General features: G+C 49.1%; 5 protein-coding genes and 2 non-coding genes across 14 annotated transcripts; 5 read left to right on the top strand and 2 right to left on the bottom strand.

Annotated features, from left to right (window-relative positions):
- Nucleotides 1-32,427: 32,427 nt before the first annotated feature.
- Drak (Death-associated protein kinase related) lies at nt 32,428-292,677 on the top strand. 5 transcript variants are annotated; one of them, XM_075681843.1, is made up of 8 exons: nt 32,428-32,882; nt 104,164-104,289; nt 266,071-266,283; nt 269,779-269,917; nt 277,895-278,021; nt 284,117-284,165; nt 285,756-285,935; nt 289,818-292,677. In XM_075681843.1, the coding sequence occupies exons 2-8, from the start codon at nt 104,168-104,170 to the stop codon at nt 290,680-290,682; spliced, it is 1,695 nt and encodes a 564-aa protein (XP_075537958.1). In that variant the 5' UTR covers nt 32,428-32,882; nt 104,164-104,167; the 3' UTR covers nt 290,683-292,677. The 5 variants fall into 5 exon arrangements, with proteins under 5 accessions (XP_075537958.1, XP_075537957.1, XP_075537960.1 ...); XM_075681842.1 differs by lacking the exon at nt 32,428-32,882 and adding an exon at nt 103,182-103,466; XM_075681845.1 differs by lacking the exon at nt 32,428-32,882 and adding an exon at nt 103,204-103,288.
- A 9,241-nt stretch (nt 292,678-301,918) lies between these two features.
- LOC142570427 (putative chitinase 10) lies at nt 301,919-306,750 on the bottom strand. The gene is made up of 2 exons (XM_075678812.1): nt 306,603-306,750; nt 301,919-302,514 (listed from the first exon to the last, which is right to left on the bottom strand). The coding sequence occupies exons 1-2, from the start codon at nt 306,673-306,675 to the stop codon at nt 301,919-301,921; spliced, it is 669 nt and encodes a 222-aa protein (XP_075534927.1). The 5' UTR covers nt 306,676-306,750.
- Nucleotides 306,751-323,844: 17,094 nt separating this feature from the next.
- Nucleotides 323,845-350,112, top strand: LOC142572615 (cobalamin trafficking protein CblD). 2 transcript variants are annotated; one of them, XM_075681839.1, is made up of 8 exons: nt 323,845-323,976; nt 324,383-324,417; nt 324,530-324,662; nt 326,114-326,337; nt 328,164-328,251; nt 333,287-333,423; nt 344,816-344,902; nt 349,791-350,112. In XM_075681839.1, exons 3-8 carry the CDS (start codon nt 324,530-324,532, stop codon nt 349,992-349,994), a joined length of 873 nt encoding a protein of 290 aa, XP_075537954.1. In that variant the 5' UTR covers nt 323,845-323,976; nt 324,383-324,417; the 3' UTR covers nt 349,995-350,112. The 2 variants fall into 2 exon arrangements, with proteins under 2 accessions (XP_075537954.1, XP_075537955.1); XM_075681840.1 differs by lacking the exon at nt 323,845-323,976 and adding an exon at nt 323,990-324,116.
- On the bottom strand, nt 328,444-328,516 carry TRNAM-CAU (transfer RNA methionine (anticodon CAU)). The gene has a single exon. It is a non-coding gene; the product is annotated as a tRNA-Met (tRNA).
- Nucleotides 328,639-328,711, top strand: TRNAT-CGU (transfer RNA threonine (anticodon CGU)). Its single transcript has one exon. It is a non-coding gene; the product is annotated as a tRNA-Thr (tRNA).
- Nucleotides 350,113-352,112: 2,000 nt separating the features above from the next.
- On the top strand, nt 352,113-355,797 carry LOC142572613 (mitochondrial protein C2orf69). Its single transcript, XM_075681838.1, has 2 exons — nt 352,113-352,590; nt 353,329-355,797. Exons 1-2 carry the CDS (start codon nt 352,360-352,362, stop codon nt 354,052-354,054), a joined length of 957 nt encoding a protein of 318 aa, XP_075537953.1. The 5' UTR covers nt 352,113-352,359; the 3' UTR covers nt 354,055-355,797.
- A 9,269-nt stretch (nt 355,798-365,066) lies between these two features.
- LOC142572612 (hemocytin-like) lies at nt 365,067-494,961 on the top strand. Of its 3 annotated transcripts, XM_075681835.1 has the most exons (71): nt 365,067-365,414; nt 366,087-366,112; nt 369,801-369,902; nt 372,478-372,669; nt 377,649-378,030; nt 378,809-378,990; nt 379,523-379,641; nt 379,743-379,908; nt 381,170-381,401; nt 384,607-384,895; nt 384,990-385,073; nt 386,619-386,925; nt 387,753-387,923; nt 388,706-388,931; nt 390,701-390,934; nt 391,693-391,818; nt 392,341-392,579; nt 393,572-393,753; nt 395,160-395,434; nt 396,379-396,509; nt 396,880-397,186; nt 397,910-398,262; nt 400,116-400,190; nt 400,751-401,308; nt 402,686-402,718; nt 403,804-403,878; nt 405,899-405,976; nt 406,966-407,043; nt 409,418-409,559; nt 411,712-411,908; nt 413,358-413,539; nt 415,282-415,480; nt 416,530-416,601; nt 423,426-423,569; nt 423,918-423,992; nt 425,317-425,364; nt 426,642-426,692; nt 429,239-429,468; nt 432,159-432,294; nt 432,995-433,522; nt 434,378-434,440; nt 435,311-435,448; nt 435,952-436,145; nt 437,544-437,685; nt 440,757-440,816; nt 440,994-441,145; nt 443,069-443,164; nt 456,836-456,989; nt 458,230-458,343; nt 458,441-458,485; nt 458,812-458,931; nt 462,183-462,448; nt 463,112-463,329; nt 466,773-466,981; nt 468,343-468,540; nt 470,151-470,383; nt 472,082-472,283; nt 473,288-473,635; nt 474,722-474,892; nt 476,622-476,647; nt 477,620-477,788; nt 477,954-478,061; nt 482,176-482,376; nt 486,421-486,518; nt 486,868-486,984; nt 487,821-488,039; nt 488,777-488,869; nt 491,448-491,576; nt 491,665-491,719; nt 493,020-493,172; nt 494,591-494,961. In XM_075681835.1, exons 1-71 carry the CDS (start codon nt 365,320-365,322, stop codon nt 494,788-494,790), a joined length of 12,012 nt encoding a protein of 4,003 aa, XP_075537950.1. In that variant the 5' UTR covers nt 365,067-365,319; the 3' UTR covers nt 494,791-494,961. The 3 variants fall into 3 exon arrangements, with proteins under 3 accessions (XP_075537950.1, XP_075537951.1, XP_075537952.1); XM_075681836.1 differs by lacking the exon at nt 400,116-400,190; XM_075681837.1 differs by lacking the exon at nt 405,899-405,976.
- Nucleotides 494,962-495,333: the final 372 nt, after the last annotated feature.

The raw sequence follows: 495,333 nt of genomic DNA, 5'->3' as shown, positions 1-495,333 counted from the left end.
TAGCTATGCCGAGTTCAGCAAGATGACAACACCGAGCTAACATAGACACATCATCGGAGATATGTTCTGCACCCCCCCCCCACCCTTATTTTTATTTAGCTCCATGATCTCTATTGGGGGCGAGTTCCACCATTGGTAAAGCTGGCGCCATCGTCGTCGTGGCGTGGCATGAGGGATACCGTGGACACACCGGCCGCGTCGGCTGCTTCGGAAGCGCCGAAGCGAGCTGGAAACGAAAGTTTTAAAGTCCCACTTGCGCCGCGGTTCTGATTAAGTGGTGAGGCTTTCCCGCTTTGGGTGTCTGCTTGACAACATATGAAAGTACTGTAATAGGCTGGGGCCATGGGTCCTTTGGAGGCGTGCAGCGTGGTAGGCTACTGCTCCGTGCCGCAGTGCCGGACGCACGCAACGGAGCCCGGTGTCAGCCTTATTCACACGTAGCCGCAGAGCAAGGAGCTGCGTGAAGCTTGGCTGGCGAAACTTAGAACCGGCATACAGCCATCGGCTACAACGCGGGTGTAGAGCAAGCACAGACGTGAGGAAGATTTCTGCTACGGCGCCGGGACTACGCGTTATTCGGAGAGTAGCAGAAAACGCGCACTGAAACGCTCGCCCGCGCCCGGCTGCCCGGCTAATGTCATGACGCTTTATTAGGTCTATGAACTTGTTGATACTAGACTCTGGCAAGTTCATTGGAATGGAAAGGGAGCGGCAAGAAGCGCATTAACAAAAGGCATGGCATATGGTCATGTTTGTGTTATGAATTAATGCACTGGATTACGAGAAAGAAGCAGAGGGAAATCGCACGCTGAGAAGACCGATAAACATACAGTGGGACGCAGCTTGAGAAATAATATTCAAATGTCCAAGAATTTAGAAGACAAAAAAAGATTGAACAACTTTACACAGACACCGCTCAGTTTCCAAATGGTGCCGGCGTGGCTTATTATGGTTGCGAGTCAGATACCACTGCAGTCCAACGGCTTCCCGACGAACATACTGTCACTAATATTGAACTCGAAGCCATACGCCTTGCCATCACTCGCATAGTAGAAAGACAGGTTCCGGCTCCTTGCACCTATTACGTTTATACTGACCCGTAAGCAGCCTACACCGCCTATCGCTCAGGGTGAGCAGACTATGCCGTTCTTAAAATCATTCGTGCTGAAGTCCGTCGCCTGCGAGGGGAAGGCTACACCACAATTGTCAAATGGATTCCTGCACATGAAGGAATCACTGGAAACGAAAAGGCACACCGGGCCGCGCGCGCTGCAGCTCTTTCCGCACCTTTGCCTGGACCCACTGTCGTTTCCGCTTCCTGGGCCCCTGCTGCATTTACACACCCGACGTCGCCCCCTATGGATAGGGCCGAGACATGGCACCGCGCACAGTGCTACTGCCGCAACATTCTCCAGCACTTGGCCAACCCTGAGAAACTATATCGCCGCCCACCCAGCACATTTCTCGGGATAGAGGCGGTTCTTCTTCGCCGAGCCCAGACGGCCAGCTTCTGTCACCAGCAAGGCTACATCTCATCGACCCGGACTCGTACCCGAGCCCTAAGTGCTCGGCATGCACGGCCAGAGGTGCGGCTGAACATCTGTGGAGCTGCGCTGCCTTTGACACGGTCCGAGAAAGGACACTACACTCCCTGGGCGGGAACCGACCTGGCACCCTGCAGGAGTGGCTAGAGCCGCCATCGCATATCGGGCCCAAGGACTCAGTCCCACTTTGGCGTGCTTTTTTTGGACTTTTTCAAGGACAAGGAAGGGCCCGGCCGCCTCTTCTTAGAGCCGACTTCGGGACCACTCCACCTCGAGGGAGAGTACCGGTCCCCCTTCCCCAAAGAGCACCCCTTTTCTGCCGCAAGGCTTCGCCTATTAAACGCAGAAATAAAGACGTTTTGCAAAAAAAATTGAATCGTCGCGACGGCACATCACAGTCGCCGTAGGCGTCGAAGTCTCTATAACGAAATTATTTCTGAACACTTCTGATAGCGTCCACTGTTATGGTAGGCGTCTGGCACCACATGCAGAAAGGGATTTCACCCGACCTTCTCTCACCATGCCTCGTGGAAGTGAGGCGTGACTGCTCCTGCTACGGTTGGCGTCCCGCGCCACGTGTAGAAAGGAATTTCCCCCTGCCTTCACACCCTTGCCTCGTCGAAATGAAGCGTGACTTCCTAATTCGCCATGACCATTTTGAGTGTCTGCCGGTCTGCTGGAAGCCCCGCAGTGTTTACAGGCCGATTTTGTGTGTGTGTGTGTGTGTGTGTGTGTGTGCGCGCGCGCGCGCGACTTTAGAGGGACCCTTTCCTCGAACGGCCAAAGTCTACAGGAGAACTTCCACGAACCAGCAACGCGCAGAAGAGACGGACAAGCGTCTACAATTCCAGGAGGTGGGACGGCCTCCTCCTTGCAGCAGACTCGGTATAACCAGAGGAGGAGGGGCCGTCTTTCTGTGCCGGTCACGTGACGTCGACGGACGCAAGATCCCTCCCACAATTGTGGAGAGCCTAGTTAAGGGCCTCCGAAATATACGTTTTAGATCACTTCATTCTCTTCTCTTAATCTTTCATCAACCTTTGAATAAACCGTGAAAGTTTCGCACTAGAAATTGTTTAGCTCTGGCCCTTGCTTGGTCGCCATGGTCTACCGGATGCCTGCAGCCAGCCGACAACGCCACGCTACCCAATAAGTAACGTCGGTCGAGCTTCGATAGGCAGGCGCCGCCACAACTCGGCAGCAGTACGATACGTTACCCTGGAGTACGCAACAGCACGCCACAATGGTTGCTAGTGCGCTGTCAAATAAATGATCATATGCTGCGGCCTATAAAGCTCACGGCACGGTGCAAAAACGCGCTCCCAGCGAAAGCAAAACATTGTGTGCGGACATGCATGCAGACGCACAGTCGGTCGCTGCATTGAGGCTTCATTCTGTTATGCTCCATTTGGTTATACAGACAGCCCACTATAAGAACATATTTCACATAGTCAACTCTCAGCGTTTGCCTACCTTTCACGCAGGAAGCCGGTTCGGGAGACTCCATCGCGGCGACCGCGTGCTGTGGCGTTCACTGTGCATATTCGTTAAAGAGATAGCGTCTGTAAACGATTCTGTGCTTTCAGTTTGCCCAAGATTATTATATCGACAGTCAAAAACTTCCCTCGTTTTGAGAGTACCTACATAAATGTCCAGGAGGGCTGCCGCATGGTGTTCTTATTGAGCGCCGTAAGCGAAACCTATGAGGAGCGCGCCGCGTGATCCCTCATACCACACAAGGGAGGCGCTTCCGACAGATGGCGACTCCGTGACTCTTCACCCCCATACGACGTGACGGGGTCGGTTGGGGGATCATCGACCCTAACGTTCTCCCGGCCCTACGGAGAACGCAAGCGCACCGGCAGCTTCTGCGTCCGGCCCGACCGGTAACGTTTGTAGTAAAGACGCAGGAAGTCAGCGGTTCGAGGGTCAAAGTAGGAAACCGCGATTGACGGGCTAGCCATACGCAGGGTGACCAGATGAATGACAGCAGCAGGCCATGATTTTGCGCTGTCGTGCCCGTCCGCAGTTTGTTTCCAGGAGTACACAATGGCGTGTGAAGGATGGCCTGCCCTTTCTAGTGAGCCAGCGGAGGCAAGCCCGCGGGGACTCTGCAGTGCCTCTTCGAAGTTTGGTCATCCATGATCCACTGCAAGGATATAGATATTCGTAGGTCTCGCTGAATTTGTCTTACGGCTGTATGTCCCTCACATGATTGTTCGGCCGCACTTTTCACGTCTTGGGGACATATACCGGGTTTGGCAGGTATTTGAGAACAAAGTTACGCCCACACGCAGACACAGATACTGTATACAGATAATTTATTACTATTTAACGTTGTGTACAGGTGACCATGCATACAATGAATATCGTCATTCAATGAAACCGCCGAGAGCGGCAATCACAGACTCCACACGCTGCCGAAACCGACCGCAGGCTGTGACGAGGTGTGTCTTCGGAACATATTCGCCAGTGCATCAACAATAGCTCCCCTGAAAGCCTCAAGGGCGTTGTGTGGGTGCCTATTGGACTCCCTCTCAACTACGTCCCATACGTAGTAGTCCATTGGGTTGAGATCTGGGGAGCTGGGACGCCACATGTTTGGAGTAACGTGGTCGTGTAGGTTTTCGGCCATCCATTCTTGCCTTGTATGGGCTGTGTGGGATGGTGCAGAGTCTTGCAGGAAAACATACGGCCTCTCGTGCTACAGCAGCAATCCAGGGCTTCACAACCGTGTTCAATACCTCAATGTAAGCAAGAGCGTTAACTCTGGCACCTTGGATAAAAAAAATGTGGAGGCATCACGTCTCCTTCACTGCTCACGACACCCAGGACCATCACTGATACTGGAAATTTTGTGCGCATGACAGTTGGGACATCCTCGGGGCCTTTGCACAGCCATCGATCATTCTTGCGGTTCATCTTCTGGTCCTGGACAAAGTTTTTTTTTTCATCTGAGAAAAAACACAACATTTCAGGCTCCTCTGGGTGTTTCAGTTTGGTCAGGAGACGTTTGGCTCTGGTCAGGCGGTTCTCCTTGGTTTTCTTCGACAAGAACTGTCCTCTCTCTCGCATAGCATAAGACTTGTAGCGAATGTCCTCATGAACCGCACGTCTGACAGTGGCCGCGTCAACCTCCACCACCTTGGCGAGGGCTCTTATCGACTTGCCAGGGTCTTCACCAATCATACCTTGGACGCAACTAATGAATTCTGGTGTCCTGAGAGTGTCGAAACGCTGACAATGTTGTTTCCTTTGTGAAACGGCGTCCACATCACTCTTGGCAGCCTCCAGTTCTTACCGAACTTTTAACACGAATGATAGGGCAACTTTCAAGAATGTTGCGATCTCTGAATCGGAGTGTCCTGCAGCCAAGGACACGATAACTGCATGCCTCCTCATTTGCTCAGTTAGCTGAAGTTCTGCCATGGTTACCTGCAGCAAAAAAGTATTTGCAGCTATTATGTACCTAGAGGAGGGGGGTCACGAAATGTGTGTTCTCAAATAACTGCCGCACCCTGTATTTGCATGTGCCTGAGGCACATGATTGGGAACGTGACACGCAGATTGCATGGTCATTGTCAGGGCCTTTTACACAGCATTACAATCCCAGCAGACACTGTGACGCACCAATACCACCTAGATTATCTAGGTGGTATTGGCAAAAGCCCCCACATTTTCTCTCTCGCACACGCGCTTGCTCGCGCATGCGCGCAAACGTCCTGCGCCTCTGCAAGTGCCACGCCCCGCTGTACTTACTAGTATTACGATCGGCCTGCAGGGGTACAGCTCTGCAAAGCTATCTCAGCCCGCTGCAGATGCTTCGATCGACCCGCGGTGATGGCGCCCTTCAGAGAACCGGTGAAAACGACAGCGCTAACCGACCATGAACTTCCTTCGGAGAACTGGAGATTACGGCAACGTTAATCCACCATGCGCCTTCTTCGGAGAGTCAGCGACGGCAGCAGGGCTGACCACGTTAAGCGGACCGTGTATTGTTGGTTGATTTGCCGTGGCCTTCATGGTCTATTTGCAGCAAGAAAAGCTTCTCTAACAAAAGGGTGCTTTGCGGTAAGTTTTTCCTCGGGCCCCAGGATTCGTCACAGTCTGCTGACACTCGTGGCGACTACCGGAGAAAGTCAGCTCTGGAATTAAGAGGCGCCGGCTAGGGTCTGACTGAGAGTCTGACGCCGGTTGAATGACTTGGATTGGTGTGGCACTTACTTCAAACCAAACTCTTCTAGCACAAACTGAGTGAAGCATTTCTTGTCTGGTTTTGAAAGGTCCGCATCGAAGTCTCAAACGATGACCACAGGGGTAGTGCCATCATGGCTAGCCTATGCAAAGTGCGTGCTCATGAAGCTGTCGATATCACACTTGGGCGTGCCCGGAGATATATACAAATGCAGTGGATATCAATTCCGTGTTTCGTTTGTACGGCACAGACATCCCCACAGTCGGTGGCATTGCCTTCTTGCGAGTGAAGGCTGTATGGTTGTACGTACATTTTGTCCTTTGCGTATATGGCAACGCCTCCTGCTAATGAGTCCATGTGCTGTTCACAGACGACTCCAGTATACCCATCGACTTGAAACAACGCATCTTGATTTATTTATTGTATTATTATTATTATTATTATTATTATTATTATTATTATTATTATTATTATTATTATTATTATTATTATTATTATTATTATTATTATTATTATTATTATTGGTGGAGCGCTTGAAACGCGCTTCATCTCTGCCGCGGGTCGGCACGGCATTGCACTATCTTCGGTATCGGCCCACGTATGGGGAGTTTTGTGTCTACACACGGACACGATCCTGGAAGAACTAGCCCTTAACAGCTTCAATGTAAAAAAAAAAAATATGTCACTGCTAGCTTCCGCGTCTGTTTCCGAAGGCGGAAGCTCACATACACGTCGCGAAAAAAAAAAGCAAAGAAAGAAGAAATGGCGAGAGCGTTTTCATGTGTTCAACGCAGCCCTATCTCTTCTCATTTAGGAACGTGACGGATTTCCATCTTCACGACGGTGCCTGCTGACATGCTGACGTGTTTTTGCGGCTGACATAGTTATTTAGCAATAAAAAAAATAATTTGCATTATGTTCGAAGGTAATTAGCAAGGCTCGAAATTTAGGAAGTTCTTGAAACTTGTCCTGCCGCAAGAACAGCCCAAATGCTTGAAAATACTGCGAAATCTGTCGTCACATTGACGTCACTGGCGTCAATGTTGAGCGCAAAATTCGAAGATTGAAGTATGCTTCGTCTATTTATTTTTCTATTTATCTCCGCTAATGATCAACTTCTCCCGCTGTAAAATGATTGACGATAATCAGAGTTCTGAAGTAGTGCGTTTAAACTGACTTAATGGCTCTTTTCAATGTCACATTAAGAATAAGCACCACAAATCGGAATCAGCGCCTAAAATAAAGCACCAGCTCTGCTGCGTGCCGATGTAATCATGAAGAAGAGCTTCGTGTACCGGTTTCGGGACCCGTGTTTGCGCAGTGGAGCGATAGGGACAACTCTATGACACTGCGCACGTTTGCTAAAATAATTTCACAGTAGGGATTAACGGAGTGACCCAGAATTTAAATTTGACATTGCACATTTTTTTTTTTTTCAAAATAATTCTGCGAAGTGGGTTTTCTCTCTATAGCGTTCGCGCATTCGACTCTTATAATGAAATTATGCCCTGCAACACTGACAAATTATTTCCACGCGACCGAACGTTATTATACATACAATGCAGTTTTCTCAGCCGCCTCTATCTTACAGAGCTCTGGTGAACACGCTGTATTTGGTGCCGTATACATGGGTGCAAACTCTACGCTCATGCGGCGCAGTTCCCACATATGACTGCTGCTGGGTCACAGCTGCGGGTCGTACTCGTGCCATACCGTCAAACATTTGCGAGGAGCACTGAGGCTGCTTTGTCGGTCGTCGAGTGTGGAATTTGCATAGCACGAGCCGGGCGCTCCCACCTCCGTGGCTGGCTCCCAGGTGGGCATCTCGGCTGCCGACCTCGGTTGTCAGACGGACATTTGCTCAAGTGTCCTCTAGACGTACGACTTCCAACGGGTCTAATAAAACTGCCACACCTTGGCCGCCTCGTCACCACGGGCTGACTGGACGTCCGAAGAGAAAGTGTCGGTAAGGGGAAAATCCGTTGCGTGCGCGAACTGGCGATTGCAAAGTTACGTGCAGCGCTTTCGAGGAACGGTCGAAGGCTCTTTACTGTCCTGAGTGAGCGTCTGACGGATAAATAGAATGCGTTCGTACACGGTCGAGTGTCTCACGTTTTCGAAAGAACATTTTGTTTAGTGGGAAATGCCAGGGACGTCGTGGTTGAGAAAGACAACCACGAGGTGTATATGTAGTTTGTGAAAGAATGTACATCGAAAGTTTTCTCTTTCGAAATGCGGACGCCGTGGGCCTGATGGACTCTCACCTGTGGCCTAGTGCACGAACATCGTGTACGAGCGTGACAGAAGAATAGCAGAATGCCACGTCTGCTGCTTTGCTGTGACCATGCTGTGACGGATGGAGCAGGCCACAGCGGCGTCAGCCCTCTTGTGGCGGCAAAGTGAAACAGCAAACGAACAGCGCGGGACCTCGTAGACCTCGTTACACGCGGAAGAACAGTCCGGACTGGCCTGGGTGTCCTCGTGCGTCCTTGAGGCGCAGCGCTGTGGACCTCCGGAACAGTCTGGATGCGCCGTCGCTCAACAAAGGGCGTTTCAGTCTTCGCCGATGTTTTGTGATCACGTTCATCGCTTTCATTCGTTGCTATTTCAATGTATACAGCCCCTGCTGTAACGCGTTGGGATTAACGAGGCCCGCGACTACGACGACGTGTTTTCTTACCCGATCTTGCTTCTCTGGCACGCGCGAGGAATTTTGCGACCTCATTTCGAGCTCTTCGCGCTGAACGTATACATACATGAGGTGGGTTTGAGCACGCTCTGAGAGTGTAGTGATAGAATTCCTTCTTTCTTTTTCCCCCAGAGGGACAGAAATCTGTTGAGGACTTGGCTTTGTAATCGGAGCCCTAGTGGTTGAAACATTTCTGGCGTGTACTCTGGGATTTCTCAAATGGCCAGGACGTTGGAAGAGAAAAGAGGCGTTTACACGCCTGCACATTTACGTCTTTCTCTTTTGAACATTGAAATAAACGTTAATCAGAACCAAGAGGGGTTGCCGTCGCTTGAAATACATATGTTACTTCTATATTTCGAAAATTCCCCCTAGCAGTGGGGTTGACGTTTGGTATATATATATATACGCCAAGAAACAAAGTTAGATGTTATATAGAAATCGGGAATGGGTGCTTGTATATAGAGTGGGCACGCTTTCTCTGTAGTCTGAGTCCCACCATTTTATAATGCCGTTTATCTCTTCCGGGGAGCATGCAGCAAATATGTATATATAGGGTAGCTGGCGGCGCTGAGCTCCTCTACTCAGTGCACCATCGATCATTTCCGCGCGAACGCGAATCACCTTCGCGTCAATAAGGTATTATCGAAACCCTTCGTGCTGACAATAACGAGCGCCGGACATTCAATCGTGTGGTATCGAAGCTGTGGGACAGCGATAGCGACCGAAGTATATCAACCACTCGGGACATGTTTCGGGCGCAACTTCCGTGTGCCTGCAACGCGTCTGTGTATTTTGCTTCCCGCCAGCCGCCATGTCCACCAGTAAATCAAAGCCGAAATGTCTTCCTCGTGGCCGACACCAAGCGGAGTGCATTTTACAACTATAGCAGACCAGGGCATACATCATTCATTTTTCTGGTGTCTGTCTCGGGCATCGATGTTATATGTTTTCTCCATAGCGTTTCCGACTGGCAAAACAAGTTGCGGAAAAAGGTGACCGTTTATTTGTCCACAACGCGATTCGTATGCTGTCGTCGTGCCGTCCGTCGTCGTCGCTGTATACCGCTCGTTGACTTCGGCGTATGCATCGCGCGGCGCGGAATACAGACACGCCGACGCCGCGCTTAATATAAGCGACAGTCATGGAATAAAACGCTCCGTATGTAATGATTGCCACCATACCATCTTAAAGCACGTTTCCGTGGTGGTCGATGGTAGGTGGTATAAGCCTTTCGCCGCCGATACAAATGCACGCGGAGGCAATCCGAGGGTCTGTTGCATTTGTGTCCCCGATGACCGACACGGCTGTTCGTGTTCTGATCAGCGCAGAAACTCTGTTCGTGCTGTCTTACAGCGGCCCCCTTGTCCGGGAGGCACCGTTGGCCCGAACCGAAGCCCCTTGCCCCGCCTACCGGGCTCAATGTACCGAATGTTGTTGGGTCGATGTATGAGCACGTAAGCTCTGGGACGCGGCACCTTTGGATGCCGAGTCCTCTTCCCATCTGACAATGGCACGAAGGCGTCGACACAAAGGGCATGTCCTCTCCCGTAAACGAGTTGAATGCCACGTTTGACGCCGAACACCAACTATATACTGATACGTATACTTCCTGTTTTCGCGAGAGTCTTGGGGCGTCTGAAGGTTTAGACGCTGTGGTGCAGCTCTGCTGAGGTAATAACAGCTCTGTTATAAGGTGGGACGGTGGGCGAGTTGGAAAGAATGAGTACTTATTAACCAGCGCGTAAACAACGGAAGACACAGAGTTAGAAGGACACAAGACGAGCGCTGTCTAACAGCAGAAATTTATTGAGCAAGATGCTCGAAGAAGACAACACGAATAAACCAACTACCTGCGTGCGATTGTGAAACGCACTTGCCCACTAACTATTTCCACGTCACTGAGATTTAATGCGCTCGCAGGTAGTTGCTTTATTCATGTCTTAATTCTTGTTCGAGCATCTTGTTCAATAAATTTCACTTGTTGGACAGCGCTCGTCCTGTATTCTTCTGACTCTTTGTCTTCCGTTGATTTCGCGACTAATACGAGGGTCGTTCAACTCAGTCCGGGACTTTTTTTTCTTTCCCGGCTTAAATGGACGCCTAGGCTGGAGGTTTTGTATGCAATCGAAACTGGCACCTGTGTCCTGTTATACTGGTAGACGGCGCTCATTTCCCGCGCTTCTGGATAGACTGTTATTCAAGATGGTGGACAACGGTGTGAACGTCTACGTGGAACAGCGTGTTGTGATGAAGTTTTTAGTGAACGAGGGCGTAAAACCTGCTGTAATTTACAGAATACTTCAGGCTCAGTACGGTGATCTGACACTCAGTCGCAGTAAGACATTTGAATGGTGTAAGCATTTCAAAGAAGGCCGTATCTCTATTACTGACGATCGCAATCGTGGTGGATCACAGCCCACAATAGTCATTCCCGAGAACATTCAGCGCGTGGAGCAGCTGATCGACAATCGTCGCGTAACCTGTCGTGAAATTGCAAGGGTGTGTAATCTGTCGTTAGGAACAGTGAACACAATAATTCATGCTCATTTGTTGTTCCAAAAATGAGTGCGCGCTGGGTCCCAAAGCAGCTGTGTGCTTTTGACAGACAAAGAGGTGAAGTCTGTAGAGAACCGAAGGAACGCTATGAAAGGGAAGGCCAGGATTTTCTGAATCGCGTCATGACTTGTGAAAAAAGATAGGTTCGCCATTTCACCCCAGAGTCCAAAAGAGCATCGATGCAGTGGAAGTACACGGAATCACCATCTTCCAAGAAATTTCGAACAGCTGCGTCTGCTGGTAAAGTGATGGGAAGTGTATTCTGGTATAGGCGGGGAATCATTCACGTTGATTTTTTACCACATGATGTCACTATCAGCAGTGAGTATTACTGCCGTGTTCTGCGTGATGTGCACAAGAGTTTACGGAATAAACGTCCGGGTTTGATCACAAAGGGTGTGGTCTTTTTGCAAGACAATGCATGACCGCATACCGCTCAACGCACATTCCAAACAATCGAGGAACTTGGCTTGCAGATATTACCTCCCCCCCTCTATAGTCTTGACTTAGCCACAAGTGATTTCCACTTGCTTGGGTGGAAAACATCTAAACACTGATGATGAAGTGAAGAACGGTGTCCTACAATGGTTCCATCGTAATAATAAATCTTTCTATGCCGAAGCATTTCAGGCGTTTGTTAAACGCTGGGATAAGTTTATAACTGTACCTGAATGATATGTGGGAAAATAAATCCACTTTCCACTTTGAAATTTGTTCTTCAGTTTGTTTTTTTTAAAAAGTCCCGGATTGACTTGAACGACACTCGTAAGTATGCAAGATCTGCTCTCTGCGGAATTCGGCAAGCTCAACCTACAAATGGTGTACCTAAATATCTTCTCTGGAACAAATATGGCGCCTTCGAGCCGAGTCGTTTCGAACAGCTTTCTAGAAGTGATTAACTATTCGCTTATCACATAGACAATAATCGTCGATGCTTTCTTTTTACGAGCGGGTAAACTCCGGCCTCGCCATAGCCATATAGGTCTATGCGGGGGCATTCGATCACCCCCATGCATATCCCATGCACGTAGGCGGATGCTTGAAGTTCCGGCCGCTCCATATAGCGTGCGCGCGAAACGTGGCTGAAGAAGTGGGGTGCGGTGCCAACACGCAAAGGCGATTAACGCAGGGGCGCGCCCCGGCACACTGCGCAACAGTTCGTGTACACTGTGAGCGCACCGCGCGCTATACTTCTGGTTTCTTATTCGATGCATTTGCCTCCCTCACACCACAACTCGCAGGTGCGGCGATACCGGAAGCCCTCTCGACATGCGGCGAGAGGATACCACCGGAGCGATATGCTTTTGCGGTGCAACCTCAAAGACTGAAGTATCGGTGCGCAAGGAGCAGTATCAATAAATCTTTCTCCTCCTGTCGAATGTGTCAGTTGAGCGCGCGTCAACGAACCTCCCGAGAGGCGTGTCAGAAAGTTGCGTAACTGACGATTTCTATCATGCCGGGTCGTCAGCGTCTCGATAAGTTGTCTGTATCGCAACTTGCGCACCGGTAGTTCTCGAGCAAATGAAGGTGTGTCTGCACCGTATGAAAAGCGCGTTCCCACGGTCGGTCGCGGGCAAGCTCGCGAGTCAGAAAAAGGCAGCGAATCCTCTGTGTACACTCGCGCCCAGGACATATGTCAATAGTTGATGGCGGACATCCGCTGCAGAACAAGCGGAGCACTTCGAACGGTTGACGTTGTCTTCGTATATAGTTGACCCTGCAGGTACAAGTGATGGCTAGTGTAAGGGCCGCCTCGGCCCGAAGTGTCCGTTAGAGACACTTTCTCAACTAGAGAGAGAGAAAGCGCGTCTCCCGGCGTCTCCCGTCTCGTGCCATGGCTGCTGGGTGCTGTTGGCTCGGTCGCTATCTCGGCGGATACATTTGTGGATCTATACACAAAGGTTATATGTGCGCCTATTGTAAGGGCTAGAGAATGCGGCCCTTATATGCTGACCAAGTATGCGCGCCTCCATTGTGCCTAACAAAGAAATAACTTCCTGCATAAAACCCGAACATATAATGCCGGCTCACAGATATCTCTAAAGCACACCTATCTGTTAATCGAACGGTGATTTGTATTTGATAAATTCTTTGATTGATCTTATCTTCTTTGATTTAGCCATTCGTTATGTGGCACGGGGATGTGCCCGTTCTTGGCCAATCTTCCACAATGGGTATGTCTCACTGTGACACAAGAGGTATACTAGTTGAATCCTTAAATGTCGCTTGATACGCGTGGTTTCTTTCGTTTATTCTGTGGAAATACCTGCCATCACCATTCTTGACTCGGCAAATATCATGTATCGCCTTCGTCCTTGTGATATCGCTGCCTATATGTCTCACACTGCGCATCCGTTTGATTTCGAGTTTGTATTTCAGCATGGCTTGAGAGTCATGTTGTGCGCAAACATAGAAAATCGGAGTGTCGAACCAAAACTTTTTCGTTCCGTTTTTCATTCCGGTTCACTGAAAACGGTTCAAGTTCATTTGCATGACCGAACAATAATTACAGGAAGACAGCATAAATTTATTTTCCATAAAACCTCGACGATGCTGCTAAGCTCCACCGATAGATTACGGGTGTTGTTCTTCCGGCCGCAGGTAGTAATTACAAAATAATTATGCAGATCCAACAGCAATGCTCGAATCTATGTGAAGCGAAGCTTTAGTGTGTGTGTGTGTGTGTGTGTGTGTGTGATAGAGAGAGAGAGAGAGAGAGAGAGAGAGAGAGAGAGAGAGAGAGAGAGAGAGAGTTTATTGAGGAAACGCAGAGAGGTCCTCTAGCCTGCTACTTTTCTCGTCAGAGGTAAAGGAAAGAGAAGAGAAAGAGGGTGTGAGGAGGATAGACAGTAAGATGCGACTAAATACGCGTTCTTGTCCGGATGGCCGATTCACAGCCTTGAATCTAAGCAGGCGTTAACTAAGAATTCTGAGAGAGCCTTAGTGGCTCGCTTCGTTTATATTATATCCGACAAAGGGCCCAGTATTTCTCTCTCTCTCTCTTTCTTTTTCTTTTTGCTCAGCTGCTTGTTGCTCAACAACGACTTTTTGTGAATACGGGCCCAGGGCCTGTCTTCACATAAAGCTCTCACGCTTGTTCATAAGAGAGAACTTCAGATAATCCTAATGCAGGGTATATAATTATAGCGAAGGCGGCCAGCAAGCGACAAATAACACCGACGAAAGAAACTCATTGTGAATTAGGCCCCCGGATCTTACTCGGCAGGAACACAGACGAGTGACCAAATTTGGCTTAACGAGAGTAAGTACAGTCACGGTTTTGACATGTGAGTCTGGCGCTCTTTTCCAGAGGGAATACTTCTTGTCATAGCAAACCAAGCAGATCTACATATCGCAGTTTCAGGTGCAACATCAGAAAGCGAGCCGACGTCTTACACTTCAGTTAGGAGTGCACAGCTTTTACCCAGCACTGACGCAGAACTATAAGCACTCTACCTGCAGCCCTCGTACAATCTTTCTGCGAAACGTCCTTGTACGCGCAATTTCAACTTGCCTTATGGTGGTTCCCCTTCCCTCTGCCACTTCTACTTGAGTGTGACCACGAATGTGACATGTCCCATTCCCTTTTATTATAAATAAAACATTTGCACCAACCCGCGATAGTATAGCCAGGAAAAGCTTCGATAATCACGTTGCGGAAGTGCATGACAAGCAATATGTCATTTCCATTGCAGGTATACTTCAACTTGCGAGATTGAAAGCCGCGAGCCAGCTAGGAAGCACTTCTTTATTTGAACGATAATATATATATGGGTCTCTGACTAACGGGAAACTATTTGACAGTCACCGATTTCAAGCGCTTGCGAGTGTATTACTAACATGTCTGCCGCCAGGCGCAATACGTTGAAAACCGTACTAATGGTGCTGCTACTTCTAAAGTCAGGAGGAGATGGTGTATATTTACCAATGAGGTAGCATAACTGAGCCACCATTGCAGGCAATGCATGGATGAAAAGCTCCAGAAAAGCCTGACAAGCCTGAACCTAAAACTTTTTTTTTCTTTTTGGTTTCACTACGAAGTGCAAAAAATCTTAACGTTCCGGTTCAAAGGCGGTTCTAGCAAGAATAATGTATTCTTTTAAATTTCAGTTTTCGGTTTTGTTTCGGTTCGATACCGTGATAAAAATTGCATGAAAATGGAGCAGTGACCTTTGTGGTGGATAAGCATCCCCTGAGATTACACATTGCATGGAATGGAAGTAAGCAACATTGTGCGCATAGATACATATATATTCTATTTTTCGGGTTACCTGATTCTTGGCCGGTCCCCCAGAATGGATATATACCATTGACCATCGTTCTACCATCTACAAGAACGATCGACAACAACAAGCGATCTTGGCAGTCGGTCGCGCTCAGCGAAGGATAGTGGGGTATACGTAACGGGAAGCACTGTTCAGAAATCACGATCTTGGTGCATCACTCTGGGCCCCGCTTTAGTACCATGGCAACCCCAGAGGTGCCGTCACAGGGCCAGGTTCGAAGGGGCGGTGATCTCTCGCTCTGGAACCAGTACGTGCTGGTCCCGAACTATGCCTGGAAGCTTTGGACACGTCAGTGCTTACGATGCTCGCCGTGGACGCGAAGTCGTTCCGGTCTGCGGCGTGAGCTCCAGCCGGCACGGTTGCTGGTCTATCCGCCGTGGTTGCTCAGTGGCTATGGTGTTGGGCTGCTGAACACGAGGTCGCGGGATCCTATCCCGGCCACGGCGGCCTCATTTCGATGGAGGTGAAATGCGAAAACACCTATGTACTTAGATTTAGGTGCACGTTAAAGAAACCCAGATGGTCAAAATTTCCGGAGTCCTCGACTACGGCGTGCCTCATAATCAGCAAGTGGTTTTGGCACGTAAAAACCCCTAATTTAAGAACGGTTGCTGACATGCCGGAGCTCAGCAGATATCGTGTAGCGGTGACGTCATCGACGCGTCAGAAGCGATGTTCACGGATGTAATGCGCCGCCAACAACCGCGACGAATACTATGCTATATATCTCCTCACGATGTTCCAGACTGATTGTTCGGTGCAGTAAGCGTCACTGAAGACTAGCGTTATAATTGCTGAGCTAAACTGCTGGGCATTACATTTTTCACAGCCGTTGTACCGACGTGGACTAACGAGCGTTTCTGCATGTAGTTAGAAGCCAGTTGCTTTCGTGTTCGGGTTCGTTGTTCTAATGAACCGTGCCTCGAGTTGTGTTCGTGTGTCCATTCTGTTTGAATCAATTAACGTCCCAGGCAATCGCATACGTACGTGACGCATGACTTTCACTTATGGCAATTCATACAAGGCTTCGCACGGACAGTTTGACTTCCTGGTGCGTTCTCCGAACTCTCAGCTCTATCACGACCGTTTCCAGAAGCAAAAGAAACATTTCACTGCCGCTGGAAATGCGGCCATATTGCGACCTTACGAGCTGTCGTACGCAGTTTAGTTTAAGCTGTGCTAGTTGCAAGAGGAGAGAGGAAAAGGCTGAGGGCGGTGCCCTGCTACGTAGCGTGCGCAAGTTTCGCACTCGTGCACGCCTCCGCGACGTACTACACGTCGTCCGTCCACGGCCTCGTGGCTGGCACGCAAGTACGTATGCACACCCTGCCGTTGGGGACCCCTGGTCTACTCTCTGACGTCCTTGAACTCGCAGTAATCGACCCCCTTGGGAGTTTCCTGCCACTGGCGTCGAGGCACGGCTCCGGCGCACGCTCTGTCTTGATGATCGCACCGGGAATGTGTCACGGCCCCGGTCGCGGGCGCTGCCGACAGCTTGTATCGCCCTGGGACGTTTTTGTTTGCGCCAAAGCCTACGCGGGGTTGCGGGAGCGGCGGCGACGGCTCGTGCAGGCGTGTATATGCAGCGTGCACCGTGGGATTGATTGAACACGCGAACGAGAGCGCGCGCAGAAATCGGCGCGAGTTATGCATGCGGGCGCAGATGAACTGCTTGCCTGACTGCATGCCTGCCTTGCTCAAGGTGAGGCGTGCGTGCACATATTCACCCACGCCGCTGAGGGCTGTCTGCCTGATCGCTCTGCGCTGCGTGACGGAAGTGGATGCGGCGAGCCGTCATATATGTGGAGCCACAAAGATTACGAGAACTGTCTAAATAAAAGAAAGCTACGTATTCCTTGCATCTGATGGGACCATCAAGCGGTTGCGCTGCTGTTCATTTTTGATATGGAGAAAAGGAAGAATAATTACTTTTTTTATTTCCTTTAAGGAACAGTAGTCTGCGCAGCTGTACAAAGTGATAATCGATAAGGGGAAGGCAGGGAGCTTAAACAGTGTTTGTCCTGCTTGGCTGTCCTGCATTTGCGAAGAGGAAAAGAGAGCAGAAAGATTAGAAGGAGAGAAGGAAAGCACAAAACACGTACGCGCACCCACGCCGAAGTGTATACATGAGGAATGCGTATTCGCCTTGACAGTATACATAAAGTTCACGTTACACATGACGTGTCGACATGTATTGGCCAGCAGTAGGAGAGAGATGCAGCAGGAGAGAGTAGCAGGAGAAACGGGGAACTCAGGGGCAAAGAGTTGGGAATTAGCTACTGTAACGACCTGCTTGGTACACGATTTATGCTAAATTGTCAAACCCACAGCGTCGGTACAACAGCGTTGCGCTAAGAAAAAGAAAAATGATAGTAAATAGATAGAGTGCTAGAATGGTGTCTGATGATACAGGAAAGTTTTCTGAGCTGTATAAAGTGGGCTTAATTACCGCAGAAAGGTAAATGCGACTGCTTGTGAAAGTGTATAGGCGCATAACTATAAATGACGGGTTCGTATATATATACTGTCGGTGTTTGTTTTGTCCTTTTCGTTTCGTCTTGCGTCTGCGTTTGTATGCCTGCCTGCCTTAATTAATTAACATTAATTCCATTACCAACTTGCTCAACTTCTAGTCGTTCTGCTCTCTAATCCTCTTGTTCGATCGGCACAATTTTGCTGCCAGCATCCTCACGAAACAACAAACTGTACATGCACAAAGCGTCAACAATTACAAATAATTTTGTTTAACTGGCAGAATGACGGCAAATTAAACTGCCCGGCTTGTGAATGACATCGAAAAGGGAATGCAAGGGGCACGGTGCGCTAGATGACCTCCGTGCCTTTTCTGCCTGTCCTTTTTCAGAGGCCGCCGACGGCACAAGGGAGCGTCGACATGTTTCCAAATGTGTCTGCGCGTTTTTAGCAGACACCTGTAACGGTTGCTTCGCTACACTAAGATGTCTTGTGGGCGAAAACTCCGCTTATTTAATAACTTTCGCTTTATACAGTATAGGGGATAGCTGGCGTATAGTTTAGGCATGCATGTGTGCATGCATATCTAAAGAATGGTGTTGCTATGACAGCAATAAGTGCGTTACAATTGCGCCCCCTCCCCTCCCCCAGAAATCACCGGAGATGGAACTCTTCCGCTCCCCCGTCATTAGACCATATTGCAGCACCCCTCAAGCAACGTCACACGCTGTAAGATCGCGTGTCTCGCAACACGGTGCGCGCGCGGAGTGGTGGAGTGCTGGCGATGGTTGCGACAGCCACTATCAATGTAGCTGTGTACCAAAGAAGGCCAGTCGAAGGTGGAACGAATAAGGAAGAATTTATTGCGTAAGGTGGTTTTGAAGCGCAATCAGACGGTGCTTAAGGTACCGGATGGTGAAAGACTGAACGCTCAAATGAGCACTTCTCCGCGGCCACCTTCCGCCGTTCCGTCTTCTCTGCGTCGTCACACAATGTCGCCACATCAAGCCACTAAGTTTTCGATCCTGCGAGCCCGCAGGTAAGAAAGAAAGAAAGAAAGAAAGAAAGAAAGAAAGAAAGAAAGAAAGAAAGAAAGAAAGAAAGAAACTGAGCCAAACGCAGTCAGCGGCAAGCACAAGTTTATGTAAAGGAGTTATACGGCAGGGGCGCACGGAAGTTTCAAGAGGCTGCCACTTATCGCCCATATGCTGCAGTGTCGACGGAATGTATGTGGATTTCCTTCTTCTTTCTACTCATTCAACCTGTGCTTTACGTAGTACCGAGAAGCACTCCGAATAACTTCCAGGGCTCGCAGTTATCCGTAAGCTTCGCAGCTGTATACACCTTGGTTCTTACTGTTATACAAGGAAACGTGCGTAAAGGAAACGCGTATGCACTAAATGGAATTCCAAGCTGCAGCTCCTCTCGTTCCTGTTTGCGGAGATCATTGAGCTGCCCCTTATAGATAAGAACGGGCAAGCATGTCGCCGCGTATGCGCATACAAGAGCGCTCAGAGGCACATCGTTGTCGAGAACATCATTCTCCGCCAACCTTGTCATTATACACCTCGTTTTTGGCTTCTGTGTGTCGGCTGCACAGGTGTAGAAGCGACACCAAGCAGGAACAACGAGTGTAACGGGAAGACAGCCGAAAGTGTTGCACACGCATACCCAGGGCGGGTATATCGCTAACCGAGGCATCGAGGCTTTCTCCCGATCGCACTCACTTAGCGCTTCATAAAGCAAAAAAAAAAAAAAAAAGAAACGGCGGTCACATTTAGAGCTTGGGGGGGGGGGGGGTGAATCGATTTTCGCCCCAGCGCTCAAGGGAGCGACACTCCCTGCCACCATTTCTTCCATCCACGGGTGCAGCTCGCACGCGCGCAACTTCCTCCGCCAGAGAGAGAGAGAGAGATAAGGTGCGCTTGCGAGCGCGTTTGTGTGTGTGCGTCAATAGATTGTGCGCGGCCGCATCGCTGGTGCATACTTCTTCCTCCCGGGAACAAAAAGCGCGGAATCATCAGTCAGCTGGGCGTTCCCGCCAGTGCGCGCGCGCGCGTCGCGTTGTGAAGAAGACCGACGACGAACGGAGAAAGCGCCAGGCAGGCCGTTTAGCCAACGACACCCACTTGCCCGCGCGTAAAAGAGACAAAAACAAAATCGCTTTCGCTGCTAGTGTTGTTGTCGTCGCTTCCGCACGGATACACGTATGTTTTTTGTTTTTGTTTTTTTGTTTTTTCACTGGCAGTGAGCGGCGCGAAAAGGACATGCGCGCGAACACGCGAGCGAACAGCGCGATTCTATATTTGCAGGTAGCGGCGCGCGGCGCATTCCGAGCGTAGCGGCTGCGTGGTAGCCGTGACGATTCCTTCCTGCAGTCGGATGGATCGCGTGTGCGCCTGTGCTTGCTGCTGTCGGCGTCACGTGACCACGGCGCACTGGTTGCAGCCGCTGCTCCCACCGCTCTTAAGATGCCACTGCAACGCGAGGCACAATTTTCCGCGTATATGTAGAGACATCTAAACACGCTTGGAGTGTTTCTAGGTTTCCTCCCCCCCCTTTTTTTTCTTTCATTTTCCCGAGAAGCGAAGACGAGTCGCGAACTGTTGGCATTTCAAATGATAGGAAAGTCGGCTGGCAGGACTGTGCCCGGCCCATCGAAAGGGCGGCTGTATACGAACGTCTGCATGCCAGAGATGCAGATACAGAGCTGGACGCAAGAACGGCGTATCTCAGATACGAATGACTTAACTTTGGCACAGGTTTTTCACTACATGCACCCACCAACATATTATAAGCAGATGTGATAAATCCTTCTAATAAAGATTAAGAGGTTGCGAATCCTTTGAAATATGGTTCTTTTTTTTTTTTTTTTTATTTGGGGTTTTACGTGCCAAAACCACTTTCTGATTATGAGGCACGCCGTAGTGGAGGACTCCGGAAATTTTGACCACCTGGGGTTCTTTAACGTGCACCTAAATCTAAGCACACGGGTGTTTTCGCATTTCGCCCCCATCGAAATGCGGCCGCCGTGGCCAGGATTCGATCCCGCGACCTCGTGCTCAGCAGCCCAACACCATAGCCACTGAGCAACCACGGCGGGTAAATATGGTTCTAGTTATGCTGACTTATGTTACCACCGCAGAGGAAATTTACAGCGAGGCGGAACAACATCAGTGGCGACGCCGCAACTTCGAGCAGCAGCTGTAACATATTGATGCCGGGCTGCGATGCCAGTGCAACGTGAGAAACATATTGGAGCTTGCTCTTCCTCGCAACCGTCACCTTGCTATTGCGAGGACCAAATAGATATACTGTATATGCTTGGGGCATTATATATTTCTGACATCGTTCTTGGTAGTGTACGTCCCAGGTTGGATTAAGAAGCTGTGGATTAAGAAGCTGCGGAGCTGTGTGAAAAATAGAGAACAAAAATGAATGACTCTTACTTGGCGTCAGGTAGGCTGCGCCGACCTCACTGCAACACTACAGGCCCTGTAATTCTTTTATTTTCGCGATCTAAGCTGTATCGGGTGTTCCTGATAACACACAAAAAAAGTTTAAAAAAAAACGAAGCTTATTGTGCGTATGAAGTGCATTGTATGTTGTTAGAGACCCACCGAAGAAGCCCCCAGTATTTCTTGAGAGTCTAAGGGGCGGTCAAGAGAAACGTTAAATCAGATTAGGCAGGTCAAGTATTCTTTCGGAACTTTATTTTCGTTCATTTCGCGTTGACAAGTTTAGAGCGAGAAGAAAAGCTGGGGCTCTTATAAACAAAATGTCTTACGCTGTGTAATCGTTCGTAAGAGCAAAGTTCAACCAGTCCTGATGTTTTACATATTTCTTACGGACGAGACAATTTGTGAATATGTACCCTGAAGGCGAATATGTACCCTGAAACTTTCATATTTCTTGAATTTCGCGCCGGTGTATACGTCAGTGTGACGTCACGGATTGCAAACGTATCTTCTTGCGTTCGAGCCGTTGCGGAACAGTAAGAAGTTATCGACACTTACCAAGTGTGCATTGTTTGGCTCTTTTAGAATATGATGTAGACCTCACCCTTACCGATTTTAAGTTTTTCTTTTAAATGCAACAAACCTTGTCAAATTTGGTGCAGTGGTTGCCGAGAAAAACGAATGCTCCTATTACATGTATACTTAGATGCTTCTATCTAAATACATGTAAAAGGAGTATTCGGTTTTCTGGGCAAGCACTGCACCACATTTGACAAGGTTTGTTGCATTTAAAAGAAAAACTTAAAATCTAATGACTGTTGGTTTTGAATTTTTTATTTAGGTCGTTAACTTTTTAATCAAAATTGGCAAAAATCGGAACTTTTCAGAAAACGAGACTATCCTATGTACAACTCCGTCACACAGAAATGACAAATGACATCATAATTCTGTGAATTGCATCTAATGGTACATATAAAGCGGACAAAATTGACATGTTACACATGAATCTAAAAAAAAATGTAATAATATGGAAATACAGCTTTTTCAGAACCCTTGTACTCAATGTAACAAATTCACGTAACATATGAATTGACATACCGAATTTGTCCGCTTTCAATGGTCTAATGGATGCCTTTACAGAACCATGATATCTGTTCTTGATGCCGAGCTATTAATTTGTAAACTTCTATCTTCTATCTTTTCCAAACTTTCGAATTTTTTAAAAATCTTCTAACAATATTCAGGCCTTAAATCGAAATTCCGCTTCCAACAGTCACTATAATTCAACTTTCTCTCTGAAATACAACAAATTTCATTAAAATCGGTCCAGGGGCTATCTCAAGAAAAGCGTTTTTGCGTTTTACATGTATTTGAATAGGCTGCGTCGGAATTGGGCCCGAGCTATAGCTTCCTCTTAAACCTACTGGATGCTACACACGCGTACGTACGCCTGTGGTGTTCTTTACAATGCTCCCATCACTTCCGCGACTCGAAAGACGCAGTTCACGTTACGCATCGTCGCAATCGGCGATGGGACTTCAGCTGTATGGCCATTTCACGCGGTTGCACAGGCGTGGTGTCGCATGACTTCCGGCAATGCACCCAAGTTGTGTACATACCCAGTGACCCAATGAAGCTGTTTATTCGATCACATACATGCCCGGTGGCGCATACCCTAGGACCCGAGTTCTCACCCGCCAAGTTGGCGGGCAGAGACAAATAAATATCCCAATCAGGATGGCAATTTGCGCTAGCTCTGCGGATACTTTTTTCCGGTTCGCTCGGTCGCCTAGTATGCTGCTACTCGTTGCGAGGGCCGATGTAGCAGCATAACGGGCGAGCGAGCGAGCCGGATCGTGTGTACAACCATCGCAATGTCCTGCTCCAACGTGACTACATAATGTGTTGTCAGTCACGACACACTATTCTCCTGGGAAACTATACCGAAACTGGCTGCATAAAAGCTGTTATATGTTATATTATTTGCGGCGCTCTGAGGTTTGTCACTATTTCTTTATTAGGGTTTAGAGGTCTAGGACTACCATCTAACTCTAGAAATGGAATAGTCGAAAATATAATGTCAGAACCCCTTTAACTTCGTTCATATAAACCATTACTGGCACATATTTAACGTTATCGTGAAATAATGTGCCTCCACAGATGTATAATTGCTCCCCTTGAAGGTGCATCGCCAACAGTAATGGACGTATAAGGTTCACTCTAAAAAAGTTTACACCTTTTGGGGTGTATATCTGCCACACAACGATAATCGTCATCTGACTTGCTTGCGTTTCCTTTTTTGAAAGCGCCGCGCCCGCTACTTTACTGTCGGCAATGCTATGTCATGCTGATAACGCGCATGCCGTTCGTTACTGGGAAGTACTGGACTCGCAGCGTTAAAGAAAGGAAATGCGGACAAGACAGATGACGTTTATTTTTATGCAGCAATATACGGACTCAAATGGTGTAAACTTTTCTTAGAGCGTTTGCCATGAGTCTGAGGTACACCTTATTTCCCTTATATGATATTGTTACGGGAAGGAAGAAGCGTTCGTCTATTTACAGGTAGCTTTTAATGGCTGAGCCAACAAGCGTAGAGCATCGATCTTGCTAAAACACTTCTTCGTCGTCTCCAAGACCACCATCAGCGTCGTCTTCTTTCCACATTACCGACTGTGACATCACCCCCGTCGGAAAAAGCACCTGATTGGTGCGGCTCATCGGTCGAAGAAAGGTAAGGTTTGAGACGGCTGACGTGGATGATGTCAGAGAGGGGTGAAGGCACCGTGGCATTCAGCGGAGACACTTCATATGTGACAGGGGTCACCTGGCGAAGGATGCGGTAAGGGCCATAGTAACGCGAGAGTAATTTCTCGGAAAGACCAACATGCCGAGCTGGATACCATACTAGCACAAGAGCGCCTGGTTCGTAGTTCACGTCGTGATGGCGCTTGTCGTAACGGTACTTCTGGCGTGTCTGGGAAGCAGACAGACGAATGCGGGCAATCTGGCGTGCTTGGGTCGCTGTGGCTATTACATCCCGAGTGTACTCTGTCGGCGAGTCGAGCGTGGTCGAGAGGAGTGTCTCGAAAGGCAAAGTCGGCTCACGGCCGAAGAGGAGATAGAAGGGTGAATAGCCAGCTGTGTCGTGGCGCGAGGAATTGTAGGCGAACGTGACAAATGGTAGAGCAATGTCCCAGTCGCGGTGATCGGAGGAAACATACATTGCGAGCATGTCCGTTAATGTGCGGTTCAGGCGTTCGGTAAGACCGTTAGTTTGAGGATGGTAAGCGGTAGTAAGTTTATGTTTAGTAGCACATGATTGAAGTAGGTCGTCTATGACTTTGGCAAGAAAGTATCTGCCACGATCGGTGAGAAGTTGACGAGGTGCACCGAGCTGCGAGAAAGCAGACGCTTGTTCAGAGCCCCAATAGAAAGGAACGTCTTTCCTCAGGAGGTCAGTCAGGGGACGGGCAACATGGGCGAAATTTTCCACAAACCTGCGGAAGTAAGAGCAAAGGCCCATAAAGCTGCGAACATCTTTGGCACAAGTTGGTACAGGGAAATTCTGCACAGCATGAACTTTAGCGGGGTCGGGGCGAATGCCTGACGAATCGACAAGGTGTCCGAGCATAGTTATTTGGCGGTGACCGAAGTGGCACTTGGACGAGTTGAGCTGTAAGCCAGCGGTGCGAAAAACAGAAAGAACAGATGAAAGTCTTTCAAGATGTGTCGCAAAAGTTGAAGAGAAGACGATGACGTCATCCAAGTAGCACAAACAGATGGACCATTTCAAACCACGCAAGAGCATGTCCATCATCCGTTCAAAGGTCGCCGGGGCATTGCACAAGCCAAATGGCATTACTCGGAACTGATATAGGCCGTCTGGTGTGACGAATGCGGTCTTTTCACGGTCCATGTCATCCACGGCAATTTGCCAATATCCAGAGCGAAGGTCTATAGATGAAAAATAAGTGGCACCGTGGAGACAATCCAGAGCATCGTCAATGCGGGGAAGTGGATACACATCTTTCTTGGTGATCGTGTTTAGATGACGATAGTCAACGCAGAATCGCCAGCTGTTATCCTTCTTTTTGACGAGAACAACAGGGGACGCCCACGGACTGGAAGAGTGTTCAATAATCCCTTTGGCAAGCATCTTGTCAACCTCGCTCTGGATAACTTGTCGTTCAGAGGGCGACACCCGGTATGGGCGTCTGCGAACAGGTGCTGCATCGCCGGTATTTATCCGATGCGTCACGACCGTAGTTTGACGCAAAGGGCGATCGTTCAGATCGAAAATGTCGGAGTAGGACTCGAGGAGGCCACGGAGCTGTGCGGCTTGTTGGGTGGAGAGGTCCGGTGCAATCATCTTTGTAAAGTCGTCGGTCGGGACTGATGCAGAAGGCGCAGAATGAGCAGTGGTCGAAGACGGCGCAACAGATAGAGCAGAAATGTGGCACTCGTGCGTTGGTGACAACGTGGCAAGAGACATGCCTCGAGGAACTACTTGCGGTTGAACTGTCTCCTTCGGAAGACATGGCGGCCAGGTTACGTCCGCTGCGGAGCTCCGTCTTGCTCGATTACCCCGCACCTCCACCAATGATGTTACGGGAAGGAAGAAGCGTTCGTCTATTTACAGGTAGCTTTTAATGGCTGAGCCAACAAGCGTAGAGCATCGATCTTGCTAAAACACTTCTTCGTCGTCTCCAAGACCACCATCAGCGTCGTCTTCTTTCCACATTACCGACTGTAACAATATCAAATAGCCACCCGTATTCAATAAGGTTACTCTCCTTTCCTCGTCTTTCAAGTTATCGCGAAGCCCCTTAATTTAACCGAACGTGTAGTTTTTTTTTTTTTTGTCGTTTTTTCTTTCGTTCTTTTTTATTTTTGTATTTTGAGAGCCAATAGAGGTCGCCATAATCTGTGCTCGTTGACTCACGCCTGAGACTCAAGCGTGAGACTTTGCCATCAGTTCACACTTTTACTTTCACTGAAACAACAGAAATCGACTGCACGCTCCAGGGACCGCCTCTCGGACGATCGGTCATTCCACGAAACCGAAAACGACACCAACGGATACTGAAGACATTTCGAACGCTTCAAAGCGACGGGAACTCCGTGTTACCAGCGCGCGCCCGTGCCAGCGAAAAAAATACAACTCGTTCCCGCGCTGCACGCGTGTGGCGGAGGCAAGTTCAGACATGTCCCCAGGGAACACTGCTCGAAGCACGCACTGAAGCACCAGCGCAGCGCAGCGGCGAGACACCTGCAAGCTCGGACATGTACGACCGTGCGCACGTGCGCGAAGGCCGACCACGTCCTCGCGCACTGTTCTTTCCATCTCCTTTGGGAGAGGCGCGTCAATCGATTGAGAGGCTTTCCTTTTCGAGCATCCTTTTTGAGCTGACCGGTCTTTGTGTAACCACGTGAATAAACGACATGCTTTTTTTTTTCTTTCACATCGTCTCGTCTTTATCGCTTTCGTTGATCACATCGGGCTTTCGGTGATCGACTCGGTCCAACTACCGGTTGCTGGCTGGCGCCACCTTTGGTACCGACGATCGAGCCCCTTCAAGCAATGCATGCTTTGATAAAGAACGTAGAGAGAACAGACTGCGAAACAAATGAGACTCCGCCACCTCACTACTGTGACTCTTACTGTATATCCCCCAAATGAGTCCGCAAGCCTCGGTTGCGTGATGCGTGCTTTTGAATTGCGATATAAGCATCAGCTTACCTGACAGACATATTCCCATTACCAATCCGTTACCGCACCCTAGCCCCCCCCCCCCCCCCCCATCTTTTTATCCCGTTGGGTACTATGTAGGCTTTAACGGGACCGCTCTGTCAATGCTTTCCCCATCCCTTATTTTTCTCGTTGTGATACCTCCTCTAGTTTTCGCTCCCATTATCTATTCCCCAGTACAGAGTAGCAGGCTAGAGTGCATCTGCCGAAATGTTTCCTGTACACCGTTTATCCTTCATCCCTTCCTCTTTAGCATGTCCTCTGCCATCGATAAGCATGGCAGCAACGATAACGCTTTATTGTGGAATACGGTTAAGAACAGCGCTCCCGAACGCACAGCGCTTCATGGGTCGACACGTTTTGCTTAGTATATGCACTATGTGTCCTCCTGTATATACGCTGTAGTTGGCTTTGACCTTTAAAACTGTTTAATCGTTTGTACAGCTACTCCGTTTCATCATCTCCGTCATCTAATCCAGCGGCACGTATTATCCGCCGTAGAGGTGTGGTAACGGTGGTGTTTCAGAGCGGCAAGCAAGAATAAGAAAGCACGCACATGTGGAAGCTGATAACATCGGAGTAGAAATTTCGCAACTGCAACACCATGCCGCTGCCTCCATTGTCCCCGTGTTACGCAATCCTGGCATTGGTTCGAACATTACGACCCCGTAATCCTCGTCCCCACATACGCACGAAAGCGCGAGCAAGCGGCTAAGAAATTAACTTACGATCAACTGCTGATCAACTGCTGATCGATCGATTAACAGACTAATTAAATACCAGATTTCATACTCATTGCAAGTGACCCGCCGGTATGTGTTTTCAGCCGTGTCTTGAAAATGCTTCGTAAGGGTGTTGAATGAAAATTAAATCACATTTTATTTTATCCGAATGCAATTATGTCATTGCTAGAATTAATGACAACCGCGTCGGAAAGTTGGAAACGTGCATTCACAGCCAATTATCGGTGTAACGAATACATAGGCATATATACCGGGGGGGGGGGGGGGGTCCAGCGATAGCCTACTTAGCGTTGCAGTCTCAGTATCTTATCACCATCAAAAATATAATCAAACCTCTCTCTTACAGGTATAACTGTCGGATTTCATGGTGTAATCACGACTTATCGCAGATATGCTCGTAAAAATGACTTTGGTCGAGCGTTCAGAGCCATTTCAATACCAATAGAACATGACTTAATTTTTTTCTAAACGAATGCGTCACTTCTGACTTTGACGATTGCATTTTCAGACTGTTTCTAAATAAGAGCTACACTGTTACTTGTTTCCCGGAAGGAGCAATAATAGCAGATATTTCATATTGTGAAAAAAATGAGGGCTACTTTTTTCGTGACGTGTACCGAAAATTTGCACTGGGTAAGTTGCGTATGTGCTCTGCGAACAGTTACTTAATAGTCGCTCTCTTCCAATTTTTATGCGTTATACTCGGCATTGAGTTGTTTTCCCCCGGCATCCTCGGTAAAATATGCAGGGCACGGTGTTTATATTTATTCGAAGTACGAAAGAATATTCCCAGTGACGAGCGATATATGTTTATTCTGTGTACATTCATTACAGCCTTTGTAGAAAGCAACTAATTGAAGCGTAATAGGTTGTTATACTGCCACTAACCTAAATGTTTTCCAGACTCCTAAAGCAATAGCACGAGATACAGACGGGAAATTCCTTGACAACAGGAAAATTTTTAAGCGCAATGCGTTGCGAAACCTTTACTTTAAATGTAATCCTACTTTAAATGTAAATGAATCCTAATTTAAATGTAAATGTTGCAGGTAATTACTAAACCCTCGTTTTTCCATGTATTTTCGTGCATATTATACGAGATTCGTAGATTGTTTCTCCGGTGTCCTCAGTGAGCTAAACAAGGCGCCTTGTTTCCATCTACGAAAAATTAGGGGCATGGTATGGCCAATGTGTAGGCACTGTTCCAAATGGGTGGGTTAAATGCGCATTTTCCCATAGAATACATATGCAAGTGGCCCACAGCGTTATTGATCTGTTTTACGAGCGGTGTGAGACTTAGACAGGCTGCGCTGGCATAATTACAACTACAACTGAGTTCAAATTTTGCGAATATAAGGGGGACAATACGGCATGCTTATGTGCGAAGGTAATGCTCGTTGATCAAATAAGGCGTGAAAAAAATTGTAAGCAAGCGTTTGAGAATGCCATCGTAAACGTTATAGTGAAGTAATGTGTGTGTTGATGAATTAATTACAGTTTTTTTTAATTCCCATCATGAAGTGCTCCAAATCATTACATGCGGGCAAGTTTTCAAACGCAACAGTCATATATATACGGGCAGCCTTTTAAAGTATGCGACACAACTACAAGAAACTGAAACTTATTGCAACTGTTCGAAAGAAACAGCTTCGCTGGAAATCGGTAATTCTCCAAGGTCGCACACATCCGCGGTCTTTTTTACAGCGAAGCTGTTGTTAGCCTCTAGTTGGTCAGCGTTTTTCGTGTCATCACCCTTGGGCAAAAATGTGGGCCGATCACCGAGGTAGTGCAATTCTTTGGAACCACGCATACAACATACAGAACGGCATTCGTTTAAATTACGAACAAGCACAAAAGCATCCGAACCACATGATTGATGACAAGGCGCTCGTGATAACAATGTGAAGGACGTAGCGCTCCCAACATATGTTTCACGGTAAAGAGTACTTCTGCGCAAGCGGCCGCAGTGACATTATCTTGCGACGTGGGGAGCGACGTCACTGGCCTTTCGTATATAAAAGAGCCAGCCTGGCAACTGGTTTCATTGTTCTTGCAGCCCTGTTATGGATAGGCAACGCATAGTTAGGGACCCCCGAGAAGCAGCGTCAATATACGAGGAGCGGCAGAGGGAAAAACGACAATACGACCAATGGTGGCGTGCTGTCAAAATTACCATCACTCCCGTTGTTACCATTACTCTAAATCACCATTACTACCCTTACTCTAAAGGAGTAAAGCACTGCTTATTTCCCTCAGCAGTTGTAGTGGCGATTTTACAGCTTCGTTGGACATCCCCTTTGGCAGTGTCGGGATGGCAGTTCAGTTATTTTCTTGTGAATAATGCAACAAATGCAACCGATAATGGAAGAGAGAATAGTCTAGTGGAATTCGAAATCCCAGAGGTAACGCCGGAAGAAGTAAAGAAAGCCTTGGGAGCTACGCAAAGGGGGAAGGCAGCTGGGGAGGATCATGGTAACAGCAGATTTGTTGAAGGATGGTGGACAGATTGTTCTAGAGAAACTGGCCACCCTGTATACGCAATGCCTCATGACCTCGAGCGTACCGGAATCTTGGAAGAACGCTAACATAATCTATAATCCTAATCCATAAGAAAGGGGACGCCAAAGACTTGAAAAATTATAGACCGATCAGCTTACTGTCAGTTGCCTACAAACTATTTACTAAGGTAATCGCAAATAGAATCACGAACACCTTAGACTTCTGTTAAGCAAAGACCAGGCAGGATTCCGTAAAGGCTACTCAACAATAGACCATATTCACACTATCAATCAGCTGATAGAGAAATGTGCGGAATATAACCAACCCTTATATATAGCTTTCATTGATTACGAGAAAGCGTTTGATTCTGTCAAAACCTCAGCAGTCATGGAGGCATTACGGAATCAGGGTGTAGACGAGCCGCATGTAAAAATACTGAGATATATCTATAGCGGCTTCACGGCCACCGTAGTCCTCCATAAAGAAAGCAACAAAATCCCAATAAAGAAAGGCGTCAGGCAGGGAGATACGATCTCTCCAATGCTATTCACAGCGTGGTTACATGAGGTATTCAGAGACCTGGATTGGGAAGAATTGGGGATAAAAGTTAATGGAGAATACCTTATTAACTTGCGATTCGCTGATGATATTGTCTTGCTTAGTAACTCAGGGGACCAACTGCAATGCATGCTCACTGACCTGGAGAGGCAAAGCCGAAGGGTGGGTCTAACAAGTAATCTGCATTAAACTAAAGTAAGGTTTAACAGTCTCGGAAGAGAACAGCAATTTACAACAGCTAGCGAGGCACTGTAAGTGGTAAAGGAACACATCTACTTAGGGCAGGCAGTTACGGCGGATCCGGATCATGAGACAGAAATAATCAGAAGAATAAGAATGGGCTGGGGTGCGTTTGGCAGGCATTCTCAGATCATGAACAGCAGGTTGCCATTATCCCTCAAGAGAAAAGTGTATAATAGCTGTGTCTTACCAGTACTCACGTACGGGGCAGAAACCTGGAGGCTTACGAAAAGGGTTCTACTTAAATTGAGGACGACGCAACGAGCTATGGGAAGAAGAATGATGGGTGTAACGTTAAGGGATAAGAGCAGATTGGGTGAGGAACAAACACAAGTTAATGACATCTTAGTTGAAATCAAGAAAAAGAAATGGGCATGGGCAGGACATGTAATGAGGAGGGAAGATAACCGATGGTCATTAAGGGTTACGGACTGGATTCCAAGGGAAGGGAAGCGTAGCAGGAGGCGGCAGAAAGTTAGGTGGGCGGATGAGATTAAGAAGTTTGCAGGGACGACATGGCCACGATTAGTACATGACCGGGGTTGTTGGAGAAGTATGGGAGAGGCCTTTGCCCTGCAGTGGGCGTAACCAGGCTGGTGATGATGATGAATGCAACCAATTTATGCTGATCGTACTTCGTTGCGTATAACGTTGGCACATACTATTACCTAAACTAGCGATACATTTGCGCTGTAGACTTAACCACCAAGTACAATTAGTTGTTTAATTATTAAAATTGTTCGTAGCAAATGTGCATTATTTATGTGCGATGTACTGCTGCTACTGGGCGGGATAAGGAACCTCTGTCAGGCACTCATCTCCTTTGGTTCCTGCGTCATCTTGCCATTTTATGCAGTTGAAATAACTAAATTATAATTAAAATAATGTTTCGGGTCCCGTGGTTCACCACGTGTGATAGATGAAGAGGTCTATGTCTGTTAAATATAAATATAACTGACTGGCGCATTTCCAGCCAATTTCACTTATGGTAATAGTCAATCGCTATATATATATATATATATATATATATATATATATATATATATATATATATATATATATATATATATATATATATATATATATATAGAGAGAGAGAGAGAGAGAGAGAGAGAGAGAGAGATCGTTTGCTGTTTGCCCCCCTCTCAAGAAATAGTTGGTACGCCACTGAACGAATATGAAATTCGCGACACAGCTGCCCCATAGCACTACTCTGATAGAGCTGAAAATGAAGCTCAGTATGTGAATTAATACATAAATGTATACTTAGCAAGGAACCAAAAACAGCGTGTGCTTTTGACGCCCGTCCCAACGCAGCAACCGAAATCGCCGCTTGCGCCAGCAAGGATTTCGTTAGTTTTCCGCGCGCCTCATAGATGGCACCGCGAGCGCTGTCGCCGGCAGCTTCGAAGCGGTCTCTCTTCACTCACGCGCGTCCCTTGCGATCGTGGCCTCGCGGAGAGGAAGAAAAACCTGAACGGCCCGGCGGCTCTATTATTCCCGTCTGAGCAGTCGTGGCAGGCGCTGTACGCCGTTTAGTCGCAGTGCACCGGTCTTCTGGAACGTTTCTACAGCGCTGTCATGGCTGTGCAGCTGATGCGGTTGTCCCGTGATCACTGAGCGACGGTCACTCTACGTGGGACAGTGTGTGCCGGCACTGGCAGTGTTAGCGCTTGCGTGCGTTTTCTGTTCGTGATTCGGAGAGTACCTTGTGCGGACGTCGAGCACGCCTGCTTTGCAGCTCTGCGTTCGCAAGCCACCGACCGAGCCAGGGTTTTACACCGCACTGCACTTGGATTTCCGAGCCCGACTGGAGTAATTTTTGTGTGTGTTCACCGGAAATCAACGTCAGCGCTTCGCCTGTGTCTGGCTGTCGCGATCTTGCAGGTAAGCGTGGTGCTAGCCGTTGTAATGCTGTTGGTTTGTCGCAGGTGTCCATGTTTATTGGCGCTCTAGCTCTATAATTGCATGCTATACTTGAAGTTGTCCTTGGTATGTGGCAGTGAACGGTGGGCGTGAACTGAACAACTGAACTAGCGGCGAAAGGCTAGCGTTACCTGCCCTTTCGTTAGCAATGAGGCCATACGGCTGGTGTGGTGATGCCAATGGCGATGGCAGAACTTTAAATCTTCCCGGCGCTTTTTGAATTCCAGTCGCACGTAGAACAGTCTCGTTATTTTACGTTAGTTGACGTGGACTTCAGCGTAACGGGCCTGACTGCTCCTACGCAGAAAACTGCATGCGTTCGGTTTAGAATAAGAACAGTTGCTAGTTGCTTAAACCACCGGTCGCCTGCCGTCCATTGGTTTGAGCAGGGGAATGTTTCCGCACCTTCACGAACGTGTCCGTAGTTTCGCCGCCTGCATTAGCTAGTTTACAACTTGACTGTTCACGGCTGTTTCGACTTTTTGTTACATCGCCTGTTATTATTAGCATTAGCAGACTGGCATTTGCTAGCCGTAATTTGGGGGCATGGGACGTGTTGACGAAACAACCTCGTGTGGTGCACAGGCAAGATTTACCCTAGGACTAGCATAGCACGAACACACTCTGCTGTAACCGAAATAGTTTCAATGCGAATGTTAACGAGTTTTTTGCCTACGACTGTTGCATAGTAAGTTTTGGATTCTACTTTACAATATGATTTCCGCTTGCAATGAGACGTACTCCCTTCGCGGGTTTCGCACCTGCCGCGGTGCTTTGCCCCGCACCGACAGTTGAAATGCGCGGCCGGCTAGCCTTCTGCGATTTACTGCCTGGTCCAGCACTGGCGCAAAACAGTATAGGAAGCGCGCAGATAAGCAGCTAATCGGTCCTTGACCACTGTTCTCTTCCGCTTCGGAACAGGCGATGGGGGTGAGGGCTGGCCTGCACTTCACTTTCGCCTTTTCTTTTGAGCGCGTGGCACTCGCCGCTGCCTCGCGGGAGAGCGGCGAACACCGTAAAATATCGCCTCGCTGTAAATAAAGAGCTCCCCCGTGTGTACTGGTCAGGGAACCCCGCTGCAAGAACCTACAGCAGCTGACTATGAGTCATGGCTTGCTTGTCTCCGCCGGTTTGCGCGCCGCGGCGTCTGTGAGGCGATGTCTGCTACGCGTGCCGGATGAAGTTTACGAGCAGCTGCTGCTTCGTGCCGTTGCCGCCGGCCGCTGCAGCGGCGGGTTGTTTTTCGTCGAGCTGCGTTGCATATATATTCGCTGTACACCCCTATCGTTCCACCGGCCGTTCGTTCTTATTGCGCTGGTGTTGAGGCAGCTGCCGCCGCTGTCGTCGCTGGTCTCAAACTTTTTCCCCAACGTGGGGCAGGCACGCATCCAGCGCTGCTGCTGCTGCTGCCACATACCTTGGCTGGCTGCCTGCCGCCGACCTCGATTCATGCCGCTGGCGCTCCTGGCGTTTTCCTCGAGGCGTCCAGTGAATTTCAATACTCTGTGAGCCACGGCCGCTGTCCGTGGTGTACACACTCGTCCCTTCTATCTCGCTATCCTTGCTTTTCTTCGAGTCTCACTTTTTTTCTTTCCTATTTCTGTTGCGCAGGGGCCAATACGGTTCCCTTTACGCTCAGGCTTTTAGGCTGGCGTATGTAATGTATTGCTCAACGCTGCCGCTCGCGGCCTCCCCCTTCTCACCACCTTTCCTCTTTATTGGTTCGCTGCCGTTTCTTGATCAGAATCTTACCTCGGGTTCTTACCTATATATATTTTTTATTTGCTGCTCAAGCTAGATTTAGTATGCTGCCGATGTCCTGTCATTGTTTCGTGAAACTTGAGCCGCGTTAAGAAGGCAGATTAAAAAAAAGAAACGAAGCTTTCAGAAGCCGGAAAATACGTAACGTCCTTAGGTTGTGTTATGATCAGCGACCGCTTTTCATTTTTCTGTACGCTCTGTTCTTCCTTTATGTCGCAATAAAGAAAACATGGTCGCTGCCGCAACGGACACAGCTTTGAATTAGCAGAAATGCCACAGAACGTTTTTCACGGAAAATCTATTGTGCGGTGATAGACAAAGCTCCTGTATAAAGGTGCTGTTTATTGATACACTGGAAACCATTGTATCAGCTCGTCTTACTTGCGTATATATGCTGTCAGCCAGCGATCTCTCGACAGCTCTCCCGTTTCTTGCAAAACCCACGCAACGGGTGCACATTCGATGCCTTGTTCTGCCTGCGCACCTCTGTGCGCACTACGTTATTTGAAGCCCGCTGTTCTGATGGACATTCGCAAGTCCGGACACGCCTGGGCAAGCAAGGCTGCGTCTGCGAAAAGGGTTGTCCACAATAGGCCCGCGAGCTCGGGGAACTTCTAAAAAGCTGCGGTGCTTTGTCTATTGTGTTCCTTTCTTTGTGCGACAGACGCCTTGTCTACTTCGCTGGGCGATGTCCAGAACCTCTGACGTACAGGTATACGTCGTACAGTGTCGGGAAGCCTCTCAGTCTTGGGATGGAGTTGCGCACAAACATGTGTTTGACGTAGCATCCGGTCAGCGCCACCTGATCAAACTCGGTGCCATGGACTGTGCAGCAGTTGCTAGTCCGTCCGCTGATGGTAGTGACAGTGATGCGCTCATTTTTTATTTCCTTTTCTATTTCCTTCGCTGTCTTTGTGAAGCGGGTAACTTTCGGGGTGTCGATTGTTGCAGGAACATTATTAAAACCGGTAGCGTTACGCCCACCGCAGATTATTCGGTAAAACAGAGTACAACTTCACGATTGTCTTGTACCCACTGGAGATTTCGTGGGATGCAGTGATTATTGGGAAAAAGCTGCTTATGTGCCATTAAACTCAACTCAACTGATTATTGGGAAACAGTCTAACTCGAGAAAACAGGCGCCGCAATACCAAGGTGCCGAATCGGTCACTTACGAGCTAGTCTTTTTTTTTTTTTTTTTTGAAGTATTATTAGCTGAGGTATACGTAAGATAAAAATGCCTGAGATTGAGCATACCTTCGGGAAACAAGCAGCATTCATCGGAGTCAAATCAATCAGTCAATAAAACTTTATTCACCTCAAGAAAATATAGGGGGTGGGGGAAGATAAACATCTGGCGCTTGCTGCGCAAACGACGACCGAAAAGACGCAGCAGCGTTTGTTTTATTCTTCTCTAGTGCCGCTTTACACACGTGTTGCGTGCTCCACAAAGTGGCAACTACTCGACGATGAAGGGGGAAACAAACATAGTGTGTCAGAGGGCTGATTACTACAGTGTCTTCTTCCTTCTCACTTCATTGTTTTTTTCAGCGTTCTTGGTCATATCGAATCACACGTGCAGCGAAAAAAAAAAAACAGTATAATACAGTGGCTTTCAGCGTTTTGCATGTGGCACCTTGTAGATGCCGCGTTTTACCCCACGCTCCTTCGCGCGGGCGAACTGCGTACTAAGCAGTGAGCACCTAAGCGGACACGATGCCGATGTGTGTTGCTGGTTAGCGTCACGTGCTGTGAAAACTTCCTCGAAAGATGCAGCTGTTTAATGAAACTCAATAAAACTCACGGTCTTTTTTTTTTTTTTTCGCATCTAAAAAAAATGCACTCATATATGGACAAATGTGCATCTGTGTGTGCGTTCCAGGCACGAATATAGGTAACAACATACACTTCTTAGAAACGGCGTCACAGAAAGGCAAGAACACGGAATGACACTATACAAACACAAGCGTCGGACATACGCTACCTGTACAATTAACCGGGTAATGCAAATACGAGTGAAGTAATTGGCTTTGAAATGTCGAACCAAATACAGAATATTTCTTCATTCATTCGGTGAAAAGTGTGATAGAGTTAATTACAGTTCACTTGCGCCCTTCAGTTTCATGTCTTTTTGTTCGCCATTATTCCTGGCCATGGAGAGAGAGCGCATTCGCATTCAAAAGAAAATGATGAAATGTTACTTAAATTATAAATGAGTACTTAAAAAAAAGTATTTGGTCTGCAGGGTTGCCCACAACGGGTACTTTGCTCCAGTGTGTCAAAAACGCTGCTATCGCTCGGGCGTTTTCCGCGACAAAATCAGCATTTTTATGTATCGTACTTATCGTAAATAAGTTGTGATTTGTAATGCGACGTAATGTCACGCCGTTCAAAGTTGAATAGATAGTCAGAAGAGATAACTTCGGGAAGAGCATTGTTCCCCCGCTGCTATCTTTTCATCTTTCATGCGTCAGATGCAATCTGCTTCAGCCGGGAAACTTGTAAAAGGAGAACTATTGTGTCGAAGGTTAAGTGCATGGCTTGGATGATCGTTCTCGCGACTACATATGCATGTAGGTAGCGCGGTTTCTATATTCTAATGCAAGATCTCAAAGGAACGTCATTCGAAGGAGCTTATATTTATTTAAAACTGGGCCCTCGCTCTAATTTGGTGATGCAAACATGAGTAAATTAGCCCTTACACGTGTGCACTCAACTCCACATCTACGCAGCAACAACACGCCTCCTGCGCACGGCAGAATTATTCGAAACATTTGCTTAATAGCAGCACATTGAAGTTCTCGGGAGACGCTTCTTTTTACTCGCCCTTGGAGGTTCGTTGTCGCCATTCTGTACCTTAAACATCAGTCAATGTCAGACCCCTCCCCCCGTGCCCCAAGAAAGAAAAAGGCTGAAAGATATCGTGCCGTGCAGGCGATCTGTCTTCACGAGCAGCAAACTTCTGGCTCAATGAAATTTTAAAGTTCGTTCATACGCGCGCAATATTCGCACCGCCTTTCCGTGCCTCGCGCTCGGCGATTATCAACGACGCGCGTGCTTAGCCCCTACCCCCCCCCCCCCCCCACACACACACACACGTGCAGGGGATGCGACAGCGCGTCGGGTCCTTACGTCACAGCGGTGCTCGTGTTGTCGCTACGCGACACGAGTCGGCAACACTCCAAATGACGGTGTCTGAACAATGGCCCTTTGCGTTGGAGCTCCATTCCCGGCAAAGCGTTGATGAACGTCAACCAGCGCCACCGAGATACACATGAAATTTGTGCTGTGAACCGCGGCGTCACACAGTGGGCTGGCGGCCCATTCAGTCGGGTGGGAATGTCAAGAACGCGCTCTGTGTGAACGGTGAGCAGCGCCACGTCCTTGCTTTCGTCACGCCACGATTGGCAGTGGAAACCTCGATCAACTTTTTTTTTTTTTTTTTTTTTTTTGACGTCCCGGCTATATAAGAGCTCAGACTTCGCTGGCGGAACTACACACTATACGTATTTCCGACTCGTTCCCTCACCTATTTCATGACAAGCGCTTCAACATTTCAGTCTGTAATTGCAGTCGAAGTGCGCTATGGTGGCGCATTCCGTTTCGATTGCAGCGGACGCCGTTCGCAAAACATATTTGGGCGTCACGCGCCGAAGCCGCGTAGTGAATACGTCGGGAATACGTTCCATATATGGTTGCAGCATAGCGGTGCGATTAGACGCTGCCGCCGGGGAGAAAAACACAGGCGAGACATTTAAAATGACCAAGCCTGTCTTTTGGTCTGTTTTATGGGGCGGGTGGGTGGTCAATTAATCAAGACAGTTTGATTAATCTACGGGCAGTAAGGACGTCGCTATATATCTACGCCACCGCGGCAAACATCGGTCAAAATGAACGACAACGAAATCCACGTAGGCTTTCGAGAGCAGCGTATATACAGTGGACAGCGCTCTATAATTGAAGCCCGCTTCGCGTCACGCGAAGGACACGCCGATGTGCTGGAGTCCCCTGCCGTTTGTTCTCGGTCTGTGCAACTCTCGTCGTTCGCGCACGGTGACCCACTTTTCCCGCGGCTGACGTGTACACTCTCCCACGCAGGCGAAATTCAATCGAGCAGAGCGAGAAGGGGGGGGGAGGGGGGGGGGCGAGCACGCGGATGGCCGCGGCGCAAACAGAACACTGGTTGTGCAGAGAGAGAGAGAGGGTGCACCCGGTGGGTGCCCCCGCGGGTTCGACGATGTCACGTCTTCCGTCGGTTCGCCAACGCTTCAAGTCGTTTACCTGTCCGGGTATTCCCAGCGTCAAAACGTTTCCACGTTGGGCGTCCGCGAGACCCCGGGAGCTTGTCGAAAAGCTAGTTCTTTATATACGGCCCCGGATCGTTTTCGTCGTATAGCTTGTTGAAAGAGCAGCTGCGCGTTGCGTGCCCTTTGCGTGCCTGTGTCGCAGCTGCTTTCGGCAGCGCCTGGGCTTCGAGAGACAGTTGTGCTAGCGTGTAGGGGGGAAACCATTGTTTTGCATGACCCCTTCGGGTCGTTTTTGTCGGCCGCCTCCTCGACCTCGGCACGCAGCGTAGGCCCTGGCTCGTGGAACAAACGACGGTGGCGGCCGCTCTCTGGTCGTGCGCGCGCGCCTCCGCAGCTGACTGGCTTGGCAGCGGCTCCTATCTGGCCAGCGCGGGATTTTCCACGTCACTGCGTCCGTATCGCGCGGCGATTCACGAGCGGAGGGAGAGGGGCGTGCCTATTAGTTCATTGCGTATACAACATCTCCTATGGTGCAGATCTCGGCCGTATAGCGTTCGGGAAATGGCGCGTGTATTCATTGTGGCAGATCTGAATCGCGCGCTATAGACAAGCTGAGCGCAGGATTTTCTTTCCTGGTAGTAGTGCGAAGCTTTCCTCCCTGGATTGCGTTCTCTTTAATCACCGCCCATACCTTTCTTCCGTCTATTTCTTTATTTTAAGCTTGGACATTAGCGTTTCCGAAGCTGTGTGCCTTCCGTAAATGGTTACATTGCTCCATTTTGCCGACACATTTTTCCGTGGAATTTTCCATCCTTGAAAGGTTTGCCTTTTTGCCCTCTGTATTTCGGAAGCGTCCATCGCTCAGGCCCAATAGGCTGAGCGCGACATGCTGCGACACCGACTCGGACGATACATAGGACGTCGGTAGCGCGTCCTCCGAGTTTCCTCTCCGTTTTGTCACGCGGTAAACTCGACGTGTATCCTGGCGTATGCCTCTGCCAACCTCCTCACGGGCTGGAGGTTAGTGAGCATACGCCGTGAACACTCTCCCGGCCATGTGCGTTACCATGCTGTCGCTTTCTCAGAGGCAAAACGTGACATGGGGTCGGGTGGCTGAGCAGGGGGTGGGGGTGCCGGCACCTACAGCGGGCCACCACTGGCACACTCATCCGGTCGTCTACAGGGAACGGCGCCGATCCGCCACAAGGCGAGGCGAAATGGGCCAGCGGGCCAGCCGCCGATGAAGCTCGGCGGTTCGCGCGTGCGCCGCTTTTGTTCGACTTCCTTTTGTAAGGTGCTCTGTAATTAAGGCCGCATGCCCATAGCGGTGACGCCCACTCTTAGTTCTGCTACACGGATGTTCGATTCTTCTGTTGCGCCGCACGCGCGATTCGCTGCCGCTTTTAACATTCTTCAAGTGCCAACCTTTCGTCACTCGTCGCCGCACTCTTGGTGATACGGTTGTTCGGTAGCCGCTCTTAACGATGTTACCGAATTCGCTTGGTAAACTATGACTCCGTGGGTAGTTGTACAGGAACACCTGTTTGCATCCTTTATAAGCAAGCGACGCCTCAGTCTTTTAACTATGCATCACTGTAAACAAAAAAACACCCAGATGGGCATTTTTTGCTTGTCCTCTAGCGCATGCCCTTTTGTACATCTTTTTGCTCCCATTGAAAGGGCGTACGATAAAACTCCCATTGATGGGCATTATTTGGGCACACAACGGGGGTACCGTAATACGCCCACTTCACCCCCATTTGATTGGGAGGGAGGTACAATGGGAGTTTTGTGAAGGAATTAAAGGCATTTTAGTTTAGGTGCGGCAAGCACGTAGCGAAATGCTTGGTGGCGCGGGTCGCGCGCTTACGCAGCACCAGACGGAACACTGCAGGCCGAAATGTCGAACGCTGGCAATCAAGGCTCAAGGGAACTCGGCCGTCCGTGAGCTACCACCCGAGCAGGCGTCGCACCTGCTCGGAGCGAACGCCGGCGTCCGACACTTTGGCCTGCGGTATTCCGTCTGCTGCTGCATAGGCGCGGCGTACCGCCACGAAGCATTTCGCCGCGGGCTCGCCACACGTGGTCCAATGGCGAATGAACCAGTCACCGCACGTCTTCATTTCTTTCCTTTTGCTGATCACAGGCCCCCTCCTTGCAAAGCTTTTATACAGTCGTCCTAGCTTATCGGCAGTGCCTCCGAGGCCAGCAAACGCCTTCGAGAGCAGTTGCTACTTACTGAAAGGAAAAATGCACGAGACACACACTGACAGTGAAGAAAATTTATTAGACCTCAAATGTAAGAAACATAGTATGTTTACTTCCGGGCCCAAAAGAAAGCACATTTCTGCCCCAGTAAAACAATTTTCTGTATTTTAAAAAAGAACAATGTACATTGTAAGCATGCCAGTTACTAGTATTCTACATGTCCTAACACAATGAAATTAGTAAATGAAAGAAATGCTAAGAAATCTTACCTCGTTTCATACTGAACTGTAACTACAGAGCCATGTGTTTGAATTGTTACTTTGTACTGACACTCCACACTTTTGCACAGACTACATATTGAGCTTGCTTGACTAACAGTAAAACTTCATAATTCAACAACATAATTCTGAACTTAAACTTACAGCGCAAACACCTAAGACAGACCACAAAAGCCAGATACGACACACACTGGCGCTAACTGGCTTCTTTATTTCTTCATCGTCTATGCATATATAAACCCTAGGCCACACAACTGCACAGGCGCCCAGATTACATTACAGAGATCTACCAAATTATCACATATGCAAACGTAGCAAGTCAAATTCAGATGGGTGCAGGGACAAAGATATGTCATTGATGCAATTATCACCTTGACTTTTTATGTGGTAGGCTTCTAAGGCAAGCCGCACATGCTCATTCTTGCTTTTGCCAAGAATCGACGTGCCATCAAGTCGTGTCTCACAACTGTTGCAAGGGTTTATATGCGCAACAAGGTGCACTCCTCCATCTACATTTTTGTTTACTTTTTGCGCATGTTCCCTGCGTGGTACCTTAAACACATAAGGTCATCTATCAACTCAAGACAGTTGCTTGCAGGCAGAGTGTTCCTTTGGCATTTTCTGCGCCGAACAAGCTTTTAGAGCTATGCTTCCACATCTGCAGAGAGAGCAGAGGAGGATGCCAAATTCGGCATGCTGCTTTATACGTGTCGCGCGCTGTCGGCGTGGTTTATACCATTCCACTCTCATGTGGTAAGACATAGCTTGGCTAGATAGGGCATTGCGTCAATGAACGACTCGAGGAACATGCGCAAAAGTAAACAGAAATGTAGATAGAGGAGCGCACCTTGGTGCGCATATAAACTCTTGCACAATTGTGAGGCACAACTTGATGGGACGTCAATTCTTGGCAAAAGCAAGAATGAGCATGCGTGGATTGCCTTAGAGGCCTACCACATAAAAAGGCAAGGCGATAATTGCATCAGTGAGATATCTTTGTCCCTGCACCCATGTGAATTTGACTTCCTACGTTTGTGTACGTGATAATTTGGCAGATCTCTGTAATGTAATCTGAGTGCCTGCGCGGTTGTGTGGCCTAGGGTTTATATTGCATCGACAACGAAGAAATAAAGAAGTTAGCGCCAGTGTGTGTCGTATCTTCCTTTTGTGGTCCGTCTTAGGTGTTTGTGCTGTAAGTTTAAGTTGCTTGAATAAGCCATTCCAAATTAACAGTCGCTTGTATAATGAGGCCGATCAGCGACATTTTGCATGGACTAGCACACAAATATGATAAATGTCAAAGTACTAAATTAAGAAATTGGGACTCATCACACAAACAAGCTACATAATTTAGTGTAGTTATTGGGATGTATTTCAGAGCAAGCTATTAAAAATTATCGTATTTTACGAACCAGAACCCACCTTCTGATCATGAGACATGCCGTAGCAAGTAACCCCAGATTAATTTGGACAACCTGAGGTTCTTTAACATGCACCTAAGCCTAAGTACACGGGTGCTTTTGCATTTCGCTCCCACTGAAATGTGGTTTTGTTTGAGACTAGATTTGCGAAACTTCCAAACAGGATCCCCCCTATATTTTTACAGTGGGCGCTCTTTAAATGGAGCCTCAAGGGGCCAGGGAAATTGGTTCCATTTACCAGGTGTTCTATTTCTGAGAGACATTCCAGAGAGCCAACCAACTACCAGGATGGTGTCCTGTTTAAGCGGCAGTTTCGCTTAAGCGATTTTTGTTTATCGAGATTCCACTGTAGACCATAATAGTGGATGAGTTGTGTTCTGCATGGACACTTTGGCATGGCTACAATGTTTAGTTGAATATTGTGCAAGCAGCAACATTTCACTGTACCCAGTGCAATATATAAAGCCAGCAATGTAACATGTTGCAAATGCAGCCACGAACAAGTACCTTCCCTGATCATATCTAATAGCAGCATCTTTAGACGAAATTAGTCATGCTTTCTCACGTTTAAGTGCCTTGCTTTCAGAAATCAAATCCTCCTTATCACATTGGCCTCAAATTGTGTCATCCCCCGAGCTGAGGTCATTTGGGATTGCATTTAATTGCACTTCAAATAGTATATTGGTCTTATTTAAAAAGCACATGGCATCACAGTCACCACCTAGACATAAAATTGAGGCTGCAACGCAGTAGCAGACATTCTGAGGTAGAAGTGTAACTATTCTTTAAGTGGGATGCATACTCAAAACACTGCAATGCAATTTCAGACAGGGCTGATAGTATAGCAACCAGGACGGATTTAACGGACATAAAGGAGCAAAATTGTGTGAGCTTCGAATTATTATTCTCCCTGAGGATCCATGCTGTCCAATTATAAAATGGGGATCAAAATAAAGTAATTGGATAGCAAACCTGCATTTCATTAAGTAAATAAATTACTGTTCATGCTACTTTCCAGGGTGCACACTACCTTCTCTTTGAATGTGAATTTGTTACCTTGCCATGGGTTGCCAAATGTATAGGTGTATTGTTGGTCGAGGGTGGTGGAACGGATATAGGTCTCAGGCTAGAGGAAATACTTCGACAAGGAGACTTGCCAGGTTGAACAACGAATGTCTCGGGCTGGAGCCATTTGGTTCCCTTGCAAAGATGTTGGCTCCAGCGTGAGACTTCCTTTGTTGGACAACTGTTGATGACTAATGTCGCCATTGTTTTCATTTACCCTCGCCTTATTCAACCTATTGCTCCACGCAGGTGTTGCACTTTCTTTCAAAAATAAAGATATTAATGAGCTCAAAGGCTTTGTGCATGGCTGCGTCCCCAAGTGCAAAAATTTCTTTTCAATGAATGAGAGTTGGTACCTTTTTTGGGGAATTCAATAGGAAGAACCAAAAATTAAGCTAACAGACTGGCTATGACGACAAGTAAACATGAATTGATGTGGAGTGCCACTTCATTTCACACCAGGCTTGGGGCCAGCCGGACTTCTTCCTAAAATTGAGAAAATTTTTCTCATGAAATACATATTAAGAGTATTCTCTTCATAATCTGAAAATTAAAAAATGGTTATCTGGTTATTCATATTTAGTTGCGAACAGTGCGAAGGACACTGGCAAAGTAAGGGCTTATACAGTAATGACACATAGTACTGGCAGACAACAGATTTAATTTTAGAACAGACAGTTACGTACCTTAATATGCTTCCTAAAAGCCATAAAAAAACCAACGCAGGAAGCAGTTGTATGTATGTAATAATGTATGTGCATGAAAAATACATCTGATCATTGGTTTGCAGATTTACTTGTCAGTTAGCAAAACGTGTTGCACTGAAACATTTCTCTTACAATTTGTCAATTCTGTGGGCTTTGATTATTGCTCGGGTCAGTTTATTGCTGTTGTTACTGCTATTAGGGTACTGTGAAGTGTAATGAAGATGGGCTAGTGTTACTGACAACTATGAAAATTGGCAAATTTCGCTGCACCAGGATAATGCACGCATTGTCCTGCTGCAGTGAAACTTTCCAGTAAACTTTCAGTTGTCTGTAGCACTTTCCTGCCTGTCTCGCCTCACACTGTTCCATCTATCGCTTCACCATACTGTAATATGCACCCCCAACTGACACAAAATTCTGCCCTTCTGAAGTACTTACTGCTACTTCGAACTCGTCACATTGAGGCCGCCAGCCGTACTGAGCCCAATGTAGTATAAATGCATGGACTGGCAGCTCCTGCCATGGATTTATTCTGGTGTAATGACACCACAGAAGCAAACGAAGACAAAGACATGCAGGGCACAAGCGCCTATCCTCAGCTCTGGCTTTAATAACAAAACAGACATCACATACAACACGTAGTGACATGAAGTGACGTCATTATTTCAAAAACAAATTCTTCGTGCAATGTAACTCAGAATGACTGATGCATTTGTCCTATTTGTGCTAATCTTCCAAAGCTTAATTATCTTATGTACGTCTGCTCATAATTTCTGGCTACGAGTTTTGAAGAACACAGGAACGAACCAATCTATTTTGCAGTGCATCACAATGTGCGGATGAGAGTTGTTGCACACAAACTTTATTAGCCTCAATCTCAAATTATTACAATGTGTGTCTATGCAATGCAAGCATGACTGGATGGGAATGGCAGACTGTACATAACCTCCGTTGCACAGTGCACCGCCTGCAAATTGTGCTGCATGCAACAAACAAATTGATTTGTTTTCCTGGCTTCAGTCTTTTTTTCTCATCAGAGCAAATCTCTCCACGTCTCATACAGAAAAAAAAAATTTGTACGTAGGAACCAGCTACACAATTACCCATGAAAATTACAAATGCATACGAAACAACTGCAACCACTTTTTTACTTCATCATCTCATTCATTATATTCCATATTCATGCCTAATTTAGTTGCACAAATCATTGTTTTCTCAGGCCCTTGCTAGGAGAGTTTTGTGCTGTAACAAAAGGCAGAAGCCAAAAAAAGGAAAAGGTTGGCTGTGGCTTGAAGCACAATATGCATCTAGTGAGCTAGGCCGCAAGCGTTGTGTAGTCTGCTGCCATCATAAAGCCGTGCCTACATCGGACAGATGGGATGCTCTATTAATGCGAAATGAGGGAGATTGAGGGAGTAGGAGTCATCTGTGTGAAACAACCCTCCCTCACACGATGTTAGATACTGCAAAGAATGGGACTGCAGTCCTGTGTTCCACAAAACTTGCGTTGTAGCCAGGTATTACGACCTGACAACATGAAAGGTAATTGTGGCTTGCAACATTTAAAAAGAAGGACAAATGTATCACTGATCCATTAGTTGCACTGCATAAAGAATTTCTTTTAACAGGTATTATCACATCATGTCTCCACCTTTTATTAAATATTGCCTGCTTCCTTATTTTAAAGCTTGAAGTGAGATCCGGTGCTTGTGTCATTTGCGTACATATCTTTCTTCGTTTACTTTTTGTGGTGTCATTACACCAGAATTTGCACAACCAATGGCCACACACTGCTTTTGTCACGTTATAGTGGTGCTTGCAAAGCCTCGCAAACAGCAGCCTATTTGGTCCAAACATGCTTTTGTACATATGCTTTTCCAAAAAGAAAGCTGCCAAGAAGGTAACAAGAATCAAGAGCATTAAGTTAGATCCACTGCAATGCTTTGCTTTTTTGCCTTTATTCCTTACACCTAAGTGGATAAGCCAGAGTGAATGTTACAGAAATGCCCCAAATAAGTTGCTGAAATTATGCGAAAATGTTAACGCAACTAAGCGTAGATTTATGTGCAATAATAGACACCAGTCTCAGTTTCTTTCCTTCTGACACAAACATAGTATATCTTATTCCTTTGGCATGAAGAAAAGCATATGTAGAGCAGACACGTCTATATTTGAATGAGCCTTCACGATTAAGCACCACTATAATGTGACCATTAGGGTACATACACTGTAAAGAGTGCAGATGACGGCCCGAATTTCACAAGTGCAACATGTTAGCGAAAGCAGTAACCATTAACCCAGAAACTAACCAAATCCCACAAAATAACAACAGCAAAAAAAGACGAATGCGTCAGTACAGCACCTGTTTTTTGAAGTTACAGGAAAGTGGCATGCTTGTTAACAAACCTACAACCATGGCACATTTGCATGTGACCACCCCCTGCCTCTTTATGTGCTTTCGTGCCTTTGACAAGGTGTTACTGGATATTTATTTGCTTGTCGGTTGCAAAAACATATCAATTATCAGTCAGTGCACAGTGCACCATGCCATTTATCTATGTTGACTCACTTTGTGTCCTTAGCACTGCTCTTACCTGTTCAGAACTAAGAATCGCAAAATGAATTGTTCTGCAGTTGAAATAGGGTAACTATAAGTAAAACGAATGACATGTTCTGATGAACTTTGTTTTCATAATCTAATTGTTTATTTGGGCACATAACCAGTCAGATCATTCATACTAAAAGAAGAAAACAAATTCAATACACTGGTTTATACTGGTTGGTGCTCTATTGACTTTAGTACACACATTGAACAAACGACAGGCAGTGAGAAATGCCAGCCACCACTTACTTCCAGACGGCATTATTGGTCACATGTGCACATGATATAGCTACGAAAACCCAAACAAAAGTAAACAAAGAAAAAAGTACATTTTAACAGAAAAAGAACAAGACAAAACAAAGAAAACTTCTTTTGGAAGCTAAGTCACAATCAAGGTGCAAATGACAGCTATAGTTTGCCAAGCACACATTTCGTTATTTTGCTCAGTCTCTCGATATCACAATTTCTTGTTTGACAGCAACACCAACGGGACATCTACGCATATCTTTATTGCACATGCCATTTTTGCTCGCTCCAAAATCCTTTTGCGGTTATTCATTTAGTACCTGCTTCGCCTGTCCTGGCATTGCAGGGGGGTATACATTCTGTGTAATGTAACTTACATTCAAATCAAGCAGACAAAGCAGGGAGGGAATTATCTTTGAGAACTATGCAAACATTTGCAGGCAGAAAAACCTTGCAGTCACTTTGGTCTAAGGAAAAAACAAATGTGAGGCATCACCTATAAGTAAAAGGAAATTAATAAACCTGTTTAGTCTAATCTCTCTCTTGTGAGGTATGATGATAGCATGATATGAATTTCTCTATCTCTACATGTTTGGAACAGTATATGCTGTGAAATAACTAACTGAAGAGATTTCCTAGTCTTTTAAATCCTGCCACTGCAGCTTACTCTTACTATCAGTAATACAAAGCCTTTTAGTATGACTTCCTATTACCAATCTAACTGCCATATTTTGAACATTTTCAAGCATACCAGTTAACTCAATATTATGGGGATCATAGCAAACACATACTTATTTGATTAGTGAATGCACATAAGCAAAATACAGTTGTCCTTTGAGGTTTTCGGGTCGCCGACAAAATATGTATGGGTGGACACATGACAGCTACTACACCGATAAGCATTGTGGCCAACCAAAATTAAGTTTATTCCTACACGGGCGGGCACGGCGGAGTGTGAGCAGACGATGGTCGGCTTTTTCTGGAGGCATGTACAAAGGAACCCCAACATAACGAATCCACTAAAATCAGCAATTTGGTTTGTTGTACTGTGATTCCACCTTTTCGTCAAATAAGTACATTTGCAAATGGATTGTTTTCCCACGAAAAGGGCCGCAGTCAGAAAAATCAAATCTGAATGAGAAAAAAAAATTTTGAATTTGAGAGTCTGCGACCAAAGATATGGTTTCACGGTGTGTCAACGATACCTTCGCATAGGTAGTATGAAGCAAACCTAGCCTTGCTTTTGCATCCACTCTGTCCTCTTTGATACTGCCACGCGCAGTGGGACGACACCATCATGAAAAGTGCTGGCAGTGGAGGCGAACGCTTTGTCTGTCTCTCACTTCAATGCATCTCCGAAACTACAGATTATGCAACCCCCAGTACTAAACACGTGGGAAGACTGTGCACATAATACCACGCCATATCAACACGTCCACCCTTTCCACACGCAGCAGTTCACCTATAGAACAGGGTGCGCAGGCTGCAGATGTGCTCAGCTGTACTCACAGCCATGTGCAGCGACGGCTGCGCTAGAAAAGAAGAAACGCGCGGACTAGGCTCCTCTGAGGGCCCCCTTAAAAGCTGTTCGTCATTTTTGTTTCTGTAATAGGCTAGTGCAAAAAGTGAATTTGCTTCATTCCTATTAAGAAATTTTGTACACATGGTAGAAAAATTATGAAAGTAGAACATTTTATTACTTTTCACCCCTCTCAGATGGAATATCGTACAAATGCATAAGCAGCCATTTTTGCCTTGTTTCATCTAAGATGTTTTTTGATGCTGAAAGAAAGGCATTTGTTTAAAAAATAAGCTTGGTTGCAATATGTAAAGAAATTCTGTAATGTCACAAGGGTTGCTGAAATGAAAATATATTTGTGATTTCCTTGCAACTGAAACACTCAAAAGGAAAACGACCTTTTAAACAGACCAAAAAAGAAGCCACTGCACATGCACCCATACTAAGCCAGGGACTGTATCAAGCAGATATGAGAAGACTTTCAAGAAAGAATCTTTCCCGGTTTGGTAAAATTTTTTAAACACTGGTTAACACCTGGCCCACGCCTTAGATCTAGAAGGAATAAAGTTCTTAAGTTACTCTGTGTTCTTTCTTGAATCCAACAAATGTGCCTAGAAAAATGGGCCAAGTCTACACGTGTGGCAAGGTGTGAACAAGAAACTCGCTTTAGCTGGCTGCAGTGCTCCCTGCGATGAATAATAAGGCAGAAAATTGTTACCCCAAATATGACTGTGCCCCCAAGAAAACCAAATCTGGTAGACTACATCAATGCATATGGAAAAATCTTTAGTCCATGCTTGCTGGCACCCTGTGTCTGTATTGGCCTCTAGGAGAATTGTGGCCCCCACGTGCTGGAATCTTTCTGTGGCATAGAAAACAACATTGTGGTACCAGCTGTGAAGTGTTAATCAGTTTAATCAGCAGTTTAATCACAGTTAATTCCAAGTGTTTGCATGTTTTAAGCATTGCTTGTGGGCATCTTGGCTACAAAACAACCTAGACCTTACATCCCAGTCTGGTGTGTAGCGTAACAAAGGCTTTTATTGGAGCAACTTGATGCTTTTATATTGGTTATTCAGTTGGCATGATCTTTCACAAAAGAGTTATAGGCAATTTTGCTGCAATAACAGTACTGTTTTCATAGAATTCGTCATGGGGAGTGCGGCTTGCCCTTTTTGCCAGAGTTTTTGCTGAACGACGATTTATTATCGGTCTGTTATATGTGGAACTTGAACAGCTTATATTTTTGTCTCCTCAATCCACACTTCTGCTGCACTTCTGCCAGCATCTCTACACAGGGTGTTTTGACTGATGCCATACCAAGTGAGCACGCTACAAGCCTCGTGCGCATCGTTTTCGTGACTCTTTCGATGACCAAATTTCATTTTCAGTGACTTTATCAACTAAGTATCCAGCAGCAGCTTGAACATGGGTAGTCATGAGAATTCGCACCAGGCTTGGTTGAATATGTCCAGCACTGCAGCACTGAGTAGTGAACCATGCTGTAAGAGTTGGCAACTAAATTGCCACCTTGTGATTGCAACTTTTCAACCTTACAATCAAGGCTTCAATTACCCAGCCAGCGAGCTGCAGCAAAGGTGTGAACTATAATTATCTGATGTCACATTCTATGTCATAGCGATAGCAGCTGATCCCTGCAGTGGTGGCCCTCAAGGCCAACAGGCATCCCTTTCTGTGCACATGCTTGTGTAGGACTAAGCAGATGGTGCCAGTTTGTTCAGCATTAACACTATGTTGACGCTGTATCGGGAACACATTTTCTTACTCAGTGCGATAGCCTTTGAACCTAGATAATTGCCACCAAGAGTCCTTATTCCGCCAACCTTTCCTTTGCCATGTCATTTGCTTCTGCCTTGATGTCATGGAGCAACTTCAGCTATATGAAGCAACGATGGTGTTTGAGTATATTGAGTATCCACAGAGCCTTGCAGTTTTCCAACCTGAACATTGCTTCATTAAAAGCTGACATGATTTGGTCTCAGCAGACAGATCAGAGTTAAAAATGAACTCTCATAAACTTCTTTCAAAGTCATTCTAACCTTGTCAATATTCCCGTGCCTTTTGATGTGTTATTCAACATTGTCCAAAGCAAGTTGGCTCTTAAAAATCAAGATAACTTTGCGAGGCCAGCTACTAGGCTACCACTGTCTCTTCAGCCAGCCTGAAGTGTCTCGCAGCCATCAAAGCAGGAGTGCAAAAAAACAACAAAGAAAAGCGTGGCAGACAAAATGTTCATGGAAATCCATATGTTTATGGACTGTTACACTGACTGAAAAAGATGGTGGCTACCCAATACAGTCTTGAAGTACGTAGTTGTTTCAGTCACGAACAAACAGCCAGTTGCCCAGTCCTGCACAAGCACAGTGTACAGATGCTTATGGATTAAAATTTGTTGTGTGTGCATGTGGTTCAGTGTACCACATATCATTTTCCTGAGGCTGCAGTACACTGGGAAGACTGGTTGCTACTTCAATAGTAGGCCCTTAGAGTATTGCAGCCCTTTGTTTACATTTTGCTGCAGATTGTATCAAATGTGAATACAAACTGTTTTGCAGGACATGTCAGTTCAGTTCAAGCAATTAGACAGAGTAACCCAATAAATAGTTTAAGCCTCCAAAACGTCTTAATGCAGTCCCTAGTTTAGTACAGGTTTTCGCCTGATGTTTTGCCTTCTTCCATGGTATAATGCTGTTGCTTGCTAGGAACTGGTGGTTTGACGAGCACACTCTCTTGTGTTGCTATAATGACAACTCGTAACAAAGATTTTCCTTCCTAACAAACGTTTGGATACAGTGCCTGTGAGCTCATCTTTTAAGCTGTTTTTCATTCGATCTGTGCATTTACATCGAACGTAAACTACAAAATATCACTACTGAGAATAAAATAAAAACACACCTGTGTAACGATTCTGCTAAGATCGTTGGAGTGGTCAGCCACAGGATGCAACGCAGGTGGAAAGGCATCCTGAGTTAAAGCAAAATAACAATCATTGTAAGATGCAGGTAAAAAATTTTATTCTGTGAGGCTTTTGGCATGTATACCACATTTGTATGTAAAATAGTTTTCCATAATAGCTGAGCAAGGTTAACATCTTGCCCTGTGACTGTCAGCCAGTGCTACTCATGGCAATGGTGGCAAGTATGGCACGTCCTTTCAAATGGAACTTTTGTGGGTTACATGAATTCAAAAGAACTTAGGTTCACATAATACATGACATCTGTGGTTAGAAGCATGTGTTGCATGCAGCACCAATGCATGAGTGGCACTGCCTAACACTTCCAGGGCCAGACTTAGTACATAAACAATGCAAATGTGCAACAAAGTGAACAGGTGGATAGCTGCTGCTATAACTCAAAGATTGCATGCATCATGCAGATGTGAATGCAGCTCCCATACGGAGCGGGTTGCCCTTTGGTGCACTTCACTTCTCTCCCTCTTTTGTCTTCATCGCATGCTGGTGCCATATGGTAATAATGAACAAAAATTAAGCACCTCAGTTCCCATTCTTGTTTTACTACATGCTGTAAAGTCGTCTAAATGCGCTTAAGACTTAAGGATGTACTTCAGCCATTTTGTCTTAAAAATATTTTTTGCTTAGCTTCACTACACCTTAATGTAGCGCAAAACAAATGCTTACAAAAAAACCTACTCCACACAATAACACCTTCAATTAAGATTAAACAGTCTATGGCTTCGAGATGTGTACATACATACTTGATACATGGTTACAATGAAAATATAAGTGACTGTTCTAATACACACACTTAGCATACTGCATAACAGCCACCTGGTTCCAAAATGGTTTTTTGTTATCACACATAGGACGGCCACAACTATAAATTTAATTCTGGCAGTGACTTAAGTCACGGCCAAAACTTTCACAGTGCAATCAATAAAAATTTTCGAATTTAGAGCAGTTAGACATAAACAGGGCAAATAGTTTTAAAGTGTTAAATAATGAACTGTTATGGAATCTGGCACTAGAAAGCCATGCGCCTAAAACATAGGTACTGTTTATCATATAAGCACATTATATTTTTGCATACTTTCCTAGGGATCACATCAAACAGTTTGCTTACGTGTAAATTTTGCTAGTATTAGCCCTTATCTTTTCACATTTGGCTTACTGCAGCTTTATGCGCATGCAAATGGGCCACTACTACCTTCAGCTGAAGGCCAAACACTATGCCGTCCAACAAACATGCATTTTACAACACCGACAGTACGCTTAGAGAATGAGCAACTCTTATAAACAGTGCAGTTCTTTGGACACACATTGATATATGTCTGTAAAACAATGATTTTTGCTAAAATGATAACTTAATCTAATTGGTACTGCGCATAATGCATCATGCAAGAAACTTGCATTTACCGGACACCACTATAGATGCTGCGACCTCTGCGGCTTCCCCACAATCTGGCATAATGTACTCAAGTTGCCTGTAAACCCTGGAAGGTGTCTAAGATACTTTAAGAAGCTCAGCAAACATGAGAAGGACCTAAAATGAAGGTCAGAGAAGCAAAGCAAATTTTTAACCATTCCTCTCTATGTTGCTATGAATGTGAAGGTGCTAGCAAATGATGTATTTGAACTGTATCTTTAGTCGTGCAATAGTAGAGAGCATATTTTTGCAATAATTATGTCATAGAGAAGAATGACAGAAACCAATCTAATTAATATTTTTCTAAACTTGCACAAAGTTTTCGTCATTATGCTGATGCACACACCTGCATACCTCTACTGTGAAGTCTTGTTTCAGTTTCTTATTTTATTGTTACATAGTAATTTACATCATACACTTGTCCTGAAATACATCACTTTGGGCTCCTTCAGTATTTTTTTTCTTACTCGAACACACATGCCTATACAGGGCAAGCACTCAAATATATGCAAAACTGCCACAGGACTGGCCACTTGAGGTCGACATGATTGTACAGCGCAAAAGCCGAGGACTGAAGGAAGAACACAATACAGGCGCTGTCACACACACTCAAGGCACTTTGCGAGATTCTCAGGCTTCTTTCATGCTCCTAAAACATTTTGTAGCACATATTGAGCCACAGAAAGCTGTACTGGGAAATTTTCACGTTGCTCTACAATTTTATAATTGAAACTCTTTATCTAATTATAATATTTGATAAGTTTATTAATTGATCAAGGCTAATTAGGTAATTAGGCAAAATGCAGCAAATCCAAGTATTTCCAAGAGACAGGAAACAACATTACCTAGGTTCTCTGCAGCTAGGTGGCATTTGCATATTTTTTTTAAGTTTGCTAAAGTTACATGGCATAACCTGCATACGTCCCATGGAACAGGTGTCACACCAATCACTCTAAGTGATGCCACTAAACTAGCCATTGCACTTAAAACATACAGGGTAAAAAAAGTAAACTCTAGGTAAGAGCATACCAAGGCCTCTATTGCTGAAAAGGGAAACTGATGAGAGGCGTCTGATCTCCGGCTATGAAGCTGCATCCTCACAGCTGGCAATGAAACGGCCGCAGCCGCAGTCCTGAAATAAAAGAGAAATATTTGACACTACAATGATAACACAGAACACAAAAAATCTGGTGGCAAGTTTATCTTGGAGAACAACTGCTGCTACATTAGGTTTTGTATATTGGTCAGCTTATTGTTAAACTAAGCTTGCCAAAATTTTATATCTTAATGGCTTTGCTCTTTACAAACTAAAAGCTTTGCCCAAATCATGCACTTATGCACTACTTAAGCTATGAGATGTTTACTGATCCCTTACAATGAATGGCTTCTAAGACAAATTACTTCACACAAAAGGATGCATAACTTATGAGTGTTACTGACATTAAACACCAAGGTAGTACCTCTTTATAATAGATAATGGTGGACTTCAAGCACATTTTTCTCACAGATACAGGTTGATCGGTCTGCCTTAATTTTTCACCAGCAGCAGAAATTTTGTTAATAATACTCGTGCAATATAGGATGACGCTGTGATGTGTGATATGATCCTGAGTTGATATGATATGATCTGATATGATCCTGATTTGGCACCTAGAATTCAAAACTGAATATCTGTACCCAATACGCAATGGCACAGCAGCAAAGTAATTAAACATTAAACAAGTCCAGGTATCCAGTGCACAGCGCCAGCTGTTGAATAACAACATTGCACAAGCTTCGACTATATAGATCTATCGTAGTATGGTGCACGGCAGGCGTAGTGGCGGCCTCAGCAAAGAACACAGCCATGGAGCGACGCGCCCGTATGAGCCATCGCCGGCAATTCTATCGCGTAAGTTGATATATCTCGTCACGGCACAGGCATCGTTTTCTGGCCGCCGAGGTGCCGGCGCCACTGATACTCACCTGCTCCGGCCGTCGCCGTTCAAGTGACGGCGTATCCAGTAATCTGAACCCAAGCAGGACACCTGTTGCCGCCAAGCAGTACGCTAACAATAAAGAGGTTCTTATACTCTGACCGACCCGCCGTGGTTGCTCAGTGGCTATGGTGTTGGGCTGCTGAGCACGAGGTCGCGGGATCGAATCCCGGCCACGGCGGCCGCATTTCGATGGGGGCGAAATGCGAAAACACTCGTGTGCTTAGATTTAGGTGCACGTTAAAGAACCCCAGGTGGTCAAAATTTCCGGAGTCCTCCACTACGGCGTGCCTCATAATCAGAAAGTGGTTTTGGCACGTAAAACCCCAAATATTATTATTATTATACTCTGACCGGCAGCTCACGCGGCGTTGACCCGCAGTGCCGTTGGAAGCTCACCACACGCTTTTAATACCACAAACGCGCAGCCGACATTTCACGCCCGCAGATCAAAGTCGACGGGCGCAGGCTCTACATGCTACGCGTCGCAGTCGCGCACTGCCTGCACAATCAGCGATGTGGGCGCGAAGAGACACAGACGATAGCACGGAGCGTACTGGCAAATCTGCACAATGCGCGTTTAGTGAGCGACCTACTGCGCACAATCGCACGAGCTAGGGGATTGGCGCCACGTACGCGCCAGCTAGCAGATAACGGGCACAAAGAAGCGCCGCCGGTTCTCGCTCAAATGATCGCTGTACAAACACTCACACACGCGCACCGCAGTAAACCCTTAACGAGCCGCCACATTTTTCAGGCCGCGGTTAGGCGGCGAAGCTTAGCTCACCTCGCACTGCACGTAACTATTATGGTAGTGGCTTGCGCTTCGGGGAACATGTCGAATGCTCACATCCACACAAAGACGCGGCAAAGTTTGTCATCATGTAAAATACCCTTTTTAAGGTACACTCGCTTGACTCTAAGCACTCAAGTCGCCTCGATTACGACAAAGCTCGAAGAAACACAGTGATCGTGCAAAATGGTTCTGGACGGCCACCTGTCGCGACATGTTGTACTGAGACCTTCAATAAGTCATATCAGCGCGTCTCCTCACTTTGAACACATGCACACTCATATAACGTGTAATAATCGTTCAAAGTCACTTACCGTGGAGTCTTGGGGGTTCAAAGCTGTGAGAAACAACAACCACGGTAGAAGAATGCGCCGTCGCTGACAATGGCTGCTCCTTTGCGGCTTTCAACGCACGCGCGCGCGCTCCGAAGGCTTGTGCTCCTCCGCGCGTAGTTCCGACCGTTCCGACTTTCGGCGTCCTGTGCAGCGCCAAGGCGCGGCTACTCCGAACAGAAAAACAGCGCCGACACACATCGCGCGGGATATTTCGAATCTGACTGCAGAAATAATCCTACTGAAATTGTCGCTGCGGCTCACTTCCTTGTTTGTCACGGCTGAGTTATTCTTTTCTCTATTTGGCTCGTCTCAGATATGGGTGTATTTCAACACTCCCACTTTCCCGTACGCTACCGTTATTCCTTGAAAACCCCCATTTTACAACCGCAATGCCTATTCAAATGGGGTCGGGGGTATAATAATGGTTCTAGCTCATTTTACTTCTTCTCGTGGGAGTACTCATTTTAGGCTAGGGGGAAAAAATGGCATATCAACTGTTAAAACGCCCATATGGGCTCATTTGTGTTTACAGTGTGTGCAGCATAACGCTCTCTGCTGAAACGCCGGAGCAGCGAAAGTTCAATACACAGAGCGTTCAGCGCGGTAGTGTGCAGCTCTCAGCTGCACACTGCCACGCAATTTTTTTTAGGGCAACGAATCTGAAGGGTCGACTACGTTGAAAGAGCACGACGAATGAAGATGCAGATACTTGCTTCGTTTTTTTTCTTTCTCATTTCGAGGTAACTGCATCGTTTTTCCATCTGCCATATCTGCATGTTCCGCTCGCTAGCAGGCAGGCACAATCGAACCTGCAAAATGACACGTCATACGTTCGTTGCTCATCGCGAACCTTACTTTGTCTATTCAATGGGAATAGCAAGACTCCTTCTACAAGGCATCCCTACGTAAGACGCGAATCTGTAACAAAATGCTCCGCACAACCATGCGCTAACTGCCTCCGCGGGCTGACTGCGCCATCCCGCGCTTTGTATCGACCTCCTCAAGTCGTCGCTTTTAAACAGCTCGCGCGTTGCTGTTTACCGGTCAGCGCGTATAAAGCTCATACTCGGGGAAATACGAGTGGGCCGTGGCCGCAACGCACCACATGTGGAGAACGGACGCTTAACCCGTTCTCGTGTGAGCCCATTTGTCTCGAGCTCTGCGCTGGCGCTTTTAATTTTCAGCCGTTACAGGGAAGGGCTTTTGGAGATGCCTGCAGAGCACCCGCAGCATCCCGTGCCATTTTATTATCTTTTCTTCTCTCGCCGCCGGGTCCTCTCGACTGTTGCCCGTTTCGCCGAGCACAGTGCACCGAGGGAGCCCGCTGTGCCGCTTCATCAGGCAGGCAGGCGGGAGAGCTTAGCGGCTGGCTGGCCGAGCGTCAGGACGGAACAGCCAGCCGACTGACCTTCGGGAGGACGTTCGGTTGATGGACGACTGAGAGCCGATATTGCCCACCCCCCTCCAACGTCCTCTCTTCTTAACAATACCAGGACGCCGCGCTCCGCCGGTGCTCTGGCACTTGTTGCTTCCCATTTGCCGCTGCCGTTGCGAAACGACTGCTTGTGACCGTGCCACCTCCGGGGAGAACTCGTCGGCGCGTGTCGTTGTTCAGGAAAGAAGGAAGGAAGGAAGCAGGGTAAGGACAGCGGAAAGTCCTCGCATTTGCAGTTGAAGCGACGATAGGAGAGCCCCAGTCAGCGCAGCGCTACTGACCGGTGAAGTGGAGCATGAAACAACAGTGCTTCGCTCATTCCCCGCCCCGCATCTCCCGTCGACGCGTGCCGTCGAGGAAGTTCCGCTTGGAGCGCTGATGGCGCGAAGAAGCGGACGTCGGCGGAGCGCGATTCCTCCTGTCCTGCGTGCACTTTATCGTGAATCAGTCCAGCAATACGTGTGTTGTATAGCATATTCGCACTTTTTAAAGCTTTAGGATATTTAAATCCGTCAGTCACCCCGCGTACCGCCGGCTGCGCCATTATATACGCACGCCGTTAGGGAAGAAAAGTTAAGAAGACAAGTCTTTTGAGTTGAGCATCTTTCTTTTCTTATTAGGTGAGCTTTGAGTTTGTTTGTTTCAATAAAAGTTTAAGCCAACAACAGCACTCTGTACCTTCAGGAGCAAGCAGCTAATCTGTCAACATTTTATGTAGACCAGTCCGTAGGACAATTCTTTCGAGCATGCCCATGTCAGAAACGTCGGTGCATGTCTGGCACGTACTGGTAGATCTCGGCTCTTATGTATTCACCGCACCGATCAGACGTATTGGTTTTGCGTACGTCAGAAATAGAATTACTGTGGATGGGCTTCCGTATAACTCTGAAGAATGGTAGCAGCCAGCGCCTCCCAGCGAGGCACAGGCGGCCGCGCCTCGCTCGCGGCTTTCCCATCTTCGGCGCCCCGTGCTCGGATGCGGCGTAATTTACGCCCTTCCGAGCTGCGGGCAGGGTGCAAAGGTGCGCCTTCCGCGACGGAATGATAAAAAAAGTAGCTCTTTGCACGGGGAGGGGAAGGAGGGGTCGCGAAAGATGGACGGCTAACAACAAGATGGCCGCCAGATGTCCGCGCACCGTCTGGCGCTCCTCGCTATATAGCAGCGCCGCCACAGCGATGATCGGGGGCCGAGGTCCGCGCCTGAAAGAAGCACCGAAATAGCCGACGGTGTGTCTTAACAGTTTCCGGTTTACGAACTTCGCCCCCCCTCCCCCTCCGGCGCCAGTCCTCTCTTCCCACCCCCTTTTCGTCTTCCCAAGCCTCCTCCTCGTCGTTTCTAGAGCCCTTCATTTTATTGCGCCCGCTGCAACCGCTTCCTGGCGCTGCAGCTGCGGCGTGTTTTTATGATTGCCACTATCGGGCGTGCATTTACGGCTGCCTCCTTGGTTCATCTCAACCACCTCCTCCTTGCTATATTTTTCTTTTTCTTTGTTTCTTTGGCGGTGTTCGTGTCTTGCGAAGCGTGTCTGGTCCCCTTTATTTCCATCGATATTAGCTGCCCGCCGTCCTTCCGTGGTGTGAGCGCCAAACGAGCCACTTCTGTTCGTGAAGCTGTTGGCGCCTTGACGGCGCGCGCGGCTCCAACGAGCATGTCGAGGACTGCTTCCTCAATTTCTCAATTTCTTGTCGACGCGGTTTTATTCTTCTTCTCGCCGTTTTCTAACCTGCAGGGGCCACACGAACCAAAGTGTACTTCCATACGACGGGGTCCTAAGCCACCATGCACAGTGAGTGCAAGCGGGTCGCAAAGGCACGTGGCTCGAGTTGCCGAACATCAGCGTTCTTCTCTTCGCGTATACCTCCTCCGCCCCACCCCAAACGCACCCCTCTCCTGGGTGGCGGATGCGGCTATAGACTGCTGAGCCCATCCGCTGAACTCTCCAAGAGTATATGCAGGCGTTCGCACGAGGGACGACTGGCACATCCACTCGGGGACCATCAGCCGTGTCGAAAGCCGTTCTCGTCGTGGGCTACTGTGCTATAGCTGCATGTCACTCGTCAGGCGTTCATTACTTGAGCCAAGTGTGAAAAGGCAGCTCCTGTAGCGGGTCCCGAGGGCGTCGCTGCCATATATTGCGCGGAATCTTGCCCGGTCGGCCGGGCATGTACGTTTCGGCTCCCTGCAGAAGGAAGGGTCGTGGTATACACGTGCGAAAAAGAAACAAAGATGTAGATATCCTTCTTGTTCGTATGTTTCTTTTTTCTTTTTCAGCAGCGCTGCATGAGACACGTACGCGCGATACCTCCGGGGCCGAGCAGGAGGCACCTGTACCTTCTGCTAGATTCTTTTCACAACCCTCGTCGTGCCCCTTTCCAAATGAGACGACGACTGCTGCCATTCTGGTTTTCTTTCTTTTTTTCTTTTTTCATTCGACGCTGCCGGCGGTATCGCGGTGCCGCGGGTCTGTCGGTTACGTCGCACGAAAACCGCCGGCACGCTGCATGCATGCACAGTTGCCGGCCGACTTGCTTGCTGCGCGGGGATGGTTCGCTCTCGCGGTGTGGGAAAAGTGCCGAAGGCGACAGTGACGGCTTCGCTTCCTCCGGGGCCGCGTCGTTTATAGTTGCTTCTTCTTCTCTCGGGTTCATTTGGCCTACCACTTCTGCATTTGTATGCTTACCTTTGACTCGATCCGCGACTGGGAACGTGCGGGCGAAATAGAAACGGCTATCCGGAGGCGTACGGCGATACCCCGGATGGCTCGTGTATACCCAACGACGTGAAGTTAACTGTTACGGACGAGGGACCGGCTCATCATTAATGGTCGCGTTCTTCCAAAACAGGGAGCGTTATGACAGGCTCCTAATCGCCTGCAGGAAACCCGCTAAATATACAGCGGCCAACCGTGATCAGAATAGAAATTGCGTGTGCTACAGGTGTTGTGTGGCTCAGACACGAAAGCAGCGTGAAACGGCAGGTCGATCAAATAGCCGTACATGATGCTAAGCTGGCACACCGTATACAGGGTGTCCCACGCAACTTGAGCCAAGATTTTAAAAATGAAAGGCGGGTCGGAAGCGAATTGAACCGAACGCAAACTATTCGCATTGGCCTATAGTAACTCAAGTAATTGTTTTCCTCGTAACTCACTAATTAAGTTGGATTACCCAACTTTTTAATGGTTGGCTGAGGACCCCAAGTATAATACAGATTTGTAGAGCACCTTCAGAAACCACCGATCGAGTTATTTCCTGTACAATATACGTCTCACGTAGTCATTTTTTCCAGGTCGCAAAGAAAGCCCGCGATATATATATATATGGGAAAGACGTGATGCGCAGTGGTATCGTGCTGCTCTGAAACGTACGTTCGGTGAACAAGGTCGGCTCTCGTCGGATGACGGCGCCAATGCATGCTGCTGGCCGAGAGCTGCCGAGGAGATAACGCCCTGCCGCTTCCACGTCGCCAGTCACGATGCAGCCGACGTAGACGCGTAGTAGCGCAGCTGCACTTTCAACGTTGTACGCTGGCGACTTGTGGAATGCAGTTCTCGTCTTGCTGCAGGACTTCGTTGCTCCTTTTCGTTTAGTGCGGAGCTAGTCAGCTGCAGAACAAAGCTCGCGCCGCCTCACCCTAAACACCGCCATGTCAACACGGTTGCTCACAGCCATCGTAAAGATAAATTGCGGCTTGCCTGCTTTTTGCGAGCCGTTTTCTGACATATGTCCAGCGCAGGATTATGTCACAATGATAGTTCGTTAAATGGCACAGTCACACGCCACAGTCAAGTATACACTGAGGCAACACATCCCTGCACCTGCAATCAGTACGCTCCAGTAAAAGTACGTTAAAGAGTATCTTAAGTAAACAAGCCACCACTAAAAAAGAAAAAGAACAGTATGCAAGTTACAGTACTTTTAAGTAGTACTTTACGCAAGTATTTCTCACATTGCAAAATACTCACAAAAGCATTTAAAATGATTTTGACTAGAGTATTTGATGTGCGCACGAGTATGGGCCGATAGCAGGACTCTAAGGCATCACGTTTCATTGCTTCCCGTGTTTGCGGTATCGTATGAAAGTTCATTTCATGTCTCCTGGCGAGTGCTGCTATATAGGTGAACTCTGCGAAGTTCTCTGTATGTAGACGAAGCATTCCAACGCTCGCCCTGCACGTTTTCACCTCGGTTCGGAGAGCATTAGCGGCTCGCGATCTGCAAGCGGGCGCTGTACAAGTACAGACACGCATACCGCCGCAGTTTCAGCATCCGTCATGTCGAGCGGAACACACGCGCTCTCTTCCCCGTTACTTTTGCCATTCGCCGGGTGCGGCCCGCTACGGCGTTACACGAGCAAACAGGTGCAAAGTTTCGTAACTCTCCCTACGTGCTTACTGGCGCTTGCGATACGCGGAGGAAAAAGAGACCTTTGCAAGCACCGCGCCTCTGGAAGAGAAGTCTCTCCTGCATATCATATCCTGCATGATTGAGGTCGCGCTACGTACGCAGCCTAGCATCCCGCTTTCACGTCTGATGTATCTTAAAATGTCTGCCGACACGGACGTGCCCCCTTTTTAAGCCTCCCCCCCCCCCAACCCCACCCTACCGTATATTCCGCGTCACTGGATGTGTACTGCGTAGAAAACGAGCTTCTTGAAGACGGGCCTTTAGCGTTGACGGCGCTATATCAAGAGGGTTGTAGCGTCCGCTGCGCACCCCGTCGCGTAAACGCGTTCAGTGCGGCGCTACTAAAAAAATGAAAATACGCGAAACTGAATTGACGCGCGCGCGTACAGTTCCGCGCGGCCTCTCGTGTGTATACGGCGCGCGTCTTATTTTTCCGTCTTGATTAACACAGCGGGTGTGCCGTTGCTAACAGGACGCACATGGGGACCTCAATGTCTTCCTTCTTGCCAAGAATACGCGCTCGTGTATGCATGTGCGTGTGTGCGTCTACGATCTTCGAGCACTGTTGCCATTGTCGATGTTTTAATTGTCCATCGGTACTCGCTTGGCGGACAAGTTCGTTATAAATAGGCGCGCTCGCGTGGCTATGTGACCGATATTCTCATGGAGTCTCAATCAATTCTGCTCGTTCGCGTCCTCCGCGCAGTTCCCCCCCCCCCCTTGCCCTTTATGGTGTTTGTTTGCGTGCCTTGTTTTATTCGTTGATGATCGAGCATCCTCATTAATTTGGATGCGTGTGTGTTATGCCCTGCGTGGCACGCGTTGTGCTACTTTTCGTGAAAACCGTCTCGTTTCTTTATTCCTGTGTACGGGCCTCCATCGAAGGCGACCAGTTGCTGGTCTATACTTGGTGCTTCGTTATACTGGCGAATACGCTGTAGCGAGGACAATATAGCCATCCTGGGAGCAGACGAGAAGGCAGGCGTTTTCCTTCCCGCTTAACACGAACGTGTCGTTTGCGCTCTAGCTTCATTGCGCGTAACTGCTTATCTTTTTCGCCGTTTCTGCATGCGATTGTGCACTCGCGCCCGTGTCCCCGTGTATCCACGTGGGCGTGGCACGCGAGTCTTTAACTCGGGCGGTAGGGCTGCACACAGTTAAACAATTATAATTAGGGCCAGAACGTCTCACGCATATATAGGAAATATAGGAACGTGAAATCACAGTAAAATTGGTCTGGCGTCTATTCTTTTCATGCCTTAATTTTAGTGTCAGATTTTATATGTTGGTTAACTATGAACACGACCCTCAGTTCTCAGTATTACTTTCCATCGTTCGCTTGCATGACATCGAGCAAGCGACTCGCATCAGCAGTTGAGAAGATTACCGTGTAGCTTCTGGCTCGCTACGATTCGATTCCCTGCCACGGCGCGCGGCCGCACGGTATTCCAACGAGGGCAAAATACATTTGAAAAGACGCGCCCCTGTACTAGGATTTCGGTGATTGTTAAAAAGAGTCACGGGTGGTCTAAACTGATGCCCAGCCCTGCAGCTATATGTCGTAGCACTACTAGCATCAACATAGGGACGCGGAAACCTATCAGTTTATATTTACTGCAATACTTTCTTGGCCCGAACATGCTGCAGTGTACCATTAGGCCTGGTGATATTGTTTGTCGATCGCGTGTCTGCATACCCTCAATGCGTGCATACATCGCTTTTCGCACGGCCTGTTCATTGTTTCCTGCATACTTCGGCCTCGCCTTGTTGGCGTACTCTGAAAGCTGCGAAAACAAGCAAGACAACGCAACTCGCGCTGTCGGTTTCTATATGTACGCGCCCCTCCCGATGTGCGTACACGTTCAGCGTCCGTTCCTGTCGCGCAAGTGGATTTGCTTAATTATGCGCACGGCGGCCATCGTTAGAGGTACTACATAGGCGGCCCTGACTGGCGTGGTGCAGGCGAGCATCGCAGCGTCGAGCGTGGCTTTACGTGCTTCGGCGTGGAATCTTCCTCCTTCGTCACTTTTCCTCGAAGCCGACGCGGCGTGCGTTCCTTCATTCCCCATGCCTGCGAGAGCGCCGTGTCGCCGCCGCTCCCAGAAAGTGCCGTCGCTTTCGTTCGCCGTCTGCCTGCCTCTGCTAGCTCGCATGCTTGCATGCTGAAGGCTTCCTTCGCTGTATAGTAGAGCTTCTCCGAATCTCCTCCGGTCTCGTTCGCCTCTGCGCTTTCCTTTTCCACGGCGGCTGCGTGCCGCGAAAGCGCTTCCCTGCACTAACCCTCCTCTTTCCTTCTGTCCATCCATATCCTACGCTGCGTTTTGCGTTGCTTCCCCTCCCATCCGCGTGTTCTTCGTATTTTTGCTGCTGGTGTTGCCGAAGCTATCGCGCAAGTGGCCCTACTGCGGCTGCTCTCGCCGCCGCAGGCACCAAGCCCGTTCGTTCGTTGGATACCCGCGCAACTATACCGTCGCCGCGCTGGAATTCAGTTTTGTTCAGATGCATATGCGGCGTGGTGTACTGTAGTAAATGGTTGTTTACCGCTTCCTGCCATTTCCTAAGCTCGCTCTCTCCTGTGTTGGGAATGGAACGGAATCTATTTATTTATGGTACCCTCAAAGTGAAGTGGCATTGTACAGAAGACGCGCTCGTAAATGTCTGTAGCTCGAGCGGCTGGCACTTGAATGGCGCCCAGCAGAAGGGGGGCAGGGGTTATGGGATTACAGTTTACAGGACAGGGGGAGAGGATAGCTGAAAGCATAGCGGAGGAGTTAAAACGCCGTATGCATTCTAATAAGCGGCGAGATGCCCCAGCCCCAGCATTGCATATGCTAAGAACAGTAAGCCCGTGGTAATGTGGGCGCTTCATTCGGTCGGGACACCGTGGGCGCACATGATGGATTATTGCGCATGAAATTTCTCTACGACTTGGCACGGGCTTCGGGTTTGAGCCAAATCGATGCATGCGATGTCTTCAATGTTCATTTAGCTCATAACATTTGCTTAGATCAGTTAAGCGTTTCTCGTTCTACTAATTCACTTATGTCAGGTGATTTTCCGGATGTTGAGTCGCGACGCTTTGGAGCACGCGTACTTGTCACACGGCGCGTGCGCCGAAAGAGACCGTTCCGTCGTTTTCGTCGGGTGACCTCTCGGTTCTTTTTCCATTTTCGCACGTAACGCTGGCAACTTTCCATTGAGAAATTAACATTACCAAACATGGGGTTCGCGTTAGAGCAAGTGTAAATTTTGACTTCACATTTACTTACATGTGCAGAATAGCCTTGAACTTTCCAATCTTTCGCATCCCAGAACGTGCTCGCGGTGCTGGTCAGCGACCAGGGGACGTATCCTCGATCAATCATTTCGATGTAAGGAAAGGGGTATCTACAAAAGTGACCCATGGAGAACACAGAGCAAAGATGTATACAAGAAAGGAAGGCTAGCTATTGAAGCAGTTCTGGTTTACTACCTTGAAGGGGGTGGGGTAATGGGATAGAAAGAACGAAAAGCACTAACGTAGTAACCTGCGTACAGAATGCAGCCATAGCCGACAGTCGAGAGAGAGAGAGAGAGAGAGAGAGAGAGAGAGAGAGAGAGAGAGAGAGAGCATAAATGAAAGTCGGGGATGTTAACCGGGACTGTACCCGTTTGGTTACCCTTCACTGGTGAAAGCGGACCATTGCCTCGCATATCACAGCTGCAGAAGGCCACAAAAGCGCTTGATGTTACCGGACTGTGATGTTAGCCGTCTGTAATACAGAACAGAAAACTTCCACTACTTCGATATCTTCACAGAACTTTGTCGTCTTCTTTTACAGCGTTCTCAAAAAGTAGGCGTTATGTATTCAGTTAGATCGCAGGAACTTGATCAGCGCAATCTTGCCTCTTCTCGTGCGGTTACTTTGGGAACACTGGTCTAGAATGACGCTCCTATTGTACTATATACAAGTATTGAGCCTATGCGCAGGCTGACCCGAACGCTGAGTGCGTGCGCGTGGTGGGTCGGTGCAGCTGGCAGCGAATCAACATGTTGCCGGCGAGGGATCCGTGGATTCCTCCCGCATTCCATCGCTGCCAGCTGCTTCCACATCGAGCTGCGTTCCGCTCGTAAATCAGACCTCTGTGCTGCGACACGCCCGCGTTCTGCCGGGATGCCGTCGCGTGGACCATCGACGCATTATCTCTCGCTCGAGGACGTGCCTCGAATTCTTTATGGATGCCGTCCGTCTGTCGTCGCCCGCGCTTGTTGAGCGGACTCGCTCGGTGCTGCACAGGCGCCGTCGTTCGTTTTGCAGCCGGATGAGTTTATAATTTGCTTTTTACTGTCTCTGGGGGTGGGGGGGGGGGGGAGATGACGAGAAGTTGGGGATCAACGTTTGTCAACGAAAGTGCCGTTGGGTGCCGCAGCGCGTCTGGCGCACGTGAAGTCTTCGCAGGAGATTCCCTCACTCTCACGTTTCCGGAAGCTTTAGGTTACACCTCACTTGGCTTTGGCTGCATGATTTGAGGTAGCATCTGGCGATAGCGTACTCGTATGTTTAAATCGAGCATTTGTCGGGGTTGGGTAGAAAGTTCGTACGAAACTTCGTTCCCGCTGATGATAGCTAGCGCGACCGTGCTGTAATCTATAGCTCTGCGCCGTTTTATTTTATGAACCACATAAATGATGATGATAGTTTTGTTGTGACAGATGGCTAGAATCGGCTGAATAAAACCATCGTGCGCCATCGGCTGTATCGATCAGTTCTCGCTGTAGCCACGTCAACGCTCTATTGTACGGTGTGATCCAAACTTAGGTATTGCCTCGCTGTCGTCCATTCTGTGGTCATTTCTCCCATCGTGCTGTCCCCTTGATGCACGCGGTCCAGCTGCGTCGGCTGCAGCAGTGCGCGCAGCTGGTTGTGAAAGAAACAAAGAAAATCGCTGCCCACTTTTATGTCTTCAGTGTAGTTGCTGACGGCTCCCCTGCGGCCTTGCATTGGCGTTACGGAGAGAGGGGGGGTCTCTGGGGATAAAAGAACGGGGGGAACGTAGTTGTGCTCGCTTGGGCAGCGGTGCAGGGACCGCGGCGAGCTGCATGCAGGCAAGCAAGCCTGGGCAAAGCCCGGCTCGTTGGCCGTCGCGATCCTGTTTCCGGCCAGACCGCACGGCCTTGACTCGTTCGCTAGCCGCCGCCGCCGCTGCGGTGGTGGTGGTGGTGAGTCACCGTTGACACATGCGCCGACCGTTGAAGCCCGCTCGAAGCGGGCGAGGACGCGCAGCTCTCACCGCTGAGCAGAGGCTGAGCCGAGGGAGGCTGGCCGGCGGCGCAGGTGTTGCGCGGCTGCTGTCTCGACGCGCACGAAGCCCGCGTTGCTGCTGCTTGCTTGCTTGCTTGCTTGCTGTTTAAAAGCGGCGCAAACGTCGTTAGAGGGAGAACAGTGCATGCAGAGCGCGCTTCTCCCCTCTGCGAGGGTCGTGTGCAGGGCAAAAAATGCGAGTATTAGTAATCGCTGTCGCGAGGCCCCGTGGCGTTGCTTTGGCATGACGACGAACGCTTCGTTTATCGTGTTGACGCGGTCGCTGACAAACGATGCTTGCGCGTTTGTCACGCTTTCGCGAACAAATCCTGTTAGCAGAGCACTTTGCGCACTTGTCGGCGGCTGTCGCGTGTGCCGACGCGAAACAGTTGATGGCGGTTCTTTTGTGCACGACCGGGTTGTTCGGAGTAGACAGGACGTCGCTTTGAGTGTGCACTTCGTAATCCGTCGGAGTTCTTTCGGACATGTCATTTTGCGCTACACCGATGTGACAGCGCTTAACACTTCGTGCTATTCCTTAGTGTACCGGGTGTTACTGCCTGACCAGAAGAACGTCCGCGGATCGCGCATGCCGCGACGCATGCTTGAAGTTGAGTGAGTCGACGTCACACTGCATCTATTCTTTGCAAGTTGTTGCCTAAAGCCGCGAGGACATTACTATTCTTTCTTTCGTCACTTTTTCTCGCGACTGTATACAAGTGGGTACAGTGGCAAAGGCCCTGCGAAGATAACGCTAGAGGGAAACTACATTTTCGACAGGCACGCAACGTCTTACGACTTCGCGTAATGCAGCTTTCGATTCGCCAGCTGGCTTCCGTTCTCTGCAGCTCTACATTGAAATCGCCGACCCAAATCGACCACCGCGCGCGCGCTCGCTTCCGCGTCTCGGTTGGACGCGACGACGTCACAGTGCGGGCTTAACGTTGATAATACCGCACTCATCTGCGCCTCGCCGTCGTCGTTACACACGCTCGTGATAACCACTGCAGGCGCAACTAGCCGGGACCTGCCGGAGGCCCCGGAAAAAAAGAAACCACACGGGTCTCACGGGTCCATTTTAGCCGCGACGGCCTAATTGCGACTCGGTTCCTCCGCGGCGGTGCATCCTGTTGCTGTTCCTTCTGACGTCTCGCGTAACGAGCTGTAGACGGGAACCTGGAACGAGCATTCGCCTTTCGCCCCTCTTCCTCCATACTCGGAGAGCGCGAATGCTTGTTCCCGTACGGCTAGCAAATAACACTGCAGAGTACAGTGCATCGCCCACTACGGCGCACAGCGTATATACCGTATTTGGACGATTCTAACGCGCACTTTCTTTTAATAAAAAGTGCGTTCAAATTTGCATGCGCGTTACAATCGTAACTGATTCTACTCAAGAAGATGAAAAAAAAAACTAGAAATAAATTATGCAAGGTAGCTAGCCACACGGCCATAAAACGGTTTGTCTGAAGAAAGCGACGCTCGAAGACATTGCAAGGTGGCCCCATGGTGCGTGCAATGTGCTCCCGCAGACGACGGTTGCGCGAGCCTCCTTAAGTGTGGTGTTTCGAATGCATTAAATGAAACTGAAGGTGACTTTCGTCGGACTCCGATAGCCACTAGCCGCTAAAGTTCAGCTGCGTGCGTGTCTGTGTGCCACTGTATGTTCCATAATATCGTTTCAACGCGGTACGCGTCGACTCGAGTTTCGTTCCTTGATGTGCGCGGTAGAATCGGCACCAAGTAATATGTTACTGTTATTTATTTTTTTATATTTGGGGGATAATATGACTATGTTCCGATCGGTGGCGTGGTAGAATCGTGCAAATACGGTACGTACCTCGTGCAGGAACCGCACCTTTAATGGCGCATGCTTTCGTCTCCCAGACTTCTTTCTTTTTCTTTCGTTTAGAGACGTCCGCTCGAAGTATCGTAGAGACCGCCGTAAGCGGGGCGCCGTGTCTCAACTGTAGGTCAGGCGCGCGTACAGACTGCACGCAATCAACGCTCGCTGCGGTCGAAACTCATGAGCGCGTGCAGTATAGTCGCGCACGAGGGCGAAGGCGAGCTCGCGGTGTGCATGCGGGCCAGACGCAGCAGTGCTGCAGCTTCATTAGACCCGTCGCCGTTGGTGCAGTGCTGTTTGCGAGGAGAGGGAAGGATTTCCGACGACGGCAGCGGGGCACCGGGAAGGATTGAGAAGGGGGCTGGGGGGGAAGCTCTGCCGGAGATGGCCTGGGCGACAGGGCACGGCGGCGGCGGCAGCAACAACGCCGCCGAACCGAACGCGCTCCATCTTGCTCTATTCTCCCCTCCCTCTCCCGTGAGCGAGCCGCGGCAACGATCACCCTCGTGCCTCGTCGGCGTGTCGCCGCCGCAGGTCAAACGCGATCGCGTGATCTGTTTGCCGCGGCATGCATGCACCGCCGCGAGACGGCGATGACGCTGGTGGTGGCGCTGCCGGCTTGAGACAATGGCGGCCGCTTCCTGCGCCACCAGCACCGCCCTCCCATCCGCCTCATGCCTCCACTGACCCGGAATGTTGCAGCCTCTTTTCTTCTTTAGCCCACCCCGTATAATTTGCTCTTGTGTTTCTTACGGCGGCTCCGCGGCAGCGTTTTGTTGTTGTGCTTCTCGGTCTTACGAAAGCGTGTAGCGAGACCGCGTGCGTATAGTGCGGATGTAGTGGTGTTATAGGGAGTATACTGGCAGTGATTTCCCCTCCTGGTTGGACGTACGTGCGCGCACCGCCTGCCTATCCGGCCGTGATTTAGCGCGAGGGCAGGGGCGCTATAACAGGTGACCACGTCTCGCCACCGAGCCGCTTCATTGATTGCAATTTGCTTCGGCTGAGCCACGGTGCTTGCTCGCATGCGTGAGCGGCGATGACCGAACGGGCGGCGCACAGGCGATGCTGCTGCTGGCCTTTGTGTGGAAACGGCGCTTTGCTTTGATCGCATTCGTTGTCCTTAATCCGTGAGCCTGCAATTATTGCGAGCTCTGAGCAGCGCGATCTTAAATGAAGCACGCGTGGGTAATGGTGGCTCAATTGCTTATTTAATGAATGCACACAACTTGTGTTCGTTGCTGGAATTCTTGATGTGCCTCTCGTGTTTCTACTGTTTCGTTAATGATCAGTAGAGTACCTGTGGCGCGCGTATGCTGTCGTTCTATAAACACCATAATGCGAATACAGTGGGAACAATCAAAATGTATTGCTACCTAAGCTGGTGTTTCTGGGCTAGCGAGCTTGCTTCAGATACCGAAATCGAAGATATCGCCAAATATTCCGGGTTAACTCGCGCTTCAAAATAATTTAGCATTAGCTAGTGTTTACGACACAGGGGCGCGCAGAAGGCGTGCACCTGAAAGTGCTGCGTCATGAACGTGACGGGGCGCACCCAATATCATTCGCGAGTGCGGCGTTGCAGCGCATCGAATTTCGCTATCCATGAAAAGCACACTTCGTCAGGTGTTCGTATTTGTTCATTTATAGAGTGCGGGGAACCGAAAATGGCTTGTTCAGACTGCTCTAATCACATTATATATATACTGTGTGACGTGTTGTAGTTTGGTGCAATTCGAAAAGCTTATTTTCTTTTTGCTGAATTTTAATAAGTGCTTAGTGGAGGACGCACGGCGGCATGCAAACATCGAATGAATTTTGGCTACCTGTAGAAAATATTTAACTATTCCTGGAACAGCACTTCAGAAGATCGACTGCCTTCCACAGGAACCTTCGTTTCTACGAGTGTATAGTTTCGTTTTCCACCAGATGACCACATGCAACGTTTCTGGGGGCCAATATTCAATGTTGACATTTCTAGCCTCTCTGTATTTTCCCTTCCTAACTTTATTCCCTGTCCAACGAATTCGTCAAAGCATCTTTAGAAGAATCTGTTTCGCCCTTTACAGGCCCCGTGCCGGGTCAGCGCATTTCGCGGAATTTTTTCTCGTTCTGTATACCTGTAGGCGTTCTCATCGCTTAACCAACAAAGTTTTTAGTTACTTAAGTTGATTCTGTCTGCTCGACACTTCGTTATCGGGTTCATACCGGTACAGCGCCATTTCTGTGTTCGTGTAAAACGGACCCGGCAGGTCATGCACGAAGCGGGCAGAACCTCTCCCGCAGTCGCATAGAATGCAGTGAATAATATTTTTTACACGAAGTCTGCCCCGTGCGAAATGAACAGTGACTTAGTGATGTGGTCAAAAGAGAAATATCAGTTATAAATTAAGAGTGTATAGACTAGCTAATGACGTGGCATGCGTGGTGTATATGATGAGAATGATGCAATGTTTAGACGAATAGCCACATGTGTGTGACCTGCTGAATTAGGGAGTTCAGGTTACTGAGAAAGTGCAGGGAAAATGTAATGGCCTCCTCCCTTCCATTGTAGGTGTTTTCTTTTCTGTAGCACACCGCACGCGCAGCACCCAAAGTTGCATTTTGGTTTCTTTAGCGTCCGCCAAATGTTTAGGGCACATTCACACCGGCGACTGACAGTGGTCGCGCGACCAAGTTGGTCGCAAAGCGACCAGTCGCAAATGGTCGCAAACGGTCGCCTTTCTTGAAAAGCGACCATTTTGGGCCAGTCGCTCTCTGCGCGATTTTTCAGTCGCGCGACCGTGGTCGCAAAACTGATAAACCAATCAGCGGTGCACCGGAAGTGATCTTTCGTGTGTCTACATCCGGCCTCCTTTGGCGTCGCGTTCAAATTCCGCGTAGATCCCAAGAGTTCTCGCTGAGAACGATAATCTCCGGGATTGCGACTTGCGGGTCGCGCTCAGCCGGGCTTGCCGGTGTGAACATCAGTCGCCTTCGGTCGCTTTTTGATTGCGAGTCGCAAATGGTCGCGCGACCTCCTCAAGTCGCCGGTGTGAATGTGCCCTTAGGCCGCGCTATATTTCCGAAAATTTCTATATTTATTTCGCTCTCTCCGTGACGGTTATCGTCAAGCATACTTCAACCAGGAACGTCGCAAGAGCTTGCGGAACCCAATCGCGCGGAACCCAATCGCGAAAGTGGCCGCGACTTAGTGGTGCGTGTGCTTGCTTATACCTTTGCTTACCGCACGCAACGGGCTTGCTCGCTGGCCGGTCCGCAAACCATTGCTTAGTCAGCGCGGAATTAAGAAAACTGGGTCGTCCGCCCGCCAGCTAATAAGGTCCATTGAATGCAGCGTTGCTCCCGCTGCAGTCGCTACGGCCAGGCACAGTGGCTCTCTCTTCTCTCTCGACGTCACGAAGTCACACTCCAGTTAGCGTCACATTTCCGCGTGGAGAGCCGCCGCCGTCCGGCATTAAACGCGTCGCGGCGACGGTAACCGGAGCGTACTCGTCGCTCGATCGCGCCCCCTTGCGTCCTCGCGAGAGCGAAAGGCTGTACGTTGGGATCAGTTGGAATGGAGGAGAGGTGGAGGTCGTCCGAGGATGGGCACTGACCGTGCGGCGAGATCATAACGCCGCTGGACGCGTTCTGAAACTCATTGTCTCCAATCCAGCTGCCTGGGGGACAGCGTAAACTGGACATCGTCCAATTCGGCCACATAGTGTCGGACCACGCCCGTCTCTCCACGTTGACCGTTTTTTCAGCTTTCGGGGACTGTCAGGTTATCCAATTCGCAAAGCACTCGTGAATATGGTCAGCGTTTTCAATTCGGGGCCCTCGCTGACTTTCCAATACGCTGCACAGTTTTTTGATGCGAACGAGCTTACGGATGCCGTCGCATAAAGGCTTGTCTGCTACGTCGTCGTGGCCGTCTCATAGGCCGACCACGACGTCGCCACTTTGGGCGCCGGGGAGGCGGGCGGAGGGCAGCGTCGCCAACGGAGCGTGTCCTGTGGCGGCGGCTGCGGCACGGTCCGCTACCTGCGCGGTGTCACGCTGGCCGGACATATTGTCTCGGGTGTTTCCGCGTGGCCGCCCGGTCCCCATTATTCGGAGTCCGCGGTGACTGCGGGTCACGTTCGCCCTCACGGCTATACACCCGCAATGGTAGTGGCACAGCTGAGAGCGGGCGGCCTGTTCCTTCGTCGTCTTCGTCCTCGCGAACGCTTTGATTTCCGACGGCGCATTCATCGCGGACCTGCCTGCCTACCTGCCTGCGGCCAACTTCAACGACTTCTCTGCCGTCCTTTCTTCTTTTCTTTTTGCATTTTTTCTCTCCCTCTTTGGTTCTTTCTCTAGCTTTCGAGTGTGTTATAGTGAGCGCCGCTGGGCTGGACCCGGCTGTCTCGAAATTCGCGCGAGCGCATACGTCTTTCGTTTGCACCCCCGCTTGGGCCGTGGCGTCGTGACTTTGTGGCGTCTCGCGCGCGTAGGAAAGCTGCTATTGATAGCCTTTCGCCGCACACGCCTGTGATACAGGTGGAGGATTGTCCCGAAAGAAAGAAAAGGCTATAGGAACAGCGGCCTGCAGCGCGCTAATCCAGGTCAGTTTCACAGATGCGGACGAAGAGCCGGGTATTTTCTTTTCTTCTTTTTTTCTCGCCGGTTTTAGACCGTTTATTTTTACCGCCCGCGCTCGGGGATGGTCACTTTCCTGGCATTCCCGGTGGCCGAACAACGGAAATGCCGGTGCGCGATCTTGTCGAAAATGTCGGAGAATGTGTCGATAACCGGATGTTTGCTTTGCTGAAAGAAATATATGGCGATTGCACTTCGAGTAACTCAGCGCGTCGTAACGCGCATTTGTGACAGCTCGCAAAGCAGTGTCTATAGAGGTCATGGGATCGCATCTTGTCGTGATGGTGTAGAGCCGGCTTCCTTCTGCTGTTCTCCCCCCCCCCCCCCCCCTTGTTCTTTTTTTCTGCCGCGCCACTGGCTTCCGAAGTCTCGCTCGGCCGCCGTTATAAGCAAGGAAAAGGTTTTCTACAACGCCACCTTTGGTTTCCCCTGTTTACGTATTCTCCCGTTCTCTCGCTCAGGACCATCCAGGCGCATACTTTCTAAAGGTGAGGCAGATATACGATTCTCGCGGCCTGTCGCGCCTCTTTCTTGTCATTCTCGAAAAATGTGCTGCGTGTGATGCGTAACAGATGTCACAAAGCTATGAGCTGGGCCAGTTTACGCGTGCTGATGCATACGACAAATACACAAGAATAATAAAAAACAACAACTAAGGACTGTATCCCCCATGTCTCTGCATTCCCTGTATTCACGTAAGCGTCTTTTGTTCCTTTCTATCGTTGAGCGCACCATACGCGCGCGGCTTGCGCGGAAGCAGTACATAAAGATTCGCCGGACTCAAACATGCCTGCGTATATATATATATTATATAGTATAATATACACACGTCCACAGACGTTGTACAGCCGCAGACAGAGCCGGCACGTATCATCTCTCGTTATTTTATGTAAATCGTATGTAAGTGACCTCTTGCACTCTGCCTCTGCCTCCCGTCGTCTTCTCTCGGTGGTCGGCGGGCGGAAAAAGCGGCGCGCTCGTGGCGGCGGGGAAGCACCCGCGTGAGTCAAGAGAGCGGCGAATAAACGATGGGGGCGGAGATGAGGGTGGTGGTGGTTGGCGTGCCGCCGTTAAAAGGATTCCCTGGCGCCGCTCGTCACTTTCGCTTGCGTGCCAGAGCTACCTGCCCCCCCCCCCTCCCCCCTCCCGGTTCGCTCTCGTCGCCGTTCCATCCGCGAGCCGAGTGGCTTCTCTTCGTCTTTTCCTATGTGGCTGTCACGACGACGTCTGTACGAGACAGAGACGCGGCAGCAGCATCCTGACTGTTGCCAAGCTTCCTTTGCTGAACGCTTTACGCGCCACGTCCGTGCGCGCACGCTTCGCTCGGACCACGCGCGAAGCGAGCGCGGAACCAGGAGAGTGTTCGTCACGCGAGCTCTTACACGGAGGTGGCCGCAGCAGCGACTATATGCTATAGCATACGTGTGTATACCATCAGAAAGCCCCCCTCTACAGCACGAGGAGTAACGTTCCCGGCTTGAAGGTTAAAGAACTCGTTCGTGTCGGGGCGCCAGAGGCGGGCTGCGGTGGGGCGAGAATTGCAGAGAAGCCAAGTGTTCGGGAGCGCCCTCTCGATCGTACGCGTGTTACCGAGCACCCCGGTGTCGGCAGCGGCTCGGCGCCGATTGTCCACCGTCCGCGGGTCTCTCTCTTCGGTCTAGACTGGCGCAGCCCGAAAGAAATTGATTGCCGGCGCCGGGTCGGTGCCGTAACGCCGCGAAAGAAACGAGGGCGCGCCCCCTTCCGGTCTGGCGACGTGCATCGTGACTTAGATCGGAGGAGCTCGATTCCCACATCGCCCGTCGTTCCTCCTGCGTGCGTAGGGCGACTAATGAGCCATTTGAAAACTGTTCGTTCGGTGCTTGCAATGTTTTGGGTTGTTTACGTTGCGACCAAGTTCCTACTATAACTTTTTTTTTATCCCCCTCATGAATCGCAGCCGTACTATCGCTCAGCTGCAACATTGCAGATGCGTCGGCGTGGCCACGAGTGTGGATTTACGGTCTTGCTCGGTCCTCTCGGCAGCCGTGCCAAAATTGGCTTTTCCGCCTCGCCATTTCCTTTGTCTCGCTTCGCCCACTTGCTGAGGTATCACGTGCGCGCGCCGTCCGAAGTGTCGAGCACGCGCGTGACAAACCTGAGCGAAGTGTGACGCTTTAGCGCTGTGAAAGAAGGGACGCGTTTCCATACAGTGCTGCGCCGAGCTCGTTGCGCCCGTCCTCAAGCCCCAATTTCCAGGTGTCGCATATAAGTGCGCACTGACCTTTTGACGGTCCTTGTCTTCTTTCGCTTCCTTTCTTCGCCGGGCGTTCTGGCCGACCTGTCCCTTTGCTTCGCTCTAGCTCCTTGCGACACAGCACGCTCTAGCAGACGTTGCAGGACGTGTCGTCGGCCGTGGTCCTCGTATGAAGCAAGTGACCGCACTGCAGAGTGGTTGCTCTTCCTTTTCTCTCGTTGAGCCCGTCTTCCGCGACGTACACGTTTAGCGCGGTTCCCATCCCGCCGCTTTATTTCGCCGCGAAGTTGACGCGTTAACATTTTTTCGCCCTCTTTTCTTTGGTCTCCACGCGCGTCGCGGTGCGGGAGTTTTGTATGGAAAGCATGGGAGGAGACGGTCTCTACAGAGAGCAGTTAGGAACAGGGCTCGCTCGCCAGCTCGGCGTCTTTTTCTTTTCTGTCCGAGTAGCTGCGCGAATGCACGCACATCTGCAGCTGCGTGCTCGCCAGCATGCATGCACACGCTGTAATGCGACCGAGTGTAACAATAACAAGAAATAGCGACGCGTGGGACCGAATAGTGCGGCCATTGCTCAGCCTGTCTGCGCGGATGGTCGAGATGAATACGCGCTCGTTCGGGCACGCGCCTCGCGGGAGCAGCGTCCTCGGTCCTAGACCCCCCCCCCTCTCCTGCACCCCCCCCCCCTTACCATCGCCGTACACGACCCGCTCCCAGCTTTGCAATCCTTTCTACCGCGCCTTGCCGTGTTTTATGCGTCCTGCGCTGCCCCGTCACCTATAAATACGGGCCCCCACTTAGCGCCCGTCGCTCACGCGGTGTGCCGTCGTCGCAGCCGCGCGCGGTGCCGAGGCGAATCGGCGCTGAATCGCGCGCCGGTGTTGCAGCACAGACGGTGGTGCGGTAAGGTTACCTGGCACGGCACAAGCTAACGATGGGACCGAGAGGGCGCTTATACGGTGCGGGATGCCCGGCGTTGAGTCCTTCGCCAAGACGAGGAAGGGTGAAACTGCATTCAGATTTATCGAGTCGTTGGCTTCGCGACAGAGTCTGGTTTGTCGAGTTCGCTGGGAATGGTGTTGCATTCTTCTGGCGCACACGGTACAAGAATGCCTCGCCGACGGCGTGCGATAAGTTAACTATATAGGTTGCGGTGGCGCTTGTATAGGTCACAAGAGCTGGCCTCGAAAACTCGCGACTTCAGCGCACTGTACATGTAGGGCCAACGAGGGTGTGTCTATACATTACACACGTGCGTGCGAATGTAAATAAATTCGCAATATCCTGTTCCTAAAAAAAAAAAAAAATGAAGCCTGCTTTAAGGGAACCGTGTACAGATGTTGTGCACAGCTTGCCGAACAGGAGGGGAGTATGCTCTCGCACATGTATAACCATCGCGCGTGAGGCGCAATCGGTAGATATGTGACCTGTAGGTAGACCTGCGTTTTCGGCGAGTGAGGCACGCCAAAGCCCGGCGCCTCCCTTCCCCTCATTTGTGGCTGGCCTTTCCGTCTGCGCGCCAGGATATCGCGATCTGCGAGCCTTCCCGGTATCGTATATTCTCCTTCCGCTACATTGCGCTAAGCAGCTCCGCGAACGGCGTTCAGTGTGCGGGGAAGTAAGCGGAGAGCAAGAAAAGCAGGAAGGACCTTGGACGACGCCAGGAAATCGCCCGTGGCCCTGCCGTGGAGCGCGGCCACCGCTAGCCGTTTTGAAAGGCAGATGACGTCTCCGATTCGCGTACTTGTCTGTATACTTCCGCGAAAACGAGCTTCTCTCCAATCCGCGGCTGTCTATAGACATGTCGACGGCGCAAGCTAACGCAGAGGCTCGTCACATGGATACCCGCCGCGCGCTAACGTGCACACACGCATGCACGCACGGTCGCGCTCGCACGTTCTCCGGTGCGGGGGCACGCGTGTGTGTGTGTGCGCGCGTGTGTGGTGCGTCTTGTGTGTGTTTGTTCCGCGTGCGTATGTGTGCCTTCTTGCACCACTCGGTCAACGTACACAACGCGCGCGAGCGGGGTTTCTATTTACGGAGCAGGACGTGCGGAGCACAAGCATGCAGCACGCGAGGACCGTACCTGCGTTCGCCTGCCTTCGCAGCGGCGCCTAATTGGCTGTGTACGCCGCGGACGCGGCCGGCACGCCGAGCGTGTTCACGCGACCGCATGCTCTCGCTCGCACGCGTCTACCTCGGTGCTCATTCGGCGGCGGCTGCAGTGTCTCGTGAGACGTTGTCGGGTGAACGCCCGCGCGAGTCTGCAGGGCATGCTCGACGACCGAGTATGACGAGACGTCGCATGACTGTGCTGCCGTGTGCTTACCAATGCAGGGTGAACTTCTGTTCGCGTTCCGCGAAATGTCTCTATATAGTTCTCTCCGGGAACGGCACACTGTCGTACCCTGTTGTTTGACGCAGGAAACCGGCGTAATGTATTGCAGCTGGTGCGCAGTTCTTTCTGGTGGGTGCCACGGCTAGGACGTGCGCAGGTGGTTATTCCTATATATAGGAAGCGGCACAATCTTTTTTTTTTTTTTTTTCGCACCGCCGTGGATTTGTCGCGACACTTCTTTGACAGCTTGTTTCTGCGTCTACTTCCGCAATCGAAGCTGTAGTTGGTTCCAGCCGGAGAAAGCGTGGTTCGAGCTGCATGTAATCGCGGCGTGCGCTTTCTTGCGTGTTCGCAGCGGCCACGTCCATCGTGCGTGGGCTCGTATCGAGGCACAGGTTTGATCCTCTTGCCCATATTCGATCTTTTTTCGGCAATATGTTCCGTGTCGGGTATAGTGACGTAGTGCACACGCTGCGCAGCTATACGTATATCTAGCTAAGCAGTGTGTAAACGTGTAGTCTGTTCCAAAAAGCCGTTGCGCACTGCAATCGCCACTGATTGAGCGTGGTGGCTCGCAGTGTACATCCATACTCATGAGTACTGGCCAGCTCTGATAGTCCTGTAGTTCTAGGGATGGCAGCTTGGTAGCAAGGCTGTACTGCCGGCGAATTAACGCAGCGCCGTCACACGTCCCCGCGCAAACTGCCCACCGATTTACAGTGAGATACTTCGTATCTCACTGGACACTTCGTATGGCAGTAGCTAATTATCACCTGCCGTTTGTGCCCACCGATTCACAGTGAGATACTTTCGTTTGGACACTTCGTATGGCAGTAGCTAATTATCAGCTGCCGTTTGTGCACCATTTATGATTCACGAGAATTTGCCGACAGCGCAAAACCGGGCGCGCCCTGCGTTATGGGACATGGATAGTTTCTAGCATTTATATACTGTAGACGGGATATGAGTAATTCGGGGAAGTGCTGATTGGCATAAGCCTGATGAACGGGACATGTTGAACGTTCGCCAAAACGTTTTTGGGCTTAAGACTGATTCACATAATGCTGCTACTGAAGAAGTAAACATACTCTTGAAATAAAAGTGAGTAAATAGCTAATAAATGCATGCGTCAGCTAGATTACTATGTATTTTACTACCTTCTTACTTGTCGGGAAGGCTTCTTAGTAGTTTTTACTAAGTAACTACTAATACTATACCTTGTTTGGCCATGGTCTATTATGCTGCGATTGTGAGTGTTATGCAAAATATAAACTGTAGTATCGTTCGTTATGTTGGACTAACAGTTATGTGCGACGTCGTATATCGCCCATATATGCAGACAGTAGGCTATAGAATTTTGGGCGCAAAACTGATTATTTATCCAAATACATAGGTTCTCACCGGTGCAACATGTGTTCCCCCAAACTAGGGCTGTGTATATACCCTCGAAGTTACTGTTGGGGAAGTGTTGCGTAGCACCTTTGTCGTTGTTCTGTATGTGCATTCTTGTTCCTTCATAGCGTCATGTACATTGTTACCCGGAGTCATTCTGTGGTAATGTCCCTTGTGAGGTTTACGCATAACAATGACTGGTGCCTAATATATAGCGAAATGATGCGCTTCTCTTCTTTTCTTTATGTGCATTATTTTACTTTTTATGCTTTTACGTTACCATGGACTTACTGTGACAATGCAAGCGGCACTTCTAAATCGGTAGGCCTCATTCTATTGTTCGTAATTATATCTCAGTTTGGTTCGTAACCGCCCTTCCGAGGTAGCGAATATCACGACAAACTATTACTAACACACATTTAGTACTTAGTTGGTGCTAAGTTAGTGTTACTAGCTTCAGCAGACAGTGAAAAGTACTATTTATCACTTTATTACCTTCACTTACTATATAGAAGGTAGCGCATTTTGTGACAAGTAACGTTTTGATATTTATCGACTATGTCGACCTTCTTTAACAGTGTACGTGCGCCACCACGTTGGTTCGTTCTGTTGCGAAACATCTCAATTTAAATACTCGCGTTAGGGTGTGTGCAGTTGCAGTATAAGTGCGGATGGATATACCGTCGACAAGTCGCCAATTTTAGAAAACGGGGACTGCGCTTACTCACTCTGCGCCGGCGGTCGAATTCCTTAATTTTGGATCGTACGTTTATATATATATATATGCATATTTACTGTTCCGTATGTACGCACACGCACGCACACATGAGTACGGTATGGAATGCCTAAACGTAGCTTTCTGTAGATGTTATTCACCGAGAAGCTTCGCCGCGCTTCGTTGAACCAGCTCTCGCGAAAGCTAAGCTGTTCTTCCCAAATTCAGCGGTTCGCATAACCGGTGGCGACACTTCTCGAGCTCCCAGGTAAATTGCACGTTTGGCGACACGGCGGCGACCGAACGCCGCTGGCCCCGTCTCGCCTTCCTCGTCGGATAAGTAGTATGCAGAGTCAACTCCCGCAGTCTTCCGCTCGGAACTATATCGGGCCCGGCGCGAGACGACGTCGGCTGCTCGGCAATCATCTCCCGAAGTTTAAGCCGCGGCGGCGCCTCCGCCACGCGACGCGGATGCCTCTTCTTCTTCTTCCTGCAGTCTCATTATTTTCGCCGAAACAGCAGCGCGCCATTGTTTCGTGTGAGAAAAAGCACACGCTTGCCGCCGCGGCGGCCGTGTCTCGGGCGCTCACGCGCGTGGACCTATAAATAAATAAATGTCCCGGCCTCTTCCCCCCCCCCCCCCCCCTCTTTTTCTTTCTGCCTCGGAACGACGCGCTCCTGCCCGGCGGTTCGTTGGCTGCGGTCGTGGCTACGGTTCACTAGAGCTGTGCACCTTCGGGATAAATGGCAGGGGGAGTAGAAAAAGGGGGGTGGTAGGGGGGGTTGCAGAAGGGCCTCCGTTTTCTCGCTTCTTTGTTCGCCTGCCTTCTGTGGCTAATTTTCTCGCTTGTGTGTCTTCGTGTCGTTTATTTTTTTTTTCCTTGTCTGCCAGGAATCGCGAGCGACCGTGGTGGCGCGGTCTATTCTCCGCTGCTTCACCTTGTTATCGGGAACAGCGGGGAGAGCGATGGTTTCTGGCACCTGCCAATATTGATTCGACTGTCGCCGTTTTCTCGCGCTGCACGCAGAACTATATGCGCGGCGTTAGCGGCGCGTACCGTATTTCGCGGTGTAGCAAGGCGATAAACTGGCGTATATGGAGTGCGCACGTATTCGAGGAAGTGCAAGCATACTGAAGCCGCCTTTTTCGCGCATTTCGTCCAGCTCCCGCTAGAGAACAGCGTTGCCGGGCTGCCTCTTTAAGTTCGTCATACTGGCTGGCTGACTGGCGGCCAGCCGCAAGGCGTGTACAGGCGTTCGCCACGAGACTGGGGAAAACGAGCCGATTGCAAAAGCGCTCTTCGAATGCAACCGCGGTATACGGGACAATAATGCCTGCTCGAAGGAGCTAGGCGTCGCTCGATGTTGACCCACATCGCGGGAGGGAGACCACCGACGAGGATGCTCGGGAGCGGCGGAGCGGAAGCGCCTCATTCATCGGGGCACAGTCTAGTATACTCGGGCACGCGATTAGCGCGCGTTATTTGGGTTCGGGGATGCCTTTGTTTACTGTCAGCTGTGTCCTTCTTGTCTTGTTCGGCTGATAAATACGTTTGCACGAGGTTGTGAGTGTTTGTTCTGGCGATTGCTGGAAGAGTGACCACGAATCGTACTCATTGTTCTTTTTTTTTTTAATATATGGATCGTGTGCCATTTATCGGAACTGTGACAAACTGAAAGTTTCTTGCATCTTTGCCCAGAAACACGACACACTGCATGTCGCGTTTCTTGCCCACTCGCGCAGGAGACACCGCGATGCACATTGGCGTTTCGTCTGCTCGTTCTTATCTCATCACTGTTCGGCACAAATATAATCTGTTTTTCAGCGAATGAAGTGGGACGATCAGGGTGAAGTGCTCCTGAACTGAATACAATTGAGGAGTGCGACACAGACGTAAACGTGCATATGCTCATGGGTTTAGTTTGGCATTGCGGCAACGTACCGGAATGTGCTCTCCGCGTACAACTATTCCGTTGGGTGGAGAACGGGAGCACTCAAAAGCGTCCCCAAAGTGCTCTCTCGAAAGTAACTGTTTCATTGGACGAACAGGAGCAGGAAACCAGTGGCAGAATAGGGGCAGTTTCGCGAGGCCAAAAGCCTTTAGCAGCCTCTTTCGCAGCGCTGGTACTTAAATATTCGTCTGCTCAGATCATCGTGAGCCGAGGGCCTACAAACACTCCTCTCGTAGCTCGCCCCCACGTATCGTAATTGGTGAAATTGAGTGCAGCACCCGTGCTTCTGGGCCTCTGACGCCCTCTGTCGCGATTGGTTGGTGGGCCACTGCGGGCATTGTTCCGACACTCTGAGAAGAGGGCGCCGCGCCGCTTAACAGACTGGGCGCCATTGTTTCCTGGCCGTTCTGATGCCTCTGCTGGCTGTCATGTGGAGCAAGGACTCTCGGTTGCTTCCTTTGACGCCGCGGCCGTCTTCTCCGACTTCTCATTGTGACGCTTCGTTCACCTCTGTCAGTTGCAAAGTATGTCGAAACCTTAACGCGGTGCCTCTTATTTAATTGCGCGACGCAACGGCCTTGCCTGTTGTTTGACTACACTGCCCCTCGTCGCAAGCTCTGAAGACGCCACTGAGGCGAGTTGCGTTTCTGCGTGGTGGGAGGTCGTATGCATGCATCGTCATGGACACGGTGGAGAGGGGCTAACGATCGGGTGTACTGTAGTTCTGCTGCCGCTTTTTCAGATTTAATACGAGTGTTCACTCGTAGAAAAATTTACACCTTTTGGGGCTTATCTTGTCCCACAACTATAATCATCTGTCTTGCCCACGTTTCCTTTCTTTAACGCTGCGAGCCCGTTACTTCCCAGTCACGAACGGCTTGCGCGTTATCAGCATGACAGAGCATTCTCGACAGGAAAGTAACGAGCGCAGCGTTTTCAAGAAAGGAAACGCAAGCAAGGCAGATGACGATTATTGTTGTGGGACAAATATACACCCCAAAGGGTGCAACAGTTTTAAGAGTGTTGTGTGGCAAGACACCCTTAAAAAAGTTTATACCCTTTGGGGCGTATCTTGTTCCACAACAATAATGGTCATCTGTCTTGCCCGCATTTCTTTTAACAGTGCGAGCCTGGCACTTCAGTCACGAACGGTCACGCGTTAGTCACGAACGGCGTGCGCGTTATCAGCGTGACATAGCACTCTCGACAGGAAAGTAGCGAGCGCAGCATTTTCAAGAAAGGGAGCGCAAGCAAGACAGATGACGATTAACGTTGTGGGACAAATATACACCCCAAAGGGTGCAACTGTTTTAAGAGTGTACGACCCTGAGGGTGCAATTTTGTTTGAGTGTACCGGGCTCGCAGCGTTAAAGACAGGCACGCGAGATATACCATGTGTCCCAGCTAGCTTGGACCAAAATTGGACCAAGACGAAGAGCTCTAGAGAAATCGTACCAATTATACATATTATCAGTATAGGTGTGTGCGTTTGCAACCAATATATTTTTAACCACTAACTATAAATGAATTGTTTTTATTTGGTCATCTTTTTAATTATTGCTTGAATATCTAACATGGTCAATTACAAAGTTGCAGAGCGCCTCAAGTAACCTCAGATTCAAGCACCTGTTTCGTGCTAAAATATGCCTGGTTGTTCTTGCCGAGGGGAAAAAAAAAAGAAGCGTAAAAGGCCACGTGATCGGGCGCTTGCGCGACTGCTATTGTGCTGCGCTCAAGCGTGCAATGGGTGAACAAGCACGGCCGCAGCCCGACTGTGGCCACGGAGAAGTGACAGTGCGTTACGTCGATTGCAGGCACGTGGGCCTCCGGCTCCTGTCGCACGACGGCGGAAATTCCGAGCGCTCACGAAGCGATAAAGCGTCCAAGACTGCGAAAGAGAAGGAAACCGCTTTTTATTCGGTTTCACAGAAGAAAAGGACTAAGCGCGTGAGAATGGCGGAAGGCGATGATTGCTACAGTAATTTGTCCGTTGGATAAAGATGACCCGATAAGTTTCTGCGTCGGGTGAACTCATTCAAACGAGAGAGAGAGAGAGAGAGAGAGGGTATATTTTCAGTCTGACTGTGTACGCGTGCTTGTTCACCCATTGCACGCTTTGGCGCAGCACAATAGCAGTAGCGCATGCGCCCCATCACGTGATTCTTTTCGTAGTTAGCGGGATTTTGTTCTCTCTCGGCAAAAACAAGCAGACAGATTTTAGCACGAAAGGAAAAAGAAAATGCTTGAATCCGAGGTTAATTTACCCGCTCTACAACTTTATAATTGACATGTAAGAGATTCAAGCAATAATTAAGAAGGTTGATAAAATAGTTCCTTAATTAATATTAATTAATATTTAGTGATGAAAAAAAAACACTGGTTGTAAGTATACACACGACTAGCGCTAATATGCAGTCGGTTCGATTTCTATAGAGCTCCTGGATCTTGTTTTCTTTTTTTCTTTAGATCTTAAGTTAGCTGGGACACCTAGTATACAGATAGTGATTATTATGTTGGGGACAAGCTAAGCCCCGAAAAGTGCAAACATTTCATAGAGTGAATATTCTCCGCTGGAAAGGTTCGACTCTCGTTAGGTAGATGTCGCTTTAGCTGCCGCGCAGAGACCAATGAATTGTGACGCGTTGTTATTGCCATTAAAGAAAGAACGAAGAAAAGGTAAACACGTATATTTGCAGGGTTATACGGATGTTAATGTTTGTGGCTGGAAGGAGCATACGTGGAGCGAACCCTCCTGCAAACGTGTGCCGTCTCGTTGCGATTCTCGCGGTCTGGGTCACGGTCGTGCCGCGACCTCCGTTGTCGCTCGCGCGGCGCCACCCGCGGTGGCGGCCTTTCCCCAGTTCGCGTTCTCCAAGACAGCGCCGTATGGCGGCGGCAAGACCGCGACACACCGCGGCTTGCGACACACCGCCAACGCTGTCGACTTGTTGACGCTTAGCTCTTTTCTGACTGGCTGTGTCGCCAGGGCTGCGCGTATACGGAATGAGCGCGCGTTCTCTTCCGATGACGAAAGCCAGCTTATTTTGCATTTCTCACGTCCTTGGCGCAACTGCTGCCTTTCCTGTGACTGTAAAAAAAAAAAAAAAATCATTTCGCGTAGTTTTGAAGGAACGAGGGTAATATCGTATTTGAGGCCAATGCTGCACTTGGGTTCTTTGGTTGGTAACTGTCACGTTTGTTCGCCTTGTCGCGCTTATGAATGAAGCAGAGGCGAGAGGTAAAAGAACGAGGTTAAGAACTGGCGCTCTTTGGCCACTTCTGGCCCTGCGCCAATAAACTCTAATCACCATCGACATAATTATCATCATCATCAAGAGATTAATCTTGGGAGACCAGTCGACCGGGTGTTCCGGCTGTATTAAGTAATCAATGTTCGCACTTAGTGTAGGTTTTGCTTTAGGTTCATGAAACATTTAGTTGGCTTTGCGGGTCGTCCGTTTGTATGACCGGTTTTGTCCATCTCAGATACTGCGCGCCGTCAGACAAAACTTTTGGATCGTGTCTCCTGGTTCGCGATTGTGAAATGGATCCTTACGAGCCTTTTAGTTCACGATTTCGTAGTGTGAGGGCTCCGAGTGGTACATAGCAGCCCTTTTCACGAATGATGAAAATGTTTTCTACGTGGGCACCCCCCGGCCCCACCAATAATTCCCGGCCGCGTTGGAACTGTTGCGGTTAAAGGAAAACGCGGGAAAAGAAAAAGCAGGGAGAGAGAGAGAGAGAGTTTGTTGGTACTTGAGATGTGCTGTTGATGAACTTAGGCTAATCAAGATTATTCCCCGGCCCTGCTCTGCGGCGTTCCTCGCAGTTCAGGTGTTGCTTTGTGACAGAGAAGTTAATCAACCATTACTAAATTGCACGGCGGCGCGCGCTCATCATATTGGCGCAGAACGTAGTTAGCAGCTGATTCCTTTTAACGGAAACAAAGTACTCGAAGAAAGTTTCTGGACATCTTGATGGAGATTGCGACGTGCTGTTCGGCAGACAGGAGAAGAGAGAGAGAGAGAGAGGATACGGGCCAGCCCGGCAGCATGGCGGTATGTGGAAGAAGCAAGCGCTGGAAGACCGGTGCATCACCTCGCGGAGAAAGCCTAAAGTCAAGCGGCAGGCGTACGAGACAGGGTTAAAGGGGCACGCATGCACGCGATGCTGCGAAGGAAGATCACCGAGCTGGACCGGTCGCCTTCTCTGTGGCCTTTTCTTTGTGTGCGTGTGTGTGCTCCGGTTGAAACGGAGCGCCTCGTCCGGCCGCCGGTATAATGACGAGACACTGACAGCCGGCGTAGTCGCAAATAGCTGCGTCTGCGGCGGGAAGATTGGAAGTGCTTGCCTACCTACGGTCTGCTACCATCCTCTCTCTGTCTTTTTTTTTTCTTTCGTTTATCGGTTGGTTGCGAGAGCGATCTCCCGCGTCGTGCGGTAAATTGAAGAGAGGGCGCTGATGGGCCACCGTTTGATTGACGGCGGCAGATCGCGTCCGTCCTGCCCGAGCGCTTCTCTCCTCTCGCTGATTTCGCCTGCGCGCATAACACTTCTTCGTGTGCGCTAATGGCTCTGGCCTATGGAGAGTGCGTTGGCCATAGGAAGGCGCAGGTCGTTGAGTGACGGGATTCGGGTGTGTTCGACGTACCATAAATCTCTTTACTTTTTATGCTTTCCTATATACGTACGCGCGTTGCGTGCATTTCGCCAGTGATCCACCGGAAGTCGTCGAAGACATGCGTGGCTGTCGATAGGAACGGCCCTCCGTCTGATCGCCCTCTTAAAACGCTGCTATGTAGCAGGAACTATCTCGACATTTCCTATAATGGCGGGTTATTCCACGTGTGTACGTCATTGTCGCTGGCCCGTTTCGCTGGCGAGTGAATAGGGCCAAATCCTTGCTCATCCTTTCTTTGCTTGGCGGTCACTGGCTGGCGCTGTGTGGAGCGCGTCTAAGCCGATCCACTGCAGCCATCGCGTCAGCAACGTAGGCTTCCAGTTGACTTTTGACTCGTCAATTGCGGGCACGAAATGCGTGCGCCCGATGGCGACGTATAGCTGCGGACGGTTAAGTGGCTTGTTGAGTGGCTTTCTAAAGGTGAAAAAAAGAAAGAAAGAAAGTATGTCGAGATTATACATGAAGGAAAGTTCTCCGTCTTTCAAAAATGTGACGCGTGCTCTTTTGTGGCAGGAACTCTTGACGTGACATGACGCCACTTCCGCCTCTCATCGGTGCCCTGTCCAGAGCCCTTCGCGGTAATGAGCCGCCTTTTCTGAGGCGGGCACTCGGTTGTACCTTAAGGGATCGTTCGTGTTATGGAAGCAACTTGAAGAGACAGTCAGTACTCGCGGTATACACGCGCATTCGGAAATAAAACTTGAACGAGCTGGCCTACGGCAAATCGCACGCTATGCCTTATTACTGCGTGACTATGTGATGAGTCACGAGTACGTAAAGTTAAATCACTTGTTGTGGTTAGCAGTGCTACGTAAAACGCTTTCTCAACCCCATCATGTAGCTCCTGCAACGGATTAGAAATGTCGTATAGTACTTCCGACTGGTCGCCTGTGATTCTGATCGCGTTCCATTACTGGCCGACTGTGTCCATATCCTACCGCGCACTCATAAAGGTCTCTGTATCCAGTCTTCCTATCCGCTCCTTTCCGCTTCGAGCAGCTGCAGCGCGGAGGCGGGCTTCTTGCGCTGATCCCACTGCGGCACCTTCCTCTCATTAAAGCACCTTCTATCTCGTTGATTCACGCGGAGCCGACTCCTTCACGGCGCATTAACGCGCACGCGTGCGCATGCATGCATACGCAAGGGTAGCTCTCGGTCGGTCTGTAGACTCTCTTGCTGTACGGCGCGAAATGACGAAGGATGGCCGAAAACGGACATCCCCTCGCAGCGCCGTCCACCCCCTGGTGACTGACTGTGGAGGAAGACTGCCTCCTCGGCCGCCCGTTTTGTACGACGGCTGCACCCTCAGCGCCGTGCAACATCATCTCCAGCGGCGTGCGCACGTCACCGAAAACGGCGCTTTTCTGGCGAAACGGCGCAGGCTCCGCGAATGTGCGGCCGAAGCAAGCGCGGGCGGGGGGCGGACGGGTAGGCAGGTGTTGCGTTTCGCCTGCGACACGTGGTTTTGCCGGCGCGACGGCGGCGGGGCGGCGGACATTTTGGCCCGATCGTCGTCACCGCAACACTCATCGCCAGGTGTTTCCAGGCGCGTCTGCGGCGATGCGACCGCCTAGGGATTTCGTTCCAGTCATTGTGCCCGAAACAGGCGAGGCCAAAGCAGGGATCTCCTTCCAGTTATTGGGCCCGAAACAGGCGATGCCAAAGCAGGGATCTCGTTCCAGTCATTGTGCCCGAAACAGGCGATGCCAAAGCAGGGACCATCTTCTCGTTACAGTCATTGTGTCCGACCGGCAGCGCCACGACAGTGTGCTGCGCAGCGCCACGACCAGGTGCTACGAGATCGTGCGCAGCGCCACGACATGGTGCTACGGCATCGCTACAACAGTGTGCGTCACCATTAGCCCATTGTACATTCACGTGCTCGTCTTTTGAGGGGTTCCTTCTTGCCCTCAACTGCGAGAGTATAAAAACAGCTGCCCCCGGACGCCAGAGGAGGGCTCCGATTTCTTCCGTTGAGTGAAGTGCTCTCCCGTCTCTCTACTTCGGTCAAACCTGACCGCCAACTCTTTGCGATGTTAAAATAAACAAGTTGTTTCGTTGTTACCTGTCGACTCATGCTTTGCCGGGACCTTCGGATGCTTGCAGTTGTACCCCAGGCCGCCAGGCCAACGCTACCCTTGGGGCTTGCGACCCAGGTACAACCACGGGCGTCAGCGCCGAGTTCCCAACAGATCGTACCAGCAGTCCGATCCAAATATCTGGTTGCCAGCGGTGAGATCGCCTACGACTTCAAACAACTGTCTGCCAGCGGCGAGATCACGACAACGGAGGCCAGCAGCAAAGAGATGCAGTTGACTGTATGCTGAGCAGCTCAACGTCGATCCGGGAGCAGTGCAACGAGCCCTGTGTGACGACTGGTTGCCTGCAGCGGAACGACTGCGCGGAATTCCTGCCTGCGAGGTTTGGTGAGTGCGGGACTTTCTTCTACTGAGCTTTGCCAGGCTTTTTGTTAGTGTCAGAAACAGAGCTGGTAATTGTGGTTGTCGTTGCTGCCGGGTTAGTTTGCGGCAAGACAATAGTAAGCAGTAGAGAAAGCAGCATTCAGAGCAGCCATGGATTTGAAGTCGTTGCGCAAACCGAAATTGTTGGAGCTTGCAAGAGAGTTGGGTCTGGATGTCTCAGACAAACTCAGAAAACCAGAACTGATAAAGGCTATTCTTGAGTTAGAGGCTGAGGATGACGAGCTGTCGGAATGCCTTGAGACTATTGAAGAGAGGGAGACTGCAAAAAGAGAAGAGCGCGAACGTAAAGAACAGAAAGAGCGAGAGCAACAAGAGAAAAAAGAAGAGCGTGACCGTCAACACGCTTTGGAAATGAAGCGTCTCGAGATAGAGATGGAACGCGCTCGTAATGGAAGTCAGGCACACGGTGCAGGAGAACGCGTATTGTTCAAAATGACTGACCTGATGCGGCCGTTTAAGCTTGGAGAGGACATTGGTTTGTTCCTGGTTAACTTTGAGCGAACGTGCGAGAAGCAGGGGTTCTCTCGGGAAACGTGGCCACAGCGCTTGCTCACTTTGTTACCCGGCGAGGCGGCCGACGTAGTCGCTCGCTTGGATAGAGAGGAAGCAGAGGATTTCGACAAAGTAAAATCGAGTCTGCTAAAAAAGTACCGGCTGTCTGCGGAAGCGTTCCGTCGGAAGTTTCGGGAAAATGAGAAAGGCAAAAGTGAGTCATATACAGAGTTTGCGTATAGGCTTATGTCGAACATGCAGGAGTGGCTCAAAGAAGAGAAAGCGTTTGGTGACCACGATAAAGTTCTGCAGTGTTTCGGGCTAGAACAGTTTTATAGTCGGTTACCGGAGAACGTGCGATACTGGGTCTTGGATAGGCCAGACGTGAGTACGGTGGCTAGAGCCGCTGAGCTAGCCGAGGAGTTTGTGACGCGTCGAGCTCGCGGAGCTAAGGACGGTCAAAAGGGTGAATTTGGCTCCAAGTCTGAGAGGCCAAGGTTCACGCCCATGAGATTTAAGGGGGACACGCGTAGTGAGGATGCGAGTGAAAGCAATCCGACCAAACGTAAAGAGACGGCAGCCGAAGCCGAACGCAGAAAGCGGTTCGAGATGAGGCGAGCGGGCGTTTGTTATACGTGCCAGAAGCCGGGTCACTTTTCGGCGCAGTGTCCGGAAACAACACCAAAAGTTGTGTTTTTTTCAATAGGCAGCACTGACGAGAACATGAAGCTTCTTGAGCCTTACATGCGAGACCTCCTCGTAAACGGGAAAGAGTGCCGAGTGCTTCGCGATTCCGCAGCTACGATGGATGTAGTTCACCCATCTTACGTAGAACCCCATATGTTCACGGGCGAGTGCGCGTGGATCAAGCAAGCCGTGGAAGCTCATAGCGTGTGTCTGCCAGTAGCAAAAGTGCTTATTGAAGGACCTTTCGGAGCGCTTGAGACAGAGGCGGCAGTGTCATCTATGCTGCCACCCCAGTACCCGTACCTATTTTCAAACAGGTCCGATCACCTCCTGCGCGAGAAGGGGCTTTTGTTTGGTGAAGCTAGTGTTCAGGCCTTAACCAGATCGAAGGTTCGGGAGCTCGCTGCAAAGGCGGTAGTTGCGGGGCCGACGTTATCAAACAACGAAAAAGGGTCAGAGGCGCAGCAAGCTGATATTCAGAGCACGCCCGAACAGAATAAAATTGAGTCTGTAGCGTTGAAGGCGCCAGATACTGGAGAGGAAAATCCCGACGCGGGAAAGTTAGAAGAGCTATCTACTGATTTGCTCATCGCGCCTACGTCAGACGGACTTGATAGGTTGCTAAAAGTCAGCCGGACGGCTTTGATAGCCGAGCAAAAAAAGGATGGCAGCCTGGAAAACGTGCGCTGCAATGTCAAAGAAGGTATCGCCAGGAAAACTGCGCGTTTTGTGGAAAGAGGTGGAGTCCTGTACCGGAAGTATCTAGACCGCCGAGGAGTGGAGTTCGATCAGCTGGTCGTGCCTCAATGCTATCGTCAGGATCTGTTGCGCTTGTCACATGGGGGTTCGTGGTCCGGACACCTAGGAGTTAAGAAAACTAAGGACCGTCTCTTGCAAGAGTACTATTGGCCAGGGTGTTTTCGGGACGCAGACCATTTCGTGAGGACATGTGACACTTGTCAGCGGGTGGGCAAACCAGGGGACAAATCGAGGGCGCCGTTGAAATTGGTACCTATCATTACGGAGCCTTTTAGACGGCTCGTTATTGATACAGTGGGACCTCTGCCGGTAACAGCCACGGGGTACAGACACATTTTGACTGTGATCTGCCCAGCGACAAAGTTCCCTGAAGCAGTGCCGCTTAAAGAACTCAGCTCAGTTGAGATAGTTAATGCACTACTGTCCATATTTGCGCGAGTTGGTTTTCCTGCAGAAATTCAATCAGATCAGGGCACAGTGTTTACTAGCGCTTTGACGACAACTTTTCTCGAAAGGTGTGGGGTAAAGCTGTTACACAGCTCAGTGTACCACCCACAGTCGAATTCCGTTGAGAAGCTCCACTCCGTCATGAAGCGCGTGTTGAGAGCCTTGTGTTTTGAACATCAAACTGACTGGGAGCTGTGTCTGCCTGGGGTGATGTTTGCTTTAAGGACCGCGCCGCATGCGGCTACGGGGTTTTCGCCAGCTGAACTGGTGTACGGTCGCTCGCTTCGATCTCCGCTTCGCATGCTTCGAGAATCATGGGAAGGTAGGGGCGACGACCCAGTCGTGGTGGAGTACGTGCTTAAGCTCCTCGAACGCTTAAGAAGGGCACAGGAGTTGTCAGGTGAAGCAATGGCAAAGGCCCAGCAGAGGGCCAAGGTTTATTATGATCGGACAGCCAGGGCCCGTCGTTTTGAGGTTGGCGATGAGGTCATGATATTGCGCACATCGCTAAACAACAAACTAGACGTGCAGTGGGAGGGCCCAGCGCGAATTGTTCAGAAACTGTCGGACGTTAACTACGTGGTAAGTCTGCCAGGAAAGCGGAAAGCACAGCAAGTTTACCACTGTAATCTGCTCAAACCTTATAGACAAAGGGAAGCAGTGGTGTGCATGATGGTAAACGTTCCTGAAGAGCTTCCGGTCGAGCTTCCGGGACTAGGCTCAGTGACGAACAGAGAAGACACCGGTCAAGTCATTAGTGACCTTATCAGTAAAGCACCGCTGTCGCCTGAGCAGAAAACCGAACTACACCAGCTATTACAAGAGTTTCAAGGTCTGTTCTCTGAGAGGCCTGGTAGGACTTCTGTACTTACTCATGATATAGAACTTACCTCCACAGAGCCAGTACGATCCAAGGCGTATCGGGTGTCACCCCGCCAGAGCGATATTATGGAGGCTGAGGTAAAGAAAATGCTACAGCTCGGTGTTATTGAGGCAGGTGAGAGTGATTATACCTCCCCTTTGATTTTAGTTGAGGTACCGGGCAAGGAACCTCGTCCTTGCGTCGACTACCGCAGGCTTAATTCCATCACTAAGGATCAAATTTATCCGATCCCTAACATCGAGGAGCGCCTTGAGAAAGTTAGTAGCGCTCAGTTTATTTCCACCCTAGATCTTGTCAGGGGTTATTGGCAGGTTCCACTTACAGAAGAGGCTAGTAGGTATGCGGCGTTCATTTCACCAATGGGAACATTCCGTCCTAAAGTGTTGAGTTTTGGTTTGAAGAACGCGCCATACTGTTTTTCAAGCCTCATGGATAAAGTGTTGCGGGGACAGCAAGAATTCGCTTTACCGTATCTAGACGACGTAGCGATATTCTCCGCATCCTGGTCTGAGCATATGGCACACTTGCGGGCAGTGCTAACCCGCCTGCGCGAAGCGGGCTTGACAGTCAAGGCTCCTAAGTGCCAGATAGCACAGGCCGAGGTTGTCTACCTCGGTCACGTGATTGGTCAGGGTCGTCGCCGCCCCTCTGAAATAAAAGTGGCCGCTGTGCGAGACTTTCCGCAACCGCGCACAAAGACCGATATTCGGTCGTTCTTAGGTGTCGCCGGCTACTATCAGAGGTACATCCCTAGGTACTCTGATATCGCGGCTCCCCTGACGGATGCTCTAAGAAAGACAGAGCCTCAAACAGTCGTCTGGGACGAGACAAAGGAAAGAGCTTTTAGCGCCCTAAAGAGTGCCCTAACAAGCCAGCCTGTGCTACGATCGCCAGACTATACAAAAGGGTTCATTGTTCAGTGCGATGCTAGTGAGCGAGGCATGGGCGTTGTACTGTGCCAACGGGAAAATGGAGAAGTAGAACACCCCGTCCTGTATGCTAGTCGTAAGCTGACCAGTCGTGAGCAGGCGTATAGCGCCACCGAGAAAGAGTGTGCATGTCTCGTGTGGGCCGTTCAGAAATTGTCATGCTATCTAGCCGGCTCGAGGTTTATCATTGAGACAGATCACTGCCCTCTCCAATGGCTGCAGACCATCTCTCCCAAAAATGGCCGCCTCCTGCGCTGGAGCCTCGCTTTACAACAATATTCCTTTGAGGTGCGTTACAAAAAGGGGAGTCTCAACGGTAACGCCGATGGCTTAAGTCGAAGCCCCTAACGTAGGAATCAGCCTCAAAATTGTTTGTTACTGATGTTTTTCTTCCTGAGGCAGGATTTTTTTTTAACATATTGCTTTTGTTTAGTGTTTCAAAGTGATGATATGCTTTCTAGTGCAATTTTTCAATTTGTGGACGCGTTCTGAGTGATGCTAGACTACTGTAAGGAACTAGGCAGTGGTATAAAAAGGGGAAAGAGCCTGGCGGGGCTTAGTGAGGGTTGTGCCGTGCTTGCTGACTGAGCGGTTGAGTTTTCAGCGTAGTTCTAACGCTTGCCGGGAACGAGAACAAAAATGTGAACTCTCCCGAAGTCACTTTGCAGTGTCCCGTGCGAACCTGAACGAGAGAACGAGGCCTTCTCTGTGCGCTGCGCTCAAGAAACGTCAAGGGACGCCCGACTTCGGTTATGAGCATCATCGAGCGACATCCCTCCGGACAGCGGATGCAGTCCCCTGTCCATCGGGATCTCCTTTCCCCGGCGGGGCGGTCTGTTGCGTTTCGCCTGCGACACGTGGTTTTGCCGGCGCGACGGCGGCGGGGCGGCGGACATTTTGGCCCGATCGTCGTCACCGCAACACTCATCGCCAGGTGTTTCCAGGCGCGTCTGCGGCGATGCGACCGCCTAGGGATTTCGTTCCAGTCATTGTGCCCGAAACAGGCGAGGCCAAAGCAGGGATCTCCTTCCAGTTATTGGGCCCGAAACAGGCGATGCCAAAGCAGGGATCTCGTTCCAGTCATTGTGCCCGAAACAGGCGATGCCAAAGCAGGGACCATCTTCTCGTTACAGTCATTGTGTCCGACCGGCAGCGCCACGACAGTGTGCTGCGCAGCGCCACGACCAGGTGCTACGAGATCGTGCGCAGCGCCACGACATGGTGCTACGGCATCGCTACAACAGTGTGCGTCACCATTAGCCCATTGTACATTCACGTGCTCGTCTTTTGAGGGGTTCCTTCTTGCCCTCAACTGCGAGAGTATAAAAACAGCTGCCCCCGGACGCCAGAGGAGGGCTCCGATTTCTTCCGTTGAGTGAAGTGCTCTCCCGTCTCTCTACTTCGGTCAAACCTGACCGCCAACTCTTTGCGATGTTAAAATAAACAAGTTGTTTCGTTGTTACCTGTCGACTCATGCTTTGCCGGGACCTTCGGATGCTTGCAGTTGTACCCCAGGCCGCCAGGCCAACGCTACCCTTGGGGCTTGCGACCCAGGTACAACCACGGGCGTCAGCGCCGAGTTCCCAACAGATCGTACCAGCAGTCCGATCCAAACACAGGCGTGATATTTTTGCTCCCCTTGCGGGAATCGGGTGGACAACCGTGAAGGCTGTGTTTCCATCAGCTGCACGCCTCTGGCACCAGCTGTGTTTGCTTGAGAGAGAGAGAGTATATGGCATGCGTGATCCGCGCATGCGCTCGCCGTGAAGGCGGAACTCGCCAACTTTGGCCCTCGGCTGAGTTGACCCCGAGCGCTGACCCCCCCCCTCCTCGCGCGCGCGCGCGTGTGTGTCTGTCTCATACCTGTTTCGGGCATTTGAGAAGCGCTGCGTTTATGAGGCGTTGTTCGCGTGTTGTGGCCGTTCGCGCGGCGCGGTTTTATTTCACTGCTCTTTTACCGGAGCCGTGTAACGCTCTCTCTGCTGGCGAAATTGCATTCGTGGCACGCCTTGAATGTGTACGCGCGGCTTTCGTTACACGTGTCGTCGTCGCCGCTGCCGTGGTTTGTCTTGCGAGTGGTGGAAGGTATGCATACATATACACACACGAGAATCTGCGCACCGAAGAAGCGACAAGCCGTCGGGCCCCATCTTTTTTGGACGTTGGAGCGAAGGTCAGGCGGGTCCCCCTTGAGATGCGTCGCGTGTAGAGCGGCCCAACATGCGCCGCGAACCTTTTTAATTCTTTATCTTATTTGCCCCTATTTTATCACCCATTTGCATGAGGCACGCAGCCTTCGCTGTGCATCTTGATGTGCGACGGCTCCGTGCGAGTGAAAGTGAAGGCTGTCAGCATGGAAAGGACGCGGTAATGAACTAGACGACAGTCGCCGCGAACGGTGCTCCGTTTTACGAGGCCTGCGGACGCGCGGAACGACACAGGCACGCAAATTTACGACGTGCTAACGCGGTAACTCTGGCGCATTTTATGGTGAAGCGCATGATGAGCCGTATATGGTGAGCAGGTAAGCATACCGAAACGCTAGAGTTGCTGCGCACTTCCGTCATGCCTGTGCATTTGGTGGTGTTCTTTATCTTTAGTGTATCTCGTATGCACTAACCGCTTTGTAGTTTTTTGCGTGACTTTTTTGTCGAGTTTGTAGGCGTAACGCGCAGCTATGACGCGAATGAAGGCGAAGGCACACGTTACGTAGACTTCGTGAACGGGGGGGAAAAAAAGGCGAAATTGTCATCCACCCAACTGCACCACGAAGCTACAAAGAAAGCCCGTACGGGTTTCTCAGGAAGCTTAACAGTTGAAGAAAAAGTCGTCCTGGTCTGGGATTCCTTCAGCTTGTTTTTGCTTAAAGAAATCTTTTTTCTGAGAAACTGTGTAGCTTCGTGCAACAATCAGGTGGACGACAATTTTTCGCTTTCATGAGTTTTGTACGGGTCTGCATGAACTTTAAGAACACCGCCTGCTATCGCTGCATAGTCTTAACCTGCCTGCCTTTCTGCTCTCTCTCTCTCTCTCTCTCTCTCTCTCTCTCTCTCTCTCTCTCTCTCTCTCTCTCTCTCTCTCTCTCTCTCTCTCTCACACACACACACACACACACACACACACACACACACACACACACACACACACACACACACACACACACACACACACACACACACACACACACACACACACACACACACACACACACACACACACACACACACACACACACACACACACACACACACACACACCTGCCCTGACCCGTCGCGGTGGGCTAATTGAGGTGACTTTCTGCTGCCGAGCACGTGGTCGCGGTTTCGATTCCCGGCCACATGCTCTCATGCTGAGCTTTCATTCTGGTGCGCGTTAAAGAACCCCAGAGGGTCAACGTTAATCGTAACCCACTGTGCTGGTCCCTAGCTCGGAACCAAATGCGCAATTTTCGGTACGTTGAACCCTACAGTTTAATCTCATTACGACGTTAAACCCAATCAACCAATATTCTGCCTCAATATAGCGCTTAGTCTTCAGTGTTACAATGAAGGTGCGCGAAATGTCGTCGTGTTGACAACACCAAAGTATGCGTTCACTTCTATCATCGCCTTGTTTACGTCACCAAACTGACAGCGCACTTTGCTGCAGGAAGATGACCCTGTCCGCTCTGCGCAGCGGCGTCACAAACGCGCATTCCGCGAGTGAAACCGAGCGTGCCGTACCTGGCACTCGGGGATCGTTGTCGACGAGCGCCTTCCGGCCTTCCTCTCGCGCTTCCGGTGTCGCGTCGGGTACGGGCGGCGATTACAGAAGATGAGCTGAGCAGGAAGCCCAGGATTGAGCACAACTTTTCCGCGTCATATCACCGCCTTACGCAACGCTAACCTCTGCTGTGAGTTGTTCGAGTCGCGGTTGCTTTGGCGCTGGAAAGCGGAACGAGCTCCCTCCTAGATAAGTGAAACATCGATTTGATACGCCTCGCAGAGAGTGACTACGCGAAAAAAAAAAATACGTAAGTGATGTGGAACGTGAAGGTACCGCGTAAGGTCACCTGCCCCGTGAATGAGGAGGGCGTCTCTTGCTTTGGGGCGTGTAGAGATGTGGCGCCTCGAGACGCATACCCGTATGATAAAGACAGTATTGCCTTAAAGCTTTAATTCGTTTTAGTCCTTGCAGGACAGTTAGTGTACTAGATCTGTCTGGTGCGGCGTTCGACGGCGCCCGGGAAGGCTTTGACAGTACGAGCTGAATGTTTGGCATTCTGCTAAAGATGAGGCAACAATTAATGAGCTTTGTTTCTTCTTCCAAATCTTTTGCTTATTCACGCTGTGTACAATGGGAGAAGCAGCTCACAGGGCTGACAACACAACACTCTTGCAGGCAGAGGGCGAGAGCCGAGGAAAGTCGCTGCCGGTTGACCACGGCGATTTCCCTCTTTCCGCGGAATATGACGGACACAAGGATCGCAAGTTGAATGAATTGCAGCGAATGAGAATAACGCGGGTACGCTTGCGAGCACACGTGCAACGCTGTTAGCAGCTTTTCAAAGGATAATGTTTTTATTTAAGATGCAAAGCAGAGCTATTAAAGCTTTACTGAGGTTCATCTTGTCGAGAGCAGTGTAAAACGCTCTCGCGTTCTCAGAGCTGAATGCAATGGTAATGTTGTACGAGTCGTTAAATCTTATAGCAGTAGCCGCTGTGATAGCCGCCCTGCGAATTGATATGGCATTGCGCTGCTCAGCTCGAAATCGAGGTCGCGGGTTCGATCCAGACCGCGGTGGCCGCATCTAGACGGGGTTGAAATGCAAAAACGCCCATGTACTTGGGTTTACGTTCACGTTAAAGAATCCCGGGTGTTCAAGATTAACGCAGAGTCCCTTGTACGACGTGCCGCATAATCAGGTCGTTGTTTTGCTTCGTGAAGCCCCAAAACTTAATTTCTTTTTTCTCGTCCGAGCCGTTTATGGGATATGCCATATGGTGGTATACTTCAAAGGAATGGGGGCCAGTCATGCTAGTGTGAAAAGCACATGAACTTAGCTATTCTCGTAAACCATCACTATTTTGTGCATGTTACTCAAGGGAAAATAAATAAAGTGGAAAATTGTCATTCACGCGACCGTATCACAACTCGAAGCACAGGGCCGATTAATTCGCACTCGCTCTGCGATTTGCAAGCCTCCTGGTTAACTCGGATGGTAGAGCGACCGCCCCGGATAGGCGTTGGTGCCGGTTCGATCCCCAGACCAGGACGAATTTTTCAACTGAAAAGCTTCCTTTCTGAGAAACCTGTATGAATTTCGTTTTTAGCCTCGTGCTACAGTTTGGTAGGTTACAATTGCCCCCCCCCCCCTCCTTTTTTTTTTTCCATTTCGTGAGCCTTCCTCCACCTTGCGGGCTTCCGCAGCATTAATTTGCCAAAGGGAAAATACACACCCAGCCCTGCAACACGCTTTTTTTCTTTTTTCAGTCCAGCCAGGAGACGTGCCATCCGTCGCGATCTCGTTCGTCGAGGGTTGCGGTGGGGCCCCCTCGACGCCGTTATTAGCTAGCTATAGTTGATGCAAAAGCTGGCGAGGAGAGCAAAAGTCAAAAGCACAGGCGACGACGCGACACTTCGGGCTACACCTGTCTCAGCCGTTGCGCGCGAAGTGAGCCGGAGTCAGCGTCAGAGCCCGGCGTCTTCCGGGGCTATCGATCACTCGGGGTGCGGGTCGCCGGTGAACCAGCTCGGGGCCCGCGTACGCTGGGCGTCCAGGGAAGGGATCGCTCTTCAACCGCGCCACAAGGCTTCCGCCTTGTGGTGGAATTGTCGCGACAGGCTCGGGGGGTGGTTGTCGCTCCCGTTCCTCGCGTGATGGCTATTTGCTGCTGGATCCTTTCCAGCTCTTGCGTATATGCACCGATGAGCGACCCAGAATACATGCTGCTCGGCTATCTTCCCTTGAGGTCTTGATGTCTGCACTGGCGCTGCAGCAAGCGTCTACGTTGGGCATCGAAGGAGCAAACATTGTATATCAGGACTCGCTTTCGTGAGGCTGCTGGGAACGTGTAGTTGTGTTATCAGTGCCCATGTTAAATAAGAGCGTGTGTGTGTGTGTGTGTGTGTGTGTGTGTGTGTGTGTGTGTGTGTGTGTGTGTGTGTGTGTGTGTGTGTGTGTGTGTGTGTGTGTGTGTGTGTGTGTGTTTGGATTCGTGCAGCACGCTCCTACCTATAGTTTGCTGATAAGCGCAGGCATTCAAGCAAGGCCATCTCGACGGAAGTATTTGCTGAACTATCAGAATCACGTGCGTTCTTCCTCCAGAAATCTGTACTGTACCTTGTGCAATGTCTTATCTGTATTTTGACGTTGTTTTCTTTTTTTTTTTCGTCAGAGGAAGTTAACGCCAGCAAGCGAAGAGTCTTGAAAGTTGTGAATGCCGAAACTAGAAAGACATTGAAAGTGCGATTGCTGCCCAGAAATACAATTCTGCCAAACTCGAAAACGTAGACTGAAGAGGGAATTCCCGCTTGGCCCCTCATCGTTGACCCAACAAAGAGAGCCTAGCCCTCAAAACACACTGCGAAATTTTATGGACAGTAACCTGATTAATCCTTTATGAAACACGCTGTGATGGCTTAGTGGCTTTGGCGTTGCGCAGCTGCTAAGCACGAGGTCGCGGGTTCAAATCCCATCCTCCTGCGGACGCTCGTGTACTGCGTATCGGGTGCCGTTTAAAGAACCTCAGCTGTTCAAAATTAATCCGGTGTCCCCCACCATGGCGTGCCCCATAATCAGAAGTGGTGTTGACACGTTTAGCTCCGAAATGTTCAATTTTTAATTATCAGTATTATATGGTGCGTTATTTTTATTGTCGTAAAATATTTATTTTGCTTTTGTACACACCTTTAAGTACGTAAATATTATGTGTGGTTTTCGTGCTATTGTATGGCTCTACATACTATTTTAAAAATAGTATTTTTATTCAGCATTTCGTCTTAATGCATGTATACTTCTTTCGATATAGTGCGTTGTTGTTTTGCTACCTGTAATTTCATTTTTACGGCTCTCTTCGCGACAGCCTGCCGCTTCAGAGGCGAATGTCCAATCTTTCGCATGCGGCTGATGAAGAAGATGAAATTTCTTCAAACTTGTACCGACAAGTGGTCTTATACTAGACTTCACCTGCGTTACGCGAGCTTAAGAGGTCAGCTTTCACATTTAAGATTTATATGAGCATGGGGCACAAGTCACGTCTTCTCTCAAAAATAAAAAAAAGGAGGGGTAGGGAAGGGGGCGGGGGCACATTCTGTTTGATGTTTGCGAACCATGTAGTGGGTCTTCCGAATCATTGACATCTCTCCAACAACAACAAATTATCGGGCAACAGCAGCAGCACCAGCAGAGTAAGATGCTTTCTCCATTTTTCGGCAGTATATCCCTTAGGCGACAACCCGCATCCCTTAGACATTCCATTAGACAGCATTCCTCGTTGACTATGCGCTTTGCACGCACAGGACACGCGTAAACGTGTCTACCCCCACGATTAATCTATCACACGCAGCGCACAGAGGGGCGAGTCTAAATGAAGCTTTGCAGCAGAAGTCAAAATGACATATAGTGACTTCAAGAACACGTGCAGAGAAGCTGAGCGAGCAGCAGCAAATGCACGTCGAAGTCTAAAGCTGCGCACTCGCCTATGCACCTTCCATTTGCATGGTCTGCTCTATGCCTAACTCCAAGGTACCATGTGGAGAATTCCTGACAGACAAGTTCAAAAGAAAAGACCGATCGATGTTTCAAAAGTGCATAACTGGGACTTTTAGAGGTCACTAGCTACCTATGCAGCATATATGATAATGCTCGTTCAGGTTCTTGATACTGCAAAGGCCCTCGCGTGATGACCAAGCGTTTCGTGTTCTGTGTACCGCGCTGCATAGCCTTTCGCTTTTCGATCTCGTCGAGTCCTGCACACAGGCGAGGCGACGTGCGTCCGATGGCGGTACGCCCGAAAGGCGACTGTGTGTATGTGTCTGTAAAGCCGTTCTCTTTCAGCATGGCCGTCTTGCCTCCCGGGCAGCGGACGCTGCTATTCTTAGCGGCGAGAAGTCGCGGATCGCCTTTTCTTTATTTTTCCTCCGCATCGTTTTGCTGCTGTGTTCTGCATACGGGTGCCCTAGCGGCCGGCATCGCGTGCTTGCTCATCGCCTCAAAGGGGTGCTTCGCAAGCCGTGTCTGAAAGGTACCGGAAGAGGCTCACTTATTCTTTTTGTGCGCGATACCAATTTTCATAGGTGGCGCTAGCGTAGTAGCCAGATAACGCCTGCTGTGATTCGTGAGCTGGAACAAGGCGTGTAGTTTTGCTCACTGGGTTTATTAAACACGCGTGCTCGCTCGCAAGCTCTTTCTCACATGCAACTGCACACACCCACGAGAGAGAGAGAGAGAGAGAAGAGAGAGAGGGAGAGAGACCATCTATTTCTCGGGCTTTTGTTATTGCGTTACTGCTAACAGTGGTTTCATACCTGAACAATGGGGAGATATACGTCAGTCACTGCATTCTTCAAAGTAACTTATTTCTCGGACACTTCCTCTCTGGTTCCCCCTGAAGGTCGGAGATAAATCGTGGCCACAGACGTGCTACCTGTTTTCAGCTTGACTGGCGATAGCCAAGCCTCGTCTCGTCGTGTTGCTGCTGTCTGACCTGTAACAAAATAGCTTGGAGATAACCCCATTGTGTAGTTTCGTATATGCAATCCTTTGCGTTCAGTCGTGTCCTGTTTCCAGCGCTCGAATTCGTTCGCCTCGAGACCGCGATGCGCTGTCGAACCGCGCCCGTTGGTTCCAGCAGCTTCTCCTTGGCCCTCGCCCGTGGTCCCGAAGTGGGTATACTCTGCTGTGGTGGCGCTGCTTACGACCAAAGTGCACACGCACTCTCTCTCTCTCTCTCTCTCTCTCTCTCTCTCTCTCTCTCTCTCTCTCTCTCTCTCTCTCCAGCTCTGGCTTTCAAGAGACTGCAGGCGGCCTGTGGTGACGGAAAGGGGGGCGGGGGGGGGGGGAGTGAGTGGCTGCGATTTTGTTTAGTTTGTTTCTTGAGTGGCGCCTCCGAGTTCTCGCCCGAGCCGGGGCCCGGTTCTTTTTCTGGGGAGAGCCAGCTCGCGGCAGGCAGCTAGGGAGGAGAGCTCGGCCGGCCGGCGTTTCCTCGCGTAGGACGTCCCGTAGAGACCCGTGTTGTGTGCGTAGTATACTAGACCCCGCAGCAGAGCAGCAGAATCACGTTCGAAGGGTCTTTTTCGTTTCTTATTCACGCTTCGTGCCGTCATCACCCGCTACCCGCCACCTATAAACGTCGCCCGAGTGTCCCTTCTTTTCCTCCCGTTTCCAGCTACTGAGCTGCAGCGGCGTCCGATGAGGCAGGTGTTTTCGCTGCACGTCCCGGACGTCTCGCGAACACGAGACGGACGGTCCCGTGGGCATGATCCGGCTGTCGGTGTTGTCACTTTTCTTTCGCCGCACGGCTGCTTTCAGTGCATACGTTTGGCGTTATGTCAGTGTGTGTACGGTGTGCGCGCGCGCGCGTGATTGCGATCGGATTCTCCCGGCCTGCGGTTATCGTTCTCTTTTGCCTGCGGTTATCGTTCGAAGTTCCACGACGCTTGGTCCTATGTTCTGAAGTGTTGGATGTGTATTAAAAAAAAAAAAAGGAAATTGCCGCTTATTTCGTGTATATCTACCACTGAACTGCCCTCAGGGAAGAGTGGTTTGTGCACCCCTTCGGATTTGCCACCGTGCGCCAGGTTCGGAGTTCGCCTATGAAGGTGCGGTGTATACAACGTCGACTACAAATGATTCTGCCGTAACGTGAGCATTAGCGGCGGTGTTCTATATATACGCAATGCTTACACGTTCACTGGCCCGTAACACTTGCCTGCTGTGACGGTGGCGTGGCGTTACTTACGCTCGCCGCTTCCCGTTCGCATTGCATGTTTAGAGATGTGCGTGTGCTGTTATGCGCAGTATAGTGCGTTGTGGTTCCCAAGGCTTTCGCTCGTTCATGCGTTCTAGAGTGACTGACTGCATCTCTCCCTCTTCCTTTTCTTTATTGCGCAGAGACATGGAGAAGAGCGTCGCCGTCCCGCAGGGCTTCCTCAGCGAGGCCACGGCTCCGGTCAAAGTCACCGTGAGGACCGACAGTGTCGCTGACCACTACAACGTCGAGCCTCGGCCCTTCGCAAGGTGCGTATACGCTCGCTTCTTTGTGCCCCATAGTCCTTGCTTCTGGCTGCGATTAGTGTCCGCAACGAGAAGGCATCCTGTATTCCTATAATGTTACTGTTAAAAAGTTTTGAAGGCGATTTTCACTGTCTTAGCCCATTCGAATTCGTGTCTGTACTAGGGTCTCGATTGCAGCATTGGAACTGTCACACTTACTTTCGTCCCCCTAAGCACCCTTAAAGCCAAAAGTAATAGCGTCGTAGTAAAATCGCGTACGTGCAACTAATGCGCGTGCGCTGTTTCAACGTCAGCAGACATCACGGATTCCGAAGATTTCCGCGCCAACGCTGCGAGCTTCGCTAGTGCAATAAAAATCGCCGTTTTCGCGTGGCGTCTCACCACAAGGAGACGTGGCCCCGTCGTTGCCACTTCGACCCGACGGTTGGCGCGCCCTAGCGAAACGCGCCTATTTCTTGCTTCGGCGGTTATTCTACTGATTGATTGCACGCGGTGTTCTCGGCGACCCATGCGTCATGTCGCAGAGCGCGCACGCGGGCGAACGACACATGACGGGATCTTTCCGTCACGTGCGCGTAGACCGACATTCGTTTACGCTGCGTATAGTTACTCCCCCTCCTCCCTACCCTGTCCGATCGTCCCCGCTCTCCTGCCTTCCGTCGGTCGCGCGCGCAAGGCCGATAGCGGGGTGTTCGAAGCGCGAACGGGTTCGCCCACGCATCCGCCGCTGCGGCTCGATCGACGGTGCGTTGCGTGCGAGTTTGCGTGCGCGCATGTCTCCGTGTATATGCGTATGCACTCACGTGAGAAGGCCGAATTTGCCGCGCTCAGCATGGAGTGTCACGCTTTCGTCAGGTATATATGCGCGCACCGCTGGTTTCCACGGATGAGCGCGCTAAACTCGCCAAACCAGACAGCGCGCGCTGCATTACTCAGCGTGCCTCCCCCCCCCCCCCCTCCCCCATACGCAGTAAGCAGCGGCAGCTCTCTGGGTGTTAGTTGAAGCCGTCACGTACGACCCCGTTTGACGCAGCTGTGTGTGCGAGCGCGTGCACGCGCTTCCTTCGTGAGGCGGCGGGCTTGTGCGCGCTGTTTCCAGTGTCGCGGGAAGAAAAAAGTAAGAGTTGTTCGTGGAACGCGTCGTTATAAACGCTTGTTAGTCGTGGCTGTGCGGAATCTGCCCGTTCTTCGCCCCGGCAATTGTGCCGCGCAAGAACAGCGCGGTCCGCGCCGACTGCCCCGGATGTGGCGGCCCCCGCTGCGAATAAATAAACTTTTAATTCCCGATGCCGGCCACGAAGAAGCGGAAGTATGTTTATGGCTTGCGTTGCTTGCGACATGAGAAACCCAGCTTCGCCAAAATGAGGATGAAGCGCTTAGGTGGCCGCCGGCAGCGTTGGGAAGTCGGCCATGGTTGTATTGGCATCGAGAGCTTGTTTTCACTGGCAGTGATTCATGATAGGCCGGTGAATTGCTGTTTACGTGAGTTTCCTTTGTTGTCTTCTTGTGGTTGCTTTGGCGTGTGTCTGCGCCGGCAGTTCGAGGAAGAAAAAGAAAGAGGGAGGGGGGAACGCAGCTTTTAACTTGTATGCACTTGCTGCTACAGCACTGCCTTTCAACACGTTTTATTATGCTCTTGCTTATATAGCATGTCAAACTCGGTATCCCACAAGTAATGATTGATGTTTATGAAACATCAACTATATTAAAATGTCTTTAGGCTCTATCAACGAAGCGGCGTCGGTAGTTTCGATTTCACCCTGTCCGCAAGAATAATCGGGCTCTTATATACGTAGGCTTCTAGTCCGCGATACACTGTACTTAAAGAAGCAGAGGCTTGCAACCTACAGGTGCTATTCCTTGTGGCGAATCCTTATAGCTTTCTGCGGAGGTCACACTCGTTCGTCTCGTGCCAACGCGATAGTTGCCAGGTTCCCGACGTGCAAATCTGCATGTATAGCTTCCATATGTATGTGCGGTGAGTGTTAGCCTAGTGACGCATGTATCTGAGAGGGTGCGGAGTAGCGTATCGGTTATGCGTCAGCGTGCGCTCTCTCAAGGTGTGCCACGCAAGTTGGCCGCCGCTTGGTTTCCTGCTGTTCTGTCGTCGCCCACACAATAAAAAAAGAACGGAACTCGGACGGACTCGGCGCGTCCTCGACCTTACGTGCCGTCGTTGCTTGGGGCTGCTATCAGCGCGCTTATCGAGAGCGTGGAGTGGCAGGAAGAAAACCGCATTTATAGGACGCGATATACGCGCGGCAACGGGGACACGAGTACCGCGAGCGGACGGCTTCTTTTATGGCGGCCACAAACTGCGTCGAGCCCTCATGCTGCTCGACGACGCAATGCGTTGCGTTCTCTTTGAGGGCTGGAAATCGCATGCGCATGCCAGCGCAGGAATTTCTCGGGGCGCAAAGCTCGCCACAACCGACTTCTCGCGGATAAGGAATTGCGTGCGCGGTATATACTGTTATGGCTTGTTGCCGCAATAGGTGTGTGTGCGTGTCTCATCATCATCATCAGCCTAGGTTGGAGAATAAATATTCTGGCTTGTCCGAAGAGTTACATACATTGCAAACAAGGCTGGGAAGGGGCAGGAAATAAAACAAACGCATACTCCGATGAAATGCGCCTAAGTCCAGTAGTTCACCGATTAAGCGTATTTTCAAGCTCCTTTACGATGCCGCTTTCAGTACGCTATGGCGCGCCTGCAATAGTGAGAAACACACCGTATTCATGTACCAATTTCAGCGGCGCGGAAATTGTATCCTTGTGTTAATCCTGTGCGAATTTTACTGGAGATGTCGACGAAACCGATATATGTGTGCGTTCGACAGCGGAAGAGGCCCCCTTACTCCAAAATACTATGCTAATAACATCCCTGTTTTCATCCATGGTGCATGATTCATTTCTTAGATAGAACCCTGAGAAATGTGGGACAGCAACGACAATGTTTAAAACCCTTAAACATAGCTCAAGGCTGGGCGAATCCGGCTGTGTATGTGCTTCTGATATTGTTCGCTTTGTCGGCACTGTGGGGTCGACTTCAGTCTCTGAACATTTGTTCCATACAGCTGTTGCGTGGGTGGCTTGAAGCCTTCCATCGCCATGGCTAACACCAACGGCTCGAGCTGAAAATCGGGACGGCGTTCGCCGGTTCCAGGTGGCGCGGAGCAATCTGTGTGCGCTAGAGTCACTGGATGTTTTTTTTTTTTTTTTTCAGCGACTTTAGTGTGAGCCATAGCGTGCCTCGATGTCCTCCTCTCTCGCAGCGGTGGTTAAGGGGGACGTCTAGGCTCCCTCGCTCGCTATACCCAATTCCGCCTGCGTTGATCTCACATGTAGGGCGTTGAGACAGCGCCGACCGTGTTGAAAACTTTGGCAGCCTCGACCAGTATACATTGCGGGCCAAGTGGACCGCTCGCGCTCTCACCTCCGTGTCCCTTCGTGCACGCGGTGATGTGATTATAACGCAATCCCTTCCGTCCTGCAGAACGTTGTGGCCACAAGGAACCGGATGAGGGCATAAAGCCCCCTCGCGCGCGCTGCGCAACCATCTGCATTATATAAAGAGCATCTCGTCTGAACTTTGCTCACCTGACGGCAGCGGGAGCTTATAAGTCCCGGGTGCCGGTGCAGCTTCTTCCCCGCCCGCAGAGGTGTTGACGGGAGACGCGCAATACTTAATCTCCTGTCGCATCGCGAACGAGTTCGCCTGCCTCCCATTCTTTGTGACCGCGCGCGTTTATGTGCTCTCCCGCCGGCCTCGTTGGCATTAGTCCCAATTTTCGCGAGCACAGTGGGAAAGCACTGTCGTGAATGGGCCTGCACGGCGGCTCCTAGAGCGCGCTGATGGAAGGCGCTTATTTAATTTACCCCGCGCGCGCGCGTTCTGTTTGCGCTGCCGGATTGTTACGCGCAGTTTGCTTTGCGGGACACTTTGCTCTCGCCGCCGCCGCCGTCCGTTGCAGGCATGGCTGGCGCTGGAGATTTAGAAGCTGCGGAAGCGCTCGAGCCCATTGGCCGAGGACTTGGGAACAAACGTCTCCCTTTGTTCGAACGTCTTCGCGACCGCGCGGGCCCCCGTCTTCTCGACGGGAAACAACAAAGGAGCGCCGAGCAGAAACAAAACGACACCGTTGCGGCCACGGGTCTTGAGGGGGGGACGGGGGGGTGCAGTACACTTCCGGCAGGCCTGGGGTCGTCCGTCGTGCCTGAACCGCGGAGAAGAAGCCTTTGACTTCCCTCCCACGCGCGCGCTGTAGGACAGTCTCTGCGCAATGAGCCGGGTGGCCCCTGTGTATACGTGACCGTGCGCGCGAGAAAGTGGGAGAGGCGAAGAAGCTGAACGCTGGGAAGGTCGAAGATTCCGTGACTCGTTCTCTTCTTTCGCTTGAAAGAAAACAGAATGGGCGACGTCGCCGGGACGCGTTGCATTCTCCAAGGATTCGGAAGTCTCGGGTGTATGCACGATTCCGCGGTCGACCTCGCGCGCGCTGTCTCTCCGTGGACGATCGGAGGCTGCTCTGACCGGAAGCGAGCGTTTGCGGTTGCCGTGTTTTTTCTAGCCAACGCGCTCCGGCGCTCAGCGGCTATACGGGCGAACAACGCAGGGCCGCAGTATATGTGAGCGCGCGGACCGGGTGCGCGTTGTTTCCTCAGAAAACAGTGCGTGTTCGTTGACTCAGCGCTATACGAGACGCTGCGCGGTCCTTGGCACTTGACGACGCGATGCCGCGCGCCCTTCAATACGGAAATGGCGAGCCTTGAAAAGAGGGCCGGCCCACGTGCACACGAGCCGCGCGCATGAGCGAGCGTGCGTGAGGCTCTTGACTCGACGTGAGACGCGAGGACGATGACTTGCGGCGGCCCGCCGCGAGACCGATATCGATGGCCTCCTGCACCTATAGCTCGTGCCTCGTCGTGCGTGTCTCACTCCATGTACAGTCAAGAGCAAAAGTTTACGGGATGCGGTTTCCCCTTCAAATGTGAATTCCTGCGCTGTTAAGGCATGACACTTCGTCTTTAAGGAATCACTGTGTCGGTGGCGAAGGCTACTACGTAATGGAACATTTAATTCGAGGCTGTGTGACTACGCTTCGCGAGAATTCGGCTTCTTGGCACATCCTGCGTCCCGTAAAGTTTTGCGGTTGACTGTACGCTGAGCGCCCCGCATAGCGTGGCATCCGAGATCGCAGATGCTGACAGTATCCATATACCGTCGGGGAAAACCAGGAATTTTCAGGGAATTTGTCAACTCTGGAAAATTGGGTGAATAAACGGGAACTTTTCTGCGAGGTGTTTTGAATCGGGAAAATTGGTACCTACGGTATATATGGTTACGGCGACTATGGCAGAAGGAAATGGAGTTTTTAACTTAACCCAGCGTCTGCAAATAACGGTGTCATCTGCTGGTTTTGTGAGTGTGAGCCTGGCCGGGTGGTTGGAGTATCGTGGAATGCGTTATTCACTCATATCGGAGTGTGAATTCCAACTGATTCGCAGTTTACTTTTAGTAGTTCCTGAAAATTATGGGCTGGCATAATAACTTGGCAAGTTATAACCTCAACTCCATCCCCCCTCCTCCCGCATTTCTCTTTTTTTTTTTCCTTGAGCCTTTAACGCCCACCGCCAGTGAACTTTATGAAGACGGTCAAGAAAACCTTGAAAAATCAGGGAATCTGACATATCAATGTATATACCGGGCGCCCTGTTTGAAGAACTTGTTTGTGGAGTTTCACAAAAAGAAAAGGAAACTTAATTACATTTGGTGACGCTTTCTCATTCCTCGTAATGATCTGCGTATACGCGCGGGCACGCAACAATTATCTGTCGTCCGGCGAACAACTGGAGGTCGTTCTCTGTACCTTTGGTGCCTTTCGACATCTAATGCTTTCCATGAGCGATTGCATTTTGTCGTTAGCTTCTTGCATTGCAGCGGGAAGCGGTCAGAATGTGGGAGGATCCGGTGATGGCATTAGCTTGCGCAGGCTGATAGCAAATGCACCTGCCCGCATATAGACGAGAGATGGAAATGGGAAATGTGGCCATCGAGCGCGATGTTCCGTTCAGCTGCTGTAGTACAGCGGTTGGCCCAGGCGGCCCTTGTGTCGCACCTTGTCTTTTTTTCCCCTGCTACTTTTTATGACGTGGAGAACAAGTGGCCTTGCCCAAGGAGCCTTTCGCCAAGAATGGGAGGTTCATGAGGTTTCCTAGTCGCTTCAGCGCCAAAAAAAAAAAAAAAGGTACCGTAGAAAAAAAAAATCGAGTAGGAAGACAGGCGATAGACAGAGACCTTCGACACATTATTGGTGACCGCGTGCACCAGTCTGTACCACTAAGGTGTAGTTATTAGATTCGAATTGTGCGCACGCACGTTTTCGAGTTTTGCTACGTGTATATCAGCTTCGGATATATTAATGTCACGACTGAGAGTAGGGTTGGGCGTAGAACATTTGAAGGATGAAGTAAACCAGGGTCAGACTGAAAAGGCGTTACTACGCGGGTGAAGTGTGAAATGAAAAAAGAAAAAGAAAAAAAAGTGCTTTTCTTTTAATGACGAAAGCTGCCGAGGCATTTAGGCATTACGGGTAATTTCACACCGAAGCACTATATCCGAAGGTCTATCACTCTCCCTCTCTCCCGAAGTGCCCACGCTATAATCACGCACGCGCGAATGGTCAAGGACCATTCCAAAGAATGCTGGTCGCCTCGAAAGCGACACGGAACCGTGAACACAGCCGTTAGACCTGGGTGAGCGAGCGAAAGAATTAAGAGCGATGAACAGGTAAAATCGGCGTAACGGATCTGAACGCTTGAGATCGCGAAGTGGACAGGAAGGCATGCAGACAGACGTGAGCACCCCGCGTCTCGATGGCTGTGCAAATAAAAGGGACGGTCGTCGCTGTCCTCCTTTCCTCGATTTGGCCCGCTCTTGCGTAACCGCGTGTGCCGCACTTTCGATGGTTGCAAACCGTCCTGCCGTGGTAACGTGACCTTCCCCGCATTACGGCTTTTTCTTTTTTCTTTTTTTTTTTTTCACTGCTGAGGGCGATATCGTGGCTTCCTCTTCAAGGTCGGAGAACGGAGCTAGGCCCTTTCTATCTCGCGGATTTCAACGCATTGTACGCGTACAGTGCCAGTTGCGCGCAGGTTGCCTAACGCGAATGTAATTTTCGCAAGCAAGACAGTAGTTTGTACATTTTATGTACGCAGCTAAAAGAATCCTCCTATATATAGATTGTAGGGAAGAGCAATGCCTGGCGCTGCAGACACATCGCCAGTCGTCCGGGAGGCGCGAGCTCGAGATTGCCTATATATATACATATATATATGTGTATATATATATATATATGTGTATATATATATATATGTGTATATATATACATATATATATCTGTAGCACTGCAAAGTGTAATATATTGTATGTGTACAATAAATGTTCGAAAATACAATGCATCAATGTCCCATTTGCCTTCAAGTTTATTATCAAGTTCAAGTTTACTGAAGTTTAATATGAACATATGTACAACAGGAATCTACTGACACACCCGCAGTCAAGGTGGCTGTTGAGGTGTGCTGGCTGCCTCAGTGTAAGAAAAAGAAATTGGGTAAATGTCGACACCAGTGCCACTGCTTCTTGCCTCTGACCTGCACGTGCCTCCACGGCATCTTTGTGCAAAAGTGTGCTGGCGTGGCGAGGCGTAGGAGTCATCCGAGAGAAAGAGTATCGTTTACATGGAGAAGTGGCTGTTCACATTGCCTGCCGCTTTCCTTGGCGACTAGGGTGACACACCCGCAGTCAAGGTGGCTGTTCGAGGTGTGCTGGCTGCCTAAACGAAAAAAAAAAAATTAGATGAATGTCGATACCAGTGCTATTGCCTCTTGCCTCTTACCTGCATTTGCCTCCACGGCCTCCTGCCTTGCAGAGTCTGTATGAGGGAGCTGCTGTGGCTAGGCGTAGGCATTGTCTAAGCAAAAAGAAAAGGCAATTGAAATGGGAAATTATGGAAATAAATGCAGTTATGTCTGCTTCTTGCACTCTTCTTGCCTAAAAGTTTTCAAACATAGTGTTCAGTACACACCAGCACTTTGACTGCTTCTGCTTTTTACCTAAGAAGCCAACAAACTGACATCATACAGGAAATTGCAGTTACTGATTTAAACAAATAATAATAAATGAATGGAAATGCAAGTGCATGAAAAAAACTTGTCGCAGGTGGGGTACGATCCCACGTCTTCGCATTACGCGTGCGATGCGGGTGATCTAACGTGGGTGATCAAATCTAGTTGAGCTAACGCGGCACCGTTTTCCCATCTACTTTCATGGGTATTTATTTGTTTTACGACTAGAACTAACCCTAGTAACGTTAGCCAGCGCCACAACTCACAAACCATGACGGCGGATGCATATGGTTTGTGCATATGGCATATGAGGCGTCACGCATATGTGATCTTTGCGGTAGAAGGCAACTGGTGAACAAACCCGCACATGCTACGTGCATGAAAGCATCAATGTTGCTGGTTTCGAGAACCTTGTTATGAAATAAACGAGGAGAAAGAGGGTTAACCAAGGGGCCCGATCTGTGTTAATCATATAAGAAGCCAACAAGCAATGACACCAAGGGCCACATAGGGGAAATTACTTGTACATACTAATTCAATTAAAGAAATAAGAAATGAATGGAAATGCAAGTGGATGCAAAAACACCACCTTCGTCCTTAACCCCCTTTCTCCTCGTATGAGCTCTCTCTTTATATATAAATATATATATATATATATATATATATATATATATATATATATATATATATATATATATATATATATATATATATATAATGCAGCACGAGGTCTCAGGTTCGACTTCTGATCGCGACTGCTGCTGCCTTTTATTGGAGGCAGAAGGCAAACTCTCCCAGTGGCTCGCTTTCGATGCACCTTAAATAACGCCACGCAGGTGGTCAAAAAGAATGCCAAGGCCCCCTACACTCACACAGCCTCTCTCATAGTTCCCGAGATGCGTTGCTTTGACACATCATCAGTCATCGAGAAACATTGGATACATGTTGAGACATTTTAGCACGCGCTTATCACACCTGTCGGGGTTACCACTCGGTGGTGATCGGTTGGCGTCTGCGCGGAATGCTGCTTTCTGCGTTGCTCGCGAGCCTCTCGGTGATGGAAGGTAGCGGAGCCCCGGTTTGGTGATGCGGAAATGGCAGCGCGCCTGCTTCTGCGTTGTAGCCCCCCCCCCCCCCCACGCACACACGCACACACCACACAGACACGCACCTTCTTTCTTTGTTTCTTTCTTTTCTTTTTTCTACTTAGAGCGGTGCCTTGATGTATTCTTCGAGGGCCGCAAAGAGAACGCAGCGCTGTGTACCTGTAATGCCCGTGGGCGTTCACGCGTGCCAGTTATAGAATCTCTGCGATCGCGAATGCTTTTCGTTCTTGGCACTGTCGGTGGCAGTGTCCTTGTTGGCTGCGTGTTCAGCTCCTTGCTGGCCGACTAGCTGCACTTCGCTGTGCCGGCGCGTTGAGACGGTGCAGCTGTGGTCCCTAGAGTATTCTGAGGACCATAGTGCAGTGTTGGCCCGCACAGTGTTTTGAGCACTGCGTGGAACGGACTGGTGTGTTCGACTGGGTTGACAAGCTCTGTGTCCGCGTTGGGCTTGGCATTATGCGCAAACCTTGAGTTGGCGTTGCTTGCGCCGAAGCCTGTGCATACTTGTCCCGAGTTTGGTTGATGAGCCTGTACACAGACTTGAGTTTCTTTTAGCTTTAATTTGCACAGTCTGTCTCTCGCGTCTCCGTGTGTTCACCGCTCTTAATTGGCACGACTATATTATCTCTACGGGTCGCCTTAATCGCAGAGTCCGTGCCAGCATCGCACGATTATCTTTCGCTCTTAGACTGTGTGGCGTGGTATGCGGAAGCCGCAAAACTCCTGAAGTTTCTCTGCAATGTTTCTGTGATCCTTCTGCGTCGTTCTATTTTCCACCTCGACGCGAATCATTGTCTCTCGGCGAATATGGCCCCGCTCAGTGATCGCCTAGGTGCTTTACTGAACGGCTGCTCGTTCGGCCATGCCACAACGCCATTACGCAAAACGTTTCGGTATACTTATTTCCAGTTTGGTACAGCAGGGGTGCTCTGACCACGCGACTTCACTTTAGTCGTCTGCGAAGTGACGTCATATGCGAGCCTTCGCCCCGAATCGCCGCCAGAAAGGCACACTGCCGCTGCCCAGGATCGCTTTCTTCAACGGAAATCCACAGGCTCCTACAGCCTTCCGGCGAACCTGAAGTTAATTGGGCCGTGGGTGTCCGAAACCACACTCAATTGACACTATTTACCCTTCTTGTAACTCTGTGTTGAACCTCGTTTATGCATTTGAAACGGGCACGTGACAACGAGTGATGTAAGAAATGCCGCATAAGTGCCGGACCACTCGAACAAGAAAATCGACGCTACTTGGCTCGGCTTCATTTCTAAGCTCGCTCTCGTCCTTCCAGATTCAGATAAAATTAATAGCTTTCCGCCGTCCTTGATCGGGCGCGAAGCGTATTTTTTTTCTTCATACTTGTCGAATCGGCCCTTTTTTATATACCGGTATACTGCGTAGCCAATATATCTTAAAATCTCTCCATCCATGTATACCTGCGCCAAGCGGCATGGCTCCGGCCAGGTTTTCGCGACCAAGCGCCGTACGCTATGTAAATTTACGACATCCGCAACTCATTCGATCGACGGCCAATTTCCTTCCTTCTTATTTTTCCCAGCGTTCAATGCGGCAGGCGTGCTTCTCTCTCGTTAACGAAGCTCGTGCGCGCGTTCTTGCGCGTGCCCACGTGGGCGGATCGTGTATCGAAGTTCTCGCCAACTCGTTCCTTCCTTTCTCTCGCTCTTTTTTTCGTCCGGTCGACTTCCGTTCGGCGCAGCAAAGAGAGATCAGTCTTCGCCACGCGTGCGCCTTTTAAGAAGCTCGCACGGGCCGGCCGGACCGGCGGTCGTTTCGCCGCTGGTGCTGACGCGTATATTGCGCGTGTGCCTGGAGCCCTCCCGTCCTATCGTTGCTCTTGGCCTGTTGCCCGTGGGTTGCTTGTGGAGTTTGTTGTTCGTTTCGAAACAGGCGCGGGATGCGGAATATGCGTGGGCGGAGGAGGCTGCCTGCCGTTTGGTGTTTCTTTGGCGCTGCTGCTGCTTTCTGTTTCTGTTTGGCGCCCAGAATGTTGTTTTCTTTCTCTCTGCCTTGTTTTCTTTTTTTCCCCAACTCTTGGCACATACCACGTAGAAAGGCAGCCTCTGGGCCGCCCGCGGAACGCTCCAAAACAACCGTACACGCAACAAATGTATAGAAGAAACGAAGTCAATATTATATGTCTTTTGCGTTTTGATCGTTATTGCCGCTTGTTCGACGGGGAGCTTGGACTACGGAAAAGTTCTGTTGGACTGTCAGGGACGCCCGCGCATAGGTGCAAGCTTGCGAAATGTGCCTTTTGTTTTCGCCAAGCCGCGTGTTGTGTGCGGCTTGTTTTCGACTTTCGCCGTTCGGGGTGACGGCGCCCGTAGTGTATTTAGTTTTCTTCATCTTTCAGCCGTTTCTTTTGTTTTCGTCGTGTCCGCCACCACCGTCCCGGTTGTTGAGAGGCGGAAACTTTGAAAAAACGGAAGCGAAATGTCGGATGTGCGCGCCTCGCGCACTTCCCGCGATGTGTACGTGGCGTGTGGCCACTGTTCGCCGTTTCCGACGCGTGCGAAATGTGCCGTGACGTTTCCTTTTGTCACGGAACTGCGTGACGATTTCTTTTATTCAAACAATAGGCTTCGTTCAGCAACGCCCCAGAAAACATCGTGTAGCTTCCCAATTGACCGCCTATAGCTGGCATGGACAGTCTGGCGGTGGGAGTGGCAGGGTCGCTTTAATTGGCTCGTCGTGGGAACTGCGCGAGTTGGCTTTCCAGCGTATAGCTGCACCATCGAAAATGCGCGGAGGCAACGTGATTTCGTAACTATACGCACGTGCATTAAATACGGGACTAAAGCGCTAGCAGCTCGCGTGTCATGGTAGCGTGTCTACCGCCGTATTTTGTACAGTGAGGCTTTCCTCACGACCGCGAGCAAATTTAACACTCTGCAGAAAGAGTTTTCTCCGCTTCTTTTTGCAAGTCGCTCGGTCTCTGCAGCCGCGAAGAAAATGCGAAAGCAAGGCGAGATCTGGCGCCATATGTCGAATCAATGATTGCCGCTGTTTCAGGTTTCAAACTAGCGGCCAGAGGTTTATCTCGGAAGGAATGACGCTGGAGACTACAACTCACGAGACTAGACAGAAACAGGACAAGTGCCTTCTGTTGTCTGGATAGTCTCGTGCCAACCCTTCCCTCCTGTCAGTTAGCGTGGAAATCCTGCGCGAAAATCGTATACCGGTATAATGAATCACTGTTGACGTTCCGTTGTTGTGTTGGGTGAACTTTCTACGCAACGCCGGTCGAACGAAATGACATAAGAGCGATATGTTTCGAACGAACGCGTCATTCGCGCTATATGTGAGCATGCACGACCGTCTCCTTTCGCGCCGCACGCTTTCTCGCGTGTAGCGTGTAGCCTCCTTTCTCGAAAGCTCGTCGCCGGTGCAGCGGAACACTGTCGGATACGCGCTGGTCCCGTTTTTCGGCGGCGCGTCGCGGGCCGGCGGGAGGGGGATGACCGCTTTGGGCGACATCTTGCCTGCTGACCTTCTTATTGGAGTCTCAGAAGAAACGGCAAAGGGGGGGGGGTCTAATAGGGGGGCCCCGGCCAAAGGGCGCACGTCGTCTTCAAAGGCAGCAGCAGCAGCAGCAACGACAGCGCCTCTGGCAGGGCGCGCGCGCGCGTTCGGCTAGTTTCCCCCCCTCTTTTTGTGCGACGAAGACGACGACGTGCTCGACCCACATCCCACGCCGGCGGTGGAGATGAGACCGCGAAAACGTCGCGGGCGCAGCCGCCAGGCCGCCTCTCGAAAAACGCCCCGGCGCCAGTGTTCTTGTTCTTCCCCTTCTCTCCGGCCCACCGTTCTGTAGGAATGCCCCTCTTATTTTTGGCCCTTACCCTCGGTTAACCCGCGTCTTTTCAGGGAGAGTGGGCTAAACTTTTCCAAGGCGTCTGCCATTCGCTGAAATCCTAGCTGCGCTTGATCGTCTACTCGGGGGACAGAAGCTTCCGTTGGGTAGAGTACACGTGTTGTTCTTGGCGGGAGTTTCTGAGACCTCCCTCGTATGACCGGTCGCATTGGTTGAGTATACGGCCAAATCGCAGCCTCGTCCTGACCTCGTCCGCTTGCGTCACCGTCTGTTGGGCTGAATGGCCGATCGCGTGTGCTGCCTCGGTAATTACTACAAAAGCTACGCGAGCTGCATTGAAGTGTTTTACGTACGTATAGCCGCTGTCTCCCTTACTGGTACAACAGAAGCGTTTATTAGAATCCTCCCAAGCCAAGATTAATTTTCTATAATTACGCCCCTCGCTTTCACCTGCGCTTGCGTAGGGAAGCTCTAATGGCTGCCTGTACACCGAGCTTGTTTTACACCGCGGCCGTAGCAGTTCTGTCGCTTTCCATGGGACTGGAGTCTCTCGGAAAAGCCCTCGTCGGCATCGAGTGCGTCCAGGTCACGTGACGAATCGTGGAAGGGTGAGGGCGCCAACTCGGCGCGTGTATATGCCCGTGACGTCGTGGGCCATATCCATGCTATCTGTCGCGCGCTGTCGGCAGATGCATTTTCCTAGCACCAGTCGATTTTGTGTTGATATGCATATCTCTGGTCTACCTATGCCTTAGCTGATAGGGTGCCACTGCGTGGTTGGCAAAACGATTTCATGTTGCTGCTAGTGTTGGCGTATGGTATACGGTTCTTATCCCGAGCATTAAATGGGAGGCTGTAGGTAGCGTGATCATCTCGGCTGTGTGCGATGTGTTAATATGATCCGCTGATAAGGATTGTCCATAAACAGGACTGTGTTCAGTCTGTAGTGTTCCACTGACCATAAGAGCCACTGACACTGCCTGGAGCCGGCATACATGACCGTCGCTGATTCGCCGCAGGTTGCCTGCGCACGTTAATCTTGGGTATCTATACGTTGCGACTCCCTTGGACGTTCGCCTGTGTCGTGGTAAACAATAGCGAGCTGCCCCTGCCGCGGCCCCGCGTATACGGTTTCCCACGTGCGGCCACGTGAAAATCATAACTAAGCAGGTTTGCGTACCCGGCTCTTCGTTATCGCTGGAATGCTGCTCCGACGTCGCAACCTACTCGCGTAGTGGAGTCCGGGCCTTTCTTTTGTGTGCGCGCTCTTTCTATACGGGGCGAGGCCCAATGCCTTGTATGCGCACTGGCGGCAGGCAGTCCCTTTGTTTCTGCGCTTATCTCGGCATACGATGCTGCCCCCTCAAGGGCGGAACCCCTGGGGGCAGACTTTATCGGGGCAGCGCGCTGTTTTCGAAGCTTGTTCGGGTCGAACGATCCGGAGTGCCGATAATGGCCGGAGAGCTCGTGCTAGTGAACTGCGCCGGCGCTGTTCCCGCGTTGGCGTTGCCGCAGCCGCCGCTGCGTTGCCCTCTTGTTCTCAGGTGCGCTCAAGATGATGGCGGGCCGCCTTATCGCCATTGCACTGTCCTTGCGGCGAGGACGCGTGGAGGACCGCGCGGAGCCTGTTTGGCAGAAGTGACTCACCCAGCAACAAGCGACGCTGCTATGTTTTGCGAATCTCTATCGCGTATCTCTGCTGGAGTATGCGTGTATATGGACGACAGAATGGCTTAATCACTAGTGCAGTGGCCGTCTACACTTATGTGCCGATCCTTCCCGCTGCCAGATGAAGTCAGCGCGGCTGATATACGCTTAGGCTGTCTGATTTATCGTGCACTGGTACCTCGGTAACGTCTGTACCCCTTCCTTTTTCTCTTCTTCTTCTTTTAATTTTTTTTTTCTCAGACCGTGTAAGGTTATTTCGTTTGTCTGGACTATGCGCTGCGGGGAGTCTGGGAGTTTTTTTTAAGATTTCCGAAGCGCCTTTTTTGGCAAGGTATAGGCTGCGGATAAGTGCAGATAGCGGTACCCCTTTGACTACGAAGTGCTAAGGAAATGTTATTTCATCCTTGCCGGGCAAGTTTCGAGATGGCGTGCGTGTGTGGGAGAGAGCCGGGGCAGAAAGATATGCCACTAGAGGTGGTGTCTGACGTTCAGCTGTTTTCCGGTTCGTAGCAAAGCATTTTCAAGCTATCCGTTTGATAAGCGGGCTTCAATAAATCGATATCTATAGTCCTCACTTAATCTGGCGGACTTTAAAGGATGCGCGGTTTGGCGCTTTTAAAACATGGTTCTTTTTACTCAACACCACCTACGGCATCTTAAGCCCGTTACCAACCACCCCAACCAAAGCGCCTCTCTGCCAAAGTTTGTTCACTCGAGAGACTAAATAAGGGATAGCTCCCTCTGTGACTGCCTGCATGGCATCGCACGTCGATTGCTGTACAAAAGCTGAAACAGCGCTGCTGCGGTTTTTGAAGTATGCTCCGAATTTTGCCACAGTGAACATTACACTTCGTTTCGTCTCCGGTATGCCTAAACTTGTGCCTCGTGTCCCATTCTCCTATCTCCTGGTGTAGGTTAGCAAACCGGACTCAGTCGTTCATAGCCATCTTTTCCTTTCTTTTGTCTCTCTCTTTGCTGCAGACCAGTTTCAGCAGCTGTCCGCGCATAGTAAACCGTAGTCACTGCTCGGCGTGCTTGTTTTCGTGTGTACTGTATATGTATAGTTGCCGGACCTGCCACCGCATTCGTTCTGGCATTTCTGCGAAGCGTCCAACCGTCGTCAAGAGCCGGCTTCTCGCCAGACCCGAGACTGGAACGTCCAACGTTCTTTCGGCGCGTGGCGCGCTGCGGGCTTGCAACCTCAACCTTCCGGTGACCCGCAAAATCGCTGTCGTCGAGATTCGCGCCCAAGCTTCGGCCGCTAACCGCGCGCGGCTTCGGCTTTGGGAGGGAGACGCACGCGTGCGATGACGTGCCTGTCCGCCAGTGCGATTGGCAGCTTGGCGGATGTCAACGGAGTTCTGCGTTTATTTTCGCTCGACATTTCAAGCTCGCGCAGTGTCGCGCGCGGCCCCGTGCGGCGCATTTAGGTCGATCGCGTTCTTAAGCGTGTCACAGCGCGAGTGTCTCGAGGCGTTGTTGAGAACGGAGGGGGGGGGGGGGGTTAAAGTGGGGAACATGGTCGTTGTCAGCCGGGGGGACAGCTTCACTCGCTGACTGTGTTGGCGTCTTGTCGAGGTGTTTGCCCGCTTCGTGTCCTACTGTTTTGCGTCGTCGTACGGGCGCGCGCTTCTGTATAACGCGGTGTCAGGGGGTTTCTCGCCCCATGTCGTGCTGTCGTCATGACGGGCGCAGCGGCGTCCTGAACTCGCTGCTTATAAAGCTCGGCTCCCATGCATGCACTTCTAAATACGGCGACGTGCGCCGACGCGCGTGTATACACGTCGCCGCCACATCGTCGACAGCCTTGCGTTGGGACGCTTCCTTTGTACGCGTGCACGTCTTTGGAGCGCCTTTCTCCAACGTTGTCCCAGCCATGCCGCCTCGCCCGAACGACGTCGACGCTGGGCCGGTATTTCGTAGCGATGCCTTTTCCGATTATATGCTTTTCCGGGCTTATCGCGCTTGGCCACTGGTCAGAGCGACGGTCTGCCCTCATTATCAACGGGATCAGGCGGCCGTGTGTGGTGGATGATAAGAATAGCATAGAATAAGGCATAAGGCATCGCTACAAAATAGCGGCCCTGGTCTCTTTTTAACGAACATACTGCACAATCGAACATCGTTATAACGAAGCCACGCCCGACACAAATAAAGACATGTGGTATGTCCGATATTCATTATAAGCATATATTTCTTACGTGCTGATATGGGCAAGAAACATTTTAGATTTGCTTCGTTAATCCGATAACTTGTATCTGTGTTCTCTATAACGATGCCCGACTCGTGTGCTCATTTGAATTGCCAGGAATTTTGGCGGCGCGCGGCTTTTAGTTTTACTCATCGAGTCTAAGCGCAAGAATTTTAAGTAAGCACTAAGAGGCAAGGAAAGACTGCAGATTGTCAACACGCTCTTTCGCAAGGAAAGAGTCGGGCTGCTCTCTCTTAACAGGGCATTTTACGAGCGAACTATCCGAGTGGTGTGCACAGCGATCGCGTAAGCTGGAAAGGGGGATATCGGAGGACGTGTATACAATGAAACGACGAGATTTGAAAACCTGCTAATTTAGAATGGGCCCCGGTGGCATATATATATATATATATATATATATATATATATATATATATATATATATAGCGCAGGACGGGGCTAATTTAGGAGTATGATGGTGGAATCCCTATCCAGACATGTGCTTTCCGAACGACTTTTAAGGAACGCTTTTTGCGCTGCCGACTGCGGCGAGTCAAGTGATATCGCTGACAGCATCGCTCAAGCCGTTCTATAGCCGTTTCCACGGCGTTCATATATAAGTATGTTTGTTTAAAGAATGCGCGAAACCCCTTACGGACTCCTTCTCGGTACTCACGTTTGAAAGATCGCCACTGACTTCACATGTTCTCGAATAACGTCAACCTCTCTCTCTCTCTCTCTCTCTCTCTCTCTCTCTCTCTCTCTCTCTCTCTCTCTGTTATTTGCTTTGCCTTTATTCAAGAGGAAATGCATTGTGGCCACGCATGTTCTGGCTTTTGCCCTCCCCGTTCGTTTCGCCCGGGTGTTTGCACTTAGGCGCTGTTCTGGCGTGTTGACAAATATTTTTACTTGCCTCCTATAGATACGCAGGCCGCTGTTTATTGGAAACAGCCACAGCCTGTTTCAATCTCACCCTTTCTCCGCCAAAGGAAGTTGCCCCCGCCTCTGTCCGCGTCCGTCCGCATCCGTTGCTGGGGTTCCACCCGGGCCCGCGAGTTGTGAATCAGCTCTTGCTGCTACAGCGATGATGGCGCGTGGGCCGGCGGGCGCGCTCCTGCCTCCGCAGCTTCCGAACCGTTTATACATACGAGGACGTGACTCGTTCCTTGTTTCGTCTCTCTCTCTCTCTCTCTCTGTGCTGCTGTTCTTTTGTTCTTTCCTCAGCCTCAAACATTCAAGACGAAACCGGTGCACGACCACGTTTTCTGCGAACTCCGCTGTGCGCTGAACGTTTGAACTGCCTTATGTACCAATCGTCCTCGTCCCAGACAGTGAGCAGTAATACCGGCTGCAATTCGTTTTTTTTTATTTTTGTGGTTTTGATAAAATAAATGCCCGTGGGGCAGACGTTTGCAAAAATAGCGACTGATGGCCATCTGCTCAAATTCTCTCACTGTAGCATATGGCAAAAAAAAAAAAAAGGAAAAGACAGCACGTGCGTGCACGTACTTGTCAACATCATATTGAATTCCGGTCTCGCAGGCTTTCCCACACTTGAAAGCAGCGGGATAAGACCTCGTGTGTTCTTGTGGTTAATTTATTCCAGTGCTCACGCACCGCGGACCGCCAATTCTTTTTAACGACAACTGTATACCTACGTTTATTGATCATTTGTCGCAATATTATTCCTTTTTTTTAATTATTATTGTAAACGATGGTTTCCGTGAGATAAGGGTGCGGGCACTACGAATACGCAAACAAACTTGTTTCGTGCAATATATCAGAAAATCAAATGAGTGTCCGTGAACCCGCAGGGGACGAAGACGAGCTTGATATCAAGTGCGAGCACTCACTACCGACTTGCATTGCATTCAGATACCTCATGGTGGCGGCGAGGCGAAACAGGCATTTGGAATGTAGTCTAGGTCACGGCATTGTTATTTATCTGTTTATGTTACCCTGAAGCTATATGCATATATTGATGAGAGATTGGAGGAGCAATTAAATATATTGAGTAATACAATGCACATAAAGATATTCAGCGCGGCATACACGAAATGATAGGATATAAATAGGCAGGTTCTAAAAAAAGAAATCTATAAGTTATTAGAGTAATGAACTAAAACTCGATCACGCTGTGAAAGTACTAAGCTAAGACAACATGGGCGTGTTGCCCCTATACAGAGGGGCATGGTCATGGACGGCGTGCGTTTGCTTACGTTCGTCCAGTAGTTCGCATGCGTCTGCAACACCCTGCGCGTGTTTCCACCGATATAGGCTTAATTGGGTCGACGACTATCCGATGGGAGTCTCCGTTACTGAGCCTTCAGCGTTATCTGAATGGAATGTTTTTCGGAGACACTGCATGTCATGTACGTGCGAAACATATATCGTTATCTTGTACGCAAACGGCGAAACGGAACAGATGAATGCATGTTATCTATAGCTCGCAGATAACACAACTTTTGTTTCAGGTGCACATATTCGCCTCTTATTTTTATGGCGTATGCGTTGCACCTTTTCTCGCAACGTGATTGCACTGATATTATTACTGTTCTTGCTTTTATATTTGATGATTACTTTTTGTTTTCTGACACAAGCGCGCGCATATGAACGCCTTAGCAGGAGAATCGCGCTGCTCACCTTTCATCGCGTAGGTATGGCGTTCTTAAACCGATAAAAGAAAAACTGCGTTCGTTCGTATAGGCTGGCAAGCAATTGTTAAGGCTTCATCAAAACACACGTGATCGAATGATGAAAGCAAGAAGTAAAACAACCAACAAGTATTCAAGGCTTCTCCGACTTAATTGTACATGATAATGATACTTCTTGCTAGCTTTAGTGTTCTTGCGTATGCGTACATCCTTGCGAATTCCCTTTTCTACACCCCTTGTGTTGCTCGTCTAACGACCCATGGTAAGTCAGGCTGGTGGTATTTCTCTCACTTGTCTGAGTTAACCAACCTTGCTGCACAACGTGAAGCACCGCGGAGCTACGGGCCAGAAGAAGAGGAGTACGCGTCGTACTGTGATATGAGAGGAACGTTGAACTTGGACAAAGCCATGGAACAAAGCAACGCCAGGACAACACATCGCGCGATGGGTCCTTTATACGTGCTACTTGAATGGATTCCGTTTCCTATGTCTGTAGGATAAACTGAGCTGGTTCGAGGGTTCCGTTGCATTGCTTCGTACAGATCGCTCGATGAGGACTTCCAGTGGCTCAACCACCCATCCGTGCCATTTGTCTTGCGGAGCCAGCTGACCCTTACCAGGGAGGAGGGTGGCTCTAATAACCCTTTGCGTGTACTGTCATCAGTGCTATCCCCGGGCCGCGCGCTGGCTCGCGTGTGGTCCGTACATTAGTGTCGGCGGCGGGGCGATCGGAATGTCCGCGTGGTGTCAGGCGTGAAGGGTGCGCGGTGGGTGGGAGGGAGGGATGGAACGCTCGGAGATGACGGGCACTGCAACTGCATTTGTGGCCGAGGCCGAGGAGCCGCCGCAGCACACGGACCGCACGCGCGCGCGCTGCTGAATCAGGCGAGGCCGCCGCCGCCGCTGCGGACACGCTTGGAATTCGACGCCGCCACAGTTGGGCATATTCGCCGTGCGACCGAATATATACTCGGCATGACAGCGCGGGCCTATGTGTGCGTCACGCGTGCTGTCTCTTGGAGGGGAAGAAAAAAAAAAAAGCTGCAACGACATAAACGTTAAGAAGGACAACGAAAAAAAAAAAAACGGCGAGGGCCACGAGTATACACTGCTTAAATACAAACCGCGGAAGGACACGTCTTCTTGCTTCTTCAAGCCAGTCGCACGGCGGTTTGACGAGCTCGGCACTGCGGCGCTTTTTTCTCTCTTGGTTGCCTTTCTTCTCTGGTGTCCTCCCTTGGCGCGCGCCGAATCGCTGCTCGAAGGACGCCCGTGACCTTAATGGCGTCCGGCCGCGGTGCACGCAAATTAGAGATCTAATCCGTCCCCTAAACCCGCTTCCACACCCTTCTGCATCGCCCGCGCCTTGCGTCACGCGTCGCAAGGCAGAGACAATGACAAAAGTGCTAAGAGTCGAGCAGCCTCTTGTGAGCGAGCACGGGTGCTGACGAATGTACCTTCTTATTATTTTTTTCTTTTTTAGATTTCCCTCGCTTTCCTTGCTGATGGATGCCCACGAACGACAGGCAGCCGTTTTGTAATGGACGACCTGAGTCACTTAGACGCTTCAGTGTACTACGGTGATGTGACGCGTAGTGGTGTTGACGTGGTCTGATGAAGGCCAGAAATGTGGGCCAAGTGGTTTGATTTCTGCCCCGCTATGAATGCGCAGCGGACACGGAATGGCAGTGTAGTGGAAGCCGTGGATATCGAACGAACGATTCGATGACGAAAGCACCGATCGAACGAAACGCCGGGTAGCGGGCGGTGTTTTGTGCTTGCATTATTGAGGCCGCAGCGGTGGTCTCGATGCGCTTCGTGCTCTCAGACGAGCTGGAAGACGCTGCAACAGCGGTCGTAAGATCGCTAAGACGGACCATCGAAAGTATTTGATAAAAGAGAGAGAAAGAGATTAGGGATAGCTAATAAATATTATGGTCGGTCTTAATGCTTCGTGGGTGCATTCGAGCGTCAGGGAGGAATCTCCTGTTCGCACGTTGCCCGCTGCGCTCAAAGCGTTCTATACTGTGTGTCGATTATTTTACCGCTCGGGTGGGGCGGTCTTGGGCTCTTCGGTAGTGCCGTGTCTTTGCAGCGCATAATGGCATGTGGTTATGTACGTTTGATATTGCCGATAGATCGTTCTGCTGCTTCAATTGTATCTGGTGCCGGCTGCGATCGCTTTAGAATGCACGTTAGCATTAGTAAGCGCTGCATAACGATGAAGGAAGCGTGAGTGTATCACCTTTCGCTGTAGGAACTGCTTAACCCGTGTTTGAGTTCATTTTCGGATTTCTCGCCCTCCCCGATTAATCGTCCGGTTCCAGGGAATCGAAAACAGAAACGAGAAAAACGCAGTCAGACACGAGATAAGCAGTTACTCCTCCAAAATTATTGAAGAGCCGCCATCACTCCATTTCCTTCTTCGGGTAAGCTACATCTTAAACCAGTAATTGGCGAGTGGAAGTCCTGCAGTCACCAGCAACGGTTCTATGAGGCGATCCTGTGTCGACTATATAGGATTGGACACACACATCTGACACACAATTTTCTCCTTCAAAACGCAAACCCGCCAACTTGCGAAAAATACCATGAACATCTTACAGTGATACACATCCTTGTAACATGTCCACATATAGAAATACAGACGGAACCTTTTACACAACCTGTATGATTTACATATACCTTTACACCCTGCCTTATATTACTGGTAGATTACCCGATATTACCCGCTAGTGCCTTTTACTAACTTGTTTGACTATTTAGAGACATCTGATTATTTACACCAACTATAATGTAACGCAGGTTTACCTGCTTTAACGTTGCGTTTTCTATTGTCTTGTGACTGGCGAAGCATGGACCTTTGCGCCATTAAACCCCAACGGGCCAACTTTCTTCGGGTGTTAGCGGTCGTCTCATCGTGACGTTGCCTGCGACGCCACATGTACTTCGTTAATTGCTGTTGTTTTCATAGCGCTCTTAGTTTCAAATGTCAACTGCCTACCCCCTCGTCTCTTGCACATCCTCCTATCTGGCACTATAGCGTTACCCGAAGAATAATGTTACGTTTCTTTTCTTTTCTATCTCGCGCAGAAATGTGCCTCTCGTATCTCTTTATCGCTCGACCCAGTTGTCGCGTCGTATAGAACGCCGTATATATGGCGTACTTGATTCCATACTCCTTGTTGTTTCCAGCCAGCAACGGACGTTTGGCCTTAACTCTGCGCCAATTGTTTGTCCCTCTTCTCGAGAACGCCGCGTCCGACCATGTCCGCCTTTGTGATGGCGTCGCGCCGTGCACAGAAGGGAAAAACGCGAGGCTAGCTCTTCCATGTGGGCGATAAGCAGCCGGCGCTTTTTGGAGACGAGCACTCGGCTAACCTGCGTCATAGGAGCCATCATCTCTTACGCAGAGCGCTGTTGTTACCGAGACCGCATCTTTCCAGGAAGCACTTGACGATTCCATAACTTATATCTCTCTCTAGCCTTTGCAGAAGCCCTTACGTCCTCGAAGAGGCCAACAATTTCGCGCAAAAAATCGTTCTTTTTCGCCTTTTCGGCGAAAGGACGCGATTAGAGGTCTTCTTCATCGGCGACCGCGTTTCGCGAAGGGAGGCAGGCCACTTGGAGACAGCTGTGTAGGCGACTCGATTGGCTGCGCTGGCCTTTGTGCGCATCTATTGTAATACACTGGAAAGGGAGCAATAACGACAACGTGCGCGCATTGCGGAAGCGCGATGCCTTTCTCACGCCAGGCTGACTCACTGATAGTTCGTACACAACCAGAGGCCGAACTCTCGAAGGTTTTCGTTTGTGAAAACGTCTTTGAGATTTGCCAGCCGTCTCAGTCAATATGCTCGCCCCTTATTCCCCATGCAAAGTATGCAAACCCGACTGTGGTCTCGTTCTCCCTATACTTTCTGCTCTCTCTCTCTCTCTCTCTCTCTCTCTCTCTCTCTCTCTCTCTCTCTCTCTCTCTCTCTCTATATATATATATATATATATATATATATATATATATATATATATATATATATATATATATAAATTGGCCGGCACGCAATCTTAGGAACCGTTCTGTAGTCTATATAAGGGTTCTATAGCAAACGTGAATAACAAATACAGCGCCCACGGTTTTGACTTTCAACTGTGTGCATGCGCGCGTATCCATATACTATACACATACCGAGCTTCCTTACAGTTGTCAGAATATTGGTGCCGCGTCTGTATACCTATACGGCATGTACATGACTTAATGCTGCTTGATCGCCCTGGGGACTATTGTGTGTTGTCTTGCTGCGGCTCTGACGTAACGCTGGCAAGAAACCACCAAGCGAGCAGAAGCGAGGGGACGAGGAAGCTCGTTAACCTTATTCGCCGCCGATCCCGATGTGCGGCGGCCGGGCCTCCGAGAAAGCAAATAACTCATGGCCGCCCGAATCGAGGCCTTCCGTCCGTTCGGGTCGCGCTTCGATAGACGTATAGTATAGCGCACCGGCGGCCATTCTGCGCCGATCGGCCAAGTTCAGGGGCGATTATTCATCGGACACAAAACGAACAACATAAGCATCGGCCGCGGCCGCCACCGTAGCGGCATATACGTAGCCGAAGCTTCCATTTACTCGGCTATTCTGCTGTGTGGAAAAGGCGCTCCCGTGGAACGCGGAATGGCGCAAAACTGGCCCCGGCCTTCTGATTTCGGTGCTGCCTGCCACAGGACCGCCTGCCTGCGACCGGCTCGGCGCACAGGCGGTGCGTGCAAAGGTGTTAAGCCGCGGCGGCGGCGGCCGACGACGCTGCAGCGTTATCGGCGCCGCGCGCGCGGCCGAGCGACCGCCTTTGAGAGTTAAGGCGGTCACTCTGGCTTCTTCGGTACAGCGGCGCCGTGCGTGTGTCTCTCTTCTCGCGCGAGGATATCGCCGTACCTGAGACCGACTGTCTCCGATCGAGACCCGCGCGGTCGTCCTTCATTTCTGCTTTGAAACGGAATCGGGAAGCATTCAGCGAACGATTCGAAGCTGTTTTGTAAGCGACATGCGTCGCCCCGTGCAAGTCGGGCTCTTTCTTTCTTTCGCTTCTTCCGTTGTGCATTTTTTATCCCCGTGATCCTCCGCGGCACTTCCGGAAGAGTTGTCGGGCGCTCTAGACGCATGCGCGTGCGGTTAATGAGGATAAATGGATGTATACGTAGGAAGGTTAAATCGCTCTTGGCGGGAGATTAGGGAAACGTGAGCGAGGACAAAACGACCACGCGACGAGCGCGCCTTGTCGCATGCATCATCTTTGATCTTTTTTTTGCCTCGTGCTCACGTACGCAGTATGTTAGTCCGAAGACATTGGTTTTAGGTCTGCAGCAGCTGGCAAAGCCCCTAAACATCCTTCCTTACAAACAAGCGTCCAGTTCTTGGGCGAGCGGGGAGATTGATGGTAATCCCCGTGTGTAAGGCATTTATCTTCGTCGTCGATAAATCTGAACTCGCGCCCCGCCGGAGAGAGACAGTTGCCGCGGGTCGGTTGCGTGAAGAGGAAGAGAGACGGAGAGCCGATGTCTCCGTAATTGGACTGGCGGAAGCATAGGGGTAGATCGGTGCACACGATCGGCATCACACGGGGGCGAAATTGCTCCGGCGGTCGGCATGGGAAAACGTGTGCGTAAGGCGAGGTGAGATGAGCTTAACGAGGCGCACTTAACCCTCCCGCAACCATTAGCGGTGGCGAACGAGCGACGACGCGCCCGCTCGACGGCTTCTCGCTCTTCCCCCCCCCCTTCTTTCTCCCTTCCCTCGTGATAATGGCCGCACGGTTGGCTGCATGAAGGTGCTTCCGCGCAGGCTGCAGGCGCACTAAATATTCCACGGCGTTATGCCCGGGAAAGAGCGCCGTCTCTTTTGCTGTTTCTTGGCGGCGATATGTAAGGACAAAAGGCGAAAGAAGCGGCCGATTGTATCTTGTCTCTCGATGCATGCATGAGCGCCGGCGATATTTTGTGTCCGTTCCTCCCTCCAGCCGCCCCTCCAACGGCTTCCGCCGCGCCGATCGGGCTGGGCGATCGGCGGCGGCGTCTTCGGAGTGAAACGAAGGTGCCGTACCCCGGCCTGCTTCGCGGTTGTATGCACGCGCGCACCTTCTTCCGGCGCGCATGGCACGGACCACCGCCACCGTGCGGATGGCGCATTTCGTCGGCACGACTGTGCATGAAGCATGCTTCACTACAACACCGCGCGTGCGTATACCGGGTTTTCCCTTCAGTTATCTACATTGACGAGTGGATCTTCGATGACTACCTTAGTTATTGCTTTGCCCGTCCTAGCGGCGTGATGCGCTCTTAGTGGCAAGGAAATATATCGAGTGCATCGTTCATTTAGTCTGAAATATCGCGAAAAGCGTCCGGACATTGGTCAGGCGTTTGAACTTGTCGAAGCAGGTCCGGGATGATGTAACGATTCTATTCTGATTCTTCTTACCGCTCACCGTCAGTGTGCCGAGCGGCTCTGCGCATACGTTATCTCTACGATAGGCATGTCGATAGGCCTGTTTTGAGCGGTGGGTGATAAGAAAGGAACACAATGGAGAGAAAGGAATCGCTGTGTTATAATACCAGCCGAGGGCACGCCTGCATTTCGCGCCACTTCTGCATCAGTCGGATGGATTTAGACTTGGCGTCCGCCTACAAGCCTCTTTCTGTCGCTGTATCCCTCCGCCTATTGTATACTTGCCTTCCGTGTTTTACACGAACATCTCTCGATGATCTTGCAATGGGTGCCTCGTTCCGCCTTCACGGTTGTGCAACGCATTGTAACGCGCCTTGGTAATTATTATGATCTTGAGCGGGTTATAAAGCTGTGTGCCGAACAATGCGTCAAGTTAGTGCAGCGCGCGGTGCGCCGTGCATAACCACGCATAGAACACGGGAAGGTTTGCTCGCCTGTACGTTATAGCTACGGCATGCGAGTTAAGTGACTCTGCAGCTACAGCCATATACGCACAATCACGGTGCGACGCGTGCACGCGCTGGCGTCGTGCGCATGTGCCTAAGCGTATGCAGCGCATGCGCGGTCGGCGCTGCTCTCCCTCCTCCGTTACAGGCACGGGGCCTGATGAAGAGGAGGAGGGCAGCAATTAAGCCGTCTTTGGGAGCGTGAGATTCGGGTTCGCCTCGCCTCGCGCCTGGCCGCGCCACCTTCTGGTCGACTGCGAAGGGCGCGCGCGTTTCTTGCTTCCTCCTTCTGCGTTAATTCTTTTTCGGCTTTGTTTGGTTCGTGTTCTCGTTCATTACGCCACCGCCTGTAATGCACGTCGTTACGGGGCCGGAACAGTGCGCGCGCGTTAACCGGGGGGGGGGGGGGGGGGGTAGGCAGTTCCGGTGTGGAAGGTCGCGTCTATTCCGGCGCCTCGCCTTCGCAGCTATGCGGCTGTGCGCCCGGGCTCTTTTTCTTGCTTAGATCGTGCTGGTAATATGATGATGCTTTAAGGACACTTCTCCGAGAATAAAGTGAGCGAACGAAAATCGTCAAGCCGGATGTTGGCGCTCTGTGCTGGCTCGCTTCCTTTTGCGACGAGACGCGTGCAGCGGAGGCAGATCCCGCGGGTGCGCGACGTGTCCCCAGCCACGGAGCATGTAGCTTTCCGCGCGGTTTCATATGGTGATAAAAGGCTGTACGCTGTGAAATAACTTACAGCGTTGAAAGTGAACATGGGTGTAAATCTGTCCATAACTCGCACCCTTACATCCTTTTCGTATGTATAAGGGTGTGAGTTTCAGACCGATTTTACACCCTTATTCACTTCTACGTGCGTAAATTATTTTGCTATTTACCGGCACTGTACAAGAGTGCCAATTCGGGCTAATTGGTTGCACATCGACAGTCATTGAACATTGCCACTGTTTGAACGTCGACACATCGCATTAAACGGGACTCCACAGTCCTCCTGATGTCTGCGCTATGTCTCGGAATGTCGGTGTATACCTACTGAGAACTCATGCTAGCTTGGCGTTTCCTGAACACTCATTGTAGCACTGTGCAGCACACGGGGCGTATAGCTCTCACCGAATTCGTTCGTTCCTTGCCTTGCAAGTGTATAACGACAGGCGGAGGGTCATCTCTCCCACGTAGCTAGTACTTGCGCTACTCAAGGGTAATTTAGCATTTGCCTTTGATCTGAACACGTTTCCTTATCCATGTCATCAGTGTAACTTGACTCACGCCAGCACATGATGTTTGTCTCTCATTCCTTAATATTTATTTGCTAGCAAACATTTGCTTTTCTTCTTTGGTCAGTGCTGCAGTTTGTTATATCGAGTGCTGTTATTTTTGCGAGTGATCAATTGCGTTTCTCGCTGACCGCTTTACGCATCCACGGGCCTGCGATTTAGAGATGTTGCTGGCCGGAAGCGACTGCTACAAGAAAATAAAAAGGAAGTGAAAAACAACAACAAAATAAAGGATAGCCTATACCGTCGCCTACTGGCCCGTTGCATTGCGCTCTCTGGGTGGTCTTGAGATGAACTGCTTTTCCGTCCCGCGTGGGGAACATGCGTTTCTTCGAATGCAGAAATCCGAGCAAAATAAATGGGAGGAGGGTATGCGTTGTGTAATACGGCGCGGCAATCGATGGTAATCTCGTTCGCAAACGGACTGTATTCCACGCTTTTCCGCTCATATAGTCTTGATTATGCAAGCAAGCGCGGTGGCCTCCTGCGCGACTGGTTTTTGTTTTTATTTGCTCCATTCAAAATGGATGTGTGTATTAATGATCGGTGTTTAACGGAAACGACAGCGACCAGATTTGTTTCCTTTATCATATTTTGTTTGTGTCTGTGGCCACTTCGTTCTTCCTGATCTTCCTTTAACTACATTTGAGGCAATCGGCGTTAAGTTATATATGCAGAAGTAGCTAGGGGAGCAGATGCATTAGGATATAGAGCGTCGATGCTTATGTATATACCGACTGTAAGTTGGCGCTTCGTTTCTGTGCGCATGTAGTGTGTGTGTTGACGTCCCCATTCGTTCGTTTCCTTCTTTTCTCCCAACAGCGGCCCAATTGTTGCCCATCATGCTACTCGCTGTATGTGGGGTATGGATGGATGCGTTCGAACGCGACTTGATCGATGGCCTCCGTTCGCTCCACATCGAGAGCGCACGTGCGCCGAGCTCTCTCGAAGGACCCCGACAATAAGCCCGCCGATTCTTCGGCTTTTCGAGGCGTACGCCATCTGCCTGTAAGCGTGCACTCGGCACACACGGGCGGGAGCGCGCGCTCGTGTGTGCAACTGCATGGGTATAATTGTGTGCGTATGAACGGAAAGCAGCGTAAGAAAATAACGGGCTGCACGTCGCGATGGGCCTGCTGGCCCGGCGTTTTTCTCGAAGAGCGAGGGGGGATCCCGTGGGCGTAGTGATTAGAATCGGGCATCCACGATCCCGGAAGAGGAGGGGGGGGTCTGCGTGTGCCGTAGCGTACGTATGCGCTGCCGTGAATTGGGTTGGGAGCGCGTGGACCGTGTAGTAGCCGATTCCTTGATTGGATACCGCAGCACGCGCGGAAGTCGGTCAGAGCGCGGTGGGACGCGAGCTTTATGTGCGCTGTGCCGCTGTGTACGTGCATGAACGGGGGCCGTTCATGCACGTACACAGCGGCACAGCGCACATAAAGCTCGACGATGTCTATACGCACTTTGATGGTCCCGCGCGCTTCGTTCTCGTGTGTATTAGTGCGGATTACAAAAGCTCTCGCTATCTACCCTACCCGCCCCTTCCCCCTCACACACGCACACACCCCTCCTGACGAGTTATTGATGATATGACCTGATATGTCGGCCGTTATTCAAGAACAGAGTGGGGGGGGGGGGCAGAAAAATGGCCGCCGAGAACGTAGATCTGCGTGCGGGACGACGAACGACTGGCGTCTTGTCCTTCGATGTGTGTTAGCGGCCTCCAGACCGAGGAAGGTTTCTTAATAACGGTATCGTGCCCTAGTTGTCTGTGTCTCGCAGCTTCCGGCTGGTCTGTAACCTATTGTTACACGAATGAATATATGGGTTGCTCGCTGGTTTTCCCCTTGATTAATCAATATAGCTAGGGTGGGGAGACTGCGCGATGGTCGGAGATGGCGTGGTGAAGCCAGCGCGATGTAGGCTAGACTGGATCAAGTCCGCAGATACAGCGTCTGCCATCTGTCAGGTTGACTGCAGATTAAGTTACGGTGCCCAGAACCGCTGACTGACCTAAGGCAGGGTGTCGCAAACACGTCTCTGAATGGATGTTGTTGCTTTGAGTGGAACGAAAAAAAAAAAAACCATTGCACTCTTCAGCTGACTTTTACTAATAGTGGTGCACATAGTATTAGTGGACACAATAATGGAAACTTCATCTATTTGACGGTACTCTTTCAGTGCTTACCACTTCAGTCTGTTGGCACGGGAATCGGGACGCGCGAGTCTTCCTTGGTGAATTCAAGGCGCTAGGACGGCGCACGACCTTCTCGAGCGATGAGGTCGAGTCAAATGCTTTCGTGGCATGCTTCTGTGACAGAGAGAAGCTTTTGTCCATACGTCCCCGTTTGCACCATTACCGGCGCTACACCAAATAACTTCACTGTAGGACAAAGACCGCTACGAAAGATCTCCATTTACAGCGCTGTCCCGTGTTAACCCAATGCACTATATTTACACACACGCAGATTTGTTTCGATCTTACTCTAATCACCCAGGGGGTCTGATCGTCTGACCATGGCCTCCGAGATTGCTTGCCGGCGCGCTCGTAATCTCGGAGGCCATGGTCTGACCTGTTGCATTATAACGAACCTAGTCGTGCAGTGATGGTAGTGGCGTGCGTCAGCGTCGTTGAGGTCTACAAACCGGAAAGGAAGGTTGGATTTAGTCTGAATCCCGTTAATAAACGATGAGTGCGCCTCTCTCGGAACGGAGCGTGTCTTTCGATTCTCTATAGCATCGAACAGCCTGCGCGGTGCGTATGCCATTCTTATATAGCCTGGCATATCCGGCATTGTTCTCTCAGTAACCAGTAATAAAAATGCTGTCAACCCACCTTGGCGGTGGCGACCTTGCGGCTGCTGCCACAGCTCGCTGCACTCCCTGACTGCCTTCCTGTCCCCGGTGCAAAAAAAAAAAAAAAAAAAAAGCGAAAAGCCGGAAGGTATTTTTTTAAAGGAGGTGGCGAGTGAGGGAAGTGATGATACAGAGCTGCGGCGCAAGAAGCCTCCTTTTTTCGGATTGACCGCGGGGCACGCGCGTTGATGCGAACGACCTTCCCCGAGCTTTCTTGTTTCTACATTATCCGCGTTGTCTCTGCCCGCCGCGCCGGTTTAAACGCCGCGGGCATTATCTTTTTTTCCCGACTCGTTCAGTTCGAGACCGCGCCGTTCTTTCCCACGTGAAAAAGCACACACACCTACACACACACACACACACACACGCTCCCTTGCGCACACTCAGCTTCGTGGGAAATACAGCCATGTGCTGTGTACACGTATTCGCTGTTGGCGCCTTGAATGCACCGGACGAGCCGCCATGTTGTGGCGTCGCCGGTGCTACCTGCTCTACGTTTGCTCCGGACCGGCAGCGTCGACGGCGAGGTGATTAATTTCTATAGCAGTGCGGTCCCACGATTGTTGTCGCAGCACGTACCATACTGCGTCCTCTGCGCATGCAGTCGTAAATTGGCTTTACTGCTTGGTATATTGCTTTTTACTTTTTGTACTCTTCACGACTGGTGTTTGGATCGCGACGCTGGCGCGATCGGATGGGAACTCGGCGCTGACGCCCGTGGTTGTACCTGGGTCGCAAGCCCCAAGGGTAGCGTTGGCCTGGCGGCCTGGGGTACAACTGGAAGCATCCGAAGGTCCCGGCAAAGCATGAGTCGACTGGTAACAACGAAACAACTTGTTTATTTTAACATCGCAAAGAGTTGGCGGTCAGGTTTGACCGAAGTAGAGAGACGGGAGAGCACTTCACTCAACAGAAGAAATCGGAGCCCTCTCTTTGGCGTCCGGGGGCAGCTGTTTTTATACTCTCGCAGTTGAGGGCAAGAAGGAACCCCTCAAAAGACGAGCACGTGAATGTACAATGGGCTAATGGTGACGCACACTGTCGTGGCGCTGCGCACGATCTCGTAGCACCCTGTCGTGGCGCTGCGCACGATCTCGTAGCACCCCGTCGTGGCGCTGCGCACGATCTCGTAGCCCCCTGTCGTGGCGCTGCCGGTCGGACACAATGACTGTAACGAGAAGATGGTCCCTGCTTTGGCATCGCCTGTTTCGGGCACAATGACTGGAACGAGATCCCTGCTTTGGCATCGCCTGTTTCGGGCCCAATAACTGGAATGAGATCCCTGCTTTGGCATCGCCTGTTTCGGGCACAATGACTGGAACGAGATCCCTAGGCGGTCGCATCGCCGCAGACGCGCCTGGAAACACCTGGCGATGAGTGTTGCGGCGACGACGATCGGGCCAAAATGTCTGCCGCCCCGCCGCAGTCGCGCCGGCAAAACCACGTGTCGCAGGCGAAACGCAACAGACCGCCCCGCCGGGGGAAGGAGATCCCGATGGACAGGGGACTGCATCCGCTGTCCGGAGGGATGTCGCTCGATGATGCTCATAACCGAAGTCGGGCGTCCCTCGACGTTTCTTGAGCGCAGCGCACAGAGAAAGCCTCGTTCTCTTGTTCAGGTTCGCACGGGGCACTGCAAAGTGACTTCGGGAGAGTTCACATTTTTGTTCTCGTTCCCGGCAAGCGTTAGAACTACGCTGAAAACTCAACCGCTCAGTCAGCAAGCACGGCACAACCCTCACTAAGCCCTGCCAGGCTCTTTCCCCTTTTTATACCACTGCCTAGTTCCTTACAGTAGTCTAGCATCACTCAGAACGCGTCCACAAATTGAAAAATTGCACTAGAAAGCATATCATCACTTTGAAACACTAAACAAAAGCAATATGTTAAAAAAAAATCCTGCCTCAGGAAGAAAACATCAGTAACAAACAATTTTGAGGCTGATTCCTACGTTAGGGGCTTCGACTTAAGCCATCGGCGTTACCGTTGAGACTCCCCTTTTTGTAACGCACCTCAAAGGAATATTGTTGTAAAGCGAGGCTCCAGCGCAGGAGGCGGCCATTTTTGGGAGAGATGGTCTGCAGCCATTGGAGAGGGCAGTGATCCGTCTCAATGATAAACCTCGAGCCGGCTAGATAGCATGACAATTTCTGAACGGCCCACACGAGACACGCACACTCTTTCTCGGTGGCGCTATACGCCTGCTCACGACTGGTCAGCTTACGACTAGCATACAGGACGGGGTGTTCTACTTCTCCATTTTCCCGTTGGCACAGTACAACGCCCATGCCTCGCTCACTAGCATCGCACTGAACAATGAACCCTTTTGTATAGTCTGGCGATCGTAGCACAGGCTGGCTTGTTAGGGCACTCTTTAGGGCGCTAAAAGCTCTTTCCTTTGTCTCGTCCCAGACGACTGTTTGAGGCTCTGTTTTTCTTAGAGCATCCGTCAGGGGAGCCGCGATATCAGAGTACCTAGGGATGTACCTCTGATAGTAGCCGGCGACACCCAAGAACGACCGAATATCGGTCTTGGTGCGCGGTTGCGGAAAGTCTCGCACAGCGGCCACTTTTATTTCAGAGGGGCGGCGACGACCCTGACCAATCACGTGACCGAGGTAGACAACCTCGGCCTGTGCTAACTGGCACTTAGGAGCCTTGACTGTCAAGCCCGCTTCGCGCAGGCGGGTTAGCACTGCCCGCAAGTGTGTCATATGCTCAGACCAGGATGCGGAGAATATCGCTACGTCGTCTAGATACGGTAAAGCGAATTCTTGCTGTCCCCGCAACACTTTATCCATGAGGCTTGAAAAACAGTATGGCGCGTTCTTCAAACCAAAACTCAACACTTTAGGACGGAATGTTCCCATTGGTGAAATGAACGCCGCATACCTACTAGCCTCTTCTGTAAGTGGAACCTGCCAATAACCCCTGACAAGATCTAGGGTGGAAATAAACTGAGCGCTACTAACTTTCTCAAGGCGCTCCTCGATGTTAGGGATCGGATAAATTTGATCCTTAGTGATGGAATTAAGCCTGCGGTAGTCGACGCAAGGACGAGGTTCCTTGCCCGGTACCTCAACTAAAATCAAAGGGGAGGTATAATCACTCTCACCTGCCTCAATAACACCGAGCTGTAGCATTTTCTTTACCTCAGCCTCCATAATATCGCTCTGGCGGGGTGACACCCGATACGCCTTGGATCGTACTGGCTCTGTGGAGGTAAGTTCTATATCATGAGTAAGTACAGAAGTCCTACCAGGCCTCTCAGAGAACAGACCTTGAAACTCTTGTAATAGCTGGTGTAGTTCGGTTTTCTGCTCAGGCGACAGCGGTGCTTTACTGATAAGGTCACTAATGACTAGACCGGTGTCTTCCCTGTTCGTCACTGAGCCTAGTCCCGGAAGCTCGACCGGAAGCTCTTCAGGAACGTTTACCATCATGCACACCACTGCTTCCCTTTGTCTATAAGGTTTGAGCAGATTACAGTGGTAAACTTGCTGTGCTTTCCGCTTTCCTGGCAGACTTACCACGTAGTTAACGTCCGACAGTTTCTGAACAATTCGTGCTGGGCCCTCCCACTGCACGTCTAGCTTGTTGTTTAGCGATGTGCGCAATATCATGACCTCATCGCCAACCTCAAAACGACGGGCCCTGGCTGTCCGATCATAATAAACCTTGGCCCTCTGCTGGGCCTTTGTCATTGCTTCACCTGACAACTCCTGTGCCCTTCTTAAGCGTTCGAGGAGCTTAAGCACGTACTCCACCACGACTGGGTCGTCGCCCCTACCTTCCCATGATTCTCGAAGCATGCGAAGCGGAGATCGAAGCGAGCGACCGTACACCAGTTCAGCTGGCGAAAACCCCGTAGCCGCATGCGGCGCGGTCCTTAAAGCAAACATCACCCCAGGCAGACACAGCTCCCAGTCAGTTCGATGTTCAAAACACAACGCTCTCAACACGCGCTTCATGACGGAGTGGAGCTTCTCAACGGAATTCGACTGTGGGTGGTACACTGAGCTGTGTAACAGTTTTACCCCACACCTTTCGAGAAAAGTTGTCGTCAAAGCGCTAGTAAACACTGTGCCCTGATCTGATTGAATTTCTGCAGGAAAACCAACTCGCGCAAATATGGACAGTAGTGCATTAACTATCTCAACTGAGCTGAGTTCTTTAAGCGGCACTGCTTCAGGGAACTTTGTCGCTGGGCAGATCACAGTCAAAAGGTGTCTGTACCCCGTGGCTGTTACCGGCAGAGGTCCCACAGTATCAATAACGAGCCGTCTAAAAGGCTCCGTAATGATAGGTACCAATTTCAACGGCGCCCTCGATTTGTCCCCTGGTTTGCCCACCCGCTGACAAGTGTCACATGTCCTCACGAAATGGTCTGCGTCCCGAAAACACCCGGGCCAATAGTACTCTTGCAAGAGACGGTCCTTAGTTTTCTTAACTCCTAGGTGTCCGGACCACGAACCCCCGTGTGACAAGCGCAACAGATCCTGACGATAGCATTGAGGCACGACCAGCTGATCGAACTCCACTCCTCTTCGGTCTAGATACTTCCGGTACAGGACTCCACCTCTTTCCACAAAACGCGCAGTTTTCCTGGCGATACCTTCTTTGACATTGCAGCGCACGTTTTCCAGGCTGCCATCCTTTTTTTGCTCGGCTATCAAAGCCGACCGGCTGACTTTTAGCAACCTATCAAGTCCGTCTGACGTAGGCGCGATGAGCAAATCAGTAGATAGCTCTTCTAACTTTCCCGTGTCGGGCATTTCCTCTCCAGTATCTGGCGCCTTTAACGTTACAGACTCAAGTTTATTCAGTTCGGGCGTGCTCTGAATATCAGCTTGCTGCGCCTCTGACCCTTTTTCGTTGTTTGATAACGTCGGCCCCGCAACCACCGCCTTTGCAGCGAGCTCCCGAACCTTCGATCTGGTTAAGGCCTGAACACTAGCTTCACCAAACAAAAGCCCCTTCTCGCGCAGGAGGTGATCGGACCTGTTTGAAAATAGGTACGGGTACTGGGGTGGCAGCATAGATGACACTGCCGCCTCTGTCTCAAGCGCTCCGAAAGGTCCTTCAATAAGCACTTTTGCTACCGGCAGACACACGCTATGAGCTTCCACGGCTTGCTTGATCCATGCGCACTCGCCCGTGAACATATGGGGTTCTACGTAAGATGGGTGAACTACATCCATCGTAGCTGCGGAATCGCGAAGCACTCGGCACTCTTTCCCGTTCACGAGGAGGTCTCGCATGTAAGGCTCGAGAAGCTTCATGTTCTCGTCAGTGCTGCTTATTGAAAAAAACACAACTTTTGGTGTTGTTTCCGGACACTGCGCCGAAAAGTGACCCGGCTTCTGGCACGTATAACAAACGCCCGCTCGCCTCATCTCGAACCGCTTTCTGCGTTCGGCCTCGGCTGCCGCCGTCTCCTTAGGTTCGGTCGCACTGCTTCCACTCGCATCCGCACTACGCGTGTTCCCCTTTGCTCTCATGGGTGTGAACTTCGGCCTCTCGAACTTCGAGCCAAATTCACCCTTTTGACCGTCCTTAGCTCCGCGAGCCCGACGCGTCACAAACTCCTCGGCTAGCTCAGCGGCTTTAGCCACCGTACAAACGTCTGGCCTATCCAAGACCCAGTATCGCACGTTCTCCGGTAACCGATTATAAAACTGTTCTAGCCCGAAACACTGCAGAACTTTATCGTGGTCACCAAACGCTTTCTCTTCTTTGAGCCACTCCTGCATGTTCGACATAAGCCTATACGCAAACTCTGTATATGACTCACTTTTGCCTTTCTCATTTTCCCGAAACTTCCGACGGAACGCCTCCGCAGACAGCCGGTACTTTTTTAGAAGACTCGATTTCACTATGTCGAAATCCTCTGCCTCCTCTCTATCCAAGCGAGCGACTACGTCGGCCGCCTCGCCGGGTAACAAAGTGAGCAAGCGCTGTGGCCACGTTTCCCGAGAGAACCCCTGCTTCTCGCACGTTCGCTCAAAGTTAACCAGGAACAAACCAATGTCCTCTCCAAGCTTAAACGGCCGCATCAGGTCAGTCATTTTGAACAATACGCGTTCTCCTGCACCGTGTGCCTGACTTCCATTACGAGCGCGTTCCATCTCTACCTCAAGACGCTTCATTTCCAAAGCGTGTTGACGGTCACGCTCTTGTTGCTCTCGCTCTTTCTGTTCTTTAAGTTCGCGCTCCTGTTTCTCTTTTTGCTCTTTAAGTTCGCGCTCCTGTTTCTCTTTTTGCTCTTTAAGTTCGCGCTCCTGTCTTTTTGACCTCTCCTCAATAGTCTCAAGGCATTCCGACAGCTCGTCATCCTCAGCCTCTAACTCAAGAATAGCCTTTATCAGTTCCGGTTTTCTTAGTTTGTCTGAGACATCCAGACCCAACTCTCTTGCAAGCTCTAACAATTTCGGTTTGCGCAACGACTTCAAATCCATGGCTGCTCTGAATGCTGCTTTCTCTACTGCTTACTATTGTCTTGCCGCAACTAACCCGGCAGCAACGACAACCACAATTACCAGCTCTGTTTCTAACACTAACAAAAGCCTGGCAAAGCTCAGAAGAAGAAAGTCCCGCACTCACCAAACCTCGCAGGCAGGAATTCCGCGCAGTCGTTCCGCTGCAGGCAACCAGTCGTCACACAGGGCTCGTTGCACTGCTCCCGGATCGTCGTTGAGCTGCTCAGCATACTGTCAACTGCATCTCTTTGCTGCTGGCCTCCGTTGTCGCGATCTCGCCGCTGGCAGACCGTTGTTTGAAGTCGTAGGCGATCTCACCGCTGCCAACGAGATGTTTGGATCTGACTGCTGGTACGATCTGTTGGGAACTCGGCGCTGACGCCCGTGGTTGTACCTGGGTCGCAAGCCCCAAGGGTAGCGTTGGCCTGGCGGCCTGGGGTACAACTGGAAGCATCCGAAGGTCCCGGCAAAGCATGAGTCGACTGGTAACAACGAAACAACTTGTTTATTTTAACATCGCAAAGAGTTGGCGGTCAGGTTTGACCGAAGTAGAGAGACGGGAGAGCACTTCACTCAACAGAAGAAATCGGAGCCCTCTCTTTGGCGTCCGGGGGCAGCTGTTTTTATACTCTCGCAGTTGAGGGCAAGAAGGAACCCCTCAAAAGACGAGCACGTGAATGTACAATGGGCTAATGGTGACGCACACTGTCGTGGCGCTGCGCACGATCTCGTAGCACCCTGTCGTGGCGCTGCGCACGATCTCGTAGCACCCCGTCGTGGCGCTGCGCACGATCTCGTAGCCCCCTGTCGTGGCGCTGCCGGTCGGACACAATGACTGTAACGAGAAGATGGTCCCTGCTTTGGCATCGCCTGTTTCGGGCACAATGACTGGAACGAGATCCCTGCTTTGGCATCGCCTGTTTCGGGCCCAATAACTGGAATGAGATCCCTGCTTTGGCATCGCCTGTTTCGGGCACAATGACTGGAACGAGATCCCTAGGCGGTCGCATCGCCGCAGACGCGCCTGGAAACACCTGGCGATGAGTGTTGCGGCGACGACGATCGGGCCAAAATGTCTGCCGCCCCGCCGCAGTCGCGCCGGCAAAACCACGTGTCGCAGGCGAAACGCAACACTGGCCTACGAGCTTGTTCACTCATTTATAGCTTGCCGAGGAATAGCAACGTCATCACGGCCGCCGCCATGGGAGACAGTTGTACAGAAAGATTGGGGGGAAAGAAAAAAAAAACGACGAGAGAAGAGCTGTTCTTAGGGTAACCGGATATTGTGTACTGGCTGATCTCCTTTCATTTACCCCTGCATTACCCTCTCACTCGACTTTGTGACAGGACGCAGCGAAGGCTGCGTCTGTCCTGTCTTGTAAAGCTGCTTCTATGCTTGTGATGTGTAAAGCACAGATAATGGTTTGTTTTACGGACGTTGTGTGCCGTTATGCGTCAGCGATCGCTTCTCTATACATACCACTTAGTTAGGTAGATGACTGAGAGAAGCGTCACTACTCGGGTGTCATGATGTGTCACTTCGTATTTAGTCACTTCCTTGTGGGGCGTTGTATACGATAGGTTATATATTAAACAGAGAAAAAAAATTATTTGGGTTAGGTTGAAAACTCGGGGGAGAGGCGCCGCGGCGGTCGGTAGCGATGCACATTGTTAAGACCTTCTAATAAATTACACGCTTTACACAGTGTTCTTAAATACGTCACTTATCGATCAGAAGGACCTACCCTAACGGCCCTGTACGTCTGTACGAAATCGTCAAAATCGTTTCAGGGTCCCTTTAACGCGTTAGCTGTATAGGAGTGGAAAAGTGAAAAAAAAAAAGAAATGGTATGTGTGGGAAGCCGGTCACATATAGTAAAGATGTATATATGCAGGACGTGTCGTAGGAGTTCCCGAACACCACTTTGCAATGTGGTGAGCGCGATTTAAATGATGGATTCGGGATCTCCGAGAGGTGCGACGTAATGCTGAGGCATTTCTCTCCCATTTACCGCTAAATTCCCACTGAATTTTTCCTCTCTCGTTTTCTCAAACGCGCTGGTTTAAAACGAACAGCTTATGCGGCTTTCAGGCATCAGTGCACACAAACGGAACCATCTTCCTTTTCTGTCTCTTGCGTACCGGCTTATTCGTTAATACCGCGGAGGGAAAGGTCTCGGAATCGCTGCCCGTCCTTTCTCGTGTGCCTTGCGTACTCCTGGAGGTTCTGTTCCAGCGCGGACGCCTCGGCGCCTGCATGACGCCGAGGGGGAGGGAAAAGCCTACGCTCTCTTCTCTCGGCGTTGCGAGATAACGCTGCAGTCGGTAGCCAGCCTGCTGTGTACGACGGAAGCGTACTATGCAATGCGTACTGGAAGCAGTACGCAGGTCTCGGATGTCGGGCTAACGACCGCTGGCGAGAGAGTTACCGCATCCTCTGTTCGTAGTCGTCGTCGTCGAACGTGGCGGTCGCCGTCGGTTGTGGTGCGCGTCTGGAGCTTTCCCATGCAGCACTGCACTCCGCCTCACCCTCTCCATATCCACTTCGAGCGTCTCTCATTCCGCCATCTCTCTTTACCATTACGCCACGCTCGTTGTTGATCTCGCGGACTTGCGCGTCGCGCATCGCGTATATATCCGCACGCAGATCTCCTGAGCGACGTGCCTCCGTGCGACGGGCTATATTTCGTTTACCCCCTTCTGGGAATTTCAGCGGGGTCGTGAGAATGTATGTGTGCGTGTGTGTACGCGTTGCAGATGGAAGCTAGAATGCTGGTCGTTTCCGGAGGGCGGCGGCGATGCTATCGTTGCTCTTGATGAAGGCCACTTTCGTGAATTTTCAGTCACTGCAGTGGATAAGTTATCGCTCCCATTAGTGCGTCCGCCTTGGAATCGGATGCGTTTTCTCGCTCTCACTATTACTTTTTTTTATCATCCTCAATGGAGGCAAAGTACAAATAAAAATAAAAATCATGGGGTTTTATGTTTCACAACCACGATCTGATTATGATGCACGAAGTAGTATGTGTGTGTGGGGGGGGGGGGGGGGGGTGAGCTCTAAATTAATTTTGACGGCCAGTTTTTCTTCTTTTTTTTTTACCCAATGCACGGTGCTTGACTGTTTTCCAATTCCACCTCGGAATACAGCCGGCCGAAGCCGGGATCGAACCTGCGACCTCGCGCAACAGAGCAATTGCATGCCCAGTTACTGGGCTACCGCGGTACGTTTGAGTGTGCTAATCCATTTTATCGTGTTTCATTATGATCTACAGTTACAGTAGCGACGAAAGGAGAGGGTAGCGGTGTGGTTCGGTTTCAAATCTGCGATTGTGTGTTGTTCTTGTCTTACGTGTTTCCTTTTTTTTCCCTAATCCATAGGAGGCAATTTTTGTGACAGCTCTGGCAACTCAAGTCTCGAATCAACTTCCGAAGAAACGCAAACTGTTGGCATTCACCCAACATCGTTACAAACAAGAGAGGAGCTGTGTGAAAAGGCAGCGGCAAATGAAAAAACAAACAAACAAACAAATAGTTACTTTTCGGTTTTTACTCATTGTGGAAGATAAACTATCATGCGACCGTCAGCAGGAAAGGGGGAACGAAACAAAGGACTGTTGCTTAACGGTGTTACAGTGTCAACGAACGTCATTGATTTTATAGCAGCATCTCGAAATGAACATTGCGAATGTGCAGCTCGTAGAAGGTCGCGGCATCGTAGCGCGTTCTAGTAGAACTTCAGCGGACCGGAGGTCTCCAAAGAGGTGTGTACGAGAAAGAGAAGCGAGGAGTGTGTTACATGAAATCAGTCCAGGGATCTGGAACGCCCAAGGATGTGAACATGTGAAGTGTGCAGCTCCTCCGCCCGATCCTCATGGGAGTTGGCCGATGATTAACGATGGGCGCCGGCCATCACATAGGCGCCGTGCGCCGCGTGCTCAAACACTTACGGCGCACTTTTTTTTTTTATCTAGCCCGCTGATCCTCGGGAACAAGGAGCGGCGTCCTCGTCCGTATTCCAGCAGGGCAGAAAAATCCGTGGGCGCCGGGAGTCCCGGTCTTTCATTTCATTCATTGCTCTCCTCGAAAGGCGCGCTCCACCGCACCACCGTTATGCATGTGCGACAGCCGGGCTGTCGATATTATGACGTTAGGCACTATTTATCTCCTCCGACCTGCCATTGTTTTTTTTTTTTTGTCTTCTGCCTTTCCTTGCTTCCTTCCTGCGACTTGGCGGGGATAATTGCTCATACGAGGGGGAACACATACGGTGCGAGCGAGAACCGCCCGGCCTCTCGAGATGCATGCCCTCGCTGGCCGAGGCAGGCTCTACATCTTCTCCCTTATTACCGTGCACACATCCGTCTCCGAAATCAGCCGAGCGTGCGTATGTGTGCCACGGTGATCGCGTTGAAAAAAAAAAAAAAAGCTTGCCGACCGAGTGACTCCCATCGTTTTTCCCATGCAGTGGCGCGGCTTCTGTTGCAGGCGCGCGCTGCTGCACGATGTCGAAGTCATTTTACTACGCGGCTCAAACTGCGCGCGCGCGCATTTGAGGCGGCGGTGGGTGGGTGCAGCCAGTCGGACAGCACCACGCCGTTCTCGCTTCTGCAGGTGTGGCGTGTGCGCTACTCGACGCACTGGGAGTTCGGTTGCGAGAGTCAAGGAGATCGCGCTCTATCGGCCGGAGCAATCGCCTTGTGTGTCCCGTCGGTTTATCCCGTCGTGCATCTATCTCTCTCTCTCTCTCCCCACTGCATGAGGCCCTAGCATGGGAGCTTGCCCGCCCGCCTGCCTGACTGACCCATCTTTGCGAAACGCGCGGCGGCTCGCTATTACCGGAGAAGGACTCCGCTATTACGTATGTGCGCGAGCGGCAAAGTGGTCGCGGCGATATATTTCTTTAAACGTCGGACATGCGCGCTCGCCAGGTAGTGAGGCTTGTGCCTTCCGGCGTGAGTTACAGAAGAGATCCGAAATTGCTCTGGCGCGTGACAGCTACGTGTCTCCCACGCCATCCGATTGTGAGGTGTTCGTCTGGTATAGCGCACAGTCTCTACCCTTTTACATACGCCATCTCTTCTTGCGCGTTGTTTGTTATTGCACGCGAACCTGATAAGCGCGGCGAACTTGTTATATATGAGAGAATGTATAACATGATAGGACATTTACGCTGTCAAGTTTGAGTACACTTCCTTGTAGCTACCACACGTCCTACCCTGACGCTGCAGGACAGTCTGCCGTCAGGGCTTGGCATGTCATGTTGGACGTGACGAGATAACGTTAGCAATGTATTGGGCAGGCACGCAGGCAGGCCTTCGTGCAATATACCGGGGCTAGCGCAGTACTGTGCACTTGTATGCAGCTGTGAGTAATAGCGTAACGTCGGCCCATGCTGGTTGATCCCCCGACTGCCCGGTTCGCGACTTATGGCCGCTGCGGAGCTCTCTTGTCTACAGGTCAGGCGCCCCGCCAGACTCGAAGCGTGCGACTACATTTTTTTTTTTTTTTCTCCTGCGGCTCGCTCTTTGTCCGCGGTGGGCCCGCTACAGCGCCGGCCGTTGTCCCGCGTGCGCAACGCGTTCGCGCCGGAGAGAGATCCAGGTCGGAATGTGCCTCGAACGAAATCGCGCGCGCCCGAGGAGTACGTATCGGTCGGCGTGATCTAGCACTGCAGCCCTCGACGAGCGGTTTCTTCCCTGACCAGGCGTCTTTTTCTCTTTCCTTTCTCTCTCTCCCTGTGCGCGTGCGTGTGTGTGTGTGTGTGTGTGCGTGTGTGCTGTGTGTGTGTGTGCGTGCTCGTTGTGCACAAGCGAAGGCATACACAGAGGTGGAGGTTAGGATTAAGACATCGTGGCTGAGCGGTTGGCTTTCGGTCGCTGGTGGGGCGGCACCGTGACTCCTACGCGCCGGGCATGTCGCGCGACAGCACGCGCACTGGCTCCGCTCATCGCGACCAGATCGCCGTGCTCGATAGGTCCTTTCTCTCGGGAACTCCCTTCGTTTGGAGGCGAACCGGTGCGCGCTGGCATGTGGCCCCTTGTATCGCGCAGGTTTGGGGGTTGAAATAAAAGTTCGCCATGACGTCACAAACGTGCCGTCGCGGCATTCTGGTGTGTATGGAAGGGCTCTTTCTTGTCTGTCTGGTTGGGAAGATTAGTCGACGCGCTCGGAATGTGACCTAGCTCTCTACGCCTGTATACCTGTTAAACGTGCTGCAGTGGTTACAGGTCCATTTTCGCTCGGCGCAGCCGCTGCGTGAGTTGTGTATAAAGCGTTGGCGGTTACTTATCCTGTATGGAAGGTTATACATAACGGGAGTTCCATGTAATTGGAGTGGATGACTCGCAGTCTACTTACTCCCGTTGTAATCCTTTCTCGCCATACTCGTCCCTTGTGTTACCCGACGTCCTTGTGTGTTACTTTGGATCCAGATGACTTGCGTTAGCATATTACGACGGGCGTCTAGACCTTACCGCCTCTGATAAGCGGCGCTTGGGCGGAGCAATTGCTAGCATCTTTCGCAAGGCTATATGTGTCGGCCTGTAGGAAGAAACATTCCTTTCCCTCCTCCTCCTCTTCTTCTATAAATAAGTGTTGAAAAAGTGCCGACTTGTCGAACGGAATCAACGTCCGTTGTGAGTAACCGGCGCACACAGGGCGCATACGCGTATGTAACATGAAAGGGAGGTATATGTATAAGGACAACGTGTAATATGTGCATTTCCTTCTAAGATCAGGACGGCATGTGCGCGCGCCAGAGGGCGGAGATGCCGAATTATAAGCCTGACCTGCGGACACGTATACTTGGACGTGTTGCGCACTTGCCGAGGTATCTCAGAAATTGGATCACCCCGCGGTGCTGCGCTGCGGGCCAGCCGCCGTTTTCGTCGCCCCGTGGCCGAGGGGACACCGACAGCGCCGCCCATAATGGCGCGATTTCGGGGTCAAAGAAAAAAAATGAAGAAACGAGCTGCGATCGCTTTCCTCCGATCGCTTGTTCGAGCTGCGGGAAAGCAGAGAGCGCGCGCGCCGCGTGAGACATCTGGATTTTGAGCGCAGCTATATAGGCGACCGACGGCGGAAAAAGGCCGGATGACCCCCAGCGTGTCGTTCCCGTAGCCTTTCCGCTTGCGCTGAGACAGCCGTGAGTGTGTTGTAATTCCCGCGTTCGTGTACTGTGCTTCTTTTTCCGTAAACAGAAAGGAACAAAAATCAGCTGGAACCCGCTGCATGCAGCGCATTGTGTGTGTCGTCCCCGTGCCGCCCGCTTTCTTTCTTCGCTTATTTCACTTCATGCGGTTGGTGCGGTATACGAACGCTGACCACAGGATTGTACCGCGGTATCATACCATCGTGCTGACGTTAGTATTCCGACCGTGTTCGGTGGGTCCGCGACAATTGCAGCCGAGCCGCGGTTTCTTCGGCGAATCCTTCTCGTATCGCTTCCTCGGCGCTGGATGCATGTCCGCCTCGTTTTAACTTCCGGCACCCACCGACAACGAGGCTACACCGCGGTCACTCGTCATGTACTTGTGCGGACGACAGTGCGCGTGCACTTCATACCGGTCCCGCCATTTGTGCCGTATGTTACACATACTCTGCGACCCTATATCTTACTATATATATATATATATATATATATATATATATATATATATATATATATATATATATATATATGCGCCTAAGCACCCGGAAGCTGCTTGTCCAGCTGCTTTGTAGCAGCAGCCCGCGGGGGGTTCCGCTTGTATGGAGCGCGTGCTCTCCGCTCACTGCGGCCATGTCATTGTCGTCCTGGGTCCTTATGGCCCTTATACAGTTGTCGAATATAGTCTCGATTGTCATTCGGGCCTCAAATTACCGCCTTGTCTGTCTATTCGTGAACAGCCTCCTGTGATTGGAGCGGTATTTCTCCTTGGCTCTTTTTGCGTTGCCTGGCATCTTCCCGAAAGGGCCGGTATTCCTTTGTACGAATCGGCGCTCCACGCACGCACGCACACGTGTGTGTGTGTGTGTGTGTGTGTGTGTGTGTGTGTGTGTGTGTGTGTGTGTGTGTGTGTGAGAGAGAGAGAGAGAGAGAGAGAGAGAGAGAGAGATAGAGAGAGATAGAGAGAGAGAGAGAGAGAGAGAGAGAGAGAGAGAGAGAGAGAGAGAGAGAGAGAGAGAGAGAGAGAGAGAGAGAGAGAGAGAGAGTCGATACGTTAGCTACTCCTGAGCACTGGAGTAGCTAACCTAATTGCCGACGTGAACGAGACAAGCGCCTGATCAAATCAAGCAAGGAGCAGTAACTTAATGCGATCTCTCAACAACAAAGCCAACTGGCGTTATTAAATAGTAGCTGTGACTGTTAGACAGAAAAAAATATGAAAGTGACAGTAACAAAGAGCAGATGTAAGAATGTAAAACAATTATGGTGTGCAATCATAGCATGAACAATTAACTATATGTGTCTACCGGTACAAGCTAAACTTCTAAACCGTAATCGGGAAAGAAAATGTTTAGTATACAAAACCAAAAGTGGCACAACTAAACACGGTGCGTCGACAGTCCGTCCACGCCGATGCGTATCCCAAGTGACCCTCGATCGAAGCCGGCGCCCCGACGATGACGACGGCGGCTGGCTGGCTTCACGCGGCGGCTGGCGCGGTGTTCAGTGTCTGGACGTGATGTTGGCGGCTTATTTGCCCGCGGGAGTTGCTCGGCGTTCATTTATCGTCCCCCGGAGCAGACGGGTGAAATGTCTGATCGGCTCGCTTTTTTTTTTCTTTTTTTGTAAACCTCTCGAGGCGTCGGCATTGAACTCTTGCCGTCTGTAAGCGCGCGCATGGATTATGCACGCGCATAATGATTCTCGTCGTGGTTTAGACTACACTGCCGGTCACCTCCCGCACCTCTACTGGCAGTCAGCTCAATCACACACAAGATAGCTGCGGAAGAAGACGACTTTACGTAGTCCGGGCGTGCTCCCACCGTGGTTCGGACTCTGCTTGGCGCGGTCACCTTCACTGGCGCAGGCAACTTAGTAATACACAATGCAGCCACGGACGCACTCAGCTTCACGTAGCCCGGGTGTGTGACCACCATGGCCAGCGTCTTCCTTTGGTTCGTGTCACCTTCTTCGTTCTCTTCACCGTAACAATTTCATGGAATATAGATTAAGGAAATGCATGCGACGTGTGTAACAAATAAGCGGAAAAGCAGCCGTGGGACGGCTAAAAAATCGGATGCTATGATTGTGACAAGAAACACGCAGCAGGTGTGCATGTACGTTAGGTACGGTTATATGGTCATCCAGTACTAAGGGGAAGGAGGGGGGGGGGAGGGCTTTCGGCGTTAGAGGTGACGATTTGCGGCTTTTCGAACGCTGTTTGTCGAACGCTTATACTATAAGGCGTACGGTGGCAGCCTGTTTGCTGGTTAATTCTACAGGTTTAGTTTTCGGACAGCTCGGTTGCAATTGAACCCGCGAAGCGGAGCCGAAACCGGCCTCCGCCTTCGTTTGGATTCGTCAAGCAGCCCTTCCGCAGAACATCACGCGCGCTTGCTAGGCGCGCCACCCCTTTTCTGCTCGGTGATTGAGATGCGCCCGCATCCCTTTCTCATTATTTGTTCGTCGCGTGCGTATACGACGCGTGATTAGCGTCGCTGAGGAAGAAGCATCGCCCATCGCCCCCATTAGGCGCGTCGGCACCGCCGATCCATACTCGTACCATCATCGTCGATCTGCCGGTCGAAGGAACTGGCTTACCCCCTTCGGCCAAGCCGCGACTGTACTCGCGCCTGCGGCCGTGCGCCGACGAGCGAAGCGGCGCATTGCATGCTGCCGCGGGACGCTGCCCAGCGTTTCCGTTCGCTGCGTTGCAACCTCGCCGCGCGTGATCGGCTTCCGTAATTTCTTGCGTTCCGGTGCTCCACATACAGTGGGACCAATTATTTTTGCTCTCTGGTCTGTCTGTCTGTGCCCCGCGCACTCTGCACGAATGTGCGCGCTGTTACCCGTGGTTTTCTGTGCGAGCTCCGTCTCTCGACTTTTGTATCCCTCTTTTGTTCATTCAGGATCGCTGCGCGAGAAAGAGCGCAAGTAAAAGGGCTAATAAGGATAAGTCTATATATAGACACGATACAGTCTATATAGGCTTTCACGGGCCGCGTACGCGATTCTCTTTCCCCTCTCTTCTTGCCCCTTTTGCGGCCGCATTAATCCGAGCCAATTCATCTGGGCTCGCGCGTGCGCGCTCCACGATCGCCCGAGATTGACGCGTCCCTTCAAGGCATCGTCGTCCCCTCGGTCGTCGCGGAGGCCTTTTACGCGTAGATGGCACGGGTGCTTCCTGCCTTCCGGGCGTCGTTACGTAAGGCGTGTTGCGCGCGCTCCGCCCCTGGGCGCCTCACGTAACAGGGACAGGCGGGCGGCTCATTCGGGACCGGCCTTTTGCCGCCGCCGCCGTCGGGGATGCCTCTTTGCGAAGCACGCCGCGGCGAGCCGTTCGCACGACCCAGTTGCTGCCGCTGCTCGTATGACTATATTTGTGGCGCCCCCCCCCCGTTTGTCGCGAGCTTTTGTGCCAGTCCTGACGAGTCCTCGTAAGGCTGAAAGGAGGTTGGGGGGGGGAGGAGAGGATTTCGTTGTTGGAGCGTGCTTTGCGTGCTTTCAGGGGGAGGGCAGCCGTCTACAGGCGCCAGCAACTTCTTTAAACGTAACAGTAATAAATAATTCTAAATCCCGTGACAGTGTTTCGACGAGCGGTCTGGCTTGCTTTGACGAAGAAGATTCTCCCCCTCGCCGAAACGTTGGCACCGCACTGAGGTTGGCGCTTCTCCAGTTCTCTTTTCGTTTCAAGTCTCCATGTTCCAAGTCCACTGTCTTGCCTACCTCTATGCTGTCATATACAGGGCTTTTTTTTTTTTTTTTGAAGCTGCACCAAATATCACAATTCTAACCCTTGTGCTAAATTACTCGATGCGGCGGCTACTGATAAATCGGAATCAGAATGATAATTGAATAATTAACATAATTATGCTAACTGTTCAAGTAATTCCTTTGCGGTACATATTTCTGTCTACGAATGGCAGCTAGTGAGTTCGCAAGGCGTGTGTCCACTTGGAACGAATTCTGAGAATGGCACTGGATTCGAGTTGTACGGCGTCAAACTCGCGGTAATGATGCACTGTTGTGTTGAATGTTTTCGTGCATTGAAGCACCAAAGTAACTGGAATGCTAACGCATTTCGTCGAACACCGAAAACTATCTCGCAGCTGCTGTAGGCCTGAGAATTCGTTCCAAGTGGATACGCTTTGCGAGATCACCGGCTGCAATTCGTAAATTGAAGCATGTGCCGTTAAGTAATTATTGGAAACTAGCGTAATCATGATAATTATTAAATTACGCATTTTTTCTCGTAGAAGTAATGGCCGCCTGATCGAGTAACTTAGCTCAAGGGTTAGAATTATACTGTCTGCTACAGGAAATTTTTCTCAAACTGGCGAAGAAAAAAAAAAAAGAAAAAAACTGGTATAGTTGCGCAAGCTGCACAACACCATATTGAGACAGCAACTAACCTTCAAAACGCTAGACATGGGCAGTAGCAAAGCACAGTGCGAGAAAAGCTGTTCGTGAGCAAGCATACTGCTGTAGGGAGTTAGGACAAAAGTTATCAACGATTATTATAACGCGATAGGCCGAAGTTTGCCATTGGTTTCTCGCGATACCTTTTAACCCTCGAGATTTACGCCACGTGCACTGCGAATGCGTGTATCAACCTGCGGCTTCACGTTCTTGTGGAAACATTAACGGGCAGGTTCGCTCGCGTCCTGAACCGATATGGCGAACCCTTGTGCTGGAGAACTGGAGGGCAATGAAAGTCGGCCATCGTTTCTCCACTCCCACAACCCTCCACGAGAAGAATACAGCGGCGCCAGCAGTGCCGTTTGCCTCAGATGTTCCACCGCTCGCAGGCTCTGGAGCCGCGCGTGCAGATTGGCCCGCGTGTACTTCTAGCAACGACTGTGAAGACACGCTTGAATATCAATCGCGGACCTGTGCAGGTTTTCCGTCCGCGCACAAACAGCGAGTGACCAGTGTGTGTGTGTTGATTCGCTCTGTAGGCGCGCGTCCTTCGCGCGCAGTGAAACGGGAGTACAGCAGAAGCGAACGCCACCGTTTATGAGAGAAGGGAAGGGGGGTTACCGCGATGTGCGCGGACGGTCCCTCGTTCCGCGCCACTGGCCGCGCGCCAGCGTGACCCCGTGGCGTGACCCGTAACAAGGGAACGACCCCGCCCTGGAGCTAGCAGCAGCAGCAGCAGCAGCAGCCGTCCTGGCTGGCTGGCTGGCTGCTGGGCGCGCCTCGCCCGTCTCCCCTTCCTTCCGCGCCCGTGGCGAACAAGTGCCCCCTTCGCTCGCCATTGCCGCTGGGGTTCCCTCCCGGGTCTCCCTCTTGATCGCGAAGCTTTCGGCAACCTTTCGGCCACTATTCCAGCGCAGCGGCATCGCTAGTCGATGCGCGCCACTCTGCATCCGCGCAGCTGGCGGCGAAGTTGATTTGCGTGTCGATTATGTGGGCTGCGAGAAAAAAGAAAATATTGAGAGAGAGAGAGAGAGAGAGAGAGAGAGAGAGAGAGAGAGAGAGAGAGAGATAAGTGGCCCGCCGTACCTTTCACGGGAGGCCCTCGAAATCAGTGATTGCTTGGCGTGTCGAGCGTCAATACTACATTGTGTCTACAGCGTTTGTTGTGACTTCGCTTCTTTTTCTTTTCTTTTGTTCTCGTTTTTTGTTGTTCTTGTTGCTGTCGTCGCGTTCCCAGGTATATTACGATTGTTGCGCATAGTTCTTGCCATGTTTTGCTCGGATAATCCCGCGCAAAGCGGGTCTGGAAGCACTCCGTGCTAATGCCGTGCTCAGAACTTGTCTCTCGCTCGTCTCACCGCGTTCACGTAGGAACAGGTGGCGCTGCATAACAGTTCCTATTAGGTGATCCGACCTATGTCGCCTTTTAACTTTTCGCAGCTGCCCTCGTCGCCGCGCAGATGCGTATGGAGCGTGACCTGTCGTTGCCTTCTCTTTCGGTTCTTTCTCGCGCGCTTGAAATACGTTACTACGTTTCATCGAACTCTATAGCCGCTCGCACTGCAATTACGACTTCGGCCTAGCTTCTCTCCTACACCTTGCCAGCGTCACGGCGCGGAACGCTTTGCGCTCAGAGATCACGACCAGCACGCGGCTGCGGTTTGAACGCTGCTCCAGTTTTCTCGGTGCGCTTCTTCCTCCGGATCGGTCGCGGCGCATGCAGCTGCAGCGCCGCGCCTCCAATCTGCGGCGGCAGCACCCTGCGCAGCGCGCACCTGGTTGCACGTTGTCATGCCGCCGCGGTCGGCCGTGGTATCGGGCCTGTTGCGTACCGCCCGCCTGCGCGTGCCTGTCCGAGACTCGGTGGCGTACACGTGGGAGTTGCAGACTGGGCACGGGGGATGACAAACTGCCGGCTTATCTGTCGGCTCCGTGGCTCTCACCCGTCGGTGACCTGGGTCGCACCGGCGTCGACGCGCAGCTGTGTAGTAGTGTGGCCCGTCTCCATAAGGTGGACCGGTTTTCCTTCTCTGCCTCGCATCCTTTGAACGGGATGGCATCCGCGAGGCGATACGATGGTGCGGCGTCCCGTTATACCCGTCTACTGGTCCTTTCGCGTGGGCGATTCGCATACCGGTTGCGCGCGGGGGGGACCGCCCAGGCTTTTCATTGCACGTTTTTCGCGTGGTTCCCCCACCCATATCTTCGCTCCCGCGGTTTTTTATGTAATTTCCGCCGACGACGTTAAGGGCGCAGTACATTCAGGGGCGATGATATCGTGATTCGGTGAATGGCCGGCTGTGTACGTTATACCGACTCGCAACCGCGGCGTACGCGCGTGCGGGCCGGGCCCACTGCGATACTTCGTGAAAGGGTTAGGGTGGTACACGCTGCAATCTTCTGCAGGTTAGTGCTGCAGTTCTGCAGGGAAGCACTCTGCCGCGTCGTATCAAGATTTACCGAGTCGCATTTTATCCGCGCTCTCATCGGGGCTCGTACGAGGCAGACAGCGCGAGGGGTTTTTACTTTGCCGTGCAGTGATCGTCGAGGTTACGTGCTCGCAGAGAAAACACCCGCCGATTTCACTGTAGCCGCAAGTTTCTCTCTTTCTTTTACTGCGCTCTTGCGTTAGCATTGCTTGCCGGTCAGTGCGTTCACTGCGATGGGTCAGCCGCAGTGGCTCGCGACCGGTTCTATCGCATGCGCGCGCGCGCGCGCTCTTGCACAACGCGCGCGTGCTGTGCGGGACCACCGACGCGCCCCAGCAAGCACCCGTCCGGTTCGCTTCATCGGCACCCGGCCAGGCCAGGTTAGCCCGTGCTTGCGGGAGGGCTTTCGCGGGTGTTGTGCATGCATCCACCTCCACGTGCACCGCCTAATGGCGACGCGTTCGGTGGCGCAATCGTTCCCCGCGAGAGCCCAGCGGGGGCGAGCCATAGGTGTGATAAGTGTCGGCGTTCACGGCGCTGGTCTTTCAGAGTGTGCGCGCGCCCAGCGCAGCCAGCGAAGGGCACGCGCGATTTGCAAAGAGGTTGCGCCCGATGAGCAGGGACGACGTGGGAGGCTTTTCTTTCGCCCTCGCAGGGAGAGTACGTGGCCGATGCTGCGCGCGGTCCATCTGGCCTGCGTGCGCTGGTGCGCGGGCCTCCCGCCGAGACTCGTATTTTGCACCCGCGCGCAGAAACCGCCTCTGCGCGCATACATATGTGAAGTGGCTTTTTTTTTTTCCCTATGGACGTTGCCGTGTATTAAAATCTCTCCTCCTGTACACTCGGGTCTAAACTGTTATTGCCTCACCTGGGTAGAGGTGCTCACGTTACAGTCGCTTTATATGTGACGTTGTGGTAGAACTGCTTTGCGAACGGAACGTGGGAGTGTAGCCTCTTTCCGATGCGTTGGACATCTGTGCGAGTAAGTTGGCGCGGGAGTTGGCCTACAGCAGTGCATTGCATATATGGAAAGTCTCCATATATACATATGTGCCCTTATACATTTCGTGGTGCGGTCCACGTGTATGTACTGATTAAGGCTTGCGTCGGGGCTACTTGGAATATCGTGTTTTCGTATATCGTTACTCTTTGCGCATGGCGTTGTTACCCACATTGCTATTTGTTTTAATAAACGGTTGATAGATGCGCTTCGTTTGAGCTCTTCTCGTCTCTGTGGTTTAACTTTGCAGCGCTGCTTTTCAAACACAAGTATGTACATACTGACCGCTGCCGCTGCTCTCCAATGCTAAAGGAACAGCGTTCCCGGGCCCGCCGCTTCAATTTATGGCTGCGCTTTGGTGGAGGACCTTCGTACACCGAACACGCGTAGGCGGAACAGCTCCGCTGCGACCGCGTTTACATGAATGCGACTGTTCAGAGTATCGCGTTTCTTAGCGCGTCGTGCTGTACACACACTTATGCGACAGCGTTTGTGTGTGGCACATTCGCCTTCGTCCGAAACGAACCGTAACTCGTTTCCGGCCATTTGTTTTCGAGTGCCTCGAGTGGCCAGTCGCGCGGCAGTTTTGCCTGTACTTGCTGGGCTTCTTTCACGCTCGAAAAAACTCCTATGTAGCGCTTATTCAGCAACAGAAACCTGTATCTGGAGTTTTTCACGTTGCTGTGCAGTATTCTCATTGTCTTTTTTCATCTAATTTTAACACTTGAGAAGTTGATTAATTCAGGCTAACCATCCAATTAGGCGGAGCGAAAAAAATGATCTCGGTATCTCCAAGCGACGGCAAACAACGTTACCGTGGTTCTGTTCAGCTACGTGGCATTTGCATATTTAAAAAAAATCGTGGTGCATGGCAGTTGGGATATCCTGCGTAAAGCATCCTCTAAAAATGCCCTCGAGCAAACGTTTATTCTCAGCTACGCGTTCGCAATAACATGCGCTGACAGTGCGCGCATTGACGCGTGACTTCCATCGCCGAGCTTCCGAGACGTCAAGAGCGCTGGCAACCGGGTTCGTGACCGGCTTCTCTTCGTTTTGCATCAAGCATGTACATCGCGGCTGCTGTCTTGTCCGAGCAGACGTGGTATATATGTGTACCACCGGTGTAGGCTATACACGTGGGCCACGTATACATACTACTCAGTGATGATCACGACGAAAAGGCTTTTTCTCTTTCTTTCTTTTTTCGTCAGTTCGCCTGTATAATATGCTTCGCACAGCGCGCGCGGTAACTGACCTTATTTTCTGAAACTTTGTCAATTTCAGAAACTGACGCGTTTGACGCTTCGCGTCACGTAGTATATGCGTGCGCGTAAGGCTCATGTCGTTGGGAGCGTGTTTGGGAAAAAAAAAAGAACGGAAGCCGGAAGTAACCGGAAGCGGTTTTTGCGATGGCGACGGTGATCGGACAAGCGGCTCGATCACCAACGCGCCTGTATAATGTTGCGGGCAGGCGTATTACCGGTCACATTAGACACGGTTATTTCTGGCTGTGGCACGCGCGCACGCGCGCTTTATACGCACCGGAAGAACGTGGCTTCCGGAAGCTGTGGCCGCGTGGAAAGGCAAATGTCGTACACTCGTCCACGTCAAACGCGTGCCTTCGCCGTGACGAGTGTGTAGCGCCGGTAGCCACCCTAGCGCCGGTTGCACGACTATATAGGGATGGTTTCGTCGTTCCCTGTCCAAGCGCACTTTTGTTCCCCCGTATAGTGTGCTACGCTGACATCTAAAGAGAGAGAGGGAGAGGGGGGGGATATAGAACCGCTTTCCGCTTTGCTCCGCCTATCATGTGACCTCTTTGTCTCTCGGTCCTCGGAAAAAGAGAGAGATAGAAAAAAAAAAGAGAAAAAAGCAAGCTACACGGTAACGAATTCTCTTTGCGTCATGCATTGCTCCGAATCCGGCTTCTATATTCAGCCTCTTGGCGTTTCGTTGTGCCGGTAGTCGTGACTTTATTGTTTATAAGAGAAGTTCGGTATAGCGGCCATGAACGGGAATCCGAGAGGAGAGGAAGTTGCACACACAGACGCCTTTCTTTGCCGTTTGCGTTGTGTGTTTATCCTCGTGCAAAAAAAAAAAAAAAATTGTTTCTTCTTTAAGGCAACGTGCTGCGACAGCGCTTTGAACGAACTTTGTGATGCAGTTGTAGCGTTTGTATTCATTTTCTTTCGCACGCTGCCACTGCAGCTATATATACAGCTGGAAAAGAGCAGTGCGGCTTCGGTCGGAAGCAAGGCATTTTGCTCCTAACTGTTGCATTGACCACGATGCTCAGCGCTGTATACACTCTAAGAAAAAAAGGACTAAAAGGGGTAGGGAGGATAGTCCTTTTAGGGACTGAGTTGCGAAAACCATTAGTCCTTTTGGGGACTAACTGACATGGGATAAACTGTTACTCCCCATGCGCTTACTCCTCCGAGGACTAACAGTTGCCCTTTTCCGATGCTCCTCAAAGGAGTAACGGTAATTCTTTCTGATGCTCCGCAAAGGTGGAATTAATGACATGGGGCATTTATACCCTAATAAAAAAATGACTGAGCTGAAATAAAACGTGCCCGAAGGTAGGGTTCGAACTCACGTCCTCTCGCTCAGTCAGGCACTCTAAAACCGCTTCACCACGGCGCTCGGTTGATGGGACCGGATATTGAGACAAGGTTAAGCACCGGAACGCAAGTGCGGCAATATAAAAACGACTCGGCATTTTGTGCATGCTATACAGAAGAGTCTAACGTTGAGTGTACTTGCAACCATAAGCGATTGCGAAAAGAAATCAGCCAGAGTATTCTTAGGCTGATTTAAACTGAGGTACGGCGCGATGTATACGTGCAGCGAGCTCAAACTGGGCACCCAAGACGACAAAGAAGGCTAATTTCTCTGTCGCTTAGCGTGTCCCGCTTGAGCATCGCTTCAGTCAAGTTCGTAACCTCCTTGGAACGGAAGGAACTTAGGTACTGTTGCTCAAGAAAATCTAGGCGTCTATCGATGATTTGCGCGTTTAATGTGTGTCGCTCACTTATGGTGTGCGCACGAAGGGCATGCGAAGAGCCAGGCATGGCTCCTCACGTTCCAGCTTTTAAGTTTCACGCAATTTTCTCACGAAGAGGCAAGGTGCTGCTTTGCATGTAGTTCAATAGACAGTGCACGAACTTCGAACTATTCACGATTTATCGACAATACCGTTTTCGCCGCATCGCTCCATGACACGGACGAAAACGGCGAAGTGCATGGGGAGTAACTGTTGTCGTTCGTCCTCCCGTTGCTCTCATTCCGACCAGGGACTGAAATCTCCGAAATTTGCACACGGCACGCACATTCATGCAGTTAGTCCTTTGGGGGACTTAGGACTAACGGCCCAGTTACTCCCGTTTTCGCCGGGATTTTTCTTAGTGTATAGGAGCAGTTTACTCTTACTTTTTTTGCGAGCCCGGACATTCGGGCTCGAAGTGTTGGAAGGCATTGCTTGAGGACTTTTTTCTCGTTCTGTAGACTCTACGCTGACATGGTTCGCTTATAAGCAAACGATGTGGCCGCTTGCCTATACACTAATATATATAGGCAAGTGGCCGTGTAAACTGGTCACTTACAGTCAACCCCGAAAGTTTACAGACCACGGGGTCTCAGAAAGCGTTCGATTTCCGAGCACCTGTAACAGCAGCCAGTGTATATAGAATTGAGCATCACAACGTTGTTCACATATACTGGTAGAGGCCGTGTAAATGCTAATACTAGACTGCGTTGTGAGGCTGCGCAGATGTCCAGCTTTTTCTCAGATTTTGGCGCTACGTAACATATTGTGGTTGACTGTACGTTCACGTTTGAAGGAAAACGTGCTTCCATTTTTCGATTTCTTTCTGCTACATGCATGGGCTGATGTGACACGTATCTGGTAAGAGGCTATGTAGGCCGCGTCACTTCGTAGTTCGATCAGGATTCTAATCAATGCTAGGGTACTAATTAGCGGTCCGTTAGAGCTCTGGCGCGTGTGCCGTGTTCGCATAAGTCCGTCCGTAACGTGCTCCGCATGCGCTCCTCCGCGGCCTTGGCACGTATATCTGTGTAGCATTCTAGACAATTAAAGCTTCTCCATTAGCTCGTGCGAGGTGTCTGCATTAGCATACATACCCTTCGTGCCGCCTCGTGCACACGGGTCGTGCAGTCATGCTCCGCGCATTGTACGTTACACGCGTGCATACACGCACGCCGCGAGGCGTGAACGCAACGGCGTGTGTCGCGCGTGCGGATGCGGCCCGCATGACCCCTGACCCCAACGCGCGGCTTCTATTTCCCGGCCGCCGATGGCGTCGTCGTCGCGCGCGCGCGCTGTGGGGTCACGCTGATCTCGACCCGCGGTGCCAAGGTTAATAGCGCTCCGGAACTTCACCTGCTCGGTCGTGTCTGGGCCGTGCGCCGCTGCAGTTTTCGCCTCTTCCGCATGCTCGAGCTGGTCGTCCCGGCAAGTGTGTGTGTGTACCTCGCGTGTTCAGTCAGAGCTCTCGTTTCGCGTGTCTGTACACGCGTGCAGTGTACGCGAGCGTATGCGGCACATATGCGCGTTTTCGGCCTGTTCGGCACTTGACCGAGCGTTGGGAAAGCCGCATCCTGCCGATCGCCTCTGAAGTTAGATGGGAGCTGGCTTGGAAAAAAAGTATCCAGTCCGCAAGTTTTATTCGGATGAATAAATAAACGTACGTACGTTACAACTTGCGACCCTATCATGAGTAAACTATGGACCGATGCTGAAGAAGGCGCCACTAAAAACGCACAAGAAACCAGGGCATGTCACTGCACGTCAACCACTACTCCATTCCGTTTGTAACATGATATCCCGCACCCTTTATATATATATATATAGATCACGTCATTGGTCTCTCTTGTGTTTATCTCGACTGTACGATGCAACTATGTATCCACGTCACAGACTCAACACTATTCCATCAACTGGCCATCTTTCTTCTTCAGCGATAGAGTATACAGCAGTCGCAGTTGTAACGACGAAAAGGGAATCGTATACACTTGCGCCGACCGTGTAGCGGCCTGCCACGGATTTCGAAGAAATAACCCGCTCGGTTGCGCAAAATACGTAACTTTTGCGACGACAGACTGTAAATGGATCGCTAGGAAGGCAGGAGGTCCCGCCGAACAAAGTCGTTTCCCTGCGCTCGCCACGCTCTGCGCGCCTCCGCGTCGCAGCGATTTATCTGCGGCCACGCGGACGGGCAAGCAGCGCAGCGGCGGGCGGTGTTTTACAAAGCGCCGCGCGGGTGAATTCATTTCGGCCGACTTGCTGGCGGGGAGGTTGTAGCGCGTGTGCGCGCGTATGCGCTGTAAAGTGTATACACACGGCGCGCTACACTGGGCAGCTCACGCTGGCTCACCTCTGAACCGCCGCCATTTCTCAAGCGTGTTTCGAGCCGAGGTCAGGGTGTCGGTCGCCTCCCTCCTTTTAGCGCTCTGTCTCGTGCGGGGTGCGCCCGAAACGAGTCTTGTTTTCGGCAGCGCGCGCCTTCTCTTGCGCCTCCGGCCCGTTGGATCCGGTATCTGCAGACGAGGCGTGCTGCTGCTGTTGTTGCTGCTGCTGCGGATTGAGCGGGACCGCCACCACCTTCGGGAAGGGCGTTGGCGCTCGTCCCCGCTGCATAGAATGGGGTGGAGGCGGAAGGGAGGGTGGCGGCTCTTCGCACGCGCCGCCTCGTTCATATTGTTCTTGTCCGCTCCGTTGAACAGCGTGCCCCGCCAGGGGGAAGGCTTATGCAGCGGCACCGCGGTGCAGCGGCAGCCAGTATAGACGACAGGCGGCCACGCACCTGGCCGCTACCGCATTTTCACCCTTTTGGCTCGCAGCAGACGTGCTCTAAGTGCGAGGCGATCGGTGTCTGTGTCGAGCGTGGTTCGTTGGTATAATAACACACACCACGTCGGCGGCATTTAATTCGTCATGTCTTGAGACCGCGTCCGGAGAACGCGATAAAGTGTGCTCCGTATACGATACCGCACTCCACGGTCTATTCTGAGTGAGAGGCCGGCTTAAAAGGGGGTCCCGGATGCGTCATAAATCTTAACGGCTCTGCGCCGGAGCCTCGGTTCTCTCCCCTTTTGGGAGCCGTGCATGCACCGAGGGCGAGGCTGGCTGGCTGACGCGGCGGAGTCTCTCGACCGAGGTCGCCGCCCGTCCCATGCCGCGCGGGGCTGCTAATACCGCGTGCGGCAGGAACGCACGTTCCTCCGGCGTGTGGGAACCCGCAGCTTTTACGGCGTGATACGATTCTTCCTCGTTTCGACCGTGGCCTCATGGTCGGCGCCTGGCACAGTGGAAAACTTCTTTGTTTTTTTTTCTTTGCTTTTTTTCTGAACGGTTCATTTTCGTTGCCCCGCTCCTCTTGTGTTTTCCCTTCGGGTTTCGTTCTTCCGTATTTTACGAACTGCGCCCGCGTTATATACGCATGAACTTGGCCCGTAGTCGTGTTGCGCCGCTGCTTAGCACAATTGTGGCGCTGCAATGTGCGGAACGCGTCGCGACACTCGACGCCTGCAGCGTGCGCACTTGTGTTTGTGCGTGTGTGTGCGTACCACTTGCCACCGACGTTGGTACAAGAGAGCCAAAAGCTTGCAGCACGCAATATCTGTAACATGCAGAACGAAGTATTCAAAACTTCTCGAAGCGCACACATGCCGCGCAACAGGTGTACACATTGCACTTTATTGGTGAAATGTGCCATGGGCGCACTGCGGAGGCTGCGAGAAATAACACCCTATTTGCGCGGCTCCTCTGTTAGCCAAGCGTTGTGCATTACGCGTCATTTTTCACGGAGCTCAAGGTTTGCACTTATACACGAAAGCTCCGCGCATGACGCAATCCGTGTCAAGGATATCTTCTAAGTGCACTTGAATTCTTCCCGACTATATATATGTACATTTATGGTGAAGGCGGCGATCCCGGATGGTCTGTGGGTGCTGCTGGTGTTCTCGAAGTGGCCTTCTGCTCAAACGGGTTATCGAGCACAGCGCACGAAGACCTCGGAACTGAATCGGAGGGTGTCCATATTCAGGATATGCACCTTGAAATCGCTGCAGCGCACGCATGGTCGAACCGGGTGTGTTGTCTCTCTGGTGTTTGTGCGTGGCCGCGTTTTCCATGCAACGGGTCTCGCGCGTCTGTGCGCTCTCCTTGTGTCCGTGGGTTTTGAAGGCTGCGTATGTGACCCACAATACGTGCCGCGCATATGTATGTATGTATGCGTGCTCGTCCCGTTTGTGACCTAGGACCTGCCGCCTCCCTCTTTGCCTGCTGCAGCGGACAGACGCCCCACGAGTGCCTGTCTATTTTGCGTCGCAAGACGCGCGCACCGGCCGACGCCGTGCGTTGTTATCGCTGCGCGCAAACTGCCGCAATTTCGTGCAAAACTGCGGAGCTTCGCATGTTATTGCCGATGCGTCGCTTCTTCGCTCGCGTTTATGACCGCTTATGGGCGTCCTACAAGTGGCGCCGCGCGCGGTCGTTCAGCGCGGCCTTATAATCCCTAGGCTGCGGCGCCGGCTCCAACCTCCCTGCAGCTCGTCGTAAACGTTACGGTTGTGTAACGGAAATCTTCCTCGTACTGCCGCTCTTGTGTTCCGGCGCATCTTAACGCGCGCCACTTCGGGAACGTAAACACGGCCGACCCGTCGTTCATTCGGCCGCGGGTGATTTGGTACCGTGACCCTTCCACGACGCGCTGGCTGCTCGCGGTCGCCTGTATACATACGAGCGGACGGTTTCGCTTGAGTTACCCTCCGTTATTCGTCGGAACGTTCCGCCTATTCTTCTTGCGCTACGATCGACCTCTAGCGGAGGAAGTGGGAGGAGGAGGCCGTGACGCGAGCAATCAGTCTTCGAACCGTCACTCCTATAGTGTTCCCGTGTGTATCTGTACGTATACGTACGTGTATGTGCGACGACGAGACGCACGCGTAAACACGTTTCGCGGGGAAGCCTGTATGCGCCGCGTTATATACAGCGCGGATATCGAATCGGACGTGTTGTGCGTGGCCGCGCTTCTACTTCCCGCAGCGCGGGCATCATCGGTCCCGACAGCAGTGTGAAAGAACGGGTTGCGCCTGGGTGAAATTACCGACTGCCACCGCCGAGCTGCTCCGACCTCCGGTGGCGGGACCCCTTCATCACCCGCGCGCTGTGCTCTAGCTGCGCTCTGAGTCGCGATATTCTTGATTGTCGGTTTCTTTTTTTCTTTCGCGGACGCGCGTATACGAAACTGCAATTCTATTTGACCGCGCCGTGTTCCGCAATACCGCGCACCGCCGTATACCCGCGCTGACATTCGTATACTACAACTGACGAGGGTGTTGCGTTGTGTCGTGCATGCGCGATTGTTCGCATGTGCGTCCGCCTGCTGTGTGCCGCAGTAGGAGAGGGCCGGACGCGCCTGGCAACCGCCAATTTATGCGCTGGTGGTGGCAGTGCATGGCGGCACGGTTTCTTCTCAGCCATACGCCTTGCTGTGCTGCAGTTCGCTCACGCTGGGAGGCCAGTGCAGCGGCCGCGCGCGAGGCCCTTTTCACGCGGCGCGCGGGCTCCTCCGTCCGGCGAAACCGCCCTTTGGCGCTCCTCGCCTTGCTGCCCTCTTGAACATGCAAATGCGCACTCTCGTTGTACAATGGCCGGCGGTTGTTTTCCCAGTGTTTATTGCGCAACGTGCGGTGTACAGACCGCTTATGTGTTTGAGCGCCCTGCCCTCTTTCGTTATTCTCTCTCTCTCTCTCTCTATTGAACTGTTGAGGCGCGTGGGAGCATCGGTGTGGGAACGACCGAGATTTGACTATAAGCTGACCACTGCAGGAACCTGTCTGTTCAGGTGCAGCTTTTTATACTTTCGCACATTCTCTCAGCAAACGGTTTGTTTGCAGATGCTGCATCGCATACAGCTGTGCTGCATACGGCACAGCTGTATATACGAGCACTTCTTGCGTATACTGTACACGCTTCTACATGCGTAATTGGTTTGTAATGTCTGCGGTCGTCATCAAATCACGCATGGCAATGTTGAAGCGGTATCAGTATCACATGACCGCAGCCGTGTCGACGTCGTATGCATTGAGATCGTTAGTTCCACTGACCTGCTTTCGCAATTTAAGAACTTGCTAGTTACGAATACATATGCTTATTCGGCCTGGCGGTCATTATTCTTCACTTGTAATGCTCCCGTAAGAAGCTAGAGCCTCTAATTTAGGGCTGTTGTTGCACTGTGTGAGCACCTTCCCGCACACACTAAGACCTTGGTGACCTCTATAGCGCAAGCACAAACCACTGGATATGAGAGAGTAGCGGAAAGCCCATTTCCTCATGGTTAAAATTTCTGTCGCTTTACCTGCTTTCATGTCATATGTGCGCTCGCAGTGGTCAGTTGGACACATATTGTCGTATAGCTCGATATAGCGAACACGAAAAGACGTCACTGCTGGGTGGACTTTGCTACCATAGACAGCGCTCAGATTCATGATTAATTAAATTTGTTCTTATTCTTCTTCGCCTACTTGCAGTAACAGCAACTCAATTACATTTCGTCTCAGGTGCGGCTGCAACTATTAATAAGCACGGAACGTCTATCGATAGGCTGAACGACCATAGGTCTCAGCGACCGTTGAGACTGCTCGTCTGACAGCCGTATAATATTGAAATGTCCGAAGAAATTGCATGTTTACACGTACGCATTTTGCCCCTCTTGACTACCGTCATCAGTGGTTGCAACAGGACAGGGTTGCTCACTGGCCCTTTAGAATTGCGGAAGATATCCGGCTATAGGCTACACGGAAGAGCAGTATACCATCCTCTTCTCTGTGTGTGCATGCCATGCGATAGTTCGAACTCTCTCTCTATAGGGAGGGCGATACGGCGTGGCAGAGTCTAACTCAGCGGCGCACGTGGCGGTAAGTGGAGCGTGGAGATGAGAGAACGGGGATATATTGAAACCTTCAATTGGCTTCCCTCTTGGACCTCTCTTCTTGGGAGCATCGCTTGGAAGGAGACCGTCTGTGACGCAGCGCTTGCGAGATTGCTAGGAGAACTTGGGTGACGCACGGTTCCGACGGGGCCCCCCTCATTGAAATTGGCGAGCGCGTTCTGGCCGAACGCCCTGGCTCCACTAAACATCGCCACTTTGCAGCGCTGTTGAGACGTAACGTCAAGGGCGTATTTGGCGCTGCAGTGCGTGCGTGCGTCGTATTATATTATATAGCTGCGCGTTGTTTTTCTCCGGGGTGCCTTTCTTCACTTGGACGGCGACGTTTTCCGCGTCAAGTGCGGCTTTGAATGCTCGACCTTGCGAGGAAGTTGCGTAAGGTGCCTTATCGCGCCCGTGAGACCGTATACTCCCCCCCCCCCCCCTCGTTTTCTTTCCTTTCTTAGATTTCAAGGCGATGGTATGCGCAGCCGTAAACATCATCTGCGTGTGAAGTGGAGGGCTAGCGGTTCTTGAAAGTGAAATCTACACAAATCCCTTTTCCTATATGAGCACCTGCATAGTACAACAGACAGTATAGCTGTCTTGAAACATAGCTGTCTTGAAGAACTCCATATATGGAGTCCCTCAAGACAGCTATGTTTGCTCAAGGCGTCTCTATTGTGGCTCCAGGCTTCGCCAACTCGAGGTCCGCCCATCGTTACTCTCGATTGCGGTTATTACCTGGCGGTCGAAGGAAAGCCACTTGCCCCTTTGTTTACCCCTTTCTCTTTCTTTCCATTTTTTTTTTCTGTACACGGCAGAGCGAAAAGATTGAAAGGTATGCGCATTAGATATAATCGCTCGGAGCGTTCGCCCGCGCCGTCTTCATCTGGTCGTCTTGCCTTGCGCCCGCCCCCGTCGCAGCATTCCGCGTGTGTCTTGTTCCTCTTGGACGGCCTCCAGCGAGCACCTGCTCCCATCGACGTCGGCCCAGCTGCGTCCGTCGGGTTGTGCATGCGACGCCAGCGCTTTTCGGTATTGCACCGTCCTCGTTCTCTGCCGCTCCGTGCAAGCAACGCGTGCTCTATCGTCGCCGGCGCGATCATTAGGGAGGCGACGGCGGCGCGCACGCCGGGTGGCTCCGTTGCCGCCCTGTCGTCTCGTGGTGCGTGCCTGCTGGCGCCAACGTCGGGGCGGAATGCACGCCCACCGCTATTCACGCACGTGCCGGGCGGAAGGAAGACGAGGCGAGAGACTATACGTAGCGCGAGAGCAATCACGCGATGTGCGATCAGTTTCGACGCGTTTTCTACGAGTTCCGCTGTCGCTTGGTGAAGGTCGTCATCTTGACATTCACGGGCTGGTTTCGGACTGCGCTCTCCTCTGTTGAAAGAAAGAGCAAATCTGTGAGGAGATTAGTATAGGACTGAGTGAAGTTATTCAGTATTCGCCCTTTACCGATCGCCGTGCCATGAGTGACACGTAACGCGCCTTCGTTGTCACTGCATTTTGTGTTCTGTCGACGGATGCCTTTCACTAATTGGCACTGTGGGCGTTGCTAACTTGCGCAGTCCTTTGTTCTGGAGCTGACGAGAGTCGAATCCCCAGGAAACGCGTTCAAATCATTCTTCATGGTTTCAGTTAGAGAAGTTGTAAAGAACAGAGACTGAAAAAAAAAAAAAAAAACGGTAGACGAACTGAACACCAGGGACCTGTGATCACTAATTCCACTCGAGCGCACTAGCACAGTACTGTACGCGCCGTATTTTGCGTGATCCAAGGGAGGTTGCCTGTCGATCGGCTTACTGAATTCACAGCGCGCTGGCAATGACACTTCATTTTTTTGTTGCTGCTTCTAGATGTTCTTCCACACTGTTTGCCTTGGCCGGGCTCCTCCTCTTTATTTAGGCGCAAGAACGCTCGCATACGCTGTGACCTCGTCCTCGTACCGTGCGCCTTCAATGCCGCAAGAGCTCTGTCGGAGTGCACAAGCTGTAGGAGCAGTAACCAAATATTTTTGTCTGCTTCCAACTGTCCTCTCTTTGCTCTCTTCCGGCTGGTTTGAAAACGCCCATTCCGCACTTCCCCCACTCGCGGCTGGTATACACTCAAAACAAAACGCGCCACCCCTTTCGACTGCCGCCGCGGTCGTGTTTTTCTTGGACGGTGGCACGCCCGCCGGGACGGTGTGTGTGTGTGTGTGTGTGTGTGTGTGTGTGCGTGCGTGCGTGCGTGTGTGTGTGTGTGTGTGTGTGTGTGTGTGCGTGTGTGTGTGTGTGTGTGTGTGGATCAACTTTCTCTCCATTTCCCGCTTGTGGGATGATGCGTTGCGTACGGGCGCACATACACACGCACACGCGCGGAACGAGCAAAAGTGAGCTTTCGGCGGCTGCTGCGCGGACATCGGCGTCCTTGAACGGCGGCGCACGAACTCTGCATGTTAGGCGGTGTGGCCAAGCTATAGCCAAGCGGCGCTCCTCGCACGGCCTTGCTCGAGCCGCAAGGCCAGCCAAGGTTGGCCATAAATGGTCGCCCCGCGTGCGTGCTCGCCCCCCTGCTCTCTTACTTTCTCTCTCGTCCTCTCCCGGCGTTCTCGTCGCAGTTGCCCCGCTGCTGGCTCTTTCTCTGCTGCCTGCCCCCCGCGGTCGAGCCGCGCGACGTTGCTGCTGTTGCCGACCGCGCGCTCCGCGCCAGCGGTATGCGCGACGCGCGCTTTCTCGTCTCGCGTTGCGTTTCGGTGCGCACGCTGCGAAGAGCCGTGGCGTGGTGAGACGGACGTGTCTGACGATTTCTGTGGTGTGGTGCCTTTGCAGAGCGCTTGCAATGTAAAATAAATAAATAAAGTAACTTTTCTGGTGCGGCGTCGAACATATCGGCGCCCATTTTTGCGATGTTGTGTTTAACAGCATGCACTGTGCGGTCTTAAACTAGACAGTGTTCTTTGTATCGGCTACAATGAGAGACTGTTTGTAGTCGTCGCGTCACGTAAGAGCTGCCTCGAAGTATTCTTTTTTCGTCCACACAGACACATGAAAGAAATAGAAAAATAAAGTAACCAAAAAACATCTCATGAAAGGCAAAGCGTCCCCCTAGCTGTAACTTCAGTGATGCCGCGCTTGGTTTGGGCCTCTCAGCGCTTGATAACTACTGCGCGATGAAGTTACACGACGCCTATATGCTAATTGGTGTGTAAAAAACAAGCTTCGGCAGTGCCTGCAGCTGCCGCTTGCTGCATAACGCATGAGCGACAACCGAATTTCTCTTTAACGAGACCCTGTTGAATGCATTGCACTACTATACATTCAACTCATGTCCTGCTAGCCTATAACCACGTTTTCCACTGCCACCACCACGCCGGGTTGTGGGAAATGTGCTACGTATGCTGTCTGCTGCGTGGATTCTTTTTTCTTCCACGTATGCCTTTTAAGCCGTGACTGTGCGACTGCGGCTCGTCGATCATAGCCTACTTCGAGAGCGGAGTATAGGAATGATACTTGACTGCGTATGCGATGCAAATCGAAATAACCCGATCCGCGCTCGCGTGTCCGATCGTTCTTACTCGTGCATATTGAAAACTTCGCGGCGTGCTGGTTGGTGCCGGCCATCCTCTGGATTAGAACGTGCATTCCCGTGGCTCAGCAGGCGCCGTCGGGCGTGAAATGCGCGGGGCCCTGGATCGGTCTGCGGACATCCTGACGAGAGGCGCCCGAGAAATTTGCATGTTCACGCGCGAACACACTCGGCTCGCTGACCCCTTGGCTGCTTGCTCAAACCTGCTCGCGCTGGAAGCTCCTGGTCTGTTGGGTTCGCGGTTCTCCAAGCATTATTTCTGGGGACGTTTGCATGCTAATTACATCGGATGTTACAGAATGCGAGAAAAAAAATAGAGGGAAGAGACAAGAAAAGGGGGGGGGGGTGACGCTGTTCTGCTTTGCTATTCCCCGATGTTGCTCTTTTATTTCAGTGCTAGGGACAGTGGCGAAAAACACGCAGTGTCAATAACTACCCTTCGACATCCTCGTCATACCGTGGAGTTGAACAGGCGGATGTATGACAGTGGGCGGCGCATTCTATATGCAACAAACTGACGTTGGTTTGGTATTTCTCGAAATCGTTTTGAATACCTATATCATTCGTGGAGCTTTCGTATCTGTGCTCCAGCTTTTGTGGTGCAGTACGACTGCGCGCTGCCTTAATGGCAATGATGTGCCTCGTAAACCAAAGGAAGTTCGACCCATTGAATATATCTTTAACTATGCTTGGCCATACAAACTGCAGTGTTCCTCATCGAGCAGGACCTTTCGCCGGGAGTTCATTTCTTTTTTTTTTTTTATGGTTTCCCGCGGCACCTGTGATTCTCGAGCACGTGGGGAGCCACATCCGATAGATCTGTTAACACGTACCGCTCACTTACCTGTCCTGCTGGCTAATAATTCTGCACGTCGAGACGTTATTATAGATTTCGAAAAAAAAAGCACGGGTTTGTCAGTGTCACCTCGTTTTTTTGTTGTTGTTGTTTTCTTTGCCTCGTGTTGCGTGAGCTTGCGTTATACTAGCGTGAATTATGCGCCTATAACGTGTCCAGTTGCGATTTTACGTCTTCATCCACTCAGTGCGTTCACGCGAAGCGCACGCATCGTTCAAGCCGTAGTGGGCCACGAACGGCGAATGCGTCTTTCCGAGTGCTGCAGCTGTATCGCAGACTCTTTTGTCGCTGGGAAAAACAAGAAAAGGAAAAAGCAAAAGGGGGGAGTCATTGAGTGGCACCTGTCGCAGAGAGGCAGCCCTCCTGACGGGTCCTTTTTCATCCGCTATGCAAGCGTCTCGCGGGAACGAAAGGATGTCGTCGTGATTGTCAGCGCGCAGCGCGGATTGCGTCGCGCGCACATCTGCGCGTCCGTCTCCATTCCGGCGCGCCGATTCATATTCATCGCGCGCTTCGCTTCATCGCGTGATTCACGTAGCGGCAAGCACGCGCTTGCTTGCTTGCTTGCCTGCCTCGTACATACTACCTGGAACGGCGCGAGGTGTCGTCACATGACCGCAGCATGCAGCGGCTGCAACGACAGCGTGCGTTGCAGTGGCCCCCGTGGCCGTGCCCGCAATTACGACACACGTTGCTCGAGCACCGTCCGGCCGTTGTTCGGATGTCACGGGTGAAGCGCCCCTGAGTGACGTGCGCCTGACGCCTCCGTGACGTCGCATTGATTAGCGTATTGCACGATGCGAGCGCGCGGGGGCGACTCTGGGCTTGCACGAACGCGGTGTCGTCACGCTCGGCTCTCGTTCGTCCTGCAGTGCATTCATCGACGTCGTGCCGTACACGCAGCATTGTTTATAATGCCGGCGGGTGCAGCGCATAGCTAGCGGCACGACCTTCTAATGACGACGGGAATTATCGATTAACGAGGTAGGGTAAATAGGCCTGCGCACGCGTTGCGATGTAACTTGTGCGCGCTGCGCGAGTTCGTACCCGTAGTACGAAATCTGGCGGGGAAGCATGCGTGGAAGGACTAGCGGCCGAGCGGCGCCGTACACATGCAGTGCGCGTGCTGAAGAGAACACGGCAATCGCAACGCTCGCCTTCTTCGCCCTGTGACGAACGACAGTGTGTGCACTGTTGGGAATATGTCATGCAAGAGCCTCTTGATATCTGGAACGGCACTCATCTGAAATACAGTTTATCCGTAAATAGCAGGCGCTATGACTAGGATTGCCAGTCGTCCCGAATTTAGCGGGACAGCCCCGACTTTTGATTAAGTGTCCCGACTTGACCTAGTCGGCACGGCCATATGTCCCGACCCTTGCTTTCTTTTTTCTTTTCTGCTCGATAAAGATAAGTAGACCACATTTCCTGTTTATGATACCTGTCAGCTCGTTTGTACACCCTGCTCTTTTGTCTTCTGTTGCGATGCCATAAACACAAAGGCGGTTTCGTTTTGGTCTTAGTTCTGTGGTTGTGGCGTAGATCATAACTGTTTACAGTACATACCTCTATCGGTACAGCTAGCCGTGTTAGCCAGGCAACTATGCTGCACCTTTCTTGCCGTATATCGCGACACGATAGGATTAACAAAATAAATAAATAAATTCGCCTTTGTTACACATACAGGCTGTCGCCAGCGTCCCCCCTCTCTTCCTCGTCTCCCTCGCGTGTGTGTGTGTGCGTTTGTACGCCCACACGCTCTCTCGCAGGAAATGATCAAGCATTAGGCATGCTGTCAGGGCATTAGCCGCGCCGTGGTGACGGCTAGCGCTGCCAATCACTGCGGACGTCTTGCGGAGCAGCCAACTGCGCAGAGCAAGAAGGCCGGGCGTGTGAACATGCGCTCGCTCCCCAATACAAATTTCTGCAACAACCACTTGTCTAGCGTGAACAAGAACCAAGGCTTTGTCAATCGAGAGATGCGTTTAAGCATGATGGCGCTGAGTTGGACGAGTTCGCTGTGAATCTGCGCAGTGCATGAAAATATAAAACGGGAGAGCTTTTCAGCTTTGTGTCTCGATCTGTCTGTCCTGTTTTTCGCTCGTTGTTCAGATTCACAAATAAACTCTGACCCGCAAAACTTGACGGCGGTTCGAAAAAAGAAAAAGAAAAAAGCATGCAAGCAAAGAATATTGGAAGAGGTTACGTGCACTATAATGCCAACTGGACTTGAGCAAGCAATCCTGACAGGTGCCTTTTGTGCTGTCCGTGAGCGTCGATGAAAAGGTGGTGTCCGTGCAGAATCAGTGGTCGCTGTTGGTCCTTCCAAATCTTTGTTTTATTGTACGTTCGCGTTCTTTCGCGCATAGGACACAACGCCTTTCAGACGGCGCGTCTTCGCGTGTACCCGCTTCCGAGGTCGCACATTTCCCACGGTGCCTGCCGTGCAATTTTGTTTTCTCAAACAAAGCATCTAGCAGGCAGGAGAGTGCGTGCCCTTATAACCACGGCTCTGACGTACGTGCACCCTTATCCTTCAGCGTCTGTATACTTGCGCTATCTCGAGAGGTTCCGATGTTTTTTTGTTTTTTTTCGTTCTCTTCTATACACTTCCGCGCTAACTGCAGTCACGCTTGCTCGAGCACGTCACTGTACGCAGCAGGTTGCTTCGACGAACTAGACCATATAATAGAGAGAAAAAAAAAAAGTCTTCGCTGTACGTGTGTCAAGAGAAGTCAGCGTGAAGCTTGACGCCGCGGGGAACCACACACGTGTGGCCTGTTGTTTGTTCCAGATGTTAACTTAAAGGGTTTCTTGCGCGGACAGACGGAAAATCGCGTTTCAAATGCTCGAACCTGTCTTGCCGTATTCTTCGGAAGTGCCAGCGCATGTAGCGACTTTGAGGACGCTGTTCACTCCGCCTTTATATTTGTTTTCACGCAAATCAGCTCGTGCTTTGTGGACGAAGCTGTTTTCGCGATAATAATAATGATTATTATTATTATTATTATTAACGAAACTGTAGGACGCTGGCCTCTTTTTCCCTTGCTGGGCCACCCGAACCTGCAAATTTTCTAACCCCCATCACTCATATTGAACACAATGCGACATATGTCGGTGACATTATCTTGCATAGACTGAGCGATAGCATTGCTGACGAATTTTGAAACGTTGCTGTCTTGCTAACTGTGGCGCTCTTTCTGTCTCCCTTGCAGGTAAGACGCAACATGGGTTCCCCTCTTACGTCACGGGTCTCTCAGCCCGTGAGCAGCGCACGAAAAAGGCATGCCTGTTCGGCTCTGGTAACGTCACCCCAAGTTTGCGTTGTAATATTTTCAGCCACTGCGGACGTTTACGTGATGCGGAGGGGGGGGGGGGGGAAGAAAGATGCACTGTCTTTCAGTCAAAAAGTTAAGCGAGCCAGCTGAGGCTAACGACAGGTCGATTGCCAGAATCCCGGTACTACGCTCCATTTTCTACATTATATCCGTCGCCAGAATGTGCCGCAATATTTGCAGTGGTGTTCCACGTGCTTTTTACATTAAAATCATTCCTCGCGTATTGTGCGGAAGTATACTGCCTTGCATGTGTGTGTTTCGTGTGCATGTTGGGGGAACTACATATATCGAAACCGGGGCGATAGTCATGGTTCATAGATAGTTGACATGTGTTGGCGTTGGCTGGTTTTCACAAATAAATTAATATTCTATAAATAAATAGTAATGCCATCGAGTTGTATTCACTGACTCTCAGTTGCCATTGCACGAGTTGCAACGTTCACGCTGAAGCACCATGCATATGTAGAAAGAAAAATAAAGTATCCACCTGGCGTTGATTTCATATAGATAAAGGTTCGACCCCGACATAATTAAATGCGGTAATATCTTTTTCTTTTCAGTTATCCTGCAGGGGAAAAAAAAGCATTCCCAATGTATTGTTAAGTGTAACTGGTGGTGTCCTGAACGCAAACCAGGTGTTCTCGGTGGCATTGCGCGCGCTTGGTATTGCGCAGTGGTATTGCGGTATTGTGCGCTCTTCGTTGCGGATGTTGGTTTAGGACTGTACGAAGTAACATAAGTTCGCACTGCACGAGGCGTTTGAGGTGTCGGTATAAGAAACTTTTTTTTTTTTTTTTCACCCAACGCATCAATAGTTACGCTTCTGTAGTACAGTGTATAACTGCGTACAGTTTTTACGTGCGATAAAATTCAACATTACGAGTGTGCCTGCTCATAATGTGCACATATGCACATTATGAGCATATGGCCTTTACGCGGTCCGTATAACTTTGCGAATCGCACGGTGTTGTGCAGGCATCACGTGACGCGTCTACTACTTGGCGAAAAGGCCGGATTTCGGTCTCAGGTGCCTGTAGGCTCCTGAAGGCTTAATGGTCTTGTTGTCCCAAGGTACTTAAATGACGGTGGCAGCTCCACCGCGATCAAAAGTGACCCGGTCCGCCTCCGCGACTGTGTGCCGCTTTGCAATTAGCTCACTCGAGATATATACCGCAGCGGCTGTATAATTACATCTTAAATATACACGTTGTAGGGCGCTCTCTGCACGCATGCAGCGTGGCATTCGCGGGGCAACTGTGCTGCGCGTATGTATGTGCGTACTTTTCCGGCCGGGTTCGCTTGTGTAGTCCATACGCGAACGGTGGCTATATCACGTGTATAGAGAGATTTCTCGGAGGCGCCCCAGCAAAGCGGGCTGCTGCGTGCCATTGATTTCGCTCGAAGAACGGAAGCGTGCAGTAGCTGGTACTTAGCGCCTTATCGCACCTCAGAAGGCTGCCGCGGTCGCCGTTGGCCCGAAGCCATGCACTACGCGCCGCCGTATGTGCTATACACTTACTGCTTCGCCGTTCGTGCCCTGCAAGCGTTCGAAAGGCTTCCACATAGCTTACATACAGCCGCCCAACTCGTCCGAGCCGGGCGCGCTGGTCTGTAATTATATATGCTGACCTCGGCTGTGAAGAGTTGCGTATAGCGCTCACGGCTCGAGCGGGCATCGGCATTGAAGGCTGTGTATAGCGGAGGTATATATATATATATATATATATATATATATATATATATATATATATATATATATATATATATATATATATATATATATATATATATATATAATGTTTTTGCGAACACGAAGTAAGAGGTGCAGGCGCCAGGACGGACTCTGCAGATATCGCACGCCGGCGATCGGTGGCGCGTTAACGAGATTTCCGCAAGCTATATCAATCCGAAACTTTGGCGATCATGACATGAGGGAACGTTTATTCTGTTTTATTGATAATGGGAGCTCCTCTCTATAGTACGCAGCCGGAAGGCAGGAATGCCCCGAGCTTCCCATTTACAAGTGTTGTGAAATCGTAAGCGTTACCCAAATTGTAAATTGCATTTATGAAAATCTTAATGCAAACTCCGCTTCTATCGGCTGTCTTTGAATGCGTACAATTCGATATGAAGAAGGCAACGTAAAAGCTGCAGATTAAGCAGCTTGACTTGCCCCAATATTGACTATAACATTACATATATAGACTAAGATCAGTACGCCTGTTTCTTCCTTCCTTTCTTTCTTTTTATTATTCGCGACATGCCTTAGCTGTACAGGCCATTGAACGAGGATAATTACTCCGCGAGCTTTGTGAAGTGAGCATTCGCTGTCGCTTTGCTCAATTGTGTGCAAAGGCAAGCTACATAGTCTCGATCCTGTTTCAAAGAGCGTGCGGCAGATCACTGCGCTGTAAACGAGGAGAGAGTCATCAGGCGGTGCAGCGGTTAGTATACCACGCCGGTCCACAACACAAGGATAATTGCGCGCTTGAACGAGCTTGGCGTCTACATCACTATATACAGAACAATTAAAATAAATGCTCGCTTGTCTACGAAGACGAATGCGCCTGGGCGCGCGGTCGTACACATGCACGCGAGCCAAAATGGACTGTTACGAAGGACGTGCGTTAGCGGAATGCTTAATCGCCACCCCTCATCCTGCCGGGTGTGTACGTACATTGTTCAGTTCACGGAGACCGCACGTAATGTATTTTAGAAGCCGTCGTTCGCGGTAATACGCGGCGGAGCGGTAATACGGAGCGGATGCAGCCGCGCGCGCGTACTTGGTAAGGAGGGAATAAAAAAGGAAAATGAGAAGGCGAGTGGGGCGTTGGATGCCTTTTGTTCCCCGCGCGACCTTCTCCGACTCGGAACGCTCGTGATGCAGCGCGTGCATATATTTCTTCTCTCGTCCGGTCGCGCGCGAGCCCTCCTCGGTGTCAGCACTATACAGCCTTGAGTGCGACGATGACGAACGCTTTCCGGGGCGGAACTGGGGCCCGGCGCTCGTCCGCCTAGCAGCAGATCGCCGCTCCTCGCTCTAGATGCAGAGCCAGGGTCGATCCGAGTAATGGCCGTTCTAATTGGTGCGCCCCTCGCCTGCATGCGACGAGTGGCTCAATGAAATCGCGCTTGCAGCGCGCGTCGCGCGCGCGCCAGCGCTTGTACGTGTGTAATTGCTTCGTTAGCCGTTACTCTCCTTTGAGAGAGAGAGAGAGAGAGAGAGAGAGAGAGAGAGAGAGAGAGAGAGAGAGAGAGAGATCGTGAACGCGCACTGTCCGTTGCACGAATGCTATATAGCTGCCCCCCGCCTCGTCTGGTGTTTCTTGCTGTCTCGTGGAGTTACAACGAAAGCAAAAAGCAAATAGCGTACCAGGGAGCGTGAAGGTCTCCTTGGCCGTGTCGGGCCGAGCGCAGTATGTAGCGGGGGGTCTCTTCTTGGTCTCGTACTTGTGGTGGTGGTGGTGGTATCCTTTGGCGAGAGGCAGTCGCCGCTTCCATCTCTTCCGGTCTCTCCTCCTCCTCCGGCTTGTCCTCGCTCGCTGTCGCGGAACAGGAAATCCGGAGCAGTGGCGGCGAGCCCACGCGATATATCGCTGCGTATCTCGCTCGCCTGACCGGGAGAGTGGCGCCGGGTTGTGTGCGTGCGTGTTTGTGCGCGCACGCCTCTAGGGGTCGGCGCCGCGTGCCGCTCCGCAGCTGCTCGCTGCTCCCTAACCTACTTGCTTATACCGAGATGATGATGGGAGTGCCCAGCGCGTCCCACGAATTCTACCTTCCGACTTTCATGGGCGGAGGAAGCGAGAGGGATTGAGCGGCGTAAGGGTTCACCCCTTTTGTTTTCTTTCTTCCTAACTTTCTTCAGATTTTATTCTTTCCGCCCCGCGCCAACGATTCCTCGGCGTGTCCGATCGCGACAGAGCGCCCCGAGGCTGCTTGTCTGCTGATGTTCCTGCAATACACGGCGTGCAATGCGGCCGAGCCTCTTTTCATACTGCGCCCTCTCGCGGCCGAGGGCGCGCGTTACGGGCGTGCGTTATACTGCCGCCGAGTGGATTATAACCGCCCGCGGTACTCTCCCTGATTATGCTTAAATGCCCGGTATTTCGCGGGTTCATCGATGGGTGTTTCCTGCGAGCTGAACGACCTGTCCCAGATTGGTGCTGCGTCCCCGTGTGCGTCGTTTTTTTTCGTCTTCTTGCAGTCGCCGTGCAGGCCACGTACGGCGCATGTAATTACGCGCACGCGCCCGTGTTGACGTTTGTTGGTGCGTGTATTTTACTGCACCCTTCTGGCACGCCAGTGATGTATGGTGCGGAAATTAAAGGCGTACTCGCAGCAAAGTAATGCGACGGAGCTGTTGAACGAGCCAAGCTGTGTAGAGACCCTTGCACTGTAAAGAGGGAATTTCGACTTTGTACTTTGCCGTGGCAGTACAGTAATGGAGTAGTTCGCTTTGGGCGCGTTCTTTAAGCGATTCAATGAAGTAGGTGCGAAATGGGACTAAATTGATTCCGCGCGAGACGAGATGTGAAAAAGAAAATTTAATATCACGTTGCAGTTACGCGGCACTTCATTTTTTTTTATTCAGTGTATGGGAATTGGAAGCACTGGATTATCGGGGATGTCGGCTACTCCCTTACTTTGAGCTAATAGAAAGGAAGCTCACTGCAGTGAAAAACAAAAGCGTTGCATCAAATCGGGTAATATTGCCATTTATTATTATTATTATTATTATTATTATTATTATTATTATTATTATTATTATTATTATTATTATTATTATTATTATTATTATTACAACATCCGAGATATTCTGACGCAGCTCGAAAGGTTGCGACTTTGTTGCCGAAATCCTGCCATACGGCTCGGCTGGTCAGGTGAGTCACGGCTCTCGCTCCAGCAGCGTACCCTTGCGGGTCTTGGCCGTGCGCTCGGGCGGTAGCAGCACCTGTAACGTCCCTCTGCACACCCGCGCTTACGCATCTCGTTGGCGTCATCTGGCACGTCCACATCTGCACGCGGTTTCCCCCAGGATTGTGGCCATGAAGATAGCCTGCCCCTGGCGTGACAACCTGCGGTGCCAGCCTACGCGCTCGTCCACCGCCCGCATCCTGCGGGCGAGGCCGGGTTTTCCCCACTGTTCTCTGGAGATGGATGACTCCGTGTGAGTCTATCGGCTGATGGCGGTGTGGGCTGTTGCTGTATGCGATGGCGTCCCAGACCTTGGCCCGTGTGGACGGACAATGCATTCCTTCTCGCGACGGAAGCGTGGGCATCCGTTAAGATGATTCGCAGTCGTCGCTTGCCTTGATAGCTCGTCGATAGACCGGGGCACCCACGTTGCGTCGAGGGGCTTCGCAGTACACGTGGAAACAAAGCGCACGAAAACAGAATCAAATGATGAATGCAGCTAAGTGCCCTGTCGACTGGGTTCTGCCACCGATGTTAATTTGAATGTTAAAAGGCCTTGAGAGCAGCACGCCTACGCCATCTAGGCACTCGCGGGATGATCATTACTTTGTTGCTATAGTGGTACGACTTCGCTGCAGATCCTGTAAGAAAGCTCGAGGGCGCGATGACGTGACTGACGCGCATGGGCGACGCTAGCACAGCGTTATAAGAGTGAGAGCTTAATGACGTACCGTGCTCGGGTGATGCTCGATATATCGTCAAAAACACGCGGTTAGAGGTTGGGCGCAGGTTGAGTCACTTTGCGACGTAAAGCATATTGCACATCAGGTGCTCGGCCTAGCTGACTCTTCGACCACTCTTTTAAACACTCCTTCCCTCTCCATCCCCCCTTTCTCTCTCAGCCCTACGTTCGCCGCGACAGCGAAACTGCAGAGAGGTGTTACCAGTCGTAATGCTAGGAGAATACTGAATCTCGTGTGGCAGTGTTGCTGAGACTGCAGCGCCGCGCAAAGCGCTATCCCCGCAGCTCCTCGAGACACGTGGCAGCTAATGTAGAGTGGCGAGGGCTATATAATCGGCACGAGCCCATGGAGGAGGAGGAGGATAGAAATACGTTTCGCTGGGTTTTATGGCCGCGCTCACTTTTTGTGGTGCTCCCCGTGGTGCCAAAAACGGTTGCCTTCGCCTTCATCCCAAAACGCTGTACACACACGCCCTTATAATTGTAGCTTTCAATCGGGATCTACTGCTCCTCTCCTGTCATGGCGGCGTGCGGTGTGGCCGCAACAAGGTCGACCACGCTCGCAGTCACGGTGGGATGCATCGGCCGCGTATATATATATATATATATATATATATGGCGCCGATTTAGCGAATCGCGCGCCGCTGCTGCAGCAATGAACGCGCACCGTGCGCGCGCTTCGTATAATTCGTGCATGGGCGCGGTATATAGCGCAAATCGGCACGTGTGTGTTTCGCCATGCGACTGCCGTGCGCTCGCCGCTCTCCCTCGCCGCCTTTTGTTGATCGCTCAGCTTGTAGGGCCTCCAAGTATGCGTGCCAACTATACTTCGCATTGGTCGCCTCGCGTGAAGGCGTGCTTCATCGGCTGGTTCGCGGCGCTCGTGCCTTTTGCCAATGCGCGCACGTTATTCTCGCGCGCCGTCCGTGTTTGGTGTGTTACATACACATCCAAACAAGTGAGGGTGCCCCTTTGGGTGGTCGTTTACGCTTGGTCGGCTTCGCGTAGCCGGCATCCCTCTTGGGAGTCCGTGGTATGTATACGGTGTGGTCCTCTTCCGTCGGCGGTGGCGCCAGGAGCCCCTCCGTTTGGAAAAAAGCCAGGCATGCGCGTGTGCCGTTTGAATCACACCTTCGGGCGGACGGGCCCCGTTCTCGCGTACGTACACGTGTATTGACAGCTAATAGATTTTGTTGTCGTAGCCGTGCAGGAAGCTCACTTTATCAAAGCCTGGACGCGTGGTCTGTAGCGTGGCGTTAAGTGCCCAAGGTGCTGCGGCATATGCGTGCATTTAAATTTAAATGGGACCTTGTATGAAGTCTTTTAATTAGTTTGAAGACGCCTTCGGGTTAATTGCTAATGCTTTCTCGGTTAGAGGACGTGCGACGCGAGGTTGTTTTGGTGGTTTCGCGAATACCATTCTGCTATGTCCGATGCGTCGCACTCGTGTCGCATTTTTCTGTTTATAAGTCGACACCTTGTCGCTCACTTTTATGTCCTTTCATTGAATTCCGTTCAACAATATTTCTTTTACTGGCCTTGCGATTTAATTTCATCACGCAGGTACGTAATACTGGTTGGTTGAACGCCTCCCCCCCCCCCCCCAATTCCTCTCCCGGACAAAAAGAAGGGGGGTTGGAAAAGGAAATTACGGCTGCAAAGTAATTTACGCGTGCATTATTTATCTGCATTGCGACGGTCTACATATTTAAGAAGGCCAAATATACCGATAAATCTCCTCGCACATTCCACTTTATGTTAAAGCTCAAAGCACTTATCAGCTCACGTAAGCAACAACCCGCTGACATCTCGCTTCGCGATGCTCTAGGGCTTCAGCTCCTCCTTATGTAATCGCCCACCGTGCGAGGACCGCCGTGGTAGCGCAACTCGTATTGCTCGTGACAGCGAGCAGACGACGCCGCGGCGACGCTTCCAGACGAGCACTCGGGCATATAATCGAGCTTTCACCAGCGCAACATCACGCGGTCGCGTCAAGGTTTCTCCCAAGGACGAAGTCGGCGCCAGGTGCTTTATATTGCGTGTGTACGGGTGGCAAGAATGTGTCTCGTCTGAACTCGTTTCCTCGCGCGATTCTCCGTCGGAAGAGCCGGGCGCTCGGCTGTATGCACCGTCAGGCTCCCAGCTGCAACCGTGCCAGCAGCGTTGTGCACCTTTCTTTCACATGTGTGTCAGCGTTGTCTTTGTGAAAGTGGTCTGACGACCGTCCTCGAGCGCCCTCTCTCAGTCCTGCATGTTTGGCTTGCATCCATATCCAAAAGTTTACTTTAGCCCCACCGAGATGCATTGTGTTTGCTGATTTGAGATTTCTCTGAAGATATTGATATTTCACCGAACCTGACAGGGGTTCTTGCTGTGTAGCTGACAGTCACTCGGCGTACATGCATATTCGTTGTTCAGCAACATTCATTAAACAGCCTTGTTCACACGCAATATTTGACGTATAAAGAAAACACAATTGTTGGCTCACTTGTGTTGACAGGATGCGCCTTTATTCACGTGCACGTGAATCCTCTATCCTTCTTGCATCTTCCGTCCGTTAATAAAATACTGCGTTGCGCTCTATAGTGTAAGGCGCCATAGTTAGTCTAGTTTACGTCCCTGTCGTTTACTTCGTTCTACGTGATGCGCTGATATCACGTTTTGCATTCGTTGCTGCTGAAAAAGTTGAGCCGTCATATTAGAGCGAGGTATAAGGTGGAAGTTAGCGTGCTTTGCCGCTTTCCTGCACGCGCAGCTGCCAAAATTACCCTCGCGAGAGGTCTCTGACCCCGCGTTGCTTGCTTATATAGGCAGTGCTTGATCATGATGTGTACCTGGAGCGCTAGCACTACGGATTACTGACGCGACCCGCAAACTGCACAGTTGCTTCAACCCTTCCGGTCCCGGTTTAAACTTCGCCCGTGGCATCCGTTAGCGTTGAGCGCACCACTCGGTCCGCGAAGATGAGTCCCGAGGAAGTTCAAGATAACTGCGTGCCCACCCACGAGGCCTTCTGGTTGTTTACTTGCGCTGCTCTCTATCTAGATCTCTGTTACAGTAAGATCAAGCTCTCCGAGGTGCTGCGCCCGTTCGTCAGCAGGCTCTGAACGCGTCGCGCGTCGTCGCCAACGCGATGGCCCTTTGCTATCACTGCGTAGTTCCGCGCGGGAGAGCCAAGCACGCGAGTCCCGCAAACGCAGCTTCTTGCGCGGGACGACGACAGAAAAGCGCGGACAGTTTACTTGCCCTCCCGACTGGTCGAGGCTCTCCCGTATCTTGCACGGTGCTGCACGGAACTATACCTAGACAGTGTATAGGCTCTCTCTCCGCCCGTCTCTCCTTTTCGCGAGGAGTCAGACAACGCGTAGATCTCGAAACGTGCGTGCCGGCAGCAGCAGCAGCAGCAGCAGTACAGCAGCCATGCATCGGTATACTTGGCAGGGTTCCCCGATGGACCCTCGACGCAAACGCGGCATTGCGATCTCTATCCCTCCTCCGGCAGCGACGGTCCTGCACGCGTGGCGTGCCTCGCTGGTGATTCGCCCGTTTGGGACGGTTATTTCGGGAGACGCTGCGCGAGGACTGCCCGTCCGCGCCGCGCCGGCGCGTCGCTGTCGCGCGCTGACCTGAGTCACCGCTCGCGAACTCCGCGCCGAGCGAGCCGTAGCGCGACTCGCACCTCCTTTCTTTGGCGTCAGTCTGCGCGCTGCATCGTCCTAGCTTTTTCTCCTTCATGCTAATTTTTTTTTTCGAGCACATTCCTCAGCTCTGCCGTCTAAACATAACCTCCGCCGAGCTCCCTCGCGATGTCGCCATTTGGGTTTACATATAGTGAGTGGCAAGCAGAACGACGTCGAACCCAACGGAACTGGATCCAGTGTAAACGAAACCGGGCCGCGACCTGGCGCGGATTCGAGAATACGTTACGCGAGCTATAGCTTTCACGTTGTATGGTATTTGATTAAGTTTGCTATATATGTGTTCTTTGTTAATTGCCGCTGAATGAAAAGATGCCAGGGAAAGACAAGGGCTTAGTTACACTGCGGGCAATCGGCTCATAAAGTGCACTGCAGATAGTGTGGCGCTTACTGTAATGTGAAATGTAATATTACGTGGAACAGTCACGATATATGTTTGGTGGTTTGATCGCAACCAGATATTTCACAAGCTGCAGGGCTGTCTTGTCATTCCATTGCGGGATGCATCGCCGGCGTTTATGAACGCCGCGCGCCGAGCTGCAAGGAGGGCCAGAGGCGGCGCATCAGCCTTGACTTCGGCATAGCGGAGCCAAGTGAAGTCGGTTCGAGGGAATGCAAACACAAATCCTTGATGTAATTGGAGCTCCGCTGTGTTAAAGAACGTCCACGGGCAATTCTATAGAGAGGAATCGGTGGCCGTTAAGGTATGTAGTGGAAATGCTATACTTGTTCTTCGGCATCCATGCGCAGGAACGAGGGGACCACATGACGAATGATTCTATTTCCGCGTCCGACGTCGCTCGAACCAAGAATGCGTGGTGACTAACTTTATCCACATTTTTGTTCCGTCTGGCCTCTCTCTCTCTCTCTCTCTCTCTCTCTCTCTCTCTCTCTCTCTCTCTCTCTCTCTCTCGTGCCTCTGCTTGCATTCTCCAAAACGGTCGCTTTTCTCCCGACTGTGCGCCGGCTTGGGCGTGGACGAATGAAGGATACAAATGATTAGAACATCCGTGAGTTCGCTCTCAGAGAACGCTTGCGCCGCGGTTGCCTCCTTCGTCGGGTCGGCCTTGATGCTGCGCGCGTTTACGTGCGTGCGCGTTCGTGCGTGCATGTTTGTGTGCGTGCGCTTGCTGCGCTGTCTATATTCCGAGATGTGTGTAGTATGCTCATCGTCGCCTTCTGTCGGCGCTAGCTTGATGCGGAGCCGGAAAGATTGACCGCTTGCGCGCCAAGCCGGAGGCGGGAGTCCAGTGCCTTTTTTTTGTTCTGCGTAATTACTATACCTCGCCATCATCATTACCGCTTCATCTTAGCCGCGCTTCGCAAGAGAGGCTCGTCGCACGTGGCGAAATACTTCTCTCATTGTTTCCTTTGCTAGCTTTTTTTTTTTCATTTTCTTCTCCCTCGCAGCGATTCAGCAGAAAGCGGAGGGACGAATGCGTGTGTACAAGAGAGCAGCAAGATGCGCCTGTGATGCAATGCACGAGTAGAACGCTTTTATTTATTAATTTTTTTTTTGCGGCACGTATATACATCTACGCCAGGTATAATATGTAATATTGCTGAATCTGGGCGCGTGCCTTGTGTGTCCTATGTGTACAAATTTTCCTCGTCACGATACGTGACGCCCGTTGCGCCTTCCCCGTCCCGCCCTCTGTCTATCGTCTTGGAATCCTCTCCGCATTATTCTTTTTTTTTTTCCTTTTCTCCATCCGGCTTTTGTTTCGTGCTGCTGGCAAGTTCTCTAGTTGTTGTTATTCGCGGGTCGCCAGGTCGGGCGTGCTGTAGGCGCTGTTGCTGCCGCCTGTCCGAGTTCGCACGTATATAGCCGGAAAGATTCTATATCGGGCGCGCCATGCATGGTGGCGATAAACATCTGAGCGCGATCGCCAAATAGCATCTTGAATCGCCTGCGCTTGATGGCGCGTTGATTTCTGATTCTACGAGCGGATGACTGTGAGCGGTAATAGGCCGAGGATGCTCTTGTCCGGGGTGATCGAGAAATTGTTTATGGGGAAGCGCCTGTGAGCTATACATAGTTAGCGACGGCTGTTTCTTAATTGTTTCACTAGTTGAACAACCCCGCGCGCGTAGCGGCATACATGTATGGTGCCGATAAGGAACGTGGGCTTATAGGTTTGCACGTTTGTTAGGTCAATCTACTCCGTTTGGGTGAGCCCATTCGGTACGGGAAGTCTACTAAGGCTGCTTGCAATTGAAAACGCGTTCTGTTAACGTTCTGACACCAATGGCTTGATATTTAAGATGTCTTTTACATTGAGTTGAAGTTGAAACAGGCGTATCACTGGGAGCCGGGTCAGTCCCGTGGGGCGGAGCAGGCTTCCAGTGATAATTTCCGCAGCGAAAGTTCTTCAGATGGGAAGATATGGGGTTTTACGTGCAAAAACCACTTTCTGATTATGAGGCACACCGTAGGGGAGGACTCCTGATATTTCGACCACCTGGGGTTCCTTAACGTGCACCTAAATCTTAAGTACACGGGTGTTATTTTCGCATTTCGCCTCCATAAGTTCTTCAGATGAAAGGCTTACGTTGTCAGAATAGGGCTTACGCCCCGCCATTTGGGTATAAGTAGTGTTAAGCTTGACAAGAGCAAATAGCACGCAGACGCGCTTTCTTTCGTTTCTAAGTCTACTGTGTACAATTTTCTGATTCTAGTAAATTGTGTCAATGTCCTGTAGGTGGAGTAGACCGGTGTTGGGTCCTCGAGGCAGAATTCAGTGAACTGCTGTCTTATTCCGCTTTCTAAGATTGAGCTTGATTCCGCGCCTCCATCGGACAGGGGCCGAGGAGCAGCAGAGCGCCGTGCAACGCCGCGACACCGTCCCTTTTTGCTTCTATAAATGGCGAAACGAATAAGCTGAAACGCGGCTTAACCATGGTTTTCTTTTTCGTTCTTTTTTTTTTTTTCGTCTTAAGCTCATACCGGCAATATTTCGCTTAATTGGGCGGCAGTCCTGTGTTTCAGACTCGGTGTTGATTAAAGTCCCTTGATAAATTATCAAGGGGCTTTAGTGTTGATTCGCCTATAGCGCCACCAACGAAGCCGTTCGCCGCTGTAGCGCTCGCAAGCAGTCTCTATACGCGCGGCTATGTGCGCACGGCGCCTGTAGCGCCCCCTCGTGTTGCGGTCCATTGCTTCGCGACCCGGGAAAAAAAAAAAAACGGTAACGCATTGTCGTGAGGCAGCGCCACACTGGCTTTCCATTATTTTCTTATAATCCTTTCATCTAGAATTCAGCTCCCTTCACCTGCGCGCTCCTCTCTCCTCTCTTGGTACTTCTTTCTTTTTGTCTTATTACACAGGCTGGAGGTACAAAGAGCTTGTGTTCTTCATCGCTGACTGCGTACACCGCGTCGTGCAAACGTAATCGGAGCAAACGAAATCTTCCGAAGGTCATCTCGGAGAGCGTGGTTCCATTATATATCGTCTTTTATTTTTGTTGCTTCTTCCCTAGTCCGCCTTGGTGCATGGCGAACGATAACGTTTAACAATGCGGTGCTACAAGAAAGAAGGACGAAGAAAAGGGGGCGCCCCCCTTGTGTGATATATCTCCTCACTGTGTTTGAACGGCTGGGTAAAAGTGTCGTGACTGCGTGGCGGCCGTGCAGTCGGTGGATTCATTGCCCGCTCCATGCCGCGCAGCCATCGTGGTCCCCTGCAATGCGCTCCCTCTAGCACTGTACAGAACAGCGGTCGGCAGACGTGATACACGACCGCGAACAATATAACTTCGGTTCATTTTTATATAGTTTTCTAATTGCACCTGCACGCAAACAGCTCGCGACGCGAGCGGGGAACCTGCCTAGCGGATCACGCATTCTTTACAGTGCACGCATTCTGCAAATGCGGAAGTTCTTTCAAGCCGTGCTCCTAGGAGTGTGCGAGGCGTTGTGCAAGTATGCCACCAGTATGCAGCCTGTATTTCAGCCTAACTCGTTTTCCGCGCTGAGACTCCATGCGAGGCTGATGAATGGATTCGTATATTCTGCTCCACTGTGTAGTATACATTCGTGGCAGAGGCACTTGGTACTTGTCTTCCAAGTTGTAAGCATCCGATTGAAATGTGCGCTCTAATTTACGCGTATAATACATACCGTCCGCGCACGGCGATCCATTCATTCAGCGGATGCAGTCGAGCCGCTCGTTGGATGTCTATATAACGATCAACTGTGTAGAATGGCTGCTTCGGAGTGACGATTTCGCGCCTTTCACGTGTCGGGCTTCGCTCCACGCGTGTGCACTGCATGCAGTGTGCTCGTAGATACAAGCCCCAATTCCTTACTCGTGTATGTGCTGCGCTGCGTGAAGGAGTTATGCAGTGTGGCGCCCCACCTGAGCAACAAAGATCGGGCAGCGCATCCTCCCTCTTTGCCGACTCATTTCACCGTATAACCGTCCCTATACCTTAACCCTCTCTCCGTGTTGTATCTTTTCGCGCCGTCGCCATATGTAAGATAGGCTATAACGACGGCTGCGAAAAGCCCTTTTCTTTCGTCCCTCTGTTTTCCTTATTCTTCTCTCTTATATGACAAGACTTCTGGGTGCCGCGCAGCGCCGGGAGAACATCCCGCGGCGTATATATACTATATACCATGTGCGCCTGGGTTTGCGTAACGGGGACGGGATGTGCGCGAGAGAGAATTCCGCTTTCTTGAACGGCCACCACGGCGCGCGCGCCGTCATGGAAAAGATCACGATACCCCAATCACCCCCGGCGCCGCCGCGCTGACGACTGCGACGACGACCCGTGCGGTGCCGTCGTCGAAGGGCGCGCGCGCTTTATCTGGGGTCAAGTTCGGGTCGCGTCCTCCAGCCGCGGCGCCGCGCTGCATGCTTCACTGTCGTCCTCTGTTCGCCTTTTATTGATTGTCCCGTCGCGATTGCGCTCGGCGATGACGGTGGTCGCTCGCGTTTGTTTCCGTGTGCGCGTGTATGCGTAATCGATGGGTGGTCCTCTGCCCTTTCTTTCTTTTTTTTTTGCCTTTTTGTATCGCTGGCCTTTTTTTACCGCTCTCGATCGCCTTCTCGCGCGCGCGTCGCTGGTTCGATCATTCTCGGTGTGCGCCGCTTTCGACGCCTCTCGATCCCGCCGAACTCGAGCACGTTGCGGTCACGGGGCCACGGACTGCGGGATCGAGCTGTTTGAATTGTGCCTTTCTTGCGTGCCCCTCTCGGCACGGTTGCTATCGGCGGAGCTGAATTTCCTTTCTGCGCGGTTCGCTTAAGGTTTATACAGCCGCCGTTTCGACCGCACGACGGAGTATAACATTTAAGGTAAAAGTTCGTGCAGTAATCGCGCTTCCCTTGGGTGTTTTTGAAACGCTTAGGGGAAGGGCTTGTGCCAAAGAAGGAAACTTGCAACACGCCGTGTTTCAGGTCTCGAGACCTCGTAAGTTGTAGTGGCATTTATTGTCGAGGAAAGGATGTTCGCGGGCTCTGCACCACATTGTACGGTAACACCTAAACCTTCCCGCGCGGCTATGGCGGGAGACGGAGAGAAAAGGGTTGATAGAATAAGGGTATATCTGAACGGTTACAAGGAAACTGGGCTCACATATACATATAAACACGCACAACTTAAATACGTGTAAAAGTTCATTTGAGGGTTGCGCTGCATTAGATACGACCGCTGTGACATATAAGTGCAGTAAGCCTATACGTGCATGCATTTATCTAGCTCGGCGACGCGGACGCTGAAAGAGACGCGCACAGGGTGCGCTAGCCTCTATAGCTGAACTTTTCATTAACCTATATAACGGCGCCGAGACAGTATGCTTCGTATATAGGCTCGCATGGTGCGCGCTATAGATGCTGCATCACGCGTGTTCGAACCGCTCAAGTAGCCGTCACCGGGCGCCCCGTTCTGATTTGGTCGACGTATATTTAGACTCGGAGCGTGGAATAAAAAAAGAAAGCATACAGTCCATGGGCTGCTGACCCGTCCGCTCTGGATACATGTTTCAAAAAAACATTTCGTCGATGTGCCCTGCACACGTTCGAAAGTAAATAAACGAAGCGCACCGAGTCTCGACGTTCGCTTTAATTATGCGGCCGGAGCCACCTCGCGAGGCACGCGCTCTTGGTTCCTTGCCACCCAAAGCAACGCACGCGGCGCGTGCAGGACGTGGCCCCATCGGAGACGACGAGCGCCGCGCTGTCCTTCAGCTGGCTTTTGCTGCTGGTCTTTCCTGCACGCGTGCTTAGCCTATCCCAGTGTTTGCGAAGCCTGGATCTCTTTCTCGGCGAGACACGATCGGCCAAGGTGCGCGCTGCCTGTCGTCTGCAGCGCCGTGTTCGCGCTCGCTCTTCTCGACTGGGGCGTGTGTGTAGCTTCGTCGCGGGATGTTTGTCCGCAGCGCCGACCTCATGGCTGCTCCACTGACGGGTCGGTCGGGGACGACGCGCTGCCTGACTGCTCGCGCGCGGTCGGTCGTGTTTGCGTTAGCCCCCCGTTGTACGCGATCCGGCCGACACGCGGCCCGACGACAGCGCTCCCCTCGCCGGATGTCTGTGCGCGCGTGTGCGTTTATGCTGTAGTCAAGCCTTCCCATTGCGTGCGAGCGGGGCTTTCTTCGCTCGACGTGCGATGTCTCGCCGAGCGCGCTGCTAGAGTATGCGGTCGTTATGTATACGTGGCGCACCGTATGCAAGAAACGCCGGGAATGACGAATGTTACGAAGAGAGCTAGAGAGAGAGAGAGAGAGAGAGAGAGAGAGAGAGAGAGAAATGCTTTAGTTTCTTTCACCAGGCCTTGTACAGTCGCGATCAATTTGAAGGTGATCGCGCGAGCATCGACCGGCGGGCCTTCCAAGCAGCATAGCGGCCGATTACGGAACTGCGAAGATAAATATTGCGTTGCCTTCTTCCCCTGTTCGGCTCTTCCAGGCTGCAGCCATCACCCCCAAGACCAACTCGCCACTTCCTTGCGTTTGTTTCCCTTTCATGGCAATGATCTGTGTGCGTCGCTTCCTCATGCATATATTGGCTAACAATGACGCCTCCGTGCAAAGGCTCATAAGGCAATCGAAATGAATTCGCAGGTTACGCCGTGAACGGTGACGGGAGTGGCAGCTTTTCAGGGAACACCAAAAGAGAGAGAGGGGAGCTATGTGATGTTTCACTCTCGACCGACGGTGATGACGTAACGTGGCGCTGCTCCTAGTTTTGGTCGCCGCTCGACCGATCACCTTCAAATTGATCGCGACTGTACCTCAATGAGTTCCACTTGACCCAGTTTCCCATCTCGTCATTACTTGATCAATCGTCGTATAGGTGTGAACTGAGACCGGAACACTGCGAGAATGAACCAAGACCACAGAAGTACGCGTTCGTGTTGCCTATACTTTACCTCTTTCTGACAAACAACCTCGCCATAATACGGCGTGCGCGCCGAGATAGTGCGGCCGGCCTTGCGGCGATACAAAGAAAGTTCGCTTCCGTTACTTCGTAATCGTTCTCGTTATGGATTGGCCTCGCCGCTCGAACGTTTAGCGAGGCAGCTGCACAGCGGGCTGCTCGGGCGAATAGTCAAGTGGACAGCGAGCATCGCGTTATCAGCGGCGCGATCCGCTGCCCTCACCGTGTATACGGAGGCTTATCCGCGAAAATCGCGGGCACTTTGCAGCGACGCCATGTTCGCTCGGCGGGCGGTTATATCTGCGGAATTTCGATGGCGATTGGCGGCGACCGCGACACCTGCCTCGCTCTCCGAACTGGTTGTGGCGCGATAGGCAGAGGGGGTCCGCGACCAAGCGCCGCCATCACCGCCGGTCGCGCGTTTTATGACCTCATCGACGACGTCTCCGCCGCTCGCTTGTCAAGGGCGCGCGCGGCCTGCGGAGCCGGCGCGGCGCAGCCAAAATCGAAAAGGGTTCACCGCGAGGAAGCAGACGAGCAGGCGTTGTGTATGGTAGGCAATCAGTTCCGCGTTTCGGTTAAATGGGCCTCGACTGCGGGCTCATCTCTCGCGGTTGCTACGTTGCTGCTTTGTGTATATGTGTGGCCCCTTCCAACCCGACCTCGAGATGCGCGCGCTCTTTTTCTGTGTATCGCGCGGTTGCCTTTGGCGTTGATAAGGCAGGCTTGCAGCGCCCTCGTTGTCCTGGCTATCCCTCTTGCGAGGCAAAGTATACGCGACATCTAAACATGTTGCACCGCGAAAGCGCCCGAACGGACGCCGGGAATTTCAAGTGGCGCACTGCTTTGAAACCTTACAGAAACGGGCAGCGTTGGACGCGCTTCTTGTCTCTGTCCTCTCTGCTGTGCTGCCGCTCTCCTTCCTGGAGCACTGCATGCGTTCGGGCTTAAGCGTGCCCTGTTCGGCGCTAAGAAGATCCACTCGGCGCGTTTTGTGCGCCTTTGACCTCCACGCGAACGCAGTTTTTAATATACGGCCCATTAATGCCACGGGCGTCTGGATTATAAAAGGCGAGAATAAAACGCGCAGAGGTCGGTCGGTCCTTCCGCAAAGCACGCGGATACCGGATATGTATGCGCGCTATGTGAGGTGCCCCGAGTTATGCGGCCCAGGAACGGCGCGGGTTCACTTGTTTGCCCCCTATCCGAAGGGTGCTCCGGTACGGAAGGCTTCTTCGCTCGCTTTATATCGATTGCGCCGCCCATAAAAGTTTGCCGAGCGATTCCTGGAAGCTCGCGGTTGTTCCTTCCGCCTTTATAGGGCCTTCGCGACGAGGACACTAAAATTCGATGCGACCGTGGCACGCTGACCGCACTACCTTGAAAAGGTCTGTTTCTGTCCCTCTTCCTTCATGTTCTTTTTTTTTTCTTTCTATTTCTGTCTCCTCTTAGAGACTAGACGAAGGTCTTTCCTTCGCAGACACATGTTTCTACTGCCTGCAAGTCGGCTCCAGTGTTAGCACGGCCATCGGTGTCCTTGAATTTCGGGTCGTGTATACACGACTGTATCATGCACGACTTGTGTCATCGCAGACTTTTCTACAGCCATTTTACAGCTGTCATTCGCATTTCTTTATTATTTTTTTCTTTTTTCATTGGCAACTCATCACCACCTGCATGGCTCTTTCTCCATATGGTCCTTGCGCAGAATAGCGCATAATAATCAAGTAATAAACAATTGACACGTGTACTTGTTTATCCTTTTCCCGGGTACCACATTTCTTGAATGAGTAAAGGCAAGGCGCAAGAGACTAGGACTGAAGGACACAAACGACAGGACCGGCGCCGGTTCCTGTCGTTCTTTTTTTTCCTTTTTCTTGTTTTATATTCTCACCGAACCTTGTCTGATCAGATTGTACGCACGACGCGAATAGTATTGTACTTTCTGGAAGGTGTGTGAGCACCAGCGATTACGCTAGAACCTTCTGCGAGTCATGTATAAAAGCCGACGTGCTTGACTGGCAGATCAGATTTATGACGATCGCCAACTGTGCTCGCCGCTGCCGTTGTGCTTCGAATGCAACTTGCTTTTAGGCGCACAAATTCGCCCAATAGTCTCGTGATACACGGAATGAGCAGAATGAGACTACTGCCGCTGAAAAGCTGAGTAAAACGAAGCAAGAAATATCACGGTCGCAAGTTTTCTTAACTGCGGTCTTTGTACGACTACTAACGAAATAAATAAATAAATAAATGATACCAGAAAGGCCATCGCGTTCATTTTTGCCATTCATTATTAGAACCGGTACCTTGTTCCATTTCTCCGTGACGGTATTCCGTGGTAGTTCAGTCACATTTCTTGCGATATTTCACAGCTTTGGCTTTCTTGACATTGCAAGTCGATCATGTGTAGCACAGAGGTTGCGTATAGCGGTGCACTGTACGACGCGATCATGCAGTGCTGGCATACCATGCAATCCTGCGTCACCCTGCGCGCAGGACTTGTTTCTGTAAACTTCTATTTGCAAGCACTCCAAAAAAAAAAAAGTCCCGTTATTCTTCGCTCGGCACCCGCCGTGGTTGCTCAGTGGCTATGGTGTTGGACTGCTGAGCACGAGGTCGCGGGATCGAATCCCGGCCACGGCGGCCGCATTTCGATGGGGGCGAAATGCGAAAACACCCGTGTGCTTAGATTTAGGTGCACGTTAAAGAACCCCAGGTGGGCAAAATTTCCGGAGTCCTCCACTACGGCGTGCCTCATAATCAGAAAGTGGTTTTGGCACGTAAAACCCCAAATATTATTATTATTCTTCGCTCGGCCCATGGGTCGCAGTGAAACGACATGCTAGCCACGCCTTCACCGCCATTCAAACAACCGTATTCGGTCGTTTTCAGCTTCTTAAAATCCTGTGGTGTCGTTTACCCCCTCCCCCCCCCCTTTTTTTTTTACCCTTGTATAAGCGCACCTTAGGGCAACTGTATATCGATTGGCCTACGCTGGGTTGTCGGTATGCTCGTGTCGTTTGTGGGCCGTTGAGGCACATCTAGAATGCGAAACACTATCGCGTCACAGCTGCTTTGAGCGCGCGTACGTGGGTGCTTGTTCCGTGCCCGCTTCTTTATACGCCGTAGAGGTCGCCGTAATTTCTGTATATCTCGCCCAGTATCGTAGACTGCAATAAAACACGAGTGTTATATGCGAAAGCCCTGGCCACTTGATTGAGTCAGTGGCCCCATCGTTCGAGAGCAGTTATTCGCCCCCCCCCCCCCCCCTTCTCTCTCTCTCTCTCTCTCTCATTCTATAGCTGCATGGTTTAGGACGCGTCTAGGAGTTCCTATAGCTCTCCACTTCGGTCTGTCGTTCCCATTCTTCGGCCGGATTTCGGTTCTCGTTGGTATTTCCGTATTCTTGCTTTTGCGGATGTTCTGGCTCGCCATCTACATACACACGTAAACGTACTGCTTTGAATCTGCTTAGAAAATGACAAAAAATCACTCCGTGCTTACGTATGCATATCCTTACGCAGACCTTATCGCATGCCGGAATCGCCCATCCTCGCGTAATAACTCAAGCCGGTTCTTCCTCACGCTATAGCAGCTCTCCAGCTGTATAGCGTTTTCGTATTGCTTTGGTTTTGCACACCATGGAATAAGTGTCGGGGGAGCCGTTTTTGGAAGCAAAAGAGTTTTTTTTTTTCCTTTCTTTCTTTTTCTGACAGCATTCAGGCGCTTTCGAGACCGTCCCTGTCGCCCGTTTTTACGCTGACCTCGGTAGCTGCACATCTTGGCAGCGCCTGTAACGTTCCAGGGTGGGTCACTCCGCGTATCGACGTTTGGCACTGGTGGCAGGAGCGCCTGTCTGTCCCCGCAATCATTCGTTGGTGCCTGCTGCGCGGGAGAAGTGTCAACCGCCATCATGTCACAGCGGCCCGCTCCCCGGTGTACGCTGCCGGGCTTTCCTGTTGTCCTCCATCTGTCAGGGAACCGACCGACCGACCGACCGCGCACATCCTGCACCCCCCACCCCCCCCATCTGTTTTTCTGAATTTTCGCCTTCTGGCGCGTACTTCCTCATTATGTTGTTCTTCCTGCGCCCGATTATTCAACACTCTTGACACGCGCCTTCGTGTCGCCGTTTTTTTTTAAATTTATTTTGTTGTCCCTCGGAGTGTCGAGCATAACGCGCGTTTTTTTGTGGCCGAACTGGCACGCGGTTCGCGTGAAATCCCGCTTTCTCTCTCTCTCTCTCTCTCTCTCTCTCTCTCTCTCTCTCTCTCTCTCTGAGTTTAGCGCTTGAAGTATGGCTTCAGAGGCTTGGTAGCCCGCTGTCATGAGGTCGCTGGTTGGGTTATAGCCTAAATAAGTCCAGCACGAGCGGAACGTTAATCAAACAGGACTATATACGGGTCTTCGGCGGCCGGCTTCAGTTTACGTGAATAGTGAAGTTATGTACCGGTGAGCGGGCTTCCTGGAAGGCATCATGGCCGATACAGTACAAGGAAAACTATTTGCCGAATGTCAGTTCATTTGGCCGTATACACTGGTTTAACGCGGCTGCGTAGTTTGTCCGGTCTTCTGAATAATTTGCGGCTGCGTCCCTCTTTTGGTTCATTTGCATTCGTGTATACATGACAGGCAAGGTAACCGCGCTTGTGTCAATGCTATGAACTATAGCTTCACCTCTATCTCTCTCCCTTCTCTCTGTACGCTCCCTCTAAGGAAGAAACAGATGATCCGAAGCACATTATCCGCGAAGTTGCTAGACGTCTCGTTTGCGTAATACACTGCCGCTCACTTTTTTTTTTTTTTTCGCGGTCATGTCGTCAGATCCCCTTCGCGAGAAACGGGCGAGGAAAATACGCGTTCGCCACAAGGTCACGCGACGCCCTTCTCTTCGACTATATAGCCCCCTTTGGGTGGGAGCAGTCGGGAAACCCTGTGACGACGAAAGACGGGGGCGACCTTCCGCGGCGCACGTTGTGGGGAGGTCAGCAGCCCCCTCGCGTGGGCGCGCGCGTAACATGTTCTTTTCGCGCGCTGTGCGGTGCACGTAGAGGAACATAACGGCAGAAACGGCGCAGCACCCGCGGAGTCGAGGGAGAGAGAGAGAGAGAGAGAGAGAGAGAGGAGGAGAGCGCTCCGTGTGACGACGAACGACGGGTAGGTAGCCCTCCCCGCCCATTGCATGCACCGGCGACCGACACGGCACACGGAAGGGAGGCCATCGCTCTTTTCTGTTCCGCAGGGTCGCGCAGGAAGGATTGACGACTGGATTTGCATCTGCCGTCCGGCCCCGTCGCGGCCACCACGGCCTCCAGAGACGCGGCTTCCATACACGCGTGGCAGCGCACCGCGATTTCTTTGATAGTTTTTTTGTTTTTTGTTTTTTTGAATTTTACGACCACCGCTCGTCCGTGCACTCTGCGCTGGACCGTTGGCCACGAGGCCGCGCTGCGCACTTCACGCGAAGCTCATTCTTTCTCTCCCCTTCTTTCCTCGGCGACCACAAAGCGGTCGTCTTCTCTTATTTGCACCCCCCCCCCCACCCCCACTTCTTCCTGCTGCTGCATCTCGTCTCATCCCCGAAGTGCGACTTGATGCTTCTCTTGTTCCTTCTCTTTCCCCCATCACTTTTTCTCCGTGCGAGTCCTTTCGCGCGATACGAATGCTCCCTTTAACGCCAGCGTCGTGTGTGGGCCTCCGTAAACGCTTGTTTATGCGAGTTCTCGTATGACTCGCTTTTCCTACACGCTTCTTTGAAATAAGGAGCCAGCGGTGAAGGGCACGCTCTGGCTTAAAGCCGAAGACCGCCGCCGGTCGCTCTAGACGAAAACTTAATGTTTTTTTTTTTTTCTTTTTTACCCCCGCGGCATGCGCGGTTTGCGGCCCTGTCCTCCTCGCTTTTAAACATCTTCGCACGGTTTCGGTCGCACTTAGCTTCCTTCCCACCACTGCGCGTTGTATAGGAGCCGAGCCGTAAGGTCGCCGCTTGCAGATTGAAGTTTGCAGGTGGCCGTTACGAAGCTGAATATCTGCGACGCAAAAAAAAAAAAAAAAAGGAAGTAAAGCAAGAAACTGACACGAGCGCGTGTGTTCATGCGACCTGCTGTCACTCAGCGCGGCGAGCTAGCGCGAAACGTTCTTGGGGACACGGTGCGAAAACAGCCTTTGTATGCTGCGCTCGCGCGATAACGTAGGGCCGTATGTATTATGGAGGGAAAAGGCGCGTTCATATCGCACTCGGGGTCTCTCTCTCTTTCTCGTATATTCCTCTCGCGAGCGCTGATATCTCTCGCTTCCTTGTACTTCATCGCTTAGAAATGTAATGTCCGTTTCTTTTCCTCGTCAATATATTTTGCCCTATGCGGCACTTGTATTTCACGCACACACCAGCGGTTGACGTTTTGTCCTATGGCGCCTTTTTTTTCTTCTCCTCACAGCCACGCATCGTTTCATGTGATGTGTGCAGTCGCGTCCTGTGCTGTACTGATCGTAACTTATACTAATGCCCGACGCTCTCTCTCTCTCTCTCTCTCTCTCTCTCTCTCTCTCTAATGCAACTTAGCACCTTGTGGCCGGAACAAATAACTGCGTCCATGCTGTTAGGCATAGCTGGCTTTGGCCTTCCAGGGCAGTAGTTTCCGATCCCTTGGCTACTCGATTGATTTTGTCGTTTCCCATGTATACAATCGGCATCTACCGAAACGCGAACAGGGAAACGATGCAGAAGGGTCCCTGCGAACGATTACTTCGCAGTTCCGTATACGGATATACGTGTTTGTATATAGCACGCGCGATGAACATGCGCGCGTATTCCATGTTGGAGCCAAAATCACCCGCTGGTGCACCATAAATGCTGGCGAACCTGGAGACGCGAAAGCGTGCCCTACACTTCGCAGTTTGCGTTTCAATTTTTTGCTGATGGTACAAGTACGTGTCCCCACTTACACGCGCTCGGCGGGGGCGATGAACCGCCCCTCTCTCGTCCCCCGGTTCGTTGCCTTGGCGCTTACCGTGCGTCTTTTGTTCTTTCTTTCCGTGTTTCTCTGTTCTCCTTTTTTCTTTTTTTGACGCACGTGCGCATATATCCGCGCATACGTAATCTGCGACCCACGGAGTGTCCTCGCTCACTCACGGACGTTTTCCGCGGCTCTAATGAAGACGCGATTCGCGCGCGCACGGGCTGCTGTCTCCGACACGCCTCAACGCCTTCGTGCGTTCTTAGCTTCTCGCACATTCACGCACGCACACACGCACACGCACGTACACACGCACACGCACACGCACGTACACACGCACACGCACGTACACACACACACACACACACGCACGTACACACACGCGCACACGCACGTACACACACGCGCACACGCACGTACACACACGCACACACACGCACACGCACGCACACACGCACGCGCGCACAAGGCCACAAGGCAAATCGCTCCGTCGCGTGAGCGTCGCAGCGGCGACGGATAACGGGCCGATTACCCCTGACAAAGTCGGGCGGCCGGGTGGCTCCAGTTACTGGCGCGCCGTTCTCTGCCTGCAACCTCCCGAAGACCGTGGTCGGCGGGGCGTGTTTCTCTTCTCCGCTACGCCGCGCCAGCGGCAGCGCGATAAGTCGACGGCCGTCACTGCAGCAGCAGCCTCTTCTTCAGGAACTCCTCATCTTCCTTTATGAGGAAGTGGTTGCGCTCCATCTCTTTCATCCTCAGTCTTGCTTTTCTCAATCGCTCGTTGATTCTGACAGCTTATCCGCTGCTCTGCTCTCTTCTTCTTGGTCCACCGGCGGTCGCCACCAGTGACACGAGCTTCCTGTCCGGAGTAACGCATGCGTGGAATTGGCGAGTACGCATGTAACTTGCGCGTCGATTGGCTGCCCCCCCCTCCTCCTCCTCAATCTTTTCTCGCTGACATCGGATCGTTTGAATGCTTTCTCCCTGACCACGTGTCAGCAACACCCCCCCCCCCCCCCCCGCTCACCCTCAGCCCACCCCACCTTCCCTTGGCTTCCGTATTCGTGGGCCGTTCGGATGCCGTTAGTATATACCTGTGGCACCTCTCCGAGCTCAAACGAAGGCCGGAAATTGTGGAGTAAAGTCCTCTTCGCGTGCAAGTAAGCGAGCGCCCCGTGGCGCTGGCTGTCCCGAAGCCCGTTACACTTAGTGGCACAGGCTGGAGCACCTTTCTTTTATATTTCTCTTTTAGCTCCCAAATAATATATGTCCCGAAGCATGGGGAGTGATCTCGTGACTTGGAGCTACCTGGCCGTTGCTCACGCGATCGGTCGAGCTGTCTTCATTTAGCGTCCGCGTTACAGGCGCGGATCGCCGTGTTGCGTTCATCTGTGCGTAGCAGGCAGCGCCTGAGGGGAGAAAAAGGAGCTTAGTAATCATCCCGCGGTGTCGTAAGCTGCTGGACAGCGCACGTCTGCATTCTCGCGTGTCATCTCGAGAGCTTTCATCGTTTCCGTCGGCCTGCGCTTGACGTTTCAATGTCGGCCCGTATACGTGCGTGCGAAGCAACAGTCTTTTTATTCCCACTTGTTTATTCTTGCGCATCGTCTTTCCGGAGGGGAGCCAGTCTCTGGATTTGGACACCAAGGTCATCCTATATGCAAACAGGCCTGTGCGCTGGCGGACGTTCTTTTGGGAAAGTCAAGTGTTTTCGAATGGACCCGCGGAATCGCTCCACGGGGACCGTTATCAATCTTTGCCGCAGTTTCTCCGTTGCTGTCAGGAAGACGAGGCGTGGGAGTCGCTTTCATTCGGCGCTCCACGCGGGCGGAGGTGTGAGGAGGTGTCAGGGACGTTCTCTTCCAAACCGCGAAAGCCGACCTGTCAGTGTATGACGTCACTCGAACAACGAAGCGGCCGTGACACAATATTCGCTTTCTTCCCGTTCGGACCATTGCATTGATTGCATGCATTGGAGCGCGTATGCGTGTATACGTACAGGGACTTATGTTGCGCGCGCGTGTGTTTGTGTGTGCGTGTGTGTGTGCGTGTGCGTGTGTGTGTGTGTGTGTCGGCGATAGCGCATAACGAGCCATAGCCAACTCGCTCACTTCTCCTTCTGGTCAGGACTGGTAGCGATTCTCGTTAGCCTACTACACCCCTCGTCATTCATTTCTTCGTGTGCGTCAACGTCTGTATGCGGAAAGCGTGCACCTTACTAACCTTGACACGTGACATCACGCCAGCTGCTTTCTAAAGGCGCAATTTCTTCTTTCTTCTCAGGCGTTAAAATTGTACGCTGATTTCACACGTCGTTAGATACATGGCATTACTTTCGGCTTTTGTCTCCCATACTGAGGTCCTTCCTAATTTCCACGGCCTGCAAACGTCGTCTGGCTTCATCGAACACTTTCCAAATCTGCAGCTTGCCTGATTCGAGCCCGTCAGTCAGTTTTATAACTCTATATATGCCCCCCTGAAACGTCTGTTTAACGCATCTTCGGCTGGGAATATCCGCAAGGCCGCTAAGGCGTAGGAATATTCGTAAGCGGGTCTTAGGAATAATCTTATTCAAGCTTGGAAATATTTACGAGACCCTACACGGCGCTTCGCGTTCGATCGCGCAGTGAGCTGCGCGCATGTAACAGTATAGTTGTGTGCTCTTGGGGGTGGCTTCCACTATGGTTATTTTATTGTTCTCACCGCGGGCTATATCACATTTCTTCCCGACACCATGAATATTTTTTTCTGCGTTCTGTAGGGCCCTGTGCTCACGCAGATTTAGAACAACGAAGGAGTAATGTCAGCAGGAGGTGTAGCTATTTTTTTCTTTTTGATGCTCTTCGTGATGAATGTCATGTGTGACGAATAGTGTCCTCTTCCAGCAGTGAGGCGTTTGCGTAAGCGTTCTGACGTCCTTCTGCGGCGTCTAGACGAAGAACACAGAGCACTCTCAAACGTAGGCGCCCAGCCGAAAAGGGAGGAGAAAAAGCAAGAAAGAAACTCGGAATGAAACTTTTTTCTTTTCGAGCGCAGTGCCTGAACCCGTTGCCGAAGCGGAAGGCCCTATAGCATAACCGCCTTTACCCCGCTTGCTCTGCGAAGAGTGACAGCTTCGCGTCGTAGCTGAGGGTGCTGATGCAAGAGTGTTCGCAGTCGTGGCTTGTGACACGGAGGACGAGTCACCGCGCCGAGAATAGCGGTCGCCTCCCCCGCATGGCGCGGACAACATGGTCACCCTCTCTTGTTTCTGTTCCAGAGCTTGTCACGAGGGTGAGCAACGGTGTACCATGACGTGCCTGTTTAGAACGTTGCCGAGTCGTTTGCACGGCCTCCGGATAATCGAACTCCACGCGTCACACGTGCATTTGGCGACTAGCAAGGGCTTTCTCACCAAACATTGTGTAGGTGTACACATACACGATGATCTTGAGTAGCCGGAATAAGCATGAACGAGAACCCGTGAGCGACCTTATATGTGTCGCAAACCTCGCGGCTGGGCGTTTCGTCAGGTCATGGCTAGACGCGCTACATAATAGCGTGAACGGTAGGCTGGTTGACAACAGAGTGCATGGCATTGTGTTCCACCTAGTAGCCCTCGTCGCAGCGTTACTATAGTTTCGTCAGGTAATTAAACCGGGTTACCAAGACTGCTTGTAAGACGGTTTCTTTTGCTTCTAGTACTATTTAGTCCATGGCTCACAGAAGGTCGGTTGGCTTATTCTGTTTCTCGCGCTTTGAAAGCAGCTTCACGATTGTTCGGCGCTTACTGTGAGGCTAATTTCGTTCCGCTCGCGCTCGGCGTGTTGTCGTGCGCATGCCATTTCACGACGTTCCGCTGTTGGCAGAGGGCAGCGCATGGGAACTGCCCGAATCGGAAACACCCGCCTTGCCGAAGACGGGGCAAGCCCGGTTATATCCGGGGCACTTCGCCGCCGCCCCCCTGACAAATGAGGCGCGCACAATACCGCCATGCAGACCGTTAGGCACAATATATTCTCCACTGCGCGCGGTGCACCCGATGGGTGCGTGCTCGATCTCGCCCCTCCGTCACGTTTCGGCGTGACGAGAGGTGGTATATATAGGGCGCTTTATTGGAGCACGCTGCTGGTCGCCGGGCGCCGTTGCACCACTACCACCAGCGGCCAGACCATCGGGGGCGGCTCCAAATTTGGCGGTGAACGAAGACGCCGCCCAGCGCTTTCGCATGCAGAGAACTGCTGCGCGAGCGTGAATCTCGCGGCGCCTCTGGCAACACGTGCACGCTCTCTCGGCGGCCCTTTTTTGCTTGCCGCACGAGGTGCTCCGTCACGCCGACACGCTGCGTTTGCTTGCGCTGCATCCGGTTTTGCTGCAAAACAATGGTCGAAGCCCGGCCGCGCTGCTGCTCTTGCTGTCGCGGCTGAAGCGGCGAGCGAGCGAATTCCTTGACCCAGTCTTGGCCGCGGTTGATTGAATGCCCCCTCCTCTTCGTGAGCGGCTGTATCTTGCAAAGTCAGCAGCGGGCGAAGCACTCCACCTTCTGAAACCTGCCTGCCTTTCCTACAATAAAGTGTTTTCTCTTCTCTCTCTCTCTTCTGCACTCCCCTTCTCCACCCATCTTGCCCTCTCTGAACCTTCGAGTCTTTCTCCTCACCTTTCTTTTCATCTATGCAGCAGCAGTAACGGCTGGCTCCTTCTTATTCAATTCCGCTGCAGCAGACCGCAGAAGGTAATGCGTCGTTTGTCTTCGAACGGCGCGCTTGCGTGCGGCTGAGGTGGTGCGCAATGTTTTCTTTGCGCACCCGGTGTGCTCGTCAGGGGGAGGGCTCTATTCGTTGTTGCGTGGTGGAGGCCGTTTGCACGGGCAATGCGCATAGCGTGCCGAAGCCGCGACAGGTCGAGTCGCACCCCCCTCTTCTCTACGTTCTCGTTTACTTTACGGCATCTGAGAGACCTTGGCTGGAATTGCTTTTTTGGCGGTTGTGTGCGGGTGGGCTAAAATACTGCTATTCCATTTATTTTTAATGCATATATTGATATTTAAGTTTCACGTGCGGGTTAGGAGGTCGGAACTGTACAGGGGCGTCGTTATGCCGGTGCAGACACCTATATCTAGATTTATGAAGTCTCGAGTTTAAAAACTCGAGACTGTAGAACCGACTGTGCCTCACTGTGCGCCTAGTGAACACTGCAGGGTCTGTATGACTCTTTCATCTCTGCATTGCGCTCTCTCTCTCTCTCTCTCTCTCTCTCTCTCTCTCTCTCTGAGCGGCGAGTCGTCTAGTAAAAGATCAAAATCGACGCCAGCGCAACATCGCGCCTGTTAAATAATCGCAGTTCTGGGCTGTTTTTGATGCTTGTACTACGATAAACGGGAAAAATCGGAACACCCTCGTTTCCACGGCTATAAACGTTCCAATCTGGCGCCTTAATTCTTCCCTGGCATATGTCTCCCCTTGTGTCGTTTCCTTTCTTGCTTCACCTTCATTATTTGTTGTTCTAGGCAAGTTCATCGACACACTCCGCTGAAGTCTTTGAGCGCCAGTCGCACCATGTTAGCTTCGGGCTGCGCTGTTTGGTGTACACGCAGTTTTTGGCATATTGTCGTTTGCTCGCTGCCGTTTGACGACAGTGCATACATACGTGCATGTTTTTATTCAAACGAAAATGAATACAATGACCCTATAACATACCCCTCCCCTCTCTTTTATGCTATTGCACTCAATACTTCTTCCCCGCGGGGAAGGAGGAGCGCATTGAGACGCCTCTACGGTAGATGGTCACTGAACGTTTTGATACAAACGCCGTTGCAGTTAAAGGTAGCACCCTCTCTACAAAAAAAAAAAAAAAGGCACCTGTCATCATTTTTTTTTTATCGAAAGAAAGTGCATGGCGCTGGTGCGTTCCGTGTTGCAACTCGTATTGCCCGCGATGGTACACGCACATCGGGTTTATTGTCGGCTGGGGTCAACGGCACTTCTTTTATCAAAGGAGTGCCGATCGACTCGCTCCGTCCTTGGACACGGTGCCCCGCACTCACCGGTCCGGGCTGCGTTCCTTAACCTTGCCTCGCTCCTTTAACCTCGCCTGCATGCAGCGAAAGTGTGCGGCGGGGTAAGCGGCGCAGTGAACAAACGTGTTATGAAGCGGTTCCTGGCATGGAACGAGAAAGACGACGGCAGAAGAGAAACGATCGGCCTGCCTCGGGAGTGCGGCGAGATGGAATGCACGAGCCGGGCAGTGCGCGGCATAGCGCCCTCACTGACCGCTTATGCCACGTGGTTACGGCAGTGGAACGGGCCCTCGCGTTTCGCGAGGGGAGAGCGGAAGCAGTGTTTTCGGTCGGCCGCTGCCCGGTGTAGTGCAGCCGCGCATCTTTTCTTTAGCGGGTAGCTGACGGACCGTTCACGCGCGTACTATACGCGCGAGAGGCGATGAGGGTGCGCGGAAGGGTGGCCGAGAGAAAGAAACGCCAGGTCATATTCGCTGTTTGACGTTGCTCGAGACGTCAGCGTTCCTGGCCAACAGCGGACTGTTCCTTAATCGTTAAGCTAGCCTCACCGCATTGCACGTATTTTTTATTTTTTGCTTTCCTGGGCTAGCTTCTCCGCATGGCACTGGAACTAGTGGCGACACTGGTCTTGTGGCAAACGCGCATGCCGAGGTCCCCTCTGTAGCTCTTCTCTCGTTCATATAAGCATTCGCAAAAGACACGTGAACGACGTCCAACATACTGTGAGTGCATTCTGCTACACATCCGCACATCAACCTTAAATAACTAACTGTAACCACTGTGTTGTTCTACAGGAAAGAGTGCTTAAGTCTTGTTAAGGAGCATACGCATTGAGAGAGAGGGAAGCGCGTTTTCTCCACTTTTCTAGCATAAGCTTAGCTGCTTTGCGTCGCCCTCTGCTTAATTTCTGTCTAGTTCTTAATTCGCATCCAAATTTTAGCGTTTTCAATTTCCGCGGTCTTCTGATGCATATTAGACACACTGCGGCGCGCACGCTCTGCATTGTTTCTAAGTATATATAATCGCGGCAGACGTCTTTCGGTTCAATTGGCTTTGTGCGAAGTTATGTTGCCCGATACCTTCGGTGCAAGTTGAGTACGAAACACGTGTGTGTCTACACGGTCCGATACGTCGAGCCTTTCTAAACATGGCTGCTTCCCCGGTTGGGGATCTGTCGTAAGCTTATGTTTTGTTGCGATGAACAGTCATATACCATGGATCGTAAGGTCAAGTGCGCGCGCACGTGTTTCGTTCTTTAGACACTGTATGACTTGTGAGGCGGCAGTTACGTAATTGCTCTTATGCGCGTCGTAAGCCTTTCAGTCCTTTGGGGCTTCACGATGCCCCTAGCAGATGGCGCGGATTAGGTGGTCGTTTTAAAGTAGTCGGTAACGGCGGTCCGCGGTCGAATATTGTTTTCCCCCTTAGCATTATGTACCTCTTGCTCGCTTGAAAAGATTTGAGGTTCCGGTTCCGTCACATCGCGATGTGATGAAACCGGAACCTCAAATCTTTTCACCTCGAACGAGGCACAGTTCGCGAGCTGTGCGTCGTTTGCGTTTGGGGTCTTGCATCTCATCATGGTGCCCTACGTAGTGCCATTGAGTCGTCCAAACAGTCGTTGCAGCTTGCATAGGAATGAGAGTGTCACTAATGTTCGCGAATTTCATAAACATTACATTTTTCTCGCTCTAGGCATCGTGACATTTGATAAAGTTGGCGGCCATCAATGTTTGCTCGAGCTGGGCGAATGTCTCACGTTCGTCTGCGTCTGCTCCGCAGTTGGACTGTTTCACTATATAGCGCCCATACGTATGTCGTAACGTTCTGGTCCATAACTCTGATGATAAAGCGTTCCTCATTGCCCCACCAGATTGGACGCGAAGGCGTCGCGCGATAAGTTGGCGTCTCCTTTACGCCGACAAGGGTTGGGCGACACGGTTCCACCCGTCGCGGTAAACAAGGGAGTCTTGTAAAAGTCGTCATTAAGTCAGCTCGCGAGATTTGGGTGGGTGCGTGCTCAACGCGGTTCCTGTAGACATTGCTGTACGCGTGCGGAGGTCTTGCGCCATGTATAAGCTTTTCCTGGTTTGCTCCTTAGCCGTATGCTATGAGGAAGTCTGACGGACGCGCAGCTGCCCAAGCATCGAACTCTGGACACGCGAGGCGGGGCTGTCGCCCGCTTCCTCGCTCCGCGCTCTCGCCTCTAGCGCATTCGAGGTTATGCAACGATGTTGATGGATGCGCAGTGCGCACAGCGCGCCCGAGGGAGAAAGCGACCGGCGAAATGACGGTTGCACTCGACGCGCGTCTAATTCCGCGGTGCATGCAGTGAAGGCGCCGCCTCGCTTCATCCGTCACAATTAAACGGTCGCCCAGACGCCAACGGCGACATCCCGGGAGCGTGCAGAAACAATCCCGGCCGCCTGTGTGTACGGTGGGTCGTTCTCTTGCTTCTCCCTCCCGACTCCGCGGCTTCCTGGCTTTTGCCGCCTGCATGGCTTCAATCGCTCGGGGATGTCAACTGTGACTGGCGTGCGTGCGTCCGTCCGTTTCCAGGCCCCCGTCGTGCACCGTTGATTGTGCGCGCTTTCATGGTCGCCAGCGCTCGCTTCTACCGCGTAGAGAGAACGATTCGTTAGCTACTTGCAGAGCGCAGTGCCTGCTCTCCTTCCGCTGTGCTAAGGCGCAAGGCACTTGCCCCGCGGAAGGCGCCGCCCGAGGCAATTCGGACAAGTGGCCGCTGTGTAGTATGGAACTCTATGCCTGGACGGCCTGCGTCGCGAGACCGCCTTAGTTTATGGGGGGAAGGGGGGGGGGCGTTAACTTGGTTACGCGGAGCGAGGGAGAGTGATTTAGTGTTAACTGAGGACTCGGCCCGGACCGACGCGTTCTGGCTGGCTACTCAGCATTGGTTAAAGGGGGACTGAACGTAAAGGAAGAGAATGGCTGTGACCAAGATTAATTTCGTATGCTCCCTTCGCTGCGTCCTGTATAGTGCGCGATGAAATAAAAAAAAAACACACACACACACACACACACACGCATTCTTAGGGCCTACTTGGCAGTTAGACAGCCAGTGACGTTGAATTGCTCTTCCCAAAACTAGCACTTGGTTTGTGGTGGTACGGCCGCGTTATAGAGAGGACTCGTCTCCCGTCTAAGCACTGCACTGCGTCCAGGCTCGAGTGCGTCCACTGCGTGTGTCTATAGTCGCTTCTTCGAGTGAGGTCGGACTATCCCGTCGTCGTCTACCCCCCGCCTTCTTTATAAGGGCTACCATATATGGTGTCGTCCTCCTCCCCCACTTGTCTGTCATGGTTTGTCCTTTGGGACGTCCCACTGTAGGACTGTCTGGTAGTTTGTGTATTTTCTATAGCGTTCTTGTCGCTTGCTGTGACGATTCAGTGGCGGTGTAAATTCCCATACATTCGCGGATGAGAAGAAAGGCGCGTCGCGAAAATGCGCCGAGGCCGCGACTCCCGCGCTTCCTGGCGTGAAGCAGCGCGTTCGGGGTTGCCGACCCCTCTGGCAGCGGCGCGGCGGTGGCGGCTCCCTTTTCGCGGCACTTGCTGCTTCCGCGCTCGTCTCTTGCGGCAGGAGAGTGTGTGTGTGTGTGTGTGTGTGTGTGTGTGTGTGTGTGTGTGTGTGTGTGTGTGTGTGTGTGTGTGTGTGTGTGTGTGTGTGTGTGTGTGTGTGTGTGTGTGTGTGTGTACGCCCCGTCACCTCCTTCTCCTCCTCCCGAGCTCCTGTCATCCCAGCAGAATCTGAGCCGGATGCGCCAATTGTCGAATCTGCGGGGGCACCATACTTCCTCGCGCGGCCCTTTTTGGTCCTTAATCGCCGCCTTTGTCTTGTCTCAGACGCAGCGTCGGTGCCGCCGCTGCCTGTGTGCATTGTGCCGAATCTGTAGGGTGGCCGCGCTTAGCCCTATACCCCCCTCTTCTTTCTCTTTATATCCTTATGGAAACAGACGGCAAACGAAGTGTTTCCTGCCTGTTGATTTTCGCCTTTCTCTCACTTCCTATTACATGGCGACGGGGACTGCGTTGTCATGGGACAAGCCTGTACTGTGGAAACCTCCTTCTTTGTGGTGGATGTCGGGAATAGGTCCGCTGTCAGCAAAAATTCTCCAGCCAGCGATGTTAATCAATATTTCAACGTTGGTTATTTCCCCCCCCCCCCTTTTTTTTTAGGACACTAGCGACGAATCTACCCTAACATGACGGAATTTTGAAAAGACGCTCGTTGGCTTAAGAGGTACAGTTGTCATCCCTCAACTTTTTGTCGCCGTCGTCTTCCTCTGTGTGCTACAGCAGCGGCGCGACTGATTGCCAGGTGTGTGCACGCGTTTACCGGATGTTTGTTGCTGTCACTTATGTCGCTGTGCGCACTGTGTTCTTGACTAATACATTTAGGTCGTTCTTAGACACTGATAGCGCTAGCTTTCACTTTCGAACATTCCGGATGCTCCACATCTCTTGTTCGTGTACGTATGCACCCAGGAAGTGGGCGCGAGCAGGAGAGAGTCCTCCCGGTCTTTGCCTGACCGCCGCGTTCGTCCTCGATTGCGAGCGTTCGGCCGCCAACGGGGCCAGCCCGGCACAGAAAGTCGACGGGGCAGCGCGCGCATGTATGTATGCATGCATGCATGCATGCATGCGTGCGTGCGCGGCTTCTGTGTGCGCTTCGCAGAGGAGTTGCTGCAATGCAGTAATGTATGCGGGGATGCACGCATGGCGCGTGGGGGCCGCCGCCGCTGGTCAGGCGTCCACAATCCGGCCGGCCGGCCGATGCATGCAGGAAGGGCCCTCCTGCCTTGAATGAATCTCGGCCTGCGACGCCTGCTCGCCTTCCGCTTGCCTGTGCCGCTTTCTTTTGTCCGCGGGCACGGTGGTGTTCACGAGCGCCGGCACCTAAGGGCGCTGCTCTGCGGTTGAGGAACGGGTTTCACAGAGGCGACCATTCTTTGTCCAGGATGTGGCCGCATCAAATGCACTCCGCACTGAAGTGTCTAATTGGAAGGCGACTGGGAAGGCGGTAATCCTCTCCCTATAGACACACGGTCGACCCGGTTGCACCCGAACAAGACGAGTCGCGGTGGAGCATTTAGAGCCGTATACAGAGGTGGAAGAACAACGGCCGAAACCGTGCTTTCTGGCATCCCACGCGTTTTTGTTCGGGGATAGAGAAATGTGGTTCGCGTTAAGCTACTACAAGATGCAAGAGCCGCGTGATTCGCCGTTGGATTTGAGCCCTTGTTCTCGTTTTGACATTCACTTTCATTTCCGTCTATGCATAGTTTCATTCTTTGTTCACTCATTGTCATATTCGTCAGCAACATACCGCTGCGAGAACTCTGTATTATATAGCGTATGCAGATGACTTTCAAAAGACTTCAAAAAGCAAACAGTGCTCAGCAGGCTTAGGGCATGTGTTCAACACGCACGATTCACTATGAAATTTCGGGCCGCGATGGGGCGCGCCCAAGCCCGTCCCTCTGCGCTCAATAATCTCATTCGCTGGCTTGCTAGCAGGACAAACAAATTGCCCGGTCAACAGCAGTCGCTCGGCGTATAGAATCTTGCCGTTCAGAAAAACATGCATGGCTTGGACGTGGCTGATGTTCGTTTGAGCTCTGGTGGCTAGAGGCCATACAGCTCAGGACCTTTACTTTCTCGCTCGAGACCGCGTACGATTTCCGGTACACCTGTCGGCCTCTCGTTAACTTCCAGCAACAATGGGGAAACGAAGCTGTATGGCGAGAAGCTTCGGACTTTGCTGTTGCCCGCAGAGAGGCGTGCCCGTGTACGTCTGTTGCGTGATGTACCGGAAGCCGTGTTGCAACGAACAATGCGAGGCGTCGGCGTTTTGTTGCTCGAGCAGCTGTTCGGTTTGACCCGTCTTTTCCCGACAGCAGCAGGACTTGTTTCACCTCACTTCCTCGCGCGCAGGCGCGCCACCCCTTCGCTTTCGCCATTAAACCCGCGCACTCCGCGAGCGCTGCCGGGACTCCTGCCTTCTGAACAGTATTCTCCGGACAGTGGCGACCGAGATTCGGCTTTCGTTCGGCTTCCTATGCGCAGCCCGTCATCACGACAGATCTGTGCGGACTGCAGGAGCAGTAGCGACGGGTGGGTTACGATGGTGCTCGCAGATATGAATCTGGGATTTCGTGTTTTTGATTCCTTTCGATCTTCCCGCTAGAGCACCTGACATTTGCTTCACAAGAAATTTCGCAAACTGCTTCCTCGACGGCGCCTACTTGTATAGTTTGATGCACACTTGAAGTTTCGTAAGGGCACAGCCGCGTATTACGCTTCCGCGCCTTCCAGTCGGTGGCGGCCTCCGCTTTGCGATGCTCAGTCGTTGTGGCTGTCGTGAGCTGGGTTTAACGAGCGCTCGTTGTCTTCCGTGTCTCCACCCTGACGGAAAAGTCGTTAAGCCCGCCTTGTGACGCGTGAGCGATGATTCTTCGCTTTGCCGCAAGGACGCGTCATCTGCGCCCGCCCTAGCGATTCATTATATATGCATGCCCACGAAAACAGCGTATAGCTTGCACAAACATTGTTTTGGTGAAGACTTCCTTCTTGCACTTTTTTTGATCACGACAGCATTGTATTTATCGACATTTGTGCACTGCCTATAGTGCAGGTCAAGAACTTCAATCGACTCGCACGCGACCATGCACCGGGCCTCGAAATAGCTCACTAACATGTATCTTCGTATGATCTCATATGTACGCGTCTGAAGAAACTGCCTTCCATTAATGTCTTGCATCGTCCGTATCTTTGATTCCGAAAGGCAGTGCATGCCAAAAGACCTGTAGTAGAAGTGTTTTGTGGATCGGCGATCTGGCTGAAGTATACGGTGATCTGGCTGTAAACAGCGACTCTTACATTCCACACCTCTCGTTTCGAATTCCCGTTTTTCATTTTTTTCTTTTTGTGTGTGAGCTGATACCTGGTCGAAGTTATACGCCTTCCACTTTTGCCTTGTAAGTTGCTCTGCGCTCTCGCTTGAAAGAACGGCGCCGACATCAAGATTGATCTTGCGAAGAGCGCATGCGGTAACTTTTCGCGTAATATGCAGAGCTGCTGCATTCGTCTTTGCATGTGCAAGCGTATTTCTCAGCTTCTTATTGCTTCGCCGTCCAAAACTTCATGCATTATAGCCGATGCACGCCTCGCATTTTAGCGGAGAGAGGATCCGCACGGGAATTCACTCTGGTTTTACGAGTGGCTTGCCAGACGTATACTCACCCTTTCGGGACCATTGTTCTGGCACTGCGCCCCCTCATGCCGCAGTCGTGTGGGCAAACATATGCGGCTTCTGCGTTTCGGCGAGTGCGGCACTTTCTCGAGCCCAGCTTTAGATCGCGACTTCGATTCCCGCGGCCGTCGTCCTCGAAAAAAACGCGATAAGCGAGGAGCTTGCGCTGAAGCGTCCGCATGCAGAAGGATTCTCGGGCAGCTCACTGCACCAGCAGTACGTTCAGTGCTGGTCGAAGGGCTCGGCTGTAGCACTTGTGTCACTGACCGGAGGAACGTTGTAAGCGCTGCGTCAGTGACCGCGGGAAGAATGTGTCCGTGCATTGTGCCTGCGTCCGGCACTTATGCCGAGGCTGGTCCAGGTTTAGCTGAAGGTTTGTTTGAAGTTAGGCGCGTCCTTAAGCGGCGATATGTGGACCCACCGCAGTGGTATAGCTTATGTCGTTATTGCGTTGCCACCTTGCTGAGCCCGAGGTCGCAGGTTCGATAAGGGCGAAATTGATGGAACGCTCTTATAGCTTATACATTTAGGTGCACCTTAAGTGACCTTCCTATCGGTGGTCAAAACTGATCCGGTGTCCCCCTCTACGGCATCCTTGTTTTCATGTATATAAACCCCAGAATTTTAAGCGGCGATATATGAAACGCACTTCAGGCGTTATAATTCTGCGCGTATATTTGCGGCTCAGCGCAGCCTGCAGCGTCAGCGCGTCAACATTGCGCTGCGCGACGACTGCGTTGTTGCATTTGTTTCAATGCTTTTGTTTGTTTGTTCCTTCGATCAATAAAAGAAAATGTCCCAGGCGTGCGCGTTTCGACGATTGTAACAGCGCATTTATCGAGCTATATGCCAGACGGAGTGTATATATACTGATCGCGCTGACGCCGTGCCGGAAACTCCATGCAAGTATATACGCTTCGTGTGGCTACCGCTTTATAGGGCCCTTAACGACCTCTGACTCGAATCGAGCGTGTATTTATGGTTCTCCCTGGTTAGCGCGCCATGCGGCCTCGTATACGCGCCGCCCTCCAATTTACCAAATGATACAGCTTCGAGCGCGGCAGTTACGAGTGGACCTGACGGAGAGAGCACGATTTTTCTCCGGACTCGCGCAAGTGCGTGCTGTCGATGTCACTGATCGCCGGCTGTGTTTCCCGCTGCTGGCCCAGATTCTTCCGCCTCTGCGAGAGGACGCATGTATGCAGCCGTTCGCGTCCCCTGCCGCGCGCGCGCGTGCGCGAGCGGCTATGGGTTCTTGTCTTCTCGTGCGCGCTTGTTCGGTGGCCTAGGTCCCCGATAATGCACCGTACTTATACGTCCGGCGACCGTGCCGGCGCCACTGCTGCACCATTGAATTATACATGCCGAGTGTATACGGCGGGGCAAGCGAGCGCGGAGTCCGATCTCGCCTCTCCTCGCTTGCCGGCTGTGCTCGTGAGAAATGTGCCGTGTGGAAGCTGCAGTATAGTCGTCGACCTGCTCGGACGGGACGTGTGGCCCCGGCGCGGCTCCCTTTTGCGCGAGATTTCGCGATAAACGCGTTTTCATTGCGCTTATAAGTTGGGATTACCGCCCTCCCCTTCCTCGGCTTCGCGGCGTTAAAGGCGAGCGGCGACGGGTATCTCTTGGCCGGCTTCCTTGCCTCCCCCTGCGGAGAGCGGGGCGCTTCTTAAATGCTAATTTGTAATTTCTGGTTCTTTTGCCGCCTAAAGTTGTGTGCACCACATGTGCTGCGCGGCCGTGGCTGGCCGAACGCTTACGTATAGCAGGTAGAGAGTCTGTATTTACGTGGTCTGTACCACTACGGTATACGTTGCGCGGTCCCAGGTCTACTTAGGAGCGATAGGGAGAGTGCAAGAGAGGAAAAGCGTAGGTAGAAATTGTGGCGGAATGCATGCCTAACGTGGAGCGAAGCTGCCTTGTTTTTGAAGGATCGGCAAGGACGCGAAGGCGCAACAGCCTGCTTGCCTTGCAGCTTCGTAAGGCGTCAACAAACTACGCATATTAGTCAGTGGCCTCTCGCACATGTATACGAGCATACACCCCGCCCTCGGATGTCCCGAGTTTGGATGCGCGATTGCTGCACAGAATTGGAGAGACAGAGTTCGCATGTTCGAGTGTAGGGTCTTAGTCGATACTTGTTCGCCCTCTACGTTGGTCTGGCCACCATCTGGCGTCGCCGTGGAACCCGCTCGCAACTCGTCACCCACTTTCCTGGAAATTCTCGTGACTACCCGCGTGGTGGCATTTCTCACTGCTGTCAGATAAATCATATCGTTCGGCTTGGGCGTTACTGCTTTCTTATCGCTGCGTGGAAATTGCGACCTTTGGTTCGTAGCAGTGCAGCCTCTATTGTGTAGAGTCCGTATTTCCCTATCAAATGGTGACTTGACTGCTATTGTTAGTCGACAATTTGAACGCGAGCTCTTTGTTTTTCGTTAGAACTTGCGTGTTTACGCTTAGGTGCTGCGCTATTTCACAAATAGCGGACGAATAACGAAATCTTAGAGCCTGCCAGATCACTCAAACTGATGTCTTGCACTGAACCGAGTGACTGTTTCTTTAGTCCAACTGTTGAACCATCTATATCCTTATGGGCGGCATTGTTTCTTGCTGCTGTTGCTCGCAAGCGCGTATTGTTTTCGCCAGGCTCATCGTATTCTCTTACGAAGCCGTCTGCATACTATATACTACGGTCTGGCAGTGATAAGAGTGCTGAAATGCTCCTGAACGCCACAATTTTCATCGCCAGCGAACAGCTTTGACAAGACACGCGTTTTCGTCGAAGCGACGCAGGCGCACAACGCACCTCCGACTTGTTCGTTTTCCCCTTCGGGCTTTCCTGTCAGTCGTTGGCCGAAGACGACTCGGCCCAGGATCGCCCTCCGGCGTCTCGCGTGTGCTTTACCTGATCGCACACACACACACACACATATATATGCACGCACACGCCAGGACGTCATCTCCGGTGGGCGTGCGTTGGGGTGTATACACAGTACAGGGCACCGCATGTGCGCAACCTTTGTTGCGCAATGAGCTGAGTGACGGGCAGCAGCGGCCCGCGCAGTCAAACGTTGCTGCCGCTGATGCATGCCTGTGCCCGTCTGCGATGGCGTTCTGTGCTTGCGCGCTGTCCGGTTTCGTTTGTTCCCTGGTTTCCCTCTCGTGTACCTTTCATTGCGTCTCTGCGTTCGGCCCGAGGCCGCGTGACGGATGGGCGGGTTTGATGGAGCATCGAGCACTGGGAGAAGAAGCGGGCCGCGGCTCTCCCGATCAGCCAGTCCTTCGTTCCTTGCTTCGTTACGCGTTCGTATGGAAAAGGAGTGCTTGCGTTGGGTGTGACGGGAGCGCTCGCCCAATGCATCCTTGTCCGCTTTTTTGCGGCGCATGCAGCAGCTGAGGAATGCTCGTAGCGTGGTTTTTCTTCGTCACTGGCGTTACTTGCTATTTCGCTTCGATTAGTGTTGTGGCACACTCGCTCACTTGCTTGAAAGAGCTCTGCCACTGGCGACGCGTGAGATTGAAGAGGTCCTCTGCTCTGAACTATAGGTTTTCAACGAAGATTTCAATTGTCTATGTTGGGCTTGTTGTTCTTCGCGAGGACACGATTCCTTTCCCTGCCTATAGGTTTGGACGGAGCCTACTACGTTGACCAAAATAAAAAAGAATATCGTGAATTATCAGTTTGCTTAGGTGCGTGTACTACACGAGTCTTTACGGCATGTCGTCAGTCTTTCAGATTTTTTTTTTTTTCCAGTACACTGGCCGTGCGTGCTTCGCCCACTTGTCTTTCGCCGTGTTGGCGTCCTTCCATTTAGGCCAAAGGGAACATGTCGGCTTCTCATATCCTCTACATTTACTTGCGCATATTTTTAACCGTCTTGACGTCATGCATTGCACTGCGTAGATACAAAGCTTTGTTTTTTTTTTTTTGGTAGCCTACGCAATTACCACCTTTGGCTGGCTTGCAGCATACGCGCACTTCTTCCAACTTGTTATGGACTCACGAGCGCCGGCAACATTGAGAGTCCACTCGCTGACTTTCCCTATTAAATTGCAGATCACTCACTCTGCACGGGCAGGTTTTTAAAAACTTTTTCTGCCGCGTAGTAGCATCTAGACGAAGCGCCCATTCCACGCCAGGTCTCGGTGTGTATATCTCTAACCTTCGCCGCTGTATGTTCAAACCTGCACGCCACATCCATGCACGCGGAAGATGTTTTATCGCTACCAGGTTTTATTAGCATGGACGTGCAGCAGCTGCGCTCTCTCGCTTCTTGGAGCTCTATATAAAGCAGCTCGCTTCTGTAAAGTACGCGCGCAGTCCACAAAGTTTGCGTGACAGGGCAGACAGACGACGAACCGCGAACTCAACAGGTTGAGTCTCTTCTTCCGGCTTTTTTTTTTTATTTTCGTCATCTCGGAGTTCGTTAACGTAGTGCGCGTAAAAAATTACATGGCTGAACAAGCAGTGCGTGCTGGCGAGCAGTGGCAGTTCGCCGACGTGGAGCGTGGGATGATTTACTCGCTGAACTTCCAGAACAAAGTCTCTCTTCTACCGCGAGCAGAAAACGACGCAATTACAAGGGGCAGCCCAAAACGCAGCGGCAGAGGGGGTAAAAAATAAAATAAAACATGGACGGTCCAGCAGAGCGAAATGGCGGATGCGGAAGTCGTTAATTTGGTGGTTGTGGTGGTGCGTCTCGTGAACCGAAACGGTTGGCGCACGTATTGCGTGTGTACGTATACGTGCTCCCCTAATGACGACAACGGCGATAAAAAAAAAAAAAAAAAAAAGACGGAGAGCACGCAGCTGTCTATATAGCTGCTGGACGCGTGTTCGGGACGACCCTCCGAATCGATCACGTCATTTGCTCGCCTTGGGGAACGCTGATCCAGAGACGATCGTTGTTGCTGTCGAAGACCGGAGTTTCCTGCCCAGGTAAAAAAAAAAAAAGGGGGGGGGGTGAAGGCCGTTAGGCAAATAAGTTTGATTTGGCGGCGCAAAGGGCAAGGCGCATTCGCCTGCATGAAGTGCGCCACTTGTTTCTTACGAAAGCGGGAATGCAGCTGGGTTGGGCGCTCTCGATTCGCTATAGCGCGACACGGGGACACGTGGAATTGGGCGCCATTTGCAACGCGCCCTGCCCAGTTTTGATCAATTGCAGCCCCTGGAGTCCTGCTTGTACGGTTCGGCTTTAGCTTTCCCTGACCCGCGTTGTGTACCCTAGATATGTCTTGGTGCCCCGGTCGCATTCATCTTTTTTAAAGGCGCGCCTGTGTAGCGTGTATTTTTCTTCCATTTCTCGTCTTCGCCTTCCACTCTGCTTTTTTCAAGCCCACTGGCACGGGCATGACGTAAACCCAAGTTGCAGAATTGGCGTAATGGCTGCATACTAGTGCAGTCGCAAATTATTCGATATGGCGCCCGTATTTCGGTTTTACACAAGGGCTAATCTAAATCTAAATATAAAAAGAAGGCTTCAATTGCAATGCGCAGTTCCTGCACCCGATGCTCATTCCACGCATGCGTTTATTCGAAGAAACGTTACCATCGCTTGAATGGTTGATGACAGCACCTGTACAGCATTTGTATTATAGTGACATACTTACGAATCGGCTGTCGCGCATTCACTTTGATATAAGTTGCAGGCAGAATGCAAAAGGTCCGTTTCACGACCTCCCAGCGTCCCTCTCCTGCGATTACCGTATTATATTGCGCGGTCACGAAATGTAAGTGACACCAGGTTTTACTCCTTTTTCTTTCTAACTCTGTGAGTCGCTGCCGTTCTGCATATATACCATTAGCCACCGTTCCTACTTCTTAAAAAGAAAAAAAATCAAAAATTGACTGTGCCGGAGAAGTTTTCATCATGAATGACGCTGACCATTGCTTCCCGCGTGGCCAAACTGTGCGTTTCAAAGGTAAGCCGACTCGGACAGATAACACAATAGCCGGAACGCGCTTCCTCGTAGGTCGCAAGAAGTCCAACTAAGCACATTATGCCACTGATACCGGTGTATACTAAATCCACACGATCTGCGACTCGTTCGCCCGAGTGCCGCACCCGATTCGAGATTCCGAATCCGCCTAGCGACGTGAGTCGCGGCACGTCGATGCCATTGTGCGGAACAAGGATCGCATCGAGGGTCGGTCGGCGTGTTTGTTTTCCCCGGGGAGGCCGAATTCAGCAGCCTCGGTCCTTCCTTCGCCCACGTCGTGTCAGGGTCGGCGTTCCCGCGAGGGGGCGATGGGGTGGGACGCCCCTCCGATTCAAGCGGGCCGCGCGCAACAAAGCCGGGCTCCTCTGTTGCTGGCGTCCGCTGTTCGCGCGGCTTACCAAAACACCCACGATGCGCAGCGGCGACTCGCTCCCCGTTCACGTGGCGCGTGGGTGACTTGCCTGGAGGACCGCTATATCCGTGGCCTCCGTTCAATAGAGGGGTGGGGGGGAGGCGGTGTTCCTGCGAGGGGGGGGGCGGTCAAGGTTCGACACAGGCGTTGTCTCTCGCTTGCCTTCCCGATGAACGCTGGCAGCTCGAATGTGGGGAGCAATGCGTTTCGGACAAAAGGCCTTTTGCCTGTTGTTCGGGTGCCGCGCGGTCGAACTGGCACCGACGCAACTGGTTCTGGTTGCACATTTGAATAGCGAGATTTCCTTCCTTTTTTTTTTAATTAGGGGACAGCTAGCGAATTCTTTAGGCGAAAACAAACTCTGCCGTGGGTCTTGCTGAAACACGTTATCGCGTTATACAGCGTTATAGGCAAGCCGAACGCGAGTCGTGTGCGCTTGCTATATAGCCGAAAATTCTTAAGAGAACTTCCAGCTTTTTCTTGCAGTGCTTCCACGCATTGCTCGATCTCTCTCCTGTGCAAATTGTTGTAGCATGTAATTGGGGCGCCACCTGCCACGACGGGTACATATAGGATATCTGAATCGCGAGCAAATGCTATACGTGTATACCTAGTATTTTTTCCCCCCCCGTGATTTAGAAACTCGCACACACTGTGTTGATTGTGCATTTCCACGAATGTGTGTGCGCCTACTGTTCCGGCGGCAACTAAAAGCAGGCAAGACCACCGCCCGACATATGTCCTTTGTCGCTCAGTGTGATGATATTGTCTTGATCTCTCAGGCTAGTGCAAGTTATAAGTACGTCAGTGCCATATGAGCAGACATATGTGTCAGTGGCATACATATCAGCATCAAGTATAACGTGGCCGAGACCATGCTGCCTAGTAGGTTGCAAATGGCAAGTTTGCTGTTAAAGGTTGGGAGGCGTTCATAAGCATATATGATGTACGCGTTCTGCACTCGTGCCGAATCGAATTACGATCCGCTCAACGAATTCGCAATTCAGAGCGCGCTAACATGCATTCGCCGGGGATTCGACCAGTGTGCTTGCATTTCGCATCGAGGAATGAAGCCACTATGAACCGGCTGCGCGTTCTCGCGACCGCAAGAGGATATATGCGGCTTGCGTGTGTACCTCTACAGCGGACATTTGGGCATCCCGGCACGATATCGCACATTGCCGCCGGCTTCGGTATCATCGACTCTCGTTCTATGCTTCCACCGCGAACTAGATTGTGGGTCGGCGTTGAAAGTCAAAGGAAAAAAAAGAAAGACAGCACGAGGGAAAGGCTTTTCTGGAAGGGAAGGAGGTTTCCCAGAAGCGAAAAGAGTGCAGGGGCGTACGCGCTTTGGCATTTGGCCGGTTGCAACTGCATGTGGCGCTGCCTGGAGTGACTTGCCCGAAGCTTTCTCATGCGCGCACTCATTCATCGGATCTCTCTTCCGCGTAATTACATTGAGAGAGCAAACAAGACGCACCGGTCTTTCTAAGACGAGCCTTTTTCTGATTGCTTGATTTAGTCTCATTAAGTGCAAATACGTCGCATCCGGATGACTGCTAACTTGCGGCGTCGACATTATACAGATATACCCGGCTTGTGCACTTCGATTACAAGAGTATCGGTTCTGGATTGCGCTTGCGATGGTGATAACTTTTTCGGTTGAGCGCTGTAGCGTGTGCAAACAGACGTTGTTTGGCAGGCAAATGTGTGGCGAGTAAGTAGTATAAGCAGTAGCCGGCGGCGTGCCGATGATGATTATGGGCATGGCTGTGTGAATAAAGTTGCGTGCGGAAGTAAGCAAAGTAAGCCTCTCAGTTGCGGCGAGTCTCGCACCCAGCGTTGTGAGGAACAGTAACTGTGTTAAGTGCCACAGTAAATCGGGTAGCAGCGCCTCCATCATCGTGAATGATCTGCAGAGAAGAGGCGCGGTAGAAACAGGCGCACAATCACGAACGACCCGCACTGTTCAGGGCGCCCCAGACTTTCTGAGGTCAGCTTGCTGCGTACGTGCGGTGCGCCCATACCAGTGCATTCATGCGACTCCCATCAGGTCTGGAAAGAAAGCACTTAAAAAACGGGAGAACTTTCAAAAGCTCCTTTCCGGCTTCGCTGTTTTCACTTGAATGCTCTCGAGTCGCCGTGACTTCCGCTCCGTGCATCTCTGCATGTGCGTCCCCGTGCGAGATAGCAGTATACGCCTCCCTCCGACCTGCACCCCTCCGCACGTACCCCCTCCCCCCCTTCTCCTCGCTTCCCGTCCTCTTGCCAGCAGCCGCATCTCGAACCGCTCTTCTTCGTGTACGAGCGCATGAATGTTGTGCTCTGGCAGCGCAACGAGTCTTTCTTTTTTTTCCCTTTTATTTTCTGTTCGCCTCTCAACGCCATGTGTCTGCGCGAGGTGGACGGTGTTTGAGGGTGCTGCGCTGGCCGGGGCATTTCGCGTCTCTCGAAGTTGCGTAAATGAGGCCGGCGCCAAGGCCGAACGTGACCGAGGTGTGTCTGCACTTTCGTCTTCGTCAAGGGGAGCGGGATGGCTGGGTTCCTCGGCGCCTGTGGTCGACTCTCCGACGTGCGTTCGCGCTTCTAATCCCTTGTTATCTAGGCGTGATTTAAGCGTTCGTGCAGCGATCGTTAGAACACCGGCCAGCAGCCTTCTTTTCTTAATGACTTTATAATGGTCGTCACCATGGATGATAATTTTAATGCTTTGTCTCGGGGTTGTAATGTCGATTTCGTAGTGCACGGGCGACTGTCTGCGGCTTTAGCATGGAAAACGGGACAAGAAGTGACAAATATTTGTCTCGCCAGCAGTGTCGTCTACAAATTAAAATATCTCACGTGTCATTCTTTTTGGCTCTTTTTATTATTATTATTTTTAGTATTTTTTCTTTGCTTTCCTCCTTCAGTGTCGGGTTGCACTTCGCTTATAGCGTTCTCATCTCTTAATTGCCAGGTACGCCTAACGGTGCGTTACTTCTAGCTCTCAAACAAGTAAGCATTTGCTATCAACTGTCTAATTCAGCACGACGCGGCACATAAGAAAAGAGTTATGGTGTTATCGCAGCATGTTCCTTGCGAAAATAAATGTCCATAGCTTCTACACTTCTTAGTTATCGGCTTTACAACGTAACCCCTGCGCGACGTCCCCCGTACAAGGTAACCCCCGTGCGAGTAGAGCCTAATATTGTTAGACGAGATGGAGTGAATGTTGCATGTGCTCCGCTTGCGTTCGCTCCTAGTGTTTTTAGTCATTCATTAGGGACTTCAGCAAACGCAGTGAAGGGCATAGTATTGTAGCGAAGTGACGCAGCCGTGAGATATCTGACGCATCAACTCACCAGGGAGACGGAAGATGAATGGGGATGAGCTCTGGCAGGGGCAAGTCCAAATCCGCAGGTACGACGACGAGAGTAGCATTTGAACAACTAGATTTATTCTCTTGGTATTTACCTTAAGTTTAAACTGTACAAAAATATTTACAAGCAAAACGATGTCATACCCGTCGTCGTCGGCCTGCCTGACCGGCCTGGTCTCCCCTGGTGAAGATGCGCCGTCTGCTGCTGTCTACTTGCTCACTCTCTAAATTACCCCAAACTTCCTTAAGTAAGTTTCCCCAGCATCCAAGAGACACTTTTCTCCACCAATGGGCTACTTCGTTACTCCGACCAATCAGGCAAGCCGACATCATCCAATAAGCGGCAGAGTTCAAGGGGTCAAGAAATGGTCGCGTCAACACTCCTTACACAAAAGCGCTCTGACCATACCTAATTGGCCTTTGACAGCCGAGCGTGAGAAGACGACGCGACATGTGCAGGTGTGACGTCAGGTGCGGCGGGGGCGGCGGCCGCGCGGCAGCACTGTCCGCGGCGCCGTCGAGGTCATTTGTATACAAAGGTTTGCCCCGCGTCAAGGACCCCACAAAATTCCCCGAAAGACAGCAAAGAAGGCCGCGTTACATTGTCTTCGCGACACCTCCCCCCTACGAAAAAGAGTGTCCCACTCGTTACAAATCATTACTACAAAATAAAACATGGCTCAAGAAGTTAAACGCGTACATTAGGGATTCATATAAAAACTGAAGTATCCGTAAGGAAGATTTAGCATCACGTAAAACAATACAAACAAGTTTTGACAAAATGGAAACAAAATTGACAAGAAAAGAAACATCAAAGTTCATTCGCGCGCGCTATACAAGAAAATTAACACTGAAGATTATTCGCTTGCGCCGCAATACACATCAGTGTCCGTGTCGTACGGAGCGATGGTTCGAGGTTCAGCCTCCCTATGAAATGTCCTCCACTTACTCCAGTTGGAGTAAAGTTCAGTCCCGTCCGGGTTCCTGTCTTGTCGTCCTGGAACACTAGTCGACGTCTCACACACACGATCACACGGGGCGTGTTTCCGGTCACCACGCGAACTACATTGGTGTACGACGCGAGGAACACAACACATTTTCTTTTTCTCTGGACGTTCGTTGTTACATTCACCGTCTGCGTCGTCATCAGCGGAGCACTGTCTGACGTGGCACCGTTCTAATCGCGCAACATTAAAAGCGTCGCGTTTGTCGGCTAGAATCTGAGCAGAGTCCGTTTGGTGGGCCGCTTTCTTGGCGTCCTGGGTTCCGCGTTGTGTTCCTTGGCCTTCCTGAAGTAGACGCTCATTTTTCGAGCTTACAAAGGGGGCGACACTGGCTGGCTTTCTGTGGGCGAGCGGCTCTTTCTGGCAGTCGGAGCAGGATAGGACGTACTTGTTGACGTGGCAAAACATCTTTGGCCAGAAATAGCGGCGGCGAACTTTCTCCCATGTGCGCTTGACACCGAGGTGGCCTGCCGTGATGTCGTCATGGCAGTGCCTCAGAACCTCCGATCTCAAACACTTGGGGACAACGAGTGCTGCGCGATCTTCTTGAAAGCCTTTCGCTCTTCTGTACAATACACCGTCGACCAGCCGAAAGCTGCGTGCCGTTCTTTTCATTTTTCTGACAACGGGCGCACTCGGCTGCTCTAGGTGCTGTATTATTTCTTGCATCCAGGAATCCTCTCTTTGCTTTTCGCCGATGTCCACATGATCCAGCACGAGCAACGGTAAGGGATTTTTGTCGCTTGCTGGCGCGGAATCATGCGGCAGTCGGGGAAGCGTGCGGGAGTTGCCTTGCTCAAAGTTAGAGCGCTGCTCTTTCCCCTGGGGTCCGTTTTCCTGGAGCCATTGCCGGCACTGGGGCGCAAAGTGGCCGATGCGGTCGCATAGCTGGCAGCGTGGTCGCTCGTCGTCGTCACGGGTATTTCCCGCTGGCCAAGGCACTGGAGGACGACGCACATCTTGTTCGATACCTTTCAGGCGGTCAAATAATGAGGCTATAGAGTCCGCGATCGTCCTCAAGTCCCTGTCGCGGTCGGTGGCCTCTCGCGGGCAGTGACGCTCTGCCGCAGCGCAGGTGGCGAGACATGTTGGAGGCGGCTGCACTGTTGCTCCAGCGGGTGTCACTCCGGCGGCAGGTGCCGAGGCGAATGGGTAGCATGACTGCCGGCCGGCAGAGAAATGGGTGCCGGTCACTTCTATCAAAAAAGCTGCCCAATCAATTCGGCGTAAAATTTCGAGGAAAGCAGAGCAGCTGTCCGGGTTTGCAATGAGAATTTTTTCCAGCACGTCCGGACGCAATCCGCGCATGAGGTGCCGCATCCGCTCCTCTTCTGTCATAGATGGATTGGCTCTGGCGCACAGCTGCACAACGTCATAATAATAATCTTCGTGAGATTCTGATGGCAGCTGCGTTCGGTTTTGGAGCCGCAAATATGCGATCTCAACTGAGTGGCGACTTGTGAAAGACGTTTTTAAGAGCGTCGTCCACTCTTTCCATGTATTAGGGGCACCCGTTAAAATTTGCGTGGTGTGCCACTTTTTTGCATTGCCCTCTAATGCCAAATATAAAAATGTTACTTTCGTCCCTTCATCCCAGTTGTTGAGGGAGGCTACGTGTTCGTAGCAAAGCAGCCACTCGGTTATTGACTCTTCCGGTGTGCCTCTAAAGACTGGCGGTCCGACGAAAGGTTTAGCTTGAGGGGTCGACATGGTAGCGAGAACAGTAGGGGGTTCGGTTATATTCGAGCTGTTAGAGCTAGGTTCTTGGGGTTTGTTGCCACGGCCCATGATATTAGTGCGTGGCCTTCGGTACCCAGCACACTCCACCACTTTGTAGCGAAGTGACGCAGCCGTGAGATATCTGACGCATCAACTCACCAGGGAGACGGAAGATGAATGGGGATGAGCTCTGGCAGGGGCAAGTCCAAATCCGCAGGTACGACGACGAGAGTAGCATTTGAACAACTAGATTTATTCTCTTGGTATTTACCTTAAGTTTAAACTGTACAAAAATATTTACAAGCAAAACGATGTCATACCCGTCGTCGTCGGCCTGCCTGACCGGCCTGGTCTCCCCTGGTGAAGATGCGCCGTCTGCTGCTGTCTACTTGCTCACTCTCTAAATTACCCCAAACTTCCTTAAGTAAGTTTCCCCAGCATCCAAGAGACACTTTTCTCCACCAATGGGCTACTTCGTTACTCCGACCAATCAGGCAAGCCGACATCATCCAATAAGCGGCAGAGTTCAAGGGGTCAAGAAATGGTCGCGTCAACACTCCTTACACAAAAGCGCTCTGACCATACCTAATTGGCCTTTGACAGCCGAGCGTGAGAAGACGACGCGACATGTGCAGGTGTGACGTCAGGTGCGGCGGGGGCGGCGGCCGCGCGGCAGCACTGTCCGCGGCGCCGTCGAGGTCATTTGTATACAAAGGTTTGCCCCGCGTCAAGGACCCCACAAAATTCCCCGAAAGACAGCAAAGAAGGCCGCGTTACATTGTCTTCGCGACAGTATCAACACGAGCAGGTCGCTTTTGTCGCATTGACCAGTGTGTGCTCACGCTGTCTTTATTTATTTATTTATTTATTTTTTTTGCATGCGTGATTAGTGGCTCAGTGTCACTTTGCTAGCGCTAGAACGAGAAGCCTGGAAACAGCGCTGAAAATGTTATCGGCCGACCGCGCTACCGGGGCACTTTGTTCTTTTGCGAGAGGTCCCAAACTGACCGGTACTACTCCGCGTCGAGTGGAGAGGATAGTGGGGAAGGCGTACAGAGCGAAAGCGGGTGGTGGGCGCGGGGTGGTGGAGGAGTGAAGTGGGGAAGGGGGGATGGCGGTAGTGGGGCCAACACGCAGCAGCGGCGGCGGCGCTCGCGACGTTGCCCGGGCGACGGCCTTGCGCCAAGGTCGGTCCTTGACTCGTTTCCGCGCCGCCGCTGTCTTTCGCTCTCTCCTCCTTTTTCGCTTGCCGTGGCGAGAGGACGCACGGCTCCATCGATAGCGGCTCTCCCGCGTCATCCTCCTCTCTCAGCGCTTGGCGTGTTCCCTCCTCTGCCTGGTGCCCCTTCTTCACGGCGCGCTCGTCGTGTCTGGCGGCGCAGCCAGCCTCTCGTTACTGAGGCAGAGCGCGCGCTATGTTCCGCAATCTCTTGTTCATAGGGAGCGTCACAACTAGCACTGCGACGACGAACTTCAGCTGAAACTGCTTATTTTGTCTGTTCGTGGTCGACGCCTTGGTCATTAGAGATTTCGAGTCTGTGCAGAGACGTAGCTATAAATGCGCGCTGAGCTCTTAGAGTTAATTGCTTTGCACTTTATATTGAGAACGTTGTCGACGCTTAAGCATAGTGAAAGTGCGAGTCACGTGAATAACGTATTCAAGAAGTCTGCTCTGAGTGCACCAAATTCTCTGACGCCAGGGCTTTTCTTGTCGCGCATTTGTGCGCCTCTCTTCTTATTCTCATTCTTATTTTTATTATTAATTATCCTTTCGAGTTGCTCTGTTTTGCGATTTCACGCCTGTGCGCCGTGGAAAGTTTCGCAGGCCAGAAGCTCGCCGATGCGTTACTTGACACCGAAAAGGGCCCTGACGCAAACAGTGGCGAGCGCTGTGGTCGTTGTGGGCAGTGGTCTGTTCGCACGCAAATTTCGTAGTTGTACACAACAGCGCGGCGCGTGTGGACAGTGGCGAATAAAATAAATGCCGTCTCCGCGACTGCAGAACGGCGGACACATATGTAGACACACCGCCGAAATCGCCGCCGCACGCGTGCTCAAGGCCTGTTACTGGCCGGAAGATACGGAATGCGTAACATTTGTACCTTGTTTTCTTTCGCCAGCCCCTGAACTCGTCGGCGCACCACCCCAGTTGGCATTACGCAGCCGGCATCGCGGCGTCCACTGTCTGCCTTTCCCTTCCGACCGCGGTGACATGGAAGATGCGTTCGCTCTTTCTCGTACTACCGTTCGTCCGTATCTCTCGTCTTTTTTTTTTTCTCTCCTTTATCTTGTTGCTTCTTTCCTGTCTTTCGTTCAGAGTCCCCGGCCTCTGTGGCGTTCCGAAGCGAGTGTGTTATTGACCGCCGGCTTGGTGGGGCTTGCTCGGTGCGGTGTGCGTCCAAGAGTGGGCGACACGGCCTCGAGAGAGAGAGATAGAGAGAGTCAGTTCCTTTTCGAATGGTGAAATTACAACGGTCGCCGGCCGCTTCACTATAGCTCTTTCTTCTACCCCCTTCAGATAACGGGCGTTTCGGTTCGTGAGCCAACCCCGCGCAGTGCCTTTGTATTGGCGCGCGGCTGTCCTTTTTTGTGTTCGATGTTTTCCGGCGGAAGTTGCTGTGCACTGAAAAACCGACCGTAACGGCCCGCCCCTGGGGTACCTGACAGCACGACGAATCGTCGTTGGTCACGGGGACGACTGTCTCTTCGAAGCGCTCCCCCTCCGGACTCGGGAAACTTCTAATTTGGTGCGCCGTTGCCTTGCTTTCTTTCTTTTCTTTGCTTCTTCTCCCATGCCTGACCGCGAGCGCAGACAGCAGCGTTAAGCTGGGTACTACAATAATGCTCTGAGTCCCGTACTTCGGTGTTTGCGGGTGGGCACCGGTTTTTGTCGTCTCCGTTGGCCGCGGCATGATTGCAAGTCGCCTGTGGAAGGGCTGTCCGGGTCTGTTTTCTTTTTCTAACCCTCTCTCTTCTATTGTGCACGTTGCATGACGATCTCACCGCCAGGAAGTGTATTATTCCAAGTGACAGAGCATGGTGGATTGACGTACAGTCAGGAGCGTTTTTATGTTTTTCAATAAGTTGATTTTGCAGCGGCTGATTCAGCGGCGTTCCTTATTTCGCATAGGTCGCTGTCGCACGGACATGCATTGCGCCTGTGTTCTTCGGCAGGGGGACTACGATGCAACATCAGACTACATCGCTTGTCCGTTCAGACGGTCATTGCGGGCTTTGAAAGCTCGCTGAACACATTCGGAGCCGCGTCTTCTGACATTTGGGACCATTCTGCGGCTGTAAAAGCGGACGCATTATTTAAAGCGCTCTTCGCTCCGTGCGATTCCGACTTATTCATATCCGCTCACTGATTCGTATTGCGTATACGTATTGGCCCTATATCTGTTTCTGCTGCGTTCTTCCGTGGCCTTGTGACGCGAAACACCCTTGTACACATCTGCATTCCACGACGTGATAAGCGCGTGTAAGCCCATGAGCTTAAATCCCCTCCTTCGCACGTGTTGCAATCGATGCAGTGTTCCTTGTGTGTTTTTGCCCTATACTTATATGGACGAAAATTTTTATTCTTTCTTTCCCCTAACGCCGGACACGGTAAGTTTGCCAATGGTGCGTTGGCTGCTTCCTGCAGTCTCGTTGGCTTCCTCCTGCCACCTGAGGCGTTTTGCGCCGGATTAATATTAGGCGATTTGCGCAGATTTCGCGCGATTGGCAAATTGGGTCGCGCATAGCTAATGAAGTCCCTGGCTTCTTCTTCTTCGCGCGGTACATGTAATCCCGGCGAACAGTGTCGCGAACGCGGCGGTTGGTCTTTGCACGCCTGCCATGCAGGGGATCTAGTTCTCAAGGTTGCTGCAGATAAGGTTCTGGCCTCTGCAGCTGTGCTGCTTTCGCTGCCGCTTGCTTGCTTGCGCGGCGCAGGCCGGGTGGTTAGCCTTCGCTTCGTGGAACTGCATCGTCGTCTGTCGTCGGGTTCTGCGTCTGCTCTGCGTACTTTTCTTAATTGTCGGCGCTGGCGCCCTCGATACGGCGATTAGCTTTCTTTAACGGCTTAAAACATGGCGGCCTTGTCGATCCCTATATATCTTTTGGCGTCCTTGCGCAGTTTATTTTGGAAACCTGCTTGGCCGCAGGGATGGTTCGGTGGTGGCAAAAAAAAAAAAAACAAAAAAAAAACGGATGTTTCTGCTTGAATTCGGTATCTCTCTGGCAATAAACCCTGGTTATCATCTTGGACGTCCGGACAAAAGAAGTACTACTTAAAGTCGGTTGGCGTTCGAAACGGTGACGCGTTTTTTTTTCTTCGAATGTCCATCGGCCGACTTCGTTGCAAGAGTTTTCTTGTCGGTGCGTTTACCTCGTATTTCGAGAACGACGATTTTCCCAGCACTTGGTGTTTTGTATTGGGTACGACGGCAGTTCTTTTCTATACGCCCGAGTTCCACATAACAACTACACGAAATTTAATTCAGGGATATGATCGAATTTAGTATGTGAAATAACATACCTGTTTCCCTCTTTTGACCCGTTGATTTCAGTAGGCTATTTTCTCTTTTTTTAAAATACAACTGAAACGATCGATGCCCCGCCATCGCTCATATGGCTTCCCTGGCACGCCTTCGTCAGTGATTAGATGATTATAGTCATTAGTGCATATCAGGTTCCTGCGTGACACCGGTAGCATGCGGGAAGCCTTTTACTCAACACTGCCTTCGAGCTTCTCTCCGCATCGGCAGTCGGAACCGGTCCCTTTCTGGCCGCAACTTCGTAAAGGTCTTGAATGGCTTAACCTCGGGCTTATTGCCCAAGGGAGGCCAACAGCACTAATCCTTGCGAGCGAATCGCCCAGCTTTCGGCTGCAATTTTTTTTTTTTTTCGCTGCCAAATTGCCTCGTTACTGATGGCCGGAACCAAGAGCGCGTCGTGCCCTCTGTGTCGTCGCAGGTTTCCTCCTCCGGACTCAAACGCTGACCGCGCCGCGGCGGAATCGGAGCAGGACGACAGCGTCGCGAGTGCCTCGGGCAGGGGAATGCGAGCCCTGCCGAGTCGCGCGCGCTTTCCCCGCGATGCGCATTGGATATTCGGTTATGCATCGGCGTCTCCGAGCAGGTTTTCACGCATGCATAACGGAAACACGCGCAGGTCAGCATATACCGGATTCCCCTCGGCAGCTCTGCATGGCGGTTATGCTTCTTCGCACGCGCCAGTGCATATGCGGATGGAAGAAAGTAAATGGCGCGGTCTCACTCAGCCCGGCGATTTCTCTTGTGCGCGCACGAGAACCCAACGTTATGCGTCGACCAAGACGAGGAAGAGGCTTAGCCGCCAGTTGGAAATTCCTTCGCTTTCGCAGTCGGCTCTTCGTGCACACCCTGCCGGTCGCCTCTCGGGCTTCCTGCCTCTTGTTTTTAAAGCGTGCGTTTCTTTTTTTTTTTTCGTTTTCTTCCTTTTTGTTATCGAGTTTCTCGATTCCCGCTGCTTAACATGGCGTGAAGGTTGTCTGCTTGGCCGCTAGAAGCTTTCTCCGCGTTCTTCTGCCCCCTCCCCCCTCTCCTCTCCTGTAACTTTTGTTTCACGTTTCGCAGCATTTGTCGTGTCAAGGTGCTCCTCGCGGTGGTGTTCGTTTTTGGCAGCCGCCACGCGTGAGATATATGGACCGATTGCGTTGCTCCCAAGTTGCCTTTTCTTCTGTTCAGTCTTGTGCTCACTGTTTTCTTCGCAGTGGCCTTCGAAGCGCTGTCATTCTTGAGCTATATCTGACTAGACCCGAGTTTAGACCGAGCAGTTAAGACCGGTTTAAACTTCTTTTTCTTTTTTCCTTCTGTATCAGTCATTCTTGTGTTTTCTCTCTTCTCTTTACTTGCATGCTGTTTCTCTTTTTTACTTTCATGCTGTTGTAGAACTCGCGCATTCACGCCGTTTGAATCGATATTCCTAATCATCGACGTCGTCTTCCGTGGACAGGGGCAGTGAGAGCGCTGGTTATTTGGCTCCTCGTAGATTGGGTGACGCACAGCCGGCCTGGGAGTGTTCCGAGCGCAGTGTCGCCGTAACGGTCCCACTCGCACTCAACCGTTTGAGGAGGAAGCGGTGCGTATATACGATGTCGAGAGGGCGGAGCTCGCACACTCACTCGCGCGCTGATAGATGCGAAGGAAACGCTTCTTTCCGTCGCGAGAGGCCCCGGACCGGAGTTTTTCCAAGCAGCAGTGTGAGCCGGCATAGCGTGTGTGCGCAGCACATTAGTGCGGCAGTGGGAACTATAGCTGTGGTGGGCGGGTGTGTGTGTGCGTGTGAGCTGCGTGTTTGCATACGGCAGCCGGGACGTGAACGAAGTGAGGAAGATGGAGAGGGTGCCTCCCGTAAAAGAAAGAAAAAGAAAATAAGCGACGTTTCGGGGACCACCCGCGCGCTTCGACGACGCCAACGTGCTTCCTTCCTCCGCTGAGTCATCGCCGGTGTGCGTCATCGTGCGCACAGTGTACACTGCCGCACTCGCGCGACTCCGAGGCGCCATCGTGGCCGGGTGCGCGGGTCGCGCGTGCTCCCGTGGCCCTCTTTAAGTGCTCCCGTGTGTCGTGCCCCCGACCTATAAGAAAGCCACGCTCCTCCATGATGAATTCGAGCCTACGTGCGCAAGGTTGTGTGGTCCTTTATAGTTGGCAGTCAGCTTGCGCGTCTTCTTGTCCTGGCCTCTATTTTTATTTCCTCTCTCTCTATCTCTCTCTCTTCCTTTCTGTACGCGCGCTGCTTTTCTTTCATGCTAGCATGTCAACTTGTCCGCATCGCCATTATTTCGAAGGCTATTGTTTATTGGCGCGGAAAACGGGAGGAACTCAACGCGGTAGTTTCGACTAGTTGGTGGTAACGGAACTAGGGCATCATAACAAGCGCTAAGGAACGCGAACGCAATGAAGAGACATGCAGACAGCACGGGCGGGAAATTTGGATACAGAAGAGCTGGCTGTCCCTAAACCGTTGCCAACAAAAAGCTGCGTTGTTTGAAAAACACAAAAATGCGAGTGCAACGCGCACGCTCGCGTATGATGTTGCGTTTCGCCTGCGACACGTGGTTTTGCCGGCGCGACGGCGGCGGGGCGGCGGACATTTTGGCCCGATCGTCGTCACCGCAACACTCATCGCCAGGTGTTTCCAGGCGCGTCTGCGGCGATGCGACCGCCTAGGGATTTCGTTCCAGTCATTGTGCCCGAAACAGGCGATGCCAAAGCAGGGATCTCCTTCCAGTTATTGGGCCCGAAACAGGCGATGCCAAAGCAGGGATCTCGTTCCAGTCATTGTGCCCGAAACAGGCGATGCCAAAGCAGGGACCATCTTCTCGTTACAGTCATTGTGTCCGACCGGCAGCGCCACGACAGTGTGCTGCGCAGCGCCACGACCAGGTGCTACGAGATCGTGCGCAGCGCCACGACATGGTGCTACGGCATCGCTACGACAGTGTGCGTCACCATTAGCCCATTGTACATTCACGTGCTCGTCTTTTGAGGGGTTCCTTCTTGCCCTCAACTGCGAGAGTATAAAAACAGCTGCCCCCGGACGCCAGAGGAGGGCTCCGATTTCTTCCGTTGAGTGAAGTGCTCTCCCGTCTCTCTACTTCGGTCAAACCTGACCGCCAACTCTTTGCGATGTTAAAATAAACAAGTTGTTTCGTTGTTACCTGTCGACTCATGCTTTGCCGGGACCTTCGGATGCTTGCAGTTGTACCCCAGGCCGCCAGGCCAACGCTACCCTTGGGGCTTGCGACCCAGGTACAACCACGGGCGTCAGCGCCGAGTTCCCAACAGATCGTACCAGCGGTCGGATCCAAATATCTGGTTGCCAGCGGTGAGATCGCCTACGACTTCAAACAACGGTCTGCCAGCGGCGAGATCGCGACAACGGAGGCCAGCAGCAAAGAGATGCAGTTGACTGTATGCTGAGCAGCTCAACGTCGATCCGGGAGCAGTGCAACGAGCCCTGTGTGACGACTGGTTGCCTGCAGCGGAACGACTGCGCGGAATTCCTGCCTGCGAGGTTTGGTGAGTGCGGGACTTTCTTCTACTGAGCTTTGCCAGGCTTTTTGTTAGTGTTAGAAACAGAGCTGGTAATTGTGGTTGTCGTTGCTGCCGGGTTAGTTTGCGGCAAGACAATAGTAAGCAGTAGAGAAAGCAGCATTCAGAGCAGCCATGGATTTGAAGTCGTTGCGCAAACCGAAATTGTTGGAGCTTGCAAGAGAGTTGGGTCTGGATGTCTCGGACAAACTCAGAAAACCTGAACTGCTAAAGGCTATTCTTGAGTTAGAGGCTGAGGATGACGAGCTGTCGGAATGCCTTGAGACTATTGAGGAGAGGTCAAAAAGACAGGAGCGCGAACTTAAAGAGCAAAAAGAGAAACATGAGCGCGAACTTAAAGAGCAAAAAGAGAAACAGGAGCGCGAACTTAAAGAACAGAAAGAGAAAGAAGAGCGTGAACGTAAAGCAGAGAAAGAAAAAGAAGAGCGTCAACACGCTTTGGAAATGAAGCGTCTCGAGATAGAGATGGAACGCGCTCGTAATGGAAGTCAGGCACACGGTGCAGGAGAACGCGTATTGTTCAAAATGACTGACCTGATGCGGCCGTTTAAGCTTGGAGAGGACATTGGTTTGTTCCTGGTTAACTTTGAGCGAACGTGCGAGAAGCAGGGGTTCTCTCGGGAAACGTGGCCACAGCGCTTGCTCACTTTGTTACCCGGCGAGGCGGCCGACGTAGTCGCTCGCTTGGATAGAGAGGAAGCAGAGGATTTCGACAAAGTAAAATCGAGTCTGCTAAAAAAGTACCGGCTGTCTGCGGAAGCGTTCCGTCGGAAGTTTCGGGAAAATGAGAAAGGCAAAAGTGAGTCATATACAGAGTTTGCGTATAGGCTTATGTCGAACATGCAGGAGTGGCTCAAAGAAGAGAAAGCGTTTGGTGACCACGATAAAGTTCTGCAGTGTTTCGGGCTAGAACAGTTTTATAGTCGGTTACCGGAGAACGTGCGATACTGGGTCTTGGATAGGCCAGACGTGAGTACGGTGGCTAGAGCCGCTGAGCTAGCCGAGGAGTTTGTGACGCGTCGAGCTCGCGGAGCTAAGGACGGTCAAAAGGGTGAATTTGGCTCCAAGTCTGAGAGGCCAAGGTTCACGCCCATGAGATTTAAGGGGGACACGCGTAGTGAGGATGCGAGTGAAAGCAATCCGACCAAACGTAAAGAGACGGCAGCCGAAGCCGAACGCAGAAAGCGGTTCGAGATGAGGCGAGCGGGCGTTTGTTATACGTGCCAGAAGCCGGGTCACTTTTCGGCGCAGTGTCCGGAAACAACACCAAAAGTTGTGTTTTTTTCAATAGGCAGCACTGACGAGAACATGAAGCTTCTTGAGCCTTACATGCGAGACCTCCTCGTAAACGGGAAAGAGTGCCGAGTGCTTCGCGATTCCGCAGCTACGATGGATGTAGTTCACCCGTCTTACGTAGAACCCCATATGTTCACGGGCGAGTGCGCGTGGATCAAGCAAGCCGTGGAAGCTCATAGCGTGTGTCTGCCAGTAGCAAAGGTGCTTATTGAAGGACCTTTCGGAGCGCTTGAGACAGAGGCGGCAGTGTCATCTATGCTGCCACCCCAGTACCCGTACCTATTTTCAAACAGGTCCGATCACCTCCTGCGCGAGAAGGGGCTTTTGTTTGGTGAAGCTAGTGTTCAGGCCTTAACCAGATCGAAGGTTCGGGAGCTCGCTGCAAAGGCGGTAGTTGCGGGGCCGACGTTATCAAACAACGAAAAAGGGTCAGAGGCGCAGCAAGCTGATATTCCGAGCACGCCCGAACTGAATAAACTTGAGTCTGTAACGTTAAAGGCGCCAGATACTGGAGAGGAAACGCCCGACGCGGGAAAGTTAGAAGAGCTATCTACTGATTTGCTCATCGCGCCTACGTCAGACGGACTTGATAGGTTGCTAAAAGTCAGCCGGACGGCTTTGATAGCCGAGCAAAAAAAGGATGGCAGCCTGGAAAACGTGCGCTGCAATGTCAAAGACGGTATCGCCAGGAAAACTGCGCGTTTTGTGGAAAGAGGTGGAGTCCTGTACCGGAAGTATCTAGACCGCCGAGGAGTGGAGTTCGATCAGCTGGTCGTGCCTCAATGCTATCGTCAGGATCTGTTGCGCTTGTCACATGGGGGTTCGTGGTCCGGACACCTAGGAGTTAAGAAAACTAAGGACCGTCTCTTGCAAGAGTACTATTGGCCAGGGTGTTTTCGGGACGCAGACCATTTCGTGAGGACATGTGACACTTGTCAGCGGGTGGGCAAACCAGGGGACAAATCGAGGGCGCCGTTGAAATTGGTACCTATCATAACGGAGCCTTTTAGACGGCTCGTTATTGATACAGTGGGACCTCTGCCGGTAACAGCCACGGGGTACAGACACATTTTGACTGTGATCTGCCCAGCGACAAAGTTCCCTGAAGCAGTGCCGCTTAAAGAACTCAGCTCAGTTGAGATAGTTAATGCACTACTGTCCATATTTGCGCGAGTTGGTTTTCCTGCAGAAATTCAATCAGATCAGGGCACAGTGTTTACTAGCGCTTTGACGACAACTTTTCTCGAAAGGTGTGGGGTAAAGCTGTTACACAGCTCAGTGTACCACCCACAGTCGAATTCCGTTGAGAAGCTCCACTCCGTCATGAAGCGCGTGTTGAGAGCCTTGTGTTTTGAACATCAAACTGACTGGGAGCTGTGTCTGCCTGGGGTGATGTTTGCTTTAAGGACCGCGCCGCATGCGGCTACGGGGTTTTCGCCAGCTGAACTGGTGTACGGTCGCTCGCTTCGATCTCCGCTTCGCATGCTTCGAGAATCATGGGAAGGTAGGGGCGACGACCCAGTCGTGGTGGAGTACGTGCTTAAGCTCCTCGAACGCTTAAGAAGGGCACAGGAGTTGTCAGGTGAAGCAATGACAAAGGCCCAGCAGAGGGCCAAGGTTTATTATGATCGGACAGCCAGGGCCCGTCGTTTTGAGGTTGGCGATGAGGTCATGATATTGCGCACATCGCTAAACAACAAACTAGACGTGCAGTGGGAGGGCCCAGCACGAATTGTTCAGAAACTGTCGGACGTTAACTACGTGGTAAGTCTGCCAGGAAAGCGGAAAGCACAGCAAGTTTACCACTGTAATCTGCTCAAACCTTATAGACAAAGGGAAGCAGTGGTGTGCATGATGGTAAACGTTCCTGAAGAGCTTCCGGTCGAGCTTCCAGGACTAGGCTCAATGACGAACAGGGAAGACACCGGTCAAGTCATTAGTGACCTTATCAGTAAAGCACCGCTGTCGCCTGAGCAGAAAACCGAACTACACCAGCTATTACAAGAGTTTCAAGGTCTGTTCTCTGAGAGGCCTGGTAGGACTTCTGTACTTACTCATGATATAGAACTTACCTCCTCAGAGCCAGTACGATCCAAGGCGTATCGGGTGTCACCCCGCCAGAGCGATATTATGGAGGCTGAGGTAAAGAAAATGCTACAGCTCGGTGTTATTGAGGCAGGTGAGAGTGATTATACCTCCCCTTTGATTTTAGTTGAGGTACCGGGCAAGGAACCTCGTCCTTGCGTCGACTACCGCAGGCTTAATTCCATCACTAAGGATCAAATTTATCCGATCCCTAACATCGAGGAGCGCCTTGAGAAAGTTAGTAGCGCTCAGTTTATTTCCACCCTAGATCTTGTCAGGGGTTATTGGCAGGTTCCACTTACAGAAGAGGCTAGTAGGTATGCGGCGTTCATTTCACCAATGGGAACATTCCGTCCTAAAGTGTTGAGTTTTGGTTTGAAGAACGCGCCATACTGTTTTTCAAGTCTCATGGATAAAGTGTTGCGGGGACAGCAAGAATTCGCTTTACCGTATCTAGACGACGTAGCGATATTCTCCGCATCCTGGTCTGAGCATATGACACACTTGCGGGCAGTGCTAACCCGCCTGCGCGAAGCAGGCTTGACAGTCAAGGCTCCTAAGTGCCAATTAGCACAGGCCGAGGTTGTCTACCTCGGTCACGTGATTGGTCAGGGTCGTCGCCGCCCCTCTGAAAAAAAAGTGGCCGCTGTGCGAGACTTTCCGCAACCGCGCACAAAGACCGATATTCGGTCGTTCTTAGGTGTCGCCGGCTACTATCAGAGGTACATCCCTAGGTACTCTGATATCGCGGCTCCCCTGACGGATGCTCTAAGAAAGACAGAGCCTCAAACAGTCGTCTGGGACGAGACAAAGGAAAGAGCTTTTAGCGCCCTAAAGAGTGCCCTAACAAGCCAGCCTGTGCTACGATCGCCAGACTATACAAAAGGGTTCATTGTTCAGTGCGATGCTAGTGAGCGAGGCATGGGCGTTGTACTGTGCCAACGGGAAAATGGAGAAGTAGAACACCCCGTCCTGTATGCTAGTCGTAAGCTGACCAGTCGTGAGCAGGCGTATAGCGCCACCGAGAAAGAGTGTGCATGTCTCGTGTGGGCCGTTCAGAAATTGTCATGCTATCTAGCCGGCTCGAGGTTTATCATTGAGACAGATCACTGCCCTCTCCAATGGCTGCAGACCATCTCTCCCAAAAATGGCCGCCTCCTGCGCTGGAGCCTCGCTTTACAACAATATTCCTTTGAGGTGCGTTACAAAAAGGGGAGTCTCAACGGTAACGCCGATGGCTTAAGTCGAAGCCCCTAACGTAGGAATCAGCCTCAAAATTGTTTGTTACTGATGTTTTTCTTCCTGAGGCAGGATTTTTTTTAACATATTGCTTTTGTTTAGTGTTTCAAAGTGATGATATGCTTTCTAGTGCAATTTTTCAATTTGTGGACGCGTTCTGAGTGATGCTAGACTACTGTAAGGAACTAGGCAGTGGTATAAAAGGGGGAAAGAGCCTGGCAGGGCTTAGTGAGGGTTGTGCCGTGCTTGCTGACTGAGCGGTTGAGTTTTCAGCGTAGTTCTAACGCTTGCCGGGAACGAGAACAAAAATGTGAACTCTCCCGAAGTCACTTTGCAGTGTCCCGTGCGAACCTGAACGAGAGAACGAGGCCTTCTCTGTGCGCTGCGCTCAAGAAACGTCAAGGGACGCCCGACTTCGGTTATGAGCATCATCGAGCGACATCCCTCCGGACAGCGGATGCAGTCCCCTGTCCATCGGGATCTCCTTTCCCCGGCGGGGCGGTCTGTTGCGTTTCGCCTGCGACACGTGGTTTTGCCGGCGCGACGGCGGCGGGGCGGCGGACATTTTGGCCCGATCGTCGTCACCGCAACACTCATCGCCAGGTGTTTCCAGGCGCGTCTGCGGCGATGCGACCGCCTAGGGATTTCGTTCCAGTCATTGTGCCCGAAACAGGCGATGCCAAAGCAGGGATCTCCTTCCAGTTATTGGGCCCGAAACAGGCGATGCCAAAGCAGGGATCTCGTTCCAGTCATTGTGCCCGAAACAGGCGATGCCAAAGCAGGGACCATCTTCTCGTTACAGTCATTGTGTCCGACCGGCAGCGCCACGACAGTGTGCTGCGCAGCGCCACGACCAGGTGCTACGAGATCGTGCGCAGCGCCACGACATGGTGCTACGGCATCGCTACGACAGTGTGCGTCACCATTAGCCCATTGTACATTCACGTGCTCGTCTTTTGAGGGGTTCCTTCTTGCCCTCAACTGCGAGAGTATAAAAACAGCTGCCCCCGGACGCCAGAGGAGGGCTCCGATTTCTTCCGTTGAGTGAAGTGCTCTCCCGTCTCTCTACTTCGGTCAAACCTGACCGCCAACTCTTTGCGATGTTAAAATAAACAAGTTGTTTCGTTGTTACCTGTCGACTCATGCTTTGCCGGGACCTTCGGATGCTTGCAGTTGTACCCCAGGCCGCCAGGCCAACGCTACCCTTGGGGCTTGCGACCCAGGTACAACCACGGGCGTCAGCGCCGAGTTCCCAACAGATCGTACCAGCGGTCGGATCCAAATAATGACTAATTCTTCGAACGTTTCGAGCGTTTAACACGAAGTGAACTTACAAAAACTGCGGAACAGCACAGGTATTAGCTCTGAACAGTGTTCAGAGCGCTCCTGCTTTCTTTCTATCCGAAATAAATTCTATGTGTCTTGTTTTCCTTTTTCGTTGTTTAAAGAAACTTGCCGCCTATGGGTGACCGGTCGTGGTTGCTTAGTGGCTATGGTGTTGGCACGATGCCGCGGGATGAAATCCCGGCCGCGGCCACCCCATTTCGATGGGGGCGAAATTTACTTATATCAACTTCAATACTTAGATTTAGATGCACGTTAAAAAACCCCAGGTGGTCCAAATTATTCCGGAGTCCCTCACTACAGCGTATCTCATAATGAGGTCGTGGTTTTGGCACGCAAAACAGCATAATTTAATGAATGCCGCCTATGTGCGTCAAACACATTCTGTTGGCATTTTCATATTTGTTCCACTACTCCTTGATCCAAGTGTGCGTGCCTTTGTACCACTAAACACAAACTAATTAACATTTACGCTAACATCGCGTCACGCCACGTGAATGTAAACGCCAGCTTATGTATATTATATACTAGATCACTGTGTATACACGCGGCAAAACAAACAATACTTTCCGTCCATTCGTAGGATCCGCTGCAGCGCGATCGTTGACCCTGCGTTTCATTGTCTCCCGGCGTGACGCTTTACTAATTAAATGACGTGTCCTGGCCCCCTGCTTGCACGCCTGGCTAATGGCCAGCGTTGCGTGTTGCCCGCTAATTGGACCTTTTCGCGTGCTACTGCTGCTGCTTCCGTTTTCCTTTTCCTTTTTTTTTTTCGTATTACAAACTTTCATTTGTTGGCCTGAGTTGTACGAACACTGACAAGAGGATGCGCCCGTTGTATTGGGTTCCGCTCATGCTGCCACACAGGAAAACAAATGCCAGCTTCACGGAACGTTTGATTTTTTTTTATGCGATGATTGCGGCTAGCAACACTTTGCAGCCCTGTGCTTTTCTATCCTGTCATTTCTTTATTTTGTACGAGGCGAAAGGGTTGTGTAAGTCTTTTGTTTCTTGTAGTAGGTGAAAATTTTCGGAATCAGTAAGGCAATGCATGGGTGGAGGTCAGGGGTGGGGGGCATCTTGATATCTGGTGGCTTAGCAGGCAACACGTGGGTAAACTGGTTGTGTGTATACTGATATGGTAATATCAACGCCGTCTAAAAAGGGTGTTGTCCACACAGCTCGCGACTGGAATGACCTTCCCTGCGACTTAGCACTAATCCCTGATCCAGCCCATTTCAAGATTGCCATCGAGGAAGCCATGTCCTCTTCATGATTCTCATGTAACATTCATTGTTAACCACCGTTCTTGAGCCCACCCCTCATGTAATGCCCCGCCAGGGACCCTTGAGGTTCAAGTAAATAGATAAATAGGCGTACTTACATAAATTGCTAGGTTTCTTTTCTTTTTTTTTTTGCGCATTCACGAAGGTAAGTGTCCGAAGCAAAAGCTGCTCGAATTCGACTTGAGTTTTACCCGGAAAATATTCAGACGCACCTGGGAAACTATGGGAACATTAATCACGCGACATCTGGACCAGCCGTCTGCAACTACATAACTGCGTAGTATAATTGTGTCTTCGCGTAATCCCAATATTCCACAAGTATTCTAGCATGTATGCCTTCTAATTCTGCGTAAGGTTTCTCAAGTCTCGCGCATATTTTAAAACATTTTTTTCACAGTAATTTGCCGAGTTATTCTATAGCATTTAGCTGAAGGTTGTTCTGCAGCTTGCACCATTCTTTCTGATTGATTGAAGGTAAATTGGAACTAATTGCCAACGAATACGTCCCTCGACGCGTTTGAACCCATTCACATATGGAATGCCGTCCTTCAAGTACTTCTAATTTATACCGTAGTATTATAGATAAGTTTGGCAAGCCTGAAAAGTTTGTCGGCTTCGCGTTCTTGAGCGCACGTGTAATTCAAGCCGGCTAGAATACATACGGCGCCGACTTTCCAGAGAATATTTTATCGAGTTAAAATCTAATGGCAGCGCAGGCAGCTGGTGTCCACTCGGGAGTGCCGGAACGGCGTATACCGCGTATTCGCCCGGCTGTGTCAGGGACCCTCCGTCCCACGAGATTACGCAGAAACGGACACGCATAAATTTGATCATTGGGTCCACTCGCAATCGGCCTTTTGCGCCTTATAGACTATAGTGGAGCTTGTTCTGTGCATGTTGCATGGAAGGCAGGCGAGCTGTCCCTTCTCCTATAGCGCCGTTGCTGTCGGCATGATCTATAGTTGCGTTCAAAGAATCCTGCCGCGCGATTCACGATAAGGCCTTAGTTTTGATAGACGCATTCCCTCGCATCGCGGCAGCTGCTGTATATATCGCGTCACGTCAGCTGATAAGATACGGCGAATTCGATAGGCAAGCCGTGTGGCACGCTTTGAATTTTTTTCTTTTTTCTCTCGAAGCATGACCTACACGGAGGAAGATACCGTGTGCAAACCTGATGTCGTGCAATGACACACGCCTGCAGCTAATATGGAAACCCGCCTTGTACCGACGCATTATGTGACGCATTTTGATGTCTGCTCTCATTTCCACTGCCTATCCCCACCTGCCTTTTACTTTGTTTCCTTTAAATGCGTAGTACTTCTGAAGAACTGCGTTTGTTCGGAAATCGGCATACTGGCTCGCGCAGGAAGTTCAGGTGCCGTGCGGAATTACCGCGAATAGAGCTTTGCGTGAACGTTCGTACAGGCGTGAGCGCGCGGCGTCGTTCCAAGGAGCGACGAGCGCGAAATACACGCGAGGGCACGCCCAGCTGCGCAGTTGCATACGCAATTGAGAAGAAAGTGCGAGGTATATCCGCATATATATGAGAGCCCGCTAGGCGAACGTGTATAGTTGATTACGGAGCCAAGAAAGGTGCACCGCAGAAGAGAGTCCCTGTAGCTGCTACTTCCTCTTCCTCGCGGTTTTCTTCATCCGTTAGTATAACCAAGCTGGCGACGTCATTCTCTTGCGCGCATACGTGAGGCTGACGGCAGGTTTCCGCTCTTCTTCCGTTCGGTTCCGCTTGGCGCGCCTTGCGAAACGGAACACGTCCGCCACTGGGAGGGAAAAGAGGTTTGGGAGGGGGCGGGAGTCTCGCCATGGGGGGGGGGGGGGGCGGAGGTGTGCGCGCACCTCGACATGCTACGGAGAGCGGAAAAATAGGTGGGGAAAGGGGTGGCAGGGGGGTTAATTCGAACACGTGACGCGAAGTCATCCGGCTCGTATCACTGCCGGTCCCAATTCGTCATGCTCTGTTTTGTGCAGTCGGCCCACATGCGTTTCGAATAGATCAGCCTGCCTGGTTTCCGCCCAGACTATTTCGCGCGCTTTTGTTTTAAAGGTGGTGCCCCTTCCCCCTCCCCCCGCTTCTCTCCTGTGTACAGTCGCGGTTCCGTAATCTCGCGGGTAAAGGCAAACGGATGGAAAAGCTAGGCGCGTGCCAGATTTTTTTTTTCTTTTGGCCGCTGATTATGCGATATAAAATGCAGCGGTCCGCGCATGCAGGCGCGCAGCGCACGCACTGCTGTATATACGCGGTCGCTCTTCTAATGCGACGCTGGAACTTCTAGTAGCTATCGCCTTATCGGCCTCTGTAGACTCCAGCGTCTTCCTGGGGAGTATCACATAGGAGGCGTGATGCAAACTCCCGTGTCAAGATTATATGTTTGACTTGTCAAGGCAAAACAGAATCTTTGATAGACGATGAAGCCGGATGCTGCGGATTAATTTTGACCCCATATATGGATTTAAAACGCATTTATTTAGTGATCTGAGAGATCTGCCGTTGCGCCCTGTTCTTCATCTGGCAGCCGTGGCCGGAAGTTGAACACGTAACCTCGTCTTCACGCCGTACCTACTGAGCCGCAGCAACGGTTTCCGTGTTCAAACTGCAGTGTGACGCGTGACGTGAAGCCGACTTCTCGCTCATTTCTGTACGCATACTAACGCGCTCATTCTATTGAGCGTAAATGACATGCATTGTTCGTTGGATCCGCAGAAAGTTGTTTGGTCTGAACGATGGGTGGCACGTTTGCAAGGGGCGAAAAAAACAAAAGAATAAAAAACCGCCATACGTGAGTTGAAAAGAGCTTAGTTGTGCTTGTTGATCCATTGGACATGGCACATACTACTCGCCAATCGTGTGCGCCAACGTAGAGCGTAATACGTGTGCGTGTGGGTCTGGCTGGCGAACGGAGGCATTGTATATTTGAATATAAAAGAAGCGGCAGATTGTTTCGCGCTATGGATGTTACGAACCATAAAAAGAAAAAAAAACGAAGGTTATAGCTCTATTCTGGTGGCTCTCATTATTGTGCTGCGTGTAGGTATCGATCGTCCACGAGAGTTGTCCTTATTAGACAATCATATGACAGCCATGTAAAACCAGGGAAAACGTGGTGTATATATAGCGGCGATCTGGTATCCCATTTTCGTATTGCGGCCTGTGCAGTTGAATTCAAATGAGGAGCGCCAGATATGTATATAGGATGCCGGGTTCGTATCCACTGTTGGCATCCCGTCACGCGACGCGGAAGCGCGCGTATACATTCGCTCAAGAGCAGCGGCGGCGCCTCGATCTATATAAACAATCGAGGGCGTTCGGCATGCTTTTAAGAAACCACAGCGTCGAATCGCGCAAGGGACGCAGGCGGCGCATGCAGTCGAGGCTAAAGTACGCGAGGACCTGCGCGCATATACCCGTTGTGTCTCACAGAAAGCTGGGTGCATTATCCTGATGGGACCGCCGGCGATGCTATCTCGCACTCTTTCGCCGATCGCACTACGCCCGGTACTACCCCGTGAGAACCTCTTCGACCGCACACTCTTTGTGTGTGTGTATATATATATATATATATATATATATATACTATACCAGCTGACTCTTTATCTGGGTGGGTTCGGCCCCGTGTGGTCGCAGTCGCGGAACCGCCATCCCAAGAGCTCGCGAGTGAGCTCGCATCTGGGGATATTGCGGCAGCCCCCTCGCTTATGGGACCGAGTCTTCCAATACGGCGTGGGTGCGCTTCAGTGCGCCGACGCGGCAGCGCCACTTCGTTGATGCGCGATCTTTATCGCGCACTCCGCCTTCTCGGGCAATTCGCGTGCGTATATGTAACCCGGCCGATCGTGTGCGCTTAGCCATATGGTTACCATCGCTTCCTTACCATCACGTAACCAGGGCGCGTCCTCGTTGGGGTTATGCGAACGCTTGAGATATGCCGCAACGATATATAGCGCTGCGGCCTCGCCGTCGTACAGGCCGAGTTAATGATGGCATTTCATTAACGGGTCGTTTGCGAGTGTGCTTGAAAAACGAATAGGTTGGCCCTGTGCACTAGAAGTGCAATGCCTTCTGCGCCGCTTATATTGAAATATCGGGATTCGTTGCAAGATCGCGCGCATAAAATTTAATGAATTTGTTAGCCTGTTACGTAATTTGTTCATTTATAAGAACATGTATTGATGCGCTCTTGAAACTTTAAATGATAAGCTGTCATGTTTTTGCTCACGCACCTTCACGTAGCCATGCGCTCGCGATGCTTTTTTATATGCTTGATAGAGTTAAGTTTCTTGCCGATAAGTATAATATAGAGCAATCTCATAGTATTGCTTCTGAATTCCATCAAATGGTGCATAACGGCTAACAAAAGCTTTGCGTCTCGCATTTCGTTTACTCGTTTCTCACCATTGAGGCATGCAAACGCAAACTCAGTGCGCTTTCAATCATTAAGGCTTTGCGTACTTAAGAGCTGCTATGTCCAAACTTATCCAGCTGCATTGCTTCCACTCCTCGCCTCGCTCTTATTGTGCCTTCGCGTACTGACATGTGATTTAAGAAGCGTAACGTCTACGTGACGGTCGACAAGCTTACCGTGTTTGTCATGAAAACGATATGGAGCAGTCGGAGGCAGTACTTTAGTCGACTGGTTCAACTACCGTACTTTTAACACAATGAGCTATAAGAGCAGGTTTTTCCTATAGCACACACTCGCTTTCCTGTAAGCACTAGTGTGCTTATCGCTCTGTTATAGGCCCAAGCGTCGCCGGCCCGTGGCCCGGAGCTGTCTCTCTCTCTCGCTAACCTTTCACCGCGCGTGTTATTTATGCGCTTCTCACTCGCGAAGTGTGTGGCCTGCCCTTGGTCGGCGCACATGCATGCAAGCCTGCCGGCGCTGCCGCTCGTCGCACGCTCGGGCTGGCACCCTTGAAAGACGGCGAAACCCGATACTCGCAGTCAGCCAGCCAAGGAAGGGAGACCGCGCTCCGTGTGTGTGTTTACACGGCTCTTCGTTGTGTCGCCGGAGGCGCGCAGCCGACACTGGTGGCGTTTGCACCCCTCCCACGACCCCGGGTGGTTCCTGTTCGCGGCGGCTCCCTTTCGCGAAGAAGGCGTTAACCCCTCCGCAGGCGCGCACCGACGCTCGGCGGCGCGTTGGTTCGGCGCTCGCGCTGCCGGCGCCTTCTGCTTACGGCGCATTATGTTGCGCCAGGCGAGCGTGAGGTTGAAATTGAATATGGCTGCTGACACCGCGCCGCGCCGCGGCGCCCCCTCTGTTGTGACGGAGACAGAAGACCACTAACGGCCGAGCACCGCAATTCTTATCGTATCGCGCACCGTGGTCTCTTCTCCTTTCTTTTTCTTTTTAACGTCATGGACAGCGTTAGCTGGGACGCACGTATAGGGTCGTCGCAGATCGAAAGTGAAACCATTTTCGTGGTGAAATTTCGGGTGCTTGGTAATGCACAGACTTGCAGACGTCGTCACATTCCGGTATAGGTATGTCCTTAGGCATCTTCGTTTATTAATAATAATAATAATATTTGGGGTTTTACGTGCCAAAACCACTTTCTGATTATGAGGCACGCCGTAGTGGAGGACTCCGGAAATTTTGACCACCTGGGGTTCTTTAACGTGCACCTAAATCTAAGCACACGGGTGTTTTCGCATTTCGCCCCCATCGAAATGCGGCCGCCGTGGCCCTTCGTTTATTAGCTCCACGATATGTTGCATATTACCTCCACGATATGTTGCGAACCGGCGGAACGTTGTGAGCGATCCGGCGAACCTTCTTAAAGCACGTTGTTCCGGCAGTCCAGGTGCAATATCGGTTTTCCGCGACGCGACGTCTCGCGACCTCTTTCTTGCTTCTCGCTTCCCTTTTCTTCCCTGGTCCCTTGGTGTACAGCGCCGCCACCGCACTTTAACGAGCTGCATTCTTTCTGCCCCCTCGCCCCGACATATAGCTCGCTATCCTAACTCGCGGCATTCTACCAGTCTGGTCGCCGACGCTGGACCGCCTCGTAACTCAGCTCTCGCGTGCGGCTGACGTGCGGTGGCCAGGGAGTGCGTGGAACGGCAAGGTGAGAAGGAGAGGAGGAAGGAAACAGACACAGCGCCGCGAAACTCGAGTCGGGTCATTGGCTCCGCGCTGTGTTTCGTTTGGTGCGGCTTCTGAACGAGGGGCAAAAAGAGATTTTTTTTTTTTCCCTGTATCTACATCACTGGCACCAGCCAGTCAGAACCTGGCACACCGTCAAGCCTTGATCGGCCTCATCACACGGTGCCCGGCGTAACATCAGACTTCAGAAATAACACTTCTGATCACCTCCCATTTTTATTATCTGCGCCTCAGCTGACACTGCCGCTGCTGTTGTTTGCCTTTCAGCGAGCTATTAATTTAATTTTTTTTAATTGCATCATAACATATCGCTACTTTGAGCGAAAACGCATAAGAAACAAACGAGAAAAATAGCGTATAGGAGTGATGTTTGAGAAACCAGGGCTGGGGGCTTTCGTGTGCCGTGCGCATTAAAGGCCGCGCCCAAATGAACAGACGCCAGTCATGTCATTATACGCTGCCCATTGCAGTCGCGGTTCCCGGGAAGGCACTTAGTTATAAATGCAGTGTAGGTAGATCGGCGAGTCGCTCGCTGTCGCTTTCGTTCTTGCTTCATCTCCTTTAGAGCGTTCAGCTGAAAGTGTGCTCATACCTGACTGTTGATTCAGATGTTTTGGTGTTATATCCACTGTGTGGCTTAGTAGCTATGGCACTCTGCCGCTGAACACGAAGTGGCAGGCTTCATTTCTGGCCGTGGCGGTCGCAATTCGGTACGGAGCGGAATAATTAGTTCCAAGCTTTCGGCGCACGCTAGATTTCCGCGTATACATATACAAATATAATAATAAGGAGGAGCCCTCCGCTATGGCCCTCTCTCATTTAGCCCCTTTATTTTTCCGGGACGTTGAACCCCAAAAGTAAATCAGTTTTGGCAAGCTCCACCCTCCTAGAGTAACGGAATTCACGCTTAAGTTTGCAGGGTGGGTGCATAAAGAGATATCTATATTTGTGGCGTGCGTCAATATTCATTCTCCGCCTGTGTGCAGTAACCCAGCGCAGTTTCTTCGATGCTTCTTGTTTGTGCTATACTGTTGGAGCTCTCGCGTTTACAAAAGCGCCATTTGGCGCCGATGAACTCCATACTTTATTTTACATGGCTGCCGAGTGCCATCCCAGTGTAAGAAAATACATAAAACCGTAAGTTCCATAATGTCAATGCGCCACCATCCTATAAATATAAGACACTAAAGGCATACAGCTCCATACGAGCATGTGAGATTATTTGAATACAAGGTTTGTGAATAGGTCGAGGACGAGGCAGGCATACATTAGCAACCGTTCAAATCAGTGTAAAACCAACCGCATTCCGCATGCACATTGTGCCCCCTCACACCCAACGTTTTGCTCCTCCCTCTCAGCTTCAAACGAGAAGCGTGAATCCAATAGCCGCACCGTGCCTTTCCGTAAGCAAATCGGCGAGCGAAACTGGCGCCTCTGGGGAGGGAAATAACCGAAGGGAAACGTTGCTTTTATGCTCGACTTCGAGATTAGGAGGTCTTGAACCCGCGAGAAATCGTGCCCGTTGCGTCACACAGACGCCTTCTGGTTTCCTGCCGCGAGCTTTCGCGTCGTCTGTGCAATCGCCGTCAAGGCGGCGCAGTCCGAACGCGGCGGGGTGCGTGGACCCTGCCCATGTGGTGTAGCTGGCTGCCGCGCTGTTGCTGCCGCTGCCTCGCAGGACTTCCACCACTTAAGCCTCGCGGCTCTCCGGCCAGAGGCACGCTGATGTACGACGCGTACGCCCTCTCCGAGGCGCGCGGAATGTTGCGCCGCCGAGCGCGGGAAAGCGACAGCGCTGTCTCTTTTAATTCCCTCGCCAGAAATCAGTCGTTCAACTCGGCCCTGGCGCCGACGTCGTTCGTATATAGCAGACAGAAGGTAAGTGCCGCCACCTCCGTGTGCGGCTGGGGCACCGTCGTCGGCGCCGCCGCCGCCGCCGCTATAGTAGCCGGTGCGAATCGCGACGCGCTTTTGCTTGCCGCTGGATTCCCGTGGCGACTCCTCGGCGCTTTTCCGGACGCTCAAGACACGCCGTCGCGAGTGCTTGCTATTCTGCCGAGTTTCTTTCAGATCGGGGCTGGACGTTGAAGGGGGAGATAGACTTCGGCGGCGATTCCGGCCTTTCGGGTGCATTACGGTGGCACGCGGCGTAGCGCGCGCGCGCGCGCGCTAAGCTCCGCCGATTTCGCCGTCGTTTGCGAAAGGTATACATATACGCGGACGCGAAATGGCAGGAACTTCAGCCGGCGGAATCGAGTGGACTGAACGCTTTTTTTTTTTTGTGTCAGTCTGGCGTCGCGTTTTGGTGAGCACATTGTAAATAGCGGTCATTTATTATACAAGCTGCATTTATCTGGGCGCCAGCGAGAGGTCTACGGCGACGTGACGCGCGTTTCGCGCGTGCGTGACGTGAAGTTTGCGATTACTGAAACGTGTTCGTGCCGAACTCGCGCGTGTATGAATATAGACCGGAAATGTCCGCTGTGCTAGCTCGAGCACCGGCACGCAATTCGGGAAATCTAACTCCACGCTTTGCCGCGGCCGCCATTTGTGTAACGCCGCGTCATCCGTGGTGCTGAGGCGAAATTTGTTGCATTCGTGCGTATGTACATTAAACCACACCGGCATTTCATTAAAGCTGATTTAATTTAACCTTTGCTTAAATATCAGGTCTCCCTGGCATAGGTCGTCGTTCCTTCATCGATTCATTGACACTTACAAGGAGCAAAGCCAATTTGAACATACGTTCTTTCTTTCAAATCCCGTACACGTTTCATGTACATCCGCATCTCCCGCAAGGAAACGCGCGACTCCCTGTCTCATGCATGACAGGGCGCGGTCCGTGGCTCTGGCCCCAAAACCCTTTTCCTTCACGCGGCGGTGGCGTCCTTGACTCCTGCGCGCGATTTATGAGCGCTTTGTCGATTAACAGGCCGAGCCCCCTAAATTGCCGCGGGTGTTCTATACGCGCCAACAGCGTGGCACGCGCAGTCGCGTCGCCTGCACGCAGCCGCCGGGCGGGGTCGGGTCGAAAACCGACGCGCTGCTGCAGGAACAGCAGGGTCTTAAGAGAGGGCGACATCTTGGAGTTCTAGGTCGTCGCCTTTTCACGACGGCATGAACCTCCCGCGCGCGAGAGAGAATGTTGGGCTGGCGAAAGAGCGGGGTTGCTGCTGCTGCTGCTGCTCTCTTCCTGCGAAAGCTTTGGCGCCGCCGGTAATTAGTCATGCTAAGGAAGCGCGTTAATGACTCCCTACGGGCCGCTCCTATATATACCAGTTAGATGCCGCGGCTCATTCGCATGGCCTGCATGCTCCCCGAGTCGCGTGCAAGGGGGGTCAGCACATATATATGCCTGCTGCGCGTTAAAAGCGTGGGATGAACAGGGCTCTTCATAAACACGGGGCGGGCGCCGCGGATTCGCTCGTGTGCGCCGCGCGAATATTAAAGCTGAAAGAAAACGGCGGCCACGTTGAACTGCTTTTGAACCAAGGTCCTGATTGATTGGTCGCGGCGTGTGTGCGTGTGTGCGTGCGTGCGTAGTGCTTGTACACGATGTGAACGGGCCTGAGGGACGCGAGGCTTCCGCAGGGAAGGAATATATATATATATATATATATATATAAACCAAGGAGGCGTGCGGCGATAAGACCCATTCGCCGTGCCTTCCTTCGCCGCACGTTAATTGTTTTGTCATTTGGCCGCTGATTGATGACTGCTTGTCTTGCACCCTCCATGTTCCAGCACGCGAAACGTTGAGCGGCCGATCTCGCCGGGCCGAACTTCTTTTTCTTTTCCCTTTCCCTTCTATTTTTTTTTTCTTTCCGGAGCGAGTTTTCTCGCTTTGATCGCGTCATTCTTCTGCGCGCTGGCGCACGCGGTTTCGACGGAACAGAAGGTCCTTGGACGTCGGCCGAAGGCCTCCTTTCATTTACGTCGTCGTACTTCCGCCGTTTCATGCAACGCGCAGCGCAAGGCTGTATATGTACGAACGTGACCGTCTTGCGCGGACAGTCGTGATGGACCTCCGTGCATGTAAGGCTTCCTTCTTCTTAGTCGCATATGTCGAGGTGGTTTTCCGTCTTAACTTGGCGTTGGAGCGGTGCATGTTCTCGGTCCTGCTTATCGCTGCTTGGCAGCCGTACACGCCTAGCTGTAGGCTGCGGGGCTGTCTGGCGTTCCTATACGCGCGGTCGTCTAATTGCTCTTTGTCATGAGATTCATTTCTCTTTCTCGCTGAAGGTCGTTCCACCGTCTCTCCCTGCACTTGTACAGAAAAAGAGAAGCGAACAGAGAAAACCGGAGTTGCGCAATGCGATGGCCGAGATGCGCGGTATATAGTTAAATCTCCACCGCGCACGGCCCGCTCCCGCGGCTTACTGTTTTACGGCACTGAGCTCCGCTTGGCTGTGCGTTTCAGGCCGTGCAGCTGTAGGGACTGTTCTCGATCTTTTTTTTTTTGCATTTGCGCTTACCGTAGCCGTTGCCGAGTCGTATGTATATTCGAAGCGCGATAAGCACGCGGCGACGCGAGCACATCCACGCGTGCTCTCGCGAGGGGTCGACCGTCCGGTCTTCAAGGTGAAAGTGGCTCCCGTTTCTCCGATTGCGTATTCATCGCGCGAGTCGTTGGGCCCCGCTGCCTATGTGCGTGTCCCGGCGCTCCGGGTCGAGTTTTGATTTATTGGGAGCCAGATTACGGGCGACAGCTGTGTTGCCACACTGACCTCCAGAGCACGATCGGGAAGGGCGTACGTACGATAGACTGCGTGATTTTTCCAAGTCGATAGATGCTTTCCTTGCGTGCGGTGCATTCTTTCACAGTTTCTGCGCGGGGCTGTACGCTGCATGCAGTGCCGAAGGAGAGTGCGTATTCTGAACAAAATTTACATGTTATATTTCCACGTCCGATTAGGAGTGTGGTTGGGAATGATGCCTCGCATTTGATGTTGGGTTATCGGTGGCTTCTATACTTCAGTAAAAGCCATGAGGACGGCGCAATAAATGATGGAAGGGCAGATGATACGGATAACGTTATTGTAGGAAGATGGCAATATGTGGAATATATAGAGCATGTGCCGGTGAATGATATTGTTAATGTTAATCATAAGAAATTGAGTTCGCAGGCTCTGGTGATTCGCGGGAGAGATAACTGGTGTGACAGATTGGGGCCGAAGTAAGGCATTATAGGGCAATCGAGTGACGGTATCATGAAATTTGAAGGTGCATATACGTGGCCTCCGAGATGGTCTCCGACATTTAGGCTTGCCGGCGCGATCTCTGAGGCCGCGTGTATAGATTGGGTTGGGAGACGCAGGACAGTGGTAAATGGAGAGGCCCCTGCCTTGCGATGAACTAAGATGATTATTGCAATTATAAAATCTGTCCTTCTTTTCCTTCTTCTTTCTTCCTTTTTTTACCCTTTGTTTAGCTTTGTGACACCCGATGTGCTTGCTGTGTAGTGCATGAACAGCGAAATGTGAATTGGGCACTTTGCTTTTCGTGACCTTTGCTGCTGGCGCCACATCACATTTCGCGAATGTCTTCGTAAAATGCCGATCGAGAGGAGGAGGAGGGGGGGGGGCTTGGTTGATATATATCAAGCCCGCATATGTACTGCACAAACAGGGGTATCCGTATAGACCGGCCTTCTCAGATAGGTTTCTATCCCTTGTGCCTTGTCGAGGGCATTTATTAACCTTCTCGCTAGTAAGACTTTTTTTTTTTCGTTCTTGTTTGCGTAGAGTCCTTGAGCTGCACTATCTTACCTGGCAATCCAATCGTAGAGGCGCGAGAGCCAGATATTAAACGAGCGCATATATATGTAGCTCGTTTATACCCATGCCGGCCAAGCCTATGCTGTGCGCGTCTCTTGCACCGGTTTGGGTGAGATACGAAAATTGCATATGCGAAAGCGCCGAAGAAAAAAAAAAATATTACGGTGCGCAGTGGTATACACTGCAGGCTATGTCGTATAAGCGTGCGGCATCGTGCATTCCTGCATATACTGCCTCCGGCTTTCCGCTCCCATTGCCGGAGGCAGCGGTTAGGAGAGATTCGGTTTCCTTACCTTCACGGGCATGTCTACCCGCGGTATCTATCGCTGCCACGTAGGCTGGCACGCGCGTACGAGATTTATGGCTTTCTTTGTTTGTTTTTATCAATCTTTGCCGATTCATCAAGGACGCTGCACAGTGCGCTGTGAAGGCACGTGGCCACTCCTTGTACACCTGTGGATGGGGAAAAAAAAACCACGAAACTCCCTCGCACCTTCTGGTGGCCTCCGGTTGCACGCAGCTTCTTGGTCGTTGGCGAGTGACGTAAAAGATGTCTCGGAGGGAACGGACGGCCTGCAGCGTAACGCCCACCCGAGCAGAGCGCGCATGTTGTGTTCACAAAACCGCGCTCCGGCCGCCGAACGGTGCTCGGCCCGCCAGCGTTATACGTATACTGTACACATTAGCACTTCCACTGTATGTACGTACACGCGGGGCTATAGTTGCAACACGCCGACTCGAACGACCGCGTCTAGTGTGTCCCCCCCCCTCTCTCTCTCTCTCTCGCTCACGTCTGGCTCGCCACTGTCCTTTCGAGCGTTCATTAACGCGGCACAATTTGTTTTCGCTCTATTACTGCTCTCTTCGTCGTCCGTTCGGCTCGAGCTCTATAGTGCACGGCAGCTGTAAACGTTCTTCTGTGTGCGCACCTGGCCTACTTTTTTTCCTTCGACGAACGTTACACCCCCCTTCGCCTCTGTATGTATTCGGCCACAGTGAAAGAACGACAGATAAAAGGTTTGGTTCGTGAGGCACGCCGACTAATGAGGGGAAGGTGGTCAAGGCTGTCTCGTCCATTAGCAACGGGAGCAGCAGCACTCAGCGCTGCAGCGCGCCGCGTTAGGTCGTCGATGTTTGTGTATGTATAACACACTGTACGTGAACACTCACAGACACATCTCGTGTCTGTGTGTGCTTCCAAATATATAGGGCTTCGGTCCTGCCTGGTCGACATGTTTCGAAGGGAGTGCTATGTATACGAGAAAGTGGGGTGCCAACGTGTGTGCACGGGCGGCGATTGCGGCTAACGATCGGCTTTTAAGTCGTTGGCGCTTTTATTGATATACCCGGCGCGAACAGGAGGCGTGTGCGTTGTGTGTGTGCGTGCGCACTGGCTCCCTCGCGATCGGTGTTGGAAGAACGCCGGCTGCGATCGGGTCCTTGAATTTTCAGAAGGCGTCGCCACCGTATACGCTCCCCGTCGTCATTATTTTTCCCCCTGCAAGGCGCCGTGTCGATAGTAGAGGGATTAAGGACCCTGCAGACATACCTGCATGTTCGATTGGCGGATTCGCCGCCACTCTCGCTGTGTCTCGACATCTGGTGATCTTGTACAAGATAGGAGTTGGGTTTTTTATTCCTTTTTTTTTTTTGACAGCAATGCTTTTTTAGCATGCAGCGGCCGCAGTATCTGGCGTCCGCGAGGCACAAGTTTATCGAAGGCATATGCAGCCTTGCGTTCAGTTTTCTGCCATCTCATGGCTGTGGAGGATAAGCGAATATGCAGTCAAATGCGAAGCACTACACGGAGAATTGTGATAGCGACGCGGAATAACTGTGCCTGAAGAATTAAAGTAGTAAGAAAGAAAAAAAGTAAGAAAGTATATAGTAAGAAATTGGCATTTCTTACTATCTTGGCTTGTCGCTCTTGAACTGAGAAAACAAAATAAATGTCATGCCGGGAGGCTATGGGACGAGAAATTTCATACCTGCTCTCGGGCCTTGACGCTTTTATGTATTAATTAGGGGACATCGTGGAGAAACAATCAGTGTATATCTTTGATTTTTCTTGTGGTCTGCTTCCGCGAGCAGCTCGTATCAGCGCGAACGTAGCTGCTATATATATTATATACAGTATGCGCCGAATGCAGCGCACTTGGTTCGAAGCTGCAGTGCTTACGCTTTTGCGAGCGGGTTTTCATCAAGGCTAAAATCCTCAGTCAGCAGCACTGACCGTGCGATCGACTACGTTCGTGACTGAACTGAAAGTTCAGCTTCTAAAATACAGTTTGAGAACGAAGTGAGGATACGTCGAAATCGTTATTCTTTATGCTCGGCGTTAACTTTCGACCTTCAGAAAGACGGCTTTCCCAAAAAACTCGAATCAATCCAAGCAGCTGGGAATCACAGAAAAAAAAGGGGGGGTGGAGGAAAAGAAAAGTTACGAAATACAGAACAAACGTGCTAATTAAGGAGAAAGCAAATAAAATATCGAGTATGATTCGTGCGTAGCGTTTTATCTCAGGTTAAAAGCGTGCACCACGTCTGTGCCCAATCGACGCTTCTGAAACATCACATGAATCTAACCTTACACATACAGTCGAAGTTAACACTGGAGCAGCATCACTATGGACGCACGTCAATGTTAGTGCAAATGTTGGGAAGAAAGTCGTCATACGCGTTTGGGATTAACGCCCGCAAAGTTATATTGTGAGGACATATAGCATGACCGGAAATCGTGCTGGTGTGCCATTCGACCCTGAGCGCTCGCAGTCTTCAGCGAGCACCAATGAAAGAGTTCTTATTTTTCTAATTTTTTCCCCTACTCTGCTTCCTCATGGTCCCCCATATATGCGACATGTAGTATATACTGTGCATCTATATGCAAATCGCTTGGTACCGTCTTTCCTAACTTTTCTCAAAGGTCCTTTATAGTCTGTCCACCATTTTGTGCCACGCATGGTGTGTCATCCGTCCTCTTTTGTAAGGAGATGTAGGCTACTGAAACACGCATCACTCGCTGTACGAGCGTGCCTACGTGTCAAATTCATGCCTCCTGCTTATCCGCCGGACCACAAATCGTCGTTCCTGGGGGCGACGCGGTGTGATTCCTCCTGTTTCGTTTCGCTGGCAGAGGTCGCGGTGCTGTTTTCGGACACTCTCACTTGGAAGCCGACAGAAAACCGCGCGCAACTCGAGCGCCGATTGTGATTATATATATATATATATATATATATATATATATATATATATATATATATATATATATATATATATATATATACACACACACACACACACACACACACACTCGCGCGGCAGGTGTCTCGCTCGTCCGATGATGACCGTGCGTATGAGTTTCGTACGTGTACACGCGTTCGTACAAACAAAAGGTCGTACAAAGCGACGCTAATGCGGGGCGTCACCTGTTTGCGCGCGCCGAGAAGGAGCTTGTTGCGTGCGAGTTCGTATGGGGTCCTTCCCGCCGCGTCGTAATGACTGGCTCGCCACCCCGCGAGGCAGAAAAGAAGACGAGGAAAGAGGAAGACGAGGACGCGGTGGCTGACTCCGGCTGCTTGGTTTCCCCGCTTTGCGCGTGCGTCCGATGGCGCGCTGCTCTCTCGACACTTCTTTCGAGAGAGCTTCCTTTCCGCGCTTTTGTCCGCGGTGCGAATCGCTGCGTTTGTAATTGGCAACGCGGAGAGAAATGCTCTGCCTCGTTTGTAGTCCGAGCGCGTGTATTCCGTATGCACGGAAGTAGCCAACTGCGAGTCAAGCATGCACTGTTGTTCCGTCTCCGGTGCGCATACACGCGCACGTATGTTCTGGCTGGCATTTTTCACCCGCGCTATATTTAAGGCACGGAATCCTTCGCGCCTCGGCCAGCAGATTTTTCGCGTCGAAGCATACTATGCGAAGAACTTCTTAGCGCGACAAAGCAGACTGGAGACTGGCGCACTGTGCAGCAGCTGCTCCTGTGTTAAGCGTGGAAAGTATCCCGAAGCAAGTGACAGGGTCTTTCGTAGGCTGGGTTGCGGTTTTTTAAAATTGGTTGTAGCATTTGCGCAAGTGGTTCCGTTTGATTCGGGAGGCAAGAGGTCAGTGCAGTGGTTTCCTGTTCCTGTCCGGGGAAGCCGATCGTCGTCTCGACGGAGACCATTTTTGTGCCACACGGTGACCTCTGGTCTAAAGAAGGAACTCAAACGGCACCTGTCGTCTTGAAACGGCACGACTGATATTTTTGAGGTCGGTAAACCTGAGCGATGGTCGACAGACAACGCTGTGTATTTTTTTCCGCACGTGTGATCTTTCTGTACCCTTGCACTTCCTCTGTAACTTTCTTGTTTTGCTTTCATTGACTGCAATAAAGAAGGATCCTAGAGAGTGTGATGACGTATACATTTGCGCTTACCTCTGTTTTTCTTCGATGTATAGGTAACCACACCGAAGTAACCTTGCCGCCTTCCTCCTTTTTTTCTGTATTTCGATCTTGCGCCTTCTGTTTCTTGCTGGAGCGATAAGCTACCGCATTGCTTCGTCGGCAAATTTTTTTTTTCACTTCTAATGAGGCAAAACTCCTATGTGGAAGCTACCCGCGACGATGGCGTCGAGGGCCTGTTATTTTAACCGTATACGTACGTGCTTTTTTGTACGATTAAACGCACGTATGTAGCAATTCACCATTCTTGCACCGTTTGCTGCCGAAGTCAACGCATTTTCGCACGATTTTCCGAGCAACTTGCAAAAGTTAAAAACGAAAAAAGAAAGAGAAAGAAATGCAGCTGACAACTCTATAGCTTGGCTGCAATCTTTGCAGTGCGAGACTGGCGAACCAGTGCTCTTTCAGCTTGTGCTTCTCTGTCGATACCGCAGGCCCCAGGAGATTACCGGTGCACAGAGAGTGCGTTAGTACTCCTTGCGCAGAGTCTGCAAAGTCGGCACGGGGCTGCGCTCTCCTAAACATGTCGGGGCACACAGACGGACACACGAGAAAGCAGAAGGCGTGAGGCCTGTCGTCTAATGCTTCCATATCGACGTGGCTTAAGAATCTTTGCTGCTATCTGAGTTGGCATTAATTCCTTGAAAAGTACTTCGATTTCTTTTTTTTTTCATTAGCCGCGTTGTATGTGCGGTTATTGCTTTTCGAAAGAAACCATCGCCTCGCAGAAGCGAGTTCGGGTAAACAATGCCATTCTTACAGCTTGCCTGTCTCTGCAGTTTAGGCGGCGCCGCTTGTAAGCCGGACATCGCGGTATAACCGGGGCCCCTTTTGTAGCTCGCATGTGCGAGCGCGCGTAATGAGTGCTTGCGTGCCACGCGGGATCATGCGAAAGGCGAGCGCGCCCGCTTCTCGTGCGTGTGTACGTACGCGCGTTTTTGCGCGCACGTAATTGCACGGTGCTGCCGCCGACGCGGCCCGCTTACAAGCGGCTGGACGCAGGCCCTGTCCACTCGGACCGAGGAAAAAACGCCGACCGTACTTCTGGGATGGAACGCTATTTACTTTCAAAGCTCACGCCACTTGAGCGGTAGGCACACTTCCCCCCTCTCGCTTTCTTCTTCCTTTCTCCTTGCTTTTTTAGTTTGGCGATCGAGTGCGCGGCTTAACCCCTCTCCCATCCCCTTCCCGCTACCGCGTGCACACAAAGACACACACCACGCCAATTTTCCAAGTTATCTTCTTCTTCCGCGCGCTCATGTGTTTTTCAGCAGTGCAAGGACGTTCCCGCGTTACTCGCAGCGCGCCTTTGTGCGGGTGTAATCAACCCGCGCGAGTTGTGCACCGTTGCTATCTCTGGAACAAAGAAAGAGGAGGGGTAGAACTCGTTGCGAGCAGACGAGGAAACCCAGCTCGAGTGCCGAGAAATGAGCGGTGTGTGCTTGGCGATGTGCTTTAAGCGCCAACCGTCGTGTCTCGGCTATAGCTTGTTGACCCCCACCTCCCCAAGGGTTGATATCTGCGCGACGCTCCGCAGCGCCTTTTCTGTTCCTCCATCGTTATCTTTATTTCATTCTGCATATATATATATACTCTTGCACCGTCCGTATCTCCGCGCTACCTTGTCGTTGTGTGCTATTGTTCTGAACTATAATGCTGTCTTGGCGTTCCCTTGGTTCTGGTAGTCACTGTATACAGAATTCTAAAACTGCCAAAGCAATCTCGCCTCGCTACATGCGTACGCGGTGAGCTTTCGACGCAAGAGCGTTTGTGTGGCTACGCGTGTAACCGTGTTCTTTGGGGGTGCGTCTAAAATAGGGCACCGCTTAGCGCGCTGCAGCTGTATAGGCGAAATAATTGTCTGCTTCACTTTGCTCTTTGTCCTGAAGAGGGCAAAGGAGTGAGTATAGCAGAGCTTCCATCGCTTACTCACGGAAACGGGAAGAGCATGTATTTGGTGCGAAGAGAGAGTACCGAACCCGGGTTCACCGTGTAAGGCGGTAAATGTATTTTTTTTTTTGCGGTTGGCCCGCGACTCATGTGGTTGCTGTTAATACAGAAAGAAATGCGTTTTACAGTACGGTCACAAGGTTCCGTTCGTTGAAGCATTGATAGCAAGCGCTAATATCGGTTCACTGTAATGTCTCGGTGGTTGATGCTCGGAGGGCTATTGCAGAAGCAACCGGCATTGTGGCATCTCTCCTGGTCTGCCTTTCTGGTTTTTGCGACATCGTGGCCAGTGAACGTGAGTCGCTAAAATACCGGCAACGTTGCTGGTGATAAGCTAGTCGGTAGGCATTGAAAATTCTTTGAAAGGATACTTTATTTGTTATGTGTGGTCGTTAGAAGCGAGGCAGAATAAAGGAAACCGAGGGGCCCGATATTTAGTTAGGGAGTTAAACCATGATACGAAAGACAGCGTAGGGGAAATTATATAAAAAGTAGCCAAGAGAAGTAGAGTAGAAAAGGGCTGCTTACAATACTTGAAAGAAGCTGCTGGAAGTTCCGTGCCCGGTGCGCTCACAGTGCCACGTTTGCTAACATGTCTTTATCGTCCCATTGTCCTGCGAACGGTGGTGGTGCGAATGTGACAATGAATCGTCAGAGAACTCAAGAAAAAAAATGAAAAACGAAAAAGTGAGTCCCTTAAACAGCGCGTATTACCATTCTTTGCTGAGCGAAACAATAAAATTTCTTCGCTTGCGGTTCGAGCTTACGGAGAGGTCGATGCTTTCCCAGCCTCATTGACGTCGCACGCCGCTCCTTGCAAACTGCCCTCGTATGCTTTTGTTTCTTTATCATCGTGTCTTGGTGGGAAACTCCCGTCTCTGTTCGTCGGCGTTAAACCCTTTCCCCCCGTGATTCATAAAAGAAGCAAAGGCAGCGTATAAGAAGGTATTTGGCGGAGCGGGCGGTTTTCGCATCCCACGTGCAAGACAGCGCTGGCGCCACTGCGCGTAACAAATTGCCCTCCGACGCCCCCGGCGCTTTCACGTCGGCAGTCCTTGCAGTGGTCATTAGTCATTCACAGGGGGCCTGGTAAACAAAGCCTCTCGCGCACACCGAACGGCCGTCAACAATGGCACGCGCACAACCCTTCGGCGCCGCGGCGTGGCGCTGTATAGCTTTAGTGCGTGTAACACGTGGCCAGAGCGCCCTGCTATATACCGTGTTTTGCGTAAAGTAACGGGCAGGCTGCGCTTCGCTGTACTTCCTCCCACTCCTAGTAACTGTACCTCTCCCGCAATACATTTTTGTTTCTACATCTTTCTTAGTTATTGCGTGCGTACTTGAGTACGAGCGCGGAACACTTCTGTCGTTTGGCCTGACTACCCCGAGACGGAAATTCGCCATCGCTGACGTGTTCAGCCATGGTGCAAAATAAAGACATACGTTAGAAAGGAGAGCACAGGCGCTTGTCCATATCTCTTGGGCTGCCGTGTTTGCACGATTGTAACGCGCTCCTTTGTTTTTGAATAAAAGGTGCATTCAGATTTGCATGCGCGTTAAAATCGTAACTAATTCTACTCGACATAAAAAGCGAAACCGATTTTTACTTCTAAAGAAAGAGGCTCAGTGGAAGAGGCTAGCCACACTGCTATCCAACTGAAGACAGCGATGCCCGGTGACATCGCAAGGTTGGTCTGTGGTGCATGGAATGCCCCTGCAGACGGTGTTTGCGCGAGCCTCCAGAAGGGTTGCATTCCGAATGCAATAAATGGAACTCAAGATGACTTTTTTGGTCTGTAGACAGCGAAATGGAAGTGTCCTCAGGGCTCCCATAACCATTAGCCGTGAAGATTCAGCTCTATGCGTGTCTGTGTGCCTTTGTATGTTCCATAATATCGTTTCAACACGGTACGCGTCGACTAACATCTCGTTATTGATATGGGTGGTAATGTAACTGCGCGTTAAAATCGGCGGCGCGATAGAATCGTGCAAATTCTTAAGTTTTAAAACACGAGCCAATTAGCCCAGTAACGCGTGTTATTCAGTGCCATGGCGTCACCGTCGGCCTGAAGTTGTTTCCGGAAGTATTTGCTAGGGCCTGACGGGAAGGACGTATTAGCTTTAAGTAAAATTCACTAAAATGCGCCGCCTCGGTAGCACCCGAGGCGGCGCATTCGCTGCTTTTTCGTCCTCTGCTGACTTTAGTTTGCCTTTAGACGTCGTGGCAACGATATTCTTCTAAGAACGGAGCAGTGTAGGATAGCGGACGAGCATACTGTAATAACCGGAATACGTATCTGTAGAAGCAGCAGCGCCGGTGGTGGCATCTAGTGAGGCTGTGATCGACTACAAATGCGCCTTGTAAACTAGAACAGCGCGCTCGCATCGGCACCTTTCGGTATGCGCCTATGCTATATAGTACGTCGCCGCTGCGCCGGTCTTGAATAAGGCCTTTCGGATTTGGTCGTACACTCTTCCTTCAGAACAGGCAGACTTTTTTCGCCAAATGGGCTTCCGAAGTGCTGCACAGAATTATTGAGCGATCAGGGGGAGAAGACTGCGGGTTATTTTATACCGGTTTCTGTATTGTACGGGCTCGCTTTTCTTTCTTTATTTCTTTCACGTTCGCGGCCTCCATCCAGTCCTGCCCGTAACAGGCCGCAAAGTGCGGTGCTGCCCAGCGATGGAAGGGGGGGGGGGGCGCCTCCGAGGCGGCAGCGGGCGCCGCCGTAGCGCGCGGCTGCGCGCCCAAGCCGAGAACGACCTTGGCAAGGACGAATGCCTCGCCCTCGCAAGCCCGCCGCCGCCGCCGCCAGTCTACTTTTTTCTTTTAGTTCCTCGGCGCTGCTCTCGTCTTGCAGTCCGATGTAATGGTTGGCTGCTCGGCATTGCTGTCCTCCCTCTTGCTTCTTTTTCACCGCCGTCACTATAGGATGCGGCGGCTGTCTGGATGGCGCGGTTGGGTTGCCGGAGTGCACCTTCTGGTTCTCGCTTCTTGCTTTTCTCCCCCCCCCCCCCCCATCCACCACATTCTCTTCTTACCAACCTGGCGTGACCGGCGATCCAGAAAGATTCCGTTGCTGCCTGTGTACTGTCGACTTCTTGATGCGCTCGCCTCCGCGTGCATCGGCATACCACGAGGAGATTCCGATTCGTGTTTTTAGCACGTGCTATGTTATCGGTTGCGCTGTTCCTTCTTTCTGTGTCTCTTTTTCTCGAAAAAAGGACAACTCCGCAGCTTGCGAGTCACGACCTGTTTTAGGTGCCGAACGGGTCGTATCAGTTCGTGTACGTACGGCACTTTATAACTTCTCTCCCCTTCGATCTCCCTCTTCCTCTGCCTGGAATTCACGGAAAAGGGATCGCAATGAAACTCGTGGTTTTCCTTGTGGACCTTCGTCGCTTGCATAATTCGTTCTCGGCTTACGACTCATGTTTGCGCTACTATTATGCTGGATAAAGCAACTATGCAGCGTCGCTCGATCTTTATGTAAGAGTTCCGTGCGCTCTTTTGCGGAAGTCAGGTGCTGCACGTGTTCTATTGCCTGCCTGCATGCGAAAGAAATCCGAGTTTTTGAACGTCGTCGGACATCATTGCGCAGCGACAATCCTTCAATTGTGCGCGTGCGGGGTACACTTATGCCATGCTGGTGCTACCTGTTGTACCTTACTCCAATAGCTGTCTTGCATCACCTTGCAGTTGCGCTGTTCCGCAACAGGCATACCCATAGAAAGTACTCTTGCTCGACGCTGTTACGAGCTTCCTGGAACCTTCGTGGTGACGCAACCTGTTGCGCGGCCTCGTCGCTCGTCAGCAAAATGAGAAGTTCATTTGCTAGATGTGGCGAGACATCTGTTCATGCAGAAACTTCCAAGAGCTTCACCTCCTGCCCCCACCCACCTTCATATTGCTGTCATCGTTGACACCACGCAGTGACGCAAGCAGCCTTCACCACTGAAGGGCTTACGCAGCAGTCCTGGTGATTATAGCCGTTGTTTTGCGAACGAACGAAAAACGGTATTGGAACAGCTATAGGAACGCAGACGAGGATATAGCGTTTGCCGAAGTGTCGTAACCGATTCCCTTTCTGGTTTTTCTTTCGGCTCTGTGCAAACTCCAAGTGGCTTTAGGAAAATAGCGTGAGTATATATGGCAAGCCGCGAGCCGAGATTTGCGACGTATGCACTGCAGCAGTATTATTGTCGGGTGAGTGCAGTCGGCTTCTTCTTTTCCAATTTGTTTCATTTCCCGCTCACTTTCGTTGCTTTCTGCATCCCTTTGTTCCGGTTCAGCGCCGCCTCGGACCACGTGAAGCGTGTATAAATTCAGTGAAGGGGAGATCGCGCGTTAAGGAGCGCAGTCTCTGGTAACGGCGCATAAACTTTCCTGTCGTGCCGTCCGTATATACCGACAAACAAAAACGCATGCGTGCAGGAATGTCGCTAACAGAGGGCGGGGAGGGGGGGGGGGGCGCGCGGAAAACGCTGCTGCAGCTTCCCCGAATCAAGCCGACCCTGACGCGCGTGCTGTGCTTTCTCAAGCACAAATGAAGGCGCGGAGAGCAGCAGCATCATGGGACACATTCTCGCAGAGGTCGGCACGCCGCGACTTGCCGTCCGAATGCCCGTCACGTTCTTTGAATCTGCATGAGCTTTCAAGTGCTCGGCTAGCTACGGGGTGAGCTTGTCCTTTGCGCGGTGCCCTATATGTTAATACGATGAGAATTTTACATACACTGCATTCGGACACGAGAGGCTCCTTTGCATTCCGACGTTAAGAAAAAGCGCATGCGCTTTACGCGTCCGCCGCGGGAGCAGTATATTTTCATGAACCGTGCGGTATACAAGCAGTCCCGGAAGTGAACTGGCTCTGCTGCTTATACGTGAAGACCTTACCGTGCGTTATTCTGGCTTTTTGAACCCTCCACTTGGCGGTTATGCCGCTCCGTTGCTGAGCTAGAAGTCGCGGGCTCGGCACCTGGGCACAGTGCCGACATTCCGGTGAGGCAGAATGCAAAAGTGCTCATTTGTTTAGGTTTGAACGAACAAAGAACTATAGGAGATCAAAATTATTCAGAGGGGGTCTGCTGCGGTCTCCATAAGAGCTCAGATATAAATAGTTGGAGAAACTGAAACCCACGTGAGCTAGCTGCTTCGAGAATGTTGTAGAGGGGAGCATGCTCTCCTCAGAGAGTGCGCGCACAACTAAGCTGTTGTTCAGAAAGGGAAATTTCTATGTGGAATTTGAATAAGCTTTTCGAATATTTCCTGTGACTTCAGCTATACGCTGCTGTAGCGGCGTCAGTCATGCGTGGCATATATCTGCAAGCGCCTTTAAACGCCTGTTACTCGGATTAGTGCCGTTTCACTCATGTTGCGTTGAGATAGGAGTGGTCCGCGTCGAGGCAACTTATTGAACGTGGTTGTCTTGCCTCGACCACCAGTGCGAATACACCTTGCGTACTACTTGCGGGCAGCCTGAAGGCGGCTAGCTTCAGTGCAGGCCGCACTTCCAAAGCGGGCGTATAAGCATTATGATATATATTGCGTGGACATGCGGCCCGAGGAGTTGCATGACGGTGCACGTTTGGCGTTTCGCATCGCTGTTGCCGCCGCGTGCTCTTGCCATTGCTTGCAGCAGGTTCGCTTGACGCCGCCGTTTCGCACGAAAGACGATCGGCGTGAAACGTGCCGCAGCGGCAGCACTGACAGCAGCGCGAGCTCCCGTGTGTCATGGCTGCGTTAGACGCGCTCGGAGGGTTGCGCTGTTGCGCCTTGGGCTGCCTTGCGTCACGGCGAGCAGACACACACGCCGCCGCTGGTTGCGTGTCGTCGTCGCGTTTCGCGCCGCGACGGTTCGTAGCACGAAGCCTGCGTGTCCGTCCGTCCGCGCTGTCGGTTGTCGAAGGTTCGTGGCGGGCACACTTTCGCAGCACAATACCCTGTCGACCCCGTCGTTCGATCGCATTCGCTCGCGTGTGAAACCTTTTGCTCCTGTCGTGCATGCTTCGTGTTGCGCCAAACGGTGGCGAGCGCTGCCTCGTCGGTCCTGTTCACTTGGGATGCTCGCGGTTGTCGCCCGCGATTGCGGCAAGCTCTCCTCTCGGAACAAGAACACGCGTTTCGAGCTTGGCTCAATATGTGTATAGGTTATATTTCGTTGAGTCGGCGCTGCGTCAGCAGCTTGGGAAAGCTGCAGCATCATCCATGTACGTCGCAGGAAGTGAGGCATACCGACGAGACGTACAGGAATTCGGAGCGCATATATCTGCGGTTTCCTCCCCGGCATAGCCGCGGGAGGGTGGCTCTAGGAAGCAAGAGGCGAGGGGAGGGGGCGCACACTGAGGAGCAGACACACGCTTCAGGCAAGGCTGCGCGCAGCACGCGCGAAAACAAAAGGGCGCTCGAGAGGGAGGCGGTTACGCGTGATTGACGCCACTTTTTCCTTCCGTCCTCGGTCGACCCTCCTCGTCGTCGTCGTCGTACCCCGTCGCGCCTCCCACAGTGGCAAGTCCGGAAATGTCAGGTCGCGGCGGGACGCGCGCGGCCTCCTCGCGCAAGCAAGCGCCGCGTTGTCGCGCGCGCACTCGTCCTCGTTTAATTTGCGCCGGCAGTGTGCACCTGCCGCGGTCACCTGTGACGGGTCTCATCGCGGTGCATCCCCCGCCCACCTATACCGCTGCTGCTACTGGAAGGCCCACTGTGACGGTCGCATCTAGACCGGCGCGCGCGGGCCTTGTCTCCCTCGCCGTAGAGAGAGAACCTCGCGCTCTGCAGGCTGATCGTGCCTGCCGTTTCCTGATCGCCGTAATGATGGACGCCCGCCGTCTCTTGTTTCTGGCTTGGCTGGTGACGCAACCGTTCGCTTTTGTGTGCCCCTCGATCGATCAGCAGACGGGGATCGAATGCGCGCACATGTTCGTCGAGCCATGTTCTAACGGGGTGGCGGCGGCGCCTCGTTGCCGACGTGTAGCTGACTTGCGCGTCTTACCTCCGCGAGGCCGGCCTAACGTTATCGCGCCCTTGCCATTCCTTCTCCGCGCGCTCGATTGCTACAGGTCGTGCGTAACGGCGAAGGCTCCTGTCGGTATAGCTTGTGTCCCGGCTTCGCCGCTATAGCTGATTATTATTCCTTTTTTTTTCTTTCTTTCCTGCGGGCCTCGAAGAATTCCATACGATCGTGGCGACGGAAATGCAAGAGTTGTCCATAGTTCGCCTGCTGTCTCCGAGAGGAGGAATATGGGCGGACACGGCCGATTGCGCAGCCGCGTTGCGCTCGGAAATGGACAGTGTGACCTCGCTTCTGTGCAACATCTCATTGAGCGACTGTGGCGACGAAACGGATCTCATCTAGCAGGCCGTCGGCGCTGCAAAATTCCTCGCAGTGTATATGCCTATACTTTTAGCTTCGTCTTTTTGCTATACGCACACGTTACTCCTGCACAAGGAACTTTGCACAGCGGTTTGATGCTGCAGTGTTAACTTCCTCATATGTAAGAAAAGAAAAAAAAAGATACAGAAGGCGTTGCGTGTTTCTTCTTCTTCTTTTTTTCTTTTTTTTTGATGACTGAGCCTTCTACACGTCGTCGCACCGCTATTTCCCTAGTCGCTCCCGTATGATTGCTTTGGCGGGATATCACTGAAGGAACGTTGATGCGTGCAATGGCCCGCACTTTTTTCCCCCCCTGTCTTATTTTCTTTTTGTTTGTGCGCTGCGTTCACCCGCGACGCGTTCGACTCGGCATGCGGAGTATCGCGACAATCGCTGTCCTCGCCTCAGAGCGACGCAACGCCCCGCGCCGGAATCTCAGGCACGCGTTGTCCCGTGGAAGCCGCGCCACCGGATGCATTCACAGCGCCGTTCGCAAGGCTGCGCGCAACGGCGAACTGCGTTTTGTTTTGCCTTTTCTCTCGTCTTCTTCATTTCCAGTTAGCGTATATAGCTTCGAGCTAGCGCGTGGTTAAGTGCGTGTGGTCGGTCGCGGTAAAGAAGTGCGCCCACTGAGACGCCCGAGGAAAGCACGGGGGGAGTCATTATCTTTCGTTTCGGTTAATCGCCGAGTCGATTGCAGTCCGTGTACTGGCGCAACGCGACGCTTTAGCCAGTAGTCTCTCGTATAGTTTACGCTAGCGCGAGATAAGCCCGGCACACCTGGAACGCGCCATGTGGTTCGCGAGCGCGCCAAGCAATCTCCGACCCACTTCTTGTGCGCTAAGTGCAACTTTAATTTGCTTACGCAAAATTGTACGAGATTTGCCGACATGGAATGACCTCGTAATAATCTGGGCCTTGATCCTTGTCTTTCATTGCGGCATGCGCTGAAGTGGTTTTTTTTTCGTAACGACCGCGCAAGTATTGGAGGAGCAGTTTTCGGGGCACATTTGTGAAACTTGAGCTGAAACTAAATCCTCAAAGGAAAATAGAACTGCATAACGTAGGGAGATTCAATGAAGAACATCCATGTTCTTCACGGGCATGGATGAACATCCATGTTCATCCATTCGTGAACACAAAATGAAATGGATGTGTAAAGTGGACATAGCGTTCGAACAGTTTACTCGTTAAATCAACGAAATGAGTAGGAGATGCTCCGCACGTTCTCGTGTTGAACACAGTGTCGTATGAGCCACAAAACTTGCATCAGCGTTTGAGCAACATTTGGAACGTGCGCAACTACTTTGTCTATACTCTGTCAGTATACGTGTCATCCTCTCTGTCGCTCGAACCCTTAGACAGGTCTGATACTAATAAATCCGAGCTTCAACACTGTAGGATATGTCGGGATCAGTTATTTCCTCGCGAGATATGCCTGCATCTATAAAGCACCTTGCACGCGTGAACACAAACAACACGCGGAAAGTGTGGAATTCACGTGTAAGCAATGTGTCTCACGCTTTGTGTCGTCCTCACTCCTTGCAGGGGCAAGTTCGCGACGGTGCGTCGCTGCGTTCACCGCGAGTCCGGCCGGGACTTCGCGGCCAAGTACATCCGCAAGCGCCGGCGTGCCTCGGACGTGCGCCACGAGATCGTCCACGAGGCGCTCGTGCTCAAGATGGCCGAGCCCTGCTCGCGCGTTGTCGACGTCAGGGAGGTCTTCGAGACGCCCTCCGAGCTCATCCTCATCCTCGAGCTGTGAGTCTCCCCCTTCACTCTTAAGAAATGCTTCCTGACATTTAGTACAATGTGTGTATATATATATACATTTGCCAACTTTTCTATATGTGCTGACCTCTGCTTGTATCAGGTGGCAAGAGCGTCTGTATAGAGTGCATACCTGAGCTACCAGACAACGACCTGTCGGTCCTGCCGTGTTTGCCTTTTACAGCTGTTCAACGTTAACCACTCCTCCCACCCGCTCCCTCCTGTGACTCAATTGACTCAGTCAAACGTATATAATGCTGTTTAGCGGTTTATGTCGGACAAATTTAGGCATTCTTCTATAATCACTACTACTACTACTACTACTACTACTACTACTACTACTACTACTACTACTAAGAAAAAGTAATTTGCTTGCGTTCCACTTGAAGTAGTTTCACACGTGTCTACGGGCCACACACTTCTATCTATACAAATATCCCCTCTTCTAGAAGAAAGCGAAGTTGTGCTGTCTTTTTTTTCCTGCTCAGAGGTACGTACGATCGTCGTACTTCGTCCCTTACTAGTAGCGGCCTGTCGACTTCCTTCGTGCGGTTCTGTGATCGCGTTGCGCCCGTCCGCATGTCCGCTCGCCGACGCACGGAAGCCGGCGCATGACCGCGGAAACGTTGAACTGGACCCGTCATACCCGGCCCGTTGTGCTCTATGCCCTCGCCTGTCCGTTACAGCTTTCGTCTTTGTGAACCGTGCTCTTTTCCTGCGGAGAGTACGTGCCCGTGTATGCTCGAGCGCACGAAAGACAGACGAGTGAGCGCCCGTGCGAAGGTGCGCCTCGGGTCGTCCTTGCCGCCGCCTCCTGCATGTCCGCCCCGTACGTCCGGGCGATTAACCTCGGCTGACATCCTCGAGCGAACGCGCACCTTCTCCAGAACCTGCGCTCACAACCTTTGCTGGAGCGCGCGTATACCATGTATGCATGGTTGCTGCTACTTGTCAGTGCGTGCTTGCGCTAGGAGAAGCAACAAAAAATAAAAATAAAAAACTGTTTCGAGCGGAAGCAGATTCGTGTCTGCGCGAACGCTCAGGGCTCCCGCGTTGTGCCTTATTCTGTCTCTTCGTCTCCCTGTTCTGTTGCACGTTCTTGCTTTTGGCCGGATTCGACGAGGCGCAACAAACGAGTGCGCGAGGAGACAGGCGTCGGGATCGGAGCGTTTTTTTTTGCATAAGTGACGGAGCAACCGCGGCCGCCCGTTCCATTCGACGCGGGAGGAGTATGTGTCGCCGTCCGCCGGACGAAGCACACGCGTCCTGCTATCGCCCTGACTGTGACGATCGACCTTCCGTCCCTCGTTTCTTCCTGTCTTTCTTTCTTTTTTTTTTTCGCATAGCATTGATTTCCGCAGGAAGTTTCGCTGGAGGCCTTCGTTTACGTCTTCACAGCTGCGCATATGTTATAGACTCCGCTCGCTCGCGCGGAGGTTAAACCTTATACTAGCCTGTGTACGTGCGCTTTGCATTCTGTCATAAGGTATGCGCGCGTCCGCAATACAAGGTTGTCGTTGTTACTTCTGCTACAAGCGACGAGACACGTCGTTGCCTCCGCCGTGCTCAACGTCATCAGTGAAACAATCGGCTGGTTTTTACCCCCTGGCGCAATCGAGAAAAGCTAACTGTGCGACGGCTTCGAGCGTGTATACCGTCCAAATGTATATACAGGAGGGTAACAATCGTCCGCGTTAGTGACTGCGCCGTTTCTCCTTTCGAGAAAGTCTGTCGGTATAATTATACTAGTAGCTGTTTACTGACGTCAGAGGACGGCGAGCTCACGGTCAACGGAAAGGAAACTGCGGCGTGCCAGCTGGCTACTTTAACCGTTGGACGCTTGACGGCCGTAACGTGCGCGTCACTGGCTCGGCGACAAATTCAGGCTGCAGGGGTTTAGCCGTATAGCGTTGCAGAAAACAGGATGCATCTGGAGGTCATCTCGAGAAAGCTCTGTCTAGAGAAATGAACGAATCGAAAGAAGCATTTAATATGCGCACTTTCGAGAGAAGGAAAACGCAGTCGTTTATCTTTGTCATTGATGTTGACCTCACGGAGATCGTTTCTTTATTTTACGTCTTTTGACAGCTAGAGCCTGGAACTTCCCATCACGTCATCGCACAACACGTCGCTCACATTACCGCCCTGCTCTTTCTCGCCTCGCGCATACGTCCGAGAGTGCTTCGAGCACAGTAAACTTCCTTTGAATCGGTAGTGACTGTAAGTTGCAATCCCGTTCTTACCGCCTCTTGCTTTCATTCCGCCGCCCCCTTCTGTAATAAACGGACTCACGCCAAAATTCCGTTGCTTAGATAAAGAGTGCAGCGCTCCATATGCACACGCGACTGCATAGAGACCGACCCGTGTTTCGTCACGTATAGCGCCGCCCTTCTGTGGTTCTGGCTGCGTTTTGGCTAGACGCGAAAAGACGCGAGGTGGAGACGATTAACCCACATGTCGGGGGCTCTGGGAGCCTTTTGAACGGCGCGCGAGCCGCCGTCACGTTGCGTCGAAAGCACTTGCGCGTGTGCGCGTTTTCTCGGAGTCCAGGCGTTCGCGTCTCTCCCCCCCCCTCCCCCCTCAGACGCACACGCACGCACACATCACTACCACCAAAGCTGTTCGCTTTCTCTAACTCGAGAGGGCAATTCGGGCCCGCTCATGGAGCTTTTGTTCCGATTCCTCCTCGCTTGACGTGCGTGCGCGCGCACCTTGAACGAATGCACCCTGTCTCTCTCTCTCTCTCTCTCTCTCTCTCTCTCTCTCTCTCGGGGTGGTGGGAGGAAAAACCCTTCTGAATGTTACTGTTCCGCACTGTGTAACGGTCCGAGCCGGCAACTACAACAAAGAAAGTGTGCGGCGAAAAAGCAACGACACGTGCACAAAAACGCGGCGAGATCGGCGGCGGTGGTGGTGATACCTATCGCATGCAGCGAGCTCTGCATGCATGGTACTGGGCGCCAGAACTGAATGAAATCTGCGCGTTTTGATGGCAGAAACGTGGGCGTATTACGATATGGCCGGGAACAAACGTCCCTTTGTGCGGCGATTGTTCCCACGTACACGTAACGCCGAGTTACAAAGAGCTCAGTGTGCGCGGGCACTTCGAATTTCTTTTCCCTTTCTTTGCTTCTTTCTTCTCTTAACTTGCAGGTAATCGCGTGCGACTAAGCGCTGCCGTTGTTTGTGGCATTATGTTGCGCGCCGCTTTGTTCGTAGCGCACGTCAGAATGCAATGGCTTTCAGTTTCCATTTGGCTGCTGGGCAAAGCTCGAATACGTGCAGCTTCGTCTCGTATACGGGCATCTCTTCGTATGCTTTTTTACTTTCGTTGATGCACTCAGTTAAGACGTCATCGCAATCACACAGTGATGTTAACTTGCATTTTTTTTTAAATATCAGACACAGCAGGATCCTCGAACACCCTTCCCCCTTCCCAAAACACACACCTCTCGTGCACGAGTTAACTGTGGCGCACCTACGCAGGGCTGCCGGCGGTGAGCTTCAGCACGTGCTGGACAGCGAGGAGTGTCTCCCAGAGAAGGACGTTGTACGGCTCATGCGCCAGATCCTCGAAGCGGTCCAGTTTCTACACGAACGGAACATCGCCCATCTCGACATCAAGGTGAGGGGTAAAGTCCGGACGTCGAAGGCTGCGTGCTTCTGGTCTCGTGTATCCCTTATCCCTTTAGAGCACAGCTCTAAAGCAAGTGTCGGCGTCGTCCCTCGTAACCGAGCGAACGAGCACTGTGAAGGGTGAAAGCGAACGCGGAGCGCAGCGGCAGATGAAAGATGGTGATAGCGAAGAGAGCGCGAGGAGGAAGATGCAGCGGAACCATGAGGCGGAAAACGGAGAAGGGTATGGCGAAAGCGTGAAAAAGAAAGCATAGTGCCGAGCAAGACGGGCTTTGCGGCTACAGCGGGTACGAGATGGTGGCAGAGTATAGCGCGCGTCGTCTGTGTGGAAACAAAGCGCTGCTTGAGCGGAGGTCTGTCTGCGGCGGCTGCTGTGAATCGCGCCCACGCGTCACCCACGCGCTGCCTCTCACGATCTCCCGATTAGCGAGACAGTCGCACCACACTTCGCTCCGTTTGAAACGTGCCGCACTTGACAGATTGTCTGCGCCAGCCAGTGTATCGCGAAATGAGAACACGTGTAGAGCTGTACTCGAATTTTGTATTAGGAAGTATCGTAATAGTCGGTTGGTATTTTTGTTTTGTTTTACAGCGAAGCCGTTAGCCTCTAGTTGGTCGGTATTTTTCGTGTCCGCGTCCGTCAGCAAAAATGTCGGCCGATCCCGGCGGCAGTGCATGGGCCAGGAGCAGTGGCTCGTACGCCCGTAAGGCAGATCGAGGCTTCAAGCAGTGAGCAAAGTGAAGCGTACAGTGCATGCATTCTTTGGAATCACGCATACAACGTACAGAACAGCGCACGTTTCAATAAAGAACAAGCATGAAACAATCATCTGAACTACTTAATTGATAAAGCGCACATGATAACCATGCATGCGAAGCACGTAGCGCTCCCCGCGTACATTTCCTGGTAAAGATTACTGTTGAGCAAGCTGGCGCGCCGGCGGCAGCTTGCAACTTGGGAAGTGAGGTCCCTAAGCATTTAGTATGTGAAAGAATTAGCCTAGCAACGTATTTGAATGTTGTTGCAGCACCGTTATGGGCGGCGGCGGGCGGGCAAAATTACAATTGCTATACCATTACTCTAAAGCAATAGAGCGTTGCGCCACGTAGTGTTAGTTTTCAACAACTTCGCTGGACATCCACTTTCGCAGGGCCGGGATGGCGAGACAGTTTTCTGTTTTTTTTTTTTTTGCAGTGCTTATTATTAATTTTCGCAGTATTAATGCTCGCCCTCCCTTACCGTTTTGTGAGGTCGTCTCGTCAAATCTGTTTTTATAAAATTTCTGACCACAAGTCAGTCGGCAACTTGCATACGGTATGTCCGGGGAACCCCGGATAAAAAACCGTAGAAGACGCCAACTCGTTACTCAACTTTCAGCGATCATTCACTAGCGAATAAACAGATAAACATATGAACACATTCAGGGATCAAGTGCAGCCGCCTGCGTGGTTGCCGTCCAAATTCAACTTCACTTGGCTGCTTGCAAAGATAGCTTAAGTAAGAAAGCGTACATCGTACACACGACAGGCTCCACCACCGGCACGCCGTTTCGCACCGTACTCGAGTGTCACGTAACCGCGCACGCAACGACACGCCGCGAATAAACACGGAAGAATAGAACGCTGCTCTAGAAAAATGACTCTGCAGCTCGCTTTCCAAGGAGGGCGTCGCCGTTTCATAGTACGCGTGGCAAAGAAAGTGTCAGAGAGGCAGACTCGGAAATGACCGAAGACTGGCGAGACGGTCGTCGTGTATCAGCAATAAGTTATGCAACGAGTCTTACTGAAGCAATTATGCGGTGCGGTGGTGCCACGTGAGAAATTGCTCGCGGTTTGAAATCGCTCTTGGGCCTGCAGATCCGACAGACTGCCGCACCGCGCAGCGTAGTTACGTGCATTTCATCATTAGTTATGCACTGGGCGCACGTCTATACACTCCATCACAACAGATCTGCACTGGGTTGTTGCAGGGCATCCGACCTCGGCGTATAGAGATGCGGCGGCATTTCTGCGGGCACTGGAATGCACCGACGATCGTGCTCCGAGATGTACATCCTGTTGTCTCGACAGGTTAGGTTCGGTTGGGTCAGGTCACGGCCACGCTTCTTTTGCATTCAGAGAAGGACAGGCCTCCGCGGACGGGTTTGGAGCGCATAGCTGTCGTTACTTGCAGTTACGGCGATACGCGGAAGCGCGCTCTGGTCGACTGCTGCGCTGGTAGCAAGTATTGTTTTCCGCCTCTTTCGTTGGATAGGGCATGGACAGTAATCAAATGAAAAAAAAAAAGACCTGCGAAGAATTTAGGGATGAGCTCGGTCGTGACTTCCGCGTTGTGCTGTCACAATCCGAAAAGACACAATCTGCAGGGATAACGCAATCTGGAAGGATGAGCTATATAGGCAGTCTGAAATTGGAAAGATCGAGATTTTGTGTACGCTTCAGCAATCAAGAGGCTTTTCTCGTGCGGATTTAATTCTGTGAGTTACGTTCTCATGTTGTCAGGTTAAAAGTATGTAGAAGTGGCAATGCGTTGTCGCCCGTGGTGAATACTCAAATTCTAACACGTGTTTTATCGAGCGCCGAATTCAGAGCTAGTCGAATTTGCGGAACATTTCGCAGAAAGCGAACGTTAATTGATTGTATTCTAGCAACAGTTAAGAGGAAGAAATGCGCTTGGGCTGGGGAAATGTATAGATGTGAGCGAATGAATGTCGAGTATGTCGCGTTCAGGTGGTATAGCATTAAGCGCATCACAACATGAGTGGACACCGGCTGGCTCAATTTCTCGCTAATCTTGGACGAAACTGATCTCGCGAAATGCTCAGAACGCACATCACCGGTGGCCTACTAGAATAGTACTGGGAATTTTCTGGAATACTGAACATCGCAGTAATGGATTCATGCGGGATTGGGTACAACGGGAAAGAGGCAGTAAACCTCATTTGTGAGACTCGCAGTCCGAAGTGGAACGTAGTCGCGGAGGCGCGAAGGACTGTAGAGATGGAAGGACGAGATATAGGCCATCGGGCTTGCTTGGCGGAAGGTGTAGACTTAATTTGAGATCCTTATAGGATGGGTGCCTTTGTCCTGCAATCTTCCACACTTCTTTTTTTTTTTCTGTTTCCGCGCTCAAAGCGCGGTGTTTGCGCGCCCTCTCTTGTAGGCGAAAGCGCGGCGAACGTGTGTTGCGGAGAAAGTATATAGGTTCGGTCTGGGAGGCGGCCTCGCACTAAGTAGCAAGCGGGCATTGTTGATGGCTAGCCGCGGTGCCCGATTACGCGCGCGATTCTCTCCTCCTCCCCCTCCCCCCACCATTGCGCCCGCTGCCAGCGCCGCACCACACGCGCGGGGTCACGCTCACGCGGCAGGCTGCTGCTGCCGCTGGTGCAGCTGCTGCTGCTGCAGCGACCAGCAGGTCCTCGTGGCGCACATGGTCTCCTCCGGCGCGGCGCCAGCGACGTGACTGCGCTGGCGAAGCCTTTGCCGGGTCGCCCCAGTTTTCGTGACACCGTTCGGTGGCGTTAGGACGCGCCGTCGCTCTCTTCTGCCGCCGCTGCCCGCGGAGAGCTGCTGCTACGGCGGCACTCTGTTCGGAGTGCCGCGCTGTGTCGCCCGCCCCTGTGAACGGCGCCTCCCTTTGAGCGCGCGCGCGCGTGTTATGTGACAAAAGGCTGGATCCGAGGTGCTTGACACCTGTATGGGAGGCCATTACGGCCCGGAGCGCTGGGGCTGCTGCTCACTGCGGCCAGCCGTCTGCTGCACTTTGCGGGGCTGCGTCGTTATCTTGGGAGTTCGATGGAGCAGCGACGTACATAAGCTGACGCGTAAACGCAGACAGAGGCCTTGGTTCAGCGCTCGCACGAGCGCGCACGTTCGCGTGCGCATACATGTGCCCCAGAAAGCTTTCGGGCAACACCGAACCCGAAAACCTAGGGATGCAGTCTGCAACTCGGTTGCATTTTGCGATTGAGTGTGTACAGGCCGCATGCTTTACGACGCAAGGTATTTGTAGTTTCCGCATTCCGAAAACATACGCGCGCAGATTTCACACATTACGTGCGCAGCACGGTGTCGCGCAATTCTGCACTCACTGTTTTCACCCGTGTGGTTGCGTATGGTTTCGTCGTACCAGGCACTTTGCATATGTGCAGCCCATACGCCTATATATAGCTACAGGTCGATTACGTCAAGACGGCCTTGCCCTACACAGTCTGCAGCCTTAGCCCGATTTTTCACTGGAAGGCAGCGTTAATGGGCCGGCCGGCACGCACGGATTCACTGCTCTCGATGCCGGCAGGGCGTGCATAACCGATGAATGCTCGTAAACTACTGACCGAGTGAAACCTGCAGCGCTGCCGCGCGCGTGTAACCGGCCAAGTGGCACACGCAGACTCTGTCGGAAAACGTATACACCATCATTCTGCCCCCGCGGCCTGTAGCGCACGGCGCGAGCGCACACGGGAAGGGAGCGTGAGAGCCGGGACGCGACTTGGGTTGCAGCACGCGCTCGTTTTGATTTATGGGCGTGATTTTGAAAAAAAACGCGAGCGCCTTGGCGCCGTCGGCGGCGGCGAAGAGACGCCGTCGTGAGGCCCCCTTCTTGGCGAGGGGAACCCTGCGCCGCCAGGCCGGCCGGCGCCACCGATTTCGTGGTGTGTGTGTGTGCGCGTGTTGGCGGCCGCGCGCTCCTGTACGCGCTGTCGTGTCGCATCTGCGCCGTTCGTAATTGCCGATCTCCGCTCGGCGGACGCGCTGGCACTGCTTCTCGTCCCGCCGCTGCTGCTGCTGCTCCTGCAGCCTCGGATCTGCCAGACCGCGCCACGGCATGGCGTCGCAGTCCGCCCCTCCGCGCATGCCGTCTGCGCCTGGGAATACAAACGAGGCGGTTAATTTCACTTGCCCGCCCAACCGGCGGGTCTCCTGCCCCCGTTTAATGCAACGGTTGCTGCGCGAAGCAAACAAGCATGCACAAAAAAAAAAAGAACCCTTTCCTTTTGTCGCTGTAGGCCAAGCGCGCGCTTAGCGCTTTCGCCAAATGTGGGCGAGAGCGCGCGGTGTGTGTATGTGTGTGTTTGTGTGCACCCGGCGGATGGCCGACTTTACTGCGGTGCATCTCCAAAGACGACGCCGGTGCCGTGGTAGTCGCTCGCAGTGTGCCCGCTATATTATACTGTGCCGCCCCCGCCAGTTCATGCAGCGCGTGCGTATATCGCCTAGGAACCGATAGAAATTACGCGCCGTTCCGTGTGGGCCGCCTTCTGCTCACTCGCTGGTGTGCGCGCGTGCTCGGGTAACGGGAGCGCGTGCGAGGAACGGGGAGCGCGACGACGCCTGCTTCGGGCTCTTTAATGCAGAAGAGGGGAAGGGGGGTCGTCGCCGTCGACCGGCGTTGATGATTTCTTCAACTTCGCTGCCGTTTTGTTTCCTGCGTAACGAGAAAGTTTCTTTCTTTGCTTTCTGTTTTTCTTTGTTGTTTTTTTTCTTTTCTTTCACGAATAGAGTTGTAGTGAACGGACGGGTCTAGCTAAGCACACGGAGAAGTTAGTCACGCTTGTCGTCTACCGTGAATCTGCATGAGAGATAATGAAATTTATTCACGTCGATGGCCCAATCGCTTGAGCATGGGCGGGGATACGCAAAAGAAGAGGACAAGTTTCGTGATAAGAACGTTGGGTTGCATTTGTCGGCCAGCCCGTTACTCAGCTCTGGCAAACGAGAACGGGCACGTGGAGGTCCTGGTCTGCGCCGCCGTAGCTGTCGTGTTCATATATCGCTTCGAAGCGGCCTGTCGTTACCGTCTGCCGCGATTCGCTAATTCGGTACTTTTTAAACTTGCACTTTGCTTATTTCATTCGTGAGGAGCTATAGCACTGGCACCACTAGATGTACCATGCATTGAGTGCACGTTAAAGAATACCATGTGGTCTAAATTAATCCGGAGTCGCCCCACTACGGCGTGCCTCGTAATCAGGTCGTGGCTCTGGCACGTAAAACCCCAGAATTGAGCTAACGCCGCTAGACACATTTAACTATGCTTGTTTGGTAGTTAACCGGTGCTTTGACAGGTACGTGTGTCCAGCGGAGTGCAGTTTTGCCCTCAAGGTCGAAACGGCCGCTCAACAGGAAGGAAAATGATTACGAAAAGAGATATCTACTTACCCACGAGCACGATTCTGAGCAAGGAACACTCGTTGTCAAAGGAAACGTCGCTACGCGTTTTTCGTCGGGCGCACTGCGTTTTTCGTCGGGCGCACTGCGTCCAATACAAAGCGCCGTTATCAAGTGTGCAATGCTCTAGGGCACACACACACACACACACACACACAAAGATTCGTTCGGAGTATGATATTGAAAGTTCTCCCAAGGGCTTCCACGTGCCTGATTTAGAAGGGACGTCTCCGTTTAATCCCTCGCGCCAAGCGTTTCGTTAGAGCGACAGATAGCATTCGTGCTCGCCGGACCTTTGCCCGCGCCTTGTATGTATACGGCCCACCCACAGCGAGCCGGCAGAAATGCAAGTGTCCCAAAGCGGCGCCTGCACTGATGGCACTCGAAGCGGACATTGGCGTTTTCCTTTCCTTTTTCTTTCTTTTTTGTTGTTTTCCTTTTACTGCTCCGACCATCGGTTGTCGCGTAAGTGCACCGCGTGACGCCGCCCGTGCGTGTGTGCGTGCGTGTGCGCGCGTGCGTGTGCGTGCGTGCGCGCGCGCGCGCGCGCGTGTGTGTGTGTGTGTGTGTGTGTGTGTGTGTGTGTGTGTGTGTGTGTGTGTGTGTGTGTGTGTGTGTGTGTGTGTGTGTGTGTGTGTGTGTGTGTGTGTGTGTGTGTGTGTGTGTGTGTGTGTGTGTGTGTGTGTGTGTGTGTGTGTGTGTGTGTGTGTGTGTGTGTGTGTGTGCTGTAAAGCTGCCGGTGGACCGTGCATGCAGCTTCGAATTCGGTTCCCTTGTCGGGACCTCCCGAGCGCGTATAGTACAGCTTGATTTACTGCTGTCCCCTTCGCTCGGCTCCTCCAAAGCGTCATCTCTTGTGGGTGTCTGCTTTTCTCGCAATGTTTCTCGGCCGAGCGAGGGTGTACTACTCGTGACAGCGAGACGTAGTCGCGGTTATCCGACACTGGCCGTAAAGCGAGCGCCGCCGAGCGTCGCGTGAAAGTGGGGGCCGCGAGGCAACGTGTCGTGCCTGTGTATAGTACACCGCTAAGAACTTCGCTGTTTCCCGAGAATTCCGCGTCTCCTCGCGCCTGGGCGCACTAAAGCGCCGCCGCTTTTGTCTTTATTCGTTTCACTCTTTCGTGACTTTTGAATGTATAGCTTAATCTGGGTGCGGTGTGTGTGAACGTTCTTCGCCGATAAAATATCGCCCTCGGGCATCTGGCGTTAAATATATGCTTGATGCAATGGAATTGAGAATTGCTATTCAGGAGCAAAGTCCGCCGTTTCTAACTTTCAAAAGCGACATATAATTGACACGATAAAACTGGGCTTTTAGTTTGAAATGTGCAGCGTCCGCGCTCATAAATAAGTAAACTTAGTTATTTATCTTTATTACGAATGCAAAATTATAGTGATATACGTGAGGGAATACCTATGCTGGGAAGAACAACAAAGTGGTACGGAAGTAGGCACTGTCATTTCTCAGTAACGCACGCTATCTGTATACGTTCCTTGTCACCGGATGTACTCCTAATTCGAACCCACTTGTGCGGTACATTTGTCTGCATGCTCCGCGCACAGAAAGCAGTTAGTGTATATAACGCCATAGACTTTACTTGTTTGTTTTATTTTGGTTGGCTTGTTTCTTGTTTTTGTTATGTTCTGTTTTGTCCTTCTCTCTCTCTCTTTCTTTTTTTTTTTTCCCTGGGACGACTGCTTGTTGATAGTCGACCGTGTGAAAGCGACTCGGCTCGTCCGTCGCATACGCTGACGCCCTTCTCTCCCCCTTTGCCGTCCCCCCTCTCTCTCTTTGCAGCCCCAGAACCTGCTGCTGACGTCATCGTTCCCGCAGGGAGACATCCTGCTCTGCGACTTCGGCATCTCCCGAGTCATCGGCAAGGGCACCGAGATCCGCGAGATCGTCGGCACTCCGGATTACGTCGGTGAGGCTGCTGCAGCTGGCGTGTGGTGTAGCGGCCGCCCACCCGAGCAACGAGGAAAGATTTTTGTGTGTCGTGCGCGCGATAAAGAGTCCTCGTCCGCCGCGGCTTTTGTCTTGGCAGCGGACTGCCTCGAGTGGCGCTTTCCTCGCGTCTCGAATGCAACAATATGCAGAGAGGGAGAGAGAGAGGGGGGAGACGGGGGGAGGGGGGGGGCACGCATGTGGTGTTGCGACGTTGCATGCATGGCAGGTGGCTCGCTGCATTAAAGCACATTTGGGAATGAAGGTCGTAAAATTTCGCGGTTGTTGTCGGACCTGCGTGCACCAAAGAATAACCCTAGCAAAATTTGGGTTCCGCGAGTGCGCACGCCGTGCTGCTGACACTATTTCTTGGGTGTTAGGACTCTGGCAGAATATGTATTTAGGTTAAAGCATGTTAGCGGGCTAGTTGGTTTGAATCCGTGATAGAGATGTGTAAGCGCGGCTGAACGAGGACGTGGAAAGAAACAGATACACACAGACAGCGCTGTTTCTTTCTACGTCCTCGTTCGGTCGCTCTTACACATCTTTATCGTGGACACGTATATAGCGCGTGGACATCCTGTGCGCCTTCTTTCTCTTCAGCTTATTTCGGTACAAATTCCAGCAAACGCCTGGCAACAGTACATCTTGGCATAAGCTCGATCATGGTGGCACCCACTGAGCTTTATGAAAATGTGTATATAGTAGCGCTTCGAGAATTACTGTTGCGAAAAAGGAAACAAAGAAAGAAACAAACAAGGAAAAGTTGAATCCGTGCTGTGAATGTGCAACAAATTCCGAGCGCGTCTCCTTCCGTTTCCCCCTTAGTTCTTCGCTGGTGAGTCTAGATGTGCAATACCTACACTGTAATCAGTTAGGGCAGCTTTACTATAGAGCGTTCGCCGTGTTAGGTAGGAAGTTCAAGAGTACGGCAAGTTGGGCTGGTGAATGCAGCGCCGCATGGTGGGAAATAAACGAGGCAGAAACGTGCGTAGACACAGGGAATTGAAAAAGGGCGAGACGGCGCTCTTCCTTCCATTGTGCCCGCGCGTACGTCCGCTGTTGCGTTAATTGTCACCATGTGGTACAATGTTACCTGTGACAGTCCGCGCATGAAAACGACGTGCTGTACCCGCAGTTCAAGACCGAGTAACTTTTATCTCTCCGTGTTGTTCTGTGCGCATGCGCAGCAGCTGCAAGTGGTAGATGATTATAGTGCTAAGCGAGGACTGTACCTTCGGAAGAGACGAGGCGACATGTGCCGCAGCTTTCTGCTCGGGTTGGTATATACGGCGGCTTCTATTGTGCTCACCAAACTGGACAGTTAAGAGCGCGCGACGCCAGGAATCCAGAAAATGGAGGTCGTTCATCTTAAAACTCGAGCGCTCCTGTGCAACGCGCTAATTGGCCCCTGCCTCGGTTACCCGCTTTCTTCGTCCAAGGATTAGAGTTGGAAAAAAAAAGTAACTCTATTGTTCTTTAATTTGTTTCCCTCGACTGGATCTCTCCTCTGCAGGACTTCGTCTTATGTACTGGCTTGTACGCCAAGGCCGCTCTTCAAAGCGCTTCAGCTTGCGTGGTGTGCTTGCCTGCCGGCCTCACAGCCTTCCACACGCCTTAGCACAATTGAGCGTTACGTTACAGCGCATTTCTTTCTATTCTACACGCAGTAAGCTTAATCTGCGCACTGAAAATGCCAGGCATACACCTAGTTTCAGGATATATTCTCGTTCCGAGGACCACCATTGTTCGTTTTCTGCAGCCTGCATGCTTTGCATGGTTGCGAGTTCCGTTAACGCTTGCGATGTCGAGCGTTCTGAATGGTGTATGTGCCCCGTTTAGGACGATCCTGATGCCTTTCAAACTTTTTTGGCCGTTTGTTCTTAAAGACACACAGATCCCGTTGTATGGAAATGTAAATAACGACCATGGTAAACGGGGAAAAACACGGGGATTGGAGAGAATCGATAATTTCCATATTGTAAGGTTTCACATATTGTGCACCCCACTCATTCATTTTTCTTTTTTTTTTTTTCTTGGGGGGAGGTGAGGGGAGTAATAACGGTAATGTGGCTTCAAATTATGTGCTAAGAAACAAGTTTAAAGGACATGTAAGCCGCCTGGAAGTCGACCTCGATATTTGGGCGCCACGGGCTCCCTCTGAAATTGATATTCAGTTTCGCCAGAGGTATACAGCCACCAGCGTCAACAGTGCATGCATATATAGTGTAGACTTGCTCTGATGTGTTACCTGAACACGCGGAACACTCATCGCAAGTAGCTTCGCGAGTATTTCACCGCTGCTTGTAGGTTTACGTCACTGCATACAATGTGGAGCAATGTCGGTCATATTGCAGTTATGCGCAATTTTGCTAAACGTAGCGTGCATTCCATTGCGTCCTCTCCAGCGTCGATATTCGCATCTCTGCGCCGCGCTAAAAATCTCTCAACTCAAACCGAGGTATCGAGCGCGCGCCTGTCTTTAGAAAGTCTCTTCTCAGCGCCGCGCGCTCGTCGCCGTTTCTGCTGCGGCGTTATTCGCGCGCATATTTTAATCCGAGCGTGTATCGGGTTGCGCCGGTCTTGCTTATTTATTGCTGGCCGGGAGCGCTGAACGAATCCTCGCGGTTGTTTACCGGTGCGACGCGTCGCCGCATGCCGCGTCGTCTTGACCCTCGTCGCCGCGGGCTCGTCTTGCGCCTCTGGGCAGCTGCAGTGTTGCGGTTGTCGGTCGCCTTCACCATTGGATGGTTCCCGCAGTCTTGGCTAGATCGTCGGTCCGCGGGCGCCTCCGTGAATCCCGGAGGGGACGTGACACTGCTGCATAGTGATAATTGTTGCGTAAGACAACGTGGACTCGTACGTACGCCACTCTATGGCTGTACGCGATCACTTGGTATTGCTGTGGTTAGCGTAGAGTCGCGGCGTTGTTTTTGTCCGTGTTCTGTGCATCCAGGTGCGCTGTATCACGGAGAGCTTTCAGGTCGCGACGCGCTCCACTCTGCAAGCAGACGTGTGCTCTCGGTGTTTCCCAACTCGGAGTTATGTTTTTGAGCCGATTATTTTTAAAAATTTTTGTACTTAATAGAAAGTTCTGAGACAGCGTCCCCGTGATGCTTCACCTGCGCAAAGCTCGACACACTGCAACGCTTGCGTTCTTTTGTACGGCTGGCCGATAGTGTCCCATATGTTTAGACCTCCATATTAACCAGCTGAGACCTCATTTTGCACATTCCGCGTGTCTTTTTCACTTTATTGTACTTCGGTTTAGGTGCACCTGAAAGAACCCCAGGTGGTCCGAATTTTTGGAGTGCCCCACTACGGCAGGCCTCATTATAAGAAAGTGGTTCTGGCACGTAAAACCCCATATTTTTTCTCCCTCCCTCCCTCCCTCTCTCTCTCTCTCTCTCTCTCTCTCTCACACACACACACACACCTACATACATACATACATACATACATACATACATACGTACATATATATATATATATATATATATATATATATATATATATATATATATATATATATATATATATATAACCTGGGGCTTTATGCTTAGGTATGACGGAGCCCCCGCCGTTGCCCACGCTTCGCGGGGGACCCGATCCAACGCATTTGCGTTCGCATGAAATATGCACAAAGCAGGCAGGCAAGCAAACAAAACTAACAAAGAAATTTCGGCGCCCCGTCCCTCCCCGAGAGGTGTTGCAGGGTGGCTCTGCAGTCAAACCGTCGGCGGTGACTCTGGTCCATGTTGCGAGCAAGCCTCGCGGACCGCTGGCTGGCGTGCGGCGCACCAACCACGCAATCGCGTTCTTGAGGAAACGCTGGGCCTCGTCTGCTGCGTAGAAGGAAAACAGGGGCGTAGGGGGCCTATTTCGTTACCGCCCTGCTATTGAGTGCCCCCAACTCCTTCCCTTTTGCTTTTTGCCAAGCTTATCACGCGGCCGAGGGAAACATCACGTGATTTGATGTCATGCAGTCAGACAGCGCTGTGGACAAGCCAGCTTTTTGCCGGGATGGACAGCCCCATCCATCGAGAAGCACACGTGTGACGCCGCGTGCTCGTGGACAGAAGTGACATACAACTCTGTTTTCTTTGGCTCTCTCCCGGCCGCGTTCGCAGCTGAATCGATAGCTTGCTAGCGGAACCCTAAGCGTCCACGGGCAGCGCGGTTGAGAACACTGACGAGCGAATTTGCAGGCCTAGACTGTACGGTCACTTGCCTTCGTCTGTTATGTCTATCGAGGAATTCGTTCTCCTTCTCGACGTTCACATCATTGACAGCTGCTTCAGTGACTTTGTTTTCCCGACTGTTCTGGAGGAACTTTCCCGCTTACGGCACGTTCCGGCCTCCGTTGCGCTCCTACGTTATTTCGTCGTCTCATGTGTCTTCGATTTTCAACGCATTAACCGGCGTGGTTCCAAACCACCTAGCAGCTGCAGTGCAAGGGACCGCATTGCCCTCGTGAACGTGTAGGAGTACGAACTTGTATGGTACACTGCAAGAAACTCGCGTTTGTCTACAAAATCGCCACGACGTTGGGGACTTCGTAATCGCGGTCTGCTCGGCAGTAGCGAGGAATGCCGGATCAGTTTTTTTCTTCCGCCACGCCATCGTCTAGCACTTGCTTCGGTTGTCGGCGCTGTATAGACCCCGTGCAGTGGTCGCTCCCCCCTCCCCCCCTTTTTTTTCTTTTCTTCGACGCAAAGCACGTATGCATGTTTGCCTGCAGGCGCGGTGTCCAACAGGCATGCGCCAACTCTTCTCTCGTGCCGTCGGCGCCTCCTTACCCACACGTCTTCGCGTGGGCTTCGAGACTGGCGACGGCCGATTTTGGCCGCAATCGGAGTTGTGGAGGGACGTTGTAATTGCGCAGTCTCAAGGGCTCGCCTCGCCATCGATGTGTGCACAGTGCGTGCGCCGTTCTTTTTAAAGCGCTCCAGCACGCTTTCGCTCGCTGCCACTTTTCTGCGCCGTTGTTTTCGCGCTGACGGACACTGCCTCGGCACGCGGGGACGCGTCCTACACGGGACCTTGACGCGCCGTCGCTCCCTGCCTTGCCTGTCGCTTGTGCGAACGCTGCTTCCGAGCGGCGGTTGCCGCTGCTGTTGCCGCCGCTGTTACGCCGCCGGTGCTGCCTATGACGCAACCGAATCATTCCGCCTTCGTCCCTCACCACTTCGCTTTTGTTGCGCAGTTTTCACGATCCTACTGTTTGCTTGCATTGGAAACGCCTACCCGAGCGCAAAGGGAAACAGATAAGTTGTACTGGATCATTTTAAACTCGTAAATAATTCCTGGAAAACTCAATTTTCGTTCACTTGGCTAAATTAAAAAAACGAAATTACCGCACCAAATGAAGGTAAAAATTCCCGTTGAATATCACCCCGACGTCTCATAGCCGCTACGTCAGTGTGGCGTACATATTTCAAACTGCTATCTCTTGGGGCCGTTTTGACACGAGAGAAGTTCTCGGGAACGTTCGAGGTTGAGTCTGGTTCCTTTAGAATGCAATGTCGACCTTTTGTGGCGATACGCAATCGATTAGACTGCGAAGTAGGCGCTGTCAAAATCCGTGACGTTATCGCGAACTGGCGCAGTGCCTTCGTGGCGACGATGCCACCAGTCTGTCATTCTTGCGTCTTTTCTGGCTTAATTATCAAGCGGCCTCTCGTGGTTAGAATGATCATCTTAACATTGTGGGAGCGTGATTGATCAGTACAGCCTACTAGTGCAATATTCCTGTTTAGTGTCCCTAGCTTTGATGCTTCCTTGTTTTCGAGTAAAAAGTATGCAATTTGCTGAAACATGGTGCAAATAAGCTTGACAAAAGTACCAAGTCGTGGAGGAATTGTGATTGCTGGCATGAATCAGTGGAGAGAAATGCACTCAAAGTGTGCCAAATATACTCTGGGGGTAGTTGGGCCTTTCACAAATGACTGAGCTGAAGTAACAATAGTGGCCGATCGTGCTTTTCATTTCACATTGTTAGTTTCATTTGATGTGCATCGGCTCCTATTCTTTATGAGAAAACATCACTAAGATGTCTTGTTCTTATCTTTACAGCTCCAGAGATTCTGCAATATGAGCCCATCTCCCTTGCCACAGACATCTGGTAAGGCGGCGCCACTGAAACTTCTACCGTAAACTTTTACCAAAAATTAGCATGGAGGGTCACCATCAACAGTATTATCCAAAGAGCTTAAGCAGTGTGTTTGCTTGTCTTATGAATGTAATATACTTGCATGGCAGGTTCGGAAAGTTCTTGAATGTAATGTGTGGTTACTCAACAAAATTTTACTGGATTGGTCATACTGGAGTATGCATCGGAAACATTCTTGTTGGGGAACTTTAGGAGAAACTAGCAGTGCGGAAAAATTGTGTTCCTCAGCACTGAGCCTTTGTTTCCTAAATTAAGTTGGGCAGCTACATTTACTCACGCTAGTTCGTGCTAGGGGACACAAATGTCAGCATAAAGCTGTTCTTACGTGATTGCTAGGTGTGTAAGCTCAGAGAGCTTAATATGTGCGGATGGGTTTCAGAGACGAGAGGTGTAATCCTGTGACAGTTCCAGGCAGCATTGTGCTATTAATAGTCTTTGTGACATATTCCTTCTGCGCTAATCCATAGAGACAGAGGAGCATAGCTGGTACATTATTTGCTGGATACATTGCATTGGTTGGGGCACAATGATTTGTAAAAGTTTTCAGAGTGCTCATAGATAGTGAACATAAAGTCAAGTTGCACAACAGCAATCACCGCATTAGCGAGAGCTTGGGTTGGCACATGAAACTTTTTCTCGCTGTATTCGCAACTTCTCTTGCATGTCTTTGCAAAGTCCATTGTCACACACTCTCAAGCGAAACATGGAAGCTGACCGAATATGGGTTGAAGGATGGCAGTTTGTAGTGGTGCGTGGCTCATGGACAACATCGTCCCTTTGCAGACTAAAGCTTGTCTAGATGTTCAGTATATTAAATACAATAACTATTTGATTTCTTGTCAGCTTGTTGGCGTGCTCATGGTTTCTCATGGCAGTGAAAACTGTGAGTAACTTTCAATTTTCACTGCCATGGGAAGTAAATCGCAATAAGAGAGCAGCACTTGCATCAGCATGACTTCTAATGCGAAGCACATGTGTTGCTATCTCATTCCCTTCCCTAATTTTGGGTCTCCTGTGGGCAACTTGGTAGCAGTTGGCATCTTTAACCAGCAGCACTCCAGCACAGAATTCATTTCTCACAGCTCATGTATAGCACCCAAAACTTTTAAAGGCATCCCTAGCATATCTGCAAATATATAATACACCATTTTCGTTAATTTCCTACTTGTATTAAGGATTATGCAGCAAGTGCTGTCACAATATTTGAGGCTCAAACAAAATGTCAGTAAAGAACAAATATTTGAATAGTCTTCTGACTTGAGGAGCTCTTTAATCTGTTTGTGATTTTCGGCATAAATAATCAGGAGTGGAACCATATCCACTGCTTATGGGTCCATTAGCTGCATGTGCTTGTTTCATTTGCTATTATCCTGGTACCTGTATTTTGTATGCTACAGCAATGAACAGCACTCCAGACGTTTGCAGCATGTGGAAGCCACAAAAACAGCTGGTCGATATACATCCCTTTGACGATAGTGACAATGATTTAGTAACACTTTTGATGGCACTTCGACTGAGTACTGCTCTTGGTGGTGTGCGCAGGAGCTTGGGTGTGCTGACATATGTGCTGCTGTCAGGCCACTCCCCTTTTGGTGGGGAGACAAAGCAGGAGACCTTCTGCAACATCACGAATGGCAGCCTTGATTTCCCAGAGGATCTATTTGGAGACGTGTCCAACTCTGCCAAGGATTTCATTGGCCGCCTCATTGTCCGTGATGCAAGGTTGGTTTAGCTATAAAATCTCACACACTTTCTTTTTTCCTTAACCACTTAAAATAAGTGACAGTGAGACTATATTTCGTCTTATATACTTATGAAAGCCATAAGGCTTCATTTTTTTAATGTGAACAGAAGGAGGACCCAAGTAAACTTGGCCGCAGCATGTCCAAAACAAAATACACTATTGCCTTGAAATCCTTAAAAACCTTTGAATTTGGAAAAAGAGATCCAAGGACCCTGAAAAACTCCTTGGAAATAACTGCGCTCCTCAATTTCGTAGAAAACTGGGGTTGTGGGGCAACTTCTGAACATTCAAGGTAACAGATTCCGCATTAGCGGTATGCCATGGATACTGTCTATTTAGAAATGATCCTATGGATGGTTTTCAGTGACTTTGGTGTGGCCGCCATTGGTACTAGCACGTCGAGAAGCTGCGTAAACAAAAAAACATGATAGCCCGAAAGGCACGCCTTGCAGAAAGGGACAAGTCAATAAAGGGGATAACCTGCTGAAAATGTGAACAGTGAAAAGGCAAAGCGATGTATGCATGATTGTGAGGTGCACTTGCATAATTGTAGCTGCCATGTTTGGGTAATAGCACTACAAGAAGCTGCGTCCATGTCGTCACATGAAAATTATCTATGTATTTATCCTCTTTGAAGGCTTTTGGTAAGCAATTTCAGTCTAACATGTCCACTGTGAGCCTCCTTGAGTGAAGCCGGACACTACTAACCCTCATTGAGCAAAGTGTGGGATGCACCACAATTAGATTCTCATTATTACAATGAGAAAATCGGCTTTGGAAAGGCACCTGAAGAGCTTGAAGCTAGTTTGCATTTGAATGGCAGCTTAGCTATAAAGAAACACAGCTAAAAGAGAGAGTTGAATGTTTTATCTTATGTGTGTGACTGAAGTTTGTTTCAACCACCTTGAATTCTGGCCTTTTGCTACCTTAAAACTTTGAATTGCACATCATATTTGTGTTGGATGTTCTGTACGAACCCTGATTGATGTTCGTTCAACAAGACGAATTTGTACGCCTGTATGTAGACATCATGACTGTAGGGGCTACAGAGCACAAAATGGAATAAGCAAGCATCAGGAATGCAAACTACATTACAAAAGCTTAATGAATTCATTCATGCTGAAAGACTGCCAGTTTTATAGCATTACATACATTATCATTGCGGCAAAAAGTCTGAATTTTGCAGTTGCGTTCTGTCATCTGAGGTGCATACAGAACACGAAATGCCATTTGACCTAATCGGTCACCTGTCAGGGTGTTCAAGAACATTATAGCTCAGTCTGGATCAATGCTCCCTCTTAGGAAAAGTGCACATTTCTTGTACATTAACTGGTTTATTCATTAAAGAGCATTTATGAGCATAACCAGAAACATAGCAAAAGTAATGAAGATAAACATCTTTGCCAGCCAGCCAGCACCACAGCAGAATATACTGACAATTATGCTGGCAGGGTTAAACCAGAAATACATATGTAGATGCAAGGGTCATAAAGAAGTATTTGAGTGCTGTTCTCAGGATATCTAAACTCTGACTGATCATGCACTCATACATGCTGTACCACCTTTTGGATAATATACTAGTGATGCAATACTATCGATAAAATGTTCAATAGTACTGTTGAGATAGTACTGTAGATAGGTTAGTTATCAAACTAATGATAGTACAAAACTGTTAATGGTATCATTGATAGCTCACTATCAATAGTATCGATGGTGTGCTATCGATAATGTAAAACGGAAGTACCGCACGTGAGCACTGCAGCAAAAATTTGGCGACGTTTTCCTGTTCCCAATGGCATGAACTACGCGTTGCTGATAATCAGCTCTTGCAAAATTTCTGGTAGTTTCACTAGCTAAGAATGGCTAAACTGTCGATGGCACTGTTAATAGCAAACTAACATCCACCGTAGTGGCGTGGTGGCTTTTGCGTTCGATGCTGAGCCCGAGGGTTTAGAATCAAATCCTGGCCACGGCGGCCACATGTCGACGGGGGTGAAGTGCAAGAACACCCGTCTACTGTGCAACGGGTTCACATTAAAGAACCTCAGATGGTCTAAATTAACCCATAGCTCCCCGCTACAGCTCGCACCATAATCATGTTGTGGTTTTGGCACTTAAAACCCCAGAATTGTGAACGATTGCAATGCGGTTGGTATAGTACTATAGAAACAGTACTACTATCTATAGCTTCATGGCAAGATATTGTAATATTATTTACACTGTTGTCAATAGTAACACTATTGATAGTCAATTTACCTACAGTTTTGCATCACTACAGCGTATATTATCTAACCTCACATTTCTTGCAAAGCTTTCTTAGATGAACCTTATAAAAAAAATTGATTAGTGCTATAGTGAAATGCCAGCGTACTTGCTGCCTGCTGTTCCATATAGTACACTGCAGGCTCACACAACCTGTCGTTGCACAGTTGAAATAATGTGAATGTAAAGGGCTGAATTGATTAGACTTGAAGTTAACGTCATTTGAAAGTAAATTTTACTGACAGGTCTGTTGTGGAAAAATAATTTTTTAGTAAACTATTTTTTATATGATGATTAAGTCTGAAATGTTGGTTGTAGTGCTGCTTTTTCAAATAAGGGCAACAAAACCAGAAAAGAATGTTTAGGGGTGTTCAGAAATGCTCAATCCAGTAGGTTTACTTGTCCCACAAAATGGGAACTAAGAACAGGAAGTATTTGTGAATACAATGAAAGCTCGTTAATTCGAACTTCAGTAATTCAAATTTATGGATAATTCGAACTGTACAATTTGATCCGGCCAAGCTCCACTGAAGTCTATGTATAAAAAAGCCAGTTAATTCGAATGCGAGAAGGTTCCGCCACGGATAATTCGAACTACGCACTCCTGTGCCGGCGGCTTGGCGCCTGGCACGCGTCCAGAGAAACGCGCCTGCTACCTACACACAAGGCTGCGTCACCTCCGGAACAGAGAGAACGGCGAGAGAAGGCAAAATCGAAAAAAATCTAACCGGCACGGGATGGGCCAGAACGCAAGCGGCGGCTACCTCCTCTCCGTTCTGCGTGACCTCCGAGACTTCTTGCCCGTCACGAATCTCGGAGGCTTTGCAAATCTTGTGTAGCTGCTAATGTTGCGTGGCAGATGGTGCGGCAAGCACCAAAACACAGCGAATCAAGTGCGTCGCAGCTGCGCTTGCAATCAAGAACCGATGAATCGGGGCCTTCGCCACCTTCACATGTTCAGCGTCTTTGTCTCGGCAGTCTTCATCGGTGGTGCACGTCTGTTTTCAGCTTAGAATGTACCGGCCGTCGCGACTCTTTATGATGGTGTTAAGCCTAGGCTAACGTTCGTTTCGATGGACATCGGTGGTGTGGCACAGTCGGACCCAGAGCTGCGACTTCAAGATGGCTTGTGCCCACAGCACACAGCATCACTTTCCGACGCGCCAAATTTCTGACATGCCCTACTGCTTCCAAATCGCAGTGTACTGTTGTTCTCCTTCACGAACTGAAGCGGCTACCCCATGCGGTTCGAATTAACGAGCTTTTACTGTATAACAATGGTGTATATGACAACTTTCCAATCCCTACAGAAACAAAAAGAACAAAAATAACGAGAGTTTGCAGCCATTGACACAGTTAGCCACTTGAGCACATATTATAGAGAACAACATTATATTAAATTCAGAATGTTACAAGTGTTTGTCATTCGAAATATATCGTAAGCTTTCAGAACCTTCCTACATGGTTGTCCACAGCATTAATAAAATGCTTTTTGTATTACTTCTCGCAGGAATGCAAAGTGTGTAGTAATTTGTTAATTCATGCCAAGCAGAAGTAAACAGAAGTAAATGTCCCCCTGTACTTCCCTCTCATTACAGCAAGCGGCTCAGTGTGAAGGAATGCCTGAGTCACCCCTGGCTGGCTGTTGTGAAAACCTCCACGGCGTCATCACCTCCCAAGGCAGTCTGCCAACTGCAGCCTCTGGCCACTGGCTCAGCCTTTGGCTCGGTAAGCTCAGATTCATCCGCATCCGAAGACAGTGATGTCTCGCCAGCAGCCAAACCAGCTCTGCCCCCATCCACACCACCAACCCTTCGCCCAAGCATGCCTTTGGCTTCAGGCTCAGCCTTTGGCTCAGCGAGTTCAGACTCATCGGCATCTGAAGACAGCGATGAGGCACCAACTGCCAAGCCAGCTCTCCCCTCATCCACACCGCCAAACCTCCGCCCGTGCAAGCCTCTGGCTTCTGGCTCGGCCTTTGGCTCAGCGAGCTCAGATTCCTCTGCATCCGAAGATAGTGATGATGCACCAGCTTCCAAGCCAGCTCTCCCTACATCCACACCACCGACTCTACGACCGAGCATTCGTTTCTACCACGATGTTGACGACGATGACGATAGCGATCTCATCCAGCCTCCACCTTTGCCACTTTCACCACCTCCCAAGATCTCTAGCCCTTGCAAGGCAATCCTCATGGATCGTACCAATGGAGCCATTGCAACTACCCTCCCCAAGAAGCCACAGACCAGCACTCTTCAAATTACTGTGCCCCCACGCTTTAAGAGGCACAGGACACAGAGTGCCACCTCGGTTACCACAACTGAGCGCCGAGGTGCCTCCATTCGTCATGTTCAGGAGGTGGAGTCCGTCATGGTTGAACTGGATGGGCTCTCCCTTAACGGCAAGCGCCTCATCTTCACTGATGAAATCATCGTCGATGAACGAGTGGGCATCGTCTACTGAACTCTTTTTGTCAAGGTGTGGAGATGGCCATGGGGCTTCCTTGCCTGGCCTCTCATCGTTTCCGGTAGCACGCATGTTTTCTTTCACCCAGTGAACCCCCATCCCGTGAGTATGCCGAGACTGTGGACATTGGGTTAGACTTGGGATGTCGCTTAAGTTATTATTGTGTTCCCGTCGGTGTGTTTGTCCATGTGGGATAAAAGAGCTGTGAGCCCATGCCACTTGCATCCTCCCGCGAGCCCCTTCATGTGTGTGTGTGCGTGTGTGTGTGTGTGTGTGTGTGTGGCACATCTTGCAATGTGGTGATCTCTTTAGTGGCATCAAAGCTTAGAGCCGTTTATGAGCACCACCGTTGTAGTTGCTCGGCACAGAGGAAGTCCGCAAGTGCCTGACGGTGCCTTGATAGTTGAGAAAGCAATGTACAAAGTTGTCTTCCTCTATGCCTGGTGTACAAATGCGTGTTTGCTGAGCTTTCTTTTTTTTTTTTTTTCATTTGGTGTATGCCAATACCACTGCTTGGGATAGACGTGTACCAAAGTCATGACTGCTGCATACATGTAAATAAGTGCCTGTGTCCTTTCTTTTTTTTTTTCCCGCTGCTTTTTATTTTATTTCTCAGACCAAATGCAGTGTTGAGTATTATGTTTAGAGCAGCCATTGCAGGGTGCACCAGTGTGTCCAGATTTGCTGGGAGCAGTGCATTGTCCGCAACTGAATGTGCTCAGCTGCATTAAACCATTTCAAACTGGACGCACATGTCTTGCAGGTTTCCGTGAGCTTTCAGTGCTGGGAAGTGTGCTGAACCATTCATAAAGCTTCTAGTCTTCCCGGGTAAAATAAAAAAAAGAAAGAATAAGCTTATTTGTTAAGTCGCAGTGGTGGTGGTTTAATTTTGTTTGTAGAGTGAATTATAATAATGTTTCCTCTCCGTTTTTGTTTCATCTTCCTTTATGCTGATGCTTGGTCACCTCTGCAAGTCAAGCAGAGGAAGCACATTGTTATTCTTTGTTTCGTGTGTTGGCTGGGGGAATTTATTCTACTGCAGGGTATATGTCTCTGTGCTGAAGGGCAGCTAGTTCTGTATGCAAATGTTTGGTGGCTTCAACAACCTATTTCCTCCTTCTGGGTTTCTTTCCTATAGATTCTATGTCAGTTATTCTATTTTTATTTTTGTGCAATTACTTTTTATGTGGAGCACAGGTTTTACACAACACCTGGAATCGTATATATTAGTCATAGCTCAGAATTTTATTATCTGTAATTGTATCAAAGTGGCAAAAGTAAGTTGACCAGAATATTTTTTATTTTAGACTAGTTAATTTGCCTATTGTTTTACCTTTAATACTTCACTTGGGTCTTCTAAATGTGGAAACATTACCTGAATTTATAATGACACATAGCAAAATACCCAATTCATAAATCAACTGAAATTACACAGTCGCAGCTCACATTGGACCGTGAATAATGTGCTAACATGGGGTATTTCTCTCGTAGTTCTGTAATTGTTTACGTTGGCTCACTGTATCAGTCAGCTCACTGTATATATGTACATTTTTTTCAACTTCTTCAGAGAGTGGAATATTGTATTGTTTTCTTATGATCTGCCTCTACAACATTCATCTAGATTTTTTTTTTTGCTTTTCTTCTCGCAGGCTTGTGACTTGACTGAAATAGAATAGTCACTGATAAGTGCAGCCATTGTTTTGTTTTCTTTTATTTATTCATTTGAAGAAGCCAATTTTCTTGACATGTGCATGCGTGCGTTGCTTGCTTTTTTGCCAAGCTCATTGTTATTTGCCCTGATTTTGTGAACAATCAAAGCTGCAAGGTGGTCATCGAGAGAAGGTAGCGAAAAGGCCAAATAAAGGAGCGAGATATATTTTGAGACAGCAGTCGATCCTGTGATCTACATCCCTGCTTATACTGCCATCACGATGTGCCTCTCTGTATGTAGCAGTGGCTCGCAGTGAAACAATAAATGACGCAGCAACAAGACTTTGATTTTTTTTCCTTTCGCTTAAAATTGAACCACCTATTTTAGGTAGTAATTGTACACTACCACATCCATCGTTTCAGGTTCGTATGTTTTCATGGACACAAGCTGAAGGGAGAAGTGGTGACTGAGTAGTATACATTATGCAATGCTCTCACTTGGAAGGAAACAGGGTGCTATGCTGCTTTCGTGATGTAGGGAAGTCTTGATGCACTTTTGATGGCCAATAATAGTGAAGAAATCTCGCAGATTTTTTTTTTCTTTCGCAGCGATGTTGCCCTAGCTGCTCTAGCTGCTCTGTGGTAATGACCATGTCATGGCGACCATACAGTATATACAGAAGAAAGCTTAAAGACTGTGCCCCCCCCCCCTTTTTCCTTCTACTTCCTCCTGTGCAAGAGGTATTGCCAAATGCTGTATAGGCAGTACAGACACAAGTACGAACAAAAAAAAAAAAGCATCGCTTCAAGTCTGTTGTCCATTAGGCAATGTTTCACCAGCTAGACTAGCAAGGAAGACTTCAAAGAAAGAAGTCGGTGAGCATGAGTCTTTGACGGCTGTCTCACTGGCAAGAGCTGCCCACTCTTGCCAGTGATATATCTATATATATACACACACACACACCACACTTCAGTAGCACCCTCCCCAAAACCAGAATCCTAGATAAACGCCTGCTCTTCTGTCAGCAATGACACATTAATGATGCATTTCCAGTGCTTAAGGAGAAATGGCACATATTCAAAGAGTGAAGAAAACCGGACAGGGAGGACGCTCGTCTTCGTATCCTGTTCTCTCTTACTATCTGAATATTTTCTGTTTCTTCCGAATTAAATGCTGGCAATCCATCAATTATCGAAAATCCAAATAGTCCAGCTTTCTGCCGCGAGTTCACACAACTCATCTTTACAATGTGTCATTGAGCCAAAACAGTCGCAGGAAGATGATGTTCCATATGAAGACAAGTCCTCTAGTCTAAATGACTACGTGCTGGCTCCCACTTCAGGCTTCTTTTTGTGTACTGTTGATCAAATGTACGCAGTGCCGCCGGTTGTCTTTAAATTTCGTCCAGCTCGCTTTACCATTTTATCTCCCATAAGTTTCATAGCTTCATGGTGTTAGTCTTTGATACTGCCCTACTGCCTCCTATTCCGACCTCTTTATTGTCATGTGTATGTATATAGCTTGTATTTTCGCATTGCGTAAATGCATTTCGCATTTACGTCCATGAATGTAGACGTAAATGTTGAGCTATCGGCGTACCGAGTTCAGGTGTCCGCCGTAGTTGCTTAGTAGCTATGGTGTTGGGCTGCTAAACACGAGGTCACAGGCTCGAATCCCGCCCACGGCGGCCGCATTTCAATGGGGGGCGAAATGGGAAAACACCCGTGTACTTTAGGTGCACGTTAAAGTCCAAATTTTTGGAGGTCCAAAATCCCCCACTACGGCGTGCCTCAAAATAGGGTCGTGGTTTTGTCACGTAAAACCCCATAATCTAATTAAAAGAGCTCTTTCGCGTGACGTCTATATAACGACTTTTGGAGACGAATATAACTTAAGTGGTACGTTTAATTCCGGATGTCTTGCCGAAGACGTCGCGTAGATGTCGCAACTGGGGCCGTATCATCTAACGATGCATTTAATTGGTCGTTCTCTTCGCCCTCTGTCTGGCTCGCGCGTGACTCGATCGGACGCCGGCGCGCAGCTGTCATTTTTTATCGCTATAGGATTGGCCGCTCGGCGTTGCCATCCTACTGAAAGAAAAAATTAAATGACGCGTCGCGAAATGCGGACTCCAGACTTTTTTCAGCTCACATGGATAGTCTCCCTACCGACGGCTTTGTCTTTCGATTTCCTCCCGAGAAAAATGCTTTCTGGTACGTTCGGATAGTATACGAAGGCTATGTATCACGCCTTCATGCTGACGTGCGTACCATACTTTGCGTGCGTGTTCGTCAACAGTGTTGATTAAAAAAAAAAAACTTCAATGGTGGGTCGAATACGCCACTGGGGTTCGACGGAGGCAGCCCACTGGAAATTCCGTGAGCACATACAAGAGGGCGATCGTACACGCACCGCAGAGTATGCGTCCGATCTTTTATTTTACATGAAATTTATTACAATAGATAAGGGGACAAGCTGTATTCCGGCAACGACTATATCCCCCTTACATTTGCTTAATAAGACAAAAAAAAAAAGATTCATAGAAAGACAGAAAAGCACCTGGTCTTGCTGTGTGGACACACTGCCTTCGACGAACGTTGCGTGGATAAAGTATTGTTTTCATTTTTCCCAAGGACAATAACAGAATGGAATGCACTACCTGAACACGTCGTTGGTAGTAGTTCAAATGATATGTTTCTCTCAAGACTAACCAATTATATTTCTCTACTGCCTTAGCTTGAAAAATTAAATGTACGAGGTGTGACACAAAAATAACGAGACTGGTCCAGTAACTTATTGTACTTACTGAATCAGTTCTCTGTGACATTATCACCTTCAAAGTAGTCCCCTTCAGCATTCACACACATCTGCATTCGATGCTGCCATTGCTGGTAACAGTTCTGGAACGAGGTTTTTGGAAGGCCCTTCAGGAGATCCTCCGTTTTTGCCTGAACCTCTTCAACTGAGGTAAAATGGGTTCCCTTTAAGCAAGATTTAACTTCAGGAAATAAAAAAAAGTCACATGGAGCCAAATCGGGTGAATAAGGAGGATGCCCCACCACAGTAATGTTTTTGCTGGTCAGAAACTGCTTGACAGATAGGGCCGTGTGAGCGGGTGCATTGTCCTGGTGCAACAGCCATCCATCACTCCACAACTGTGACCTCTTCTTCCTAATTTTTTCACGAAGTCATTTTAGTACTTCAATGTAGTAGTGTTGATTAACAGTCTGACCTCTGGGAACCCACTCAATCATTAGAATTCCATTAATATCAAAGAAGACAATTAACATTGCCTTGAATTTTGATTTTGACATGCGTGCTTTTTTTGGGTCTTGGGGATCCTGGAGACTTCCACTGCATTGACTGGCGCTTACTTTCTGGGTCATAGGTAAAAACCCATGTCTCATCACATGTTACAACAGATTCCAACAAATTTGGCTCGTTTGCAATGCGTTCTAACATGTCCACACACGTCTTTACGGCACTGTTTTTGGTCATCGGACAGAACTTTTGGAACAACCTTCGCACAAATCTTCATTTCTAATTCGTCCGTTAAAATGCGCCGAACAGCTTCCCTATCCAAGTTAACGAACTGCGCCACTGCACGAACACTTAATCTTTGGTCACCACGGATCACATCACGAACTTTGGCAATGTTTTGGTCTGTAATCGCTGACCTTGGGCGCCCAGCACGTTCATCATCTTCCACACTGCCCCTTCCCCCTGAAAACCGCTTATGCCATTCAAACACGCGGGCACGAGACAAAGTTTCATCTCCATAAGCCTCGGTTAACATTTGAAATGTTTCCGTGGCTGATTTCTTAAGTTTCACAAGAAACTTGATGTTGATTCGCTGTTCGGTTTTTCCATCAGACATTTTTTCCGGCAGAAGGCAGTTGCACGTGTTCACTCCATGACGCAGCACTTCCAACTGGCGTGACTGGTTGCACCGAAACTGGGCGCATGAAAAGAGAAGGTGTGTGGGATGACGTAAGCAAAACAGTTGTTGCCAACTCCAATCTTTTTTCAAGCTACACACTTAGTCTTGTTTCTTTTGTGTCACACCTCGTATGTATCGGCGTTTTCCATATATGTGACGGATTAGTGGGATGTCGTAGCGACTATAAAGCGGTATACGGTTGAGATTATATCGTACGGTATAATGGCTGTTGACATCTGCATGACTCATTTTACCTCATGGCCATTTACTTTTTTGCGATATCGATTATATGGGCGGTCGAGGCGCGTCATGCGTGGCGCCGACTCCGCCGTCGTGCTGTCCTGCTATGGACGACGCATGCGCGGCACCTACGTGGCGGTTTAGGAGGCCTCCAAAATCGCACAGTGCGCATGACGGTGCGTGCGGCCACTCGGTTTCGGCGCTGCAAAAGCGACGAAACCAAGTGCGTTTTTTTTTTTTACCTGCACCAATTTCTTTTTAAGGAATTGCCTATGGCAGATGGCTCAATTCTATAGCCCTTGAGCTAAATTACTCGATTAAGCGACCGCTAATTCTACAAGAAATCCAGACTGCTTCACTGAATAATTACACTGACTTCTTAATTACTTTGCGGCACATATTTCAACTTACGAGTTGTGGCGGGTGAGTTCGCAAGGCGTATCGCTTGGAGCAAATTCTCAGAACTACACCTGTTTGGATATGTCAATTTTCAAGAGGTCCGATGAAATGCGCTGGCGCTCCGTTTAAATGTGTGCTTCAATATATAAAAACGCATTTCTTAAAAGACTAAGTGGAACAGCAGTCCAAACCGGTGCCATCCCTCAGAATTCTTTCCAAGTCGATATACGTTGCAAACTCGCAATATATCTACAATTCGTATATTGAAATAAGGATCGCAGCGTAATTAATTAAACGTTCAGTTAGTGTAGCTATGTTAATTATTAAATTCAGCATTTTGATTTCGCGTAGAAGTAATGGCCGCCTCTCTGAGTAATATAGCTCGAGGCTAAAAATTGTGCTATCTGCCAAGAACAATTTCTAAAAAAATTGGTGCAGCTAAAAAAACCCCTATACATAGAGTTCTCTTTTTACTTTGAACATCTTTTTTTAAAGAGAAACCGAAAAAACTTGCTTGAGTTACATCACTATACAGATTATGTATCTGCCCAGGCGGATATCATTTGCAAGAATAGCCAAAAAGGTTAACTTGCTAATTGAAGGTAACTCTTGACTTCCTATTTACCAACATTACGGCACTTTAGTTTTTTTATATAATTCGATTTATTAATGAGAATACAAGAAATAATACATGACGCTGGTTAAATGCATACATAACCCTATTGGGTATTTCAAGGTCCACTAAAAAATAAAGCGTGACTGACCTTTATCAGTAAATCAATATCACACTCGTTTGAAAAAATGCGAAGTACGCATTGGTCATTTTCATTAAGCAAACCAAGAAAAGCGAGAGAAATGCAAATCTACAACACTGTAGTACACACTCATACAAAGAACTCAAAGCTATGATCAAGGACAAAACGCTTTTGGCGACTCGAGCACAATTTTTTTCAACGAAAATTTCTCTTGAGGTTTGAAATTTCCGGGTACTTCTTCCCAAGCACTGGCTCCGGCAAATTCTATAAGCCTCCGTCCATACACATTCTGGCATGGCGGTAAGTTAAGCTGGTTACGCACCACAGCTCTTGTTTCGCATGTTGGGTATCTAATAAGTTATGAAAGGGGCAGGGGGTATTTATGCGTAATCATAGCGTCAAATTAAATGGCTGGCTTTATCTTGTATAGTAAAGCCAGAGGCGAAATACGAAGCAATTTATATATTTCTTGGCTTGGAGAATTGTTGAATGAGAATGGTGTAATTATTTTGAGTGCACACTTTCGCATATGAATGATCGGCCCTAGATAAGATTTCTATGCGACTCTCCAGGCCTCCAAACAGTAGCATGAATAGCCATGCACAAATGGGAAGTAAAGCGTTCAGAATATGTGCAAATAGAAACATTTACGGGTTCTTAGTAAAATGTGACAGCAGTATGCTAGCTTTTATCCCACATTTTGAATATGACAGTTCCAGTGCACATGTTTCGAACCGCACGCCCAGACATTTTAAAATGACACACGTAGCAACTGCGTATGGTTCAAACTTGCACAATTAAATTCTGATAGTCAATCGCTTTCTTTCTTGAATGGAATACTGTGTAATTCGTTTACTTAATGTTAACAGTGAGGCAAGTATTTAAAACTATCACAAAAGTTACAAAAACGTTTCCGATTTATTTTACATTGAAAGTCCTCCAATGTGTCCCCTAAGAAAAATAATGCAGATTCGTCAGCGTAGAAGAAGGCTTCTGAATACCGTAAGACAGAAGGAAAATCTTTGATGTAGAACAAGAAAAAAACAGAGGCCCGGGCACAGACACCTGTGGAACACACAGTGTGACTGTGTGTTCCACTTTGCGGCACCGAAATGAGGTCATTCATAATCGCACATTATCTTCGCTCAGACAAATGTATTTGGAACAAATTTTGCACTACCTCTAAAACTATATTTATCTGTTTTCTTCTTTTTGAAAAAGTATTTCATGTTCAACGGCGTACACAGCTTTACCTGTATTAAAAAATGAGAACGGTAATCTTATTATTATGTAACGCTGTATGAATAAGTTGGAATAAGAACTGCAGAGGAAGTAGATTTGTGGGACCTGAAGCCATGCTGATCTTCAGCGTACGTTTACATAGTATATTTTCGAGCAATGTGTTAATTACTCCTAGAACCAATATTGCATCTGCAGTTCGTCAATATAGATTTGTCTCCATATTTAGACGGGCACACTTTTTCAACCTTCAGCACTTAAGGACACACACACGTTTCTAGCGAGCGATTTAAAAGATACAAAAGATGAGCACCTAATATGTCGATGTTATCATTAATAAGCCTAGCAATCATCATGCCAAGACCAGCAGATTTCTTTTTTTTTTCATGGTTATAACCTCTGAAAGTAGTTCATCTGTATCGATGGCAGGTAATGCGAAGCAGGTTACTATGCAAGCTCCACGGGTAAATTTTGGGGCATTTGGAGTACAGGAGTCTTACGTAAATATCTTGGAAAATATCTGCGATGACCCACAGCTACCTTGATTCTCCACAAGAAACGTAGAAAGATACCAATGAAGAAAGGGGTCAGGCAAGGAGACAATCTCTCCAATGCTTTTCGCTGCATGCTTGGAAGAAGAATTGAAGTCGGAGGAGTTAGGAGTGAAGATCGACGACGAATATCGCAGCAGCATTCGCTTTGCAGATGACATTGTCCTATTCAGCAACACTGGGGACATTTTGCAACAAATGATCGAGGACCTTAGCAGACAGAGTGTAACAGTAGGTAGGGCTGAAAATATGCGGAAGACGAAGATAATGATCAATAGACTGACAAGTGAACAAGAGTTCAATATCGCCAGTCACCCTCTAGAGTCTGTGAAGGAGTACGTTTACCAAGGTCAATTACCCACAGGACACCCTGATCACGAGAAGGAAGTTTACAGAAGAATAAATACGGATTGGAGTGCATACGGCAGACATTGTCAGATCCTGACTGGAAGCTTACCACTATCAGTGAAAAGAATGGTGTGCAATCAATGCATTCTACCGGTGATAAGATATGGGGCAGAAACTTGGAGGTTAACAAAGAAGCTCGAGAACAAGTTAAGGACTGCGCTAATAGCGATGGACCGAAGAATGATATCCGTAATTAATGATAACAGATAGGAAGAGAGTGGTGTGGATCAGAGAACAAACGGGTATAGCCGATATTCTAATAGACATTAAGAGAAAAAAATTGAGCTGGGCAGGTTAGATAACCGGTGGACCATTAGGGTTACAGAATGGGTGCCAAGAGAAGGGAAGCGCAGTGGAGGACGACAGAAGACTAGGTGGGATGATGAATTCAGAAAATTCACATGCGCACGTTGGAATCGTTTGGCGCAGGACAGGGGCAATTGAATATTGCAGGGACAGCCCTTCGTCCTGCAGTGGACATCAAATGTTATGACGATGATGATGATGATGATGATGATGATGAAATATCAGGCCGTTTGGAAGGTCGAAACACGTAATTAGACCTTTATGACGATTCCCTCAAACTGTGCAATATAAACACGCGGCGCAAAGTTTGTGACTAAGAAGTTATTCAATGTAATTAGTTTAATTACTAAATATATTGCTTTGGTTTTTCCTTTAGGTGATGTCCGCCGGCGCAGATAATTAATCTATAGTAATGCGATTCGAGTAACTTCTGTGGGCTTTAAACAGTCATTAAAGAAAAAAAAAGCATGAACAGTGTATAAACTGCCACGTGTTTATTGGGTGACCGCGTTCCATCGTCTAAGAAATGTTATCGCTCGCCTGCATGTATCGGAAGTTTCTCGAATGTCATCGATGGTACTATCCGCTGTCTGTTCTCACTGAACCTTGTGTAATCTGATTGCTTGTGTTCGCGACGCGAATTGTGTAGAACTTTCTGGAAGAACGCTGGCACCAGCGATTATTCTGCAGCCTTCGATGACTCATGTACGAAAGCCGACGCGCTTGCCCCGCGGGCAGAGCAAATTTCGACGATCCCCGTCTGTGTTCGCCGCTATCGCTCTCCTTTGAGTGCTTTGAGCCTGTTTTTGTGGGCACAGGTTCGCCCAATAAAAGTCAGTTTCGTCGTTCACAGTATTGCTACTGTGTCCTTGACCGTCACGACTAGTGACAATATAATAATACTCGGTTTGCCGGCCACTGAGGCGTCTGATTCCCGGACGAAGGTTCTGCACAATCAGCCTTCATGGCGTCGGACTCTTCGATGATCATGAGAGCCATACCCTGTGCAATGTGGATTTCTGAAGAACCAGAGCAAGTATACCTAAACCGAATGAAACGTCTGTAGTGGAGATAGAGGACGAAATATTCTTTAAGTGTGAAATGGGCCCAAGGGAAAGAAAGGACATTTCCTTAACGACATATCTGCGGAGTTGCGCAAGTTATTGCGGTTAAATTGTGCCTTGCATTTGAGCCAGGGTGATTTTTTTGTGCTTGCTTCCTAGACAAAACCTTAAAATATGTAGTACTGATAGGCACACTTCGTTCCTTCCATTTGTTTGCTGAGTGCAAAGAAATGAAAACAACCCTCGCGCTCAACCAATTCCTGTTAACAGCATACAGTCTGCATCCACTTCATGAAATCACCGACGCGCCTGCTGCAGTCGATTCAGAATGTGGATATCTTTAAGGTATTAAATACTGCGATATCGGACTTTAGTTACAGGAGTTGACGCATACTTAACAGCTTGAATATATATATATATATATATATATATATATATCTGTCACCGGAGTCGCCGTACCTTCACTAATGGAAATGCATTCGTTTGAGAAACGTGCAATTTTGCTTTTCACTCGTATACTTCAACCTGCACAAGTCCTGAGAAGTCATGGTATATACCGAACAAGGCGCGAAGTACAGCCGTTCGTTACTGCAGTTACTTCTGGCGGCCCGCATTTGGTCGCACAAACCAACGTTGACACCAATGTCCAAGCACATCACCGACGAAGAAGAACAGTCCTGTCAGTACTGCCAGTGTTTGCTGAACCGGCACGCGCGCCAGCCGCGGCGGCCGTGGCGCCTGACGTTCCAGGGCCAGTCGCACGTCTTGTACGCCTCGTTGAACACCAGACCCTGCGCGCACACGAAGCGGTGCGCGCTGCCTCGGTGGCACCGGAAGAACTCGCCGCAGTCCCTGGGGCTCGCGTAGAAGCCCTCGCTGGCGACGCAAGTCACCTCGCCCCAGCGGTCCACGGCGACTCCTCCGGCCGTTCCTGCTGCGACGGGTCTGTCGTGGGCACAGCGCGCGTTCCGCGGCCAGTCGCACACGCCGATGCGCTCGTTGAATAGCAGCGGTCCGGGGCACTGCACCAGCAGCGCGCGCCCGTGGACGCAAGTGAAGAAGCGCGCGCAGCTCTTGCTGTCTGCGAAGTGTTCGCCATTTTCGCAGGTCGATGTCGGTCGTATCGGTGCTGGTGTCGTTTTTGTTGTTGTTGTTGTTGTTGTTGCCGGCTTTGGTGCTGGCGTTGTCGTCGATGTGACCCTGGCGGGGTAAATGGGGAGCACTGGATCGGACATGATGAAGTCTTCAATGGGCCGGGTGGCAGGAGGTTCAGCTTCTGTGCGGACAGATGAGTACATACAGATGCAGAGGGTTCAATCAGTGATGCACGTGGTGACAAATAAAATCCTTTCATTTCTTTTTATGGCAGTCTCCGATGATAAAACCGACTGGAGACTCGAACCAAGATTATCATTTTGATGGACCAAACCATCACACACACGCACACGCACACACACACAGACCGGGCCCGCCCCAGGCTAGTGTTTTTAAGTCCGGGGCCGGGCCGCGCCCGGGCGTTCATTAGTAAGCCTATAGCCAGGGCCTGCGTGTGGATGACCAGGCCACAGACACACGCACACACGCTATACGCTTGCCCGAAGTCGGTTTGCGTTTGCGTCAACGGTAGATCTAAGTTCGTGGGTGGTACAAGAGAAGGCCCTCTCTTTTGCAATTCAGCACGTCTTCAGACGAGCGCGACCTGCAACGGATAACTTCAACCTTTACGCGCTGTTAGGAATGGCCTGCCGAGTTGCGGACCTGCAGGTTTTCTCACCCAGCTGCAGCTGCGAGCGTTGCGATCTTCTCCGAAGAGAACTAGCGAGGACAGCGCTAACCGACCATGCGCCTCGTTTGGAGGATCGGTGACGACAGCAGGGCTGGCCACGTTTGGCGCCCTGTACATTGTTGGTTAATTTGCCTGGTCGTCATGGTCTCTTTGCGGCAGGGGGAGCACCCTGGCAAAAGGGCGCTTTGCGGTACGATGGCCCCAGGATTCGTCACAGTCTGCCGACACACGTGGCGACTACAGGAAAAAGGCAGCTCAGGAATTTAGAGGCGCCGGCTGGAGTCGCGCGTGACCTTCTGACTACGGGGACGCAACACAATGGATACCACGACGACTGCGCTGCAAAGGTCGTCGGCCCTCGAAGAGAGCACCGAAACCTGTGCGGCATGTGTGTGTGTAAAACCCCTACCCCCTTCTCACCAAGGCGACCACGAGGAGTTTCTACGAATTGACTGGTTGAACGTTTTCCTCACCTAGGGAACTAGGGACAAATAGAGTGCTTATAAGCAGCGGTTGTCGGCTGCTAGAGTGCGCTGGTGCTCGTTGTCGTGCTCGAAATGTACTCGTGAGCTGTGTCCTCGTTTGCTGTATGCTTCGTCTTGCGGGCTCCATTTGGGAGCCACGCTAGACTGTCGATGTATGTCTTGTTTAAAATGTAAATAATGTAAATAAATCCTGCTCGCCTAAGTCCCGACGAAGAGTCAAGGTCCTCCCGGCAACTACGACCGCCAACTCTAATAGCGCTGATTGTTGACCGTACACTGGTCGATCGCTGTAGCGAACACGAAGAGGCAAACGTATTAGTGTTTCGAGCAGTCGGAAGAGTCCTGAGATGAGCGATGTTCACTGTCGTGGGTATAGCCTGCCTCATTGCCCCAGAGATTCGGCCAGAAAGGCACCGAAGTCTGTATCCGAAAGCCGCTATAACGCAAAACCACGAAAAAAAAAAGGACTGCAAGAAAAGGTGGACGCGAAGTTTCTCGACGGTTTTCATCACACTCAAGCTCGATACCGGGATGTCACTGTTCTCGCCATGCAGGTAGGATTGCAATGACCCGCCGTGGTTGCTCAGTGGCTATGGTGTTGGGCTGCTGAGCACGAGGTCGCGGGATCGAATCCCGGCCACGGCGGCCGCATTTCGATGGGGGCGAAATGCGAAAACACCCGTGTGCTTAGATTTAGGTGCACGTTAAAGAACCCCAGGTGGTCAAAATTTCCGGAGTCCTCCACTACGGCGTGCCTCATAATCAGAAAGTGGTTTTGGCACGTAAAACCCCAAATATTATTATTATTATTAGGATTGCAATGTGCATGTTGAGAAATACAAAACGTAACGCTTGACGTTAAAGCGCGTGTGCACCCTTTGCAAAGACACTGGAGATGGTAAATTTCATTTAGGGTCCCGTTGAATTGTACGAACACCATTTCTGACTTGTAAACCGGCATTATTGCTACAAACTTCTCCACAATAACGTAACTTCGCAGCTGTTCCTCGTTTTTACCCTCTTCGCGCCTCAGCTGTGCGGGATACCACTCCGCAACGTTTACTCTCCGAGACAGGCAACGTGCCAAACAGAGAGAGAGAGAATCCAGGTCCACGTGCTAAACCTGAGCGACTGTAATACGACAGCATTATAAGGTCGGCACACTCACCCCTAAGATTGCACTGATTGCGCCAGGATCGGCCCCATTTTTGAAAAACACAATTAAACCCTTGCGAAGAGGCATATTGTACGCTGCTGTGAGGATAATAGGCCCACCCACTTTTGTTCAATTGCACAGACTTTGATATCGGCGCAGTTTACTATTACAGTCTGTAGAGCGCTGCACGGACCTGATTTTACGGTCCAGGTGCGGCCCGGGCCCACTTTATGAAGCCCGAGCCTAGCCCGGGCCAGTGGTTCCATGACCGGACCCGCCCCGGGCTTGTGTTTTTAAGCCCGGGGCTGGACCGGGCCCGGGCGTTCATTAGTAAGCTTATAGCCAGGGCCCGCGTGTGCATAACCAGGCCCGGTTTGTAAGTAAAAAGAAACACCTTTTTTACTTACAGATTGTACCGTATGTGTCCCCTTTTCGGGGTCTAGTCAGCCGCAGTGTATAATCAATGAAAGACCAAAATCTTTGTTTATCCCATGGGAACATCAGTGATCTGGTCCGTTGTCTGCGCTGTTATTTATCTGTTGGTGCGCATGCATTTACCTTGATCGTATGGTTTAGTCCTATGAGGTCATTTATAGCATGCGAATGTATGTGTATATATAGGAACAGGTGAATTCACGAGCATACAACTTAATACAAAACGCACAAGTAAAAAGGGACACCCCTTGCGTTAGAGCTAAAATAATATAACAGTCGATCAGAGTTGTAACAGCGCAATCGCAAAAGCAGTAACAGGGGAATGGTTTGAAGAGCAGTTTTTTGTCAAATTTGTATTTTTCTTACGCGGAAACAATGTTCGTTTTTCTGGAAACGCAAAAAAAAAATTGAACTTCATTCTATTTCTGTTTATGTTTCTCTATTTTATTTGCTAAAGTATACTAAAAGCCAGCTCTCTGCTCGTGCCACTTCAATTTGGCACAGAATGCCTCGGACCATGCAATACATAATGTGTGCTCGAAGGCATGACTTAGGCCCTTTAATGAGTGGGCCCGAGTCCAGCCCAGTCCCGTGGCTTCAAGCCCGAGCTCGGCCAGCGGGCCGGGATAGGAGTGTCTCCGGAATCGGTCCACAATAACAAAAAAAAAAGGGGGGGGGGTAGAAGAAGCAGGCTTCGCTTTAAGTAAACTACCGTAAAGTGCTAACTTGGGCCAGTTGGTACATGTCTGGAAAAATAAATAAATGATTAATGTGCGCAAACAGCGGGACCTGCTGACCGAGACAGACTAAGCCTTGTCTGTCAACCGGGTCTCTCAACACGGTTGATAGACACGGTTGCTAAAATAACTCTTAGCGCAGCTAGTCGACGCTCAACTTTCTCGACGCATAGCATGGTTGAACAGGCGCACAACTGTGTACCATTGAGTCTTGCACGCCTTTGCAGTGCAGTCTGTATGCCAAGGACGCAAATAAATAATAATAATAATAATAATAATAATAATAATAATAATAATAATAATAATAATAATAATAATAATAAAGGAACATCGTGGAATCTGTGGTTTTTAAACTTTCGCTCTCAAGTGTATACGCACGTGTCCTTATTAAGCTTGAGACGAAATGCATCGGCGTTGTTGACAGCCGTTTAAGAGCGCAAAGAATAATATGAAAAAAAATAAATAAATAAATAAAGCACACCGATGACACGACGGGCGCTCTATTTTCAACTTCCAGCAAAATTTCGTTGAATTTACTTGTTGGAGTTTTCAGAAAAAAGAAAGAAAGAAAGAAAGGAAGAAAGAAAGAAAGAAAGAAAGAAAGAAAGAAAGACATTTTCTGCGTTAACTGTCTTTATCGTGTCTCAAAGACTTGTCGATGACTGAATGTTGTCCGTGACGAGTAAACGCCTACAAATTGAAAAGGAACGCCGCCGGACCGCGGCGGTGCTCCGTGATGCACGAGTCTATCTATACTGCACGTACCGGCGAGGCTGAGGGCTGTGGCACCGTTGCACGAAGCGCACGCCACGCTGACAAGCAGGGCCAGCCACCGCATCTTCTGCGCGTCCTTGCTGCGCACGTTGACCAACTGCTTCGAGGAGCTCCTGCATGGAAGGAAGCACACGACAGCGCACAGGTTACGACTCACTCGCGACGGTGCGCTCGACTATTGCCAACCACTCGCATCTCGGCGAGTTCGCGGCACAAGCGCCGCGTTCAACGGTCAGCGCGTTCGGTCACTGAACGGGTTGACGCGATACTAAGGTTGACGCGCGAGACCGATCCAGTTTGTCAGCGCTTTCTCTAAGCATGCATTTGCGAAAGGTTACGGGCCGACTTTATCCGGAAGCAAAACAGCGCCGTTAAAATTACTCGGAACCTGTTTCTTTTTTATCACCCGGAATGAAAGATTTCGAGTCGAAGGGGTACGAGTTTATGTGCCCGCGCGTCTTCAGTGGCCTGTTGAGTTTCGAGCCACGCATCGCACCATGCGAAGCCAAAGTCGGCTGCTCCTTGAATATGGGCTCATTCTTTTATATACTTTTGTACAAAGTAATTGTGGTTTAGACATCCGTTTATTATTGTAAACCATTGTTATATAGAACGAAATCGCGTCGCATACGTCCTAAGCACGTATGTGCTCGTACCAATGTGAGTCCATGCGGACGTCTTTCCGTCTGCTGGGCTCTCCACCCCACCTAACTTCCGGACGCTCGATAAAATGAAATGCTCAGACGAAGTACTAGAGAAACGAATGCTTGGGTAACGATAAACCTATTTACAGGCCTTAAAATGTGACGTCAGTATTTTGACAACAATACAAAAAACGCCGAACAGCCAGCAATACGCTAAAATGAGAGCACGCCTTTTCAATGCACGTCCTATGAACTCGTTAGATGCTTCGTTGACAGCCTTTAATTATTTTTTTTTCGTGCACTTTCATCATTTGAAGATGTGGCCAAGCGAAGCGGAGCCGCAATCTCGCTACGGGATTATACGTTCGCACTGATAGAGGAAGTTCCACTGCCTGTTTTTCTGGCAAGCCCTGGCTATATATGCCACCAGCAGAGCTCTGGCACAAGATGCTGTGGTACTTTCGCCCATTCGAGCAAGTAAGCGGCCATTGTTCGAAACAGTCGCCTGTCTCCGCATTTGAAACCCTCCTCTCCGCTTTACATTTACGACGTTCGTGAACTTGAACCCGGAAGCGTGACCCGTGAAGCCGGAGAGGCCACTGTGATTGCGAACACGAGTTGACGCATCTTGTTTCCGTTGTGCTTGATTGATTATACACCCGACCAGCGATGGCGGAGAGAAAGGGAGAGAGAAGTTGGTAAGTGACAGCGTTGGCGGTGCACAGTGGACGCGGGAACAGAGGCATTCCTTGTTTCCGAGGGGATGACAGGAGATACCGAAGGAATTGAACGCGCGGAACGAAGTATAACTTTGCCGAGAGGTTATTCCTCGCCTGTCAGGTTCTTACCAGTGAACGTCGTTTACCTGCTTACGTGTTATGAATGCATCATGCATTTTACGCAAACCTATGAACACGAGCGAACGCCTATGCAATTTACTCATTTTTATCCGTTCTTGTATATGACCGGAGAACTGCATGAATGCTCTCTGTAGAATACAGCTGGGCTATCCAACGCGTGCGGTGTGGTTTTGAGCCTGTGTATGGTGCTCTGACCCGCATGCTACACCTTGGCACGCAGTGTTCTCATAGTCATACACGGTACTGACACGGTTGCCTCTGCGAATAGCACGTACTACGTCTGTGTCACATGGCATGAAGCGATGCCTCATGAACTTGTACGCTGGTGTTACGACTGACACCAGTTGTTATGCAGACGGGTTTTCGACGACCTTCAACAGCGTCTGCTTGGAGCTCGAACCAGGCTGATCATCGGAGAGGGTTCGGCAGTGAAGACGAGGCAATGTAAAAACAATAACAGAACTTTAATACATCGTTACGGATGAGTGTTGCGCTCCAAGACAAAAAGTACGGAAACGTTCGGCGTGCGTGCTCCTGCACGTACGGGCAGAGAAGACGTGTCTCCACGATGCTGGATTCTTGTACTGGTTTTCTTATACCCTCCGCCATCCGGGCAACCTCATTCTCTCTTGCTCCCTGGTAGAGGGCCTTGTCAGGACACGTCGGGTCAACCCACACAGAGGAATACGGAGAGAAACCACTCCCTGGCGTAGAGGGGGTGAACGTAGGACAAATGAGAGTAGGATTTGCATTGGTGTACAATCGCGTGAGCACACACCCGACGGACAATTGCTTTCATGTTTACGAGCGTGACGATTAGGCACGTCGTGTCTCAGCGTTTGACGTCCGTTCCATTCATTGCCGCACAAAGTGAACCGCAACACTGGTTAAAATCAACCTGTTTACTCAGGGAAGCCAAGTACACAGGTGATTTGTTTTTAAATGTAGGATTAGTTACGGCTGATGATTAAACTAGCCATAAGCTCAATGGCATTAATAAATGAAAATGGAAATGACGGTGGTATAGATGAGACTACTTCGCTGGTGGGAACCGAACTCACAACCTTTGCACGATATCCGCGCTTCTTGCCCCACTCCTTGACTTGCGAAGGCGTCTGTCCCCTGTCGATTTTCTTGCGTGCTTGTGTGCGTGTATTTCAGCCTTGGGAGTGTTCGTCAGCGCATCCTTCGCGAGAATGGCGGCGCATGTTGATCGTTCCTATGCCGCAGGTAGAGTCCGCAGGCGTTGCGTAGCACGTGATATTATAGGAGGAGTCAACTAGCCAATGAATTGTCGTATACTGCATCAAGACATCAAAGCTTTCAGAGTCGGGACCATCGCTATGTGTTGAGCGGGAACAGGGTAACTGAGGGAACAAATTTTTGGGTAGCTAATCACAAGAAGGCAACAGATTACGAAGACAAGGAAGGCATCAGGGAAACTGCTTGTTCGTTTTCCATTATCATTGAAGTTTAGAAACAGCTATGGATGACCATGAACTTTGTCACAAAATAATTCTAAACTTTGATCGGAATGAAAGATTCGAGTGGAAGGAGCGCGAGTTCAACAGTAGCAACAACAACAACAACAAAAACGACACAGAAAGTTAATTTCTCTTATGCTTTCCTTGTTTGCTTCATTTGATTGCTACTAAAAATCGAGTCCTTTATTAAGCATCCGTTGGGGCGGGAGAAGCAAGACTACGAAATTGTGCAAGTTCATATTGTCATTGCGCTGTCACGCGAAGCGCACAGAGAAGTGATGGGAAAACGACGCAAGTGGATGGAACATAACTCTATTTTTGACAGGCACTGTCAGTGCCTCTTTTGTGTTAGTGCCCCCTTTTGTGTCTCGCGACAAAGCAGGATAATAATACGGATGTGTCACAATACCCAGTTGGTGACAGCGAAGATGTCCCTCACAGTGACATCTGTTAGGGAATTTTCCAGAAGTGGCAAGTGAACTACTGTTGAGTATCTGGAAAAACAGTTCTGCGGAATTCCGCAAGGTGGAACAAATGTCATGAACGGCGCATCCACCCGAACGTAGCACGAAGCTACAAAGGGAACACATACGAGTTTCTCAGAAAGAAAGCTTCGCACTGGAGAAAAAATTCGTCCTTTTCCGGGATTCGAACCCGACACCAATGCCTTTCCGGGGCTGTCGCTCTACCATCTGAGCTGACCAGGTGGCTATAGCAGACCGCAGCGCGGGGGCGAATTAATCGACGACTCGAATTACTCGACAATTAGTCTACAACTCGAAAAATATATTCCCCTTTATGACACCTAATTCATCCACCTTGCGAGATTCCGCAGAACTGATTTGCCATATTCAGTGCGCTTGCGCTTCGAGTTGTCGATTAATTGAGCGACCACCTCTGAAAGGCGTTGGTCCTGGTTTCTAATCCCGGATCAAGCAAATTTTTCCTCAGCTGCCAAGCTTGCTTTCTGAGGAGCGTGTACGGATAAGAAGCGATCATTCAGCTGCACCACAGGAATGATGCGTAGTGCAGGAATTTGTTTAATCTTCGTAATTATGGCTTCTAACGTTCTTTAGATTGCAGTTATTACGCTATATGAACAATCTTCTAAATGCACGAAGGCAGTAAAATATAAACCCCATGTAAGCGATCTTGCGCGCGACAGCGACAAGCGACGCTATGGTCTCGGACGGAGGTAACGTTCGCTCGTCGCCTGCAAGTTGTATGCCGCATGCGAGGGACGACTTCGAGCGAGATCTCACCGGTGGTGCCGCTATGATGGCAGGAAATACGCCTCCTAACTGGCGTGACGCGTGATTTATTAATTTAAATTGATGTGTTTTACTGTAAAAAGCAGCATCAGATATTTCTGAAGGTCTTGCAGTAGGTTCTTATCTTTGCACGTACCAAAATTAAATCGTTTGCTCGTTCCGTGCGATAGTCGGTAGTACTTGAGTGATATACATCCAGTTCCAGCTTCAAGCTATTGGCTAGTTGCTCATAGCATTTCCAGGCGTCGAGCGATGAATTCTAGATTTTGAGAACCGAGTGATCGAGCGACAAGACCGAGCGATCTGTTCAAGCGACGGCCCGATCCGTCGCTCGAAGCCGTCGCTCGCATAATCGCTCTCATGGGGTTTAGCCTTAAGTCCACGTGCATCGTGCACAAGCATTGCGATTTGTCGCATTTATAACAAAATACTTTGTTGACAATAATTGATCTGCAAATTATCATCGTCGTTCGAAGCCTGGATGGTGAATTCCAGTAAACTCGTGAACTATACCCATCATTCGATCATGGAGTGAAGAACAAAAAGCCCTATAGGATGGGACACAAGACGTCAGACATTTAGCCTTCGCGAGCCTTCGCCGTTCGCTCCCTGTTTTCACTTGGTGGGAGAAGGGGAAACGTGCACATAGCTAAGGACCGTGCATGCGCGTTCAATCTTGGGAACAGGACGCCGCTTGGTTGGAGTATTGCTGGCCGTCGGAGTTCCCGGCTGCCGTTTTCTCCAGCTCGTGAGGCTCGGTTACTGCTCGCCGCTTTTGATGTGTGTAGTTCCCGTCCACGATGCATGGAAATATTGTTGCGGTCGCGAATGCAACACTAACTGAAGAGCTTCCGCACTATATAGGACGCGTGTTACAGCTTCCGAGCGTCTGTGTGAGCGGCACTGCAGAGAGCCGACGAAGAATTAGCGCAGCAGCACGCGGTGACTACATACACACTGATATGCCATCACTGGCTTGAGTGCTTTTTCTATAGTTTTTCATTTCATGGTAGGTTTCTTTAGCTACCCTTTTAAATGGCTAGGCACCGGCGACCGCGTCTCTCTAAAGCGCGACAAAAATTGCGGCGCCATATCGCTGCTATACACTCGCGTCAACTGATACCTGCGATGTTCCGTAAACGGTACTAAGTTTACCGATAGGCTGAAACTCTATCATGTGGCACATGCATGCATTTTATCGTCATCGCCACTGCCACCAAGAACGCGCCCGCCTATATATATCTCATGAGTCCGGCACGGGTTCGGCAGTTGAGTGAGTGAACGAGCGAGTGAGCGAACGTGTCAGCGGAGAAGGTTCCGTGACACTTGGCGCTAGTGTTGTTGAAATATCAGTGGAGTAATTGACACCTGGGGCCATTATAGATGTGAAGTCTTCAGAGGAACGAACAGGCGGTCCTTTAATATGCTCGTAGATATCGTTGCAGGAAATTGAGCATACCGATCGATGTCGTTTTTCTCTGAATTCACTGTGTGCAGCCAGTCCATTCGGCAGTCAAGTACGATGCCTGTTTTGTGGTACCGTGAAAACTCGGAATAATCAGCCAATGCCACTCGAAGGCCCATTTATACATGGTCCTGTTCCGAAACTCGATCCAGTGTGCTAATTCGCTCACCGCATCCTTCCCCTCCCCCGTCCTCCTCCCCTAGAGAGATATTCGCGCTTTTATTCTTCTAATCCTTCATTTTTATTAGAAGGACTTTGCTCTCAAACTGCTAATGTTTCGGAGCGTTCGGCTACCATTGGAGGTGTCAAAATCTCAATTCAAGCTCTCAGAAAAGACGAGGCTTTAAAGTATACGCCAGATGCATATTTGTAACGAAAATTTAGGTAGCGCAAAATAAACACAGTTGCAAAGGAGGGTGACGAGCGCTAACCTAGTGCTTGTTCTTCGTATATATCTGTCCTTGTTATAGTGTTTATTTAGTACTACTTTCCGTTGCAAGTATACACCTAACACGAAAAAGTTTACTGTATAAATGCATATATTCAGCTGGCATCAACGTTCGTTGGCGTATACAATCAACAAGAATGCAGACAAGCGGACTCCTCTACAGTGAACACATGCATGCTCGGCAAAGAAAGCATGGTAATCACGGAAGCGAAGAGCGCAAACTTCTTTTTTAAGATTTCACTATGAAATAAGGTTGCTGTCCCAGAGATAATCAGGGAAAATGCTAGCGGTTTCTGAAATGATTATTTTATGTCAACTGATCCGGAAACAGTTATGGAACGTAATTACATCCTCAGAGAAATTAATGGCCCTCCGTTGTTATCAGTCATTCCTCCAGTGAAACATTTATTAATCTGCAACATCGCTGACGCTTTGGTATATCAGATACGTTGGAACGAGTGCATACAAGCACAACCGCAACAAAAGCTCTTTTCTTCCTGCAGGTTACGCCTTGCGAAAAGAAAAATATGCTCTTTTTGTTCCCCCCTCCCTCGCTCCTCCTCTCTTTTTCGATGTACCCGAACTGGGCGAAGTTGAGTGCGCAGATATTAAATGAAATGACCGCATCCATCCATCAGAAAGTACTTAGAGTCGCCGATCATTAATTTCCTCTCCGCTCGACCCATAAACCGAGCGCAACGGGGATGTGATGTATCGGCGCAATTAATAACTCCGAGCGTAAGGCCTCGACAACAGGAGGTTTCAACACCGCACGTTGCGTGCCAGTGTCAGCGACCGACCGGGAAGAGAGCGACCGCCGCGAACGTCACGCGTATTCCGCAGCTTCCGCCAACTTGCGCACGGACGCAGGACGGTATACACGTATACCTCCTGCACGTTGGGCTTACCCGCCAGCTCCCGCGGCAATGGCCGCGAAAGCAAGGCGAAATTCCCTCTGTTACACAACTGGCCCTCAACCGTGACACTGGCACATACGCTCACTATAAATGTTCGGAAGGACGAAGTTTATAAATGGCCCTGGAAACAGGATCGATGGACTGACGACGTGTGGAGCTGAGAAAGCAAGAACCGCTGCGGTTGTGTAGCCTCTCGGACGACGGAAGCTTACTTCACCGCCGCATTCGCGGCGTTCCTGAGGCGGGACGCTGTTTCGAAGCGCGCTCGTGTCACGAGATAAATAAAACGGGATCAGCAGCGAGCTTCCACCGGGCTTCCGAGAAGCGCCATGCATTCGGACGTCCGTTTCTTTCTTTTTTTTTTTTTTTGTTCTCGTTTTCAAGTTACACTGGCAGCGTGGCGAGCACGGCTGGCCTTCCGGGAGAGAGAGAGAGAGGAAGAGAGAGAGAGAGAGAGAGAACTACGTCTTCGTAATATTGTGATAGTGGATGTTGTGAATGCCATCCTATAATCCATGGTCGCACACTAACACTATATCTACATCCATGCCAACCTATGACCTTTAGAATTCTTAGAAGCTCGTGGCCGTGAAACCAAAGGGAGAGAGGGTGGGGGAGGGGGGGGTCCTGTAGCACGTTTATAGCACGCATTTTTATAAAGATTGCACCGATGTCCTGTTTAAGAGCGTAACGCCAAAGCCACTAAACAAGCACGGCGGGTATCAGAAAACATGGAACAGCAAGGAATGACACGTAGCACATTGTTCATAGGTCCCAGTGACCTTTGCAGTAACTCCGTTGTTCCCAGTAGTTTTGCCTGGTTCAGGAACTTGTCTGTGTAAACTTACACGATATATTACACGATATTACACCAACTGCAAGACTCGTAGCTGTAGTGGCAGTATGACTTGCAGTAAGCGTAAGCTAACTAAGTAAAAACGAGCTGTTGTGCTAGGCGTCCTCTATTTTAATCCTGCCATCAGATAAGTTCATTCATGCTTAGTAGTTAAAGCCAACGTCCTAGCGACTTTACAGCCACTTTTCCGCATCGGGAATGTTTCAAACCTCTTTCTTAGACCTGTCCCGGCGGTAGTGCAACGCCCGTCAATAAAATTACATTGTTTTAAGGTTTCAGCTCCGTTATGGCTTCGCACGTTTAATGTTCAAGTCTAAGAATATTTAAGATAAAAGACATGCGCTGTCGCTTTTTTTGTTTCATGTTTCATGACATTTGTTTGTGTTCTGCCATTCTCAAAATTCTGAGGAATAACTTTGTCAAGAATGTAAAACCTGGTAAAACCTCACGGCGTTGCCGACGGCGACAACAACGGCCAAAACCTGGGAAGTGCGTACGGTGACGACACTTTCCACACTTGCACCACTCGTTCAGACTTGAAGAAACGAATTTTCCTGCTCTTGCCGGAACATGCACAAATGATTATCGAATCGAAAGCTCTCCATATGAGAAACTATGCACCGGGTGTTTCTCTCTTTTTTTCCCCCTTTTTTTCGTAGATCATACAGAAATTTTAATAATCACCTGTGGCAGCTAGATAGCATAATTCTAATAACTGAGCTGGATAACTCAAAGAGGCGGATATTACTTGCATGAGAAATCGAAATGCATAATCGACTAATTAACCAAAAACAACTAAATAATTTTCTAATTAATACCTTACGGCCCACATTGCTATTCACAAATTGTAGCCGGCGAGTTCGTAAGGCGTATCCACTTGGAACGACTTTTCAGGTTGCCACCAAGTTTCGAGATATTAATTCCTGAAGTCGGTGATGAAATACATTGGCATACCAGTTACTTTTGCGCTTCAATGCATAAAACGACGTTTTCCTAGAAACTGAAGTGGAACGACAGTACATTTTCCCGCAAGTTTGACGGCTCATATATCGAAACCAGCTGCATGCATCCCCAGTATTCGCTTCGAGTGGATATGCCTTGACAAACTCAACGGCTACAACTCGTAAATTGCAATAAGCGCCGTAATGTAATTAATTAGGACAGTTAATTGGTGATATTTTTGCTATTCAGTCGATTAAGCATTTCAATTTCTCGTGCCAGTAATGTGCGCGCCGCTGTGTGCCGCAGGCTATCTTTAGAAATGTTGTATGGTATAAAAAAATATAAATAAAGAACACCCCGTATATATATATATATATATATATATATGACTCGCTCAGTCGTCTGTGCAGTTGTGTATGCTGCATGAGTGCATCGATGTCAGTGCGATTCTAGCATTCGGAAGTGCCTGTAAAACTGTGCCTGCTTCCTTCGCTTATAGTGCATCGTGCGATATATCTCGATGACATATCCTCCTTATAACACAGTATAATCTTCAGCTGCGCGGTTATTTTGGCAGAAAGGAGGTGCAGTTTCAGGGAGCCGAGTTAAGCAAGGGCAGTGCAAAGTGTCACTGACTGCGTACGGGAGTGATATCTGGTAGCATATATAAGTATACCACGGGTTTCCGCAAAGACTGTCTGTTTTTATTAAGAATATTGAAGGTAGAATTATTTTTTTTTTGTTGGCGCATGCCACCTGCTGTGCTTACAGCACACTAGCAGCGGGGGCAAATAGTAGCGGTGACGGTAACGGTAGAGTGGTAACGCTGTGTTAAAGTGCTATCTGGTACTATATCAACAGCGACAGACGCCGAATTTCATATATGCGCGACAGGGCGGCACCTGCCCATTTCGAGTGTTATGCATCACGCGGACCCATTCGGCTTCGTTAACTGCATCGCCACTGTTATAATTTAGTATCAAAAACATACGTGGGCCGAACCAAGTTAAAAAAGAAAAAAGCCGAACCAAGCTACACCTTGTTGACATGTTGATAGGTCATGCTCCGTTTCTTAAAGACGAGGTGCACGCCAACACCAAGTAGCTCCCAAATTTGGTTATCTTTGGATTATGTGTACTCGCATCATTCCGAATTATGCGCGAGAATCATTCATAGCCGCAAGGACCTTGTTCAGCGTAATTCGCTTATACCCATTCTCACAAAACTTGGAAATCTAACCGTTCTAACCAGTTAGCGTTGTACCCTAATTGGCTGACGTTTAAACTGATCTAACCCCCCCCCCCCCATCACCTCCCCCCCTCGATCCCACCCGTACTTTTCCGTAATATTTAAAAAATAAGCAAAACGTGACTTTAGAACGTTTGTGCGTTCGCTATCTTGGAAGCGTACATTTTCAGAAACTTGCACATTCCACGATAGTTAAATACTATATTTGCCTCTGTCAGTCTGTGAGAAGACGTTGAAGAAACGGCAAAGCGGATACTGCACGGTAATGAAGCCACAATTTCAACGTTTGAGCAAGAAGCCAATAGACACTAAGCCGGTACGTTACGCAGCACGAAAAAATTTGACGAGAACATGGCTTAACTTGTATACGCTCTAGACCCGTCGTTCGCACTGTATGAAAGTCATCTTCATCTGCGTCAGGGCTCAAACTCGCACAGAAAATGACTGCTCACAGCAGAATCTCACCATTTTATTTAATCTAGCTGATGCCAAAATTTTACAAATATTGCATTTCGAAAGGCAAAATTTGACTGTTGTGCCTTATCTGTACGATGCCACTTCTGTATCAGTAATCGCTTTGGAATAAATGCACAAAATCATATTACAGACGTTGGCGGCCACAGTAAGGGGCGTACCATTATATACGGAGCATTTATACAGCAAATTCAGTGTGTGAGAGCGCAAAGCATTCTGCGTGACCCAAACCAGGTCATGTAATTTCACAACACAGCTTCACAGCACAGCTGCACAAACCACGGGGCACCGCACATGTGATGCAACTACACTATACAGACGTGTAAACTGAAACTGTGCATGCCCGTTACATATTGAGCCAATGCAAGAGCGCATTCTGGAAGACTGGATTTTTTTTTTCAACGACCTATACGTATACACGCATAGTTTCCCGATTGGTCAGTCCGTTATGACCAACACTTGTTTATCACGTGTGCTCTGAAACGGGCACCCCGCTCAGCGATCAGTGTAGTAAATCGGTAAAGTTTTCAACCACCATAATTTACTCTTTATTCTACAAATTCTGCGTCGTCTCGGTCCATTCACCTTAACTTTACTGTGCTGGCAGCATAAACGCCATAGGTGTCATAGCGCCATAGGTGTCACCCACCGTTACTTGGGCTCCCTAAGCAATAATAGATAGTTACGTTCCCATTAGTAATACCGGGAGAAGGGCAGAAAAAGACCATGGGCATAAGACCATGGTACATACGTACCCGATGCAGGGCTGTGAGAACGGAGCTCGCATGGTTGCCGCCACGCCGACCAGAAGACGCCGTCCACCTCTGGCGCCCAACGTAGCCCGAAGTGCGACGGCGGGTCACGGCCGCTAAAGAAGAGCTTCGTATTCCTTCTCTTTTCACCATTGTGCCAACCGCTGCGCCCCTCCCACGCATTCACCACCCGTCGGTGGCGGGTAGGGAAGACAATCTCAAAATGACCACGACGTCTTTCGCGAAGCCGGTCTCCCTTTCAACGTTACTTCTGGCCGTTTGGACCGGGGCGGTCAGCTGTATATATACACTCTGTTATGAGCCCTGTGGCATTAATACAGTGCAGCGCCGTGAAAGCTGTTGTGGGCGTCGCCTAATCGCTGGCTGAATTCACGGAACAATTCGTGCCTGAGGAAGCTTCCTGCCGAAGCAGTATCACTGGCTGTCGCATTCGGCCCGCGCACAGGTGGCTGATAACTATAAGTCCCCGTCTTATAGTTTAAATAAAATAAAATACGCAAGAATTATTTTGTAAGGTTTGAAATAGCGCGCCAAGGCTGGCACAGACTGTACACACATCTTGATGCATGTCACATGCCTCGGTACCCTCTGTATAGTAGAATACTTGCAATTTCAAAAGTAAATGTGCACTTCTACACTCATCAAAGATTCTAAGAGATTCTGCGCACCTTACAAGTCACACGCGCACATAAAATTAGAAGCGCGCACGCTTAAAGAACGATACGAGAGCAAGCAGGCCCGCGTACCGGACCCCTGATTAGCTATATCGCTTGCTTTATATGGTTTCCGCCGTGATGCACCTTTTTAGCGTGACAGGGAAGCTCGGCAGCAGGGGCTAGGACGGTGCCCGCTGGGCGGTCGCAGCATCGTGCACACTGAACTTGGAATTGCGACCAGTGCATGGTTTTCGTGCCTTTGCTGGCGCGGTTGGCGGGCTCCGAGCAAATATCAACCATGACACGAGAACGAATGGCGGGGGAAAACCCTTGTACGGGGAGTCGCAGCCTTGACCGAGAATGTGTTTTGCACAGCTTGCGGTTGACACCTTCGAACGCTCAATAATTCACTGCGCAGCAAGAGAGAACAAAAAGGGCCGAAAAACGAAAGAAAGAAGCGCATTCTGATTATGCATACGTACGACGCAGACGTTTCCGAAGAATATGCACTCCAGGGGTTTACGGGCGCATTTATGAGCAGATCTCCCTAGGGTGACAGGTAAGGACGGACACGGGGTGGGTTAAATTACTTGAGGCAGTCTGTGAAGATTGCGATACGCTGTCTTGAAGGTTGCCCTCCTGCGAGGCGATGGCTCCACCGATGCCTGATGTTTAAGAACCTCAACAAATCGCAGCCCTCCTCCCTTTGCTCACACATTTTCGAGCCTTTTTTTTTTGTTATATAAGGTGCGAAACATTTGAAAGCTTCTGCAGAATATACGGACGGTGCGGACAGGTTGTCAGAAGATAACCCGCGGTGGTGCGATCCGCGCATGTAGGTGGGGCCATGGCCAAAGCATGCAAGCACTGGCTCGTATCCATGAAAAGCAGCAGGAGTGGAACCTGCATTAGCTGACCTACGCACCAATGTCCATACTCGCGGTTTTGATATATCTGCGTTTTTCACTGGTGCGATATCATCGCCTTCTTTGGAGAGACCTTTAAGAGAAAGAGAGAGGGAGAGAGGGGTGCTGTACTTTGATAGTCGTTTCATGATATCGCCACAGACGACTCCAGAGAGTAGACCATATGATATGCAGGTATATCCTTTATACCGCCAAGAAATACTTTGCGCTGCAGTGCCAGTCTTCTCCAGAAGTTTATAGGCTTAAAGTAACGTTTACATGTCGTTACGAAGCAGTTAGTCTCCAGACTGTGAGCTGTGTCATGTGCACGAGCCGATATAGACCATGTACTATGCAATTACTCTCAATAGATTTAAGGTCGTCGGTGGTAAGCTATCTCGACAGCAAACCGTTGTAAGATAGCATTATCATCATCATCAGACTATTTTTATGTCCACTGCCCAGGACGAATGGCCTCTCCCAAGCATCTCCAATTACCCATGTTTTGTGCTAGCTGATTCCAACTTGCGCAGGTAAATTTCCTAATTTCATCACCCCACCTAATTTTCTGCCTTCCTCAACTGCGCTTCCCTTCCCTTAATTGCTACCCATTCTGTAACTCCAATGGTCCACTGGCTATCTACCCTAAAAACTACACGGCATGCCCAGCTCCATTTATTACAGCGAAACTGTTAGTCTCTAGTTGGTTGTCATTTTTTGTGTCCGCGTCCGTCAGCAAAAATGCGGGCCGATCCCGGTGGCAGTGCAGGTCCAGTAGCACGTGGCTCGTACCTCCGTAAGGCAGAGGCTTCAAGCAGTCAACAAAGCGAAGCGAACAGTGCATAGGTTTTTTGGAATCACGCATACAACAAAAGCTATACAGAGAGGTTGATTGTACTCCGTACGTTTCTCAATTACTTGATTGATAACATGGATGAGACCCATTGTACAGTATCCCTTTCAGAAACCTACCTGTTCTATTGGTTGATTGAAGTTGATTGTTGCCGCGATTCTATTGGAAATTATCTTGGTGAATATTTCATACATTACTGAAAGCAAGCTAATGCGCCTATAATTCTTCAATTCTTATCGCCTCATTTCTTATGAATTGGTATAATGTTGGCATTCTTCCAGCTCTCTGGTATACTTGAAATCGTGAAGCATTGCGTATAAACGACCGCAAGCTTTGCGGGCATAATATATCCTCCTTCTTTGATTAAATCGACTGTTATTCCATCTTCTCCTGCCGCTTTTCCCAGGGCCATGTCTTGCAAGGCCCTTCTAACTTCATCGCTAGTTACATAAGGAGCCTTTGTATCCTATTGACCACTAATTCCAATGAAGGTATACAAATATCGTGGCTGCTCTGGATAGCGTGCAAGATCAGTATAAAATTCTTCTTCTGCTTTCACTACGCCATTGAAATGGCTGATGACATTACCCTGCTTACCTTTCACTGCATATATTTCGCCTTGTCCTATGCCAAGTTTTCTTCTCACTGATTTCATGCGGCGGCCATATTCGGAATCACTAGTCTACCAACTTGGGTTTCGCTTCTGCCTGTGGAACGTCTCTTCGTACGCATGTTTATTCACGGGCGTTTCGCTTGCTCAGCATCCTATTTTTTCACACATGCGTCCGCGTGCGTATGAGTGGAATAAATACGGAAAGTGAATCGGGATCACCGTCCGAAATGTCTAAAGACGAGATTCGTCGACGCAAGCGCTGCGAACAACAACGAGCTCGGCGACGGAGGCAGTGGGAGTCGACCGCCGACGAAGATTTAACCAAGGGATATCGATCGCAGCAACGTTTTAAAACAACAACAACAATAACAACGACGACGACGAAGAAGAAGAAGAGAAAGAAGAAGAATAAGACAATTGATTATTGTCTAACAATAAAAATAAGCGTGCATTGTTCCGTTTTCTCCGCGGTAGAAAAGTTCTTCCGCGTCAAATTAATATTGACTCTATAATCTTAAGTAGCGATGAAATGAAACAATCACTAGAAGAAATCGCGAAGGGATTAGAAATTAGATTTTCTTCTGTCTTGCCAAGTTGTTCTCGCTTACGAAGGGCATCAGATGATTTTACGGAAATCTCCATGTTAGAATTGGCTGAAATCGCGGAGCGATTTCCAGATTCAGCTCCCGGCGTGGGTGGGGTAACATCTACTATGATCAGAATTTTATTTAAGGAAGCTTCTGATGACCTTTTAGCTATTATAAATTACTCATTCGGTTCTCATGGATTCCGTCTGCGTGGAAAATTGCTAAAGTCATCCCTATTCTTAAAAATCATGGGGAAGGATATACAATAGATAACATTAGGCCAACTGCGCTAACTTCAAATTTGGTTAAATTAATTGAAATAATTCTATATGCCCGTATGATTAAATTTATACAGAACAAAATCTTGCTTCGCCCCTGCCAAATTGGATTCCGACCATCACGTTCAATTTGGCATGCTCACGTGGTCTTAGAAAGTAGCATAAAATTAGCACGGCGACAGAGGCAAATAAGTGCTCTTGTGACATTAGACATTTCCAAAGCCTACGACAGTGTAGAACACATAATTTTATTAGATATATTGCGAATCGAATTTTTAAATGGAAGAACACTTTACTGCTGTCTAAGAGGCGTTTCCTCGAGTATATATAATCAATCTAGAGGTGTTCCTCAAGGAGCTGTCACTTCACCATTACTATTTAATATTCTGATGTGTTCCATTCCTCTTCATCAAGATGTACAAACATACGTATATGCGGATGACATTGCTTTCTTCGCATCAGACAGTGATATTCACTCTCTATATTATCGACTACAGAACTACCTCAACACCATAGAAACCTGGTTAAACAAAATTCGCCTTTCACTTAACGTTAGAAAATGCTCGATATTGGTTTTCCCCCTTAGCAATCCCGTTAACATATCGATATCCTATCGCCTCGAAACTATACCTCAAGTGGAGTCGGTGAAATATTTAGGTGTAGTATATGACGGCTCCCTCAGCTGGCTCGGCCATATTGACCATATAGCTAAAAAAGGAGTGCGAGCAGTTGGTATGCTACGTAAGCTGTGGAACAGTCGGTCCGGAATGCGGAGAGATCCACTTTTAATGATATACAAAATGTATGTGCGGCCCATTTTAGAATTTGGATGTGTTTTATTTTCTGGTGCTCCAGCTTATAAATTACGTCCCCTTGTTCTACTTGAGCGGGAAGCCCTACGACTGTGTTGCGGATTACCGAAACGTGTTGCCAATAACATACTACACCAAGAAGTCAGGTTGCCCTCAATATTGTGTAGATTTCGTTTACTGATGGTGCAAACTGTCTTAAAATTGTATCAATCCCCTATTACAAGATTGCAATACATATTCATTTCCCAGCCTCCGCTATTCTTCGGAGTACACTGGCATCGTTTTCATACACCACAGATGGTCTTCGTACAAACATGGATCAATCCCTTAAATGTACGTCTCTGGGAGGTACCGACTATTTGTGATGTGCGAGAGAGCCTACAAATTATATATGATGACATCTACCCAAATAATGGAAAACTTCTCTCTTATAATATATTAAACGGCTTATTACAGGACCATTTATTGAGTTTATCTATAAGTACGGTCATAGCGACAGACGGCGGCGCCGTATTCCGGCGTCGCCCACCGTGGCTCGATTTCGTTTCGGTTTCCCGCACGTTTCCAAGGAAAACGAAAATGCGCTTCTCGGGCCGCTCGAGTCCCACCAGCTCGGAACGCGTCGGCGTCTCGTGCAGCAACTATTCGCGCAACGCTTCACATTACGTAGATGTCAACTACAATTGAGGCTGCCAAATTTATTAGCGACGTTGGATCGTATGCTTTCCGGTTAGTCAGTTTTTATAGATGTTTTTTTTTCTCCACCAGTAGGTATATGGACGAGGTATATTTATTGAACGATTGCAGTTATTTCTTTTGACCGCCTGTTACTGCTCACAACGTTTTTGTTCTTTTTAATTATGTAATGCAGTAATTGAACGAAAAAATAGTGCGTAGGGTCGCATGTAGGGACAAAGCGAAGGCACCGTATGGTTATGTAGGGTTATTATGTAGGGTAGGGTCGCATACAGGTTCTCGAAACCGAAACACAGAGAGAAAAGAGCGTAAAATCCCATTATATACAGTTATCTTGTGTATTTGAAGCATATAAATGTAGCTGATTTGTTTAAAAGCAGCATTTTAAAGCAAAAAAAGATTAAGGCAAAAAAAGTGCGAACACCTGCTCAAGTTGATGTTTGTGGCGGCATCTGCAGTCATAAAGTTGTAATGCTAAGATGAGGGAAATTCCAGTCCTAGCGGCGAGCAGCGCAGCGCACAAACATTGGTGTTGCAGGGACGTCACTAACCTGCGTACGTGATTGCTAAAAGGTGTTTATCGGTAAGCAAACTGTGCTTCCAATGTCACGGATGATGTAATTACTGATGCATGCTCACTGTCGTTGATGTTTTCATTGGGTACTGCATGTAATCGAGCTGTCTTTAAAGCAATTTTCGAGGACACGACCTCGTAGTGAAATGGTGGGTTTAAGCTTAGCATGGTTTCATTTGGGTTTGAGGGCCGTTCTAAACACTTGTCATCTCGAAAATAGCCTTCCTCACTGATTTCATTACATTGCTGGTACGAAGGCACTAGTTTTTGGCACGTCACGCTGCCTAATCCAACGTACCATAGACTGTTTTGATCACCATCTACTAGAGACAAACTGTAACAGCAGAGTGATATGACTTGCTACATTTGAGTTGTTGTGCCTTACGAATACGTTGTCTTTTCCCTCTTTTTGCAGTAATCAGTTTAGCTTGATTTAAATCCCCGCACAAGGTACGTGAGTAACACTTCGTCATGTTACGAACTTTCCGATCGTTCGGTCCTGTGACATTTTGGACCCCCCTTTCCCCTTTCTTTTCTCTAAGCTAGGACGTTTATCTTTCAGATGCATCGGCTACCACGAAGAGTTGTTTATTGTCAGTATCGAAGTTCTCTTAGGGCGCAGAGTCACAAAAGGTTCTCTTCCAGTTCGTCTTCTAGTTCACTTGCGACAAAACCTGTTGGGAACGAGACAAAAGGTAGGATCGCACATTTCTTAGCCAAGCACTGTTATAACTTTCTGCTAGTCGTTCTTTTCTTTTTCATGAGATTAGTTTTATGAGAACTTACGTGTTTTCCCTTTTCTTTGAAGCTTTCATTAGGAGTTTAGTATATTTGAAATAATTGGTGTTGTATTTTTAATCTTTCACTGGGTCTTAAAAGGTTAAGGAGGTGTGCTTTATTTATGAGCAGGTATAGTTTTACCTTTGTTAGGAGCTGTCAGTAGGTCGTGCAGCACATTGCCCTAGTCTAACTGCCTCAAGCAGCCAGAAGGTATTGGTCTTTGATGTATTCATTCTTCATGTGACATGTAAACTATTGTTGTGACTCCCACAAAGTACTGCAAACGAAGATGCCGAGATCTCACATGTTCTATGTGCATCGTATAACTAAAGGAGTGATTTGGCTGGAAATTCTACCAGCTGTGAAATTCAGTCATTAGAACTTTGTGATTTGTCTGCCTGTACAAAATCATTTGTGGTGTGCTGGTTTTCGCATTATTGCATGTTTACTAATAGTGTCTTGAAAAATAAGTCTATGTGAGATGTTCATGCTAATGCAGTTACCAATTTGCATAATATTATGTTTCTGAATATTGATGCACTTGGTGCTGACTGTGTAGCATTGATGTTCAGCAGAAAGTGGCACAGCTTGCTTATAAATCTCTGGTGGTGCATGCTGATGGTGTTCCTTTGAGGGGACATTGCTTATTGAAGAATTTTTTCCCTGTTTAAGGTTCAAATATTGGTGCAGTTTTGTAAAGAGAATGTCTGTCAATATAATAAATTCAATAATAAATATTTCAAAGAAAATATGTATGTCTATCCTTAATGGAGATGCATTTAGAATTGTGGTTCTACTCTGACCTAATATATGTGTTGGTTAGCAAACTAAGCTTTATTGAAAGCATGAATAGCACTTCATTGAGGCCGAAAACAAGCGTGCTGTGGCAGGGCGGATGCTTTCATATAGAACATCTGGCCATAACAGAAACGTGTGATAAAGGCTGCTTGTTGAGGTCTATAAATAACCAAATTGTGCATGCTTAAAAGGGCTAAGTGCCCTGTAGTTCTTGCTTTAATTTGTGTGCTTTCTTCATGGGATCAACCGTAACAGATGGCAGTGGTAAGTTGCATGATTCTTATTCTTGATGGGGATTAACAGGTAAGCGGTCTTGCATAAAAACGTTATATTCAGTGAATGTACTTGCCTGAACATTGCTATACATTTATGCGCTGCTTGCTGAACGAAATGGTGCTATCAAGTGGAGGCACACATACTGTCACTGGTGTTTATTCTGTAGTGTTATGAGCAGTCATACAGAGGATTTGTGTGCCTTGCTAATTGCAGGTTGCAATGCACAGGTAGCCAGATTCGAGTTCAAAGTATCTTGGCTAAAACAGAACTTGCCATCTTTCTTCATTTTCAGAGGACCAGGGAGCTAGCACCATCCGTAATGGACGTGAGATCTCGCTCTTTGGGCCCAAGGACTTGAGGGTGCCCCTTCCAGGGAATGTAGGTGTGGTGCCAATAGACTTTGGCATGACCCTAGTGGAACCTGAACGTCCCAAGACGTGTGATGTGCTCTCAAGGGAGACAAACTCTGACCGTTACCACAACATTTTGGCGCAGTTCCTGAGCCCGCCGGAAGAGGTGAGTAACACACTTGTTCTTCCACACTGCATTGTGTTTCAAACATGGAATGTTCAAGGGTTGGCACTTGGCGTATTCATGTTAACCTTGCAGCATGACACAAACTTTTTTATTTTTAAGGCTGTGATGGTATTCATAGCAACTTTTACATGACTGGCATATTCACTAATGTTTTAATTTGAATAGACTTGTGGGGGATCACCCAACAACTTCTTTGTATATTGTAATGATTGTATAAATATCTATTCACACCGATGACTGACAGAGGTTGCACAATAAAGGCATGCTCTCATTTCTTGTGTTGAGTTCCCAAAATGACTGAGAAGCTTTGAAGAAGTGGTACTGGTAACTCTGACAACCCAGAAAGTGCAGGTGCACAAAGCCTGGGCTGTGCTCTAAAGTTTTGTCAAGGATGTTGGTGGACACAAAGAACTACTCCCTACAGCTTGAAGAAAACCTCCAAAAGTCTTTAAGGTTGTACTGATAGCATAGAAGCCAAGAACAAGCACACTTTCCAACCTCTTTTTATTATTTATTCTTATTCCTCTTGGGGACTTGATCAAATTTAAAAGAAATATGCATAGCCTGAAGCAGTCTTTCACTGCCTTTTCATTCTTAGGCTGTCTCCACATATTTCAATAGTGATCTTGCAACCAACTTGGAATGATCTGCTGTGTCAGCTGAAATCTCAGCTGATGAAGAGAATGTGGCACATCCATTCGCAGGAAGCTGTATGTACAATAAGCAACTGCATATTCTGAAAGATTTTTCCTACACATTATGCGCTGATCCTTATCTGCTGGTTGGTTCAGCAGCTTTGTGACTCCAGTCATGGAGCTGAACAGCCGTGCAGTGAGCGACTCACCCAAGGCTGTCGCTTTTTGACCAAAGTGAGCATTCGCAACTAAGCCAGTCATGTGACCTCCGCAACTCACACAAAACTTTGCTGTATATAGATTCCAAGATCTGCATTTTTCTTCAGTTTAGGTCTACATTTATGGCCCTCGCTTATTTACAGCTTTGGACAGCTTTGGTTACATGGTACAGTTATGACCCAGCCTTGCGAGTGTCTCTTAAAGGGGCCTTGAACCACCCCTCAGGATTGGTGAAGTAACATAGTCTGCGTGTAGCATATGCTGTTGTGAACATCTCAGCCAAGTTTTGCTGTTGTACGCAGTGCGCAGAGCTCGCTAGCGGAGCACGAAGTCACCTTTTTCTCAAACACTCTCTTTTCAACAGAAGCCTACCTCCTTACTCTCTCCTGGACGTTTTATTTTGTATCCCATACGCGGCTACTATTGCTAGCTGCAGACGGCTACATGTGGTAGATATTGATAATGACCACAGGGTGCCGCCCTGAGTCCACTGGCTAAGCGCCCTGTGGCCTGCTGAAGACAAAGTTTGGCTTATGTTTAGTGCATCGTAGGCACCAAAATTAGAAGCCGTGGCATCTACTTTAACATCCAAAGTCAAAATCGAATTGCGTGCCATGGCGACATTTAGATGGCGGAGCGTTGTGGCCGTGCCTCACTCTGCTGTAGCCTTGGCAGTGCAAGGCATTGCAGAATGAACAGCAGCGCAATGGAGGTCGTGTTTGATTGTTAATAACTTTGCTAAATGCATTGAAGTACTTTTTGCGGCAAAGTATTTTTGAAATAGCCGATTTTTACTCCGAATGTCTTTCTTCACTTCGATAAAAAGTGGTTCAGGGGGCCTTTAAAAGAAGTGTGCAGGAGTCATACTTACGTCTTGATAACTCGTAGTGGGTATTTATACAGCACCTGCACTGTAACTTACTTTGTCTCACATACTTAATTTTTTTTCAGCTCCTGAGAGAGGCATTTGGCGGGGTTCCTGGTCCACCTACTATACTTGAGTGCAATGCTCAGGACTGTCCAGACCTTCTGAAAAAGGGCAAGTGCAATTAACATTCTAGGGAAGTGAATGAGAAGAAAGGGAACCGAGGGGCTAGGTTTTTATGAATCATACCATAAGCAGCCAACAAACAAAGACACCAAGGACAATGTAGGGGAAATGACTTGTACTTACTAATTGAATTAAAGGAATGATAACTTGATGGAAATGAAAGTGGATGAAGAAACAACTGGCCGCAGATGGGATACGAACCCATGCCATCGCATTATGTGTACGATGCTCTTACCAATTGAGCTACCACAGCACCATTTTCTCATCCACTTTCTGGGGTATTATGTTTTTACTACTAGAACTAATTCTGGCAGTGTTAGCCAGCACCACCACACACAAAACATAAATTCCCCAGAAAGTGGATGAAAAAACGGCGCTGCGGTAGCTCAGTTGGTAAGAGCATTGTACGCGTAATGTGATGATGTGGGTTCGTATCCCACCTGCAGCCAGTTGTTTTTTTAATCCACTTTCATTTCCATTAATTTATCATTATTTTAATTCTGTTAGTAAGTGCAAGTAATTTCCCCTACGTTGTCCTTGGTGTCTTTGTTGGCTTCTTACGATGTGATTCTAGGGAAGTGTTGGGCATCTTGTCGTGTGCTCTTTATTCAGTGGTGACTAGCAGTAGCATGGAGGATGGGCGCCTTTTCAGGTTATACAGGGAAACTTCATTTGTACATGTCATACAGCTACATGATGTGCTATGTAGCTCTTGTTCCACAGAGGTCATAACTGAGTGTGCTGTGTGGCTCTAGTGCAGCTTGTACTGCAACAGGTACAGTCGCCGACTGATTTTCCGGACTCCAAAAGTTCGGACATGCTCGATTATTCGGTCCTCCTCGCGGCACCGCCATTCTCCCCATAGACCATAATGTATAACAACTGCCGAAAGTTCGTACAGCTTGCAACCTCTCGTCTGATTTTTCAGACGCTCCTTGAGCCAGCTCGATCGAGAGCACCATGCGCCAACTCTGACCAGTGCATGGTTCGACTTGCTGAATGCCATTTTTGTTTTGAACGGAGCCTCCTTGCTGCCCCATGAAGTAGCACTACTGCAAATCCCCGCTCATCATCATCGTTTCTGCCTGGTTCGATAGAGTGGCTCTACAGCAGTTCCGGTTTCAGCTTAGTAAGCTATGTCAAGACAATGCAGCAGCTGATTTGTTTCTTCGGGCACGACGCTGCGAGTAGGCCACGTTTTTCGTTTGTGCGACTGATGTCAGCATGGTGGTGTTTGCTTTGTGTGCTGTGTCGAGGTTCTGGTGATCCAACGCGGCATACGGAAACATCGCGCCGACTGTGCCCGCGCAGACTGCGCTGGGGAATGCTGGCAAGTGAGTGCCGGGAGGCTAAAGATTTGTCGCCTTCCGATGTGCTCCCTACTGACGCGGAAAATGTTCTGCCGAGACCTGCAAAGAGGTTGCATTGTGATTCCGGACACCGTCTCATTTGACAGTTTCACAGGTGCTGACAGTGCTGTACTGACAGGTGCAGAACTTGGCGACGGCGAGGTTATTCGTCACGTTTCTGCTGCACCGCCGGACAATGACTCTGAGTCGGAAGATGATGCACCATGTGCTAAGCTGCTGTCGCATGCGGAGCGCGTACAAGCAGTGACTGTGTTTTCAGCCGCCTATTCGCAACTTTCACAGATGGTAGCGACGCCATGCAGCAGCCGTCCGCGTTTCGTACCCGCGTCGCCCGTGTTCAGTTAGTGTGGTGCGTTGGAGCCTTTGTTTTGTACTTGATTGAGGTCGCTTTTTACAGCGGTATTTCAGAGCTCTTCAGTGACCTATGCAGCTGAGGCACAGGTTGCCTTTCGCAGTGACACTGTTTTGACGGATTACATGTTTGATGAAGGGGGCAAGACGTACAAGAGCAACAAAATGTGCTGTGTGCCTCAGTACACACACCATGCAGTCAAAGGCGAGGTAAACCTTCACTCGTTTCCTTGTGACGAACGAATGAAAAAGGAGTGGACAGTGAAATTGTGCATTGGGAAGCCTGTCACGAAAACAATGTGTTAAGTGCATACTCTTCGAGAGCTTGCTTCTCGCATGCCTTGCCATATCATGTGGCATCGTTTCCTTGGAAGTTTTGCGTCAGCAGTTTTTCAACTTTGTTTTGCCAGCTGTTTGTTGGCGGTGGCACAAATCTGTACAATGTGTGGCACTTGCTTCCTGTTATTCTGAGCATTCTCTCTCTTTGCCACTGTGTATTATTTTCCCAGCAGTCTCGGCACAAATTCTAACTGCTTGTGCTGAGCTCACAGCAACCATGTCCTTATAAAATTTTGCCAGCTGAGCACTCAAATGGTTCGTATCAGCTCTGTAAATTCTTAACTTGTCCCAGTCTCTGAATGCAAATTCATAGAAGAGAAGTTCCTCAAACTTTTGTGCATGCTGGTTGGTGAGGATATGCTGCACAATCAGGTCCGGCTCACAGCCTGTGTTGCCTGCTTGCTTGCCTGCTTTGCAAGAGCAATGGCCCTGTAAGAAAAAAGAAATTGTTGCTTCAATGCAGGACAGGCACTCTTCGTGTTATGTGAATAAACATGATTTATTGCTCTTTCTGCCGTTTCATTGTGTATCTTTTCTTTCCTTTCGCGCTGCCTTCGTGCAGTAATTTCTTAGCGGCTTTTCGCATCTGGGCTCCACAAACACACACACACACACACACAAAAAAACTCCAACGAAGTACTGGAAGAACCACTTTTGAGGTGTGGGCACGCGAATCGAGTTCTACGGTTCATCGGAGAATGACCAAATCAATGTAATGCACCTACGGCGATGAAATCAGCTTTGTGGCATCATTAATCGTTTACCATGTGCTGTACGACTGCATAGACAATGCTTTAGCAAATGAATGCGAGCAAATACCCTTTGTTTACTAGCGCATAAAGGCAGCATAGTTTGCCAGGCAACGCGAGGCAAGGGTTCGGACACCAAAGCCGCGGCTGTACACGGGGCCCCTCTTAGCGCTTAGCCGTGCTCACAGCCGTGCATCGTAGCAAAAATACAGACGACATGAAGCAGCAACTCGTGGTCTCGTTACGCATAAACCAGTCTGCCTGGAAACGCGCATGTGTCGGACGCACTTGCAGGCTGAAGAGCGCAGCCATGTGCTCGCGTGTTCAAACTAAGAGTGGACGACCGAATATGTAGTACACATACACCGTGCCACATGCACCAGCAGCAAGCTATTCATTCTCACGGAGCGTTGGGGCCCGCTCACGCCTCTGCAGTTAACACAAAGAGCTGTTTTAATTTCCTGAAGTTCGGCCACTGAAGCCTGTTCGGCGAAGGACTCGCAAGAAAAAAAAAAAAAAACAGCAAAGCCAGTAAATAGCACATGTGCCCACCTTTATGGTTTCGTCGCTCCTAAATTCAAACCACAGCTCGTGCGGTTTCTGCCGAACTTGTGATGTTTGCACGCACAATCCTTGGACGGTGTATGACGAGACTGTGCATTCTATCAAGCCGCAGCAAACGATGTGTCCTGCGTTCAACACTTCTTAACCTTCAACCAGTCACCAAACACGCGTATCTGAACCTCTGATGTGGGTCATAATACATCCCAGTGTCAGTGGGCTTTGAAATGAAGACATGACAATGCCACGCTGCGGCCGGAAACACTACGCGATCCGATGCAATGTGTACGCTAGCCGGTGGGTATACACGATCCCCTTAATGACAGCCATATTGAATTTCCAGTAGCGCCACTTATAGGCGGTGAAAGTTGCGTATAGTGACCGTGCGACCCTCTCCGAAATTCAGGCTTATCTGATTGCGTGTAAACGGGACAGCGTGCAACAGCGCATTCAGGATTTCTTCAAGCCTACTGCCGAGCCCGAATGAGTGCATGGAAATAAAGGATTTCATTTTTTTTCTTAATCTGCTTTTTTGGACACCTGTTTATTCGGACATTTCCGCAGTCCCCGTGAGGTCCGAATAAATGGTCGGCAACTGTATTGCACCATGGTTACCTCTACATGCATTTGTATAGCATGACAGGAAACATGCCACCCTATTTTATTGCCCAAAACATTGTTTTCGGTGGGTCCTGAACACAAAAACGTGTAGGAAAAGTTGGTTGCAGTTGTAGAATATTATCATGGGTAGATTGACACTTTTATTGGACATTGCACCCATGTGTTTCTTAAGTTCAACTTGATATCTCAGATTATTTCTAGATGCCAGCAAAATTCTGTTTATCTGGGCCTAATTGTGGCCTGGCACATACCTTTATGGATCGTCCTCAAAGTGTTGCCGTGTGGGCTCTGGACCATTCACCACAGCTGAACTACTACAAGCAGGTGCTATTCCACAAAGTGGGAAATCTAAATTTCTGATGTTGTCAAGTCTGGGGTTGTATTCTTAATTCATAATCCTTTAATTGATATTTTCACTTTGTGTGTGATGTAATGCTCCATGCAACGCTTCACCAGGGCAATTTGTATACTGTCACTATACTTCACAAGTAAGTCGCATGAAAATTGTAGCTATGAGGGTTTTGCCACTCCTTCCTTCACATGCACTCTCACTAGCATAGCCAACAGGCACCAAAAGGCAAGAGCCAAGAGTGCTATCCATGAAATTGATTGATCGGGACATGTGTTTCCTGGCCTCCCACTCTGTACAATAAAGCACCTCTGTTGTCCTCCTTGCAACATGAATTATGCCAGGTTTTGCCATGGAGAGCACTACACCTGACAACAAAAATGGATGAACATGAAAGGAGATGTGCATAAGAAGCTTCTCGACACGCTGCTCAGACACCTCACCTGCTTCTTACTGGGCACATAGAAAATCGGCCTTTCATTTTTTTAGCACATCTAATTTCTGATCCCCTATCACCCAGATTGACCAAAATTATTTCGAATGTTGTGTAACTTTGCTATAAGTGAACAGTTGACCTATTGAGCCTTTTGTATAACATGTCTTGTGTAATTGTAATTAGTAGACAGTTAGTAATTTTCATTCAAATTTTTGTATAACTAATGTGTTCTGCTTCTCCATATCAGACTTTCAGGACCTGTTTCCTGCGAGAAACATCTTTGGCGACCCGCTCACTGTCATCACCTTGACCCAGAAGACTGAAAATGACATGACTTACTGGAGTGAGGATGTGGATATAGAGAGGGAAGAGCTCACAGGGCAGGTATGTTGTTTGCCCTCTGGTTGTATGCTGGTGTTGGGGTCCTGCACCACTTTTTATCAAAGTTAAGAAATGCATATAATGTTAAGATAGAGTATTCCAGAAATACTTTGCAGAAAAAAGTTTTTCATTGCGTTCAGCAGAAGCAGGTTTATTGGCAGTCAAAGATCGCTTTTGATCCCCTTCGTTTTGCTCTCGGACCTTCTTCAGTGCCTTGCACTACGAAGGCGACGGCCGAGTTGGGTGGTGCCAACAGTGCTCCACCTACTGAACATCACCGTGGTGCGCAGTTAAAATTTGATTTTGGTTGTTCACATAGACGTCACTACTACTGATTTTGGCACCTATGATGTGCCAAACTCTGAGGCTATCCCTCAGCTTGCGGTTCAGTTCACGGTCTCTCATCCCTTTGCTGTGCTATATTTACCAGATAGCTATGCGTGGCTATTCTCACACCGTGTGACATGAGTAGCACATTTCCTTTCACACTTATCTCTGTGACAATCACACACTTTCCGAGGGTCAAACAAACTTCATGATCATGTTCGCTCATGTGAGAATGTTGGCAGTGTGCACATCAGCTAAGTTATGAATGCGACACTCTGGACTCGTGTTGGAAGGATTCCTAATGTAACCAGCTCTGACCATGATGGCCACACACCTCGAGGGTGTGCAACTCGGGAATCAGGCGACCTGTTTCTCATATGTTGGTGTTCTGGCCTTTAGTCGCGTCGCCCACAGATATCAATTAGAGCACGCTGTTATCCTCAGCGAGCCGCTGCAAGCTCAGCGAGTGGGTTCGTCAAGGTGCCTTGTGGAGGCCATGGTATCTACGTTATGCTGTAGACGTAGCCACACAGCTACACGCAGCTGTAGTGGCTATATGCACGGCAGGGCTGGAGTGCGCACTCGTGCTTATGTGCTCCAGTCTGGCCATGCTACTTGGTGTGAAACAGTTTTGTCCTGCATCAGATTTACTGATGCGTAGTGGCTGCACCCAAATTGCACATTTTGCCCAATAGCTTAACATGAACAGAAGTCTGCCAAGGCATCTAGTCAGGAGTGGACAGGAGTGAGCGTGTACTGGCAAGTGTGCATGTGGCCTGACCTTAAGTTTTGCATGGTTCAAGGTTAATTTAGTGTACAAAACTCATCAAAATGAGTGAGACCAAACTGCTATGACAGTGGAAGGTTCATTCCTACCTGGGCATGCACAGCCGATTCTTGACAGACGACAGTCGACGTTAGTGTGATAGTTATACATGTGGAAGTACGTAATTCTTACTAAAATTTGAAATGGAGTATTCTGCCTAGTTCAGCCTTTTTATTAAAGGGGCCCTGAACCACTTTTGATTGAAGTGAAGAAAGGCATTTGAAGTGAAAATAGGCAATTTCAGAAATACTTTGCTCCAAAAAGTATTTCAATGCGTGTAGCAGAAGTGGAATTATTGGCAGTCAGATACGGCCTCCCCTGTGCTCCCGTTCCTCCTTCAGTGCCTTGCACTGGGAAGGCAACAGCGCAATTGGGCGTGCCCACAATGCTCCGCCTTCTAATTGTCACCATGGCGCACAGTTCAAACTTCATTTTAGATGCCACGACTTCCGATTTCGGTGCCTACTATGTGCTAAACATAAGCCAAATGCAGTTGTTCTCAGCGAGCCATAGTGCGCTTAGCCAGTGGACTCGTAGCAGCGCCCTGTGGCAGCCGCAGTGTCTACGTCATATAGCCGACTGTAGCTACCAATAGCTGCAGTCTGTATGATAAGGGAATGATAAAATAAAGCGTCCCATCACAAAATAAAGTGTCCAGAAAAGAGTGAGGACAGGGCCTTCTGCAGAGAAGAGTGCGCTCGAGAGAAAGGTGACTTCGCGATCTACTTGCGAGCTCCACGCATCGTGTACAGCAGTAAAACTTGGCTCATATGTTCACAGTAGTGTATACTACCAGCGGACTACGTTATTTCACCAAGCCTGAAGGGTGATTCAGGGCACTTTTAAGCTGTGTCAGTAAATATGCACAGTAACAGTAGGAAGATGTGCACTGATCCAGTCGCCTTTCTTGGTTGAAGTCCGCTATTGGCCAATAGCAGCCGTATATGGGAATCTGCTACAGGAAAACCTCATTAATTTGACCCACATTAAGTCAGAAAATCGGATAATTCGGACTTGTCCTCTGGTCCTGGCAGGCATATGCATTATTCAATGCAATCAAACTCTTATTAATTCGGACAACTGAGCGCCGCAAATGTGCAATGAGAAAGGGAAAAAATGGTGCTAGCAGCCAACCGAAATGAAGCAGCAGAATCCGCATCACCATAGTCATCAGCGGAAATTGTATCTGAATGACAGCAACAGCAAAATGCCCCATGCCCATTGGTGCCTCTAAAGCTTTAATTTTTATGTTTACTGCTGTGTATAAATGTATAACTGTGTATAATTGCACAGTCACCATCCACGGTTGTGTCGGTAATTACCAGTTTTGTCCACAGCGGTTGCGGCCATCAATAGTTTCGTTTTGAATCGGTGCAAAGCTGTCGAGGATGAGGAACACCGGCTACATCACAATGGACAGATGATCTGTTGGCGATCAGCTCACTGGTGAAAAAATAATCGGGGTGCGCACACGGTAGTGCGAAGTGTGTCTCAGATGAAGGCTCGCTTCGCGACCGCGCTATGAAGGAAGTCACGGGGCTTTCGTCATTGTGATGAGAGCCTATCAGTCACGAGATGACGAGAATTGCATCTTCTGCATTGCTTTTGTGCTAAATAGAAATAGGATTTGCTCAATAATTCACTAAATATAAGTGTGTTGACGTAGTAAGAATTTGTTTTCTTGATACCCTCAATAATTGAGCATTCGGTTAACTCAAGCATTCTTTTCAGTCCTGTGAAATCTGAAATAACGAGGCTTTACTGTACATAACAAAATATGGCAGCCCCAAAACAAGTGAGGAGAAGGCTTCTTCTGTTGAAAAGAGTGTTTGAGAAAAAGATGACTTTGTGCTCCACTTTGGAGCTCCGCGCATCACACACAGCTGCAGAATTTGACTGAGGTGTTATCAGCAGCATGTGCTGTCCGCAGACTGTGTGTGTGTGTGTGTTTTTTTTTTCGGCAAACCAAAGGAGTGGTTCATGATGCCTTCAATGCCTTTCATAATCAAAGTAATGGTGTAATGGGGTGTGCTTGGTGTGCTGCAAGTGTTCATTGCCTCACAATATAGCAGTATAATGTAAAGGGTGTTTTTAACTTTTGTTGCAAGTTGAGATGCCATTTTGTCTGTGTAATGGTGCACCGCCAAGAACATCAATTACAATTTTTTAAATATCTGATACAGTTGACTCTCGTTACAACGGGCCTTGATAATCTGACAAAAAATGTCCATTTTATCTGAAGTCCATAATATCCGAAACGCTCCACTTCCGAAACTTTCGTTTCAATGTCTAACAACTTCATTGCAAAGAGTGGGTGACGAACGTCCAAAGTAAAAAACAAACAAAAGAAATCGCAGTTTTACCCGAAAGGTGAAGCATTGATTGTGATAACAAATTAAGCAATATAAATAAGCACGGCTGCAGCAGCGAGCGAATTGACCTTGGTGCTGTCTCTCACTTCTACGCAGACTAAATGTCATAAGCACAGCACATACAAAACTACCGATACTGGGCGCCGATACTGGGAAGTCGGTGGTAACTCCTTTAGGCAGGATACCAGTAAACTATCGCAGGAGACGAAAGATCTGATCAAGAAACGCCAATGTATGAAAGCCTCTAACCCTACAGCTAGAATAGAACTGGCAGAACTTTCGAAGTTAATCAACAAGTGTAAGACAGCTGACATAAGGAAGTATAATATGGATAGAATTGAACATACTCTCAGGAACGAAGGAAGCCGAAAAACAGTGAAGAAGAAACTAGGAATTGGCAAGAATCAGATGTATGCGGTAAGAGACAAAGCCGGCAATTTTATTACTAATATGGATGAGATAGTTCAAGTGGCTGAGGAGTTCTATAGAGATTTATACAATACCAGTGGCACCCACAATGATAATGGAAGAGAAAATAGTCTAGAGGAATTCGAAATCCCACAGGTAACGCCGGAAGAAGTAAAGAAAGCCTTGGGAGATATGCAAAGGGGGAAGGCAGCTGGGGAGGATCAGGTAACAGCAGATTTGTTGAAGGACGGTGGGCAGATTGTTCTAGAGAAACTGGCCACCCTGTATACGCAATGCCTCATGACCTCGAGCGTACCGGAATCTTGGAAGAACGCTAACATAATCCTAATCCATAAGAAAGGGGACGCAGTGGCGTAGCTAGGTCGTCTGGCACCCAGGGCCCATAGGTCTTCTGTCAACCCCCCCCCCCCCCCCTGATGTAGTCGAGGAAGGCGTGGATATCAACAATTTCCGGGTTTCAGCACCAGTACAGCTGCCTTGGATACCGCGCACGTTCCCCGGGTCCCCCTCTCCTTCGCTTTCTTACCCACCAGAGATCGCGAATGCAGCAAATATACACGCTGTTTTTCCTGCGCCAAGTAACACAGGGTGCTGCACTGATAACGTGTGATAAGCCCACGTGCACATCTTCTGTCAGACTGTAAGGCTTGGCAGCCAATACAAATGCGGCATCGTGGAAAATATGGCTCACGTCACAAGTAACAAAAAATATCTGTATAATAAAGTTTTAATTACCAATTTTAGCGGCAATATTGCATTTGCAAAATTGAAGCCCGACATTCATATCTTGCCATACAACAACTTCACAAAAGTCGTCGTAGGCACTATGGCACGCAGTATTTTGTCTGTGGGCAGCCTTGAACGAAAACGAAAATTCAATTGTTTGTCAGTGACGCTGATCTCCCCACCCTATTAGAAAACGCTACCTGCCTCCCCGCTGCGCGGGCGCCAATGCTATGACAATTACGAGTTCTCTTCATTCTGATCAATAAAGCCTTGTTTTCATTTGCTGCTATACGAACAAACGTGATTAACCGAGCTGCGGTACCACCGCAAGATTGGGAACAGAATAGAGCACGCTTTGCGTCGATTCTTGGCGTCACCATAAAAAATAAAGAAAAGGCCGCGATGACGCCCGTGCCAGCGAAAGCTTGCACTACTGTTGGTCTGCACTCGCAATGGAGAGGATTGAGGGATCAACGTCACTGGTCCACTATCTCATATTTCTTTCGCTGCTGCCATATACTGGGCGCCGTCCACAGTGCCAAAGTACTGTAGGTTGTAGCACCCAAAACGATTTTGTTTAAGAAGTTTTTGTTTAGTTAATAACATGACTTTGAGTCCTCAGTTCTCGAATTGAAGTGCTTCCTCTATAAGTACTAATTACGGGATTATTAAGGATATGGTTATAACTTTATCTGCCATATTTTTCGCGCTACCGAGTTCCCAGTAATCACAGAAAGATGTAACTTCATAGAATCTCGATCGGGGAATATCCTTACAAAATTCACCTTTTCTTTATAAAATTCTGTGCAGCTGATACAGGCACTGTACTTGTAACATGAAGTCACGCAACAACAATAGTTTTCTGAAACTTTCGAGGTTAAGAAGGAAAGCGTGAAACATAACGGCAGGTTTCGCAGCGGCTTCTCGGAGCGAGCGGAAGAGGGGAAGTAAAAGCTAGCCGGACATCGTGGCGGGCCCGCGACTACAGCCTGTCGAGTCATACGCCGCCAAACTCTTCGGCCGAACCGAGTCCGAAGACGATCCAGAGAATCCCATTCGCGACTTTTGACGGCCCCACTTATGCAACGTCGCTCTCAACAAACGCTTCGCCGTAAACGCGAGCGCCCGGCACGCTGGTTGAACGCCCTCTTGCTGCTGTCTTTGTTCGTCTTCGCTGCGCGTTCTGAACGGAAGAGGGATCCAAGAGCCCCAACGCCTTACAACGCCTCACTATATGCTTAGCGACTCCTGCTCCCAGCATGAACGCACAGCGCGAGCGCACCCCACATGAAACGTTCCGCTAAGGCAAGTAGTTAAGCGATCATTTCGCGAATTAAATTCTTTTAGCCCGCACGTTCGTGCAATTCTTTCATGGGGTGTTGATAGAGCTGCAGCCGACAATTCTGCGGCGCAACGCATCGGGTGCATGAGCTCGGGCTACTGGATACCGGAGCATTCTTTGCAATTTGAGCCCAGTCAAGCCGGCGGAAAGGGGGTGTCTACAGGCGTATATGACACACCCCCCCCCCCGACTGGCCCCTTGCACCCGGGGCCCACGGCCCCCCGGCCCCCCCTGTTGCTACGCCACTGAGGGGACGCCAAAGACTTGAAAAATCATAGACCTATCAGCTTACTGTCCGTTGCCCACAAACTATTTACTAAGGTAATCACAAATAGAATCAGGAACACCTTAGACTTCTGTCAAGCAAAGGACCAGGCAGGATTCCGTAAAGGCTACTCAACCATAGACCATATTCACGCTATCAGTCAGGTGATAGAGAAATGTGCGGAATATAACCAACCCTTATATATAGCTTTCATTGATTACGAGAAAGCGTTTGATTCTCTCGAAACCTCAGCAGTCATGGAGGCATTACGGAATCGGTGTAGACGAGCCGTATGTAAAAATACTGAAAGATATCTATAGCGGCTCCACAGCCACCGTAGTCCTCCATAAAGAAAGCAACAAAATCCCAATAAAGAAAGGCGTCCGGCAGGGAGATACGATCTCCCCAATACTATTCACAGCGTGTTTACAGGAGATATTCAGAGACCTGGATTGGGAAGAATTTGGGATATAAGTTAATGGAGAATACCTTAGTAACTTGCGATTCGCTGATGATATTGCCTTGCTTAGTAACTCAGGGGACCAATTGCAATGCATGCTCACTGACCTGGAGAGGCAAAGCAGAAGAGTGGGTCTAAAAATTAATCTGCAGAAAACTAAAGTAATGTTCAACAGTCTTGGAAGAGAACAGCAATTTACAATAGGTAGCGAGGCACTGGAAGTGGTAAGGGAATACATCTACTTAGGGCAGGTAGTGACGGCGGATCCGGATCATGAGACGGAAATAATCAGAAGAATAAGAATGGACTGGGGTGCGTTTGGCAGGCATTCTCAGATCATGAACAGCAGGTTGCCATTATCCCTCAAGAGAAAAGTGTATAATAGCTGTGTCTTAACCAGTACTCACCTACGGGGCAGAAACATGGAGGCTTACGAAAAGGGTTCTACTCTGATTGAGGACGACGCAACGAGCTATGGAAAGAAGAATGATAGGTGTAAAGTTAAGGGATAAGAAAAGAGCAGATTGGGTGAGGGAACAAACGCGAGTTAATGACGTCTTAGTTGAAATCAAGAAAAAGAAATGGAGGGGGCATGGGCAGGACATGTAATGAGGAGGGAAGATAACCGATGGTCATTAATGGTTACGGACTGGATTCCAAGGGAAGGGAAGCGTAGCAGGGGGTGGCAGAAAGTTAGGTGGGCGGATGAGATTAAGAAGTTTGCAGGGACGGCATGGCCACAATTAGTACATGACCGGGGTTGTTGGAGAAGTATGGGAGAGGCCTTTGCCCTGCAGCGGGCGTAACCAGGCTGATGATGATGATGATGATTGTGACTGGGCGCACTTTGTCCACATCGCAGATTGCTTTGCAGATACGGCAACCGCTTGGGTTCACACTTTGTCCGCATTGCAGATCGCTTTCAATATACGGCGGCCACACCGTAAGCAGAGAGGAGACGCGCCGCCTGAGGGCTAGAGGAGGTGGCGCGTTTCCGCCCTGCCTTCCTCCCTCATGCACGCTATATTAAACCGCGATCATCGGCTGACCCTCGCAAGTCAGTTGTCAGCTCGTGTCGACATGGAAAAAGTTCTCGTTTTTATGCGCCCAATTTTGAAAAAGATTGCCACTAATTTCATCTACTGTAGCCGATAGTCCGTTGTAAAGTTGGTCTGTTAAAAGCAAACTTCATTGCATTATTAAAATAGGTAGAACAAACTAAGGCTGAAATATGGTCCTTTATATCCGAAAGTCTGCTGTATGTGGGTCCGTTGTAACGAGCATAGACTGTATTGCAGTAACTACCGTAAGTACCCAAACAATATGCAAAAGGTTATTTTTAGGAGTCTGTCAATACTGGTATAATAGAAATATGAATCAGATAGTGAAGGTATGAATAATTCTATTTGCAAATCAAACATCTGGTGTGTGTATTTTTTTTTAATATTTGGTGAAAGACTCGGCTGTGGTCAGTGCCTTGACATGTGCATTGTTCCTACGGTGCGCGGTCTCTGTCAGTACAAGTTTCGTACAGATTGACAGGATCGATTGAAACAATAAACACGATGCGGACAAAGGAAACAACAAAGCAGTGCATATGAAAAACATGAAGGCACGTCTGAATATCAGGCTGATTAACCCCCAGAAGGCACGCAGATCGTATTGAATATGCATGTTCATGTACACGGATTTGCACAGTTCGGAGCTTTCTGCCCAATAAGCTCATAGACGAACTTGGCATGCATGCTCGTGGTAGCTGCCAGCTGGTCGCCCAAGGACTTGAACGTTGCTTCAACGGCCATCAGTCTAACCTGTACGCATGATCTAGCAATCGATTACTGATGAGCCACCCTTATAAACATATTAGTGGTAGGTTCTCCGCGATGACTTGCGGCTCGTTATCACATCAGCCGGCAGCAAATTTTTGTCACGACCACACTGTCTAGCAAATTAAACCTAATCGGAGCTGTGTCGTCGGGTGCTGGTGACTAAAATTATAGTTTGGTGCTGAGTCAACGCAAATCTATAACAGCGGTCGCACTACGCTCAGAAAGCCAACAAACCGCTTCACCAATAAAAGTGTGTATGGGATGACCGTAGTTCACGGCCACCATCTGCACAAAAACGTACGGCGGCTTTTTGTTCGAAACGTGGTTCGTAGGCACACATTGTTTTTTTGTTGTTGTTCTTGAGCTTAGAGCAGTCCGTTATAAGACTAGCTTAGGATTTGCATGGCAGACTCAAAAATGTCTTGTGATTAGTATGAATTTACATGGACAGCAGATTGACGTGGATGGAAAGTAAGAAGAGGGGGGTGGGGTCACGCAATCTTACCATGGGCCTCCTGATTTGAGAACCTATGACAGGCAGCAAAGGACATCAAACACGACGGTGAAAACATTCCCATTCGTTACTATTGGCACTGACTGCGGTTGAGCCGTGCTGTGCCAAAAGCAGTCTCCGCTTTTGAGCGGAGACAAGCTGACCTGACAATAACTTACAGAAACCACCTGCCATAAAGATGGAAACACCCTTTTTTTTCCTGGAAGGAAACTGTAATTCATAACTTTCTAAGCAATAAATGATTGCCATTAAGCACAGTATGGCCCACGGTTAAACTGAAAGCCTCATTAGTATTACAGACAACATAACATCACTATTTCTTCAGCTTCACAGGAAATAAGCATTTGATCCTACTCAACAGATATTCTATCGATCAAAAATATTTTCCAGGCCTTCATATGTGACCCGAGCTGTTATCAGTGCTAATTCTGTGCTTCCTTTAATAAGAGTGTACCATGCTATACGCCTTGACTCATAGATACCCAAGTTACTGACAGCTTGCAACATTATTGTTATGTAATGTGAGTAGACTCCTGTGCATGTGCAGGCAGTATAGTGTTTGCTTGCACAAAATTTGTGAGCATGAAGCTTTACTTCTAATATTCGATTTTATATTCAGCTTTGTTTTCTTGATTTGATTCAATATTCGATTTGCAATCTTCTATTTGGTATTCACACACCCCTAATTTTTTGATTGTGAGAAGATAAAAAAGAGCTTTTATCCTGAATAATATGGATCATGAACATTTACTCCACTTTGATAATATTGCTTTCTCAAAGCTGCGTTGCCTGCTCATTCACCTTCACTTTCCTTAGACTATGCATTGTCAGAGAAGTTTACACAAATGTGGTCACCTATGCCTCTCCGAGCGTTCAATATTCTACACTTAAGGACGTTCAAAACAAGTGCACTAACGTAATGAGAAGCCAGCAAAGTTCATAAAACGTCTCATCCAGTGCATGCTGGATTTAGGTGCTCATTGCAAGGCTGTAATGCTCTAAATGAATGAGCACAAAAAATTGTGGTAAAAGACACGGAAGTAATGTGCGTGTTCCATACCGTAAGTGCTGCAACAGCACTTGAAGTAGCTCGCTTGCAGTGAAAGAAAGGAAGGTGTGAATACCTGCCAGTAGAGGTTGATTCGAGCAACATTGCGTGGTGTGATAACTATGCACAACTTTGCGATAAAAATGCTACGTCGTGTACGTAGCATTTTTATCTTATGATGTTGTGCATAGTGCTGCCATTAACAGGTGATTGGGCTACACAAGAAGCCGTGCTTCTATCAGAAAGCTTGCCTTGGTGCATAGCATTCACCGCCGGCGTTTCCCAGTAAACATTGCGTTTACTTAAGCTGCAGTTCCCGGGAAGTATGAAAATCAGCCAAGAATCTTTCTATGCTTTTAAGTTCCACTCTTAAAGGCAAAACTTAAACGTCTTCCAAATTTTTTACTGTACTTCTATGAATATGTTACTACAACTTTAATGGGTAGGCTTTGCTAAAGACTCTTACACTTTAAGAAGAAAGATTACGTTATTGTAATTTTAACTGCATGATGCATACAGCAGCCACTGCTTATTATATGCACAAATACTTGTCGGAGCATTCTGAATGCTCGTTCGCTTAGTATCTCATTACCCATGCACTATTAAGAAGAGTTGGGACCTCGAAAGTAGGAGCAGTGTTCTGCCACTTTGCACACAAAGTGGGGGAGCCTGCTTCATAATACTGTGTGACATGTTGAGGTGATCATCAGTCAAGATCAGGTGCTTGGTGGTCAAGCATAGTGCATTAAGTTACTGCCTGGGTATACATTCACGTGAAATCTAGATGTGCATGGTGACCTCGCTTGTGGATGCATATCTATTCTTTATGGGGGTGTGCTTGTTGCTTTGTGTGTGTTTGTATGCACATCATTTTATAATTATAGCACAGTTCTAAATACAGCCTCTGACAATGAAGGTCAGTAAATGAGTGAATGACTGACATGCTTTGACATTTTTACACGAAACAAGAATTAGACAATCCATGGTATAGGTTAAATTGCTTGGATTGTTTTGTATGAAACATGCCGTTTATGCATTGTTGCAAAAGCAGGTGTGGCTGCTTCATTCACCATATTTTATTGTTAAAGGTTGTATAATGTGAATTGCACTCTGAGGCTGGCAGCTGCTGGGGAAAACTCGCGTAAATGTGGTAATTCAGGTCCACAAAATCATGCCTTGAAATACTTCTTTTGTATCGTCATAGACTTGCCAGGCTTTATTATTCAGTGTTTAATTACTTATTTTCTATATCTACAGTTTGTGATGACGGCTCGGAAGATATGCAGAGCCCTGCAAGAGGCTGGGTATTGGGCTGACTTCATCGATCCGTGTAGTGGAAGGCCAGTAAGTTGTGCTGAATGTTTTTTGTGTTGACGGAAGGTACCACCATCCTATCAATGTGCACATATAAGAAACTGGTTACTAAATGTCTGACTTTCTTTCAGCACACAACCTAGAAATTCTTACAAAATAAATTGTTACCAAAAGCCATTTTAAAGGTTTTACGAAATGCAGCTGGATTCAGTTTGTAGCACCTCATTACATAGCCATCAAACATGTAGAAATAGAACTCTAACAATACCACAACACATCAACATTTAACCGAGATGTGAGAAACACTAAGCATTCCCAGGACAATTTTTAATGTCTTGCAAAAGAAGTCGAGTCGATGTTGTGAATACATATTCATTGGCAGTGTATCCGTGACACTTGGAATGTTGGTGGACACAGTTGACAAGCCAGTGCTGCTGGTTGTGGACATAAGCACCGAGCTGAGCATGGTCCTAGTGTCTGTTGTCTTGGGTATCATTGGGGCTGAAGTAGGACCCTGACCTACTTCATGCTGCGCCAATTGCGTCAATCTGTACCAACTGGATTTTGTTGCTTTGTGCTGCTCCAGAAAGGTCTTTTTTTTTTTTTTTTTACCTCAGTTGAGCCATTGCTTTGCCACTACATAATTTGGACTGTGTGAAAGTTGTGAAGCTACTCCAAAATACAGTACAAAACATAGCAGTGCTGCATTCATTGGCTGCATTCTTTCATAGCATTACAGCAAATGAGAGAGCCATTGTGGCAGCCGACATAATCCAATTCAATCCTATTTTTACTCGCCAACTGTAAGGCTATGATGGGTCAGATGGCCGGGCTGGCTCTGTGACTGCATGGTCAATGCAAGAGCTGTACACATTGAGGGGTGGTATGTGATGGTGCTCTGTAGACTAAATACCAGTAAGCACTGCCCACTACTTATTCCTGTGGCTTGCTTGCAACTTTATTGCACCGTATGACTATCTTCAAGCTTAGCATCAGGTTGTATAAATGTGCGCACGATGATTGGGTACCAGGCCAAGGTTCATGCCCTTTGTCAACTATTTCTTTGGTAAAGTTTGTAGTAAAGAAGTTGAACAAGAATGAGCAAGTGGCGTAGCCCTTACACGTTGTCCTCAAAGTCATATCAGTGGTGGAATAAAGAAAATTATGTACTCGCAACACTGATTATGATTCATGAAAGAAAATCGGAATTCCAGATTATACAATTTGGGAAAACGGTCCTGCCTTTTATTCAGCTACATTAGTAAATTACCCATCGCAATGCCAAGAAAAAAAAAACTACTCATACCATGGGAAGAGGTCTGGTAAGCCAGAAAATACACAAGAGCGAAAGGCTTGTACTACGCAGTTTATTCACTAGCTTGCCATGACGTCACAGATTTTGGCGACAACTGCTTGGGCTTAGTTTATGGTTCATCGGTAAAGTTGGATTACATTGTATTCTAGAAGAACCGAAGACTGGACTTAGCAAATTTCAAGAACATTTACTGAGCCACAATAGCCTAAATACGGAAAAGTGTGTTCAAGTTTGTGCCATTGTTCTGACGTACCAGTGCTGGGCTTTCGGCAAAAAATTTAATAAATGGAACTGTGACATTAATCTTCTCTTCTGATAATTCAATTCTTACCGTGAAATTGAAGAAGATTGCTTTTGAAAGAATATCTTGTGAGGCTAATCTTATTTTGTGTTCCTATTTGGTGTTACTTTAATGCTTGTTATCTTGCACAGTTCTGCTCAGCGCAGCTGGCAGCATGTCATGTTTAATGTAGGCTTGCCGTTGCTGGGACATTGTGTGTCACGGCGGGTCAGTTATTTTGTTCCTGGCTCTTATGATGAACTGATTATGTAAAGTAAATTTTCTTTCTCTGTGTGTGCTTTCATGAAAGTGGAAGAAACCTTACACCTGCTCTGAACACAGGAGTAGGTGCTGTCGTGATCGTATGTTGGCCCCGCAGTACCAGTCGCTGACCCACGGCATTGGGCTCAACTATGCAGCCCCTTTGTGAACACTTTCTGGTATCAGAAGAACCATTGTGGCTGCGGCCAACCCAAATTACCAGAGGTCTCGACCCTGTAGAACATTGTTCTACAGGGTCGAGGGTGAACATGCCACAATTGGGGACATCACAAAGCAGTGGTGTTGGTGGCAGCCGCACCCTACATATACCCGTCCAGTTGCTCCCTGCACACCTCCAGGTAGAGTCGTAGTGGCCTTTCCCCTGCATGGATGGCCCTGTGGTTGCCTCTTCGTGTGCAACCCCTCACTGCACTGGGGTGCTTGACCTGAAGAGGAGGAAGGCTCCTCTCCCTTGAAAGTGGAGCAAGACACTCATTATCGGTGATTGGACTGTGGCATCACATGACTGGTGGTCTCTTCTTCCAGTGGTCCCCTGGCTAATGAGGAGAAGCAGTGTGTGACCAGGCTGGTTGGTAATCCATTATAAAAACAGTGCAACAGGGGATGGGGGATGGAAAGAAAGAAAAAACAAGTACAAGTGCTGCATTCATTTGTTCATTCTTTCCATCCTTCCGCCGTTGTATTGTTTTTGCAATGAGGGAAGGTGATTTAAGACCTGATTGTCACTTTCTTTGAGAGAGCTACAGCTTGAGACTGAACTGATCTGAGCTCATCTTATTCCCATGTTCTTGTAAGTACATCTCAATATAGTTTTGTTCTAAAATGTCCTGAGTGTCAGGCCAAGGCCTGCGGTCTCTCCATGGGGGCTTGAAGCCCCCTCTCTTCGGACCCAAGTCACAACAGTGCTCCAAAAGTAGGTCTTACCTGCTGCAACGGCTTCTCCAAAATGCTGAAGGGCTTTCCCGCCAATACTACTTGCAAAGGCCTTACTTGCAGCCGGGAACACAGCGTTAGCGTGTTCTCTGCTCATTTGCACAGTAGCTTATACTATGACTAAAAAGCTTCTCATTCTGCCAAGTCCGATTTTGTCCTTACAGATTTTCACATTCTCAGCTACACATTCTTCATTTTATTCTTTATTCTGGTGCCTCTGTCTTTCTCTTTTTTCTTCAGGACAGCTACTGTTTAATTGTTACTGCTCCCATTATGCTGGCCTTGCAGATCGCACTTGATGGGATCAAAGCGTCCACTGTCCAGCTAGATAAGTCAAATGCAGTTGAACATTTAGAACAAACTTTAATAACACTAAAAAGGTTAAAAGATCAAGTTACGAACACACACTATGTCCAGTTTTTCCAGTCTGTGAAAAAGTGATCCTGTGTATACACCAGAACACAGAAAAAAATTGAGTGGTGCCATTTTCAAAGCATGGTGGCGCCACCTGCTGCTCCAATGGCTCCGAGCTGCCAAGCGAGGTGACCGCAGGTAGACACAGTGCTTGCTCTTGCGCTTTGACATTTCTTTGAAGTTCACATGAAGGATGAGGATAGTGAATTTTAGCCAATGGATTTAGTTAGTGAACTTCAGCTTCTCGGCAAGATTGTGCTGCAAATCGGAATGGCTGTGGCAAGCGCAATGTCTGCAGATGAAACGGATCGTTCGGATAAGTCCACTTTACCTTTCTATGCAGAAACATTGGTTGTGCGGCTATTCCACTTTGATGTGCACGTCTGACAATGCGTCATGAACTAGTAAAAGCCTTGCAGTATGCGATATACTTTACCTCCGCATTGTAGTGCCTGGAAAAATCTCGCGGCCCGTACCTTAAAAACAGGCAGCATGCCATAGGTTCGAGTAAGCATAGCGCACATCCGCGGATGGCCAGATGTGTCCGTTTTTTGTCCCGGGACAGCGGAAGAATGAATTAACATTAGTTCAACCGTGTCAGATCTACTGTACAATGTATGCATGCCTTTTTAACAAACATCGCCGCTCTTGCCATGTGGCCAGCAGTTCCGATAAGCAACACAAACCAGCTTTCACACGTAAAGGTTTCGAATAGTTGCTGAAAGGTATTGCAAAATTTTGTGGCCACTAACGCCAGTGCACGGAATTCAATCTGTTACGCATGAGTTCGATTGTCATGAGTGTCAGAACTTTGTAGCGGTGCGAACACTTTCGTGGCATTTACTTGTTAATCAGGTGCAGAGTTCTATGGCGGGAGCCGCTGTACGAAGCCCACCTCAGGCCTTTGTGTAATCGAGGCCAGTAAACACACATACACATAGAGAGACACGCACAGGTACACACATACAGAGACAAAAGGACATGCACGGCTGAATATGCCACAGCGGCACAGCTCTCGACATACTTCGTGTTCATCGCAAACGGTGCTCTGCAATCTGCTTCGTTTTCGCTGGTTATTTGCACATCCACATGTGACGCAGTGATGCCCCGATGATGTTCTGTACTTGGATGTTGCTTGATGTTGTTGTTGTTGCTGAACACCCCGTAACACACACACGCTACATGCATGCGAACGCGTCTTGGCAACTTAGAGAAGATGGCGGCCGGTCGCTGGGCTCCGGGGTATGCGCTGAGCCCATCCGGTTCGAGACTATTGTGTTCTGGTCTATGGGGCGAGTCTAGCCATTCCGCATTTTTCGAACCATGGTTTCGATCCCTGTTGTCAACCCCCAGGCCCGAGAAACATCATCCAACACCCCGAAATGGTGTCGCTGGGTCACTTCTAGGAACCTAACAGGGGGAGTGGTTCTTTTTTCTCGCACACAGCATGAAGTTAGCGGGGGGGGGGGGGGGTTTCAGTGAAACAGAAATAAATAAAAGAAAGGAAGGCTTGTTCCCATCTTGAAAGGAAAGTCAAGCGACGCATTCACGATGTAGCTAGAACTGTCATCGAAGTAATTCTGAACTTTGTGATGCTTTTGGATGTCTTAACCTGGATAAGTGCAAGTGGTTAATTTGTATATATGTTACTTATTCTAATCACTATGTTTTTTTCTATTCTGTTCTTTGCGCAGTCACTGGGACCTTACACCAATGCAACACTTCTGGAAACTGATGAGCGTTATAGGCACTTTGGATTCACCATTGAAGACCTTGGGTGTTGCAAAGTGATCACTCATCATTTGTGGGGTAGCAATGCCTTTGTTGGTTGCTTGTTTACAAATGCTCCTGCTGACAGCCTAGAAGTACAGAAGATACTGTGTGAGCATAACGAGTGACTGCTGGTGTGACGCTGCTATAGGACATATAAATATTTGTACATTTGCTGGCTGGGCGCTGTGTTCGAGGTGTGCACTCTCGCAAGAACAGTGAAAAAAAATAAAACTATTAGGAACACCTATGTGTTCTTTCTCATTTTTTGTGTGTTTGCCAGTATTGCACTAGATGGACCATGTGCAAAGAAAGAGCAGCTGCATGTAGGTATTTTCAAACTACTTATAGTGAAGGCAGCATGCAGCCACATGGAGTGTGTGATCTACCACATTCAGTCTGTGCATATATGCCATCGGCATGCATGCCCTACTCAAGAAGTGACTGTGCTGGAGATCACATGCCCTAAATAAAGGACTGGACCAACACGCCCATTGTTCTCATTCCCACTTAACATATTCCATTACAACTGCTAACGAAGGTAGTAGGCTCAAGTATTGACCAAGACAGTAAAGCTACTATACAAGTGTAGAACAGGATAATGCCCGAACTATGAAACAGTGCTGCTCACTTCATGGGCAATGCACGCGTCTGTAGCTCAACATTTCCCAAAATCTGCGACAGGCATTACACATGGTTTACAGAGAAGCTCTAGGTATCATTGTTTGCTGCCTCACTATATACAATAGTTTAGTGTTTCAACAACAGTGATGTGACATGAATATAGGGCAGCTGCATTTTTCTAATTGCCAATCGCTTCATATGGATAGTAGATCCTTGAGGCCATTGATCATAACGCGTAAAACCTGCCTAAGGCATCTTCAAAACTTGCACCATTGGCACCTTTCACCCATTGATCTGAGTTAACACAGTCTATTCACTTAGTGGAAATAAAAGTGCAATGCACCACAAGCAAATTACATTGGTACACAGTCGCTACACATATAGGAGGTTTTAAACATAAGCAGGTACAGGTGCTGTAATGGGACATGTTGACATTAAAGTCTTGTTGGCTTTGTTTCGATTGCTATCGTCGGGCTTGGAAAAGGGCAAGCGTAGTCACTTGGACAGGCAGGAAGCATTTCTGGAGTGTTGACATATCCATCACTATAGTTTAGTAATTGTAGAAATGCAAAACTAACAAAAATATGTAAAGTGCTTTGTAACTGTATCATCAAAATCCTTGTTCATATATACATAGTTCCTACTATGTGTTTAAGCAGGACAGAGCTACACAGGGAGCTGGGCTTGCCTTTGTAAAGGTCCTGACAAAGGTACCCTTGGCAAGATGTTGGCTGCAGAGACATTCCTTGTTCAACCACCATTGGTCACTGTTTTCAGGTAGTGTTACTCCCTGGGACTAGCTTTAGGAGTCTTATGCTCAGCATGCCATCAAGCCTCTTGTTGAGCGACCTTTTCAGTTCCTCAGTATGACCAAGGAAAGCAGTGGACAGCCATAGAGAAGAAACGCAAAATGCATTAACATCTTGAGTATAATTTTGCTTCTTAACTTTTGTGTGCATGTCTTCAATGTCTGGGGTCTCACTTTCTAAAAAGTTATTTTCTCTCTCTCGGCGTCCTTGCAAACTACTAGCCTCCTAAACTATAGGCGACCAGATCAGAGATTCAGGATGCCGAAGATTGCCGAATGCCGTACAAAACTTGGCATGTTGCATGGGTGTGTTTGGTTAAACTGAGAGACACCCTTGCCAACACCATGCCATTAGCAAGGCAGCTTGGGATGCTTTTTCACAGTTCATTTCTTGACTTTCAGTTTTCCTTGCTGTCCTCCACTTGAGTGATTTTATCCTATTCTTCTCTTTTTTTCCTCCCACATGCTATCATGCTCGTGTATGTGATGTAGTTTCAAGCACAGTGAAACTTGTGCCTCTTGTGAGAAGGCACTTAGCAGATGAAACACGAATCTTGTGAATTGAAAGTTGATAGATCAAATTTGCCGCCTTCCACTGTCCGGCCCTTCAGCTCTTGAGCAGTTTTGTATGTCTTGGCAAGTGGTTTTGGGCAGCTCCAGCAAAATTGCTGGAATTTATGCAGCATGGCGTTTTTTTTTACGTCATGATCTTCTAAGGCACTATATATGTACTCATATGGTAGCCCAAGGAACGGTTTTCTCGGTCGATCTAGGCTTTGATCTAGGTTTCGGAGTTGTTCGTACGGTGAAGGAATCCATCGCCATCGTGACCAGCCTTCTAAAATGGAAGCACGCATGTGTACGTTTTAATCTCCATGTTCGTGTTCAGCTGGTTCAGCGTAATACGATGAAATAGTTAGTCTGCTTTAGCCTTACCGAACCACTTTGATGGAGCGGCTTTAATATACAGAGCTGACACCTGTGCTATATTTAGATGGGCAGCATAGGGATATAACTTAAGCGCAGTCGCTGGTCATTTGTTCGTATTCAAAAGTTTTGATATGTGCAGACGTTCACTGTGGCTGCTGGCCAATTTATTTAGCAGGTCCCTTTCCCAATCGTTTAGCGCCTTTACTATGTCGGCAACAACGGACACTTGCGCGCGATCTTCCGCTGAAAGGTTTGAAAAAGTAGAAGGCTGTACGGGGAAGTTTAATGATCTGGTACTAAAGTCGCCAGAGAAGACGGGAGACGGAAACCAAGTTGTGGTTTTCTTTGGTGGCGACATACAGGTAAGTTGGTAATGCAGTAATAGTGGCGTTTCGTTTCCTTTGCACTTTTGCGTCTTTCAGTGCATTCTTTTTTGATGTGTACGTGTGTGCAGCCTGACCCACTTTTGAGCGGTATGTTGTGCGTTTGTCGCTAGCTTTCTAGTGATCTAGGAGAACCTATTTTCGAAGTGTACAAAGTTTCGTCCAATTTTGCGATGACCTGAAGTTGCGTTGTGTGGTCAAGCGTGGGTGTCAGCTTACGAATCTTGCATCCAATAACTCAAGACGTTCATCTGTTGTAAGCTGCCTGTAATAAATCGGGGCCGGCAGCAGTGGCGTAGCAACAGGGGGGGCCGGGGGGCCGTGGGCCCCGGGTGCAAGGGGCCAGTGAGGGGGGGGGGGGGGTGTCGTATACGTCTGAAGACACCCCTCTTTCCGCCGGCTACACCCGGGGAAGGGGGTGACAGTAGACCTATGGGCCCCGGGTGCCAGACGACCTAGCCAAGCCATTGGCCGGCAGACTTGCCATACTCCTGATGCGTCAGTAGAACCCTTCACATGAGAACCATGCTCCCAGCTCAGTGCGGGGTTGTGGCCTCGTCTTGACTTTAGGAGTTGTTGGCGCTGACGCCTATTTTTAATTTTAATGGCGTATATTTAGTCAGTAGCGTAAAACCAGCAGTATGTTGTAGTCATTTCCTAGCGTGGCATTTCGCAGTTTAATCTTTTACATAATGTGCCTTCTAAACATACCTGCAGGACTTCCCAGAGGCGATGATGAAGCATCGTGACAACAGGCGATATGTCCAGTGGAACCTTGACAACATGGCCACATTAATGGGAAAGCACTTCCCCAGTGCCCACTGCATCGTTGTAAGGCCAAACAGGCTTCAGTACCTCACATTCAGCTGCTATGACAACTTTGTTGAGGGCAACGACATGGGGGCACCAACTCATGAATTCAGCATTACTGCGTTGGAGCACCTACTTGCTCTACTCAACAGCCTGTCTGTAAGGCTGAACAACAAAACAAACAAGGCAAAGTATGACCCTATTGCCACAGGCGTACTGGATCTCCCGCTGGTGCTAATTGGATTCAGCAAAGGTTGTGTTGTTCTCAACCAGTTTCTCTATGCTATCAAGGCACTAGAGGTCCAGCCTGATGATGACGTCATCGCGCTTGTCCATAGAATAAAGGCTATGTACTGGTTGGATGGTGGTCACTCCGGTGGATCTAATACATGGGTAACCAAGGAAGTTATCTTGAAATCATTTCGACAGTGCGATATCAAAGCTTATATCCATGTGACTCCATACCAAGTGCTGTGCAGCTCAAGGCCCTGGATAGGCAAAGAAGAGAAAGTGTTTAGAGAGACGTTGAGAAAACTGGGGGTTGACGTGACACGAAAGATCTACCATGAAGATGACCTTCCATCGTTGGAAATGCACTTCAGTGTGCTTGAGGAATTCAAGGAGACTGGATAACTGTGCATATCATGAGTGACTTTTAGTTTTTTCATTCTAACATGTGCTACTGATGGTAAAAATGCATTCAGATGTCTTCAGGTTGTGAAATTTTTATATATTCTTGCATCTACCAGTGAATGCGACTTCTGTTATGTGAACTTCATGAACCACACTAACGCTTGTATCTTGGAAGCATGTGTGAACAGATAATTTATTGAAATCTTGTGACTTATGTATGGATGGACTTGGACTGCAAATGAAACCGTTTTGTGTCACACCAGCCTTCTAGACACCTTGTTGTTGCCCACTTTACAGCTAGTTGTTTCTGTTGACCTGTTTGGTTGTTTTATTTGGATGCAGAGCAAGAGTAAGTCTGAGAGTTTTGTTGCCAGCTAGCCTCACTCCTGAACAGGAAAGCGTTGTGAACATAGAGAAATCTGCCTTCATAGGTCAGGATAAAGTTGACCTACTTCTGCTTCTGAAAGCCACTACATTCTTATTCTAGGCATCTGTTGATATCACTGATGCTGCTGTTGCTGCAACTGAAGCTTTATCAGCAATCTTGATCTAAGCAAAGTACATGACCAGTTAAAGTGTGGTTGCAACATTTTTATTTATTATGTGATAATGAGTGTGGTCTTTCTGGTGAGCACTAAAATGTATATTGCAGCGCGAGCAATTTTTGATGTATTAAGTGCTTTGTGGTAAGCGTTGCCAAAACATGGGCAAGAAAAAAGAAAGTTGTCTAATGCACTGTGAATTGACTCTAGTGTGAAATCTTGCATTTACATCACAACTATGTTTATTTGTCATTCTTCATAGTAGTGTAGTCATACGTGAATTCTGAGTGCCATGGAAGCTACATGTGCTACAAACATTAAGCACTGTTAAGATGACATGTGGATGACAGAAAGGAGCCAAACACTGTGGTGGTCTACTTGAGTATACCCATAAAAGCTGTGGCAAAACTTCAGCAATTTTGGTTGAAGTAGTTGCAGTATCTTATGACATCACTTGCAGCATTAAACCCAGTAAAAGGGCAGATCAACGGGAATAAATTAAAAGAACAGTTCCACTGAGTGCACTAATACATCTTTTGCTAGTTTAGATAGCCAGTGTGCTATTTGTCTAATGGGCTTGGAGGAAGAGGAGAAGGTACACTTTTAAAGCGTAACCAAGAGAGACATGTTGCAAGACTTGGCTGTAGCCTGCCAGGATGACTCCAAGATTCTGGTAAAGACCGGTTTAGCGCTTGTCATTAGCAAATTCAAGGAAGACCTGGGGCATCTGCTCCATGGCTCAGATTGAGTGACACTTGCAGCTACTAGATGCTTACAAGAGCAGGAAAAAAAGATGTTGAAGGCCTTGAGCTTTGTGGGTATTGCAAAGCACTGTGCAGGAACAAAAATTTGAACTAGCTCCATGGTTCCAAAGGGCTGTTTCTGTATTGGGGGTGGGGAGGAGGGGTAGTCTGCCATTGTAAAGCCCCGTCTCTACAAACTTTCTGCAGGACTGATATAGCACTCTGCAACTAAGTTTGAAGTGTGTAAGCAGCTGTAAGCCTCAAATTTGCCAGCACTCAGTAAGAATAAAATTTGTTGGTATGGTACTAGGTTTACAGAAAGTTTCACCATGCTGTGTGCAGTGAAAATGGGTTGGTCATTGTTGTGTGATCGAGCAGTTGCTGAACTTTTAGAAATTTCTTGCTTGGAACAAAAGTAACTGTTTAAACCCCCAAATAAACATTTTAATGAGCTCTGCTATCAAAGAAGATGTTTTTCTGACCACTTCAGTACACACATTATGACTGCACTAGGCCCAGAACTATTTTAGCTCGTTAACATGTTTAAAGGAAGAGGATAAGATTATAGAATTAACTGGACAGGAAACAATATATTGTGAAACGAAATTGTAAACATTCAATTTACTTTTTGTCTGCAGTAAAAATCAAGGAAAGCAACCAAGTACGCTAGTGATATCCGTTTTCATAGCCAAGAAATCATAGAGTTACTATACTGACTCTAGAGGACAAGCTACCCATAGGGCCCATGCATTGAAATCGGGAACCGCAAGAGCGCCGCCATGTTGCTACGCGCCGAGGTTGCCAGCTCCTGAGACGCTTGCTAGACTTGGTGACAGTAGTCAGTTTTAATCCGGCAACAGTAGCAGCGTAGCAGCATGGCGTCTCGCTTGTGCTGTCGTGATGTGTGCGTGCAGCCGTGTGTTTGGGCTTTATTCTATGTTGCGGAACGGTGCGCGTGTAGTCCATGTTGGCCGTACAGGTGGCAGTTATGATCCTGTTGAAGTTTCGGTGGTATGCGGTTTTCAGCGGTCACGCCTGTTGCAGGAGTGTCACTCGACGAGGTTACGAGCTCGAAGCTGTGGTCAGATTCCTCGTTGGCGTTCCGTAATTCTCTTCGCACGGGCGCGGTATGTTGCAAAAGCCGCTTTCGCGATCTATCGTCGCGACGATAGATCGGGCTTTTTAATTATTATAAGCACTGATCCAGTTGGGGTAGGGCACATGTAACCTACAAACGGAAGTCTCAGGAGAGCACCTGAGATTATAATAAAGCAGGCGGCGCAGGAACTCCAGGGCACCCACGGGACAGTGGGGGGATCAAAGCTCGAAGCAGAACGGTACGTAGGTTGGGGCCGCCGAGGCAGGTGTGTGCCAGGGAGTGTTCGCACGGACAGCTCCCCTGGCACGCGCAGCAGAGCCTCGCAAGGTCGAGATACCTTAAAGGCACCTGCGCCCATGATCTTTCTTTTGCCTCGGTGCAGTGTGCACGATTAAAGAGAATAATATGGAGGGCATCCGGTGCAGTCGCGAATGCGTCATGACAAATGTAGCTCGCGTCGCCTGGCGTGTGCAGTAATATCAGAGTTGGTTGTGTGAACTTTATGCATAATACGCTTTGTTACGGTACCTTAACGCGATGGGTCTAGAGGACGGTGTTGGTACATTTTTTCGTACCGCCCTAATCCTATACCCCCCTACTACAAACACACACACACACACACCCCTCTTTTTATGTATACATACAATTCCTTGCCATGACGGATCCATAGCCTCCTTTATTTTTGAAAAATAGAGGAGGCTATGGACCAATTGACCAGTTCAAGTTGTCAACTTCTCAGTAACTGTCATAGGAATCACTGTAATAAACACAATTCCACGATCGGATTGTTTACTTTCATTTTTTGTTGTAACACTGAGGACTACATAGAACTTTATTTTGTATATGTGAGAGAAGTATGTGGATATCACAAGCTTAAGCCAATGTGCGATACACAGACAAAGCAGCTGCTACAACATGAACTGCATTGAGGGCCACACAACACATACGTAATTAAAGGTGCAAAATATAGGGGGAAGCTTCAAAATACGCTCTGTAGCACTGCAAAGTGTAACATATATTGTATGTGTACAATAAATGTTCAAAAATACAATGCATCAATGTCCCATTTGCCTTCAAGTTTATTATCAAGTTCAAGTTTACTGAAGTTTATTATGAGCATATGTACAACAGGAATCTACTGACACACCCGCAGTCAAGGTGGCTGTTCGAGGTGTGCTGGCTGTCTCAGTGTAAGAAAAAGAAATTGGGTGAATGTCAACACCAGTGCCACTGCTTCTTGCCTCTGACCTGCACGTGCCTCCACGGCATCTTTGTGCACAAGTGTGCTGGCGTGGCGAGGCGTAGGAGTCATCCGAGAGAAAGAGTATCGTTTACATGGAGAAGTGGCTGTTCACATTGCCTGCCGCTTTCCCTCAAATGTTTCCTTGGCGACTAGGGTGACACACCCGCAGTCAAGGTGGCTGTTCGAGGTGTGCTGGCTGCCTAAACGAAAGAAAAAGAAATTAGATGAATGTCGATACCAGTGCTATTGCTTCTTGCCTCTTACCTGCATTTGCCTCCATGGCCTCTTGGCTTGCAGAGTCTGTATGAGGGAGCTGCTGTGACTAGGCGTAGGCATTGTCTAAGCAAAAAGAAAAGGCCATTCAAATGGGGAATTATTGAAATCAATGCAGTTATGTCTGCTTCTTGCACTCTTCTTGCCTAAAAGTTTTCAAACATAATGTCCTGTACACACCAGCACTCTGACTGCTTCTGCTTTTTACCTGCAGGTGTTGCTGCGAGATCCTTAGTATGGCTGCGTGCAGCATTGTAACACTTGGTGGAGGCATTTGAAGTGGTAGCCAAAAATATAAAGAATCATCCTTGTCTGCACGAATGCTTTCAATTTCTAAATGCAGTGGTAACTATCACTATTAGTGCAAGGCCCCCCACATCTATGCGGCAAGTTCCATAGCTCGAAACTGAATTTCACAAGGTGTCTGATATGTCCACATTAGATGTGATGTGTTTGTTTTTATTTATCCCAGTGTGGAGAGAGCATCATTAAATTGTTTTTTTATTTTTGCTTGTCTTGTTTTTTGGTTTATTTCTGAATTTATCAAGCACCAGTCTCATGATGCTAAAATGACTTATGTAATGGCAATCAGCTTTTGTTTTGCAGAAAAACAACGCATTTCCTGACCCATTGTTTGACATCCCCTCACTCGCATAATTTTGCAGAGTATTCTACCTATATTGACTTGCTTGACCTCCACTAAAGATTCTTGCATTTTCAAATACGACTCTTTCCTTAAATTGATTCGACACTTCTCATAATTTCTGTACCTTGGGCTTCGATACTCTGCATTCACCATTTTTGCTTGTTTCTGACTAAAAATGTCTGTTTTAATTTAGAGCTTAAATTTTACCTTTGGAACACACGGAAGGGCTTGCCATTGCATATCTGCATAAAAGGGAAACATGTTTCATTAAACATTTGCAAAATCCAATTGAAGATTGATGAATGCAGCTTGCAGTGTGATATGACTGAATGAGCCATAAAAGTAACTCATCTCACTTGGTAAATTAAAGCACATATTAGTGTGATGTGCAAGATACGTTACACTAATGTGGTGGGTTCTCTTGCTTATACAGCAAAATAATCGGTGCGCGAGAAAAGAATTTTTTGCATACCCCTTGTACACACTGATTTAAGGAGAATGAGCTGGAGCTGTCCACATGATCTACTTATTTTACCTGCGAGTATGGTCAACAAAAATGTGTCCCAGCTGCTTAGTGGTACTCGGGATTATGTCAGTATTGCATATGTGCCTGTAGTCTAAAATAATTGAATTTTGAAAATACTCGCAGGGATCTGATGTGCATATCTTCAGTTTATGGATACATGTAAAAGACTCAGCATCAAGTGCAAGTGAACGTTCCCGCAGGCCCGGAGTCAATCATGCAAATAGATTCGCTGCACAAATTTGTGACCAGAAAAGATATTCCACATGAAATGGCATGCAAGGAAGTGTTGAAAATATTGCACAGTTAATAAAACGCCTACGCTATTATTATCTGGGTTGATGCACTCGTTATGCAAAACGGAGGTGAGGCGTGCAGACAGGACACAAGAGTACAGTATATACAAGCAAACAACACGAGCGCCGCCCACTTCTCTACTCTTGTGTCCTGTCTGCACGCCTCACCTCTGTTTTGCATAATGAATCATTACCAAGTAGCTGAGCTTTCTGCCGTTCTAAGTCTCGATGCACTCGATTTCGTCCGCATTAGGCACTCGCCTCTTGATTACTTCGTGGCACAGAAATACTCGGCATCAGGCTGTTTGTCTGCTGTGGCCTTTGTAGAAGCATGATTGCTCAAAGTGCAACAATTAAACAGATTCTTTGAGTTGCTTGCGGCTTGGCCAGTACAATTCCGTTGCGCTGGTCCGCCTGTCCAGCAATTTCCTACTGAAGGGAAACCTGCAAATAAAAACACCGCTCCGCATGCAGAAAAATGCTCTACTGTGACGCTTCTCAAACGATTGTGATGCACCACAAGAGCTGCCTACTCGCGTTATATTCTCAACAAGGAGATACATTTGTTTACTTACATGTGAAGGTATATGCCAGAGCACTTCGGGGCTTCGGTGGCACACACGGCACGAGTGTGTGTGTCATAGCGTCCGATGTCGACGCGCGATCGCATGTCAAACCTAAACTGTACGAAACTACTACGCATCCAAAAAACATATTCGAAACCGAAATTCGCGTCATCCTTTATTGCATAAATGCGTACATCGTGATTTACATAAGTCGCAGACTTAGCGATCGCTTTCTGTAAACTTAATATTAACGTACCACCTTCATAAAGCCATCAGGTATGCGTTTTTAGATGAGAAAGCATAAGGTAACCTGTACTTGCTTTCAGCTCTTTCAATAGTAATTGCGCTGGCCACATTGACCAGTAGCAACAGGGCGGCGCCCTAGAGGTTCCCACTTTTCCGGCCCAGCTTTTCCTCTAGAGTTGTTCTACTAACTCTATGCAAGAAATAGTTTCACTAGAGCAATAGATGGATGGATTCAAAACTTTCATGAAGGTCCTGAGGTACGCGACTCGGCGCACTGCGGGCCGCTCCCACGTTGGCACAGTGAGGCAGTTGGTTCTTTATTCTATGGTCAGGCCGTGCCCGACCGCCGCATCGTGGGCCCTCTGGACGGCCCATAGTTGCGCCCCGGCATCGGAGCTCCTGATAGCGGAGAGCCACTTGTCTTCATTGATTTGTTCTGTGCCTCGTAACGAGGGGCAACGCCAGAGCATATGGTCTAGGCTAGCTAAGTCATTGCAGTGCTTGCAAGAACTACTGGCATAAGTGTCGGTATAAAGCTTGAGGAATAAAGCCGGGCTGGGATACGAGCCTGTTTGTAATAATCTGAGGGTCAATGCCTGCGCTTTATTTAACTTCTTGTGAGGAAAGGAAAAGTCTCCCCTGCCGAGATAAAAGTGCTGCGTAATTTCATTGTATGTGGTTGGTTGATCTCTGTTCACCACTGCGGGCCGGCGGTGGAGTTCTCCATGGTCGCGGAAAGCGAGACCTCGCGCCTTGGAGTGGGCCAACTCGTTGACGTTTGTGGGGCCTCCTATGATGGATATGATGGATCCCATGTGAGCGGGGAACCACGCGAGAGTGTGGGTGGCGATGCTTTGGCCGTCGAGGATGCGGCAGGCTTCCTTAATTACACACGGCGCCAATGGAAGGCGCGGCCCTGGAGTCGCTGAATATATTGGTATATTTGTCGTCCAGGAGGGCCAAAGCAATGGCCATTTGCTCGGCCGCAGGCGACGACGTGCTTCGTACCGAAGTGGCGTTAACGGTCGAACCTCTGTGGTTGATCGACACTACCGTGAAATTGTTGCTGTTGCCGTACTGGGCCGCGTCAACGAAGCAGCTGCCGCCAGGGAGTTCTGTCGCGCGGCGTAGGAGCGCCACTGCCCTGGCCTTCCTTCTTTCTACTTTGCGCTACGGATGCATATTGCGCGGGGCGGGAGATATGATGATGTTGTCTTTCTGTTCTTTCGGAAGGCCTTGGTAGGCGTCTTCAACAGTGGCCGGGGGGAAGCACATCTCTGTTAGGAGTCGCCGGCCCGCCCTGCAGTGCTGGAGAGTTTGAGAATCTGTGCCCTTTCTTTGTACTAGAGCAAAATATTTTTTTAAATACGGAAATGTTCTTTGCCGAGCCCTATCGGAAATATGTAAATACGTAAAGCGATCATCATCACGCGAATTTCCTAGGATTACTGGCCTTACCGCGAGATGGTGCTACTATGCCGTTTTATGTAGTGTTCCTGCACAGAGCAAGGGAGAAAGCCTGGTGGAGAAGCCAACGAAGCGGCGAGAGGGCTAGCTGCAGAAGTAAAAGAGCTCAGAAAACAGCTAGCAGCGGCTAACAATAAGATTTGTGCGCTAGAAAATTGCCACGCCTACTCGGGTAACTCCTGCACCTAGAGAAACTGCCACATCCGTACACATGGCACGCAGACGCGAGCATTTAGGGGGATAATGCCCGTAATCCTAAGAGGAAACTAACGGAAGATAGAGAATCCACTGCAAAACCCGTGAACAGCCGCGAACAAAGAGTTGAAGCAGTAAAACAAACTATGACGAGTCTGGCGAAAAGCATAGATGATTCAATACAATATAGTGTGTAATGCAAGAAGCGCTCATAGCGTTCTATGGCATGATTAAAACCGAAATAAGCATGCTACCTAGCTGGGGCAGCAACACGGGACTCCGCAATCCTCGCTCCCACAATTGAGCATGACTACGATCGAGTCACAAATGAGGACCTTGCGACGCGCGCGGCATCCCCGAAGATATGCGCCCGACGCCAGGTTCATGGTATTCCGCATAGGTGATGGCCGAACAAGTCAGGTAATTACAGTGGAGCTGCAGGTCGTTCCACTGTAATTTCCTAACTTGTTCAGACTTACCGAAACTTTCGGACTTGCCAAACTTGCCAAAAAGAGCGCAGCGCTGTAATTCGCAATGGCAGACCTCGACCCCAAGGTCGAGGTCTGTCCAGGTCGAGGTCGAGACCAGCCGCTAATACGGAAACAAATGAGCTGGCGTGCGCAGAGTACACCGGCGAAGCCAATGAGAACGTAGATGCCGATATAACCGAGGCTGAAGCGAGCGCTATGCTCGCCGATCTAAACACCACCTTGGCGGTGGGCTCGAACGGCATAACAAATAAAATGCTGCGCAACCTCGATGGCGCCGGACGATTAGAAGCCCAACCGGCCTCTTCAAACAGGCGTGGCGCACCGGGGAACTGCCACAGGCATGGAAATAGGCCGACGTAGTCTTTATTCCAGAACCAGGAAAAAAAAGCTGCAACTGGAGAATCTCCGCCCAGTCTCACTTACGTCATGTCTGGGCGGAGCACTAGAGCACGTGGCTTTAACACGCCTCGCCGAGCACGTAGAGTATTACGATCGACCTGTCAAGTGTGAGAGACATTCAGGCGTACGTTCCCATGACAAGATGATTTGCCTCGTCGCAGAAAAGGCTGTTATGATAGGACATCGACCTGTCAAGTGTGAGAAGCATTCAAGCGGGCGTCCCCATGTCGACATAATTGCCCTCTTCTCCGAAACAGCGTCATCCCTTTTATTCTCCGAGCTGACACAAAGGGAAGGACGAGGGGAAGAAAACCCGAAGGGCAAGTGGTCATCTACGGCAGAGCCTGACGAAAGCACTATAATACTTCCACACGCTCCCCGAGAAGACAGCGACGACCACAAGACCGTAAGGGGCTATTTAAGGCCGTCCTGGCCCCCGTGTTAATCAGAGCCGCTCGAGACTCGGAGAGTCACAACCGTGTACCAAAGGAGTAAATACATTCTTTCCTACTTTTTTTTTCATCATCACGACGTTCCACTTCGTCGTCGTTTCCTGATTCTTGCAGTGAAGACCCACCTCACCCGTTCGAGATCGTATCAAGAGGAACACCAATTATTCCCGCCCACCCAAGTAATATGAAATCACAAATTCTCTGCCGACATGGAATGGACAGGAAGCTAAAAAGCAGCCTTCCATGTCAGTTTACAATTCTTCCTTTTGTGACAACCAGCGTAATTCACACGACGTTATCAAGCTTGTTATAATGCGTGTTTGCTTGTTGGGGTCTTGCTCCTAAATTCGAACTCACGAGCTTGTCATTTTTCCTCCGCATGCATTCTGGTAGCGTGAGAGTGCAATTTTCGCCGCAGAAACGGGAGCCACGCTGTATTTCAACTGCCTCCCGAACCCACTGGCGTTTATCTCTGAACCAAACACAATGCGAAGCTCTGTCGTGGGCATCACGAAAGGCGCGAAGCGAGCGATGTTTTTTTACAAAGCACGGTTGAGAGTGCTGTAATCGTGGCGCATTCGGGCGCACAGAGCGCGCTGTCGCGTGGTATCTTTTAAAACTCCGCGGGCTTTCGTTTTGCCCTGATAAAAACATCCACGCTAAGTCTATCTCGTTGGGAGTGCCTGGGTTGGGCAATATTTGCGGAACTCCACAACTTTCCTATTGACGCCTGAACGTTTCAAGCTATATTTAAGGAGTTAATTTATCTGGGCTAATTACTCAAAAGAAGAAGAGCAAAAAAATGATCCTGTAAGTTTTCATGAACGCTAACAACATACACGCGATTTCTGTTCTGAAGAACGCATATGTTTTTTCAAAACCTTGGTCCAAATTAGCTGGGACACCCTGTATAACGGGATACGGACGGATCGTCACAAGACATGTTTTTTTCTTTCTCTCTCTCTTTGCAGGTGGCTCAGACACGCTAAATTAAGTTATCTTGTTAATTATGGGACCGAAGAGCCTGACAATAAAAGGGGCTCTGTTCGGTGCAGCTGCATTCTAATTTGTAACTTAACTTGCCATGAATCTCAAGTGAATTGTGTTGTATTTCGTAATGCATATGCCGGCTATTACAGCTGAGAAGGAGCGGCAGCTTATATACAGCCCTCCTTCTTGCCCTAGCTCCAAATTTCTATGACACCGTTGAAGTATGAAAATCTCGAATAATTCCTGCTGCAGACCCGCATAGATATTCAAAGGCTGTCTGCGCGCGCCTGCAGAGCGAGTGTCAGCCACACCTTTCGGAATTCCGGTCTTGCGTCCGGAACCGTTCAAGCGACGATAAGAGAACAGTGCGACACGGCATCACTACGGAACTCTGCTTTTCTTGCACAGAAGCAATGGATCCGGCTTCAGAAGACATCTGCTTCGCGTGACGTCCGCATAGAAAAGTTGGTACCCTTCAAGGTCGTGTCGACGAACCCTATACAACTCTTGGTGAGCTGACTGTGGATGGATCGTCTCCCGCGCCGTTGGCGTGAAACACATGCACTGGTATCCGCGAATGTCGCGGCGCGGTGGTGCGCGCGTCTTCCTGCGATCTGCCGGCTCTGAGGCAACGCCGGAGAAGCGCCGACGCCGCTGGCTTCGGTATCTGGCTTCCGAGGAGGTCTTCTCTCCGCAGGAGGGGAGGTGCGCTTCCGGCCGCTCACCGTCGCGCGGGTCTGCGCGCTGTCCAGGATATCGCGACGCTGGCAGCGGCGACGGCATATCCGCGGGCGGATGATGCGCCATATATCTCCGCATCTCCGTCCGTCGCAGAGTTCACTTCTCGTCGAGCCAGCTTGCTCTGGCTCTGCTGCTGCTCGCAGTCTAGTGACAGGGGGGACCGGCAGGGCTATCTATCTTCGGGGCCCGCGGCGGCCGCAGCGCGACTCGGGTTGCATCGCCGGCGTGGTTCGAGGCTTGCGAAAAGATACTACACGCGCACGGTCCTCGGTGGCATGCGGACTCGACGGTAGCCGCTGCTGGATTCGGTCGTACGGCGTTTTTTGGAGCGGTTGAGGAATTGAGCGACAGTGATGTTCGCGCCCCACAGCAGGGCGTGCCTTTGCTGGCTGCTGCTTGTGCTGCCACTTCTCGGGGTTCTTGCGGAAGAGAAATACCGGTTCTTCAGGTAAGCAGCTGAAGCAGATAGAGGGGTCGCGCAAGATGAGCTCGTAGTTTCGGATTTGAGCCACGAAGATTGAACTGTATGGTTTGTGGGTTTTCGTACCTCACAGGAAACCGTTGCTACACAAGCGTCATGGGGGACGGGAAGAAAGGCGCGCATGCTCTTTTGTTGAGAGATATTTTTGATGATAATGAGCCAACAGTATTTCTGGGACGAAAAAAAAGTTTGCTTTGGTATTTTCATGGTTTCTGGTCGAGCAGTATTTCGTCGCAGTATCATGGAAATGGTAAGACGTCAGTGAGTAGGCGATGGTGTGGAACTGCAAATAATTTGACTTGTACAAATGATGTGATTAAGATACTCAGACAGCGGTTTCCTAGTCAATCCGCGGCACCAATTAACATAGTGGGAAATCCATTACGGTCACTCAACGCGCGATGCTGGATATTGCTCCAGCCACTTCCCCTCTTGGATTGAATCGAGTATATCGGTGCCATGCCCATTTTGGTACTTCGAAAATTCACCGGGAATTCTTTTTCAAAAATTTATTATTCACGTAATGTGCACACGTTTTACACGGCTAACACTTTCGAGAATGAAAATCTTGGCACTATAATAACAAGCTAGTATACACTTCAGCGCGTAAATCATACAAGTTTGCATTTTATTTTTCAGGAAATCTGCCAAGGGAGGACACGATGGTAAGTCTCCAAAGCTTAGCAGGGTCACTGAATGAAGTTTAAGGAAGTCGTCCGAAGTAATATACATACTCTGTTCCCCCGCGGTAGTATTATGACATTCAGTAATTCTCGCCGCACCATCGATTAACTGCTACAAATGGTACATGTCAGGCGCCCGGATACTGCGAATGTATAATCGCCAATGAATTCATTACGGCAACAGTTGCTTATGGTTTTTGGATTGGACCGGTCTAAGACCATTTAGGCTATCGATCCAAATATATCTGTATTAATTTTTCCTAGCCATATAATAAAGCTTCTTTTTGATTGATTGATTGATTGATTGAGTGATTGATTGATTGATTGATTGATTGATTGATTGATTGATTGATTGATTGATTGATTGATTGATTGATTGGTTCTGCTACGGGACTGCGGACACGTGCGCGACGCCCATCGTGGCAGCCTCGTTTCTACCTCGGAGAAGCTCGAAACGGACCTGTCACGGCTGACGACTTGCTGCGAGCTGTAGAAGGAAATAACTAATACGACATCTTAGAATTCAGTTTGGGTATCACACCTTCGGCAATGGCTCCAGCCTGGTATCGCCACTGCAGTCTCAGGGTGGCGAAAAAGTGCTCGTGAAGCTCACCCCCAAAATCTGTCCTCGATGTTTCGCGCATTTACTCCGTGTTTACTCTCCGTCCTGTATTTGTCTAATCTAGGAAACACACAGTGTGCACTAACATACTTTCTTGGGTAATGGTAAGGAGAGTAATTGGTTGAGAATGTGTGCCTTCATCATAGCTGATTCCCTAGAACGAGCCTATTTAAATGGCCCGGTGATATCTGTGCTGCCGGACACTGCGCATATCACTGCGGCTATAGGTATAGATAGGTTTTTTTGACCGAAAACAGAAGAAGCCTCTCATTAGAAAAATCTACGGACTTTATGCATCTAAATTAAAATTTTGGAATTGACAGTGGTGTCCTAACCGACGATTCGAAGGGTTATTTACAAGGCTGCGTTGCCGTATTCCACCACTTGATCTTTAAATGCGTAAGCATTTCTATGCTTACCCAACGAGAAAAATATCCATTAGTTCGTCCGTCCCGTAAGACGATCTCTCACGAAGCTCTCCGCGCAAGCCGCACCCTGCCTCTTTCGCAGATCGCTTTCGAGATATGGGCCTACGCGTCTCTCTTCAACGGGAAGCGTCGAAAACACAGCGCGTGGAGCTATCAGCAGTCGGCACTCTGTTCGCATCGCAGATGATTTTCAAGGTACGGTCCGCGCGGCTGTGCCATACGCGCAGCCGCCGCCGATGTACGTCTGACCACGGTTCATAATGGTTCGACGCGAATGGACAGGGTGCCAAATCGCGATAACGGCTTATAATGATCAGAACGTCATCAACGCACCTGGCGCCGCCGCCTGCAGTGATTTGCTTGCGTTATCAATGCACCTCTCGCCACCGTCCGCAGCACTTCGTGTCACTGCAGCTCTGTCGTTTGTAATGACCGGATCAAATTTCATGACATTGATAGTGACATTCGGATCCGCGGAGTCGAGTAAGTGGCACAACGGTTACGCATACTTACACAACTCCGCGAGGAGTTTCTGCATGTATTTTTTACTTGCACAGATGTGGTTTTGGCCGTGTCCCCTTTATGCTGCCCCTGCAGTAAGCCGGAATCAATCGATCACTTTTTAGTATCGTGCCGGTGGTTTTCAACTAGGCCAAAACGATCTATCGATATTCCGCTTCATAATCCAGGTATGCCTTTTTGCAGTATTCCACTCTCACTTGAAGCATCGGTATTAGGATACAGCCACAGGAGCGTTTGCTGAGCCATTTATCATTACCTCTGTGACACAAAAAGATTACTTTATTAACGTGTCCCCATTTTCCACGATTTTTTATGTCTCCTTCAATAAATTCCAAAAACAGAAAATTCAAATAGCAAACAGATAATTTTGATGCTGTCTTTGGTGAACGCTGATGGAGTTTGGATCACTATAAGCTGTTATCGCTCTTTAGCGCCTTGCCCATGCGCGTCGAACCATTATCAAGCGTGATGAACCGTACTCCGGCGGCGGCTGCATACAGCGTGGCCGCACAGGGGAAGAAAGCTGGGAGGTTGCGCGCCGTTTTCCTCCATCGCATGTAAGGCTCCGGGTGGTGTGAGGGAGAGGGGGAGGGCGTTCAGCTCCGGCGGCGGCGGCTTATTGCGCGGCCGCGCAGGCCCTATCTTGAACGCGATCTGCGGTGGGGACAAAGTGCATGCGCCGAGTGCTGATAGCTTCGTGCGCGCCGTGTTCTCGCCCCTTAGCCCGTGTTGAGGCGAGACGCGCGGGCGCCTATCTTGAAAGCGATCTGCGATGGTGGCAGAGCGCGGCAAGTGCTGAGAGCTTCGTAAGCGCTATGTTCTCGCCGCTTACTTCGCGTTGAAGCGAGATGCAGCATGAAGGTGAATATGGTCGCTTCTGCGGACCCTACCTTAAAAGCGATAGTCTTACATGACGGACAAAGGGACGGACGGATGGACGGTTTTTCTTGTTGGGTAAGCATACAAATGCTTACGCATTTAGAAAGATCGTGTGCAGCTGTATACAGATCACGACTTTGTAAAAGTGCGCCCTTAGTTCGCATGTTGTGTCCACTGCAGAATGCCCAAAATTCCGGTAACAGAGTGACTATTGCGTTCTGCTGCTGTGCTCGAAGTCGCACATTTGATTCCAGTGCGCGGCGGCCGCATTTCGATGGGTGCGAAATTCAAAAAGGCCCGTAACTTAGAGTTAGGTGCACCCCAAAGAACCTTAGGTGGTCAAAATGCACTGTCCCCACTGCGACATGTCTCATAATCATATCGTAGTTGTGCCCCACGAAACTCCACAATTTAATTTTAATTTAGTGCCCATGTTTTCTTCACGAACTCAAGCCGACCGCTGGATCACGTGAAGCACGTACTATAGTAATTTGGAAACACGTTGAAAGACGCAACTATCGTTCTGAAGCTGTTTATGACAGCAGTGCATGCGGCCGAGACAAAATTCAATTTATTCACGCGTCCTGTACTTACACGCGCAAGCATTGACAATGTGGCAGGAAATGAACCGTTCGTTTTAATTCTACCGCGTCGAGAAGCAGCTGATGGAACGAAGCGCCCGAACATGCGTAAGGAATAAACTTCAGTATGACTAATGCAATGAGTGAGTACACTAAACACTATAAATGCTATAAACAGTTTAAGCAGGAGTCACGCATTAAATAAGTCACATAGAAAATCCGCAAGTGTGCAACTGTACACACTTCGTCATATCATTTTAAACGGTGAACCTCTGGCTATAATCCTAATTATCAGCCACGTCACACGGCCACTTTCGATCCTGATCGAGCACGATACCTTCCGCAGATGGAGCAAAGAAGCCAAAGCGACCGGGAAATTCGATCCGGATCGGGCTCAATCGCGATCGTAAATGCGCAATGTGACACCGGTATAGGGGGTCAACATGTAGACACGCAACATGATTTCTTCCGCCCTCTGTTCCTCGAGCCGTCCAAACATTCAAAACGCCTGTCTCAACTCAAACAGTGCTACTAGCAAGAACGGGGTTATCTTGGTCTGGGCAAGCAAGAGATGAGGGTAAGCGTTTGGTCTAGCGTTTTCGCCTTCATGCCCATATTTTTACACCGCTGTCATGCAGAAATAGAAGAGACCTGCAGCCAGCCGTGCCAGAACGGAGGAAAATGCTACAAGGAAAGATGTGCATGCGTACATGGTTTCCGCGGTCGATACTGCGAATACCGTAAGTACAACTTAAGCACGGTAGAACCTGCCCTGCTCCTATTGTGTGTAATTGTGCAAATTTGGACGTCACACGACGCCGTGCAAATGCCGGCGTGCGTTGCGTCGTTTCTTTTCCTCGAGAGACGAGTGATTTTTCACGCCATTGTTGTTCTTTGTTCTTTCATTCTATCCGTTTTGACCTTCAGTGGCCCCTTCTTTATGCTTTGTGAAAGGGATGAATGAACGCCTTTAAACCCGTGCTATCTTCGTGCTAAATAAATATAAAAAAAAGCAGGAGGAAATCCTAGCTGCTCTCACTACTGGTGAAATCAGAAGCTTCGATTGGTGGGGATAACTTAAAAATACATGAGATGAGTTGGAGGCGATGTAGCACCGCTGCTATTCGGCTGCTAAAGCGTAAGTTGTCCCGAAAGTCAGTCTCCAAATATGAATCGCGCTAATTTGGCACTGTACGTTGCGAATGTACATGGGAATGCAAGAAAGGAGGGATCGAGAAAATAGGTAGAGGAATGAGAGAGAAAGAAGTTCTAGTTTGTTTTGACTTATTCACGTTTCATTTTCCGTAAACAGAACGTCTACGTCGTGATACGTCACACACAAGGTATTATACCAAGGTGCAGCGCAGCCGCCTAAAGCTCCGCTTTGAGTTTACCCCACAAACGGTTTTTCTCGCGCTCTCCCAACGGCTTTAGTTACACGGAAACTACGTCATCGCCCAACACGGCTCAGCACACATAGAACTAGTCGGCGCATAGAACTAGTCGGCACATAGAGCTATACCGCTACAGATATGCCGGCCACCGACTTTGTTAAATAGACAATTACGCAACGAAACAAAAAAAAACGGTGCCTAAATAACCTCACTAAAGAAATAAAAAAGTGGGCAGTTTGCATAGTGGTGCAAGGCTGGGTCACAGCGGAGCTAGTTCTGGCTTTTGCTAAGTGTTGCTAGCTCTTGCTAAGTTTTGCGAGGTTATATATGTCCAGCGAAGCTGTTGCGAAACAACGACTACAACTGCTGAATGGGGTACGCAATGCTTAATTTGTGGTTCGGATGCTTGTTTTGAGCTTGTTCTTTATTGAAACGTATGCTGTTCTGTGTGTGGTATGGGTGATTTAAATGAATTTAATGAATGTATGTACTGTTCGCTTCACTTTGCTGAGCGCTTGCAGCCTCTGCATTATGAGGGGTATGAGCCATTGCATTTTTGCCTGCTTAGGGGGGTATGAGCCAAAATTCCGACCACCAAGAGGCTAAGTTCGCTGTGAAAAAAAAATGCAAGTGCGGAAGCCATTGATGACGACTGTCGGTGATATCGAATGTATCTGTCAATTTAAATGATCGTCCTGTCATTCGCTACTGAGCAAGATTCATCAATATGTGAAACTACGGTTAAAATTTTGTTCATGGTGACAGAAACAAAGTTTGGAGAACGAAACCAAGCCAAAGAAATTGACTTCTAGCAACCTGTATTCGGTTAAGAGTATAAATGGAAACTGGAAGCAAAGTAGATGCGCTCACATACTGTCGAGAGATAAGGAAAAAGAAAGGCTCTGACGAAATACTAGCGGCTAAAAGAATGATCTGGATATGATAGTAAATAAGTAAAATAAGGCTTGTGAGAAAGTACAAAGAAATATATACACAAATAAAATAAATAATTCGGAGGGGGGATATTGAACAGCCCTGGTCGAAATATATATGTAAATAAAAGAAATAAATCTGTCGGCGTAATGAACAGCCTTGGTCTAACCAGTTGTAATACTGCGGAAAAAGTTTAATAATAGATATAAATAAATATATAAAAACTTTAGAACAAGTATTGGTTGTTGGTTGTATTTGTGTCGCTCGAAACTTTCATACCTATCAGTTGGAGTGTATTAAAACTTGTGTATGAGATACGACTCTCTAGATTTTTTGTCTTTCGGAGACCGTAAGTTTGAGTATAAAGTTGAAGTATAGAGTATGAAGTTTAATTTTATCTAAATCGTGACCTGACAGGTTAAATTTTGCCACTGCTCTGGGAAGTTTGTTGGCTTGCACGGTGCCCGCTTAAACTAACATTAATTGGCAGTCCTCTTTCGCCGATGTATTGTTTGTGGAACCGTGAACATTTGAGCAAGACAAGTTACCTAGTCGAAGTGCTGGCATCGGCCACATTCTTTGTTCGACTGCTGCTCATCGCTTCGAGCCTCCATCTTGCTGTTAACTTGTGTCTTCTTTTGTTTTGTTCCATGTGCAGTACACGTTTGAATGCCATATACGCGAAAACATATATGGCAATACTTTCACTCTTGCTATCACATTTAGTGGCCGCGTTCATGTTTCTGTTTACGTTGCGTACTTCGACATGTGGTTTCTCACACTACCACGCTTATTTCGATCTTTTGCGAGCACAGATTTGTTGACATACTGGCAGCGGCTAGCTCTGAGGCGAATCTACAGCGTATGAGTATATTGTTGGTTCTCTTACGGAGGTCATCTTTTCTCGTCTGTGGCCTGCTCGTATAACTGGTTCGCGTAATAAGCGCGAGCGCGTACCTGCACCACTAACACCACGCGTGGTGCGCAGCCATGTCCCTGTGTGACCTGCCGAGGGCCGGCTTCCACGGGACGTCCCAGTGCAACCACACGCGACTGGCCAGCACCTGCGTCCTCGAGTGCAACCGGGGACTGCGTTACGAGCACCTGCCGCCCACCAACGTGTACACGTGCAGCGCGGCCGGAGAGTGGTCGCCGCCCGACCTGCCCCGCTGCGTCGACGGTGAGTCCGCGCAATCCCCACACTTATTTGACTGTCTTAAGAGGAAGCTTTAGCTCGGGCCCGACTCCGACGTGGCCTGTTCAAATACGTGTAAAACGCAAAAAAAAAAAACGTTTTTCTGAGTTAATCCCTGGATCGATCTTAATGAAATTTGCTGCATTGAAGAGAGAAAGTTAAACTCTAGTGACTGTTGGAAGCGGAACTTTGATTTAGGGCCTGAATTTCGTTAAAATAATTTTCAAAATTTCGGAAGTTTGAAAAAATAGAAGCACGAAGTTTACAGATGAGTAGCTCTGCATCAAGAACAGATATCGCAGTTCCGTAAACGGCATCCATTAGGCCATTGAAAGCGAACAAATTCAATTTGCCATTTTATATCTTACGTGACTTTGTTGCGTTGTGTACGAGGGTTCTGCAAAAGCTGCATTCTCATACTAATAAATTTTTTGAGATTCGTGTGTAACCTATCAATTTTGTTCGCTTTAAATGTACCATTATATGCAATTCACGAAATTGTGACATCATTTTTCATCGCTGAGTTACAGAGTTGTAAACTTGATAGTTTTGTTTTCTGAATATTCTCGATTTTTGCCAACTTTTAATAAAAATTGCCGACCTAAATCAGAAATTCGAAATTAACAGTCACTAGATTTTTAAGCTTTTCTTTTATATGCAACAAGCCTCGCCAAATTTGGTACAATGGTTGCCGAGAAAAATGAATTCTCCTTTTATATGTATTTAGATAGGAGCACACGAGCTAAAGCTTCCTCTTAATCCCTTCAGTAGCCAATTGATTCTGCCCATTTGAATTTTAGTTTAACCGCATTTATTGCATCTTCGGAATCGTTGAAACCATAAACCTGTAGAACAGATAAACAGTTTTCAATACTTCAGTGAGTTTTGTCCAGTTTACAAAATTGTGGACTCGATGCAAGAAATGTCTACAGTAATGTAAGATATGAGAAAATCAACTATTTCATGTCCATAGCATACTTGGATAGAAGCCTATCCGGCCACTTGAAAATTCTACCCGATGTTGAACACGGTGAGACGCAATGAAAGTGAACCCGCTACATGAGGACCGTACCACCACCGTGAGCAAACTTGCAGCCGTCTGTTTTCCGACTCGTTGTGCTTGAGCACTTTACACATGTTCAAACTTGCAGCACAAGTCTCAAGTTTAATCAGAAGTGTTTGAAGACGTATGCGACACGTTTTATAAATGATTATTACAATCGGCGCTTTTGCTTTTTATGCGCTATCTTGACGCGCACAATTACAGCTCTTTGAGACATACGTGCTGTTGCGCGAGAGCTTTGGGGCGTCTGAAGGCTTCCCTGCTGTGGCGGAGTGCTCCGCAAGGACTGCCCTCCTCCTCCTCCCGCTGCCCTCTCCCCCTGTGGCAGCTGCGGGAGAGAGGGGGTGGGAGAGGGTGGCCGTCGTCTTCCACGCCGTTGGAGACAACACACACATGAGGAATCATGTTATATGTGCATTATAGTGTCGCTACATGTGCGCTGGTTAATGGCTACGTTTCGTGCAGGTTTACCCCCAATGTAGCAGGCGCTACCTAAATATCCTCACTGCTACAAATGTAGGGTTTTCCACGTCATCATCATCATCATCAGCCTAGTCGATGATGATGATGATGACGTGGAAAACCCTACATTTGTAGCCACGTAACTTGAGCCAAACCTTAAAGAATATAGAAATGCCACGTAGGCGAACAGAACTAAGATAATATTGTTTGCCATCGCTTCGAGATACTCAGATTATTTCTTGCATTCCGCCTAATTACCTAATTACTCTCAATTACTTAAGCAACTTCTCAAATATTAAAATTACATGAAACGTGTCAATGAAGAAATTGTAGAGAACATGAAAAACTCCCGATACAGCTTTTTGTTGCTCAGTACGTGCTACATCTATTTTTACTAATTAATTAATTAATTAATTAATTTGCGTATACTGCAGCCCAACATAGGGCTATAGCAGGAGTGGGGACATTATACATTACTGTACATTACACATTAAAAAAACACATAGGGCCGTATAACGTAAAACTATTCCAATATGTTTTTATTCCAATGTCCTGAGGTCAACTTTGCGTAACCACCAACGCAATCATCGGGCGGATACCCGCAGGACTGTCTGAACAGACCAGTCAAACGCTCTCCTCGTTCATAGGACGTCACTTTTGTTTCCTCGAAAAACGAATAACATTACCTACACTGAGCGGCTGGTCTTGTCTAATTGGCTCACAAGTGGCGAGGAGTACGCTGAAGTGGAGAGGGATTCAATGGTAAATCAAAATCGATAACCCGATTCAAAATCCCTAATACGATGAATAGGGTTTTGCCGGACTCTGCGATTGGTCCGCTTTCTCTTACTTAGCTTGCGGCAGCTCGTCGACAATCGCGGCAGCATGCACCGGAAGCTTAAGAATGACGCCAGAACGGATCCTCAGCAAAGAACAGTTGGCAGAACAAGGTCGTAAAAGTGCCCAAAATGCTCGAAAACGTTACACGGCCACGCAAAAACATTTATTACACGCAAATAAACCCATGCTCTCTGGCAGGTGCGAGAGCCGGTGCCTGAGCGATCGGCGGCAGCTATCTTTTGCTCCTTTCGGAACGGGGCAGCCTGCGGCTTTTCAGAAGAAAATTGAGTTTCGTCCGGCATATTAATGTATCTTTAACGCGTACACGTCACTTTGACGAGGTGAGTTTTCGCGCTTCTGTGACGTCGCGTGACAGGCAGGTGAAGTGGGTGCAGCCCGAAAACTTTTGACCAATAGCCGAAGGCTAATGGCGAAAAGACGTCGAATCTGAAACAACTATTTTTCTTTTGTTCGGTCAAATTCTGTATAATCAGCGTGTACACGTCATATCAGATGGGGAGCTATCGCGGTTTTCGTGACGTCGCGTGACAGACAGGTCAAGTGGGAATGGTCCAAGAACGGTTTTGACCAATTGCGGAGGGCTGATTGCAGAATTGGAATAGAAAAGTATGGAATAGTTTTACTGTATAGCGCCCATAAACACGAAAAGATGAATGAATGAGATGAAAGATAAAAGTGTTTTTCCAAGTACCAGGGAAGTAACAAGGAAAATAGCCGCGCGACTGGCCTCTCGAGGCACTGTGCGTGTATTCGCGGGCTTCTCTCATGCTTGGAAAAATACTTTTATGTAGCACTCATTGAGCAACAAAAGGCTGTATCGGGATGTCGCTCTACAATTTTCTCATTGACACTCTTCATCTAATTATAACGCTTGAGAAGTTGATTAATTAACAATATATAATTATGCGGGATGCAATAAATAATCTGATACCTCAAAGCGACGTCAAACAACATTACCTTGGTTTTGTCCAGCTACGTGGCATTTGCATATTTTAAAATCTTGGTGTATGATAGTGGGGACCCCGCATGTACCCCTTCAAGCTCATAATTTATTAACGCAAATCGCTTTCTAGAAGCGTTGGGCTATTGGCTTTTAATGACAATAATCGTCGACGGCTTATGCGCAATTTTTTTCTTTCTAATTCTAGCGCAGCAATCTGTGGGCTTTAGTGCGTTCAACTTAAGCAGCTAAGTGGCGTTTAAATCTTTGCCTTCTAATTTCTCAGTGACATCAGTATAGCGAAAGCTACGATTGGCACCATTGTAACGATTGGCACCATGCTTATGCGAGCGCAACAATGCATCTTGATACATTCTTTCCTTTTTTTTCTTCCTTTTTTAAGAGTTGCGAGCGATGGGCCGTTAGTAGTTGCTTATTTTGTCGCCAGTTGTGTACAGTGCTGCTTAGCAAATCCTCGTGGGCCTCGATTTTGTAGAGATTCCTTCCGGTCGATTCTCTGCCCCTCATATCAAGCATCGTTGATGGCCGGCTGACCCCATTGGTAACGCGGGCGGAGCTGATCGCTGAAAAAGCGCGAAAAGGAATAGCACCCAAAAAAGGCATCGCAACAAAATCACGGCCACGGTGACAATTAGAGGGCGAATACACCACAACGTTACCACAGAAATGAAAGCAGGGCGAATGGGTTCAAGGCATCGGCGAGATGGAAAGACGGTATAGTTAGTTATAGCGTAAGGACCACGCGAACAAAAACAAGCACAGTAGATACAGAACACATGGCTTACGTCTGTCTCCTCTTTCACCGTGCCCACGTCAAGCTGCATTGTTTTAGCGCACATTTTGCCGGTCATTATGAGAAGCAAACATTGAAAACAGAATGAGCAGGCTTTAATGAAAAGAGGAGAGGTCGACCGGTAGAGCATGTTTCTCTAGCCAGCTACTCCTCATTGGGATGAATAAAAATGAGAAAGACGGGAAGAGAAAGAAAACAAACCATGGAATAGATTCCCCAAGCTTTTTCTTTGACTTTGGTGCCTAGTGATAATGCCACAATGCACAATACAAGCGAACGGTCAGGGATGGAATGAAGTTCGAAAATACTTTGTTTGATTACGCATATCCACGATGGCACACGATGTCGACGCGTAACAGTTTTCTGAATATGATTTCTACATGATCTTTCACACTGCAACATGGGTTGATCTATTTAAGCAATCGCACGCACGCAGAAGCGCGATCTGTAAACAGGTCTACATGGTCATCCTTCCTATCTCTAACATCTGTCCGCTCTCCTGCACATACATGCTTACTCCCTGTAATTTACGCATATTCCTGCATCCCCCACTGCTGAGCCTACGGTCCAGTTATCAGCCGTAATGACAGGTAGTTAAGTACGGTCAGCTGAACTTTCTTCACTTTCTCCTTTCTGCTATTACCGTAGTAAAACAACCAACGACTACGAAAATGGGAGGACCTTAGCGCGATTGTTATTATTTTAGCGTTTCGCAGCCGCCTCGCACTGGATCCGGCGCAAACTAGAGCCTTTAAATATTGCAAGTGCACTACGTTTACGAATTGCACCTCACTCACACCGGGTGTTGGGTGGCTTTCTCGCAGCTACTCAGGAGCGGCTCAAGAAAGGCGGCTCGTCGACCCGCAGGCCGTCGAGCGGCACATGCGCAGTCTGGGGCCGGGGCCACTACCGAACCTTCGACGGATCGCTGTTCAGCTTCCGCAGCCGCTGCCGGCACTTGCTGGCCCACGAGTGCCGGGGCGACACGTTCAGCGTGCACGTGGGCGACGGCCACTGCGCCAACGACAGCCTCCTCTGCCGACGCAGCCTGGACGTCTACGTCGAGGGGCTCCGCTTCGGCTTCGAGCTGGACCCGCCGCGGGTGACGCTGGCCAATATATCCGCGCCGATCCCCACCACGCTGGAAGGGCTGCGCGTGGACTACGTCGCCGGGAGGATCGTGATTAGCAGCGAGCTGGGATTCACGTGAGGAACACTTCAGTTCCCACTTTATGTTTACACTCAGTTCACATTCTGCCTAACGTAAAGTGCAGCGAAGGCGTGATGCATAGGAAGATACATGACGGGAAGCTATAGGAGACGTAATGCAGCGCCGTGCCCCCTTCTTCAATCTTCTTGGGTGTTCCTGTTTCGCTACACTGTACATAACGCTATACCGACTAACCTATTAGTGCGCCCTATATCTAAGTCATCGGGGTTAGACAGAGGCAAATGCTTGAGTTTCTTTTTTTTCCTTTTGATAAACTGGTCCCAAACTTTGACCGCCATTGATGTCGTCGCACTACACAAAATGATGGCGCCCAGTTGGTTATCACAAACGAATAATTTATACAGTGTCATTCGTCGATGTCAGCAGTGTGCACAAAGGTAATCATTTAAAGAAGGATAATTGGGCCGCCTTACCTGTTAGGTTGTCGTTGTGCGTGGTTGCACCTTTTAAAATATGCAATTACATCTGCGGGGCCCACTGCCTTGCCTCGGTTTCTTTTACCTTTCGCTACAACTTTAGTTCTGGCTGCTGCTTCTGCATGAGATGCACCGCATGTTACCGCTCGCCTCAAGAATAGAAGGTCCCTGTTGTTGCCCTAATTCACTAAAGCATTCTTAATTGCTTTTATTACGTACCAATCAAATATTTGTGCATATGCGAACAATAAAACAAACTTTGATTCGATCCATACACAAGACGTTTATTTGTACAGCCTCTCCCATGCCGCATCGTAATGCGACTCTCCTAATTCAGTGTCACATGGAACGGCGAAGACTTGGTGGAGGTGTCCGTGGACGCGTCACTGAAGGGAAGCATGTGCGGCCTTTGCGGACAGTACGACGACGACCCGACGAACGACTTCGTCAACAGCCACGGTCGACAAGTAACCTCCAGGTCGGCTTTCCTGGAAAGCTGGAGGAGGAACGAACTAGAAGGTTGATACTGGCGTTTTACATGTTTCTGAAGTCTCAAAGCACTCACGAAAATAATATAAAGTTTAGTACCGATGAACTCTTGCTGAGTTCCAGGCAAGCAGAGAAATCTTGCGGGACATCGCTCGAAGCGCTTCAGAAGAAAGTCAGCTCTCTGTCACTGCACATGGACATGCACACCCGTGAGGAAAAACACACGGACTAAAGAGTCGCTGAATAAACTGAATTGCTTCGTAATTATCATGCATAAACCGATATTGGCGAGTGCACTTGCCAGTCCTCAATGCCAAGTTGGGACGGCAGTTCTCAATTTGAAGTTACATTCACAGGCAGAGAAGAAAATAAGCTCTATCGCGCAATACCTGGTCCTTACACTCCTGCTCACGGGTCTAGAAAGGAATTTCACTCTTTTAATAGAAATTCGGTGCAGAATAGCCGACAGCTGTTGTGGCAACATTAAATAATATTGACTGCATATTGACCACTTTCGAACGGTATACTTATTAAGAAAGTTTTGTGCTCTATTTTACCGCAGAAGACTGCGAGGACATTTTCTTCGATCCTTCCAAGCAGCACCCGAGCGAAGAACTAGTGCTCGAAGCGAGGCGGCTGTGCTCCAGGGTCACCGACAAGAAATTCGCAGCCTGTCACAAGGTAAGGCGGCAAACTTTTTTATCGCTGGACATGTGCCAGTACCACGTTTCCCACCCTCTCACTGACGCTGTACCTCGCCGCTAACTTTTGTCCCCCGCAAGGTGGTCGATCCGAAGCCTTACGGCGACATGTGCCTCGAAGATTACGTCTCCTGCCTGGGCGAGCGCTCCTCGGACTGCCGCTGCAGCGCACTCGCCGAGTATTTCCGGGAGTGCGAGCGCCTCGGAGGCAAACTTGAGTCCGTCTGGAGGAGACACGACTTCTGCCGTAAGTGCGAGACATCTTTTTTTTTTTTTGAAGCGACAGCACCTTGAGCGGGCCAAAACAGGGCTATAACACTGCAAAGGAGAGCGGCGACAGTACGGGCGCTAAACTTCCAAATACGTGTGCTTCCTGTGCCTGATGCCAAGCTTGTATTACAAGATAGCCTATCGTGTGAAATAAACGTAAATTGGGAGTTCAGCGCTCGTACTGTCCTGTGTGTTTATTTCTGTCTTCGTCCTTTGCACTGGTAGAACGCTGTCAGCATTTTTTTTTTACTTGAGCGAAAGTGAGGCGTTGATGCGTGTACACACACTCCTGTTGACTTCATCTATAGGCACATATCTATGCGTAGTAGAAAAAAGACGAGGTTTATTTTCGAAGGTTACATGGTAACCTGCTTACGCGGCTGTGCTGGCAACTCCACAGAGGCGAGTACACAGCTATATATTACAGTAATCATTTGTTTAGAAGGTGAAACACGTACCAGGTATACCTCGAACGTCTTTCACGTTCGAAACAACTGATTACTATAAGTGTGTCCCACACTTGCACAAGGCTTGCTGCCGGCCGTTCAACCTAAAGCGCACTTATATGCAAGGAGCGGTAGTGATTAGCTAACACTCCTTAGCTAACGTTAGCCGTTGAGTGCTAGCTAACGGCGCCTTAGCCACTACGGATTAGCTAACACCGCATAGAGACAAAAAAAAGTGGGCTGTAAACTGTCTCCTGAAAAGAACACCACGACCACCCGCTTGAAGAGGAGAGAAGAAAAAAAAAGAAAACAAATAAGAAAGGAGATAGAAAAGGAAATAAAAAGAAGAGGGAAAAAAAAAAGAAAGAAGAGGAAGGCACACCACATCACATCACACGGAGAGCATGAGCATTGCAGACAAGAGTCTAATCCCGAGGTTGAGGAGAATCCTAGTGCAGCTTTGTTATCATCGCGTCGTGTTGAAGCGCGATTTTTCGAAAATAACACCCGTATTGAGAAATGCGCCTTAACTTTAAGCCTCATGCTTGACTTGATCTAACATGACGCCTAACTCAAAAAAAAAAAAAAAAGAAAAACGACGCTTACTGCGTTTCTTTAGGCACGTTCCCGTCACATATCATCCATAGATGAAGTCAAGCATGGGCTTCAGGTTAAGACGCACTTCCGAATACGGGGGCAATGAGAAGTCACTGACAACGCAAAGCACACAGAACTGGGGCCAAAGCCGTGACTCTTAATCGATCCTCTCCCGCTGCCTTCCCCGCGGAGCAGCCGCTCGCTGTCCGGCGGGCATGGTGTACACCCAGTGCGGGGCGTCGTGCAGTCGCACGTGCCGCGACCCGGACGCGTCGTGCGAGTCGCGGCCCTGCGTGGACGGTTGCCACTGCCCTGACCGGACGCTGCTGCACGACGGACGCTGCGTGCGCCGGGAACGGTGCCCGTGCTCGCTGCACGCCAGGGAGTACAAGCCCGGCTCGCTCGTCAAGCAGGAGTGCAACACCTGGTGAGCACTAACGAGAGAAACCGTACGTAAATGAATTTGCATTGTGAGAAGGGTAAACTGACTGAGTTGGAGGGCTTATTTACGTCAATATTTCGCAGCGATTCGAGAGATAAGTGAGGCATACTACCCAGCTAACGTTAGTTCAGCGGCTCAACGAAAAAAAAGAAAAAGGATTTGAGAAACATGGAGCAAGATAAGATTTTAAGACCTGGGCTGTTCGGTCGTCAGGGGCTTGACGATCGAACAACCCAGGTCTCAAGATAGTATTTTGCACCGTGTTCCTTAAATCTTTTTATTTCTTGGAACAGCTTCGCTAACGTTAGCTGGTGCACCTTATATAGAGAGAAGAACGAAACAAGATGTGTGAGCCAATCCTTCTTATCAATGCATGACACAGTGATGTCCTTTCTTAATGACAACAAGGCATAACATTCAGTTCCTTCTGCTTATTGATTCATTTTCCCACATAAAGGGCTGATCACTCTCTTACGCCATTTTAAAGCAACTTATGCCCTTACGCTTAGAAACTTGTGCGGTATCCAGTGTTATTACTGTTTTTTTTTTTGCTTTAAACCGATTTTCGAAAATAAATGCTTAGTTGCTAGTCAGCGCTCGTGTCGTGTGTTCTCCTTTCCGTCCTCGTTAAAATTTCGCACCATAATTTAATCAGGAATTGGTAGCTTGAAAGCTTGTAGGTAGCGAAGCGGGAATATAATGGACATGGAAAGTGCGCATTTGGAAGAGACTTCAGTATTCTGTGCCTCAGCTTTTTGTCCCCATATTTTGCACACGTTACTATTAGCAACCAATCACGGTAACTTAGAAGCTATGGCATTCTACTGTTCACTACGAGATGGCAGTTTCCATTTTCTGCTATAGGGGCCACAGTTGCATGGACACAGAACGCAAATAAAGTTGCTGCACTTACAGATTCTGGGGAACAATTAAGAAACCTAGGTGGTCAAAATCAATTTGCAAAACTCAACGAGGACGTCCTTCTTCTTAAAATGGGGTTTTACGTGCCAAAACCACTTTCTGATTATGAGGCACGCCGTAGTGGGAGACTCCGGAAATTCAGACCACCTGGGGTTCTTTAACGTGCACCTAAATCTAAGTACACGGGTGTTTTCGCATTTCACCCCCATCGAAATGCGGCCACCGTGGCCGGGATTCGATCCCGCAACCTCGCGCACAGCAGCCCAACAATACCCACTAAGAAACCACGGCGGGTAAGGGCGTCCTTTCTAGGTTACTGTATTGTGCAGCTTCACAATTCGAAAAAAAAAATGCACTGTTTTCGTTCGATAGAAAGGGCAGTGGTAATTTCTGCAGGAGTTTCCCTTTACGATTAGTTAACGATGTTGTGTTAAAATACAGAATTGTGGTCTACGTGATCCAGAATTACTGGTGAAAGAAATTGAAATCTCTCCGCTATACCGAGTAGCAGAATAGACAAGCGATCACCAACAATTTTCGTAGACTTTGCGCGCCCTGCTGCAGCGCTCAGTATAGAAGCGTTAGATGGTTTACTAGCACTGCATTGAATTTCACTCACTTTGCATCCAGTATACTTGAGATTGTACAATATACCAAAGTAATGGTACACCAAGACACAATGACAGACATTCACGCTATCTTGAATACACTTCTTGAATAACCGCTATTTGTCGCTGACTGAATGAACTTGCATTCAATATCAGCGTTCAGCACAAAGTGCGATCGCCGCATGCTCAGTCGCAAGACATTAAACTCGTTCAGCGTTTTCACCGTCAGGATCCAATGTATTGTAGGCTTCATCGATTGAACTTCGGTCACAGAACATACGCGGCGCAGGTACCATCCAAGCTGATGTCTCTTCAGCTGTCTTACTATAACGACCTTTACCGTTGTCCTGCTGGCGCTCTCGTTTACGCGCACACATAAGCGCTCCTGACGCCCATGCTAGCGAGACCAAAACGAAGGGAGTTGCAAAAACGGGCTTCTCCTCACAAAGAGCGTTCTTGTGGAGAACCCAGATTTCAAGGCATCTACTATCAAAGTGCAGTCGTTTCCTAAACTACAGAGTTTTGCTCATGCAGCTTGTCACTAGCAAATGTGGTTTAATGCAAAGCGAAATTGAAATAGAAGGCTCATGATGAGTTCGGAGAAGCGGCAGAAGCTGGTCTGCCCTACACCGTTCGTGTTGCGCAAAATGCGTTGGAATTGCGTCTCTTGCAATTTTTTCCTATTTCTTTGTTTCCTATCTTCTCCTCTTCTCTTTTCTTTCCCTCCTCCTGAAAGAGTAGGCAGGTGTGCTCCTTCCGGTGGCAGTTGTCAGCTTGCTCCCTCCCTGTTTGTTTTGTGTGGTTGTAAGTTTCCATTAATAATAATAATAATAATAATAATAATAATAATAATAATAATAATAATAATAATAATAATAATAATAATAATAATAATAATAATAATAATAATAATAATAATAATAATAATAATAATGATAATAATAATAATGTACCTGGTTTGTGAACGTTCATATGGTTGTTTAAAAATTACGGTCTAGTCACATCATTCCCTTCAGATAACGCTAGAAGATAGGAGGCAGAGAAAGTATAGCTTTACTTAGTTTTGATTACTGCCCAAAATCAATCAATCAATCAATCAATCAATCAATCAATCAATCAATCAATCAATCAATCAATCAATCAATCAATCAATCAATCAATCAATCAATCAATCGTCATCTGAGCCTTTTTGCAGGCTCATAAGTCATTCACCGCAGTACAGTACCGAAACATAGAGCGCAGCAACAGACGATAGACGAAGAAAGGGACACACGACACAAGCGCTCGTCTCGCGTGTGCCTTTCTTCGTCTATCGTCATTTCCTGCGCTCGAATTGTCGATACTGTAATGCAATACCAACCAATCCACCTATCCATCCTATCCACGGCAGGTTACACTGTTAGGTGATAATTTTCTGCCTTGAATTGTTTGCGCATGATATTTTATTCGTTTATTTGATTAAACACATTTCACGCACTTCAGTGTCGGCATCTCTCGGAAGCCAGGCTAAATGTTTAAATATGTGACGACAGTGTTTTGAGCGGCTCTAAAACAAATTGACTAATTTCTCACGTGTTTTCGTGGATATGATTGTCTGTGTACGCTTGCCGTCTACTTGCACTGGGTCCCCGCCACATTACCGTATCCTTGGTTCGGCGCAGCGAATGCAGAGAAGGAGAGTGGCAATGCACCACGAAGGAGTGTCCGTCCCGGTGTGTGGCCAACGGCGACCCCTTCTACTCGACCTTTGACGGCAGGGCTTTCGAATTTAGAGGTCGATGCCCCTACTACTTAGTACGATCGCAGAACTTCAGCGTCGTCCAAGACATGGGTCACTGCCACAACGTCAAAGTACGTTCCGGAAAAGGCATCGGCAAGAGTGCACTGGACTGCTCCAAGACGACTACTGTGACCATCGCAGACATCACTGTCATGCTCGCCCACGAAAATGTGAGCAATTGTGCGTGGCACATCACGCACACAGCGTTTTTTTAATGTTTACCGGCACTAGAAAGTAATTGTTCTATTATTTATTTACTTAAAGGTATTTGTGAACGGCGACCAAGTTCAGCTTCCATTCTCTAGCGACATGGTGGTCGTACACAAGCCTTCCTCTGAAGTAACACAGGTGAGTGGGAGAAACAGTTCACTAATAACGTATATAAGTTGTCATTTCTACCCGCCTAGTATCCAGGCAAAAATTAAATGCGAACATAAAAAAAATTGTGCTGAAACCATCGACGATGATTGTCAATGTAAGCGAATAACTGAACACTTCTAGAAACTGTTCGCTTAACTAAAGGAACGGTGCGCTTGAAGGCATATATGATTACAGTGAGGATATTTAGGTCGTGGTTGTTTCGTTGCATGATTGCGTAGAGAACAGAGCCGTTAACGAGCACATCAGTAGTGGTAGTATAGATGACTATACATATGAGCTGTTTAGTCCCATGTGTATTGTGTCCAAGGAGGTTAAGGAAAAAAAAAAAAACGTTGCTTCGTTGTCTTCAACGGCGCAAACGCCTGCTTGACAGGCGTTCGCGCCGAAATTTCTTAACGTTCCGAATTCTGACATTTGCTGACAGCAATATTTCAACAATTCAACTTGCGAATCTGGATCACATATCGCGTTCAAATGCCTTGACAAATGTGAAAATGCAGGTGTAAGCATTCTTTTCTTCAACAGTTGCAGGTGGCATTAACTTTGTTCGTAGCCTAAGTTCGTGGTTTGTTTGTAGTCATACGATCGGTGCGCCGCAACGTGCAGCAGATGTGGCGTACTAGAAGCAGGGAAGCGTAGGGAAGTTAGATGATAGTGATGACCAGCATAGATGATAGTGAATTTCATGTCTGCCAGAAAAGCCAAATGTAAATCGTAAACAGACAAGAAATGAGAGTCAAATAAAGCTGCGCCGCCAGGGTTTGTTGCTCGCTCATCGCATTATTTTCTCAAACGACCATTTGTCGTGCAAGGGAAAAGCAACCACTGGAATAATTTTCTGTCCGCCCATTACCTTTCTGCTGAATTGATGTATTACTTAAATTCCAGTTTTTCCTAAAGTAAGAATAAAATAAGGACACTCGCATATCTTACAATAGTTGTTACTACCTTTTTACTCCATGGAATGTAAAAATAGAAGTTGGCTTGGACATCACGAGTTCAATAAAGCAGTGCTGGTGATCCACGAGTTCCTACACTGCCGGCCAGTATTCATAGCAGACATACTCACAATTCTGTTATTTTTCTGTCTTGTATAAAGGGGAGCAAAGATTCCTTACGCTCGGAGAGCAATCATGGCGGTGGGAATGATGAATGAAGAGCAGGAGGCACGCGCCATAATGGTCCTTCTCTAAGCCTCTCTGTCTGGCGTACGCCACATTCGCCGCACGGTTATTGCAGCGCCGGCCACGTATATTCAAACCAACAGCAAACTAATGCTTCGAACAAGGTTGTGGTCAGCTGCGACTATCAACAAGAAAAAGAAAAGAAGGAAAACCCCAAAGTAGGACGCATACCTGCGTCTTCTTGTTGGTCACTGAGTCTGAATTCGATATGCGTTGAGTGACTCGCGCGCTGACTTTCTTCCGCCACAGCACGACAGGTCCTGCGACGGATAGCGCGCTCAACGGTACCGTGCGTCTCCTGCTTTATGCGTCCGCCGCTTCCTCGCAGGCCTCGTTCTCCAACGGCGTCGTGCTCCAGTGGAACAGGAGAGGGCGCCTGCACATCGACAGCCCCGCCAGCTTGAGCGGTCAGCTGCAGGGACTGTGCGGCACCAACAACCGGAACCAGAAGGATGACTTCCTCACGCCGGCGGGCGACGTGGAAGGAAGCGTGCGAGCGTTCGTCGACAAGTGGAAGGTGGACGCGTCTTGCGACGAAGAAGAGGGCATCGAGGAGCACCCCTGCGAGCGGTCGCCGCAGAGGGCGTCGCGGGCCAAGACACTCTGCAAGGAGATTCACGGGGACGCTTTCAAAGGTGCGGGCTCATGCCGCACATTGGTTTCCCGCGCGCTCTTACAGCCTGCACGGGTCACAGTGAACATCCGCGCAAATGGCAAAAGGTTGTAACGAGTTACTGTTGAATAGACTGCATTCTTGGCATAATGAAGATCATTTGCCAGCGCGAATTATTTATTGAAGTACTACTACGTGTATGAAATGTCGCTCGTGTTTCTTTTTGCATATTGTTCGGTAATCAAAGGTTTCTTATAGTCGTACTTGTGTTCGCGCTTGCGTTTGGTGATAATAAATATGTAATAACGAAAATAAAAAGAAAGGAAAAGGAAAACTAGCTTGGCCTTGGCACCACAAAAGTACCTTCTTCTAATTACCTGTATTGTTTAGCACTCCCGTTTCCACGTTCCGGAACTTCGCCTTCGGCGTGTGCCTACTGTAGTTCATCAGCTTACCAGACCGCCACTTAGCCAAAGAAGCTTTGTGCTGACATCCCGACCGATTCTGAAACTTTCGTCATTCTTATTAATGAAACACGGCTAGCTTTCTCTCGTGGGTGGTACGTACTGTTGCAATCGTACACTGCTAGACTGCTACACTGCTCTCCTCGTGCAGGAAGCATAAGTATCGCCCTCTGGTCACGCCAGGAACAACGGATAATTACGCGCACAAGCGTCAACACAAGTAGTATGCACCATCATAGACTGCAATTTCAATTTTTACGCTTACGATTGCGTAAGCCCGCACTCCGTGGCGTTAAGGACTTCTAACTGAGAGTGCGCGCGAGGAGCGAAAGCAGAGGCACCGAACGGATTCCACTTGACCCGATCTGTCCTTGTGTCGTCGCAGAGTGTCAGCAGCTCGTGGACCCGGAGCCGTACTACAAGGCGTGCCTGCACCAGACGTGCGCCTGCCAAGGAGCGTTGAAGGACTGCGTGTGCCCGTCGCTGGCCGAGTACGCGGCCGAGTGTGCCAGAAAGGGGCGCCTCACCAAATGGCGCCATCACGTGTCCCTATGCAGTGAGTACTTCCCCCGTCCACTTTTGCTGCTCTATAGGTGGCCTAAACAGGCCAGTCGCGCTGAACTTATAAGACATGCACTTCGAGTTACCGCTCTATAGCGGCGGCTCAAAACGCCACCGGTGGACGTCGCTATTTTGTCGTGACGTGTGTTGTTTTAAACATGGCGTCGAAAGAAAAAAAAAATTCGGCACCGGCTGGCGTGCTGTGACGTCACAAGTGCTTACTCCGCGAGCAAATAAACAATAACAGCAAACAGAGATCGTTGCTGCCACGTAGCGCTCAGACGCAATGACCACCTCTGGTTTGTTCCTAAACCTTAAATGAAAAGGGGCTTGCTGCTTTTCGCACAAGTACACGCACTGCTTAAAATATCGCGGCCTAGAGATGAAGAAGGAAGGCTGGCCTAGTGTTCATATATAAAACAGTCTTCAGAATCATTGTTCATCTTACAAAATATTCGGCGTTTGTGTTGTGTTATCGATACCTATGACCACGCTGGAGAGGATTTTATAGAGAGCCTTATTTGAATATATAATGTAGACGTTTCTCGTACAATGTAGTAATTTTTCGTAAGGATAATTGTCATTTGGACGAAACAATAGTCACTCGAGGAGAAAGGAAGCGTTTACGGGATGTGCAACACTGAAGTTTTTAGGACAACAGTTCGTCTTAGAGCCAGTCCGTTATAACTTGTATTATTATCCAAGCTTTTACGAAACAGTGAGACGCTGTCGTCATGTCTTGGTTGATAGCGTAATTCGACGCTGCACCTTCCACAGGCGTCAAATGCCCGAGCGATATGAGGTGGACCGAGTGTGCGCGGCAGAAGAGCTGCTTCGAAGTGGCGCTGGGTGAGATGGCGAACTCAACGTGTGTCGAAGGCTGCGTATGCAAGGAGGGCTACGAGAAGGACCAGCTCTGCTTGCCAGCGGACTACTGCCCGTGCCTGCACAAGCACAAGCAATACGCTCCGGGCAGCATGCACAAGAGGAACGGCCAACTGTGGTAAGGTGGCAGAGCGTGTATGACAGCCAAGAGCTGTAGAATATCGCCACGTTGTAGTGACGGTGAGGGACACAAAACTGTGAATCACGAAACGCACTCTCTATCGGCCTAACCTGTGCCCACAATATCGAGTGACAATCAAAGCACAACGATAGCGCCGAGCGCAGTCGGTCGAAACCTGATCTGCGGGTCAAGCGCGTCGGCTTTTATACGTCACTCGCCGAACGCTCCAGCTCTCTCTATGGCTCCAGCGTAATCACTGGTGCCCGCGTGCCTTCTTGAAAGTACTACACAATTCATGTCGCGCATACAACTTGGTTATACAAGGTTCGCTGAAAACATGTACAACAGACAGAATCAACGATAACTTTCGAGTAAGTTCTAAATCATGCAGGAGCGTCTTGCGCTGAGCGATAACTTTACGTATAGCGGGTGGAGTGCAGTCCCCGGAAAAAGGATAAATAAATTTATTAAAGCAATAAACAAGGCTGGTTAGTGGACGTTCGTGATTGTATTGCGCTTAGCTTTACACTGACGGAAGGGATATAGAACGCACATAAAAGAACAAAAAGTGGACGTACATGGCACGAACCACCAACTCGTTTAATGCTGCTAGATAGGTGGGCAGGGGGTGAATTATAACATATAACGAAGTGATGACATGTGTTGGTGCGGTGGGCCGGGAGAAGCGGTGTTCACTTGCACCCGTGTCATTCATTGCACCAGTGTAATTAAGTACACGTGCCAATATTTTAAATTGTCTTCATGGGCGTCGCCATGTTGCTGTACTGTGTACAGCAGACATAACGATAGCAGGTTCTGCTATCTAAGTGTGAAACCTACAGAGAAAAAGGAATTGAGAGAGAGAAAGAGAGCTTAATGAGAGCTGACGTTGCGAGCCCCCAGAACAGTACACAGGGCTTGCTACTTCAGATGGGCTGTTTGAACTGGCATAAAGAGAGAAACAAAGAAAGAAAGGAAAATATCTAGTAGACATTAGGAGGTGTAACGTACTCGCGCGCAGTAGTCGTGTCGGTGTACTCATGCAAGAACTAAACACTTCTTAGATAATACGTGAGCTAAGGTGCTCGGATCTTTGACGACATCACAAGAGGAGGCCTAAGGTCCTTACAAACAAACAAAGGAGAACGCTGATCAGGAAGAGTAACGCTAGCCCTTTTCATGTTTTCGTTACGGTGCGCTTGACTTACATATGAAGTTCTGCCACAATAGCGCGATATGAAACACAGTGATCAATCTCGGAGCCATATGCGAAGGCAAATCACTTATGTGGAAGTCCGCAAGGTGGAGCAAGGTTCACTAAAGGGAAACGTTGTAGCTTTGTAGCTTCGTGCTGCAGTCGCATGGATGACAATTTTCCCTTTCGTGAACCGTCATCCACCTTGCGGACTTCCACAGAACTGATTTGCTATATTAAGTGTCCCTGTGTTTCGACTTGTCGATTAATTCGGCTTTGCTCTGCGATCTGCTAGCGTCCTGGTTAGATCAGCTCGTGGATCAACCGTCCCGGAAAAGCATTTGTCGCGGCTTCGATTCCCTGACCATGCAGGACGAATTTTTCTTCAACTGCGAAGCTTTCCTTTTGAGACATAGGTTTCCTTTTGCAGCTTCGTACTACAGCCGGGTGATGCCAATTTTTCCTTTGAAGAGCCATACGTTCTGTGTTATTTCGCGGTGCGCTGTACTCTCTTTAGTGACACTTGTCTCTTTCTTCCGTGTTCTGACTCGGCATGACTATATGGCTGCAGCGAGTGCGACAATGGCGAGTGGGAGTGCTCCGATGAAGAGGCCGGAAGTGGCGGGCAAGTGCCCGACTCGCCGGCGCCTAGAATCTTCGAAGAAGGCCCCCCGTCCCAGCAGTGCGCCCACGACAAGAACTCCGAGTACACTGACTGCCTGGACGCCTGTCCTCTGACATGCGACAATGTCAATGCCGCCGTGTCGTGCGGCGTTAGCAACAACGAGTGCCACCCTGGCTGTCGGTAAGACATCACAGCACGCGGCCATCGCAAGCTACAGGGAAAAAAAAAGAATAATCAGAAGAAAGGGTTGCAAATTTGGGTTAGTTGGCAAACATCGCGAATGTGAGATTACAGAGCTAGGCCGAAGCTGACGACGCTGACAAGGCGAAGTGCTTTTTTCGTCTACTTTGTTCATCCTGGCTTCCGGCTATCACGTTCTTAAACTTAGGAGGCTGCCGAAAGGCTATACTACTTCACGAGAAACAAGTCGCAACGCACGAATAAGAAAGTATTCTACAGATAAAAAGTGCAACTTGTTTTCGTGATGAGAAAACCCACGATAATTTCTACACTGTTGATAGAAATATGTATGAATTGTTCTGCTGACGACATTTACATTTGCTTTTACATTTGCTTAAGCACATGTAACTGGTTAAGCTCCCTTCACCTTCCCATGCAGTTTCAATGTGCCCTAAAGCTTATCTTGCGTTCAGTTACATGCTTGCAGGTGCATTTGATTCCAGCAGTAGGAAATTAGGAAACTGAAATATATAGAACCTTAAGTAATATGTGAAGGACAGCTTTCAGCTCTGTACATCAATGCACCATAATTAAATTCCAGCGAAATGAAAAGCAATAGCAATAAATTTCAGCTCCTTGCACGATATGTATGTGCGCATTCGTTCTGTGGCTTTCTGAGACGGGGTTTGCTGCAACGAGCTATCTGCGGACTGTCTTATGTCGCTGAATAACCACTAACATCTTGTGCACTTCCACAGATGCAAACTTGGGTTCGTACTGCAGCTTTCGACGAACAGCTGTGTCCCCCAGAGCGAGTGTGGCTGCAAGCACGGCGGTAAGGTCTTCCCACCTAGCTCGGAAATCCAAAGAGACTGCAACAAGTGGTAAGTGTCCAAGAAATTGGACCCTGAGATTGTTTATATGCACAGTGTAACGGAAACAGAAATCGTCAAGTCACAGTAAGTTTACCTTCGCCCTGATCAGAGCGACAGCCCTAAAGCAGACTCACTCACTCACTCACTCACTCACTCACTCACTCACTCACTCACTCACTCACTCACTCACTCACTCACTCACTCACTCACTCACTCAATCAATCAATCAATCAATCAATCAATCAATCAATCAATCAATCAATCAATCAATCAATCAATCAATCAATCAATCAAATCAAATCAAATCAAATCAAATCAAATCAATCAATCAATCAATCAATCAATCAATCAATCAATCAATCAATCAATCAATCAATCAATCAATCTTTTGGACAAGACGCAGGCGTTGTCGCGCCTAAATCCCTGCGAAATTACATCGCCTACTGATTCCTGCCGCAGGTTTGTTTTTCTAACGAAAAAGCATATTTACTCGAAAGTTAAATGCATGCAATATGTTCCTTCGCGTAACAGTACCTGCAGCGGAGGCCTGTGGGACTGCGACAACAAGGATTGCCCGGGAGTGTGCACCGCCTGGGGCGAGTCGCACTTCAACTCGTTCGACGGGCACATCTACGATTTCCGCTCGGACTGCGAACTGATGATGGCCAAAGGGAGGTTGTCCGACGGCAGTCAATTCGAGGTCACTGTGCAGAGCGTGCCCTGCGCCGCAGGAGACAACGTGTGCAAGAGGATAGCCAGGATCGTTGCCCGTGAGTTGTCGCACGCGCCGTGGCGAAACCTATGTGCTTAAGGCGGCACTTGCACGATTACTGTAATGCACAGCGATACCTGCGGGAGGGACGTCGGTGCTCGATCGATATTGCGGAGCCTTGACAATGGATATGTTTCAGGCGCCCATAACACGCAACTAATATGAAGCATGTGATAGCACGAAGTCAGTAGCCTTACAAAAGAAGAAATCCGTTATTTTACATCGACTGATGATGCAATTTCTGTTATTTCCGTCGCGTCATCATTCTGATGTGACACTGCACCATCTAGATTAAATGTTATGGGAAGACAGCCACAGTTGCGGGACAAAATGGCAAAACGCTTAGTTAGAATTGGGCCTGCTGGTCGGGGAAGTCGTGACAATGAAGCTTCATGCTGGTAAGCGGCGGAAACTCCCTTGACCTGACTTTGATGTTTCTTGTACGACCCAGTAGTCGTGTTCGCGGCAGTAATGTTACGTAATGTACAAGTATTAGTCACAATCACTATGCATAATTAATGATTATGGAGTCCGTGGGATGCGTCTATAAACTAATGAACAAAAGCTAACCATGTGTAGATTTTGGAACTAACGCAAGCCTCATGGCGGCAAGTGACCGAATGCTGTCGCATGTGGATTTCGTGCGCAGGTAGAAAGGTGCACTTGTGTGCAGTTGATGTCGCACCGATCGAAGCTCAATTTAAAGCTAACTTCACATCTCACACAATAAATAAATAAATAAATAAATAAATAAATAAATAAATAAATAAATAAATAAATAAATACATCGATCGGACAATCAATCAAGCAATCCAGAAATTATTGTTGCCGATTTTGTTGTTTACATGGATTGTCTGCAAGACGTTCCTCATTCATTGCAAACTTTGTGTGACGATATATCAAGGAATTCAATCTTCCAGGCAAATAAATATTCTGCTCTACTTGTATTATCTGCCGTAAATCCCTGAGTAACATGTTTACTTGTTCTAGGCGGCCAGGAGCTGGTTACACTTGGCGCCTCTAAAAATCTTCCTGTCGTGAGATTTGGACCGGGCTACCTGATACGGGAGACTACTCTACACGTGACAGTGTTCACCGACGTCGGTCTCATTGTGCAATGGGACAAAGGAACTACCGTGTCTTTGGCCGCGCAGCCTACTTGGAGAGGAAGGGTAAGGAAACGTACCATGGTATTCTGGCCGATTTATCGATCCGAATGGCTGATGGAGTTAAAAGAACTCGGTCACGCTGGAAACTAATGCTTCGCTAACCTCTCCACAACAATAAATGACTGAACATGGACAGCGTCAGGTGAATTTAGCCCATTGGATCAACGAAGGCAATCAAGCACTTTTTATGACGCACGTTTGTGCAGTGAGAGACATAAAACTACAGCGAACACAAATAAAGACCGACGAGCACTGCAACCAGCTTCCAGGTTGGTGGGCTGCTAATATAGACATTTGGAAAACAGAAACGAAATTTAAAAATTCACCATGACATCTACGGGTTTTACAATCTTTTGTTTGTGCGAAAGAGTTGCTGAGGTCTTGAACGAGTAACGGCAAATCGGCTAAGGGTTTCACGTTGTCGACTATACTTTCTGCGCCCTGAACCTTAACCAGCAACTTTCTTTTGTATTGAGCGTAAAGAAACGAAAGAAGCGAGACAGCACGTAGGAGAATCTGTGGAAGCTACCGTTGCTGAACCTGACCCAGAAGTGAAGTCACTTCTTCAGCACATTGTTTTCGCAGACACTTCCGCGCGACAGAAAACCATGCACATTGTACAAGGTAAACACAACTTGCATAATAATTGCACCACCTACTTCAAGTTCACATCTTTACGTATTCTTATTTACAAAAAAGAGAGAAAGAAAAAGGTTATATAGAAAGGCAGAGAGGCTAACTAGCCGGAGTTCCGGTTGGCTGCCCTGCACGGAGGAAGGGGTAGGGAGATAAAAAAGAGAAAGAGAGAGCGATTAGGAGAGAGAGAGGGAGAGAGAAAGAGGGAAGAACACAAACATACCGCGTACACTGTAGAGCGGTGGGGGCGACGTTCTTAAAGTTTATCGTGAAGGCCCGTAGACCACGGGATTCTTAGTAACGCGAATAAGACCTTCTGCGCAGATGTTCTTTGGGAGCACTGGCCTAGATCTTTTAGTTCTAATAGTGGACGATTGTCCAATTGGTCCATCACTCCGCGTGTCACTTGCCTCTGGGCACTATAGCGCGGGCAGACACGCATAGTGTGTGCGAGCGTCTCTTCACAGCTGAACGTGTTGCACATGGGGCTTGTTGGCCATTCGAATAACGAAGGGATGAGAGTTGTTAAATGCAGCGCCCAGCCCCAGACGGCACAGCATGGTCCCTTCACGTCGTGGCATCCGACAAAATTCTGCAGGCCACTTATGGGTGGCCCAAGCAAGAGTGGTTGTAACTCAAAGAAGTGTTTAGCACATGAAACTATGTACAGATAATTTCTTAAATCATATATTCATCTAGATGGCGGATTCAGCCTGCTTGTTGAACGGGGCGCACGTAAGCCTCTTTCGACCGCTTGTCGCCTTTCGTGGCAGGTTAAAGGACTGTGCGGCAACTTCGACGGCGACCAGGCCAACGACTTCCAGACGCCCTCCGGCGGCGTCGCAGAAGGCGACGCCCGCGTCTTTGGAGACGCCTGGAAGCTGCAGGAGGCGTGTCGCAACAACATCTCGTTCACTGGTGACGGCCACGAGGTGTGCGAGCACAGGCCGCATCGCACCGTTTGGGCAACGCAACGCTGCGAGGTGCTCAGGTCCCCCCTGTTCGAGCCTTGCCACATGGAAGTGGACGTCGAGCCTTACTTCGAGAGGTACGTCGGAGTCGTCTTTTTGTGTCTGTTCTTGAGGAAACTTTGGCGAGCTTAGTGGCACTTTACATAGTAGTAAGTATATATGTAGCAGGCAAGTTATACTGGTAGTATAGGCAGGAAATTTTTACGGATGAGGTTCTCTTGCGCTGTTACTGAGGCACGTCACCAAACGTCCTAAAAAAGTCTACAAGGCTGCATTACACCTCCCTGCCAGGAAAGGTTTTTGTGATCAGGCAGGTTCAAGTTTACTGCTGAACAAACACGAGAGGGGACGGCCGACCCCCCAATATTTTCTCTTGCAGCCTCCCCTCCCCCCCTCCCTCCTCCTTATCGCTCGCTTCCGCCATATGCCAGGGGGCTTTCGTACACTCTCAATTAATATAGAAAATCGTGTTCTTCCAAAACTGAAATATCCTGGCGTCGCCTTCTGTGCTAAAGCCCCTAGCTGAGCACTTGCACTTGGTAGCCCTGGTGACGTCAACTAAAACAGAAAAGTTGAAAGCAATTGAGTCGCGCCGTAAATATAGCTGAACGGCTAAATATTGGGGAAAATTTGGTACGCAAGCTCTTGAAAGCGCTAACGCATAAATAAATGTGATCCCAACGTTTTCTTACGAACGAAACCAGCCTCTTATACGTACCCCTGAGAAATCCTTAAGGGTTTCCTGCGACTTCGTACTACTCTTTTACGGATGGCCATTTTTCCCTACTCATGCACCCCTAATCAAATTGCGACGCATTGTTCTAACAACGGGATTTATTTTGCTAAGGTCCCAACAAAGGAGACAACCCCTGTATGTCCGGGGCAAACTAAAACGACACTTATCGTTCATTGATGGATGCCTTTGTTCAACAGTGATATTGAAGCGTGCGATTTACGCGCTTCACATTTTGTTCGTCCTGCTCCTCCCCCCTCTACCCCGTCGGTCTCTCTCGATTTTCAGGTGCGTGCAAGACGTGTGCGGCTGCGATTCGGGCGGCGACTGCGAGTGCCTGTGCACCAACATCGCGGCCTACGCCCACGAATGCAGCGCGCAGGGCATCCACATCAAGTGGCGGTCGCAGTCGCTTTGCCGTGAGTGACCGCAGATTCGAATGGCTCACTTCTTGGTTCCTCACTTCAAGTTCTTGCTTCCTTGTTGAATCCTCCTGAATTCGCCTTTCGAGTAATTAAAAACAAAGCTACCACCGGTATTATCGAATGATTTGATGTTGATTTACTGTGTGAACTGCCATTAATAACACATTAGGCATAGCGTGTGCGTACGTGAGGCTCCGGTGGTCCAATATCCTCGCGTCTTTTATTATTAATGTACATTGTACTTATTTATAGTAGCACGTGCTATAATAGATCTCTCGAAGCCACGTAAGCAAGTTCACAAGCTGTCCTATACGTAAGTGGCCGAGTAAGGGACGTCACCGAATTTTCCCCCTTTATCTGACAGCCATCCAGTGCGACGCCGAGTGTTCCGAGTACGACGCGTGCATATCCGGGTGCCCGCCGAGGACTTGCGAAACGCTGGGATCGTCTCTCGGGGAGGACAAGGCAGTGTGTGACAACAGCACGGCGCCCTGCATCGAGGGCTGCCGGCCCAAACCTTGCTTCGAGGGCTTCGTTTACGACAACGAGCGCGACATGAACTGCGTGCGCGAGGCGCAGTGTCGGGTGCCTTGCAAGGAGATCAACGGCCGCGTCTACTTCGAAGGGGAGCGCATTGAGGACGCCAGAATAGCGGAGCCCTGCGAGTCCTGGTAGGTCGAACATACATGGCCGTGTGTAGATCTGTGTGTGTGTGATAGGTACGTATGCGAGGGAAATCTGACACTGGAACCTAAATTAACAGGGTGAATTAATAGGGAGAGGGAGAAAACTTACTAACAGCAAATGTGGAGGCATTGTCTTGACTCCACCAAAGTACAATATGCACCTGCTCATGATCTTGGATAGGGCCTGAAACACGCCTATGTTTGGGATGGCTCGTTCATGCATAGGATGATGACGCTGTTCTTTTTTCCACACTAAAGGGGTTGTGAACACACCGAAGTGAAATCTGAAAATATTTCCCTGTCTTTCTTCTTCAGTATATGTGATGCAGTTGTTTATCTTTTATTTTTAAATTTCAGTATGTCTGTAAGAGTGGTGAGCATTCCGGGTAATTCCGGCTAATTCTTTTAGCTCAGTGAAGCGACATGCATAGCAAACATTACACGGCTCAATAAAAGTCAACGAAGTAATAATACTCGTAAAATTAAATGTAAATGAAACTGGGAAGGCACAGCAAGTTCAAAACATACAATTTATGCGGCAAGTGCCGAAGGTTGGTTATGCAAATGAGCATACGAACAGTCCGCATCACTATATGTCCATTGCAAGATACGCCACAATGTTCGGCGCTGCTGTTAGATAAGAGCGGCCACTACACGCGCACGTGCGGTACGGGACTAACTGGGCCGTCTTGTGTGCGTGCACCGCAGCTTCTGCCGTCGGGGCGGCATTGTCTGCACGGGCCACCCCTGCCCCAACACGGAGCCGCCCGTAGCCGTCGGCTGCACCGCGAGTGGCTGGACGCCGTGGCTGAATCCGGCGGCGAAGGCGTCCGGCGACTTCGCCCTGCTGGCCGACGCCGACTTCGCCTCCGCGTACGGCGCGTACTGCGGCGCGGCGCACGTCGTCGACATCGAGTGCCGCGTCTCGGCCACCGGACAGGACCTGCTGGGCGCCGGACAGATGGCCAGCTGCGAACTTCCGCGAGGCCTGTCCTGCTACCACCGGTACCAGGCGGGCGGCGCGTGCCTCGACTACGAGGTGCGGCTGCTGTGCGACTGCGGTGAGTATAGCGCACCGTCAGGCGGCGCTGCGTTCCTTCTGCCACATTCTCTTACGATGGACGGCGGTCGTGGACCTTCCGATTCGACGGAGTGGCGGCAGATCTTCTCGCTAGTACCCGCCATAAATGAGTAATATAGGCAGATTTTCCATAGGGCCACCACTCTGCCTTCTCCATACACCCCCTTTCACCGTCAATGATCGGCTGTTTTTCCGTAACCGTAAGGTAGACAAATGATTATCATCATCGTAGTCATCATCATCATGATCATCATCAACGCATTATTATTATTATTATTATTATTATTATTATTATTATTATTATTATTATTATTATTATTATTATTATTATTTACGCACTGCATGATGAAGGCCTCTCCCATCGACCTCGTGTAAATCCTGCCTTGCGCCAGCCGACACCACCCTGTTCCTGCAAACTTCCGAATCACAGTACACTACCTAGTTCATTGGACCAATTGCAATGCATGCTCACTGACCTGGAGAGGCAAAGCAGAAGAGTGGGTCTAAAAATTAATCTGCAGAAAACTAAAGTAATGTTTAACACTCTCGGAAGAGAACAGCAATTTACAATAGGTAGCGAAGCATTGGAGGTGGTAAGGGAATACATCTACTTAGGGCAGGTAGTGACTGCGGATCCGGATCATGAGACTGAAATAATCAGAAAAATAAGAATGGGCTGGGGTGCGTTTGGCAGGCATTCTCAGATCACGAACAGCAGGTTGCCGTTATCCCTCAAGAGAAAAGTGTATAATAGCTGTGTCTTACCAGTACTCACCTACGGGGCAGAAACCTGGAGGCTTACGAAAAGGGTTCTACTTAAATTGAGGACGACGCTACGAGCTATGGAAAGAAGAATGATGGGTGTAACGTTAAGGGATAAGGAAAGAGCAGATTGGGTGAGGGAACAAACTCGACTTAATGACATCTTAGTCGAAATCAAGAAAAAGAAATGGGGGGCATGGGCAGGACATGTAATGAGAAGGGAAGATAACCGATGATCATTAAAGGTTACGGACGGGATTCCAAGGGAAGGGAAGCGTAGCAGGGGGTGGCAGAAAGTTAGGTGGGCAGATGAGATTAAGAAGTTAGCAGGGACGACAGGGCCACAATTAGTACATGACCGGGGTTGTTGGAGAAGTATGGGAGAGGCCTTTGCCCTGCAGTGGGCGTAACCAGGCTGATGATGATGATGATGACCTAGTTTATTGTCATGCTTGACTAAGCTTAATTGAGCTTCAACTACACTTCCATTCCTTGGCAGCCATTCTGTAACTCTAGAATGGCTGCCAAGGAAAGGTAAGCGCAGTGGAGTAATGGCGCGAGGGAACGGAAGGCGTGGAGCAGAGGTAAAGAATCGGGGTTTTTCAAGGTCAGAAGTTCGAATAATCGTTCAGGACACTACATTTTTTAGGCTTAAAGTGGTGCCTGAAATCAGCAAAAATAAAAGGAATTGCGTTAATACAGTGGCTGTCCTAGTCACTGTAGTAGTCCAGGTGCAAGCAAATTGGGAAGGCCCACTAAGTTTCAAAAACACGCTTCCTCACAAGAATAGTAGTTCGCCTCCCTGGTGCAGTATCTGGCCCCTACCTGCCTCATGAAAGAGTCTAGACAAATGACGTTTATAGCTTAAAGTGGGCTTACGGTGGAAATTGGTCGCAACCGTCGTATTTTAAGCATTGAAAACGCTTTTTCTTGCTCCCTTCTTTGTCTTGAGTTGGGCGATTATTAATTTTTCTCACTATTGTCAATCCTCCTGTTACTATTTCCCAGTCGAATATGCGTTGGGTACGGCATTTCGATGCTTCAATGACGAACGTTTAATACACTCTGCAGAGTATACCACCACTTCTTCATCCGTTACGGAAGGCGAGCCATCCACCAAAGAGCCAACGACATATGTCGTCACAGGTGAGGGAATGATTCAGACGTTCGTGATAATTATGGTCTTCTGTTGGCGAACATGCTTTGATAAAAGTGCCGTTGTCGTAGAGGCCGTGGCAGAGATTATATGCTCAAACTTCTTTTATTTTTCTTCAATTGGTTTTCCATGTCGATGTCATTTTTGCGCGGTGGAATGAAAACAGAAGGCTGCGTAGACTGAAGCGCCTAAACACAAGCAAAGCTGCGTTTCTTCTACCTGCTTGTCCACTCTTTCGCGCTCCGTGCACAATAATGACACCGTAGAACTCATCCAGCTACCTATATTGCTACATGGAGCGCTTATCTTTCTATCTTCCGTTCCACAATGCAGGGTAGCAGACCGGATTTCAATTCTGGTTAACTTCCCTGCCTTTCCCTTTCTTTTCGTCTGTCTCTTTCTCATTCAGCGTGGGGCTCAACATTTGTAGGACTATGAAAGGGTGTAAAAGCTGGAGGAACCTAATATGTGTATGGCCTTCAAGTCCTCACCAAGCTAGCTATAGACGATCTTGTGATATGAGGAGCGCTCGCTCTTCTTTTCTTTAAAGATTCTTCGACGGCGACCGCTAAGCCGACTACGTCGACGGCAGAAACTACGTCTGAGGAGGAGTGCTCGGAATGCGGGGGTGGAGAGACCAGCGCGACTACCGCCTCTTTCAGTACCACTCCGTCGACTGGTGTCACTTCACCCACGTATTCGACGACGACGACTTCAACCGAAACCAAACAACCCACCGACTACGTCCGCGACGCGACGCCCACCCCGGGAGAAACTACCGAACGGCCGGTTTTCACCACACCCGGGCCTCCGTCTCCTGGCTGCGTTTCCCGCTGGACGGAGTTCTACAACATCGACAGTCCGGACATCGACGAGGGCGACGTGGAGTCGCTGAAGGACATCAGGGAGCTCTTCCCGGTCTGTGACGGGCTCTCAATTACAGACGTGGACTGCAGGGCGAACGTCGGGGACAACATGACCGACTACCGCAACACGGGAGACGTCGGAGTCAAGTGCTCGAAAGGCACCGGCCTGGTGTGCCTCAACTGGCTGCAGCCTCGGGGAAAGAAGTGCCACGACTACGCCATCAGATTCTTTTGCAAATGCGGTACGGTGTCAGATTTCTTTCTTTCTTTATTTCCTTAAAGGCCCCACACGGGGGTATTACATTAGGGGTGGGATTACGGCAATAGTTAAAACAATATTAGTTAAGGTGAGAGAATCGATAACACTTCTTCCGTGAATGCAGATGAACTGATGATGGCAGCGATGTCGTAAGGAAGGCCATTCCATATATAGAGCGCGATCGCCTGAGAAGAAAAAAAAGGAATTCTGGGGGAATCATGTCTGATGACTATCTAAAAGAATGCGACAGCAATTTAGCGTTACGCTGCGTCATGATATGATTTAAAACCTTGTGGATGTGATGTTCAGGCCAGTCCAATGCGTCGCAGATGATCACTGCCCATGGCAGTGACCAGGGGATTATGCATGCCAAAGAATGATAAGTGTACTTCAAATATTGAGCAGCTTTTGCGAATACGTGATCAAAAACAGAACCATTCCATGCGATGGGTATTAATGTTGGGTTTAATTTACATCACGAGAGACGGTATTTTATATTTTGTGATGATGCTTTTAACGCTTCCAGTTGGTGGTGTAGGAGAGTAAGGTTACAACAGAGCTTCTTTTGCGGCAATATTTGCGGAGAATTCGTAGAGCGCATGTGTAACAGCACTCGGTTTCTTGGTTCGAACCGAACTAATGATGAGAATCTGGCCTTTCTTATTTAAGGCTAGTGCCATTTTCCGTGCGCTTTTTTGATACAGTTGTATTAGGCTGGTGATTTAAGGGAATTATTTTGATTTAAAGGCCTACCGGCGAACGCGAGGCGGGGGGGAGGGGGTCGAAGGGCTATCGTATTTAAAAGTGCAACGGGCCAAGTTCGCACGAAATGCCACAGCCGCACAGGGTGCTTATTAGAGCTCCCTGAATCGGCAAGCACGACACAAAGCATGGGCTGTGTGACGACGTTTGTGTGTAGCTCGTCGTCTCTTATTCGAGGAGATCCGAAACAAGTTCGCGACTATTTTAAGTGGGCACGCTTCACCGGTCAGTGGAGGAAAGCACCGCGTCAATATCCGGCCTTTCGTCTGTCCACTTTGAATGAAACGTGATAACGTTTATTTACAAGCGATTAGCCCTCTCTCTGCCGCATTAGTGCGACGAGCTATTGCTGAGCGCTGGCGGAATGTGAGGAAGGCAACACGATGTGATGCGCTACTGTCTGCAATCATACCAGCTCAGATATAGCCGCGACGAAGAATATTTATAACTGCGTCTATAACAAATCACGGTGACACCTCCATCGAACAATATAGCTTTAGTGTACATCACCTATAGTCAGAGTTTAGCGTGCTTGGATTCTTAGTTTCTAACAGCGTCAGGCAAATGAAATTTAATGCACTTTTTGTTTTATCTGCAGATGTGGAATACGAAGTCACAACGGGTGCTCATGGTAAGCCTGATTCCTTGACCTTTCACCCTAAACTTTCTGTTTCTTTTTTCCTGGGAATCTTCAGGAACGATGACTGCTCTGCGAATATCTCTTTCAACGACCTTTCTGTAATCGGGATTTGTTTTCGCAATGCAAGGGTAATAATAAAATTATGGCGTTGACTGCTGCCACAACCCGCCAATAGGAGGCACAAAACAAACTGAGGCCGATCTTTTCAAATACAGAGGTTTAATTCTGTTAAATGGCATTGCAGAACAGGAAGGTATAGCAGACTAGCATTCCCGATATGTGTAAACATAAAACATTGAGAGAGAGAGAGAGAGAGAGAGAGAGAGAGAGAGAGAGAGAGAGAGAGAGAGAGAGAGAGAGAGAGAGAGAGAGAGAGAGAGAGAGAGAGAGAGAGAGGAGAATGAGCTGGGAAATGCAGAGATGTTAACTGAAAAAGAGACTAAAAATTGTCGGTGCGCTCTATATAGTTGTTTAGCAGAAATGGCCTGATGAAAAGCGTCGACGATGAGCGAACAGTGAAAGCTAGGAGCAACCCTTTCTTCGAGTCATAGTAGTCCAGCACAACTGGCAGCTCGGTGTGTCGTTTACGAATCCCTATCTTCTTTTTATTGTGATTGCCGACAGACCCCTTTGAATAGGTCTAATCTCGTTAACTGCGCTATCTTCATTGTGCAAGGAACGTCGATCTCAACAGCGCTGCTTACAACGGCCCGCTGTCGAACGGTATGGTTGTGGTAAAGCGGTTTGAACGTTAATCACTGCGAACATTGCTTTTGAAGATACAGTAAACTGCGCTTACGTGGAACTTACAGGGGTCGAAATTTTGTTCCTTTTGATCAAAGTTTCGTTTAAGCGAATTATGTAGCATTGTTCGTTTTATTACTGTTCCTGAAGCGTGAAGTATATTGAGCCAGGAATTCTAATATAATTTTCTAAAGCAAGGCCACTGCCACTGATACGACTATCTGTGATACTCGTGATACCACATATATTTCTTTTATATTAAGATTGGTATTTTCTTCTCGCTTATGTTTGATGTTTCACTTACAAACACTTTATATGCGCTTGCTGCGCAGAATTCACCGTCACTACTCCGTTCACGACGGAAGGCAAGCCGTTGACTGAGGAGCCCACGACGTATTTCGTTACAGGTGAAGAATGATTTTAGTTTTTCGATGTAGCAGTCAGTGGTCGATACAGCAAGCAGGATGCTTAGCAGATTATTGTTGTGTCCTTTGTGGCAGTATGTAAGATGACTCGACTGATTTTATTTGTCTACCTTCTTGTCGGTTTTGACAATTGAAGAGCTACGGAAAAATGATAACGCAGATGGAAGTTCATATGTGTGCAGCCGGAGTACGCAAGGCTGATGGGCACGTAGTGCGCGATACATGAACAGATTCTACAGAGCGCTTCATATGCGGTTGTGGATACCTGCGGTCGGTTTACTAAAGAGCTGCCAGGAACTCTTGGTCATGTCGATGAAATCCAGACACGTTGTCAGATCGAGTTGCTGTGTCGATCTGCCCAATGTGATCATGCGCGTAGATTTACTCTTAAAGTCGCGCGTGCTGGCAAGCTCTCCAATCTTAATGTTTACACGCAGGACAGCGCACGCAACACTGACGGGCGCTGAGACACACGCAGAGTTGTGCCTCCTATTTGCAGGCCGTCTTCTTCGATTGCTTTCTTAATACCAAAAGCAATCCGCAAGATCATGGAGCAATTCAAATTGCTCTGTTCTCTAGCTTCTTACATATCACACACAATTTATTGTTACTGCCACACGCGACAGAAAGTAATCGAGCTACAGAAGCACCAACAACGTACTTCTCTACAGTAAACAATCGCTGGTGTTCTTTTTTTTTTCTTTTCGCAATAAACGGTGAGCTAAAAACTGGGCTTCATAGTTGTGCAGACTGTTCCACGCGCTCTTTGGAGACGCCATATAAACGAGTAAAAGCCTGAGGTGTAGCATGGAACGTTCTTGAAGGGCCTTCCAACATAGCGGGGCATTGCAAACAAGTAGGCGCGGTGCCAATATCTTTCGGCAACGATCACGTCTGCAAGGTATTACAGCGATATACGACACGAAACCAGCTAAAATTGGAAGGAAAGCCCGTGCGCACTCCTCCCCAGAAGAACCTGTCTCCCCGCCGGCAAGGACGACGTCACAGCTCGCTCCTCCACGTCACACGCACCGATTGCAAGCGCACGAGTAGCTAGCTAGCAAGAACGAGGACAACACGGGGATTCCCGTGAAACGCAGATCGCGCAATACCGTCACAGGAATTGCGCAGATCAGAAAGAAAAGAGGGGATACAGATAGATAAAGAGAAATAAAGGAAATTGAGGGTCATAGAACAAACGTTATGTGGGATTCAATATAGAATAAAACAATGGGAGCACGTCGCTCGCGGGCTCCGGTAGGCGCAGTTGGAAAGAGCCTCAGCTGCCAGAAGGGTAGCTCTCCTTCTCGCATCGTCGTCTCACTACGTTTCCCTTGCAAATGACTCCGTCTTTACTAAGCCCTTTTCGGAAAATGCCTGTCATGCAACGCTCCCTGCTTTTAGTGCACTAAAGCTTTTTGTCCGGGCCTGCCGAGGCGCCCCATAAGGCTGCAATATCTTTGAAACGACTGGCATGATGTGAAAGCGGCGGTGCTGGCCTGCCCCGGTATCTCTCAGCAGCTGACGACTTATTCGGTCGAGGATTTATCGTAATAATACATGACCAGAATGCAGCAGAATTCAAAGCACTTTTTCGAAGAGGTCGGCGCTATACTAACTTCCATATCAAGCACAGCGAGCGCGCAATTAGGTTGGTTCTATTAGTGCGAATCCCACTTGATATAGTGACATGTAAATCTCCGCAACTCGGTAGAGGTACCTTGCAATCAAGACAAGGGCGCACAGAAGGCACCAGCAACTAATTACTTTGCGTATCGCAACTTGCTTCCTTTATCGACATGTGAGCTTTTCCGTTTTTATCCATTCGCGTAGAACGTGGAAATTCTGAAGCCCGCCGAGTTATTACCGCATAATTTTACAGCTTCGACTATGCAAAGCACCGAGTGCAAAGCTACAGAGCACAGCAGAACACGCATTTAAGCTTTTATTGGAACTTCCAGGCATTTTCTTGTGTTCTAAGTTACCAAAGAACTTCTTCCAGATCATACGGACACCAACGCCCCGTCTGTCACTCCAGGTAGCCCATTTACGGAAACGACGGGGACATATTCTTCTGCAGGTAAACCGCCCGCCGTCTTTTTTTTTTTTGCATTTTGAATCAAGCGGTTAGTCTAATGAAAGTTCCTCCCGCCGCAAATCCAGAGCACACTCTGAAAGCAGTGGAGTGTTGGCGGATCTATTATGCGTAGAGAGATTGGCGGAATATATTTTTAAAATACGGGATGCGCAGGAGACAATGGCGCCTTTAGGCGGCTCAGGATACGCTTTTTCACATAAAACAAATATGTACTAAATATAAAATAACAACCGAGGACTGACTAAAAGAAAGGTAAAAGAACGAAAAAGACAGACAGTCAGGTGGCGTGAATTTACTGAAACAGTTCACAATACAAGTCGCGTATAAACGTATGGGAAACTGAAGTCATCTCACTGATGAAACAGGTCACACAGAACACAATAAAAGGTAAAGTCAGCCGACATAAAATAAAGATAAATCACAACAGAGGCCACATAAGTCACACTACATGTGTCTTATTGCTTTTATAAACGTTATAGTTTAATTACTTTTATATACTTTCGTGCTAGGTGTCCATTTTTAATTGTTGTCATAAGACACACTAGAACGAAAAGTCAACTCTCACAGATACACTAAATACGAAAAAAAAAACGAAGTCATGTCAGACAAATTTCTATGAATTTGGGCACAGAACAGAATATAAGCGCTAATCAATAAATTTCGGCGATATCACTCCTCTCCGGAAATCACATATGCAATGACAATTTTTGTTAAAAGGAAGAAATTTTTGGCAGACGCCCTGTACTACCAGAATTTACCTGAGTTATCTCAATACATGAAAACTTCCGCGTTCCTCAATCAAGTACGTTTATGAAAACATTTATAGAATATATAATTGAGGTGAACAATTACTCTCATAGGAAGGGTTGCCATCAACCCCTTTCCTTCTTAGAGTGTGCTACTTTAGTTCGCTAGCTGTGCCGCAAACACGAATAATATGTATTGCGTTTATTTTTAATCGCCTTTTGCAGGTCACACGGATGTCGACACCACTTCACCGTTTACATCTGAAGGCAAACCGTCAACAGAAACAACGTACTTCACCACAGGTGTGATGACTAATTCTTGACTGGTGCTTTCCAGATAGAGGGGGAGAGGGAGAGAGAAGGCATAGGGTAAAGGCAGGGAGGTTAACCAGGCTAAGCCCGATAGGCTACCCTGCACTGGGGGAGAGAAGAAAGTGTTCAATCTAACTTGTGTGCGTAGGGCCAGCCTCGGAGATAAATCTAGTGTACTGGGTGCGGTGCATTGTCGTTCGTTATAAAAACTTGCAACAGAAGCGATGCCGGCTGTGCTACCGTATCTTGAATTCACTGCTTATAGCGCAGCAGTAGAGAATATATGCTCTTTTTTTTTTTGAAGCGACAGTGTTTACGCAAGCTTGGCCGCATCTGTCGTAAATTAGGCACAGAATATGAGATTAGGTAACCGATGGAGTTCGATGTATCGTAATATCAATGTATGTTTCCGCCGACCACAGCGAGTGGGACACTACTTTGCATGTTGTTACTTTCGCCTCAAGGCACGAGATCACCGGCTATGCAATGTTTTATATTCTTTATGGAGAGAGAGAGAGAGAGAGAGAGAGAGAGAGAGAGAGAGAGAGGGAGAGAACTTTATAGAACAGAGCACACGAGCGTAGGTAGCTCTTTCGCTGTGCAGTGGGTGGTCCCTTCAGCCCAGGAGTCCAGCGGCCTTAGCTGCCCTTCTCGCTCGGTTGTCTAGGTTGAGCTGGTCCGTCGAATCCTAGCTGGACAGCGCTGCCACCCATTGCCGTGTGGTGGGGCATGTTATGGGCGTGAGCTGTGGTGTGCTAGCGCAAGCCCATGCCATGTGGTAAAGCGCTGCGCATCAATCGCAGTGTTGGCATTTATAGGAATGCAGTGCAGGGCGTATGACGTAGCAGAGACTCAAATGTGGATATGTGTTTGTTTGGAGTTTTCGCCATGTTACGGCTTTCTCTCGTGTCAGAGAATTATGAGGCGGCGGTATAGTGTTCTTCGTGAAAGTCGATAGTGTTGTACGATGTGCGTGTAGGTTAACGGTATGGGTTCGGGGCGGAACTGCCCGGCGTGGCCCTCTCACGGCTTCCGGTGTGCATGCGCTCGGGCGTATACGCGTGTGCCTGCTGATTGCCATGTAAGGACTCGCACTCCGTAGTCCACACAATTTGTACGTATGGCGGGAGCTGCTGCGCTCCAATCAAAACGCGATGTGCGGCCCTGGAAATCTTGGCCATGGAAAAATTTCTGCCTGCTGTATGAGAACTATGACGTACCCCCAGTGTGGTCTCGTCGTAATGGCTAACGGTATCGCTAGTTCCTTTGCATCTGCCGCGCACTTGGAATTTTCTTGGAAAGCGACGACGCATATATTTCGGTCCCGTGATTGTCGACTACGCTGGTGACAAATGCGGTGCTTCTTGCGGTGCTGGCCGTGTCTACGTGCAAGACATTGAGGTGGCTCTCATAGTTTCTCGCGGGCGCCTGCGCTCGGGCATGTCACCGTCCGATGTGGAAGTTCGGGTGCACGTTGCTGGGAATTGGTGATACGTGCATAGTTTCCTGTATTCGTGTTGGGATTTTTGTCAGTGCGCTGGTCATCCGTACGGAATTACCAAGACGTTGCAAGGCACAGTGTCCCGCTGTTGTGCGTTGTAGCCTTTCCTTCTGGTTTACCAGGTGGGCCTCTATAATTTCCCGTGCGTTGTTGTACACCCGTGTGTGCTCGAGGCGAAAAGTAGTCGTTCCGGGTGGCAGTCTGAGTGCTTGCTTATACGCCTTGCGTATCAGCCGGTGGAGTATGTACCTCCACTTCCACATTGCTGAAATACGCAAAGCGGCTCACAATCAGAGCCTGCACTAGCTGGATCAGGTCATGTTCCTTGAGTCCCCTCTTCCTGCTGGTGATTTGTTTCATCATGCGCAAGATCTGCGTGGTTGTGTATTGTAGCTTCCGTATGGTGTATCCTCCGCCTCCGTCTTTTTGTCACCAATCAATCCCCAAGGTGGACAGACTTCATATCTTTATGGACGTGAACCTTCTCTGCCTCTAGATACGTTAGTTCCCCGCTGCTCTAAGCTCATCACAATGCGTACGTTCGCGATGCCATAGCCTGAGCCGTTACAGCCCGTCAAATAGCTGGTGTACGGCTCACAGTGCTCCAGGCATCCCAAAAAGCCCTGTATGGTCACCTCCACAGGGACGTCTGTTACTACCCAGGTACGCTTGTGCTGCTGTGGTTTCCGTACCACCGGATCGGACCTCTTCCAAAAGCAGACTGTTAAGCCACGTTGCCGACGTTACTTACGAAATTGAACCAGTCGTTTACAGCGTTATTATTACAGTGTAAATATTTTCGGCGTAAGTGATGCGGTGACAACTCTCATTGTGAATGCACTGCGGTCCCAACGTGGTCTGCAGGGACCACCTCGTACACTGTAACAGAAGGGGTTCCTCCAATCCCGGGTTCAACGTGCTTTCCCGGATGGTCCCCCTACATTGACACGGATAAACCCGACACGGAAGACGGGGATTTCGAGTTTGTACACTCATTGGAGAAAAGGTAGGAATTTTTTTTATTCGCTCGCTTGACAACGTTTTCGCCAAGCCTTCACAATGTGAACGCTTATGCGCCTCGTTGCTTTTTGTATTAAGAGGCTAGGTCTAATGTGAAATATTTTACTATGGACAGGTGCATGTTGCAATTGCTGAGGACAGACGTGCTGTTGTTGAATGCAAGCCAACCAGTCTAACTCAGAACATTCGTGCTTAAGAGCTAAGATTATTTGACGTGGTTCAGAGTTGAAGTAATATTTGGCTAGGGCACTAACGCCAATTTTTAATTTTCTTTTAATTTGTGCGGAACGCGCAGGGACTGTTATTAGACAAGCGCCAAACCAAGATGGAAGAAAAAAATGTTTCATTTGAAAGAATAAGGTAAATTCTATTAATTGTTGGAAATATCATTTTAATTTAGGCCGTCAGGTTCTCTTCAAATATGTCAAAAAAAAAAAGAGAGAGAACAAGCACAAGGTTTCCAGCTCATCAACTCGGTACCACATTATATAGCACTAGTCAGTTTCGTAACAATAATAAAACGAAGGAATTCTCGAAATACGTGTGGGAACATTTTAATTGGGAGGTTTGATTTTCGTGACCATAACGTGCAACCCCCACTAAAAAATATCGCATGACCCGTATCTATAGTTACATATGATCATATACGATTATAAACGTGGGGCTATAAACACGGTTTTTTTAGAGCGCAGCACTTGGCCCCCGTTCGCGGCTGGAGCGTCGGCGTCCCTCGGCGTAGCCGCGCGAACGCGCTCGTGGCACTGCGCGCGCGTTCGTCGTCGTCTTCCACAGCTGGCTCCGATGCCGCTCATAATGTCAGCTTTCCCATAGTGAGGCCCCTACCACTGGGAAGGCGTTGACTGCACTGGCCCACTGCCAGTCGGTGTGGTGATTTCAGACTCAAATTCTTTGCCTCACTATATCGCGAAATGAAAACACGTGTATCAAACTGCGGTCAAATTTCGCATTAGGGAGTATCGTAATCGTCGGACACTTAAAGATACATAGCCGCTGTAGCGGCGTAGTGACTTTGACGTTGCACTGCTAAGTCCGAGGTTCCGGGATCAAATTCGTGCCGTGGTGGCAGCTTTTAGAGGGAGTCGAAACGCAAAAAAAAAAAGAAAAAGGAAAAGAAAGGACGCCGGTGTACCGCACAGTCGAGTGTAAAAATTAATACATAGTCCTCTAGTACGGCGTGCCCCGTAATAAACTCGTGGTGTTGGCACGTGAAACCTTAGAAATAAACATGAATGAAAAGATAACGGTGCAATTTTTTTAATGCGATAGAATTAGAGGCTGACCTCGCCCACTTTGCAGCTATCTGTCTCATGAAAAAATATTGATCGATCCCGAAGGCAGCGCAGCCTAACACAGCGTCGCAAAGTGCGGTCGGTGTAACGAGGGCAGAATTGCGTGCGATCGTGTGTTAGTGTATTGGGCTGCGTTGCTGGAAGGCAGGGGTTCGATCCGACCATAGGTCACACATTTCTTTATAGCATTCCATGCGGACTTCAGCACCTTGGAGGCATCAAACAGAAAACTCGAGGTGTGTTGAGCGCGGGCGAGCGGCGTTGCGGTGCGCACGAAATCGCAAGACTTAAGAGGCGAGAGGTATAGAAACGTCCCTTTGATAAGTGATACTGTGCAAGGTCGCCCATGCATCACGTCATAACACGCGCGCGCGTTCAGCTGTAGAGACGTCGCAATCGCCACATTCTATTCAAGCTATCTTAGAAAGTTTGTGTAGCTATTATGGCCTCATTTCCTTTTTTTTAATTCAACAGTGCTTAACCGGGATCTAAGATAGACGTTGCCATGGTCCGTGTCATTGGTGGGCTGCTGATTTGGGGGCCCATGTGCGGTGTCGTCAATCGTTTTTTTCACTTTTATATGCTTTTCCAGTGCGCCTCTCAAGCACGGCATTTCGACAAAGGTAGCCGATTCGCTGTTTCGCAAGTGTAATTTACAAGCCTAGCCGATCTGAACATTCTTTTTCAGTAGCTCTTCAATGATGTTTGCCTCAAAACCAACGTACTCTCGCATAAAGGGACGCGTGCGTGTACTGATCGTTCGCGGTTCAGTCAATGTTGAAAAGTCAAAACTACAGACACGACCTGCGCCTCCTTCACCGCGTACAGGGCCTGCCGTGTTGAGGATATGAAGGCCATCCAGTGCAAGGCCGTCCGAAACGATACCGGGGAATTGATCGACTGGCTCGAATCCGGCGACAAAGGTGTCACGTGCCTCAAGGAGAAGGGGCTGCTGTGCTTCAACAACGACCAAGACGAAGGGAGGTTGTGCCACAATTACAAGATACGCGTCTTCTGCGTCTGCAGTGAGTGCTTCTGAAACCCTAATGTTGGTTGAGTTGCTTTGGTCGTTTCACGGCGATGCCACATCGCTCGGTTCGTCGTGTGGAACGAGGCTGAAACTGTATAGCATAGACAAAGGGTTTTAGCCGCATCATTCCGGCTTCGTTATCACTATGGGAACTTGCATTTCTCACGATGAAGCTTAGTTGCTTTCTTAAGCGATGTTTCAAGCTTCGCAGAAGCGTTTGCCTGAACGAATAGAAAAAAGAAATATTTGACGAATGTGCATATTTAACGGAATTAGTGATATTACTTGGGATTTGGGCTACAGTGAACTAAAGAATCGCATCCAATTAGAGGGTCTAGCAATAATTCAGCTCGCGAGCACACTACTATTTGAAACTTTCCACCTAATGCAAAGAGTGATACACAAGCTACTGAAATGTAGCCGTCTTTTGACAAAGCGAGCTTTACGGTGAAATCGACGTGCAGAGACTTTCCTTTTTATTGCTACGAGGGTCAGTCAAATGACAACTTTTGATTATTTCCAAAATAATTTATTGAGTGACCATTCAGCGCATTTTTCCTTCATCATTTCGCCCACGCTCATTACAAGTTTCCAGCGCTTGAAGAGTGCCTGGATTCCTGAGGAAGGGAGCTAATTTGTTTGACGGCGTTACAAGTCATGCGTCGCTTGGTGTACGCGTACGTCTATGATGATGATGATGATGATCCTCTATCATGGCTCGTACCCACTACGGCGGATAGACCAAGAATCGGGCAGCAGCGGACAGCTAAAGAAAATACTTATTTTTGAAATACGACATTACATCGAGCTTCTTACCTTCTTTTACTTTGCGTGTCAAGAATCTAGTGACAGAAGTTTGTACTGCCCATGTCTAATAGTAAGAGTACGCAGAAAACGAAGACGAAGGCGTAGACACAACACTTCGTTTGTAGTTACATTTATATCTGCAGCTACATCTACATCGTTTGTAGTGCCACTGTTATTAGCAACGAACCAATGCCAGCTTTCCCGGCTTTCTGTCTTTTAAATATAATTTCTTTTTGTACGTCTCAAGTGGGCTGACCATATCTACATTGAGACATTGACGACGCTTATTCAGCTGCAAGCTTCTTCCATTCTTCCAACTGACAAATATATATATATATATATATATATATATATATATATATATATATATATATATATATATATATATATATATATATATATATATTACGCTACTGAGAACAATTTTGCCAACTCATAGGTCAGTGGTCACGAAAATTTGAAACTTTATAACAAATTCAAGGTTTTCATTTCACTGGCCCTCATTTCGCCGCATCCGATATTTAAAGCTAAGTCTCTCACAGCGTAACACTTCGAAACATTAATGTTATCTCTGGCGAAACGAGTCCTCCTTCGGGTCTTCCTTGATGGGCTTCCACTGTGCCTATTGCTGGCCCAGCTCCGAGTGGTGACCAGACGGTCTTCACGTTGCCTCCCACCCCGGCCGGTCCCCCGACAATTACTGAGGAGCCGCCGCCCAAGGACGAAGGCCCGTGTGGCTGGACGGAGTGGATGGACGCCGACGACCCCCGAACTTCCCCCGAAGACATGGGTGACTTTGAGATTCTCGAGGAACTGAGGGTGAGTTCTCATACATGAATTCTACATCACCGTCACTGTCCTGGACTTTAATGCGCTCACCCTGCCCTGTTAAAAACTGGAATGATCGCGGAGACAGGGAATAAAAGCTGGGTCGATCCCGTAGAAATTCTAATCAAAGGTGGTGTGACCTGGTTCGCCGATCCTGATACCAACTCGCAACGGGTGTCCTCGCAATCGGGGGTGTAGGAAAGGGCAGTAAACAGCGCTAAACAACAAGACAAGGAGAGGGACACAGACAACAGTGCTGTCCGGACACAGATCAGCGCTGTTGTCTGTGTCTCTCTCCTTGTCCTATTGTTTAGCGCTGTTTATTGCTCGTAATCATGAACCAACAAGCCCAAATGAGTACTCTTCTGTAGAAAAGGGGTTTGTCCCGAAGTGCGCGCACCCCCCAAAATTTTTACGCCCTCCCCTCTCTACTTCTCTCCGGCTCATGTTGATGACATAGAGCAGGGAGAGGGGGAGGGGGATAACAAGGGAAAAAAACAAATATCTGGCAACTTTACTTCTCTTAATCATATAGCCTTTTCCAAAAATATTGCTTGAGTGAAATATGGCTGCCATTGTTCCGCTAATATAGGAAAGATTGGGAGCACATCGATTTGTCTAATCTGCACTTGTGGCTTCATACGTTCTTGTGGCTTTACTTATTACGTTTTAAAGATCTTTCTAAATTGCATATATTTCTAAAGTAGCATATTTCTGAACGTCCGAAGTTACTAAATCTCAGCGCACATGTATGCTCACTGTGAATTCTTGCATTTATAGAGCAATATTTTGTTGAGGATGATCAAATCTCAGTCTCAAAGCCGTACGAATGAAGTGAGAAGGACGAAGTTTAGGCAAAGATCAGGTACTCCCTCATTCCTACGCTAGCAGAACGGCCATGTGGTTTGTAACGTGAGCCGATACTGAAGGCAGCGCGATGTCACATTATTCAGACGCTTCACAGCGTTAACGAATAATAGAGCCAGCCAGCAACTGTTCCCAGCAGCCTATCTCGCCTGGTATACCAGGAAGCTATCGCTTGACTTGGACAATCATCGTTCGATTGTTTCTACCAATATTCTTTCCTTCTCATTATTCTGTTGGCGTGTCTGTCAGTATACAAACTCTTTACTTGTGCCAATAAGATGGAAAGTTGGGCGACTTGGTGGAAGTGCATATTGTAACAGCGCTAACAGAAGACACACAAAGACGAAGATGGCCAAAGGCGGAAAGGTGCTGGCTATATTATCCAGCCTTTGATTACACTATCACAGAAGGAACTGGCGTTGTCGTACGAAAGGTAATCATGGAGACAATATATATATATATATATATATATATATATATATATATATATATATATATATATATATATATATATATATATATATATATATCAAGATGGACAAATGAAATGGCATGTCTCCATGATTACCTTTCGTACAACAATGTCAGTTCTTTCTGTGATAGTGTAATCGAAGGCTGGATAATATAGCCAGCACCTTTCCACCATTGGCCATCTTCGTCTATGTGTGTCTTCTGTTAGCGCTCTTACAATATGCAGTTCCACCAGCTCGCCCAAGTAAAGAGTTTATATATATATATATATATATATATATATATATATATATGTATATATATATAACGTCATTGTGTGTCGTCCGTTTGCGGTGTTACGTGTAGCTTCGCAAGTGTTGGTTTATTCCATCTGCGCTCCACGCGTATCTCGGCAGGATCGGTACAACTCGTGCGCACCCGGCCACGTCGAGAAAGTTGAGTGCCGCGTCAAATCCACTGGCCTAGACTGGACGCAGAGCGGGCAGAGTTCTTTGTCGTGCGACACGACAATCGGTTTCCGCTGCTACAACAAGTTCCAGGTCACCGAATGTGAAGACTACGAGGTGCGGCTCTTCTGTGCCTGTCCAAAGCCAGGTAAGCGTTGAGGTCGACTGAGTGTTTCTGTTCTTGCTTACCGCATTGTAATGCCGCTGTATGAAATGAAATCAAGATAGCGACTGTCAGGCATCTAAGTTCAACCACACGTTAACACATTTCTTGATATGTTTTGGTTAATTTGAAATATGTCCTTCGGCGTACGTTTCACTGCGTTTTCTGCACTGATGCTGCCCGCGCACATTATTTTTACATTTATGTCTAATTGTTTCCTGCGCCTCAGTATAAAATAGCAAGCTATATATTCTGTTCAGTTAAAGTACCTGAATTTTCAGCTTACTCTCTCACTTGCGTGTACGTGAATTTTCTGGGTACCCTACGTTGGGTATACGAACAGCAATATATCATTGCCCGAGCCCAAGAAGATGGTCACAGGGGGTCGCTTGAGTTATTTATTTATTTCACGTCGCCGGGACTATTGTAGGAATGTGGAAGTTTCAATTGTACACAAAAAATTCCTCAATGACATTGAACAAAACTTCAGATCATTTCAACGTTGTATAGTTAAAGAAAACAAAAAAAAAACTTTGTTTATGCATGTCGCTTCCAATCATGTGCCATATATGTGCCAAGAAGTACGGCTGAAAACCGCCGTGATCTTATAGTTTAATTCTTTTCCTTTTTCCTTCTTTTTTTTTTCCCTCACATTTTCATACTTGGTTCCGCCTTCACCAATTCAAGGTAGCCAACCGAATAGAACTTCTGTCTACCGTCTCTGTCTTTTCTTACCTTTATTTATTTCTATTTCTATCCTGTTAGCGTGCAACGCCTTATGTGCCATCGTACTGGACCCATCTAAAGGCGCCAATATTTTCCTCCAATTCATGTAAATAAGAGACAGAGAGAGCAATAACAAAAAAAAAAAGACACTTCTTTCCTCTCTGCGCGGTCAGACATTTTCCTTCTTTGAGGGACGGAACTGGTTTTCCGATGTCGCTCACTTCAAAAAGGTTGATAAGCTGTTGCATTCGCTACATATCAGTCAAAGCCAATGTGAAAAAGCTGTTTTTCTTTTCAAACGTTTGCAGTTGTACCAGAAGGCGAGGAGAAGAAAACCACCTATGCATCACCAACGCCATTCACAGGGCAGCGCGACACTGGTAAGAAAAACAAAAACTGCTAAAACCGCTACACCTGCTATGCCGGTGTCTAATGATGTTATAGTGAAGTGCAGCCGAGGAATAGTCCATGACGTGCAGACACGCCGAAGAAAAAAAATGGTAATAGAAGTCGATGGTACCGCCGCATTTGAAAGAAACTGTAACATATTTTTCTGCATACGTTAGAAAGAAAAGCGCCTGAAACACAACTAATTTCTTTAAACATTACCTTTTGACTACGCGGCTGAGTTGTAACGTTCCTAAAAGAAAGGCAAATGTAACCTCATCGACAAAGTAGCAGCGTGCTCTTCATAGAACATGCGTTTTAAGTTTTCCAATGTTTCAAGCGTTCGGGAATGGCATTGGCGAACACTTGACCAGAAAGTAAAAAATAAAAAGAAACATCAGGCAGAGTAAAACCTTTCTTGAGTATGAAAGAGCGTCTGTAGGAGGAGGAGGAATATATTTTAATGAAGAAAAAGGAGGAGAGGTCGGCCTGGAGAGCCTGTGTGTAGCCTGCTACTCCTCGCTGGGGAAAGGGGGAAATACAGGGAAAGGTATGTGGTGGGTGATTATGTTATGGTTCAATGGGCTACTATATACACGTTGTCCAATATGCGGACGCGCACTGTAGATGCAATGCACGCAATAGTAAACTTGTCCACACAAAAAGTAATCTTGTCACAAAAAGTTATTGCGCAAACACATTTCGTACTGACTGCACGTCTCACAGGTTCTAGAGGCGAACGTCTAAATCAGTCTAACTTAGAAAGTTCGAAGTGATCTTATGGCACGTTGGGCACAGTCAACACTCCTCCACGCGCCCAAAAGCTTTTCTTCCGTAAAGGGGCGGGAGTCCAAGCAGTCAACAGTAGACTTGAGTGTTCTTCGTTCGGCCGCATATTGAGGGCACACACAAAGTACGTGAGCTATTGTCTCGGGAGTGTGACAGACGCTACAGTCAGGGTCCCGTGCTTGTCCAATCTTGTGAAGGTATCGGTGGTTGTATACCACACCCAGCCGTAATTGATGAATGAGTGTTTCCTGGCCTCTCCGCAACCGAAGTGCAAGCCGGATATCGAGCGTCTGTAGCTCTGCGTACACCTTAATTAAGTGGCCCAATAGTATGAGGATAGGCAGCAAAACTAAATGACGCTTTATTAAAAGAAAACGCATGGACGATAATGACTGCGATTATCCTTGCGTCACAAAAGCGACGTATTTTAGGCAGAAAGCACTTACTAACAAAAAGCTTTGCAGGGGCCGCATTCACAAACGCTTTCGTTCGTAAATGTTGTTTTCTTTTGTACGTCCCACTGCGCCAATATTTAGAGGTGGGCGAATGTCAATTTTTTTTTCAAATACGAATTGTAGGTATCGAATATCGAGTCGAATAGTCGAACGCAAGACGCATATAATTACAGCATATATATTCATTTCGGCATAATTAGGTACCACGCCTGTACTTATTACAGTGTAAAAAAGACAGCTATCAGGGACAAAGGATTAGTTTTAAGCACAAGGTCAGTAATTGTCACTCACAAACTACACGAATAGACTGTCAACATTTTTACAGCTTGCAGTTGCAAACAAGCTTTACCGGAATGAATGGCTGCTGATATGACAAGCTTTCCAAAAATTTTAAGTGAGCGGTTGCCGAAAAAAGATTGGAAGTTGGGGAAAAATAAAAATAAAGCTGATGAAGTACTTGTGTGCCGTAAGCACATGTAAAAGGACCCGTTGGAAGGAAATCATCACCGGTTGTACCGTAAAAGATGACGCTGCTACTGGAATGCCAAAAGTACTTCATGACAGACTACAAGAAAAAACCACAGGTTGTCATGTAGCGTTTTACCATGAAATCGATCAAAGCATCCATTGCCAATTTTGTTTCTAAATTGCTTCAAAATTTTTGTCGTTGTCTTACTTCTGCTAACTTGAGATACCTTGCACATCAGACGGACAACAGTAACAAGGCTGTAACAGTCGGTTGTGGCCGAATAATGAATTATTTTCCATTATTCAAAAATGCCGAATAGTTCCTTTTCGAATACGAATACAAATTGTTAGTGTGTATACTCGTTCGGGTATAGTATTCGAAATTTCGATATTCGCCCACCGCTACTAATAGTATGCCCAACACGGCGATTGCAGGCATCTGCTCTCAGGAACAATTTCAGCTAAGAAAAATTTGTGAATACAAGCCCCGTAGCTCTATAGCGACGAATTCACAAATATTTGCGTTCCCATAAGCGCTGCTTGTGATCGGCCCCATCCACCTTCACTATAATACAACGGCCAACATGGCGATTGGCTCGCATGTGCTCTTACGAATAGTTTCCAGCGTAAGGATTTTTCTTGTGAGCACGGCCCTTGATGAGCGTTCGGCCACTTCACGTCGCTTTTTGTTGCCGAAATTACTCCGCTGCTTTCGTCGAGCGTCGTTGAAAAAGCGCAGTGCCACGTAAGTATAGGCCGCCAGCGCTTATCAAGTGTTGGCATACTTTGAGCGCGGAATGTCGATCCACGCCAGCTCGCGCCAATGCGGTTGCTCCGACTTTTTCTTTTTCTTCCGAATGCAGATGCCACAGAAGCGACGACTAAGCCGTCATTTTTTTCAGTAGAAGTTTTCAGTAGAACCAATTTTTTCAGTAGAGGTACGTAAAAAAAAAAAAAGCGGGCATGTACTGTGTTACAGGGGCTTAGCGGAGAGACGAGAACTAGGAGTCGGATTCCTGATTAATAAGGAAATAGCTGGTAACATACAGGAATTCTATAGCATTAACGAGAGGGTGGCAGGTCTTGTTGTGAAACTTAATAAGAGGTACAAATTGAAGGTGGCACAAGTCTATGCCCCTACATGCAGTCATGATGACCAGGAAGTCGAAAGCTTTTATGAAGACGTGGAATCGGCGATGGGTAAAGTCAAAACAAAATACACTATACTGATGGGCGACTTCAATGCCAGGGTAGGCAAGAAGCAGGCTGGAGACAAGTCAGTGGGGGAATATGGCATAGGCTCTAGGAATAGCAGAGGAGAATTATTAGTAGAGTTTGCAGAACAGAATAATATGCGGATAATGAACACCTTTTTCCGCAAGCGGGATAGTCGAAAGTGGACGTGGAGGAGCCCGAATGGTGAGACTAGAAATGAAATCGACTTCATACTCTGCGCGAACCCTGGCATCATACAAGATGTAGACGTACTCAGCAAGGTACGCTGCAGTGACCATAGGATGGTAAGAACTCGAATTAGCCTAGACTTGAGGAGGGAACGGAAGAAACTGGTACACAAGAAGCCAATCAATGAGTTAGCGGTAAGAGGGAAACTAGAGGAATTCCGGATCAAGCTACAGAACAGGTATTCGGCTTTAACTCAGGAAGAGGACCTTAGTGTTGAAGCAATGAACGACTATCTCATGGGAACCATTAAGGAGTGCGCAATAGAAGTCGGTGGTAACTCCTTTGGACAGGAAACCAGTAAGCTATCGCAGGAGACGAAAGATCTGATCAAGAAACGCCAATGTATGAAAGCCTCTAACCCTACAGCTAGAATAGAACTGGCAGAACTTTCTAAGTTAATCAACAAGCGTAAGACAACGGACATCAGGAACTATAATATGGATAGAATAGAACAGGCTCTCATGAACGGAGGAAGCCTAAAAACAGTGAAGAAGAAACTAGGAATAGGCAAGAATCAGATGTGTGCGTTAAGAGACAAAGCCGGCAATATCGTTACTAATATGGATGAGATAGTTCAAGTGGCTGAGGAGTTCTGTAGAGATTTATACAGTACCAGTGGCACCCACGACGATAGTGGAAGAGAGAATAGCCTATAGGAATTCGAAATCCCACAGGTAACGCCAGAAGAAGTAAAGAAAGCCTTAGGAGCTATGCAAAGGGGGAAGGCAGCTGGGGAGGATCAGGTAACAGCAGATTTGTTGAAGGATGGTGGTCAGATTGTTCTAGAGAAACTGGCCACCCTGTATACGCAATGCCTCATAACCTCGAGCGTACCGGAATCTTGGAAGAACGCTAACATAATCCTAATCCATAAGAAAGGGGACGCCAAAGACTTGAAAAATTATAGACCGATCAGCTTACTGTCCGTTGCCTACAAAGTATTTACTAAGGTAATCGCAAATAGAATCAGGAACACCTTAGACTTCTGTCAACCAAAGGACCAGGCAGGATTCCGTAAAGGCTACTCAACAATAGACCATATTCACACTATCAATCAAGTGATAGAGAAATGTGCAGAATATAACCAACCGTTATATATAGCTTTCATTGATTACGAGAAAGCGTTTGATTCAGTCGAAACCTCAGCAGTCATGGAGGCATTACGGAATCAGGGTGTAGATGAGCCATATGTAAAGATACTGGAAGATATCTATAGCGGCTCCACAGCCACCGTAGTCCTCCACAAAGAAAGCAACAAAATCCCTATAAAGAAAGGCGTCAGACAGGGAGATACGATATCTCCAATGCTATTCACAGCATGTTTACAGGAGGTATTCAGAGGCCTGGAGTGGGAAGAATTGGGGATAAAAGTTGATGGAGAATACCTTAGCAACTTGCGATTCGCTGATGATATTGCCTTGCTTAGTAACTCAGGAGACCAATTGCAATGCATGCTCACTGACCTGGAGAGGCAAAGCAGAAGGGTGGGTCTGAAAATTAATCTGCAGAAAACTAAAGTAATGTTTAACAGGCTCGGAAGAGAACAGCAGTTTACGATAGGTAGCGAAGCACTGGAAGGGGTAAGGGACTACATCTACTTAGGGCAGGTAGTGACCACGGATCCGGATCATGAGACTGAAATAACCAGAAGAATAAGAATGGGCTGGGGTGCGTTTGGCAGGCATTCTCAAATCATGAACAGCAGGATGCCACTATCCCTCAAAAGGAAAGTGTATAACAGCTGTGTGTTACCAGTACTCACATATGGGGCAGAAACCTGGAGACGTACGAAAAGGGTTCTGCTGAAATTGAGGACGACGCAACAAGCTATGGAAAGAAGAATGATGGGTGTGACATTAAGGGATAAGAAAAGAGCAGATTGCGTGAGGCAACAAACGCGGGTAAACGACATCTTAGTTGAAATCAAGAAAAAGAAATGGGCATGGGCCGGACATGTAATGAGGAGGGAAGATAACCGATGGTCACTAAGGGTTACGGACTGGATTCCAAGGGAAGGGATGCGTAGCAGGGGGCGGCAGAAAGTTAGGTGGGCGGATGACATTAAGACGTTTGCAGGGACAACATGGCCACAATTAGTACATGACCGGGGTAGTTGGAGAAGTATGGGAGAGGCCTTTGCCCTGCAGTGGGCGTAACTAGGCTGATGATGATGATGATGACGTAAACACTGTTGACGACGTTTAAGACGGCAACTGAAAGGCGACATTTCGTTTTGTCTTTTCTTCTTTATACTCATGACACGCGAAGGCACATGCGTAATAACTGTTATATTCACTTATATTTAATGGCGCTGGACGAGGAACGCCATTGCGCAGAGTTGTAAATAAATTTTGATTACTCGGAGTTCCTTACCTGTGCACCTAACCGTTCTTGCGGGCCGGGCCGCCCACACATGAATAGGGTCACCAGTCTAGTGCTCATCCGCACGCACGTACACAGTTAGCACACGTCGACCATGAATACTAAATTGGCTTGTGCGTTACTACACTGTTTCTTCCTTGTGATTCTAGTGCAGAGATCCTCTCAATATAATGAAAATAGTCTTGTATTCTTATACTGCCGTGCGTATAGCAGATCTCGTCCTCTTTCTTGTGTATATATGTCGGTTTTAATGTACGTTTTTCTTCTTAATATTTCTACACAACTAGCTAAAAGGCAAGCAGCAGCAGCTTCTTTATTGTGGCTAATGCTACCTTTGAAATGGAAGAATTGTTTTCCTCATAACTGCCAGATTTTCAGCATAAAATCAAATGCGAACAAATCTAAAACGAATGAATGTTTTGTTCTGTTTCCGGGTTAGTCTGCGACAGCGCCTTCATTTGGGATACAACACGTGCATTTGAGACTATATGCGCCGTTGCTACATAGCGATTGCTTGTCGGATTGTTTCGTAATTACGCGCAAAAGGAGTTCTGATGCCGTATTTTTTTTTCTATTTGCGTTCAATGTGCGCTTACGGTACATGCGCGTATAAGCAACGCGACGTCGACGTGCCAGAAATGAAAAGTGTGTGAGCCGCGCATATGCAGGATAAACATTTCTGCACTATATAATACGATCAGCAGTTAGAACAAAATTACCGCAGGATAAATTGTAGATATTAGCGGCCATTGCTAGTGACAGTTATGAGGCTTGTTATACAAGTCGAAAAAAAGAAATGGTTGAAACAAATGAATTGTCAGAAAAGCAAGGTAAGGGACACATAGGCAATGCGCCCGCTATGTGTAATAACCCGTCAAAGGATGAAAGCCTATTTTTTTGTGTGGTTTTTCAGAAAGCTTGAAAAATAGATGACGCCAAACCTAAAGTTTCTCTAAGTACGTCGGGCATCGCATGGTTGTATCGTATAAGCGCAGACGCCCAATAGGAACTAACGAAAGAAAAGTTTAGGCATGGACATCGTATCCGTAAGTTTTCTCACGTTCGACATTTCGCGCAGCGGCAATAATATTTCGGAGGAGAGCGCGCTGTCACCCAGGGGCAGGAAATGACGAACGCAATGCCGCCTCTTTCGACTAATTTATTTTCTATTTCTGAATGTTACGACAACGCATTTTCAAAGTGGTTTAACCAATGCGTATTGGCTTAGACAGTGGCTCTTGTATTTTCCATTCTCCAAGGCACCACAGCAACGAACACGGAAACGGCTAGTACTGCGGAAACAGGAAGGGCTACGGCAACAGAAGAAACGGCAACAGAAGAAACGGCAACAGAAGAAACGGCAACACAGCCACCGTCTGAGGTCACATCGCCATCCAGAACAGGTGCGAGACTCAAACACATGGCGCCTCGCGAAGGGGCAACTTACCCGCCAATGTTTGTGCATGCGGTGTGCGTGTGTGCTCCCTTTTCATGCACACGCTTCCTTTCTCCTCTTTCCTTTCGATCTTTATGTCTCCCCTCAACATTCTACTACAGTGCAGGGTTGTCTTCCCTGCTAATCTCCGTGCCTTCCGCATCTAATATATATATATATATATATATATATATATATATATATATATATATATATATATATATATATATATATATATATATATATATATATATATATGCAAATGTACGTCACAGAAACATCATTGCGCTGACATCAATGCCTTTTTAAAATGTAGGAAAAACGCTGGCCACGACGGAGGTGCCACATGGAGAGCCGACTTTATCCACCATCTCGGAACTGCCGACTGGGGGTGAGTGTTGTGGAAAAAAAAAACTCTAATGAAGTTGTGAAGTCGCGGCGGATCGGTAAATTGCGTGAGAGAATGTATGTTTTGACTCGTTGGTATTTCATATAAACCCACCAGGGCACAAAAAAAGAAAAAGAATCGAGTCAAGTCGCTTTATTTGGCATTCATTACGTAGCACCAACATCATAACGAATGTGAAGACAAAAACAAAAGGCTGATAGGTAGCAGTTCGAGGAAATTCTTGCCCTATTCTTGGCATTGAAACGCACGCTTGCACATACGTTGCATAAATACATGTTGCTAGTTTGTGTACGTCACCGCTTTAGCGTAATTGATACAAGAAGAAACCCGCCGTGGTTGCTCAGTGGCTATGGTGTTAGGCTGCTGAGCACGAGGTCGCGGGATCGAATCCCAGCCACGGCGGCCGCATTTCGATGGGGGCGAAATGCGAAAACACCCGTGTACTTATATTTAGGTGCACGTTAAAGAACCCCAGGTGGTCGAAATTTCCGGAGTCCCCCACTACGGCGTGCCTCATAATCAGGAAGTGGTTTTGGCACGTAAAACCCCATGATTAATTTTTTTTTAATACAAGAAGAAGTCAGAATAATAACATACAAATACACACGGAGAGGTCGTCTTTATTTTTACCGGAAGTATTAAAAATCACCCGTCGCAGATCACATAGTTCTAGTCCTTGAGCTGAATTATTCAGACAGGAGGACATTAATTACTTGCACGAGAAATATAAACACATATTAATGACTATAATAGTCAATAATTAACTTTTTAATTAATCACTTTACGGCACATATTGCGATTTACGAATTGTAGCCGCGGCGTTTGCAAGGCCTGTCCACTTGGAATGAATTTCCAGAATGACAGAAATGTTCGACTTGGGTGATTAACATCGTATTCCACTCATTAGTCGACACTAAACACACACAGAACAGGAAAAAGTTGTTTCTTGCTCTAACACTGAAATCACACGAAAAAAAATAGCCAAGTGAGAACTATTGTATTCACGGAGCTCATTATGGGTTAAACGTGTCAGAACTGAAAGGAACCAAGTGTCCCACCATGCACAGTTGGAATAAACTTTGCAGCAAGAGATAACGTTCTGTCTGCACCAACTGACCTTGCGTGAAATGTCCTAAATGGCGATTGTTAATTGTTCTTTTGGAGTCTGCACCTGCACGGACGCTATGCTGAATGCGCAGTATTAGAAAAGGGCGAGAGTCGTGTTCGTAGTAACTCCTCGATAGTATGGATATACTCAAGCAATGCTTACATTTACTCTGATAGTTCGAATGTATGCGTATCGCAGAACCAACCACAGTTCCTGGTGCCACTGAGACATATACTCCCAGCACTGGTAAGTCATTTCAGGTGTTCACAGTTTCTTGTAAATTTTTTTCATTAAAAAGATGTATTTCAGATTGTTGTTCTTGTGTATCTGCTCCGTAGTGGAATGTAAGGCATTTCACAATTATATTGACCGGCTTTTAAGAACCTTTCCACTTCACTTTTTTTCTGTTACCTAACTAGAAGTCGAGGATTGCGATAACACTACACAGTGGTCGTAAATGGCACTTTTTACTAAAATATAGCACTTCTCGCTTGTAGTATTTCAAAAGAATTCGTTACTTGAGTTCAACACGATGTACAATTGAGTTTCGTTTCTGAACGGTTACAAAATGACTCCTGCATTAGTGGGTTATTATCTCACGTTCATTAAAGGTACACTAAATCGAAACAATAAATCAATTTAGACTAATGAAGCATTGTTTCAGAACCCTGCAGGCAGTCATTTAAAAAAAAATAGTTTGATTATTAGATGAGAAAATAAAGGTCCAAGTGTCAATATTTGAATTTCGCGCCGAAACCCCAGCGCCGGAATGTCAGCGTGACGTCAGGGATTCCAAAGTATGTTTTCGCATTTCGGCCGCGTTGGCTGAGTAAAGGTTCCCGAAACTTCCCTTGTTTAATATTTGTTTCCTTTAGAACACGCTGTAGTCAATTTGTACCGCTATATTTAATTAGTAGGCCCTAGAAGATGCCATAAAAATCCATGACGTCACAGCCACCAGGTGCGAAAACTTAAGTAGGCGTCGCCACCCGTATTTCGTTATTGCGCTTTTTCTGGCTCACCAAACGTCTTATCGTTGTAAGAGTGGTGTTTTTGGCGTTGTAGAAAGGTAATTTACTGATGCAGAAGAAATCATTTTTCAGCTTTAGTGTCCCTTTAAGTATCACGATCAAGTATATATTGGTTGACTCATGCAGATTTCCGTCCACAAAACACGTACTTCTTTTTATTTTTGTTTTGTTCAATCCCGAGGTAGTAGACACCAATTGGATTTGGCACAAAGCGTAGTCTTAACACAGACATACATTATTTAGGAAATCAACGAACCCTGCATTTCCTACAAGATGTGCGTTTCCACCCAATAATTAAATGCTTCCTTCCACCACGTCCTAAGACATCCCTTAATAATTTTGCGATTTTAAATCGCCGCAAATTTTTATCGACACCTTATAATCAGGGGTAATTCGCTTTTTTTTCGCGCTATTTATGGAAACAAAAGATAAAGGAGTATGCGGGTGGCCCATTTCTTTTGAAGCAAATCTGACTGTGGCCTTGTTTTACAGACGCGGCCACCGTTTTTCGTCCTATATATACTCCGACGTTCCCGAGCACTGGTGAGTCGCAGCATCACTTCAAATAACTATTTGGAGTAAAATTGCTTCATGATTGCTAGAATTATGGTAAAGCAAGTTGGATGTGCATTGTGTACCAAATATACCGAGATACCGTCAGGAACATTCTCGGCCCGTGGCAAAGCACCACCTGCGCGTTACGCACCACGAAAGCGCTGCTGATGTTCCCATGGCTCACAAGCCTCAACAAAACTTTGTAAATACCTCTATAGTGTACGTGTGCATGTGTGTTTGTGCTTTTGTCTGAACAATGTGCAAACAAAGACACAGTTTCAGCTCGCCGATGAAGGCAGGCTGAAACTACTTCCTCTTAACTTTCGCAATACAGTAGGCTTGCTTTTTAAGGTAGGACCCCCCCCCCCCCCCCCGCCCATTTCATCTCATCAAGAATGTTTGACTTTTTTCCTTCACATTAACCGTCAAAAGAGAGAGAAAGGATGCATAGAAAAGCAGGGAGGTTAAATAGAGGTAGGTACGGTTGGCTACCCTGCCCGCGGGGAAGGGCTAGGGGAATATCAAGAGAAATAGATAGATAGATAGATAGATAGATAGATAGATAGATAGATAGATAGATAGATAGATAGATAGATAGATAGATAGATAGATAGATAGATAGATAGACGAGCACAAACAAAGTAACCGCAGTAGCAGGCGTTAAAGTCTATCTTGAAGGCCCGTAGACCTCAGGAAGCTGAGTAGTGCGAATAAAGCATTTTGCTCGAAGTTTCTTTGAGAGCACTGGCCTAGAACGTTGTTTTGATTATAGTGGACGATTGTCCAGTTGGTCCAGCACTGCGCACATAAGTTGCCGCTAGGTACCATATTGCGGGCAGACAGATAATATGGGTGGGTGAGTCGTCACAACTGCATGTGGTGCGCTCGTGGGGCTGTTGGGAATTCGAATGAGGTAGGCGTAAATGTTAGTAAGTGCGACGCCAACCCAGAAACGATACAACATGGGGCGCTACAGCGTAAAGCTATTCCAATTATGCAATCATCCTTCCGCGCTTGGTCAAAAACTTTTTTGTACCACCCCGACTTCGCCTGTTTGTCACGCGACGTCACGAAAACCGCGATAGCTCCCCATCTGATATGACTTGCACACACTGATTATGCATGATCAGATCGAACAAAAGAAAAATAGTTATTTCTCATTCGCCCCCCTTTCGCCATTAGCCCTCTCCTATTTGTCAAAAGTTTTCGGGTTGCCCCGACTTCACCTGCCTGTCACGCAACGCCACAGAAGCGCGAAAACTCACCTCGTCAAAATGACGTGTGCACGTTAAAGGTGCATTAATATCCCGCACGAAACTCAATTTTCTTCTGAAGAGCCGCAGGCTGCTCCTTTCCGAAAGGAACAAAAGATGGATGCTGCCGATCGCTCAGGTACTGGCTACTCGCACCTGCCGGAGAACACGGTTTTATTTGCGTATAATAAACCTTTTTGCGTGGCCGTGTAACGTGTTCGAACACTTTCGGCACGTTTACGACTTCGCTCTGCAAACTCTTCCCTGCTGAGGATCCGTCTTTGCAGATTCTTAACCTTCCGTTCCACGCCGCCGCGAGTTTGAAACCAGCCACCCTAAGCTAAGTAAGGGAATGCGGGCCAATCGCAGACGCCAGCACCACCCTCTTCATTTTGTTATCTATTTTCAGTGCGCTGGTTCGGCCCCTTCGAAACCCTCTCCACTTGAGCGTGCTGGTCGCCTCCTGACAGTCAATTACAAATGAAAAACCACTGAATGTAGGCAATATTATTCGTTTTGAAAGCAAAGAGAAGTGACCTCCTATAAACTGAGAAAGTGTTTGATTGGGCTATTGAGGCAACGTTGCGTGTCACCGCCCGATGCTTGCGTCGGCGGTTACGCAAATTTGACGTCAGGAGATTGGAATAAAAACATATTGGAATAGTATTACGTTATAGGACCCATGGCCTGTTCGCGTCGCGGTAACTAAGGCGGTAAATATAGCTGTATATCCGGAGACAACGAACGTAAATTAGACAAGGTGCAGCTTACATTAACCTTCAAGACTGACAAGGTTACCTTTCTTCATTACTTAAGACCTATAATTACCTTACCCATAATCTGCCGGTAAGGCTACAAAAAAAAAAAAAAGCACTGGATTTCCCTTTTCTATTTCTTTTTTGCTATTCTACCCACCTTCTTCTTGGGCCTTTCGTCTCGTCTGTGCCATTCGCTGCAGAGTAGCTATTACAGGTAGAATACGTCGGCTAAACACTGTGCTATTCAATAAAGAGCTCTCTCTGTTTCACATAACTGCATTGTGACATGAGCGCGCTGTTCTCGAGTGCTTGCCCTTCAGCCTTCATCTTCATTTCTGCTTTTAAGCGAGACAGCGGATCTCGATCATCCCACCAGCCTCGTGCTGGCGAAAGTAGTGCAAAATTTCAACGATATTTCGTGCCCACTTAAGCATATATACATAGTTTGTTTAGTTCGTACATTCGTAATAGAAGAAGCGAGCCATTTCGCTCGCGCATCGACATTTCATTGCTCTCCGCGCAGAAATTTGTCCCAAGGGACGCTCGTACAGCGACTGCGCGTACCGCTGCAACCAGACGTGCAACTTATTCCTTCGAGCCCTGGTCGGCGACAGAAAATGTCTCGGAGACGACGAGTGCGTGCCCGGATGCCGGCCCACGTCGGGTTGCGAGGCGCCCCGCGTCTGGCTCGACTACGACACCTGCATCGAAGAGGAGGAGTGCAGCTGTTCCTTCGAGGAACAGGTGCTCGGGGTGGGTCGTCACTTCTGTTCACTTTGGCTGCGGTTGCCACCCACGGTATCCGTCGCCCCCCCCCCCCCCCCCCCCCTCCCCACTACCGTCCACGCCACGAAAATCTGGTTCTAGTCTACGTATGCTGCACGGGAGCGTCGCTTTATAATCAGGGTCGAAGCTTTGGATTAGTCGGATACCATCGGGGACAGGAGGTTCAGGCTAACAAAAAATGAATAGGAAGAAAGTAAGAAAAAACTAAAAGTGAGTAGATTTTTTTTTTCAGCCGACATCCAAACAGTATACATATACTGAATCAAATGATCCAGTGCGCATTCGGGTGTGCGGCTAATTCCGTTTAAACTCTAGATTGAAGGCTAAAGGAAGAAAAAAAGAAACGTTTTATCGAAGGCATTGTGTATGAAGATCATTTTAAACACTCATCTAGAACGCAGGAATTGTCGCTGTTGGCTCCTTCTGAATACGCTGCTTGTAAAAAGATTTACATAAGAATACTATGCGTCTCTTGGTGTTGTGTCTCATGGTTTTGTAAGGTGACCGGTATAGTCTTGTAAAAAAGATAAAATAATGTTTTGCACTGTTTGAGTTTTGGACTAGAAATCTGTCAAGGCCAGATTTGATTGTCTGAGTTCGGTGTCATGCGCAGCATAACGTATGGGAACACCCAAGAGTCAGGACCTCGTCGTGATGTATTTCTTATACGCTACAATGTTGTTGGTTGGGGCTATCTTAATTTGTGTGTCTGTTACTTGCAGTGTTTGATAGACCATACTAGTGTATCTTTAGCTGATGCAGTTGTGAAGCCGTGTTTGATTTCAGAACAGGACTGTACAATAACATGGAGATGAATAATTTTCTTACTGTGGTATGCGGTGATTATCTGAAAGTGCAGTGCCGTCACTGGCAGCCGCACTCCATTACGATGTTCTCAAAGAAAATCCATAAGTTTCTAGAATTTGTATGATGATAGAGCTAATACTTACACGATATATTGGGCGATAAGAAAAGCTACAGCAAGACCTATCTTGAAAGCTGATAAATACAATCAGGTGATACCAACATCGTCGAATCGTATATTACTAGTATAGACATAAAACTATATCGTGCATTTGTAACCGCGAAGTCCTGCTCCTTCCGTATCGCGTCGCCTGCGTACTGTAAAGCTTGGGCGCTATAACGTAAAACTATTCCAAACTATTGCAATTCTGCTATGAGCCCTCCACGATTGGTCAAAAACTTTTTTCGACCACGCCCACTTCACCTGTCTGTCACGCGATGTCACGAAAACCGCGATGCCTCCCCACCTGCTATGATGTGTACGCACTGATTATGCATGATTTGACAGAAAAAAAAACATTTAGTTCTGATTCGACCCTTTTTCGCCATTAGCTCTCGGCTATTGGTAAAAAGTTTTCGGGCTGCACTCACTTCACCTGCCTGTCACGCGACGGCACAAAACCGCACAAACTCACCGCGTCAAAGTGACGTGTACGCGTAAAGATGCATTAATATGCAGAACAAAACTGAATTTTCTTCGGAATAGCCGCAGGCTGCCCCGTTCTGAAATGAATAAAAGATGGCTGCCGCCGATCGCTGAGACGCTGGCTACTCGCACCTGCCGGAGAGTATGGGTGTATTTGCGTATAATAAATCTTCTTGCGGGACCGTATAACGTTTTCGAGCCCTTTCGGCACGTTTATCACCTCATTCTGCCAACCCTTCTTTGCTGAGGGTCAGTTTTAGCGTCATTCTTAAGCTTCCGTTGCATGCCGCCGTGGTTTTCGACCAGCCACCACAAGCTAAGTAAGGCAAAGCCGACCGATCACAGACGCCGGCGCCACCCTCTTCATCCTGTTATCGATTTTCAGTGCACTGGCTCTGCCCCAGTGAATCCCTCTCCACTTGAGCGTTCTCCTCGCCTCTTGTCAGCCAATTAGATACGACAAGCCGCTCAGTGTAGGCATTGTTATTCGTTTTTCAAGCAAACAAAAGTGACCTCTTATGAACGAGGAGAGCGTTTGATTGGTCTGTTCAGACAACCCTGCGGGTGACCGCCCGGTGCTTGCGTCGGTGGTTACGCAAATTTGACGTCAGGAGATTGGAGTAGAAACATATTGGAATAGTTTTACGTTATAGGGCCCCTTATTGATAACAAAATACAGGACACAGAAAATGTTGTTCGATACCTTCAGTTCTACGCAGACACCTGTTCAAAGAATGCATGCAATGTTTGCTTTAAATAGTGGCACGTTGTGAAACAAAATTAAAGCAAAAATCCTCCACTTCGAGCTCTAACACATGCACAATATTTACATCAACAGCGCAGTAACTGTTTAAGGTATGTCGAACGTAGCAATTATGGCGTTTCGCATTTCGATGGGGCCAAAATGCAAAAACGCCTGTTCCCCGTGCGTTGAGGGCAGGTGGTTAAGGATTCATGGTGGCCAAAATTTATGCGGAGTTCCCTACTACGGCGTGCCTCACAATCAAATGGTGGTTTTGGCTCGTAAAACCCCAGACTTCAATTCAGTCGAGAGGTGGGCGTGTGACCGAACTGGACGGTGTCCTTACGCATCTTCGGCAGGATGTTTCATGAGGATGTTTCAGTTTCATCGCTCGGAAAATTTTCTTCAAGTGCTTCTCAATAACGTAACTCGTTTATATATAAATATTTCTTTTTCTGCGAACAGGCCAACCAAGTGGTAGACCGTGACTGCGAGCGTTGCATCTGCCAAGACAACGGCGTCGTGTGTGTCACGCAACCGGACTGCAGACCAGCGCCGCCTGGCCGGCCCGTACTGTCCACAGTGTCCACACCGACCACAGGTTAGCATCTGGAAGCTGACGGCGCGCGTTTCACCGAGTGCGTGGCCACGTTAATTGCCATTTTTTGCGTCTGCCTCCGCCCCACTAGCGAAGCACTGTTAATTAGCAGAAACCTTAAAACACCCAAAAAGGAGATTAGCAAAACTGAAGCATCACATATACAAAGTTATGGTAACTTTGTAAAAGGCAACTCATTGAGCAGTTTAAAGCAGGCAACCTTTACACGCTACCTTGCAGCACACCTGAAGTATGTCGTGTGTTTACGGGAGTTGTGCAATACGTTTACACAAATAATAGCGGTATTTTGTGGAGTCGAGCAAATGGCATAGGCCTATCAATTTTATCCGTTTTATTTAGCAAGTACTGCTTGCGCAATAGCGATAGCAATTTTGGTACAGAGTTGCGCTTAAGCATAATTATTTATCTTTTCTCCCCAACATTTCTTTTTATTCCTGAAAGTTTGAGGGTGTAAATAAAAATGCCGCTTATTACACTGTCTGCAATGTATCTTTGTGATTTTCAGTGCAATTTTTTTCACTTCAAGTTGACTCACAGGCTACCTAAGGAAGGAATTCCTGCGTTTTATCTCTCTTTTAGTGGGTACGGTAGGGACGAAATGTTTCTGTTAACATAAAATAGCTTTGCTATATTACCACGGGTCAGAACATAAATTCTGGACTCGTCGATTTATGTTCCACAGCATTTCCGGTGGTCGTCGAGAACGTGACAGTGGACGGAGGAGGGATCTGCGTTCCCGGTTGGTCCAGGTGGTTCAACACTCGAAAGCCGGACGAATACGGCGACGTGGAGTCGGTCGACGCCATCAAGGAGACTGGCTTGCCGCTGTGCGACGAGCGCTTCCGCACCGAGGTCCAATGCGAACCGCTCGACAGGAACGTTGTGTTCGAGGAAACGCATCGCATCACGTGCGACATCCGAAACGGACTGGCGTGCAGGAATGGCCCTGCGTACTATGACACCCCGTGTCCCGACTACATGGTGCGCTTCTACTGCGACTGCTTCAAGAAATGGGAGAGCACGCCTGTCACCGTAGGGAACCCGACAGTACCGACTAACCCGGCTACCCCGACCACTCCGACCATCCCGACTACTCCGACTACTTCGACAACTCCGACTGCCCATACTACCCAGACTAGCCCAACTGTTCGGACTACCATGACTACCCCGCCAGTCTCCACGATCCCTACAGCCCCACCGGCGGTGCCAGGTGGGCGCAGTTTGCAGAGATTAACGGCAGAAAGTGCCGTGTGCTTTCCATATAATTTAATCTGACAATTTACTGTTTACTGGCCTGTGACAACCTGCTGGTTGTAGCTTTTAGCCTATAGTCTATCCAGATATTTCTGGAAAATAAAAGTTGTTTTGACACAATATTGGTAAATTTAAGATATTAGCAATGGAACAAACCTTAAGTTCAAGCACCGCCGTCTCTGTCACATCCTCGGCGCTCGCAAATAGAAATATTTTCAACCCAACCATCACATAATCTTTCTACGCGGTGTCTTGCTCTTGCAATCCCACGGCGCCGTATACATGCATATATTTCCTATACCGATACGCAGTGCTAATGCTGGCAGTCTCCAAGACGCGAGCGAACCTACTATCTGTGTGACGTAAGACGCGTAAAGGTGCGTTCACACCAGCGAGGGAAACGCGTGCGGCATGTCGCTAGCGGTAGAACGCGCCAGCATTTCCATGGCCACACTTGCGGGCGCCTTTGCCGCTGCGGAAAGCAGGTGATTCGCTGTCAGATGGATTCACTGCGGCTGCGATGAGCGGTGTTTAGTGTATTTCCTTGCAGTCTTTGCCCATGTTTTAATGTATCGGCCGCCCCTCACAGGTCTCCCGAATCGGCGGCGAGAAGTCTGCCGCGAAAAATAGTTGCAACACCCATTCGCTCCGCGGGAGGAAAACGTTGCCGCTGACCTGCTTTAGCAGCGGCGCGCTTTCTGCCACCTGCGGCAGATCGCGAACGTTTTTCACGATAGTGGGGATGTATCTTAATAACGACGAACGGAAACTGTCAGCTGCATTCGAGTCACCATTTATTTTTCTTCTGCAGGCGAAGACTTCACCACACCAACTGACATAATCTACGACCAGACAACGATTAAATACAGCAAAGGTACCTAACAAACTTTACATAAATTTATGGCCAGAGTTGCTTTAATTTATTATTGCAATAAGCGCCGTGAAATGTGTGAACAGGGGGAAATGACGTGAAGTGTGTAAGATGCACGAAGACAAACGAAGGCGAGGCTTTACATGACACTGGTTTCTCGTACCGTTTCTCGCGACGTTCGCGCGTATAGGTATGGTTGATCGGGCAAAAATGTGTCCGCTGTTTGTCCGGTCAATTTTTTTTAAAGGTGTTGCGTGTAGTTAGTCCACAGCCCACTACTGGGTCAGCGAAATGAATATGAGAGCAAGACAGGCTTGCATGCCTAAATTCGCGAACGCAACGCCTTACCTCACGAGGAAACCGTTACGGAGTCGCAGAAAATCGGAAGTCCAGGACTGGTGGTGCGGGTATTGAGGCTTAGTAACATGATCTTGTGCGTGCCGAGAGGTGAAATCGAAATACAGTGTATATACTTATGCCCATGCGCAATCACTGTGGTACCTAATCCGTGCCAGACAATATATATGCTAATGTCTACTCTCAAAAGCAGTGTTGCGATCCCTGAAGGCAAACGGACCGAACGACCGTCTGTGACACAGCATTGAGAGTCCAATTACAGCGGCAACTTCAGTGCACATGAACTCTTGGCACCGTCTCCTTCTAATATCCCCCCCCTCTTTTTTTCTCTCTCTCTTCATCATGTGCGAAGTAGCCAACCGGACTCAGTCCTGGTTAGCCTGCCTACATTTTCTCATTTATGATTTTCTGTCTGCATTTACCTACATAGCCAGGTATCGACAGCGTGTATTATTTACCAAGAGCTCAACGAGTGGTCAAGTGTTATTGTGATCTTTTCCTTCTTCTTTTGCTCAGACAAGTGCACCAGGTTCGTGTACCTGGTAAACGGCCCTTTCCCGCTGCCGGACAGTAGCTACAAGGCTTCGAGCAGCGCCAGTCCGAAATCGTCGCCCAGCCACTCGCGGCTCGGGTCCACCACCTCGTCTACGTCCCGTACGTGCATCGTTTTGTTGCCAGTGATGTTCAGATTAATGTCATCCGCGGTGTCCGCTAACCTATATCTGCGTGCTCGCGGCTAGATTTTGCCATGCCAAAACACTCCGTCAAATCGAAAACCTGACGATATGTGCCAAGCAATGTCCAGTGCCACAGTGCTATACTGCAGTTTCTAGAATATTTCGTTAATTACCTATTTGTAAGTTGGTGAGCAGCTGAGTTATCGCGGTCAAAAAAAGTTTAATGGTGCAACTTGACGTCCTGACTTCACGACAGTCTCGTTGTAACGACAAGGCTGTTTCTACGGTGCAAATATTGTCTTCAAGCCCAAGACGCGAGGCTTAAGGAAGGAAATTTTTTAAGGTAAGCTCGACCAATTTGCAATCGTTGTGTCGTGACCCACGTAAGTCATTAACCCTAAACTCAATAAATGTGCTTCGTAACTGGATTATGCAAATCTGCCGAAAGCGGATGTAACACTCGATTTGGTTCCTTTTCAGTCGGTGCGTGGATGCCGCGTCGCCAGGGGATCGGCGAGTTCGTCGAGGTGGACCTCGGCAGACAGCGAGGCGTGTTCGGCATTGCCTTACAAGGGCGCGAGCGCGCTGGCGAGTGGGTTTCTCGATACCGGGTTCTGGTCAGTGCAGGCGGCACGAAGTACGCGTACGTGCAGAACTCCCGGGGCGAAATACAGGTATGCGTGTGCTTTCTCTGGTTCAGTATTCTTTTTCTTCTTCCGCAGATGCACGCATAGTGCACTGCATTTCGTCGCCTCCAGCTTGATTACAAATAAGAATTTGGTGACTGACGAATTGCGTTTGCTGTGAGGTTGTACTGCACAGTTACTTAGAGTGCATGTTGGCGAATATTGCCGTGGAATCTGCCATAGTGGCAAAAAATGAAAGCATAAGAACTTACATTCTTAAGATGCTCTTTTATGCAGTAGCGTTTCCTCAAATTTAGCTGGCGTTCGAGCACCCTTCTACTCACAGTAGATGTGATCGACTTTATAACCAGATGATTGCCGCGGCGACAGCCAGTCCGAGACAGCGCCTTCGTAAGAATAAATTCAGGAATGTTGGCCGAGGTAATATACACTACAAAAGAGCCAACAAAAATTCAACTCACAAGAACAAATACCCCGTATTTGATCTGGCTATAATTCTATAGTGTGGGTGTGACGTGGCTTTATTTCTTTTTCTACATTCGAGTAAAGAGAAACGTAGTGAACCTCAGTACTCGTTGCCCCGGTGGGCTTGCATTTCCTCATTTTCGATGCAGAGATTCATTCGATTAGAGCCGCTTCGTTAGCGATGCTGCGTACGTAACGTTACAATATAATGACTTATAACCAAGGGCCTCCTTGCTCGCATCACATCTCAGTGTTTTCAATTAGTAAGTTCTTTTTTTAATTAATGAATTCTTTTTTATTTAATTATGAGATAATTTGGGGAGGAGGCGAAGTACCGTCTTCCGTAACGACCGGTGTGCCCTTGCGTGAGCATAAGCAATCGAAGCTACCGCATGCGGTGCCGCTAACCAGGAATTTTCAGCACGCCAAAGAAAGCGTTGTGCCCTTTAAGTATATAACACCGTGTGGACTATGTAACACGTAGCGTGATCACGGAATGAAACATGACGGAGAAACTTTTAAGTAGAACGTACCATATATGGAATCACTGGGGATTATTATGTCATGTTGCTACAAATTTGGTACACATTCACAAAAAGGTCTTACGCCAGAATTATTCCGAAGAGAAAATTCCAGCTAATCCGGACGCTGGAGAAGGGAAGAGAAGGCGGGCCCGCCAGTGGCAAGGATCACTTACGAGCGAAAATCTTTGTGAATTCGGTCCTTACAGTCACTAAACGTGATGCGGCCTCTGATCTAAGCGTATGCGGGCCCAGATTACGCCCACGTCACACTAACTGCGCACGGTGGAAACGAAATTATGATAATTAATTAGCCCTAAAATGACGCGTTTTATTCCCTGAACACTGTATAGTTACAGTGGCTCACGCCTCATAGCCTGCTCTGCACAGTATAGTTGTGTGAGTCTGTTGTGCGCTGTTCCTTCCCCGTGGGGACAAGGATTTCGTGGGCAACCACGAGCCGAGCGGAGTGTCGAGGCAGCTGTTTGACCGGCCAGTGAGAGCGCGCTTCGTCCGGATCGAGCCGACCGAGTGGAACCAAGTGATCGCCCTCCGCTTCGACGTTCTCGGCTGCGCCGAAGGTGAGCGGGCTCAGCGCGAAGTCATCTTGAAAGATGCGCGTCTTCTAATTTCCCTATTAGTGCGGTCCCGTAATCCTTACCCGTACATGCCCGAATTATTGCTTCAATCGCATAATATTGAGCGTATAATAAGGAAAGAGGATTGTATTCGCGCGGCGGCGAATGCAATCCGAATCAAACGCCAAGGCCGCTCGCCTTGGCGTTTGTGCAACAACCATTCCACCATATTAAAGAAAAAACATTAAAACGCTTTCGAATATTGTACATTTATTCCTCAGACAAATACCTAAGAAGCCTCATGTTTAGAGTTGAGGTACTTAACTCTCATCTCGCATATCTGATATCATTACCTACCGTGTTTTATTGAGACGTGATGCCAGAGCGTTGATATGTTTAGAAGGCGTGCGTGGTGTTTTTGTACAACAGTCAAACGAAGAAAGGAACGGAATGTCGAGGAATCATATGTTAATAGTATTGACGATAGTATAGGATCAATATATTTCGCAAGTACTTTTTTGGAGAAGAAGCGGAAAAGGAGGGATGCTGGAAATATCGCCTGCGGTTCAGACGCAGTTTTCCCTGTTTTCAAAGCAACGTGCTTGAAAATTCTTTTATTTGTTAGTAGGGATAGCAGACGTCGCAAACACAAGGCTGCGCGAGCTGGATGCTTTCCCGAGCTACAGTACTGCTGCAAGGACTCCTGCGTGTTGTGAATTTGTAAACAATTCTATAACTTGTCCTACGACATAGATGTGGCAGTATATCTCATATGTACATGTAGAGCTGTCTTCAAAAAATCACCAGCAGCTCTTTATGGTAAGGATCGTACAAGGTGTATTTTGTAGCTCTGATATGTTTTCTTTCACATCGCTTGTGACAGCTCTGTCTCGCCCTTTCAGGTGGATTTCTGAAAAGGCAGAAATTACATGCATGAGGAATCGAAAGTATATTTAGCGCCAGCAAACAAGGACGGAAGGGAGACGACACCATAATGCGCTAACTTCAACAATTCAACAATTGTTGAAGTTAACGCATTGTGGTGTCGTCTCCCTTCCGTCCTTGTTTGCTGGCGCTAAATATGCTTTCAGTTTACCAACACGCCCAACAAATGGCATGAGGAATCGCAAATCGGGTTCGATATTTTCTTGCTATCCTAAGGTCACATGCCGTCGAAAAAAAAATTACGGAACGAAGAATTATGGCATTTTGTCAATGAAAGTCCGGTGCGTGAATAGCCTTTAGAGCACGGCTGTGCTTCCTGGGTACTGCCAATTGTCATTTGGGCTTTTCCACCGCCCGTGGCGGCGCAGCTGTGAGTGCTGCGTCGCCACGGGCCTACTTTCTATTTCTATCCTACTTTCCTACTGTCGCCTCCTTTCTGCTCCTATTTTCCCTGCCCCCTACAGTCCAATCATCGGTTAGTAATTCTGGTTAAGCTCCTCGCCCCCTCTCGCTCAATACATTCCTCTCGTCAATCGCATCAGCTCACGTTCCAAGTGAGCCACCTACATTTCTGAGATTGCTTGATGTTGCAACCACGGCTGCACATTTCATGCACTGTTGAACATGACGACGACGACGACGACGACGATGATGATGATATTGATTATTTATTTGCGTCCCTCTTGAAACGGGGCGGCGAGAAATAATCACGTAGCCTGCTTGAGTTAATCAGGTATGCCATATACATGCGTTTCATTCAAGCATTTTCCGCGCACCTTCTTAATCACTTTTCTCTTCCTCAAAAATTCTGTGCCTACATTGTACCGCACTATGTCCCTAACGGATCCGGTCGTATCAATATGTTCCCTGCTTTCCTCCCCTTTAAATCCAAGCTCTTCTAGAAGGTGTATACGTTACCAACGAGTGTTACTGCGCGAATCCGTTGGCCTTCCATTAGGACGTGCTGAGTGGTCTCCGGATTTTTGCTGCAGCATGCACATGCCTCATTTAGTTGGGAATATTTGCTCTGGTATGTTTTTCTCCAGGGGAACCGGCTCGAGCCTCAAATAGCGAGGCACTGGCCTTTGTATTATCGCACAGACTTCTTCTTGGGATTTCTTACTCCCCGTTGTTGCAAATCTCCAGGGTCGTATTTGTTTCCATTCTTTGCGTCCAATTCGCCTTCTCTGTTTCTCTCATTTCCGTTTCGGTGACTCCTGGTTGTATATTTATTCATTATCTTTCGATGAAGATGACAATTTATTGCCAACATAGGAAACGTAACAGCGCCCCCTACACGCCGCGGCCCATAAGAAACGATGCGTCGCCTACAGTCAATCGTAAAGTTTGCTGCGAGTTGTGTGAAATAAGCAAATGCATACAAAAATAAAATATAGGCGCATTATCGACCATCACATTATTGTCACGTGGTGCTCAAAGATAAGCTGTACAATAAAATCATTGCTAAGAAATGCGGCCTATAATGCTAATATTCCCGGTGGTACTAGCTTGTTTTCTGCTCTACAGTTGCCTGCCTTTGATGCATTATTTTTTCAAAGTGTTATTTGCCGCCATCTCTGGAATAGTGATTTTCCGTTTCCTTTTGTGCCCACAAGGCCACTTAGGCGGCAGCCCATGTTTTGTACACCCCGATGTTACACGCGATTTGGACGTTTCGCGCGAAATAATCATGTTCCCGATACATTTAATTCCATGGCCAAGGAAATTTTTCCATTTCATCGAAACGTGCTCTCAAATTGTATTTAAGGGAAAACTCGTGTGTGTTCAGTATTTCATCTTGTAGCATTGGACCCCAATTTACTGCCTTCACTTTTCTTCGTTTTATTTTCCTTTTTTCTTTCTTTTTCTTTTTTGCCTCCCTTCTGCAGTTTATTGTGCCCCTGAAACTGACTGCCCGGTTACAGCCTGACAAGCCTCATTGGCTTATGCTAACCCGTTTTGTATCTGGTGCTTTTACGAGAAATAAAGCATTTATTATTATTATTATTATTATTATTATTATTATTATTATTATTATTATTATTATTATTATTATTATTATTATTATTATTATTATTATTATTATTATCAGAGTTCTTTATTCCTTTATTTTTTTCTCGCTCTTTTAGAAAGAGCGGATCACATCCCACCGGCAACACAGCCGTTCGTGCCCACTACGAGTGTTCCAGGTGAGAGCCTTGAATTCCCGATGCACCGTTTCCTTTCTTTACTTTGTTTTTGTGTGCGCGGTCATGTGCACGTGTGTATTTGTATGTTTTGCATGGTGTGTGTGTGTGCGCGACGTCTGACCGGACTAGATGTGAATGCGCTGCTTCCCGTTCTCCTCTTTGTTTGGCTCGGCGCAGAGACGGGAACAGTGATCGTTCGGATGTGTCCCGAGATACCGGAAAACCTGCGATACTTCTGTCCCATGTGCTCGGACGGGCGCCTCTGCGACGGCGCGAACTGCGTCCCCTCGACTCACTGCTCGTGCTTCCAAGATGGACAACTGTTTCAAGTGAGTCCCGGGAAAGCGTAACTTATGAGAGCTTTGTTGCGAAGAGGGAGAAAAAGGAAGTGGGGGGAGGGGGGGGGCGTGGATTGTAGTGTGAAAGAAAAGCAGCCTAAAGGAGAAAGCACCTTCGGTTTCCTAGCGCATCCTACGTGCAAACATTGCAGAATAGAAGTAGCGGGGTGTCACCACGCGCACCATTTGATGCCTACATTCGAATTCAAAAATTGTGAGATAGAAAAAAATTCTTCTTTGTTTTCCCATGAAGGAATGACAAGTTGCAACGATTTACCAGCTCATATTACCTATATATATATACACATTGCAAAATGTACAGGGAATGTTTCATAAAGTTTCTATTTTATTCAGCCAAATGTTGATTGTTCCCACGTACTTTCTTTCCTATCTATATACGTTTGCTATCTTTCGGTTCAAGTGATTGTTATTACACATTCACTCCTGTTTATGCATTATCATGTCTTAAACATCGAACCCACTCCTGCATGAGTTATGTTCAGTATGGTCAGTGGTACCTTGAAAATAAATAAATAAATAAATAAATAAATAAATAAATAAATAAATAAATAAATAAATAAATAAATAAATGTGCCTTAATCACATACGTACGCAAATTGTGCTAGTGGCCATTGCTTGCCGCCAAAGGTAAGTGTCTGGTAGTAGGCCTACAAAGTAGGTCTACTCCTCACTTGGTCGGGCCAGGAAACGGGAAGACCAAATTGCGAAGCGTTTGGGGTTGACCACAAGCTCAGTTTCTTGTTGTTGTGGTTGTTGTGGTTGTTGTTGTTCAACTGCTCTAGACATTATAATGTACCAAATATATCACGTTGGTGCTGCATTAAAAAAAAAAAGCGCCGCAAGGTGCTGTCAAAATGCGGCATGAGGGCAAACTGCACGCGTGCTCATGCGGCGTGTTAGCACGACCTTCTAGCCAAGCAATATTGGCCTGTGCGAAAAGTGTTACAATCCATCTAGATAATTTTTTGCGTGCTCGTGTGAATTATAATTTTAAAAAATGTTGCCTTCTCTTATACGAACCTCAGCTTAACACAGCATTAGACATTTATTCAGGAGAAAATATTCGCACCACTTTCATAATAATGTCGGGACACATTATTATTATTTTGAAGACCCAGCAGCAAATGGGAAGCGCCGTCATTATTGCGACAACACATTTTGCTGCCCGAATAAAATGAAGGGAAAAAGAAAAATGTCAGAGGACATGCAACGCATGAACCTTGACTGTTCTGAGGTTAGGGAAAAGTCGGCCCACCACTGTCCGGAACCTTTTAACTAGCGATAACTGGTTGTCACTGGTAGTTGCCTTCGATATAATCTAGATCGCTAATGCAATTTGCTGGCGTGAACTCTCACGAACTTTGCGCGAGTGCGAACACCACTGTGAAATTGCGTCTGGTCTTGCCGCGCCAAGTACGTTTAAATGTCACCTACATACACATCTGTTACGTCTCAGATTTAGGCATTTAGGTATATATATTGCATTACGTGATTATCAGGGAATGGAAGCATTCGCAAATACCGCTATAGCTACTTCTTGTTACAAAAACGAAATGCACCAAAATAGCAGATAGGCATACAGTTGGTGCTGCGAACAGAGCTGTCACGTGCAGTTGTTCACGTACATGCATCTACAAAGTTAAAATAACATAAGTGCTTGAGTGGCCACGGTCAACAGTGCCACAGGAAACAATGTGGCAAAGCAAGAAGAGGTCACATCACAGTGGTGGGTAAAAAACAGCGAAGATGAACACGATCCTGAGCAATAGAGCGCAAATAAACTCTGGGACAGTTAATTATCACAGATACAGCTGACATGACATGAAGTGGACACATGTAGGTATTATCGCGTTCGTGTTGCTCACACTTCGATCGACGTTTCTTCTATTCCAGGTAAACAGAGCAATTATGACGTCGAAATGCGAGGTTTGCATGTGCACTCTGAACGGCATCTCCAAGTGCAGGAAGAGTCAGTGCAGCTGTCCAAAAGTAAGATATTAGGTTTCTTTCTTTTTAATTCTGTGATTGTCTTTGGCGAATATATTATGGAACTATTTGATTACAGTCAGTGACAATAGACGAGGGATGCTACTATAGACCCTTTTCATGCTTACAAACAGAGTTCCCAAGAGACTTCTGGTTAAACTCTACGGAGCAACGCAAGTTACAATAGCCTAAAAATTTATAGGACTCTCCAGCTGGCACCAGTTTTGCTGCAGAGTAGGAGTGTTTGACAAGTGAATTGTAGTGTTAAGTGCAACAAAAAAAAAAAAAAACCTATACATGAGTTCGACACCCGGGGCACGTTTTTTATATCTGAGAACATCAAAAATATGTCCCTACCGTACACTATGCGACAAAATGCTCCTTCTTTCTTGGCTAACTGGACTGTCCAACATGGCTGACCGGAGGTTCTCTGGGATCGTGAACGCACTGCTGCCACATCGTGGATGCAAAGGGTCTGTGGATCGATTGCCCTATTCTCAATATGAGGTGGGCGGGCGGTAGCATGGTAGTCTCGCAGAGAACTCTATTTCGCATCAGTGAATGTTGTACACGAGGCGGGAGGCCGAGCAGAGAGTGGTGTGATTGGCGAAGTCTTGAGAAAGCCACGGGCTCCCGATAGTGGCGTGCAGCGGTATCATTTTTGTGGGTTTATCTTTTGCTATTCTGTTGAGCATCTCTGCATTCTCAACACTCACTCGCATTTTCGCACTGTTGTCTGCGTTCAGCGTCAAAGGCGGATCCGAACTTTCCATGTGGGACTTTCGACTTCTATGAATGCTAATTGAGGTAATTGTGATGACGCCCTGCCTAATTTTATGAGAACGTGACACTCATATACTCGGCTCTTGTACGTCATGCGAAGCATTTAGAGATTAGACATTGATCCCTATATTTTTCTTTTTTCGTTTTTGCGTAGGAATGTCCGCTGAAGTAATGAAAAAGGGAGTACAACACAACACGTTCGAGAGATCTGGTTCAAACTTGAGATAGTATGTATTTGTTTTCTGCGTTAAGGAGGACCCGTTAAAGAGCACGCACATCACAAACAAAATATGCCTCACGAACGGCACAATCACGATAATTGACATCACACTGAGAATCACCAGAGGTGGAGTCAGGACGCCCCGGATGTCCATCTTGGATACGCGGTTCATAAAACCTTCGTGTCATCTTCTAGGGCCTGGCGTACGAAAAAGAAAAAGAAAAAGAGAAAAAGGAGCCCACGCTCGGCTGTCGTTATTGTTAGCCTGCGTTGCCTGCCTATTCGCTTTTCCTTCGGGGTGTGACGTCCGGTGAATCAGAGAGAGAGAGAGAGAGAGAGAGATCTCGAAAAAGGGCGAGTTCAACTCTTGAACTCAGCAGTAGGCAGTTGGAAACGAACAAGAAACTTAGAATCATCGATTTGACAGCTAACTCCCTTTTACTGCGCCATCCGTCTCCGTCAAATTACAACTACACGCCTCTTATGAGGACCTTTTCCCCTGTAGAGCGCGCGTATACGCGTCATAGGCAATGGGAAAGAGATCGTTGCAAGCGCCGGTGACACGCGTGCTTCTCCCTCAGCTGAATGACAGTGAACGAACGTGTGAGCGTGCGTGTGTAAAAGAAGCGAGCAGCGTACACGCGGCTCGAAGCCGCGCCTTCCCTTGCCATCCTGTCCTCTATCTCGTCTCAACTTGGGCTTATCTCAAAGGGGAACGCTCGCCGCTGCTGTCAGCGTTATCTGCGCGCAGACGGCCGCGCCGCGCCGCTGTAGCCTGTTCGAGATTGCGAACGCAAACGTGCGTTGTTAGAAATGCCAATCTTTCCGCGTTGCTCCTGCCGTGTGCGGGGCGCATCGTGGAGTGCGCCGTCGTGTGTCTCGAGCTCTCTGAGCGGACGATAATGGAGGCGAAATTTTTCTTCCTGCTGTGGGCCTTCGGAGGAATCGTTCTGCCCTGCTTGTCGGCAAGTCCTGTAATGCTATTTCTTTGTATCATGATATCTTAGTATTTTGTTGCCTATATGCGATGTCACTGTCTCCGTTTCTAGCTGTCACTTACAGTCGCCGAAACGCGTCAACTAATGCCATCGGAACGCCTCAAACGGCAGTTCGCAGCACATTATGACCTACATCACGAGAGGTGCACAATAAATCACATCGGAACGCTTTAGTCGGCAATCTGCAGCGTTTATGAGGTACACGACGAAAGGTCCACATTAAAATGCATCAGAATGGTTTGAACGGCAGTCTGCAGAGGCTAGGATCATGAATGACGAAAACGAAGTGATTCTTTTATAGAACGCTTGTACTTTGTCTTTGCTTTTTCTCTTTGTTTTCCTGCATTTCTGGGAGCTGCCACTCCCTCCCTGTGGCAATAGATGAAGAGATCTTCGAGGACTTTCCTGATGCGCAGCCGTCAGATGGGATAGCGTCCAGGAAACGTGGAAGTGCGTCAAGTGATACAAACAGCGAGGCCACTGAGTTATGTTCGGACAGCTACGACTCGTCGGACGATGACTTCTAGGTCGTGATGAGTAGATCAGCAAAAAGAAGACTACTGCAGGCATCTTTGTCGCCAAGTGCTTCTACCGTGAAGAGTGCACCGCTGCGCTGGCCGCACACTGTGCTCTTTATGCCCGTGCACCCGGCGACCAATTTGCGGCTCCTCAACAGGCAGGTCTTCTCTTCGTTACTCGAGAGAATTGCACCAAATGAGATTAAAGACGTGCGAATGAACTCGTGGAAAGCTGTCCTGGCACCTGTGGTGCTACATCGCAGCGCCCTACAAGGCCTACGTAATATCACTGAGATCGACAATGTAAAGGTGCGATCAATGATCCCTACAGGCGGCGATGGTACTGCGGGAGTCATTTATGACGTCGAGATTGTCATCCCGAATGATGTCTTACCAATACTGATCAAGCCAACGACAGAAGGCACTTTCATTACGAGGATTTTCAGACTGGGAAACACATGATGTGGGAAGATTTTGTTTGAAGGAGGCAGCCTTCCTTCCCACGTCAAAGTAGGACATGTCCGCCATCCATTACGACCATTCGTACCGAAGCCACTCCAGTGTTTCAAGTGTTGCAAGATTGGCCACGTAAAGGGTGTCTGTGTGAACAACGTCGTGGGCCCGCGGTGCTCTGATTCCCATTCAGAAGAGGCCTGCAGCCTCTTCTAAAGTGTTCTAAAGTGCCCTAACTGCAGTAGTCCTCACAAGGCCTCAACAAAGGATTGCCTGCAGGTGCGAAAGCAATTCGCGATCCTAAAACGAATAGTTCAGGACAATTCAACGCATCGAGAAGCTGCTACCGCTCTTCGGCGACGTCGGCATCGACACCGAAAACGTTCACGAAATTTCGCAACTGCAGATAGGAACACGCCATCTTCCGTCAGAGGGATTGCCGCATCAACGCATAATGCCACCAAGACAGATACTAGGAAAGCCAACAAAGCGGAGAGGCTCGCCCGTCCTGAAGAATGGCCTGAGCTACCGAGGGCACAACCTCGGTAGCTGCTAAGTTACTTGCTAAGTTACCTCAAAACGCATCGACTTCGACTGCTTCGGCAACTGTTGAAGCGACGCTGGCTGATGATCTCTAGGTCATCAACACTCTGCGGTCGCTCATGAATGCCATTCGTGCTATACTTACCAACATGAAATCTTCGTCTGCGCAAAGCGCGCTACAGGTGCTGGACACTTCGAATCCAGTACTTGCCTCTCTTAGTTGAAGTCATGGCTCTCCAGAAGCCGTTGTTTCGTGACGAAGTCCGGAACGCGTCGATATTTCAGTGGAACGCCAGAGGACTTAAGTCACGCATGTCGGACTTTCGACAGTTTGTGTTCGTGAATAAGTTCCCTATCATCGCCATCTGCGCGCCCCTATCAGATAACATCGGCGTGTCCGGGTAAGAGTGTTTCATATCCGCCACCCACTGAGAATGCAGCAAGATTGTCGTATTCATACGACGTGATCTTACATATGTCCATCATCCAGTGCCACCTGACCAAGAAAACCAGTACGTATGTCTGACAGTGAAGACAGGCAAGCTCACTTTCACTGTAGTTGGAGCCTGCATATCGCCCTCAAGTCGGCTGGACTGCGAGCGGTCACGGTGAATCACGACAGCGACTCCGCAGCCTTTGGTGATGACTGGAGATTTTAATGCCCACTATCACCTCTGGGGAAGTTCTAAGATAAACTCGAGAGGCAGAAGATTAGTGTCATTCGCCTCCAAACAAGAACTGTGCTTGTTAAATGATAGAAGCCCCACCTTTCCGCGTGGAACTGCCTACTGTAGCTGCCTGGACCTCACCTTTGTTTCACGCTCCTTCACTAAAAAGGTCAGGTGGTTTTCGCATATCGAAACGCGGGGAAGTGACCACCTAACCACTTATCTTAGGATTGAAGGGTTGACGGGCTCCAAGTTAGCCGGCTACACGCAATGTATCGACTGGCCAACGTTCAAATCATTTGTCGAAGACGGCTGTCGCGATGACTTGTCCTCTAGCCCAGAGGACATCATAAAGGGTGCCCTAGAGGCTGCCACACATTAGTTTCGGAGAACGTATACACGCACCGAATACGACATTAAGCTGCAGAAGCTTCGTGAAATTCGTCGCCCTGAAGAGCGAAGATACAGGCGCACAGAGTCTGTACATGACTTGAGGGTGGCCAGAAGAACTCAAAGAATTCAGCGTCGCATGGACAAACTCGCATCACAAAGATGGATGTCATTCTGCGAAAGTTTGGGTCCACGAAAACCTTTGTCTCACATATGGAGAACTGTTCGTGGTCTCCTTGGAACCCCTCAGCAGCGTCACCCTTTTAAGTCTTTGGCTCTTCACCAACAATGCAGCAAGATTGACATCGCTTTAGATTTCTGCAGAAGAATTGCTGGCAAAAGTAGTTCCGCTGGAACATCGACGCTCCACCACTCACAGATTTCACGCGACCCCCGCATGAACAGTCCTTTCTCCATGGACGAACTCGAAGCTGCAATTGCCTTGTGCAAGCGCTTATCTTCACCAGGACCCGACGGTATAACCTCCGTGCCCTATGTAATCTTGGCGAAGACTCGAAAAGTGCTCCTGCTCTTGTCCAACAGCTCCTGGCAGACAGGTACGGTTCCCCAGGAATATAAGACCAGTCGCCTAATTCCGCTGCTCAAGCCTGGCAAGTCGCCTGTAGACATTGCATCATACCGACCAATTGCGCTTGCCAGTTGCATCGGAAAACTAATGGAGAGGATGGTTCTAGCACGGCTAGAATGGTACCTCGAACATTACCAGGCATATCCAGATGCCGTGGCGGTTTCAGGCGTGGCCGTTCTTCCACAGACAGCGTTATCGATTTGGTGACGTACGTCAAGCACAATAAGTCCGGCAAAAGGTTATCTGCTGCCCTGTTTCTGGATGTTAAAGGAGCGTGCGATAACGTAACGCACGAAGCGATTTTCAACGCATTAGAGGCATTAGTACTTGGCGGCAAGGTATATTTCTGGATAAGTAGCTATCTACATGAGAGATCCTTTTTCGTACTAACCGAGGATGGCCCGACCTCCAAGCATTACAGTTGAAGTTGAAGTTGAAGTTGAAGTTTATTCATATGAAAAAACATAGGTACATAAATGTAATATACAGACGAGGGTCCCAAAGTAATCATACTGAAAACGGGACCCTCGGTTAGTAACTACAACAGAATTGTAACATAGTTGGCAGCGTAACAGTGGATAGTATAATAATAAATTAGTTGCAAGAAAAGCAAATGATAGCGAAAAAAAAAAGAAGAAAGAAGAAAGAAAAAACCAAACAAACTATGCTCTAATCGATATAGTGTAACAGAAATAACAACGGGAGTGACAAAATTTATACAATTGTTAAAGGCAAAAAGCAAAAAAAAAAAGTACGAACAAAGAGAACGAAAAAATGTGGCGCAATGTGAACACTGCAAAAAAAGGAAAAAAAAAGAGTGGGTGATACTTATCAGCTAGCTGACTATGAAAACACAGATATTTATTAGGAAAAATTATCAGAGGTTAGCAAAAAATCTTTTAGCGAAGCTTTGAAACGTTGAAATGTAGGTAGTATTTTAAGCGAAGCAGGCAAACGATTCCAAAGTGTAATGGTAGCGAATGTAGATGTTTTTTTACCATAGTTAGTACGAACTGATGGTAACAGAAAATTATAATTAGAAGCGAACCTAGTAGGGTTTGTATTTCTAAGGGAGCTGCTTTGAATATATTGAAAGGTCAGCTGGGAATCAAGCAATTTATAAAACATTATTGCTAAATTGTAGTTGAATAATCTTTTTAAACATAAAATTTTGTACTGCTCAAGCAGGCCGATGGCATTAGAGCGCGGTGAACTGTGGGTGATGATACGTATTGCTCGATTTTGTATATGCTGAACTGAAGACAGATGACATAGATATGTATTACCCCAAACGATTAATCCGTAGTTAATGTGTGAATGAATGAATGCAAAGTAGAGTGCAAGCAAAGCAGAAGGAGAAAAATAGTGTCGTGCCTTGATAAGTGCACGGATACCAAAAGCGCACTTCAGCTTGACGTGATTGATGTGCAGGTGAAACTTCAGATGGCTGTCTAGGATAACCCCTAGAAATGAAACGGAGTCGCTAATGGGAATAGAATGATTGCCTAAGGTTAATGAAGGAGGAATAATTAGTGATTTTTGGTGCGAATGAAATACTAAAAATTTCGTTTTAGATGGATTAATGACTAGATCGTTGTCATTACACCAATTCATTAGGTGGTCAAGAGTTTTATTTAGTTTGATTTCTAGAGAAGAGACACACTTATCAGCTATAGATATAGTTGTATCGTCAGCATATAGAACATAATGACTTAAGTCAGTGACGTCTGGCATATCATTAATATAAAGAGAAAAAAGCAAAGGCCCCAGTATTGAGCCTTGTGGTACCCCTTGGTTAAGTTTTTTAGAACTGGAAAAAGTTTCACACGCATAAACAATAAATTCCCTATCAGACAAATAACTTTTTAAGAAGGCCAGGGCAGGGCCAGTTATTCCATATGCTTCCAGTTTACGAAATAAAATTATGTGATTAATAGTATCAAATGCCTTAGTAAGGTCTAAGAAAACTGAACCAATGAATTCATTATTGTCAAGACTATTCTTAATAAAATCAGTTAAGCAAAGTAGAGCTAAGTTGGTGGAGCTTCCAGACCGAAAACCGAACTGGCAGGATTTAATTATATGGAATTTATCCAAGTACTTGCTTAATCTCATCAAAAATAATTTTTCAATTATTTTACTTAGGGAAGAAAGAATCGAGATAGGACGGTAATTTGAAATTAATTCTTTACTACCTTTTTTAAAAACTGGGATAACCTTCGCACGCTTTAGCAATGGCGGAAATACACCAGATTTAAAGATCAGGTTAATTACTACACTCAAGGGTTCACATATGGCACCAGCGACTAGCTTTAGGTGGCGCACTGCAATACCATCTAATCCTGGACTTGTGTTACGAAGATTACGTATAATAGAAAGCACTTCATGCGGCGTGACAGGATGAAGGAAAAATGAATGGCGCATGCGTTCTATTTTAGGCTGAAAAGTTGTTAGTTTGTTTCCCTCGGGCAAGGCGAAATGATCAGAAAAAGGGTTTGCTATCTGAGAAGGCTGACAAAAAGTAAGATTGTCGCGTACAATTTTGGAGATAAACTTAGGCGATTCATTGTTGAAAAAGTCATTCAGCAACTGCCATTGTTTTTTAGGGTTGTTTTTATTCTGCAAGAATGCTGTTTCATAGTAAAGCCTTTTGGCTTCTCTGAGAGTCCTTTTAAGAAAGTTGCAGTATATTTTGTACCGATTTCTCAGAGAACAGTTAAATGGTTGTCTTTTAGTCTTCCTATACAAATTATCTTTTTTGCGCAAACTCTTCAGCAGACCATCAGACATCCAGGGATTATTGGGGCGTTTAAATCTATTTTTACAGCGCACAGTTCGAGAGCAAGTACTGATAGCTTTAGTGAATAAATTGCAGAAGAAATTAAGAGCTTCTATAGGGTCTTGAATAAAATTCATGTCTGACCAGTCCGTGGAACTAATGGTAGAAATTAATTTATCTGTGTCAAGTACTGTAGCGAAGTAAGAGGTGGCAATGTTGGCTAAACGTGTTTCGAAGATTGCAAAAACCGGAAAGTGATCAGTGAGGTCAGTGTTGACAACGCCCGCCGAAATGGGTACGTCTAGGTTTGTTAAAACATGATCAATTAGTGAATGAGAACCCTCACCAACGCATCTTGTAGGTGATGTAATGAGGGATTCAAGGCCGTAGCCACTGAAGCAGTCAGTGCAGGCTGTATACAAGCTAGAATTAACATCCAGCAAGTTGATGTTTATATCTCCCACAATCATTACACTCTTATTTTCTGATAGTAGTTTGTTAAGTGCGTTATCAAGAGCATAGATGAAATCTGAAACGTTAGAACCTGGTGACCTATAAACACAACCGAGAACAAACCTTTTAGTGCTACATGCCTCGATGGGCTCGTTAGTTTCCACCCATACCGTTTCGCAGCAATCGACGTGAAAGTTTAAATCATTTCGGCGAGTGTAGCTGATGCGCGGAGAAACAAAGATGGCAGCCCCACCATGCCTACTGTTTAAACGGTGACAGTATTCAGGACTATAAGACTGAAACCCATACATGTTACCATCATCGCTAGAAAGCCACGTTTCGGAAACACAAATGAAAGAGAAATTATGATCAAGCGAAGATAGAAAATTATTTATCCCCTCGTGATTCTTTCGTAGACTGCGTGCGTTAAAATGAATCAGTGAAGGATTAGTGTGACAAAGTAAAGAACGAAGTTCACGAGAATACGTAAGGGACATAGCGATGAAAAAGTGACCAGGCACGTGTAATCAGCACAATAGGCACTCTTACGTGAATATGCGCAGATCCGACTCGGCGGAAATACGGAACACCCTGCTATCACTAGCTTTCCGAGCTTTGATCTGGCTGTTTTCAGTCCAGAGGTACTGCCACTTTTTTGCCTTTTTCAGGGCAAGTGCTTTGGCAAACAGCATTTTATTACTGATTGTCAAATGGTCGTTCACGTAAACAGCCGTGTCGTTTGTGCCAGAAAACCCAAGGTGGCTCACACGGAGCCGCGCCTTGCGGGCTCTCTTTACAAATTCATTTTTCTTGTCTCTCGAAACAAAGCGAGCAATCAAATGTTGATCGGATGATTTGGACGGAACACGATGAACTGTCTCAATGTCAGTTTCAGATACAGGACACTCGATGACGTCGCCCACACGCTTCAGAATGGCTCGGCAGTCCTCCCCCTTTGTTAGAGGAATTCCTTTAACTTCAATGTTGTTGAGCCTAGAATATTGCTCCAAATCAGCCACCCGTTTCACAAGCATTTCATTTTGGGCCAATAAGGACTTGTTCGAAGTCATCAATTCATCCTGCTTGGCTCTGAACTCATCAAACAAGTTGCTCATAAAGTCAATGCTTTCGCGAAGCGAGGCATTTTCAGACAGACCAAAGTCGTTCAATTTCAGTTTGATCTTAGAGCCCATTTCTAACATAAGGGATTCCATCTTATTGTTGAAATGTTGTTCCAGATGTTCAATTTTTTTGGCAAGTTCTTGACACGTAGGCATGACGTAACAAACGTGTGGGCAAGCAAAAAAAATATTCAAGAAAATAAATGTGACAAGAAAATGGCAGCAGTTGCGGCTAAACAAAGTTGAAGCAGCTAAAACAAAGATGCAAACAACCAACCTGAAAGTACAAGCGCAGAGTTTAGGCGTTGCACTATTGCCGCAACTGCCACTGCCAAATGATCCGAGACGCTGCTGAAGCTTCCTTATATGCCCTTGGAGGTAGATCGCAGCTGTAGTCCACGCAGCCGCAGCTGTCACCGTCGATGAACTTGCAGCACGTGCTCAGTCCAAACAAGCTCGCCTGCCGCGTCCAGAAATCAGCACTGGAAAACTTGATAAATCCAGAGCGAAGGCGGCCCAGTCGATAGTACGGTTCCTGAAAGTACAAGCGCAGAGTTTAGGCGTTGCACTATTGCCGCAACTGCCACTGCCAAATGATGGTAATAACAGTAACCTTGGGGTGCCTCAGGGCGGAGTACTGCGCCCAAGTCTCTTCAGTCTAACACTCATTGGACTCGCCGACATCCTGCGAAGCACCTTTAGGCACTCCATCTATTCCGACGACATTTGCATATGGACATCGGGTGTGACACGACTGCAGCTTCTCGCGCGACTTCAGAAGGCAGCCACTTTAACATCATCCTACCTCCGAGAACAAGGACTTCATATATCACGTGAAAATTGTGTAGTGGTGGCGTTTACCAGAAAATCAATGTCTGCATACGTGATTTCCGTCGACGGGCAGCTGATCTCATACAGTACGAGTCACAGATTATTGGGGGTGGTCATTGACAGAAATCTCTCCTGGACCCTTCATGTGAATGATGTGAGAAAACGCCTGACAGAAATTTGCCATATGTTTAAGATCTTAGCAGGAAAGGCCTGGGGAGTGCCAATACAATCTATCCTGCAACTGTACTGGGTCCTCTTTATTGGAGTCCTGCGGTACAGCCTACCGCTCTTGTCCAACACCTGCAGAAGTAACCCGAATATAATCCAAAGCATGCCAGCCCAAGCCCTCAAGATATGCGTTGGTCTACCGCGGAGTGCGTCAACGACTGAAGTTATTGCAGTCGCTCAAGATTCCACTCTTAGAACACACATTACGATTGAAACAATGCGTGTGTACATGAGACACTTTGCCCGGATCCCTACCCACCACTTCGCAAGTCTCCCAGTAGATAGGCCCCACACGACATTCAGTGCGACTGACTTCGCGCACCGTGCCTCTCTCAGGTGAGGTTACGCACCTGCGACAAGACCTTCCATTCCTCCATGGTGTGTGAGCCGTACTCAAGCAAACATTACAATCCCAGGACTTCAGAGAAAGTCGGACTTGCCGTCATCAGCACTCAAGCACCTAACTTTACTTCTCTTGTACGAGAAATACAGCGACTGCACACACGTCTATACTGATGGATCATCTACATCAAGCAGTTCCGGTGGCGCTGTAGTTATGCCAACAATGAGAATAACCCAGGGGTTCAATACTTCATATGTCACTATGTCTACAGCTGCAGAGCTCGCGGCTCACAGCGACGCGCTTCGTGTGATAAATGCTGAAAGTCCTAGAAAATAGACAGTCTTCTGCGATTCAAGGCCGGCCTTGCAATGTGTGGAGTTGTTTCTCCGACATGGAACTGACTATCAGCTCACGTACGAAATCGTGGAACTTGTCTATCACTTAAGAGAAAAAAGCCATGATATCTATTTTCACTGGATACCAGGACATTGCCGTATCATAGGAAATGGTGACACAGATAAGGCAGCTCGGACGTCAAACCAAGAAGACCGCTGCGTCCCCATTCCTGTCTCAAGGACCGACGCCGCGAGGCAACTACGCATTCTAGCACGCACGAACTCCTTAGCAGAGGAGAATACCGCACATACAAGGCGCACAAGACTGCACAGACTAAACCCGTCACTGCAACTCGGATATCCGGCCCGTTTGCACCGACGCGAAGCGTCCCTTCTGTGTCAGTTGTGGCTTGGAGTTACCTTCACGAATGCCTACTCAGCACTAATTGGAATGGCTGATAGTCCTGCATATGATGTTTGTGGATGCGAGGAGAACATTGACCACCTATTGTGCCATTGTCCTCAATTTCAAGCACAAAGAGAATCTTTGTCCAACACATTGAGGAAATCAGGTTATTATCCTCTGAGTGAACAGGCAGTACTTGAGCACCGTCCCCGCCGATCATCGGCTCAGAAGGCAGTGAAGGCACTTTTGGACCTTCTCAGAACGTCTGGTTTGCGCGAGCGGCTTTAACTCAAGTACTGTCCGTACACGTCTTTACACCTTCTCTCTCCCTTCTATCTCTTCCCCTTCTCCATTCTCCTAGCGTAGAGTAGCCAACCCTACCCTTGGCTGGTTAACATCTCTGGCTTTCTCTCTCTGTCTGCAGAGGTTGTAATCTAGTCTACCACGAGAGGTGCACAATAAGGTGTACCGGATATTTTTAAACTTTAAGGTATTATACCGTGGCCGTTATGATGTACGCCATGAGAGAGAAAAAGCAAGAAGAGAAAATAGAGAGAGGTCAATCAGACGGGTGTCTGGGTTGCTATCCTACAATGGAATTCTCGGAAATGGGGAATAGGAAAAGAGGAAGAGAGTGATCACTGCGGGCACGCAAGAGAATGAACAAGCCGGAGATCCATGAACGATAACTGATGCCAGTGGGCTTTACAAACTGCGATAGCGCACGATCAGCTTTCTGTGCCTGAGACGGGTGTGACCGCAGTCCCATGATTTTCGCCTCTTAAAGTTTTCTTGAGTACTGCCGGTTTAATGCGGCCTCTAGAGAGGTGCGCTGGATGTTGTATTGAGTAGCTTCTTCCTCTATTGTGCTTTCGGTGATTAGGCAAAACATTTGTAATTTTCCATGCCTTAGGAGTCCTTCGCGCTGTGAGTTATACATTAAGGAGCCCAGACCACCTCCCTATCGTGCAATGTATTCAGCCGTGCTGCTGCAGTTTCGTATTTGACTTTCTTTCGCCACGCAAAAAGTGTCCATAGGGCAAAACATAAGTACCTCTTCAGGTGATTTCTGCGTAGCATTCTGCGCGTAAATCTACGCGTAACAAAAGAACAACTCTAGAGCTTATATTATGCGTTCGCAAGTCTCATTCGTCTGCTTCTTTCGTTTATCTCTTGCTTTTTGTTGTTCATCAATTCGATGTCATCAGCTCGACGTCATCAGCGTGACGTATTCAGCACGACATAGGAATCGTGTGACCCGAAAGAGTTGAATTAGTTGACGAAGCATGGCAGGATCTGCACATTTTCTTCCCAGAACCACATATTCTGATTGAGGTATAGCTACATAGCTTTCACGAGACCTCATGGATTAAGCTTACACCATGTTCAGACCCGAACATGTCAGTCAGTGGTCGGGGTGCATGTTAGAGCGGCGCTCTGCCGGCATTATTGACGGAATCAGCCGGCCATGAACGATTAGAGATAAAGGTGGCACGCAATCTAAAAGAAGCAAAGGCTACCCGGCCCTGCAATACCGGCCCTGTTGTGAGCTAGCGGCTCCCGATGGCGTCAAAGCAAACCATCGAATCTTGTAAAACTTGCGTGTCAGGCAAAAATACTACGCGCATCATCATTAGCTTTGTGATCACGACTCTAATCACTCGAGACAACGACGTGTGCCACAGAACAAGCGGAAGCACGAAGCACATTTTGAACTGAGCTGAATCTGCACCCTTTATAATAATGTGCGTAGGACGTCGTTTCTGTTAAGACCACTGCAGGGCCCGTATTCACAACGCCATTCGTTCGTAACCGTTCTTTGTCATTGGGCGGTCGCCGACGCTACCGACTTGTCCAACTTCAGGATTGACTGGAATTTTCACGTACGAAGCGTTCTAGTACGGGCGTTTTGTGAATACGGGCCCAGAAGCATTGCTCTCGCTCGCGCAAAACGTGCTTGCAACAAGATAATCAGATTGGTTCACAGTATCTTATCCTGGTCGCATTTGCCTCCAGGGTCAACGCGCCTACTTCGACGACAAGTGCCAGTGCAAGTGCGCCAACTGCCCTCCAGGCCAGCGGGTGTGCCCGACGACCAATGAGTGCATCGACGAATTCAAGTGGTGCAACGGTGTCAAGGACTGCCCGGACGATGAACAAGGCTGCGATGGTTTGGCTATTTCCTTCCCCATCACAGCAAACATTTGGGGAAGATTCGGAGGAGTATTTATCGTTGACACTGTTCTAAAAAGCTAGTTTATGGGTCCTCGTCGCGGATATCTGATATATTAGCACGAAAGGTTTCCAACAGAAAGCACTGACAAAGACAGAAGGGACGAAGACGCACATGGCGTTCTGTTCGTGTTCTCTGCTGGAAACCCTTCGTGCTGTGTGCAACCAACGAGTTCAGCCAAAGGCTGCTCTTAAACATAATATTTCTCATTTAAAGAGGGAATGTGAAAACTGCTCACCAGTGCCAAAGTAATAAAAACGCGCCGATCTTCTGAATATAGAACGTCGGTTTTCACAATCATACATCACGCTGAATTAATGATTCTTGTATATGTGCATCTCAAGTGTCAGGCATAAACTTTAATGCTCGTGACCCCGCTTCAAACAAAATTGCGTTCCTTACTCGCATGTGTCCAACTTAACTGATTTGTAAAAAATGAAGAAACATTATCTCGGTATGTAAGATTGCTCAATAGTCCATTGTGCGACTTTTCTAGATAATGGTGGTCGAAGCAAAATATCGCCACTCTCAGCTTTTGTTAGACCTTTCAGAGTGCTGATAATCTGCTATATGTGATTAAAATTAGCTTCGTGACCATTTTTTTCCGCTGAGTTACAAACTGACCACAAGTGAGCTAGATCGCCCAAGTGAACTAGCTTGTCCCTGACAAAGAAAATGAAACAAAAAAAAGAAAGCGGTTTGCGTTGAAAGAACCCTTCAAAGTTAGGTGTTCTACGGAAGTCTTCTGGTTTGCTAACTAGAAGTACGCGATTAGAGCAATTATAGTTATAACTGGGCAGCTTGAAATGCGTCAACGTTTTACAAAGAAGTAGCGTGGGAAGCGTGAGAAAGAAGGCGCTGTATGTGCTTCGGACAGTATTTACCCGCTGTCTTACCAAATACCAAAACTTTTATCTTACGTTACTGATTTACCGTTGCCTTTTCCGCACTTGTCAGCTGCTAACTGTTTGTGCGCGACGTAACATAGCTGGCGCACTTGTATACATAGCTGCTATCTGCCTGAAGCGGTAACGGCATCGGTACGTTAAGGTACTCCGTCGGCTACTCACCTCGCTACGACGGCGTTTCACATGATTGTTTCTTTATACAGATTGCTTCTTTATAGTCTATAGACTGTTTAGGATCTTTAGATTTGCTTTTGAATTCCTTGCATCAGAACTCGAACGACCTCCCGCCATATCTCCCTGTACGGAACCGACGAAACCGGCTTGTCCTGATGGCCAGGAGGCAAAGATGACGTATGACACGAGGTGTCCGGAGTACAAGTGCGGTAAGCACCCGGCATCACATTGATAAGAATGGCGCATCTTTCGCGAACTTCGTGCTTGCTAATATAATACAAATGCTGCGCGCTCGCTTTCTTGCAGTTCCCACAAACGGCGACGGCGACGTATGCAGGATTCTGTCTAACGGTACGTTTGAGTCTACATCTTACCGAGTGACTTCTCGCATCCACTACACTGGTCGTCGATATAAGCACGTCAACATTGAATTCTCGTCATTAGGTGTGCGTGCGTGCGTGCGTGCGTGAGTGCGTGCGTGCGTGTTTTTTGTTAGCTCATCGTCACCTCTGGCTTGTCACTTGACAATTACATATGTGGGAAAGCCGGCAACGAGAATCGCCAGCCATTTCAAGTATCAATAAATAAATCAAATAAATCTAAATTGCGCGAAGTGGCGCAGCTGCCTGCTAAATTCTCTTTCCTACAACAGTGTTCTCTTTTCCGGTCTTTTACAGCTGCTGTGTGCACAGTGGAAGGTCGATCAATTAAGACGTTCGATGGCCAGCGCTTCACACACGACGTCTGCGACCACATCCTGTTCCAGGACAAGGTGGCGAAGCAGTTTTCGGTCACCGGTGCGTTGAGCAACTTTTCTCTATACAAATCCTATGTATAGCTTATAACAAACTACCACCACGTCGAGTGTCAAGACCGCAGTAAACCATGCGATCTTCGGCGAACAGGTTTCCTCATGAGACACCTTGCACATTAGACCGCACATTGTATTCAGTCCTTGTCAAAATTATTTCATAACTGATTACTTAAAATATTATATCCGGACATGTAGCCAGATGCAATTCGGAACTGCATATATGGTAGTGGCTTAATTATGTCCTTGCCGTTAGGCTTCGAGAAAATGTATACGATTTTGACGTTGACCGTCGAGTGGCCACAGATGATGGAAAGCTCCAGTGATGCGCGTTTCGTATACCGCGAGATCACATGAAATTTCAGTACGCAGCGTCAACATGCCAACCCGCCACAGGATGTTACATCTTCGTCAATGCTAGTCAACTAAAATCGTTTTTTTACCACGACAAACATGATGAGACGTCGACTTTGTCCAAGTATATGGAAATTTCGCTTTTAACATATAACCGTTGCACTTCAGAAAATGGGCTTTGCAAATTGGTGAGATACCAGTCAATATAATACCGAAGGACTTGAAAAGCGATCAGGTTCGTGAGCTGTGTTAGGGTATACCAGGAGCATATGGCGGAGTTCGCGACGCCACAGGTTCGGCTTTTATTAGCGCAACTGTAGACACAAGACGCCGTGCTTTACGCGTGCATGGTTTTCCTGCACTTGTGCGATGAAGCTATACAGCGATGCATGCCGATATGGCAGGAGGCCCTGTCTGCTCCTTGAGGGCCAAAAATAAACCACGCCGTCTGAGTCACACGCGTCACGCCCTGAGTCGGCAGATACGCAGGCGCGTTTTGTGTAAACAAACTGCTCAAGTTACAGTGATAACTAGAAAGAGAGAGGAAGCGCGAGACATTTCCGCCGTGTGAGCTGAAAGAAAGCAAAAAGAAGAGGGGGGGGGGGCATCCCGGTACCTACAAATGTAGGACAAAACGTACCACTTTAGTACACAGGGTTACGTGAGACAAAGTCTGTTGCGAAATATTATGCGATGTTTTTATCTGCGTCCGTGGCCGACCCGATTAGCTTCGACGCGATAAGGCACCGAGTGTTCAGCGGGAGTGCTGATTTATCGCGCCACCACTTTGATGACTCATTATGCTAATAAAGGAGACGTAGGACAAAGCATTCGCTTAGCAGGATAACCGTTCTCACAGCGAGCGAGGGCAAAAGGGTGATTCCGCTCGAGTAAAATAATAATAATAATAACGACTCACTTTAAGCTAATGGTTGCGGCGTTTACGTAAGTGCTAACTGCGTTTCCTAGAGGTGTGTCGCTTCTGTGCTGTGCGCAGTCATGTCAAATTAGGAAATATGATGTTAGCGGCTCGGTGACTGGGGACACTGGGGCGTGAACGAGAAAGTCGGATGTATAATGCCGCCAAATATCCTAATCACTTGTTTGAGGCGAGCTAAGTGTTGCATTTTAGATTTCTGTCGGCTGGCAGCAATCACATGGTCGTGCGGCCAGTTGTCATCATTACAGGGGTTTCCTTTCTTTTCACACTGGCAAACGCCGCTGTGGACCCGCAAAAATAAATAAATAAATAAATAAATAAACAAATAAATAAATAAATAAATAAATTTTTGGCTTTACATGCCAGAACTACGCTCTGGTTTGGGGCACGTCGTAGTGGGGGAGGCTCAGGTATAATTTTGATCACCTGGCCTTACTTAACTAACGTGCACCCAAATCTGAGCACATGGTCGTTTTTACATTTATACCCCATAGAAATGTGGCTGCCCCAGCCGGCAGCTCGTGTGGACTCGCATAGCACCATAACGCCGTACTGTAATAGAATTAGGTGCTTCAATTACACTCAATTTCAATACACTCAATAAATTTAACCTAACCTAGTCGGACTTGTTCGCCCTTCCAAAAACAACCGTTTACGAGCTGCTTCATTAATTTCTTCACTGTTTCATGAAATTATTTTCTTGAATTTCAGCTTTTTAATCACCTAGTCGCGTCTGTAAAATTTTGTGTAATGTCATATGCATTTTTCTTTGTTTGCTTTTGCTTTGATATCGTGACATGTGTGCTTAGTTTTGTACACTGATCATCTAGTATGTGTATATATGCAACATGCCGCAGTGCATTTATTGCGCTAGATACGGGAATTGCCTGCCGTCGGTACTGCCTGGTATTATGGAAGGGTAGGGCCAGTCAATTAAGCTGCCTTAATGCAATTTTTTTCCTAACCTCCTCATCACACCATGTACTCCTTACATGTTGTGCGAAGTAAGCTCAAACCTAAATAAAATAAACTGTGCTCCATGGCCCGCAACTTCACTTTGTCGTCTAGCTTTTTGGGTTTCTGGTAAGCGGGACGACTGCGAAGGCACATTATTTGTCCGGCGGTACGGAAAGCTTACGCAAGTTATCTGCAATAATTTCGCGTTATTAGATAGCGTAGCATATTTGCACTGTACAGTAAATAACATGGGCAAGGCCTTTGTCACAATTTCTGACACTGTAGAAAGCCAGCGCAAGAATATAAAAACTTGCCTCGTCGTAACCAGTCTTTCATTTTAGTGCTCTGCTGCCCGGATTACCGAAGATCTGTTTCCTCTGAAGTCGCCTTTATTTTCTGTTAGGGCTTTAGCAGTATATCTGAACAACATACGTTGATGTAATATTGTAGTAATGCTTTTCTTTAAAGGGGTGGGGGGGGGGGGGGCGGAGGGTGTCTAGAACAGCCGAGCTCGGTGAGGAAAGTGACGCAAACGAAAACACGAGGGAGATAACGAAAATAATTAACCGCGAACTCGCACTGTTTCTTTTTTTCAGCAGGACGGGCTGCTAAATATGCGGAGCATATGAAAGAACTAGCGTGCGAGTCAAGCAAGGCTGTATTAATGACGAAAGTAAATTAAGTTAATATTGTTACTTTAGCATTTACCCTTAAGCATTTAGTAATTTCATGCCTGCCGACACAAGATGTATCATTGGCTACGGCTGACAGAAAGTTACCGCACCAATACCGTAATAACGAAGCGCTACTGTGACATTGGACGGCGTGCGCGAACACTCCATAATTTAAGAGCGTATACCGGAACGAGCGCCCTTGATTTCCGGGTGTATCCGCTGTTCTCGAGCGTTGTTCGTGTGGAGCAGTGTTTTCATCGGCTATAGCTCAGCAAAAGAAGCACGGCGGCAGTGACGCTTTGTCTGCGACAGCCCACCGGCGCTGTTCGAGGCGCGGAGCCGCGGACGTGTGCGAGACGTGGGTGTCGATCATGTGCAACGGCACCTTCGTCAAGCTGGGTCCCACGCTGTCCGAAGTGAGCGTGAACGGCAAGCCCGTGGCGGTACGCAGCCTGGGCGCCGTCAGCAAGAGGCTCGGAGACGTGCACCTGGCCCGCAGCGGACAGCGGCTCGTCTTCACGTCGGTGCGCCACAACTTTGAAGTCGCCCTCGACGAACGCCGCACCGTCAAGATCTCGGTGAGTCGAGAGTGGGGGGCAGCCCTCCGCTCTGTTGAGGTCGCGAACACAGCCGGTGCACTGTATTTTGGCCGCATAACGAGCGCTAGACCGCACGCGGTTGAATATGCTCTACAGTGTCCGTATCGTTACGTGAAGCTGTACCCCCCCAAAAAAGGGGTAAGGCGTGCAGACACGACGTTATGAATCATTGCCAACTAACTCAGCTTTCTGTCGTTCTAAGCTATAGCCAATTGCCACTACCGTAACCGATATGAGAAATATATATTGTGTATCTCCGGCTATACATGCGTTTGGAATAAACGTGAGCATGCATAGTTTGACTGACTGCTTGAGCTTCGCGCAATCGGATACGATTGGTGACGACATCGCTGGTTTCCCCCGCGAGTCTAAATTGCCGAATGATTGAAAAAACTATAAAGTGAAGTGAAACAAAACAATCACAACACTAAAGCAGTGATTCATGTGTATATTACGAACTTGCTTTACCAAAGCCCAATCGATGATTCTTCACATTTTATTTTCGCGTCGTTCAATAGGCGCGTAGACTCGCCGTGCTTGTTAATTACTCTTCTTCACAGTATGGATGTCCTTGCAATGTCTTCGCGTCGCTGATAGTCTGGCCTTGCTTCATGTTCTTTCCTTCCTTTGCACGCGTCAAAGGTGTCGGACTGCCTCTCGTCTAAGACAAGCGGCCTGTGCGGCCTATACGACTGGGACGCCAGCAACGAGTTCCGCACGCCCGACGACAGGCTGCTGAACAACGCCAGGGACTTCGCCAACAGCTGGGCCACGTCTGGTGCGGCGGCCGCCAGTTGCAAGCAGCCCACGTGTCCCAAGGAAACCCGCGAGAGAGCCGAGAGGTGGTGCCAGAGGATCGCGTGAGTTGACTGATCGGCCGATTATCGCAATGTAGATATTTATCACCGACCATAATCTGTATCTTGGTATTTAAAGCACTGATTGGGAAGACAGAAACGTCTCTATTCAAACGCAGGGTCATAGCCCTACTTGTCGATTGAATGTCAGAAAATGTAATGAAGAATCAGATTGAAAACCTTCTGATTAGGCAATGAACGAACTTTGAAGATTTTCGATTGCGACACCTCTGTGCTGACGCCCCGTTTTGGGGCGTCCGGACGGTATCTGTACGTTACCGCTGTAGCCTTTAGAGCTTTCCATCTGTCTCTCTCGCTTTGAGGCATTCTTTGTTCTATAGCACACTACTCAAAGAAAGGGCGCTTCAGTTTCAGTTTACCTCTTTAGTTCCCGCAGGCACGGTCGGACTGGACTCTCCGCGTGCGCTCCAGAGATTCCAGTCCGGCCGTGCCACAGGCAGTGCGTAGATGCACGCTAATTCAAATTTTGCAGTGGGACATGTTCACACTCTTTTTCACTTCGTGCACAGGCTGACTCAGACATTTTGTTTGATCAATTTGTGTAATTCGGTTTAATTAACCCGGTAAGAATATTATTTATTGGTATGTTTCGTTTTCTCACACGGGCTTCAGCTATTTTCAGGTAGCGTGCGCATCAGAATATAGAGTGCAAGACTACAGCGTTATGGGGGGCGTTACGCGTACCGTGGACCGTCGCTGTTCTTTGTGATGGCTGTCGGCGCCGCGGGGAGTAAGCCCCGTCGCGGCGGCTTGTGTTATCAGACGACAGTATGATTCTAGCCGTCGTCATAGAGGTGCAGTATGGTCGAGCCTGCTCTTTTATTGCACTTATGTACTCAGAACGCCGCTATCTTTAACTGCTTGCTATGCAAGCATGACTATGGTCCTCACATTAGGAGCAGGATCATAAATAAAATGGGCCTTTTATTACATCCTGTGTACTGTGGAAACGACAGAGGAAATTTTTGTGTGCATTCAACTGTGTCATCCATGTCGCACCGCTTGTGACGTAGCCTGTTTACGCGCACATTTATCCTAGCGACGACTTTAGGACTTGACATCGACATCCGTCATGCTCGCATTAAACGTCTGTATGTTCTTTCAGCATAATGAATAAGCAAAGCATTGGTTTTCTTCTGCACAGCAAAATGTGCTTCTTCGTAACAACCCCAATTCCTGCTTATTAAGTATATCTATCTATCTATCTATCTATCTATCTATCTATCTATCTATCTATCTATCTATCTATCTATCTATCTATCTATCTATCTATCTATCTGTCTGTCTGTCTATCTATCTGTCTGTCTGTCTGTCTGTCTGTCTGTCTGTCTGTCTGTCTGTCTGTCTGTCTGTCTGTCTGTCTGTCTGTCTGTCTGTCTGTCTGTCTGTCTGTCTGTCTGTCTGTCTGTCTGTCTGTCTGTCTGTCTGTCTGTCTGTCTGTCTGTCTGTCTGTCTGTCTGTCTGTCTGTCTGTCTGTCTGTCTGTCTGTCTGTCTGTCTGTCTGTCTGTCTGTCTGTCTGTCTGTCTGTCTGTCTGTCTGTCTGTCTGTCTGTCTGTCTGTCTGTCTGTCTGTCTGTCTGTCTGTCTGTCTGTCTGTCTGTCTGTCTGTCTGTCTGTCTGTCTGTCTGTCTGTCTGTCTGTCTGTCTGTCTGTCTGTCTGTCTGTCTGTCTGTCTGTCTGTCTGTCTGTCTGTCTGTCTGTCTGTCTGTCTGTCTGTCTGTCTGTCTGTCTGTCTGTCTGTCTGTCTGTCTGTCTGTCTGTCTGTCTGTCTGTCTGTCTGTCTGTCTGTCTGTCTGTCTGTCTGTCTGTCTGTCTGTCTGTCTGTCTGTCTGTCTGTCTGTCTGTCTGTCTGTCTGTCTGTCTGTCTGTCTGTCTGTCTGTCTGTCTGTCTGTCTGTCTGTCTGTCTGTCTGTCTGTCTGTCTGTCTGTCTGTCTGTCTGTCTGTCTGTCTGTCTGTCTGTCTGTCTGTCTGTCTGTCTGTCTGTCTGTCTGTCTGTCTGTCTGTCTGTCTGTCTGTCTGTCTGTCTGTCTGTCTGTCTGTCTGTCTGTCTGTCTGTCTGTCTGTCTGTCTGTCTGTCTGTCTGTCTGTCTGTCTGTCTGTCTGTCTGTCTGTCTGTCTGTCTGTCTGTCTGTCTGTCTGTCTGTCTGTCTGTCTGTCTGTCTATCTATCTATCTATCTATCTATCTATCTATCTATCTATCTATCTATCTATCTATCTCCATTCATAGGGCTGATTTATTTATTGACCCAAAATTATCACTTAGCGTGACCACATCCATATTCCGGCTAATGACTATGACAGTCGTACTTTTTTTGCAACAGTATTGACACTTTACTGGGCTTTTGAGAATCCGCTGTGAAAAGCCCAATGCTTTCTCATACTCAAGTTTTGATGGCTTTCGTGAGCTGGGCCGGCCGTAGAGAGAACTGGTGGCCCGAAATTTTGAATGCGTAAGCATTTCTATGCCTACCCAACGAGGAAAGCCTTCCGTCCGTCACGTAAGACGATCGTTTTCGAGACAGGGCCCGCAGCAGCGAGCAAATTAACCTTCGTGCTGCCTCTCGCTTCAACGCGAACTAAGCGCGAGAACACGGTGCACACGAGGCTATCAGCACTCGGCGCACTCTGTGCACACCGAAGATCGCTTTCAAGATGGGGCCCGCGCGACCGCGCCGTACGCAGCCGCTGCTGGAGTACGGTTGTCATGGTTGATAGTGGTTCGCATCGAGAGGAGGCAGCGTCGTCGACCACGTCTACGTACGAGGTCAACCACACGTTCCGCTGTTCAATTACGTCACGTACTACAGCGCACATCGGCCAGTGCTCTTCTTCCACGAAGTAGCGGTATCATCCAAACGCATCATCGTCCAATTTGAAGATAAAGAAGAAACGCAACACGAAGAACCAAACAGGAGACAGTATACATAATAAATTGTCTTATTAACTTCATTTACAATATATCTCGTCATTCCGCCCCACGTCCACATCCTCTAAGAATTATCTGTAACATGAGCGAACATTGTTACTACTTGTCTTTTCTTCGTCTCATGCTGGTCTCAGTTAATATTTCGGTGTTGCAACCATGCTGCTCCGTTTCACGGTTCTTTCGCGGTGTTCCTCGCAGTTATACAAAATACAGCAGCATACGACGACGAAACAGCAGATGATTCGTAGCAAATGCTTACGCGTCATTTAGGTAACTCCTACAAGAAATTCTGCGTGTAAATTTTCTGTGTGCTCCGACAACACATTGCGCGGCGTGATATACGTTGTTGCCGGGAAACTGAGCCTGTGGATCGGTTCTCGAGACCGATCAGTGTATCTCGCCGCATGCGCAAGGACCTCTCGCACTCAAATCGCTGCATTACACGGAATCGTGTTATACGTCACCCACATCCAGCTATGCTTTTGTTTGCCCCTTAGGTCGCCCCCTCTGTCACGCTGCATCGAAGAGAAAAGCCTGGTAAGGTCATCAGTCAGCACTTGCGCAGACCTGGTGTGCGACTGCGTGGCCTCGGGCGACGGCGACGCTAAGAAATGCATGTGCAATGCCATCGAGGGATTCGTGTCCACGTGCAAGGCCTCTGTGCGGAGCCAAATCTCTTCAGAGTGGAGGTTGTCGCTTGGATGTGGTGAGCAGCCGGTGTGCCTTATTATAGCGTGCCGTCACTATTCTTCATACATGCGACGGCTGTAACTGCGCTGTGAATTACACTGAACAGCGGGACAGGGACAGGAAATGAAGAGGACAAGCGCTGACGATGACACTCCTCGTCATTTCATGTCCTCGTCCCTGCATGCTCTGTAATTCACAGTAACATGGAACACTGACTAGCCCGTTCTCACGCGTTGTCTTAACTACAAGTGTGAACGTTTGTAACAGCCTGAGACGGCATGCTGAAGAAGCCGCCTCCCGAGCTGTACTACTCGTGTCCGCCTTCGCGCTCAGTGCGCATTCAATTATCCACGTACCTCAAGACGCACCGAGCGCAATGCGCCAGCGCGTTTGCTTCTGTCGTATACACGGCAAGCCTTAACTGCGTTCGATGTGCCAGTGTTGGATACGTAGATATACATCTGTTGAACATGGAACATTTCCCGCCTATAGGAATCGTTAGCGCGAATGGATTATTACACGGAAGCGAAATCGCCCTTCTCTTGAATTCACTTGTTGAGCTTTACTAGCGTGAACATGTATTTGAGAACAGAGACGGCCTTTGTATGCATTGATATATAGCGCATTTATTCGCCCTGAGGGCTGAGCAGGAACGCCTTGAAACTTCGCATTGCGCACGGTGCGCAAAATGCTTTTGTTGTTGAAGCCAGAAATTTTGAATTTGTGTTCTCTGGAAGCGAAGCAGGCCACCAGCACTGTCTGATTCTAAAAGGTAGGAATCCTCGGTTAGCTGTAGCCACTAGTGATTATAATATAAGCTCTGAAGACTTTGTAGGCGGCTTCGCGAATCTTGACTGCAGGAAATCTGCGCCCCTATAGAAAAAAAGTGGGGTTTTACGTGCCAGAACCACGATTTCATTATGAGGGACGCCGTAGTGGAGGACTCCGGAAATTTGGACCATCTAGGGTTCTTTAATGTGCACCTAATTCTAAGTACCCCTGTAGAAACTTCGGGTCGTGCGTTTTATCAGTCTACTTACAATGCGAACAATAACAGCGCGTTTTCAGGCCGGTTCAAGTTAAGGGAGATATCTTTCTTTATATTTTTTTAAATATGTTTGATACGACACGCGCCCCAATTACAAGTATGCACAATGTTTCGCGTAACTATCGACGAAATTGATTTGTAAAATTGGGGTGCGGCTGCAGACGAGGAGTGTTGGAAATCTCCCGGTGCAACATGGCGGCTCGCCGTTGTCTCTCCTACCAGTAGGTGATCACTTCTGTTTGCAAAAACCGGAAGTGTATCTGTTTGCAAACAGCAAAACGTGAAGTGGTGCGTCGGTGGTGACGTGCGCCCCGCGCGATGTCCCGCAGCGCCCGAGTGCCCGGCCGGCATGGAGTGGCGCGAGTGCGGGCCTTCGAGCGAGTGCGAGCCAACGTGCGACAACGTGCACCGCGGCAAGGACGGTGCCGCCGACGACTGCCCCGAGGAGTGCGTGGCCGGCTGCTTCTGCCCGCTGGGAATGGTGCGCCGAGGGGACGCCTGCGTGCCGCCCAGCATGTGCCACGATTGTGAGCGCCCTCTCGATCGTCTTCTCGTGTCTCTCTGTGCTTTGGCCGTACTCTTTTGTTTTTCGAAGACTGCGTCTCCCTTCGCGAATTGCCCGCACTTTTCGGCATCGAGTATTTGGGATTCCAGCGTTTATTTGGTGTGCAGATTCCGAAGCTAGTTCATTCTAAAGCAGTAGGCCTATGCCGAAGGTAGTTCGGTCAAACAATTTATTCGGTGAGACACTTCTACTATACTCCCAACACGCCAAGGGCGACGCGATAGAGTGCCGCGCGCAGAGACTCCGCCCCATTCTCGTCGCCAACTCGCTGAAGAAGACATTGTCTTCGGTCGACTTCGACTAAAGGTTGAGTTCGCCTTCCAGCTGTTTCTTTTTTTTTTTCCCGCAGCGCAACACGGCTGCCTTCTACGCGTCGCCATTCATTTCACACAGCGCAGCCTTCGTGCGGAATGAGCTCGCAGCAGTACCGGCATTTTAGAAGAGACATGGCGCAGGTTGCAATACACTACAGTCGATAGTCAGCGCACGTGTTATAGCTACAGTACCGCAGGAAGACGAATAACACTGTTATTCGCCTTCCTGCGGTGCTGTAGCACTGTTTTTCAGATTAGTGCAGCACTTGTTCCGAAAGATACAAACGCCTGTAGTAGGCTTCGCGCAAGAGAAACCGGAAGCATTCCGTATGAGTACGGTAATGACGGCAAACTAGCGTGAACGAGTTCATGAAGTGCGGTGCGAATTTAAATGACCTGCAGTGTTGTATTATACCTACAGTCGGCGACAATGTAAAAATGCAGTGTCAAGTACACCGTTGTCCAACTCATTGACTTGAAGAGATTTAAAAAAAATCCACCGCATGCGTAATGCAGATGTCGGTTCAGTTACGCTCGTTCATTTCCACGTCGTCACGGCGGAGGCGCACTTGTTTCGGCATTGGTGTCTCTCGGAAACTGTGTTTTTGGGCACAGCGGCACAGAGAGCTCGGGCATTACGACTTTGTGGGTGGATATTGTATTTAATTCTATGCTTGTCACCTACTATAGCGTCCTATACGTTTCTAGGCTTTGGGAAATCCGCATATATTATCGGAAAATCGGATACTAACTTCTCGAATTTTTATTTTCGCCTAAAACGTTCGTCGCTATTTCGCATCTTGAATGCACAGAAAAAAAAAGAAAACGTTCAGCAACCTATTTGTTACGAGCAAATACGAAAGGTAAAAGCTGGATTAATGAATTAACCTTTTGAACTAACAGAATCCGACGTGCAGTAATCTTTCTGTGATTGACTTTTCTCTACGCTTAATGTTGGACAGATGATATGCAAAATTACCTTCACAGTGAACAAACAGTCTCTTCAGATACTACCTGCACTACATATTCACCTGAACTATACCATGACTCTTAATTTCAGCAGTCGCGTTAATCTATTTCTTTCTTTTGGTTGCACTGTCGTTCACTTCTTTTCTTACAGCCCCCCTTCCGTTAAACAACGCGTTGGTAGTGGTGTAAACGTGTAAGGGGACGGTTTCTCTTTGCACAAGACCACTTCGACCTGTTCGTGGAACCGCACTTAGCGTGAGCGTCGACTCTCTGTTCTGCTTCCACGCAGGCGTGTGTCGAGGCCACGGCGACCCGAACTACATCAGCTTTGACGGCCGCGAGTTCTCCTTCCAAGGCAACTGCAGCTACGTCCTGGCGCAGCACATCTCGGGCGACAAGACACTCGACTTCCAGGTCGTCGGCGTGAACGTCGAGTGCCCCGAGGAGCCTCGAACGACTTGCACCCAGGGCCTCACCATCAGCTATGGCGATAGTCACGTCAGGATCTCCAGAGGGCGGAGAGTACGTCCGCGAGGCACTTCCTCTCACTGACGCCTTTTCCGCGGCTGGCCGATAGCGGTCGGCCCCCAACTCCATATCAACGCCGCGAGTATGATCGGTTCACCTACGCGAGATGAAGGCAATCGAAATTTCGCCCAACATGTTTCTGCCGTCGAGACGCGCTTTCGCCGTCTGGAGGGTGACGCCACGTACCAAAGAAATTTTTCATCTTTACGATGAATTACGGACCGCTGTGTAATGATGATGCTAGCTTTGCCGTGTTGGTTGGCAATGAACGTGTGCGTATAGCTGTGACCCGGTAGCATAGCGGTCCTGTCGTTTACTAAATAATGAATCCTCGTTTCTGCTGACGGGAAAAGTTCTTTCTGACCGGCTTTGGGTTTAGGAGCACTGATGCAGTAAACGGCTATACCGCCTCCATCGCTCATCGGCCCATAAAGCGGTGTAAGGCTCTTTTGTGCTTCTTGAGGACGACGGGCTTGTGTGAACGTCTGTGACTATTACTGCAATTGCTATTAGACCACACGCGTCAGCGAACTCACCGCTAATTTTCCTTTTTCCTCTCTCTCCCTGTCATCTTTGTTTTCCCCTTTCCAACTCCCCCTGTGTAGGGTAGCCAACCGGACGTTATGCTGGTTAACCTCCCTGCCTTCTGCTTTTCTCTTTTCTTCCTTCCTACATCAATAAAGGCAGGCCCCGAAATGTCTGTGCCCTGCTAACTTCATCTCCCAGTCCAAGCCGATAGAGATGAGACAAACAGAACAGTCGTCGAATATCTGAACAGCTGAGCGGTCATTGCTCGGTTTACTATATTTAGCCGACCAGAGGAAAAGTCTGTGAATTTTTAAATGCCTGAGACAACCGGGGGACCTCTGTTATCACCACAGGAGCGAGTAGTTTAACACGTAATGCTAACGCCCGAGATAGCTTCTCAGTATAGAGCACAGTACCGCAGCGACACGGCCGTTTCTCTTTATATTGAACACGTGCACATTACGAGCGAGGGCAAGCTATTTTTCGATATTCAAGAACAAATGACCATGAATTGCACTCTACTATCTTCTTTTCCATAATTGTGGCTATATTGGGTAGTTCGTGTACAAAGGCCACAATGTATAGATAACGAGATGAACAATCGGAGTGATCTTCATGCTCGCTATCAAGTTTTCCGCAATAGTATTTGGACAGACGTATAGACCCCCAAGTAACGTAATTATTCTTTAACTTCCTTGGCGCTTTTAAGTGTGTATCGTCCAAACTCCTGAAACAGAAAAATCACAGCAGCATTTATTTTATGATTTTGTTTCTGCAGCTAGCCTACAAGGGTCGTTCATTTGCACAGTAATTCCTTTTGTTCTCTGGCATTACGTTTCGTGTAATCGTGGACATTGGTTGTCGACCTAAAATGTTTAATATGTACCTGGAGCGTGTACAAATAGTCGTCGCCCATTCTTGTTAATAATTAAAATACAAACTACGTGTTGAGTATAAGCAACAACACACAAGACAAACAAATTAGTAAAAGAACAGTTCACATGCAGTATCACTTGCATATGGTTAAAGCGCATCTACCGAGGGAATCACGATGATCATCATGAAAGCTTCGATCAGTTTTACCAGCTTGATTCATTTTTATAGTAGTTACGGACCGTTTTTGTTGACAGTATGGTATATACAACAGCGAATTGACAACTCCAGGTCCAGTTCGACGAAAGCGAGCTTCAGGATAGGGACTTCCCGTGGAGCAGGCAAGGATTCAACATTTCCTGGGTTCCGGGCCGCACTACTGTCGTGTACGTACCAGCGATCAATCTCGTGGTGCGGTTCTTCGAGCTCAACTACGGCTTCAGCATCGAAGTGCCCTCGTTCACGTACTCCGGGAAGCTGACGGGACTATGCGGTAAGTCGTCGACTTTACCTTTACGCAGCACTGCTTTCTTCTGTCTTAGCGATAAGAATCGCGTCTGCCACTATGAGGACTGCCCGCTAAAGAACTACTGCGGACTGCTCGCGCCAGTTATGTTGCACTCTACAAAAGCTTTGTAGTGCGATACTAGGGCGGCAGAGTTGATCGAATGCAATACAAACCACTTTTTTTTTAGACACGGAATTTCGAGAAAACAAAACGAAGTTTGGTCTGGGTTACTGCACTTGTTCTCAAATTGAAAACTTCAGTGTGCATTGCCCCGCATAACTCGCACTTTCTAACCTGTGTTCCCGGCTGAGTGGAGAAGTCGCGAAGAAACTAAATTTTTTCGCTTGTTTCGCGCTTTGAAAACTTTTGGTGTCTGGCTGAACTTGCGAAGCACCTGAACAACAACAACAACAACAACAAGAAAAAGAGGAATGATGCTAGCACCATTGTCGTTTGTACTCTCCATAGACTTTTTTGGAAGCCTGTATTAACAGCCAATTGGGAACCTTTTTACCTTCAGCTAAAACCTAGCATCGAATCTGCTCGAGCTACGTCGAAACCGAGCTGCACGGGTACGTCGTTTCTATCAGCAGACTCACCACGTTTCTTTAGTTCACTGAACTTAATATAGATAGCTTGTGAGCCGTCTCGCCATGAAGGTGTCTCGTACAGTCATTCATTTGACTACATGCGCAGTGCAAATGTGTCTTGCTCGAACTCATCCGTGCCGCAGTCATTGCGGAACCACCTCATGGACGTCGAACCCCTGCTGGCATTGCAGGACAATACGCGCGCTATAACGCAGCCTCGAGCGCTAAAAAAAAAAGAAGCCTGACAAAACATGATTTTTTTTTTCGTTCATCTCAGGATCAAGAGTGAGTGGTTGACTATAGTTGCCGGTTTTCAATCGCGTGAATACTGTTGAGCTACCACAGCCTAGGCTCGTAAGCGCTTAATTACGTGCCTGTATGGCGCTGCTGCGCTCGCAGGCGACTGTGACTTAGACGAGAGCAACGACCTGCAGCACCGCAGCGGCTACCAGGTGAGCGAGGTGCGCGACTTCGCCTTCAGCTGGCTGGTCGAGGGCAGCCCGGAGATCTGCACGGTGCTGCGCGCGTCGAGCCAGCGGCTGGTGCCTCCGGAGGTGTGCCGCTTCCAGGAGAATGCGTGCGAGCTGTACGTGGAGCCCGAGGCATACCAGCGGGCCTGCCTCAGTGACGCCAGTTACTCGCGCAACCTGAGCGCCTCGGTGTGCCGCTCGAAGCTGCAGTACGCCGAGCACTGCTGCGCCACGGCAGAGGTGTCCGTGCACCGGTGGCTGCAGGACTCCGGATGCGGTGCGTTCACAGGCGTGTTGGTACGACATGATGAGGCTTATTGCGCACGAAAAAAACGAGGACACAGAAAGAACTGTACAAAAAAGTACCCCGTCTTTCCGTTTCCTTGTCTTTTCGCGCGCTATAAGCCTCATCACGGGATTTTACAAGTGACCACTATGTATACTAGCGCGGTGTTGCACTGCACGCGTAAAACATGACAAACCGCGTGAGCGCACGAGACAAAGAAACACCGGCACTAATACGTAATAAAGTGTGAGAACTGTCAGGAAACTGGAGCATATATTACGCATGACAGCAGCGACTCTGGTGGTTGAAAGCTGCTCGAAACTTTAATGCTCAATGCGGCTGTCGCGTTTGATAACACTGTCATGGGCCCGTACCTCAGAGTTGACAAATGAGTGTTTTCGTATCCGTGCTGCAGGAAAGCCGTCTGCACATCTATACATGAGCAAATAAGTCAGTTTAGTTACGCTACGTAACGCTGCGTGCAATTGTAACGCACTAATGTCATTTAAAACGCTACTCAGAAGCTTACACGCGTAACATTTTAACGCTCCTATCAGCGCATAACGCGGGCTTGGTTTATGCCACGGCTACCACACTAACGCGGAAGTCGAGTCGTTGATGGGCGCAGATAATGTTTTGTTTCTTGTTGACCTTTCTTGTGGCAAGTTTAGATGATTATATCTGCGGCGGACGACACAATACCTCCATGAAATAAACTTTAACTACTATTGTTACCAAACACTCGTGTCAACTATTTTGGTGCGCAGCGATACGCAGTTTTCAACTACGCCTTCACTCATCGCAAGTGTAATTTGAGCTAGCTGTCGAATACAGTTACTTCTTTGTAGCCCCGAGGGTGACTGTGTTAGCCATGGCACTCAAAGACGCAAAATGTTTAGATTGTGCGCTTTCTGCTGCTTGCCTGTAGCGGGCGCCACGTAACCCGCAGAATGTGAAAGCATGCTTCTATATGCCTTCGGTTCACTGGAAACATTCTCCTTCATTTATCTGCGATCAGCACACGTTTTACTTGCGTCATCGCTCTCTTTCTCTCTCCTGTTTCCTCCGTGCGTCCAGATTTCAGCTGCCCGAAGAACATGGAGCTGCGCTGCGACACCGGCTGCCCCAAGACGTGCGCCAATTACAAGGAGCCGGAAAGCGCGTGTCCCGTGATGCCGACGTATTCGTGCTTCTGCAAGCGCGGCTTTGTCCTCAAGAACGGCGAATGCGTCGACACGAAGCACTGCGGTGAGGAACTGGAACGGGGCGAAAGGGGCACTATGGGGGCAGACATCGCCGTATTGCAGTTTTAGCATACACTGTAGGCTTATTTATACCCTTACGGGTGCTTAAGGGTGCACATCTATTTATAACTCAGACCCGCAAGAGTGTAAGGGTGTGAATTGTAGACATAATTACATCCGTGTGTACGCTTAAGGGTGTAAATTTGTTTACAGTGTAGTATACGCTTTCATTAGTATACACCCTAAAAAAAGGAGCGCCGGTGACTCCTCTACTATATAGTATTGACTTCTTGTCCTAAAATTTACTCTACTTTCAATAGAAAAAGGGCACTCACGATTGATGACGGTTGTCGTTGTAGGACAAGATAAGATACTGAGGGTGTAGCGAAGACGTTTGCAGTGACAACGGCTTGCTCTCGCTTTGTCAGAACCACGATTCGGGGTCCGAAAAGATGTACGATCGCCACAAGCGGTACAAACAGTCCTCGAGTGCCTGTGCTCGGATACAGTTAGCACTACTTTATGATAATCTCCGTCTTTATCGGCGAACGACGTGCTTGGTCTAGGACGACACGACTTGCGTGATTGATGGTCCACGCACAATACATGCTGGGAACGTTGCTATCAACAGCTGTCACGCCTGTCGCACGCAAGTGGCAAAAAAGCGCCAGCCGCCTGCAGAGGAGCATAAACGGAATGTGGGTAAGACTTAGTAGTGCCTTCCTGCTTCACTACGGGATTGCAGATACAGATTTACCTCAATACAATTTTCTTCTGCAACGTACGACGATGGCGAAACGGGCGAGTTTAAACTTACCCACGGTAGCAACGCACGGCAAAATGAAGACACAGAAAGAGAAAAAGACGGGACAAGCATTTGTCCTTTTCATTTGTCATTTTTCCCTCTGTCTGTCTGTCTATTCGTCTTGCCGTGCACTGTTATCGTGGCCAGCGCACGGCAGTATTTATTTAGGGCCGCCGTTATAAAGCCGCTTCTTTCTTGGGAACACCAGGGGGTGAAAGACATGCAGAGAGGAAAACAAGGTGAGCTGGAAAGCAATCTAGACAGTGACCAACCATGGTGTCATCGCAATTGCTATCGTACGATAAAACGAATAGTCGGTTTACGCGTAACACAATATGCGGAGATGCAGACCGTGCGCAAGCTGTATAGCCCACCAGCGCGCTAGCTGTCGTAGGTAATGAACTGCGGCACGTAACCGGCTTTTTCTTTGTCACGTGAGAAAGGTACAAATGTAAGGAAGTCACGAGTTGCAATAACGCTGTAAGAAAACGCACGATATTTTTTCGATGCATAAAGACCACTGTGCTCTTGGCCAAGGGTACCGCTGGTCTACGAGCTAGTGTGTATGTGGTATTCTTGGGCATTTGAAATCTCTGAATACTGAGAAGCATGAAGATTGTCATATGCGGGTCTTTGAATCGCTACGGGCACAATGACAGTCTAAGTATCATACAGATTCGTGTAATAGCCGTGTCCTGCAACTGAGAACAAAACGATTTTAAAAGTTTGCACAGCTTGGTGTGTAAGCCGCAACAGCGCGTACTTGCACTTGGCCGCGCCGAATCTTAACTTACAGTCGTGCCCAAGCGAACGCATTAATTCAGTTATTTCACTGTTTTTCGCTACAATTGAGCTTTTCTTCCTTTAAGAAAATGAAAAAGAAAGGAAAAAAAGGAACGGGCTCTGATTTTGACTTTACTGCTTTCAGAGGCCTGTGACGATCAGGGACACCTGGTAAGTTAGCAGGCTTATTATTCACCGTTCATTATTCCTTTCCTGTCACGCGGATAATTTCAATTCAAGATTCAATCGGTTTCAACCTATAACACCGTCAAAATATTCAGCAAATACCAGCTTAGCTTATTGGTACATGTGCCAGCCAAATTTGTTTATAATTCCTTTTTTATTTCTTTTTGTTTAATTATGTCATATTTAGAACATCATTAAAGATCATTCCTTACCTTCGACTATTTTTTTGTTAGCCTTTAGTGCTCGTTGATTGTCGCTTAACTTTCGACCCTGTATGTGAGATACGCGAGATTCCGCAAGCGGCGGCTTCTCCGCAGGCTCGCAGCACACTCAGAGCACCATGTGCCAAGAGCGCGGCAACACGAAAGAAGGAAAGATGCCAGAAACGGTGGCCTCTGCCCACGCGGTGTAGCGTTGCCTCTTAGGACGATGATGATGATACCCTTTGAAACTGGGTGGCAGCGCATGCCACCAAACTAATTCTTTCAACCTTTTTTGGGTTCCTGTATAAATATTTAAACACTGCTCAAAATAGACATTACGCTTCATTGCACGTTTTCCCTTCTTTTGCGGTACCAATCTTTCAGCTGTATCCACCTCATACTAAATGACGTTTAGCTTGCTGTTCTTCTAAATTAAGGCTTCTTGTAAGTTCACTACTTCCACATTTATTGCTGGATTGATACTGTGACATTCTGTCAAAGCATTATCAATGTATTCTGGTCTATTTCCTCGCGGTAGATGTGAACCGCGTTCAGCTAAACATTTTCTTCCTTGACTCTCCGTTCTCGACAATTTGATCTTATCGCCCGAGATGGCGCCGTTAATTTTGCGTGAATCGTATTAGGTGTGCAGAGAGGTCTCGCAGAGCTTCGCAAGAAACTGCGTACAGTACACGCGCGTGCTATTGATCCTGTACAATTATTCGTCGTAACTGCCTTCAATGATTCAACCAAGGTCGGTGACTCGTGGCAAGTGAGCCCCTGCGAGACGTGTGGTTGCGGCGAGAACCGGAAGATTCGTTGCACCAGCATCATCTGCCCGCCCCCGCCAATCTGCAGAGACGATGAGAAGCTGCAGCAGCTGCCGAAACAGAACGGGACGTGCTGTGAGGCCTACCTTTGCGGTAATACTGCCCTCTTGGTTGTTTGTACACCTCTCTTTTTAAATGGGCAGCACAAAGTTTCGCGATGTTCACTTCGTCAAGCCGCCTTGCCTTTTCTTTTTTTCATTCGCGTACGCCTCTTGGCTATACTCAAGTGACTTGTATTATTTTCCTTCCTTGCGGCAGATGCCAACTTGATATCCACCTGCAAGGCACCCGAACCCGTCATATGTCCACCAGGCGCGATAACCAAGATAAAGACGGACAGCTCCGGATGCCCAACCCATGTCTGCGGTTAGTCGTCGAGCTATGTTGTACGTGATCGAGGCCCGTTTTAACTTTCAGGTCGTCGCTGGGCCTCGCATGCGTTCGTCTACACAATTTTTCACATTTGTGCTTCCTCTCTCATGCTGTGTCTCTCCATCTTTATGTTGTCTTCTTCGCTCACTTCTTACGCCGTGTTAACGTTGCACAAGACGCGCGTCAAGAACGCTGAAGGCGCACGCTCTAAGTTTCGAATGTCGCTGTATAAGCAAGTAATGTTACAGCACGTCTACTCCACGCGTATACTATAAGAGCGCGGAGGACGACCGTCAAGCTATTCTTTATCCCTGCCGCATCGTGTGCTGCAGTCCCGCACGCGTGGTTTTTAAGCAGCAGTTCTGACGTGTCCGTGCCGTGGTCGCCGGTGTGCTTGAGGGTGTCGGCCATAGTTTTCTTATGAGCGCTTTTAAAAGCGAAGCTTTGCGAACCTCGCCGGGTTTTGTGCCTGTGCCTGCGGCCTGGCCGTTCCCTTGCCGAATAGGACGACCGGTCACGGTGGAGCACGCGCACCGCGCGCGCCGCTGGCCTCCTTGCATCACCACTAGATGGCGGTGGTCAGGTCAGGTCAGGTCGGGTCAGTTTATTTCCTTAAAGGCCCCTTTATCAGGGGTGTTATATAATGGGTGGGGCACATCGTGCAACGACAATTCAGCGGGATAAACAAGCGGGACATTTGAAGAGTGGCAGATACCCTGTATAAACAAATACATACTCGCGACAAATTGTGAATTTGAAGAAAAAAACAGTAATTACTTTGGCAAAACAGAAGAAACGTCGGCAGTGGAAGATTCACTTTAATAACTAGTTAATAACTAGTGAAAAAAAGTTTAATAACTGTAATAACTCCACGCATCAGCAACAGCGGTGACGCCTGCCATGCGGGGGAAAGAAAAGAGAAAGAACCAGAAAGCTCGTCTTCGCGCATCCGCGGCCTCACGGAAGTAAACGCTTCGTGCGGATAGAATGGATTCGACTTGCGCAACGTACGTATGCGCATGCTGCCTCTGAAACCATGATTCGTTCAAGGCATCCGTAGTACTCGCTAGTAGTCAGCAACTACGCTTAACTTGGTATAATATGTGTGCGCCCTTGCTTGTGTGTGTGCGTGCGTGCGTGTGTGTGTGCGTGCGTGCGTGTGTGCGTGCTCGTGTTTCGACTCTGTGCACTCACACAAAGCTTCGCTGTACATAGATTTCAACTCGTTGGATCTGCTACGTTTTTCTTCTATTTCATCTTTCAGAAACATATTAATTTACAAACTACCACTCAATATGTATTGCATAGCAAAAAACGTGCTTTTATTGCGACAGCAACCATATGGACGCTACAGGCGAATTTTCGCCATCGGCATCACTGTGATGTTCCGCATAAAATCCGTTTGCGATAATATCCCATCGCACCCCGCTAGCTGCAAACTGCGAGTGCAAGAGAAAGCGCGCACGGGTGAGCCGAGAGGGATGGTGGGTTTACGGCAGTGTCTTGATGCCCGTAATATTTCCGCGTGTCGAATGTTAAAGGTCACGTGACCAAGCGCGCTCGAGGCGAGGAGATCGCCCTTGCTCTAGCCTAGCCGCGGCGTGTCTTCCCATGGCTTTACGCGCGGCTGAGCGCATACGCGGCCCACGCACTGCATCTTGGAGCTAACCCGCAGCGGGTGCCACAGCTAAGGGCGAGCCGAGATGGCTGGCGACTTCGTGCGCGCTCTGTTCCCGTGCGCCCAGTGTTGGTGGTCGCGTGTTCTCAAGTTTCGGAGATGCGGCGAGGCGAAAGCAGCATGAAAGCGTTATTCTCATCCCGCTGCCAGCTCTCCTCATCGCGCCATCATTGTGGCAGCGATGAATACATGGCTCTTTTCTTCATTATGTGAATGAATATCTAACACACGAAGATCGCTTTTCAAATTTTAAACTTTTGTCAATGCTCGCCTTTTCAGAAAGTGTGCTTCACTGCATGATATTACTTAGAGAGGTGAAGTTTACTTCCCAAAGTAGCAACGGCGCCAATGTAAAGTTCTTTTGTAAAGATATTGGCCTCTAGCCTCTATTTACCTTGTACAGCATTGAATCTAGGTCAAAATCCATAAGCAGGTTATGACCAATGACATACACCCATGTGACAGTCACTTACTGGGGTGTGCGGTAGAGGAACGTGCTCTCTATGAATAAGGAGCATCGCATCTATTCTGACAGTGTCCTAGCATGCGAATGTGATCTGTTCATTGGTTTTACTTAGAAGACGCTGGACTAAGCATGAAGCGCGTCAACCTGGACAACATAAACGAGTTGTTGCATGTCACAGAAGATCAACAAAGGGCGAACGAGCCAATCTTCTTAAAGCAGTCTTCCCGCTGAAGACGTGGTCGCAGGGTCGATTTCTGTTATCAGCCGACTCGTTTTTACGAGAGCTGAATGCGATAACGCACGTGCACTCTTTAAGAACACTGCATGGTTTAAATTAATGTGAATTTATCCGTTGCATGCGCTGCCTCTCATAAACGCGTGCATGTTTTGGTTGTAAAACTCAATGGCTCATATTACTAAACACGCCCTTTGAGGTGCATAAAAACAATTTTCGCCCTACCGGTTTGCCGCAGATCAGCTGTACGGGTAACACGTTAATCTATTGCTTAGGTCCTTGTTTTTTTTCTATCATTTTGCCAAAATGGAAAGATTCACCGTATGTGTGTATGAAGTTAGTACGCCACTGCTTAAGTACTCTACTGCGACTTCTTCTTCCATACTAAAGACTCCACGAGGCGCTTGCTGCTGCTAGCTTAATGCAAATTATCGTGGATTTATTTTTGCAATGGCAATTATAAGGGCACTCAAGGCTCGTTCGCGTCGTCACCACCGTCATGTTGTCACGGCAATGACGACGCATACGCGACTCACGTGCGGTGGGTTAGAAGGTCTCGTCTACGGAGAGGTGAGAGGTTAATGGGCGTTTATCTGGAAAAACGAGGAATCTGAAACAACGCACCGCCACACACAGTTCAATCTGATCTGCAGCACGTTGCATAGGATGAAAGTAAACACAATAGTACGCATCGCCGTTGGTTTTGTAGGATTTAATGCACACAGCTTGACTGAAGCTACACATGGATTCCATCATGTATGCCATATCAGCCAAATTTTTATATTTATGCACCGCGTAATAGCATTTCTACCACCCTTGCGGTATAGCCACACTTTCTACGCTCACCTTTTGTTTCGATATGCTAAAGCTTTCCTATTGATTCACAACTTGAAAGCCAGTGTAAACAAAAAGTCGCAGTTTCTCTCGTGAAACACGAAGCATCAATTGCGATAGAAAATTAGTAGACAGCTACACGAACTAAGGACAGTAGTGTTATCGGCCGTATAAACTTGGAAACATTCACTTGCTAACTGAATAACAAGCATGGTGTCAGCGCGCACAAGCAAACGTGAACACATCACACTCGACGAGCGTGTACGCTCGCTGTCAAAACGCTGGTGTGAGCAAGCGCGGCAGCAGCAGCGAGCGAAGTGATCTTCATGCGGCCCATCGCTTCAACGCAAGGGCGGCGAGAACACAGCGCGCGACCGGTATGAGCCGTCTGCAGATCCCTTTCAATATACGACACGGGCGACCGTGTGCCGCCGTGCAAAGTACGCACTTGTTGGCGGACTGGAAGCCCCTCCCTCCCTCCCTCCCTCCCTCCTTGCCTCCCTGCTTTCCTCCGCATGTGGCACGCAAGATTGAGCCGCAATCGCCATTTGGCTTTGCGCTCGGTCGCAGAATGCGCAGTTTCTGCCGGAGCACAACAACCCCCTCCCTCCCTCCTTTCCCCCAACGGTTTTTCGCGTGGCAGGAAACGGCGCGTTTGCTCTCTGCTCTTTTTCTTCGCGCCCGCCAGAATGAGCTGCGATCGTCCACTTCACTCGCGGGCTTTTACTCGCGCATGCAACATAAGACGAGCGACGACGGTGTTACCGCCCTTACGCTCTATACAGAACATCATGGCGACGGCTACGCCGACGGCTTGAGTGTCCATATAAGCTATCGCAATAAAAGGAAAACCATTATGTGAATGTTCCCGTCCTTTTTCTTATCCCCCTCGCAGAGTGCGACCCAAAGATGTGTCCGCCACTGCAGTGGCCTGTCACCCTCGACCCTGGACTGGAGGCGTTTGTGGAACAAAAGGGTTGCTGCAACAAGGTGTCCGTGCGGTGTAACCTAAACAAGTGCCCCGAAATACCCACCTGTCCGCCTGAGACTGAGCTGGAGAACGCGCCAGGAGAGTGCTGCACAGTCTACAAGTGCAGTACGTCGATGTTCTCTCTGAAACGCTCATTCTGTCATTTTTGTGCTGCGTTCACGGCGTAGCCGTAGAGGCTGTACGGTCTTGTCGTAGGTCCTTCCCGTAGTAACGTACCGCCAACTATCATAGCTTAAGCGAATAAAGCAGTTTACTGTGAAACACAGAATAGAAGCAGGAGGAGGAATTCGTGGTTCTCTTGTGCAGGTTGCTTGCTCACGCTCCACAATCATTATCTCTGTAGCGCGTGCGCGCCGCAACTAACGTTTTCTTCAGCTGGTACTAGGTAAAACGGTCAAAACATACACTGTCCATAGCAATGCACTAGCTATGACATCACTAATTTGCACATTGGGTGAAATTTGAACGTTTTTCATTTGTGTGTGTGGGGGGGGGGGAGGGGGTGTCTGCTAATACAGTATCCGATAACCACTGTATTATTCTTCATCGTTACTGTGAAAAAGATAACCGTGGCAATTTCTGATCTGAAGTAAAGAAGGGTAGACAAGTTAGAAGTGCTGAAAATGTCGGGAGCGTCAACACTTCCGCATAAGTTACTGCTGTCGAAAAAGACAACGTTTGACTCCACGCTCATTTGCGGCAGATGTCAGATATTTACACCTCTGCTGGACATGTCAGTCATGATTTTCGAAGTCGGTGTTTTGTAGTCCGCACACGGGCTGATCTTGAGAACGGCACTGAATTAACTTATTGACTCCTAACTTCCCGCTCGTTCAGTTCTTGTTTCATTCGTCTTTCCTTTAGTGGCGCAACTTTAAAAGCCCACTCCTACGTAGCGGCGGGCAGCACATATTTTGCTGTATATGTGACTAGACTCTAAAGAATGTCATTTCAGATGGTATAGTGCGGTGAGATATTCTTAAGTTTTTATGTTGTTGGTAAGCTATGCTATGCTATGGTAAGATATTGTTACGTTCAAGGTTGTGCCGTTCGGTCTTTGTAATGCTTCGGCAACCTTCCAAAGAATGATGAGCTCCTTATACTTCTCGGCTATAAATGGTCCACATGTCTGTGTTATTTCGACGATGTCATAGTCTTTCCACCAACTTTCACGAGTCATCTAACGCGTCTATCGGCTATTCTTTCTGTTTTGCGACGCGCAGGCGTGCGATTGAACTCATCCAAGTGCCACTTTGTACGTCGTCAAATTACCGCTCTTGGCCATCTCGTCAGTGCCGCTGGCGTTCAGCCCGAGCCTGACAAGATTCGCGCTGTCCAGAACTTTCTTGTTCCGCCTTCCGCCGCAGACATAAGAAGCTTTGTCGGGCTATGCTCGTATTTCCGTCGTTTTATCAAGAATTTCGCCGAAGCCCCTCGCCCACTCACTGATTTAAGAAGGACGTTGCTTTCACATGGGGCCTTGCTCAAACCAAAGCCGTCTTTGCCCTCGTACGGTTGATCACGGCTCCCCCATTGCTGGCTAATTATGATCCATCTGCCACCACTGAACTTCACACGGTGTAAGGATTGGGGTCGGGCATGAAATAGATGGTAGCTGGCCTATGCTGTCGTCCAACTCATCCACGCTGAGGACGTTGTTGAAGGGAGATACTTTTTCTCATCGAGAACGAGGAATATGGGATTTATTTACAGTATCTACATGAGAAAGTTACAGTTCATCAGTCTAGCATGACTAAAAGAGAATGCACACAGAACAGCCGACAACGGCTGCTTAAATACACTGCTCTACCTAGATCCCTAGGTGAGGGAAAACGACCGTTCAACCTTCGACCAATTCGGAGCGTCCAAAGTCATCGCAGCCGACCCGCCTTTGAGGGGGAGCGTTTACACACTCACTTCCGCACAAGTTTCCCTGACCACACCGATGTGAGAGGGATCTCGCAGACACGGGTCTTGCCCTGAGCAGGCGCCTCTTGATCCCAGAGTTGACCCCGCAGACAGTGGCCGCGTCTTTTCATTGACTGAAGACTTCTAAGGCCCGTGAGACGGCGCCACAAAACACCTTCTTCCAGGAGTCCCCCCGCTCCAAACAAACCGTGACGGTGACGGCGAATCCACTAACAATACTTGGTCCGCCGACTGCGTCTAGACATCCCGGCGCCGTTCAGTTGGATGTCGGTTGAAAGCGAGTCGCCGCAGCAGGCCGGGCGGGTTTCGACGATCGCCTCCCCGAAGATCGCCAGCCCCCGCAGCTCGAACGTAACAACGGATGCCAGCGGCCATGGAATTGGGGCTGTATTTATTCAATGGCAGAGTAAGGGAGAGCGCGTAACTGCATACGCCAGCCACCTCCTCTCACCCTTCGAGAGGAAGGAGTCCCTGGCGTTAGTTTGGGCAGTCGTCAAATTCCGCCCCTACCAGTACGGTCGCACACTTTCCGTGGTTACCGGTCACCACACCCTGTGCTGGCTCTCCTTACTTTAAAGACCCCACTGGACGATTCGGTAGATGGGCGCTACGGCTCCAAGAATATTAATTTGCTGTTTTATGCAAGTCAGGCCGTTTGCACAAAGACGCCGGCTGCCTCTCCCGTCATCCTGTCGACCACCCTGAATATGATGCGCATGACACCGACTCTTGCGTTCCGGCCATTTCTGATCTGCACGACATCCCCACTGAACAATGGTGTGATGACTGCCTACGCGTTCTCATCGATCGTCTCAATTCTGCACATTCGGAGCCCACGCTGCGCATGTTTGTGCTCCGCGACGACTCTCTCTACCGTCGCAGCTTACGCCCTGAAAAACCAGAATTTTTCCTCATTGTACTACGCCATCTCCAGACCTCAGTTTTTGAGCAGTTGCATGATGCCCCTACTGCAGGCCAACTCGGTGTTTCGCCCACTTATGACCGCGTACAGTGCCTCTTGTACTGGCCGGGCCTGTAACGCTCTGTGCACTGCTACATTGCAGCCTGTGCGCTCTGCCAGCGCTGCAAAAAACCTGCTGTGCTGCCCGCTGGACGCCTTCACCCCATTGATGTGCCCTCAGAACCTTTTTCGACGTCGAAATCTGGTAATAAGTGGTTCATTGTCGCGACTGATCACGCGACCCGGTACGCGAACACGCGAGCTTTGCGCACACGCTGTGCAACTAAGGAACTAAGGTGACAGATTTCCTTTTACATGACGTCATTCTCCATCACGGCGCACCCGGCAGCTCCTCACCAATCGCGGCCGCACCTTCTTGTTCCGAGTAGTTGAAGACCTACTTCGCTCCTGTTCTGCCGAGAACAAGCTTTCCACCGCCTACCACCCGCTGACAAACGTACTCACGGAGCGGCTCAATCGCACGTTGACAGAAATGCTATGTACGTTTCCGACGACCACACTGATCGGGACAGCACGTTACCTTTCGTGACATTCGCCTATAATTCGGCCCGTCACGAAGCCGTTGGCTTTCCACCCTTTTACCTTCTGTTCAGTCGCCACCCTGCATGCTTTGCCCTTTGACACACTGCTTCCTTCCTCGACAAATACTCCCACTGAATACGCTCAATACGTGTTCGCCCGCACTCGCATGGCACCCCAGATTGCCGGCTCCTGGCTCACTGAGTCTCAGGCCGCGCAGAAGATCCGGTACGACAGCCAACAATAGGACGTTCGATTTTCTCCTGGCTCCATTGTCCTCCTATAGACACCATGTCGCCACATCGGCTTGTCTGAAAAGCTGCTGCCGCGCTACACGATATTGCGTAGCTTTGCGATGTCAACTACGATATCGCTCCGCTGGACTCACGTGTCCCCACGGACGTCGTGCATGCGTTCCGGCTGAAGCCTTACTTTGCCTGGAGTCGGCGCCTTTGCCGGCGGGAGTTACGGGTGCAACCAACAGTGGCGCCAGTCAGAAGAAGATGATTTGACGTGTAGAGGTGGAATCGGTCTCGACAGCCATCTTCTCTATGCATCATTGTTTCTCTTGCGAATATTGTAAATGCATCTTTATACGTGACTTCTGCAACGTAACACTATAAAGGAAAAGCGCGTATTGTAATTTTTCGAACCCACCATAGCAACTCAGGCTGCATAAAAAGCCTCACGCTCTCCACATTATCCTTTATTCTTTGCAGTGCCCAAGAATAAATGCGCTTACATCCACCGCTACAAGGTTGTCAACGGCATGCAGATTCAGCTACATCCCGAGCAGCGCTATCAAAAGATGTATCCTGTGAGTACTCGTCCTTGCTGGTGACTGCAAGGCGTTAGGCAAATTTATTAGTGTGCTTCACGCTTGCAGTTACTTTCGTTTTCTTTCTTTCTTTTTTTGCGAATGCGCAAATTCATGCGCCCATCATGTCGGCTTGCGATGGTGCCGCATACCACACATGTAGTTTAAAAACAGCAATTGTTTGCTACATCTGCAGCACTTTGTCGAACCGGCATGACAGGTCAAAGTATACGCTGGCGACAAACACGTAGTGTTTCTCACCAGATCGATGGCAAGCACAATGCTCGTCCTGCCTGCTTATGAAATCACAAGTGCTCGTGAACTTTTCTTCATGGTTTCCAATGTGCAGGTGGACTCAAGCTGGACGGACGGACTGTGCACCAACTGCACCTGCACTCAACACTTTCATCAGTACCAGTACAGCTGCAGAGTCGAAGTGTGCCCTAGCCATCAGAAAGACAGCGAGGTCAGCGCAGTCCTTGTTTCAACCGCCGTATTAATTAAAAGCTACAGAATTTCATGCTGGAGCTCCGAACACTCCTTATGTACTTGCAGGTTGCAGTCAAGTTTAGAAAAAAGAAGGTCGATAGCTTCGGTGGAGTGACTTTCGATGCAGTTAAGACACCAGGTTTAAGCTGCCGACGAAGGTGTACGCTATTCTAAAATACCTTACGTCTTTATTTTTGTTTGGGAAGAAGCTTTACATTACTATAGCTATACTATTACTATTACTATTACATTACTATAAGGGGGAGGGACGACCTCTGTAAAGCCTTTGCGATTGTCACTTAAAAGTCGCAGTCGCGACATTGCTAAAATAGATTGAGGCAGCTGAAGCTCGCAACCGAGAGAAAGACGAAAGGCAGAGAGGTTAATAAGTTCTTTCTTTTTCTGCACTGCGCGAAGCAAATGAAAGGCGTCCAGACCAAAGTATCGCAGGTTATGGATTAGCCTAGCCAAAAAAAAAAAAAAAAGCAGTGGAGCCGTTTTATGTGTACCGACCGTAACGTTTACAAGCACTCGTAATTGGCGGCAAGCCGCCGTGGTTGCTCAGTGTCTATGGTGTTGGGCTGCTGAGCACGAGGTCACGGGATCGAATCCCGGCCACGGCGGCCGCATTCCGATGGGGGCGAAAACACCCGTGTACTTAGATATAGGTGCACGTTAAAGAAACCCCAGGGTGGTCGAAATTTCCGGAGTCCTCCACTACGGCGTGCCTCGTGATGCGAAAGTTGTTTTGGCATGTAAAATCCAATAATTAATCTTTTTTAATCGGCGGTAACATGCCACGTCCTCGCACAGGACTACGAGTACTCGGCGTCTTCGGGCAACTTTGGCGTGTGCTGCCCGGAGGAGCGGCGCACCGCATGCCGGGGCGGCGGCCAGACGCGAGCCATCGGCGACGCCTGGTCCGAACCCGCGGACGGCAAGTGCCGTTCGTACCGCTGCGAAAGGTCGCCCACCACCGGCGAGGCCGTCAAGGTGGTGCTCACGCAGATCTGCAACAACACCTGTCACTCGGTGCGTAAATTTACGGGCGTTCTGCTCGCGGCTATTCTCTATTCGGTTCACTTTTCATTATCGTAAACCTGAAAAAAAAAATTCAAGGAAGACACGAATGCAGGAGGAGGTCTCATGAACATAACTTTGAGTGCGAGACCCCATGTTAATGCGCGCATTCGAGAAAGAGAACTCTGCGATGGACAGCATCAGGTTGTTCAGAAAGAGCTTAAATCGTGCAAAGCACCACAACTGCGATGAATATGATAAATGCAACATTTCAATATGCAACAGTAAACTGTGCTATTTCTGCACTTAACTCCGCTATTTAACAGGAAACTGTATCTGTTAAGTTTCCTCTTTCCCATGAAGTTCGAGCGAATAACGTATGTACTGTTCGTTCAAACGAGTGTAGAATGCGTGTTACCAACGTCTCAACTGGCTGCACTTGCTTAACTGATTCGAATAAAATTTGTTGTTTTTTAAACAGTTAAATCGCAGTGATTGTTGGTATAGCAGACTCTTACTTAGGCTCTCAAAATATTTAGCATATTAAACGAAGATCGACAAATTTCAGAGAACTTGAAGCACAAGATTTCCAACTTTACTTCAGCTCATCATTGTACTTCGCAGCCTCTTATTCGAACGACAGCCGCACATGTTGCGCTACGTGCCCAAACACTTGGAGTGAATCATTTGGAGATAACAATACTTCTTTCTTTCCTTTCTTCTTTTTTCTTTGTTCTCTTCTTTTTCAGAGTGAAAAGTTCGTAGAACCTGCTCCAGGCTCCGGAGATTGTTGCGGACACTGTGTGCGCGAGTACTGTGATGAAGGCGGAAAACTGTACCAGGTGAGGACTAGTAACCAGGCCTTCGAAACGTGCCGTAAGTGGGAGCGACGTGTGCTTATTATCCAAATAGGACCTCCGCCTATTTGTGTGCACAACGATTAAAAAATTTAAACTCCAGTTGACATCTACGTAATGCGAAACATGCTCGCTTTGGTAGGATAATCCCGCTGTTCTGCATGGAACGGTTAATACTTTTGCGACGTGTGTATTGTACGGATCTGCGTGTTTATACATACAAGGTGTCCCAACCATCATGCACCAAGATTTAGAAACATGCAAATGCGACGTAGCTGAACAGAACCAAGGTAATGTTGTTTGCCGTCGCTTGGGGATATTCAGATTATTTTTTGCAGTCCGCCTAATTATGTCATTTGTCTTAATTAATTAATCAACCTTTAATATAGTATACTTAGATGAAAAGTGTCAATTAGAAAATTGTGGAACAACATGAAAAGCTCCCGATACAGCTTTCTGTTGCTCAATACGTGCTACATAAGAGTGTTTTTCCGAGCGTGAAATAAGCCTGCAAATGCACGCGAAGTGCCTCGAGCGGCCAGTCGCGCGGCAATTTTGCATGTATTCGCGGGCTTCGCCGAAAAAAAGAAAAAAAAATATATATATATATATATATATATATATATATATATCCGCGAAACAAGCACACTTGCTCCGTTGGTATAGCAAAAAAGAAACATGACATACGTGAAAATACGTTCTTTCCTAATGTAAAAAAGAATGTGTTTTCACGTATACGTCATGTTTAATCTTTTTTGTCATATATATACATAGTTTCTCCCAGGACGGAGGAAGTGTAATGTGCCTTCCTAGAGCGTTCTGGGGCCAGAGCAACATCGCACTGGAGTAGGCCCTCGCACAATCACAAGTTCAGCTGTTCTTTTTTTTCCCGGCGTAGATCAATCACTATGTATGCTGAATTGAATACTCGTAATTCAGCCGACCGGCAGAAGGAATTCGTGTGTACTGGTCCTTTATTCAAAAGTAAGATGTCAGCGTGTAGCTATCGCGGAATTTGACGCCAGCCGCACGTGCTGAGATCTTCAGTGTTTTGCGAAAAAGGGCCGATGCCGGAGTTGCGACGGAGTGTCCGAAGATGTGCGAAGTTCAGGCACTGCGGTGGAGTAAGGCTCATTGGCCTTGGCCTGACACTCAGGTCATTTTAAAATACAAGTTTATATTTACATTTTGCACAAGAGCATGCCTCCGTCTCGCTTTTTAACTCCTCCGTTGACCTGGTTACGTCACCTTCCCCCAGTCCAGCGTGAGGAGATGGGCGACATAAGCTTCGGCCAAATCGGACGTTTGCAGCCTTTTTTCTCCGAGGAGAGCTTGGTGCAAAACACACGCACGTCACTGTGCGCGAACAGGCAAATATGAAAACACACAATGGCCTCGTTTTAGACACGGACGTGGCTGTTTGGGCCCGGTGGCATTCCAGTAGGGCGTCTACATCCGGTCCGCTCTTTTCTTAGTTGTCCCGAGATGGAGGGGAAAAGACAAATGCGCTCAGGCCACCGACGGGAGAGAAAGGCACCACGAGATCGTTCGAAGGAATGTCCCTTTGCAAATTGCTCAAGCCCGTTTGACGGTGGCCCAACTGGTTGCTGTAAATCACCGCAGTTGGAACTGTCTCTGACGAAGGCGTTGGCTCGTTTACCATTGCCGCGTCCTCCTTGAGCGACTGGTTTCGAGGGCCAAACGCCCCATCACAACATTGGCCGGATATAGCCGTTACCAAACTGAACTCGCACACCGTACACTGCTTCTACGTGTTCAAACTTTGCTGGTGACTTTTTTTCTAATCGGTCACAAGCAAAAGCGAGCAACCTTTGCCAATCAGAACTGTGCGTGTCAGTATGGCGGCTATGAGACTTTAAAAAATGGCAGCCTGTGAAAAGAAAACAATTATCTCAGTACAGATAGGGAAGTTTGTACACCTAGGGAAGGGCGCAGTGATAATAAAGCACTCGCTACCGTGAACGTTCGTGACACCGATGCCCCGTACGGTGATGTGGAAGCATACTCGTTGTGATAGTAGATGTTTGCCTCCATTCGCATCTATTGAGAATAGGAATGGGAGGTATGAAATGAATGTACTGAGCGAAAGCGACAACAGTTTTTTTATATATCATAATGAAGATGCTCCCGCGCGTACAGCACATGCAACCCGGAACGCCTGGTATCTCATGGAAGAGATAGTTGCCATCCGCATAACCACGTCACGAAGATAGGAGGAAAATACACACGTCTTCCGCGAAAATTGCTTCGAGTTCTTAACTCGCTCACGCGCTGCCAACTGCCGAATCCGTGGTTGACCCACACGGCAGGACCAGCGCCCCAGGGAGGTGGTGGTGCTGGGTTCGCTCCCTGGACTATATATGACGAGTTTATTTCCACCAGCATTGCTTTGTTTCAGGGGAAGCCGTGTGTATTTCTTTTGTAGCTTGTACTACCATTGAGGTAGGTGCCGATTTTCCGTTAAATTACACAGTTGACCGTTCCCTGCGCATTACCACTGCTTGCGCCTAGTTTGATATCGTGCCCCATCTGCGTCATCCAGGTCGGCGAGACGTGGGTGTCCAATGTCAGGCCATGCTTCGAAGTAAAATGCGTGCGCAATGACCGTGGTGCCGTGGAAATGAAGTACAGGCTCAGGCCGTGCCCGCCACTGCCGTCCAATTGTCCAAGAGTAAGCGCACTTCACAAAATAATTTTCCGCACACGCTGAAGGAGTTGTTGGCGTGAACCATTGAAAATATCGGCTTGTAACTTTGCAGAACAGCATCGTGCGCGACGAGACCGGATGCTGCCAGAAGTGCCAAGTTATACCAGGTGATCTGTCCTTTCTCTTTGTTTTCTCTTGCAGGCAGTGTGTGGTGCATTTCTCTAAATGAAAGCTCTCATAAGTTTTTCCTCCCGCTCACAGAAAACGAGAAAAATATTTAGCCTTTTTATTTTCCAGATTTGTTAGTTAGTTAGTTAGTTAGTTAGTTAGTTAGTTAGTTAGTTAGTTAGTTAGTTAATTAGTTAGTTAGTTTGTTTGTTTACATATACTGCCGCCTCTTTACGAGACTGCAGTGTTGCTCAGTACAGGCATAATCACAATAACGCGAGAGTGAAACGAAGTAACTTATACGGCACCATACAGTGTTATTTTTTATTCGAACTACTTCAAAAAGTACAGATATTTTTTTTTCGCTCAAATATCATAAGATTTGTTTTTGTCGCCATCTTTCAATCAAACACTTGGCATATTTGTTTGCCTGGTTCGGCAGGACTAATGCAGTTGCCAAGAAGCAGGTGAATTAGTCCACCTCTATGCGGCAGCACGCTTCTCCGATGACAAGACCCGCATATAACGCCACTTTATTTGCGATCGTGTTGGGAAACGAGTTACAAACAGTAAGCACAATGTCTTCTTTAACAGAATAAAAAAAAGGCGCGAGTCAGCGGACAACTTTATCATCGCCACAATAGTGCAATGCGTCACAGCAGCGCAAGAGATCATTTTATATTTTCATTTCTTTAGGTTTGCGGTCAATATTCTCTCTTTCAGCGACTCTTTAGAAAGGGAGGCGAAAGAAAAGACAAAACCAGGGACGTTAACCAGAACAAGCAATCTGGTTTACTAACACTGAAGGATGGAGGGGGAAGGTAGAACAATAAGAACGAAGTAGTCTATGTGCAATGATCGTGTGTGTGTGTGTCTACTGAAAAGAGAGCAGAGACAAACGATTATAGGACAGAGAGAGAGAGAGAGAGAGAGAGAGAGAGAGAGAGAGAGAGAGAGAGAGAGAGAGAGAGAGAGAGGGGCAAGGAGAGGCAAAGCAGTGAGGTCAACAAGACGAGCATCCGGTTTGCTACCCCACTCTATGGGTAAGAAAAAAGGGAAATAGAAAGAGAGAGAGAGAGAGAGAGAGAGAGAGAGAGAGAGAGAGAGAGAGAGAGAGAGAGAGAGAGAGAGAGAGAGAGAGAGAGAGAGAGAGAGCACACTTTGCACGCGAGAAGATGAATAGAACTACAGGCGTCACTCGGGCCGGTGCGTTTCAGAAAGTGCACTAGTGCACGAATACCATTCTACCATAGAGCACATAAGATATCTTATTAACGATAGGTGCTCTTTTTGACGCAGGTCCCTGTGCGCCTCGCATACTAAAAGAACAACAGACGGTGCAGTACTTCTTCCTGGATGACCCAAACCACGGGTTCTGTTCAAACACCGACGCCATACCAGGTCTGGCTGAATGTCGTGGACAATGCACTTCGAGCACTGTTTACAATCCGGGTAAGTTGACGCGTCCGCGATTGACCCGTCATCTATGGAGTTTCGCTGTAATCGCATTCAAGCCTTGGTGGCCTTTTTTGCTTCCTCTTCCTCCGCAACTTCCACTTCCTCACACAATGATGCTTCAGCCACCTCGTGGGAAGTGCTGACGTTCTAACCGGCTGATCACGAGCGAGTGCCCCGAATGATTGCATGTGTGATTGCTAGCACTTTGATTTGTACGCTAAGAGCTTCATAAAATGTTCAATGTCCATATTTTTTCACTCACGCCAATTACTAAATTTTAATTCAAGTATCGGGCGCCAATCTGACCAATTTGCGAGGGTCAGATAACTTATGCACCACCTATGAGCGGAAGCATAAATGTTTTCTATGGTGGGTCTTCGCCTTTCCTCTGCTGAAAAGGAAGTTTTCCAAATGCCCTACCCACCTGAAAGAACGCACCCTCACAATTTTGGCCATCAAGTCTGCATGGTTTCAGCACCATGATTACTTAAGTTCTTATTTAATGAATTAGGAAGTCTAATTGGTGTAGTACGGTGTCTTAGTTCGGCGTGCTCTACAAAACGTGAACATAATTAAGTTAGTTACTTTTCTAGAATTAACTAAGGTTCACGTTTGTAGCTCAGACACTATTTCTTCTATTTAACATTTTGTAGTAGCGTGACCTTCAGTGACCGGCCCTACCCTGTGTGACCTGCACTGTGTGTTCTACTTTATTCTTTTAGATTTGTGCTGTTGCTCTTTCTTTCCTCTTCCCTCCCCTCCTTGCTATCTACCATTTGTGTTGCTGTCACCTCCTTTCTGAAGAGTAAGCAGGTGTTGTGCCCCTTCCGGTGGCAGTTGCCAGCCTGATCCTCGATTTACCGTTCTTGTCAAATGTATATGTGTTTTCAAAACAAATAATAATAATAATAATAATAATAATAATAATAATAATAATAATAATAATAATAATAATAATAATAATAATCAAAAGGTTCTGTCGTTTTATATAGTTGTCAAAGGAAAGTTACATTAACATTTATTTTTATCTTTAGGTACACTTACTATAGCTTTATTTTGCTTGGCGGTATCCGGGAATACGCAGTAGAACTTCACGTTACAAAATTTATGCAGGTTGTTTACACAACCACTGAGGGAGGAGAGCCAGGGACACGTAGTGTGGGGAATTTATAGCTACCATTGTAAGGGCACACTTCGTGGCATACGCTATGTCCAGGAAGGTTAAGCGGTGCACTATTAACTTTTGACGTCGGTCAAAATAATCTGGGGCTCAGCCACGCTCCCGTACGGCCGATCTGAGCTTGCACAACGCGCCTGATGACACCAGCTAGTTCGATTACTCTGTCATACGAAGTGTTGCTGAACAGCTTGGAAGTCAAGTCGTGCTGTCTGTTTCATTGTTTCCTTTGCAGAGACCAACAACTTCACGTCGAGGTGCAGCTGCTGCACCATCACGAAATCCGTGCCGAGAAAAGTGACGCTAACGTGCGAGAAAAACGAGAAAACCCACCGCATCCAGAAGGACTACCAGAACCCGACCGCGTGCAGCTGCACCCCGTGTGGCGAGTCGCGGGATCCTTCAAGCGACATCAAGGTGCCCATACCACTCTAATAGGGGCACGCCACCGGGCAGCGCCCGTGCATGGAAATGTGCCCAGACCACCATCATCACCTCATTGCTCCTGGTGTATGAAAGTAACGTCAGGAGCACAGCGCTTGCAAAGCTATCATGTAAACATCGTTCGTTATTTGTCACATCAATAAAGTTCAGTTTTGTAAATGGCGTAAAGCAGGCATGCGCAACATATGGCTCGCGAGTCGCATGCGGTCTGCGAGCAGATGGCAAGGAAATAAATTGTGGGGTTTTACGTGCCAAGATCACGATATGATTATGCAGCACGCCGTATAGTGAGGGACTGCGGATTATTTTTGACCACCTGGGGTTCGTTAACGTGCACCTAATGTACAGCACAGTTTATGCATTTCGCCCCCATCGAAATGCTGCCGCCGCTGCCAGCATTCGATCCCGCGACCTCGTGCTTAATTATAGGCACGAGGCCAAAGCCACTAAGCGACTACGGCGGGTCGAGCAGATATTTAGCGGTTCCAGGTCGAGTTCAAGGTTCTAAGTAGTCTGTCGCCAAACATAATGCAT

Source organism: Dermacentor variabilis, chromosome 2 (assembly GCF_050947875.1).
Source record: "Dermacentor variabilis isolate Ectoservices chromosome 2, ASM5094787v1, whole genome shotgun sequence".
NCBI lineage: Eukaryota > Metazoa > Arthropoda > Arachnida > Ixodida > Ixodidae > Dermacentor > Dermacentor variabilis.
This window is presented reverse-complemented; position numbering and strand designations above follow the sequence as displayed.

Coding starts and splice junctions, on each gene's coding strand:
- Drak (XM_075681842.1), top strand. Junction 104,290..266,070: donor GAGCCTCGGCCCTTCGCAAG/GTGCGTATACGC, acceptor CACTCCTTGCAG/GGGCAAGTTCGCGACGGTGC. Junction 278,022..284,116: donor CGGCACTCCGGATTACGTCG/GTGAGGCTGCTG, acceptor TTATCTTTACAG/CTCCAGAGATTCTGCAATAT.
- LOC142570427 (XM_075678812.1), bottom strand. CDS start 306,675: ATGCGGTGGCTGGCCCTGCTTGTCAGCGTGGCGTGCGCTTCGTGCAAC. Junction 302,515..306,602: donor CACAGCCCTCAGCCTCGCCG/GTACGTGCAGTA, acceptor CTGTCCGCACAG/AAGCTGAACCTCCTGCCACC.
- LOC142572612 (XM_075681835.1), top strand. CDS start 365,320: ATGTTCGCGCCCCACAGCAGGGCGTGCCTTTGCTGGCTGCTGCTTGTG. Junction 395,435..396,378: donor GTCGAGCCTTACTTCGAGAG/GTACGTCGGAGT, acceptor CTCGATTTTCAG/GTGCGTGCAAGACGTGTGCG. Junction 491,720..493,019: donor GAAGTGCCAAGTTATACCAG/GTGATCTGTCCT, acceptor TTTTTGACGCAG/GTCCCTGTGCGCCTCGCATA.
- LOC142572615 (XM_075681839.1), top strand. CDS start 324,530: ATGCATCGGCTACCACGAAGAGTTGTTTATTGTCAGTATCGAAGTTCT. Junction 326,338..328,163: donor TCCTGAGCCCGCCGGAAGAG/GTGAGTAACACA, acceptor ATTTTTTTTCAG/CTCCTGAGAGAGGCATTTGG. Junction 333,424..344,815: donor GGGAAGAGCTCACAGGGCAG/GTATGTTGTTTG, acceptor CTATATCTACAG/TTTGTGATGACGGCTCGGAA.
- LOC142572613 (XM_075681838.1), top strand. CDS start 352,360: ATGTGCAGACGTTCACTGTGGCTGCTGGCCAATTTATTTAGCAGGTCC. Junction 352,591..353,328: donor TCTTTGGTGGCGACATACAG/GTAAGTTGGTAA, acceptor ACATACCTGCAG/GACTTCCCAGAGGCGATGAT.